Raw genomic sequence first — 546,570 nt, forward strand, 5'->3', positions numbered from 1 at the left:
CTGACTCGAATACCTGCGGTCGTGGTGTCTCTGCACGGCGCGCGCCGCTGGTCTCTGCAGCTTCGCGTCCACGGCTTTGTCGAATTTTCAGGCGGTCGACGGAAAGAGCGCAAAAGAGGAAAGGTATTTGTTTATATGCGTGAATCTATCTATCTATTGCATATATATATATATATATATATATATATATATATATATATATGCACACATGCGTGTCGAGCTATTTGCATGCGTACAAACGTCTTTTCGTGCAACTGCGGATAGAGAACCGTACGTAGGATGTGGACTTCAAGGCATTGACTGGGTCCTTCGGGAGGCTCCAGAGAGCTGTGCGTCGATCGTGTAGTCTTTATACAGGCTTGTCGCGGCGGACTGGGCAGCAAGGGATTCAGGAACTGGAGAGGGCTTCGCAGAGGCAGCCGCCAAACTCCGGTGTGTCTCCTTTAGAAAGGCGACTCTCCTGACGCGCTGGCAGGTAACTGCCGGCACTCCTCTGGGGTGTATGTACAGCTGAGAACAACCTGGGGAGAAGCGAGAGAGAAGGAAGCAGGTTGGGGAGAAAACCTTTCTTTGCTTTGTTTCGTGGATAGAGACAGTGTGTGGAACTGTGTCGTTTTCGGCAGAGCGGTTGTCTCCTTGTGCCTCTCGCTGTTTCCTTTGTTCGGAGTTTTTTTGCTTCTGTTGTGGGCTTGTCGATCAGTGGGTGTTGTCTCTGGGAAAGCCTCGTTTCGTTGTACGCCGGCCTGCGTTCGGGCAGCAGACACAACGCCTTTTTTTCGGCGTTTTCTTCTTCTCAGAGTGATCTCGTGCAACAGGTTGCAGCGCAGTGCTTGTTTTCGCTTCCTTGTCTCTGCCGCCGCAGACGAAACTTTGTTTCTCTCCGACCTTCTGCCTTTTGCTGGAAGCCCGATGACACAGCACACCCTTGTGACTGCGGCGGCCGCGCGCCGCCCCCCGTGTCTCGATACCGCATCCGCTCTTCGCGCCTTGATTCCTCTCTCCTTCGAAAACCGGAGAAAAAAGTTAAGCCTGCTTCTTCAGGCAGGTCCATAGAAACAGGAAGCCGCGGGCGACTCGCGCGGTCTCAACCGTACACAACGAAGCAGAGAGACTTTGAGTGGAGAGACAGCAGAGATGACAAGTAGCAGTGGATCGTTCGACGGGAGAAGGCACGTCCTTCAGAAACGTTCTGCGAGGATAAACCCGTTTTCTTCGAGATTCACGGAAGGACAAAAGGCGCATCTGCGCCCCCGCGCCAGTCCACGTATACTCGTTTCGCTTGTACCTCTTTCTCGATCTTCAAAGCTCGCTTCGTCCTGCATTTTTTGGAATGGCAGCTAATATAGGCGTAGATACATATATATATATATATATATGTAGACATGTCGGTCTCTCCAGCTTTCTTTCTTTACATACTTCTTTCTAGGTAAGGTCTTTCTTGCCCCCTCTCCTCGTGTTCTTAGTATCGTCACGAAGATAGACCAGCATTCATTCTCTTTCATTCATAGACCCCTGCTACAAATAATATATCTTTATATATATATATATATATGCATTTGTTTTGAATAACATCTGAGACAGAGGGCGGGCCGCTAACTGAGAAGGCCATGGGCGTTTTGAGGAGCCCGCGAAAAAACAGGTTGCCGCTTCACCACATTTTTTTTCTCTCGCACTCTCAGCGCATGCAGACGCCACGCGTGCTGACGAACTCCTCGCTCTGCGGACGCACCCGAAGCAAGGTTAACGAACGAATTCCATGCTACGTATCTTCTATACACACATGAATAAAAACATGCATATATACGTGAAGAAATAAGTGAATAAGTACAATAATAAATATATGAATAAATAAGTGAATAAATATATGAGTAAATATATGAATAAATATATGAATAAGTACATTAATAAATATATGAATAAGGATACGAAAAAAAGCATGAGAATACCTGCGTGAATGCATGTGCGTCTGGACGCGTCTGCATGGAGGAATGAACAGAAGCGTTGTTCTGCAGTTTCCTGTGGAAGCATGTCCACTGAATTCTGCAGATGATTCTTCTCTACGCAAACACGCTGCAGCACCTGGAAGTGAGACGGCGCACAGCGGGCGGCGACGCGAAGATGAGAAAAAGAGAACGAACGCTGGGGATAAAAAGAGAATTCAACAGCTTTTGGAATGGAACGCGGACGCCGAAAATTGGAGGGGAACGGAGAAGGAGGGAAGCAGAGAGGGGAATGGAATGTGAAGAGAGAAAAAAAGAGATGAAAAGAGCGAAGGCCCAGAGCAGGATCGTGGCCACGCTGAGGCGCATGTGGAAAAGGAGGCACCTTCAAAACAATAAAAAGAAGTATTTTTCCAAGGGAAATGAAGGTGAAAAAGCGAAGACAGAGAAGACAGCACGCCTGTTCAGTCCAGGTACGTACATGGAAAACAAAGAATTCTAAATCCCACATATATTCGTCCCTACGAAAATACCTATTATAACATTTACACGGATATCTATTTACCCAGAAATATATATATATATATATATATATATACATATACTTGCATGTATACAATCATATCTTTACCACTCGTCGTCCTTGATAGTCACCATTCCAGGTTTCATTTTTTCGACTTCTGTTTGCGTTGAACCCTCTATTTCTTTTTCACTGTCAAGTTCGCGACGTTCTCGCGTCTCTCCATCTTCTTGCCTCCTTTTCTTGGAAACAGTTTCTTCTTCCCGACCTGGCCCCGGCTGTCCATACACATGAGACGCCGCTGAAGGCGGGAGAGACGGAGAATCTGAGCTTTGCCTTTGTGTCGAACGCGGGCCACAGGCCAGTGTCTCTCTCTCTTCTTCAGACGCTTCTTCTGCTTCTCGAATTCTCTTTCCTCGCGTTCTTCTCCTCTCTCGACATTCCTCTTCTCTCTCTGGATCTCCCGCGTCTTCTCGCTCTTCCTCTTCTGTGTCTTCTTCTTCTCTTTCTTCTTCTCGGTGGTGGCCTCGGCGCCCGGCAATCTTTGCGGCGTTTCGCAGTTCTGTTTTTTTCGTTTTTCGTCTTTTGCGTCGCTCGCGCGCGTGTCGGTTCTTCTCCTGAGCCTCGAGAATTCTCCGGTGTCTCTGCAGTTGGAACTCCTCAGCCTCGACTTTCTTTCTCCAGTCCGCCTCCATTTCTTCCAGACGCTTCAGCTCCGCGTTTCGCGACATGCGGTATCGGTCGAAGAAGTCACTGCCTGCGAAGAACGAAAAGCTCGAGAGAGACGCTGAGAGGATGTGCGAGGAAGGCAGACGCGCGCAGCGAGCGCGAAGGCGCTGGAGGGGATCGGACACAAAGAAAAACCAGCACAAAACGACGGAGAAAAAACAGCGGGAAGGAAACGAGAGAAAACGAGAGAAAAGAAAAAACGACGCAAGGAAGGAAATCTCGGCCCGGTCCCACAACCATCTGCTTGCAGTCTCCTGACTTCGGTATCTTTACATTCACTTGAACACACATGTGCAAAAGAATACAAATACATACACATATAAATATATATAAATATATGAATATATATATATATATATATATATATATATATATATACATACAAAATAAGCGCATATAGACATATACACGTACATGAGCCCATTCGAAAATACGCACAGATACATAAATACATATCATACATACGCACACAGGCGAACATTGACACCTATGCCTTCGACCGTATCGGTGCCCAAAGACAGTTTGGCATCAAGGCTTTAAGTGACCAGAGTGAGCTCAATAGAGAAAAGGACCTGAGAAGGATTGCTCGATGTGTACAAGCGACGAACGACATCAGTGTTATGAATCGCCTGGTCCGGAATCACGAGCCTCATCCTAAGCGATAAATATATGCTTAAGCGTGAGCGTTGACGTCCTCAAACTGAGACTGAAGGAACGCATGTAAGAAGGGAAGGAAGCTGGAGTCGCTGCGAGACACGAGCACGCAGCTCGTGTCTCGCCGTAACTGGAGCACCACTGGTAAGAAAAGAGCCTAGCTCCACCCGTCGGCGCACCGATATAACGCTTAATCCTAATGAACAGATGAACGTTCGTTTGCTGAGGTACAAGAAAAACAATAGAACCATGTACATACACGGTTCCACATATACACATATAAATATATATATATATATATATGTATATGTATATATGTATGTGTGTATCGACATTTCTAGACAAATATACAGATATTGATTGTGCGCTTTTCTCTTTTGTCGAGAGCGCAGATTTCTTCCTTCAGCGACTTTCTTCAACCATGTCGTTTCCTTCCCTTTCGCTTTCTACCATGCATCTTAGCTATAGCTCGTGTCTTCGCTTTGCCAGTTGTGTCTCTCTGCAGTTTCCGCTGTCTGTTCTCTTGGCTCTCTTTTCGGACGCACCGGCGCCTGCAGCGCTGCCCCAGGCGTTGACGACTTTTTCGATTTTCACGGGCGGTGGGGCCTTTTTTTCGCCTTCGTCGTCGAGGGACGCTGCGGAAGGCGAGATCGAGAGCGTGAGTCCGTCGGCGAGAACAAGGACTTCCGGCCGAGTGGCGTCTCTCTTCTCTCCCACAAGCGCCTCGTCCAGGCCTGCGAGCGTCGCGCGCGACTTCGCGACTGCCTGCGTCGACAGCGGCGAAGCCGAAAGCGCCATCGAGACGGAGCGAGACGGAAAAAAGGCTCAAGGGAGGAGGAGAAGAAGAACGGAGTGGAAGGGAGACAGACGGGGAGGAAGAGGGGGAGGAAGACGGGGAGGAAGACGGGAGAGAGAAGAGAAGAAAAGAAGGAAGTGGAGAGAGTAGCGGAAGGGAGAAGGAGAGAAGAGAGGAGAGAAGAGAGGCGTTTTTATAGGTGTTTAGGAAGGAAGAAAGAGGGGAAATGTGGAAGGGAGGACGAGTAAACGGGAGAAACGGGAGAGAACAGAGGGACACGCGGAGAGCCGAGAGAACAGGTACGAGGGCAGACCGACAGGAAAACAAAGTGAAGGAAGGGAGTGTTCACGGAGAATATGCAGGCCGCGCATGAAAGAAGGGAGAGAATCCGAGAGAGAGAGAGCCTCGCGGCGCAAACGCAGTTCCGGAGAAAGCAGCAGAGCAAGAAGACGACTTCGCCTCCCCAACACAGCGAAATGAGGTGTATGTACACCTCGTTCGCGTGTCTGGACAGTCGAGACTCCTCGGGATGAGGTGTATGTACACCAGAGTTGTCTGCAACAGGCGCTTCTATCTTTGTCGTCTCGGCAGGCGCGCCGTGAGAAGCCGGAGAAGAGGGAGGTGGAGACACAGCCAGTCTCTTCTCCTGAGTAACTCGAAATGCCGTGAAGGCAAGTTTTTTTGCAGACAATTTACACTTCAGACAGAGTCACGTCGCATCCGCTGTCGGCTATTTTGTCGCTCGTGACGCATGCTCGCCTCTCGCACGCGTCCAGTTCTTTTCTTCGCATGCATTTTCCTTTTTTCTCCCCGCTCTCTGGCTTGTTCTGCTGTTCACCTGTCGCGTTCTTCTCCTTCTCTCTCGCTCCTCTTTCTCTCGATTCTTCTGCCCGTTTTTTCGCCTTCTCTTCTCCCCGTTCTCGCTGCGAGTTCCCCCCACAACGAGGGAAGTAGGTCTGCCTCTCCTGGAGGCGGCTGCAGTTCGTTCGGTCGCACAAGGGCGGAGGCATCCGGACAGAAAAGCGAGGCCAGAAATTCAGCCGATCGAAGTTCTTCAAGTTCTTGAGAAGCTGTGCCTTCTCGTCGCAGCGTGTTGTTCTCCTCTCTCCACTCTTAGAGTGAAAACTTCTTCTCTTCACGGCCTCCTCCTTCGCCTTCTCCTCCCTTCTCCCATCGGCCTCCCTTCCCCTTTTCTCTTTTTCTTTACGCAGAAACGCGAGAGTGGAGTCTCTTCTTCACTCTCCTCAGCGGTGTCTCTGCCTGGTTTGTGCGTGTACCGCGGCCTCGACGGCGCGTCGCCAGGGCGCGATTTTCTCTACTCCTCTCTTTCTCTTTCTCCCTCTCTCCGACTTCTTCTCTCCCGCTTTGCCTCCACCTCAGCGACGCTTGCCTTTCGCTACCGTGCGTTTTCTTCCACACTTCGCAATGGCAGACGACGAAATCGACCATATGTTTGCGGGGGAACCTGGTGGCTTGGGAGACGACTTTGGCGAGGACTTCGGAGACGACGAATTAATCGATGACTTCGACGTGGAACGCGCAGCTGCGGCCGCAAGCCACGAACCGGAATCGGACATTCTCGACCCAAGTGACCCTAGAGCAGCCGTAAGAAAACAAACTCCTCACCTTGGTCATTCCGAAAATACATTTTACTACGTACTCACCTTAATCTATCAATATCTATCAATCTCTCTATGAGTATCTCTATCAATCTATATTTATATATATATATATATTTATATATATATTTATATATGTGTAGATCCGTATATACGCTTTTATTCAAGATATGGACATATGGTGAACGCGTTTTTTTTCGCTGTGTTTGAGGACCGATTCCGCCATGTTTCCACCCTGTTCGCCGTTGCGGAGGCCTTTGCCGCCTTCCTGAGTCGGATGTTCATCTCGTTTGTTTCTCGCGTTTTCGTCTATTCTCAGCGACCCCACGCGCGACCGAGTGAGGGTCCGAGGATCACGAGTCCGTACATCACGAAGTTCGAGAAGGCTCGCGTCATAGGGACGCGCGCTCTCCAAATCAGCATGAACGCGCCAATCACGATTCCGCTGGACGGCGAGACAGATCCGCTTATTATCGCAGAGAAAGAGCTGTATCAGAAGACCATTCCCTTCACCATTCGCAGGTACCTCCCCGACGGCAGCTACGAAGACTGGAAAATCCAGGAACTGATCGTCGACTAAAAGACGCAGAGCGTCTGTGCGCCTCTCTCTTTCTTCTTGCCGACAGACAAAGGAAGAGAGAGCGAACGAAGGAGAAAGGAGAGAGAGAAACGAGAAGAAACAACCGAGGAAGAGGGGGACTGGGAGTCTCTCGAAGGTCTTTCCGTGTTGCTTTATGGCTCTGGACGGACCGTTGAGGCGGAGTACGGGGGTCATTTTTTTCTAAAAAACAATTCAGTTGCCTTCGCGTTTGATGCTTGTCGGTTCTTCTACTTTTCTTCCTCTTTTGTTCTCTACGCGTTCTTTTTTCTTGGAGAGGAGTTTCAGAAAAAGACAGGCGTCTGCAGACGCGGCGACGTTTCGAAAGGTGTGTGCTTCGACGCTCTTTTCTTGGATGGTGAACGCGTCTTCTCGCTTTCTTGCATGTCTCTCCCGCTGGGTGCTTGCGTTCCACTGCTGCGCTTCTCCGGCAAAGTCGTCTCTGCCTTCACACAGGTTCTCTTCCTTTTGCTTGTTGCTGTTCTCTTCTCTCGCGTTCCTCTCCTGTTTTTTTTTCTCTAGCTCTTTCGCCTCTTGCTTGTTTCCTTCCTTGATGGCGTCTCCTCGTCCTTTACCTCTTGTGCTGTCTTGCCTTCCCCCGTCGAGTGTCTGCCGGGTGTATGTACACCCGGAGAGAGAGCGTTCTGCGAGGAACTTTGCGTTCGGCCTCTGCCGTGACGAGGTGGACTGCATGCGTGGAGAAGTTCCTTTCTGTTGCGTCACAGAACGCGAGGCAAAGCCGCGCAAGCCATCAGACACGAACGCGGCCGAAGAGAAGGCCGCAGAGACATATAGTCAACGAAGATGAAAGACTCGAGTTATGGACAGCACGAGACGCTATGTCATGGATCGTGAAAAGACAGAAGAAAACCGTAAAAACAAAGGCGAGCATCACCGCAAACTTTTAAATCAAAGAATAGAACCCAATGGCCTCCAAGAGCCCACATAGGGACATTCGCCTCCCTCCCACTTATACACATATACATGCATTTATGCATATATACACATATATATGCATAGTAGATGTACAACTATAATACATATATATATATATATGCATATATATATGCATATATATGTATGTATTACGCATCGAAGACGACCTCAAGGCAGATGAACGGTTCGAGGTCTGAAACAGACGAAGGCGGTATTAACAGAAGAAAAGTTGCTCTCAGATTGTTTCCTTTGTTCTGGCTGAGGCCATGTCGACGGAGCAGAACACCGGGGAAGAGAAGAAAGGCTTTCTTGCTTCGGCGTAGAAGTCCCAGAACAGCAACAGATGCCTTTTCAGAGAGCAGGAACTTTCGACAAAAAGAAGCCTCATGCGTCCATCCTTCTGCGAAGAAACGTGGATAAAAACGCGAGGAATCGCACCACGACCGAGCTGCGATCCGCGTCTGCTTCAAGACACAAAGATCGTTTCACCCTGTACAACCCCCAGAAAAAACAAGCCTCTCCAACTCTCTGCATCTGTGGCTCCGGGCTCCCGTTCTCTTCTGGTTCTCCACCTTTCCGCTTGGTCTCCCCCTGTGTCTTCTTTTTCTCCTGTTCTTCTCCTGTTTTTTCCTTCTTCTTCTTCTTCCTCTTCCCCTTTTCGACCTCCTCGTCTCGTCTGGGGGCCTTGTTCCGGACTTGGCCTCACTCTCAACCTCCCTGGGTCCGCTGACTCGCCGCTTCTTCTTCTACTCAGAGCACTCCTTCAGCTTGAGCTGCTCGTAGATGAGTAGCCTCCACATATTTCTGACGAAGCCTTCGGCCTCTTCGTCGAGGAACTTGGCCAGTTCGCCGAGGAGCTCCTCGGCCGGCGGACGGTCCGAAACGCGCTTCACGATGTAGTCGATCACCTCCAGAACGAGACTTTCTTCTGCCCCCATGAATTCGCAGACCTTCTTCCTCACCCAGGGTCGGAGCTTCAGGTCCAAAATGTTCTTCTGAAAAAAAAAACGTCAAACCATTCTCTCGGCGGTTCGCGTCTCTCCGCCAATCACGAGACGTTCCGTAAACCAACGCTCCACACCGTCCCATAGTCCCCCCACATACACACACACATACACGTTAGAAAAAATGCATGTAAATCTATTCATGGCTCTCTACAAATGCCCAGCAGCTACACATACCCACAGCCAGACGCATGTATGTTCCGAGAGATACTCTGAAAGAAGACACACACACTCAAACAGCAGACGGAGACGCGCGAGCGTGGACAAGCGAAAAGAAAAACTTACTGAAATGAGGAGACTCCAGTCGATGTCGTAGACAAACAATTTCTCCTTCTCAGTCGGAACGCTGCAACAACGCAGGTGAACAGAAATTATTTATTTACTCGTTTATATATATATATATATATATCTACGGCTCTGGCTGTGCGCATGCATCGATCCACCCTTCGAGGAGTATGGTTTTATTTGTAGAGAAAGCATTTGAATATTTTGAATGACCAAGTTTATTTGACTGTTCAGGTCACCCTGTCCGATGGCCGATGGACGTCACCGCATGGGTCGTTTTCTCTGCGTTTTCGGCATTCCTGGAACTGCGCTTTCGTCTGTTTTTTGCGGCGTCTCTTTGCCTACGACGCGAGGAGTTTCTTGGACTGTTCAATGACTTTGAGAGTTTCCTGCGCCTTCTGCATTTTGTTCGTCACATCACGGTGCTCATCCAGCTTCGTCAGAGGCTTGTGGCGACGCCTGTCGTCGAAGCCTTCTTCGTCATCTCCGAAGAAGGCGCGTAGCTCCTGCGAGGGCGTCTGCGCCGCGCTCGTCTTCAACTGGAAAGTCAAAAATGAAAGAAAATCCCCATGCGTTTTGAGGCGTGGACATGGAAAGAGACGGAAATGCGCGAGAGGTGATGCATGGACAGGAACACACAGCGATACATGCATGTACATAAAATTTGTATGTGCATGCATTCACATACATCTAGAGAAAAAGAAAGAGGAAGAGAAAGAAGAGTCTGGACCCCATATTCACCTGAAGCCACCGATTCGTTCCGGAGAAGATTCGCTCGAGTGGACTTGGAGTTGCTTCTTCGAGCTTGCGAAAACACCGCGCTTCTTCCACAGAAGAGTACACATGACCGTGTGCGTTGTTCCGCGATATTGCTGAAAGGAACTGCATGCATTTGCTGCTGCGCCTGCTCACCTCCGTTTTCACTCGACGCGCGTCTCTGTCGCTGCGGCTTGTCTCTTCCTTCCGAGTCTCCCGTGACTTCTCGTGTCTCGCAGCAGCAGTCTCCTCGTCCAGAAAAGAAGGCGTCTGCTCCTTCTGCTTTCGAGCGTCGCGGTGCCGGAGAGAAGGAGAAGACGGAGCAGCGCAGCGTTGGGATCTTTCTCGCGCGTCTCTCCCCTGTTCGACGCTGGCGGCCGGTGCGTCGCCTTCACCTTCTTGCCGGGCGCTTGCTCGGCTGCGATCCTGAGAAAAGGCGGTACATGCAGCGACAACGCATCGTGCCGAAGAGGAGACGATGGACATGCACAGGACGAGCACTGGAAACAGTGAAGAGAGGGGAAGGAAGAGATGGGAAGGAAGAGAGGAGAAGGAAGAGAGGGGAAGGAAGAGAGGAGAAGGAAGAGAGGAGAAGGAAGAGAGGGGAAGGAAGAGAGGAGAAGGAAGAGAGGAGAAGGAAGAGAGGGGAAGGAAGAGAGGAGAAGGAAGAGAGGGGAAGGAAGAGAGGGGAAGCAATTGAGACGAATACGCCAGGGAGACTGAGGAAAAGGAAGTCGCATGCGCTTTGAAATGCATGGCATGACTGGAGAAAAAACACAACAAAGAGCACCGCGTCGGCGAAACGGAGGAAAAAACAGCCTTCTGTCTTCCCCATGGGTTCTCTCATCTCTGCGTCTCGTCTTTCTGTTTGAACGCTGGCGCGCCGAAACGTCCCTGTCCTTCTCGCCGTTCATCGACCAATCTCTCGTCTCCTTTTCACGGTTTCCATCGCTCGAGTCTCCTTCGTTTTAGTCCTCGTCTTCGCTCACCTCTCGGCGTCGCTTCGCTTCCTCTCGCAGTTCCTTTTCTTCTTCGTCTCGGTCCGCAGCGTCGTCTTCTGCCTCGCGTCTTCTTCTGCGTTTGCGCTCCTGACGTCGGCGAGGCTCTTGCAGGCCTTCCCACCACACTGCAGAAGAAAGCGACATTTTGCGTCCTTCTGTGGATCTCACGCAGGCAACGCTTGACCGATACGCAGCCAAGTCGCACTCTCACCTCTGCAACTCCCCTGCTCTATGTAGCTCATGACAGGCACACGCCCATGTGATCGTTCAACTACGTAAACGTAGCGCTCGCTGCCCTCTCCAGCCTCTTCTAGCTTTGTCTCTCTGTCTGTCTGTCGCGACCTCTGTCGATCTCCATCTCCACTGGCTTCCGCTCTATATCTACGTAACTCTCTTTCAGTTTGTTTCTCGTCTTTCGATCTGTCTACCGACTGGCGCATCACACAACCTCTACAGGTCTACCTATACAGAGACATATGCAGACACAGATATACGCTTTTCGCAGTAGAGAAGTACATTCGTGAGAATATGTCTACGCACAAAGCTCCCCACTTTCGAGCGTAGCTACCTACTCAAAAAAAGATGCATGCTTGCCTACGGCTGTACCTCTACATTATAGGCGTCGAGGCATGTGAATGGACATGGAATCAGAGCACACAGCTGCGCAAACGGGTACATTTCAGTACCGAGCGAGAGCCAACCTGCGTGTGTGTGTGTCTCGAAATCTACATTGGAAGATATGCATGCATGGAAAGGAAACTGCATGTCGAACCGACTCGATTATGAACCTTCGTGAAAAACAGAGCCTTTGCTCCTTCATGTCTCGAACCCTCTGTGACGCAAAACAATAAACTGTCAACGGAAGAAGCCGTCACAGCGCCTCGAAATACTTTTGATTTATCCACGAAATGTGATAGAGTTTTGAAACTTTATTGTGAAACAAGGTGGAGGAGAAGAGTCGCACCGCCGCGCAGGTCTTGGTTAATCAAGTGCTGTCGATCGTCGTCGCGAATCTCCTGCTCCAAGGCAACTTCTCTGCGAAGACACAGAAAACGAATATCTCCAGTTTTTCACACACGCCAACTAAGCGAAACGTCTTTACTTACGAGACACAGTGCCGGCGACGCATCCACCGAACTTGTGATCTCTCTACACGCATATATATATATATACATATATATATATATATATTTATAGACATATTATATAGATGCTTAGTTTTTAAAAGAATACGCATGAGTAGTGCAAGTCCGGAAACGCACCTAGTAACCTAACATAAGGCCGGAGAAATACATACATATGTATATATAGCTACAAAACCATCTGCACATGAATATATCTGTCTGTCTTTAGAAGTCGGCGTACATATGTCCACCGCTCTGTCGAAGTGTGCACATATATATATATATATATATATATGTATATACGTATATGTATATATATATGTATATATATATATATATATGTAGAACGAGCCTTGAAAGACGACTAGAATGCAGGAAAATTTACTTTTCTTTGTTCTGCTTGAAATCCTCCTCGCGAGTGATCCACTCCAATTCGCGGCGCCGAAATTCTCTGAGAACAGAGAGAGGACACTCAAGAAGAAACCCAGCAGATGCAAAAGGCGAGCGGGAGGGCGAGGTAAGAAGCGAGCCAACGGAGGGGAAGGTGAAAGAGAAGGCGAAGCAGAAAGGGGAGAGGCAGAAAGAGAAACCGAAAGGAATGAAGAACGAGATGCAGACAGGGAACAAAACACAGACACATACATGCACAGAAAGAGACGTAGACAGTGATATACCTCGAGAGACAGAGATACACAAATCGAGAAAAACGGTAAGAAAAACAGGCGTAATTGATGTCTATGACACACTTCTCGAATTCGGAGTCGCGGCGCTCCAGGTGGTGAAGCCTCTCCAGTTCGCGGCGGCAAGGGCGGTAGTCTTCCGTGATGTATCTGGGAGAAGCAGTGAAACACAGAGAGGTTCAATCAATTTTCACAAGGCACACACAGACTCTACGCAAACGCGCGCATAGATGACATCACAAAGAACTATGGTCGTGTATGTGTGCAGATATATATATATATATATATATACGTATGTGTATATATATATATATATATATATGTATATACGTAAACATATATATGATATGCCTGCGCACCCGCCATGGTTCCTCAACGCATTAAACGTGAGCACAAGTAGATCTGCACCCGCGCAGATAAGCATATTCTGAGTTTCGGAGGTAGTCACTGCAGTTGTGAAAATGCCTGTGGAAGACCGTTTAACGAAGAGCGCGACAACGACAGAATATCGATGAACCCCCGTCAACCACGCATACGCAGTTTCTTACCACACTTCCCACACGCATATACATATACATACATATATATACATATATATACATATATATACATATATATATATATATGTCTATGTTTTACTATGGAGGTATGTTCGAACAGATTCGTCGAATGAATTTTCCAGAGGAAGTGCGAACCTTCGTCGGTCTACGCCGTCGGGTCCGACGCGATAGACAGAGCAAGAGGAAGCAGCTTCGGCGAGTTCCGGATTCATTGCTTTCAACGCAGACAGACCAGCAAACGTCCCCAAGCCTCCCGCGGCAGCGACGACGCTCGCGGCAGACGGAGTTTCGTCCTGCGAGGGAAGACCCGGTGGCGCACTGGCGGGCAACGGCGCCGCCTCTCCCAAAGAAGAAGAAGAGGAAGAAGAAGAGGAAGAAGACGAAGAGGAAGAAGAGGAAGAAGAGGAGGAGGAAGAAGAGGAAGAAGAAGACGAGAGGTCCTTCGCGGACGAAGAGCGATGAGAAGAAGTACGAGACTCCGAGCCTGCGTCGCTGAAGATATAACAAGGCGAATGTGGGCGGACGAAAGTAAACGGGCAGAGAAAAACGAAGCGGAACAAGGAGACAGAAATCCATTTTTGAAAGCAAAAACACCCAGACATGTGCTATCTCTCTCGCTGTCTCTGTATATAAACGAATATATATATATATATATATATATATTAATATATATATTAATATATGAGTACATATATAAATTATAAATATAGGTGTGGACGTCCAGGCCGAGGCGAAGTATCAACCTTATCGAGAGGTCGAAAGGCACGCGCTGTTGAGTGAGGGAGAGAGTTGAAGATCCCAGTGAATCTCTGGAGACGTCACTGAATCTGAAGATACAGCGCATTGCTCGATCTCTCAAGTCGGCCTCTTCCCCGTAAAAGTTTGTGTTTCAGAGAGAGACAGAGAGAACAGTTTCCTGAGGAACGAGGAAAGTGTACCTGCCAGAAAGACCTTTCTCCTTTCCTTCCTTTTCTTCTCTCCCGCCATGGCGAGAGCTGCGTCTCTTGCTCTCCTCCTTCCGCGGGGGCTTCGCCTCCTCTTCTGCGTCGTCCGGCTGGAACGCATGCACCGAGGCCAAGGAAGAACGAACAAGAGCCATTGCAACAGATAGATAATTGAGCGAAGCAGAGAGGACTGGCGAGAACACCAAACAAAATGTAGCAAGAAGAAGAAAAACCTGCCGAAGAAACGCAGCGACCCTGTCCACGCCGCATGAGCTCAAGGAGGAACACAGGGACTGCGAAGTGAAGAAGGAACGAAAGACGACAGGTTCAAGCGCGGCTGAAACGCGGAGAGTGGGGATGTCAGAGAGAAGAAAGGAAACGAAGAAGAACGTCGAGAAGGGCAACTTGACGGAAACGGGCAGAAACGGAGAGAGCAACATGAGTAAGACAAGGAAGTCCGGCGAAGCACGGACGAGAAAGAAAAAGATAAAGAAGGAAAGAAAAAGAGGAAAAGAGGGGAGAAAACGGCAGACGACGAGAGGTAGCACGCACCGGAATTTGGGACTCTTTGCGTTTGACGACCTCCAGAACGGCACTGCGGAGACGCGCTGTCTCCTCCTCGATTTCCTTCTCCACGTCTTCTCGCTTCTTATCGCGAAACTGCAGAGACAGCCGAAAGAACCCACAGCGTAGACAAGCCTTCAGCGAGACTTCAAAGTCGAGACGGCAGATCCATCTACGATTACGAAACGCAGAACAGAGAAAACAAGAACGTGGAGATGGAGAGCACCACCGAAGCTGGAAATGGAAACAAGTGAAACAGCGAAAAACGAGTCCAAGACAGTGTTGAAACGCGGACCTGTGTGGACGCCGAACAGCGCTCAGGCAGGACGCGCAGAAAGAGACAAGAAGCCACAGGAGACGCGAGAAAGAAAAAGGTTTTCAAGCAACGCGACTGGAGACCTCTCACAGGACATGCAGGAGAAGCCAGTGAATTGGAAACAATGCGTATTTTCAAATCGGCAACACTCAGGAGAGGCAAACTCGACATTTCCTTAGATGCGCCTTCTCTTCTGCCTCACCGTGTGCAAGGTGGAGAGAACTCTGTCCTCCTTAACGCGGTTCACTTCTGCCCTCACTTTCTCGTTGCAGTTAACCTATAACAACGAAAAACGAAAGACCGAAAAGTAGGAATAAAGCGAAAAAAAAAACGAAAAACCACGAAAACCAAGGACTCAGCGAAACGGCGCCAACGAAGAAAGCGTCGCAAGAGAGCAAAAAGGGAAGAGCCGAGGAGAGAGGAGGTGAAGGACACAGAGGGAGAAACAAGCAGAAATGGAGAGCGAAAAAAAGATCGACATCGAGAAGAAGAACGCGAAAGAAGCAAGAGAAACACGCCGCTACCTTGAGAGCTTTTCCGCCGATAACGAGATCTGGAAGAACTTCGAGGGCGTTGAGAGCCCCCACGGCGTCCTGGAAATCGCAGAAGCCAAACGCGGCGAGCTGGCCGGTTGTCGGATCCGCCTGGCGATTCCATCTGATGACGCGGCCGCACTCCTGAGCGGAAAACGGAGGAACCAATTCTTTCTTGGAAAACGCAGCCAGCAACGAGAAGGAAGGAAACCGCAGGCGCAGCGAGAGAGAAAGAGAGCGAGAGAGGGGGGGGACGGAGAAGGGGAAGCGCGAGTTTCAGGGGAGGAAGAAAAGGAGAAAGAGAAAGAACGAAGACGCAAAGGTTACGGCAAATGTTACGGCGAAGGTTACGGCGAAGCCACGAGGCGAAGGCGAGCCGGAAGAAGAGTGGATGAAAGAACGAGAGAAGAGACGAGGAGAAAGGGAGTCCAAAGAGACAGCAGAGTAGGCAAGGGAAGATGACAGGATGGAAGTCCGCCCCAGCGAGAACGAAGACAACAGAGTGAAGGAGACAGAAAAGGCAGAAAAGGCAGTGGAGACTTGGAGTCTCCCATAATTTTCTCCCCTTCTCCAATGTGAGAGAGCCGGTTGACCGCGCCTGTCCTGTTTCGCGTCTTCACTCTTGCCCTTCTCGTTCTCTGGGTCCTCGTTTGCCTACGGCGAGAAGGAGACGCAGGAAGTCGTTGTCGACATGGCGGTTGATGTTTCCTACGTAGACTGTGACAGGCTTGCTGCTTTCGTCGGCCTTCTCGTTCGCGGCCATCGAGCCTCTCTCCTGCGACGTCGCCGCGAGCGCGTGAGAGCCTGGCGGATGGAAGAAGGAAGACGACGCGAGCCTTCCAGGGCATGGCAACAGACCAGGACGGCCTGGACGGAACGCCGCGGGTGCAGCGCCTGAAAGGACAGGCAAACAAAGAAAGAAGGAGCTCCAGATGGAAAGCAGAAGACGGCCGGAGAGCAGAGCGCTCTGGAGCCGAGAGGCAGACGCCAGAGGGAACAGGAGAGACAGAGGCGAGAAAAGCAAAGGCGAGAAACGCAGGTGCCTTCGAATGTACCGGGTGGTGGAAGATGGGGGACGCCGAAGAGATGCACCAGCGGCGGAGCTCCAGGCTGCAAACAATTGAAAGGAGAAAAAAAAGAAAAACAGAATTCAGGAACGTCAGGCGCAACACGGAGACACACAATACCGAGAAGAAGAAAACGAACAGAAGACAGAGAGGAGACAGAAAGAGACGCGAAAACGAGCAAAGTGATGACGAAACAGATGTAGAACTGATACACAAAAGCGAGTGGAGGTCGGACAAATGAGAGTAACCACACATGCAATTATATCTATATCTACATATATATATGCCTATATATATATGGATATATATAAGCCAAGCATGGGTGATGTAGAGACAGCTAGGTAGGCGCAAAGACGCAGAGAGTGCCTGGTGTCGGAGAGCAGACATTGCAGCGAGAGAGGAGAGAAGAAACGGATGCGATGGACAAAAGAGAAGAGACGAAAGAAGACAAAGGGAGAAAACGAGAAGAGGAGAGCGAGGAGGACGAGAGGGAGGAGAAGGAGAGACGCAAGAAGAATCCTCTCTCTGAGACGACCGCGGCGCGCGTAGAGCCTCTGAAAAGATGAGATTCACAAGGCAGAAGAGACGGAACTCAGGGCAGCGTTCTGCATTGGCGTTACAGAATGCATTGTTGCCAATTCTTTCTTACCATTGCAGGCCGGGGGAAACTCCCGACGCCTGGCGCAACGAGTCCGGCCATCCCCGCGGAAGGCGGCACAGCGCCTCCGGGTACGAAGGGCAGAGCTCCGGGATGCATGGTGGAAGCAGAAAAGAGAAAATATGCAGGAAAAAAAACAGCGGTGTATAAGTTGGAGACAAAGAAACGCGAGAGACAACCACAGAACCTGCACAAATATATATATATATATATATGTAAAACGGGAGAGTGGCGTCGAGAGGGATGACGTGGAGCAGAGGAGGAAGAGGGAGGAGAACTGGGGAATGGAGCAGAGAAGCCAGAACGAGAGAAGACGAGACAGGCGCGCAGAGAGCAGCGTAGCTTCGCCGTCCTCCCCTCTCCGAAGACTTCAGAGAGGACGAGAAGGAAGATAGGAGCGAGGAAGAGGAAAAGATGCGACAGATGACAAGGGAGAAGATGAAGAAGTGGAAGGCGCCGAGGAGGGGGGAAGGGGAGTATCCACGCGAGCAAGGCGAGAGCGCCGCCGGCGACCGAAGGCAGGAGCGTCAGGCTTTTCTTTTCCGGGGGATTTTCAGATTGCGAGACGCGGAGAAGAGGGGAGTCGACGCGACCGAGCGTTTCTGTTTCCAGTTGATTCCAAGTGGAAAGAGAGCTCTGAAGAACGCGGGAACAGAGGTTGTAAAGACGAAAAACTTCTCCTGTCTGTCTCTCTTCGGCGCCACCACCGCCGCCGCTGTTCTCGGCCTCTGTTTGTATCGTGTCTGTCTGTTTTCCTCTCGCCTTTTGAGCAGAATCTTTCAGGGTGCCGCCTCGAGAAAAAGGCCTTTCTTTCGACGCGTTTGGCTTTGCCCCGCTGCGCTTCTCAACCTCGGCCGTGTCTCACGCGGAGGTGAAAACTTGGAAAAAGGCGAACAGCTGCGCCAGGCCTCGACGGCGCGGAGGGAGGAAGTGCGAGAGCGGAGACAAGAAGAAAAGGGTTCTCGAGAAAGCGAAGGAAAACCGTTCGGGAGTCCAGGCCAGCTGCGCATCCACCGGAAACGCGTGAGCGGAAATCTCAGGCGCTGGAGCGCGAGGAAGGCAGCGTCTGCATGTCGCTTTCACAGCGAACCTGAGGCGAGGAAAGCGGCAGGGAAAAAAGACTTTGCGTCTCCTAAAAAGGCTAAAAGTCGACGGGGACTCTTCGCGCGAAAAGCAGCGAGTTGGAAATGGGCTCTGCATGCGCTTGGATCGCACACACAACAGCTCGCGAGTTGCAGGCGAGTGAGAAGGCGGTGGGCGACGACGCCCCGAGCGAAAACGCCGTCGAAGGAAAAAGAAAGCAGAGATCCCCGAAAAGAAGCGAAGAACGAGGCTGGCGCTCCGCGGAGTTCGTCGGCAAAGCACCGTGGAAACGAAGAACTGTGACGCGAGGAAGTAGAGAGGGACACCGACGCAACGAGGCAGCAAGGCATCAAGGCAACAGCGTTTTCGCGTTTTCGCCTGGGAACAGCAGAGACACAGCGAAAGCGACGGAAGGCTTCTGTTCCTCTGCGTCCGTCGGTGCTTCGCAGAGTCGCCTGACGTCTGTGTCTGTATCTGTGTGTCTGCAAGGCCAACGCATTTGTACGGCCGACGACTCTGCTCTGCGTGAGTCGGATCTATTTGGTTGCCTGCCCGCTGCGTCGGCGAGGTGACTGGGGAAGTGAAGCCATCGCAGCGAGAGAGAAGACGCAACACACCTGCGTCGCGCAAACAGGCGACAGACGCTTCGGCTGACCTCAGCTCGCGAGGAGATCTCTGCAGAAAAATCTGACTCTGCTTGTCTCTCTGGACAGTCTTCGTCCACCTCGCGCCGCGCGCGCAGACCACAGACAGTTGGAAGCCAAGGGCAGCTGAGTTTTCCTTCTCTCCGTCGACGCAGCTCGGTCTGATATCCTTTGACGGGGCGTCTACATGAAGGAACTCCGTCTCTTCTCTCCCGTCCTCGAGCTGCTCGACTCTCTCCACTCTCTCCACTCTCCCCACAACTGTTCAGAAACAAGATGCCCCCTCACTCCAGGCCTCCTCTCTTTCACCACCCTTCAAATACAAATGCACACATATTATACCGATACATATCGATCGATATCGATATCAATATATAAAAACATGTATACAACTTCTATCCATATGCAAACATATGCGCATATACATGTATTTATATACACATACATACATATATATATATATATATATATATTCATACATATAGACATACACCTATATTGCCTGTTGTTGAAGGCGAAGGCTGTGTGACTGCATGTTTGAGTCGACAGGGAGTGTCGCGTTCTTTCAGCCTGAAGCTGCGCATGCGCTTTGCGGTCCGTTTGTTCGCCTTTTTGCGTCGGGATATCGGCGCCCTTCGTCTCTCTGGGGAGGGATAACCTCCGCTGATTGGAGCAGAGTGGACAGAGGGAAGCTTAGAAACCAGTTCTGTGCGAGCTTTCCGAAGAAACGCGTTTTCAATGAGGCATTCGCGACCAAGGAGGACATCTCTATGAAACACAGTCGGTCTTGTCTCTGCGCCTTTGCCGAGTGACCGGAGTAGCCTTCGACGGAGTTCCGGTCACCGAAAAACTTGCCCACCCCCCTCCTGTTCCTCCGAATAAACAGACGAACCATCGTGCGAAATACCTGTAGTGAATAAATGCATTTTTAAATGGACAGTTACAGCTGCGAGTACTTGGACACAAAATCCACGAATCTTGGCACATCTAAACTGATTATATATATATATATATAAATTTACGCATATATATTTGTGAATTTATACATATATATATATATATATATATATATATATGTACAGTGAAGAGGTTGCAGATACCAGAAGAGGATACCAGTGCCTTCGTGTTTGCGTCTGTTCAGTGCCACTGGCTGCATTTCTCAACGAGAACTCCGGTTCGTTTGCTGGTGGAGAGTGCATCCTGTGAGGTTGACGAGCGCGCGTAAACTCTGGCAGGTGGAAAGGCGGCTGAGAGGCGACAGAAGCGCCGCCTGAGGTTGGGCGTCAACGCGTCCTTTTTGTGTGGTAGCCGAGACTGACTCACACGAACGCGAGGCGATGGGAGTTTGCATATCCTCGTTCTCACAACAACCGCAAAAGGTTTACACACAACCTCACCAGCTTCTGCCAGAAACGTATCCACAAGAAAGTGAAAAACATCTCGACCCCCTCTTTGACAACGCAAAGACAATTAAGTTTAAAATCCCTTCAAGAGACACCCACAGAAGCTTACCAACGCATTCACACACATTGACACTTCCACACAGCGATTTATACACACAAAAATAAACTCCGGGACATACACGCATGTATATACATCATATATATACACATATATATATATATATATATAGATAGATATATCTGTATGCATACATATGTATATATATATATATACGTATATCTATGTACATGGCTCCCTGAGAGTGAGTGGACATGTCTTTTTCGGGTAGAGATGGGCGGCGGTGGCCGTTGTGTAGCAGAAGCGAGAAGTTTGAAGAGATGACGTTGATCTCTGTTCGAAAGGTCTACTCTCTTGGGGGTTCTCTGAAACGCTCTGTGCCTTTGACTTGGCGGTTCGAGAGCGCGCACCGACGATTCGAGAGCTGCGCGGCGCGAGTGCCGAACTGAATCGCCCGCTTCCGCGCGAAGGCCGCGAAGAACATTTCCTCAAGAAGCGCGCAGATTCGCACCAGCCATTTGCTCGACCGCCATGCAGGAGTCGCTCGGAGCTGCGCATGGACTGAGGCCGCCAGCTCCCGAGGCGCTTCAGAAGCGGGAGAAGGAGAAGAAAACGCAGAAGCGGGAGAAGGAGAAGAAGAGGCAGAAAGGGAACAAGAAGAAGAAGAAGAAGAAAAAGAAGCACAGTGAGGAGACGAGGAAGAACAAGAAGGAGACATGGGGAGCGTCGCGGGAGCTGGGGAGGCGCGGGGAGAAGGGCAGGACTGGGATGAAGAACGCGGCGACGCGACAGAAAAAGACTGGGTTGGAAGCGGTGTGCCGCTCTCGCTGTTGTCGCGGTGTCTCCCCAGAGGGGCGTTGCTTTCGTTCGTCTGTGGCGAATCCGCAAGACGAGAAGGAGGAGAAGGCGGGGAGAGGATGCAGGAGAAAGGCAGGGCAGAGTCGACGAACTCGAGAAAGAACGCGTCAAGGAACGGCAGTCGAGGAACACGCGAGAAATGCGAGAAGATGCGGCTATCTCGGCCGAGGTTCCGGCGCCAGAGGCGACGAAGGTCTCTGCGGAGGACAGCGACGAAACGAAGGAGACAGGTGCATGCAAACGTCGGCGAAAAACGAGCAGAGTGGAGGGAAAGATGCACCGCGGAAGGAGGCACAACGCGACATAGACGGGCGACAGGCGTGGAGACAGAACGGCTGGAAACCTGCCTCGCGCCTTTCCAAGAAAGACATCCCTCCCAGAACTCTTCGTGTGTCTCCGCCGGCCCTCGACTTCGGTCTTTTTCGCGTGGACCTAGGCGAAGCCAGCGCGTATTGTGGAACGACGAACTCGCGAATGCGGATTCGCCTTCAGCGAAAAAAACGCATCCCTCCCGTCGCCTTGACACCTCCGGGAAAGCCGGCGCGAAACCCAAGCGCATGCAGTCAAAGAAAAATGCACGAACTTACAGAAGCATCTCGGCTCGAACGGCCTCGGCGCCGCGTCGCAGGCGGGCAGTGCGGTGGCGTCCGTAGCCGCCGAACAGTTCGTCCGCGCCGCTGCCGAGGAGGAAGACGCGACTCCGGACTTCGTACGTCTTTCTTGGAGGTTCTGTCCAATACACGAGAAGGCAGTGGCGCATCCGGTCGCACTCGAGTGGAGCGAAGACAGTACATGCAACAGGCGAAACCAGCCAATGCGGACAAAGTGAATCTGCAAGCACCTATGCATCCATAATATGCATATCTCTTTATAGATCTTTAGATATCTTTGTATATAGTTTTGAATATATTTATAAATATAAATATATAACGAGAGAGAGAGAACGAGGTACACAGTAGTTCAAGAAAGCTGGTGTAAAGACAGGACTGGAACAGGCGGGCACTGAGTAGCTGGATAGAGATGAAATCTGTCTGTGTGAAGAAGAAACTGGGAGTTGTTTCCTGAAAACGGAAGGCATCCCCACTCCGAAGGTGAAACGTTCCCAGATGAATTTCGACAAACAGCATGTGCAGAGAATGGCGACGCGGTGACGCTCGCATCGCTAGAAGCAGGGCATCAAGAGGATTCCGACATCGAAATGAACGAGTCGAGAGGCAGACCTGAGTGTCTGCACCGAACGCCTCGCGGCCTCTCCTGCGTCGACGTTCATGCAGGAGCCTTTGCATGTCGCCATGTGCAGAAGAAATGCGCGCAAAAGAAGCAAAGCGACGAACGGTCGTAGGATCTTCCCTCGACCGACCCACACACACCAAGCTGGATGTTTAACGAAGCGCACTGTGGCTCTGCAGAAACGAGACTCAGATGCAGCGAGTGCAGAACCTGAAAACGCATCTCCCGTACACATTCGGAAGACGGCTCCAGAGCGCTTACCTGTCGACGCGAGACTCCCCCCGCCGCCGTCGCCACAGGCAGCGTACCACGGCAGAGGGGCATCCATCGGAGACAGAGAGTCTCTGCGTTTTTTCTCGTCTGCAGAGAAGGTGGAACGACCCGTTCCGCCGCGCGTCTGCGGCTCTCGAGACTCCGCGTCGTCGCTGCGACCAACGGCCGTTGCCTTCTCGCTCTTCCCTCCAGTCGCAGCGGCGAGGATCGTGCAGCGGTCGCCAGCTGCCGCAGGTGTCTCCTTGTCTCCATCTGTCTCGTTTTCTTGCTTCTTCCTCGGCCTCGCCCGGTGGACTGCACACAGTTGGTGAAGGACGAGGTCTGCAGGCAATGAAAACCAGCCTCTGCCTCCCAGATGCAGGCTTCGTGGCTTGCGCGCATTCGGGTCCTCCAGGTCGCTCGCGTCCCCACAGCTAGGCCAGCGTTCGCCCCCGTCTTCGCAAGCGTTTGGGCCATCTTTCCGAGGCCTTTGTTCTTTCTCGCTTGCAGTTGTCGCCGGAACAGCAACGCCTTCGCCTAGTTTCCGTGCATCTGCGAGCGCTGCCTCGCCTTCGACTTGCGCGAGCTGCAGAAGCTTCAAGCAACAGAGTCGACAAGCGCCGTGGACGCATCCCGCCTTCGCCTTCATCCTACAAAATTGACAAGCCAGAAAGGCAGGGGCCGCCGGAGAAGAACGCGAATCAGAAGCAGGAGAAGGAGGAGAAGAAAGCGAACGTCCAGGAGAAGCAGAGGGAGATGAGGAAGAAGAGGACAGAGAAGAAGACGCGAGAGAACAGGTTGCCGCTGACGTAGGAAAGCCGCGAGCAGTCCCGATCTGGTGCGAGACTGACGCAGTTGCCATCTTCGGCGCGGGGCTACTTCGCAGGTGTAAAGGTTCCCAGACGTTGGACTCCAGAAGGCTCTTCCACTCCGGTTCTTTGTAAAAGGAGGACGAAACCAGGTAGCCTTTTCCTCTGTAAACATCCACCGGAAAGTCAAAAGGCAAAGTCCTGATGCTTGCGGTCAAGCTTTCAGCAGTCCGTATGAACACCGCAGCCGCTCAAACGCATTCTCCGAGAAAAGCGACGGCGCCGACACTCCGCTGTTCTTGTAGGATGTCGCGTCTCTCTTTGCCATCGCTCCTCGATCGTATATATATATATATATATATATTATACGGCCTTATACATTAGATACATATGCATTATTGACGCATACATATATGTATGCTTATTTTAGTTTCGCTGTCTATCCGCATGCATACGTGTGTCTGCATGAAGCAAAAACGGAAGCTCTACAGCACAAAGAATACATAGATACGCATATATAGATATCTGGACATCCGTCAGATGGTGCATGACGCAGCAGCGTAGCTTCTCCTTTCGTTCATCTCAGTCGCATGTTAGACGTATGGATCTGTAGGCTAGAATATCAGAACTGTATGGAATTTCATGCGGTGCAGAGTCTTCAGGAGGTTCCGTTTCTACGCGCCTGGAGGCTCTTTGGAGTACTGGAAAAACTTGGGAGAAGCTGCTCGTGATCTGAAGCCGCCTGTCCAGTTTTTACGCGAGCTCTGCGTCTTTCCAGTGGATTATCTCAGAGGCGGAATGATCCCGTCTCTCTGCTCAGAGGCACACCTGGCAGCGAAGTAGAGAGCCGAGGCGATGTTGACGTCCATGTGTGTCTCGTGAGGCGCGACGAGACGGAGGATTTCCTCCTCCGCATTTACTGCTTCTTCCTCAGTGACGTCGACGCAGACAAAGCGGAGATCGAGGTCGCAGCACCCTCGGTTCAAGGCTGCACTTCGCTGTTCCGTCTTCTCCAGGTTCGTCCATCTCTGAAGAAGATCTGCGTAGCTCGCGAGACCTGTCAGTCGATCTGGGGCAGCTGCGGTGAACGCGACATTCACGAGCTCCACCACGAACTTTCGTCTGCTACCAGCCGGCGCTCGCTTGTCCTCTCGTTCGCCTCTCTCTCTGCCTTCTCCGCCTCCGCCCTCCAGAGGTGGAGGCGCCAGTCGACCCTCCGAGAGGAGCCGAAGGACGAGCGCGGCCAGCAACGACGAGTCAACGCCCCCTGAGAACAGAATCGCAAGACTGTCCTCTTCGCTCTCACCTGTCGTTTCCTGTCCTCTCTTCTCGCCTTCCTCCTCTTTTCTCTCTTCTCGCGCCTCGGCCTTCTTTCCCTCGGGCATGGTCTCCACCCTCCTCGCGTCTGCTGGCGCCCGGCTTCCCCGAGGGCTACACGATCGCCAGACAGCTTCTTCCAGTTCGCGGAGGAGCGCCTGCGCAACGCCGAGAGCCTCGCTGGACAACGCGGCCTCTGTAGCGGCCTCCTCTGCGTCTCCCGTCGGACTTTTGCGGCTCTGGAGGCCTCGCGAAGAAACCTTTCTGCTGCGACACTCGGCGCAGCCTGGCACCTGACACCACAGGTGCGGCGAGGCGAGAGGCGGCGAACGCATCCAGGGCAGGAAGGAGAGCGTCGGAGAGAAAACGGACTGCGCCAAACGCGAAAGAAAGGCTTCGTCAGATTCCCCCACCTCCGCAGCCTCCTCAGCCTCCACAGCCTCCTCAGCCTCCGCAGCCTCGCCCGCAGGCGAATCCCGTCCAGACGGAGAACCCAGAGATTCCAAACAAGACGAAGCAGCAGTCGGTGGCGCAGACGAAGAAACAGGCGAAGAAGCAGGCGAGGCAGATGAAGAATTCACTGTGGAGGAAGGCGAGAAAACAGAGGACGACGGAGAAGAGGCGGAAGAACAAGGATAACTGTGTTTGAGACCTGCGCGAGACTCGCACATGTCTGGCGGTCGTCTGTCCTCGTTGGGGGCTGGGCGCCGCCAGTCGTCGTCCCGCGTCTCTGTGTGACGAGGGTGTCTGAATTCGTCGAGGAGAGACAAGATGCGGTCGAGAGACAGTGCGCGAACTCCATCAACGGGAACCTCCTCTCGTCGCTTGAAGACGCGCGAGTGGGCCGAAGACGCACAGCCTGCAAGGCCCCGAACCGCGGAGCTTTCGGAAATGGCGCCTGTTGCAGAGTCGCAAGAAGACCTGCCCTCTATCCCCTGAGAAAGGCGCAGCACAGGAGAAGACGAAGAAGAAGAAGAAGAGGAAGAAGAAGAGCAAGAAGAGCAAGAAGAAGAGGAAGAATGGACGGTACGGGTCTTCAATGGAGTGGTAATGGAACATCCAGGAGGGAGCACAAATGTGAAGGCCTCTGAACGATGCTCCCTGTGTTGTTTCTGTCTCTCAGAGATCCCTTCGATTTGCGCGACATTTTCTTCAGATTCATCCTCTTCCCAGGGAGGACAGACGGCGCAGGTCGAACTCGAAAGCGAGAGAAGAAGAGCAGGAAACGCGTCGCCTTGTCGCGGAACAAGAGAAACGCGTCTTCTCTCTCCGCCTTCGCCTCCACGCCGGAAGAATCGTTCGTCCCAATGAGACGCAGAAGAAGCGGCAGACCGAGGAGCGAAAGGCGAAGACGTCGAGGAGGAAGACGAGGAAGGCGGAGGAGCGGAGACGGCGAGAGCTGAGTCGTCTATCTCTCGCGAAGGCATCGACAAAGAGCCGCCAGAGGGCGCGACGTCGAGAGACGAAGACGGCAGTGAGGAGCAGCAAAGAAGCGAGCGTGTACCGACTTTGTCTCGGCAGAAGAAAAGCTTCCGGAGATGGCCCGAAAAGAAAACCATCGCAAACCGCGCCTGGAAGTCTCCTCTTTGCAATCTCCACAGCGTTCCGTGTTTTTCCTCGGTGCGATCTCCTCTTTGTCGTTCTCTTTTTTCGATTGCTTTCTCGCCGCCTCCTTTCCTGTCCTCACCTTCGTGATCTTCTTCACCGTTTGCGTTTGTCTCAGACGGCTGCCTGCGACAAGAGGTGAGACTCTCGAGGAGAGTCAAGACTTCTTCGTCGCTTCTGCATTTTGTGTGGAGCTCGACCAGAAGGTTGGAGCAAAGTTCGTCGATATCCGGAACTCCGTCACAGTCTCCTCCTTCTCGATTCGCTTCTGTCTCTTCTGTCTCCTCTGTCTCTTCTAGCTTTTCTGTCCCTTCTAGTTTTTCTGGGTTTTCTACTGCTCGATTCCCTTTGCCTTGATGGCTGCTGAGCAAGCGTCGCTGGTTCTTTGTGCGTCTCCAGGCAAATGCCGGAGATCCGAAGACGTCGCCATCCCATACGAGGAGGCTGGGGAGACATGCGACTGTGCGTTTCTCGAAGTTCTCTGTTGTGTCCGTTTGGTCTCCGTCTCCCGAGCTTTGGCGTCTGCCATCTCCTTGAGAATCCTGCGAGATCCGGTCCGCTTCCTCCGTGCCGCCGACGCGCCTGCCACTGAGACTCCCCTTCGTCTCAGGCGCGCGGCCTGCGTCGTCTTCCAAGGGCGTCCTCGGCACTGTCGGATTGTCGACAACGTCCTCTCTTCTCGAGAGAAAAGAGTCGAAGAGATGGACGGCAAGGCGAGTAGACGGTGCGCGTTTTACAGTGCATGAGGAGAAACTCAGGTCAGGTTCGACGACGCCTTTCCCTGCGTCCTCAACTTGTCGCTTCTCCCCCTGAGGACGTTCCTCTCCAGAGCGTTCTTCTCCGTCTTCTCTCGCTTCGTCGCCTTCACCTGTCGCTTCTACACCGTATCCTCTTCGTCCTGTTTCTGGACTTCTGCACTGCGTCTCGCTCGGCCGCCCCCAAGACGGCGGCGCCGCTGCCGTGAGAGCCTCTGCTTCAGAAGAAGAACGAAGAGAAAGGGAAGGAGGAGAAGAAGGAAACGACGGCGATGCTGCTTGGCCGCAGATCCAAATGGACTCAGACTCAAAGAAGAGGGAGACGGACGCAGACGAACCGGCAGATGAACAATCGGCAGACAACCACTGTCGTCCGTTGACCGAGGGAGAAGAAGGAGAGAGAGGAGAAGATGAGGAAGAAGAACGAGAGGAGGCCGAAAGAGAAGAAGAACTCCACTGAGACCTTGAGCCGTGGGCTCGAAGAGAGACGACGAAGGAGGCCGACATGGTGCCAGCGTCGGACTCTTGGAAAACGGAGAGCGTTTCAGATGGTTGTCGAAGGCGGTTTGCGCAGACTGTGATTCAGTCTCAGGGAAAGAACTGACAGGGTGTCTTTCACCACAGGTTTTCACAAGGACGCGTATGCACCCGTCGAAACAATCGCATCAATGAGCATGTATTTTTATCGATGCAATGGACATGCATACATGCCAACGCGTATAAAAAATAAGCAGTGGCACCAGAGAGAAAGGTTCTGAATGCAGTCAAGTCGCATGTTTCTCGAAAGGACTGGTGACTTTGCATGAACGAAACGTCACTCTTCCGGCCCATATGTCGGCGCGCCAGAGCGAAGGCGCCCAGAAGGAACGGAGAAAGATCGGCTCTTCCTCTCGCGCGCTGGACTCGCGCGACTTCTTCCTCGGCAGAGGCCGGAGGGGGGTGTGACTTCGGAGAGAGCTTCGGAGACTCCCTGGGGACCTTCCGGCGCGCAAAAAGACTCGCCTGTTCCTCGAAAGCTCCGTGCAGCAGAAAGACGCAGAAGGTCTGTACTGTAGAGCGGCAGGCGAGCGACAGAACGTCTCGGCATATCGACGACAACGAGGACGCACACACACACCTGGTCCTTTTCTACGGGAGAAACCTTCGAGCTCCAGCGATTTAGGCGACCATATGGGGCAAGGACTCGCTTGACGAAAAAGAGAAGGTGGCGAGAAGCGGCTTTCGATTTTTTTCGCGCCAGCGTGATTGGTGGATCCTCGTTCAGTTTTCTTTCGCGGTCGGTTAGGTTCGCGGAGTTCTTTGGGAAACAAAAGCAAAACAAAGAAGGAAACGCAGATTCACTTCAGCCGAAGACTCGGAGGGAAAACAGGAAGCGAGAAAACGAGAAGGAATCTCCCCTTGCTTTCCGAGTGCATCTGCAGATGCACCGCAAAGCGCTCTCTGGAAAGAAAAACGAGTCTCGAGGGTCGGTCTCGAGGCGCCGGCAAGAAGCAGTCTCCTGGAAAACCATGGAGAAAAAACATTTTTGAGATGTGAGAGAAAACGAAACAGGTCGTTTCTCGAAACGCGATAAAAGGCCGAAACCAAATGCGGAGTATTCGCCTTCGCGCGCTGCTGTGCGCTGAAAGCTCGCCTTGCTCTGCCGCCTCCAAGAGGCCCTCTCCGCGTTGTGCCTCGCCCTGGGCTTCTCTTTCTCTCTCTCTGTCTCTGTCTACACCTGCCTTCTGCGTTTCTTCTCTTCCTCTCTCTCTCGCTTTCTTTTCTCCGCTCCTCTCAGTCTTGAATCGACAAGCGTCTCTCCGTTCTCTCTGAGTCAATGTGTGCCTTTCTTCTCGTTCTGTGTGTCTCTGTCTCCTCTCTGCGTTGCTCTCTGTGTCTCTGTGTCTGTCTGTCTCTGTGTCTCTGTCTCTCTCCCGTGGCTCTCTCTCCTCAGAAGGATGCCAAGAACTCTGGAGCTTCTCGTGCGCCTCCTTGCCCTTCGTCTGTCCAAAAACGCCCGTTCATCTTCCAGATGCCTCTTTCCTCTCCACTGTCGTCGCTCAAAATACGGAAAAATATTAAACGCGCAAACTGCAGTCTCAACAATCATCTCCGCCTAGCTGCAGCCTTCGAGGAGAGAGACAGGGTCTCCCCCGTTCCCCCCCTCCCGCCCGGGCCGATTCTCGCTGCAGATAGGTGAAGAGAAAAAGCCTTTCCCTTCGTCGGTCTTCTTCTCGTCACCTCATCTCTCTCTTCTCGCTCTCTTTAGCCTCCATCCCAGCTTGCTCTCTCTCTGGTGTTCTTTCTCTTCTCTTTTCTTCTCTTTTCTTCCCTTTTCTTTTCTCTTATTTTCTCTTCTTCTCTTTTCTTCCCTTTTCTTCTCCTTTCTTCTCTGTTCTTCTCTCTGCTCTCTCTCGTCGCTCTCGTTGTCGCCGCTCTTCTTTGACCTCTCCTCCTCTATTTAGAGACCGTGAGTTGTCGCGCCGTCCTTCGGGTTCTTCTCCCCCGCGCGCGCGCTCCCTGCCGCTCTCGGACCTTGCGGTCGACTGCGCTTTCGTCTCGGAACGAGGAAAAGACGCACCGAAAGCTTTCTGAATTCGCCTGCGCCGCCGGCAACTCACCTCGATGCAGACAAGGCGAACGGTTCCAGCTCTGCGGAGACACCGCATGGCTGCTCGCGCGCATTCCGCGCGTGGAGAGACGCGGGATCTGGTGAATTCGCGCAAAAACGGTTGTGTCGCGTCGTCACGCGAGGAGAGACACGACGGCGGACGCGAGCGCCGAGCGCGAGTTTTTTTTTCTGTCAATGAAAGGCTGCAGCGAGGGGCAGAAAGCGTTCCAGTCTCCAGCCAAAACCTTCAAGTCGCTCCGTCAACTCACAAGCGGAAGCGCCTTGTTCTCCTCCCTTTCCCCCCGAGAAGAAAAGCGAATTGGTGTGTATACACTGACGGCAGAGCGCGCGACACTGGCGCCGCCCGGCCGCCGCCGGTCGAGGAAGTTGCTCTCGAAAAAAGACAAGGAGGTTCGGTCTGTCGAAAGTCAACCGTCCTAGGCGTTCGTCGCGCTTGAGGGAAGGCGAGAAAAATTACCTGGAAAAGAATTGGGGACAACCCAGGGAAAAGGGAAACGCGGTAAAAAAAATGAACTGTGCCTTTTGAGAGCTTGGTGTGTCCGGCACGTCCTCCTTTTTTTCCGACTGTTTTTCCTCCGCAAATCATCTCCCGCTTCTCCTTCTTCGCTTCCACAAAACCTTCTCCCTGCTCTTTTGTCAAAAACTGGAGACTCCGACCTGGTCTTCTCGCGCTTCCGGCGGCGTCACTTGCTCTCCCGGGGGCGCCAGAGAACTTCAAAGGGAAGCGCCCCCGCAGACAGCGAGTGGAGAAAAATCTTTTTACCTTTCGCGTTTCGCCTCCTTTTTCCTCAGCAGCGAAGACGCGGATGCCGAGGCCGAGGGGGGATCCGCGAGAGCAGTCGAATTGAGCTCTGAGGAGGCCGCGAAAAGGTTTTCGCGTCGGTTTTCGAGCCTTTGATCCTTGTGTGTCGCTTGGTCCCTCATTCAAAAAACAACGGCCTCTTTTTTTCGCCTTCCTTCCTTCGTCTCCCTTGCTCGCGTCCCCGTCTACTCTCTCCTTTCTCTGCCTTCCCCTCTGCCTCCTCTCAAAAGGAAGCGTCCTTCTCTGAGTGCTGCGACGCAGGCGAACTTCCAGGATGGCAAAGGAGAAGATACGGTTCTTTGCTTCTCCTATATGTCGCCGCCGGGAAGCAAGTTCCCCTTTCTCTTTTCACCAAAGCAGTAGCTTCAAGCCAGTTGAAAGTCACTTTTTCTGCTGTCCTCTCTGAGGAAGGGCAGCGTCCATGTAGCTTCGTAGCGCTGTCTGTACGGCTGTGTCCTCCTCAAATCGAGTTCCATCGCCTGCGGACTCTTGTCTCTTTCGCTCGCGTTCCCGAGCGCGCCCCAGCGTCCGTCGCCTCTTTCTTTGTCTTTCGTTTGTGCGCCTCTCTCTGGGGCCAAGGCCTCGCGCCGGTTTCTCGTAGCCTGTCGACCGCGAGACATTGCATCTCTTGTCAAAGTTTTTTGAGTTCTGTGAGTCGGGCTGTTCATCTGCGTCATCGCGTCCTCTGCTTTTTTTTTCTCGCTCTCTTGTTTACTTCTCGCCCCCCTGAGAGGAGATTCGCACATCGACCGCCGACTCCTCTCTCCGGTGTCTGCGGAAACTCGCCAACATCACGCTCCCCCTCCCCCGGCATCTTCTTTTCTCTCTGGGCAGTTGGGTGCTCCAGAGCTCCTTTTGAGGCGCCTTTTTTTCCTTGATGCTCTGCTGTGGACAAGAATCCTTAATGGTGCCTGCTTCGTAGACCCGGGGCATCTTGTCGTCCCCCTGTAAAGACAGTCTCATCCAGATATAGACATGTTTATATGAGGTGCATATATGGTGTACATGCATGTATGTCGCCGACGCGTTCCTAAACAGTGTCAAAATTGACGTACGAAAACGAGCGTCTGACTGTTCTTCTGATTGTTCTTTTGACTGGTGTTTTCACGGGTGGCGTTCCATCTGCTCTTCTTGACTTCTTCTGCCCGCGTTTCTCTTTCCTTTGGACTGGGCCTTCTGTCTTCGATTGTCGGCGTCTCCGATCCGCGCTGTCTCTGCACTCTCCACGATGGGTCCTGGCTCGGGGCAAGTGTCTCTGTCGCCGGTCCTCGCGCCGCGGGTGCGTCTCCGGTCGACGCAGGGCGACGCCTGTGAGTGCGAGGCCGTGTCTCTCGGCGCGTTGTCTCCTTCTTCGCACCGGCAGCTGCTCTCCGCGTTCGCCGTCGTCTTTCCGGCAGAGTGTACGCCCCGCAACAGCGCAGCCGCGAATGCAGCGACGAAGCGCGGGACCTCGCCTCTCGCCAGGCTTTCTTGCTCGAGTCCTGGCTTCCTCAGTGTCTCTACGCCCTCGGCTCTTCGGCCCGCTCCCCTCTGCCGGCCTGCTCGACTCGCGTCTCCACGCCTCACACCTCCGCGGTCACCTGTCTCCGCGCCGGAAGCTGCGCCGGAAGCCGCGGCGCGCGCGGCGGCCGTCGCGGCGGCGCTCGGGGGGCCCCCGCGTGTCTCTGGTACGGAGACGCCTCGCGGTCACAAGAGCAGTTCATGTCTCTCGCCTCTTCTCGCCTCTCCCGGAGCTCCCAAGACGAGACGGCGGAGACTCGTCCTTGCGGAGACGCAGACGCGCGCGAGCTTCTCTCCGGTCCGCGACGACGCCTCGGGGGCCAGCACTCCCCTGCACTCGCCGTCGCCTCCGCCCGCAGCCGGTTCGTCCACTGGCCTTCACCCAGACTTCTTTCTCCACCTCCACCAGTGGCGCTCTCTCCCCGGGCCAGTCTCGCCGGTTCCGAAGAGGCCGGCCGAGGAGAGGAGGACGGTGGCGGCGACGAACAGCGGGAGCGCCAGAGACCCTGAAGGCGTTTGGAGGCGTTGGGGACGCATGGAGGCAGGACGCCTGCAGAGCGAAACAGACGCGATACCTGGCGAAGACCGCCTTGGTGCCGCGAGCCGGGGACGGAGGGGGAAAGCGGCCGTGGAACCTCGCGAGCAGTCGTGTCTAGGCCGCAGACGAATCCGAGACGATGCCGTCGAGGCGGCGGAGAACCCAGTGGAGATGCCGGAGATACCGAGGAAACAGTTGAGGACAGCACGAGGACGAGAAGACGCACACCCGCTGAAGGCGACAGCGGCGCAGATGCCAAGCTTGGAGGCTGAAAGGCTCGAAACCGAGCAAGGCGACAAGGGAACGAAAGTCACGTTGCTGCTCTCGGTACCGCTTTGGTATTCCCTTGCAAACGCCGTCTGCAGCTACGGATTCTTCTGCATGTGCCCGAATCGAGTAAGTAGGGAACGCATCGGCGTTTTCGCGGACCGCCGGGGTGTGTAGGACTGGATATTCGTTTGCTCTGACTGCAGGCGCGGATTCTTCGCAGTTTCCTTTCCTTCGCGTGTCTTGCGCCAGCACTTTGGGGCGTCTACTTGCTTTTCGCAAGTTCCTGTTTCTTCCTCGGGTCTCTGGGTCTCTCATGCTCTCCCTGCTTCTCTCTCGTTGTTTTTGCACCTCTTTGCAGTGGACGCCTGAGACGCCGCCGCTCTGCGCCGCCAGTTCGCCGTCCGCCTCTCCGGCGACGGCTCCTTCGTCCCTCGAACTGACAGCTGCCCGAGTCGAGACGGACTCGACGGACCGCTCGCGAACAGCCTTCGACTCCTCTGCTGTCTCCGACGGGCGCCGGAGCGCGCGCGCCTCGGAAGCGACTCCAGCTGGCGGGCCGCGGAGTGGAGCCCAACGCGGTCGGAGGGGACAGGAGACAGTTCCCGCGTCGGCGAGTCCAGGAGGCGCCGCGACGGCTCCGGAGGAGGTGCGCCTCGCGGGCAGCTTTTCGCGGCCTCTCCGCTTCGGCCCACTCATGGAGAAGAGCTGTGAGGTGTCTCTGCGCATGCAAGAGGCGGGAAAGCTTCGCCTGGAGATCGCGGCGGGAGCGTTGCTGCAGCCGGAGGACGAGGCGGAGATTCTGCACCAGGTGAGGCGCATGTGTCGCCTGCAAGTCGAGGACTGGGCTCACGTCCAGGCCTTTTGGAAGATGCATGAGAGAGCGGCTTCTCGCGGCTTTGGGTTGCTCTTTCGAAGCCCCACACTCTGGGAGGACATCGTGAAAACGGTGACGATTTGCAACGTTCGATGGAGACAGAGTTGCGTGATGAACGACCTGTTTTGCCGGCGAATCAGCTCGATTCCAGGAAGCTTCCCCTCGCCCCTGGACTTCCTTCGCTTTAAGGCTGAAGATCTCTCCCGCGTCGCTGGCGTCGGCTACAGAGCCGATCGGCTTCTGCGGCTGGCGCACAGAGTCGTCGACGGCAGTCTCGACCTCGCCGCGCTCGACCAAGGCCCGCCAGCCCCTGTCTCCGGAGACGCCTGTCTCCGACCGTCTCCTTCCGCGGTGACTTCCACTTCCTCGTCGACGACTTCTTCGTTTACGCCCTCTGCTCCGGATGGGGATCCCCGTCACGTATCCCCGCCGTCTCAGGGCGCCGCCGCGGTCGGCGGTCGACGACGGAGGCCAGGTTCCACACGAGAGGAGCCGCCGGAGACAGTTGCCAAGGAGACACTTGCGCCGGCTGCCGCTTGTGAGGATCCGGAGGAGCGTCGGCGCCTGCGCAAGGAGTGGACTTTGAAAGCGCTCTTGGGGATTCACGGCGTCGGGTCCTTCGCTGCAGAGAACATTCTCCAGCTGCTGGGTTTTACGGAAGTCGACGCTTTTGACTCGGAAACTGTGCGCCACATGGGCGAAGTTCACGGTGTGAAGAGCGCGAAAGTGAAGGATGTTTTGGATCATGCTCGAGCGCGCTTCGCCGCCTACAGGCCCTACCAGTTCCTAGCGTACTGGCACGAGCTGTGGGAGTGTTACGAGGCGAAAACGGGAGGTCGCTCTGACGTCTGGACGGCGCAAACCTCGGCCTTTCTCTTGCAAGATGAGAGACACTTGAAGCCGCCGGCTGTCACAGCAGACGCCGCGCTTCCAGCGTACTTCTTTGCGCCAGAAAACACCCCAGAAAACCTGCTAAAACAAATCCGAAACGGAGGTCTCCCCTTTATGGCGGAACCTCCGTCGAAGCGGCTGTCGCCAGCTGTTTTGTCGGGAGTTCAGACCCCCGTGGCGCAGCAGCAGACGAGACGCCCGCGCCGCGGAGGAAAGGCCGAGGAGTCGAGGGAAGCAGGAAAAGACTCTGAAGTCGAGCGGAGCTCTCCGAGCCGCGCCACTCGAGCAAGACGAAGCCGGGAGGGAACGAAACAGACAGAGGGCGTGAGAAAGCGGCGTGGAGTCAAGGCCGAGAACGGGATGGAAACGAGATCGAAAAGTTTGAGGGGCAGAGCGAAGCGACTTTCTCAAACCTGCCCGTAGAGTTGCCTCTCGTCGTTTTTGAGTCTGGAGGGGAAGGGAGCTCATGACGAAAACAATGATATGAAAGACTGTCTGTAAACACCAATGAAGGGAGAGAAGGTAGAGAGAAGAGACGGGGAACAGTCGTCCATGTGGACGTAGCTGGAAGTGCCTGGGCAGGCGTATGTACACACCATGTGCATCTGAGGAGCGAGGTGGCGGGGATGCGTCAAACAGAGAAGAGGGAGAAAAGGAACAATGTCGAAACATCCACCACACTCAGAGAATACAGAAACAAGACGCGATTCAAGCGACGTTGGTAGAAGCATTCTACATATATGTATAGGTATGTATATAAAAGGGCTTTGTATGTGTCTATCCGATGTATATATATATATATATGTATAGATATGTATATGTATATGTATGTCTCTAAATGATACATATGCGCATGTAGTATATATGTGTATGTGTGTTCCTGGGGTTCACTTGGAGTATGGCACTGGCGACATCGGGGTGTTAACGTCTTCGGAGGCGCGAGGCGAGTCTTGAACCTTTTGGACAATCGCGTCGGCCGTTGATGGGGAGTCCCAAAGACCCTGTGGCCAGCGAAGGAACTGAGTAACATAGGTTGGGAGGTGAACGGCAGCTTAACTTGCTGTTTCAACAGTCCTGGGTCTTCTCCACAGAGGGGCTTGTGTAGGTAAGCGGCGCTGCGCTGGCGTCAGAGAGAGTGTGAGAAGCCGGCTTCGTGAGAGGAAGGATCGACGTTTCTTTTTGACATGATCGGGCGTCGCGAGGAATAGGTGAGCATGCAGCAGATCTAACCAGGGAAGCACTGGAGTTTCTGTTTTCTCCTGTATGCACCTTCGAAGGAAGTCCTGGGAGCCGAGCCATCGCTCTCGGTGTGGGGAGAAGGAACGGCTTGGGGAAGACGCGATGTACATCGGTGCAGAGAAAGGGAGCGACCCAGGTGGCGTCGGACCTCTCGCGGTCTCGAACACAGATTCTCTCCAGCGACAGTTTCGTCTTTTCTGTGGGCTGCGAACATCGAACAGGGAAGAGCTGCACTTTTTCGCGATTTTTGTCAACTCGTCCTGTCTTGTGGCGTGTAAAATCACCCGAAATCGGGAGACTGTCAGTGGGCGTTCTTTTGAAAGGCGGGAGACAACGGCAGCGTCCCCCGTGTGCTTCCACGCTGCTCTTGTGGCTGCCAAGGCGCGTTGGCGCAAATTGTGTCTTCTTTCAGTGACGTTCTCGGACTACTCTGTCGCCTTTCAAGATTTCCACCGTAAACAGGGAAACCGTTTTGTCAGGAGCCCAACGGTCGAGATCTCCATCTTAGCACTCTCGCGTCCAAGGTCAACTTGTCTTCAGCTTGTAGTGATACGTTCAATAGCTTACGGTGCCCCTCTCGGTTCTCCTGGAGGTGACCTCGGATACTGAAGGGGGCTTCCGTTACGGGCAAAAGCGGCCGTCGTTCTTTAGGGTAGCTGTGCACCACCTTCTCTGAACCGCGGCTGTCATGAAGAACTTGTAGAGAACTTGTTGTGTTTGTCCTACAACTGGAGTGATATCGGAGTCCGTGTCTGTATACGAGTTGATGTGTGTAGTTCTGGATCGCGGCTCGTCTGCCCAGAGACAACCGCTTCTCGTGGAACTCGGTGCCAGCCTTTTAATTCTGTGGTGGTCGACTGGGGAATCCCCGAGTTCCTGCGTCGGTCTGTCGGTCATCAGCTTTGGGGGCGGTTTTTCGACACACAACATTTATGAAGGCCGCTTCGCATGCAGGAGGCTAAAGACGCCTGTTTAAAGAAGCCTCGAGAATTTTTCAAAGGCCTCCAGAACTCAAACGGCACGCGGAAAGGTTCCACACCGAAAGATGTCTTGTTTCTATGTCGGTGTGTACGTTTTCGTTCATCTCGCTTCAGTCACTTGAGCTTTCTGCAGGTGTCTTCGACGACCGAATCGACGTGACGCGCGAGGACCTAGGCAGTCCCGCGCATGGAAATTCATGGGCATAGCTCGTGGAAAAGACTAGCCTAGCTCCTTGTGAGCAGCGGCGGAAACCGAGGCGATACACGCGTCATGAGAAATGACCTTTTTCTGGGTTTTGCCATATTTAACGAGGTGTATCTTTGCGTTTCGAGTCACTCCCAGCACCGTGATAGGTATGTGTTGTCTTCACTTTTTCGTGACCTGGCGAATCGCACTCACTGAATGTGTGTACGGCAGAATCCGAGGTGGAATTCGGTCTCCCACCACAACGCTGAAGCTATGGATATATATATATATATATATATATATATATTCTGGTATTCCGAGAGAAATCGAGACTCAGAGATACAGGTGAACTTGGCGTTTTCTGTTGGCGCTAGAAAGGCGTTGAAAAGCAGAGGAGTGTCGGACGTTGCGTAACCTTCAAGCACGGCACTCGTGCATTCTTCCAAGCAAGAAAAAGGGCATGGACCCCTCCCGAGACGAAATGTTTGCCTGACCGCACAAACCACGTAAAGAAGCCGGAAGTCGAGATACACTTCCCGAAACGCATGGTCTCAGAGAAAGGTTACAAGAGTTCTCACGGGAGGCAGAAATCCAGCTCGTAAAAATGTGGAGATCCTCCAAAGAGAGAGAGAGGCGTCAACATCCGCTCTCTGCCTTCTTCGCGACAGAATTCCAACACAGGAGTATTTCCACGGTTCAGCGGCGTATTTTGTGACTCGGTTAATTGCCGCTCGTTTGCGTTGACAGACGACATCCCGAGCAAAGAGAGAGAGAGACAGAGCCACGACTCCTCTTCGAAACCGGTGTTCCGAAGCCGTACCCTGTCGAGACAACGCACTCTAAGAAGCAGAAGAGAAGTTGTCTGGCCTTCGTCAGCGAGTGGATGTAGAGGCGCGAGACAGAACGCCAGCGTCCTCGAAAGAGAGGCAGGGCGCAAGGTGCCTCAGCAGTCGATGTCTGGCTTCCCCTGAGCGTGCACCAAGCGTTCGCGTTTCACCGGATGTATTTGCTCAGAAACTTTTTGTGAAATTCGCTTCGGACGGGGTCGTTCACGAATCTGCAGAAGAGAATCGGAAACATGCGACAGAGAACCTGCATGTGAATGGGTTCCTTCTTCGGACTTCAGCGAGACCAACCTTCCCTGCGCATTTTCCTCCCGTCCTCCCCATCAACATGCGCCTCTCGAAGCTGGCCCGACACCCGATTTCCTCTGCCCAGCCTCGCCTCTCGCCTCTCGCCTCTCGCCTCTCCTCTCGCCTCTCAACTGCCCTCCCGCACCATGAGTTCAGGAACGCCGAAGCGCTCGATGTTTGTCGCTGCGCGAGTCACTCCCTTACTGGCGTTTCGCCTTCGGCTGGTTCTTCGCCTGGTTACGAAAAACAACTTCGTCATCCCAGCGCCTCTTCACCGCCCCGTCAGCCATCAGCAAAGGATTCGCACGCAACATGCGTTCCTGCTGCTCGGCTTGTCTCTTCTTCTCCTCTTCGGCTTGCTGAAACGCGAACGTGGACAGCACAAAGATGCAGCCCAAAATCGACTCTAAACGCAATCTCGCGGAACCGCAACCGGGAAGGCGGCACTACACCCGCGACGCCGACGTCGCGAAACGTCCTCGCTTTCGAGTTCCTTCGCTCTCTCCCTCTCGGTGCCCTCAACGTTCCAAAAGTCACTCGCCTCTACAGAGTGCAATGCAAAGCCAAGCCCACCCTGCGACGAACCGGAGACATACATACACTCAAATATAAATACAAATAAATATATATATATATATATATTTCTAAAAGGTGGACATACATATGTGTCTATATTTTTGTCGAACCCTGTGGGTGTACCTTGGCTTGTTCCTCCTGCATTCGTTCTTTTTTTATTTTTTCGAGTTCTCTGAGCAACGCTTCTTCCTCGTCGCTGTCGTCGTCTTCGTCGGACGAAGCTTCTGAAGGAGGGCCGGGTGCGTCGACGTCGTCTGCGTCTTCTGGAAATGGATTCTCGTAGTCCGCTGTTGGCAGAGAACACAGCAGGCAGCGCAAGTCACCAAGCAGATGTACTTAGAACTTCGTGAAGCCTCTCAACTGTTGCGCAGCGTCCTCTATTCGCCTTCGAACCAAGTTCGCAGGCGTTGAAAGAGGGGACTCGTCTTCCTGCAGGAGAGGCGAATTTCTTTGTTAGAGCGAGCACTACGCATGCAAAAGACAGGCCGCTCCCGATCTCGACTCTGCAGAAAGAGACGCGCCCTGTGCAGTTTCTGCTGTCCAGCCTCTCGTTTGGACTTCCAGCAGAAGGCATGGAACTTCGACCAACTCGAGGGGGCGCTACGCATGACAGGTGCAGTGACGGAGCATCCTTTCAACTACTCAAAAGGCGCCAGGCAGGTGCGTCCGAGACCGACTGGACTTCAGATAATCCTACCTCTGCTTCACAGAAAAATGCAATTTCCAGTTGTTTCTCTTTCGCACTGACTGTCACGTTCGTTCCGATGCAGTTCGCTTTTAAGGCTTGTGTTCTGCCTATGGCAGGCGCGTCAAACTTGCGTTTTTTGACTTCCTCGATCATTTCTGAAACTCTGTTTTTTCGCTGAAGCAGTGTGGGTGGCTCGATGTGTGTAGCCATCGACAACCAAGAGAGCTCGTCTCTGTGGAAGACCTCTTTCCTAGGCTCAGCGGAAGCAGTAAGTGACGCCTGCCCTCTCGTGAAGCCTCTGTCAGCTGTAACTACACCCGCGAGTCTCGACTCTGTTCTTCAGTTTCTCCGCCGAGCCATCTGGGAGCACCTTACGCGGGAGCGCAGTCAGAGTCCTGAGGGAGAAACGCAGAGTGGACGCCGCAGAGGCAGGTGAGAAAGCGGCAGCGTTCGGAGAGAAAGCCATGCAGAACTTCGAGACAGGCGAGGCAAAAAAAAGGAACTCAAGAGCCGCAGAGACGCGTCCGAGCGACATGTGACGCTCTGCCTCAAACACCCACTCCATCTGCGTCCGGTACTTCTACCTCGTTCTGAGATTTGTCTTTCTCTTATTGTCCTCGTTTCTTCTCTCTCCTTCTCCCTCACGAACATGCCAGCGCTCTCTCCTCCACCTGTCCGTTTTAGCTCTCTGATTGCTTGGACGATTTTTTGGAAAACGCTCCCCTCTCCTCCCAACTCTGACGTAAAGACCGACGCGCGAAACCCACCGTCCGCGTTAGGTCAGTCTCTCGTTTCCTGTGTGTTGCTTAGCGAAGTCGAGACCGATGAAAATCACCTGTCTCCTTTCTTCGGCGTTTTGCCCTTTGCTCGCGAGGTTTGTCTCTGTTTCCCTAGATACCTTTAGTTCTCGCTTCCCGCCAATTTCTTCTTTGGCTCCCGCGTGTCTCCTTCTCTCTTTCTCGACAGCTTTCTTCTCTCTCCTCTCTCGCGTTTCTTCACCTCTGGGGACAGCCTGCCTCGTCTTTGTCTTCTCTAAACCGTTTCCTTTCTTTCCTTTTCTGACGCCTCTTTCTCCCCTCGAGTTGCCTCTGAACGCTTACGCTTCTGCTTTCTTTCTGTCGGCGAGGGCCTTCTTCTCCTTAGCTTCGAGCTGAACGCGAAATTCGCTGCGGTCAGACGTCTGCGGACCTTGTGCAGCCTTCCGAGTTTTCAAAGTCAAATTCCCCGGCTGATCTTTCGCCGAAACCTGCAACGAAATCGAAGAAAACTGCTACACACATTTCACGAACGCTTGCCAATGAAGCACGTACAATCCATACAGGCATATATATATATATATATATATATATCCATGTACAAATATATATATATATATATATATCTTTATGTAAATCGCTTTATTCATCTGTGTGCATCAACAGTTGCCCATATATGTAGCTGTATGCCTTCATTCGAGTGTACATACATATATATACAGATATATATATATATATATATATATATATATACATAGATAGATGGCTAGATACATAAATATAAATTGATATATTTCTGCGCATATATATATATATATATATAGTTTTTGAAGAGGACCTTTATTTGTCGTGACCTCATTTGACACGTTCATTGTCGAGGCAGTTCAGCAACAAGTATGCGTTGCTGTGTGTTTGTGAAAAAGCGGACTTCTGCCAGTGTTAGCGGTTGAGGGAGAGCCAAGTTTCGACAGAAACTGCGTCAATCGAGAAGTCGCATGTACTGGAAAAGGAGCAGAGGTCAAGCAAGAAGACCAGCTGCGTCAACTTCGTGAAGAAGATTGGAGTTACCTTTTGTGTGGCGACAAGACGGTTGCCTCCCTGATGTTCCCCTCCGAGGGCCTGGTGCCAAGTCGGCCTGTGCGCGGTTGTCATTTTTGGCGACGCGAGAAAAAATCCACCAACGGCAGACTCAGAAAGACGAGACTCAGACGCAGGCGCAGCAGAGAGACGAAGCAAGGAGGAGGCGCGAGAATGACGCGACTTGGACGGAGAGAAAGAGAAGAGCGGCGGGAAGCGGGGCAGGTCGACCCACCCTGGGAGAAGGCGAAAACAGGTCTGTTAGCGAATCTGGAGAGACATGGATGCCAGAGGTAGCGCATCCCGTCCAGAGGAGTGGAGGAACCGAGAAGAATCGGAGGAAAGGGCGGAAAAGCGGTGAAGAACAAACATTCGGAGTGTTGAGGAAAAGAAAGGAAACGATCGAACCGGGACAGTCGACGCGAAGGAAAAAAAAGCAGACTGCATGCGAACGTACGGCCGGAAGACCGCGAAAAAACAAAGTCCGACGGCGACGAGCGTTTTTCAGTCGAAAAGAAGCGGGCCCAGTGGGAGTGATACGCAAAAAGAAAGAGGCAAAGAAAACAGGGAGGCTCGGTAACTTTTCCTGCCTTCGAAAAGGGAACTGGAACACGCGAGAGAGAGTCGGCGGACGGTTTTCCAGAGAACAAACGAATGAGAATCGCAGATCGCACGCGGGAGACGCGTCGAGAAAAGAAGCCTCTTCATCGATTTAGAAAGAATAAAGAGAAACGGACGTCACGGAGAGAAAACGGCAGCTTTCTCCGTGCATGCAGCCTTTTTCCCGAGTTGCCGCGTCTTCAACTTCAGTCGGCACGGAACGGACGGCCCGGAAAAAAGAGAAATGAGACCCTGAGAGAGTCAAGTTTTCTCAGCAATCGATGTGATTCTTGACGTTGCGTTTCTCTTCGGCAGACGAGTGTCGAGCGGTGAAGAGATTGAGAATAACAAGAGCAACCGAACTTTTCTCCTCAGAGCCAAAAAACCTGATCTCGCGCCGGATGTTCGAATCCCACAGTTTCGCTGTTTGTGTTGTACGTCAAAGTACGCTGTTTAAATCTTGCAGTGGCTCCGCGAGACATGAGCAATGATCCACATGGCAATGTGTCTTGGCCGAATCCCATAACGGCGGCAACCGAGATCACAGCCGTCTCAGAGAACACTGTGGCCAGACAAGCGGTAGACGCGGCCTCTGCACATTCCCACAAAGGCAGATGCACCAAGGAACTGGACAGAAGTAAGGATACGACACCGGAGAGCGAATCCTTGAAAGGGCGAGTCAGCTGCCTCAGAATTCAGAGCGTTCCAGCAAAAGACTCCGCGAAGAAGCAAACTGTAACAAAAAGGGGACTCCATTGCGGCAGCTTATAGAACATGTGCTGCATTCGCGTGACCTCGAAAAGTGGAGAAAATATCAGAATGCGCGATGAAGTGCGCGGGAAAGTGAGGAGAAAAAGTAAGTAGCACACTACCGACTCCACTGGCGGTGATACACAAAGCGCGACCGAAGGAGTGTGTGCGGACGAACATGGGAAGGAGATACTGACAAAGTGTACGGCAAGACTGTTGTACAGCTTGTGAATAGACGTTGAGTTTCCAAATATCCACAGGGTCCAGTCTCTGTGGTTCATCGCTGATCCTCCTGAGCGATAAACAAACGACTGTGAACGCACGAACGCGTACAGTAACTTCTTGGAGTCATTTGATTAAGTGTACGTTCCACCAAAGTCCCATGCTGACAGTAAAAATTGCCAGTAACGGCAAGTGACAGCAGCCGCTCGTGCTCTTCAGTCCTTTGTCAACCCTCGTAGAACTTTTCTGGAGTTTTCTGTCGATCACAGTCACTGCCTTCCTGAAAATCCGCTGTGTCGCGTCTGTGAATTCCTGTCCGACCTAGAGAGGCGGACACTGCTCGTGCTGACACGGCGCGTTTCTCTGTCGCGCCAAGAAAAACAGGACAACCCATACGCAGGATCACTTCTCTCGTTTCTGCCAGGGCCTCAATGAGAATGGTTCCTCCTTGAAGAGACATGAATCGCGGAAGTATCTTCTTCAACTCTCAGCACATCATTCTACGCGAGTGGAAGCACCAGTTCTCTTAATGACGTTTTCCCGATCATGACGAAACCGCATCTGCAGTAAGCGACTGTCGCTTACCAACAAACGACCATTTTGGAGTGGACTTTGTAAACGCGAGTCCTTTCCCCGGAAAGCTCCTAAACATCACACTGCTAAAGCGACGCCAAACACCACAGCAGCAACTGCAAATTGCGGATTAGGTCACAACAACATCAACAACAGCTACGTTTTTGACGACCAGAGTGTGCTCTATAACGACAATTCCTTGACAATGTGCTCGAAAGGCTCCACTTCATGCAAACACGAAGACATCCAGAGCGCAAAAACCTTTTTCTACGCAGCTCCGCAGCGTTTAAGCGCCAATTACTCTCGGCGAAATACATCAGACAAAGAAGCAGTATTCGAACTCGATACCTTCGCTTCTCTTGATGTGCTATTCCTGTCAGTGCGGCCCATCGGGAGGGAAAAGAGGGAACCATCCTGAGTCAACAGAACTAAAATTTGAAGCCCTACACATCTGCCGGCGGATACTCGCTGTGCATGTTTATGTGTTTACCCTATCGTTTGCGTACTTGAGGAGTCCTCGTCTGCTAGATTAAATTCCGATTATAAAGGAGTTATTGTCGGGCAGCGGGGTCCGCACGGTGGTCTCATGTGCTTTCATGGTGATGCATCTAGTTTTTAGTTTAACTCGGTGACACACGTTCCGATAAACTCCGCATACGTTTCGATGTAGATAGCGGCTGTATTATGATCTCGCCAAGGTAGTAAAGTCTTTGACAGGCAACTCTCCTGGTGCGTGCAAGCGAAGCCGACTCCTGAAACGTTTTAGATCTTTTTCCTCCCGCAGGTTCGGAATTCAAGACGGATACCCGAACAGAGATTGGTGATTTCCATCTGTGCATTTCTTCGATGCTGTGATATCTAGAAGCCAACACTGCCCTAATTTGAGTCTTCTACGCTGAAACGCTGATTTCGGTCTGAACACCTGCTTTGCACCTGTCGATGGAAAAGTCCATGAGATGCAACTCTGTGTTTAAAAGTGGAGTGGATCCTCAATGTAGAAAACGCGCGACATGCGGTTTTTTCAATCCCCAACACATCGAGTGGGACCAGCCTTCTCTCTCCCAGAATACCCTCTCTGCTGGAGGTGGGTTTTTTTCGGCAGAAGCGCTCAAGACTCGCTTAAAAACGCGGAAAACCCAATTTTAACGCATACCCTACACTCCTGTGCCGCCAACGCTGCCTCCACAAAAAAAGCAGAGACATGCTCGTGCAGAAATAGCCGGCTTCGTCGTGGCTTGTGCAGATGGTTTCGTATTTATCTAAAGGGAGAAATAGAGACCCCGCACTCACACAATCATGGCAGAGCCGAGAAAACAAGGAGCTGACGAGGTATTCCCGTGACAGAAAACCTTTTCGAGTGATTACGTCTTCGTTCCGACACCTCCAGTTATTTGCTTAAATATAGGAATCTGGTAGATCCACACCACCCAAGGACGAACTGTGTCCGACGGGTGCTTTCGCGTGTTGAAAAGAAGAATCTTTTCGTTCGATTTACCAAACCCACATAACGCATCACGAATTTGTCAGTCGAAGAAGCACTTGACAATGTACGTGATTAGCTTTGGAAGTGTGCGGCGTCGAACGCAGTTTCGTTCGAGACCGGGGGTGGGCGACGATTATGTTACCGACGAAAAGACTCCATGAAATATCAACGACGATAGCCCTCGGAAGAAAAAAAAGGAGCGTCTCTCTCCAGAATAAATAAAGATGTGGATTTTTCCCTCTGCGTCGATTCGATGCAAGACAAGACAGGGACGGAGGAGTCTGTTCAGGCAGAGGCGAGAGACCTTCTCCCTTTTCTCCTCTTGAAAGCACCCGTTTTTCGAGGTTTCGGAACAAAAAGGACAACCATTTTTTTCGAGGAACTGTGCAAGTCTCCCGGAAGTCAACGTACTCGGCTTTCTCCCCCCTCTAGACTGTTCCGCCTGTCTCTGCATGCACCCCCCAAAATGAAGTACAAGACGCACAGTCGGACGCTGCGTCCATCGCGAGTTTCCTTCTTCATTCTTGCGTGCAGGTCGCTTTTCTTTTGAAGAAGTGCTTTTCAGAGCCTCGAATGAAATCCATATCTGTCAATGTTTTACTTCTGGTTGGCATTCCCTCAAAGCGGGGGAGGCGGAGCAGCAACGCGCTGCATCTAGTGAACTTGCCGCGGCTCTCAAGAGCTGCTCAGACGAGTTTCGTGGCTTCCTTTCTCCTTGGTCCTCTGTAACGAGTTTCGCTCTCCAGGTTTACCCGGTAGATGGCCAAGAAAAACTTCTTTTGCCAGCCGGTTGTCTCGTCTCTCCCTTTGTCTGACTTAGAGTTGACGGTCCAGCTGCCTCAATACCGGGCGGTGACAAGTACCACCATTTCGTCGGTTCCAGCTCGCGTTTCCCTTGGCTTTCTTCGCACACCTCGTTGTTTTCCACTTTTACTGCGTACTTCCTTTGTTTTCGTTTCTTTCGGCGGAACGAGAAGGAGGTGCTCCGTCGCGCCAGTCCCTCCAGCTTGGCATGTCAGTGTGATGGGGGCGCGTGTGTGATCCTGGGGCTCTCGCGGCTCAGACGATTTTCTCTCCTTCCGTTTTTTGTCTTCTTTACCGTGGAAACATTCGTCTTCTTCGGCGCCTTTCGACTAGGGATTCTTGCCACCCTGTGGCGGACTTCAGCTGCCCTCTGGTCGCTGTACAGGGAGAAAATAGCCTTTCGCACTCCAGTGTGTGTACTCTACTTTTTTCAGGGATAGCAAGCGCCCCTTCATGCAGAAAAAATGTCACTTCCTGTTTTTTTGAAAGATCTGTACAAAGTTTCGCACTTGTCTCGTCGAGGAGTTCCTCTTTTTCTTCATCTCGCGGCCGAATAGACCGGGGGGCCGGACCGGAGTGCCTCTCCGCAGACTTTCTTTTTGCCAAGTTCTCTCAACGAAGTGAAGCGCGAAGAACCTCTTGTCTTTTATTCATGTCAACATACACCGAGGGAGAAGAAGCTCTTGTCTTTTCTTCTTGTCACTGTCCTCTGTTGCAGCATCACCTGGGGCTGCTACAGAGTCGCTGGCCGTTGTTTATTGAAGAAGCGTCTGCTTGCTCTCTTGCCTTCAGTGCTTCCGCAAGTTCCGTCCGGCTCCTTCAGGATGTCCCCGTTCTCCAGGTCGTCTGAGCAGATACAGCAGATCTAGGAGAGACAAACAGAACTTGCATATCCGTACATGCTGCATGTTTGCCATGCCTTTCTCGCCTCGGATTCGTGAATGCAATTCGCGTCTCGATGGGGCAGCACTGGAGTGTGGGGACTTGGCTTTTTTGTGTTTCGTCCAGCACTGAGCTCACGTCGTTTTTGCCACCAACAAACAGCTCGCAAACCGTCAGCTGACTCGAGATTCTTCTTCTGCATGCGCGCTCATGCATCGACATGCTGCGAGGCGCGTTCTCTGCGTAAACTGCCGGACGCAGGTCCGCCGTACAAGCGAACAGGGTGTGCCATTCAGTGAATCTCTAGTTCACTGTACTCGTCTTTTCGTCTCTTCTCTCGTCTTTTGCGTTGGCGCTTCTGTGGGCCCACGCTTTCCCCTTCACAACGCTGGCTGCCATGGACGTTCGAGGGGACAATGCCAGCAGAGGTGACGAAGCAGGAAAAGGCCTGTAAAGAAGCAACGCTTTTCGAGTCGCTGCGACGCGGAAGTGATTCGTTTGTCAAGTGTCATTGCGCGGCTTCCTTGAGGCCGAGAGACAGGCTGTTCTTCTCTCGTTTTTGGAGTTTCCTCTTCGTCGACGCTGCACTCCGCTCACTTGGTTCCCGAAGCCTTCGACAGAGCTAGTCAAGCCGCGTTTCCTCCCTCAGCTGGCCGGCGCTTCTTCCTCTCCCCCCTCTCTTCTCCTCCTCTCGACAGGTCCTTCACTTCTTTTTTGCCTTGATGGATAAATCGTCTCGTTCGCCCAACGCCCTCGTCTCCTCTCCCTTTCGATCCTCGCCTTCGCTGGCGCCGCCGCGGCGCTTCTGGACGTCGGGCCGCGAGGTGTCTCCGTCTCTGTCTCTCGAGGGGTCTTCGAAAGAAGACCCCCCAACGCTGAAACTCGACACAACAGCTGCTGACTCGACGGCCGATGCAGCGGAACGAGCGCGGTTCGGAGGGCCTTTCATGGCCGTTCAAGGCGAGGAAGGAATGGACTGGTTGCCGGAATTTCACGATGAAGAAAATGCAGAAAATCGTACCGCGACAGGCGCCGCAGACTCACTCGCCTCAAGCCTCTCGCACCCGAACGTCTCGACAGGCGCAGTTCAGACGCTCGCATTCAAGGCAGGGCAAGCCTTCTTCTTGAATCCTTCTCGCGTTGGCGTTTCCCAGTGCTCTTCTTCCTGTGTTCCACTCCGCGCCGATGCGGCTCGGGAGCCGCGAGGACTGCCGCCTGTCTCTCCGTCTCGCGCCGGAAGGCGAGACTCTCTGGAGGCTCGCGAGGAGACAGCTGCATGCGCTGTGGCAATGGAAGAAGCACCCGCGCCAGGGCAACCACCCGAAGAAGGGGACGATGGCGGCTCTCAGCAGCGCCTGGAGATCGCTCTGAGTCTCTTTGGGCTCCCTGCCGCATGCAGGCATGAAAGTGTCTCGCCGCGAGAGACAGAGAAGGAAGTGCAGAGCGAGCGGGGGCGAGAACGGACGCAGAAAGGCGCAGGCGAGAAGGAGACCGGCGTAGACGGAGTGACTGGAGAGCCGGTCTTAGCGCTCACTAAGGGTGAACCTGAAGCGGCAGAAGAAGCGAGAGAAGAGGACGAGGGAAAGGGAGAAGACGGATGGAACGAGGAAGGCGCGAGGCGAGAGAAAGAGGCGGCTCGAGTCATGTCCACTCCGCAGACGTATGCCGAAGCCACGGACACAACAGCTGCATGCAGAGACGAAAGGGAGCTCGCCTCGGGGGTCGAGGAGAAGACACAGGATCCGCCGGCTTCGAAGAAATCACTGAAAGGGAATGAAGCGCACCATTTCGCTCGACTTTTCAAACAGCATGCAGTGTATCGCCGCGTGGTGTCGTCACTCGATGCAGAAGGAAACCAAGAGAAAGAAAAGGAGCAGTTACAAGCGCTTCTCGAGAAGGGAGACTTTGCGGAAGCGGCGGTGCTTTTGACGTCGCCACTCGCTACGTCGGGGCTCTTTTCGACTCTCGACAAAGAATTGTTTTCACCTTTGAGTTTGCAGGAAACGGAGGAAGACACGGCGACGGAGGCGGGTGGATCTTCGCGAATCGACAGAGATCGCGCCAACTGCACTTCCGTCTCTTCGACGTCTTCGCGCCCTCTCGCGGGGGATGTCCCATCTGCGGAGGACGGAGAGAACGCATGTCGCCATTCCTCGGGAGAGACCCATTTTCCAGGAGCAGGCGAGGAAGAAACAGGCGAAGGCGACGAATCGATTCGCCTCGCTCGACAGGCTGAAGCTCTTGCTTGCGAGTGGAGGGAACTCGTGAGAGGTGACCCAGGCGATGCGAGACGGCAGCAACGCATTCTGCGACTCTCGCTGAAGGCGGCAGAAGCCTTGGGGAGCCTCGCACAGTCTCTCCGACGCCCGCAGGAGACAGTTGTCTCCTCCGCAGCTGTCAGCAGCGAGACAGAAAGTGGGGACCTTCCTGAGGCGAATGAGGGAGCCGCAGAGGACGCGGAAGGAAAGGAGACAGGCCGTCAACGGCGAAGACTTGCGAGCCTAGCGACGCTGCAGACCGCTCTCGTGAGGGCCATGCTTGTAGGCGACGCCGCCCTGCATGCCTTGACAGAAGTCTCCCTGCGACGAGAAGCCGACGAACTGGTCGGCGGCGGAGATTGCGGAGGCGGTCTTCTGTCTGTGTCTCCTCGGACTTCGAAGCGTCGGGAAAAGGCCGAGGCGAAGCGTGAGAGGAGCTGCGCGCGGATGGAGATACGGCGAGGCAGCGAGAGAAGCAACGCCAAGGACGAACTTGACGCATCGGAAGAGGAACCAGCTCGAGAGAGAAAAGATCGGTCACCTCTGCGAGAATGCCTCGAGACCTTGCCCGCCTCATTCGCCTCAAGTATTTTCCTTCTACACGCCGTCACCCTTCTGCGGGTCCTCCCTCCACTGCCCCTAGAGAACGTCCACGCTTCGTCTTTTGCCTCTTCTTCTTCAAGCTCTTCTTCTTCTCGGTTTGGGGGCACCCACGAGGCTTTGACAGACGAACTTTTTCTTGCGGAAGCCGGCGACAGAAAGGCGCCTTTGAGGGACCCGGGGGACGCATGCAGTGCACCCTTGACAGGCGAGAATTCGACCGCCTGGCTGTCGCAGCTCGCGCGCGGCCTGAAGCTTCAGTGCAAGGAAACGATCGCCGTTCTGTTTCTTCTCTCAGGTAAAAGGTGACTCTTTCGCCTTCGCTCTGCACCTCGTCGAGACCGGTCTTCTTTCTCTGAGGGAAAGTGCATCGTGCGTTTCACTCAGTCCTCTCTGTTTGCTTGTGTCTCACCTGAGAGTCATCGTTCAGATGCCTGTCCAGCTCTGAAGCGAGAAAGAGAAGGATCACTCTCTTCTGAACGCCTCCGATTCCTCGACGGTCGCGTTTCTGGAAAGAAACGAAACATTCGCTTTTCAACGTCTCTCGAGTCCTGCGTTTCCATTTCACTATGCAGGCTCCTCAAAGGACTTGAGTGGGCATGTGCCTCTGCAGCGTCTCCAGCGCCTTCTGCCTGCTGCCGCGAGCTCCAAGCTTTTCAGCCTGTTTACCTGCATTTGTCGTCTCCTTCGAAGAATTCTGCTCGCTGCATCGACAGTCGTCACCGCTGGTGCGCCCGGCACTGCGACTGCAGACAAAGTCCCTAGAGGTGTCTGTACACCTCAGTCATCGTCCTCGCGTCCCCTCTCGGCTTCGGACTCTCCCGTCGCGACTTCGGGCAGCTGGCCTGTCTCTGCTGCTGGTTCATCTATTCCTCCGTCTGCGGTGGCTTCTGCAGCTGCTTCTGAGCTCCCGTCTGCACTTCGTTCAGCGTTTCTGCGACCCTCTGTGTTCAGTCAAGAGGACCTGCACCTGGTCGTCGCGGGCGTCTCTGCTCTTGTCTCTCAACAGAGCAGCGGGGGTCGCTCCGGGAAGGCCTCCGAGGCGCTCCAGGCAGCAACCGATCTTCTTGCGACAGTGAGCTACCGCCAGGAAGCCGAGGTGGAGAACTCGCGAAACGAAGAGGACGAAAGAGCCGCGGAGAGCGGGGAGGAGCCTGAGAAAGGAACGACACACTAGGGAAGAAGAAACAAGAGCGGTGACGCGTGGAACCCGCAGACGAGAGCGGGTCAACTGGAAAAGAACGAAGCCCAAAGATTGGGGAAGGGAAGCAAAGATCAAGAAGCAAAACGACAAGAAAGACTGGATTAGAAAACGAACAGAGACAACGCGGAAACGTCGTGGAGTGGGGCAGAGACGGTGGGGTTCCCAGACAGGAGACGAAGGGACTCTACGGCGCGGAGACGGAGATCGAAATATGGAGAAGAGAAAGTACTACACTGCGACTCTCGCGAAAAAGAGAAAACCTAAAACGCAAAAAAGACATCGATGAAACCACGTGGTTGAAGAGTCGCCAATATATATATATATATATGTGTGTATATTTCTGCGTGAAGCTCACGCATATGTATACCTATACGTGTATATATATATATATATATATATATATATATACATAAATATATATATATATATATATATATATGTATATATGCACATGCAAATTACATAAAATATATATAAATATACAAAGTGGGTCTAAGTTGTTTGTATCGAAAAACCGCATTATCAGAAACACAGAGATGTTCGGGAGAGCACATCGACTTTGGGGACCGGGCGGCTGTGCGTCGACAGAGGCTGAGGACGAAAGTTCTTAACTTTTCACCGCAGCGTCGGCGATGTTGCGGCTTTTTGTGTGTTCAGTTTTTCCTCGAGATCCCTTCGTTGCGACCTTCGATTTTCATAGCTCTCCTCTCCTCTGTGCCTGTCGGCGCTCGCTCGGCTTCCGCTCGAACGCGTCCAGGACCTGGGGCCTCCCATCACTCGAGTTCTCTCCCTTCTCATCCAGACCATGCACCACAGTTGCTGGCTGTTTCTCTTCCTTCGGCGCCGCCACCCTCTCTGCGTTCGTCACCTTCGGCACCGTTCACGGCCTCTGACCGATTTCGATCTGCGGCCCAGCATTTGCTTCCTGCCGCCGTGCTCGTCGCGCGTCTCCTTCAGTGTCTCTTCCTGCCTCGATTGAGGCGCCAGCGATCGGGTCTCGCCTTGGCGCGCGTTTGCGAGGCGGGGAAGAAGTTCGGAGAAACATGGGAGCGCAGAGCTGCCGACTTCGAGACGCGTCGCTGCGGAGAGGAGGGAAAAAGCGAGCAGCCGAGTTGTGCGTCTCGGCGCCTCTCGCGACTGCTGTGGAGAGGCGAGCGCGTTGCGCTTCTCCTCACGCGCTTCCTCCTCGCGCGGGCATGTCCGAACGGCATGAGAGTCCTCGACAGTCTGCGAGGCAGAGACGCGTGGAACTGCGGGAGCAGCGGCTTCGCGCTGCTTCTTACGGGGACAGAGAGATCGAGGACAGGTTACGAACGGCGAGTGGGGGAGCCGGAAACCAAGAACGCAGAGAGCGAAGAAGACGAAGCGGATGACGAGATCTTGAACGACTTCCAGGAAGGATTCAAAGAAACGCTCGGCTTCGCCGGGGCACCGCCAGACGGCCCACACAGTGAAGGCTCTGCACCGCGTGCCATGCTCCGGAGACTCGTCGAAGAATGGGGACTTGTAGGTCTTCCACGACAGCTTTGTGACGGTTCACGGTTTAGGGTGTTGGGACTTCCGCTTTCAAGCGTAGTGCTGGATTGGTCTGCTCTTAAGATGTCGATGCGTCTTTTTGAGGATTTGGCGCTGCGTCTCTCGTTCTCTTCTGGGCTACGTCTTGAGAGCTTCAGGTTGACGGTTGCCTTCTCTCTCGAGACAGTTTCGCTTTCCTTGGTTTTCGCTGTCGGCACATCGGCCTTTGGCTTGGGCGCCAATTTATTTTGGGGCGTTGCGTCACTTCTCTGAACTTGCTGCTTTCCTCCAAGGTGACACCAGTCGAATCGATGCTGCACGCCAGACACAAATACGTCTCCATTCCCGCACTCCATCTCTCCCTGTATCTGTTCAGTTTTCGAGTCTATGCCGAAATCCAAACTCTCCCAGTATCTGTCTATTGCTACGCAGCAGTCTCTATCGATCTGTCTGTCTATATGAACTCTCTGTATCTGCATCCGTATTTACTGAGTTTCTGAGTTTTTTGTTTCTGGCGATGTGTCTCCTGTATCGAGGTTTGACGTATTTGATTCTCAGTTGGATTTCGTTGTGTTTTCAGATGAGTTTTTATCCGTCACTCCCTGGTGCAGTTCTGCTTTTTCGGACGTTGGTCGCATCTCTGCTCCACATCCTTCTCAGCATCCTCCCCGTCAGTGCCTCGATCGCAGGTCGTCTGAAGCAGCGGGGCGAAGAGCCGCTGAAGCTTCTGGCTCGCGTGCTTCTGACTCAGAAGTCTTTCGCGCCTCCTCTCGCAGGTCTCCCTTCTCGTCTCGGGACCGCTCCGTCTCTCTCTCTTCCTGTTTCTGCGCATGCGTCCTCGACCTCGACATCTGTGTCGACTCTCTTCGCCTTCGCCGAGACTGCACTCTCTCTTTTGTCCGCGGCGGCGCCCTTCCTCTTCCGCGGTCAGGCCCCGTCTGCTTCTCTCTCCGTCGTCGTTCGGCCTCTCCTCGGGTGCCCGGGCGAGTCGGAACTCCTTGAACAAGCAGCAGAGACGGAACGTGTTTGTGTGGGGAAGCGCGCCTGCGAGACAGAGAGGGCTCCAGCGTCCAGCCATTTCGCAACGCCTCTGGACGGTGCGCCTTCTTCGAGCAACGGGCCAAGATGCTGTGTCTGTCAAGGTCCAGTTCTCCCCGAAACCTCAGGAGAGAGCATGGACGACGGGCGACCAGGCTCGACGCGCGCAGGTGATGCAGACGTGAGCGCAACTTCGTCCACTTCAGTGGCGGAGTGTGAGGACTGTGGGGCGCTGGCGCATGCAGCCTGCGCCGGCGTAGGCGCCGAGTGCGGCGGCTCTTCGTCGAGCTCGTCAGAGCCTCTCTCGCGTTCGAACGTCAACACTGGGACCACTGCAGACGCGTCTGTCGTCCTCGTCCACTTCCCGTGGATGTGCGAGGGCTGTGCGCTGCGACGGATTGTCGCTCACGGTCTAAAGGTCTCTGCCGATCGCTGCGACGCTTCTCTCTCTCTCGCCTTCGCGGACGTTCTGCCGGTCTCCGCTTGGGACCAAGAACCGCGTACGGGAGGAGTCGACGAAACTCGAAGCACGCAGAGAGAAGGCACCGCCGACGCGGAAGGCAGTCACGCTGTGGGGTCGCGAGGTGACATGTTAGCGGTGACAGGAGTGAAGCGAGCTCACTGGCTGCATGGGAGGCGCAGCGAAGACTTTCTGCCCTTCTTGTCGCAAACAGTCGTGGGTGCGTGTCTCCTGCTGGCTCACCTGAACGGTCCTGGAGGCCGCGCCGCTTCCGCGCGCGTCTTGGGAGCCCAAGAGGGTGTCTCTGCGGGTGAGGCGCAGCGCAAGGGTCCGCGCGGAGACAGGCGCCTCCTCGGCTACGACCGCGCGTCTGCGTCACTCAAGGCGCTCGAGGCCTTGGGGCGGCAGGAAGAGACGCACGACACTCGCCAGCTGGGCGACGTCGAGCAGGTGGCGGTGCGCGTGTCTGCGTTGGCCCTCCTGGACGCGGCGCAAAAACACCCTGTCTCCTTTACGGGCGCGGGTTTGGAGCCCAAGGCTCCAAGAGCAGGAGACAGCACCCCGGCGACGCGCGGGAGACAGACGCGGCGCGGCGCGTCTCAAAAACGGCGACAGAAAGGCAAGGCTGAGAAAGAGAGACTCCGTTCGAACGCGGAGGCTCTTGGTGGCATGGCAGACGCAGAAGAAGGACGACAACGAACTTCTTTGACTGGGGGAGGGCCTGCTCCTCCCCGCAATCTCCCAAACGCACTATGGGAGGCCATCTGCGCCATAGAGTGGAAAACAGCGGACGAGATGAGACGCGGCTTCGGTCTGTCAAAGGGTGTGCGCCTCCCGAGGCCTCGGGGCCAAGAGGCCCGCGGCGCCGACTCGGAGACCGTCGAGAGGCGCGTGGAGGGCGCCACAGGCCTCGGGGGCCTTGGGAGCGACCCCCCGCCGGAGACACTGAGCCGGAGCGGACTGCGCCTCGCCTGTGAGGTTCCGCCTACAAACGGAGCGGACGCCGAGCACGAGGAGGACGAGTCAGCCTGTTTCGACGACGGACAGGCGGCGCGCGTGTGGGACAAGGAGGTCGTGAGCTTGTTTTTCAAGGACCTTCGAGTTCTCTTCATGATCGCAGTGCAGTCCTCCCTGCCGCGGAGATACAGCATTGGCATCAAGTGCGTCTTTCTGTACTTTGCGGGGGGAGTAAAAACGATGCACTCGACTGTCGGGCGCTTGGGGGCTCTCAGTTAAGAAGGAAACCCACGGATACTCTAGGCACGAGATGGGGGATAAGCGAGTCTCCATACCGCGTAGAGCAGTGCGTTCGTAGGCTTGATTCCAGGCGCCGAAGAATGCGCGACTAAAACGAAAAGAGAAGAAGGAAAACAGACAGCTGCGAAACGCAGAACATGGCAGTGCACAAACAGGTGAAAAGAGGAAAACCTGAAAACAGCGAGAATGGGGAAAACGCAGAAAATGAAAAACTACGAGAGTAAGGTAAATTTCTGTAGGATTGCTATCGCCTCCAAGTGTTCTGTCCCTCGTCCTTCCTTCTTTTTTCGTGTCTCTGCGCTTCGTCCTTCTGTTCAAGTCTTCTAAAATGCTGCACTTTTCCTGTTTCTCGACTGCCTCTCGTTTCTTGTGTGTTTCATGCCTTGGGTTTCGTACCTACGTCTCTTATCGAGAAGCCTCTTCAGGCCTTGATATCCTCATCTTCCTCACCTTGCCCTGTTCCTCGTTTCTCCCTCGTCTCGGTTCGTCCGGCATCTTGTTCTGCTTCTCGGCGAATCCTCTCTTTATTTGAATCAGCCGTTCCTTCTCGCACAAGGTCTTCTACCGACCCACGGCGCTCAAAGTCCTTCCGGAGCTTTGAATCCTTAACCGTGTCTCTTCTGCGCTAGAAAGCACAAGCATGGATCCGAAGCCGCTTCCCTTTCATTTCTTCTTCAGATCATTCGTTCCTCACCACATCTTGTTGCTTCCTTGTCTTTCTCTGTTCAGACGCGGGGCTCTGACGGCGCTGTCGAGCTGTCTGCAGGAGCAGCCTGAAGCGCTGCAGGCCTCGGACCTTCAGCAGGCCCTCTGGGAGTCTCTGAGAGATCCTGCGCCAGCCGTGCGAGACCGGGCTCTCGTCGTCATCGAAAAGATTCTTTTTTCTTCCTTTTCGCGTCGCGTCTTCCCGCCGCCTTCGTGGGCGGACTCGGCTGCCGCAGGGACAGCTTCAAAGTCACCAGATCAGAAGCGAGTGGACGGAGACACAGGGCGATCGAGCGTGGAGCTCTTTGCCGCATTTCTGGCCTCGTCGCTCGTTCACGACCCCTCTGCGGCAGTTCGCCTCCAGGCTGTCCGCATGCTCCGAAACTACTACTTAAATGCGCCGCATCTGCATGCAGGCCTTTTGTACGAACCTCGGGGAGCTCGGGCTTCATCCGCGTCTTGTTCATTTCCTTCCGCGTCGCTCTCTCCTCAGCGCTTACAGATGACTCGCGACGCGTTTCTCTCCTTGGCGCGCCGGCTGCATGCACCCGGACTGGAGAGTCGACACCTTCGCGCATCGATCGCCGACTTGTTTGCAGAGTTTTTCTTTCTCCTCCCCTTCTCAGCCGCTCTCCAGGAGTCTTGCTCACTTCTTTCCCCGTCGACCGAAAAACTCCAGTCCTGTTCTGCCTCCTCTGCTTCCTCTTCTCTGTCTTCTTCCTCAGCGTCACCGTCGTCAGATTCGTCTTTTCTTGCGTCTCCCCCTTTCGCCGCTCGCGCATCTGGCGAGCCTCCGGCGGCTCTCATCTGGCTGCTCTCTCATGTGGCGGCGTCGGTTCGGGGTCGTCACTGGCCCTGCGACGAGCAGAAAGGCGACGCCTCGCAGAGCCTCTCTCTCCAGGTTGGCGACGCATGCATGCAGCACAACGACACTCTCTTCTCCGGCAGCCAAGTCCCCTTCGTGCAGCGGCTTCTCGCCCTCGTGGTCGACCGTCTCAGCCACGGCGCGACCGTTGCCCTCGCCTTGGGCTCCAGCGACGCCGCGACCCCGCCGCGCTTGAAGGGACAGAGACACGCTGGAGACGCGTCCCCTGTCCCAGCCTCGCCCCTCGCTTCGCTCTGTCCGTCTTCACATCGGGGAGTCCGGAGCGCCTCGCTGTCTCGGCCTCGCCTCAGCTCGAGTGGGCAGAAGGTGCGACGCGGCCGTGGAGTCCAGAGAGACAACGAGCAGGTCGAGTCGCTGTTTCGCGGCCCTTCGTCTGCCTCGTCTCGCTTCGCCTCGCAGGCGAGTCACTGGACGAAGCGAATCGTTCACCTTTGGCTCGAGGGAATTCTCCGTCTCTTCCTGCGTTGCCCGCTGCGCTGTCCCCCGGAACAGGAGCCGGTGTCGAGCTCGGGCCCTCCACACGCAGCTGCGGCTCTCCGCCTCTTGGAATTGGCTGGAGACTTTCTTGGAACCGAGGATCCCTTCGGCGCTTGCGAGCTTCTCGTCAGGTCCGGTCTGCCTCTGCTGCTTCCGCTCTTCAAAGCCGCACCGCCGCTGCCGCCCCACACCACGGCCATCCTAGGAAAGAGCCTCGGCTTCGTCGCGACGCTTTGCCAAGTCGTCGGAGCCCGCGAGCGAGCAGAGAGACAGCAGTGCCGGGGATTTGTAGACGCGGGAGAGGGAGAGGAGGTGGACGTGGACGAGAAGAAGAGGGAGGAAGGAGAGGGGACGAAGAAGCCCAGCGGCCGAGAGGGATGGGAGACAAGAGCGTTCGCTGCCGGCCTGGAAGGCTGCTCGCTTCTCTTCAACTGTCTCAGACGCGAACTCGATGCCGGGCCTCTGGAGGAGATCCACAGACTGGTCGAAGTCGAGCCCCTCGTCGTGAAGGATGGCGTCCGGTGTCTGTACACCGCAGCGACGTGTGTGACGGGCGACCTGGAGAACCACGTGGGGAGGCTCCTTGCATGCAGTTTGGCGCCGCTGTACGACGCGCGCGCGAAGCTCGAGGCCCTCGCTGAGCAGAGCGTCAGCGGGGGGCTTTCTACAGGCCTGAACATGGGGGACGCTCTGGGGGCGAGGCGAGCGAAAACGGAGGAGACCTGCGACGATGGAAAAGAAAGGGAGGAAGAAGGGGATGCAGGAAAGGACGAAGGAGGCTGGGAGAGGGAGACGCGAGCGGGGACGAAACGCGAGAACGACGAGAAGACAAGAGGCGAGGAAAGCGTCACTGGAGATGCAGAGACGATGCCAAACGTTTCGACACACTTGCCTTCATCTTCGCTCTCTGTCGAGAGGGAAAGAGGCGACCAGAATCAAATTCTCGCCGAAGGACTCCACAACGTCCAGTACGCCTCCTGGGTGGCTGCGCGCCTCTTCTGCGAGCTTGACTTCGACCGCGACTTCTTCAACGACCTTCCCGAGTTCTCCGACGAAGAAGACAAGACCGAAGAAGAACAGGAGGCTGACGAGACAGGAAAGCTGGAAAGAAGCTTCGAGAACGTGGGGAAGAGGCAGAAAGATTTTCGAGGAGTCTGCCGCCCAGAACAAGAAGACCAAGAGACCTCAAAGAAGCCGACTCCAGTTCGCGACCTCCCACAGGCCGAAGTAGAAAATACGCCCCGACCTTCACATCAGGACCCCTCATGTCGTAGATCGCTGCAAACGTCTCACAACTGTCTTCGGCCGCCTTCTGGTCAAATCCGTCTGCGTCTTCTGCGTCGCCTCATTCGCACTCTGACGCCTCACCTTCCGCGCCGCTCCTCGCCTGTGTGCCGTGTCTCCGGTGACCCTCTCTCGAGTGTTTGCATTTTCACCGCCGCCTCCCCGTCTGCTGGAATGTCTCCTCGCCTGCATGCGAGATCGCTGCCGCCGCCGAGAGGGTGGAGAGAGGCGGAAGCTGCGGACGACGAAGAGGGAGAAGAACGCGACGGAGAGAACGGAGTTCCTGGAGGTCTTCGCGAGAAGTCCTGCGGACATCAGACAGGCTGGCAGAGCTTCTGGGACCTGCCGTCGGAGTTCTTCCGACTTCTCGTCGACCTTCTGTTTCTCTTCGAAGTCCTCAGACTTCCCAGCTCCGTCGTCTGGCGCTCGTTCGCCCACTTCCTCGGCCGCCACCCGGCGTTCGTCTGCCACCGCAGTGTACATACACTCCTGGCGGCTGTGCTGGCGCGCGGCGCGTCTGGCCTCCGGATGAGTTTTCGCAGGAAACGCGGTCTCCGTCCGTTGCCTCTGAAGGCGCCACCCTGTCCATGTTCGGCAGCGGTCCCTTCACGTCACTCTGCATGCAACGCCGGCCACCGCGGAGGTTCAGAGTCGGCAGCGGCTCTTGCACAGGAAGCCTTTGAAGAAGAATTTGGCAGCCTCTGGAGCGTTTCTGGAGGACACACAGACCCCCTGCCTCGAGTCAAGGAAGAAGGCCGAGACGCAGACGATAAAGAAGGTGGAGAGCGAAGAGACGGAGGACCTGACAGAGTCAAACAGGACGAAGAGGGAGGCTGGGAAGCCGATTCGGAACTGGTGGAGACTCGAGATTCTCCGGAGCTTCAAGCGGCACTCCAGGGTTTGGGATCCTTGCTTTTGGCATTTGAGGCGCATGCAGTTTCGACGAAAAAGCATGCGGAATCTCGAGCGTCGCGACAGGCGGTGGCCAACACCTCCACATCTTCCTCTTCGCAGTTGGTGACCCCCACAAGGCCTCGAGTACCCAGGGCTTCCGCCTTCGCCGCTTCTTCTCGTCCCTCGTCGGTGCGAACGGCGCATGCAACCAGCCGGCCGCACCCCTCGGGTGTACGTACAGCCGAGGCGACTCCGCCACGTCCGCAGAGAGGGGCGACGCGCGTGGATGTCTCCGAGCTGTCTCGGCCTCGTTCGTCTTCGCTCCGAGAGACAGACGCCAGGTCGGTCTTTGCTGCGTCTACCGAACTGGACAGGAAAGAAAACCAGAGTCTGTCTCGACGTGGAGAGGCCCAAGAGATTGACGCGTCTGTGGTGAGAGGCGCTCTGTCTCCGGTGACGGGGACGACGTCTGATGAAGCCCGAGCAGGGGCGATATCTGCATGCGAGGCTGCCCAGTCCCTGACCATCCACCTGCCGGCTCTCCTGGAGATTCTCCTCCCTTCTCAAATGCTTCTCGACGCTAGGCCACTGTCCGGCGAGGCGAATTGCGTGCACTGGCAAACGCCACCGTTTGCGGTGTCTCCGCAGATAGTCGACCCAAGCGGGCTCAGCGAACGGAGTGCGAGGCTCTGTCTCCAAGTACTGCGAGTTTTTCAAAGGTACCGTCCCAGAGAGAGTAGAAGATCGAAATGGATGAGTCATGAAGAGACGCAAACGACAGACGAACCGAGGCATAGACGGAGCAGAAATCGGAGGCGACCACGGAGCGGCAGGAAACGAAGCGGGAGGCGAACCCAGGGGAAGGCAAAAAAGGACTGGAAAAGGAAAACAAAAGAATGAAGAGGAAGGAGCACAGGATGAAACACACACAAAAAAAGAGAAGGAAAGAGAAGAAGAGGAAAAGAAGAAGCAAGCGAAGCAAAGCGCCGGCACACAGACCAAAAAACAAAGCAAAAATGGCGCGGCTGCCCCCAAGCTCTCCACGCCCCTGGGTTCGTTTTCCTCCGTCCTCACGTATGCTTCACTCCCCTTCTGTTTCTCCTGCATGACCTGCCCTCTTGTGTTTCTCCCCACGCGTTTGTCTCCTTTCCTTCTCTCTCCCAAGAATCTTCTTCTCCTTTCCTTTCTGTGTTCTCCCCACGGTCTGCTCCGTTTCCATTCTTCTGTCTCCTTTCCAGACAAGGCTTGGTGCACTCAGGCGACCTCTTCGCCCACGCCTTTGCTTGTCTCTGTGCTGCGTCGGGAGCTGTGAGGCAAGCAGCGGGAGACCTGCTTCTACATGCGTTGTCTTCGGCTCTTCCGGTTTCTTCACATCGCTCCTCTCTCTCTTCTTCTCGCCGGGAAGGCTCTGGAAGGGCCGCGCAAAGCTCAGGGTCACTTCTCGCCTCGGGGCTTCATGAGGCGCTCTTCCTCGCTGTCAAATTCACCCTTACCTACCAGACGGCCTGCGCAGAGGAGACGAAGACGGCAGACCGACAGGAAGAAGGAGGCAAGGAGGGACAGCAGGAACCGGAAAGAGGAGACGAACAAGGAGTGAGAGAGTCGAGAACGAAGTCCGAAGAGCCAGACGCTCGATTAACTTCTGTCGCGCCTGAGCCATTCTCGCTGCTGCCCTCGTGGACGACGCCTGCACCGTTCGCCGGACTGTGTCGCCACCTGAGTCGAGATTCGCGAGTGAGTCAGGGACTTGACAAACCGGAAAAAACGCTGATCCCTTTAGAGTTCTTCTGGAAAGCACGACAGTGTCTCCGCCCTACACTTGCGAGTGTCTTTTGCATGCAGTGGACAGAGTGGTGGAGAGTGAAGCGCCAGCTGGAAGCATCGCTGCGCGGTCTGGTGTTGGAGGCTGGAACGCGGCCAGTGAGGCCAGAGAGACAAATCGCTTTGGTGGAATGGGCGGAGTTGACAGGCGAAATGCGTTTCTCTGCTACCTGTCTGTCTCTCGTCGCTGCGTCTCGTGGTCGGGGGCGAACGTTGTTCTCAGAAGTCCGCGATACCAGCGAGTCTCGCGGTGGAGCTGTCTCGAGGAGTCTGTGGTTCCCTCGTGTGCTCTGCGTGTCTGATTGGTTTTGCGTCTTTTCCTTGTCACACAGTCAGATTCGCGTTGCCTTCTCTCTGGACTGACGAGAGGCCTCGGGCGGTGTCCATCGACATGCATCTGTTAAGGCAGACACAGATTTCCTTGGCCGGTCTATTGCATACATACGTTGCTACAGACATGCGTATATGCGTAGACCTGCACGTAGACGTTTTCCTATATAGACATGTACAGACATATATACATATCAACGGGAATACGTATATATATATATATATATATATATATTTATTTATATACGTATATCTGTATAGATACGCATGCCAGACCAGTTTGTTGGTTTCCGTGTTCCCTTCAGAGGATAGTGTTTCGTTGCTTTTTTTTCCAGGCTGTGAAAGAGGAACTATTGTGGTCCGTGGCAGGGCAGCTGGATCGTCTGGCGGAGCCGACTCGTCTCGCTCTTCTCTTGACGCTTCTTCCTTCCAGTACTTTCTCAATCGCTTCTTCTTCCTCTTCTTCATTGTTTTCCTCTGGTGGGCCTGCACCTCTCTTTCCACGTTCATCGACACTCGACGAGAGAAGCGAGCATGAGGGAAGCGCGGAACGTTGTTTCTTGGCCTGCTTGCACCTCGCCTCGCCTTCTGCTCTGTCGACGACGCTCTCCAGATGGCTCGTCCATCCTGCCCTGCACTGGCTCGCCTCTCTCCTTCCCCGCGCTCAGGAGCACCGCGACGCCGGACTGTTGCCTGCTTGTGCGTCGGGTGTCTCCGCAAGTCCCGACACGGTGTCCAGCGCGTCGACGCTCCCGGCGGCGCCTCCGCCTCTCGCGTTCCCCCTCAATCTCCTCTGTCTGCCCGTCCTCGTTCTGCTGTACATACAGCAGACCGTTTCGCTGCTTTTGTCCATGCCGCTGGCGAGCGAAGGCGACGCGCTGCTTCTCGTGTGTCGCCTGGCGGACCTCGTGAATACGCGCATACAGCGCATCCAGGAAGTTTTTTCAGAAGAGCCGTTTTTCTCTTCTTCTCGCCGAAGAGAGTCGAACGACGAAGAGGCGAACGCGTCTGTGGGAGAAGGTCAGAGAGACGGAGACGAACTCCGGGGCGCCGGCGGACAGGCGACGACGCCAGCGGCAAAGCGCGGCTTCTCGCCGTCCACGCCTTCCCAGTGTCCCCAAGACATCTTTGAAGAAGGCGAGGAAGAAGAGGAGAGTTTTGAGGCAAGCGTCGTTCTGCTTTGTCAAGTTCTCTGCGTTGCATTCGCCGTCCTCTGTCGGCGAGCGTTGATGAGAGTCACGCACCTCGACGAAGCAAAGTGTCGCCTGTTCCGCGCCGCGCAGGCTCGCAACGGGCCGAGAGGGAGAACCGCTGGGGCGCCGGAGTCGCTGCGACGTCGCCCCAGCCACGACGGCGCCTCGGCCTCAGAGCGAACGGAGACAGAAGACGAAGAGGAAACGGAGGAGGAGATCAAAGAACGACGAATGAAACCTCGCAAAAACGCCAAGAGAGGGAGAGCGAAGAAACCGGCACGCGGCGGCCGACCGTTCGACCAGGCGATGAAGAGAAGGAAGACTGAGAAGCGACGGTGGAGTCAGGCGACGTCCGAAGACGACTCGTCTCTCTCTGACTCAGACTCATGTACACGCGACCCCCCGCGGAGAAGAAGCCGCAAGAGGGTGCCTCGACAAGGAGGCGCTTCGAAGGACTCAGACGCTGCGTCGTCCGCCGACTTCTCGGACTCCTCTGAAGAGCCAGCGACCGTCGCGGACAGGGCAGACGCGGTTCGCGGGAGGCGCGCGCTTTCGCCAGCTGCTCGAGTGGACAGAAGAGCCGCAAGACAGACGGACAGAGGCGTCAGTGCCGACAAACAACGACTGGCGGCTCTGCGACGACTCGGCGAGGCTGCGTTGCCGCCAGAAACGCAAGGAGTCGCAGGCTTCTCCTCGCGGGAGAGCGAGGCGCTCGTTGCTCGCGTTGGCCGCGCCTGGCGCATGCGGCTGGAGCGACTGGGGGGCCTGCCTGCCGGAGAAACGGACGCGCATGCAGCGGCGAGGAGACACCAGCGTGGCGAGTCTCTCGCAGAGTTGCTTCAGGAATTTGTCAGAGAAGTCGACGGTCGACGCGACGCGCGGCTGGACGACGAGCGGACCGCGAAGACGACGCAGAAAAAAGACGGTCGAAAACACAGAAAGAGAAAGAGAGACGCCTCCGAAGAAGACGCAGAAGAGGAAGAGGAAGAAGATGAGAGTGAGGAGGAAGAAGAAAATGAGCAGGAAGAAGATGAGAGTGAGGAGGAAGAAGAAGAAAATGAAGAGGAAGAAGAATGGAATCAGGGTCGTGGTCGAGTGTATGTGAAAAGCAGCAGCACACCGCATGCAGTGCCTGAGGGAAGGACCATCGAAGGAAGGATAAACGTTTGTTCTCGTGTGAGTCGACAACGGAAAACGTCCTTGCCTGCGTCTCGCCGAGACGCGGGAGAAGTGGATCTTCCAGGGGCGAACGGGCGGACTTCCGTGAAAAGTTCAAAGAAGCCGGGGAAAGTGGAAGGAAGGCATTACGCGAAAAAAGGAAAACACAGAAATCGGGTGCCTTCGTCAGCGTCGCTGGCCGAGGAGCAAGCCGTAGGCCGGCGTCCAAGGAGCGGCGAAACTGAGCCTTCACGGACAGGGACCGAAAAGAGAAAAACAGTGAAGGAGATGAAAATCAAACAACATGCCAGTGGGAGCGGAACGAAAGGAGAGGCCAAACGCACCGAAAAACGAGGGAAGAAAACACACACGGCAAAGGCCAAGGTAAAATCAAGATGACAAGCGAGGCCAGGAACGTAAAAGTATCACAGATACAAGTGAACAAGAGAACAGAAAAAGGTCAGCCGCTGGGAACATTTGCAAGAAAAAATCACACACACGAAATTCCAAATGTTTAGATGTACATAAGCATGTATATAAATATTTATATATGCATATACATACATAAATAAACATATATATATGCATATATTTATATATTTATTTGTATATTTTTTCAGAGTGCGCGAGAGTTACAGGTGTGCATGTGAGACCTTTTTGAGCGACACAGACAGAGGGGAACCAGGGAACGAAGCGGAAAGAACGAAGCGCTGGGGGATGGGTATGAAAGGCAAAGGGAGGAGCTTTGGGGAGGCGTGGAAAATGCAGCACGTCTCACGAAAGCCATCCTTTCTGGTCCACTGGTTTTTCAAGACCTCGTTTGCAACTTTTAAATCAAAGTTCCGTCTTTTGACCGATCGCTTGTCTTCGCGACCCGGCTTCTCTGCAGTGAATGCCCGACTTCTCTCGCCTGAGATCTGCGACGCACGTGGTTTGCGACTTCTGATGTTTTTGCTCGGTTCAAACGCTCACCCAGTGTCGAACGGTGCGTTGCAAAGAAACATACACTCATATGACTCCTCATACAAATACATACATTTGCATTTACACACAAACGCACAGAAATATTTAGATATATATATGTATATATATGTATATCTGGGCATTTGTAGATGTACATTTTTCTGCGTTGTCCGTGCGTTTGAATATGCATTTGTAGCAGAGAGGTATTTTTTTGCGTGATTGTTCTCTGGTGGCAAGTGGGGAGTGTGACTGGCGTTCGGTGTGCGTGTCTTGAAGAGACTTTCTAATGTGGAAAACGCGGGGAACATTTGCTGCGACGAATCGTTGCCGGGCCGTCTGAGGGTGCAGGGGGATCCCTCCGCGACACTGCATGCAACGCATTTCCCTCGCCTCTTCGAGAACTTCCTCCTCCTCAGTTGCCGGTGTTTCTATGTCGCAATTCACTCGACATTCACACACTCTTTCGCTCTGGCTCGCGGAGTGGAACGCGACTGCTGGAACCCAGAGAACCGGGCAACCGAGTAGCCAGTCCAGGAAGCATTTTGAACCTCTGTGCCTAGCTCCTCGAAAAACCGAGGTGGAAGACGCTCTTCATGCGCCTCCGTGGGGAGTCAGCTGATTCGCTTTTTACAACGGCCTGCCCACACGCGTTTTCGATCCCCGACTGTTTGCTCCGTTTGCGGAGTCACAGCCTGGCCGTTGTGCCTCTCTCCTGAGGAGAGTTGGCCGCCAGATCTGAAGAAACATGGGAGACCTGATTTTGACAGTCGAGTTTTTCTGGAGCCGACGGCTTCACTAGCAGAAGAGACCGCAGACCTTTTTTCAAACGACGCCGAATCTCTTTTGTCCGAGACACTGTCTCTGAAGGCCCTCAGGCTGCTTTAGTCTCTTTGCGCACACACATTTCCGTCCCCAACTCACCGACGCACTCGTCGAGAATTCCCTCTATTGCGAGACAGAAAGAGCGCGTTTCAGTCCAGCACGCGAAGTCCAAGTTGTCGACCGCATACACTCCAGACGCGTCTCTCTCTAAAACTACACCAGTCTTCTGCGGTACCTCATCCGTCACATTCGCCGTTGCTAAATTACCCTGAGAGCTTTCTCTCTTCTTCACCCTCGCACAAAACTCTCCCGCAGAAGGCGCCGGGACCTCACGAAAGTGACTCCATCCTTGTCGCTTTCAAAAAAGAGGTGCTCTCCTTGTTCTCCCGCTCCAGCAGGCACTCGCCCTGCTCTCGATCTTTCAGAAACGGATGCGCTCTCCTTCGTCCTCCCACAGAGAGCGAGACCATCCTCGTTCGCTCCGGGAAGCTTCCGCGAAACGCGCACTGAACTCGCTGACAATTTCGATCACGCTTCGCCGACTTCTCGCAGAAAGTCGTTGAAGAGCTGAAAAGAGATGGGAGGACGGAAACAGCGATTCCAGAGAAACCTCAAGAGACAACGGAGGCAAAAAGACCGACAGAGTCGACGGCCCTCGAGACAGACACACTTGAATTCTCATCGCCACAAAGTTCGTTTCAAAGACAAAGCTTGCCCATCCAGTCTTCACAGACAAACATCTACGCTGCACTAAGTCCCGGTGTGGGCAAGCTCTTGAAAGCAACTGAAAGGGAGAGAGAACGAGTATCCCTGCACTATAAACCAATACATATTCACATATAATATATAATATATATAACGGTGCAGGTGTATTTATAGAGAAAGGCGGAGATTTACTTCTGTCACTGCAATTGCATGAAAGAGGCATCCGTGTTTATATATATATATATATATATATATATACATTTTTATACCAGTGTGAAAACCGTCGCATGCACGTAGGTATGGAGAAGGAAACGAGCTGTTTTTGCTTACATCGTCGAGATTTCTGGAGGGATCGGGAGCGCTTCCGGCGCGATCTTGTGCGTTTCCTCGGGGGTCCGTTCCGAAAGCAGAGACCGGTTTCTTCGTCAAGAAGCTCGCGACGCCTCCAGGCTTCCCCCCGTGAGAGGCGGTCCCTGTCTCCTTCGACCGATTCTGGTGCGCGTTCCCCAGGCCTGTCGAAAAGGCAGAGACTTGTTGAAGCGCCAAGCGAGGCGCCACCGGCGACGGCTTGTTCTTCGTTCTGAAAACGAAAACACGGCACCGAAGAGGACTACACTAAAAGACGACGAGGCTCAGAAAAGAGACACAGGTCACGAAAAAGGCAGCGACAGACAATCAACAGAAAACACCACAGAGACCTTCTTCGTCGGATGGCCCAAACATCGAACAGCACCTCGAGTTATCCTCCGGCTCTCGGTGTGTGTCTCCAAGACGCGAACCTCGCCGAAAAGTCTCGGAGCTCTTTGTCGCTTCCACATTTCTTCTTCCTCGTTGTTCTTTCACACGACGACCCCAACGCCTAACAGGCACCTCTAATGGTTCTCTGCCGCTTGGCCGTTGTCGCCTCGTTGCCTCCCGTTTCGTTCCTGTTTGAACCTGGTCCCAAACCTTACAGCCATCTCCTGCTTTCTCAACGTTCTGGCTCTTCTGGACACTGCCTTCCACTTGTTTCTTTGCTACCTGAGCTGCGTCGGAACGAAGGCCATCGCTGCCGCTGGCAAGGCGGATTTCGTCTCGGGAGGCGTGTACGGCGCAGCTCGCGCCTCTCGGACGGCTTGGGGACCGTTGACTTTCCAGATCGCTGGCGGGGCAGAGTACGGCGAAGAAGAGCTCGGCGTTCCTGTCTGCTCTGCGTTCGGACCAGACGACCCAGAAGGCGAAGCCGAAGGAAGAGCAGAAGAAGGAAACGGGGGAAGAGAAGAAGGAAGAGACGAAGGAGAGGAAAGCGAAGAAGGAAAAGTCGGGGGCACAGGCGAAGCGTTCGGAGCCTGTTGAGGACCAGAGGCGTCGGACTGGAGATGCCGAGGCATGAACGGAATGGGCGGGGGAGGGAACATGAACGGCGGCGGTGGCTGTAAACAAAGAGCAGCTTTCAGTCGGTAGACGCGAGGATGCAACGAAGAGAAGCACAGGAGAGAGAAGGGCGACGCCCACGGACGCCTTCGACGGGGCGTTTCCTGGAGAATGCGTTTTACGTAAGTGTTTTCAGAACCTCACCAGGGCGAGTAAGGACCTTTCAGCTTAGAATAAAAATCGTTCTTTTCTCAGAAGACTCCAGAACTCCAGAGCGCGAGAGGAGAAGACACTGGACTCGCTAGCGGCCGTCCGAAGACCAGGCGAATGGGCCGTCGAAAAACGTCGGAAAAACAAACAGCAGTCCTCGTTTTTTCCTCTCGCACCGTAGGACAGACCGTCGTGAAGCACTTATATGTGGAGTAGAAAAACGGGTACCAGCCACACAGCCGTTCAGACCCCAGTTCGTGCATGCATGCATATACTCTATATTCCTTCTTTGTACGCTGCCTGCAAGAGTTCAGCGTCTCCTGTAAACCTCGTGGAGGACGACGTCTGGATCGTCGTGTCGGCTTTCTTTCGAATGCACGCAAGACTCTCCGAATTTGATCAGCACAACGCATTTCTTCCGGAGCCGAACAACGGTGACTCGCGTCCCTGCGACTCTCGCGGAAGTTCAGTTGCAGCTGTGGACCCCGCATCGTCGGAGTGTTTCAAACGAGATCCTTGAAACAGGACTCTTCAATCCTCTTTTGAGATTTACACAACGCCTCTTGAGAGAACGCTGCAGCATCCCGCGGGAACAGAAGTCGTCCTCACGAATCTCTAAAGGCTACTTACGACCATTTTTTTGGTAGTTGTGTCGCATCTGTGAGAGAGGAGAAAGGCTGGTTCTGCTCAGGAGCCTGGGAATTGATCTATTGGCGGTGACGTTTTTACAATTCTTTTTGCGTTTTCTGGGCGTTTCTCACCGGGGGCCGGAAAGGAAAGGCAGAGGGCATATGCCCTGAAGGAGACGAGTTGCTTCCTGGAGAGACACCTGCTGTCTCTGCGAACGATGTGGGGAGGACGAAAGCAGAGGCAGCCGAAGGACTCTGCACTCCAAAGGGGGAACTCTGCGTTGGACCAGGTGCGGGAGCTCTGCAAGAGAGAGCGAAGGAAAAAGCAACAATCTGGCGAGGGGAAGAAGAGAAAGGTTACGTACGAGAGAGGCAGGAAAGCACAAACAAGAAGCAGACAAGCAAGCGCCAAGACCCACATGGAATGGAAGACGGATGAAAAGCAAACGAGGAGGGTCGAGGCTCACAGCGCATGCACCGGAGACAGAAACGACACACAGGGCTTGAAAGGACTTGGTCTCGGAAAAGAGCCGTGAAAAGACGAGAAAGAGAGGAAAAGAGAAAGCCGAAAAGGGAGGAAAAAAGAGAGACAGAGAGAGTAGGAATGCGGATGAAAGAGAAAGGAAGTGAACAGAACCAAACGAAGGCAAAGGAAATCCTCACGGTGGCAGGCTAGGCGGCTCTGGAGAGAACCCCGGTGGAAGGTCGTCAGGCAGGGGAATCGAAGCGAGGATATCATCTTCATTTGAATCTTCTTCTTCTGCGTCTTTCTCCCGCGATTCTCCTCGCTCTCTGGCATGTTCCCCGTCTGACACGTCACTCCAAGTTTCGCTGTTTTCTTCACTCGAGCTGGAGAGTCCCTCCTTCTTGCGGCGCTCGCTTTCCAAGCTTTCGAAGTCTGAGAAGAAACGTAGAAGAGCGCGGAACGTCAGAGACAGAAAGATGCTTTTCACTGGCAACCCAAGAACAGCTCCGTAGAAACCGTCTTCGCTTGCGACGCCTCTCTGTGTGCTCTCCTGTTTGCCCTCCTCGCGATTTCGCGCAAGATCAAGGGCAAGGTGGAACAACGAGACCAGATGGATGGCCGAGTCACAGCCGCAACTGATCGACAGACGAGACACCCAAGGGAAGATAGAAAGATGGAGACAAAGGAGAGCGAGAGCAGATAGACCCAGGAAAAACAGACATCCCACACAGAGATCCACACCACGAGCGCCGAACGATGGAGACGAACACCAAATCGGGGGACAGCAGAGAGTCCCTCATCCTGTAGAACGCGACCTTGACACGAGACAAAGCGACAGAGCCGACAGCTAAAGTTGTGGCTCTCGAAATCACGACTCCACAAAGTTTCATGTCGGCCGCGTTCCCGCTGTCGTGGACAGCCCGTGAACGTCTGCTCTCATTCGCGAACCAGTCTCGGCTTTTTCTCGCATCGCCTGTTTCGAGCGGCACAGAGAGCAACAAAAAGCTGTTGTCCCCCATGCTGAGCTTCGTGAGATTCCACGTCGAGCGCTTCCTCGCGGCGAAAGCGCTCCACGAGAGTGGATGCTACCCGAACCGGAAGGAACGCTGTCGCCACAGAGTTGCCTCAAGTGCGTCACACATATTGTGTTTGTCCACCTCGTTAGAGAGAAACTCTCGGTAGGAATGCTTTCCGCTGTCTCTCAAGACGCGTCTGGCAGTGCCGCTGTTCATTCGCTGTGCACTCCACACCAGCGGAAACGCAGAGATCATCGAATCAACCAGCTGTAAGACTAGTGTTCGAACAAGTCCTTCTGTCTCGCTTACACTCTCGCCGCATGTCGAAGGCACCCTGGCGAACGGTGGGGGGATACCCTCGTAGACTGCCGTCGGGATCTGTGAAGCGAGAAAAAAGAGAGTTGCACAGCCACGGCTCCTTGTAAGAAGTCACTCCAAGCGAATGCAGAGGCACTGACTGGAACTTGGTCCTGAGAGGCGAAGACACGGCAGTTTCGCCTGCTGACGAAACGTCCAGGGAGAGAAAACTCAAACGCGGGGACGAACACAGCTGGGGCGCAGGGCCTGACATAAAACCGTTCTCCTCACACTTCACAAGCGGGCAAACCTGAGAGAAGGAACTTGCCAGCACTGGAGAAAGTTACAGAGACGAGAACGCCTCTCCGTTGGAAGAACTCAGGAGAGGAGGCGAAAGCCGACGACGGAGCGAGGGACGAACGCATGCGGTGCTTGCGTCTCTGCAAGGCGTCTCTCGCGAAGGTTCTCACAAAACGCCTCACTCCGCAGTTGTCTACTCTCGAGACGAGAGCGATGCAAACGCCTTGCATGCAACGCGACTCGAAAAATGCATACATGTTGTCGGCGACCCCTGAGCAACTGCGCGGTGGCAACCACCAGCTCACTTTGAATCGTATATACAAGTACAAAGGTGTACTAATGGATGCCTAAAAAATATCTGGAGACAAGTACCTGTGTCCAGGGGAGACGTACACGACTATCTATGCGTATACGTATCTGTAAACGCATGCGCAAGCGTCCTGTAAATGATGACTCAGATAGCTACTCCAGCGCATAGGTGTAAAACACAATGTGCGAATACACGTATACTATAAAGCATGTATATATATATATATATATATATATATATACGCGTCAGAAGACATGTGCGTGTCCAAGCAAATGCGCCTATCAGTTTGGTTTACGTCTGAAGATGCCGGCATTGCAGAGGGCAGGATTATAGTATCTGCGTTGCTCTTGATCGAGTTTGAGTATGAACTCGTCATCGAAGCGTTCTTGGGGACGAACGGCTCGTCGTCTGGGATCTCGAGGGACGTCGCTGCTTGTGAGAGATCTCTGTTCGCCAGGAGACAGCGGGTGTTCGTCTCCCTCCTTCTCTGCGGCTGCCTCTTCGCCGAAAGGCTCCTCCATCTGAAGCTCGGCCTTTCTTGCGCGTCTCTCCGCCTCGACGGACTGAACCGCGATGTCCCACAGCTGCTGAAGTTTCTGCTTGCGCCTCCGCTGACCATCACGGAGGACGTTGGTTTTTTCTGAGGAGACGAAGAGAAGAGGAAGGCAAGGCTTTTCACAGCAAGACAGGCGACTCACAGAGCTTCGCACAAGCAACGTTCCGTCTACAAGCTGTCCTGGGTTCTGGACTTCGCTTTGTTCGAGGTGAAACTTGGAAGGGAGCAGTGGGAACGGTGAGAGGCCTATCTCTCCACCCGCAAGGGATGAAGCAGAGGAAAAGGGCAGATGAACTCGACGCACAAGAATCACGCTGGAATACGGAGTTGCTGAAAAGCAGGTGTCTCTGACGCAGTGTACACGGGTGTCATGAGTTCCAGACTTCATTCTGAAAACCTCTTTGCGACGAAGTCTCCACAGGGGAACAACGGTGGAAAACCTGCATGCGCGTACGTATCGGCTGTGCTTCAAAGCCGCGTTGAAGGAACTGTTCAAAGAACGGGGGCAGCGTGAAGAGGACGCTTCCAAAAATGTCCAAGAGACAGAACGGAAAAGGAAACCTAAGAGCGGGACATGAAAAGAAGCCACACACAAAAGACGAGGAGACGAAACAGAAAAAACCTGGAGAAAACAGCAGAAACCGACCGCTGCACGAAAAAAAAGGAAATAGACTGCGTCTAGGAATTCATGGAGGAGGAGAGTGTGTTGGGAATCCAAGTGGATTTTCCAGAAGAAAACTGACCGATTTCGCAGAGTTTGTCGAGTTCTTCCTTGATCACGCGAGGGTTCCTCTTCAAGATCGACAGCTCGCGGTTGTGTCGTCTGTCCATTTTATTTTTTTTCTTCTCCTTGTCGCGCTGGGTCTTGCGGTAGGTGTCCGACGGATTCACCGCCTTCAACTCCCCAGACTTAACCTTGATTTTCTTCATTGTGGAGCAAAAGATTGCCTAGGACTGGGAGGAAAGACCGACAGAAAAAAAACTGCCAATAGAGCAGCGGGGGAGGACGAGGTCTGTGTCGCTGGCGAACTCCGGCTTTCACAGGGCAGACAAAAGATGCAAGCTCAGAAACGCGAGAAACGGGAGAGAACCGCAGGCCGCTGGCCGCCGCAGCTCTACGCCGACGATAGAAGAGGAGGCGTTCAGTAATGATGTGGTGGCTTTCCGGCTGTTACGTCTCTGCGTTTTCTTTAGAGTTGGTGCAAACGGAGGAAAAAGGTCGAGGGTTGAGATGCAGATCCGTTGTTGCGGAGCATGCAGCCGCCAAAACCAAAAACGAACGATCCAGACGAAAACAGACCGGGCACAGCGACCCTCCCGGAACGCAGCAAGGGAAACTTCCGCAGAGACGGAAAGCCGAAGCAGAAAATCCAAAATGCCAAAGTCTTCCGTGTATAAAGGACACCAACGTGGCGCCTGAAGAGCCCGAGCGGAAAAGGCGCGGGAATCCTTTCTGCCGGAGCCCAAGTCTGCCAATGCGTGCCAGGGAAGTCGCTATTTCAGAAAAAGAGGAGATGGAAGCCGACGATGCAAGACGCAAGAGCAAGAAAAGAATTCCCGCAGTAAAGGCGCGAATATGGCGTGTGTCGCCGAAGAAAGACCGAGGAATATAGAGGCGGTAAAACGAGCAACGAGGGCAGTCGAAACTTACATTTGTCCGACATCTCTCGTAATGTAGCTGAAAAGCCCGATCACACCCAACGAATAAACGCGCAGAAACAAGAAAGCAAATGTTGGATTCCCTGCTGCGATGGAAGTCGACAGCTGGAGACGCATGCATTTCGCCGGCTGACCGGATTTCGCTGCACGCACGTGGCAACACATTTTTAAATCGAAGCCATGGTGACAGTTTTATTTTACGGATTTCCTAGGAAAGAGAAAACCGTCGGAGATGTCGCCAGAGTCTTCTGTCTACACACTGGCACCAGCCCACCCGTGTCTCAGACTAGGCTCCCCTACAAACGTTCCGTGCAAAGATCGAACCGAATGTGTCGGATTCATCCAGCGGGAAACCCCTGTTGACTGGCACCTGCCCGGTTTGACAGCCGCGGGGCTCAGGTATCTATGCGAATCCAAAAAGTTTAAGTTTTGCATGTCCTTTTTGTAGGAGTAGTGTGCTCATCCAGAACTGAAGTTCTTGGGAGACTCGGAGAAGCTTCAGGATCGCGTGCAGTCGAACTAAAAAGTGAGAATAGCATAGAGAATAAAATGTGAAGTGCACGGGAGCGGCGTTCCACTACGTTGTTATGTTGCTTCCGCAGACACTCTCCTGCTGTAAATGACCAGCTCATGGCTTTACTTTGAACACCATTATGCTTGATGCACTTAACTGGACGGTCACGAAAACAACCCCAGAACTTGGGTCAGGTAAACAAAGACACTGAAGATATAAGCAAGTAGCCAAAGTCGTAGATTATGTTCTGCAGCAAACGCTTATGGATTTTCCTATCTCAGATATGACTGCTGCCAGTGCGATAGTACTGACTCTTCGCTCTGTAAAAAGTGTCTCTGTACCAAAACTGTCACAGGACGGAACGCGCCACGCTCCTCCGTCATCTGGCTGCAGCTGCACTTACTATGAAACCGCGGCTTGTTTTCATCCATTCGAACTCTCTTTCCCTTGAATAGTGTATCGTGAATCAAGTTTTTCGTTGACTCCTGACGCTATTTTCATCGCCTGACCATCCACCTCCTGCGAAACTGAAGAAAGTCGCTCGTGGTAAACTCGTGTGCCAGGTTCAGACGCAAGACCAGAAAATAAGGAAATATGAGCGGGTTCTGCAACTTCCCAACGGTGCATGCATGGATGAACACGATCGCCTCCACATCACGCGTATGCATCCAATAGTGAAAGTCGTGACGCCAATGAGTGCGCTCCTCCAGTTTCTCAGTGTCGCACATCAACAAACACAGCCAGCGATAGGGCATGTCATACGTCTTGAGTCGCTCCCCAGAAAACGTTTAACGTATGTCCGTGAGGTGTCTTGCAGATGTTGAAATGTCTGCGTGACGATAGTCTTGTGCATCCCTATGGACTACCTGCCCCAGCACACTCAAACGCTAACGCTGACCCGCTTATTTCCTCTGCTTGTTCCACGCCTTTTATTTGTTAAGAGCCATAACCAACCGAAGTCACGTGACACTCAAGATCTAGAGCGGTTCTGTAGCATAAACCTTGCTTGATACTGTCTTTTTCACTCCAATTTAGTCAGCGCCTTCGGTGTTGCGAAAGCCTTCTCTACCGAAAGCCGTGACGCTTTGTCTCGCCTCAGTGTGCTTACCGATGCGCCGCCTCCCCATCTGCAGCACCCGGTAAACTACACACGCCCTCAAGCGGAAAGCAATGCAGTCGGTTTGGGTCTAGAACAAGCTCCCGAAAAGCGTTGTTAAGTGATACACACGAGTTAGTGCAGCTAGGTCTTCACGCCAAGACGACAATTTCGGCTAGTACTCCTGAGTGTACAAAAACGAAATAATCCTCTTATCCTCCCCGGTAGGCCGCAGATAATTCCTGTTGCATAAAATGTTGGCTTCCTCCATGAGCTGAAGCTGTCCCAGTAACACTACTTTCGCACTGCATGGCTCAGCCTTGAGGCAAACTCTTGCACCACGAAAGGCGGAGCAGAATCCAGGTATTATATCAGGCGAACGACAGGCGTGCACCAAATACACCATTGGCATCTGACCACCACATATCGTGCAGAAACAAAAATCCGCCCGCAAAGCAAAAGTACAACATCTGGCCGTGATGCAATGCCACTCTGCCGTTACACTCACACAGATCCGAAAATCCAAAAAGGACTCCTCCGCCCGGCTGAGTACGGGTCAGGGAAGCCGGGTTCATTAAGCGTCCCCCTTACCGACTGACGACAAGACCGCGGTGACGTAGCAGTTTGACACAGGAAATGGCGAGCAGAAAGGGTCATATTCTGAGCAGTTCCCCGGTTTTAGCAAGCGGGCACCTTTTGCGACCACATGCATGAGGTACAGCGCCTCCAGTGAACCGGTTTCACCTTCCCACACTCATAAAAGGACACCAACGAGATTGTCACACTGGGAAAAAGCGACTTCGTTCTTTTGTTCATAAATCTCAGAAAGAAACGCCATCTGTCCACGTTCGCTGGCTGCGTCACCGCAGTACGTCGTAGTGGGGCATCCAGGGTAAGCCAACAAGATCAGACTTTCTATTGTTCTTCATAGTAGTAGGGCTCCGTCCGCTCGTCTGTTTGAAACAGTCCGCAGCAAAATGCAAAGACTGGATTGCGAGCAGAGGTCAACACCTCAGACAGCAGTAGCTGCTCGAATAAGGATGTCAGTTTGTTCAGCCGGTGACGCTATACTGGTGACAGTGTACGGCATTTTCACATTGACTGCTTTTAAACCGCAAGAGGGTATACGTTTAGGGCAACGCCTGCCACAAAACAGAATCGAAGTAAGCTAATGCAACCGCTCCTTTATCTTTCTAAGCAAGTACAACGAAACACCCAACAACGGCTATATCAATCCTCATTCGAAAGTGTTAACTTACTACTCATCCCGTGCCGAATAATGGCATAGACCATAAACGCCATCCACCCGTAGCCAACGCCACGCAAGACCTTGCTTGTTGTTGTTTCTTCGTCACCATAGTACCACCTGGACAAAAATACAGCAAGCATCGACAATATCCACGGTGGCGCGACGCTTTACGTGTGGGGTTCATCGACCATTCTTCAACTCTTCATAGTCATATACAGCATGAACAGAGTATTCGAAAAACGAACAGAGCATCCCTGCTTCTGACCGTCAACAAGAGCAAACTCTGCTTTCTATACCTCATAGCTGTGTTTTTCTCCGTATTCCCGTCACTGCCATGAGGCATGGTATGCGTGGCAAAGGGGTGCACTACTGGCAAATACAGTATGGGGCTGTCCCCCAACGTGGTAAGCATCTCATTCTGCTATCCTTCGATACACTTGCAGTGCGTGCGGCAGCTAGGAAATGAAGACGCCGAAGTCGCCGTTTCCCCGCAAAGCAGTAAGACTTAGGCTCTGCAGGTAAAACGGCAGTATATTCCCGTACACATTTGAGTGGTGTAACACTTGTCAGCGGTATGCTACAAGAACAGGGAGTAATTCGGATGTAGTCTCTCGATAGTGTCCCACTCTGAAGCTTGTCTCTTCCGGGAAACAACCGCCGGCTTCTTCCGCATGACGTTCTCCTCTTCGATCACTTCTGTGGGTTGTTTGTAGTATGGACAACGCCGTGTCACGCATGGTGCCGCCTGCACTTGCGAGTGGCCACGATAGCCAAAATCCGAATTGGCTACAGGTGCCTGAGGAATAACGGCTTGTCCGGGGGGGTCGCCCTGCTCGGGGGGTTCGCCCTGTTTGGGCGCTTCGTGTCCTGACGAAGACTCTCCTGAAAGATCCGCTTCGCTTTGTGTGTCCCCGCCAGTCGGAGACTTGAGTGAAAGTGCCCCGTTATGCGTCGTGCGCTGGTCCCCGTCCCTCATGGACGTACCGCCGTCCTGACCTCCCAAATCAGCGCCAAAACCCTGATTTTCAAAATCGAAACCGACCTCTTGACTTCCAGAGTCAACGCCGGAATCCTGACGTTCAAAAGCAACGCCGTCACGGTCCGCCGGTCCGCCAGGTTGGTCGACCATGGGAAAGTTCGTGTCAGCACCTTCACCAACGATAAACAAGTCAGCAGTCCATCTATCCTGCGCCCACGTGGCAAGGCACCAAAACAGAAAGAACACTGATGCATTCCAGCAAGCACGAACGAGCCTAGCCCGGCCGCCTCTTCTTCGTCTCGTCTGCGGCGTACGAGCCACGGTGGCTGGCGGCTCGCTGATTGCAATGAACTGGATCAATACAGCGAAACTGTCAGCAACTGATTGCATCTTTTTTTACGCACAGCGTGGGTTATAACATAGCTCCCCGTGCCTCAAGAAATCACGCATGCCTCAGAAACACCATGGGTGAACAGCACGGTCGTGCACATTCCCCAGACGTCATCTACCTGATCGCCACAAGAACTGACGAGCACGCAACTCTCGCCTGTACGGTCTTTGATGGATACAGTGACCGTTTTGTTTGTGTACAAGTAACGCTGGGACTGCTTTTGTCGGGCCCAGTGACCCAGTCCAATGAGCGTCACTAACACAAACCGTGAGACGGTGACAGAGCACTCGCCACTTGTTTAGAGACGCCTGGCGAGAAAGTGTAAGTCTCCTCCATAGCAAATTCCGTCGGAAACGAAGCACAATAGCAATTATCCTCCTTCTGAGAAAGGTCACGCTGCATGTAAATTTTTCTGAAAAAGAGACGTGACGTTTACTGCTGTCTTATATGGTGCCCCGTCTCTTACCCGCCACAACAGGGCTGCTGCTGACCTGGAACATCGAGGAGGCTTTCACTGCAAGCATGCACTCAATAATACGATATACTGGAAGCAGGGAACAACCACGAAAGTCATAGATGTAGCCGACGAGCACCAGTGTGCTTTTGAGCCATCTGAGACGGCCGCTGGCTTGTGTGATTACCGATTGCTCGCAGCCATATAGCTCCCTAATGCCAGCCTCGTAAGAGAGTACTGTTGTAGGCGGCGTACGTGAACACGCTGAAGGTAAGCTGTGAAACGCGACAGATGCTACGTCAAGTTTCCTCGGGGGCCCACAGGCTTCGTCGCGGGTCGTGTCAATTTGTGAGCACGGCATATTTACTTCCAGTAATCCACCGGGAAGTCTACCTCCGACAGGCGCACTCCCCGCCAGACCCACGGGGAAAACAGACACCCCACTGAACCCATACGAGCAGAGCTGCTTTGGGGAACTCTTCGAGCTTCAGCCGGCACCACGCTTTTTTGAGTTTCACGGTCAAATGCATGCTTTCCTTAAACTATCTCTCTGTCTTCGACCCGCTGGCAGGCAACCGCCGTTTCCCCAGGTATTCGCCACATGCCCGGTCTATTTTGTACGAGTTAGACGTTGTTTGTGGGTCAGCTCCCGTAAACAACAAACCGAAGACGGATAGTGGGCGAACCGGTTTTTCGAGGCTGAGGCATTTCCACCGACCGATGCCAGCTAAGTGGTTACATCTGTGTCTGGTGTTTGCGTACTTTCTTTCGGTATGTGGGGGTCAAAATTGTTCATTTATCGCTGCATGGCCTTGGAGAAGCTCGGAAAATACACTGTGCGGAACCCCACGGATGTCTCCTTTTTCGGATCAAGTCGTGCCTGGCCTTTTCTGAAATTTTCTGCACGTGCTGTGTCTCTCTCGCTGTTACTTGCGAGGCCACACGACCTTTTGGTCTCCTCTACAGTGTCTGACTCGCAAAGAATACTCTCTGGTTGGCATTCAAAACGGAAACTTATTCCTGCTAGGTGCCGCGCAGAACAGTTGTCCCTTCTGCGGGCTATCGCCGACACTAGCGCCGAAGCCACGGCATGTATCGCGCGCATGGACTCCGGCGGTCGCTGGCTGGAACCCTTCCATACTGAAGCCTTCAAAACTCTGTACACTTTTTTTTGTAACAAATGTTTCTTCGCTGTTCTTCCCAGTGCTCTGGCGAAGTGGGCCAGCACAAGCCACACAGTTTCAAGCCCCATTCAACGGTGACGGAAGCCGACCGGAACTTCCTGCAGGTTGACCGACGCGGCCACTGGGGGTGTGCCCCCTTCCAGCAGCGCTTCCCGTTCCTTCCCTGTTTTCCTCTAGTCCTTCTCTTGCATCTTCTCCGCTCGAGGAATGCTTTTTGTTTCGGCATGCACTCGCGCGCCTCTCCATGGGAGAGTCGAGACGAGTAAGGAAATCCACTCCAGATCCCTTCTGCAGCTGGTGCAGGAGCTTCGCGACGCCTTCGAGTGCCAGCTTGGTGTACTCCTCGGTTCGCCGGGCCTGAGCACGAACGCAGGTTGGCGATCGACGCGCGGCCGTGAGGGCAAGCACGCGGAACGAACAACGGGAGAGCGTGTACGGGAAGACAACTAACGACGACTTCAAAAAACAAAGAGAAACGGCAAAACACAGGATGACGAACGACTTTGCGGACGCGCGTGGACGGCCGCGAACCCAAACACAGGGTAATAAGGAACAGATGAAAGTCCATCGCAGCCTCCACCGTGTCCTCGTCACTTACTGCATTCAACTGGTTGATGAGTTCGTCCTTGTTCATGCTGATGTTGAAATGCTCCATCAGTTCTTCATCCGTTCGAGCAAGCGCCCGCCCTAGAGGGAGCAGAAACGACACGAGAAAAGGAGACGCATAAGGGGAAGAACAGAAAAAACGAGACGGGGCAACGGCGCCTTTCTCACAAGGACGAGAGACAAGCTGGATGCGGTCGAAACAGTTCAGGTGGCCACCAGCGTGCTTCCCCAAATGGCAGACAACCAACGCACCGCCTAAGACATAGAGGAGACAGAACGGAAGCTTTTTATACATTTGATACCTCCACATGTCAATTTACACACAGAGACAAGCATGCTCTGAGATAGGAAGGAGCATATCCTTGGAAGCAGCCCCCGAACACGACCGACAGAAACGGCGATATCTGCACAAAGGTCTGCCGTTCATGCATGACCGTGCGAAACCTATGCAGAACACAGGATTAACTACGCGAGTACGGACAGAGAAAAAACCTGCAGGAATGACAGTCACGAAGTCGAAAAGGGCCTCTGGACAAACCTGCTGGAGACCTTTCACAGAGCATCTGCTCTTGCAGCGTTCTCTCCAAGTCGTTCTCGCAGGTGACAGAGTACTTGTCTTCCGATGCCAAGTGCTGCACGCACACATTCACGAAAGATCAGGAGGTAAAAAGGCTCGTCGTCGGCGTTTTTTTTCTAACGAGAACTGAAAGCGGGTTCTCTATCCATCGTCTCCCCTCGACTCACGCAACTGGAAACCTGGGTGTGTTTATAGGTGCGAAGTCGACCTCTGGGATGTTTTCGTTGCTTTGCTCAAGTGAATCTCACGCCAGCGAGACCGCACTCTGGTTCTCCAACCTTTCCCCGCCTCCTCCGAGAGAGACTCGGGCGTGACTTTAGAAGCGTCAGAAAACGACTGAAGACAGCCGCTTCCCCTTTCGTGTTTATCCCCCGCTGCTTGGTTGGCACCACCTCTCCTCGATGGGTCCTCTCGTTTCTCCGCGCCAGACAAAAAAAAACGCAGGCGCGCGCCTCTCTGCGTACCATGCTCTTGTCTTTTATGTCCTTGATGAAGTGCATGTAGAGCTTCGTCGTGAGTGGCGCAGACAAGAGCATCTTCACTACCCAGAACTGGATCCGAACCTGAAGAACGAAAACGACGCACACATCCGTTCTCTGCATCGGCCGCACCGGCAGGCGCCCGCGACCAGGACTTTTCACATCGAGAACGGAACGGTGCTGTCTTCACTCTACTCTTCCAGCACAGACGATGCATCGCACGTGGGCACCGCGACGCGAGGGAGAGCGGCTCGTCAGACACCGTTCAAGGCCGAGAGGTATGTTCAGGGGAAGCCTCGAAAGAACGCGTGAGGCAAAAACGACAAAGAGGACCCTTTCCCCTGACACATTCACTCACTTCTTCATAAATCATGCTGTCGGGGGTGCCAGCGCCGTTTTCTTGGCGGGCGTAGATGTCAGCGATCCCCAGGCGCTGTTTGCGCATTGCCAGCGAGTCCTTGACATGTTGTGTGACTTCGCCCATCATCGATCCTGCAAAAATCGGACAGGCCCAGGCAAAAATCCCCAGATGCTCACACTTGAAAAAGTGAAAAACATTCTCGTCTCTCTGGACGCACAACTCCTACACGAGGGACAGATATCACCGCGAATCTGACGAGAAAACCCCGCGCGAACGAGACTTGCCTCCAAGGAAATCCGCTTCGAACCGTTTGCAGCCGTCGAAGAAGTCCTCGATCATTTCGAAGTGAATTGCATGCGTTTGCTCGAAAATCAAGTCGCGCATGGCTTGTGCACAGTCCCGCGCCTTTTTCCTGAGAAGCAACCACAGCGCTTTCCAGATTCGTTCTCGCAAACGCGCGCGACCCGGCTGTCTAGCCAGACAGAGGCTCAGCTCATCACGGCGACGCCGCGCTCCGGCGAATTCACACAAGGCGCAAACTGAAAGTCTAAGACGAAGCCGTAGAACAACAGACCGTGCAATAAACCGTTCGTAACACCGGTTCATACCGTACCTGAAAGGTATTTTCTAGCACATGATGCGGTGTTCAAAGCTATTCCATACCAGAACTCATTTTTCAGGGAGACGGGAAGCAAAGCGTTGCTGGTGTAAACTGTTTGTCTAGCCATATCGGCACCCTCGAAATCACACCACACAAAAACGTGGAGGCGATCGATCGAATATAGCGCAGCTTCTCTTGATACACTCCCGTGAAACGCATGCAAAACTCGCGCCTTCCGGAATTCAAATAGGAAGCAGAACTTCCGTACTATTAACAGGGAAAAATGGCTTTCTCAGTGAGCATAGATGCTCGCAGAGGCCGAACTGGGAAGTCCGTTCACTGTTCACATGGAAGTGCAGAGTTCGGCGGATCCAGAGGTGCACGCAGACGCACATTCTCACAGACGCGAAACAACAGTCCTAGATATTCACACACCCGCAAAACTCCAAACTAAAGAACTACCACTATGCACGCTTACTTAGGTCGCGTTTGTACAGTGACGCATTAGCAAAAACAAACGTACGTGACTCGTGAACGGTCCAGCTGTATATGTAAATACAAATGTCCATAAATACTTGAACCCACATTCATATTTATGTAGATCAATATACACATGTGTGCATTTATATTTAGATGTAAAGTGTGACATTCACGAATTCTTCCACAGAAGGACCTTGGCTCTTTCACGCAGTCGCTCTCCTCTAGTGGAACGCAGATCAAGTAAAGCCGCCTTGACCCGGTTCAGCCAGGAGTCCACCGCGTAGTCTCTCCTCCTCACAGAAAGGTTTCTTTGCTCCCGCAGCAAAACTCCTGTCTGTGATGGAAGTCGCCATCTTTCTTACTCTCTCTCTCTCCCTTTCGGCACGAGCTTCCCCTCCACCCCCTCCCCCGCCCTGCCCGCCTGGGTGACGCCCTGCTTCTCTGTCTCCTGCTGTGCGTTCTTTTCTGGCTTCATACCTCGTGTACTCCTCCAAACTTTGCTCGAGCTCCTCCATGAAGCGGTGATTCGTCGCGAGAAAGAGAAGGCCGCTGCGCAGATCTCCGCACTTTATTTGTCGATTGACCTCGGCGCTCGCGGCCCGCAAAATTCGCCTCAAAGCAGACGCCGCCGCGCAGGCAGCCAGCCGAGCCAGCTGAAGCATACCAGCCCCGACATTCGCCTGCAGAAGGTCTGCGACCAGCGGTTCCCAGTCTGCCTTGTCGATCACATGACGCACGCTGCGCATCATCTGGGGAAACAAGGAGAAGTGAAAAGAGAGAGGAACGTCGAGGGAGAAGAAGGAAGCCAGAAGCACAGAGCGCCGGAGAGGGAGAGGGAGAGAGAAAGAGAGAGAGGATGACGACGAAGATAAAAAGGAGCAGGGGACGCAAAGAGAGAGACAAGGAGACGACGGACAGACTCGCCTGAGAAGAAGAGCGAGGAGGTCGAGCGAAGAGAGCGAGAAGACAACAATGAGACAATTACAAACTAACTGAGCGTGGCAAGGAAGCGAGCTGGAAAACAAGAAAAAAAAAATCTTTCTCCGACGAAAAGAGATCCAGCCCTCGGTCGAGACACAACGAAGATAAAAAAGGCGCGCTACTTTAAAGCCAGCCGCTAGACATCGACATTTCGGACCCCCCTGACTGTTTCTCATGTTAGGATGATGGGGATGCTCCACAGAGTTTCTGCATCCAATGTGACCCGACGAAGCATAAAGGGAAAGAACAGAAAGTACACGAAAAAGTAAAAGACCTTTCAGGACCAGTAAATCCTAAACCGTGACCATATGTATTCAACGACTAGAGAACGTTTCCTTCGCTTCTTACTCTTTGAAAACCATGCAAAAAATGAAGGAGAGAGAAGCACGTTTGATGCAAATGCACCGGAGAAAAGGTCGTCTGGAGATAGAGGCAGAACTAAAGAGAACAGAGGAAAGATCGACGCACTCAAGAGAGAGGAAAGAACTGAAAGATCCAGAGACAGATTCGCGTTTAACAAAGCACACATGGAAGAGACAGAAGGAAACACGGAACAGACAAGAAACGGGAACTTTCTTTGTCTTCTCAGCGAGCGAACCTGAAGAAGGACATGGTCACTAAATCGGCGATCAGGTTCGATGTTGCAGATATGGAACTTCAGCCAGCGGCCAAGGTGCGTTAAGGCAAGCTGGTTTAACAGTCGCGTATCTGCGAAGTCTCCCGAGATCCTCTGGAGAGCGCTGAGATGCGTTCGTCGGTGGGCTGGGCACAGAGACGCCGCGACAGAACAGAGGGAAGTGAAGGGTGCAAAGCGCCGGGAAGAAGCAAAAGCGAGGAAAACGAGAAGCACAGCACAGGTGGAACTCCCCATAGAGGCCGAGCGACACACTGACTCATGACGGGGAAGACGAAAACCAACGCGAAGCAGAATGCCAAAAGCCTCTTCAAGCACCTCGAAAGAATCAATTTCAAACGGACACGACCACAACGACACCCTCGAGCTTCGCCCTTCTACATGTCCTCTTCTGTTTACCCTTCTCAAGTTCTGCTTCACCTTTTTTCCTTCACTTTTCTACTCGTTATCTTCAGTTCCTCTTCGCCTTCAGCAGCTTCTGCTCTGCCCTCTCCTCTTCTTCACCCCTCGTGCGTGCCTTCCTCTGTAGTTCTTCTTCCTTCACCATTTGCGCTTCCGGGGTCTCCCTCGTCTTGTCTTCTTGAGCCTACCGTGAGAGTGTCGCTCTCCGTCTCCAGTCGCAGCATCCGCAAACAGTTCGTCGAGAGTGGCAACTTGCTCTGAAGCCTGCGCATTTGCAGCGGATCGCAGGTCGGGTCCTGCTAGCGCCTTGACGACAGCCTCGCTCTTCTCGCTGAACCTCTGTCTCCCCTCGCCGCCCTGCAAGCCGTCGAAGGCGCCGCCTCCCGAAGCGCCTGCATGCGTCGGACTCGACTTTCCTTCTGCAAACGCCACAGACGCTGGCCGCAGCGACAGACTCAGGAGCTCCACCGGCTGCAGACCCACCCAGCCGTCTGGCCGATAGAAGCGCCTCCAGCAGCGGAAGCCAGCCGGCGGCGGAGTCGACGGGTGAATGATCTGGAAACACAGACACGAAGGGAGACCGAGTCGGTACGCCACAGCGGGAGAACCAGCCGGAAGAAGACGATCCGCGAGAACGAGATGGGGCAAGAGAGACAAGGCGACGAAAGAGAAGACCGAGGAAGAGAGCGCGCGAGAGACACGGCGACAAAAGAGAAGACCGAGGAAGAGAGCGCGCGAGAGACAAGGCGACAAAAGAGAAGACCGAGGAAGAGAGCGCGCGAGAGACACGGCGACGAAAGAGAAGACCGAGGAACGACACAGGGAAGAGACAGAGACAAGCGACGCGAGCAAGGAGAGAGCAGAGAGGAGGGAAAAGAGAGAGGAAGAGACGGAGCACGGAGTAAGGGAGATGAGAGATTCGAAGGATGAGCGATGAGACAGAATCGAGTTCGAGGGAGAAAAGACAAAGAGAGCCAGGAGGGATCCGGAAAGCCGAGAGAAAAAAACAGAACCTCCGCGCGAAGGGATTCGACACCATTGCCTGAAGCAATGTGAAACGAAACGCGGAATTCTAAGAAAATGAAAGAACCGTCGGTCTCGCAGGCTTCGATCTTCTGCACAGAAGAGTGGCTTCGCCTCACGCGTTTTTCTCTTCCCTAGCATGCGTTTGAACTGTTTGTCAGGACTCCCTCCGCGGCAAGGAGAGACGTCGGTCACACACCGCTGCGCGAGCGAAACGCGAGTGCCTTCCTTACCGTCTGCAGAGGCAACAGAACCGCCAGGCGCTGCTTGTCCACGGTCTTGAACTGAGACTGTTCACCCTAAGAAAAGTGCAGAAGACAAGGACGCAGCGAACAGCGAGTGACGGGGCAGAGAGGAGGTCAGGCGAAGTAGAGAGAGCGAACGGCGACCAAGGGAGAGCTCAGAAGAAGGACGAAGAATCCGAAGCAAGCCGACGACAGAGCAGCGACAAGGCGACGCGAACTCACCGCTCAAAGAGCGTGACTGTGCCGACGCCTTTTTTCTCACCTGAGCTTGGCCGCTTCTGAAGTAGAATGTGACGGTCGCTTCCTTCGAAGAGAGAGCAGAAGCGTCGCTTGCTGCAGCGCCCTGACTCTCAGCAGAGTCTTCTGTCGCTCTCGGAGGTCCAACGCTCTGAACGAGGCCGAACATGTTGGTGTCGTCCTTCGACAAAGTGTAACGAACAATGTGCCCAGGCTGCATGACAACGCGCCCGTCAGGTCCCGTGACTGGGGCCAAGCTCTCCTGAAAGGAGACAAGCGCCAGGAGTCGAAAAAACGCGCGAACGTTTTGCGTTTCACTCTCGGGGCGAGCACCTGCCTCTCGTCTCTCGACGGAGAAGAGTGAAACACCCCCGCCCATAGAGACGCGTTCCCGGACTCGACCGTTTGTGAAAAGAACTCGCGGAGGCCTTCCCCAGAACATGACCTTGGGTGGCGAGGAGAAGACCAAGAGACGAGGCGATCAACAAGACGACAGAGCTACACCAGACCTTGATCGCTCGAAGCGGAGACAGACAGACGCGACGAGATCCACAGACACACAGACACACTGCCAAGGCAGCGCTGATCCTTTCGCGTTCACGAACGAGCAACAACAGAGGCTGGAAAAATCCACATGAAACGCAACCTGCGTTGTACGGAGAACTCCACGCAGGCACCCATGTGGGTCGACAGCCTCAGGCAGCCTCAAGAGGCTTCCGAACACACTTTGCTTCTCGCTGGAAACGAAATCTCGACTGAGAGACGCCCTTGCCGCTCTTTTTTCTTCGGTCCCTTTCTTCGAGTCCCGAGCCCTCTGCCCTCTCTCGGTGTCTTTCACTGGAGTCGCTGGAGTTCAAAACGGGAAGTGTCTCCAGTCTCCGAGGTTCACTCGCAGTTGCTACGACGCTCGCAGCAGCGGCTCTTACCTCGAGGTCCTGACGACGGAAGACTTCCTCTGCCTCTTTCTGAGGGAAACACAGAAGAAACCTCAGACGCCTTCAAGGGATCACCATGGGGGGAATTCACAGCACAGCAGCTCTGTGGCGCTGCGCATGTTGACCTCGCTTCCTACATCTAAAAACTCGACTGGGAGGAAGCTCCACGCGACGTCGGTGCACCTTCAGTCAGTCCCTCATGACGTTTTACACAGGGCCAGACCAGGTCGTGTCTGCAGCCTCTTTGCGAAGAACCTCGACCCTCTGAGAGGAGAGTTTGAGCAGTGCTGCGTGGAAAAACCTGGAGAGTTTAGAAGGTTTTTCACAGCGGAGACAACTGCTCTCATCAGTGAACGGCAGCCGCGGTTCCCTGCTTCCTTCCTCGCTTCCTACACTGGAGCTTGCGTGATGTACATGCACCACTCAAGCGACACCGCAGGAGCCCTCGCTCGGAGACCTCTCCGGCTGGAAATCCCTCTCATTTCAACTTCTTTCTTCGTCTCTTCTGAACGACCTCAGACGACCGGAAACTCTCTGGTTTTTTTGTCGAGTGTACAAGGACAACAGATCGAACACGGGGAAATCCGAAGCTCTGAAGCGTCTGCAGGGTCCTCGGATTACAAGCCGCCATGTGAACTCCAGAGAAAGTAAACAGCTTACACGCGAGACGCCCCTCCGACAAAAACGGGTGTTGAGAGACTGCATCGTCTGCTATTCATCAGTGAAAAATGCAGAGATTCGACGCGAGAAACTCGGCTTGTGCATGCAGACCCTTCGTTCCCTGGACCTCGCTGGGACAGGAAACCTGCGCGGCTCCCTGCGCAGCCCTGGCCTTCGCGCCTAGCCATTCCCCTCGATGACGACCTGGACCTACAATGATTTTTGTCAAGAAGCCGCGGTCGTAATGTTCCGGAAACAAGTCGCACGCCAGCTCGTGACCATCCTCGAGGTTGTCTCTCAAGTTGCCGCCGAAAGTCTTCAAAAACTCGTCGCCGTTGTGCGGCAAACGAATGATGGTGTAGTTTCCTGTCACCAGCTCGGTGACTACTTGCATCAGCTCTCGCAAATACAGCTTGATACACTCCCTGCAAAGCGCCAGCGCAGAGACAGAGATCCGGCGAAACTGGACGCGTCGTCCGAATTCCAGTGCACAGGCAACCAAGAAAACGCCGGCTGAAAAGAAGCACGAAACGCCCTTTGACTGTGCGTCGGATGCCGGCGCGTCTGCATACAGCAATCTACGCGCGGGGTTAGTAGTTGACCACAAAGTCTGAGGTCTCAAAAAAACGTCGCTGGTAAGAAGGCTCGCGACCGAACTGTAGACGCGCGCCTCGCGAAGGCCGCTGCGAAGTGAAAGTCCTTTCTTGCAAGCTCGCAAGTTAGGCGAGATAAAAACAGTCCAGAAAGCATCGCTGCGAGGAGGCATCCGATACGTAGCACCCCAACTCGGGCACTGGAGAGAAGAGCCTGTCCTACACAGAACGGTTTGAGCGTTACGCGCCATTCGTCGCAGTTGCCTCCAGTCGGCAAGGCACAAACATGCGAGTTTTAGGTTTTCCCTCAACTCTAATTGGAAGAAGAGGCTTGATAGAAGAAGGATTAGGCAAACGCGAACTGGACGAACACGGAGAAAAACCTTACCGACAGGACTGAGGACTCTGCAAGGCGAGCTGATCCTCGAGGTCGGAAATCCGTTTTTGCGTCTCCAAGCGTTTCCGTACAAGGCGACGCTCCAGAATCCCCATTTGCTCACTCAAGAGGCTCTGCATCGTCAAGGCAGAAGAAACGTTGCGAGAATCCAAAGAGAAAAATCAAACAAAAAAAACGAGGATTCTCTCAGGGGGAGAAAAGTGATCGGGTTTCACCTTTGTACCGGCTGAATACACGACAGATGTTTCACATCGAGTTTTACACTGCTTTCGCCACAGCTTTCTCCGTTCTCTTAGGAGTGCTGCATTTGATGATCGTGTGTGTTCACATCGGCGAAAACGTCGAATAAAGCTTCCTTTCTTCTAGACAGTTCCCCCTGCACGCAGTACTACTCAGGGGCTGTAGAGAGCGAGACACACAAAGTGACGAATGCTTGAATCCCTGCGATTCGTTTGAATCTCTCCATCCTCGCATCCCCTTCGTCCTCGACCTAAGTCACATCTCCCTTCTCGCTTTCTCCCTTCCTTCCCTAAGGCGTTCTTCGCTGCGTTTCAGACCTTCCGCGCTCAAGCGAAAACCAGTGAAGAACGCAGCAGCAGAGTCGCCTCTGTTTCTCGATTTCTCTTCTAATAGAAGGGCAGAGAGTCGTCAAAATAGATAGAGCTGCGGCTGCCGGCCTGACTGGTGAAAAGAATGGAAGTGTTTACAACTGTATGCAAAAATGAAAACCTGACTGAATTCAATTCCAGGATTTTGCGTTCATACTCTGTATTGGATTTCTGTACATACCCACCCTAGATGCTTCCGGCTCCCCTTGCTCTCCGTGTGAACGCGTCCACGAGCATTAGCAAGGAGAGAACAAAAGTAGAGATCGCGACATTTGGGCAGTTTGTCGACAAACACTCACGAGTCGAGGCCCACCTGGAACTTGTGGTTTAACTCTTTTTTGAAGCGAGAAGGACTGAAGAACTCCGTGAGCTTCCTCGACAGCTGAGGGTTCGGACCAGGCTCGAAGGCCGTTTCCAGCAGCTGCCGGACTGTTCGGCCTCCCTCGTCCATTTGTCGATTCATCGCGGCCCGTTTCGCGGCGAAGTCCAGAGCGTCTTTCTCCTCAATTGACAAGGAAAACAACTCGAGGAGAAACAACGGCAGCGGCGCGCCAGACGAGTCCTACACGCAGGCGACAGTGCAGGCTCAGGGGCACTCCCGTGACGAGTTGTTTACCGGGTCTGTTCTTTTTTCCGAAAACAGTTAAATAGCGGACGCTTGTTGCTTCTCATCAAGCGCGCATCTTAATCACATTGAGCAGACGGTTCTGAATGCTTCAAAATGTGGTTGTTGAAGAAATATGCGAGATGGAGACCAGAGGCGCCGACGACACGAAGAGTGCATGCAGCACGCTGTCCCAGACGACGAAGAAGACTCCCCATCTTGAGGGAGGATGCAAGCAACCCACAACGCGCAACATCGAAGAGAAGCGCCTGGGGAAGTATAAACCTAGCGACGAGAAGGCAGGACGGCTGGAACTTCGGATTGAGGTCGCAAGAGTCAAGACAGAAGAACAGTTGTATACCATGCGTACAAGTAGTCACTTTCCCAGTGCTTACAGCGCTCTCAGTAGAATGGCATCCAGCGAATAGCTAAATATACCGCGACACTCGCTTGAATAGTCTCTGTCAAAGCGTCAGTCCTCAAAACGGAGTCCTTACGAGAAAGAAAAGACTTCGTGGTGTGATGCAGATCGTCGCAGAAACGAAAAGCCAGCAAACTCCAGTGAGTTCCTCAGAGAGTTCAAAGTGTTACGGTTCATTCTCAGGGATAGGAGCAGTCCACGCCTACGACCTGCACTCGCTTCAAGATCTAGGAGACGCACGACGAACCAGCGAGCGTACCGCCGCGAACGTTTCACACATGCGTGAATAACGGCCAGGCCCAAAATGCGACAGAAAAAACGCGGCAAACCAATGAATACGCGGAACTACAAGAACAGAAGCGCGGGGAGATGGCGTACCTTGACAGCTCGCTTCAAGACACGCTCGAGGAGCTGCGACTGAGTGCGGATGTCATTTTTCTCGTTCACCAAAAACTCCTTCGCGCGGGTCCCGACGACCACAGTCTGGCGAGGCGTCAGCCCAAGACCTTGTAAAGAAGCAAAAGAAGAAATCCACACAGCGAGTCGGCGGAGCGATAGAAATCAGAGCTCGCCGAACGCGGAAGGTGACAAGAAAGAGAACAGAAGACGCACGACAAACGACAGCAGAAACGCGGCAGAGGAAACAGGCGGAATGGAAGAGCGAACGAAATGGTGCAGAGAAGTGAGCGGAGTGAACTTGCACGGCCTGGCTTAGGAGAGGAGAAAAAGGCAAGGGCCAGAGATGTTGAGGGAAAACAAGGTCTCGTCGCAAAAGACGACACAGCCCCTTCAGGGGTCGAGGTCGAACCCAAGAGAGGCCTCGATCGAGGAGGCGACGGCTTTGTGTCCAGGGCAATTGACACTCGTCGCCTTGGTGAAGCACGCAGAGCGACTTCTCGGCGTTAAAACGTAGACTTGTTTGCGTCGAATTTCCAGTCTCTTCCGATTCTCCTCACCTTTAGGAGGTGCAGAGAGAATGAACTCTCGAAGGCTCCACGGCCAGTTCGCAGGGTCGTCTGAAGCTTTCTTGACGAGGATGTACAAGTCGTTTGGATTGTTTTGGACGTAGGTTCTGACGACAGAGCGCGTCTGCGTCGCTCCAGCTTTGCTGTCGTCTTTGACTCCTGGAAGGTCGACAAAAACTGCATGCACGCCGTTCGGCACCGCGAGTTCGACCTCGAGCTCCTGCGACGAAATGCGCTCGCCCTGAGAAGACATGATTTCCTTCATGCGCGCCTGCAGCTCCTTCACCTCGATCTCTTCCCCTCCCAACCAACACTGGACGCTGTCGGCAGACTCCGAAGGCCGCAAAAGAATCACGACTGGCTGCCGAGTTCCGGTGTCCGTGCTGCTGTAGCCAATCGGCCCTCCCATGATATAATCTGAACACAGGACCACACACATGCCGAGAACGAGCCTTTGTCTCCACCCCTCCTCCTCTGCTCTTTCCGTGGCGGCATCGCCTCTCTCTACTTTTTACTTCTTCCCTTATTGCTTGCGCCTCCTTGCTTCTCTCACGCATTTCTTTGTCTCCTTCCCCGTCTCTCTCCTGTCCCCACTCTTCGCTGTCTGCAGTCCCTTTCGCCCCCGCGTCACATCCCACCCCCGGTTCTTCTTTCTCCGTAGACTGACCGAGAAGGGTCGTCTTGCCCATGCTCTGCTGCCCGAAGACGACAAGCCTGGGGATCTCTGCCTCCAGACCCGCGAGCTTGAGAAGCTGGAAGCAGAGAAGGTAGGCGCTATTCGCGTCGAGTGTCGCCTGCTCTCCTTCTCGGCCTCGCAGCTGCTCCACAATGCCGCGGGCCTTGTCGAGAAACGGCTTCGGTACATCCTGCAACGTCTCCAGGAGTCGAGGTTGATGCTCCGCCTCGGGGCCTTCGTCGTCGGCTTCGTTCCATCCTGCTTCCCGCTCTCGAGAGGAGGAAGGCAGCGTGGAGGAAAACGACGAGTGCTGGGACGCTCGTGAAGGCGAAGGCCCAAGCCCCATCGCGTCGGAGGACGCGTGAGCCGGACGCGGCAGCGCGTTCGACATAGCCTTCGTTTCTCACGAGGGTCTTTGCAGAGACAACTGGATGCAGGCAACGAAGGACGGGGAAACAAGGGAGCAGGGAAAGGCTGGAAGATCTGAAAGGAGCGGCGAGCGAACGAGTCGTGCACGGAAACGAAGCCTGAAACGGCGAGGACTCAGACACGACCGAAAAAGGAGGAGAGGCAGTTGAAGGAATACGGAAACCGTGGAACGAAGGTGGATACCAGGAGGGCGCGAACTGGCCAGAGAGAAGTGAAAGCAAAGAGATGCTCAGAAAGAACAAACGCGACCGAAGCAGAGTCAAACAACGGAGAAGAAGGGGACGGGAAGAGCGGAGGCGCGTGGCAGGGGAAGGGAGACGAGCTCCTCGAAAGCCGTGCGAAGAAAAGGACAAGCGACAAACGATGGGTTAAAACGCGTTCCTTGGAAGAATAGATGCAGACAGGAAGAAGACGGAGAGAACGCGCGCGTACCAGATGAACAGGTGGACAGGAAACTCGGGCAAACCGTGAAAAACTGCCGAGATGGGGCAACCACAAAGAGACTCCAATTCGGTACTCGGGAAGAGTGACACCCTGTCGGACGAAACGCGAGAAAAGCAAGGGAGCGGCAAGAAAGCCGAGAAGTCCACTGGGGCACACCACCTTTCCCCAATGGAGAATGCGACTCACTGTAAAACGGCACAGTCGGATAAAAAACGCATTCGCCCTCCAGGGTGAGATCAAAAAATTGCGCGGCGTTGCCACCGCGAAAAGACAATCAACAACTGCCACGCACAAAATACCGAGAAAACGAATGTACCGCGAAACACGACGAAACTCGAGGTCGTCGGCAGAGCCGGGGGAACAAGCGGAGAGGGAGGTCGGAAAGCTGCGGAGGAAAGCAGCGAGAAAACGACGCTCCGTGTACACGGCAAGCAAACGCCTAAGCAAAAAGATTCACATAAACATGGCAGCTGCGGCCACCTTCAGCCTTTTGGGCGGGAGGCGAGCAAGCGAGACAGGCAACGCAGTGAGCAAGCAATAAAATGCAGATAGGGGAAGAACAAGCAGGACTGGACGGAAGGCAAGGCAACGAGAAAAGCAAGCGAAGAGACGGGAGGACGTAGAGCAGGAATCACGGCGGGAACGAGGTTCAGTGGCTCGGCTGCGACCTGGAGTCTTCTGTTCGTCGTTTCCTGGTATCCTATTGTGTGGATTATTTGAGGAAATCTCGGCGGAAAGACTACAAAGAAGAAAGAATGCCTTTAAATCCCGGGGGGGAAAGGGTCATCGTATCCGGGGTCTGTCGACCACGTCGATGCAAGCAGCCGAGAGATTCCGGTTGGGGACGGTGGAGTGGACGCAAACTGCACGAGACAAATTTTAGTGGTCCCGGTATGAAGGACTTCTGGCTTGCTCGCGAGCTCCAACCAATCATTGATATATTTGATGTACCGCACAGCGACTAACGGTGTAAAACTGTGTAGCAGAACGGGGAAGAGAGACACGCGCCGCTGTTGCTCTAGATTCGAAGGAAGGAAGGTCCCCCCGTCTTTCAAAAGGATCGAGAGGCCTGCGAATGAGGAGGGACGGCAGAGCTTAATGTAGTGCCTGGAAACCGGTATCGAGGTCAAGGGAGCTAGGACAGTCTTGAATTGTGCCAACACGGAAACGGACACACCCATATCAGACACGGTGTAGCAGCACGCACCAAGCGGTGGCCTGTAGCGCGGTTTAGTCAACAAAGGAAACAGAGACTTCAAACGATTGCGCTTGAAACAATGTGAGCAAAACGCCTTCGCCCGTTCCGGACGGCACTGTCACACCGTGGAGCTCTCCGCCGCCGAGGCGGAGGCAAACCGCTGACTTGGTAGCTTTACAAGTCTGGCGCGAATGCCTTTCTCGCCACGACGTCTGCTTGTTCCGCGATATACCCGTCAGGGAAACCGTCATTGTACCCGGAAGGGAAAAATCCAGATGTCTCAAAAGTGACGCGCGCCAGCCGCGAAGGAGCGACAACTGCGTGGGTGCCACTGCTGCTTGAGGTGTACATCCACTGTCCGGTGTCAAGCACAGCTGCACGTGGCCATCCTGTCCACTACATCAAAATCTTGACTCTCTCAAAGTTTGACGAAAAAGCTTGCTCACACGGAAGAGCTGATTGCTCGTGTGCAAGCGCGGCCTCACGCCTGTGCTTGCGATTTCCGCTTAGTAGCGCGGTGAGAAAGTTTCAAGCGCTGTGAAGATGGACAGAAAGGGGGGCGCGGGAGAGTGTCTTCATTGCATGCACAGCGCGAGGCAACCCAACCAAAAACGAGTTGCACCCTTATTTTGCGCAGGCACGGGTCATCCCAGTTACCCGGCACGGTCCCTGCGCCCTACGACAGGGAGCCGAGGCAGGCTACACCGGCGGGAAGCCCAGTCGGATCTCCGGGAGAGAGTGGAACGGAGGTCCCACCACGGAATAAAAGGCGGGCGACTGCACAGCTCGGCCGAGTTGTCGACCCAGACTGCTGCAGTTTTCTCAAATAAGCCGGCTGCGGCGTCTGTCGTTTTTTTCGCCCTGCGTTGGGGTCGCCAACGACCAGGTCGCACGATGAAACCGTGTTTACCGTCTGCCAATTTACATGCTGGCGCCAATCGACAGGAGGGGAGAACGTTTCTGTGAGAAGGCAGAGGAGAAGGAAGAGTGCCAGTTGTGGGTCCTCAGCCAAATCTTGAGAAATCACTACTTCTGTTTACGCCAGAATGAGGTCGCTGAAGTCGAGTTTTTTATCCTGTGGCCCCGGGTACTGGACCAAGATCACTTGCCCGGCAGTCTTCTCGATTTAGGTGTGGCGACGGATCACAACTCCTGTGTGTCCTTTATTCGTTTCCAAACCTCTGTGCGAAAACTACCTTCACGTGTCTCTTCGACGACGTCCCCACATCTGGGAAAGAACTATCGTTTACTATACTCTTGTATTCGTGCTTCAAGCTTCCACAGTCCGGGGGCCCGCCTCTTTGTACTGCATCGTTACTGTCTCCGTCGGGGCTTGCTCTACACAGTGGCCAAGCCAAGTGTTTGGAGTCCAACTACTTTGCCGTGCCGGCTGGCGTGTTTGCTTTCCGAAGAAGCACAGTCTAGAAGGCCATTTACTGCGTCTCTTTCGCTGTCTAGGTCTCAGTTTTTCCCTCTTTTCCCGTTCAGAGGAGAGGCAGGAATCGACACGGCTCCCGTCGTCCTCTGCTGCCGTTTTGTCCTTTTCTCGTTTGGGCACCTGCAGGGTCAGGGAACGACAGAGTGGTGGAATGCGTGGCGGATTGTGTCGCTCAGATATCGCAGTTTGTCCATGCAAAAGAGTTGTTCACTTCAAAGACTCGACCTCGCGCCCCAATGATGTTTAAAGAGTGCGTATTTTCCTGTCGCGCCCTGTTGTGATGTCGACATTTCGCTTCAGTGCGAGAGCCAAGCGCAAGTCCCAACGCTAGTGGGAGACCATTTCCTCTGCAATCCGCACCGCCGTTTCCGCTTTTTTTGTGCACAGACGAAGGCTCTAGCCGCTCTTCTCTGTAGCGCGCCTGCCTTCTGCTGCACAACACGTGGACCGTTCTCACCGTTCGGATTGAAGATACTCTTCGGTTGCTCGTGACGTCTGCGAGTGACCAGCACACACAAAACCGGGTACTACTCGAGAATCTCGAAATTCGCTTCAGCAACTTCTTTTTCCACTGTTGTGTCTTACCCAATTCGTGCTTTTTTGGAGACTTGTCTCCCGATGAAAGCCAGGATCCGGAGACAGCAGATCTTTGGAGCCTCACCCAACCTTGGGTGATCGACAAAGACCCCGTGGGTTATTTAGCTAGCTTGAGACGACGCGCCGTTGGTCCCAGCCGGGTGGCCGACGGCTTTTTTTCTGATGGATTTTGTTGGTGTCTATGAACGTATGTTCCGAAGATGCATGCCCCTGCTATCCTGCATCGCTCACTGCTTCCTCCTGGCAGACCCTCCCGTGGCTCTGCTTCTTTGTCAAAAACGCCTCTGTAGAACGCGCCTTCCGCTTGCTCTGTTCCAGGCCTTTCTTGTTTAAGCTTAACTCTGGCGTACTCTTCTGGCAAAGACTAACTGGAATTGCGACTCCTCTCCGCTTTGCGTTGTGCGCGAGCTTCCCATCACTCTGAACGTGAGGCTGTCCAATCGCCACACACACCCCCCCCCCCGATCTAGTGAGTAGTAAACCTTAAAGGAATGCGAAGGCTTTCCCGTCCGTTCTGTCTCTTGCCCTTCACTGAATTTTCCTTGACCCGGAGTTCACGCCCGCAGAAGGAAGGGTGTTCTAGAGTTTAAGGAAAACCTATACAAACTCTGAGGATACCCGCGGCGAGGCGAGCGGCGACAGTCACCTCGAGGCTTATGTCGGTTCCAGGTGCAAAGGACGCCGCCGAAGCCCCGAGCAGCGAAGAGAATACGCACCTGGTGCTTGCCCCGTGGCCGTTGGCAAAGGAACGAAATCGCAGGCTGGATCGACGCAGCGAAGGCCATACGCGGATGTCCTCGCTGGGCTCGGCGTTGTATAGTTCGTTGCAACCCCAGAGAAAAGGCCATCCCGCTGCGCGCCGTTCCTGCGTCTCCACCTTGCGCCTCTCCGCTCTCGTCCCCTTGGGGTCGTCATGAAGCAGCCATGGCGGGGTCGAAAGGCGACGAAACTCCCGCGGGCAGCGCGGCAGCGCCGAGTCGAGGCAAGCGAATGGAAGCCGTGGAGATTCGCCGGAAGTCGCCCTCTCGGAGTCGTGTGAGGACACCGCCGTCTATGCGTTGCTCCACAGCGCGACAGTCTTCTTGCGGCGGCGGCCAACTGTCGTGGATCGTCATTGTTATCTTCGTTGTCGAAGCCTTCTGCTTCTTCTCTCTCGGCACTATCTTCTGCTACTACTTCTGGGGCGACCGTTCCAGCGGCCACCATTCCAGGGACGCTCTCGCCTCCACCGGCGCGGTCGGCCCAAACCTTTCTTCTGTGGCAGGGACAGATGCCCCGGGAGACACCACCTCTGTAGCGTCTCCGCCTGCAGCCCGGCTTGGCAGCGGCGGAAAGCCGTGGGGTAGGAAAATCCCTGGGGGCCTTCCCAACCTTCTGGGCGAGGGAGAAGACCTGCCTTTCGATCGCAGGCATCTCCAATCTTTCTTTGCTCGCAGTGAAAAGACCCGTGCGACGGAGACGCCGTTGCCTTGGGGTGACGACGGGGAGCATGCCTTCGAGTCGCCCTCTCTCACCGAGCATCTTGCGTCCTCGTTCGGGGAGCTCCCGGCCGCTGTGGTAGCCCCTGGAATCTCAGAGCGGCGTCTCGAGGAGGATGACTCCTCCATGGGGAGCGAGCCCTCCGAGGACGACGGGAGCGCGGCAGACGACACCGTCACATACATCCCGCCGCATCGGACAGGAAATGACATCGACGGCCAGGCGGAAGACACCACCCTGTCGCCCCAGCACACGACGGCCTGGGACGCGTCGTCGTCTTGGAGTCGGGACACCCAGAAGAGCATGTTCACCGAAGAGTACGAACTGTCGAATGAAATGTGGGGACACTCGGAGACCAGCAGCGACAACGGCGAAGAAGAAGAAGACGAACAGTACCTCTTCGACGACGCCCAGAGCCGAAAACCGAAAGGCTTGCTCCCCGAGACTGAGTCCCAAAAGCACCCCGCCGCAGCTGGCCGCCCCGAGCCTGTAGAGCGAAACGACGTAGGCCCTAGCTCCGGGTCCGTCGAGTCGGGAGCCCAGGCGAAAGGCTCTGGAACCAAGAGCTCTCAACCTGCGCGAGGCAACCGACCTAAACGCCGACTCCACCGAAAGCGTGAGAGCAGTCCTGACGTTTCCGAAGAAGAGGTTGCGGGGTCCGAAAGCGACAAAGTTGTCCGCGTGGAGTCCGCGGTGCTGCCCTCTTCCCCCGTGGCGCCAGACAAGGAAGTCGATACCGATGGGGGAGTTGCGGCGAAGAATCTTCCGAGAAAAGACAGCGATCCGAAGAAAAAGAGAGAAGAAGGATCACACGCTGGCTTTGACGAGCGTGTAGTCGGCCATGGGGTCATGCGTCGGATGAGAGTGACGCGAGAAAGTCTCGCCAGAATCGCCAAGAAGAAGCTGCGTAAGTCGTCGGGGGGGAGACGGAGCGAGAGGACTCCGATGTCGACTTGGGGGAACACCGTCTTTGCATGCTGGATCGCTGCATCCGTCGATTCAACGGCAGATGCCGACAAACAATGGACGCCTTTTTTCCGGCGAAACGCCGTCTCACTTCGACAGAGGAATAACGGAAAGGCGAAGCAAAATGTGTGCACATGTTGGAAGAAAACAGACGAGTTTGTGGAGACTTTTCTGCACCGAGAGTATGTGAGAGCAGGTGTGTGTGAATCCACATAGAGAGTTCCGAAGTCGCTTTCCCAAGACCGCACGCGATATGGAGCGACAGGAACTCTTCTTATTCCGTGCATTTGTGTCCAGGCGATTTCTATCCGTTTCAAGGGTAGTGGCGCGCCCGATTGCTTTTCATGTTCAAGGGTGTCTGTGGTGCTCGGTGAAGAAATGGTAGCTTCGGGGTGACCTCCGTGGACGGCCTTCCAACTCGAAGGCAACAGAAGAATTTTTCGACCACGTGGCTGTCTATGTGGCGGTCGCTCTGCACGAGAGAAGTCCACCAAGTGGCTCGCGTTTTCGAGATGCATGCGTTGCGCTTGTTGCTGTCTTCTGACAGGGCAATTCCACTGCGACATGCACCGGCAACAAGTTTGCGACTACCTCAAGTCTGACGATCAGCAGTACCGCGTCTGGTTCACCCTGTCAGTTCTGTACGGCCTCGAGTGGCCCTTCTACTCGTACGCGGATGGCGGTGGCAGTCATTTTCTTCAAGAGCTCCTCGATCACACGCGCGACTTCGGGCCTCCCGCGGGGGCCAGTTCCCTTGTTCGTAGGCGCTACGAACACTTCCGAGAGTGTGGAATGCCTCAGGCCTTCGAGAGTGGGGTAAGCCGGATGTTTGTGCATCTTACTTCACTCGACCGAGGAAACAAGGCAGGTCGCATGTTCTGCAGTGAGGACTGAATGCAACGTCGTGATGGCAGTTGGTCGCTGTAAAACAATTTCGACAGGAGAGCGTGCAGCCCGTACACCTTCCTGTTTCGTCCTTTGTATCGGCTGTCTGGGGCGAACCCGTTGAGGTGATGTCGGCGCTGTCCTAAAAGCGTACCTTCCACGTGGTTCTCAGTGTGTGTGGTGAGTGTGACTGGTGTTTGCTTCGAGGCTCGATCGAGCTGGATCTCTTTTTTCCCTCGAGTACAGCGTCTTGATTTACCTTCTGTGCCAGTACTTGCGAATGCGCTCCAGCTCAAAACGCTGATGGATACTCTGCCGTCGGGGGCCGAGTTTCCCAGTGTTCTCAAGAAGGCGGCGAAGGACGTTCGCTTGCGCAAGGTTCTCTTCGGCATGGGAGATGTCCACGTTCCTTTCGACGGGGTGACCACTCTTGCTCACGTCTTTGATATGGTGGAAGATGCTATGGGCCTCGCCTGGGGGAAGGCTGTTTTCCTTGGACAAGATCCTACTGCCCCGACTCACTGTAAACGTAAGAAAGGTCGCTAACGACTGCCAAGAAAAGCACGAAGAGAGGGCTTGTACGTGGAGGGAAATAATCGCGCTATTTGGTGCATGTCGATGGGTCTTGGTTTCGTACGGAGATCTCGTGTTCCGTGGGTAAACGGCCTGGTAGTGTCGCTTGTGTGTTTTAAACGTAGCAACAAGGTTAGAGGGCGGGCGCGAAAGCACCCTTCCTTCGTCTTGTTGGGGGTGTCTGCTGTTTCTTCCATCAATGCGTGGAAAACACTGTTTATGGTTTTATTTGTTTCCTCTGTATGCAGCTTTCTCTCTCGATGAACTGTATTATAAGTACATGTTCGCTTTCAGTGAAAGTCGGCGGTATTTCTCCATGGTTATCCTGCTCAGCCGAGCAATGCGACAACATGTCACTCAGAAGTAAGTGACGAGAACATGTTTCCCAGAGGGGGGGGAAGGAGACTAAGGCCGCGATCACTGTCACGTTGGTGACACGAGCATGTGTATCCTTTTACGCGTTGTTCTTCGCATATCTGCACTGGCTGGCGCTGACGACACAGCAAATGTCAGTTCTACGAGCCAGGTCTGACGCGAACACTACAATTTATAGTCGAAATGCGTGCTCCCGATGCTCGTAAGTCAGTTCGCGACTGCAGCTCTCGATCCTCATGTTTACGCAGAAGGCGGTTCGTGTCACAGCCAAAGGCCACTATACTTGTTTTGATCTCGATTTTGTTTCCGCACTAGTCCTAGTCATGGAGTGGAGCTTCCGTCCCCTACAGTCCGAGATTGGGAGACCACGTTTGGCAAACAGAGGTGGCATTCATGAGAAAAGGGAAGGGCCTGCGGTACGTAGTGGTATTTCTGAGTTGTAACACGTACCAGGTAAGAAGCAAGCACGGGGCGCTCTCTATACCTGTCCGGTCGTCTTGTGTTTGCTCGCTGTCAGACCCCACAACGGTATCATACTTCTTCTCGTTGAGCAGCCTCACGTCTCCAGCAGCACTTCGACACCCTCGCCAGTTGCGCAAATGTCCGCGAAATCTTCCCACTTCCCGCGGCGCCTCTCTGCAATGCTCTCGAGCAATGGGCATGGGCTGCGTTCAAGAGGGGGTTGGGGAGGACGCCGAATTCCCCAGATAGGGACAGGTGACTTCGATCCAGACGCTCTCCAGCGTTTGCATGATTTCCAGATGCTGCAGGAGGAAGTCAGACAAAGTATTCTCATGAAACTGGAAAGCGCGATCATCCGATTCTACCCCACAAGCAAAACGATGCGAAGAGACATCGTCAAGCTTCCGGATGTCCGTGTCTCAGGTTTCTTCTTCCGCTCTGCAGATGGCTGGACACATGAGAAAGGTCTTGTGGGGCTGGAAATCGACTTCACGCTGATGGAGAGGTTCAAGGAGCAAACACCTCCGAATGGCGTTTTGATTCAGGTCACCTTGTTGGACTTGTGGGCAACACAACCTATCGAGGAGTGGCCAGACGTCATGGATCCTTCGAAGAAACTTGTTTCCTCGTACACTGCGACGCAGCTGCTCAAATCGGAACTACAGTGGGACCAGTCGCTGGCAAGTTTTGAGTGGGGTAGGACGAAATTCATTTACTCGACCGTCTCTGAGGTGTTTGAATATGAGAAAATCGACACGGTGAATCGCGTCAGCTTCGACCCAGACATTCAAGTCATGCTGCTGCAAAGCTACAGTGATTTTGTCGCAAACGGCAAGGAAGACGGCATGATGGCGATGATCATCGAGGTCCTCCAGCGCAAGCCGCTCGGCCACTCTGGGGTTCCCCGAGAGTTCCGAGCAGACCGCATAGTCCTGCAAGGCACAGCGACTCCCCTCGAGCAGCGTGGAGGTGGGAAAGGGCAGCTGTATAGAAAGATGCAGTTCGGCGCGGGAATTGACTACGGTGAAGTTCTGCAGATCGAGAAGGCGATTCGACAGCACACGGTCATGTTGCACATCAAAATCCTTGGCTTGGGACACGCAGCCGCGGAAGACTGGCGCGGTCTGAAGGCGCACGAAATCCTCAATCGTCTCGCCCAACGGCTCCGAGGAACCTTCGAAATCCACTACGTTAATCCGGGGAAAATGCCAGAAAGTGTAAGCAGCAACCAGAGACGCAACGGGGTTGGAACGGGAAGACGAGCAGCTTGCAGGGAAGTTCTGGATACGCCGAAGGAACCGGGAATCGAGACTCGAAATCCGATGCAAGATTCTGAAATAACGTGCAGCCGGTTAAATGGGGAAGAAGGCACCGTAAATTAATATCATCGGTTTGTGTGTATTGTACACTCACGGTAACATTTACATCTTTGTTGCGGCGGCTACAAAGCATGTCGCGGACGCGCGGCAAGTTGGGATGTGCCACCAGCTACCAGATGTTTGGACTGTGGAGGTCGTCCGTCTGTCGAACTGCACATTCGAGTTGTAGACCAGTCAGTGTGCTTGAATGACACAGTCCAGGACTGGTTGGCGACGGGATTCACATGATATTGGCCCACAAATTCCAACTTGTCTCGAGGATGTACATCATCAAGCGATCTGTCTGTGTTCTTGTCCAATACTGTTTCAGCCTCAGGTAGCTACGCGGTCGGTGAAGTGCACCAACGTGATTCCAGACTGGATCCTCGCTATGGCTGTCTTTGCGACGGCGTCCTTCTTTATCATCTTCATCATTCTGATGATGTACCACCGTAAGCTGGATGTGCCCTGGTGGCTCTCGTGTTGGTGTAGCCGGTTCTCGCCGTGGGAGAAGGACACTGCAGACAAGCAAAGCACCTGTCCAAGTGATATGGAGAGCAGCCGAGGCGAAGGCGATGTGGACCATGTGCGTAGTCCTGGTGTAAGTGACGATGAAGACGAGGCAGAGGATCCAGGAACGAAGCGGTCGATGGCATGCATAATAGAAGAGGATTACGAATGGGGAGAGTATGGGCATGCAGGCGATCTTACACGCGCAAGTGTGCATGGCTCTCGGGATCGTAGCTCTTTCGAGCATGTGGTTGACCCTTCCTTACGGTCACCCTACGCTGGCCCTTCCAGGCCTGGAAGCGGCTGCGGCAGTAACTTCGGAATCGCTGCGGGGTTCCACCAGAGTTCATCTTCAAGTGTGGGACTCGCCAGAAATCCTTCCAGAGGCTATGATGATGTCAACATGGGGCACCCAGTCGCGCCACGAGGTGTGTTGAATTCGATGCCAGTTGTCCGCACGCCTACTCTGACAAGAGCCGTATCACGGCGATTGGGCGCAGAATCAGGTTTCAGCACTCCAAATGGATCCAATATATAAGAAATGATCTACTGCAACGCGTGAACAGTAGATGCTGAACAGACCAGACCTGTGAGGCGATGTGTACGCTGAAGAGCGCGCACGATGGGCAGGCACAGATAAGCAAGACCACAGTGAAGGAAAACCCCTTTGACTAGTGTCCAACTATCCTGTTCGTGTCTCCTGTGTGTTTGAATTGTATTGACCGGCCACCGTATTGCTCCAGGTGCAAACAGTGTTGGTGCGCCACGGATGCCAACACGACGACTTCGTGGCTTGTTTTATTTTCTTGTGAAGGAAGGATCAAGGATCAAACGTTTTGCTTGTGTAATGAGACCCTGTCTGAAAGAACTTCGACAGATAGAGTGTTTCAGGGTGCGGCGGTAAATGCATTCGCGAAGGGAACGTTTGATCAGGGAAATGACGGTTTAGTTCATTTTTTAATCGGTAGACGCCCACCACCAGGCGAACAATTTCAACGACACGGTAAACGTCGCAAGTTTTTGTGTGTTGTTCAATGTAGCCACTCTTGCATTTCCAGTGTGCGCCGCCTCTTGAGCGTAAATTCCGCACAGTGTCCCTGGGGATTGAGTGTTTCCGCGTGTGTGCAGTACCGGTATTCGAAGTTTGGTTCCTTTAATAGTTTGCCTCTCGAGTCAACTGGTGTTCCCGCGTCTGAGAAGTCCCGTTATCGAATAGTCTGTTGCTTGAGTGCTTCGCTTTTCGAAATAACTGAAGATCGTTACAGCTTCATGAGAGGAACCAACGCCTTCAGGCATCGAAGTTTTTTTGTCCTATCATGAGGTAAAAGTGGCAGAAACGTGCGAGTCTCGAAGACAGTAAAGCTACTCCTAGTATTGCAACTGCAGGAATGCGTATACGCTGCTTTCACGTTGTCGGGTTCTCTTTGACCAAACGATTATTGCCTAGCAGCTTGACGGAATCGCCATCGGCAGTTCTATCTCCTGGTTAGCAGGGCTGGCCTCGCGACGGATTTATCTTTGGCCCGGTGTTGCGATTTACATTGCCAGTGACTGGGTAGGTCCCAATATTCTAAGCGCTCCACATTGCGTCGTACAGACAAAACGACAGCTTTGCAGTTGAAACACGCTCAAAAGCAGAAACTCTTCTTGTTCACCGTAGTGGGAAAGCGTATTTAAACGATCTCGCTGGGAGAGCGAGGTCGGTAGTGCCACTATTTGGAAGCCGAGCTTGGCTATCACAGGCCTTGCAAGGAACTGCAATGCAAAAGAACCTGTGATATTCTGTCAGCGTCCACACCGTAGCACAAGGTAGCGCACGCTGAGCATGAGCAGTTACAGTTTTAAAAAAATCAGGACATATATTAGTTATGCTACATTTCAGTAAAATGATTCTGTTTAATAACTATAGATTTCTGTGAGCACTATTGCTTTTTCGTTTAAAATGTTTTCTTCAAAATCTTTTTCGCGGATGCCTGCGTTCCCCATAAGCAGTAGCTGCGACTGTTACTCACGCTTAGCGAAAACTAATCAAGCAATACTCAAAACGGTTCAAATGCCTCTTGAATTTGCGGTGGGATTAAGATACATTTCAGGCGAAGCAGAGCAGTTGGGTAGCTCGTCGGCGGCAGTGAAGACAGAAGTTGTAGAACCGAACGCCATGGTTATACATGGCCCACTTCCAGCCGAAGGTAATAATGCTATCTGGTTCTTCTTCCCTTGTGAGCAGTCCACTTGGTCTCGTCAGCCTTGGAAGTTTAAGGCGTGTCAGACTTCTGCACCCAATCGCGAACTCTGTGTACCTTCCGCTTGGAAAATGGAGTTGCATACGAGCGAAGCGAGGAACTTGCTGATAAATGACCACCACCAGGTCTTTAGGGACGAGCGGTTTCGTGGGGCCGCGAGGGGATCGAGTGTGTTTTGAGGAGTTGACTGCCAAGCCCTGTTAAGCAACTCTGCGTAGGCGGGAGGCTTTGCAATCGATCTTGACGTCCCAACCAAGAATACATGATCAACTCCTGTCCGTCAGTGTAGCGCTGTCAATCCTCATTTGGTCTAAGGTGTCAGAACTTGACATGCGCTCTCGATTGTCAGAGTGATCAGCAACATCATAGGTTGCACGCATTCAAACAACAGACGTTGCATGTGACGATTTGATGCTTCATATCCCATGGGTCTATGAAAAGAGGACTACGATCCATCGTAGCGTGTTAGTTGCACTGTTCATCTAGTAACTAACCGCTTCTTGCAAGTGTTCAGCGCATTCGCAGAACTAGTGTACCCTCGTGTTACGTATGTAGTCGCCGCAAGAAGTCAAAATACATTCTCCAATTTTCTTCGCGCATACGTTCAAAACCAACGGTGCAACAAAATTGTACATTTGAGTAGCCTCTGGGTTCTTAACTCATCCGCTCGCGCTCTGCACCAATAAATATTTTCACACTACAGTTCCCCGTCCTCTAGGTGCTTTATGTGGTATCCTGTTCGAACGTCGTGAACTCTTGCAGGAGAGTCTCGGCGAGATCCCATCGTGTGGTGATACGTTTTTACCCGCTACTACCTCCACCGGCAGCTCAACTGTTCGAGCAGGAGACGAGCGGGCGCTGCCGAAACTTGATTCGTTCTCTTTGTGCAAGCCATGGCAGATTCAGCTGACGTTCCATGCAGTTACACAGACACTGACGCGGATGCCTCAATATCCAGACCAAAGGTTGATTTCAACCCTGTTCCGACGTATATACGAGACTCTTTGCTGGCAGCGAAAAGGCAACTAGTGGATGATCCCCCCAGGACCGGCGACGAGCATCAATGGTCGACCGCTTTTTCCACTCCCGTCGCTTCCGTCAACGTTTCAGCCCCTTATTCTCGATGCTTTGAAGATTCGGTCCTCCTTTCGAACTCGGGCATTCGCCCAGAAGACGTAAATGCCGCTGCGGAAGCTCCGTGGAACTGTGACCACTGTTTCGTCAAACACGCAGTGCAAGTGATTGGCAAAGACAACACTGACTTCATTCGTTACCGCCCCGTCCATGCAAACGCAGTCCAGGAGAACGCAGAGACGTCGGCGTTATCATGGAGCCCAACGTCAGCTGCATACATACCCACTTGCGTCGGTCCACATGATCAACCAGTTGATTCTGACAGTTCTTTCCAAGATGAAGTCACAAGGTTTGCGAGAAAATATGCAGAGCATCTGACGCTCCATCGACCGGATTCACGTTCGCCATCCCCCAAGGGTGTCCCGCTTTCTATGGTTGGTATCTTGTACACACAGCATCTCCTCTCCCGCCAACTAAATGTCCTCTTTATTGCTCAGCAAGCTGCTGCCGACTACACCAGTAATCTGTATCAGACAGCATCACGAGTAGTTCTCCTCAAGCGGACACCGCACCCCCAAGCGTCCATACCGGACGACAATGGAATCATTTATGCCAGTCTGGCCGAAACTATCAGGGAATCTTCCCACGAACAAGAGAAACGTTTTGCACGGTCAAAGGCAGGCATAACTGCCTTGGTCGCTAGTGAGTTAGATCTACTGCCGCCTCACACCAGTGTAGAACAGGAAGGCCCGGATCTGCAGAATCCGGAGAACGGACACAGACACGTGCATGTTGGGCAGCCTGTTGGAGGCTTAATTGAAGACAAAAAGCTGAGAACTCGGGACTACCAGGAAGGTCTCAAAACAAAAGAGGAGACGCCAGCTTCCTGCGCCTTTGGAGAATGGGTGCATGAGAGGAAGCGTCTGAACGCCGAGTATGGTTGCTTTCGGAATTGTTGTATTTCTTGAGTTTTGACTGGTTCGTGGGCTCATTCTTCACAAAGATACTAATTTCACTCTGCACAGTTATCCCTCAAGTGACCAAGTAGATTAGCGACGGTCTTTCATCAAGCCTCGTCAGTGAACCAGTGACAAAATGGCAGTTTTGCTCCATGGATCGTCAGGGCCAGATTCACCTGGCACCGTGCATCTCAACGCAGACTTTTGCTGGAGTCTAATATACACACGAGGTCAAAAGACCCTGTACACAACCCTGAATCTTCCATTGTCTCGTTAATCACGTTTGGCTCGGTAGCTCCGGGAAGTCTAGATATCCATTCACAAGGCTTGTAACAGCCTACATGAGGTTCGGCAACAGATGCCAAGTCACAGCACATTGAAGACTTTGTTGGAGCAAGGATCTACACATAGAGTTTTGTTGGAATACTTCCACCTGGGGTTAGTGATGACAGAACACGGTGTGGTGTAGCGGGGAATGTGCGGGATTCGTCCAACACAACGCGTGGACGCGTTTTTCTTGCAGACTACACTAGATTTTCCGGTAACCTGCCTCGTATATGTCCCTTGCAGAGCCATCGATTCTCTTCAACAAGGGCAAAAAGCATTGGGAAGCCTTCGTATACCTCGTTGGCAAGTAGGCCAATACTACAACGATGTACCACCGGCCACTGCTCCCAACTTTTACTGATTTCCCCATCGTCTGTTCTGTCGGTCTAATTTGTACATAGGATTCCATCTAAAACTGTGACAAGCTGCAGTGGTCTTCTTGATAGGAATACCGCAGTAGATGCATCGTTTTCCTTCATCTGTTAGTCGCGGATGCTATGGTGGCGGGCAACGCGAATGCAGCCGTTGCTCAGCTGCGAGTATAGCGATCCACCCATCTCAGTCCACAGGCGTGCTACACAAGAAATCAGATACTCTTAGGAACGAACGTTCAGCACGTGCCGTCGATGGGATTCTTAATGGGATCAGTTCTCGGCTGAGATTCCGAGCAGTGACTGCGGTTGCGAACAAATTTACCAGTAGTGCCCACACTCACCATCATTCCAACTTCTTGGCTTGAACGGTGAAACGTTTTTTGTGACGGGCAGCTCTCAGCGATACAGAGACAAATCCGACAGAACGTATCCGACCACAGGAAGGTGAGTCATTTGGACCGCAAGAAAGAACAGCAGCTGACGTCGTGTTGTTTGATTTCGCTGACAAACAGCGTTCGTCCTACGCTGCGCAGAAATATATGTCAAGGACAAAGTGCCACTGTGAGCTACAGCTCATCTAGCATCTTGCGCGTTTTCCCGTTTGTCGGAATCACGGCTCACAGGCCCCAGGGGGGCTACCGCAATCCTCGGAAACCTGCCTCTGTCTACGTATTGATATATTGTGTGAACGTGTGTTCATATGCGAACAGTAGTGTAAATTTGTAAACAAGTACTTAGGTATATACTTTTGTTCAGAGAGTTGCGTATGCGTTCGTATACAAACTATACGCATGTAAATACCATATGTGGCCAATTCTCTACTTATGCGACAAGCTCTACCGGGATTTGTCTTTGCATTGAGCTGGCACGCACCGAACGATGGCACTCTTGAACTAGCCATACGCATACCGTTGTGAGTGGAGAAACTTCTACAGTTCTTCACCGGCATGGATGACGGTTACTTTGCAGTGGAAAACAACTCTGTGGGAATACGTCGACCAGATTCGGAGTACCGTATACTTCCTTCGTAAGTCTACGTAATTTCGTTACCGGCTCAAATTTATGCGGGAATCCAAAGGCGGCCCACCAGTAGGCCGGTTTTGTGAGTTGCAGTTTTTGCATCCGGCGTCCTGTGCCTCCATGCAGCTGCGTAAGAAAATTCTCTTACAGTAAACCCACTTGTTCATCCGTGCAAGAGGAGACGCGATGGTATATGAACCCACAGCATGATACTGGGGACGGACAAGAGTGTCTTAACATAATTTTTGTGTGCCGACGGATATCTACAGAGGGTGTACGCCTCGAAGGTAGCACTGCCTCAGCGAAGTGTATCTCGAAGTCAGTTTCGCTAACATCGGAAAGACCGGTCGCCTCATTTTCGAACGGTTGGGAGGAAAGCCATTTTATTTCTAAATTTGACATGTCCGCAATCCGTTCTGTACGAACGCGTCACGTTCAGGCGTCCAAAAGTTTTCCAACCCTGTCCAGTTTCGGTGCGCCGCTGAGGAAGTCGGCCGGGCACTCATGTCCTTCAAAGCGTACGCACGGCACGAGTACGACAACTTGTCCCGCGAGAAGGTGAGAAAGGGGAGCATTTTAAAACTTTTCAAAAGTCAGAAGAAAACTTGCCGTCCAACGTAGTCCCCACCAGCGGACATTATTCTGGAATTCGTTACATGGTCCTGTTCATAGCATTATACGTCACGAACCAGTAACTCACCATTCGTGAGTGTTGAAATCTCTGAGCAGCTTAGTGGGCTTGACAATAAATGAAACTTTGCCAGCATGTTACCTCACTCAGGGTCGATCAGTGGTGTCTGTAATGTTGCGAGCTGTGTATTCTTCACTTACGTATGTGCACGCTAACTCATAGGCGTATCATTTCCCACTAGCTGATCAATGTATTCGGAGGCCATGGCCAGTGTCTGTTCTTCTGGACATAGATGAAGTTGCAGTTGTTTTCACGCACAAGAGGTCACACTGCACACCCCGGTAAAGAGTTATAATGGCCGTCTACCATCTGGAAAACAAAAGTATTGCCTCTGCCAGCTGACAAACTATAATGCGCAGGCCAGTCTGGAAACCGAGCTAGAAGTTGACGAACGCAAAGTGGATTCCTGCATTGAAAAATGGATGTACGGCACGTCGAGGAGAGAAAATGATGAAAGAAGAGCTTCGGCAACTGAGACAGGTCGTGAGGTATCTGGTCTACCAGCAAGTGAGCAGCCTCTGTAGCACGATTGTCATTGTATGCCATGCGACAATTCACAGTTTGTGATAACGTTATTCTCCGTCTGCAAGACAGTACCTTCGTGATGTCACAGGTGGGCACGTGATGCAAGGGACGGGGATTTCGAAGCGAACCCGCTTGAGACTGCGCAGTGGCTGAATGCCAGGGAAGATCCACGGGAGCTCTCTTGTGTACTGTCAGTATAGGTCTCGTTTTGCTGAGTAGTTGTTGCCCACCTGCCGCCGCAGTTGAGAGTCTCACGCTTTCGCCAGGATAAGCGCTGATGTTCACACAACTAGACTGTAGCACGTCGTGTTACTCTTAGCAGTCAAGTGCACTTCATCGCTAGCTGCGTCAACGGACTCTCTTAGACAGTGGGACGGAACGAACCCCTTCAGCGTTGACCACGTTCACTATACAGGTGCCACTTTGGACCCGTATGGCCATTTCCAGGCGAAGGTTAATTGCCGCATTCTGCGGATGTACAGCTGCTGGTGACTGACGTCACTGCCAAGTGGCAAATACACGAATAGAAACTCGAATTCGAACGATCGTTTGGAACAAAAATGTTGTTTTTGACTTTGTCACAAGAACATATAGAGACTCGTTTTTGGGATACTCCGTTGGATCATCGAAGGACAAATGCTACCCCGTTGCTGACTGGAATGCTGGTCTTCGAAAAGGCGGACCTTGTAGCTACCTCTGTGAAGTCCTGTGTTTGTTGTCCATGCTTCTGCAACTGCAGATCCAAAGACGGAGCAACAATACCGAGAGTCTGTGACTGCGCTACAGACTATGCTAGGAGCACTTGAAATCGATCTGTTGAAAGGTGGGGATCCTTTGGTGAGTCGAACTTTTGTTGCTTGTATCCAAAGATTTACTCGCAAACCTACGGGTTTGTCCTCACTTCAGAAAGTGGTTGTGGCGCGGAAGTTGAAGCCTTGCAAGACCTTGTAGCTCAAACTTCTCTGGCTCTGAGTATCCGTTGCCCGTTGGCATTTTGTGAGGTCGTGTCGACTCCTCTTTCATGCAGTGCTGCATAACCATGCGGCGACTTCTGGTATTATCCAGCACACTGTCTGGTAATCTTAATCGGTGAGAGAGCCTGTGCTGCCTCTACAGTTCCACCATTCGCTTCTGCCTCGTCCCCTGTTTCGCAATAGCCTCTCGAAACATAAGTGGTGGTGCTGTTTCGATGGTTAAGACTTGCTGATCTGGTTTTGTTAACTGGCGTTTTTTTCAGGGCGGTTGGGAGGCAACGGATCATCAGGCGTTTGAGAGGATAATTCATCACATTGGGGGGCAGACTGGAACATCGGTGAGGTTTTGAACTGCTTTACGTTTTATGTTAGTAACAGAGGGGATTTCGTTTGTTCACACTGACGTCCCACCTAAGAAGGCACTGGGTGTCCTCGGCCTTCGATCCAATCCTGGAGAGGTCCTCTATTGAAAACAATCTAGCGGACCCGTTTGGTCTACCACTGACTGATACTGTCCTATCAATAGAAACAAAAAGAAGAATTTCTTTTTGCGCGAGTAAACTGTCAATCTGCAGCCACGAGACCCTAGACAGACCAGGAGTTTCTGGGTCGCTGTCGCAACTTCATGTTTGATTGAACATCTTCGTCATGCCTTTAGCGAGAAGCGGCATCATTCTGAGTTCCTAGATTGATCTGTGATGAAGCGAAGGTGTCACTGTCTTGCGTAGAGTGCAAAGCATTGGTCGTTTTCTTCTGAAACTGACAGACTTGTCGCATTCGCCAAAGCCTGTTTTACCTACATAACTACAATCTCGATGCCGGTTCCCTGCAAAAACAGTTTTCAAGGAGACATTTCCGATGGCATGGGCTAAACACATTATACATAAATTTGTCTGCTGCATCATTCGGAGCAGGGCCTTGTCATTCAGTTGAAACGAGCACTGCCCCATATTTCGAAGGACAGTATCGAAGCCCATCTAGTGTGGCACAATGAGCATACAGAGCTCACTACTCGAAAGCAAGAACTAGTGAAAAAGTATAGAGACCTGAAGTCGGCGTACGCTGCAGAGAAATCAGAGCAACGGGAGGCAGAGAAGGCCGAAATGCAACGCATCAGGAATGAAGATGAATGTCGGAAGGTGGGTACACAAAATGCAGTTAATAACGACCAAGATCACATGTTCGTACCATCGTCACATAAACCTTTGTCCCTCAGAAAATAGCAGCATTTCACACCACTTCGACGAACGCTCCTGCACTCTATACATACCACTTTAGAACGACTAGACAAATTACTGCGCCACACAAAAATCGACGTACCATCTGTTACCCAGCAAAGACGTATTACCGCTTTCTGCATAAAAGACGAAGATCAAACCGTGCATACACATTGATGTAGCTCTTTAATGCCAGTGACGCTGCCGGAGTGATTGTTCGGACGGCTTTCCTGTGCAGGCAGAACTTTCAGCACTCGCTGAAGAGAAAACGAGGATGATAACCGAATGGCGACAACGGCGAGGCATGTGGTGTGACACGTGGTGCTTCCCTTCCATCGTCCATCTGGGACAATGGCCTTGTGCAAAGAGTTTCGAGTGCATCGCCACTATTCCGTGACAGACCACACCCTGTTACATGGATTGAAAAACACGTTCGACGTCATATGTGTTTTCCGGTGAAACCTCATTGCTTGATTCGACGTGAAGGTCGCGCGGCATGCGTAGTCTTTTAACTTATTACTGTCGCGATTCAAAATTGTTCCGCGGCACAGCTGTGATTCGAGACGTCGCATCGGGTTCGTGGGCAGCTTGTTTCACCTGTGCTGTTAAGTTGCGTTAGACACACTGTTCTATCCTTCCTTTAAATCCATCATGACAGAAGAAGAGATGACGAAACAACGCGAGATGGATCAGGATCGCCAGGAGGGTATTCAGCGGAAAGAAAAGCAACGGTACGGCTCCTGCTGTACACCCTACGCATCGACAACCTGTCCGTCAACAGTTATGCATCAAGACTGTCATACTCCTGCCGAGTTAAGACATGTGGGCTGCAAGCAGCGCATGCCTACACCCATACTAAAAGAGAAATAGCAAAGGCATGGTAAAGTGGCACTCATGAAAAGCACGCAGCTGCTGTTTATAGACTTCGTGTTCATCGCTAAGTTGTGTGTTTTCGATAGTTGGTGGCCCTGCAAACCCAGTTGTTTCATGTTTGATATGATGTGTGGCGCTGCGTAGCCCGAAGTTTCGGCGACAACAGCTTCTGCAAGAGCAGCACAAAAGAAAGGAGCGTGAACTTCTGTCTGCCAAGTTGGAAGTATGTGATTCACGCTACCACATATGCATGAGTTGGTTGAGCGGCCGGCCGCGTGCGACGAGAGAAGCTTTCTGCTACGTACCACAGTCCTCACGACAGAAGCCTCACTAGAATAAGACTCTGGGAATCCATATTAAATAGTGGGTTTGGCCGAGTGAGCAATCTGAGCGAAAGTGTTTGGATAGGACGTGTTTGGCGACACCAGCTACCAAACAGCGACGGTGCAGTCAGAAAGTGTGGACACGACCCATACCTGAAAATGTCATTTCGTATTTCTTGCAGGAAAAGCGCTCGGAATACAGGAGGCCTTCAATCACAAAGGAACAGTTGGAACGCATTGCAGCGAGAAACAGCGGGTGAGACGGAACCGCGTAACATGTTTTTCTGGTAATAAAACACCAAACAGTCCTGCCTTTCCTTGTCAATTTCTGGTAGGCAGAAGAGCTGTTCGACTCTAATTGGTCCACCCTCGATCTAGAGAGGGTGGTTCCATGGATAACAGTTTGTCGTGCAGCTGCCGCTTGTGCCAAAACAAACAATCAAAATGTGTTTCACTAAGCCCTCCTTCGACGACAGTTCGGCAGCGACCAAGAGCGGGGTTACGATCAACTGCGAATAGCATCTTCAGATGCAATGATGTCGTCAGGATAACATGATATTCGCTTGCCCTTTAACGACTGGCTTTGTCTCATGCGTCGATGCTTACAGTCGAGCCGCTGTTCGTCATTCTTTTTGGCAATGTCCATTTCTCTTCTGCTTTGATGGTCCGTTTGAAGGATGATAGCAAAGAGAAAAGATCAGATGGAGACACTCAGGATGCAAGCAATGAACACTGGCAATGTAGGACCTCGAGTTATTAGGTCAGCAGGACCTGTAGAAATACACAGCAAAGTTTTCGAGGAGACAGGTACGGGGGGACGGGAATTCTAAATAGGTCGCTTTCAGACCCCTAGCTGAACTCGTAAGAGCGCATTTGATCAGCGAAAGAACATTTTGATCTCCACAACATATCCGCTGGTGTACTGTTGACATGCGAGGCACAATGAATCCGGTCAGACTCCCGGAGTACAGTGGCACTACTGAGTAACTCTACCTACTTCGTATGGTTATATGGCCTTCCACTTTGCTATAGGACCCTTTTTTTCTGGTGGAATTTTGCAGTTTGCAATAGTACCGCAGACATATTACAAGCCAGCTGTTTGCACCTGCTGTAAGCATGATGCAGTGGGTGAATCCACGAGTGCTGCAGTATCCATGAACGCTAAGCGCCACTCGCTGGATTGTTTTCTAAAATTGAGCACAGTTGATGTTACTAGTACTACTCAACGTTGGCAACCGCGCTGTTGGGATTCGACCACTCAACAAGAACACTCGCCGACGTAATACAACGACAAATTCTCCGATTCAAATCAGGCACTAAACAGGAAACCCGCCTTCACGTCACAGAAAGTGTACGACCTGCGCAAAGAGAAAAGAACTGATAGAAACAGCGCGTCAATCGAAACAAGAGGAGGGCTGCCTTCTTTTTTGAGCAATCATGCCTGCCATCCCGGGAAGTTCAGCCTGAAGAAAGCAAAGTTGTTAAGTTTCCAACATGAGGCGGATCGGGAAGACCCGCTTGATGCTGCTTGACTTTGAGCAGTTGCGACGCAGAGAAGAAGGAAGAGTATTCAGGAAGACATCGAGCGAAGGGCACAGAGGCAAGGATCAGGCCACGACGCCATGTAAGCCTCTAAAAACGGTATGCAGCCTATGACTAGATGTGACACACCCAAGCAGTCAGCTAGTCACTTCCCTGACAGTTGCAATACAACAGTGAAACTGCACCACGCAGTTGGAGTGCCGCCATATTGGCAAAACTGTATACACCTCCAGAATACGGCTGAGTACATGACTAGAGAGAGTGTGTCGTCTATCAGTACGCAAGGATTTACTACCAGTACATAGTTGTATTCATCGGCACCATTTAGGGATGTCGACTGTTGCGCGGGGCATAGAGAGAGCTGGGCTGTGCGCCTGGCACTCGGATTCTGTGTAATTAAATCCTCGAATTACGCTGCATTGTTGACACCTGGCTTCAGAGTCTATACTACCAGTGTTAAAAAAAACGGCAGTGGACAAGCAAGTGATTTTGAAATTACTGTTTCAGTTCCTGGGCTCAAATGCGTGTTGCCGACTGCGTGACACTGATAAAAGCAGAATACCACTGAGCTTCGGAGAGACATTTCACTCAAGAAGAATGACGGCAACTCCTGCGTGGAGGAGGTATTTTTAGTAACAAGAAATCCATCCTCGTTTACATTTTCCAGGAGACGTACCTCTCTCGGCTGAGTGACGAGCATTAGTCATCGCCGTGATGGTTGAAACCGATACCCCCCGAAGCATGCAGAATGCATACTCGAAGCCACAGAGGGAGGGATGTCCGTTGCAAAAGATCACACAAGCCAAACGCGTCACGAAAATAAAGTTATGGCGGACCTGCAAATCTCAAAAATTTTGGAATAGTGGAAAAGTGTGATGATGATTGAACGTTGCAAGTCGTCTTCACAAACAAGCTGAAAGACGCAACCATCCTCCTTCATGAAAATGTTGTAACAAAGCGGGAAGATACGACTATCGTTTGTCCGTAGGAGTTCTACCGAAACAAGACAGACTTTGTATGGTTACGGAACCCCGTAGACGTGTTGCGAGTCGTTTCAGACAGACTACTAAGCTGCTACAGAAGTAGACTGTGTGTGCACAAAAAAATGCACTAATCAGAGTCAGTGGCTTCCCCTCGAATTCCATTCAAAAACCCCACTAAATTTCTTAAGATCATATCATGAAACAGCAATCATGCTTGTCCCAGTGTCCTGAAAAAGCCATTTTACAGAACGAATTCCCGGGCTCCTGCAAGAAGTGAGGAGGCACCGATGCGAAATGTTCTCTTCGTGACAAAATCAGCACCGAGTGCATCCGAGACCAGATTCAAATACTGTGCACAAACGTCGAGAGACTTCACTCCTCCCGCTATTTTGATGCCAACAATCCTGCTATCTTTATGCACCTCCTGGTACTCCTTTATGGCACGACACATATCTCTGACGGCGGGCAGGGTCGCATTTACGGTGACCTTTCCTGTTGATGTCTTGAGCATATCTGCTCCACTTTCCAACGCAGCCTTGCTCGCGCGGACGACCAGATCAGGCACATCACTGGAGAGCATTCCCGTCTCAAGAATCACTTTCAGCACTGCTGAGCCTGAGACCTAGAGGTAGAGCAGGAAAAAACATCAACACAAAAGGGCACCATCTTGCGAATGAAGCGTAGACAGTTTTACACGGTATTTGCGTGACTTCCTTGTGTAAATGGGATGCTGCCGTAGGCGATGTCCCCGGAGAGTTTTGATCTGCAGATGCAGTCTGGGGACACCGTGGAGCAGAGATTCCTATGAACTTGCCGCCGTGTATCGAATTAGAGCCCACCCACGACGTCGGAATATCTCACGGTTTCGCCACCACTATGGGGACTTAAGTCCACACTAGGTCAAGCAAGGCTGCGCTGCATATCCAGAAACTCGACCCACAACGGAAACAATCCCTCCAGATCAGGGGGAAGAAAGCACTTGGAATCTTCAGAGGTAAGGGCCCGTGGGGAACACGTCAGTAGACGCAGCATTTACTCGGGTACCACAGTTTACCACAGGCACACATTTGAGTTGAACTCTACTGACAGTAGACCAGCGTTGCGCATCCGGTGTGATGCTAGAGCAAAGTCCGCTTTCGCTGGGATTCGCTGTACATGTACCTTCCGGACTGCAGAAACGAGAGTTCGAAGTGCCGCCTCGCCAGCGTTAGCGTCGCGGTTTAGCAGCTCCCAGTCCACTACAAGATCCAATTCGTCGGCCCCGTCACTGAGAGCACGGAGAGCCTCAGAGGTCACCACTTCGACACTACCTTTGCCAGAGGGGAAATTCAGGACCGTAGCAACCGTGAGCTCTGCAGCCTCTGGCAGACGACTGGGAAGCACCTTTTTGATAAACTTGACTGCCGAAGGCCATACACACACAGCCGCGGCGCGAGGGATTTTCAGAGCATCCTCACAAAGTTTAGTAACCGACTGTTCGGTTGACCCTTCAGAAAGGTCTGTCGCATCAATGAGGGAAATGACACGCCGGGCAACGTAAGCCCGACAAGCCTGTTGTTCTGCATCCATCCTCTACACCAAGTTAAAGCAGGACTCCCGTGTTCTGTGCACAAACATTAAAGCGCGGCGCAAAACGCCGCATTTACAGCGTACGGATACCTTTGAGGAACAATGATGTAAGTATGAGTGTATCATCGACTAGTTGGGTCGTTGCCCAGTGAATCGCAGGCACTGCCGTTGTTGAAGGGTTGTCCGTTAAAACGATTCACACAGACTCCGAAAAGCAATTAGCTTTCCGGCAAACGAAAATGCAGCAACACGTCAGTCGCCCTTCCCCCCCCCCGTCGTACCCAGGAGCAGTTAGCTCGCCAGCGTACTGTCATGCTGAATTTGCAAACATGATCGTCAACTCGAGCTGCCACAGAATCGCCGCTCGACCATCCAGGTGTGGCATTCGTGTAGGAAAAGATGCCTCTGAACAGATAAGGTGGCAGATGACGCATCTTGGCGTCCTTCAACAGATTATCGCCGACAAGAGTAGACATATGCTTTCTGCGGGTCGCACGGTGACCCTGGGAATCGGGCCAGCTATTCCGGGGTCGCTGAGAAAAATTGCACGCGATGGAGAGGCAAGACTAAATTTCAAGCCTCTGTCTCGGGTCTGAAGGGTGCGCTTTCCGTTTGGAGCGTGAAACCCCACAAAGGTCTTCCCTGCATGTTGTAGAGGACTCAACTTTCACCATTTCTGCCTCTCTGTGCTTTCGTGGACGAGAACTGTACTAAACAAGACCTTGGAGGGCGGCAACATGACCCCGGGTTGTACGTGAATAGGAGCCTCGGCTTATCACCAAAGAACGAGGCGGCAACGCCTTCTAGGGACGGAACGGCGGAATGGTGAGAACCGCACAGACAACAGTCCGTATTAGCTGGTCCTGTCTGAAATAGACTCAGAGACTTTCCACTGATGTCTGACTTTACGGTAATTTTGCGCTTGGTGGATGATGGTCTGGGGAGCTTTTCTTGCGTCCAAAACTGTAGATTCCATTTTTTCCTGTCTGTTCGCGAGTTCGCTTCTCGCTGCTACTGCTGGTCGACGAGGGTAGACGACCGTCCGCTTTCCCGTGTATCTCGTAAAGGAACACTCATCCCGTTTTTTCTCCCAGGTTTGCACACGCCTCTTGCATTTTCCTGGGCTTGAATTTTGGGGCACCCATTGTTTTTTGCCTGCATGTTTGAAGCTCCTCTTCGACCAAACTCGATTACTTCTGACGGCGGTCGGCCGATTTGCCGCTGCCGCCACAGAAACTGCCGTCAAGTTTTTCAAGCCCAAGAGGGCGGACGATTCCCCCGGGTTCCACAGGAGCTGCTTCAAATCTGGAAAAGCGAGTCCAGCTGCAGAAAACGGTTTGTACCGATTTGTGCAGCTAGCGTTACAGGCTCTTCCCCACGACTACCACTTCTTCCCCATCACCGGAGAACAGTCACCGACGAAGGTCGCTGTGAAGCAAATTCGGCGGTCATTTCCTGTGGCGACATTCTGCAGTGCTGTGAATGTGTGTTGGGAACTAAATTGTTTCGATTTCGTCGAATACGCTCCCTCCATGACTCGAGGCGCCGCTCGTGCAAACTTCTCCCTGTGCATTGCCTGGCTTGGGTCCACGACGGAGTTAAACCCCTCGCTGGTGTGATGTGTCGTCGTTTGCCTACCTTGGCATTTTAAACGTGAACCTACCAAGGCGACGTCCTGCTGTGGCAGCTCGTGGAATTCCTGGAAGCCGCCCCAGCTTCGCTGTCCCGGGCTCCGCGACGGCACCAAGTGGAACTGGTGAAAAGCACCTTGTGCTGGACAGCTGGAACAGCGTGACAACGCGAGATTTGAGGGCCGTGCTGAAGTGGTTTCTGCTCTGTGCGAAGAGGACAGCTTTTCCGAGAGGAAAGGAGCCGAAATGGCGACGGGCTGTTCGCTGTTGATCCGAAACCTCTGTTTCGAGACCTCGCCGGACAGAGTGCGTCAGATTTTCGAGAAGTTCGGTCGCGTCCGGGATGTCTACCTTCCTCTTGATCACTTCACCAAGCGCCCAAGGTGAGATTTCATCTCAGGAGAACTGGGGGAAATGTCCCTTTGGAGTGTAACCGTTTCCAGCAATGTGGCCGAAGGACGACGTTCGATAAGATGATACAGATTCACTTCGACTACGCCCTTCGCTCTTGTACACGTAGAGAATGGAAAAGTATATCCCCAAACATCCGCGAACGTACAGGCACATAGGGTGTGTTTCTTGGAGTTGGTTGACAAAGACGTCATTGACATACGTGGGGGGAGGGGGCGGGCGGTAGAACTGAATGGTGTTCTGCGTGTAGAAGGGGATAGAAATGTTACAAGGTTCTCGCTTCGAAGGCGATCGTCTGCGCTGACTTTGTGCAGAGGACTTTCAGCTTCCCCAGATGCCAGTGAATAAGCGAAACCTTTCTCGAATGCTTGTTCCGCTTTTTGATTGCGTCACCAGTCACGCTGAAAACCTCTCACGAGGCGCTTGTCAGGTGGCGTGACTGTCTCCGCATGTCTCTGTACTCTGTGCGCGCGTCCAGGGGATTTGGCTTCGTTGAGTTCTACGAAGAGTCTACAGCGCAAGAGGCAATGCGGGAGATGGACAGAACGATGATCGACGGAAACGAAGTCCACGTCATCATCGCTCAAGACCGACGGAAGTCGGTATGTTCAGAACGCAGGACTATCGGCCTAGAATGTGAAAAACGTGCATACTTCTAGCTGCTAGTCCTGCAGGTACTATGAGCCCTACTTGAAGAAGGAGAAAGGAGAATATACAAGGGAATGAATATATTGGTTTTTGTACAACGTGAATACAGGTATTGCTTTTTCACGCATACGCTGGATAACACAAACTTTCAGGCAAACAACTTGATAATCTGCTCCAACCCGCCGTGGCAAACTCAGGCATTGACTGTCGAAAGAGCGAGGCTTCTATTCGCTCTCCAAAGTATTACAGTGTCTTTCCTTGTCTCGGTAGTTGAATCGCATAAAGCGCTCCTTTGTAGATGATCGTACCTCGTGTTTGTGTGTAACTTGACATCTGTACAGCCGGAGACGATGCGCCGTCATCTGGAGCAGACAAGACGCGGAGGCGCGTAAGTGAAATAATGAGAGAGAATGCGTACGTGGGTGGGTGTTTTGCAAAAAAATCTAGAGCAAAAGTTGTCTGATTCGGAACAACTTTGTATCGCATTTCCTTAATCCTTTCGTTCCTGAGTGCAACAGAAGAGACGGGTGGCTGTAGTGAGGACGACGTCTGTTTCGACAGAGGCTTGTGGTCTTTATCAAGGGAAGGATATTTTTAGGAAAATAAGCGATTTCCAGGTGTTTCGACTTGAGTCGAAATCTCTTCGCATTCCGCATGCACTGCTTTGATCCAGGCGACGCACAGTAGAAGGGGGACAGCAGAGTAAAGGTGGAGGAAAGGTAGACACATGGGGGTTTCCTGAAGGCGCTGGTAGTCGCGGAGGAACTCGTGGAGTCCAATGCGACATTGTGATGATGGCATTCTGCTGCGCTTCGTTTCGAGAATAACGATCGACATTTCTGTGAAGTGGGCGTTGTTTATAGGTTCGTTCGAGAGAACAGGGGGTGCGACTGTGGAAGTCGTGTATTCGAGTGCACAGTCTTTTGGCGGCGCGTGTTTTTTGATGTCCGCTTAGACCCGACAGAGATTTTCGCCGAAGGGATGACTTTCGCGGCGGCCGGGGCTACGCGCGAGGAGACATTCGAGAGGTCGACATTCGCTATGCAGAGGCGAATGGGATGCGTCCAGGCGACTGGGGACCTGGGGGAGGCATGCGAGGGTATCCTCCCGTGAGTCGTCGAAGCCGGTCGCCGCGTGCACGAGGAAGGAGGAGCCACTCTCGAGAATACGAGTACGGCTAGCACAAGACTGCGTTTGCTTGAAGAATGTCTGAGATCCGAATGCGTTCGCCGAAGGTGCCGAGACTGCGATGCGTACCTCGCCTTTGTTCTGTCGCCTAGAGATTGAAGAGCAAGACAGCAGCCGAAGACAGAGACGTGTACCGGACAGTGTCAGCTTGCCGTATCAGCCGAAGAGAGAAAGAAGAGAGAAGACTGAGCTGGAAGTGACCAGTAGCCAGAGAACGGGATCTTGAGTGAAGAAGCTTTCGTCGCGGAGAGAGAAGGCAGGGCGACAGAGATGCACACCAGGTGTCAGAATGTAGACGGTGAATGCACGCGTGTTCAGCATTGCCTGGTCGTTGACAAAGGAAGGTGGAAGACTTCGCGTTTTTCAGAGAGCACTCCGCAAGACCAGGCCGTTTCCAAACGCGGGGCGAAGGTCGCCGAGAATGACTGGGGGAAGTGCATAACCGGGCAAAGGACATAGAGCTTAGGACGAAAGATGGAGAAAGTCACAAACAGCTCGAGTCACTACTGGAAGGCGTCCAGCGTAAAACAACACACAAGAGACAAAACCGAAGGCACGAGTCGGGCAGGAAGCAGCAAAAAGGACTGAGCAAATGGGGAGGCACAAGGTGCACTGAAAGGTTCAGGGTTCGCAGACGCGTCGCCTGAGAGAAGGGCCTGGAGACATCGAAGAGGGAACAGATACTGAAATGCCGGTCGAAGTATCTTCGGTCTTTTCTCGCTGTCTTAGACGTAAGGAATACGCCAGTTTTTGTTGCGCTCCACGCACTCTGTTGGCCATCCACAGCGAGCGAGCTATCGCATCTCGCGACGTCTGGCCTGTGGTTAACTTCCGCATTTCGTAGGGTTCGGATGCATGCAATGCAATTTAGGGTTCTGCGTCTTCGCTAGAGGTGTTGAAAACAATATTGATTTCCTCTGTGTAATCGGCTGCTTGCTGCTACGAGAATGGCCGTCTTCTGGACGCTAGTCGCGATTTGTTTCAGGCGCGCATGCGAAATGTTTCTTTTGCGTATCCTGTGCTCTTTGTGCTGCAGCAGTTCTCGGTATCGGCGCGACGGCTACGATAGGCCACGATATGACAGAGGCCCTCACGACGGCTACTCCAGGTCATACCGGGGGCGCTCCCGCTCTCGATAAATCGTCAATTACACTCCTACTTCCTCTTTTCTTTGAGTGTTCCCTCGCCGTGTGTACGATGTGTTTTCTTCGCTTTTTAACGTGGCATGTTCCGTGCTGGACTCGTAACTTCGGATGGAGGAGCTACTGTGTTTTGCCGCCTCTTTTCATCCGGTTGACGTCTTGAGGCGGGCGTACACAGTAAAGTGACTGGCGACTCGCTACCAGAAAAGGTTCTTCTCTACTTCCTCCACGTCCATTTTGTGTCGAAAGTGTAGGTTTGCCTGGTGGAGGCAGGCATGTGTCAAGTAGATGTATGTTATGTTCTCTGAACGACTGAGTCGTTGTATTATACACTGGAGTCTCCTGTCTCTCTCGGGCGTTCTTATCGGAATCAACTTGAGACAGAGCGCCCAGACCCTGCGTGTACATACAACAATGAAACGTATTATCTGAACACGTGTTCCTTCTGGAGCGTCATTTGGAAAGAGAAGCAAAATTGTGAGAGAAATCCTTCTTCGGAGCTTCTGGGAAAGCAGATCGGTGTGACATGCTTAAATGTCAGAGACCAAGCACTAAATTTGCAGGTTTGGCAAAGCACTGTATACACAGGATATGAGCAGTTTGCCTGGTATGAAGAGTGAAGAAAGTGCAGCAGCTGCAGCGGACATCACGAGGTTGCTTACAGCAGCTGTGGAACATCTGCCTTGCAGCATGTGGCCGTCGCATCATGGTCAGTCCCGGTGTTCTTTGAGATACACAAAGGGTCTCGCACGGGGAAACAAGTCAACGCGTGAGTAGTAGTATGTTTCTACAGCGTTAATGCCTGTTCCCCAACAGATCGGTTAGCATACAATTGTAATGCAGGGATGGGCTGGCGATACGATATGTGGCAACAGCATACAGTGGCCTCACGACGACAGCCAATCGTAGCCCGGTTAAAGTACCCCAATTCCAAGTTGATTCGTTTGGTCCACATCCCACAATTAATGCGGTTGAATATGCACTATTTTCAGACAGTTTCTCAATGCGATGTCGCCTGCTAGCGACGTCGGTGAGAAGCGGAAGTGTTGAGGTTTTCAGGGCTGGGTAAAACGAGTACAGGAAAGCTGGAGGTCGAGGCCACAGTGGGACCAAGACCAGCTTTGGGCTATCGTATGTGTCTTCTCATTCAATTGCTAGTTTTCCCGCTGGAATTTGAAAAACACACGCATTCAGCATGACAGTTGTCCCTCAGTTCCACACTCACTTCGAAACACACATCGATCTTACGTAGCAGTCCTCAGTATTCCGCAGCAACATAACAATACCAGATATGTTATCTGACCATGGGTGGTGCCAGCATTATAGAAACGGCAAGACTGTGCGGTGTAACGTGGCTATGTGAAGTAATAGAGAGACGCCACACACATCATTACGCCACGCGGTCTTTCATCGGCCCTACTGCAGACCATGTAGGGAATTAAGAAAATGAGATCTAACAGACGCCTTTAACTCGGAAACTCTGTTGCTCCGGTGTCCAAGAGCAGCTATCTTATGAGGTCGGGGACATTTCTTTGCAAATCTGGTCTGCCACGATGCCAGATGCCAGTAAACGCGTATGGTCAACAGCCATATCCCCTCGTCCCAATTCTTGGAGGCTGCCGCGTACGAAATTTAAGACACTGCTAAGAGTCAAGCGATGCAGAGTACGCATCTATATCGGTGTAAGACCTACAATGGGTTTCACGCTTTGAAAAACCTCATTTCTTCACTTATTTTGAGTAGCGTTCGTCTCTGTAGACGATCCCGAGGATTCTTTTTCCCAGCGTGTTGCACCACAGGGGACCTGCATGCAACCATCCCGTCCATTCCTTGCATGCAGACTTGGCCACCGCACTCTGAATGATCCTCGGACGTTGCACTTTCAGATAGATAACGGCGTACCCAGATCATTTGGTCGCTGAAACTGAAACATGAGTGACCAGAAAACATTTGCTGGTGCTTTGTGTTGGATCTACTTGAAATGTAGCGGACCGCAGGTGCCAGCAAACTACCGGCCAGACACAGCTTACAACGGTGTTTCACCAGTTTACAGGCCATAAGGCGACAACCTGTTACCTATACGGGGTTCATGCCTTGAATCAGTTGATCTGTCACCATTCAGAAGGGCTGATTTTGTTTCGTTTATGGTCTTCAGTCCTCGTACGTGCAGCTCAGCGCTAGAAAGCGAGGCTGTTGTGGCGGCATGCGTATTCCGAGGCCTACGGTTCGTGAGTGAACATCTTACAGGTGCGTGAAAGATAGGATCAAATTCCATATTTATGCTCAATGTTCTGCTCCACTGTAGCCACTCTTCAAGGCCTTTCCCGGCCAAGTGGGCATTTCTGGGTGGAGACACGTAAGGCGTTGTGTCGTCGTCTTCTTGCGCGGAAGGGAACAGACAGACTGCTTTGCTGCCAGCATGAACCCCAGTTCTCCTCAGAGGCAGGAGCCCATGGAAGCCTCTCCATTCCTTCGGACCTAAGAGCTAGAATTAGCTGCGGTGACGACTCTCTTTGCGAGTCACCATGCCTTCTCGAGCTGTATTCGGGATTCGGGCATCAAGGCGTGGCGGCGGCTGAGCTGCCCCCGGTGTCCCCCACTTCAGTTGGCGTTGAGAAGAAAAGGAAAATAAGCTGTGGTGGCCGTTCCCACTCTTCCGATCGGCACATGGCTTGCCTTTCTTTACGTGAAGGCCCTTCTCCGGGCACTGGATCCGTCAGACGCATGCAGTCGAGCGGAACCGTAAGATCTACTGGACACCCGGCGATTTGTGGTGGTGCAGCTGTCTCAATCCCAGACGGACATGGTGACTGTTTGATGCACCATCAATTTCTGAGAGATTCCAGGCGGTCTGAGAGGAAACGTTTCCTAGTGTTCGAAGGCCGTAATCGCTGCAACGAAACTGCACTCGCTTCTAGGGTGACCATGAATGCATCAGCACTGTCTTCTTCTGGGCAGCTGAACACAGGTGACCCATTTCCACACCTTTCGTGGAGGATCTTTTCTGTCCGGACTGTCGCCTTTTCTGGCGTCCGTCGTTTCTCATGGCGCGCTGTATCTTGTGCCAGGAGCACGACGTCGAACGACCGGTCAGTTACGGAATTTGATGTGCACAACTCCGACTCTCCATGTAACCGAGGATGGTCCACGCGTTTGGAACAATGTTCTCCTAGCGTTTTTGGCCACCTCGTCTCCCCGTCGGATTTGGATGTTTCCAAGCTGCTATCCTGTAGAGCCCTTGGCTCTGCAACTTCCCACCTCGTGCGGTCGCCGTCTGCGAGCTCCGCAGACCTTGACCGCTTCCATCACCTTTACCACGGTCACACTGACGCCTCTGCGTTTTTCCTTTCTCCGTTTTTTTCCGACTTTAAGACGCAGTCGTCGATGTTGCGCAGTTATCTGAGTCCAATCCCGTTTGACGGTGAAGTGTTAAGCAACGTGGGGGTGCGGTGGGCGAATGGTAAGAATTGTGCGACTGAGGCTATTCCAGAGGCAGATAAGATGCCACGTTTGCCCCCGGGAGGGATGATTCCACCGCTGCCGCCTGGTGGAACCGAGCCACTTTTGCCGCCTGGAGGGACTTTGCCACTTGTGCCACCCGGAGGTCCTCCGCTTCCGCTTTTACTGCGATGGCGGCCGAAGAAAAGTTACAAAAAGAGGACGATGGGGTTGCCGTCGACGAAAGCGCGCAGACGGTGGGCGCAAATGCGGCGGTGAAGAGCATGTCGGTTTGTTGCCTGTGTGGAAACGGCTTCGCGAGGCTAGAGTGCGGGCTCTTCATCCGGTCTGTCGCGATGCCTATCGCAGGGAGTGCCAGGAACGGAGTCGCTCTGTATCTCAAAGTCTGCTGTCGCATCTGTCACATGATGCTTGTTCGCAGTTTCATCTGACGTCTTGGGCATTTGACACGGACGTCGGGACAACAAATAGACGTTGGAAACCCAAATTTTTTTAGCCGATCAAGTGGTTGTGGCATCACTTCACAGTGGAGATATTTCTAGAAAGGAGGGCAGCTAGTTTTTGCTCAATTGATGGGGGGGCCTAGTCACAGTTGTGGAAGAATGGCGACCGCATGTAGCGCGGAATACCCGCCACACTTCGAGCAGGCTGCAAGACTGTTACGGATCAAATAATCATTCTGACATTTTGTCAAAGCCGACCACGCGGAAAATCTCATTGTTGTTTGGCTGGAACAAGAGTCAACAGGACGCAAGTGTCCCCTACTCAGTAGGAGTGTCTTTGACATTAAGTTACTGGATAGAGGATGCATTTTCATCCAGAAACTCGTCTGCCTATGACCACCGCACACACTAGGTGCCATCTTGTTTTAAGGTGTCTGTTTAACTGTAGCAGCCAGATAGCGTCTTCGTGGGCATGTTGCTGTAGCGTTTGCGCGACGGCGACATTATAACGTCCTTATGTAGTTAAACAGGACGCCCACGGTCGAAACAGGCACTTTTCAATACAAACGCTTCCTTCGCTCGCACTCGGTGCAACCGTAGGTCTGCCGCGACTGCCTTTCTTTGTCGGTGGTCGAGTCAGACCAGTTTTGATTACTCTCTGCGCAAGTCAACGTCAGCGATACGGCTATCGTGAATTTTGCTGATGATGTGCATCAAGGAGGCGGGTCGGGTAGAAGTCGATTGTTATTGGATGAAACTGGATTACTTCTTTGAATGGCAATCCTCCTAAGAGATTTGTGAGACTGCAGCAGCCGACACACCTTTCACTAAGGTGCCGCAAGTATGGCAACCTGAAACGGATTGAACAACGGTTTTTATGTTCTCCCTCTTTACTCCATGAGACTGGCGAACATGGTGGAGGGGGTGGGCCCACAAGAACCAGAAAGGAGAAAAACATGGGAAGAGTAATCAGGTTTCTCTGCACTCCTGTTGGCTGCACCCGGCGGGCTGGAAGTAAAGGAGGATGGCCAGTGTGTTTTTTGGTCACAGTACTACCGGCATGAGCACATCTGAGGTGCTTTGCAGCGGAGCACAGCTTTGGAGTGTGAGAGTCAACTATAGCACAACAGACGCGTTGTTTTCGCCATTGTCAGAGAAAGAAGGCAACGAATGCCCAGCATTTGAGCTGGTTTGTGGATTTCAAGGTCGTCAGTTTGTTCGGAGTAGATGTTTTAGAGCGGGACACTTTTGTCACAGTTGTTGCCTTGTCTGTGGAAGACACAACACCTTTTTGAATTATAGTGTTGTCTTCCGTTCCCTCTTTGCCGAATATATATTGCTGGGTTCCCTATTCTTCACACCCGATGGCTTATGCTTGAAGTGCGATCAATATCCCGGCATGACTGATTCACATGACAAACTTGGTAGCATATCGCCTTGGCGCCACGCTGCTTCCTTCTTGTTACGTGTTTCGTTTCGTCTGCTACTCTCTGGCTCATTACCTTGCGTGACCCGAAAGTAGGGGAGACACTGAAATTTACCCTCTTACGTATTACAAGCAGATAATTGTATACTGTACAGCGCCGGGTGGGGCGTCCACAGCTACAGAAAGCTCCAGCTGATTTTCCACCGTGGCCGTTCGATCCCCCAAAGCATCATTCCATAAAGGCGTTTCAGCTTCTCGCACCCTCCGTGCCTGTCCGGTGTTCGCAGTTTCCCACGGGCGGAACATCGTTTCATCCTGCTCGGTGAACGAATGTCATGAGCTGGTCGGTGGTTCCCTTATCGTACGGCCCACCGCTTTATTTCTCACCAGTGTGACTTCCAGCTCAGCCGCCTGCCATGACTGAAGTGCCCCCTGCAGTTGAAGCGACCGGTGCACCACGGAGTTTCAATCTGAGATGTTTCTTCCGGTTGCTCACACGTAGAGAACTCAGACGTACGGAGTCAAAACACACGAAGATGTCCAAGCTAGTTCGTCTCGGTTCCGGGCCTGGTGAGCCTGCGAGCATTGAGCGTAGCAGTCAGTCAGCTTCTCGGTTCAATTTCAAAGGGACGCGGGAACGTCGTTTATCTGGCATGTGTAGCCAGCTGTTCAGGACAGCAAATTCAGCGATATCCGGAGGGGAGCGTGCTCCGGCAGGTGAATCAAATAACATTGTTTCTTGGACTCTGCGAGATCCCGATGAGGAAACTGTCCACAGTTTTCATAATCCTGATGGAAAAATCAATGACCCAAGAAGCCTTGGAAGTCGTGTTCCCTGTCTTGCTTCAATGCGGCCGAAAGCACAGTTTTGCAGCCTAAGAGGCGAAGATGCGGCCAGTCATCTTTTCTGCATACGTCTGCCCGTCCGCCCTCGACGGAGCAGTGCACCGACGGATGGTGACCGGCACACTTTTAGGAGTTTCGAAGGTGTAAGTTATGGCCGTTCAAATCTAAACGGCATGTGGCCATCTCGCTTCAGAACTTGTGAGCACGAGCATCCAATAAGAAGTAGTAGCTACGCAGGTGATTTGACTGCCGACGAATCCAAAGGGGATCTGCGGCTTCCCATTCCCGTCCGACGAACTATTCAAGACGGTCCACGCGGACCCAATCTCTCCCTGCAAGGGCAAACGTGTATAGATGTGAGTTCGTGGGCAGGATTAACGCCGTCCCACGCCGAGGAGGCAAATCAAGACATCTTATAGGTAAATGTTTGGTCAATTACTGAATCAGACGATTTCCAGAAGTGCGCCCCACTGACAGAGGGTTTACACCCTCAAATTTCCTCTTTACGATGTCGTTGTCATCTGAACTACGAAGAAGAGAACTGGGCGGTTGTTAATCGGACGAGTACCGCCAGCGCAAAGTACAAGATACAGATGACATGCACAAGCGAAGGGACCTTATGAAATATACTTTGTACAACCAAGTGAAAACCCCAAGGTGACACCAGACATGTCCTTACAACCAGAATTCTCTAGACATTGACCAATTGGATTTCCGGATACGATTGCCGTCGGATTTACCATACGAAATGGGGTCTATGAACAACTACCGATGCACTAGAAAACCAAGGGCATAGTCGAGGCAGTTGGGTACAGACAGTGGTATTTCTGGTTGACGCAAGCATAAGCGTCTTGCCAACAGATCAGTGAGGATGCTTCTGGCAGGTATGCATAAGTGCATCCTGATGTGGCATTCCCCGTCAAAGAATCGCGTGGACGCTGACGTCAATATCTGTTAATGCGTGTAATGCATGAATTACGCAGCAGCTAATCCAGTGATATCGTGGAAATATAGGGAAGATGTCGCGTGTTACAGATTTCATCCGCCCCCGCGGATTGTTTTTCAGGCCTCCATAGCGAGAGTTACATCTTAATACGTTGGTACGACATTACACGGACATCATGTGGCGATCAGCGGTACGGTCGTCCTGTGCTGCATTTTCATTTATCTCCTGCATATCTTCGTCAACCCTCAGCATATCGGTCCCTTGAATGAGTGCAGAATCAACATTGTTAGCCACAAGAGGAGAATCAAAGTTCTTGGCATCTATTGTCCCTCATCGGTGGTCACCATTGTGCACAGTTGTCTGTACATGTGTTGGGGCTTCAAATTTTCTTCAACGTTTTCAGGTAACGACACAAGGCTCCTGCATGAGCGGCAGCCTTCGAGTGTGGTGGCTGCTGCACCGTACCGATCGTACCAGGCAATAAACAACTTGTGTTCGAATCACATGGTATTGGTGGTTAAGTGTTGGTTGCTCATATGGAGATCTGTGGAAAGGAACTCTGCAGAAACTGCGACTGACGGGGTGCCCGTTTGTCCCTGCACATGGCCGTGCAACTAACTGTCAATTTAAGACGATTCGCCTTCGTATGTTCCGGTGATGTACTTCAACTGACCGCACATGTGCCCCTATAGTGTACTGAAGTCTTGAAGGTGCTCCCCATTCTCGACGTGGTGGTCCCTATCCGGTTATTGTCATACTCTCAAATCTACCGCTGCACGGGTACGAGTAATCCGCAATCTGGCTGCCAGCGACATGACCATTAGCTTTGGTAAATGTTCGTCAAATGCCACCTTATTGTTGCAGCAACAAGGGCAACAGGGACACTCTGTGATTCGCGCATATCCTTTTTATGTGTTGTCGTCATGCTTGTGTATTCGTGAATATGCGATTGGACACTGATTCGGCCGCAAACACTGCGGTCGAGCTTCATTCACGACAGTGGGGAGCGGGGGTAAAAACGTTGTGCCAGCACGGCATGTTTCTTCAATGATATGCGTGTGAGAACCGAAATCGATGTTAAAATGCTTAAGCGCTCCGCTGCACTCACTGAAGCGGCTCTGCAAGTAAAAAACGTCATTGGCATGATAAGACTGGAGGCAACGAAAGGGGTCGCTGTGTGGAAAAAGAGCTTTCATCTTGCTCCTCGGCTCGTCAGCCTCAATGATAGGCCCTGTACCGCGCTGACGTACAGGAGCCCCTGCAGTTATTACCGTCCTTTTTTTCACGGTTTTTGTACCTTTCCCCCTGATGGAGCTTGCTCATACGTTCAAAACAGTTTTCTTGATATACTGTCGGCGTTTCAGATATGTAAGCAGCTGACAACCAGAGACCATCCCTCTGACAATTGGTGCGATCGTGGAGACGCTTTCTTTTCGCAATAACCACTGTGATAGCGAAAATACTCGTAACGTACCACGAAAGGAGTGGGCGGTTTGTCGCAGAAGGGGGTACATCTGGCGAAGATTATAATTTTGAAAACTAGGGCACTGGCAAGGAATTCGGACACACGCTTATGCTATGGCTGCAGAGAAGCGCAACCACATTCAGAAGCCACCAGGAAAATGAAGAATACCTTCCTTTCCTATCGCGCTTTGCAGCGCCTTACGAAAACAACAGGCCGCTCCATAATCGTAGGAGTCCTCTGACGACATCAGCAGACGCAACAACTGGCAGAATGCCAGATAAAAAGTGTACCGCCGTAAGGCGTTCCAGATTTGCTGCATAAGGATCAACATTGAATAGGATTGACCAACATGAATGCAGACGGTTGTCGGGACCCCGTCCACAAAGTTGTTGAGTTCGAGTTACTACCAAGTCTAAAGGATGCATCAAACGTTTGACAGAAACGCCAGTAGATGACATAGCATAAGCCACTGATGGGTCAAAAATGCCCCAACGTCGAAGCCTCACCCAGGTAAAACCGCCTTTGATTGAGGCGGCTTGCAGTGCAGCCTCCTGGCTCGTTTTTCGGTTCATCCGAGAAAGTGCTAAAGGAGCTTGAGAGATTTGACAAGCTGCGCGCAACAAACCACCACCTCACAATTACGTCAGTAGCATTTCTTCAAGGAAACGAGGTGTTTATTCCAGAGCACAGACATTGGCTTTCCCCATTCGCGGCTGGCAGACTTATCTCACTCTCGACACCAGACGAGTCTTATTTCGATGTGCCCAGCAACTGCTTGGCACATCGATGATCCACTCAAAGCATGCGCCATATGACACAGAGCTCGTCTGCTCACCTGAGACAGTTCCGTCCTTAGAATTGACGTCGTCCTGGCCTGAGCTGCACTCCTCGCTGACGCCTCTTCGTCTTCCGAAATATCAGAGTCAAGCATGATATCAGCCGCCTGCGCCGCCTTTTTCAACCATGAAGTCGCCCGTCGTTCCTTAGCTTTCTGCACGTGAAACCAAACCGATTTACAGTGTATGCACCGCGTAAAGCACCTGTAAAAACGTGTACTGAGGAACTCCAGGAAAACTCCCGGTGCGGTTTCACTCGTGTCAAGGAAAGAGCATTGTGTATTCAAATATGCACGATGTACGATCGCAGAAGACGCTTTGTCCAACAGAGAGCAACCGGTCCAGTTTACAGTAGCAGCTCATCGAACTGGGCGTCTCTCGCGCGAGATAATGGAACTTCAAGCACGAGCTAATACAATCGTCTGCCGAGAGGACGCAATAGAAAAGAGCTCCAAGGGACAAGCGCAGAGAACGGTGGCGACCCCACAACTAGGGTGATACATTTGTTGACAGCTCCCACAAAAGTCTAACCAGATCGGTACTTTTCAAAGACATCTTCAAACGATGGTCTCTTTCGTTCTTACGTGATGTCCCGCAGATTCAATCTGAGTTGCGATTGCAAGAATTCTCTTCACTTTCGTCAGCTGACTGTACACTCGAGAGCTTTTGTGCATGCACGCAGGCGGGTCCAATTCTCCGACATTTATCTGCACCGGCTTCAGCACCTGCAGCCACTCGGTGACTTGGGTCGGGCTCAAAACGCAAACTGTTTCACCTGAAGACGCACAAAACGTGAAGATGTTAAGCATATGAACTGCGCTGAGGCTAAACCGATGCACAGATATGACAGTGACTGGAACCGAAAACATCCGCTGTTGCAGCCCCATTGCACAACTAGGCAGTGAACGTAAAAACCGGAACCTACTACACAGGTACACGGCTTTTGTTCTGCCTGTTGAACGGTCGAGTGAACACAGAAACATTATCGTTTCACAGGCTGCCCTCTTGCCCTCCCTGCCCCCGCCCCCTCATCCTGCACGCGCTCTCTTAGTGGCCTTTCTCTCACGGACATGGCCCGACTTAAAAACGCTTCAGCAAATAGGGAAATAACAATTCTGGCGTCTGTTACTAAACACATCCGACCAAGGTAGCGACAAGACTTCCCCTTCCGCGGCTCACCCGACTGCTGAGCCCGGGCTGTCCGTCCACTTCTGTGAACGAAGATAGAGGGCGACCGAGGAGCTTGAAAGTGGATAACCTCCTTCACTTGCTTCAGATCCAGACCTCTACATGCGACGTCCGTGCAGACGATCACAGCGCGGTTCGCGCTCTGGAACCTGTCGATGGGAAACAGGCCAAAGGGCAGCTCTCGGTCGCAAGAAAAGACCAGGCTGTAGGATTCGAGCTGTCACAGAAAAACGACTCTCCAATGCCAAGGGAATCCAGAGTCACCATGCAATTGTCCGCAGTCATCGTTCTCTCCGAAATTCCAGGTCGTCAAAAAAGTCTCTCTAAAATGAGCTGGCGGGGCATACAGGACTGAATACCCATGGGATAGGTCTCCCTTCGCTGAGCTTCTCAACGAGATCATCAACGGAAGCTGTTGGTTAAAGACCATGAACAACAGGTGAAGAGGTTATGTGAGCGTACAACAGGAAAAGATGAAAAGCCTACCTTTCCACGCGCTTCAGCCGTTGTTTCTGTTGAAGATTTGAGTGTAGGCCAACGACTTCAGCCAAAGGGGCACCCTTGGAGCCACCTCGCTGGCATGCTTGGTGTTTGTCGCGACCCAGGACAAGGCTGAGCGTTCAGAACAGAGAAACGAGACACGGTCCCTTCCGCGATCGTCGCAATACATCCAACAGTCGTTTGGCTTTGACTTCGTGCAGAATTGTATCGACACGCTACGCGTCAGGCTGTCATAAACGAAAAAAGCGAACAACAGTTCTGCTGCACCCCAATCTTTAACGCGTCTCGTGCGCTCACGCACGCCACCCCATTTGGTCAAAGTGAAGCATTCACGAGCTCGTTGTCTACAACAACTTTTGTGGAGGCCTCAGACTCCGGAGAAAAAGACACCGCCGTAGCCCCCGCAGAGAGGCGCTGAGTGGCAATGACCCGAAAAACAAGTCTGCTGCTTGGCCCGAATTCTTCCTCGCAATCTTACGGTAAGACACCCCAGACGGAAATGCCGGCTTTGAGTACACACACAGACACGTATGGCGCATGGCGCATCCAAAAAGCAAAACCGGCGGTGCAGCTGAATTAGCGGGATCTCTACCGCAGTGGAGAGAACCGACCGTACACTTTAGACAGCTGAAAAAGACGATCGCTTTCCGCCATCTAATGCATAGTGTCCTCTTTCTAATCGTGAGACAGAGGTTGACAGAGAGAGACGGGCCTTGAAGCGTCTGCATGCAGGTGCCTCCCCAGCTGACACCACGGCCGCGCAAATTCTTCGCTGTTCTCCCGTGGAACCAGAGCACGCCTTCTGTAGCAGTCGTCGCCAGAGTTGATTTTTACCTGAGAATCGGATCTAAACGGTAGACGTAGGAGATGGCGTTGACAAAGATCATGACTTTCAGAGGCTCGTTTGCGGGAGCAGACACAAAGAGCTTGAGCAGAAAGAGAACCAGATACAGCTCCTGAAACAGGACAGAAACAAGAGGTGCACACGCTTGCCATGCGGCTTCGAGAGTCATGCAGACAAACGTAGAGAAAAGTTAAAAAAACATGGCACTGCTTGGTGCCGTTGTGCTACCCTCATGGGAGAGAGACAAGACCTACTGGTAGTCCAGGGCCTCCCTTGTGCTTCCTTTCTGCCGCTATGGAAGACAGAGTGGCATACAAGTGAATGTGTGACAGAAGTCGGAGCGTCGCGAACACTGCACGGAAACGAAGTAATGCTTTGAGACGCTGTTTTTCTACGCATATTTCTGGTTGTTAGAATTCCTTCCCCACACTGTGCCTCAGCGCTGCTGGATAGCGTTGCTGGCGGCCTTGCTCTGTTGCCCACCACCGGCTTGTCGAAAATGACAACTCAAGATAACATCGGGTTGCCACAAGAAGAACCACAGACACGGCTTCCTACGTGCGTGTACCTGCCCACCAAAAACCAAATTTCAATGTTCATTCAATTGGAGCTAGCCACATTCGTAGATGCACCACTCCCCTTCCCACACAAGTGCTTAGACTTCCTGGAAGATCCACTCCCCTGCGCGCATCGGCTCATCCCACTTTGTACGCTACATGCTCGTGCCTGCTTAGCAGCCTAGCGATCCATCCCCTCATTCAACAAATGCTACATACTCTCTCTCTCTCTCTCTCTCTCTCTATATATATATACATATATATATATATCGTTCCATCTATGCGGCGAAGCACCTGCCTTCACACATTTTACATTATTGATGTGTATCCTACAAAATACCTCCTTGCGAATACATACGTACTGGTGTTCATTAAAACCCATCTACAGAAAGGTAGACGTATTTGGGGTCACCAAGTATTCAGATGTATTCATCTACATGCCTGTGCACCCCTACGTGTACACGCGCATAAAAAATAAAGGAGTTTATAATCAAGGAAACACATCGACGTGGACATGTGTGTTGGATGGCATGTCACAGTGTCTACGCGGAAACTGATGGACATCACAGAGAAACGAAAAAAGGCAAATAGAGGCACAGATCACAGAAAACGATAGCTGCGGCGGCTCAGTTACCTTTGTGAGAGTTCTGAAATTCCTAGGTCGCTCACGTGCAGCGGCTTCGCGATATTCGCATCGCCTTTGAAACAAAACGCAGAAAGTTATGGTGTACTGACACACTGTCAATCACGCGCTTACCTCTTCGCCTGCGGCCGTCTTCAGCGCCGTGATGGAGAGACCGTCAGGCAACTTGAGAGGTCCCGCTGCGTGGTTGTGCTCTCCAGGTGGGTGGCCCGCTTTACCGAATTTCCAATCTGGATCGTCTGCGTGACTTAAGCTCTGCTTGAGTTTCGTCGTATCCCCGTCCTTTATACTGAGATCAAAAACCGCCAGGCGTTTCTTTCGCAAGTGCACCCGGTCCATAAGGGCTTGCAGAACGCTTTGTCGGTCTTTAGCTTCCCGTCTGTGTTTTTTCTTTTGGCGACTCGAGGGGTCCATAGCAAGAGTCGCTGAGAAGATAAAGGTTTGAATCTTGCGGCACTCACCGAGCGCGAACGCGTTTTCGTCGTTTTCGCGAGAGTTGCCTCGCCGCCTTTTCGTGTCGGCGTTCTTCGCCTTCTTCGGAGAAGGCTGCGCCTTGTAAATGGCGTCGAGGAGACCCTCCATCTCCTGGAAGCACCCTTCCTGCGTTAGCCTGTCCGCCTCATCGAGCACAAGGAAACGGAGTGTATGCAAGGAAGCCATGAACTCCTGACCGCGCTCGATACGGCCGCGGCGGTTGCCTTCTCCGTTCTGTGTGCCTCTGTCAGGGTGCCCCGCCCCGTTCGACTCCTCGCCTAAGACCGGCTCGTGGTCCACGATGCCATTATCTCCACCAAGGGCCAGCGAGCGAGACACACTGGTTTGGGCGTCCTGAATCACGGCGAAGAGACGTCCGGGTGTCCCGATGACGATTTGAGGCCTCACTTGACCTAGAAGTCGAAGCTGCTTCTGCAGGGCAAGGCCGCCGACGAGACAGACAGCCGCCAGCGGTGTATAGACACAGAGCGCCTCCAGGTGGCGCTGGACCTGAAGTGCAAGTTCTCGGCTTGGAACGACAATAAGACACTCTGGCCCATCGACTTTGCCGCCTACACTCTTTGGGCCTCCTGTTATGTTGCCAGCTCCCTTCCCCGCTTCCGAGCTAGCCTCTCCGCTGTCACTTGCTTCCTCCGGTTCTTGCTCGTCATCACTCGAGCTCGGCCACGCGTCGCCAGCTGCCTCGCCGCCACCTTCCACACGCATCTTCCGCTTCTTCTTTAGTGTCTTAGTTTTGTTTTTGTGCTCGATCTCTTTCTCGTTTCGCCGAAGCGCTTGCGCCAGCAAGTTGCAGACAATGGGCACCCCGTACGCAAGTGTCTTCCCGCTTCCCGTCTCCGCGGCGCCGACGATGTCCTTTCGATCTCGAAGAGCCGCGAGAAGCACAGAACGTTGAATGGGAGTTGGAGCGAAGAATCGACAGTCCTGCAGAGCGCGTAGCACGGCGGGGTGCAGGAGGTCTTCCGAGGACGAGTCGAGAGCAGACAGCCATGCAGGAAGAGCGGTTCGAAGCTCCGTGACAAACTGCCACTGCTCCGTCGCGTCATCCAGTGTACAGCGAGGCGGCATCCGGGAAGGGGGTGAGGCCGACGCAGCGTCGCCGCATGCGGTCGGGGAAGCATTTGACTGATACAGTGCTCTCGCCGGTGCTGAGGAGCGGTCAGAAGCTGTGGAATTCTTTCGAGTGTCTGAAGAAGAAGAACGAACACTCTTGCGGCTCTTGCTCTTGTGAGACGAAGCCGGATCCGCCGCTTCCTCGGAAGCCTTTACAGGCTCCCTCCCGTGTCCGGGGGTCTTGAAAGCGGACTTGACTGTAAAGTCACTGGACAAGGAATCTTGAGAGCTGTCCTTAACCTTCTTTTTTCCTGTTTTCCGCTGCTTCCCCTTCCCAGATACCACTCTGGCCACAGCCGACTCTGGGCTCTCTGCAACGCTGTCTAGGCTAAGGACTGAGGGGTCGAAAATAAGCGCTTCACCGCCATCCAGCTCTTCCAGTTCGGCCATCCCCTCCATCTGACACTCACGCAACGTCGCCGCATCCAACATCACTTGCTTCCAACGATCCCCACCTTTTCTTCTCTTCGTTTGCGAGTGGACCTCGGCAGCCGATGGAGGGGCGGTGACACCGCGGGCCTCCCCGTCAGTCTCTCCTCTTTGGCGCTTCTTCGCCATTTCCTCTGAAGAATGTTCGAGCAGTTCGAAAGCAAACAATAAACAAAACTACACAAACGACTAAGGTGTTGAGTATTTTGCCGCTGGTCTCGCTTTCGAGCGCTGAGACCGAGGAGAATGGAGGAGCCTCATAAAAGAACAAACGACGCGAGCGTCACCCTTTCCTGACCGCACGGGAAGCCGAAACACAAGTCAAACGGGCTAGGTTCTTCGCATGGGGACAAGATGCCAAAAGGAAGTGTTACTACAGATTACTCCAGCGGCACAACGGGCAATGAAATGCGCTCCGCAGTCGGCAGCTCGATGTCGATACAGATGCACTCAGCATTTTCAAGAAATGCGACTCATGTGGTGGCTGCAACACTCCCCGGATCTCCCCGGAAAAAGGAGAAATTGCAAGCTACTCAGCAAGAAAGAAAAGGACTGGGCCCCTCAAGCGTTTTGCAAACCAGGGGAGATGCATGGGCATGCAAACTGCATGCAGTTTTGACTCTGCATCGAAGTCTCTGCAGTGTGCGGGACCTAGGCGGGCATTAAGGATCTCAGAGGTCAGCATGAAACGACTGACGAAATGCAACTATACGAACCAGATCAGGTACATGCTATTTCGCTACACATGTAGCTTGAGAGATAGTGGAATTTGCAGCTACCACGAATGTCTGTTGAAATGATACTCATTCAACCAGATGAATGGCGACGTCGAGAGTCCACGGAGGCAACCCACTCATGAAAGAGTCAGTACCCACAGACCGAGCTGTGGCAGTACATGTGTAAGTCGTTTTCCTGGCTGGGGAGGCTTAAACGATATGAAACTTAGAACCAGTGAAGCGTCGTCACAGTTTCGGTTTCAGAGAATAGGAATGCAATGCATCAGCCGGACATGGGGCATGACATTTTCAGGACACAGGTGGGTCCCTAGAGGGAATGCAGTGCTGGCGACAGATAGTGAAGAGCTCACCTATGAGCATAATTCCGCTGCTTATATAACTATCTGCCCTGCGCGAACGCTGGGGTCTCTCACAAAACAGGAGCTGACTGAAATCGTTTCTATGCTTCCTCATGCCTTCAGCTTTTTTTCTCGATATCCGTCACATCGCGGACAAGAGATCCCCGTTAACCGTGGCGGTCGATGTGTTCTGTGTCAGCATCGTACTGTCAGTGTTTCTGCCGCGTTGCCCATGTAAGTGACACTATCTGTTTCGCAGTGACACTACATGTCACAAGTACATTGATATGAAATACTGTAGCTTCTGAATAGTTGGCTTCAGGAAAGCGTCTCTGCTCGTTGCACAAGAGGTGAACTGTCCGAGACTCTTGAAATTTCCTTGATTGTGGGGATCCTGGGACAATGCCACGGCTGTTTGACCCAGATAGGTAGCCGACACTGAGGAAATGGTACTATAGGACGACAGAGCAAGTCTCGGACCTTCATGTCATGCATCTGCGTGCCAGCCATCATGAAGTCTACTACCCAGTTCGGTACGGGATCTACGTATTTTTCAAAACCCGAAACTATAACGGTGGAGAGACTACAGCGGCAACACTCAATAGCCGCGCTGTGAAACATTTTTCTTGTCCAACATTTTCAAACGGGAAAATGTGTCAATAAGACACGTTTAATACCTCTAGTAAGCATCGGGTCTGTCGGACAGTCAGTTAGGTGTATCAAGTCTGAAAATCTAAAATCAAGGCTTCACGCTGAACGGACTCGAGAATTCATACACTAGTAGACTCACAAGATGGTCAGACCGGGTTCCGTTTCCATTCACAATCTATTGTTTAGATCGTAGGCGACAAGGCGTCGCAGGAAACAGATTGATCCCCGCCACATCCTATACCTTCTGCCGTCAGGCAAGCGATCTGCTGCTATAACGTGTCGCCAGCCAAAGAAGCGAAACAAAAAAAAAAAACCGAAAAAAATTGAAAAGGAACACGTTTCCCTACCTTCTTCTGTCCGCAACTGTCCCCTGACGTTCATGGCTACGACACTGTCCCCGTCGGAGCCAGTAGCAGATGATATGGTGAACGAAAAAGAAACCCCTTGACACCAGGGAACAGTTGGATTACTGTCAGTCGCCACCGCTCGCGCGTTATAGGCAAACCAGATTCCAATGAAGTGGAGTTGGGCGCTCACGGGAACAAAGCACGAACAACGCGGAGCGTCTTTCCGTAAGGCGCGCTGCTGAATTTTCATGCCTTCACCTTTTCGATGCCATCAAACCATTACCTGAGATTTCCTGTGTTTTTTCACATGACTCCCTTCTTCACGCCGCGTACGTCGTATTCGCCTCTATCACAGATGTTAGACAAGTTGTTGAACTGCCAGCGACCTTCGGCCACCAGCACGGGCCCGCCGGTTTTGTGAATTCTGGTGTAGGTGTCCTTGTCATCGTGCAAGCGTACGTGTTCCGTGTTCGTTCCAACGAAAATAGGGCCCCCTTCAGCTGCAAAAGAGATACAAAGAAAGCACGTTGGCCCAGACTCTAGAGAGACGCGGTTAACTCCCGGATCAGGCGTTGTCCAGTTTGAATCATCCTAGAAAGTTAACCGAGTAAGGCGCTGGACTTGCGGCACTTGCGGCAGTCCTTGGACCGTGATGTGGTGTGCCTGAGACAAATTGTTTCGACTAGCGACCGAAATACTTTCACTTAACCCACGAAAGAAACTTGCCTACGCATGTGTGGCTTAACTTACACGCGGCGATTTTGGTGACGATTTGGTCGGCCGAGGCTCTTTTCTTTTCGGCCACGAGTTTCAGCGCATCCTCGAACTGAGGGTAGTCAATTTTCCTGGCAGTCTTTCCCTTCACCTTCACAAAGATGAGGTCCGCATCGACGCTGGTCAAACTCTTCCCGTCAAGAACACCTGTGTCTTCAGAATTTTGACGAAGGTGCGGCCGTCCATCGCGCCGCTACCCCTTTGTGTAAGCGATGAAAGCAACCGACGGACGCCGTTGCCATTTTAACCAGCTCGCATGGCAAGGAACAATTGCACACTGATGCATTCAGGGGAAAGTTGTATTTGCTCTAAACAGAGAGTCGCTTCGCTTCTTTGTCGGAAACATCACACCCTTTGCAGGACTCGGCCACTTGACCTATCTGCTGAAGGGGTGAGACCCGAAGTCCGCAAATACGACACGCCGTCGATGAATTGTGTTAACGGATGGTTTGTTAGCCGTCTTCTTTTTCGTGTGGGTGAAGCCTCTTGTGCTCTTTGTTCGATCAAGGATCTCCGCCGCTTTCCATCTCTTTGAGACAGCAAAAGCGAAGTATTTGCCCTCTCTGAATGCGCCAACGCGAAACCCGTACGGTTCACGGTGACAACATGGTCCAATAGAGGGCAACATTCGGCTACCGAGAACCCATTACCTGGGGCCGTTTGCTCCCGTCTTCTGGTGGGCGAAACCGCCTAGTCCTACGAGGGCCGATGGGTCATGATGTGGCACGGCCTCCGAGCCGTCTGCAACGATTCTGTGACCGCCGTGCTCTGAGACGGGACGTTCAACGTTCAATTGCTGGGATTCGGCGTATATCCGAATACGATACAAGTAGCATCGCGCTCGATGCATGCGCGTTGACCTAGACGCAAATAGGAAATTTGACGCTCTGTCTCGTGTGGTATTTCCAGAGTTTGGCCCTGCAGCGCATCTTTCCACACCTTCCTCTCGTTCGCAGTGTATAGCTTTTCGTTTGTGTCAGATCCTCGATTTCGGGTGCCAGTGTTTGCGGGGCTCACGTGCTCGGGGTTCCGGGCTGCTAGTCATCGATTTGTCAGAGCCGATCCTGGACGGCCTTTCGCAGAGATCAGCACACGCATTGACGAATACGAAATGAATGCATGCCCCGTCTCTGGGACTGAGGTGGACATTTTTTCCCTTGACACGGAGGTGCGATAAGAAGGTGTGACCTCCCACTTCAGTACGTGGACGCTGAACCCATTCAGGACCATCGTGATTGCATGATCTACCAGGGACAAAAACAGCCCATGTTTTGCAACGCCTTCTTCAGAGCGCTGGCCTGTCTTCCCAAGATCTGCCGGTTTAATTCACTGCTAACACACCTGTGGCATTTTGTGACTGCTCCCGTGGCATGCGTCTGGCACCAGAATCCTTTTCTGTTTGCGGCAACTTCGTTCGGCAAGCTGCGTTAGTTGTCGGGGCAACCTCTGTCAGCGTATTTTAGAGACTCGACCTCTCTTATGAACTGCATGCTCCTGTGAGAACGATGCGCTAGCCCTTTTCGGACAAGACCGAATCCTGAGACGCAGGCATAGGCCGGAGACGATGGCGCAGGTGGTGTTTGGGAGTAACATGGAAACGGAGGATGTCGCAGAATTTGAGGAACCAGCTCTAGAGAATCCAGCAGATCCTTCTACATCTGAAGAGGAAGAAGATGTCTTGACAACGGGAGCAGCAACATGGTGTCTTTCTCAGCTGTCCAGTGCGAATGCGACGGCGCAGGATCCAATCATTCGTTCTTTCTCGGTGCTTCTCGAGTCACATCGCGTAAGCGCATTTGGCCTGTATCACATTTCTCAGACTAACGGCCTGCGAAAATGGAAACTGTATGCTGTGGGATTGGGTGCTTTCTGTCCATGTGGCACATCTTTTTGCCGGGGACCACTCTTCCAAGCGGGATCTTCGCGTGATTAGGGGATCGGCATGATTTCGTGCAAACTGGTGTGTTCGTCTGACGCAGATTCTCTGAGCGTAAGGATGTGCTCTGTTTGTGCCGCGATACATCTCTTTTCTTGATATTGTGTAGCTTCAGTCGGTCGGGCCGCTATCGTTTACTGAGCTCTGCTGAGTGTATTGGGGGGCAAGGAAAGCTCGAAGAGATTCAAGAACAGCGGGTAGAGCACCCTCCTGTGAGCTTTTACATCACGGCATTCGAGATCGTGTCACTCGCGAACAACGGCTGAATGAGATCTTAGGCCTTCGTATTTTACTTGCTGGGTACCTCAAGTTTTTATTTCCCATAGATGACCCGTGCTTCAGAACTACTAGCCCGCTTTCGAGACGTGTCGCATGGATCCGTTATGCATCAAAGGCAGACAGTCCCTGTTTCTTCGAGGTCGTCCCTTTTTTGTTAATGCGCTGTTTTGCCACCCTTTTGTCTGCACAGACAAGTGACCAAGCCGCTGCTTCGTCCAGCTCATCGTGCGCCGATAGTCACCACGAGTCAGTAGTGGCAGTAGCAGAACCTGGAGGCTCGGAGGAACAAAGATCCACATTGCCCATGAACGAAGGGAAATGTGTGACACATGAGACAGACATGTGGACAGCAGAACTCTGTGACGAGAATAGCTTAAGTAAGGCATTGCACAATATTGACGGTGAAGAGGCCACAAAAAATTTGTCGAAGACCGCATCGATGACGAGGGGTTTAAGCAGACGAAATTGTGTGTCACAGGCAAAATGGGGAAGGAGGTTTTTTCCCCTATTTTGAGATGAGAGAAGCTTGGTAAACGGCGGGATGCTCTGACTTCGTTTCTTGACGCCCGCTGCTGATAGAGGAGACACGGTAGCATATCCGTCGGTTGTCAGTTAGATAGGCAAGCGTTGTTGTTCGCGAGAACACCAGAATGTCATTTTCCGCTGTGAAGTCCTTTTGCGAAGATAAGAAGCGGGCTTGTACTGCAGGTAGATGGTGTGAGGATACTAGGCACCTGGGGAACATGCGAGGGCCCTATTTCTGAACTTTTCTTGTCTGTGTGGACGTGGGTTTCGAGGCCATAGTGACTCCTTTATCCGTGGCGTCCAGCACGGCTGCTGCTTCTGCGGACTCTCCGCTTCTGTTGGCGGTGTGCGTATGGAGAGTGGGTGCGCCAGGCGCATGCCCGAAGCTTGTACTTTTCTGGTGATAATTGACCTAGTTTCTGCTTCTGCAGGCCATGTGCAGCGGAAAAGAGAAGACGAAGAAGACGTGCCGGCGTTTGCTGGGATTGAAGAAATCTTGGAACAGACAGCGAATCGGAAAGGCAACGGGAGAAGAGAAAAGGTGAGTCGGGTACCGGAGCGCAGCTTCGTTGTATCTCGTGCGTTGTCTGTCAATCGGCTTTGTGCCCGCCAAGCATCACAACTTAGTGTGGTATATTGGTCAGGAGACACAATCACTAGAGGCGTTGAGCCAGCACGGGGTACGAGTTCAGATTTGGCGGCAAGCTCGCCCAGAGCGTGTGCGAACGCGATGTCTTGTTTCTTTCTCTCTTTATAGTGGACAAGTTTTCTCAGGATACGTCTGCTGATGTGCAAAGCCACGAGTTCTGTTAGTCTGAGCGGGAACTGGAGTATTCTAGAGAGTCGTTACTTTCTGTGGCTACTGTACTCCAGAACTTGGCTGCTGACGTAGCTAGCACACGAATGAAAAGGAGGCAGGCATGGTAAGGTAGCGACTTCTTTACCGTGTTCACCGGCGCACATGATATATATATATATATATATATATATATATATGATACAAAGCACGTAGACACTGTGAAGCCCCTGAAACTAGAAAAAGTGGGTGTTTGGAAGTGCGCCGCTGTGCACTACCATATTTCTAGACTTGTCTGAGATGTGTAATGGTGTGCCGGCTTAGGCTTTGGGGCGACAGTCCAACAGAGCTCGTGCAGAAACGAAGGCAGCCGCCGGTAAGTGCTTTAAAGCCGCAGATCAGCTGTCTAGTGTTGACACTCGGGTTCTACTGATGATTTAAAACCCGGTTAGCTTCGCTCTACACTTCGTTGAAGGGTGCGATCGTTTGTGTGTTACACCACACACTCACGAAAAGTGTGACTTGATTTCGTCGGTGATCATGAGCAGCCACGTGAGCATAGTACAAGTTTGCTCGGTCACGGATTCATGCTACAAACCCCGCATCTGCTCACGTTGCTTTGTTGCAGCATGTCGTGAATGGCGAGAGACTAATACCTGGAAGTTGACCGGGTGGAAACAGCCGTACTCTAATGTTCAGATTCACAAATTCTGTGTATATGCCTCTCCAAATCAAGACCATTTTTTCAAGCTAGTCACGTGATGTTCAGTGTACGAGTAAGGTTGCCGGGCAGACAAGCTGTGGCGGCGTTCCCGATCGGATAAAGCAGTAACTGAGGACAGAGACCTGTCACGCTCCTCTCCGCACGTGTTTCCAGTGTCTCAATGCCCCTCGTTTGACACTGTTTGCAAACTGTTGGGGTGTCCTTCGAAATATCACCTGGAATGCGGATTTGCCTTTGCGTCTCGCAGGTCATTCGGAGAAGAGACTCCATCTGCAATCAACCGTTCTAAGGGCAGATCCTGACGAGAAAGGTGTAGAAGAATATTCAGCGAGTGAAAGCGTACATCCAAACCTCTCACGGGATAGCGGCTCTCTGTGCATGCCATGTGCGCAGCAGACGCCTTCTCGTTTCTGTCCGACGTGTGGCCAACCTAGTGGCTTAGAAAAGCCGTCATCTGATGGTTCTGGGGAGTGGCAGTCCTCTAGAGCGGGTCTCCCCGACTGTACGGATGCATCTTACCGTCCGGATTGGTCAAACGCTGATCTCCCGGTCACCCGAGAAACTCGACACGGAGTGGGCGTATGCTTCTCAGACCGGGTTTTGAACCTGAGAAGAACGGGGAGATTAGACAGAGACGGCGTTGCAGAGGCGAAGACATGCTCTGGGATTATCAGTCTCCTACGGCCGCCACCTGTCCCGGTGTCAGAAGTATTTGATAGGCTTAATCCTACGGCAGCACGCCTTTGGCGTGAATATCGAGAAGCTCGAGACACTGCAGAATATTCTGAGGCATCAGGTGGACCGATAAGAGAGGGAAACGCGAATAGCAGTTGTTTTCCACAGCTCCGCGGAGCGATTCGACAGCAAGCTCACATGCGTGCTCAAATGGCCTGTCTGGTTGACGAGACGTCTGATACTGATGAAGACAGGGTTCCTGCGGCTGCTGCTGAAGTTTTCCAAATTCTTGCAACAGACAAGCAGGACGCGCTTCTTGAACTGTTGTTGTCCTGGTACTATGCTGGGTTTTATGGTGGGCGTACCAGTTTGGAAATAGGGTGACAAGGCAGCTTAGCCCGCCTGGAGGCACGCGAATGCGTGTACATGTTCACGCGACGCCCTGTCTAGTGTGAATTTGGCGAATCTTGGTGACCCTCCAAGCTTGCACCTCACGTTTGCTGCGTACCGCTGTGTCATCTGCTGCGTTAATCTATATCGACTGTTTTGACGTTCGTGGATAGGAAGTCGGAGATGCTGTGAAGCGCGCCATTATACTGATTTGTTGTGCTCACCCATCAAATCCCACAGGTAAAGTTGTGCGTTACCGGTCACGTGAAATCAAGGCGTTGGTAAAGGACTAAAGAGGAATGGTTGCCGGAAGGATCCAGGCTCCGTATTTATGAGCCGCACTTTCTGCACGGTCCACTGCGCACACTCCGGGTTGAGGAACCAGAACCGTCCATGGACGACATACTGGGGCGGCAGCGGTGGCACCCCACCAGGCCGGTGAATCAGTTAGGAGCGGCGTACTATTGAACACGCTGCGGAACAGGGTAGTCAGTCAATAAACTAACACAGAGAGAAGGTTTAATCTTGCATTTCATAATTCCTTTGCTTGGTTGATGAGTGCGCAGGTCGCACCTGAGCGATCCGAGTTAAACGCTGTAAGCTTCGATTGGTAACGCGACATTGAATGACCGAGCAGTTGCTGATAGTACGACAGCACCATTACAAGCTTTGCATCAATGTTACGACAACTGTGTGAGTTGGATTTCAACGAGACTATTTGTCTTCAGCTTGTGGCTTCTCACGAATGAGGGGTAAAACTGAGTTGCCGGCTCAACGCAACGCAAATAATCTAGGGGATGGGTGATAGTTGCCTTTTCGACTCAGCAAATAGTTCAAGACCGTGTTATCTGTATTTTTTAGGACGTGTCTGACGGTTAAGTTTGTGGAACTAACCAGTTCAATTTTTTACAAATTGACTGTTGTCCAATTGAAGCGCCAGACTCCAGAACACCTCTCCGACGTTTCGCTGCCGTATGCCCATGCCCAGAATACTTCCCGTAGACATCCTTCGTCAGAGTAATTGTCCTCAGCGATGTGCTTAGAAGAACGCATGGTCTGTAGAGCTTCATTCTAGCTTCAGCATCCAACTCGAACGATTTCTCTGGTTGTCTGCGTTTGACATCTACTACATCACTTTACGAAAAACGAACCTCACAACAAACAGGGAGACCACCGTGTCATGGACATCGTAGGTGATTCGTGTACACGTTGGTAATCTCAGACGATACCCGGTAGAAATATGAGCCGCCGACTTGTGCGTGTTGGGTAGAACGGTTGTTTCAACACTAGCTGAAAAGGAGTTTAAGAGATCCGCAACAGTCCATGCCTCTGAGGTTTACGCACAAACATTCAGCGACTCAACACGTACCCATCCGCCCCTCCTATACGCTTGGTCATTCTCCCGGAACGGAGACATTCTCGCTGTTGCCTTTCGTTGGATATAGAAGAGCACTGCACAACATCACAATCAACGCAGCTTGGACTTGTAGCTATAAAAACGATTCTACACCAAAAGCTGCCAACGAACACTACTGCATCGCACTTCCCATCAGGGCCAAAAGGAATGTAGCATGCTGTATGGGTATGAGCAAAAAATGTCATTTGGGCAGACAAAATCGAACGAAGGTATGCGTCGTAATCATAATCTGTTGTTGCGGCAACATCGTTATTTTCGCTGACGTACCGTTTCTGTCTCGGTTCACACTAATGGCTCCTCGACATGGTGAAACCTGCCCTGAAGGCCACACAAGGCTTGACCGCAAATGAGTGGCATTATTCAAGCATTGATGCAGAGAAAGTCGCTAGCCTTAATGAACGTTTCCCGCTTCGTCTTTTCCCTCGTGAACGGGGTGTGATTCTTCTGTTGTTTCGAAACTCCCGTCAACCAGCGAAGCGCTGTGAAAGATATACTGCACGTTGATGCTGGCTGTCGCTTATACGAATGAGGTGCACAGGCCGCTTCACACTTGATGGATTCAAGCAGAAGCGTGTTTCTCTATCACCTTTACAGAATTTGATGGCCATCCATTCAGCAGTTTCCTTGTTCACTTCAACTGGTGCTTGCCTACTTGATGCACATGTGTGATACCAGCCATTCGTCAATTAACATTTTACTCTCTCTCTCTTGTTTCAGGTCTATGTTCTTGATCTCTAACATGTTTCACTCGTATATTTATGTACCAACTTCATGTATGAACCTCTCGTGGTTACACAGTGGCTGTCGGCTTTGCGAGTGTTCCTCACTTGTCACGCCAACCCCCCGACAAGACACATACGCAACTTTGCAACCCCCTGCAGCCTTCGAGCTCACAAGCTGGAAGAGTTCTGCCTCAACCGCGATTGGCGTCAAGGGCAAGCATGACTGCTATTCATGAAGTTCAGCGTAGCAACAGAATACGAGAATAGCAACACATGCGTTCGATGTTTGATCGTAGTGGCGGCAGCCTGCGGAACTATGTAGGTGGTCAGTGTCCACAGTTGACGTCGTTTCTCTCTCTCTATTCTTCTTCTGCGAGTTCTAAAAGAGCCGCGGCACCAGGTGATGCCGTCGTGCTCTTGACGCTGCTGGAAGTCGGAGCCGTCCGCTTTTTTCCTCGGAAAAAACTTGATGGTGTCCGCCTCCACGGCCCGTGACGCCTGCTGTTGGTAATTTCGGCCCTCTTAAAACTAGAAAAATGGCATACGTGTCGGGTGACTTCCCTGCAGCGGAACCAGCGCTTGCCCACTCCGCCGACACCGTCCGTGAGTCGATGGGTCTTCCCTCCCAAATGACTCAACAAGAGAAATATGATGCGGCGGTTCTTGAAACTGCAATAAAATCTTCTTGGGGCAGAGACTACGGTCTTCTTCTGCAGTTTGCGAAAGATCACGCAGCTCAACGTTCCGGCCTCAACGTAGAACGCCTTGACAAGCATTTGGTTAGAAGGGCACGAGTTTTTCGAGCTGTTGATCAGGAGTTCGTTCAGCTCACTGGACTTGCGGTAGGAAGCGAAGATGCAGCGACTGAGCTTCCGGAGTCTCGTCCGTTTGGACAAACTGGAGGGGGTCTATGGAGCGACTTGACGAAGGAATCGCTAAAATGGTGCTCGGCAAAACTACGGTGGGTGTGCGATGAACAAGAACCAACAACATCTCTCGCCTTGGAAGAGCTTGTAGCCCTCAAATGTGCACTCTTCGCGGAAGCCCAAGGATCGGCCCTGCGGCAAGCCCAGGTACAGAACAACATGCCAAAATATCGAGTGGACGTTCTGGTAGTCTTCAGCATTAAAATGCATTCGCACGCTAGGATGGAACGGATGACCGAATGGGATAAATCAATTGTGACAGGAGCCTGTCTTGCCGTTTGCGGATGTATCAAACAAGGGGCAGATATTGCGATCAAGCCGCGTTTCCTTCTTCTATGGAATTAGTCTTAGAAAAAATTATGGACAGGCACATTTCATGTACGTGTGAGAATAGGATAAACAGCAGTGGCGGCGGCAATTAAATGTCCTAGAGCTCGTTAACGTTCCTTTTAGGGCACATACTGCTTTCTCACATGGTCGCTGTATGTAGCATCTACTCTGGCATGTGCGGAGTTTAAACAGACAGGCCGAAAAAGAGAAGCAACAAGTTTGTTCGGGTGCCACATGCTGTGTTTCAATTTTAGGCGAAAGACAGCGGCTGACAATGACCGGCAGGGGACCGTTGTGTGCAACGACATTCTTTTTAGGCACATCATGAAAAGAAGTCCGCACACTTCTTCAAGTGTTATGCTGCGATTGTGTAGAACTGCTGGTATTTTCTGCAAGCGTCTGGATTACCGCCGGCACTCAGGGCGCATTTGACAGATGGGCGCGCGTGCGACATGCTTTTTCCACATATCTGTCAGTTCTCGATAAATTTCGATTCTGAAATGTGTGTCGATTCTGCAGAGGAGCCACCAAGGGTCCGCTCTGAAAACTTTCTCCTCGACAAGCGTTCCGCATTCTTCGTCGTCCGGCCCGACCCTGCGATCCCAGCTGGTGACAACGTGTTTGGCTCCTGACCTGTTTTTCGATGTTAACATTGAGACGCTTCTTCGAGCCATATTTAGAGAAGAGGAGGGGGACATCTCAGTTATGCGCTATCTCTGTAGCTTAATTCCCAACAGCAAGTTCACGGTGACAGCTACCTCTGACACGTTGTCAGAGCCGACAGTTTCAAGTGAGTCAATACTCACTCCTGCCACACCGTCACGTCTACGGCAGCTCTCCCTCTGCAGACAAAACATTTCTTCTGACCTGAGAAAGCCTTCCACAGCAGCGGGGGCACGTGATCCATCGCGTTCCACAAATGTCACACCATCAGTGTTTGAGGAAGCATGGAATGGGAAAGCAATGTCGAAACACATGGAGGCGGATCGGCCAAGAGAGAATATAAGCTCAGGACCTTTAGCTGACACTGAAGGGGCTTGGGATAATCGGTCGCCTGCAGAACGCACAGGAGAGATTCCGCTGAGCAGCTACTACCCTGTAGAGCAGGGCGACCGTAGGAAGGGTGTCTACGATACGGGGACAACTGATACGCCTGCCCAGGACAAACCCGCCTTTGAACGAACACCAGGAACTACTGGCGTTTTACGCAAAGATTCTTGGGGAGATGATACAGAATGGCGTGGGACTCCACCCGCAACTCTTTCACTGCTCTTCCAGATGGCCGAACAGCACATCATACAGAGGCTTACCCGGCGCTATCCTGAATTGCTTGAAGATATCCAAACGAGTACCAGGGGGGGTCACTTGAATACGAGGCTTTCCATACATAAATCAAGACAGGAAAAATCTTTCTCTCGCTCCACGTCACCCCTAAATGCTCAACCTGACACGATGGAGACTGCGTCAGAGGCGAGCGAGAAAAATAGATCGTCAGGTCGACTAGGGATGCCAACTGCGACGAGCACTGTCAACGCGCAAGCTGTGGTAGAGTTCAGGTCTAGTACCGTTGCGTCTAGTCAGAGTATCTGTCAACAAGGGCTCAAGCGAAAAGATACCATTTCTGATCGTCGAAATCTGCCTTCAGTCGCGCGACAGAGCTCCACGTATCTCAGGACACACAGCCTATTCCCCGGGGGTGAAACATTTACCCCTTCCGTACAAGGCTCTACATCCCGGACGACAGGGTATCACCACGGAAAGCGAAGGAAATTTCACTTCAGCAAAAGCGAAGATTATCTGAATTTCGCAAGTCCGAAAGTAATCGCAGTACGTGCCCCCAAACTGGAAGGGCCTCGCACAGAACGAAGAACGGGTGTATCTCCGTTCGTCACGACCCCCTTGGGGTGCACACCAGGAACGAGCCAGGCAGAGTCGCCGCTTTGTCAGCTGATCGACGACCGTACAGGCGCCGCAGTTTGTCGGGTGCTTCAGTGCGTCGTGATGCGCGATCTTATAGTGAGTTGTTCTTGTCCAGGAGAAGATGAGGCTTGCTTGCAGTCAGTTGCCACATCCCTCGACATTCTCGTCGAAATCGTGATTTCCATTAGCTCGTTGATGTGTCACCTCCGAGCACGAAGCTCGTCCCGACGTTTGTCGTCTGAACACCCGAGTCGAGAGACGGAAGATACCTCAGAACGAGACAAGAGGGTACGAGACACAACAACCCATCAGTCTTCGTCTTTTGGCGACGACAGAGAGTTTTGCTTTGAGAAAGATAGGAAGAGAACGGCTTTGCCACGTCTGAACATCACTGACCCATTCCTATCAGATGTATTTGAAAGGACTCTCATTGACCTCGTGGCCCTGCCGTTTTGCTACGGCTTTTGCGTTCTCTCGCTCAGCCCGTGGCATAGAAAACTTCAGCAGACAGCCGCTACAGGTTTTTATCAGCTGGTTCGGAGCCTCGACAGGCTTCTGTGTTTGAACAGGGAAGCGCTCGACATTGCGTGCCGCCTTTTCCTCACACAAACATCCGAGGAGAAAAGCACCACGGGAGAGAAAGAAGGACCGGCATACCACAGAGAAGGACACAAGAAAACGAAAGGCGGTGTACGCGTGCAGGACAAGGGGAGAGGTATGCTATTTCTCGCGACACGAAGAACCGGGGAGAGGGGTGATCGCGCACGTACATATTGTGCAGATACTGGTTTCGCCCTCTACGTGAGTATTATAGCATGACATGGACGATCACGAACACGGAAAGGCAGGAACAAATTTAGCAAAGAACATGTCGAGGTTGGTCCATGAGCGGGCATCACTGGCCGTAACACACAAACAGCAAATTTTAAACTGTAGATATTTACTTTCTTGGCATCTCCATCGGTGAAGGCACAACTGTCCTTTTGTAACGATGATCGCTGACATTCATAAACATTTGCCAAACATCTTATGGATTTTCAGACGCAGGCACTTAGGAGTACGTAATAAACGTTTTCATACACAGCTACACACCTTCCTCTACAAAACATACACACAAGCATGCAACGATGACACATGCATACACCCACAACCGTACAACCGTACATATCTACAGCATGTATTTCTATCTGATTTTAATCTGCCCGGAGAAATATCATACTGTGGGATATATGCCGCCAAAAATGTTAACACACGGACAAAGAGGCGTGGGTGCTACCATACATACGCATATGTTTGAATATTTGCCGCATGCTCCGTGTTACGGCAAATTTCCTTCCATTCGTTTTTGTGTTCACCTTTGTTAGTTCAAACGCTTTGTGGAGTGCTGATGCCTCAGCGGGTTCTATGCATGTCGCCTACTCTTTACTGGCATGTCCCTCGTTCTCAGTCCGTCTCCACACCGTATTATCGTAAATCCTTCTTCTCTTGTCTTGTGTTCGTTTTCCCCCTCAGGCTTCTTGCCATATCTGTCGTCTCCGCCTTACGCGCAAGTCGTTGAGTCTGCTCATCCCTATCCTCGTGGTGTTTATGCCACCTTTCCCTCCTTGCTGACCCTCTCTGCCGATTCTTCACCTCGTTCCGCGTCGATATCAACAAGAACGAGAGGCGCTGAAAAACGACACGGTGACGACAGAGAACGGACAGTGTCGTGCCGCACTGTTGAGTTCCCAGGAGCCTCCCATATTTTTCTTCTCTTTGACGAACGGTGCAGTACGCATCGTAACAAGGATATTTTCTACGTAAGGCACAGCGTGTTCGCACGAATTTTTCCATTCGCACAAGACTCACGCAGTCAGCGTCTAGATCAGTAGAAATCGTACTAGGAGCTTGACTCCGTGAGTAGTCACTTCTGAGCTTTGTAGCTACCAACATGCGATCTAGGACTACCAAAACATAGCACGCTTTGAAATCGTTTTTTCCGCTGTTGCTGGTTTCGAGGACAGTTTTGAATTTCATTATTACCACTGAGGAGGAACGTGTCATTTGCAAAAAACCCATAGAGGCTTGGTCTATGCTGCAAGGTGTTCGGAAAATGCTCTACGCTCGATGCGCCACGATGGAAACCCGTATCCCTGTTCCACTTTCACAAACTATGTGGCTCTGTGGGAGATACATGCACTTCATTCAGACTGTGGAGAGATGCCGACTGTAGTTTCGGCATGGCAAAGAGGAAGTACATGTCTCCCGACTCACTGGACACCTGGTCATGAAAGGGAGTTCTGTCTAGCAAGAGAACTGACCCTGGAGTCGTAGTGGCATTTGCTGCTCTTGTTTGACCTGAGTGAATTCAAAGTGAAGCAAAATCTGAACTCGACTGTCTCGTATTCCTGGACACTCTCCCGTTGCCTTACATGAGCACGGTGTATCCCGCTGCATGGGCGAACAACTTTATCTTTCATTGAATGCAGAACGTTTCTAAACATACTATTACGTTCACAAGGGTTTAGTTTTTCAAATCGCTCTTTTGTTTCACAAGCCGCTCTGATGTTTCTGGCAGGTTGTCCGAGGACGCTGGACAGACTCAACGTCTGTGATTCCTCCCGCTCTCCTTGTGCTTCCACCGACCAGTGGAGACGGTTTCCCTCATTGGCCAGCGCAGCCTGTTGTCGTTGATACGCCCGTGATTTCCTTCCTTTTCGATACTTCCATGCCTTCTACGTCGAGTCCGGATCTCTGGGGCTACCGAGTTGTTTGTCTCCCTCAATACTGGACATTGCCTTCCAGCCTGTTTCACCGGACCGAAACGTTCCGCGAGCATGTTGGATCTGAGAAAGAGAGCGACAAAGCTGTCAAATGCATCGAACCACTGCAACAAGATCAACCCAGTCACAGACTTCCACATGCTCGAAAGACCCCTTCTTCCGATTTGTTGCCATCCACCTCACGTTGCACCTCTGCGAATGCACCCGCTTCCTTGACGCCCTTCCCAGAGGGTGAAGCCGGGGACTCGACCAGTTTCCTTATTGGACCTGGGCATGCGCCCTCAACAGGGAACGTATCCAGTGAAGATGTGAGCTCGAGGAGCACGCAGAGCGGGGACAGACACGCACTCACAGCAACTGCCTCCTCTGCTGGGTCGTCCTTGCTTCGAGGTTCTCCCTCGGAAACTTCTTTTCTTCACCCTGCAAACGTTCACAGGCACACCTGGAATCTGCAGCGTGCATCCAGAAGCTCTTCTCCGTCCTCGAACTCGCTAGCGTTCGAACACGATGTGATGTTAACGGAAATCCGACTCTCGGAGGGAGAGACACTAGCTCGCACCTCTGCTTCATACGACGAAACCTCGTCGACCCCACTGAATGCGGGTGTTTCTGACCGCCCGTCCACAGAGTCGGCTTCCTCTGTTCTTCCAGCTTCCTCCCAACCGAATGACGAGACCACAAAACCTTTTACCGAGGGGGGAAACACAGAGTTTTGCTCCCCGTCATCTTCGCCGTCTACGGAACAACTCTCCAACGACACACAGCGGCTTGGCCAGCCTCCGCTTCCTCCAATGCTGGAACTTCTTGTGGCTGCGAGCGCGACGCTTGCGGCCGCCCTCGGGTCGCTTCTCCGCGGCCCCCCTGTCTCCATCGATGAGCGCAAACACATGGAAATCCTTCAGTCGTGCGTCTTTGCTGGCGGCTTTTTGAGAGAAGACATTCCCAGAGTGAAGCGGCTGACACCTGAAGCTGACGCGCACGGCGGAGAATTCACTCGCCCTCTCATAGCATCTCTCGTTGCCGAGAAATGGAGACTGCGACCCAAGCAGGGGCACCAGCGTCTCACAGATAAAGCACACTCGAAATCGGAAATGAATCGACAACACGGCAGACCCTCAAATCGACAGGAAGAGGGCAGCGAAATTGGGAAGCGACTCTGGGGAAACGACGAAAAACTCTGGAACCTGGATGCATGCAGAGACCCTATTGAACATCACAGACGGCAGGGAACCGCGACAGACCAAAAGGGAAAGAGAGGCGTTGAAGAAGAGAAGGAAGAACGGTCCACGGACAAAGGGAGAGAAGGAGAGCAAAACGTGGAAGATGAACGAACGCATATGAGAGGAATAGAACAAGTGACAGGATGCGAGAGTCCGTCGCAACTCTGGGCCCCCATGCTTCCGTCTGATGATGGGCGGGACGCCGAGGCGTGCTACACATCTTCTTTAGGTAGTCAGTGCTCTTCTCGCTCGAAGACAAGTCCTTTCTGGGAAGAAGAAAGGTCCCCAACATCTCCTCAAACATGTGACGGATACATGCTGTTTCTGTCTCCTCGAAGCTCTTCTTGCCGTGGCCTTGCGCCTCTAGCGCATGTAGGGTCGTCGTCCACCCACAGTCCGGCGACACGGACTGCTGAGACTTCTTCAGCCGGATTTCAAGGCTGGGACAAAACGCGCCGGGGCGCCTTGGCGCTCGAGGGCGGTACGGCCGCTGCAACAGGAGAGGACACCACAGCAAGCAGAATGCCTTTTCAGATTCATGGGGAAACGCGGGATGCCGACGACAGGAGAGAAGAAAGGAGAGATGAGGAAGGAAAACGAAAGGGGAACGAAAGCAAAAGCATTTCGTCGCCGAGACTAAGAAAGACAAGGGAGGAGGAAACGCAACCACTCGAAACAAAGGAAGGAGCCCTTTCGGGGGAGATCAAAATAGTGCGGAGACGGCGGCCCTATGAAGCGGAGGGGGGCGAGAAACAAGCGACATGTTTCTCTAAAGACCTGCGAATACCCACTGACAGAGAGGAGGAAGACGAAATTGCCAAAAACAAACCGCCTGAAGTCGGGGTTCGATCCGACGAACAAGCAAGTAAACGACAGTGTACCTCACCCTTCGCACCGCTCCCTTCATCCTCCCATTCGCCCTCTGGTTGCTCTTCATCATGTTCGTCCACGGTTTCATCTTCCGCTTCTTCCTCCTCTTCTTCCTCCTCGTCTTCCTCCTCTTCTTCCTCCTCTTCTTCATCTGCACCTTCCACGTCGTCTTCGTCGTCTTCACGTTCTTCCTCCTCACCTTCCTCTCCTTTCTCCTCTTTGTCTTCCTCCTCTTTTTCCTCGTGTTCTTCCTCTTCTTCCTCGTGTTCTTCCTCTTCTTCGTCGTCTTTCTCTTCTGCCTTTTCTTCTCCCTCGTTTTCTTGCACCTCTTCGTCCTCCTCTTCCTCCTCTTCCTTCTGTCCCCTATCTGCTTGTACGACACACGAGGCTGGCGTTCCTGCCTCCTCGGTGACCCAAGCGCCTGTTGTGTCCGCAGAGTCTCTCGCGGACTCTCCTGCGCTGTCTTCGCCTGCTCTCTGCAGTGTCTGTCTGAGTCCTCTTCCACCTGAAGAAGAGACCCGAGGCAGCTCGGCCCCACCCCACACAAGTGTCTCCGAGACTTTGGGGGCCCTTCGGGCCCAAGGGCCCGATGCGGTGCTGGCTCTGGTGTGGAGGGGCAAGGGCGTGGGCGCGCGGCTCGTCGAGCTGTTGGACTCTGCTTCCAGGCTTGTCTCTGTCCGTCGTTTCTCTGCTCAGGTAAACAGAGGACGAGAAGGAACGGCAACGCTTCAAGGGAGAACTCGAGCCTCACGAACATGCCGCGTCAGAGGCACTCCGGCGCTTCTTTCGTCAGCTGCGATGGAGAAACTGGGCGGCGTCTACATTTCTCAGGCTGTTCGGGCGTACGCCTGCTGCCTCATCAAGCACCTCTTCATGGAAGGCACCGTGCTCATGGTGTTGGAGAGCCTCGTGGAGAGATTTCCAATTCTTTTCTTCGACGAAATAGACGCAAAAACGACGCACGAAAGAAAAGGCCGTCGACTGGAGAGGGCGAACGGCAGCGCGAGTGGAGGAATCTGCCTGGTTGGCGCGACGAAAGACAACATGCAAGAGAGAACGGTCGAACAGGTGCAAGAGGAGAGAGGACAGAAGGACGAGGGAAGAGAGAAAGACGAGGGAAGAGAGAGAGACGCGAGAAGAGAGAGACTAGAGAGAGAGAAGCAAGCTAAAGAAGATGCATGCACGTGGCTTCTTGACTGGAGGGAGGCCGAACCGCTTCTGTATCTGTGGTGCGCGACACGGCTCCTGAGGCACTGGGTGGTGTCTGAGCGACAAAAGAATGTCTTTCAACTGGATTTGCGGCGGCGAGAGCGGGAGGAGGCACGAGAGAAGGAAGCGAACTCGACAGGAGAGAAATCCAAGCAGGCGTCGCCCTCCGACGAGACCTCAGCATTGCCTAGGAACGGTCAGGAAGGCGAAGCGATGACTCTCGAGAGGCAGGAAGAAGGTTTTGACTTGGAAGAGCTTCAGGCCCTCAGCACCTACGAGTACTGGGGAGCAGTCCTTCTTTCCAGAGCCTCAATTCTTCTCCAACTCGTTCCTTTCTCCAAATGTGACAGAACGCCAAGTTCAACACCCTTGCCTTCATGTGTCTCTGTACCCGAGAGAGTCTCCTCGCCCGAGCTCAGCGAAGCACGTAGGCGGTGTTCGCGTTCCATCTCGCCCCCCAGGCCACACATGCTCTCCACGAACGCTTGTCTCAACGCAGTTGGAGTTGCGAACTCAGGAGCCTTCTGCCCAACTTATTCTGCTTCTTCTCTTCGTCCTGCACATGCCTGGCCGCCTACATTTCCTTCACCTCCCTGGTCAGACAGCTTGTCGCCCTCGCCCCTATGGAGTCGGTATGAGACTCAGGTCTTGTCCAGCTCCCTGGCGCTCCTTGTGGCTTCCGACTTCGCCGCGCTTCGGGCGTCTGTGGCGGCGAAAGAGAGAGAGGCGAAAAGGCGGAGAGAGACAAAGAAGGCACGACGAGGCGCGAAGGAGAAACAATTCGAGCCGAAGAAGACAAACGGATGGAAGACTCAGTTCAGACTCTGGAAACGCCTCCAAAGATGGCAGGTCCTGCTCCGCCTCACGAGACTAGAATTCGATGAAGACGACGAAGAATGGAGAGAGGATCGAGTCGTCCACAGTATCCTTCATGGCATCTCGGCCGTCTTCTTCTTGAGACCTGGACCGCCTTCGCCTTGCTCGAATCGAAGAAGAGAATCCGAGATACCGAATCCATTTTCGCATCAACCGGAAGAACTGCAGTGTGAAGAAACGCTAGGCACGCTGTCCATGGTAAAATCCCAGACGAGATCAGAGGCCTCGCTTTTGATGTCATCCTGTAGAGATCCGAGGGAAGCTCGAAGAATCCAGGACGCCCCAGGAACTTCAGCCTCACAAATGCCAAGTGATTTGGAAGCCCATCGATCACCAACCACTCGTCCTGTCTCCGATTCTGTTGGTGTCTCCGTGGCTGCATGTGGAGCTTTGGCAGCTACGGCAGCGGCGCGCGCGTCTGGGCCTTGGGGTGTGCTGGCGTCAAAGGCGGCTCAAGCGGGAGGAGCTCGTGAAATCAGTGGACTGTTTCAGGCTCTGCAAGTTCGGCGGAGACGCGCGGAAGGCCGTGTCCAGACCTTTGACCTCATTCACTCGATACTCAAGAAAATCCACTTTCCCTTGACAAAAGCGTTCGCCCTCAGAGTTCTGCGATCCATGGGAGGAGAAGTACCGACCCCTGGGCCCCTCCCAGTGTCCGTCGTGGTGCCGGCAGCGCATGCGCCCGCTAGTCAAGCCACGGAGAAGTCCATCGCAGCGACAGCTGCTTCCTCATCTCACAAGCGGCGCCTCGAAGAACGCGGAGAATCCACGAAAGACAGACGAGTAAACGTCTTCTGGCAGAGACGCTACGAAGCCCCGGTTGCTGCGCCACGGTTTCTCTTCTTCCGGTCCTACGCCTTTGGAGACATCCGAGAGGAGGCGTTGGGTTCCCTCGACTCCGCCCTTGAGAAAGAGGAAGAGCTTTGGCCTTTCTTCGCAGAAGGGAAAAGAAACAGAGACGGAAACGATGCATTTCTCCGCTCGGTGCCCGCCGCAGTTTTGTGCCATCGACAGCGGAGCCTGACAGACCTGCACTACGAGGAAGACCTCAGAGGCTGTGGCATTCAACTCGAGAAACAAGTGAAACGTTCCTTCTATCGCACGGTTGCTCTCGTCGTTGCATACGCCACAGGGACAGCCGATCCCGTTCCAGGTCGCCTTCTTCGTGTGTCGCCTTCCTTCTCGCCGCTCGAGTCTTTTGGGGCCCCAAATCTCTCCAGAGGCAGCTCGGGCGGTCGGCCTCAGGAGGCGGAGGAGACAAGGGGAGACGCGCAGACGGGGGACCGAAGAAGCACACTGGGTGACGAAACCGCAGATAGTGTGACTGTTTTCTCCTTCGGCTCCAGTGGAACCGGAGAGAGAAGACAGGGAGGATTGAGGAGCAGAAGACGATCTCAGGCCAAGGATAGAGAAGAATTTCGAGGAGTGATCTCAGAGAAGAACCAACAGACGCTGACAGAAAGCGTACACGCAGCAGGTGCAGAACCACAAACAGAGTCGGCTGTCTGTCAGACCTGTTCACTGCCAGAAAGAGCAGATGTCGTCAGGCACGAACCTGAGTCCATACGCTGGGGTCACTCTCCTCACCAGCCTTGGCCTTTCAAATGCTCGGATGCGGATGCTTCTTCTGGACGTGGAGATACCATTCGCTCTCCTGTTTCTTCCTCGTACTCCCCTCCAACAGGTGAACGTATCCCTCTATCTCATCCTTTCTGGGGACACCCTGACGTCGCGCCTGCTGCCGGAGACGGAGGGTTCTCTTGTGTGCGGTTCTTCCTCAGCTCAGCTTGTTCTTCGTTTGAGAAGGCGAGGACGGGGCTTCGTATCGAGCCAAGAAAGAGTAGCCGATTTCCTGAGGAAGCGCATGCAGTCTGGAGGAGCCCGTACAGCCCCAAGTACGTTCAAGAGATCGCACGCTCCGTCCTCGGCCTCCTGGCGTGGCGAGAAGAAGACCAAGACGCTCTCCTCGCCTTGGGTCTGGTCGACAGCGCAATGCATGCGCTGCTGCCTCATCGGGCTTCGCTACGACCTTCCCTCGCATCTCAGGAGGGCGACATGGAATTCGATGAACACCCCGAAATGTCGGTCGATTGTGCTGCCGGCACGCTGAGGGAGAGACAACTCTTCGGCGCTCCTCTCGAGGAAGAGAGAGACACATCCTGTGGGGGGGCCAAGTCCCTTGCGGCAGAGAGGAGAACAACAGGGCAGGTGGAGAACGATCGCAGAGCTGAACCGGGCGCGTACACGAAGCTTCTACTTGTGGCGACCCTTTGTCTTCGAGCTTCTGTGGGAGGAGGAAACGAGCGCATGCGCCTTGTTTGTCTGCGCTACTGTGCAGATCTCCTGCTCATCTCGCTTAGGGAGCTGCGGAAGGTGACAGATAAAGAGCCGAAAGCCGAAACAAGTTTTCTTCCCTCGAGTACTCAGTGCGGACAAAAGGAATCTACGCCAGCGATTGGAGAAACTAACGAGTGTCCTTCTCTCCAGAGGGATTGTGCTTCTATACTTCCTCACACAGAGCGTTCGACGAACTCGAGAGGGAGAGGAGACGAACAAGAAGACAGCGAGACCACGGCCTCAGGCTGCCCCGTGCACTGTGCGAAGAGCTCCGGTAAAACGAGAGGAAGCAAACAGTCTGAACTGTGCTCGCTGAATACGTTTCAGTGTGCCTCTGAATGGGAGGCGCAGGCGCAACTGCTCCTCACCCTTCTCCACATGCTGATTTCTCGACTCTTCCTTTCTCTCCCCGCCTCAGGCAAAAGGCAGCTCCTCGCCTCTCTCCATACCCGCACCCTCCGACACTGTAGGGCAGGAGGCGCATGCAGTCAAAGCGAAAGAGTGTCTCAGGCTGCTAATTCGACGCTTTCTCTGATCGGTGGAGAGACGATAGGATCCAACACCGTGAGACTGACAAACGCAGGGAGACGATGGAGCCCCTCAGAGTCTCCCGCTGCGTCTGCGTCGGATGCCGATGTATCGCGTGCGTCTCTGTCTCGCCAGGTGTCCCCGTATTCTCTCTCTGTCCCCACAAACTTGGGTGAAGAAGGAACTGTCTCCCACGATCTCCTCGAGGCCCAACGCTTCGTCCTCCACTACCCTGCTGTCTCCTCCGCACTTCAGCTGTGTCTCAGCGTAGGCTCGTTTCGCCTTCAACGCCAGGCGTTGAATGTTCTGAAAATTTTGCTGCCTTGCATGCAACCGGACCACGCGAGTCGCTGCTTCGCCTCTGCCTTTGCGCCGCCGAGTCCGTTCGGGGCCTTTGTCCATGGGCCGCTGAAGAGATCCTGGCGCCCAGGAATTGGACCCCCACGGGCGTGGAGCCCAAGCGCGCCGACCGACATGCAGGGGCCCCTTGAGGAGACACTTCAGCACCGGTGGCGAACGGAGAGAGACACCGAGAGGAGAGGAGGAACCGGCGAAAGGGTGTCCGAAAACGACAAGGAAAACGAAGGAGAAGACGGAGCAGAAGAAGAAGATAAATCAGACAGAGAAGAAGACGCAGAAGAGGAGAGAGCCATGGAAGACAAAGTTCTGGAGCCTTGGCACCTCAGGTCTCTCTCACGAAGCCACCTCAGACAAGTATCTAATTTGCGCCCTTCAGCTGTGGCGGAACAGGCTGCGACCTCGCCGTTTGCCAATGCAGGGATTCATCATCCACGACAGCATCTTATCTCATCCTCAGGCTTCTCAAAAGACCGATCGCCAGACAGTGGAAAGGAGGCGTTTCACCGCTGGCGCTTGACAAGCGGTACCAGCACCCGAAGCCATTGGGGCAGCGAGGTGAGTCTCAGTGCGTTAACGTGGACATGCAACAGTGTCTCTCCAGGAGAGTGTGGAGTCTGTGGAGAGAACGCCAGCGAGCACACTGCCCTTGAATTCGTCGCCCTGCTCCTCAGCTTTGTGGGGAACTGTCTCTCCGTCTGTCCTCTCCCCGCCGTCGCCGCAGCGGCCTGGCAAGTCACCCTGCCAGCGATGCCTGTCTCTTGCCCGGAGACGTCAGGCAAAAGGGAATTCTCGGAGGAGAGAGAACGAAAAGGAGAAGGAAAGGAGTTGAAACAAGAGGCAGAAGCCCGACGAGCAACGAGCCGCACACTAAGAGATTTTTCAAATAAACGCGCAACAGAGCCTCTAGATCCTGTAGGAGATGCACTCGCAGAATTCGGGGTGTTACAGGAGCCGGCAGAATCAGGAGGTACCCAGAAAAAGCTGCGAAAACCGCCACCGGAACAGAGCTGTCCGTCGTCGCTGTGGGTGGCGCCTCTTGTTCTTCCTGTTGGAGAGAGCCGTGGTGGCTTAGCTCAGCTGGAAGAGCACCTCCGAGTCACTCTGGTACAGCAGCGTGAGCTCGCAGCTCAGGCCTGGGCGGTGTGTGGCAAGGCCGTGTCTCACTCTGGCGGCTCTTCTTCTTCGCCGCTCTTCTCCGCCACTGAGTCGCCGCCTGTCACGCCGTCCACCTCCCTATCTGACTCTCCGGAAACCTTCCCCTCTTCCACTTCTCAGGGGCCTGGTTCGTCGAACCTTGCGACAGAGAGACAAGCAGCTGACTGTTCATCTTCCAGACAAGAGGGGAGAGAAGAAAAGTCTGTCACCTCAGGATCGAACGCGAGCGCAGGAACGAGGGACGAGAGGCCGCGGACAGAGGAGGAAGAAGGCGATGGAAGCGCGCCTTTGTCTGTCAACGGAGCCTTCCGAGAAGCACCCTCGGCAGCAACTCTGGCCAGCGCTGCTATGCTTGTGATTTCCATTCTGCGTGCTCTCCTCTTGAGCCCGCTATGGGAACAAGCCGTCCGGGTGCGCTTCCGCGAGTCGCTTAGGCTCGCCTGTCGCCTTGCAGGCAAAACAGGCGGACTGCTGAACGAGTTTGAAAGAAAAACTTGCAACGGCGAGGCAGCCGAAGGTCGTCGGGAGACGACGCCACACACAGGCGACGATCGAGCAGTGGACTCACGGGAACGCGAGAGTGCAAACGACAGGAAAGAACTGGATCGGGGGAGTGCCACAGGTCTGGAAACGCAAGGCGTGGAGTCAGGTGTTGAAGTCGACGCCATGGAAAGAGAGGGAAGAACGCAAGCAGAGAGCGCCCTGTCGGATGTTCCGTCTGACGAATCTTTGAGACCCTTCGACTTTCCCCAGACGATGCTTGACGAGCGAGGCGACTCGGCGATTCGTGCAGAGACAACGCAGAGACTTTCAAGTCGCCAAGGGGCTCCCGAAAGCTGTCAGGAAACCGCAAATATGTCTCAACACCAAAATCACACCGAGGCGAGCAAAGCACAGAAACACACAACGCAAATCCGAAGATCGTTTACTTTCCACGAGACTGCATTCTGTCGCCGCGGGGAGGACCCAGTTGATCTCCCTAGTCGCTGGGTGGCGTCTGTTTCCGAAGCCTTAGGGGCGTTGGCGGTCCTGGCCGGCGAGAGCGGAGAGTTCCTTCGTGTTGGCGGTCTCCTTTCCCGATCTCGAGAAGGATTGGAGGGCGGTGGATTCGAAGCAGGCTGCTCGTCGGCCTTCGACTCTGCTGCCGCCTCAAGTCTGACGAGACTGTCTCCGTTCTCCTGCTCAGGAGTTGTGGTTCGCTACGCCCCACATGAAGGGGACACCCTGGCATTTCTTCGAGAGGCTGGGGGACAGGACCGGCTTTCGCCAACCGCCCCGAGTTTCTCTCGCGGCCCCTGTGGATGGGGCAGGCTCTCGAGAACGCCCTCTGAAGTCGCACGCGTTTCGCGCCCTCCACAGTTTGTCCATCTGCAGTGTCTCGACACCGCGACCTGGCACCTCGCGGGAGGCTCGGCTCCTCAGTTCGCCGAACGACTTCTCGCCGAAGAGGCCGACGAAAGACGTCACTTCACGCGTCGAAGAACCGTTGCTGGGGAGGAGTGGACAGGCGGTTCGCGCGGTGACTCTCAGCCGTCTCTGGAGATGCCCGAGGACTTTGGGCTTTTCGACTCTGTTCGCGAAGTGCACGAAGAGGGACCTGACCGAATTGGAGCTTTGCGAAAGCCAGCTGCGTCGGGAGAGAAACGCTTCACAAGAGGCCTCCAGGGAGGTGGCCAAGGCCCGGGATGGCCTGCAGGAGACCCGGAAGGCTGGCCACGGCGTCGGGGCACTTGGTCTCCAGAAAAAGAGCCTTTTCTCGAAGAGGAAGTCCGCCCATCGATGCAAGCAATTCTCCTCGAGTTGGCGGAGGCCGCCGAGGCTGCGATGCGGCTATCCAGGACGGAAGGTCAAACTCACTCGAGTGCTTCAACCTTTTCTCTCCTGCCTCCAGCCCCTTTCTCCTCAGCTGTCTCCTCCATCCGGCGGCTGTCTCCTGTCCCCCCCGGCTTCGCCCTGGTCTGTCCTCAGGGTCTCCTGAGTCCGGAGGGAGCTGCGGCGCTCCTGCAGCGACAGCTGCGGACCCTCGTCGTGTCAGCGCTTTGCGAGTTGCTGAAAAGCCCCCTAGTCGTTTCCCTTCTCTTTCGAAAGCGGCTGCTTGTCTCGCTGCTCGAGTCTCTCAGCATGCACGGAGTCTTCCCCACAGGCGCCTCTCCCTCGAGAGACGCGCGCGCGGGTGCGTCCGCGAAGCCTTCGCAAACGCTGCGCGACCTGCAGCGCCGCGTGCTGCGTCTCCGGAGAGTCGCTCGAGACATGTTGCAGGGGACAGTCGGAGTGGAGACGCGTCTGCTGGTAAAGGCGACACAGGCTCTCGAGTTGGGCGGCAGTCCCTTCCGTCTCCTTCCGGTGCTTCTTCCGACCGCCTGGAGCTCCAAGTGCCCCCACGGGGAAGAGGCCACTCGCGGTGAGAAAGACGACACAGTCGTCACGCTCTCGCTCCGCGCCCCGTTTCGCTTTGCAGGTTCGGACTGGCGCACCCTGTTCAAGAGCCTTCCGGAAATGGAGACCAAAGGGAGGCAGAGAGCCGACGGAGGACCTTCGGCGTCGGGAAGAGACAGGTGCGAAGGATGTCTGAGAGTCCAGGAGACGCTGGCGTGGATGAAACGTTCAGATCCGAGCGGGACACAAGGGGCGGGGCTCGATCCCTGGGAGGTGAATACTTCGTCGAAGGAGGCAGGAGACAATCTGGGAAAAGAAAAGGAACAGAGTGTCCGACGGGCAGTTGAAAGGACCACAACAAACCAGGATGTGTGCCAAAAAGGAGTCTCGGCACCGCCATCCGAGCATTTACCTTCCACGCGTGGCGTTCGAGAGGGAAGCAATGTCGCGGCTCTCAACGAAAATGTCGTTTCGACGGGAGAGGTTCAGAGCCCCGTGAGGCAAGAGAGCGACGACGACCTGGGGCACACGTGGAGTCAAGATGCTGTGAGGTTTCTTCTGCCTTCGCCGGATGTGAATTCGGATGACGAAACAGACTCAGCTCGCGAGAGAAGTACACCAACACGAAGACGGAAACCAGACGACTCGGGAGGCGGCGTGGTGTGGCGCAGCCTTTCGCCCTCGTTCGCGGGGTGTATGTACTCTTCGGAAATCTCCATCGTCCAAGCAAACCGCGTGATCCCCAGTTCCTTGCCGGCGTACTATTTCGAGGTTTCTGTCGAGGCGTTCGCCGCCCTCCATCCTGCGCCCCACCGTCTTGTTTGCGTCGCGCCTTCGCCTGAAAATCCCACAGGTGTTCAAGGAGACGCTACGTCCTCGGAAGACGCTCCGAGCCCCTGGTTGCCTGTGCGGCTATCTCTGCCAGGCTGTCTTCCCTCTGGATCGCTTCTGAGTCAGAATGAAGATGCTGCTGACACCGCTGATGCCGGGACAGAAGACGGAAATGGATACGCCCATGCCTGCAACGACTTACTTCACTCAGGATGCTGCTCGGGACTTGCTATCGGTCTCTTTCGAGAAGGCGTCGAACTCATAGGAAAACCTGGGTGCCATGGGAGTTTCGCCTACTGCAGCTGTGGGGTGCTTTTTCATTCAGCGACCGCTGTGCAGGAGCCGGTGGGCTTCTCTGCCCCCTTCGGCGGGGGTGACACAGTTGGCATGAGATGGGATCTCAAAAGATCCTCTATTTCCCTCTTCAAAAATGGAAGAAGCCTACGTGTGTTTCCTCTTCCTCTTCGTCAATGTCCAGCCCACATCGATCCCTCTAACGCGCTTGCTTCCGCTTCGTTCTCGTCGTCTTCTTCGACTTCCTTCTCTCCGTCTGCTGCCGCTTCTCGACCGCGGTGGGAACTGCGCATGGACAGGAAATCGATTCCTCTTGGCGACAGTCGTGTCTCCGGTCCTTCGCGTTCTTCACCTCTCTCGTTTCCCTCCACACGCTCGTCTGGTGGCACGTCGCCCTCCTCCGATGAGGCCTTCTTTTTCGGTTCTTCAACTTCGACCCCGTTCTTCGCAGGCAGCAGCCCAGCACAGATTTCAGCGGCCTCTGCCGCCAGTTGCGTTTTCAGGGATGACACAGGAAAGGAGGAGTCCGTCGATCCGATGAGCAAAGCGTCGTGCATACTGGAGGGCAGTACCGTCGCGTTTCGTGGAGTTCGCGGGAGATTCAGAACTGTTCTGTGGGGCTTTGGATGCTCAGCCTGCATTGTCAAGGCAAACTTTGGAGCTGCACCCTTTCTGTTTCCGTTTGAACGGAGCTTAGATGCCGAGGATATCCGACAGCTTCCAGCTGGGTCTCTCGCAATTGCGAGGCCCTGCCACGACTCAAGTGTTCGGTGCCCAGGTCCGCGGGATACAGCTGAAGAAGATCGCGGCAGAGACTCGCGCGGGCATTCTGAAGCATGGAGGAAACAGAGCTGTCTCCGCAGATCCCGCGGACTTACAAAGGGAGAAGATGTGGTTGTAAAAGGAGGCAAAGAACGCTCAGGGCACCATGGCAGACAGGATAAAAGCGAAGATTATGGAACCAGACCGAGTCGCGGAAAAACGCCGACAGTGCCGACGAACGCCCTGACCACAGGCGCACCATCGCATGAACCATCCGAGACTTGTTCGGCTTCTTTCTCAGCCTCAGTTCCGTCTACGCCTTCGTCGTCGTCGTCGTTCGCTGGTTCCGCCTCCGCGCCTTTCTATTCGTTCTCGTCTTCAGCTCCACGTGTGCTTCGAGAGGAGGAATTGCAGAGGCGAAGCGTTGCTGAGAGCTTGCATGAGATCATGGGAGGCGGGGTGTTCCCCCTCTCGTTGTGCGTACAGGCGCTTGAGCGGACAAGCGACGACCTTCAACTGGCAGCCGAGTGGCTGCTGGAGCACGGTCTGGAGGAACTGGAGCATTTGCAAGAGCAGTTCCTCAGAGAAGCAGAGGCGGAAGAGCTGCAAAAGCAGGTGGACGTGGACGCTGGAGAGGACCGAGGGGGCGATGCCGCAGGCAGCACGGGCAACCAAGAGGAAGACAAACGTCTACCAGCATCTGCTGGGGTCTCTGGGAGGCGGCCGAAGGTGTGGAAGGACCTGTCGGGGGAATCCGGTGAGGCTCAGATACCCGGCGAAGCAGAAGAAGGACCCCAGATTGACGAGGAACGAATCAGATGCAGAAGAGGAGATGACAAGGGTGAGAGAGAGAAAGCGAGTATTGAAGAGGTGCGACAACAGGGAGGAGAGGGGGACTCAAGCGGTATCGGCATTCAGCACGAGGGAGACGACAGGAGGGGATCCGGCAGGCGAGCGAGAGCGAGAGCAAGACAAGAAGAAACAGAGAACGAGGGATTCTCTGAATGCGGCGAAGTCCAAGCGGGTGAAGATGAGAAGTGTCATGCATTGGACCTTGTTCGCAAAAGCGAGAAACAACGCTTCTCTGCAAATCCGGAGCTTGCTCGACGCCTCGAGCAGCTGGCTGTACACTTCGCAAATCAGCCTTATGAATATATCAGATACCTTGCATGCCTGTGTTCCTCCTCTTCCCCATTTATCCGCCCGACGCTCCAGGAAGTCAGCTACGGCCTCTTCCCCCCTGTTTCCGAGAGGAGGCCTTCCTCCGCTTCTCGTGGTGCTTGTCTCCCCCAAGCGCCCTTCGCATCTTCGTCTTGGTCTCCTGCAGCCGTCCACCCTTTGTTTTCTTTGTCTGAAACTCCCGAAGACGAAGCCTCCCGGGCGTTACTCGCTAACGCCTTTTGGTTTGACGACATGCTCGCGCGCGCCTTTTACAAAGGCAGATGGAGTCTCCTCGTCGGCTCCCCATCGGGGCCAGGCCAGGCGCCTTCAGGTCTACACACACCTGGTGCAGTTCTCCCTCCTGGACCTCACCTGGGACTGTGGTGTGTGGGACGCGATGCCTCTGGGGCCGCCGATGCCTCTGCTGGTGCGGCCGCTCGTGGCGGCTCTCGCGTTTTGAGTCTCGCCGCCTCTGCATCTGCGTCAGGGCGACGGGACGCAAGAGGCGCTCTGTCCTTCAGTCCGCCGACCACTCCACCGTCGGGACCAGCGAACAGACAGTCGCGGACCGGCGGATGCGTCCTGCCAGTCTCAGCGGAGGATATCCACCTCGGCATGCTCCTGCAAATTCATCCGGACGCTGCCAGCGTCGCCAGCGACTTCGCGTTGCTAGTCAGAAGGCTCCAAGAGGGAGACCAGGGTGAGCTGCATGCGCGAGAAGGCGACGATGTGGAGAAGTCTGTCGGAGGCTCAGCGACGCACAGACGGCGCCGCCCAAGTGCAGCCGGCGGCTGCGAGGCAGCGCAGGTGGAATGCCTTTTGGGTGTCAAGCGTCACGGATCCGAAGAAGAAGCGAAGTGGGGATCGAACCTTCCGCCTGTTCTCAGCGCCCTCACTCCAGAGGCGATTCTCCCCTTCGCTGGCAGATGCGGAACCGTCTGGGAAATCGAGTGGATGGAGGTTGAAGGGGAAGCGGCCGGGGAGATGGACGGACACTCCGGGACGGAAGGCATGACGAAGCAGCGTGAGGGGAACCCGTTCACCGGCAGTACAGGCAGGGACCAGGCGTTCATAGATTCGAAATGTGAATCGAACGAGGTTCGACGCTCGCAGATTCCCATTCACCCCGCGCCTGCGTTGCTCCCGGAAAGCAATGTCGAGTCCGCATCGGAGCCCGCCACCGTCTGCCCTGCAGGCGCAACCGACGCAGCTCAAAGGACTGTCTGTGAGGCATCACCAATGCGTTGCTCTCTGTCACGGTGTTGCGCGAGTTCCTGTTCTCCTTCTGTCTGTCGAGATGCCGCCCCAGAACGAGGATTCTCCGTCGCCTGGCCGACTCGTTTTGCCGCTCCGCGGGCGCTGCTGCCCCTTGAGCAAGATGTCGAAATCGCGTTGAAACGCAGACGGCGACAAGGACAAGAGACACCTGTCGAAGGGCACTCGAGGTCAAGGCGGACGCCGGAGGCTCGCCTGGACCCGCATCAAGACGAAATTGCGTCCGCAGGGGTCCTCACAGTGGTCTTGGAGATCTGGGACGAAGAGAATCTTTGGCAGGCTCGTCGCCGACTCGTGCGAGTGCCTCTGTCGAGATGTTGTCGCCCGTGCTCCTCCTCACAAGAGCCGTGGGGCGAAGAACCAATTGAAGAGCTTCTCGGCGTCACCCCTCAGGAGTTGATCGCATGCAACGGGACGGCTGCATGGACTTCGGATCTTCTAGCGAAGGTGCTGGCGCTCTTGAGGGAAGCCGAGGAAGCCGTGGCGACGCTCCAAATGCGCCACACGGTTCTGCGGCTGCTGCAGAGTGCCGAGGTGCAGCAACTCTCCTGCAAAAACCTTCCGTCTCTCGATCGCTTCTTCTCGCTGGTAAAACTCTCGTTCTGCGAGCTCGGACTCCCCCTATCGCCTGCGCCAGGAGCTGTCTCCACCGCATCGCTCCTCGGAGCCGCGCTTCGGGCGTGGAGACAGGCAGTCTCTCCTTTCGCCCTTCCGGTCTCCTCGCCTTTCTTCTTCGAGGAGGGGGCAGTGGCTGCTTCTAGGGAGACGAGAGCAGGTCGCGAAGAAAGCGAAGGCGGGAAGGGAGCTGTGCTCCTTGAGACCTCGCGCTCGGGGACAGCATGCCCAGTACAGAGGACCTGGCCAATGACTTCACCTTCGTCAACCGTCTCCCCAACCCCGGGCCCACCCCAGAACACTGAAAGGTCTTCGCGTTCCCCTCTGTCAAGGTTCCTCGAGTTTTTCTCCAGCTCTGACTTCACTGCTTCTCTCGGATTTGTGTCTCAGTTCACTCGCAGTCCGAACTGCCCCAACGGCTCTTCGCCACCCTCTACCTCCCCTCCCCTTCCTTTGTTACGGACGTCCCTGAAGCCGCTTCTGAATGCGTCGCTGTCTCCGACTCTGCAGCACCTCCCCGAGTCGCATACCAGACTCTTGTTGAGCTTGCTGCAACTTCTGTCGCGTTTCCTGCTGCATCCGAACCCCTCGTCGGAGTCGTTGTTGCTTCGAAACATTGCGCAAGAGGCGCAGGAACACCTTACAGCTTCCCTCGCTTTCCGTCTGCCCACGACGATTGTGGACTCCCCGCACCCGCTAGGAAGCGCCGGGCTCTTCACCGCGCAGATGTCTGCGTCTCTGGGGAAGCTCGAACTGGTGCATGCCGTCTCGCTCGGACCTTCTGCGTGCAAGAAGCTGATTGCCATCTTCGACCCGAGGTCCGACATTGGCGACAGCGAGAACAGCAAGGTTATGTCTACGCTTGCGATTTATCGGGACGAAAGCTTAGATCAAGAAATCTTCTCTTCTCGGTCAGACGACGCAGGCACAAGGCACCCGGGGGGCGGCAAGCCTCTCGCCGGACGAATTCTGGTTCTGGATGCCCCTAAAGTCTGGGTCAAGTTCACTGCTTCCTCTTCCTCTTTCTCTTCTTCCTCAGCATCTGCATTTGTGGCGGAGAAGTGGGGGTATCGCATTCTCTTCCTTCCACTAGTGCACTCGTTGTCAGATGAGAACGCGATCCAGAGACAGAGTCCTCAGCTCGCTTCAGAGCTGTCTCTTTTGACGGCTCTTGCAGCCTCGCCAGCAGAACAGACAACCCTCCTTCCTCCTCTTTTAGAGACACTCCTGTACCACTGTTTCTCCCCCACGACTTTGCGAAGCGCGGCTTCGTTGTTCGGGGAGCTTCTAGAAGCGCTTCACCCTTTCCCGATCTTGCCCTCCTCCTTCTCTCCCCTGGCGCCGCAGTTCCCCGTGCACCCAATCGACCGGGAGGCCTCGCGTCTCCAACGACGACTTTTCGCCTCTCGCTCCCAACTCTCTCAGAGAGGCAACGCCGGAGAAGCAAGGCCCAGCAGGGCGGAGAAGCAGACGCGGACTGGAGGCTGGAGATCGGCAGCAGACGAGGTTGATGCCGAGCTCGAAGAAACGTCTGGGGACCGAGGAAACCCAGAGGAAACAGGCGTTGTGCGTTTGCAGCCAAGAACGACGCAGCTGTTGGCGACCTTAGGTGGACGCGACGAGACCTCTGGCGACGTTCGTCAACGCGCGAATCTTCCCTCTTTCCTTCCGACAGAGCGACGCGAATCCCTTGCTCTTTCGCACCCCACGACGTCGGCTTCGCCGCAGCTGTCTGGACTGCCTCTGCCTTCTTCTTTGCGGCCGCCGCTCCTGTCTCCTCTGTGCGTCTCTCTTCTTCTCGCTCTCCGACTTGAAGCCTGCAGTCTGTTCACCCGCCATTTCTGCCCCATGGAGTGGTCGACAGCTGGAGGCTTGACGGGCAGCAGCAAACTCATTTCTGGAATGACGCTTTTGGCAGCTGCAGGCCGAGGAGGAGCAGCCGATGCATCCACAGGGAGAGGCGCCGCCTCTCAGGCTTCTTCGTCCCTTTCGCTTTCCCCTGCTTCCTCGCTTTCGTCGTCCACCGCGTCAGCGTTTCCCCCGGGGCATGGAGAACTTTCGAACGCCAGCACGGCGTCTCCCCGTTCGTCGCCTTCGGCGGCTGCTTCGCCGCCTACCGCGGCCTCCTCCGGTACCCCTCTGTGGCGCCCAGAGTGCCAGCGCGAGGCCATGCGTACCATCGTCGACCTCCTGTGCGTCGCCCACGATTTTGTCTTCGTCCACGCGCTGGTGGCGAGGCAGGCGCGGCGCTCGCAGGTCCGAGAAAAACAGGAAAACGAGGCACAAAGGGAACAGGGACGGACACACGGGGCAGCAGAGGCTCATGAGGGTGTAGAAGGAATCGGTGGCAGAACGGAGGAGCAGGCAGGTCCAGGTGGAGTCGTGGACCACCCGGAAGAAAGGCTGGCACAAGTGGATACAAACAGAGGGAGTTCAGGAGAAAGAAACAGAAAAGGTAACGACGAGCTCGATGACGGCACAGTGACTGGGTCGCGAGTTGAGGAAGTGGTGTCGACCTCAGGAGAAGCAGACGACGAGACGGACGGATCCTTTCCACCAGTTTGTACCTTTGACTATTTCGACTCATTTGCTTCTGGCGCTCAAAAGCACGTGAAGGATAACCTCAACGGGCAAGAGTTTAAACTCACATCCGAGACAGGTTTCTCCGATACGTCGCGAGACCCGCCTTCGGTGCTGCCTCCTTTCCTTGACAAGGTTCACCAAGGACCTTCACAGCGATTGCTGTCGACGCTTCGAGGGCTTCTCTCTCCTTCTCTCTTCGCGTTAGTCGCCTCGTTCTCCGTTCCTCTTCTACCGGCGCGACCTGTCTCTGCCGTATGTCGTCGCGGTTTTTGTGTGTCTTCCGGCCCCCTTTGGCTTTTGCCTTTTTGTCTAGGAGATCCGGCAGACTCTCGAGACTGTCAGACAGGTTCTCCCGCCTCTGCGAGTGCCACGAAGCAGGCCGTCTCTCCGCGTTGTTCTCCCTCGTCTGCGAGGGGTCGCGCATCTCCATCTGAGCTCTTAGTGGCTTTTCAGAGATCCCTTACGTTTGACGGGAACGCTGCTTTCCCTCCAGCTCTCGGCTTGCCTCCATGGACGCAGGAACGTGAACGGTTCCGCCAGTCAGAGGCGGTCGCTTGTCAGGATGCCTCGCTGTCTGCGCTTTCCTCTTCCCCATCGACTTCTTCTCCCTGCGCCACGGCTTGCCTAAGGGTACCTGCTGCTGGTCAGGCTTCCCAACCAGAAGAAGGACCGCTTTCAGAGAATCTCTCGTCAGCGTCGCTGCCCGCTCCGGCTCCTCGTTCGTCATCAAGCGACCTCTGTTCTCCGCCACATCCCGACATCCCATTCCCCCGTACGCCAACTTCTCTGGCGGTTTCCCTTCCCTTTCTCGTCAACCTCTGTCGGGTGGAGATGCAGGTCGACCGAGCCTGTCTAGGTCCTGTCGACATCACCTTTGTGATTCAAGGCGTCGTCTCGCTGATGGGCGACGTCTGCCTCCAACTGCCCGGCAGCCGCGCGCTGTGGCTACCTTTGTTGCGACGCGGCTACAGGGCGCAAGCTCGGAAGTTCACACGGAGCTTCAGCGAAAGAGACGAAGGCGGCGGGGAGACAGAGACAGCGGAGACACGCCACGAGAGGCAGGCACAGGACCCGCACTCTGCCCGGAGACAACAGGAAGGACCGACAGATGGAAAGAGAGTGGTGAGCGATTGGAAATTGCTGTCCCGAGAGTTAACAAAAGCGGAGGAGTCGACGGGCAGGTTGTCGGCGATTCTAGGAAGCAGATTTAGTCTCGCCTACCGCGTGATTCGCTCGTGTACTGGGGAAGAACTGGGAGCCGAATTCGTCGAGTTCTCGCCAGGAGCGAAAGTCTTTGTCTCCGCGTTTCCACCCTTCTGGCTGTCAAGAGTCTTCACGGTTTGGGATGTCATGAGGCTCTTTTCCCTCTCCAGGCTAGCGGCCTTGGACGGGGAAAGGCAGCACTCGAAGAAACGAGAAGGGCAAGAAAACACGGAGGGGCGGACGTTCATGAAGCAGCGAAAGACGCCGGCGAACAAGAAGGGGAAGGCGCGTCGGGAAGGCCAGAGGAAGGAGGAAAAGACGCACGTGGAGGAGACGAGAGACAGCAGACGCGAGCAGAAGGAAGAGCGAGCGCAGAACGCGGAGGAAGAAAATGAGTCGAAGGAGGAGCAGGAGAACGACTCGAGGGAAGAAAAGAAGTGCATGGAGAAGACGAGAGAGACGCTGGGACACAGATTGAGCGAAAGCCTGCAAGGAAGTCGCGAGGTCAGGTGCGATGCACACTCAGACAACCCCAAAACTTCAGCAAAGACAGAGGACGGAGGCGAACCTTTGAAGACCCTCGATTTTTCGTCGGACAGAGAGACGCCGAGAGGGACGACGCCAGGGGAAGACAAAAGCGCATCATCAGCAAAGAGCGGGAGCCTAGCCACGACCGCTGGTGGGAAAGGCCCTGAATCAAAGCGTGAAGCGGACGCAGCCACTGGGCGCAACACACGTCGGCTGGAGTCCGAACGAGAAGCCAAAGATGGACGTTTGAGGGAAGAACCAACGAGAGAGTCCCAGGCAGAGCAGGAGGAGCCTCGGGAGGGAAAGAGGAGCGAAGAGACTGCGGAGCCCACTGCAGGCCGATCACATGTGCGTGAGACGTTTCCGAGACGAATCGAGGCGAGCCAAATGGAGGCGAGACGACTGGAGGATGCGACGGAGACTTTCGACTTTGGCCAAGACTCGCCGGGCTTGGCAGCAGACATTATGGAAGACATGTTCCAATTTCTCTCGGTTGTGCCTCTCCACTCCTCGCGCTTGAGCGGTTCATCTGTGACGCATTGCCAGGGCGACGCACTCCGCAGTCGCGGTCCAGCCGCAGAGCGCATGAGACTTTCTTATTCGACGCAAGACGAAAAGCACGCCACACACAGACAAGGACCGTCAGCGGATTCGGCTCCGTCTCTCGGGGGCTCGTCTCGCATGTCCGTTGCGTCTGCCGCGAAGTCCGCAGATTCCGCGTCTGCCGGTTTAGACCGGAGCCTCAAGGGCGTTCGAGAGCTGCTCCTCAGAAGCGTCGTGGAGGCAGCCATTCGCACTCACTACTGGCCTGTGTTCCCAGGTCGAGTGGAGCTCTGTGCGTCTTCTATGACGGTTGTCAACCACGCCGGAGATCTCCCCTGCGGAGGCTCCAGAAGAATAAAAACGAGATGCGCCGCAACACAAGGCAGCGACGACGGGGTCTCCTTCGGTGAGCACGGAGCGGCGGCTGGCCAGAGGCTGGCACCATCGCTGGTGTCGAGTCCTGACGTCCAAGGTGGAGACTCGACCGAAAGACCAAGCGAGCAGGCAAGTCGTGGCAGGGTGCACGCGCATCCCAGGCAACCTCAGATTAAGAAAAAACGAAAAATGCAGAGGACAGAAACACGAGAAAAACGACGTTAACACGGAGACGAATGGCACGAGTGGATGGACGAAAATATGGAGGAGAGGACGGAAGAGAAATCGGCGGGAAGACAGGAGAGAACACGAAGCGGAGACAGTAGAGAAAAAGATAGGAAGTCAGGGAAGAAGGCGGTGACGGCACTCAAGACAAAGCAGGAGAAGAAAGAGAAGCCGACAGTGGCAGAAGAAAGCCAAGGGCGGGAGGGACAGGCCACGGGGCGATAGTATGACATTAAGAAAGAAATTTCAACCGAAAGAGAAGAGAAACGCGTAATGAAAAAAGTCAAAGTGTAGCCCACAAAAGTCACAAACCGTGCTGCCGAACGCGATACCTGGCCGCGCTCCAGCACCCGCGAACATGGCCAGGAACAGGGAAACAGAGGCAAGGCGTCTCTAGAAGAGACCAACAGCCCAAGCTCTCTTGAGGCTGTGCACCGCTGCTTCCCGCCATCACCCGCTTGTTTCATTCCTTGAGGCTCTTTTCGACTCCGCCTGCCCTGTGCGTTCAGGCAAGCTCACGTGCCCAGCCTTCCAACCGTTTCTCCTTCTGCGCCTCCTCTTGTCTGTCCTTTTCTGCGCCGCTTTCGTTTTCTTCTTCCTCTGCGGAAGTCTCCTTTTCTGCGACATCCGCTGCCTCTCCGTCTTCTTCGCCATCATCGCCGTCCTCGCCGTCATCTTCCTCTTCCACTTCGTCGTGTTCTGTCTCGTCTTCTTCCCTTTGTTCTTCTACGTCTTATTCTGATTCTGCCATCCCTCCACCTGTACCGTCTGCTTCATCTTCGTGGATTTCTCCTCCACCTCCTGCGTCTTTGACTTTGCCTTCTTCCGAGTCTACGTCTTTCCTTTTTTCATTTTCTCGGCGTCTGCGCGCTGCCCCTGCTTTCGACTCATCTGTCTTCGCTTCTTCAACATCCTCCCCACCTGCCTCGCCTCCACCTTCCAGTGTATCCGGACAAGATCTGCCAGGCCGCCGTGGGGGAAGGCGGCGAAGCTGGGGCTTGCCGGCGCTGCAGTGTACGAACACCCCCGGCCCTGAGCCTGGCGCAGGTGGGCCGGCCTCCTCGCGCTCCCGCCTTGTCTCCAGCGATGTCGGCAGAAGCTCGATTTCTGAGGAAAGGCGAACGTCCCCCCAGGTTTCTCGGCCGCTCATGGCAGAGGCGGATGCGTCGAGGAGACTGTGGGGAGAGTTCCCAGAAGCGTCGCGTCACACACACGGCCTGCCCTCTTTCGGAACTATTCAGTCCTCTCACTGGGCAGACAGGCAGGCAGAAAGAAGGACAGAGAGAGATGCACAGAGAGACGCAGAAAGAGGGGAAGAGACAAGCGGACAGACTGGAGGCGCAGCAGAAGGGGAGGCCGAAGGGGAGAGGGGAGGCGAGGTAGAACGAGATACATCAGGAGAGACAGAGAGACACGGAGGCAGAGTGGCAGAGGTAGACAGAGCGTCAGTAGGACGCAATACTGAGAGCGATCAACAGGGGAGATGTACGACAGAAGTGGATGTTGAGGGAGCGAGAGAAAGGGGCACAGAGGCACGTGAGGTTCCCCTTCCCCGCGTAGCGTCGAACGGAACGTTGCGTAGGATGGCGTTTGAAGGAAACCAAGATCACGCTCTGAGCGCAAGCGAGAGGAGTGTCGCTGGAACGTATCCCTCTGTCAACTCCGGACCTGCTTCCTTTTTGCCTTTCGATTCCTCTGCGCATGAACGCCCCGCGCCTTCTACGACGGGTGCTGTTTGTCCCCCTGCATCCGTTCTTCCGCGTTCGCCACAGCCACTCACCATCCCTCCACTGGTCTCTGCGTCGCTTGATGTGCGCGCACCTTGTTCCTTCTCCTTCTGGCTGTTCGACGACGGAGAGGAAGCGGAGTCGGAAGAGGTTGAAACAGAAAAGCCAAGGTGCCCTCGCGGTTGCGACTGGCCAGGAGAGGGAGACTGGGAGAGAGACGTCACATGTGAGAAAGGCTGGAACTCTGGATTCGACTCCACACCCAGCCCAGAGCCGCCAGTGGCTTCTCATCTCGATCCTGTGTCCATAGAACGCCTTCCGTCAAGCGAAGTCCTTTCAGCTGTCTCTTCGCCTTTCCCCGCCTCCGTTCGCCCATTGCCTGGAGGGCAACGAGCAGCCGAAGGGGCTCTTGCAGCCAGCGGAGATGACGGGACCTCTTCGAGCGGCTCGCTCACTCAACTCTCCCCTTGTCAACCCGAGCGACTTGCCGACCCTCACTCCGTTTCTTCGCATCCCCCGCGCGCCTCCCGTGTACCTACAGCGGAGGACAATGCATGCAGCCAGGGCTTGGCACGCAGGCCTCGAGGGCCAGATCCGGCAACCGCACAGTCGGACAGAGACTCGGCGCTTGCATGCGGAGACGAAAGGGAGACACGAGAAGAAGGCCACAGCACCAGACGGAGACGAGAAGAAGCAGAGGTACTCTCTCCACTGTCGCCGGCGCCGTCATGGGAGATAAGTGTCTCCAGAGACAGTCCATCGTGGTCAAGAGGCAATCCTTCGAGACTTGCTGGGTCTCAGACGTCTTCGTCCTCTGTCGCGTTCTCGGCTCCTCCTTCCTCTTCTCTTTCTATAGCTTCTCGTCCCCCCTCCTCTTCATCTGCTGTCTCCTCCTCCTCGGCGTCGTCGTCTCTTCCCCATTCTTTCTCTCTGCCTCCCGCCTCCTTCCACGCTCTAATTCCACAACCGCATTGCCGTCATCGACCCACACTCGCCTCACCATCTCCAGACTTGGCAGACAGTTGCGGCTCCTCCTCGAGTTTCTCCTCTCTATCGACCGCCTCAGCCTCGCATCCACCTCCCTCTCGCACAGGCGTATCACAGCCTTCTTCAAATTGCCCCGGCCAGCCCTCGCCTCTTCCGCCGTCTGCTGGGCAACCAGTGTCGCCTCAGTCGGCGTTGCTGCCTGCTCCTCGGTCCAAGATTAACGCTGGACAACCAGGCAAGCCTCGAGCTTCTCAGCCTCGCACGGTCCACCCGGTGGCGCGGCACTGGCGCCTCGTGTGTCTGCGGGGGTATCCGTTCTCCACTTCGGAGAGTTTCCGCGTGCTTCTCTCTCCGTCGAACCTCGTGGTGGTCGAGCTCCAGCTGCCTCACCAAACGACGACTTTTACGGACTACGAAACCCTGCGAGTCTCCTTGTCGTCCAAGCAGCCGGTGACACCGAGACTCTGGACGCACATCGCCGTCTCTATCGGCCTGCCGCCGACTTCGGTCAAACTCTTCGTCGACGGAAAGGAAGCCGCCAAACGCGCTGTCACCGGACGGTGTTCGCTCTGCTACGGCCCGCTGCCCTTCTGGCTTCCACCGCTCTCCTGTGTAGGTCCATCCGACGAGCTCGCGGCCGAAGAGGAGAGCGAAGACGAAACTTCAGATCAATACGACAGCGGCGCCGAGAGGCAAACTCGAGCAGGAAGGGAGCGCCAGGGAGGAAGAGAGGGGGAAGGCGAGCGAGAGGAAGGAAGAGAGGGGGAAGACGACGAGGGAGAGGGCAGAGACGAGGCCGAGGGACCGCGTGCGATCAACACTGGGAGACGACAAGAGTCAGGAAGGAACATGTCTCTTGGTAATCGAAGACGAAGAGGACTGCAGCGTCGGTGGCACATGCAGCAGAGGCCACTGGTTCCTGAAGAGAGCTTCGACAACGACGTTACCGAGGAGACAGACGCACTCGGCGAAAGAGGACTCAAGAGCCGAGGGATAGGCATGAGGGGATGTCTTGCAGACTTTAGGGTCTACTTCCGAGAGCTGAGTCAGGATGAGGTGAAGGAACTTGTAAAGTCGTGCGATACGCAGTTCGAGAGAGAGTACCTGGAGTTTTGCGAAGGCCAAAGATGGAGAGCCTCGGCAGGAAGTTCCAGCAACCAGATATCGGGCGACGATGGACGAGAGAGAGAGTTGAGAAGGCTGACACATGCGGTCCAGAACGAAGCGGTTTCTCGAACTTCTCCTTCCGATATCTCGCTTCATGGAGTCTCGCGATGCGCGCGGAGTCTTGATTATACTGAAGGAGATAGGCAGGCACACTTCAGCTCTCTTTTGTCTACTCCTTCAGAGAGCGTTCACTTGAATCGTCGGGTCTCTGCTGTCGATGCGCCTGCCGAGCCAGTCCGTGCGACCACGACCCTCGCACCGCCGCATCGGCCTTATTCTTCTACCTCTCATAGCGCACCTTTGGCCGCATGCGCCAGTTCCTCTTTTTCCCCGTCGCCCCTTCATTCTTTGTCTTCCCAGCCTTCGTCTCCTCCACTTCATCCTCCGTCTCCTCCTCCCGTTTCTCCCCAGCCCTCATCTCTTCTTCTGTCTTCCTCGCCTCCTGATTCTTCTTCTCTTTGCCCTTCTTTGTTCTCTGCTGATCCATTCCTTGCTGCGTCTCTTGCTTCTTCTTCTTCGTCTTCGTTTTCCTCTCAGCCGTCTTCGTTTTTTGCTCCTCTTCTTTCATCTTCGTCCTTCTCTTCTCATCCGTCGTCTGCTGCATCTGTTGCTTCTTCTTTCCCTGCGTCCACCTCTTTGACCGGCTCGGCAGGGGGACATGCGTGTCTTTCTGCTGGGAGCCTGGGGCCGCACCATTCGCCAGAAGCAGACAGGCGAGCAGAAGGCGAGGACGCGTTGGGGAGAGCGAGCAGTGGAGTCAGTGATCGAGGCGACGAAGACCTGGCCCCAGGCTCACGTCACCCTCATCAGGTCCTCTCCTTTCCCTCCCGCCGTCGTGACAGAGACATTTTCTGGGGAGCTAACGAAGCTGACCTCGAGGCAGGCGTCATGAGCCTCGTGACCCGGCGGGTGTGGGTCACTCCAGGAGGCTCGGATGGAAACACAAGAGAGACGAATCCTTCCGAAGAGGCGACAGGTTCCTCTGACTCATCTCGCCGGTCTTGGAGAGGAGAAAGGAACTGGGATCTCTGGGAGAGTCTGCGCCGGGCTGTCGGAGTCGATCCGCTGCTTGTCGTGTGGCAACGGCAGGACAGAGAGCGCAAGGCGACACTAGGGAAACCTGGATCCGGCATGTACAGCACCACAGGACGCGACACCAGGAAAGAAGAGGAAGGTGGAGAACAAGGTGAAGACCGCTTGCGTGAATCAGGAGATGAACACGAACTTGAAGGACTCGATGCTGCAGACAATGAAACGAAAGGGGAAGAAGCAGGCGTGACAACAGGAGCGACGAAAAATAAGAGCGTTCCACTGCAAAGCGCTCAACACCCGAATCCAGATAACTCAGGTACGGTGCTGCCGGGGGTCCACTATCCTGAGTCCCAGGCAACGCGAGTGGTCTCCGTCGTCCTCCTGTGTCTTCCAAGTTTTTTCTCGCGTCGACGCATCCTGACAGTCTTCTCATCCTCCATTCATGTCCGCGTCCTCTTCACACAACGTGGTTGCCTCTCCCCTTTTGCTTCTTCTCAGATGTCTTTCGCTCTTTCTTTTCGCGCTTCTTCAAAGGTGTCTGTCTCTTTTGCGTTATTTGTTCAGAGTGCGCTGGGGCGTCTGTCGATCCCGCCACGGAGGCAGATTGGTGTCTGACGATTCCGAGTGCTCGATGGGTCCTCAACGAGCGCATTTGGGCCTACATCGTTCTCTGTGTGAACGGCCAACTAAGCGAGGCGGAGAGTCTGTTGTCGCTTTCTTATCCGTCGCCTCCAGCTGCTTCGTTCTCTCCCGAGAGGCCTCTGGCGCCCTTGCGAACCGCTGACTCGGCGTCTGCGAACTCATCCTCCTCTGGGGAACGTCACGCGGACTTGGGAGACTTCGATCGCATTCAGACATTTCGGCAGACGTTCTCTCTTGCGTTCGTGGAACAGCAGGCTGGTCTGCTCTACGAGCTGCTCTCGGCCGGGTCGAGGGAACGGAGACGGAGCGAAGCGGGGGAAGGCGACGAGATTTGTCGTGAAGCTTCGGTAGCCGGTTCCTTCGACGCAATCTACCTCGAGCCAGCTCTGCAGCTGTCCAGAGCCTGGATGCAGTTGCTGCTTTCCACTCTCCACTGCGTTGCCGCCTTCGCCCCTTGGCCCTCGCAGTTCGGAGTTCTGCTCTCGAACTTCCGGTAAGACGTGAGCCGCGGAGAGGGCACATGGAATCAAGGAGGAACGCAGACATAGAAGCGAAAGAAGCTGCGAAAAAAAGGAGGAAGCCGCAAAATCGGTGAAGGGAAGAGCGAGAAGTAGAAGAAGTAGTAGCAAAAGAAGAAGAAGACGAAGAAGAAGGAGGAGAACAAGACAAAGAAGAAGAGGTACCACAGTTGAAGCAGAAGAAGGCAAAATCAGTCAGAGTGAAGAAGGGGGAGAACAGGAGAACTCGTAGCATAATCGACAGACAAATTCCTGTGTCCACCGCACGATTTCAGGAAACGGTCTGCGTTCCCAGCCTCCGACAGATCAAAAGCACGAATTCGACGAGCGCCAGACACATCTATGTTCCTTTGGTGGCGCCTTTGTCTGCCGCATGTTTTCTCTTTCCTGTACTCCCCTCCCCCTTTGAGGTTCCGTTGCCTTTCATGTTTTTTCTCTCCTCAGCTATCTCCTTCCTCACACCTTGAAGCAGTGGATTTTCCATCTCTCGCTCTCCATGACGGAAGACGCAGCAGCCGACGGCCGCATCCGTGTTGTGATCAACCGCGCGAAAGCGCTGAAGGCTGCTGAGGGCAGGACTGCCTCTCCACACCAACGCTCGTCTTTCTCTTACGCTTCCTCCTCTTCCTCGTTCCCAACCTCTTCTTCTGTCTCGGGGGAAAGACAAGAAGACGACTGCACTCGCAGTGCTGATGACCCTCCGGAGGGAGGATCCCCCGCGACTCACGCCGCATGGCTGCGCGACTTCCACACCGTCTTCGGTCAGCTGTACAGACAGCTCAGTGACGTATCGCCGAAGCGTCTGAGGTCGCATGGGCGGGCGTGGTATGTGTTGTACGATGGAGAAGGCGGGATCGATGCGGGAGGCATTTACAGAGATTCTCTTGCCCACATTGCTCAGGAACTCCAGTCGCCGTTCAGTCCCTTGTTCATGCCGTGCTCCAACAGCCGTGGCTTCGGTGACAACCAAGTAAGCGTCTTCCTGTCTTTCAGGCTCGAGCGACGTGACGCTCTGTCGCCTCCCGGTCTTTGGTAACTGCGTGGTTGTGTGGAGTGCTCGTTTGGCGTTTCCATCTGGTGATCCAGCATCCGGTCTCTCTCTGTTGCGTGTCTTTCCTCGGACGTCTCTGTCGTCTCGCTTTAGGGGACTATCACTTCTTGATGCCGTTTATGCGTCTCTGCGGTATGTTCCAGCTTTTTGTCGTTCGTGTTTCTCTTTCTCTGTCCACCTTCTTGGCTCTGCATCAGTCTCCCTCAGTTTCATATCTCTGCGCCTGCTCCACTCTCGGACTTGCTCTTCCTTCCTGCTGCTCTTCGGCAGTTTCGTGGTGCTTGCCGGACTTCGCGTCGGCTGGCCCTGACTGCATCCGTCCGCAGAGCTCTCTGCCTTCCCACGCGGCGCTGCGAACGGTTTTTGCTGCTCTGCTGTCGACCGTCTCTCCGGATTTTCAGGACCGATGGGTGCCATCGCCGCGGTGCGTCTCCCCCTCGCACCTGTCCATGTTTCGCTTTCTTGGACGCCTCATGGGGGTGGCCGTTCGCGGGCGCCTCTGCCTCGACCTCAACCTTTCGGGGGCGCTCTGGAAGCCTGTCGTCGGACTGAGCGTCGGAGCTCAAGACCTGGAGGCCGTCGACGCTCTCTGCGTGCAAATGCTTCAAACGGTACGCCTCTGTGAATCCCATGTCCCCTCACGTCGGCTTTCCAAGCGAGTTTGCAAAGATGCCTGTTCACAGACACGGGGGTATCGCCGCCAGAGACACTCTAGATTGAAAGGTGGAAGCGGGGAAACTGTGTGCTGCCCTGGATATCCCCGAAGCGCTTCGAAGCAGCAGGGAACCTCGGAAGGATGCCGACGCAAACGCTGTCGCATTTGTCTCCTCCCCACCACACACCCGGTGCTGAGAGCGGGCACTCCGTCGAGAGTCTGTGTTCGAGAGGCCCCCGAGAATCCTCTCCACCCGGCCGCCTGTGGGAAGTGCAGAATCCCCCGTCTTGCAGACACCGTATCACTGTCGCACTTTGGACTGTGTTCGGCCACGCGACCTTCATCCCTCAGGCCTTTTCTTTTCACTGCTGTCTCGTCTCATTTCACTTTCAGGTTTGTCAGCTTCACAGCTCGCAGGGGGCGCCTGAGCGCTTCACCGAAGAATTTCCCTTGTTTTGGCACACAACCCTTTCAGATGGCCGCGTAGAGGAGCTGCGAGTCGGAGGCAAAGATCTCCCTGTGCGATGGGAGGAACGCGCAGACTATGCACGACGAACGGTCGCTTGTCGCCTCGAAGAAAGCAGAGAACAGGTCCGCCACCCACGCTCAAAGTGGATCGGCCGCTTCTTAGCTCAATCGGTTTTGTGTTTTGACGTCTGTGAAGCGCACCCGCGTATGCCATGCGAGTGCGTCTGTGACAGAGTCGCTGTGTCACGCGTGGATAGCCGCAAAGAACGTAGAGAGGAAAACAGTCAAGGCCTAGGCAACAAGCTGGAAGCGGGGCGGCGCGTCGCCGAGTCGGTGTCTTTTAAGCATGGAAAATACTAGCCGAGTCTTCGCGGCTTGTGGAAGAGTTCGCTCCGAAGGCAAGACACAGGAGGCGAAAAACCTGGAATCGCGGGGGCGGCGAAAGCTGTGTGGGAGGCGACGCCGAGAGCGACGCGCAAAGACCTTTCCAGGGAGCGAACTCGAGGGAAAAAGAGATGCACATGAGAAGGCGGTGCAAAACCACGACGGGGGTGATATAAAGAGACGAAAAGCCGGGGGAAAAGGGTGAACGAAAGCAGAGAACACAGACGTAAGAGAGAGATGCAGAAGGAGAGAGAAAAAGGACTAAAGAGGAAGGAAGGCGAACGAAAGAGGACGCAGTGGGATGAAGCGAAACACAAGGAGCAAACAGGAGGTGAACACAAGCTTGGCAGTGAAAAAGATGAGGAACGAACGAGAGGGAGAAGAGGTGGACAACCAAAGGTGAGACTCGCAGGTGGAACGTGAAGGATAGCGAAGGAGAGAAGCGTAGAGAGTGTCATACAGGGACCGGCACATGAACGCAAGAGAGTACAGAGGGACGCCAAGGCGATCATTTCGTTTTCTGAGGTTCTTCTCTCCTCTCGCAGGTGGCGGAGATCCGAAAAGGGATTGGAGACGTCATTCCCCTCCAGTTCGTGAATTTGCTTTGCCCCTCCGAGATGGAGCGCATGGTCTGTGGTTCTGCTGAGATCGACCTCGATCTGCTCAAGGCGCATACGCGCTACACCGGCTTCCTGGTACGACGAGACGTCTTCTGAGGCTGTTAGGTGACTTTGTCGGTGCATCCGACGAGCGGGGGTGTCGGCTGAGTTCTGAAGTCCCTTGACGCCGTAGTGAAGAGTTGGGTTTGAGCGCAGTCAGTTTCTTACAATCGTTTCAGGTGTGTCTGGTGAGCCCACGGACTCTGGTTTCCCCTGTGGACTTACGGCAGCAGCCAAGCAATTAAAAGGCCTCTTTTTTCGAGGAGCCTCCGAGCCTCCGGCCAATGCCCTTCGCACGCCGTTCCTTCATCGAAAAAGCTCCCAAACTGGTGTCGACTTATTTTCTATCTTCTGACGAGGAAGCGGGACTTCTCCGCCGACGTTTTCTGAACCTAAATGGCGGGGAAGGTCGAATCTGTGTGCCGAAAGGAGGCGACGTTTCTGTCAACGCGAGCAAGAGCGTTCTCAAGAACTGTGCCACTCCTTTGTGCCAAGAGACAAGATGCTAGACAGTCCTGGTTCCTGAAGAAAGGACGCCTTCTGAGAACCAAGCAGTCGTTTTCATACTGATTTTCACCTTCCCTACAGAAACGCGTTTACGAAACAGAAGAAGAAGTCACCCTCTTGAAGGCGCGTGTCTCTAGAGGAGTGCTTCTCGAAAAGCGATTTCTCGCTCTTCTCTGTCGTTAGATAATACGTAGACCCGGTCAGCCCGTGGAGCAGAAGACAACGCAGAAGAAGGGGAACGAGTGAACGTGAAGCAATGAGAGCAGGTTGGACTGTGAATCGAAGAAACCACATCACGGAACGAGGAACCGTTCTCTGTTATTCTTTACATGAAGTGTTCCCAGAAAAGTACAAGGGAGTGAGAAAGGGAAAGGCAAAAAAAGGCAAATGTGCCGTGCCCGCATACCCTTTTTCTCCTATACTTCACGTCCATTTCTTCTCAAGTGCAGCCGCTTTCATTGTCTGTCGAAGCAGGTCCTCGGCGACTCAATGGCAGGTCGCAGTGGTCTCTACCTCCTTTTGGCCTAATATCTGTCTGTTTTTCTCCCTTTTTTCTCTTGCGTTTTACCGGTGCTCGGTCGTGAGCTCGCCTCGCAGATGTCGACGCTGGAGACCGTCCTTCATGTGAAACAGACGCCTCATGTCTGCTGTCGAAGCTGGGCCTCCTCCGTTTGTGTCTCTGTGGCGTGCTGCAGCCTACCGACCCAGTCATCATCTGGTTTTGGGAAGTTCTCTTTTCATTTTCGACCCGCGAACGTCAGAAGTTTCTGCGATTTGTCTGGGGGCGATCTCGCCTGCCGCCGGCGAGGGCTGCCTGGGAGCAAGACATGGAAGTTGCGAGAAAACACACGACAGGACGGACAGCTGCAGCGCCGACAGAAGGCGTCGATTTCCCACCGCAGGCGATTTCCCCGCCGGCGTCTTCTGATGCTTCGTCCCTCACTTCTCCCCAAGTTGAATCGCAGAGTGTCGCGCTTCACACCGCCTCCCCAGACACGCTTCACGTCCAAGAGGGAGAGCTGCGGCGAGCAGAAGGCTTGTCGGCGAACGCTTCGTCTTCCTCGGGGATGGACGATTCACGATCTGTGCGCTTCAGGGAAGAAGGCGAATCTCGACTCGCAGGGAGTGGTGAACGGCGAACGCCTGTGCCATTCGCTGCTCGACCAGAAGACCTCCAGCTGCCTGCGTCGCACACCTGCTTCTTCCAGGTACGCGGAAAAAGCGGCGAGGGTGTCCAACGTCTGTCGTTGCCACCTTGTCAGTCAGAAATGCCAAGAGGTTCTTGTCTTCGGCACCCTTGTTGCTCACTTTCGCGTCTTTCTTTTGCGCGTCGTGAGGCGTGGGAGAGCTGCCGATACTAGACTGGCCGAATGCTTGATGTTTCAACGATTCTCGCCAGTTTGTTTGTCGACACACGCCGTCTGAAATTCTCGAGAGTTCCGCCCAAGTACATTGCTCCTTCCCGCATTCTCCTTGTCACGTTCTCCAGATTGAACTCCCTTGCTACTCCAGAAAAGAAATTCTCCGCGAAAAGTTGCTCTATGCCATCACAGAAGGGATCGCCATCGACGCCGACAACATGGCGGACAGCGCTGCGTGGCAGTGAAAGCCACGACGGGAGAATCGATGGCAACCAAGAGAGAAGAAGGCGGAGAAAGGATCGAAGCGCGTAACTGAGATCCCTCAAAAGAAAGCAAAGAAAATGCAAAGACGTGGACACTGGTGAAGCTTCTCAAAACACATTCTGGAAAGGAAGAGGGGGAAACGAAAGAGACAAGCGAAACAGGAAAACAGAAACATATTGTCACTGTTAATCCTGAAAACAGCATAGCGCCAGTCGCGTAGAGAAGTGGAACGGGACGAGCAACCGCAGACCCGAACATGAAAAGACTCGAGGGAAAGAACCGTTTTGGAGAGGCCAGACATCGAGAAATCCAGAAAGGGAAATCTAGACAATCTCTCGCGCTGGCTTGTGTAGATCTCGTCCAACAAGCAAGCCAAAGTTCTCTGTCGCTGATCTTGACCAACACACTCTGTCACCACTACCCTCTCATATATCTATATATATCTATATATAGCTATATATATATATATATATATAGATATAGATATCTTTATATATATATATATATATATATATATATCTGACTTTCACTGTATCTGTGGTCACTGTGTGTATAGATGTAGACGCTTGTATACATAAATCTGTGTCTTGTAGGTAAGGTTGCGTGTTTAGATGGGTGATGGTGTGTGTATCGAGTTTTGTGGCGACGAAGGATCTGTCAAGGCCAAAGAAGCAAATAAGAAAAGAGAAGTCAGACTCTCGTTCCCGACCTATCCCCGTGGGCAGCGAAAGCTGGAATCAAGCGCTAACAAGAGATATCTCATCGTCACACATGGATGGAAACCTTATTCCTTCTGTCCGTGTCCTGAACTCTCTCGACGGTGGAGAAAACAGTGCACTCCTAAAAAGTCAGCAAACGTGTGCCATGTCGCTCTTCCATTTTCACTTCCGTCGCAGGGCTCGTTTCGGGACGCTTGTTTCAAAGAAAGGTGGTCGAGTCTTAATTTTGCAATACACCATCCTTGTGTACAAAGATGTTCTGACCTTCCTGGGCTGGCGATTGCTTATTTCTGTTTTTGTACTCTCCTTGTCTTCAACTGTTTCTGCGTTGCTCTCGTTCAAAGGCATTTTCGCGTCGTTTTTTGCTGGAGTCGAAGACGCCGCTTCACTGAGGCAGGATACATTCCAAGCCTTCTCTTGTGACTGAAAGGAACGCGTCGCGAACGCGACGATTGCCATTCAAGCACAAACCCGTCTTGTTATGTGGTTTGTGCTTCTTGTTTGTGGCTTGCCCCCATGTCCGTCTCCACGCTGAACTGATCGTGGAAGTCAAAGGAGCTCTCTCTTGTTCTTTGAAACCGGACTCTCCCACTTAGTCGACACCATCGGGAAGAACAGACAACCTGTTCGGTTTTCGTGGATGGGAAGATGCATCGAATGAACCTGTAGAGTCTTGAAGAGAAAACGGAACTTTATCGGAGTGTCGACTCCTTCCGAGCTTGACAGAACAAGCTACAGGTCGGCAGACGAAGCATGGCAAACACTAAGGCACACTGCTCATTTGCTTTAAACGGCAATAGAGGGATTTGAAATACCACACAATTCGATTTCGTTTTACCGCTTGTATCTGCACTTCAGAATCGAAGAAACCACTTTCCCTGCTGCCTCTTCTCTAGACAAGAGACGGTCGCTCCTCTGGGATTTGGGAAGCGCTTGTTCGTTTGCTTTCGGTGACAGTGAAGGTCTTGTTCAAGTGTGGAGCTCTCGTCGAGCGAGAGCGCTGAATATGGACAGAAAGCGACCACTGGTGCTTGTCGGTGTCTCTCGATGGCATGCGTCCTTCCTATTTATAAACTAAAGATCTAGGTTGTCTGCATCTCATAACTGGAGTCATACTCAGTATCCTCGGTACTCTAGTGTCTCTGTTGATTCGATTTGAGACCACAGTGCTTCGACGCAATGTAGATGTACGAGTGTCAATTGTTCCGAGACGATCCGACGTAATGCATCTTTGCACTGGCACCGAACGACGGTACTTAAACGTCCATTTCCTCAACACACTGTCCGCACGAAGAGCATCAAAATCACAGTTCCATCACATAGTGGATATACGACATTACATGTACACAGTCTCGCTGTACAACTCCCCCCTTGCCCACAGCGGCAACTACAATAGACCCGCGGAACATGAAAGTCAATCCAGAAATCTGTCGGCACTATCCCCTGGTATTATCTAGACACGTACGCCTTCATCACTACACTCTCACACCTGACCAACAAAACATATATATATATATATATAAAGAGAGAGAGGGATTGAGTGTATTTGTGTCTATCCGAGTGTTTTTTATTTGTGTCCATTTTGCATAATATATATATATATATTATCTGTGTGTAAGAACAAACCAGGTGACGGTCGACAGAAATCGCAGTCGCGCGAAAGTCACTGCGTTCGTTGTGTGAACAGATTTGAACGGCAACCTGACGAAAAGCAGATGCCGTCGGTGGAAAGTCTCGGCGGCTTGAGCCTCTTGTGAAACTAACATGGAGCGTCTGACAAGCGTTGAGAGTCAGAAAAGGGAGCCAACGTGAAAAGAAGTAAAAGCGAGAAGATATTCGATTGCCCGACTGGCCGATGACACTCCAGCAGGGAGGCAACCAGCTCGTACCACCTCAAAGAAAGTCGGGAAATGCCTCAAACACACACTCGCGCGCAGACTCCCGAGACGTCCTAAAGCGGACAGAAGCGAAAAGCATGTCTGTGCCAAGACACTGCTTTTAGGTGAAGCAGGACAGTCCGCCGAAAAGGACTCTCTGGGCTGCAGGCGAAGGCGAAGAAAAAAGACGCCACGCCTGTTTCCTAGTCTAGTAAACCGGAGAGGAAAACTGAAGATGGACACACTGAACGCAGAATGTCAAAGCCAGAAGCGTCTTTCTAGGTTCCGAATCAGACTCGTGTCTGAGAACGACTACCTCTTCTCTTGGGTCACTGTCGCTGTTGCCGCTTTGAGAAGACCCTCAGTCTCGTTGGCTACTTGGTTTAAAAGGAGGGGCAGACATGCCTTTTTATCGCGAATCGGCCCTTCGAGAAAGCAGAGAGGCGCCTTGTCAAAGTCGCTCAAGTTCGGGTGGACGTACACCCAAAGTGGACGCAGTCTCAGCGAGTCCTTCCGGCGAGGAGAGGACGAATCAGCGTCTCTCGTTTTCTTCCTTGTCTTTTGATGTTCACTTGTGCTTGCTTTCAAGTGCATGTTTCGTTCTTCTCTTTCTCCAAAGACTTCCGTTTCGTTCTGGTAATTGGCGCTTGCCGACTGTCGCTCCTCGCGTCCACCCGACCCGCGTGCATGCAAGTCTGGCTCGACAGAGGAAGGAGATAAACAGGAGGCAGAGAGAGCTTTTACCGATCCGTGAGACGGAGGAGAAGACGCTGGGGGCTGTTTGCGGAGATGAGGAAGAAGGCTGGAAGTAAGAAGGAAAAGCAGATGCATTTGTGCCGCCTCGGTCTCGTCGCTTGTTGACACGAATCCAGGGGACGTAGGCCTGTTCCTCGAATCCCCAGGAGACGAAGACGAACACGACAGAGAGGTCCAGAAAGACGCCAGGACCTCTGTAGCTGCTGAGAAAACTCTGTGACCTATAAGCAGACAGCGACCCACAAATTCATAAAAGGGCTCTTGATTCTTTTGCCATGAATCCATGACTTCCTCACACTCGGGTGCACGCTTTTTCCATTCGCTGCATGCGCCGGCGTGAGAGACAATACCACACACAAGCCACCACTGGCGTGACGCTGGCCCTTGGACGGGAGAGGTAGAAACCGCATCAAACAGCTGAACCTACGGTCCGCCCACTTTCAGGAGAGAATGCACTCGACTGGCAAAGGCGAATTGTCAATTGAAACTGTTGCGTTTGAGAAAGCAGCACACCAAACACGGCTACGAAGCGTATCTGCTGCCTCCCCGACAAATCCGTGACCCCAAGCCTGAAGACCGTGTGAGGCACCTGCGACTCCGTGCAGCGACTAAAATAAACGAGAAACAGAGAGCGAAGATGGCGTCGCACTCACCCTCAAAGAGAACAGGAAACGCAATGAGGGGATGTTGTCTGAGGAGCGCGCAGAACACCCGGAAAGTCGACCAAGCAGCCGCGAAGAGCGAGGCACCAGGAACCCTGTGCCTCCCTCCGTGAACCGAGAGAGAAGAAGACGAAGACGAAGAAGACGAAGAAGAGGAAGAAGAGGAAGAAATGCCGAGAGCCCCTGTCGCTGCCGCAAGGGCAGAGCACCGAAGAGAGTCGAGGAGGAAGTCGTGTCGGAATCCCAAATGCAAACTAAGTGCTTCAAGCAGCTGAAGAAAAATGACAATCAAAGGGGACAGATGAATGCGAAAAATACAACCCCGCACAACCGGTAACGCTGGCGTTTTCCAAACGCACCAAAAACGACGGCATACACGCATAAAGAGGAGACAATCCCTGTTTCACCAAGGCTGTGTTCGTCTCCTCTTCGTAGGGAGTCCGGTAGTGCACCACAGATATCCTTCTCCTACACGGAATGGTCTCTAACCGCTCAGACCGTGTAGACGGACGAGTGAAATTTTGGTCGACGAAACGTTTCGACTGTTGTCATTTTCTCGTGTGTAATATCACAGATTAAACCAAGTTCTCTCCATCCAACATCTCGACTGAGCTCCCCTTTTCTTCTGTTGTCTTACCACTGCATGCTGGTGAACGCTGAGAGTTCTTCCGTGCCTGACGGCGACCGTGACGAGACGTGGGAGAACTTCGTCTTTAATTTCGTCGAAGAAAAAGCCGTCTGTGTCACTTCTTCTTTTCCTCTCTCCTCTTTCGCTCCTTGGACTAAGCCCGTCCTTGTCCATGTTCTCTCTCTTCGTCTCAGTCTCATTTCGATCCACCTTCCTCTTCGCTTCTTCCTGTTTCTTCTGTCCTTCGCCACTTGAGACGGTTAGTGCCTTCCCGTCGAGACCTTCGGACGCTCTCCGTCTGTCTCCATTCTCCTCCTCTCCACGTTCAGCTCGCGGGGTTCCTGCTCCTTCCCGTCCAGTGCCTGGGTGACCCGGCCCTGCTTTGCCCTTCGTCGAATATAAGCCGAAACCTTCTGCCCGCTCAAACAGCCTCTTTTGCACTGCCAAAGCAAAAACGATCTCGACCGCGGCAGAGGCTCCCATGCCCCCGTCAAGGTCGTCTAGAGACAAAAGGTCGTCAATTCGTAATCTGCGTAGGAGAGCATACCATCGCAAGTCAACATCCAAGTGCTTAGACAAGCGTGTGTCTATGTGCATGTGGATCAGTAGATCTATACACTTACGTACGGCTGCACATGTGCCGTATACATTCAAATATATATATGCATCTCATATTTCCGTATACAAATGCATTTGTCTACGTATGCATGCAAATATATATACACAGACATATATGCAAGTACTTGTGTGCATGCAGACGCATTGTCGGCAGAGGACATGGCTACACTGTTGTGTCGGTAGGAACTCGCTCATCAGTGTATAAGCCGCTGGGAGGTCAGTGGTGTCATAGAAGAAGGCCGCGCACAAAACATGTCAGAGAATCAGGGGATTGTATAGAGGCGAAGCCGACCGACGAGCGACAGTTCTGCGTCGCTTCCAACGTGGAAACGAAAACGAGGACGCCGCGAAAAAACAGGCGTGACGAAGATCCGACAAACGGAGTGAAGAGAGCGAAACGAAGCACGTAGATGCTGAGAAGGCGAAGACCGAAATGTAGAGAGGTGAGAAAAGTAAAAGGAGCCTTTGTAGAGGAGAAAACTCGAAGGTTAAGTAAAGGTGAGCGACAAGTCACGCGACTGAAGGCGCTAAGCACGAGACGAAAACCGAAAACAAGCGATGGTGAGAAGCACAAGAAATTGATGCACTTTTGCGATTGTTTTTTCTCAGTCAGAATGTGTCTCACAAGGCAAAGAGCTGTTCAAACAAACGCTGCGAGAGACGAATCTGAGCTGGGGAATACATGGAAAAGGCGTGGAAGTCCAGGAGCGTCAACGCACGAAGAAGGCTGCAAACAAATAAGAGTCGCAAATGCGAGTGACGGATTTCAGACACAATCACATGCAAACGCTCTTGAGGGTCAACACCATCTGAATAACGCTGCCGTAATGCGAATAGCCAGCAAACCTGTCTCCACCTAAAGACTTTTGCGCCAACTCTCGGCATTGGATACAACCTGTTTTTTGCGTACACAGCGTGTGTGCTCTTCCAGATTCTTGTCCGAAGACAGACTCGGCACACGGACATCCTGAACCTCTCCACGGATCCACATATACCGTCTAGGTAACGACGCGAAGATGGACGTAGAAAGCGGGATGAGAGAAATGCGTTTTTGTTCCCCAGTGAAACCCACAAATCTACAAAACCTGTCACCCGACCGTCAAACCCTGCAGGCAATTTAACAGTGGACCTCAATCCTCCAACGAAGGAAAATCGACCACGAATACAGGCGACAGGCACATCGTCTCAAACAATGACACAGCCTGTAGTGGACTGGGAGTCTGACATGTAGGCGAGGCTCGAGCGAACCAGCGAACGGTGCGGAATCTCGTCTCCGAGCTGATGACAACTCAGGACAAGTGTACGAATCACGCTCGCCTCTCAGAAGTCGGCTTTTCTCTCGCTGTTGACAGGCGTGAGTACGGAGATCCATTTACTACCGCTAAATCGTACGCCATATGAACGAGAGTTAACACACTCACCGTGTCACAAAGAGCGGGTGGAGAGAGGCGCGGGAGCCTTTCAAGTTTTCATTTTGACGGCGCACAGCAGCGGCTTCCGATGCCTTCTGAGACGTGGAATTCGATGACTCGCGATGCTTGCATGCGGCCTCAAAACGCCCTTTTTCTCGACTGAACTCTGCGAGCAGCGCCTCCACCAAGTGCTGAAGGAGACGCGCCATGAGCCGCAGAGATTGCGGCGAGACAGCGGGGCCGCATGCGGAGTGCACGTCCGCATTGGAAGCCCCAGGATCTCTCGCTTTTTGAGACGCTCGTTGCTCAGTTCCTCTTTCGTGTAACGGGAGCTCTAACGCCTTCTCAATCCTTTCCGGATCCCAGGTGGTTGTCCTCTTTATGTCCGAAACAGCGTCTTGCTGGTCTCGCCTTCCAAGTCCGCCACGGTCTCCTCGGTGTCCATTCTCTTCGCTGGTCCCTCCTCGGCTCGGCTGCTCCTCTCCATCCGCAGAAAACTCTGTGTCCGCCTCTCTCGCTTCGCTCTGTCTGGGATTTGCTTCCTGGCCTGCAGGCACCGGGCACCGCCGGTTTTGGCTTCCCGTGCATGCGCATGCAGCCGAGAGTCCCGCGGCCTTTTTTTGCTGCATGCGGTGGGCGTGTCGCCGCTGCAGCTGGTCTCTCAGCAGGGCTTCGGCGGGGCACAACCTTTTCTCATCGTCGCCTAACAGAGTCGAGACAGAGTCTGCGAGACGCAGAAGAGCTACCATGGCAGCGGCGAGGGGATCAGAGAGAGAGAATGAGGGAGAGGCGAGAAGAGGATTGACCTGCCTCCGAGAAGCTCGCCTCGCCGGCGCACAGGCGGCTGCATGCACGGTCGCGCCTGGCTGTCGCTCTCCTGAATCCCTGTCGGATGCGTGACCTGGGGAGACGCCGAGTCCAGGGCTGTCTCGGGGACTTCTCGCCTGCTCAGTTCCATGGGTGTTTGCTTGGTCTGCTCGATTCGAATCTCCGGCTCCAGCCGCGATGCGTCCGTGACGCTCGAGGCGCTGCTGTCTCGCTTGAGCTGCCAACAGTCGCTGATACAAGGCGTCCATAAATCCCAGTGCCGCCTGCGGAGACAGCAGCTGAGGCCGCAAGAGAGCAACGGAGAGAGACGAGAGCAACGCTTGAAAAGTCATCGGGAAACGAACGCTTCACGGCAGAGGTAGACGAGCGAATTGAGAGACGCTACGACGAAAACGATCACTTCACAAAACAGGAGACAGGCAAAACGAGATGAAACGATCGGGGGAAGCTTTCACTAAACGCGGCCAGAAAGCACGAGTTAACACTGATGAAAAACAAACTCTCAAGAAGACAGCGCACAACGAAAACGGCAGAGCCCTTCCACGACGCGCGAGATCCTCAGTCGAGCGACGACATTCGCGGCGCAAGACTGGCCAACGGAGAGCGAGCCAGTGAAGCCACCTTAGTGTGAAACGGCGATGGAAACAAGATGCGCAACACCCGATGGGCGTCGTAGCTCAGTGTGGAGAGCAGCGTGCAGAGACCCAACGTCGCGCCTTCTCTCCCTCTTCGTCGGCTTGTCGTCTTCTTGCGTTTTTTGCCTGACGCAAGACAAGTTTCCGACCTTCTCTCCTCGCCCTCGCTTACCCCCAGACGCGCGTAGACATGCAGAGTCGCCGTGAGGTCTGAAACTCTCAAACTCTCTCGAACTGCCAAGAGACGCTGAAGCAGCGTTTCGAGAGCCACTGCGGCGGCAGGCCCCAACGCGCCGCCGCCCCAGTCTCGCCCTAGGGATGGGCCGGTAGGCAGCCGCGACCGCGAGAGACACTCCCAAGACGGAACGGAGACATTTGGAGACAGCGCCGAAGACGCCCAGGGCGCCGAAGGCGGCAGACAGGCCGGTGTGGGCGGGAGGAGCAGAGCCGAGAGTGCATTGAGAATCACGAGCTGGTCTGCCCTAGAGAGGGAGAGACGAAGCGAAAACGAAGAGACAGAATCGTGTAGTGAGTCTCACGAATTCAAACAGAACTGCGCTGATATGAGCCTGTGTCCAAACGCCCAGAGACACGAGAGTACACAAGGCGACACTAGGCTTAGGTGCGTGGTTCCTGAAATCCAGGTATCCCTCACATACAAACAGGATATCTTCCGTCTAACTGAACTGCCAGATTTACCCGTTTCACGGATTCACAACTCCATCTGCGTTCCATAATTCCTTTGACGAAGCGGCCATGCCTCGACGAACAGCCCACGCCCACCATATGGGCCTCTCCGAGACACAGATGCATGCAAGCATACATGCATACATGCATTCATACATATGAATAGAGGGGTGAGTCGATAGACATACTGATGCAGAGAAACAGATAAAAAGATACATCTGGTAGATATACATAGGAGCAGATATCGAGATAGACATAGAAACGCAGCGACAGACGTGAGAATTCGATACGGGGAGAGAGGTTGACGCATAAGAGATAGACAGATAAATGGAGATATCGAGAGCGATCGAAAGTTATATGAGCCCTATCGCCGACTGCTTGTCGTATGATGTATCCGTGGCAACCGTACAATGTCCAGTAGATGAGTTTTTCGGTGCATGCGTTCAACAGCAGCACGAGTTGCGTAGGCGAGGGGGGCAGGAGTCCTGCGTTGCGCCCAGCAGCCAAGGCCCTGACGGTCTGCAGGAGTGCGGCAGGCGACAGGGCAGCCGTCGTCTCGTCCGTGAGGCGTCGAGTTGCTCGGCGCCACAACAACGCTGCAGAAAACACGCAAATTCCAATTTTGTGTAAAGCAAGAGCGACAGAAGGGTAAACAACCACGACGAGAACGAAGGGCAGAACGATGGACAAGTAGAAGGAGAAAGCGAGAGGAAGAACGGCAGAAAGGAAGCAAGGACTGGAGAAAAGCAAACCACAGCAGAAGCAAAAACAGGTGCCGGGGCTCGGGATCAAGAAAGCAAAAGAAAGAGAGCCAATGCTGGGCTGTGTTTCAAGAGAGATTCGGAGTGCTCTCAGTTGAGAAGCACCGCGTCTCCTGTCTTCTGCAGACGAAACGAGCAAGTGTATTGAAAGACGGAATACTGCGTCAAGCCAAGAGACATCTTTTGATTGTATCCTCCGCTCGGCTCATTATCATCTCGTCTCGGACGCCTTTCTCTTGGTTTCCAGAGTGTTGCTGAGGTGCATACGGTCCCCTTCGCCTCTTGCTGTGTTCTGGAAAAGCCTGCAGATACGGCTGAGGGTCGACGCGGACTGGCGAAGCTCGAGGAGGGAAGCCTCTGCCGTTCAAATCTCGCCTGGGGGTCTCCAGGAATGTCCACCATCTCCATTTTGCCTCAATTGCACACTGTAGACATACTCGCCTCCCCATTCGCATGGTGTACATGCACCGAAGGGCCTTCTTCCCGGGTGTACATACACCATATCTTCCACCCAGGTACATTCTAGAAAATGCGCGATCGCGTTAGGCCTTGAACGAACGATTTGCGAAGCAAATCAAAATCGAGATAGGTACACAAGAGTACACATCATCTCGGCCGCTGCTCAGGTGTCCATACACCGTACGGTGCCCACTGCCACGTGTGCATGCAGCCGTTCGTGGCCTCTTCCTCAGGCCGCCTTCTCCTCACCTCTCTGCGCAGAAGAAGAGCCATCGTCGGCAGCCGGGCCTGGAGGGTGGGCGACCAGCGCCTGGAGGCGGAGGATTTGATCAGTTGCTGCGAATTCCCTCTGCGGTCTGGCGAGTCGAAGCTGCTCCAGAGGCGAGAGTCCAGAAGTCTCCGACGAAGAAGAGGCAGGCGAAGCGGTAGACGCTGATGATGACGTTGAGGAAGAAGCAGGAGAGAAAACAGACGACGGAGAAGAAGGTGGAGAGGCGTGAGTGAGTGTCCGCTTTCGCTGTCGTCCCACTACAGGCTGTGCGACAGGCGATCCTTGAGGAGATCGCAGGAATGCTCCTTCTTCTTCCTTGAAAGTGCCATTGTCTGTTGCATCCCTTCCTGCTCTCCTGTCTGCCTCCGGTCTTGACTCATCGAGCTGAGCTTCGAACAATAATGAATCATGCCTTCCTGTATGCGTTCTCTTCCTCGTCCCTGCATCGCTCTCGTATCGTGCTTCCCTGAGATCTTCAGACGCAGAGAAGAAAGAAGAGGCAAGCTCCACACCTTCGTCGACCGCCCCTCCACGTTCACCGGGAGTCGCACCAGCTTGCATGCGGCTGTCCTCTTCCTGTGCGCCGCATCCCTCCCCTTCTGGGGTCTCCCCTTCGAAAGAGTCAAGAATTTTCGCTGTCTTGAACTGCCAAGCCTCGCCTGCTTCCCAGAGGGACAACGCAGAAACCATGTCATTCGGCGACACCCACTCTCCGCAGGGAGACTCGTCTCCCAACCCCAGCGCGAGTGGAAGCCTCGGCGAAGAGAGAAGCGTCGGCATCTGGCGCGTTGCAGACGTCTCCTCTCTCGCCTCTTCCTCCCCTCTGGAGGGCAAAACCAGACTTTCCACTCCAGTGTGGCTGCGACTGCTACGCTGATCCTCCTTTCTCCTCGCGCTTGCGCCGCTTCTCACTTCTCCCCTTGTCTCTCGCCCCGCTCTGGACGCCAGCGCGAAGAGCTCCGCCACCGGGAGAGACGCGAGTCTCTGCAGTACCTCCGTCGGCTCTCGTTGCAGCTCGTCATCCTTGCACGCTGCGCTGCATGTGCTAGGCAACTCGCCCTGCGTCGCAGCGGTTGCGGGAGAGGAGGTCCTCTCTGACTCGCCGGGGCCTACGCTGTCTGAGCTGCAGGCGGGAGCAGAGAAACGCCTATGGACAGCGTAGAGAACAGCGAGACGAGGCACCCGGCGAGGCGGCGAGGCGAGGAGTGGAGAGGAAGCCAAGAGAGAACGAGGCGAAGCGACAGCCGATTGAGGAGACGAAGAAAGGAGAAAAGGCTGAAAAGAAGAAGAACAAGAAGAAGAAGAAGAAGGCGCTTGGGAACGTGGAGAGGAGAAAGAAGACAGAAACCTCGACCGAGAGGAGGAGGGGAAGAAAGAGAAAAACGACGGCGAGGTAGAAAGAAGACCCGACGGGGGGAACGTTGGCCGCGAGAAAATCGGAGAAGTTACAGATACTACAATGGTTGACAGCGATGTCTCGCGAGACTGCAGCTCGTAAGGGTGGAGAAAACTGGAAGACAACGTGCAAGCCTCACGCAGGGAAGCAGCAGGAGCCCCGGCCCTCATGGTCTGTTGAGTGTACGTACACCAGAACGACTCCAGCGGCCAGTTGGGGGCCTCCCTTCTGTCTCTTTTCAGCTTGCATTGATTCACTTTTCTCCCTCTCTCTTTCTCTCCCTCTGTGCCTCAGCTTAGACCTCCTGTGTTCTCCGCTGCCTTCGCTGTCTCTCTCATCCGAGTCCAGGGGCGTTCTTCTTACGTGTGGACTTCATCTACTCTCAACCTTCCTTTACTTTTTTCGCGCGAGATGTTTTTTTCGCGTCGGCTTCCCTCTGACAGACTCTCGCTCTCTCTCTCCGACCCTGTCAGACATTGAGGCCCTCTCCTCGGCGTCTCCGGACGCGAGGCTTTTACTTCCTATCGGAGGCGAGCCGACACACAAGTCAAAGGAAGCTGTGAAAAAAGTCGGGGGCATCAAGGAAAGGAAACGCCCCGAGTTGTTTGACACTTTCGCGGGCTATTTCTGCGCGATGCGCGTGCATGCACCTTGCTTTGCATGCATGCAAAGAAGCACCGGCTGACCGAGGACACAGAAACCTGTAGACACTTTGCCCGCGGAGTGCTCCGACATTCTTCTTCGCAGTTCCATTCAAAGTGGCACCTCTTGTCCTCTTTTATTTTTCTTCCGGACAGTGCTGCAAGGGAGTTTTTTTCCCTCGAGAGTGACAACTCCTTTCTCCTGTCGCGCGTGCCGGGAGTTGAACTGGCCATTGGCTCCTTCGGCGCTCCAAGAAGCAGAACCGTCTTCATCTGTGATTTCGCGAGTTCGTTGAGTCGTTTCTTTCGTTGATTCATCGTTTTCTTCCACGCTGTCTTCGCCGTCTTCTCTGTCTCGCGTTGACGGCTCTCCCCGCTGCTCCGTAGGTCTGTCGCTGCCTCAGCTGTTGTCCGGAAGTGAGAGCTTCGTTTTTCCGCGTCTTTTGGTTTTGTCTCACTTCGCCTTCTCTCCGGTTTTCTTGACGTCTCGTTATCCTTTTGTCTCCACATTTTTCCCCTCTTGCTATCTGTTTCTTGCTTCCGCCTGCTTCGTCTCCTCTCACCTCTGATACTCACGGCGCCCTCCCTTTCTACTTTCTTGCTCCCGGGCGTTCCTCTCTTGCCTCTGTTCGTACCTCTCTGTCTGTCCACTCCGTCCCTCCCGTTTGCTCTGATTTTCTGTCGTCCGTCTGTCTTCAGTCTCTCCCGGTCTGCTGTCTCGTGGAAGATTCCCTTCTCCCTTTTCGAGGTTTTCTTTCCTCCCCTCAGGGGCTTCTTCTCCCCGCTTCGGCTCAGCATGTTTTCGCTCGCAAGCGCCCCGGCCTCGCGGAAGGCGGTGAGTTCGCCGTCGCTCCAGGCTTCGCTGCCTTCGGCCGCTTCGGAAGGTGCAGGTGTTTACCGCGGAGACGAAACCGTGACCCTCGTCACTTCGATGGGAGACGTGGAAGTCGAGCTTTACTGGAAACATGCGCCCAAGACCTGCAGGAACTTCTTCGAGCTCGCCAAGTCCGGCTACTACGACAATACAGTCTTCCATCGAGTCGCGAAGGACTTCTGCATCCAAGGAGGAGACCCGACGGGGACCGGTCGAGGCGGAGAGTCGATTTTCGGAGGGAAATTCGAGGACGAAATCCACCCAGGTGAGTCGAACAAGGGATCGACGGCTGCGAAGGAGCAGCGGTCCCGAGGGGAAAGAGTCTGTAGGCGCACTGACACAGAGGCTTTGGGGGAGAAACGGAGGTCGGAGAAAGCAATCCTGACTTTTGCCTTGGAGACTTTGATAACGACACGCCATTTGCGGGAGGGTGGCTTCAATCTCGCTCTCGAATCCACAGTCATTCGTAATGATGACTCACTCACGAGAGACCAGTTTCACTCGTGGTGCGTTCGGGTGTATGTACAACTCACAAAGGGGTTCGGGGATCGCCGGGGAGACTTTTCTCCCGGCTGGTGGTTGTCGGCGGAAGACGCAGCTTTTCGTTTTCGCGTTTCGGTCGCGTCGTGTCTTTCCTATTTCCACTATCGACCTGCGCGTTCTGCGGACAGCGCTCCGTCTTGCCAGTGTACGCACTGCTCGTTGGTGGCGTCTCGCGGCTAAGAGGGGAGGATATGTGCGTACGTTGCTGCGTATATGCTGGCCCTTTCGACTATTTGCGCTCCACTCCACGGTAGCTTGTGCCATTGTCACCGGACTCAATCGAACATTTTTTACCGGAATGCCTGCGTGTGTTGCTGCAGATCTCCGCCACACAGGAGCAGGGGTCGTTTCGATGGCCAACTGTGGTCCTGACACAAACGGATCACAGTTTTTCATTTGTCTCGCGCCGGCCCCGTTCCTCGATGGAAAGCACTCGATTTTCGGTCGCGTGAAAAAGGGAATGGAAACCGTCAAGAAAATCTCTACTGTCCAAACCACGGCTACGGATCGACCAATCTACGACATCAAGATTATTCGTGCTGTGACAGCGACCTCGCTTGACTAATGGTCAGCACGGGATAGTTCGGAAAAGGACGGCAACGCTAGTTGTATTCGTTTCTAGCTCGTGAATCTTGTCATTTCTTCTCCCGTACAGACACTGTGGCTTTTTTCGTCTCCAGAAAGTTGCCCTGACAGGCACCCCGCCTTCTTCCTCTCCAGCCCACTTCTCTTTGTGTTGAAACATACTTAAAGTTCAGTATTTATGTTGAGAAGATCTGCTTCCAGGACGGCAGACGCAGACTTCACATCCTGCCGGCTGTACCGGGGGTTGTCTCTGCATGCGAATGAATCGCGACATCGCTAAAAGGACAGTTCTCTCCACGGGCGTGTAGTTCTCTCTTGTGCTTCACAATTCTTTCTCTATCTACTTCGTCGAACGAGAATTCGAAAACAGCAGTCATGCCAGGAGCCTTCAAATAAACCACTGGCAAGCAGTTACAGCTCAGGCAGTTCTCTTGCGCTCTTTCCGCTTAGCTCACAGCGTTCTTCGATCGTGTTCGCTCTTGAAGAACGACGTGCGAACTCGGCTAATATATTGGAACCTTTTCAATTCACCGGCGTCTTCTGAAAAAGAATCTATCGATGAGGTGGCGGGCATCACGCGAATGCCAGCTTCTGGGCTTCTGCAGAGAAGCTAGACTGGAAAACGAATATAAATTCGTTGAAAGATTGGCAGGAGGCACACAGTGTGCGTGGCGCTTTCGCTTTGCTACAGGCTGCTCTCACACACCTATCAAACCCCGATGGATACGGTGCAGTACTTGCAGAATTTAAACGCAGTGACTCACGGTCGTTCGTATGGTATGGTGTAGTAATTCAGTTGAGTGCGTCGTCGTTGGATCTTGAAATGTAACACAGTGAGCTGTGTTAGGCAGTCCAGTGGTGTGGTGGTGTACAGCGATCATAAAAAGATTGGTCGTCTGTGGCATACAACTGGAGTCCCATTCAGGATCCTAGATACTAAAATGTCTCTGTCTATTCGACGTGAGGTATACAGTCTTCAGTTTAACGAGCTCTCTCTCAATAATAGTTTTCATTTAGAGTGGTTTGGTGGACCTGTCACACCCAAGTATGTTCATACCCGCCCATCGGTTCGGAGTACCACTCCATACCATCCCTGATTGGCCTCTGCGAGCCTAAACTGCGGTTGTAGCAGTCATTCGGTCACGGTGACGATCTCTGTCATCCATATGTTAACAAAGTTTTCAGGGAGGTAAGTACTACGAGTTTGACATCTTGTGTACATCTTGAAGGACGTCGTTTACCGGAAATTGCGTTCTAATGTAGTATTGGAGCATTGTCGACATTTACTGTAGTAATGCATCCAACTGAACACCACAGTCACTTGCTTCGTGACAGGAAGCCGTTGTGGTTCGAACGTTCCACGAATACAGCAAACATGACGACATCTGGATAAACATTCCCTTTTTTGTCGGGATGTGGCGACACGTAGTCCCAGCACTCCAGAAAACAGACGATCGCAGAAAGCAGCAACGCACTCCTGCTTTGCGAGAAAGAGACCAGGAGAGTTCCATGCAGATCGAGTCCCATCACCTGCATTTTGCCGCTAAGAGCAAGTAAGGGAAATGTCAACTCTCGTGGTTGAAGTGGAAAAGAACACAAACACTTTCTTCCAGCTGCAAGCTACTTGTTGGCGCTGCTCAGTATGCTTGCTCTATGCGGAACGACAGTTTGTTTTGTCTCGCATCTAATGGAGTTTAATCGAATGGAGTCTCTTCTCATGTTTTTATGTAACCTACGGAAGCAGCGTTGTACCAAGTGATCGGCAGCTTTCCTGCCAGCGTCGCAAGGCTCAAGAACTAGCAGACTGTTCATCAACAACAGCGTTACACATGCCACACAGTTCATGCGGAATCAAGTCACCCGTCGAGGCATACCGGTCATACAGAGACTGAAGCTAGACTACCTGTTAGTACATATTATAAACCGGAACTTCTACTCCAGTTACGAGATACAGACAACCACGGTCTAGCGGCGTATTCTCATTTTTCGACGGTGGGAAACTGGGGTTAAGGACTCTTTGCCGAAAAACCTTAAACGGGGACAAGACGGCTCTGAACAAATTGTGGAACCTAACGGGTGCCATGTCAGTGCAAGCCTCCAACATGTAACCGGTGTTTCCATGCAAAACCAAGAGCCGCGTCGAACGACGGACACAGCCACGTGGCTCTAAACACGTGGTCGAAAGACTCCTTCTGTGATACACAAACCAAAGTGCGTAACAATTGGCAGCCACGTCAAATAGCTTGCGATCCGAAAGGAGGGGAAAACGGCAATGTCGCTCATTCGTATGCTGACCTCAGCTTTTTTTTAAACTTCTTCAGGAGAATTTTTCTACACACACACACACGTGGTTTCTATGTGAGCCACGTTCTTCCTGTGGAAACGAGATAAGCACTATTTGTAATGCTCCGTTCAGTTATTTTCTTAAATGGCCATGAGGTGAATAAGCAAGACAGGTAGACAAGGTTATACAAGCACACAAACACTTCCCTGAATACAGATAGAAATCGCTGGATTATGAATATAAAGACGGTATCTCCCCCACCCCGGCACGACCGACTAACAAACCACAGAGCGTTGATGTCTTGTCAACTTTACGCGTCGCTGCCGAGACGAGTCAGGAGTGTCGCCTAAAGCATCTTTTTCCTGTGACACGAGGTTTCAGATGATTTGCAGCTTTGTCTTATTGTTTCTCCCATTTGTTCTTGAGAGCAATGTGAGCCGTCTGCCTTGTGGAACCAGGACCTCGGTCGAACCATACGTTCTATCACAATCTTTTGTTGGGCGCTGTCAAAGCAACACTAAGCTTAAAGACTATTCGGAGTTTGTTTCTCAAACAGCAAGCAAAGCTGCTGAATACGTTTTCTCCGCGCCGTCATCGGCACGTGTCTCACGCTTCTCCAGATAAGACTTCCACTTTCCTGATTTGCTTTTCATGCATCTGCTTCCTCACTTCGGCTCTTCTGCCTTTCGTTTTTTAATCTTACGGGGTTTCTGGGCGGTCGCTCCCGTTGCTCGCTAGGTTGCGTCTCTCCGTGACTGTGTTTTTTTCCCTTGTTTATCCCCGATTCATGGTGGCTTGCCCCGAGTTCCTGTTTCCTTTCTTTGAAATCCGTTTCATTCTCATCTTGTGTTCCGTCGTATTACCACCAGCTTCCGCCTCCTTTCTTGATCGGCAGCAGCCCACAGGCTGAGCGGCGGATTTCCACACGTCCTCGTATCTGACTTAGCTAGCGTCGTTTGCCGTCATTGTAACTGTCATGATCCTAACTCCCGTTTGTGGCGGAACATAGAGCGAGAAACATCTTTCCTATCAAGCGAAACGTGCCTTCGATTGTGTGTCACTCCCGAATTGCTTCTTCGCCTCTTCATATTGTTTACATCTTCGTTTCCGTTTATTCATCTAATTCGGCAGCATGTCGCTGCAAGGTATGAACGTCGTAGAGAGCGGGACGCTCGCTCCGGAGGAAGCCAAAAAGATGCAAAATGACTCGGAGGACAAAATAGATGGCCCAGACGTTAGCACTCAGAATGGGGAAAGCAAACCGGGTTCTGTTCGACTTATGGCGCAGCTGGCACGCGCCGCATCTCGGCTGCTCCAGACGAGCACCCTGGAGGAAAGAAACGCAGCTCTGCAAGCTTACAAGGACGGCCTTGTTCATTTCCGAGAAGAAATTGAAGCCGCAAATCAGCGAGAGCTAGAAGTAAGACGAGGGATGCCGGAAAGAAGCGAAAGGGGGCAAATGAAAAACGTGCTAAAAAAATATATTTCATTTAGCTTCAGACGCGGGCTCGACGGTTACAACCAAGCACTGGAAGGACCGGACGAAGTCACAGTTAGAGGAGAGACCGCCGAGAGGGAGAGAAAAAGACACTCAAGGCTAAGCGTTAAGTCGTCAAATGGTCGGAAGCTGGGTAATGAAGCTGTTTGTCAAGGAGAAGTGTTTGACGAACGGAAGAAAGTTTTGTATCGGTTGCACTACAGACGAACAGATCTCCTTGTACTCACATGCCCACACGCGTGTATGCATGCCTAGTAGCATGTAATTATATATATATATATATATGTATATATATATATATATACGTACATATGGAATCATATTAATGCTTTTGGCTGAATGTGGTTGTGGATGTGCGGCTGTGATCAAGAATACGACGCGTCGTGTGGGACCAAAGTGCAGCTGCTCATGTATTTGACTCGAGCACAGAGCAACGAACAATCGACGGCATGTGTGTCACTGTGTTCGCCTCTTGCCTCAGGCAGCGAAAGTGGCGGTCGCCGCGGGGGAGCTTTCATCGCCTGTGTTCCAACGACTGAATTGTCGCGGTCAGAAATTTGAGACGCTGCTGAGCGGGCTCGACTCGTTGATTGCCAAAGACGACCCTCTGGGGGTTTGTGACTTAGCAACGGAGTTGGGGAGTCACTTGGAGTTGTTTCGTTTGTCGTGCCCGATTGGCGTTATCGCCGTCATTTACGAGGCGCGTCCGGAGGCGGCCGTGCAAGTTGCCGGTCTTGCGCTCAAGACCGGAAACGCGCTGCTACTGAAGGGAGGGAAGGAGGCAAGGGAGACGAATCGGGCAGTATTCAAAGCTTTGCGTTGGGGGCTAGAGAAAGCTGCAAGTGCAGCGATATCGAGGGAAGTGCTGCAGCTGATCGAGGATCGCCAGGAAGTGACGGAGTTGCTGCAGCTGGACGACGAGGTCGATCTCGTTGTGCCGCGAGGCTCCAACAGTCTGGTCAAGTACATCAAGGAAAACACGCGCATCCCGGTCCTCGGGCACGCAGACGGAATCTGCCACATCTACGTGGATGCCGCGGCCGATCTCGGAAAAGCAGCGAAAATCGTCGCGGACTCGAAACTGCAGTATGTAGCCGCATGCAACACAGTCGAATCGCTGTTGGTTCACCGAGAAATTCTACCCACCTTTCTCCCGGCAATCATTTCTCAGTTAGCGCTCCGCGGAGTCACGTTCAAAGTCGATTCCGCGGCACTTGAAGTTCTCAAAACACAGGCTGTCCATACACTCGAGGCACACGCTCAGTTTGTGGCGGTTGCGAGTGAGCACGATTTCCACACCGAGTGGCTGGCTCCTGTTCTAGCGGTGAAAACGGTAGATTCACTCCAAGAGGCCATTGCTCACATCAACAGCCACGGCTCACACCACACAGACTGCATCATCACAGAAAACAAAGCGCACGCGGAGCAATTCATGAAGGGCGTCGATTCTGCCGGCTGCTACTGCAACTGTTCTACACGATTCGCCGACGGCTACCGCTACGGCTTTGGCGCAGAGGTCGGCGTTTCCACCAACAAAATCCACGCGCGAGGGCCGGTCGGCTTGCAGGGCCTCGTAACTTACAAATACTGTCTCTACGGAGATGGACACACTGTAGGCGACTTCGAGGAAGGGAGAGCGCGGTACACCCACCGACCGCTGGCGACAGACAAACCGAGGAGCGAGAGACAACTAGCAAACTAGGAAGAAGACGCAAGACAGAGCTCTGTTCGGAGAAAAGAGAACTATTTGTTGGGTCTCCGTTGCAGGTGCTTTTCTGTCAAGGGAACTGGAAATGAGGGGAAGCGAACACGTATATCATCGAATGTGACGGCCTGCCACGATATGTAACGTTCCAGGCCCAATTAAGCTGATTCCGTACGGGTAGATCGAATCCATTGTGTTTACAGACAGTAGAGACGAAACAGGATATTTTAACACGATTTTGGGCTTTAGATGTGTGCCCTTTCCCTTTGTCGTTCCATGTTATACCGTTTTCTGCCGTGTTGTCCACCGGCCTTCTGAACAACTGATTCACTTTTGTCTCGGTCCTGTCTGTGGTTGTTGTCGACCGAAATATTCCGGACTGAAGAGAAAGATGCTTCATTTATGAACTTGGTTTAGCAACAAAAATCACGTCGTTCGTGTTCGTGCTGTCGGCTGGCGCGGATGAGTGCCGAGGAAAAAGGCCCCCAGTGTATTAACAGGGAACTATCGATATGCCAATTGGTTATCCCTCGCCTGCTGCTTCTGCTTCTCCGTCAGTCTGCTGCCTCTATGTCACCTCGCATCTCCTCGGGAGTTTCCATTTCTCTCTCGCTTTGGTTATCGGTCTGATCCTCAGTGCACTGCGAACTATCTAGAGAAATGCAACTCGAGAAGCGTGGCTAGAATCTGGAAAAACAAGGACATCGTTATTTTCAGTCTGCCTACAAACTCTTCCTTATTGTCTTGTCTGGATATCGTGGTATTTTCCGGTAGTGACGGTGACACTGCTTGTCCCCGTTTTCCGTTCACGTTTTTGCAGTTTGCTGCCGTCCGTCCGCTTCTTGCCGTGACCTACTCGATTTTCTTCAACCCCACTGCTCCCACTTTTTCGTTCCCTTCCAACAAAGACCTTTCCTGTGTTGTACTTCTGCATTCCTTGCTTTCTCTGCCCCTCCCTCCCTGTCCGTCTCTCTCTACTCGTTCTTCTGTTTCCACCTCTCTTTTTAACAACTCCAAGTCGTGAAACGAGTAATGCCGATGAAAGGGTGAAGCAAGAAAGCTCCCGTGACCAGCAGGCTGTCTATAATACGAAACGAGGAGTTTGCAATCCCCCTTCAGCTCATAAGGCAGCAGCATTCTCTATCATTGCCCCCAATTTTGTCAACCTGAGAAAGTCGCGGAACACGCCTACAAGAGTACAGAAGGGCGTCAGAGATTGCCGTACATCGGCAAGTCCCGACAGTACTCGAGTGTTCCGTGAACCTCGCAGGAACAGGCAGGATCGTAAACAAGCGGTGGAACATGTAGATTACTTCGTTGTGTCGCGAAACCTACTGACCTTAATAGACTGAGTGTATTCTGAATTATTTAAGAAATGCGTGGAATGTGTTGCCGATGGAGCAAAGGCTCTTCAGGCAGCGTTGGCGACACCACGATAACTTTTCCCGTTGGACTGGACGCTGACAGAAATTAACAAGTGGCATTTGTTTTCGTGGATTGTCATGGTCGTGAAGATCAGCGAGCGTGAGAAAGCTACAGTCTTCTGATGTTTTATCAAGGCATCAATGTTAGTGTTCTGTACCAGAGCACCTGACAGGATCGACACAGAGGATCCATAAATCAGAGTGCAACGACCCATAGGGAAGGGTTGGAGCGCACATCAAACAGACTGCTGAAACTTGCTGAAGGACATCACGATCTCTTAGCGACCTGTTCAAAAGAAAAAAATGTATGAGCGTATTCTGGTACGGCGCCTAAAATAAATTAGAGTATGTTCTATACGTACATGTCGTTCGTATCTACAACTTTTAAACGCCAACGTACGTTCGGATATTTGCAGCCCAAGGTGTCCGTCCTTCATTCTAGCATCCATTTCTCACTTCTCTTTGTATCTCTAGGCTAGAGCAATGACAAGTTCTACGTGGCAGCAAAAACCGGTGTGTGTGTACCATCTGCTTTGTGCTTTGTTGCCAGAGAGAAAAGTGTTCGCGCAAGAAAGCCCGAAAAAGGAGGGACACGGCATTCTTCTTCTTGTGACGGTCATTTTTTCTATCGCCACATTTTACACGTACTAGTCGAATTTCTGTTTCTCTATCACTCGTCTTAACAGCTAAAGGAAGTTATCACATATGAGGCGAAACTATCACTTTGCATGCTTGAACGAGAGATCAGCGCCGTCAGAGGCACTACTTTAGCTGGGATACGAGCGGATGGAGATAGCCGAGGACTGAAAACGTCGACATCTTCTCGGTTTTCACTCAGTGGTAACAGTAAGGTGTGAAAACTCAAGAAGACGCTGGCGTAACGGGAAACAACGAACAGCATATTCTAAAGAATGCTTCTCACGGCCACATCGTTTTAAAGTGCATTTAGCATAGTGTGTGTATCCGTATCTTTGGAAAGCCATCACTTGCTAACAAGCAGTATGCATATCATAATTTTCACTTCGTAGTCTATTTGCGAATGTTGGTGCAGGCCGAGGACCCATGACTGTTACTTATACGCGTGATTGTTTGACACGATCCCTGCCGGTATGTCTCCACTTTTCTGGATGAGCGAAACTGAATGAATTCTCCAAACAAGAGACAAGAACTTTCTTCAATGAACGCGTCTCGCCCTAAACACGTTGCTGAAATTTCCAAAGTTTCGATCCCTTCTTTTTTTCGTTTTTTCGTCGTTGCCTCCCGCACATGCAGCCTGCGAAGGCGTCACTTTCCCGCATGGGAGAGTTGCATGCAGAACCGAAAAATAGCTGAAAGCTGGCACTCGTCTCAGGGTTTTCTTTGACGACCATTTCCTGATAGGATCGTTGCCGTCTCTCTCCCATTTTCTCAAGACTAAATGTCTCGTTTTTTCCGCTGCTCGTTTCCTTGGCTCTTCAGAAACGCGAGTGTCCTTCCCGCTGCTCACCAATTTTCGTTTTTGCATGCGCGAGCATCGACGAAGAACTTCTTCGATGAGAGAGGGGTTGAGGGTTTCTGTCTGCTGTTTTTCTTTCTTCGTGCCGTCCTTTTCGCCTTTTGCGAAAAATCGAAGCTTTGACTTCTTTTCAATGTGCGTCACAGTCTCGTTCGAACCTCGGGGCAAAGGAGAACAAAGAATCCCTGGCCTTTGCAGGTTTCCGAGACTCTGAAGAAACTCTTTGAAGCTTTCTCCACGAAAAAGTGGACACCTGGGTCTCTCGATTGCTTCTGGTCTCTGTCTGTTCGCGGATTTTTCGTCGATTTTTTCTGTGGTTCCTCGCCCTCTGTCGACTCCTCGATCTCGGTCTCTTGTTTTTTCAGCTCTCGCGGCAGCAACCGCAATTTTTCGTCTGACAATTCCTTCTCGTCTTTTTCCTCGCTTCCCCGTCTTCTTCTCTCTTCCTCCGTCTCCTTCCTCGTTTCTGCGCAGCAGGCAGGTTGCGTAGATCCACTCCCTTCTCTTTCCTGAAACCTGTTTTTCCTCCGGCCCCACGAAGGCTCTCTCCGCTCTGCGTCTTCTCGAGGGTCGCCACTTGACCTTTCGTTTCTCCTCCTCCTTTCTTCGTCTCCCTCTGCTCTCGACACCATGCGACTCCTGACTCACAATTTGATTGCCTGGTGAGCTTTTGCCTCCTCGCGGGGATTTCTCACGAAAGCGAGAACGCGCGAAACCGGCGCTTCGGTTCTGCCTCGCCCCTGCGGAAGGCCCCAGAGAAACGCCCTGACGTGACAGCGGACCGGTCGCAGCTGAGTGTTGCTTTGTCTCTGTTGGCGCGTCGGCAGCATTTCCTTCCGGTACTCGAAGCCTCTGCGTAGTTGCGCGTGTTGCGGCAAAGCACCGCGCAAGGCCGGTCGGCGTTCCACTCTCTGAATCGTGGACAGTGTAAAACTAGAAAAAGTCAATGCCTTGGTTGCTCATCAACCTCCTCTGCAACCTTGTGTTGTGGATGTGTGTATGCTTGTCCCTCTTGCCTTCCTCCTCGCTTCCGTTTCCGTTTCCTGGTTTGAACGAAACTCACTATTCTGTCCTTCTGTATCTTGTGTCTGCCTCTCATCTCTCCTTTCTCCGTCAAATCGCCTTGCGTTCCGAGGTTTCCTTTCTTTTCGCCTCTGCTAGCTCTCTTGCCGCGCCGGTCTGTCTTGTCTGGCCTCCCTGCGAGCGCCTGGTGTGGATCTTTTGTTTCCGAGATTTGTGTGTGGCTGCATGCGCTGCCCAGCAACCGGCGCCAGTGCACCGGTGGGTTTCCCTTGAAGATCGTGGTGGACGAGAAGAGCGAGGACGCGACGACGGTCGAACCTTCGGAGTTTCAGCCGGAGCTGGTGAAGCAGCTGCTCGGAAAGCTGGACTGGGAAGCGCTGGTGAAGACTGCAGACCAGGTGAGTCGACGAAGAGGCAGATAGGCGAAGAAGAGGCGAGTAGAGAGACGGAGAGAGAAGTAAGGAAGGGGAGATAAGAGCGAAGACGCAGGACTCGGGGGGTGGGAGAGGAGGAGGATCTAGCCGAGGCGGACGGATGAACGAATGTACAGAGGAAGGCGGAAACGCGAGAAACAGGAGATAACGGAGACTGACGGAAGGAAACGAGCGCAGGAAAGCAGCGGAAAGCGTCTGAGGTGACAACGGCAACATCCGCACACACAGGGAGAAGAAGGCGACATCAAAGAAGACAGGCAAAGGCAAAGGCAAACAACAGGGCGAACCGACCGGCAAGCACCGCCTGAGACAAAGTGCAGTCTTTGCAGAGAAATTCGGCTTGTCAAGAGAAACTGGTATTTCTTAGGCAAATTGTGGATTCACACCCAGAACTCACGTCTCAGGTTTTCTTTCTCGTATTTCTCGCTGCCCGTCACGCAGAAGGGGACTTCAAATCGAGTTCACTAGAAAGGCATGTGGAACACAAGTGTGCCTGTCATTCGACTTTGATCGCCCAGCCACAGTGGCTCTCAAAGGCTGGACGTTCTTCAAGTATGGTCTGCAAGATCCGTTTTTTTCACCACTGCTTCCTTTTCGCAGTTCGGCCTTCAGCTGCCGCCAACCTTCACAGAGTCGGACAAGTCCGATGAACATTTTCTTCGCGCTGTCCACGAGGCCGTTGTCGAGGTAAACGTTTTTCATGCGTCGTGCTTTGTTCTTCGATCCAGGCCGAGTCCTGCAGTTTGTCGGCTCTCCCCGCAGACAGAAGCGTAAACGCCTGCGTTTGGCGATGCGTCCACTTGCGTCAGGTCGACTGTTTCTGTACAGAAATGGAAACGGAGAACCTTACTCTCTTCGCTTCTGCCCGCTGTGCCTCGGTGCAGTGGCGCCTTGCTACGCTTCCCTGTTAACGTTTCCGCGCCGCTGCATGCATTTCGCGCTTCGAGCGAAAGCCGGCCAACGCACTTGCAGACACCGTCTGGACTGGCTTGACGTTTGTGTTTGCGTCGACCTCTGTTGGACTTCGTTTCTCCCGTTTTGTCTGTGACGCGGTCTTCCCGAAGTCGAGGGATGCGTCGACGGTTTTGTGCTTCTTTGTGTGCAGTTCCACGTTCTGGAGGGGAAGCTCGTCTGTCCGGTCTGCGCCAGAGAGTACCCGGTTTCCAACGGCATTCCGAACATGCTACTGCAAGACGACGAAGTGTAGACGCGCCGAACGCAGCCGGACACAAGCGTCGGAAGAACGTCAGACGCGCCGGTGAACGCAGGCTGGAAAGCGAGTGTGGGAGGGAAAACGACGGGGAAAAACGCTGGAGAATGTCGGAGGAAGCCAGTAGGAAACCGTCCACGCAGGGCCTCTGGAGAAGTCCAACGGTAGAAGAAATATCTAGAAAGGGAGAGTCAGAAGGCCAAGCACAGCGGGAGGCGTGGAACGACTCGAAGGAGCCAGGGTGTGAGGGAAGCGCGCTGTGTGCAGTGTCGAGTTCGAGAAAAATGGTGAAGGCGACAGGCCTTCCTTCTTCTAGGGCAAGGTGATGCGAACGCGCTCCTGGAAATACTGAGAAGACTTCCGAGAAGCAGATGACAACACTGTCCGATCCTCGCTGCAGCTGGAAGCTTCCTCTTGAAGCCAGAGCTGAGGGTGTTGACAGCCTTTTCATCTCTGGGAGGAGTGACATACAACCTCATCTTATAACGTGGAACAGGGCGTCGAGCTCGAGTAGGTTTCAGATCGATCGCGTCCTCTCGGATACGGTCGCTGGGGATGCTCCACCATCGTCGGGCAACACAGAATGAGAGAGAGAGGGGAGGAGGAGGAGAACACAGGAAGGACCGCGGTGAGATGACGGTGGCCGCCCACACAAGAAAAGGAGACAACGTGAGGTGAAGCCGACCGGGGGAGAACGAAGCGGAGGAAGAAGAAGGACCCTGTATGGAAAAGAAGAAGACAGACGGCATAGGGAAGATGATGGAAGACGAACAGAAAGTGGAGACGAAGAAGAAAAACGACGAACGCCCAAGACGGCAAGGACCGAGGCACATGCGACAGATGCATCTTTCCGGAGTCGAATTCCGCAGGTCATGTTTTCTTTTTGTACGTCTGTTTCGCATCGTATTTTTACCGACCTTCCAATCTCTCTGTGTCTTTATATCTGGCTGTGCTCTTTGTCAATTTACTCTTCCGGGTGCTTCGCCTCTTCTACACAAACACCATTGCCGCGAAAAGTCGCTTCCCTCTTGGAACGCGAAGCGCGCAGGTGAAGAGAAAGGAACGCGTTTCGTGTGCAGGAAACGCCGTTTTCTATCAAGTGAACTTGAACAGAAAACATCCGTGAACTGCTGCCGGTGTCTCGACACTCGACAGCAGGTGCTTGGCTCGCTGCTCAGCTCCCAGTCTCTGTACAAGGAGCCCCAGCTCCGTTTTTCTTCCACGCGCCTGAGACAATGCGAGGGCTCGTGGTTCTCCACGCGAAATGCCAAGACTCCCCTGTTGTGACAGACTTCTTCGAACGGCTTGGCGGGGGAGCAGAACGAAAACGAAACGCGCATCAAAGGCTCTCGAAAGACTGTCTCCTTTCCGCAATTTACGGACTCGCCGCAAAGTAGACAGACACGCCGTTTTCACGGGACCGCCCTTGGAAACAGGAAGTTCTGATGCAAGTTTTCTCTGAAAAAAGGCGACGGCTGAGAGGCTCGTTCATGCATGCGTTCGTGAGAGAAGGAAAAACAGAGAAGCCGCAGACCCCCGTCACCCACTGCCTCTTTGAATGCACAGAAACACATTACCGGACTAGGTGGTGGAGGATCGTCTACTGCCCCTGAGCTGCGTCAGACAAGTGAAGGCTCGGAATTCAAATTTTTCTCAAAAATAATCGAGACTCGATGTTTTTAGGCAATTCCCCTGTCACAGAAATCACGTTCCCGGCGCAAGGAAGACGCTACACCCTCAAGTCCAGAAAAGGCGGCGCTGGTCTCTCGCCTAATACATCACCCTCAAATGCCGCGTTTCCAATCTATCTATATACATATATATAAACATTCACTCTGTGGAGATGGGTATGTAGTTCTACCTGATATACCTATATGTAGCTCTCTTTGTATATATATACATATATATATATATATATAGGTATACATGTATGCATGTATGCAAGCGTTTGAGTAGGTATGTATGTGCGTGTGTGTGGTGGAGGGTTCTTCGTAAGACATGTCTTTTTACCTGTGAAGTGAGGAGGACATCTGTAGCAGTCATCGTATCGACCTGTCTTTATGGAAATATCTCAGGACGTACAAGACAGAGTTGCCCGCTTGGTTCCCGTGGAACTCGTTCCTATCTTCGTTTTTCGAGGGCGCAGATTGTTCAGACAGACCTCCACTTTTCTTTCCTGAATGTTTTTTCCGTCTCTCTCGTTTGTTTCCGGCATTCAAGACAACAAGAGCCGTGAGCCGTGTGTTCCGCCGTTGGTCAGGAGCACGAAAAGTCGCGCGCATGCGCTGAAGCAACTCACCACGTTTTCGATGGAAATGTGTGTGTTTCGAGGTTTGCCTCACCTATCCACTTTTCTGCCTTCTTGCAGGAGAAAAAGTGAACTCTTCGATCCTTTTCTCGCTGTTCTGTGTCTGGCGAAAATCTCTTCTCGTCGAGGGGAAGCATCCTCGGTCGTCTCTCCGTCGTGTCCGCGTCCTCGCCGAGAACAGAACTTTGTTTCTCGCGTTTTTTCCTTTTTCTCGATTTCTCATCTTTGCCGAAGGAGCACCACTTTTCCTCTCTCTCGTTTCCTGGTCCGCTTCGTCGGCCTGTCGGTCCCAGTTTCTCTCGAGTTTTCTCGAGCGGCAGTGCGCGGTCGTCGCAGTTTCTCGGCGAGGCTGCTCGTGTCTTTTTTCCAACTCGTTTTAGTAGATTCCTTTTCGAATTGCTAAGCTGCTCGTCTTCGTTCCGGTTGTCATTTGGACGCTCGTGTCTTCCCCGCAGAAAACAGATTTCTCTTGTCGCTCTGCTCTTTCACCTGCGTCTTCCCTGCGCGGCTGGCGAGTCCTCCCGCCTTTCTCTTCTTCTTCAGCAGTCCTGCTTCCGTTTCTCGGTTCCTTCCTCGCCTTCTTCCCCTGCATTTCTCTTCGTCTCCTGCTTCTCTTTTTGCGTCGTCTTCTGCTGCGTCTTTCTCCGCCTTCTTTCCTCTGTTCCCTCCTGCTCGTGGTTTCGTCTGCTTGTCGCCGCTGCAGTCTTTTGCAACGCCGGAGTCTCCTGCGTCTTTTTTGTTTGCCATTTCTGTTTTTTTTTCTTCAAGCGCCGCAATGTTCAGTCGCCACGTAGCGAATCTGCTGGGCATGGGCGAGATGGACGGCGGTCCCGGCAGCGGCTTTTCGCAGTGCTACAGCTGCTTCCCCGTTTCCTTCATCGGGAAAGACGAGATGGAAAAGGGCAACAAAAGTACGCTCTCTCTCGGCTGCTGTCTCTCCGTCTGACAAGCAGAAAAGTGTGTCTACTCTCTCTCTTGTTTGTGTCTGCTCTCCGTCTCTCTTCAGTACCCTTTTCTCCCTTTTAACATCCACTTACAAATACATACATGCATATATATATATATATATATAAATACAAAATACATGTATATATATATATATATTTGTATTGCCTTATCAGAGATGTTGTTCAGGTGTGTGTGCAGGCAGAGTATTTGCGGACGTTGCTTGAGACGCGGGCTTCCCCGTTTTACTGACTTGTTGAAGTTTTGCTTTTCGAGGACGATTCGCACTTTGCTTGTGTCTTAGATGACGGAGACCAAAAGGAAACAGAGGTGGAAGCGTAAGCAGCGCAGCTGCGTTGCCGTTGCTTATGCTTGGAAACTGTGTGTGTCTTTCTCTCCAGTTTTGCTGCCGCAGTCTGCGCTGCATGCGCTCGCGCGCCTCCACATCTCTTGGCCGATGCTCTTCGAGGTCGTGAACGAAGCGAAAGTCAGTTCAAGAAAACTCGCTTTTCTCGCTATGGTCGTCTTTCCGAGTCGTCTTCCTGCTCTCCTGCGCTGCCGTCTCGCCTGTCGCCTTCTTGTCTCTTCTCTGCCTTCCTTCTCTGCGGTCCTTTTTACCGTGTCTCTCTGCACCGTTCTTCCCGAGCCAAATTATGTTCGGACTTCCTCACAGTGTCCCTCCATACGAACTCGCCACAGAAAACAAAACAATAACGCATGCAGAAACGTTACATACATATACATACATATATATATATATATATGTATATACATAAGTATAATAGAAATCGCTTTATATATACATGCACAAATACAACTGGGTGCCGGGATTATAAACATAATGATATATATATATATATATATGTATAAGACATATATGCATATATGTATATATGTGGATCTGTAGTTCTGGGCACTGGTTTGGCGAGTCGCTTCTTGGTTTTTTTCCGCGAGGTGGAAGAAGACGTATTTCGAATGGATCCCAATTTTTTTTCTTGAATCTCGTTTGTGTTGGCGAACTCTGGTTTCCCCGCGAAGAACTGGTCACCGAGTTCAGGTGCTGGAGGGAACTTTACGCGCTAGTAAACGTTCATGCAACCTGCATGTCTCTATCGCAAGTTCAGTCTCATGTCTCGCTCTGCTAGTCGGACTGCATGACTTCTACTGCTCTGAGGTCACACGAACTGCCGGAAGGAAACTGTGCTCCAGAGATGAAAGTATCGAACGTCCTCGCTTACATGCATATATATATATATATATATATATATATATATATATATGTTTAAATGTTTGCGGATACATGCATATCCTGGGTGTACCACTATTTCATTCCGTGTAGTACGTCCATATGTTTAGATGTGAAGAAGAGAGAGATGGCATGTATGGTTGATGCTCCAAGCTGTCGGTCAGAGGTCAGCTTCTTTTTGTGTAGCGTATCGGGGTGCTCAAGAGGCTTTTTCTTCGGCGTTCGTTCTCTCTCCGTTCGTTTTTCGCGTCGTTCTCTTCAGCGCATATGCACACTTCTGTTGGTGTTGAGTTCCACGAGTGAGGGCCTGTGGCGATTGCGTCGCCTTCTTTTCTCGGATTTTCTCGTTCGTCTCTCTCGAGGAGACGTTTGCACATGCGGGTGTTTTTTCGTCGTTCTTTGGCTCACTTTCTCCTTTGTTTTTTCCAGGATCGTCGCACGCACACCGGCGTCCTCGAGTTCGTTGCGGAGGAAGGAACTTGCCACTTTCCTTACTGGGCAAGTGCTCAAGGGTGAAGCGGGAATCCGTTCAGTGAATCTAAAAACTCGGCGAATCTGTTGCCTTCTGGTTTCCTGTCCTCAGTGACCGTTGCCTCTCTTCAAGCCGCGCGTCTGCGGGTGGCGTCGAAGCGCGGCGTTTTCTCTGGGAGACAAAACAAGTCACAGAGCAGTGGGAGACCTTGTGACCCTTCGAGGGATTGCTGAGAAGAAAACCGTTTCTCCCGCGTCTAAGGTTGACACCCCACACAGTTTTCGTCGATCTGAAGAAGGCGCAACAGTCCTTCACCTGCTCATGCGTGGATGTTGAGAGGCCTCGAGGGTGCATGTTGTGGGCGTCCGTACCTGTCCGAAAGCCGCTTCGTGTACGACCGCGAATGCACAACAGGTCCACCTTCTCTCCAGAACCTGTCGGATTTGCGGAGACGCTTGTCCCCGTTCTCTGCTTTGCAGATGATGCAAAATTTGGGACTGGAAGAAGGAGACATCGTCCGAGTCCGGAACATCAGCTTGCCGAAAGGCACCTTCGTCGAGCTTCAACCGGTCACCACTGAGTTCCTTCAAGTTTCCAATCCAAGAGCTGTGTATGTCCTCTCGCACGCAGTTGCACTTGCAGCGTCCTACAGTCGTCTATGTTCCTTCACAGACAGACAAGTCCCCACTTACCTCTGCAACCATCTTCATGCCCCTCTTCAGATGCTTCGACTTCTCCATCTGTCCGTTCGCATCTCTCTGTAGCGTCCCTTCTGTTCGCATACACGTTTGCATCGATCTATCCCCATACATCTATGCTTGCAGGGTGTCTGGATGGATATACTCATAAAGGTAAACAGTTACGCATGGCGATCTGAACGGGATCTGGGTTGCTCTGTATGCAGGTCCCTGTCTTGATTAAACACTCTGGTTTGACTGCGTATATAACTATATCTCTTCATTTATTTACAAGGTTCACGGATGCTGGTGCAGATGTTTACTGAGTGCCCAGAGTTCCCGATGAGAGCGTCCCAGAGAGAAGTTGAGTGACGCTTGGCACACGAGGAAATCGGATTTCTCCGCAAGCGAGTCTCGCTGCGTTTCCAGGCTGGAGGTGGCGCTCAGAGGCTACGCCGCGCTGACCGTGGGGGACCTGATTTACTTGCCCTTTCTAGACAAGGGATTCCAGCTTCTCGTCACGGTAGGGAGCGGCGACAGCGAAGAAGAGTCTGCGCAAACGAAGGAGACGCGCGAGGAAGAAGACAAGCAGACAGTTCCGAGGGAGAAGAAGACAAGGTCTGGAAGAGAATATGTGAAAGAAAGACAGTCCAGACACACAAAGAACATCCATCTGGCGACAGCGATTGAAGACTCTGAAGCTGAAGGCTTTGTTTGCCAAACTTTGAGGAGGCTTGAACATCCAGGACGAGGTGGCGGACATAGCTGTTTATTTGATCTTTTCTCCTGGTTTCCTCAGGATCTCCGGCCGGCACCTGCAGTGTCGATAATCGAAACAGACATGGAGGTTGAATTCAAGGCTCCAGAGGGCTACGTTGAGCCGACCGTTCGAGCCAAGCAGAGCACGTCTGGTGCGAGAACAAGAAAAAAATCCTCTTCATCTGTCACCAACCTGACTTCCCGTTGTTTCTCGCACAACCCTGTTCTCTTCCTCACAAGTTGTGGATATCTGCTCCCCTAGGAAATGTTGTTTTCCATCCAGAGCTGCCGCCTGTCTCAGAGAATTCCTCGTTTTCTCTCGATCCTCCAGTTGGGAGTCTTCTCGGCAAAAGCGTTGTTTCTTTCCTTCGTTTGCGGCTTCCGTCGATCCCCCAGCGTCTCTCAGTCAGTCCCCCCTGTAAAGCCTAGAACTCTAGATGTCTGTTGCCTTGCTTTACCGATCATCTTTCTCTCTCTCCCAGTTTTTTTCTTCGCGCGCGTCCACTCGCGAGCAGAGAACGGCCTCTGGTGGATTCGCTGCATTTGCTCATCTCGCGCTTTCTCTGTTCTCGACTTCCTTTCTTCGTCTCTCCCTCGGTTCTGCAGCCAGTTTCGCTTTGCTCTTTATCCGCGTCTTCTTTGATTTGCTCCTTTGTGTTGGCTGCTCTCGCGTTTCCTTCACTTGCGTGAGCTTGCGAATGTTCTTCTCTAAAGGACCTCGTCTTTATTTTCTTCGTTGCCGTTCTTGGCTCCTTCAGAAGCAGACGCCGCGATGAACAGCGAAGAAGAGTCCTCGGAGATTGACTCTGCAGAGTCGGACAGCAGTCAACGAGTATTGGTAAGACTTTCTTTCTTTTCTTCCCTCCCTTTGTTTTTGTTGCTTCCTCTCGGCTCTCCTCTCTCTCAGTCGCTCGCTCTCTCTCCCTTTGCTTTCCAGCCAGACGTTGTGACCTCGCAGGTATTGCACTCGCGCGCAAGGCGCGCCTCGCCTCTTGTTCGTTTTGAGGCGACTGAGTGACCATCTCCCGCGTGCGATGTGCTATTTGTTTTGATTCTTTTAAAATCTTTTTCTTCAATTTCCGGGCAATGGTTTTTCGCTGCAGTTTGCCGGGAAAGGCACACGGCTGGACGGGAAGGCGATCAGAGCGTCTCCCGAGAGCGCACCAGCGAAGAAGGAAGAGGAAACTCGGGAGCCGTGGAAGAACCGGATCAAAAACGGCGTCCGCGTAAGTTTGGAAGACGTTGGTTTTTGTTTTAGTTCGCCTTCGCGACGCTTTTTGTCGCTCGCTGGCGAGACACAAAGAACGTCGGAAGCTTTCTCCCGAGAAACCTACACTGTGCGCATCTGAAAGAACGATTCGAGCGTTTGTCTGACACAGAGGCCGCCGTCTGCGATGCGAAGGCGATCTGAAGCGCATCTGGCCCTCACACTGTGGGGAGGCATTCGTTTTACCGAAAACACTGTTCTTATGTTTCTCAAGAGAACGAATTAAGAGAAGCTTCTCGGTTTAGTTGTCGTCCGCTTCTGCTCTTTCTCCTTCGTCTGCTCTCGTGTCTGTCCGCTGTCGAGATCTCTCTGCGCATGCAAGGAGGCACTCCTGTTTCCTCTTTTGTCGACTGAGGAGTGTAGGCGATTCGCTTTCTCCAGCATCATGCGTTAGTTGCTGCTTAGAGGGTACTCTCCACGTTCGTCTTCACTACGTCTGCAGGTCGCCTGCGAGCTTTTTTTTGCTGGATTTTGTGCTTGGTCGCCTCGAGTTCTCATCTCTTGACCGCTTGCGCGTTCTCCTCTCTTGTCGCAGACGAAATGTGCAGAGTACGACGAACTGGTTCGAGAAGGAAGAATTCCTGGATTTATCGGAAAAGTCTCCTCAGGGACAGCAGGGCGCCTCCCGGGTGTCTCCGGAGACGCCGGTGAAGGAAGCGCCAACTCCCGGGGATTCGCGGCGTTCTTTGGAAAAGGCAATACCTGCGAGTAACTGAGACGTCCAGGAAAAGCTCCGAGAGAGAAGAGAGGGAGGAACGAGACTGAAGAGAGAAGGGAGCCGAGAACAGAGCAGAAAGGGAGAGGACGCAGAGAGATCCGGAGAAAGCGGCGAGGCCGGAAGTCTCTGAGATTTGTTTTTCTCCGTCGAGGATTTTGCAGGAAAGCGAGAGAAAAGAACAAAGGGGCAAGAGAAAGGTTCTGTCGTATACGAACGCGCCGCTCCAACCACTCCACGGAAGAGGAGGCTCACCCTCCCCCGGTGGAGAACAGAACGGCGCTGAATGCACGGTGAAGAAAGTTCGAAGAAGCGGCTCGACGTCCCCTCAGGTCTTTCGGCGGCTTCGCCGTTCGACCTCGCAAGGGCTCGCAGAGATAAGCGCCTTGCGTGTGTGATAAACCTGGACTCTTGTGAAGGAACAGTGTGAAAGAAACGAGGCTCAGAAACAAACCTATGGACGCTCAATCCTAGAAATAACTGAACAAATATACAGACATGTATGTATTGGTATATCTGTGTGTGTCATGTTCGACTGTGTGCGGTGTAGATGGAGTCGCATCGTTTCTGTCAGTGGAGTTGAGAGGAAAAGTGAGCCGGTGCGTCTTGTGTGAGGAAGACCTCTTTTTTTGGAAGGGATATGGTGAGCGAAGTCGCTTTCTGCTCGAGCAGAGAGAAGCATCGAGGTGCCTTCGATTGGGAGGTTCCACGTGTAAAGCAGGCGCGGGGCGAGGAAGGGCGCCTTCGACTCCCTTTTGCAGACTCAAGTTTCCAGACGCAGCGCAGGCACGCGCTTGGTTTCACAAAGATCTCAGATTTTCGGCGGAGACAGCAGCGGTTAACTGGCAAACGTGTGGACCACCGTTTCGCTCGAAAAAGGGAGGCCCGTGCCTTTGACGGAAGACAAAAAAAGACAGACTGAATTCACTCTCCCCGCTCGCGGGGCCTCTCTCTCCTTCGCGGTCTTTTCAGGTCGGGAGAGACGCGGGGAAAGAGCGAGACGCAAACGCAACACCGAGCAGCGAGGAATCTCTAGACGGCGGCGTTTCCCGTGGCACTCTGGGCGGAACCGAGAGCGAGAACGGAGAAAAACGAGACAAGGAAAGATGGAGAGGACACCGAAGGCTGAGAAGCGCTATGCACGGCGCACATGCTCTCTCATTGTTCGGTGATTGCTGGCTATGCTTGTTACCATCTCAAGCTTTGAAGTTGGTAGAGTAGACGCACATAGGCTAAAGCCATATGCCACTGGTGTTGTCAATGCCAAGAAATCAACCGGCAAAGATATTCCACCTGCACACACACGCACGCACAAACACAAGACTCAACGTTCAAAAACAAAATGCACACAAACGGATATACTCATATATATATATATATATATATATATATATACAGTAGTGGGGAGTAAACACAGAAGCCCCGAAAGAGGACAGAGAGGAATTCAGATACTCAGTGGGTACGCTAGGATCGGTTTAGGGGAAAAAACGAGGCTCGAGAGCAAGAGAGAGAAATGCACTTCATATTTGAAGGCGCCAGACACACAGCAATATCTACGTGTATATACAAGGTTCTATATAGTATATCCAGTGTATGTGATTCACCACGAGCACAGAGGAAGCAGATAGCGTTAAGCGCGTTTGTGTACCCAGCAGGGAGATTGTCACTAACGCAGGCATCTCTGTCAGTGGGTTTTGCCCTTTCCCTCTCCTCCCGTGTCGCTCCGTCGAGCTTGAGCGGTCACTCTTTTTCCAGGAAAAACAGACATAGCAATGCACAGACGCGGCTCTCTCTTCGGAGTCTACAGCAGCAGACAGGCGTGCAGCGCGGGCCGAGCAAAAAGGGAAGTCTCTCCCGGAAAGAAGCACCGAACAACCGGAACGCCAGAGCCTCTGCAGCCTCTGTGGCGCGAGAAATGACTCTTCTCTTTTGTACAAAACATTCCCTCCCTTTCGACTACGCAAATGGCACATTCCCACGTTCTTCACAGAACGCCCAAAACGGAAAAAAACATACGTACACAAACATGCGGATATACACATAAACATATTTATAGATGTATATATATGTATATATGTATATATATGTATAAGTATATGCATGTATATGGATGTTCTTCATATGGGAACAGGCCACTCGAGGAGCGTGAAGAGACGGTATCTGGTTTGTCTCTTGGCGTCCCTTAGCCGTGCACACACTCGTTCATAAAGCGAAGACAAGAGGAGAAAAAAGGGGACGGGGGACGCACCTTGGGCAAGCTCGAGAGCCTGGTGTCTCCCCCATGCTCACTGCATGCATGTTCCCAGTTCACGGTTGAGAAGTGAATATTAAAGACGCGAGTCGTCGTTCCCCAAGTTACCAAACTCAAAGCAGGTGCATCCAATGCTGTATTTGTTACTAAAAACACACAAAAAACCACAACAAGCGAACGCGAAACCTGAAGGCGCCCTCCCACACACGATCACGCGCCTCGAAGAAAAAACGGGACTTCCATGCAGTGTCAACCAAATGGAAATGCGCCCAGCATGACGCCTTCGATCGGGTGAAGGAGACACAGAAATCAAGAAATGCAGGGAAAACGCCGAGATGTGTGGAATGAGAGAGATGTCCACACCGCGAAAAGAACGGAAACGCGGAGACACAGTGCCCGGTTGCCTTTCAGGTCCGGATGATGCCAGCAAAGGACATGAAGTCCCAGGGCCTCTCTGCGCTGAGATATTTCGGAAGTCAATCCTATGGGAAGTTCGCAAACGTTCCCAAAACCGTGGCGGTGTCTCCACAGGTCGTCCTCAGGGACGCATGCACCAGATGAACCCCCAGGAAAACGAAGCAACGAAGACGAAATGTGCTCGGCATAGACACCTCGCAGAAGCCCGAGAAGCATGCCATTCCGTTTTGTGAAAGAATGCGGACAGAAATGAAGTGAAAAACGAAGAGCGCTTCGAGTCAACGGCTCTCCCTCGCTGCTCGACCCGCAGCAACATCGCCACCATCCGGAAGGGAGGATACTCTGAAGGAGATCGAACCGCCTTCTCTTCCTCACCGTGGAGACACTGTGGTACCGGGAAAAAAGTGAGGAGCAAGTAAAAAACAGGAGACGCAACGTCAAATGCACTTGCGCAGAGAGCGCCTCTCCAAGACATCGGAGAGAAGCGAGAACAAGCGAAGAGCGAAAAAAAACCGCTTCCACTTACAGATCGTTTCCTCGCAGAAGCCGCCGACGAGGGCCAGAGGAAGGGCCGCATGCGAACTTGACACTTACGAGGCAAGAGAGGAAGAGACGAGGGGGAACGCCCCAGAAAGATGAAGCGGCGAGACGAACGCACGCAGAAATCCGTTAGGGGACAGAACGAGGAGGCGAAGCGAAATGGAGTACAGAGAAGAGCACCATAGTCGAGAGGAAGACGTCCAGAGGTCGGGTCGAGCATGCAAACAAACACAAACAAAGCGGAAGACATTATTCAAATATCGACACGACATACATGCATACATGCAAATATATATACATATATACATATATATACATATATATACATATATATATATGTATATATAATCTCGTGCTAATATGTGTATACGCGCGAACGTAAAGGAACGTGAAAACGATAAGGGTGTTGGTTCACTCGCGTCCAGAAACAGGCACCCAGAGCACTGACGTAACGCGGCACGCCGCAGTTTTCCCTCCCGTCTCGCCTGAGAGATAAACAGGACTAAGCACCAGGAGGTCCACCAGCAAAACAACTCCACCCTCTCCGCACCGGTCGACAGAGACGTCGCGCTGTGTCTTTTCTTGCGCGCTTCTCCCTCCGATGTCCCTCCCCTTGCTCAGGCACAAAAGACCGCCCTGCGTCTGACCAGTCTTCACACACGATCCCTCCGACGCATGCGCCGAGGAAAGTCGAGAAAACATGGACCGCGCCAAATCCGTCGAGCGGAAGTCGCAGAGTGCTAAGCGAGCGCGACACGCAACCGATAACGCGACAGAAACGCGAAACTGGCACCAGCTCACACGGATGACAAAGCATCTCATTCCCCCGGATACACTCGAAACGGACGGCGGTGTGACGCTCACGGAGAGCCAATCCGAACGAAGCAGTCAAGAAAGAGGAAGCGAAAAGACACACTTCGTGTGACGAAACGATCGGCCCTTCCTTGTCTCGGACAATAAACGTTCGCCCATGGAAAAAACGCTTCTTCGACGTTTTTCCTGTCGGTTGCCTCTAGACTCCCCCACAACGCGAACGCGTCTACGAGTGCAAACATGCCTTTCCAGATCGGCTTTCCGTCCCCAAATTCTTCGTTGCGTCAACAAATGGTTTTTCGTCAGCGCCCCGTCGGAGAGAGCAGGCAGTCACAGAATTTGGGGTCTTAGAAACGGACTTTTGGGGAAGACAGGAAGAGGAAAGAGGACGCGTTCCATTATAGCGACAGACGGTTGCCCACGTACTGTTGCATTAATTTTATCATGCATTGATATTCGTCCCTTAGAGCGAGAAGCCACTCGGATGTCGCAGACCGTTCTGTGAACAACATTCAACACGAGCAAAGCACAGGCTCCGTGTCTCAACACTGAAGAGGCTTCGAGTGAAGAGAAGGGTAACGACAGAGAGTTCTCGAGCCTGCGCCAGATCGTGAAGAAACAGTAACTGCCAACAAATGCGAGAAACAACCCTTCCCCAAAATCAGTCCCCGAGACGCGATAGACGTGGACATCAGGAAACGAAGACACAAAGCAAACACGAACCCTCCGCTCCTCGCTCACAACGACCACAAGACGCAGGATACAGAGAAGACGCCTTGTTCGCACCGTCCTTCTGACATCTCTGGAACTTGCTTCCTCGCGCGCCAGCTCAATATCCAGACTCTCGCGAGAGAAGAGACCCGAAACGAGTCCTTTACCAATGAAACACCCCTCTCTTGAATAGTCGATAAAAGAAGGCGTCTCGCCCACCTCCATCCGGTCCTAGGTTTCTGACCCAAAGGGTCTTCGCTTCGCCTCCAGGAAAAACCGAAAATTGGGTCGACCTTTCCTTCTCGTTCCTCCTCTCCATTCCCTTGTCCTTTAACACACCACGCAGTCACGTCTCCCTCACAGCCATCCTTTCACTGATTCGAGGCCCCAGAGCAAACACAGAGGAGTTTGACTGCTTCCAGACACAGACTGCAGTCCGACAGGAGTTCACAAACCGCAACCGAAAACAGGGGAGAAAGACGCCTCCATCATAGTCTGAGAAATGACAACGAAGACGTTCCCTTCCAGAAGGACAGAACGCTCCAGCCAGCGCTCAGAGACAGCGCAGGAGACACAGTCGCCACGCAGCGCTCCGCAGGCGAGAGTACACCGTAACCGCATGCAGACAAGAAACAGTCGAATCGACTCTCTCCCGAGACGAGGGTCTTTGAAACGTCACAAGCAAGAGGCGACAGTGGCTCATCCCCAACAGCACTGCATCCGCTGTCCTCCTACTTGTTTATATATATATATATATACATGTATATATACACATTTCCATACACATAAAGGCGTATGTAGGTCGACAGAGATGCATGCACGTATGCGCTTCCTCGCACGAACAGGATGCAAGTGAATACCTGTAAAAGACTCCAGTTCGTGTTCTATCCCATGGCGATTGGAATAGCATTTTGGTCACGGACAGATGAGACACCACGGCGGTGACTGCCAACCCCAACGCGGGGCCTGTTTCGCGCATGCAACAACACACGCCTATCACAGGCAATGAACGCGCTGCCGCTTCCCCTCGTGTGTCCCGCGTCAATCAGTACACATATACACAGATATATGTATACATATATAAATACATACATATAAATATATATATATATATATATATAGAATGTATATATATATATATATAGATTTATATGCGCGCGTGGAAGGACCGGCCTGGGGTGTCACCAGGCCATGCAAAGAACTCTTGACGCCGTCCTGGGGGGGTGGCGCAGAGTCGTACGCATGCAGAGACGGAGGGCGGATTGACAGAGATTAGACGGGGGAAGCGCGAGGCCAGAAAAGCGGACGGGGGAAGCAAGAGATGATGCGTCGTCTTGCGCGCTTCTCTTTCCAGAACCGATCCATGCAGGGACCTATTCGGTGCTTCGTGAAGCGTCCTTGACAAGAAAAGTAAACTTCATGCGTTTGTGTGTTCTGTCACGAGCGCGACTGGAACTGACATGCGGCGCCAGGGTCTCTCTCTTTCTTCCACGGCACCAAAGGGCAACAAACACCGAGAGGTGGAAAAACGATCTCACGCGTCCACGACTTGAGCGCATGCAAGTGGAAGTCAAACCAGTCTTAAATCACCCTTTTGGCACATACACAAACACCCAGATCCACACAAGTCTCTGTACACATGCATGGACACACACGCATGCATGTACGTTTACATATGGAGAGAGGCGTACGGATATTTAGTTTGACGGAAGAGCGCTACTTGACAGGGCTGATCACGCTTGTCGATGGCACCAGACTACGGGAGGGGTGTGGGTCGAGTTTGAACACAAAAATGCTTGGAATCTGAGGCACGACGATTTATTGACATGTGCATGGCGACGGATGCGACGTATCTGAGGCAGAAGAGCGGAGGCTCCCGCGTCTGTCTTTTGTCAGGATCCCCCTTGCTCGAGTCTTGTCTCTGCGTCTTTGAGACAGGGGGAAGGACCGGATGTCTATCGACAGTCTCCTCTCCGCAAAAGGACTGGAAATCGCCTGGGGAAATCCCGCATAGCGAGATCCGTCACCCCACAGTGCTGCATGCAGACAGCTACATGCACTGCTCAGTTGCTTACACGCCTTCCATTTCGCTTGAAAACCTCCCAAACACAGAGGCACATGACATCTATACATAACTCTCATATTCTCACGGACACATACATGCATATACATATATATATATATACTGAAGAGAGGACTTCCAGCTAACGAAAGAGTTTTCCTTACCGAGAGAAGACAATTCGCTGACGGGGGATAGGAGGGCAGAGCCGCTCATGCTGGTGGAGAAAAGTTGCTTGACATTCGACGACCCGTCCGCAGCTTGGTCCTCCAGTCTCAGAGTCACGGGGTTTCTGTCGAAACAGAAAACGGAAGCAGAACAGTTCGCGCGCAACAGTTCTTTCGATACCGGATGTCAAGCGAGAAATAGACGCCTTGGGCGCCACACGGTCCAGCGCATGCTGCGTCTTGTAGAAACATACAAGCGAGAAACGAGGGACTACACCGGAACGACACAGTCAAGCAAGAAATGCATGATGCGGTACGTTTCCCCGTCGTCGATGAAGAGCGCCTGAGTTGTGTAGATGCACAGACTAGTGTTCACTAATATATCTGCAACGCACGGAGTTCTGCATACACAGACTGTGCGACATCTGTGAAAGCAAGAGACACAACACCGAACTCTGCAGGAGTGGACGCATGGACGTTCACGGTCTTCAGCAGGGACAGGTTCTTCGCTTTCATGTGGACAGTCGGAAGGCGATACACACTTACGTTCTTGTCAAAAGGTAAGGCATCATCGCAGTCACAGTGCGAGGAGCCTGGTAGTACTGGCGGTAAGCGACATTCGACCCAAAGTGTCGAGTCGCCACCCTGCAGAAAAAAACAAGGCCCCGAATCGCTACACAAATACACCCATGTAAATATGTTTACATGCACAGGTATACAGATGGAAACAAACAGTTCTAAAGACATCCACCTTTATATAGAGGCACGCACAGAGATATCCAGGCCTAGTACATATATAAATTGGAACAGATAGAGTAATTGGTAGGCGAAGACGCAATTTGCCGCACGCAGACGGAGTCCAAGAACAGACCATGCACCTACCACTGCAGCATAGTGTGTGAGACACAAGAAAACACTGAATCGAGGTGGGATGCGTACATCACAGACTCTCCGATGGAGAGTTGAGCACGCCAGCTCCGCCATAATTTCCGTCACTGCCGGACGCACAAAAAACCACGCCCAACATCGCACGAAGCCTATCCTCTTCATGTGTCTATTCTACAGGCCTTCAGGGTGGCAGGACTGCCGGGGGAGTCCACTCGTGAAAAAAAAAATCAAGAAGGCGAAAGCTCGGAGTATGACGGGGGTTCGAGGTTGCTTCGGAACCGCACTGTATCAGGATGCAGAATCCACACGAAATCCACGGACGGAGAGACCAACAGTAGAGCTCAAAAAAACATGGATGTACACACAAGCAGCTCAATTGACTCCTTTATGCGTGTGGGTGGCTCTGCGAACAAAAGGGATGTGTAGAACAAAAATGAGGGAAACGGCTTCAACGCAGCGCGGCCTCACAAAAGGGGCTCCGAAGGGCAACTGCGCATCCGGAATTCCAGGCACAAAATGTAGGCGGACGCGGGTGCATTCACTTGCAAAGCGAGTGGCAAACGTTCTGGGAACTGATACTGAAAGGTTCCTCGTCAGATCCGTTCTTCGCGCTGTTGCTGCTTCGCTCTGCCCCGTCACTCGCGATTACCTGTAAGCAGTCCGGAAGGTCCCGAACCGCATTTTGTAGCGGACACAACCGGAAAGTGGAAGGAATTACAACTCAGTCCGAGGTGAGATTTTCCGAAATAACGGCGGGACAAGCTCCCCTTTTATCTGTTCACGAGTGAACAGAGAATGGAGAAACGGCGCGCCGTTTGTCAGCGCCGGAGTGGGGTATGGCTGCGGGTTTTCGGGGCTGGAACTCTGTGTGGGTGTGTGGAGGGTCGACTGTGGCTCTGTCGCTGTATACGAGAAGTCAGCGCACACTCGAGACGCAATAAAAGGGCAGTGCATGCTCCAGTCGAGTGTGCACGATGTGTGGGCATGCCTCTGATTTTTTCTTGTTCAAATCCGAGCAGAAGAGCCGTGGTTTTCCGTTAGACATCTAGTGTACGTACAGCTGGTTCGCGGCGCGATTCAAAAATATCGCACCAGAGTCAGTCGAGGCATTCATTCTTTTGCAGCGGTGCTAAGGTGTTCATGTGCCGTCGGACTTGCTCTCCACTCCACTGCCGGAGCTTTTCCGAGGACAAGCCGGGACTCAGCACAGTCGACATATTTTCTGCGGCGCAAAATCGCTGCGAAAAAAGGGTGCCGCGTCTCGCGCGTCCTCGCGATTCAGGCCCTTGAGCCACGCTTCCGTTGCTTCTTCACCAGCGAAGTCTCAACGTGTGCGGGTTTAAGAACTCACGCAGATGGTCGATTCATTATTTTAGGCAAGGCGATTTTTCAGGACTGCAAGTACGTACGGTGATTCATCGAACTTTCTGCTGTATCTATAGACTCGTGAGGGACTTAAAAAGCCGCCGGTGAGAGCAGAGCTGGACAAATGACCAGACAGAGGCGGCGGCACACGAGGGAGTTAGCAAGCGACTGGGCCTGCGTCCGCTTGCGTTTTCACAACCGAACAACTGTGGGGGGCGACAGGGGGTTCGGTTCTGTCTCCTGCGCTGGGGTCGTCGTGGGTCTGCCTGCGGACTTTGTCCGGTAATTCGGTATTTTCTGAAGAACGCGATTCTCTCTCATCGTTTGGACCCACAGGATCGTGCAGTCCAACGTTTCTCGGCATCGAATCATTTGTACGAAGCACGGTCCATTGGCGCCGCTTTTTTTGTGACGGGTCACTCAATGCCTCGTCGGTGCTGGCAACTTTTCGTCTGCTGTTCTGTCCGTGAATTTCCGGTGTCTGTCGCCTCGCGGCTGCTCCTTCCTCTCCTCTTCGTCCTGGCGTCCGCGCGCAACTCCGCGCTTCTTTATTCCTCGGCTCTGACGCTTCGCTCGTCTGCCGCACCTCTCGCCTTCTCGTCTGCAGGGTGTCGATTTCGCGGTCCTCTCCACAGGCCCTGGTTTCCCGTCAGACTTACTCCGCCCGACCAAGCTTATCTTTCTCGAAACTCTGCCTCGGGTACCTCGCCTCGTTCGATCCGACAGTTTCCTGTTCCCTCGGGTCTCGCCCTCCCAACCTCCGTTCCACTGTGCGCACGCACTCTGCCGCCTCTCTCTCGCCACTTCGCCTCCGTTGGTACCATGGCGCAGCCGCAAGGTGAAAGCAAGTCCTTCACTCCAGGACATCTCGAGGACCAGGTTCCAACAAGCTGCAAGCAGGCGATTCCTGTCTTTGGCTGTGGATCGACGCGCGTTCGGCTCGCGGCGCTCCTCGACGGTGGCGAGGCGTCCGTGGAAAAGTTCGTGAACCGAGAAACACCCGTAACCGTTTGCGGCTGGAGTCGCTCGGTCCGCAAACAAGGCGGTGGCAGTCTTTGCTTCGTCGTTCTCAGCGATGGAAGCACTTCCTCCAACCTCCAAGTCGTCGTCGAGGCAGGTATTGGTGGCGAGTTTCCTCAACTGCTCAAGTGCGGCGCCGGATGCTCCTTCAGATTCACCGGAGACATCGTCAAGAGTCCTGCCAAGGGCCAGGCTGTTGAACTCGCAGTCAGGGATCCCAGCAAAGGTGAGAGCAATAGAGGGTCGGAGGAGTCGGACAAGCATGCAAGACGTAAGAAGAGGGGATGAGGATACGGGGGCAGAGTTTTTTTTGGATGAGAGAGGTTTCAGGAACGAGCAGTCTGGACTGCAGTGCGAGAGGTGAGGCTCTGCTTCGTTGGTTACAGAGTGTAGAAACACGGACGCAACCTCGTAGTCGATTTCGCCGCGTGGATGCGTCAAAGTGTGCTGGTGAGGTGACTTGTAACACAGTGCCACACAAGCATGCATGCGTTTTGGATGGATCTTGTTTCCGCGTTGCTGCATGCGTTTCAGTTTGTGACTCTAAAAGTAGGTCTAGCCGTACGCGTGCAGACATCCCCACCGTGTGAGTCACTCATTCACGCTCAAAGGAATGTGAGTCTAAACTCAAGGACGTTTGTGTGTTTTTCCTTGATTTCAGTTTTCGTCTGCTCGCATTTGTGTGTTTCGTTCGTTTGGCGATCACGGTGCTGCTTTGATTTCCACTGAAGAGGTGAATACTAGATTATCTTCGTTGCCACGGTATGTAGTGAGGTAGCGTTGAACGTCTTTCGGATTCTCTAGAGGCAACCATGTTCGTTCGCTTTGTCGGCGTCGCTTGTGTTTGGTGCTGAAGGGTGTCTGCCTCTGTGTTGCTCTGTGTCTGATTCCAGGTCACCGTTTCGAGATCTTGGGCATGACAGACGCAGCAAAGTATCCGTTGGCGAAGAAGGAGCACACACGCGAGTATCTGCGTGAGATTGCTCACTTGCGTCCGCGTTCTTATCTTATCGGAGCCGTCATGCGCGTGCGTTCGAACCTCGCGATGGCCACCCACCGCTTCTTCCAAGACCGTGGCTTCCTGTACATCCATACGCCCATCGTCACGGCGTCGGACTGCGAAGGTGCAGGAGAGATGTTTCAAGTTTCCACCCTGCTGCCCCCGCCTCCGCCAGAAACGAGGGAGAACGAAAAGAAGACCGACGGCGCCGCACCGAAAGACGCGGCTGCTGCAGCCGCCGAACCTCTGATTCCCCTGACGAAGGACAAGAAGGGCGTTGACTATTCCCGGGACTTCTTCGGCCGCCCTGCCTTCCTCACGGTGTCTGGCCAGCTCGCGGTCGAGCCATACTGCTGCTCCCTCTCCGACGTGTACACTTTCGGTCCCACCTTCCGCGCAGAAAACTCTCACACTTCCAGACATCTGGCCGAGTTCTGGATGGTCGAGCCGGAAATCGCCTTCGCCACTCTTGAAGACAACATGGTCGTCGCCGAGGCCTACGTCAAGTTCTGTGTTCAGTGGGTTCTTGACAACTGCCGGGCGGGTGAGCACAGACCCAGACGATGGGGCGAGAGGCACACAGCAACTGGATGCAAAATGTAAACCGTTTCGGGGAGGTCGAAGCGGCAAAGACGACCGCTCGGCACCTCGGGGCACTCTTGGTGCGGCAGACATGCAGGCAGAGAGGCACAGCTGCGGCAAAGCAGTCAAGGAGGGGCAACGTCGAATGGGATGGAAGCAAAAAACTCGTGGGCAGCGACAAGCACGGTTACATGCACGAGTATCAACGGATGTCACTCACGCGACTCGTGGTGATAACACCGGTTCCAGCGAGGTTGGGCTCCCCCGCTTCCATGCCATAAACCGTAAACCCCCCCCCCCCCGGTGTGGCAGGCGTAGTTTTCTCTGCAACGCCCAAGCCTTTCGGAGGCAGACGCGTGAACACTGAACAATTGTATGAGTTCGGTTTTTTTAGATTATGGCCCGCCTGCTTCGTTTGTTAGTGTGGGCATGCCGACCCTCCTAGGACCACCTGTGGGTTGCGGGGGTTGGGTGCGTTGTTGGTTGCTCCTCGCCGAGAGCACAAACAGTATCGGTGGGTGTTTCACACGTTTCTCTGTCGCTTTCCATGTGCTCCCTCATCTTTCTGCAGACATTGAGTGGTTCCAGAAGAACCAGGAGGAAGGCCTGATCGCCCGCTTGGAGAACATTCTGGCTGAGCCCTTTGCACGGGTGTCCTACACGGAGGCGATCGAGGTGTTGAAGGCGGAAGAGCCGAAGGCGCAGTTCAAGGAGAAGGTCGAGTGGGGCATGGACATGGGAAGCGAGCACGAGCGGTACTTGACGGAGAACGTGTACAAGAAGCCCTGCATCGTGTACAACTATCCGAAGGACATCAAGGCGTTCTACATGAAGCTGAACGAGGACGGGAAGACGGTCCGTGCGATGGACGTGTTGGTGCCGAAGATCGGCGAACTGGTCGGCGGATCTCAGAGGGAAGACGACCGAGACCGCCTCGCGGCGATGATCGCGGCGAAAGACCTAGACCCGAAGCCGTACTGGTGGTACATGGAACTCCGCGAATACGGTACCATCCCGCACGCGGGGTTCGGTCTTGGCTTCGAGCGTCTCGTCATGCTGGTCACCGGCATCGAAAACATCCGTGACACGATTCCGTACCCCAGATACCCCGGCCACGCTGAGTTTTAAGTTTAAAGCCAGAATCGCTCAGTACGCAGAAAGCGAATTCGCTCGCGTCTTTCGCATCCGACGAAAACACTATCGGCATGCATGTACATTGGAATTATGTTGCCCAGCTCTTTATTTTTGGGTGCGTATCACAGTGGGCGTTTTTTTAGACACGGTGGCGACGCGGACGTTGCGGGTTGAGCCACGGATGAGAAACGAGAAAGCGACGTTTCGAGTTCCTATGTTCCCGTGAGCGCGAAACGGGGGGAAGGTGCCGAGCCGTCACGCTGCGGTATGGACACCGAGGACCCGAGCGCCAGGCAGGACGATCAGTCGTTTGCGACAACCAGGGAACGCGGAACGTGCAGCACCCAATTGTGCGTTTCGGTGCTAGTTTTTTGTGTTTTGTGTCTGTGCACGCAAGCGGTGATGTTACTACCAGACTCCCTTGGCGCGGAGGGACGTTTCAGCTCAAAGTGGTCGCTTGGGTCTTGCCCACTCGGAAACTATGCAGTTCCTTTTTTTCATACTTGTACATTGATGCATAACACGCGCTACACAGAACTGACAACTTTTCGTTCTACTGTGTCTGTAGGTCTGCGCACAGGTAGGGGGAACCGTGAAAACAGGAGTTCGAGAGAGAGGGCTTGCCCGCATGAGTGACGCGATAAACAGGCGCCGGTGTTTGTACTTTGTCGCACGGTCAAACTGCAGACGTGCGGGTGTCAGTCCCACGTAAAGGAAATGATAAAGTCGTTCGGTATCACTGATCTGGTCTCTGCTAGGACCGCACATCTCTGGTTCGGGTTCGCTGAAAAGCGCGGCTTGCTGTGGAGTGCGGTTTCAGCGTGTACCGCGTGACACAGAGAGGCTGGCAGTTTGCAGGCTTTGTACGGGAGGACCGTCTAACGTTTTTGCAGCAGTGTCTGTACTTCGGTGGTCTCGAACGTCGTGTTCCCACGAACGAGCTTGGTCTCCCGTTTGCTAGTAGTGTGATTAGGGAACTCGTGCGGCCTGGTTCTTAGCAAGAAGGATGCTAACGAGATACAGGGGACTCGACACGCATTTCTCGAGATATACAAGAACGATGGGAAAACATCCCGGCCTTGGATCGGTTGGTGCAGAGTATCAAACCAAATGCGATTCAACTTAGTTAAATAATACACATTCTGTTTCAGCGCCTGAGTGTTCAGTGTCACGGGCAAACGAGAATTCTCTATTCACAATCGCGAAAGCACAGCGTCTCGCTCAGAAACGCTGACACTGCGAAAGGCGCTAAACGCAAAGAGCCACATTCCCTCCCAAAGGAAGATGAGAATCCTGATGGGAAATGCGTCCAACTCACTCGAACACAGAAATCAGTGTTGTGGCAGCGTGCGCGGAAGGGGAATTCTCGTTCGCAGCCTGGTGAAAATGGTGGCCCTGAAACCAGTCTAAAAAGTGATTTCGGCCGACAAAAGCTTGTGAATAACCCCTTCTCAACAAGGATTACTCCTGTGTTGGGATGGGTCGGATGATGCTCGCGTCTGTGAGCACAGGATCCCAGTTCCATTGTGCTTTTCGTGGCCATCAAGCTAGGAGCAGTAGGTATACGGGAATCCAGCGAATGGCTCGACAACCATTGTCCCTCGTACTACCAGCGAGAGGAAACGCGAAAGGAAATCGGATAGTTTGAAGTGTCCTGGCCAAACGCGCAAAGCCGTGGCGTGTCCGTGCACGTTTAACAAGTCTTTTCAATTGGTTTTACGAAGCACACGATAACTGGGTGTTCCCGTCTGCCCTGGGGGGTCCGCCTACTGAAGGAAAAGCGCCACGATTCTAGATCTGTAGGTGCAGAATCGCCCGCTTGGTGTTTGTGTCCGAACAAAGGTTCCCCGCAGAACTCTGCGTTCTTCCCGTGCCACTGACCGGGAGTGTTCCCTAGGTCTGCTGGGCACCCCCGCTTTCCATCGACAACCCGAGATTTTTCAAAATCAATTTTTCTACCGCCAAGTACTGCGCTTCGCTGCGAATGTCGCAGTGCAGAGCTTTGCCTGCAACTGTCTGAAGCGAGGGATAAACAAGTTGTCCCGCTGACTCTCTGTTCCCTGCGTTTTCTGCGCCCCCCGGGCACCTTGACCACTCGTCAGGCCCAGCAGAGTAAGCCCCGCTGTTTTTTTGCGGAGGCAGAACGCAAAGGAAATCCACCACACGTGCTGTGGAAGCCTCGGAGAGACGCAGCAGACCATGGCGTCCCTCTGGCACGTCTGCGTTTCCTTTCTTCAAACCAGGAACGACTCGGTTGCCACAGAGCGATGTCTCCAACATCCAAATGACGGCTACTGAAGACACAGCCGGAGAAACAGAACATAACGCGAAATAGGGAGTCTAGCTTCAGAGGCTCTCTGGCTGCTAGTTAACGCCCTGAGAAGGTACGGAGACGGGAACTTTTTACCCGCTCTTGAAACACAAGAGTTCCCGCAGCTGTCATGCAGGGAGAAGTCACTTTTTGTGGACACACGAAAAACAAGGAAGGCCACAGAAGAGGAATAGGTTGCGGCTCGCTGCCGCAGTTGGTCGAGACACAGCGAAACGTATGGGGAACGCCAGCGTGCGGCAGCCTTGCCAAGTACCTCGTCTCTGGGTTGTTCCATTTCTGAATCTTCAGGCATTTCCGGTGTGGCATCTCTTGCATGAACCCTCATGTTTCTGGTTCAACCTTTCGAGGCTCAAATGCTACCGTTTCACCATTTGCACAGAACTTGTTTGAGGGATTCGTCTGTGTTCGCGTCCCTTCGTTCTGCCGCTCTGTCTCTCCGTTCCAGCCGAAATACCCCTGCCAAAGGCCTTCTCACTTCACACATATTCTCTGTGACGCCTTCTGTCTGTCGCCTCACCACCTTAGAGTCCTAAACCAACGACGCAACTACGCACGCTACCTCCCTCGAAATCGCGTCTCCCTCTGGGTCTCCCCCGTCTCCCACAGCAACTTCCCACAACCTAAGACCCTTCTCGTCTTCCCCTCTTGTTCCATTCTCTGTTCCCCTTTTCTTCGCTGCTTCTCTCTTTCTCTCTCGTTCGACTCACTGGCGTCTCTCCGCGTTGCGGTGTGCCTCGCCATGAGTCGTGCATGCGCTTGTGTGAGGCGAAACAAACCTTCGAAGAACCGCACTGTGACTCCGGTACCGCCTCCGTGCGGACCGGCAGGCTTCCCAAACGGACCCAGCGCATGCAGAGCACCTTCCGCCGAACGCGATTCGCCGCTCGACGAGCCCACGGCTCTCAAACGCAGGTAGTAACGTGAGAGAACTTGCCCCGCTTGCCTCGACAGTCCAGGAAAGAACGTGTTTCCAACAAACGCGAGGTACAGCCGCAGCAGCGACGTCGTCCAGGACAGCAGCGCACCGAGTGCAGAAGGTCGACGCCGGCCTTGAGCGGCGCGGGAACACTCCAACGAAGACGAGGAGCCAATTTCAGTCTTACTTGCATGCGTCGCGACGTCCAGCGGCGGCGGGAGCGGGCCTGCGGCTGACGATTTTTGACCGCGACCTACAGCCTGGAAAAGGCGACGGAAAGAGAGGACATCGAGCGAACGTCGAGAGCAACTGTGCGGCGCATGGTCCTGCCATAATCTGCAGCATCTGGTGAGCAGGCGTTGGAGAAGGCATGTCTCACTCAAGTCGAGTGAGACATGCCTTCTCCAACGCGTAGCGGCCTGTAATGAGGCTGAGCCATGACGCGAATTAGAGGGTATCTCTGAAAACGATTTCTGCAAGGATGTCCATTCGTTCAGGCCCATCGAATGGAGGAGACAGTCTCGGATACTTCTTGTCGAGTCACAAAGAGAGACACTTCACAGGTGGACTTGCAATGGATAGAATGCGTTGCCCGAAAACAACCCCGCAGCACATGCACATCTTCGCGTGAAGCGCGACCAGACTGAAAACTCGACTGTGAGAACGAAAGGAAAACTCTGAAACTGCACTCGTTCAGCAGAGAAAGAGAAGAAGACCTATCGATGGACAGGTAGGAGAAGCACCACGAAGTAACGCCACCCGCACTCTGCGGAAGCTGTCCGTTCCCATCTACTGTCTCGTTTGTTTTCTCTTCTTGAAAACGCAGAGCCTACTCGACCAACGATGAAGTCGGTGACAGCATCGATCGCCCGCGGGGCGTCTCCGAGAACGACAACTGCGTCGAATCTTGAAAAGAGGGGGGGAGGCATGTTGGCATCGAGACAGGGGAGGTCGGCGTAGCATTCGCTCGAGCCACTCGGACTATTTGCATCGAAAAGCCTGGAAAGCGAAGAGAAAGTCTTCCCCCCAACGGCACCCGTCTCCGTGCTGGTCGCTGCGATGATCGAACACCGAGCTGTCAGACGCGTGACCAGACCCGCCTGCAGAAAGAGGAAACCAGAGAAGAAACAAGTGAAAAGAGGAAAGAAGAAGAAAACGAAGAAAGGGAGAGAGGGAGAAAAGAAGACTGATAGAGGAGAAGGAAAGCGCGCCACTGAAGAGGAAACGACAACGAAGGTCATGAAGAAGGTGGAGGGGTGTTCGTATCGTCGACACAAGATTGACAGAGATCTGGAATTTTTCAATTTGAGTCGTTCGTCCTCTTTCCTTGTCTCTTCTTCACATTCTTCACATTTCGCACGCGATGCCAGGCATCCCCCAGACTGGCCATGAAGACGTCATTTCAACGGACTTTTATCGCAGCCCGTGGTTAACTTTGAACGGAGCACACGGCGTCAGGAAAGAAGGATTTACGGAAGAATCGGTGCGGTATGGGATGGAATAAAATGCCTCCAAGCCCCTTCCCTGATATCATATCTGCACGACTTCAGCAGAATGTACAGGCATTCTTTTTTGCAGAATCAGACACCGATACAACTCGCAGATTCTACAGGCGCTGTCCTCTCCGTCTATGCGCCTTCTGTCCGACGTCTACTTCTGTTCTTCCTTCCTCTGCTTCGTTTCTGCGCTGCTCCATTCCCTGGCCCGCCTCCTTCCTGTTCTCCTCTCTTCCTTCGTTTCCTCTTCTTTCGTTCCTGCGGTTTGTCTCCGCCTCATCTTGCTCCTTTCCTGCGTCTGCCCCGAATCTTCTTTCTTCCTGGGTCCTTTCTTTCTCCTCATTCCTCTCCTTCCCCACTTCCACCGCCCTCCTCCCTCCCTCTCCTCTCTCTCTTCCGCGTGCCTCCCTTCGTCCCCGTTTCGTTCTCCTTCTCCTCCGCTACTGTGCTCCCTCTTCTCGCTTAGGCTCGCTGTCTTCTCCCCTTATATCCCCCTCTTCCTCTTCCTTCTTCTTCCTCTTCCTCTTCCTTCTTCTTCCTCTTCCTTCTTCCTCTTGCTGCTTCACGGTGGTCGTGATTCAGCTCTCCAGTCTTTGTCGCGTTCGCTACCTTGGCGACCGAAATCGACTGCTGCTCCATGGCTTCATGGATCGCGGCTTGGGCGTCCTTCTTCATCAAATACAAGTCGTCTAAACAGCAGACGCCTTCATCGGCCAGAACGAGGATTCCAGGGTCCAAGTGCCAGGCGCCGTTGCCGCTATCTCGAACAGCGGCGCATGTCAGCCCTGCGGCTGTGCATCCCATCCCTGAAACGCACGAGAACATCGACACTCTGTTCAGTTGCTCGCAAACCTTCAGACCGCGCGAAACCATGAACCTTCACGGAAGAGAGGAGAGAGACACGGGAGACGGCTGAACGCCGCCTCGCTTCTCGAGGCGACGCGCATCTGCGCGCAGACCCCCTCCCTGTCTCTCCGTCCGCGGAGACGGAGAACTGAGCACTTTCCCTCTACACGCCGTCTCTGACGACGCTCCACGACTGCGACAGTGGTTGTCCCTGTGCCGGAGTTTCTTCGCTCTTGCGACGCAGGTCCGCAGCGCCCTGCGTCACTCGAGGATGGCCAACACTCCGCATGCACAAAGTACCTTTTTCTTTCAACAAAGCCTCGTGTGAACGCCAACTCGCGGAGCCCCCTGCTGACATGCCAGGCCGCCAAAGAGGCTCCCGGGATCGCTGGACAGACGCTGCACCTCGGAGACTCCCGGGGAGTTACATGCGTTCTGTGAGTTCGCCTCGCGAAGCGTGGACTCCCCAAAGAAAGTCCCTACAAACTTACGAATCTCTTTTTACACAGTGCACAGGCAGGCCAGCGCCAGGTCTCACGTGACGCGTACTCGAGGCTCGGCCGTTGTCCCTAACTCTTTTTCCTGGACTTCTTTTCCACGCCAAAGGCCTACGAGCATTCATGTTGCCGAGTTTCTGGAATGCGCCATTCCCCATCGCAGACCTGATGAGGTCTGCCTCGGCGTCCCCCAGAAAAAAAGTCAAACATTACGGGAGTCACCTTCGCCTGTAGATCCTCTTCTGTTCTAGCGAGAATTCGCGTTCGCGTTTCGACTCTCCCCGACCCACAGCGAACGCCGTCTGTGCGGAACTGAAAACGGGTTTTCGTTCTTCCTGGCAGAATCCTCCCTCCGCCCAGAGGGTCTCAAGTTGAGTCCTTCCTGAGTTGCCTCTTAAACGTGTCATGGACTCGAAATCAACTGGCGCACGACCGGCGCCAAACCTCACCAGTTGCTCCAAAGGCCTTCTGCGCGAGTCGCCGTCCTGCAAGGAGCAAAGTCGATTTGCCCGTTCCTGTCGCGCCCAAGAGAAGCAAGTGGCATTTGTGTCGAGTGCTGCATCCTTCTCCACTTTCGCGGTCTTCTCGCTTTCTCTTGGCATCGCGATGCCTCACGCCCTCGACGTCGCCGTCCTCTCTGTCGTCTCTGCCCGGCCTTCGGCAATCCTGACACCGGGCGCCCTCGTCTTCCTCGCACGCGACGCGTTCGTCTGGCTGTCGGTGCAAACGCGAGTCGCGTTCTCCGCGACGGCCTCCTTCCCCCTCTCCTTGCTCCCCGGTGGCCTTCTCTCTCTTCGCCTTACTCCCAGACGTCTCTGCCCTCACGTCGTCCCCATCCGCGGCGTCTCCACCCCAGAGAAGGTAGGCCGCGCGGTTCGTCGGGGGCGCCCAGATGTCGGCTTCTCTCTGGGCGTCGCCTGCAGCTGGACGGACGAACTTCCTCCATCGGGATCCGCTTTCTTCTTCTTGCTGGTCGCCTTCCTCTTGAGAAGCGAACGAATTCGCGGCCAGAGCTCGGGTGTCCCCGAAGCCTCCTGGCGGCACTGTGCGCGCTTCACAGCCGCCTACAGACAGCCGAGAGAGACGCAATCGAAAGGGCAGATTTGGTGAAACATGACAAAGGAAACCAGCGTTAAGGCATTCCACGTCCGGCGATGCTTCGGCCATAATCTACAGGTATCACCCTGTCACTCGCACCAACGTTAAGTTTCACACAGGATACACTCTTCGAACAAGAATTGGATTCAGGTTCTGTCTTAGCGGAAAGGGAGAAACGCGACTGTTCATCTGCGCCTGTGGGCCGCAGGGTGTCGCCTGGGAGGAATCAGCTCTGAGCGTCATTTACAAGCTCACGTGAGGAAATCAGGAGCGGAAGGGAACGAGACACAGAGATCAAAACTCGAGGCACTTTGCGTCTCGGGAGGAGGTGCAGGGACAAGAATCGCCTGGAGCGACCAAGAGGCAGAAGAAGCGAGATGCAACCTGGCTCTCGATGTCACAGTCTCGTCATATCTTCTTCCTCACAGTCTTCTGTCGTGTTTGGAATTCCCTCAATCTTTCTTCGAGCTTTTTCCCTGTCGCGCACTCTGTCGATTCCTCGGCGAACGGTTTTCGTCTTTCTCTGGATATGTGTAGTTCTCCATCTCTTTGCTTCTGCGTTTCGCTCCTCTTTTCCTATGTATTTACCTCCCTGTGTCTCTCTTTCTCTGTGTCCTGAGCTAAACGTTCTTGCGTCTAGGTCTCTCGAGCGCTGTCTCGACCTCGCTCGACGGATATTCACAGGTGCATGCACATCTTGGTCTATCTGCTTCTCTGGAGGCTGCGTCTCTCCTTTCCTCCGTTGTTCGTTTCCGTCTCTCTCGCTGCCTCTTTGCTCTTTTCATTTCACTTTGTTCTCTTTGTTCTCCCCACTGCGTTTCCTTCTTCGTATTCCCTCTCTCCTTGATCTTCGTCTGCCTTTGTTCTCCTCACTGATCAACGTCAGCAGGAGGGCAAGTTTTGCCGAGCCCATGCCGTAAAGCGACGGACAGGCTGCGTCGAGAAGACGGCCTCGCGCCGTCCACTCATCCCAGCCGCCGCTTCCACCTCTCAATCCTTCTTCTCCCTTTTCTCCTCTCTCGCGCGCTCTCCCTCGCTCTCCGGCGCCGCCGGTCGCTTCGCCCTGCGCTGCGTCTGTGTCGCGCCCCGTCGACTCCCAAAAGGCCTGGAAAACCTCCTCGAGGCTCGGCAGTTTCTGCCGCAACTTCCGCGGGGACTGGGACTCCCTCTCTGTTTGACTCCCCGCAGAGCCAAGAGAAGAAGACGAGGAAGCAGGTGGGGGATGCGCGTCCTGAAGCGAAGGAGGTCTGAAAGTCTTTCGAGCGTCGGTCGAAAGAAGACGTTTGCGCTGGTGAGCTGCAAAGACTTGGACGAGGTACGGATCCCGAAAAAGCCACTCAACACTGCGGCGCGACGCAGCCAGAGGGTCCGGGCGAATGTGAAAGATGTTGTTTGCCTCGAGAACCATTTCGACCTCTGCTCTGAGCATTCCAAACTCAAACAGCACAGCCCCTCTCATTGACACACACACACACTCCAGCACGCACCTCTACACATACGTCTCATATATATATATATATATACATATATACATATATGCATATATACATATATGCATATATATATATATATATATAAATGTATACAAATATACGTTTATATGTATATATATATATATATATATATATATATGTGGCTAGTTTCATTGGGGTGGCGTTTCGGCGTCGAGTGTCTGGGCGGATATCTGCATGCAAATCTTATCTGTGGCTAGCGCGTCGTCTCTGTGGGGTTTCCGCTCGGGTACAATTGTCTTTCGGACCTCATGTCGCGGACGACGCGTTGCCAGCGTCTGCCTACGATGCCGACGACGGTGACGATGTCGCCCATCGAGACAGTGCCTGAAGGCAAACGTTGAATTCGGGGAAGACAGCTGCCTGTGTTTCTCTGGAGCGACGCACTCCTACGTCGAGGCCCCGTCTGAAGACCGTGGCGCCGCGTTCGAATGAAGGGATTTTTCACACTGCATGCGCTTCGGACGCTTCGGTCGCTCCTTCGGTGGCGATGCAGGCAGTGGGCACCGGCGTAGCCCCGGTTGGACTGGAGTTCCGTCGATCTGAAGCCAACTGAAGGCAGGACGGTGCGGCCTATCGAGTGCGATCCTCAAGTCTTGTTTTTAGCGCAGTCTTCCGCTGCACTTGCAGCCGCGGCAGCGACGTAACAGACTGCATCCGAGATCGAGGACTCCCCAACAAAGCAGGCGACAACGCAGAGCTCGACGAGCAGAAGCATGCACGCTGCCGCAGTTCGGCCCGAGAAGAAAGACGACCGACAGCAGGAAGAGAGGCCAGAGGGAAGTAGGTCACGAGGAGGGTCTCGCAGAAAGAAAGGACGGAGAACAAGAACGAGTTGAGAAAGAGAGGAACGAATAAGTCAGCAAGAGAGAACGACACAGCGCAGCAAAAGAAAACGAGGGTGCCAGAACCGAACACGACGCGAAACGACATCACACAGAATTCGAAAGACAAAGGAGAGCCTCTGACCTGCAAGGTGTCTCAGGAGAACCACAGGTAGCAGCGCGCGGTGTGCCGGATCTCGAGAGAGATACTTTCTTGCTCCCGCCAGCGAGCAGCGAAGTCTGAAGGGAGAGCGGAGAGCGGAGAGCCAAAGCGAGAAGGCAATTACTCTTCGAACAGACTCTATTGTTGCGGCCTGCCAGCGAACGATGGGCATCTGGAACTTCAGTCCAATTCAGAAACGCGGCCTGCAGCCCCTCTCCGCACAGCTACCGAGAACGCGAGAAGAATCGAGAAGAAGCGAGAACGAGATTCCAAGTGGACCCTCGAGGGCGTCCTCGAAGCCACACAAAGGCCGCCACAGAAAACAATGCAGCCGAGACCCACCCCGCGGGTCCCTCAGGTCGGACGTCGACCGTGACTAGGCAGCTACACCGAGAGAGAAGGCGGTGCATGGAGCTCGAATTTTGAAGCAAGAAGAGAAGAGCCAGAGGCACCTCGAAGGCGCCAACGCATGCACAGCACCAGAAACTATTCCGCAAGAGAGAAACACTTTCGACAACTGATGTTCCACTTTTTGGCTGTTCCTCAGTCTCCTTGAGTCCGTTCGCGTTTCTCAGTTTTTCATCTTCCGTCCTTTTCTTCCTTCTCGGAAACGCCCCCCACCCCCGGGGAAGGCAACGACAGCCGCGCATCATCCAAAGACACTCGAGCCGGGCGGGGAGAGCGCGGCTCTCCGTTCTCCGTAGAGCCTTCTGTCTATTTGTTTGGTACCGCGTCTAATGATTCAGCCTCATCTTCATGCTAGGGAGTCACGCCTGTTTTAGTCGAGCGGCCAGCCTGCCAAGCTGAACGTCGGAGACAGGCGATTCAGGACGATCCAGAGCGGCTCTTGTCTCTCTTCACAGAGCGTCGTCCAGTTGTTTTTCGTTTTTTTTCGCGGGTTTCGCCTCATCTGAACCCTCTTCACTGGGCGATCTGTGCCTCTGGCTCTCCACGGACTGCTTCGTTTCCTCTACCCCTGCGTTCTTGTCCTGTCGCTCCACTCGTGCTTCCCTGAGGCGTTTCGTACGCACTTGATTTCTTGGTAGTCCATGAGGCAGGTCGCCTCGCCCAGCGAGTCGAACGTCTCGCCTTCACACGGACCTCGCCGGCGTCCCCAAAAGCCCCCGCGTCCGCGATGAGGGACTTTCTCCTGCGAAGCCGTGCGAGCGCGAAGCTGCTCGCGAATCGCTGCGCCTGATGAACAGAGAGAATAAGACACACGAGACGCGAGAAGGAATGAAGAGGAACGAAGCCGACGCAGAAGACGACAGGACGCCCGAACGAACGAGACCGGCAGGAAGAGATTCCTGACGCAGAAGGAGACAGAGGACGAGAGTGTCGGGGAGCAATGTTCTCTCTCTCGAGTGAGTCGAGACGAACGCAGACCTCACTCCTTACTTCCTGCGGGGCATTTGAGAGGAATGTCGAGTTGATAGCCTTGCTCGGCGCAAGCAAAAACGCGAAAGCACTCGCCACACTGTCGGCAGGACATCGTCCGTTCTTCTTCGACGGCCTGTAGGTCGCCTGACAAGCCAAGGCAGACAGCGAGAATTGACTTCATTCGCGAAAAGAGAAGAAGACCGCTCACAGCAGGAAGGTTGCAGAAGCACTGAACTTGACATGTGAATAGAGAAATGAATAGTCGTCGCGGTTTGTGTTAGAGATAGACGTTCCGAACTCTCTCGAAGAACGCTGGGAAGCGTAATCCCGTTGTAACAGAGAAACGGCGCGTTGAGTTCAACACTGACGCCCGACCGACTATTGCTTCTAACTAGCAAGAAGCGCCCAGGGCGAGATCCTTCAGACGAGCGAACACAAGCCGCGGAAGGCGGCAAAGAAACAACGGCATACAGACCAGACGGCGGAAGATCTGCAGAGAGTCGCGTCCAGAGATGCAGGTGGGTATATGCGTGTCTTCACACAAAAAGCGACGCAAAGTAGAAGTGGAGCATCCAGACGAATGACGCTCTCCAGAGATCCACAGACTGAGTGGCGGACGACAAGACGAGAGACGCCGAGAGGAATGGGCGAAAAACGACTGAGTTGAAAAACAGTCGCGAGAGAGAAGCACGCGGAGTACATGGGGAAATAGAGGAGAAGCGTGAAATTGGGGGTTCGAGTGTTTTCGCAAGATCCTTGCAGACATCTCGTGGAGAGAACAAGACTTGTTTGTTGTCGCCAGCCTTCGCTGAATTGGCGCACAAACAAAAAGGGAGGAATCCTGGTCGCCTCCAGCATTCGGAAGACGAAGCCGGCCGCCTCTTTCTCCTTTTCAGATAATTCGAAACAGACACAGAGAGTCATCAACGGTACCTGCGCGAGCGACGCGACCCGTGATGACCACAAGCTTTCCTTCGTCGCTAGTTCGAATTTGGCTGAAGAGAGAAAGAGCAAGAAAGAGAAAAGAGTTGAATCGACACCCACACCCGCCTCGCGCCTTCCCGCTTTCCGGTATCTAGGCACTGCGAGCGATGCCTCCTCCGTCGTTCTCTCTCTCACGTCCTCGTCTCTTGTTCGTGATTCGCTGGCTTCCGCTGCCCACCAGTCGCCAACAACACTGCTTTCTCTTGTCATCCCCTTCTTTCTTGCCCATCTCCGTTCTCGGACTCTCAACTTTCCTTCGCCTCTTCGCCAGTGCACGGTCACAGAATTCGCCGTCGTTCCTTCCCTTTCCACTGATCTTCTCTCTTCCGCTGATTTTCTTCTCTCTTCCGCTGATCTTCTTCTCTCTTCGTCTTAGTCGCAGTGTCATGCTGAAAGTATCTCTTGGCAGCGCGTTACGTGCTTTGGTTTCCTTCTGTTTCTCGTCTGTGTTCTTCTCTCTTCCGACCCTCTTGCCTTTCCCTGTCTCTGTTCGTCCTCTTCTTCGTTCCTCTTCTCTTCTCCTTTTTCTTCCGTCACCCCTATGAATGGCCTCATCATCTGCCCTGGCTGCTTCTCCTCAATTCTCCTTTCTTTTTTTCTCTTGTCCTTGTCATTTCTCTCTTCCGCTTGCCATTTCTCTTCTTTCTCCTTCCTATTTCTCCTTCCTTCTTCTTTCTATATCTCTCGCTTCTTCTCGTCGCTTTCGTCCTTGTTCGAGAGCCTTGGCTCTCGCTTCCCTTGCCTCCCGGTGTACGCACAGCGGAGTCCTTCTCTCCATGTATTTGTCCTTGGGGATGTGGGTGAGTCTGATCTTCAGGGGAGGCGCGGATCGGAGCAGCAGTTGTTCTTCTTGTCGCTTTTCCTCCGCCTCTTTGCTCTGCATGTCGTGCTCCCCGCAGCTCTGCATATGTCGAAGCAGGCTCGCTGCGACGTCTCTGACGACGTCAGTCTCCAAGAACGCAAGCGTCTCTCGCGGCTTGTTCACCACCGCCGCACCTAGCAGGGGAGCCTGGTGCAGAAGCGACAAGAGATCCACCTCAAACGAAACGGTGGAGACCATTTCGTGGAGGGCGCGACGCTGCGGATCCAGCGCCACAGCTCTCCAGAAGGCGGCAGCGGAGCTGGACAAGCCGCCCGGAGTCTGAGCGGAGAGGAGAGACGCGAAAAGAGCGCTTTTGGCAGAAACGTTCGTCGCCGCAGAGACGTACAATCCCAGAGTGAACAGATGCGACGGCGTAGTCGCGAGGAAGCGAAGAAACTCGGCGCGGATCTGGGAGGGCGCGGCCTCACGCAGCGAGTCCAGTGCAGCTCTCGTCCACGGCTGTGGGGAAGCGGCAGACGCCTCAAGGACCGCTGCTGAAAAAGCTGCGAAACTCGACCGATCGCCGGCGACCGGGCGCGACAGCGGACAAGGAAACTCTGGCAACGCTGGAGGCGATGACGCCGCGGAGGGCAGGAACGACGCGAGAACCACAGGCAGGCAAAAGTCAGAGCAATTCGTATTCTGCGAGGACGCTTGACTCACCGCAGGAGAACAAACATAAGAAGAAGAAGAAGAAGAAGAAGAAGAAGAAGAAGAAGAAGAAGAAGAAGAAGAAGAAGAAGAAGAAGAAGAAGAAGAAGAAGAAGAAGAAGAAGAAGAAGAAGAAGAAGAAGAAGAAGAAGAAGAAGAAGAAGAAGAAGAAGAAGAAGAAGAAGAAGAAGAAGAAGAAGAAGAAGAAGAAGAAGAAGAAGAAGAAGAAGAAGAAGAGACAACAGCGAGTGGTTTGCCTGGAGAAGGGTGGGAGGCCTGTCCCTCCGGAGACCCGCCAGGAGGGCAGGCTGGCCTCCGGCCCTCTCGCAGAACAGACCAGTTTCGCCTGCTCATCGCTTTTGAACTTCACGGAGGTTTAGACGGAAACGTTGATGAAGAAGAAACTGGCAGAAGGAAAGGACGAAACGTCAACAAGAATGAGGCGCGGAGTAGAGAGACCTCTGACGCGTGGTATCGCGGCTGACAGCGAAAAAGATGGCCTTTGCGCATATGTGGAAAACCGCAAAAGCTGAAAAGGCTTCAGAAGAGGAAAGGACGGGGAAAGAGAGAGACAAAGGCGCAGAAGAAGTCGGAGGAGACACAGCAAATCCGGCACCCGCTGCGGTGTGTGACTCCACGATGAAAACAGAAAAGAATGGGGAAGAAGAGCGTCACTCAATGGCGACAATGAGTAACAGACACACGAAAAACAGTCTTTCTTCTTCAGCCGAAGCATCCTTCCATTTGGCGAACAAAAGAGCTGCAATTTCCTACATTGTACCGGAGAAAAAACGAGACAGGACGACGCAGACCCCTGCAGCGACAGCGTTCCGAGGTGTCTCGACAGTAGAGACCAGCTCCTCGGCTCCATGAACGTCGCTGAAGGAGAGAAATAACGAAGGAAGGAAAAACTTTAAATCTACAGCGGCCGTCTTTCTTCACCAAGGACCGTGATAGCGTGCATGTCTTGTCAATAATGGACGCGTGCATCTTTTCTCGTTCATCGAAACCAAGGAGACTCACCGACATTTTATGTTAGCTGAAAGCGTGAGAATAGGTTCTCAACTTTATTTTACTGTCCTCCTTGTTTCCTCTCCAAATATGCTGGTGAATGAAAGAGAACGAGAGAAGGACAATCGCCTTGACACTTTGAGAACCGCGAGAAAGGACAGAGAGACTCGAGCGGTTTGACCGCCATGGTGGGTGCTCGGGTCCGTTGGCTGGACAGTTGGAAAGTTTTTTCTTGCCTCTGTTTCTGTCGAGAAGTGTAAATTTCTCTGTTCTGTTCACCACATGTCTTTCGTCGGCTTCGTTGGGGACTCTCTGCTTGCAGTATAGACTCCATAAAGGAAGGCGAAGGGACAGCACACTCGGGTGTGACACGGGCGCTCGAACGCCGGAAGTCCCCGAAACTTTTTCTTCTTTCGGATGGCAGTTTCCTCTGTCTTGTAAGTCGTGGAAAGTGCGCCACGAAGGGCATGAGAGACCTCCCGATTTCCCGGTGTTTTTATTCAGAGTGGTGAAATGTCTGGATCTTCCAAAGGACTCTCTCCAGTTCTGGTTCGCTGAATCCGACGTGCCTTCGGTTGATTTCATGGCAAAAGAACGGATGATGATTTTCGACATTTGTTTCATACAACATTTCTCTGCTCCATTCATGCATACAGGTGTACATTCGCGCTTACGGAATCTACTTGGAGGAAATTGTATTCCCCTTCTCTTGGTCCACGGTAGTACGGATCTGCGCGTTGCTGCATCCTCAAAAAGTCCCGCTGACCGGGTTCTCCTTTATTGCAGCTTCTGAAATCACCTTCTCGATGCCGCGAAACGTCTCCTCGATTGAACTGCCTCTCCTCACTTCAGTTAATCCAGCAATGCTTTCAGCTGGTTTTCTACATGCACGGGATTTCGCACTTCTCTCTCCTGTCTAAGACAGTCTTGAACCCGTGGAACTTCTCTGCAGAGAGTCGGCACTCCTATATATATAGATATATATATACATTATATGTTTATCCGTATATATATATATATATACATGTATATATATGTATTGACTTTAGAGCTGTCAAGGGCGTCCAGTAAGTTTTGCGTGTGTCAGGGGATAATACCAGGCCATAGTTCAATGTATCGGGCTCGCTCCTCACACTTTGAATCATAGATCCCTGTTTCATGCATGCAAAACCGGAAGCTTTTTTTAATTCTGGATCGCCTCTTCGCATACACCCACGGGTGGCGAGCGTCGACAAAGAAACGATATCTGACATGAGAAATTCTTGCTTGGACTTTCTCGGATCCCAGTGCCTACTCTGTAGGGGCAGTGCAAATGCAGACATCTGGAGTCAAGAAGTTTGGCTCTCCGAACTCAAGGAACGCAGACACACGACCTATGAACCATGCAACTCAGATCTGCCACGATCTTCGGCATGATCATCTACACATATGCAGATAATTCAGAGAGAGATGACTGTCTGCGCAGGTTTTATCGAGAGATATCTCCATCTACAAATATCCATCTACATATATATATACATATGTATATATATATATATATATATATCGGGTGTTTTGTGTAGAAGAGCCCAAGGGCTTCAGCGCCAGAGAGGGCCTTTCCTTCGAAGGTTAGACGAGACCTTTGTCCCTTGCATCCCTCTACTAAAAAGGACGGATCTCGAGGGCAGGTGCCTTTGTGGCCATTTCATGTTTGCCTTAATGTGTGTGTGTCGCTTTCGACTTGAAATCTCTCTCTCTCTCTGTTGGTGTGAAGACGGACGTTCTTGTTTCTCGACCTCTACAAGTATGTGTCTCCGACAGGTTTCGAAGTAAAGTTGAAGGCATGCGTGAGTTCTGAGTCTCTGAACTTTGCGTCGAGGCGGTCCGGTCCTCCACGTTGGAGACGAACTGCTGCGCGCTCGACGTTCCCTCTCCTGTTTCCAAGAATAGAAGTCGAGACCGACGCACCGACTCCGCAGGAACCTCACCGCCCCGGAAGCCCAGAGAGGACTCACTCACGCCTCTCTGCCTCTCACTCTGGACAGTTGGGCATCGCTCCCCTTTCCCCCTTTGACAATCTCAGTAGTTACGCAACCAGAGCCGACGCAGTGGCAGACTGGTACTTCCACGTCGCAGGCAGCTGCTTTGTGCGCTTGTAGTAGCGAGCAAGACGGTGAATTCGAGACTCAACAAGAATCAGACGGAACTTGGCGTCCTTGTCCTTCCTGTTTCTCTCCAAGTGCTTTCGCACGCTCACGGCTTTCTTGATCAAGTAGTACAAGTCCTCAGGCAGCTCGGGGGCAAGACCTGAAAAAAAAAGAACAGTCGGGAGAACACTGGTGGCGCCGGGTCTGGAGGACCTCGAAAACGCACTTGGCGCTCTTCAGAACCTAGAGAAACAGATGAGAGGAGGACTTGAACAGCCGCTTCCACGCGCTCTAAATGTGCATGCGGGAGTCGAGGAAAGAGGTCAGACAGGCACTTGGACGGCTGGCAGTAGATCGGATTTGAGAAACAATACCGAGTTCGCCACGAAGGGAAGGACAGCGACGCCGTTCCTTTTTAACCAGACGAAGAAACGCGGAGAGCATACACTTGGGAGAGGAGAGCAACGTCGCTTCAACAAGCTCTCGATTGCATAGATTGCACGCATACAAAAACTCCACTTTGCTGGACAAAGAGAGAGACAAGCAACGTGATTCTTGCAATGTTGGAGAGGGCGACGGCAGAGAGCTGAACGCCAGAAAATCAGCATCTGCGCTAAATCTCTTCAAGGGAGACAGTGTTGCAGTGAGAGAAGCAGCAGACACACTGACGAAGGCCAGCCTCCTCAAGAACGAGTCGACTGATCTAGGTGCCTCTTCGAAGGGAACCTCTCACTGCGGAGAAACGCGAAAAACGTTCTTTCTCAAAGAACAGAGAACCGGGAAGGCAGAGAACGCCCTCGCGACGACGCGGCGTCATTCCCTCTCCAAACAGACGCAAACTTCACACTTGCTCCTGCCAAAGGCGCTACCCTCACACCGTATCGAGGCATACATATATACAACGTGCATGCATTTGCGTTCGTTTTTCACTCCCAGACCTTCTTGAGCCTGGAAGGAGCTGCGCCCCGATTTCCGCCCCTCCAGTGTTCTCGTGAAGATTGAAACAGTGTTTCCCTTAACGCGTAAACCTACCTTGGAGCTTGAGGATACGGAGGATCTTGTTGCCAGTGACGGATTTAACCTGCGGCACTCCGAAGGAGTCTCTCAGTGTGACGCCGATCTGTAAGTCGCCAGAGAAGCACAAGCAGCCAAAAGCAAGAAGAACGTGAGAATCGAAAAACAGACGACCTTCCACATGCATTCATACTTCTCGAAGGATGTGATTTGGCCTCCGAAAAAATTGCCTTGGTCGTTCGCGACTTCATCGTGTGCAATGACTCTCCCCCGGTTTCGCCGCATTGGATCGTCCGGTTTGCCGCCGACGCGGAACGGCCGCGCCACGGTCACAAAAAACATGTCGTCCTCACTTTCGGTAAAATGCACAAGAAACCATGTTGATTTCACAGGAGAAGCGAACCGTTCAGTGAACAACAGTAGGTCCGCTCGCGAATTTCCGAGAGACTGTCTTCGGACCGCTCGGATCCCAGCCACCCACGCACAGGACCGTGTCAGTCAGGTCTACACAAACAACACAACGCGTTGTTCCCCCCTGTCCACAGTTCGCGAAACGAGGCATTTTTGCGGATAGGTTTTGCGGGGAGGAACGCAAATTTTCCCCCGGCTTCCTCCCGCTCGTTCCCGTTCTTTGGTTCCTCGAGCAAGTCACACGACAGCGGGGAAACCGACAAACGTCCATCCCGTTTGGTTGCTTCAGCCCATCCCCGCGCAAGAAATCCCGACTGGGCGCTTTGGTCAACAGAGAGGTCCGGCTGTGAGGCAAGCGAGCATTTCTGCAGCATTTTTTGAGACAGGAGAGCGGCAGGAAAACTCAGCAGAGGGAGGGAGAGGATTCTCGTCCCCATCTCCGCTGAACAGGCCGAGGGCGAAAAGACTGCGAAAAATAACTGCGGAGAGTCGAGGGGCTGAGATTCGCGAGCGTTTTCCCCCGATGAACTGGAGAACGCGTATTTTTCCTGTGCACTTCCCCGTTGTTCCCCAGACCGCAGCCGCGGCAACTCCGTCGTTTTTCTCCCTTCTTCCCGCCGAAAGTACCTGGGAGGGGGTCTGGCCCTTCTTTGCGAGCTTGGCAATGTGCTCTTCGACGTCCGACGGCTTGATTTTCAGCCATGTCGGGGGCTTTCTGCGCCAGGGGAGAGCGCTGGCAGACATGCCCTTTCCAGGACCGTACATGCGCCCCATGGTGACGGAGAAAAATCGAAATTGGGAACCGCAAGGTGGAAGCGGAGAACGCCCTCGATCTGTCGCGGCACTCCGGACACACAGCGGAGCACGAACGCGAGGAGAAAAACCGGTGACGAAGCCACCTGAGGAAGACGCAGAGAAAGGAAGAGAATTGAGGGGAGAACCCGTCGAGGAAATGCGAGGCTTCCCAGAAGACCCGTCGGCCGCGTAGCGCCGCGTTGCTCTCTCGCGGCACCCCACGCTCGCGACAAAAGCCCCCACCGCAGCTCAGGCTCAACGCTGCATGCCAAAAAAGTTTGCGGCTCCACCCCACCCGTTTTGGGATTTTGCGTGATGCTCAAATTGCATGCGCCCCCGTGGCTCGCAGTTTGGAAGAAGAGAAAGTCTCGTCTTGCCTCCGCGCGAGTCTCCGCGCAGAAAACGCCTTTCTTTTTCGAAAATGCATGCACACAGATAAGGCGATGATCGAGTTCATGCATTATCACGTTCTTGCAGATGCTGCACATGCGAGAACTCGGTGGGTTGGATCTCTCTCTCGGATGCAAGAGACGCACTCGTCGATTTCTCGACTTTTTCCTTCAAAAGCGTTTTGCTATCGCCTCGCACGTCGGGAGGTACGCGCGACGGTAGTTTCTCTGCAGTGTGCCCCAGGAAAAGGCAGAGGATAGAAACCTAGGAATCCTTTTCGATAGTGTGGAATAACAGGGGGGAGTAGTCTAGCTTCCGTTGTTATGTCTCACGGGTATGGCATGCTTGGTGACTTGTATGAGTTTTATGAATGGGAGCACAGTTGTTCCCAAGGTGCGTTTAGGTATACTTCAGAAGCATCTGGTGCATATGTGCTAGCGTTCAACATCTAGTTAGAGAAGGAGCAGCAGCTTGGGACTTTTCTCCGTAAAAACGACATACAAATGCAAAACAAATCTGCAGAGGGGAATTCCTCGCGGGGCACGCACTTCGATTTTTTAGACTTTTCATTTTGAGAAAACAATGGAAATTTCAAAGCGGACTTCCCCAAGTCACATCTCACTTTCCAGCACACATGGAAATCTGCAAACAAAGTCCTGTTTTTTCAGCGGGAGCTTTCCTCAACAAAGACAGAACTCAGGACGGTGAGGGCTGAGACGAAGGCTCGTGAAGCAAAAGAGTTTCAACTACTGAAGTAGAGTTTAAGGAAGCCACCGAGAACCGTTTATTCGGCTGTTGAGCGGCAGATGATGAAAGCATAAATCAGACGATGAGGAAGTGAAATTCCTCTATTCGCAAGAACCCGCAGAGTTGTTGCGCTGAAATTCTTCAAGAAATTTTACTTGGGTCCTTTCCATTTCCTTCGCCGTTTACTCGGCTGCTTCTGTTGTGACGCTCAGTCGTTTTCCTCGTCCCCGTATTACCGCGGCTGCCGGCTTTTCGCGGTTGTCTCATGCACTGACAATCTCTGCGAAGCCTATTTTTCTGCAGCCTCTCTCATGAGGACGGTGCATGCGCAGATGAACCTACAGGACTCGACTTGAAAGTAGACCTCTCTATATATGCATATATATATACATATACATATATATACATATGCATATATATACATATATAGATATGTATATATATATATATATACATCTGTGTGGAAATCGGGGAGACAAAGATGCACTTATCGTGCGTTTTGTGTGTCTATGACTCTGGTGAGGAGCTGCGGGATGGATGAACTGTGTGGCGGTTGTGCCTCACGAAGAAATGGCGGAAAAAGAGAATCGAAAAAGAAGCATGGAGAAGAGGGAGGGAGAGGAAGCAAAAGCTTTTGCACCAAGAGAAAGCAGGTGAGATCTCCTGTCGGAAACAAGAAACGAACTCGACGCACGGCAGGAGCACATTTTAACGGAGGAGAGACTGGACACCCAGAAACGTTTGTGGAGATGCGATTCTCCTTTCGCAAAGAGAAGAGACGATTCTCCACGTAGGTCTTGTCAGCTGTTCCGTTTCGAGGCTCGACTATGCAGGCAGGCAGGCACGCGCATGCAGTTAGGTGCGCTCGTTTAATACGCAGTCGACATGACAATGCGAGTCTCGTTTCTTCGAGAAAAAAATCTAGAGACTTCTGAAAGAAACTCGCGATTGGAGCGCGGCGGCTTTACTCGTTTCTGTGTTTCCCAACAAATGTTCACATCTCTCGCTTTATAACTACTCACATGCGTATGATGTGAATGCATATCTGGAATGATGGATATATACGTATACATGTATTTGCAATGATGTATAAAAAAGTATACGTGTATGTAAAATATGTCTACGGATGAGCGTCTGTAATATGTACACTTTTGTATGGAGTATTTACACGAGTTTGTGTGAAGACTTCTATGTACTTCTACATATCTATATCTACATATCTATCTATCTATCTATCTATCTATATATATATATATATATATACATTGCATGCGCAAGAGAATTTGAGAAGAGGAAGAGAAGGAAATGAAGCGAGACGAGATGAGAAGCACAGCGAAAGAACAATCCTCAGAACGAAGGATCAGAGAAGAGTGGCGAGCAGTGTTTTCTTTTGCTCGACGGGCAGCGTCTGTTCGTTCAGATCTCCGGACGCTGAAGAAAGAAGCGCAAAGCGGCAGCGCAGATGCGCGATTCGCGTCCCCGAAGAGATTGGAACATCCCGAGAGTCATGAACAAATCGCGAAAAATGCGAGAATCGCGCGAGAGAGCGACGGTCTGCCGTAACACGCGGTGTCGCAGCTGGATGGAAATAAAAAAGCGCGGGGAACCAAGGTTGCCGCTTTCTTGCACAACGAACCTTTTCAAAAAGGACAAGCGACGAGGAGAAAACGCGTAGCTCTCTCGGAGCCCCAGGATTTTTCTCTGATCAGGAGGATCGAGAGGTGCAGAAACAAGAGCAACAGGCAAGTCCTTCACGTAAGCTTGACTCCACCTTTAGTGTTGCTCTCCTCCATCAACGCATCTTGAGCATTCATCACTCTCAGCACAGCCTTCTTGCTGGTCTCCTGTAACTCCCCGCCGCAAATAATCTCGTCCAAAAGGTAGTATGCCTGACACAGCCGCACAGCAGGCACACCTACGCAGATAAAGTCTCCACAGACCGTAGGCCAAAGCGTACATCTGTCTGCAGGTACAGAGAGTCATCGATGCAGTATCCGGAGAAGGAGATATCTGTACGTAAAGAAAACGCCTACATATGTATAGATGTGTGTGGATCTATGTAGACATGGAAACTGGCAGATACGAACTTGTGACCAGATAGAGAAATGCATGCATCGACGGAACGCCATGTGAGAGGGCGCGACGTCCAGAAGACGCAGAAAACGCGTCGGAGAGAGTCTGCAGAGAGGGTGAGGCCTCGAGAAGAGAAAACAGAAGAACCTGGCAGACGTCGACCTCATGAACTTGAAACTCTGGGTGCCCCGACAAGATCAGAAGTTCCCCATTTCCTCCTTGCCCCTGTTGGCCAAACAGTCGTTCCTGATGCAAGCCGCTCCACACTGACAGCCGCATGCAAGCATGCAAGCTCACTTCCAGGAGTGGTGTACACTCCTACGCAGATGACGAATGACTGTGTGAAAAAAGCGTTCCGAGGAACCAGCGGAGAAGCGACGACCACTGGCGCTCAACGCGACGCGGACGCAAGTGCAATGTTCCGAAAGGAGACTGTTGTGTGCGAGGCGGAAACGCAAGAGTTCGCGGCGCGGGGGGCGAAGGAGAAGAAACGAGAAGAGAGACGAGCCTTTGGGGGAGAACAAGCCTCACCTTGTGAAAGTTGAAGATGAGGTCGAGCTCGCAAACGTTGCCGAAATAGCGATCCAAGATCTCGACAAAGTGGTGGATCACTTCCAGAGTCAGTAACGCGTTCTCGTTGCTGTCCACGCATGCAATGAAGAACAAGCTAGCGTACCTGAACAAAGCAAACAGGAAACCGTAGGGTCCTGACTCCATCCTCTGACCTCACAAAAAACATAAACATAGAAATACATATATATATATATATAGAGAGAGAGAGAGAGAGAGAGAGAGAGAGTTTCAGAGACACCTACACATGTGTACATCGATGCTTACACCTAGAAATCTTGAAGTACATATACATACATACACACATATATATACATATATACATACACGTTTATACATATACACGCACTTTATATATACATATATATATATATATATATATACATGAATATACAAATGTTGTCTGAAGGTCTCTGTGAAGAGAGAAAAGCAGATGGGCATCTGTGTATCCTTGTGAGTTAGAAAAGGGGAGAAACGTAGATCTTCATTGAAGTCGGTGGCTGTGGATTCGTTGGGAGTCCTTTATACCGTTTGAAGACGAGCTTGGTGTCGTCTCTCCACTCGACGACGTTGCATTGCTTCGCACTTCGCTGCAGAACTCTGGAGGCCGCTTCTCGCAGCAGTTCGCTTCTTTCTTTCATGGGGAGTCCGGCCGCGAAGGCGCCTTCCGATCCCGAGGAGGGACCCTGCGAGGAACAGGACGGCGGGAGGTACCAGCGCGAAAGCCGGACCTTGCCCTGTCTCGACACCAAGAGGAGAAAGTGAATCATTTTCCTGGAGAACGCGCAGACGCATGCGAAGGGAAGAAGGCGCGAAACTGCGCCTCCAGCGACGGGGACAGCCTGTGTGTGATGAGGCGAACAAGAAGTCTCCGTTGGAAACCGGAGACCAAGAAGATGGGGGAAGCCGAGGCAAAGATGAAAAACTTGGCAGCCGTCAGCGCAGTCGCTTCTCTTGCCGAGCGAGCGGCAGACACAGGAGAGGCAGATGAAGACCAGCGGGATGGGGAGGCAGTACACAGATCATGTGAGAACAGTTGTCGAGAGGAAAACTCTCCTCCGGGGACAGCGCGCGCGAGGCCGGAGGACAGGGAACCGTTGGTTCCTCTCTCAAAGAGTGGAGAGACACACAGTGACGAAGCGAAAAGACGAAGTCAGGCTTGGAGACTCCTCGCGCGTCGAGGAGACGCGGCGCATCCCGAGAACGCGAAGCAGAGAAAGAAGTCGCAGAAGGAAGAAGTCCGAGACCTGTCTGTGCACCCGATTTGGTGGAAAGGCCTCCCAACCTCGAACGGAAGCGCGCGAAAGCCCCAGACGCCGACGCGGCGTTGAACGTTCTCTGAAGAAGATTTTCGCTGAGGAAAACTCGCAGTTTTTCAACCGAACGACGTCACCTGCCTACGCGACTCACACACACCGCATGGCCGGCCGACCAGACAGCCAGCTGCACAGCCAGCTCCGGCTCGAGAACGAGACTGTGCGACACCTGGGCTTTTCCAGCCGCATGCGAAAAGAGGTTTTGGACGCAGGATTCGTTTTGCGAAGCAGCAAAATTCGCTACTTTCCTGAATGCGGAAGAAGACAAAGACGCCCGGAACCGCACAGTCCCGGCGGTGTGACAAAGGGAGAGAGGGAAGCCAGGCAAGACGCCGAACCGGCATCTGCGGCAAGAAGCGAAGCGAGCTAGAATGGAAGCCTGAAAGGTTCGTTTTTTCGACAAACACAAGCGCTTTCTCTGCGGGTCTGCACCGAAGGCGACAACGGAGCTGAGGGTCTCTCTAGCGGTGCTGCTGCGCTTACAGACCGCGGCAGGAAAAACGACGAACGACGCCGTCAGTCTCACGACGATTAACAGCGAGCCAGCTCAGAGGCACAGAACGATCATCTTTGCAGTGTGTGAACCTAACTTTGTTCTGTGTTCAGAGCTGGAGAGTCTTTCGTTGAGACAGCTGGGCGCGTGACCGGAGCAGGCCGTTGGACTCGCCGACCTTCTTCGCGTTCGAGAGAAACCTCTCGCTTGTTTTCCGGAAAAAAGCCGAGAAGACACCGCGAGGAGAGCCGGATTCGGACCTCGACGAACAGGGAATTACCCTGAGCAGATGAGAAAAAACAGACGAAGCCCTGCAAAGAAGCCGCGGCGGAAGAAGACAGGCGGCGCACGAGGGAGGAGGGGGGGCTGTTGACAACACAGACCAACGCATGCAGAACGGCGTTTTTACGCGAGAAAACGCAGATTTCCTTGTCAAGTCTGGCGCGGATTCGCCTTCTTCACAGTCTCTGCTTCTCCGGACGTCTCCTTCACCTTTATCTCTGCCCAGGCGTCGTTTCATTTTCCTTAGATCCGCAAGCGTCGATCTCTCAGAACGTTCCTCCCTCGCCTGTCTCGCCCCGTTCTTCTGTCTCGCCTCCGGCGTTTGCCTTCGGAGCGCCTTCTCGCTTCCTTTCTTTGCGAGGCGGGGACGCCCGTGTCTGTTTTTCATTTTCATTTTTTTCTTTCGAGTCTCGTTTACAGCGAACTTCCGAGGGAAAAGAGTCAAAATGGCGGCGTCGACCATACCGATTTCTCAGTGGCCTTCGCTCCTGTACGCGCCCCCAAGTTCTCCTGCAAATCCTGCAGTCGAGGCTCTTCCGGAAATGCAGTTCGACGATCTTCACTATCCAAGGCAAATGCTTCTCTGCAGAGGTGCCGGGTACTCTCTGGAACAGTGCAATCGCATGGCACAGGTGAGGCACCTGATTCCTTTTTCTTTGTTGATCTTGCTGTTTGCCTCTCACTCGCGCCTTGGCTCTGTTTGCCTCTCTCTTCTCACCTTCCTCTCCTTCGTGGCTCTCTGCGTTCCTTTCTCTCCTCTCTCAGGCTCTTCTGCGCTTCGCTTTGTTTTCAAGTCTCGTCTTTCTTTCTTGCTCTGCTCTCCCCTCGAAACAAGACTGCACAGATACCGCCACAACCCCCTCAGGAGACAACATTCCTCTACATCTTTCTGTAGCTGCGGTGTCCGTACACCCGAGTAGCTAGCTATTGGTTCTGACTGTGGTGGCGGTGTACCGGGTCTGAGGGTTCCAGCGGGCGTCGCAAAGCAGGACCGATGCTGGCTCCACTTTGTTTTTCATTGTGGTTTTACATTGGCGTGTCACTCCCTTCACACCGTTCTCGTTCAGTCTTTTCTGAAGGTATTTCTGTCTCCAAAAAGGAGGTGTATTTGCTGGCTGTCTTGCTTTGTCTCTCCGTTTTTCAGCCTGACGCCCGTGTGACTCCAGAGAACCCAGCAGAGAAGCTGCTGAAGGAAGAAGCGGTTGCAGCCATTGCCTGTTTGTCTCAGAGAGAAGGGGGAAAAGATGAACAATGCAGGTACTACATTGAACGCATGTACAAGCTCGCGAACAAGGAGAAACAGCCGGAGCCAGGCACGCTCAGCAAGGCCTCTACGCTTGCATGCAAGCTCCTCGGCATTCACAGACCGGAGGCTTGAGAAGGAAAGTCAAACTGCCTCCGTCCTCAGAACCGCGCATCTGGGCACCCCACAACTGCGTGGATGTGTGTATTGGTTTCGTTGCGTACGTATAGGAGTACATGTTTGTGCATACTGTTGTCGGCTGCTTGCTTTCCTGGAGCTCATGCTGCGTTTCGAGAGAGGAAGGGAAGGCGCTGCAGACGAGACAGAGACGCGAGGCCATTCGGAGCTTCACATGTATGCTGGCGTATACAAGAATACGCAAAAGGAGACAAGCGCATGCACAGCGCAGGTTTCTGTCAAAGAGGAGGAGGAGGTGTGCCTTGGGTGCGCTCTGGGGTAGAAAGACATCGTTGAGGTGTACGTACACGCCGGTGAAGAGAGGCTCTAAATGCACGCATGCTGCTGTGTCCAACTTCCTGCTTAACTCGAGAGTCGACGGAAGAATCGGATTTTTGAGGTCGGGCATTTCACGGAAGCGAACAGTCAAGGAAGGAAATCGCGTCGAAAACAGTCGAGAGACCCAAGCTGACGAATCCGACGCAGCTGGTCCAGAGTGTGGACATCGATTTCGCAGACGAGTCGGGGGCGAGGAAGGGGAGCGAAGTCGAATTCAAAGCGACGAGGTTGTTCCTCTTGTTTGCTTCTCTGGACGCGTCTCGAGTTCACGGTGCCAGTTTCAGTACTTCCACTCTACACGCAGACGCTGTCAGAGGTCGAGATAGAGACGACACCGCATGCACACAAATACTTATATGTAGACATGTATTTAAAACTTATAGAAACATCCATATGTATAGTGGATGCATTTGCCCACGAGGAAACGAAAGAGTTGTCGACACGCTACCTGCTGGACTAGGCACTGAAGATTTGACTTCTCAAAGCACTTCGATACAACTCGACTTCTGGGCATGGGGGGATGAACGAAACGTGGACGAATCGTGAATACACATCTCGAAGTTCGAGCATTTCTAGAAAGGAAAGATAAAAAGTAAGTCCTGCGGCAGAAGGGGGGGCGCTACGGACCTTACAAAGTCCTGCAGTTCATTGGCATGCGTGCACGCCTGAAATCCAGTGGTTGAGAGAGTTTTCAGCGCAAACTGATCGTATTTGTGAAAATAATGTAGGGAGCAGCGGACCCATTAGGTACGAAGATAATGGACCATAGCGAGTAGTCTACCGTAGAAGAACTACTGGCAACAAATTGCTTTTGGCAGAAGCATCGAGCCCATGAGTTAGGAAGGTATTAAACGACGATGGACAGAAAGCGAGACTTTCCCTGTCTTCTGTCTTCGACTGGACCTCTTAGCACAATAGCAGATTTTTCTTCATTTCTTGCTTGAAATTCGTGAGTCCTCTCTCACTCTGGAACCGTTTATTTGTTTCAGCTTCTGCGTGTCAGCGAATTCTGTTGATCGTAAATTCAACTCCAACTGTAAAAGCGCATGCCGACGTTTACCGAACTGTAATCTACCTCTTAACGCAGTTCTCTGGTACAGCGAGCTGACTCTGAAAAATATTTCCGCTCTGCAGCCACGAGTACTCTCTGAAATTCGGCTTTGCTTGAGAAGCGTCTCCTCTCCTTTTTCTTTTTTTCAAGGTCGTTTCGTCCCCGAAAGACACAGGACTTTCCGCATTCTTCAGCAGTCACAACTCCACCGGGAAGCTCAGATCTCATTGGTGTTATCCACTCAGATGAATGCAGACCCACCACTGGAAGGTATGTGCAATAAGAGAAATGTTGAGGAAAGAACAAGAAAGCAACTCGTGATTCTGTTCCTGACTGTCGCATCACCGAAGAAACGCCACATGCAGTTCCAGTCCCCATCGCCTCTCAGGAGTTTTTGTTCTTCTCAGCTCCCTTCTTCCACTGCAAGAGAAACCCATTCACCTCCGGGGCATGGAATTCCCTTGACATGCTCCCACACATCTCGTCGCAACGAAAAAACGAATTCAACGTTTTACGACACTGTATTTCCGACAGCGAAGTCGACACAGATGCCGGTCGCCGATACAACGTAAAAATCCACCCTTTACATATATATATATATATGTGCATATACGTAAATATGAACGTATATATCCCTATGTATACATGCATGTACACACGCATGTGAATGTATAGATACACAAACTTAGGTATATGTACAAATATATATATATATATATATATATATATATATATATATATTATTGCACATAGGTGCATGTGAGTATGCGTTCCACGAGTTGTTCTTATCGACGACTGTTGCTTATCGTCTCTTCTTTTTGGTGGCGGTGTACACGCATCCTCCCACTAGGCAGAGAGCGATGAGTCCGCCGACGATTCCGAGGGAAATCGCGACGACATTGGGTTCGGAAGATTCCTGCGGAGCGACGATGCCGGGAGCGAGGGCCGCAGGCGCTGCGAGAGCCGTGGCTGCGGGACTCATTTGCGGGAGCGCGGCGCCTGGAGCTGCGAGGCCGGGAGCTGCGGCCCCGGGCAGAGGACTCGCGGCTGCACCGGGCATCACGCCTGGGGACGTCGGAGTCGCCGGACTGAAAGGACCCATCTGATACTGATTGAGTCCTCCGAGAAGCGTACTAATTCCTGCACCCGCCAGCATGGTGCCGATGCCCTGTGTCGCTTCGTGCACCTGCACCATCGACGCATGCGCCTGGACTGGCGCTTCGTCCGACGCAGGTGGAGTCCCGGTGACGGTCTTCGGAGGACCTCCTGGCATTTGTGCAGAGCGGGAAGCACCCGGCTGTTCGTTGCCCAGCCGGACTGCGCTCGAAGACACACCCGCGGCGTCTGCTCCTACCACCGCAGCAGGAACCATCAACGCGTGTGAAGTCTGCTTCAGACGGACGCGCACCCCGCGTCGCCCTGGCTGGGGATCAGGCGGCGCGGCAGTGCTGTCGGCGGGGAGGGGAAACCACGACTTTCGGCTTTCGCCGTTTTTCGCAGCGAGGCCGAGGAAGGAAGCACCCTCTGCGGCCGGCAGAGACAAAGACTCGAGCGTCCTTCGCGCTTCTCGATCCTTGGCATCCGCCTTCAAAGTGCCGGAGCTTCGCTGAGGGAACAGTGCACGGAATGCCCCGCCCATTGGACCTTCGTCAGACTCAAACAGCGACAGGGACAGCGGTTCTTTCTCCACAGAAAAGGACTGAGGAGAGCTGACGGAAGAGTCGAGACTCTCCGCAGCTTCTGCGCGGAGTGGTGTCGCTGCAGAAGCAAAAATTCCAGAGGTTCGACGGGGAAAACCTGGAGAAAACGCCGCCGGCGACAGAGGCAGGTCCGCCAACGAGGCACATGAGAGAAACAAACAGACGAGAAACTTGCGGCAAGTGAGGTTGGAGAGAAAACGAAAAAAGTCGGGTGTGCGTGCGCCCTGAGGAGTCAATCTGTTAGAGGGAAAAACGAACTTCCTCTGAAAAAGAAAACCCACAACGTCACCTTGAGATCTCGACGGGCAAGCCCGCCGTCGTCGGCGTTTCTCCATGGTTCCTCGTCTTTACGAAAAGAGAGAAGCACACTGTGATTCTGGGAAGGCAACAGCGAGCTCTGCTCTCTTGTCGAGTCGAGAAAAGCCAAGACCCCAAAGGGCCCAAGGAAGTTCGACAGCGAGACTCAAATTGAGGGCAAACCTCACGCGTGGAAAAATTCGGTTGGGGCGAGCGGCTGCGGAACTTTCAAGGAACTCATGCTAAGAAACGAGAAGACCAGAGAGAACGAACTCGCAAGTCTTTAGCAGAGCGAGACCGTCGAGTTTCGTGGAAATTTCAAACCTCCATTTCCGCCAGGTCGCTTTGCCGACGTAGGTCGAGAAACCGTTAGCAAGTCGCACGCGACCCAGACAAGATTTTTGCGGCAAATCTTTGCCATGAGCTCGGAGCGCCACGGCTTTTTTGAATACGTTGTGAAGAAAAAGGCTGTCTCCTTGACAAAGTCAAACAAGAGCTCGACAGTGCGCTTTCTCTGTTCACGGAGACCTCGCATGACAATAACAGGGCCTCCAGCCGTGGCTAGTTCGGGGTCCGCTCCTGCCGGGGAGTGCCTGGGAACACAACGTTTCTGCTTTTCCTGCGACAGAAGTCACTCGATGTTTCTTCTCGCAGGTGCAACGATCGCTCTCTTCCGTTTGCGTTCCTCTGGGTGAAATCCCGAGAAACTCTGACACAAAAATCTCGGACAGACACGCGCCGCAAGACACTGATGCCTCTGCGTCCAGCTAACTGAGGAAAGGCAAGACCGCGAAGGAGAGTCGAAAAAAGGAGAGTGGGGTAGTCGCGGGTGCGACAAGGGAAAAGCACCGCATTTTGGAACAGAACTTTGACAGGACGAGGAACGAGTGGAAAATAGAGTGTGTTTTTTCGGGTGACCCTTGAAAAATCGGACCGAAACCGCCGGTTTTTTCGCCAGAAACAGCTACAGAGGCGGAGTGCGGACACTATACCGTCCGTTGTTGTCAATGAACGTTCTTTGCTTCTCGACGTTTCCCCTCAGGTGCCTCTGCATAACATATACACACTCTCTCCAGAGTTCTTTGACTCTGTTCGTTCCGAAGAATAGCGGGTTTCTTCCTCGTGAGGTCTAGGACGTTCCTCGCTGTCTTTTACAACGACACACAGGAGGCTGTAGGGTCGAGAGAATTGCAGAACAACCGCATTTTCTGGTTTCTTCTCCTTTGCAGAAAACCTAAATAACGCAGGGGCTGTTTAGGCTGCAGGTCCTCTGCGAGATTCACAGAAAACGGAAACGCGTTGTCGCCGCATACGCAGAGAAACGCCCACTAAGGTCAGCATACATTTACGCATGTTTTGAGCCATTACTGGAAGTCTACACTTCTCTGCGACGATGTACGGATATTGATGGCCGGCAGTTTTTCGCGGTCTTCTGCAGTCCGCTGGGGTGGTGGTGGATTAAGAACAGGGCTGCTGCATCTGGTAACTGGAGTCTCATTCAGTATCCTAGCGACTGAGACAGACGCGGTGTACTCGATCGAAGGCACACACAGAGACGAATGCACAGAGCGACGACTCCACACAGATTTCTTGAAACAACAATCCCACATTTACGTACATATAAAGAGATGTGTACATTGTATGTATGTGCACCATGTAGTATGTAAATATACATAGATCCGATTACGTTGGCATGTGCAGTGAAAGGCATGCGTACGGAGATGAACGTAATCTATAGTTTTGCAGACCCAGTTTTTTCCACAGAAACGTCGGACAGGAGGTACAGCAGAGAAACCTGCGATCTGAAAAAGATCTCCAAGTCTTCACAGACATATTTTCAGCCAAGCATGAGAGTGGCACTGCTGAGATCGAGAATTCTTAAACTTTCGAGGACGTTCGTCTCCTTTGGGGGAGTCGCTTTCCGATGTGCAAGCCATATGTAGATGTAGGTAATGGCATCTGTGTATGTGCCTCACATGCACAAATACAGGTGAACAGATTTCAGTAGACCCACTGGTAAAGAAATTTATATATATATATATATATATATTTGTAATTGTGTTTATGTATAAATATCTTCCTGTGCTTACGGATAACTGTGCATGAAAAGAGGTGTCTGAGAAGAGGTGTGTAAACGGTGGTCGTTCAATCCTGGCAAGAGCTCGGCGCACAATGCTTTTTAAGTTGGAAAAGAAACGAGAACTTCAACTGGATCCGCCTTCTTAGGGAAGGGCAAGCGCGAGTGTTGTGCCTGAGGTCTTCTTCACTTTGCTTGTCAAGTTGTTTATGATCTCAGTTCGTGCGAAGGCGAGAGGCCGTTCAAATAGATTGGCCTAAGGAACTCACGGTACGCGCCAGGAGTCAGGGGGGTCGGAAGAAATTCAAAAGTTGTACCGCTGTGTGACGTTCATACAAAAATGTCCGGGAACTGAAGAGAAAAAAAACTCGAAACAGACGGAAATCTCTACTTCTCGAAGTGTCGAAGTTGACTGAGAAGGGGACGCGGACATACAGAAAAAAACTACTATGCTCATATATATATATATATATATATATATGCTTCGCCCGTAGATAGACATGCAGGTATATGTATGCGTGCTTTTCACGTGCATGCCTACACACGCATATATATATATATATATGTATGCAAATACACACAGATAAAGTAGTATATTCACAGATGTAAGTAAATATGTAAAGTATATGTGCATGTATGATACAAAAAAAGTACATATATACATACGTATACATATATATATATATATATATATATATATATATACATTCGGAAAGCACCGTTAGTATATACTGCGGCAGAGGAGAAAGGCTTTCATTTGAATTTCACAAATCTTGAGAAGAAGTACAAAGGACCCAGTCTGTCAAGGGAAAACGACGTTCGGTGTCCGGCGAAAGCACTCGTGTCAGGGAGGAGAGAATGCAGCATTAAGCAAAGAGCGAAACTTTCTCCCTGGTTTGCATGTTGCCAAGTCACGCATACACACGAACAACTGAGCTCCAAACCGTCTCGCAGCTGCATCTCAATCCCCGACGAACTCCTCCTCACAAAAGCATCCATCCAACACAAGGGAAACATGCTAGAAATGTTCCAGTGGGTTATGAGGAGAAAAGCCTTAGTTCTCATCAGCATCTGTGTCCTCAAATATAAAGAGACCAGCATCGTCAAGAGATCCTTCTTCTCCCGTCTCTGGATTTCCAGCAGGAGCTTGGAGACTCGACTCTATCAAAAGAAAAGGTTTTCCTTCGCCTCTGTCTTGCCCGAATTGCTCCTCAGGCAAGCCTCCCAAGGGAGACCGCAGGGCTGAACGGGTCTTCAGCTCAGAGACAGAAGAAGAGGAAGATGAGGAAGCAGAAAACGAAGAGGAAGAAGTCGAAGCAGACAAGGAAGACGAAGGAGACAGGGAGTAAGAAAGACAAGAGGAATAAGTCGAAGGAGACAAGGAAGAAGGAAAACAAGCAGAAGAATAATCGGAGGAAGAACAAGAAGACAGTCCAACTGTTGCGCGCTGACGTGGAAGAGGTTCACGGTGATCCCTGGCATCACTTTGTTTCTTACATCTCGGACTTTCTCTCCGCGGACTTGCATTCTCTTTTCTCAGATCGTTTTCGTGAGGCTCTCCCACCAACCCCCCAAAGAGAGATTCCGAAAGCAAGAGTTGATTTGTCTCTGCGGCATCCTGGCAGTTTCCTCTTTCAGTACCCCCCAGGTCCTTCTCTGGCCCAAACACTCTGCTCTCACATTGGTTCCCCGCAGTTGGACAGTCACTCTGAAGCGTCGAGCGCTCCCTGAAGCTGTCAACGCTTTCTGCAGATGTCTGAGTCCCTCCACCGTCGCTGTGCCTCCTGCGCTTCGCCGTATGTACACCCCGACTGCTACAGACCCCACTCTCTTGCGGTTGTCCTCTGTCGCTTCGGCCTTGACTTGGGGTGCACCCGTCTGCAGCGAGTGCGTCACAGGTCGTCGCGTTTTGACGTTTCTCGACTTCAGTCCACCCGCGAATTTCGCATCCTGTCTCCGTGGATCCGTGATTCATCGGCTTCTCACAACTCCCCCCGGCGTCGCTCCCCGATAAGGTTTCTCTCTCGGAGTCGCGTTTGCTGTGCGGCTCTGGCGCGATTTCCTCGGCCTGAGTCCCGCTCGGAGACATGCAGCTCGTAGCTGAAGCAACGGCGCGAGAAGCGTCGCCTTCGCCGGACGGCGGACTCTGGAGAGAAGGCGATGAGGTCGTTTCTGGGGAGAGGAAACGCGTCGTTCCTTCTTCATGCGTGCCAACTGAAAGAGCAGTTTCCATCTGCCGTCGAGGAGAAGGCGACGCTGCATGCGCGTGGGCTTCCGTGAGCGACCGAGGCGCGGACGAGGAATTCGCGGAAGCGTCTGAAGCAGAGGCACTTGGCAAGGAGAGAGAGCGCTTTGCCGACAGCCAGTCTTTCTCCGAGGAGAGTTCGCCTGATCGAGGAGAAAGAGAAAGGACAGGCAGACTGCACGAAGACTGACACAGTCGAGGAGCCGACGAACAGGCCGTTCCTCTCCAGAAGCGACAGGGGCGAGAACAATGAGGAAACGTTCCATCTCCCGCCGCTCGCATTTCCGAAAACGAACTCGTTGAACATGCATCATGAAACGCACCGCCTGTTTGGTCCCCACTGCTTCCGCGTCTGTCGCTCTCGCCACGGAATTCCTGCGAGGCAGCCGCTGCATGCAGCGCCTCTCCACTATGACCCAAAGAGGAAGAAGAAGCAGAGGAGGAAGAAGCAGAGGAGGAAGAAGCAGAGGAAGAAGAAGAGGAAACAGACGTCGAAGAAGAACGGGAAGAAGAACACGGAGACGAAGAGGTCGAAGATGACACAAAAGATGAAAAAGAAGAAGAGTTGTGAGCAGAGTTTCGACACAGATTGCGGCTCGAAGAGGACAGAGTGTCTTGAAGACTTTTGCTAGATCCCATTGATATTTCTTCCGTCTGCGGCAAACCCAGTTGGCCTTCTTCTACGAAGCCGCGTCGAGAGCAGCAGCGCTGTGTGCATGCGCTGCAGTCGTCCTCTTTGCCCTTGCTTCGACCTCCGCTGCATTCGCTTTCCAGCCACTGGTATTCTGCCCATTCGTCTGTCTCAAACGCCCCACAGGTTCCCTCCTCCAGTGCCGACCTCAGCTTCTTTCGAGGTCGACTGGGCGCCGACGCCGGAGAGCGACGGAGCAGAGAGAGAGGAGAGCTCTGACCGTCACGGTCGAGACAGAGACGCTGCTGGAGAGCGCCGCTGAAGCTCGACTCTTTTGAGAAGTCTGTGTTGTGTCTGCCGCCCTCTGTCGCACCGTCCTCTCTCCGACCGAAACACTGGAACTGGAGTGGTTCTCCTCTCTCGCAGCCGCAGAGCGCCGCAGCCGATACATGCGCAGAAGCCGGCGCGCGACACCGAGAGGCAGCGGGATGAAGCAGACACGAAGGCAATCGAGAGGAATAACGACTTGGGGAGGAACAAGAACAGCACGAACAAGGGGAAGAAGCAGAAGAGGTCGAAGATGAGGACGAAGCAGAAGAGGTCGAACATGAGGACGAAGCAGAAGAGGTCGAAGATGAGGAAGAAGCAGAAGAGGAGAAAGAGAGAGAACGAGAAGGCGTGAGTTGGAGGCGATTCGCGAGTTGCAACTTGCGAGAGGAGAGTTGTGGTTCTGTGTAGGAGCAACGCCATGGACGCGCGATCTCTTTTCCGACAAACTCCGGCGCACATTCACAGCCTCTTTGTACGGTTCCGACAGCGTTCGCTTTTCGCGCAGCGGGCGATCCAGGAGGAAACATCGAGGAAGAGGTTTCAACAAGTCTCGTCCCATACGCAGGTGGGCCTCCTCTTGGATGAAACTCACCATGCAAAAAGCATCGCCTGTGAGGGTGACATATCAAGCCATGTTTTGCATCCCCTCCCTCTCGGCCTGCGCCTTCTCTCTCTCTTTCTCTCTCTGCTTCTCCCTCTCCTTGTCTCAGTTCATCTCTATGTCTCTCTGCGGGGTCCTTTTCGTCGAACTCCCTGCATGCGTTTCTGGTGCGTTCTGTCGAGTTTGCTTCCTCCACGAAATCCAGAGGCGCCTCGCCCTGTCCGCTTCCGGTGTTCTTGGGTGTACAGACAGCTCGCGTTTCGTCCCCAGGGTCCCGGGCACTGTGCGAGTTCCGCCGTCTTGGCTTTTCATTCCCTCGCGAGTCTCTCGCAGGCTCCTGCGCACCTGCGCCTAGAGGTTTCAAGAGAATCGACCCTTCTGGATGAATGGCGACGATGTCTTCGTCACTGCACGGGCTTCCGTCGCGGCTTCTGCGGCCGCGAGGAGAGGCTGCATGCTCTGGAGAGGCAGAGAGAGAAACGGAGGAAAAGGAAAGACCTGAAGAGGCGCTCGACCACCAGCGCTCGAGCAGCTGAAGCATCTTGCCTGCCACAGCTCCACCCGCGAGCGAATTCGCGAACTGACGACCTGCACAGAGAGTCGCAGGGGAAACTTTCGAGCAGCGTCGGTCTCGAAGGAAAGCCAGCGTTGCAGGCATGTACTCAAATACCTGATAGACAACAGTTCTACAGATAGGTAGATGCGTGTACTTCACACAATGACTTTGTTACAAATACATCGCCATATATACCTGCATCTTCACTATATATATATATATATATGTATATATGCAGATAGTTTTATGGGCATATATACACAATGTTGTATCCATATATTTACATAAATTTATATGTATTTACAGATATGTACATGTGTAAATATGTGTATAGATTGGTGTATAGATGGAAGGGGAAATGTGTCTGTTTCGAGACAAATAGAAAAGTACGGATCTCTATGTAAGGGGAGAGCGGACAAAAGCAATGCATAGTGAGACAGGCATGTCGCGGTGGAGAAGAAACTCGGCGAAAAGATTCCCCATGTGTATCGTTTTTTATTTCACAGGATAACGCACTTGCTTTCACAAGGCGACGACAGTTGATACGGCTAGCACAGAAGAGAATCGCCGCAAAATTTTGACAGGACAGCCGGGAGATGATCTCGTCGATGCAGCGTTCGTAGACGCACTGAAAAGCCAGACAAAGAATGACATCTCGATTCGTTCTCCGTCTTTGAAGACGCAGATCGGTGCCTGGGTGTTTGCAGATAAACTGACAACTTCACTGTGCGTATACGAACACAGGTAGCGACGACGTGGAAATCCGGATTTCTGGCGAGTAAACGATGCGCGTCCGTTCGCAAAGAGAGACAGAAACCGTGCAGCGCTGCCGCAACCGTTGGCCTCTCACGGTCTCGCTCTCTACTGTCTTCGTTCCTCTCCTTCCTCTCCATTTCAGTCGCTGTCTGTCCTTTGCTATTTTAACCGAACTCTTCACTTATGCACGCATCACTCTCATTGCATCTTTCACCATAGATATGCTTGTACCTATATATATATATATATATATATATATATATGGGTGTCTATCTTTCTGTATTGATATACCTATACACATGTATAGATTTAAATAATATTTGTATATATATATACATATGTATATATACGTTCATATATATATGTTTGCCTGTACTTTTAGGTAGGGGTAGGTGGCCGTGCAAGTGAATGCTGAGCATGGTCAGTCATAGCAGAGATGACGAAAACTTCTCCTTTGTTCGTCTCGTACCTGAACGTCGTAGAGGTCTGCGGCGACAAGAAGCTCGAGCAGAGAGTTGATGGTTTCCACCTCCTTCTGTTGAGTCGATTTCTCTTCTTTCTGCTCTTCAGTCTCGGCAGACAGCAGAGGGCACCTGGAAACGAAAACGCGTCCAGGGATCAAACTCAGGAAACGTCTTGACCAGCGACGAACGAGACTTATATATCCTCGGAAAACTAAACATACATATGCATACATGGAACTGCATGCGTATATATATATATATATATACATATATATATCTGTGTCTACGTGTAGACTTCACAGAATAAAATCGCTGGATTGCCCTTGCACACACACACACACACACACAAGTTTTGAAAGTCTCCTTCCTGTTAGTCTCACATCTCGCTCACATAGAAATACATATATATATATATACGTATACTTGTATATTTATACGTCTACAAACGCATGCATTCTTATAGGCACATATATTTTTATATAGAGAGAGCGCTTTATGCTTGAGTGGACCTCTCTGTGTGTGCAACGTACGTATCGGTATGCATATAGAGAAGGAGGTTCTTCAGAGCAGAGACGGTAAGACCAGCAGTCTCCGACAGATTGAGTTTTGATAAGTTTCGAGTCTCAGAGCTTTCTGTCCGCGCGCGTTTTTGCCCAGACAGGCGAGGGAGGAAGGGGGAAAGCGCCGCAGAGTCCTTGAGGCCTTCTTGAAAGAGTCCCTTGAGCATGGCTCTGAAAACCTTGAAAGAAGCGCCCGAGGAGCGGCAGAGCGTTGAAGCATAAGAACGCAGAAAGGCGACGGAAGACCGAAGCAGAACAGGGACAGGAGAGGAGACAAGAGAAGGGAGAGGGAAAAGATAAAAAGAAAGCTAAAAAGACAGAGAAGACAAGCGTTTCGCCACAGTGAAGCTGTAGGCCAGACACCCGGGGAGGCGCTGCGACGCGCTTGAGGAGAGATAAGAGACAGCACGAGGCAACAGGAGACAGGAAACGCAAAGGAGACAGGGGAATCCAAAAGGAACGAAAAGTGATGAAGGGTGGGATGGCGAAGAGCGAACGGAAAGGAAGAGAGAAAACCACATGCAAGCCAAAGCACCCGCGGGCGAGAATCGGTAATGAGAGAGAAATGCCGAGAGGAGAAGACAGAGAAGAACGGACAGAAGAGAAACACAGGGAGGGAATGGCGAAGAGAGCGAGCGAGAGAGAGAAGCATACACATGGAAGGAAACGATAAGGAGAGGCGTAACCTCCTGCAAGAGTTTCTTCCCTCGCTTTTTGAGAGACGCCTTTCAGTGCTTGTCTGTTTTTCTTCGAGTGTCTCACCTTGGATCTCGAGACGAGGATCAGCTTGTTCGCCGGGAAGGTCTCTCCGCGGAACTCGATTTCCATGTCTTTCTCATGTTCGATGAAGGCGGCGACTTCCTCTGAGAGGGTGGTCGCCGTGCGTCTCTGCAGGGCATGCGTTTTCCCCTTTTTCTCGAAGCCTTCGCTCTTGCAGGAGAGGTGCCGGAGAGCGACGAGAGGCCGAGGTCGAGCAGCGGAGGACGTGGACGACTGCGGACCCACCAGCGCCTCCAGAATCGGGCAGTCCAGCAATGCACGGATCTTGAGACTACCGTCAGACCAGGTCAAGGCGCGAGCCTTCCGACGCGTGCTCACTGAGGAAAAGTCGAGCTCCACATGCAAACTCTGACGCGAATGCAAACTCTGACGCGAATGCAAACTCTGACGCGAATGGTGTCTCGTAGGCGCGAGAAGCAGCAAGAGTTTCTCCTGTTCACAGAGCCTCGAAACATCAATCCATCCAAGTTTACATGCAGACGCCTGTGCGTTCAAGTAGATGCGCATGCAGTTACGCATGCATACACCTACCTACACACATCCGCGATACATACATGCAAATACCCTTGAACGCACACACCCACCTGTCTACGCACAGCAGTAGAATATGCACATACACGTAGGCAATCTTGAACATGCTTGCGTAGGCGCGCATATCTCCCTCCAGCTGAGCGCATCTGGACACAAGTTTGTTTCGCTTGCGTTTTCTGCGCGTAGGTCTGGACGACGCGCATACCATCGCAGAGGTGTGTGGGGCCGTATCCAACGCCAGGTTCGTTTTTCGAGTATACGTCGCTGTCTTCGTATTGAACGATGAAATCTCTCTTCGTCTGCGTCTGCGAGGCAGGAAAGCCGCTTGGACTTTGCTTGAAAATTTGGAGTTTGTAGTGGACGAGGACATCTTCCGTCAGGTTGCTGTCGACCATCAGATAGAGCTCGAGTGACCCTGCATTCTTGGAGTCGCCGTAGGGATACAACCGAAGAAACCAAAACCCCACCTCAGCGTCTCCGAATAAAGGACTGTCGATGTACTGGTCGTCGTCTTGCGCACGGAGAACTGGAAGCAAAGCAGTGCGACAGAAACTGATGTATGCACCTATATGAGCAGTTGTACACATCCAGGGAAGTGCCTCCCTCTATACTGGTAGAGAGGTCTCTACATTCCAAAATAGTCAAAATCGAATTCAGAAACCACCGTCCATCCGCGAACATATATATATATATATATATATATATATGGATACATGCATATATGTATATATATGTAAATGTATCGTGCGTGCGTGTGTGTGTATGTGTGTGTAGACGCATGTATTTACGTAGGGAGGTTAATGTGTCTACGTAGGTCTACCAAGGTTTCGTGTGCTCTTCATGGCCATTAAGATTAGTGGTCTCTAGCGTATATCTGAAGAACCGGCATTTTGATTCCAGCGGTACAAGCATCATGACACACGTAGTAGCCGCATGCGGCGGCAACTGCATGCATCACTATATATAGAGAGAAAAGCATATACAACTAGTTATGTACATTTTGGGTCTGGATAGAAATGCTTGCACCGGTGACGAGCAGAGACTATTGAGTGGAGAAATGAAGTCGGTCTCTAGACGCACATCTGTTTTTCGCGAGCGCCCAAATTTCGGGGAAGTGCGTGACGCGCCAGTTGGCACAAACGCGCCGTTTGTCGACGTGGCTAGCCAAGTTGAACTGTCTGTACACCGGAGTGAAGGGAAGGAGTTTCGAATCCTTTTTCGCCGGTTTCTGCGTTGCGTTTCTCGTCGTGGATTGTCCAGAGCACGCAGAAAGATCAGAGAGCGCTGCCACCGAAGAAGCAGTCGAAGGCCGCCTCCCCTCCCCCATTGAAGAGACGCGGCCTGTCCGCCCCGTCGAACCAGTGTTTGTCGACCCAGAAGCCGATGTAGATGCTGCAGCGGAGGAAGTAGAAGACACAGAGGAAGAAGAAGAGGAAGAGGAAGACAGTGCAGGGGTGGTTGCCTCGGAGGAAGGATGTCGACTGCTGCGATGGTGGCCGCGTCGTGAAGAGCCACGAGACTCGCCCTGTTGCGCCCTGAAGGAAGAGTGGGATGAAGATGAATGCGAAGGAGACGCGTGTGAGGAGTGAGAAGCAGAGTGTGTTGAATGAGAAGAGTGTGGAGAAGAGCGAGTTTGGTGACTTCGACCTCGCCTCGAAGAGGACGATGTTCGGTTGCTGTGTCGATGACTCTGATGGCTGGAGGCATGGCCAGAAACGAGTGGGAGGCGGCGCGCCATGTTGGGTGCGGTGAGAGACTTCGGAACTTCTGTAGAAGAAGAAACCTCTCTGGAGACGAAGAAGCGAGAGAGGTCGATTGGCTGTGCTCGCCAAGGGGAAACACGTTTTTCGCGGGGACACCGGGCGTTCTCTTGAAGCCAACGAAACACGAGGAAAAGAGAAGCGGACGCGTTTTCCAGTCAGAAGTGCCCTCTCCTGCCTCCACAGGTCACCCAGGCTCAGGGTGTAACCGGGTCCTCGACTCCCTACAAGAAAGAGGTTTGCAAAGTGCAGAGCACAGAACCGGTCCCAGTCTGGCAGAGTTGTTCGGCAGAAAAACCAATTTCTAAAATAACGGAAGAACAGCTCCGTAGTGCAAGCGACGTTGGCGGCGCACTTTACAAATTGTGCAGCTGAGTAACGAGGATACAGAAGACGGCTTGTCTTAGTTGGGGGCCCCTCCTATTCAAAAAGATACATCGAAAACTCGGGTGCAAGAGAAAACGCAGTGTGTACAGAAACAGTCGATGAAATGCCCCCGACGAAAACTGCACTGGGCAGCAATGTGTACCGAAAGACCATAAGCGACACGACTCACGTAGAAATACTTGCTGTTCCAACTTTGTGTGGTCAAAAGCAACGGTCGTTTCCCACGGCTACAGATGCTGGAACGGCACTCGACAAAGTGATCATCTGAGTGAGAATGCCCCTCATTCTTGTTGGAAGTTCTTTTCATGTGAAAGTAACCTTGTTGGGGATGAGAAAGTCGGCAGTGATTCACCGAAGGCCTCGACTGTAACCGAGCGCCGGTCGCAAAGACAGCGGGTTTCTTGTACGAATTTGGTAATCTTTGAGGTTGTATAGTCGGCAAACAACACAATTGGCTCTGTGTTCTGTAGAACGGTTCTTGCTGGTCATATTGACTGTGTGTAACGTTACCTAGGACGAGCAGAAGACACCAACGACGCTGGTGTCCAAACCGCAGTTGGAGTTACTAAAAGGTGGCGTTGCTGAAAGGAAAAAAACGCACTGCGGTGCAGGAAATATCGCGTTCACCGACCAAGTTCAGAGCTGTGTCGAGTCTTCCGTTCCTCGCAACTCTGGATTAGTGAAGAGCAACGGGGTGGATACAGTTCTTGTCCACAGTCCTTTCGTGGAAACCAAAATTTTCCGTCTTGTTTTTTGCTTCTTTTGGAAATGTGCCGCTTCATGTAGCGTCCCTGTGCAGAGCAATTTCGAAACGTTATAAATGAAGAGAATCCATGCGTGAAAACCCAAGATGTGCCCCTCCTGACAAGGAGGTGCTGTGAGCCACTGTGTCGAGGAAAGCGACTCCTGAGGGGGAACGGTAGCGGCTGTTCAATACGGTGAGGCCGTTTTAGTGTGTATCGGTTGCCAGTCAAGAAAAAAGGGAATCCCATCCATTCTAATTGACTTTCTCTGTTCTGCTCTTGCACGGATGTGTCTTTCTTTGCCGGTTTCTGTTCGCGAGCCTCAATTCGGCCAGGCAGGGGAAAAGAATGAGTCGCTCCGGCTGCGATTTGTGAATTGGCACGGTTTACTCTCGAACTAGAAGAAATCGAGAAGATGACACGGGAACGCGGTCATCTGTATGTAAAAAGGGCTGGATGACGATGAGAACGGACGCATCAGAACCAGCTGCACTGATAATGAACATTTATGCAAAGGGTAGTGCGGAGCAGTTTCGTTTCGTTAGGGAGCGACTTCGTTGGCGAGGAAGAGGGACTTTCTTCCAAAACGACGCACAATGGAAGAAGATGACAACGAAGAAACAAATCGAAGAACAGACTGCGGAGCGGCAGCCATTTCATGCGTGTTTTCATCGAGATTCGATAAAACGTAAGGGCACGTTATGACTCTCGAAATTCACTGCTTCGAGAATGGAAAAGGAACCGAAGTTCCGAACGCCAAAAAGCCTCAAAAACTTCAGTAGCAAAAAACGCAGATGCGCTCGCTTTCTGCATCCAAACAATTCCAAACGCGCACATACGGAATACGTTGTCTTCTGAACAAAGGAGCAACTTACACGCACTTGTCGAAATGGCAGATCACTACCCCTGCTCGAGATTGGCGGAGGACAACGAGGCACAGATTTACATTCCGCATATTTTCTGTTTGAGTGTAGCGGAAACCAAGCAAGTCAAACTTGAAGAGTCGTTTCCATCAAAAGCACGCACAAGGTTCTCCCTCTTTTTTCCGTGCGAACAGCCCGCTTTACGCACACCCGTGAATCTGGGTGCAGATCCAGTTTGTGGTTAGACTTTTTTTTTCGACCGCGAAGCAACATGTTTTGCCCCTTCTTCGACAGGAAACGAAGAGGATAAACAAGGCAAGGACCTTGCAAAGCAAAAAAAAGGCGAGCATGTTTTTTGCTGAAGTAGATAGAATCTAGACAACACACAGAGATTCCTGGATTCACTGCGACGGAGTCGTCTCCGGACCACCTTATCGCGGTTAAAATGGCAGAATGGCAGCGTTCTTTGGGATGCTTCGCTATCTGCAGTAAACAACAGTAGAACGGATGACTAGACTTGACGCACCAAAGCGGTTGTCGAATGCATAGAGGCGGGGAAAGGCACCACTGTCGAGCTCTCGAACCAGACGACTTCCGAAATTTTCCCCAAACGTTTAGGCACGCTGCTCAGAGTTTTTGTGCTGTGGTAGTTCGGTCAACTGTCGAGCACGCATTCACGGAGTAGGCGTTTGCCTTTCTAATAAAAGACTTCTTGCACATTATGTGCCACGTTTCTGCCACGGAGAAACACAAGGCGCCACGCTTCGTTTGACAAGAAGGCAAAAATAGGGAATTGGGCGGACAACGAAAGGGCAGAACTCGCTGTTATTCACGCAGTGACTTCCCACATCAGCTGACACACGCACAAATTCACAGGCATATCGTCCAACTGAGACTCTGGTGACCTGCAGGATTTTTGCAGACACATCTTGGTTGAAGCAAAGGCGTAGGGGCACACGCAGAGTCTGTTTACCGTATCCACGTTCGACTGTGTTTGCAGAGATTTTGTAGATGAGATGATAGTTGTAGAAATGGAACCACGGATGGAACGGGTTCGTTGCCACTGATAACACAAACTATCTTCCTTGCCTCAGAAGCTACGACGTGTATGGCTTGTCTGTGTGACGTGACGGTATCTGGATCGCTTATAACGGCGCCAGCAAGAATCGGAAGTACAGTCTTGTCTTGGAGTTCGAAAGATGGGAGACCTTCGACTGACAGTTCCTATAAAAAGCACGTGCTAAACGCACAATTGATTACAGTCGGAGGACGAGCTTCAACGACGATTACCGGCGCAGAAAGTGTCTGTGAGATTGGCGAGAAACATGGGCGCGGGGAAAGACTGTCAGAGTGGGGAGAACGACTGTGGGCAAGCATTTGAAGCGTAAAGCGGCAGTGGATCCTCAAAGAACGCTGGACAAGGACCGACCGACGTCAACACTTTTTGGAGAGCACTTGCAACTAAAAATCGGTGTCCGACGCAAGAAGAGAGAGTTTTGAGGGGAAACACGGTCTAGACACACTGAATGACAGTAAGTAGGAATAGAAAACAGAAACGGAAAGGGTGTCTCTTCAAATTTCAGCGTCCAGTGAGGAAAAAAGACTACCGGGAAATAGCTCACCCCGTTCTAACCCTTCGCAGAGAAAGCGCGCCATACGCTTTTCGGCACGAGCCTAACAGAACGAGGGAGGAACGGGTTCGCCTACCTCAGCTTCAAACGAGTTCAAGAAACGAAATACCACCTATAAAAAACAACTGAATGTCCTCACCTGTCCCCGCAACGATGAGCGGCTGCTTTGTTAGGTTCCCTCCCCCGCACAGTCTCCCGTTCGTCGGTCCCTCACAAATTCGAATCACATAAAAATGTATGTAATGAGTTTATAGACACTTGATATGTATATATATATATATATATATATACATGCATCATGCTTGTGCATCCATGTTTATATATATATATATATATAAATAAGTAGATGCATGCGAACTGTAGAATGGTATGTGTGTGTCGTGATTGACCGCAGCACGTTTGAAGAATTTCGTCTCCGCCAAACGTTTCTGAAACGCGACTGCTCCGTTAGACGAACAAAAACGACAAACGCGAAACAGTGTGCGTGAGAACCGTCGACTCTCCGTGACTGGAGTTTGCTGGTTCACGGTGTGATACGCCGCAACAGTGGTTTTTTCTTCTCTTTCCATATCCCCAAAAGTGGGTAATGTTATGCCGAGACGGCAGAGAAAAAACCGGAAAATCAGCGCGACTTTTCAGCATAGGGATCGTTTGCGTGATCTACTAGTACGCCGCTGTATCTAGCACACCAAAGGCATGCCTCTAAAACCCTTCCGGTGAAACAAAAACGAAGAGGCGAGAAGGAAAGAAGCTTCTCGGTTGCGAGGAGATACCGAAAACGGCTTGAACAAGTAAAAAACATTATATGTCGCCACCTCGAGAGACGACGGAGCTCTTGGGGAAAACATCGTCTGTACGGTGACCCCAAGGTTCCACGCCCATCTGAACGGTTTCCAATACCTGTATGCTCAAAAAGATTCGTAAGACATCTCTACTGGAGACGTCTCTCTGCAAAACACGAGAAAAACGAAACTCGTGTAAGTCGCTTTGCAACGCTGCACGAACAAGAAATGGTCTCCCCGTCTGTGCCGAGTGTCTACGCACATCTAACTCGGCCCTACCAACAGAGAGGTGGGTTCAGCACCCCATCTGTCTGTTTCCACGGAAATGCGGATCCTCAACAACTGAATCGACGACGAAAATGTTTCCTCGGATGATGAACCTCTTCAGACGTGAAGTGCCCTGAATCATTTGCAGAATATCCCGTTTTATGTCTCTTTCTGATTCCGACAACCCCGGCCGTTCACTGAAATCGATGCTGCTGCTGTGACGCAGCCGCCGCACAGCCCAAATGATCCAGACACATCCTTGCATGCGTTTACGTATACTTTTCCTGCGTCAGAATTTGCCGAGAAGATGGACAGGCAAGTCTTTGGGTGAGCAAGGCTTGGGGTTCTGCTGAAACCACCGATGGTTGAGGGCCTCGGCTGCAGTGATTCTCTTTGAGGGGTCGAGCTGCAGCAGCTTGTCGAGCAAGTCCAGACTGTCGGCGCAGCAGAAAGGCAGAACGCTCTTCAGCGACTTCGGCTTTGTGTGTGTAAAGGGGAAGAAAGAGGGGAGTGAAGAAGCCAACGGCCACAAAGAAGGCTCCTCGTCGAGAAGAGCAGCAGCCGTCGTCGGGGTACCTCGCAGGGAAAAAATGCGACTCAACTGATCGATCTCGTTCGCTCCTGGGAACAGCGGAGACCCTGAGAAACGAACAACAACGCACCGATGCTCGCATGCATGCAAGCAGGAGCCTGCGCTAGAAAGAAACTGTCACACAGATTTGAATCCCTCCGGTGGGAAGGTGCCTGCGAACGGCTACTGTCGTTGACCTGCGCGAATAGATACTTGTCGCGCACACACTCTGAGATATGTCTGCGTCTCTCAACAGGCACTTTCCTCTCCCCGTATGCGTCGGTCAGAACACAGTCGTCGCGCGTGAGACGGTCGACAACTTCCCCTGTGTCTCTCGATAAAAGGGCGCAACAAACGTTGGATGACTTCATGTCCTCTGGAGATCTCGACCCGTCTCCTCAGATCAGTGCCACCCCCACATCGACTCTTCAACACACACACCAGGCGCGACGGAACTGGGTCATGTCTGAACGAGTCGCTCGCTTGGATCATCTCGAAGGTCCGCACCTGAGACAAGTCTAGAACGCCTTCGAAGCCCGCTCACACTTCCCGTAAATGGACATTTGACACGCTTTTCAGATTTCTTTCGCGAGCCTCACGAACAGGTCGCGTTCGATCCCCGTTCGAACTGAGCAGTTTGAACGACCAGAAGGCACTCCTCTACGTGACCTCGCACCGCTCGCGCTGTTTCAGAGACCCCCCCCTCTCCCGAATCCGCTGCGCCTTCTTCACCTCCCGCGCCTTCTTCACCTCCCGCACCTTCTTCGATGTGATCACCCAGCGATCGACTCCGCTGCCGCCTGGTTCGCCCTGCCCGACCCGCTCGGAGTCTTTGAAGTCCATGGTGTGTCTCCGGTGTTGCGCGTGTATCTCCAGGAGCTTCTCTGTCTCACCTGTCAAGAGTTCTGCCATGATGCAGCCCACGCTCCACATGTCGACAGCTTGTCCATATCTGTCTGCCCCAAAGAGAAGTTCAGGCGGCCTGTACCAAAGCGTGACTACTTTCGAGGTCATGAGTTCCTTCCTGCTGATGGCGACCGGCGCCGTTTTGCTGGCCGACTCGACTGAACTTTCTTTGCCTGGCTGCGAGGTCTCGCCTTTGCTCTGCTCCTGCTTCGACAGAGTTCCCGAGACGACGGGGCAGCCGAAGCACCGGGAGAGACCAAAGTCGGCGACCTTGCAGATGCCCTGGTCGTTGATGAAGACGTTCGCGGGGGCCAGGTCTCTGTGAACGATGTATCGCTTGTGCAGCGCATGCAGTCCGCGCAAAATCTGAAGCATGATGCACTTGACATGTTGGATCGCGAGGCGGGTCTTGCTGTCGACCAGCTTCTTCAGGTCGCCGTGCATGAGTTCCATCACGAGGCAAATGAAGTCCTGCTCGACAAACACATCGACGACCCCCATCACGTTCTCCTCCTCGATTTCTCGCATCACTTTCAGCTCTCGAACCGTGGTAAAGTGCAGTCCGACGCTCCCCACATTCTGCCGCAGCAGCTGAGCTCGCGTCTTCTCTCCAGACCCCACACTCCCGCTGTCTCCGGAGGCGAAGAGACTCCCCGCACTCGCCTTCACCTTCTTGATTGCGACAATCTGATGAGTTCGCAAATCTTCTGCCTTCTCCACACGCCCGTAAGTCCCCTCTCCCAAGAACGCGTCGCACTGCCGATAGCGCTGCTTCCCCTCGCGTTTGATGGGGACAAGCCTCGGAGAGCTCGACCCATTCGCAGCCGCTTCCTCAGAGGCAGAGGGGAGCAGAACGCCTTGTCTCGTCGCCTCTGGAGAATCCCCTACCTCTGGTTTGACTTGCGGTGCCGCCATCGCTTCTGAGGAGGAACCTTTCTGTCGAAACCGAGATATCGCAGACAACGGTCTCTACTACCATCGGGAGACTGAGGTGTTTGTGAGAAACGCAGAAGACGCACAATCACATACGAATGACATGCGCCGAATCCATGCATATATATATATATATGTATATGTGTGTATATGGGGATTTTCATGCAGTTGCTCGCTTTCGTAAACAGTTTATCCGGAGGCTTCCGTAAGGAAATGTGTTGTGCTGAGGCATCGATGAAGCTTTGGACCTTGGCAACAGACGAAACTTCCCGCGACAGAAAAAGACTTCCAGTTGTCAGCGCAAAACTTGATGGCACTAGAACAGGGGAGACTTCGTGTCCAGGATAATGACTTCCGAACCCCGAATTTAGACCGGGAAAGATAAGTTGAAATAGAAACAAAGAAAGTCAAAACGTGGGGAAACGAGCGAGACCCGTAGACGTGGGTGAGGTAGAAAGGCAAAAGAGGCGGGGGAAAGAGAAAAGATAAAGTAGAGGAAAAAACAGGAGGAAAGAAAGAGAGTCGGATGACGGCGAACCGACAGACTTTTCCCGATATTTCCAGGAACAATGGGCAGCAACAGGTGAAAACCTTCCCCCTTCGTGTTGAGTCATCCCCCCTTTTCTGTGCGATTGAGGGGAGAATGCTGAAGGAAACGAAGGGGGAGTGAAGCTGGAAAAAGGACGTCACAAAACCAACCCGAAACTCGGGAAAACAAACAGAGAAAACGGTAAAGGGAAGAATAAAGTGCGAACCTGGACGTGCAGACATCCAGGTAAGACTGCCGACGATTGTGGTGACATCACGGAAGGAGAAGAGACGAAATTTGCTTTTCTCCTCGGCCTGGAAAACACAGAGAAACAACTGTTCTTTCTCTCGCGTTTCATGGGTAGAAACTCGAAGGGCATCCTTCAATACACTGCGGGTAGAAAAAAACCACGAGATGCCTTTGCATGTGCGAAAACGAGGGCGGCAGGGTCGCGGCGCGGACCCCGGCTCCAGGGCACCGGAGAGTGTCTGAACTCTTTTGTTCGGCTGTTGATCCCTTGATAGCGAGAAATCTTCGCCTTCTTCGATTGATTCAGCACCATTTTGATCTCGGAGAAAGATCTTTTCCTATCGCGAAACCTCGCGTCCGCTTGTCTTTCAGATCGCATGAGAGTCACCTCAAGCGAAGCTTCAGGGTGTGTCTCCGTGCTGGGTTTCACAGCCTGCGACCACTAGACTACGGGAATTGACACTCTCTCGCTCGTTGTTCGTTTCTGTCGTTGGTGAGTCTTGTTCTGCAGGCAAAGCTTCAACAAGAAGCAATTTGCTATACGCCTCCACGTCAGTAGAACGGGAGGTTCTTCAGACTCTTCGACGACGCGGGCAGTGCGCTATACTAGATTTGAGGTCACTTTCTCTAAACGGAGTTCCAGTGGGCCCCAGCCTTGCGGCCTACTGTTTCCCAGATCTTATTTCGTCTAAGAAGCGAAAAGACGATCTAAGAACCGTCTCTTTCACGTGCGTCGAGGGGGAGTCTTGTGTGCTCTGAACACTCACTCTGCAGGCCTCGCAGTCTTCCAGATTTCTTCGATCTAGGAGCGTTTGTTGTCTCTGAACTCCGAGAGGAAAGCTGTTCTACAGAAGTCTCCCCTCTGTGGACGTTGACATATGTGCCAGAAACAGAATGTCGAGAAATCCGAATGCAGATACGCCCTGTTCCGGCGAGAAAACTCCGCTATGCGTCCCCTATGCGGTTCTTCCTCTTCTCACGAGGCAGTAAAGAAGACGAACTGGTGCGCGCGTAGTTCCACTTGGACTTTTCGACTTTTCCCCTGCTTTTCTGAGCGTTTCGTGATATGAACCGAGTTTTCACAAACAGTCAAATAGATTAACCCCACTTCAGTGGAGATTCTAGGGATATCTGTAGGCAGCTCTTCCACGTAGTACCCAGCTCGGCGGAGTCTCTCAGGTTGCCAATGTGGCAGGCGGCCACGATGGCACGGCAGACACGCACGGTGGAGTGATTGGGGTTCTTTCAGTTTTCTTTTCCTGTTCTCTGCACCTTTTCTTGTGTTCTTTTTTAAGTCGCCTCCAACAGCAGCCGAGAAAAGCTCTCTAATAAATTCAACCGAAGGATGGAGTTCCACAGAGCAGGCGCTCTCTTAGCGAACGTAGGAGCGAGCAGCTGCGTCTCTCAGCTACTTTCTGTTATGTTTCACCCAGACTTTACCTTTTGTCTCCGAGAATAAAGCTGCTGAGCCCTTGGCGTTTGTTTGCACAAACTTTCCCTTTTTTTCCGCCCTCTCAGAGACACCCTCTCGACCTGCGATTTCCCTCAACGTCTCTCCGAAGAGCCCTGCAAGTCCTGCGAGGATTTCCAGTATCTCTGTGGTGTAAAGGGAAGTGCCGCGACGGTGTTGAGTCAAAGAATGTGTCTGCTTTCCACTATTTCTCTCACGTTTCCCGAAAACGACGGGCATCCAGAAATCGAGAGTTGCGAGCGGCACCCCTGAAACCCTAATCGGTCGCGTACCCTCGGACTCGCAGCACTTTTTATCCCGCGTTTCTGGACAGCTCGGCCTCTCCTGGCCTCGGCATCGCGGACTGCGGTGTGTGTCGGAGATTTCCCGAACTCTAGCTCGCGATTTTTCTTTTTCTTCGTCGGGGGTTATCGGGACGGACTCGTGGAGAAATTGCGGGGGAAAATTCGGCAGAAATGTCCTTCTCGTCTCTCCCGGGACCACAGGCGACTCTGCCGTCCCCGGGAATCGAAGAGGCAAATGAAATCTGACACGCCGGCTTCTCTCTCTGACTTCCTCTTGGTAAGAACAGAAATTCTGTGACGAAAACGAGGGATCCGAACGGGAGAAACTTGCAGTTCGCGTTCTCGCGTGCCGTCGTACCGGTTCCGTCACCCCTGCAGTCTCAATCGACAGCATACCGTCCTCAATTTTTCCCTCTCGTCTCTCTCGACCTTTTACCTCGCTGAAGAGTGGCTTGTTTCCTTACGTGACTGGAGTGGAAAACGCCGAGAAAGATTTGCGTTCAAGGAGGTGTTTCTCGTAGATTCCGTTGGATCTGCCAGTAGCAGGCGATGGGAACCTTTGGCGTTCACTGGGTGCAGAGGGTTTCTTCGTTTCCTGACGCTGAAGAAATGCCATGGCACTTCTTTGTTACCTGCTTTCTTGCGTGTCTGGATCTTCCTGAGGAACCTCCCGTGGTTCTCACACTCAGAAATGACGAAAAAGTGCAAGGTCACGGGTTTGCGCGCGCGATTGTCACTCTTAGTATCCGAGTGCTGGGCGATCCCGTCCACGCTTTCACCAAGGGGAACTTCAACTTAAGAATCAGAACCGGTGGTTCGGAACTCGTTTCCTCCCAAAGCGAAAGCGACCTCCTGTTTCCTAGCAGCTCCATTCTTGCACACTCGTCGCCGCCTTCAGGAGCTCTATGTCACGCATCTCTCTCTGCCTCTCTGTGGATCTACATACTCTTGGGTATATTCGCATATGTATTTGCATATGCATTTAGTTATACGAATATATTTATATATACACATATATATGTGCAGAGAAGTGGCTTCGTATCGCAGGACTGTGTTCGTGGAAATGGTGTTGATCGGAGCGTTTTGCGGGTGGAACGACAGTGCGTTAAGAAAGTCCTTTCGCTCCTTGTAAGTTGCCGATTTTCCTGAGAAAAGCGGCGGCGCGGCTGAACTCGTTCTGAAGGACTTTCTCTGCAGATTTCTCGCTTTCTCTTGCTTACTTCGAACACTCGCCTGTCTCTGCCGCGCCCTCTCACTCGCCCTGCTGTCTCACTTCTAACCTGCTGCTCGTTTGTGTGACCAGGATTCTTCCTTGTCTCTTTCAGAGAATCGTGTTTCATTGCGGTCTTGTTCCTCCTGTCTGTTTCTGCAGGTTGCCGCGGCCGTCAGTCTCGTCAACATGGACTGCGTTTCGAGAGAGCAGGAACTCCGCTTTTTATAGAGAGACCTGCACTCTTCGGGGGTACTCGTTTTTTCTCTGCGTCTCCGTCTTCTCTGTGTGCCAGTTCGACACGACGTCCACGAACTTGCTCTTGTTTTCTAGCTGCGTTTGTGTCTGACTGGAAAGGGCGGGGTCGCTTCCCACGGTGAGAGAGAGACACCGGCACCAGACATCAACGTGTAAGAAAAACAGACAATTTCAGCCGCGGCCGTTGCCCCTGCAGGGCTGCGAGAAGGATTCAGATGGAAGCAGAACTTACGTGGAACGTAGACCATCCAACATGTGATTCGAGATCGAAAGGAGACTGAACACGCAGTGTCTCTTCTTTTGTTTCAGCTTTTCAAAGGGGTTACTGTTTTCAGCACAGTCTTTTCCGCCTTTTTCTGTACGTGAACGTGTACATGGAGATCCAGAAACCTGGAGACTTGTATTGCCGATCTAGGAGTGGCTTCTTTCTAAGGTCCACCGTTTCATCTCTTCCCCTCTACCTGTCCAAGTCGACGTGTGTGTCGCGTTTGTTGCCAGCGTGGAACTCTCTCGCGTAAATGGATCCGCGTTTATCTTTCTTTCCTCTAGAGTTCATTCAATGGATCTCTACGTGCCTGCAGAGGCTCAAAGCGCTTCCGATTGTTCTTTTCTGTTGAGAAGCACACAGTGAAAAGAATCAAGTGTCGACTGTCTGGGATCGTTTCTAAAACATTGCTCGTCTTCCGCTTGCTTCACCGTGTGTTTTTCTCGAGCTCCTCAGCATCCCTCGCGGTGTCCTCGACAGTTTCGCTTTCCTGTAGGTTCCAGAGATTTCACTCCACCAGAAGGTCAACCACGCGAAATACCCCCCTCCGCTTGTTCTGCAAGACCTTCGTCCCTGTCCTCTCTCTTCTTCGGAGACGCGTCAGCTCTCCGAAGAGCGCGTCCTTGCGCCACACTCTGTCTGTGTTATCCAAATTCCACGAAAACAGCCGCTCCCCATCCCCTGTTATTCGCCTTCTGATTTGTCTCGACCGCCTCTGGAAAGATGGCGGGTCCCCGATCTCCTCTCCGCTTTGTTCTTCTTCTCTCTCTACTTGCACTGAAAGTCTTCGTCGACTCTCCTTCAGTGCTTCCCGCGCTCGCGGGCGAGTCTGCGGCTGACTTGTCCACTTCCATTGACGACGATGACTTCGACAGTTCCTCGGGTGTCGCGGTCCCCAGCTTGACCACCGAGCAGGAAGTGCACCGGACCCAAGAGGCTCTCGATCCGGAGGTGGTTGACCTCGGAAAGCCCAGTCCGTACGCAGAGGAGGAGAGCGGGATTCTGGCGGCGTCTGCGTCGCGACTGAACTTCAGTCCGATGATGGCGCTGAAGAGTTTCTTCCACATGGGAGGCGAGACAGGCGCCCCAGGCCACAGATCCCGCATCGACGTTGTCAAAAACGCGGCTATGGACCACGTCCACCGTCTCCTGCAGATGCTGCGCGAGTCGAGTGAGGATGAAGAAGAACGGCTCCTCTTTGCTGACAGAAGAGAAAAGAAAGTCATCACTGTTAATGAGTGGTACACCACGACGGTCGCCGCCACGATGCTCGGCAGGCGGCCCACAGACGAAGACGTAAGGCAGGACGAAGAGGGGATGGATTCAGGAATCGTCAAAACTAACAACGCCTTGGGTCTCGTGGTAGTGCGAGCTGTGTTGGGCGTCATCCGTGAGGAGCAGAAAAGTCCGTTTCCGCCTCCGTGGAAGAGTGTGTCTGTGTGCCTGAGAGGACGAAACAGAACGCTTCCTTCGCGGACTCCCCGCTCATTCTGCAACGGAGGGCGATGCGTCCAAGAACGGAAACGCGCTCTCTGCATCCTGCCCACTTGGTCTCGTTCCTCTCCGCGTCTCGGTGTGTTTTCTCCGCTCTCTGGTCTGCGCATTTGTTCCCTTCAGTGGCCGCCATCTTCCGGTCTGTTCTCTCGGGTGTGTTGTCTCTGCGTCGACTTCCAGGGGGGCCGGGAGACCCGTTTTTACAGTGTCGCGCGTGTCTCCGTTTCCCTGTCGGGTGCCGAGCATGGGTTTGCTTGCCGTTCCGGTTTCCTGTTTTTTCCAGGCTATCCTCGTCAGTGCACCTGCGACGAGTCGCCCAAACGTTCGCATAAAAGCTGTATTCGACGGCCATGCAGGGGAGGCCACCTCCCAGTACTGCGCCAAGCACGCCGCCAAACACTTGGGTGAGGCATCTCGACTCCTCAAAACAGCGGACGGAGAAACGTTCTGTGGAGACGCACCTCGCGTTTGACTGATGCAGAAAGTCGAGCGACAGATACGGCCACACACACATCAGCAATAATACGCATATCCATATCTGTATGTGTATACAGACTTATGCATGTTACGGTGTAAGGCATGTGTGAACATGATGGACGGATACCTGAACTGTTGTGAATGACAAGCGTTCAACTGCGTTACTCTTTATATGTGTATATGCTTGTGCACACGTACATCCATGCATATATATATATGTATATATATGTATATATATGTGTATATATGTATGTATATGAAGAGGTTTCTGTTTATGTGAGTATGGAAACGTATGTCAGTGAGACGGTGTACAGAGTAGTTAGCCATGCTTCGAGAGAAGCAGAAGACGGGCCTTCTTCGTGTGTGAACAGAGGTAGTGTGTCAAAGGCAAGAGACTGGAAGAGGCCACATTCGCCCCCGATTTGTGTGGAGCAAGGTTTCTGTAGAATCAGGTCGTTTAGCGTAAGAAGGCAAATCGTCAGATTCTCCTTTCGACTGGCAGACAAGGGTCGTGAGTGGACAACAGTGCTGGCTTGTTCTTCGGATTCAAGTCAACGCCGCCTCTGTTTTTTCAGAAGCCGAAATGAGTATTCTGTTTTCTCTCTCTTCCTTCTCGCAGGGAAGCTCTCCGAGTTCACCTTCGCGGAAGTGAAGAAAGCGTGTCTCTCTCTGGACGCTGAGATCATCCGAAAGCTGGGACCGAAGCACGTTGCAGGGTCCACAGGTATGTCTCCAAATATCTCCACTGCTTGCAACACTGCATGCGAGTTTCCCCTCCGTCTTTTCAGTGGGAGCGTCTACATAAGCAGAAAGCCTTGGGCTTCTTGGTGGTCTCGTCACCCCCTCTGCAATGTGTGAATTCTAAGATGTTCAAGTCGGCACTCACCACACTTCTGCAATACGTGGATGGAAATCCAAGCATGCATATATATATATATATATAGACATATGTATACATATATATTTTTATATGTATATATGTATATGCAGGAGTATACCCAAGTTGAACAATGCGTGTATATTCATATATCTGTATGTATGTGTGCAGTAACTGTATATGGAAGTGCGTTCCTGCGAGTGAGTTTTCGCACATGTCTTTCCTTCTGTTTGCCTGCATTTGTCGTGTGTGAGGGTATGGTGTCCCTCAGCTGTCCGTGTGGGAAGTACAGTCTCCGCGATTTTGTTTGTGTTTTTCACTTTTTTTTCCACAGGCATCATCGTCGCGATCGAGCGTCTCAGCGCACCTGTGGTCGAGAACGTTGTGGGGCGGGAGATCGTTCCTCGTGCTCACGAAGAAACGTTCGTGCCTCTGGAGAAGCTGATTCAAGAGGAAGAGGAGGCAGAACATCCGGAGCTTGTCGGCCGCTACCCCCGCGTCCCCGACGTGCAGCAAAAGACGATTCCTGCAGGCTCTTTCCTCGTCACCGCCATCAACATAGGTCCGTCCTCCGAAACGTCGAGGAAGCCGAGTCTGGGGGGAGCCGCTTGGCGGAGGGAGAGAAATCCATTTTTTATGCCTTCTGTGAGGCGGGAGAGAAGTTGCGTTTGTGTCCTGGTGGCGCTGAGCAGGACGCATTAATACGGAAGAATCAGAGACCGGCGTAGAGGTTGGAAGTGGCTCTTCATTGGGAGTTTGTTCTCTGCATGGTCAGTCGGGGCCAGAGTCCACTACACTGGATCGATAATTTCTTTCAGTTCGCCGCATTCTCCCCCCCGTTGATGCCGACCTACTATGCCCGAGGCGTGCTTCGTTCTCTCCTTGTGCGTGTCTGTGCATGCTCTCTATCGCGCGATTCAAGCATTTAGACATACATAAAAATTTATGTGCATTTATATATATATATATATATATATATATATATATATATATATACATACATATTTATGTATGTTTCTGTGAAAGTGTATGTTGCTTGTATATATACGGAGAACTGTCTGCAACTTGAGCACATGTAGGGATACGTGAGTGATATTTGTGTACACGGGCGTCGACCTTGATTGGTGGTAAGGTGTGTTTTTGAGTTGTGCAGAAAGCTCGTTTTCGAACTTCACTTTTGCACCTGCCTTGGGAGGACCGGTGCGATCTGTCGCTTTGCTCTCGTGCCTTGTTTCCTCGTTCGCTGGGACTTCCGATGTGGTTTTGAATAATGCCATTTTTGCAGGCGATTCGAGAGCGACGCTGATCCACAGTGACGGAGGACTGACGCGACTGTCGAAAGATCACAAGCCGAACCATCCGACTGAGGCCTCTCGCATCGAGAAGGCCGGGGGGTCTGTCGAAACGTTCGACGTCCCTCGCGTGGACGGTGTTCTGGCGCTTTCACGAGCCTTCGGAGACTCTGTAAGCGACTGCTTTCCAGCGTTCTGCAAACGTCATACGCCTCTCCACATCGCGAAGTTTCAGGAGCTCCGCAGTATGTAGCCGAGTTCTGCTGCCCGCTCGGAACTCAAATTGGATTCTTTCTTTTGCGTGGCGTTTCCGGCGTCCCCCCAAAAAACTACACAGACACCTGTTCAACATCGCTCTCCTTGTGTGTACGTACAGCTTTTTATCCGCGTCCATTTATGAAGGCATGCACGCATGCACAGAATGATAAATGTGAGGAGGAGCGGTTGACGGCAGGGAGCACGCATGCAAGTGCGTACATGTATATAGATGAAGTTGTCGCATTTTTGCCGTTCGCTGTCTGCATCTCCAGGACTTCAAAATGAATCCCAACCTTCCTCCAGAAGAGCAGAAGGTCATTGCCGTTCCAGACGTCAGGCAGTTCTACGCGCTGTCGAGCGATCTTCTCTTGCTGGCGTGCGATGGTGAGAGTTACTCGCTCATGCGTTTCTTCTTCGCGTCTGGCCTTCGCTCTTTGTTCTGCCTCGCGCCTTTGCATGCATGTGCGTCTAAACATGTGCCACACTCCTATGTGAAGATGCATGCCCATATGCGTTCTTCCGTCGACGCACAGCCTCTAGTATACACGATGAATGCATACCGATCTGTACCTCTACTTGTAGACAAACGACTGTAGATGTCTCTTGCTTTTCTTGTCGTCGATACCTTGAATACGGCCCCAGGCACTGGTCATATTTCCCTGCTTTTATATACACATAAATAGATATATCTATATACATATTTATGTTTTTGTACATGTACGTACAGTTGTATTTTTGGTGCGTAGCTAGAGGAAATGGGTCTTGTCTGGTAGACAAATTTGTGCAAAAACGCGTTCGAAAGATGCTGTGTTTTTCTTTCAGGTGTGTATGAACCAAGCGGCATGGACTGGGCGTATGTTCGAGACCTCACTGTTGCTGAGATGCAGAGGTCAAAGGGGGATTTGGAGGAGGTGGCGGCTCGCGTGATGGATTACGCCTATGACATGAATTCTCAGGATAACATCAGCGTCATGCTCGTTGCTTTCCATAACCAAGAAGTTGAACACCCTACTGCTGTCTACAAGGTCGTCTCTGGCCAAGGTAGGAACACAGACACAAGACACCGGCTCTCCTCCCTGCCCCTCAGAGGTGCATGCGCACTCATGCGCGTGCAAGTGGAGAAACCCCTCAAAGGATTGGGGATATGAGGCGTGACGCAGATTATGTCTAGCAATGCTTGGAAAAACTTTGTGTCTTCTCTGTTTCCTGTTCCACGACTTCTACCTGTCACTAGACATGTTCTTGTGAAACAGCCCCAACGTGTCTTTCGAACGATCTCTGATTCGGTGGATTCCGCAGGCGACTCCAGTTCTCTGTTTGTAGTCGAGCGCAACTGTCAATCTGTATCTCTCTCTTTGAACAAGTTTGCGTTTTTGTATAAATAAAGATGTAAATATGGATGTGTAAGTGTAGTATCCCTCTCCCGCGAGAACTAGGTCGGGGAAGGTTATGTGTCTCAGTTTACGGTCGTGTACGTTTCCGTCGATGTTGTGTTCTCATTCATGGTTGATGTATTTCCACAATTATAGCTTGATATGAAACGTGACTCTTGCGATCACACAAGGACACTGGTGATTCAGTCTGTTTTCCCTTTGCCTCCACCTCAGGTGTAGTTCTGTCGGAGACACGACGGCCGAGCGACGCGGAGGACGACAGCGTCGAGGGCGACACAGTTTCCCTGTTTTAGATGGGACTTGACTTTTGTTGACTGTGAACGACAGTGAAGATCCAGTCTCATCCAAAGGCTCAAGATAAACGAGATGTCGCATGTCGTTCCAAGCCTCTTTTGAAGAGAAGAGGCTGTCTCGGATTCTTGTGCTGGTGCGCGGACGCTGTGCCTCGCCTGCGGGGTCGGTTCGCTGCGGCGCCCGAGTGTTTGCTCAATTGCACTTTTCGTGAGGTTCAGACGGCGAGACGCGATGGGCCGACTCGGCGTTTGGCCCACAAAGCCTTGACAGAGAGAGCGAGGGAACACGGGAAGCGGTCTCAGATTTACCGCAACGTCTAGAGAAAGCTCCTGCGAGAAGAGGTAGACAATGCGTCGGAGAAAGGTAGAGACGGCATGGTTCTACGGTAGAGAAACGTGGTGAGCACTGGGTGAGACGCGACACTTTGGAGAGCGAAGAGTCGCGGGGTGCGCTTGCGACTTGCGACCTTCCCTTCTTCCGTTGTCTTTGTGCTTTCTGAAGAGGCTGTGCATGTCTGTAGATTTTGCGCGCATGCGTGGGGAGAGTACTGGAGACACCCTTTTCTCGGACCCAGATTCGAAAACCGCTGGCGGGCTGTCTTGCTCACAGAAGCATTTGTGAAGAAGTTACGCCATCTCGAAGGGGTTTTGTATGGTTGCAGCAGAGGAAGCCGAGAGTGTGTGAACGAAGAAAAGTGGAGCAACGCAGATGCCCGTCTCTTTTTCTCTGCACGAGCAACATGGCGCTACATTTCGTAGAAAAGCCGCCGCTTTACGCATGCCGGACGGGGACGGCGGTGAAAGGCGAGCGTTTTTGGGAACTAGCCATGGTTGCTCCCAGATCCCGGGTTTGGCGGCTCCAGGTGGTGGAGCGGAGGAGGGAGGAAACAAGGAATGGGCGAAGTAGTGTGTGTGCTGAACTGGAAGAAGGGGAATGTGCCGGAGAGGCGTTTGCCGCGACGGACTTTAACTCACTGCTCGGCGGGTACATCGGGATGGAGGCGGGAGTTCGAACCATACCCGAAGAGGCTGCGAGATAACTCGAAAATGAACGGAAAAACACGGGTGGAATGCGCAGCAGAGCCAAGAGGGAAAGAGAGGGATCATCCCCTTCGGTTTCTCCAGAGAGCGGGAGTGATAACGCTCCGCTGTGAAGTCCACACGGGATCGAAATCTGTGATTTGAGCCTCAATGTAAAAGGAACATGGGCACTTGAGCTGGCGAGTAAATCGCGTTTGAGTGGCCACACCGAAACTTTGCTGATCCAAATGGAACAGCCACACTTGTCCGAAATCGATTGTAGCCGCGCCGTGAATCGCCAGATCGTCACAGAAACAAAGCCTTACATTCCCTCCATTCGTGGGTACCGGCATTCTTTTGGCAACCGTTGAAAAAAGGAGAGGCATTTCAGATATCGGAGCGTTTCACAAGTCAGGGATTACTACCTTTTGTGTCGTAGCCACGCGGACTCGTATACCGCCTAAGGGGGGACGTTTGGTGTCTAGCGAATCCAGTCCAGACGTTAGAGTATCTCTGTAGATCAGGGGTTCTGTTTTGAAATTATTCTAATTTCGTTAGACCGGCCTCTTTATCGTGCCGGACATGCCACGGTCACCGTAACGTGTCACGCAGGGACGAGTTTGACCTCGCGATTTCCATATCTACGGAACCACCAAATCTATAGGGCCAATTAAATCTCTCTCGCATTACCTCCTTATACATATAAATATATATATATATACTTACATGAAGTGTTTTGGTTGCTTTTCTTCCTGTAGCCACTCAGGAACTACCCACGTGCTTGTTGCCACAAATAGACCTAGTCTGTGCGTACGTCTACGGAGATGAGCATCTCTCTGTTCAGCTGCGGGAATGCACATTCCCAGCACGTTGGCATGTAAGTCTATTGCGCTGTATCGGTAGCCCTGTAAATCGTCACGGTATGGAAAACAAAGTGTCAAACGGATATGTGTCGAAGTTGTTCAAAGCACGGAGTGGTGCTTCATTTCCAGCTTGCGCTGTGGTGTCGAAGCTTTGGTTGATTCAACCCAAAACGCCGCGGCCGTCTGCAGCCGCTTCTTGTGTTGAGGTCTGTCTTTTTGAGTTCTTCCTACTTCGTTCGAAAAACAGAAAAGATGTCGGATTCCATTCTTGTCTGCGTGCCAAGGGTCTGCGTGTGTCTAGAACAGGAAAGCACGTCTTCTTTGAGACACTGGGAGGCCACACCATCTTCCCGGCCTGTCACGGCGACTTCACCGAAAAGACCCAAGCGAACGATGAAACGCGCCACGGAAGAAAACAGGGAAGCTGGAATACCCACGAATCTCCCTCATATCTGGTAAGACGACTTTGCGTGAGACAATCCAGGGTCGCCTAAACACCACGAAGAGAACCAATTCTTTTACGCTGCGCGCAAATGAAAAGGGTTTCTCACAGATGGCGCAAATCACGCAAGTCGAAAGACCTTTTTTTCGTTGACATTCGTCACTATGGCGCCAGACTGAGAGTGACGAAGCTTCCCGAGCAAACGTAGCTGTGCCGACTGAAGAAGCAAAAGACGGTGGAAAACTTTCGTTGTCTCACTGGTCCTTCATGAACTTGCCTGCCTTCGCTCTCTCAGACACCACGAAATCCGCAATTTCCTGTAAGGTCCGTGACAACCACACACACTCATAATGCAAAGATACACCCATTTACATATATATGTATATACACACGTAGATATACATGGATATATATATATATATTTATACACGCATGTACTGCTTCATACAAGCCTAAGCATGCGTCGACATAATTGCTTTAACCCTTGCGCATCTCTCTGGACAAGCACTCGAAAATATTCTTATATATGCACGGCCAGAGTTACGGAAGAACTTTACGCGCAAAGAGCTCCTAGACGTAGTCATATATATATATATATATATATATAGATATAGATATATTCATGCACGCAACTGCACAACAGGAAGAGTCATGTTCAGTTTACCTGAAGTGTTTGGAAATTATCTGCAACTTCGTCTGGAACAGTGACGTCGAAGATCTCCTCCACCTTTAGGAGAACGCAAAAGAGTCACACATGGTTCGCGCATACACACGCAGAAATATGATTCTGTCTCTCCCCTCGAGACTACAAGGAAGAAAGGCGGTCAACAACAGAGGGCTTGAAGCCGCATGTGCGGCACTACCTGAAAAGCGTCTTGACATGGTCTGCAGAAAAACCGCTATCCAGGGAGACACTTCAACTCGAGCATGCGAGCTTCACGATTCACTGGCAGCAAATGAGTGCAGACAAATCTTGCCATTTTCGGTTCATTCCTACTTTGACAAGACCGTCACATGCATATAGAGGGTGACTCTTGTGCACGCTTCGAGGAAGCACGCCGGTGGCTTACATCAAGAACGAATTCAACTGTATCCAGACAGTCCCAGAGACGGTCTTCCCGAGTTCGCAACTCTTCCAGTTTGCTCGAGGGCGTCACTTTCTCTCCTTTCTGCAGAAACTTCTGACACATGCCGACAATGTAGTTCGTCACCTGAAGGAAAAACGCCAGCGAGCACATACATGCGTTTCTACACACAACTGTCTACACTTCTGCATCCACACAGATTCACTTGCCTGCACACCCATGCATACAGACGCTTGCATATATATATATATATACATGTACATATATATACAGCTACTTGGAAATTTAGAATGGAATGCACGCATCGGTAGGCACAGGTGTTTCATAGCTTCTAATCTGCAGGGTTTCCCAGTTAATCCATAACAGAGGGAGACATATCTCGGCTCCAAAGCATGCAAGCATTTCGTCCATAAACATATATGTACATAAATACATGTATCACGTATACGTAGGGGGTACACTTGCATTTGTACGTTGATTAACAGTTTTTCCCAGACAGCAGATTGCCCTTCCTCGACCACGACGAGCTCACCGCATTGATGTCAGTGTCAACAACTGGACTTTCTTGTTTGGTCGTTTCGTTAGCTGCCGAGGAAGGCAGTTCCTTTCCACTATCTCCCTGTGGGGGAGTTGCGGCGGTTGTTGAGAGAAGGCGACAGAGTGGGAAGCGGAGACCAATCGTAGCCTCCACGCATTCAGACGCACGCAAACCTGAAAGCACTCGGTCAGCAGCGAGCACCTTTCTCTCTGAAGCCAACCCGCGGGCAGAAAAAAAGAATTTTCCCGTTTTCTCGACCTGAGATGTCGACTGTGAGTGGCGTGGCGACCACACCCCCTGGGCGGTTCCCTTTGCTGGGATGGAGGATAAGCGCGCTGTAGACAGCATGCATCTGCCTTTCTCGATCAACGGCAAAAATGCAGACTGAGACGGAACCCTGCGAATGAGCTGCTCCATCTTCACAGTGCAGGCTGAAGAGAGGGTGAACAACATAAAAGAAGGGTGGACGGAACGAAAAACGGAAGCACGGAACCCGGAACGACGCAGCGAACCGGGTCCCGGGATGGCAGGGACGAAGCGGAAAACGGCTTCCTAGCCGCAGAGCAGAGAACGCAAGACAGAGAAGCAGGAAGGATTCACTGTGGAGAAGGAGGAAAAGGACGCAGGCAACAACTCAAGAACAGATGTGGCCGACAGCAATAGGCATCTTGGGAACGAAAAAGAGTTCTTCCTGCGATTAATCGTCGTCGCAGTCTCCCTCAGCGAATCGCTGAGTCGGTATGCGAAGAGAGAAAAAATTTCTTTGAAGAAAAGAAAAAAAACCAGATGCGACCCAGGGTCGAGCGCTGCAAAAAAGTTGACTCCGGCGACTCAGCGGCTAAAGAAAGTTCGCGTCGATCCCGGGGGCCCCTGTTGCCTCTTCCGGTTGTTCGCAGTTGACAAGGTTGAATGGGACGTTGCTGGCAAGAAAGGGAATCTTTGCAGAACTCAAACGGGTACACGAGCGTGGTATTTCGAGATCCACGTGCGGTGGGAGGCGGTCTAGTCGCAGCAGACAATTGCAGCACTGTGCCCTTTTGAGAAGAGTCTTGTCTTTGTGCTGACCCAGCCGAGTATCAGTTGTACGGCTGCCCATTTATTGTGTATAACACGTTTTGACGGGTGACATTCAGCGAGCAGCGAAGTCCATAAAGACTGGTAAGCAACCTTTTTCCATATTCCGTGACTCTAGTTCTTTCTCTTGTTCTGGAAGTCGTTCTTCGTCCTACGAGCATCGTGCGCGACACTCTCTTTGCTGCCTCGAAATTGCGTACACAGCGGTCCCCCGAGGAGGGTATGGTGAGGGGGAGACATACGGCGAGGCACGTGCAATGCGCGTTTTGGGATGTGCAAGTGCATTGTAAACTCTCTCGAGAGCGAGAAAAGCTTGCTTGGCCAGGCAAACACTGTATGCTAGAGCCACAGTCACTGCAGATATCGCTTCTGACGGATAAACGCGGGCTATAAAAATCTCTTCCCTCGCGCTTTCCCCCGGTAGAGACTGAACTAACCATCGAGAGATTGGGCAGGCGGCCGGTTTCTACAAGGAGGGTGTGCGCGTACGGCTCCGTTTTCTCATCCATTTTGCGTCGACTTGCATACCCGCAATATGAGAACAGCTTTTCAAAAGCCCTGGGAAAGCGAAACAAGGCAGATGCATCCATCAGTGCACGAAAAAGAACTCCTTTGCAGCTCACACTTCAACCTGGATTTTCCTGCAGGGAGCATTCGGTCGTGGTGTTACGTCCAATCGGCCTGTGGCATGTGGCTGCTTGCGGAAGTGTGTCGCCCTCTCCGTCTGTCGAGATTTGCTCGCATTTTTCCTACAAATCTCTTTCGGTGACTCGTGAAGGTTCTCGTCGAAGTCACGAGTAGCCCTTTTTGGCAGAAAGGGCGCCGCTTTTTCCGGTGAAGCTTCTCTCTTTTCGCAAGCTTCCTGTCTAACTCCCTCAAGAAAGTATCTGCGTACCAACGCTACAACTCAATTCACGCGTTTCCGGCCAACACACGCCAGGCACGCTTTGTTGTGTCGTGAGTGCGTGCGTGTTCGACACGAACAATTCTTACGGGTGCAAGTTTCGGTTTTGGTGTCGGTGGTTCCTTTCTCTTGGGTTCTGTTTCGTTCTGCTGGCATTCTGCTCGTACCGCCAAGAGAACGGCTGGCCACGGTATCGTTCCCCGGTTTTACGCCGTTCATCTTCCGTGCGAGTACCGGAGAAGCGTTTTCCCGCCAGGCCTTTTTCCTACTACCGCTCCGGAAGAACCGCTTGATACGATGGATAGGTAGCTGTTTGAAACTGAAGAGACTACGCTTTCCGCCTTTGGGAAAAAACAGGGGAAATGGGGGATACGCAGTCGGTGCCCGCTTCACGAAGAGGGGGGCAGGGGACCGAGACGGCAGAAGAGCATGGAAACGCAGACAGTTCGTTTCTCTCTCTGAATTATTTTTCTCGGCGGACGCCTGTGGAAATTTACGCGGTGCCTCTCCACCCAGGACTGGACAACGATGGGTCGGAATCACGTGGCCTTCAAAACGGCGATCCACCGCGCCAGAGCCAAGTCGCAAGACGCATTGACGGAACGACTCAACAAATCATGATATTTCCAGTCAATGCAGAGGACGAGGAAGAGGACGTACGGAAACTCACAGGCGAGGCTCCTGAGCAGGAATTCATGTGCTCCGTATGCCTCGAGCTCCTGTGGAAACCCGTCGTCCTTGAATGCGGTACGCCTGCCAACTGCCTTTGCGGCACCGGCGGGGGTGGGCATGTCGTGCGGAAAAAAGGCTGAAACAGATGCTTCTATTCTCGCTTTGACTCACCAATTCACGCGTGATTCGTCACTATGGCGTCATGCGACACGCAAGAACTCAAGCTTGTGCCCCATGGAGTTGAGATGCGTATACACCTGTAGATCAACCGATCGCTCATCCCCCTTCGTAGTCATTTCCTCCAGTCATAATTCAAGTTTTCCTCTGTACACACGGATCTGTGGACGTATAATTGTAGATAGAGATTTGCATATCTGTCGTATCAGGGAGGGTGAAGACCTGTGCAACTTGGAGCCAGACACGGAACAACTCGGTGAGCATCCTGGCGGATAGGTGCGACAGGTCGCTGTCGTCTGCTTACTGCAGCCGCGGCTCCCTTCGGAAAAACATCTCTAAACACAGTTGAATCGATTTCTACCACGTCTATAGGAGAACGCCATTGCACATGAAACCCCGTGTCGTGTAACCGCGCAACTCTCTGGTTCTGGTTTCATGCAGATAGTGTCAAAACATGTGGTGCTAGTGTACAGGTTGACTCCAAATGTGTGTCTGTTTCTGAAAAGGGCACCACGTATTTGCGTACCGAAAGGCATTCAGTCGGCACCTCTTCACACCCAACATATGCGTGCAACAGGGAGACGCAGGTGCGGCATCTGGTGTTTTCACTGCGTGGCTGCCTCTCTTTTTGTTGCATCTCTCAGGACATGTTTTCTGCTTCTGGTGTGGATACCAGTGCATGAATGTGTACGACGTTTCGCGTTGTCCACTATGCAAGAACGCGTTCGACAAATTTCCGCGGGTCTGTCGACCTCTGAATCTTTTCCTTCTTCAACATTTCCCTCGGACCACCGCACTGCGTGACCGGGAGATGGCGGAATTTGAATTCAACCGGCGACGTCAAAGCCCGTGTCATCTTCGCATCTTTGATTTGTCGTCGGGAGCCTCCACCGACGTCGTGAATCGTTGCTCACCGAATCTCCTCGAGGCCCTTCGCGCAAAAGCGCCTGACATTGCTGAAATGATGTTGTATTGGAGCAACGTGGCACGAAATTCCAACTCCTGGGGCAGGGGTGAGGGAACGGATGCAGACTGTGACAAGGCCGAAGCCGACAACGAGGCTAAAGATGACACAGACAACTTTTCTGTCGACGCTGAAATGGACGACTTAGATGAGGGCGACACGACTGTCCGCCCGGTAGATATAGCAGCCATTGTCACTGGACACGTTAGAAACCGCGGTGATGAACCCATCCAAGCAATGGAATCTGAAACTGAGGAGATGGCAGAGGAAGAACTCAGCTCTTCTCGCAGTTCAGGCATTCCAGCTCCACCGCTCGAACCAGAGAGCGATGGCATGGCGGCGGATCAGGCCCTTCCGGACGGCAGCCCCGAAGAGCAGCCGACCCTTGCACGGGACTCTGATTCTGAAGACGGTGGAGATACCTTAAGCCACGTAAGACAAGCCGGCGTATGACGCATATGCATCATTTATATATTCTGTATGTGTAGTGAAAGAGAGATACGCAGGCAGTGTCAGTGGATACGTTTACTGCTCAAGTGTTGTACGTGTAAAAGAAAGTGTAACAGAGCGTTTGCTCGTCCCTGAAAGTAACCCAGTTCTTGAAGGTCCACCCAAACGGTTCTGCATCGCTTTGTGCTGCTGTTGGTGGATGCCAACCCAGAGACAGTCACCCAAGTATGCACGTTGTTGTCCTTCCTTTGGGATATTGCCTTCTTCAGCATCCCCTTTTCAATGAGAACCTGCTGAACATGGAGGACTTCGTCCATTACGGAGTTAGCTGTGATGGTTGTGGAAAAATGCCGATCGTCGGGAGGCGACACACGTGTGTCGATTGTGGGAAAGCGGCGTGTGACTTCGATCTCTGCGGAGCATGCCAAGATGCGGGCTACAATAAACCTGGTCGCTTCAATCAAAACCACTCGTAAGAAGTCAGTTTCTATCGTCAAGCATATCCCTTTGGAGGCTCCGCGTGTTTTTAGTATTTTGCGTAAACGTGGTCGCGAGTTTGTTGACCCGGTCAAAGTACACATGGTTTTCTGGGAAGTGACAGCTATTCGTAGGTGCAGTCATTCACTTAGATTAACTGATAGGAAAAGGACTAAGATCAGTGGCTGAGTTATTTGTGGTTGAGCGAGGCCCATCAGTCTCCTTTGTTCTGTACACCCGACACATACGTTGCTTCTTTGTTTTATAACGTGTCTGCAGGGCTGATCACGAAGTGCGGCTCGTGGAGCATTCAGCAGCCGAATGGTGGATACAGAGCTTGAACCGCATGCGAAAGATTCACCCCGAACTCAGTGTGTAAGCGACGAGATCGATGGGAACATGGCTTTGTTTAACTCATCCCTATGCGGAGTCGGGGGTGCGAAGCCAGTGGATAATTCTTCTGTGTGTGCTTGCGTTGCTTTCTCAGTCACCAGATACTTCAGTGGATCCTGATGCACTACCAGGATATCCGGATCGCGGACAACCAACATCACGAAGAAGCGGGAGTTACCAACGCTACTGCGGTGACAGAAAACGAATCAACCACAGCATGACGAACGTGCCATTCCGATATGCATGACGTTCATGTACAGATATGCCCAGTGTTTGCAGAGTGTGTGAGTGAATTCATCAGTGCGAGTAAGTTTCGGTCGTTTTTCGCTGTTCATTAAATCATCATCATTCGAAGTAGACCGCGTTTCTAATGTGACTATCGAAGGGCGGCAGGTTGTCGGCCTGTGGAATGAAATAGCGTAATGAAGTTCTGCTCCGAAAGCTGTTTCGCACACAGGACTGGACAATACATGTAGAGGGTCACTCGGCTGCTGGATTAGCAAGTTGCATGCTCCGGCGTACGATCACTTTTCCTCGTGCTTTTTTGACTATTGCAGGTGTTTAACTTCGCTGGTTTTTAACATTTAATATATCTATCTGTGGTGCGGCGGCGAAAACGATGATGAGACGATCAATACGAATTTTGATGGGGGAGCATATAACCCTAGTGGCTGGTACGTATGGCAGTCCACAATAGTAACTACTGCCTCTTTCATTTGGAAACGAGGGAAACAAAGACAGGCGAATGGCCTGAATGTTTTGGCAGGTGGACACACCCCTCTCGAGCACTTGACAAACACTAGTATAAGGTGTCCTGTATTAGCAGTGACATGCTCAGCACGTCTGGCGGCCACCGTTGACCTCAAACCGATGTGCAACAGGCAGTGCCCGGATTGTGGTACAGACGAGTACCCCTGACTGCTGAACTGCCTCAGGTTTGTTAGTGCATAGATGAACACAAAGGTACTTAACCAGTAGTGAATACTTCAGTCAAAGCGTAGGCCGGAGGAGCACACAGAGTAGGACTATGGCAACGAACGAGTTTCCGACTACGGCGTCGCAGCGTACAGCATGCTTTGTCGGCGAGTATTTTACAGATACGCACACTCTACCTTCGGTACATGCACAAGCTCAGCGTGGCGCTCTAGTCAGCGTCTCGTGTGCCTAACACTCGCTGCCCAAGTTTATTCGTTGAAACGGAAGCGTTCGTCGAAGGAATGCTAATCTTACCTTTTGAATCCCACGGAGCTTATCATGGGTTTCCTCCTTAAATGCTCTGATCATATCCTGTACGGAGATCCCGGCAGCCTCATCGGTACCAGCCTCTTTTTCGGCCAGCACAGCACGAAATGCTGGGTGTTTGAACTCCAGATTGAATTCGGGGACACGGTCTGGCAGAACCTGCATTCTCTTCAGAATGTTCCTCTTCTCCTGCATACCCTGGTATCTCAACAGAGACTCAATCTCGTGTCTTCGTGTGATGCTCACTGTCTCAACGTTGATGGCAAGCTTATCAAAACTGGCCTTCTGGCACTCGATGAGCCGCAGAAACTTCTGTTGAATCTCGGATTCGGCATTTTTGAATCTGACGGCAATGGATAGAGTTGCCGTTACCCTGCGTAGGACCACTTCAGTGCGCAGCCTTACTCGGAGTGTACTAGATTTAAAAGTTTATGTTTCCCATTTTCTATAGACTCGGTTGCCCTCACCTAAACCAAAGCATCAGGAAGTTGCAAACGGCGGAGGAATCTCCTATCGACCTCACCAACATACGGACAACGCTCTCCCGATCGTCCTCAGGCTGAGCAGGATTAAGATTGCCATAGCTACTGAAGGACTCTTTTGCTTGAATGACATGCTATCGGCAATGTTAGCACGTCATCTTGATTAGTCATACTCACGCGGAGATGTTTCGTGCAGCTGTTTAGAGTGGGGGCAGTGGCCTTGGGTGTACGTTCTCTGAATTCGGATATATGTCTTGTAGCCGTTCAGACTGCGAGTGTCTTCTAACTTTCTTTCTCGGCATGATATCCACAAAAGGTGAAGGAAACGACCGACAGCCATGCAGCCCCTGCGGCAACTGGTGAGCTCCAGGTGATTCCGCGAACATCGCAACAGGTGCCTTCGTGTCGGCGGGAGGGAATATTACTTTTGCACCACCTCGTCGTTCTTGTCCGCAAGAGGTCTAATTTGAACATCGGTACACTATGGACAGAGTCAACGAAAGCTCTCATTTACATACGTGCGCGCGATCGCGTCGTGTCGTTGTCACCGGTGAAACGGCACTCAGAAGCGTGTCTGCAGATGCGCCAGCAACACCGCCAACAATTCAGTCCGTTCTGTAGTAGGGCACAAGCGATTGCAGGCGTACGCTGAGATATGGATGAGTTGACCGCAGTAAGCTTCGAATGAGATTCTGGGTGATTCAAACGTCTTGCGTCCTCGGCGGTGCAGCATGCTTCTCCTTTGTACTCAGCCCTACATTGTCAGAAATGGGTGACAAACGAAACGAGGTCACTTTTCGTCACTGTACCCGAGACCGATGCTGGCAGCCGACGCCTGGATGTGACTACTGCCGACCCCAACACCATCTTTGCTTCCGCATGATGTTTCGTGTGGAGACAGCAGAGTCTGAGCTTCTTGTGTCTGTCGGGATGGCGTGTGTTGGGCAGTAGCTTTCTGGGTGGCTTGGCTTGCTGGGCCGCAGTATGTTTTGCTGTAAACAGTGACGCAATTTGAGTTGTCACCTTGAAGTGCGGCCTGACCATTTTCTGCGTCAGTCCCAGGATCAACGTGAACATCCGAACTGCCCGGTGCATCGTGACGGTCCGAATGAGAGAATGACCACGTCACAATTTCGCCTGCAGCCTCCAAGTCTTTCGTTGACGCGAACTCTACGCGACGACGACGAGACTTCGCTTGATGCGTATCCTGTTCTGTGTCAATCGGCTGAGAAATCGGGCCTGCTCGGTAGCGAATGGTCAATTGCATCGACCGCTGCCCCAGAACAAAGTGCTGTACTTTGTATGGAAGTGATACTACCCGCCATGCTGCTTGTAGGTACGTCATGAGCGGAGACCTTGTTTGCCGATAGGCCCGCGGAAAATACTAGTTCTTCTAAATCCTGTTGGAGAGAGCAGTTGTCCCATCTGCTGGTGCCCTCTTTTCGGTCTCCGTAGCTCACTTTTGTCGAAGCAAAGTCACACGTTTTTCGCAGTTTCCGCGGCTGGGAATTCGATTGGCTGCTCGGTTCACTGCCATCACCGGCATCAGCAGATATGTAGTCCTCATTCGGGCTCGCCAGCGCGTCAAGCAAATCCTGCTCGGGGCCCTCCATGCACTGAAGGAACAACTATGAAGTCCACACAACGTCACGGCGTTTGACCATGCTACACCTGACCTCAGAGTTCACGACTCTTCCTAGAGCCTCCGAGAACTGAGCAAGTCTCGATTGGTCAAGAAACTCCATATCTAGTGTGACAGTTTCCACTGCGTCGACACTGAAGTCTTTGCCTGGTGGTACGCTGCTTGCAAAGGCCGCTATATGTTGAGATTGAACTCGGTGTTCTCACAGTCCTCAGGCGCCAGCATGAGTTGCAGGCTTGCACGCGAGTCCTCGTATGACACTGTCTTCAAGCAATACAGAGGAACCTCGAAATGCTCTTGCTGGGCGCACAGATGGATGTCTGGCGAGCGACGGCAGTCGGTTAGCTTACTGAATCCTTGTCGCTTTTCACAACGATAGAGAACTGGCCAACCGTAACCAGACCAGAAAAAGCCTTATCCTGATCATACGGTCCTTAAAAAACGTTTGAACCTGTCAGGAACTTCAGGCAGCTCACCTCCACCTCAATGCGAGCGGCGATATCTACGGGCGGTTCCCGCTCTACAGCCATTCGTGCCAAAAACGTGCTGATAAACGCGGATTTCTCCATTCCATCGACAGTAGGCATTTCCTCTCTGTGCTGACGGGGGCCTAGCACTGCTGTAACAAACTTCAGCGCTCTCCTGGTTGACGATATTTTGACAAGCGCGAGTCTCGCTGCATTCTTGATGCCATGGAACAGCACACTGGCTGTTGAGACGAGCTATATTCAGGCACTGCGGGAAGCAATAGAGCATCTTGCGTCTTACAGTACACGAGTCCTATTTCATCACATGCTGCACGTTCGGCCGCATTTGCGATCTCCGTGAGCAGTTCATCAAACTGAATTTGAACGGAATCGCTGAGTTACAGTCACCAAAATTGGGAGTTGTCTGTTCTGACCTCTCGCATCTGGAGAGCTGTCGGTTTGAAACGCTCAAAAAGCATGTCTGCAGCCTGCGCTGCCGCAGTAGCTGATTTCGTGGTCAAATACCCACGAGCCAGGCGTGTGCGAAGCGGATGCTGCTCTGCAAGCCGGTAACGGTGTTGTTACCGCAATTCCCGCTGTGCTGGCGGCTTACTGTTTGTCCATTCCTTCTGCGCAAGCATGTAGGCAGTGAGCGAGGCGTGGAGGCAGAACAGAATTAATTCTAAAGCGTTCTGAATGCTTCCGGGAACACTTCTTGACCATGTTTCATAGTCATACGTTTGATCCTGCTTCCAAGGGCGGGCAAAATAGCGACGAGGCTGTGCGAAAGTATACGAATCTGAGTTTAAGAAGCATGCAAATGGTGTTTATCGAGAGAAGAGAGCAGAGTCTTTACAAGTAAATCCATGCAGATCTGCGTCGCCCTGGCCTGGTGCACCGCAGCATCGTCCAGCCATCTCTGCGCCACAGCTTCAACCACATCCTGAATGCGAAGCGTCGGTTGACGATTCTTTACGGACAAAGTTATGTCAGACTACCGTATAAAGGAGAATGATACTGGGGAAGGAAAAACATTCGGTGAGCTGCTTGTCCTCTAGCCCTTCAAGCATAACCAACAGTGCCGCTACAGTTTTGTCGGTACGCGGCTCCGTCGTGCCTTCACGGGCGATTGCCAGTAGTTCCTCTACAACTTGGAGATCGATCATTTGGCACTGTTGCGGTTCAGCAGACAGCAGAAGTCTGATTTCTTTCAGAGCCAGCAGCAGGTCCGTTGAGCCACTTTCTCTGGCCCTCTTTAGGCCTGACCAGCAAAGCTGTGCCCACTCTCGCTTTGAGTCAACCGCCATTATTCTGGTCGAACCGTCACAAGCAATAGACCTAGACTTGAATTTGAGCTGACTACTCGCAGAAAAGCAATACTCTTTGTTACTCGCGGGAAACATCCTTTATCAGAATCACAGCCAATTTTGGCACGGCTCGGTCCATTTTCTGGCACAGATGCCCCCCGTCTCAGGCTGTAAACTAGTTGGGTGTACGGACACTCGTGACGTGGGGTCTGCATATCAAAAAGAGCTGTCAGTTGCAGTGCATGCAAAGGCTATGCGAGTTTCTCATTGCCGCAATTATGAACGTGCATAATTTGTCTCACACCATCCTGCCAGCGCCAAATAACCTGTCTGTTGTAATGTAATACACTGTGCGACGTAACTCAACGAAGTGGCATCACGATCTACGAATATCATGTCGACAACGCGTCAGGTAATTAAGTAGCAGAGGAACACGAGTCATCTACCCTTTTCATGCCAATGTTTCTTCCTTTCTGACACGTGACCGGGTGTTTGGTTTTGAGACAGTATACCAGCAGACATTTGTCAACTGTCGTGTTCAATATACGCCTGTAGTCGATTGTATCCATCCTGTCCGCCTCGCTGTTCGCGTGATGGGCTACCACTCGGTGATGGTGGTGAAGTGTCCCCTTTTAAGTGTCAGGATGCTCGTTGATTTCAAGACGAATCCGGGACTTTCTGAAGAGCGTTCGTCAAGCCCATTAGCAACCAGGATGGTTACTAGACAGCATCACGAACACTGTGTAAGCCGCCTGCCGCATCGGGATGAACGACAGGCACGACACGAACAAATGAAACGACAGAATATCGCAGTGGCGTCGCTCAACCTAGCGGCAACTACCACATATATACCTGATGGGAACAAATGTTAGTGCTCAATCACTGGGTTTTGCGAATAGAAGAAGCATATGATTGGCTTTTTATGGCAGTCAAAACCTGGGGTGTATATTTGTTGCACTAGTCTCAGTCGCAAGCGGGTGCTTGTGCGCGTAGGCACGTGATAACTTCCCATGTTTAAAGGAAGCCACACGATCTCGAGCCGTCGTAAATCGAAAGTCGCGAACCGAAAGACGCATGCACCCTTCAAATACACCCTAATTCTTCTTGCCTTTCCATCCTCTTTTGTTGCGAGCGTTCTTTTTCATTGCTACATACTCTTCGCGTTGCCTTATTCCTCGCCAGTACGCTTGAAGAAGCGTAGCCGCTGCAGCCAGCCTCTGTAGCTGCCTATCGATGATTGATTGGCGAACCTTCTCTATTTCGTATTCCTGACGTATCCGGTCATTCTCTTCATTGACAACTTGCAACTGCTTCTGCAGATTAACCACTAACTCTTCCTTCGTTGCGTTCGCTTCCGCGACTTCTCTCGCTTCTGCAGCACATTCACCCCGCACAATTAGAGAAGTGTATCGGCCTCTGTTTTGTAGGCAATTCTTCAAATAGCCCCTCAGAAAGAACTAGAATGTGAAGGTGCTTACTGGCGTTTTTCTCCATCATTTCACGATCGTAGGTTTCGATGATTCGCTCCAGATCTTTCTCTGCAATCTTCGTCTTGCTCTTCAATGTGTCTGTTTCCTGTTTCCCTCGAGAGAACACCATGGAATTATGCTTTTGTTGCTGGTTCATCCGTGCTACAAGTTCCGATGCCCGTACATCAAAATTTCGTGTATGTTCCGCTTCCCGCTTTCTATACTGCTCATGCAACTGTGCCAGACGTTGTTCTGTGAAATCATGGACATCCTGTAAGTCTGCCTTCAGCTTGACAACCGTTTCGCACGATCTGTTTGAGGCTTTCTCTCTCTCCGTTCGAAGAAGTGTTAGTTGCTTTTCGAGTTCGGTCCGCCGCGAGGAGGCGGCCTTCTCCTGCTGGATATAACGTTCCAACAGCTCCTTCCTGGCTCGCTCTTCTTCAACTGTCATCTTCATCCGCTTTACCATGACATCCTAAACATGACAAGGAAGCACCATAGCAAAAGCAATCACCGTATCACACTCCAATCTCAAGCAAAAAGGGCTGGGGATGTGGTTGGAGGGGCTGACAGTCTTATCAACAGTCAGGGGTGATTATCCTTCACCTGCATATCTGCCAGAGCGTGAATCAGCTTCATTGAGTTTATAGGGCGTGTCTCCTGGAACGTTCTTAACTCCTGAACAATGTTTGGAATCATTCGCATTCTTCGGCATAGATCCCGAGTGTTCTTCTCAAGCTGCTCAGTAATCTCTTGCATGTCATCCGTATCTAGTGTAACCAGGGAATCCTCATTGGCATTGTTAATACTCCCTTGATACAACTCTTCGAGGCGAATTTGGTTGGATAACTTTCTGGCCAATTCCGGTCCGAGTAAGTTTGTCGCCTTGTCGCCTTCGTCACCTTGAATACCTTCAAGAACCTGTACAAGCACGTCTTCATTTCAGTAAAATTTTGTGTGCGAAACCGTCTCTTGGGCGTTTTTTTCTTTGATGGTACTCGACAGGCACATAATGCATACCTGTCGGGTGGCGACTGAGAGATACGTTAGCTTCTCTGTCACCTCCTCCATAATGGCTACAACACGCTGGGCGTCAACAGTCATTGACTTGCTAGAGGCCATTTTGCTTAAGAGTCTTGCTTAGTCTCCTCTGTAAAAGGAACCCATACTCCTGGGCATTTCTTCTTATGCCGCTTGAATGCTTAGATAGACTGCAAGCATCTGTCCGGGTGCTTGAACACAACTTCGAGATGTAGCAGTTGTGAAGGACCGACGCCCAGCTTTCCTATGACCCAGAGGCGAGGCTGACGAAAAAGGGATATCCGTTTCAGAGACGTCTGGGTCGTATGCTTGATGCCAAAACGAGGCTCTAGACACTGGGATAATTCAGAGGTCCATAAGCCATGGCTTTCAAACAACAAACTGCAGACAAAATTGTGTAGCCGTGACCGCAGCAAATTGGGCATGGCTCGGTGGGACTCTCTTTCCTAAAATGCCACGGAAGACGGCTAGAGAGTACACGCCTTGAACTACCTCTTTTTCACTCTGGACTTTGTGAATGTACAAAGGGTTGTCAGGACAGAAGTCTCGGTTTTCCCTTCCTTGTTACAATGATACCCTAGAGGGGTAAAACGCCTACCGCAAAGATGCGTATTCAGCAGGGAGGAACAAACTCCGGTGTATTCACAATTACAGGCCCATTCGTGTGCATTGAGGACGCTATCGTTGTTGTTTTAAGCACAGCCACAACCAGCTGGCTTGGTTATTGACGCAAAGTCATATTTACAGATGAATATGATCCAGAAATGAAGCACTGCTGCCCGATTGTTGCAGCCTCTGTCTTGGTTGTGATACACATCGTGTTTGCGGCTGCTTGCAGAGACGCTCTTTGTGCACCATCTCGCGTTATAGCCGTCTACCCCGTGAGCCTGACTTGATAGCAACATACAGTTATCTTTTTTTGAAAGAAAGGATATTCTACGAGTCAACAAAGTCAGACAGAACGAAGCTCGTCGCGGAGCCCCATGAGGCGTTTTCGCAAGGTTCAGGCGCCACACGCTGCTAGCAGCGCCAGCGTGCGATCAACCACTCGAGGTCACCTTTGCGAAGCCCGTCTGTTTCTGGGCTGCCGTTTCATCGGGAAAAGTGTGATCTCGTGTATGTCACCATGCTGGCCCCTGGTTTTCTGAAGGTTACAGTCTCCTTTCTTTCGAGAACGAACAAGACAGCTTTTGACGAATGCCTGCGCCTGGATGCAAAGGCAACAGAGGGGATCCTTGAGTTGTTGCCGGTCTTGCTGGTCCCTTCTCAGGGGGCATGTGCATCCGACATCTTCCTTGTTTCCTGGCCCCTTGACATGTTGCGCATCCCCTTTGTTGTCTCCCATTAACAAGCGCGTGCTTTTACGCTCAGTGGCCTAGTCATATGCAGCTGCTAGTATCGCGAAAGTCCCTATTGCAGCACCGCTTACCTAAATTTGCAGAAAGTGTGCGCAGTCCCTGGAAATCGTTCTTTGTCTTTGTACGTTGGTCGCCTGCGGGTTCCTCTCTCGACGTAGGAGGGAACAGTGCATGCTCTGTCCGTTGCCGCCCCAGAGGTTTTCAATTGCCGTGCCATAAAGTGTGCCACACACGAAAAAAGCACACGGCTTGCGCCATAGCACATCCGGTATCAGAGGCGTTCCTACTAACGCATGAGACAACGCCGAAGGCCTGCTGACGATTCTCACCTAAAATCGGTGTTAGTTTACAATAATGTCGTCGCAAGCTTCGGCTAGAACCGGGCTGAGCCCGGCAGAGGAGGCATTTCTGTCTTACGACTGGGCAAAGAGCGCGAAATGGCAAGCGTACCTCGACAGCTTATATCCCACTCCACCGCTGAACAAGATGATGAAGTGGAAGAAGAAATTCTTCAAGACACACGAGGTGGGTTCTACTTGAATTGCTCCTGTCGGGCTTGCTTCACGGTTTTCCATTTCGCATCCTGTGGTTCTACACAACAACGGCGCGCATGCACACGAACACACGCGTGGTCTGAGTGTAGAATGAGTTCTGTGTGTCACATATCCTTTCCGCAGTGAATTCTCTACTGTAAAAACATCATGAATAGGTCTACTGTGCCAAGCTGTGCATGAATGAACCATGGTCGTTTATCGGGTTGGAGGACTCGCAGACATGAATTCCATAGGAAAGATGCAGGATGTGTTAACGGTGGCTTACTGATAAGAAACAGGGAGATGGCCGTGTAGAGACAGTCGCTTGGGCCACAAACGATCTCTTACATCGATATGCAGGCACTTAAATGTGATCCTCTGAACGAAATTCAACGTGTGTGGTACAGTGACGGATCGCATTATTTCTCTCCTGCTACACTTACCCCTCGCGTATGAACATTGACTGCCTACGACAGCGAGCCGACTTGTTATCCAAACTGAAAGTTAGCGAGCTTGATAAAAAAGGAGGGGCAAAATCCATTTTCTGGACTTGCTCATCTTCAAGGGGCCACAAAGACCGGAAATTGCACGAAGTATCCGTGTCGATGTGGATCTCGTGAATTGATTCTCGACTTCCACTCCCTCGTATGATGCGCTGTTCTAACTGCAGGACCCAACATTCGTTCCGGATTCCCCCGCTCTGGCAGCTGCCCTGAATGAGGAGGATCCATCGAACGCTCAGCAGTCGCACACTCAACCTCCATCGTCGGGAACAAGCGGAAATGTGCCAACATATTCGTATTCTCAGCCTTCTCAGAGATTCTCCCCACCGGCACGAAGGTCCTTCCTCCGATCCAAACTTCTTCCGCCACTCTGTGCTGTGGGTCTCGTCGTCGGTGTCATCCTTTCTTTACTTTCAGTCTTTACACCTCGTCAGGACTCCGAGCCGTCGACGGTAAGTCCTCTCCGCTGCCACACTCGTGCTGCTACACGTGACGAAAGGGAGAAGCTAGATACTGGATTTAGGCATTCTAGGTGTCTAGCACTCTCGGATCTTCTTTCTCTCAAACGCTGCAGGACACATGTCCGTTTTTTGACTTTTGTCCCTGCGACCGCAGGTGCATGCTGGCATGTAACACTGTTTCGCGGCTAGTCGAGGAAAGTTGCCCGAAAGAGGTTGAAGAGGATACGTTCTTTTTTCATTAGTGCGAGTGTAACCGAAACGCCCCTTACTCTTCGGATAGGACAAAAACACTGGTGCGTGGACCGTACTTTCGCTCTTCCCTTTTCTTGCGGTGTCTCTTTCAACGCACAGCGCCCCGGACTGACGGGTTCCAGTGTGCTCTTCGTATCGTTTCTTCTGCACGTGTACATCGTCTTGGGAGGCCCGCCAGTTCGCTTCTCAAATTTCACGGAGTCAATCAGTACAAACCTCCCGCCGTACGTCCAGCAAGCTCTGCACTTGGATGCTGCTCACGCAATCTTCTACTTGCTGTTCACGGCGTCAATGCCTCCCTCGCTTCCGGTCACCCTCTCTCCAGCCATTTCAGCCCTTCTCGTCTTCTCCACTTTGATGGGAGAAGGAGACGGCATTCCAGTCGTTGTCAAAACGTAAGCGTGGAGTACCGGCTCCGAGAGTATCCCCTATTCATGGGACTGATGTTACGCTTGGTTTTGCGGTCTGTATCGGCGTTTAAGCAGGAAAAAATGGACTGGATGCATCCGGATGTGCACGGGCAGGATTCTGGAAAATCCCTCCGTTCTGGCCGCCAACACGGCAGAAAAATAGAAGTAAAAGAACGAGAAACGAGGCTAGGTCAACAGATTGGTGATAGTCAATTTGGCGTTGTTCGACGAGGTTCTTCCCATAAATTCTTGAATCTATGGTATCTGTTGCGTTCACTACTCTGCAGGTTCCCTTTCACGTGAAAATTTGTGTATTTCCAGACTGCGGTGTTGTTACGTCCTGCAGCAACTCCCTCGTGCTCAAGGCCATTACGAAGGTGCAGATGAATGTAAGTCTTTTCTGACATTACCTAAATGTGATTGGGTCATCTACTAGTTTCTTTTCTATAGAGAGGACTGGCGGCGGTTGATCCTGAGAAAAACTCGAGGCGTTGCATGGGTGCCACGATAGTTTCGCTTGAACACACACGACGGGTACCCTGATTTTTTGTGGCCTCTTGTTTTTGCAGAGAATGCTCCTCATGCAACAGCGTGCCGACGTCGAAGTCTTCTTTGGCGTCTTCTTCATTGTGTCACGGATTTTGACTCTCAATTTTTCGGTCTCCCACAGCATTATTCCCATTTTCCTTTACTTCCACCTCTTCCGAATTCGGTACGCAAGAAGACACCGATTTGACATCTGAACGTTTGCGTACATTCATTTTCACCACTCGAGAGGAGATGCCGATGGCAAAATCGCATATTGCTCTGTCAACATATTTCAGCCTTGGCGTCACAGTTTGTCTTTGCTGTAGAGAGACATGCCCACGCACACTTTTCTGGTCAACAGGAAATTACACAAATTAAACGACCTGGTTCTGTGAGACCTATAGTCGCTTCGTCGCTCATCGATCACAAACACATTCACCGGTCTGTTCTCTGTCGGCCCTTCACGATTGGCTGTTGGCAGCGGTGTGGTCGTTGATGCTGATGCGCTACGTGTGCTGTCATCGTGATTTTCTCTTCTGATAACTTTGCGTATAATAGCGGCGCTCGGCGCCATAGTAGAGCACATGCACAGTGACTCAGTTCAGCCACAGGCATTCAGGGCAAAATGTAGTGCCTGAGCAAAGAAATAACGTTTTGCTCGTGTTTTTGTTCTGTGGCATTGCCAGCTACTCTACATGCGGTTTCACGCACACTACGTTCCGGCGAATTGATGGTAATGCATGACACCAGGAATGAAAAAGTCGAATGGCTGTAGACAATGTTACCTTCAGTTGGACGAAGCATATTATCCCTCGTTCTCTTCGACGGTTTCCACCCTGACACGTGATGCATGTTGTATTTCAACCACTGCATTGAGAGCCGCATACGGCACTAGCCACAGGCAACGACTTTCGTATAGCATTGAACATTTGACGAAACGACACCAACAAAACGCGCTGGAACTTCCACTGACGCATGCTTTGAAACCTCATCATTTAATGTCGGAGAACACGACTTTTAGCGATTCGTTATTGCTAACAAACCAAACTGGTGTTTGTACGTTTATGATTTTGTCCATTTCCAGCGCGAAAACAGTCATCATCAGCATACTAGACAGGGACAACCTGCTAGTCCTCCGCGCATAGACTGGCTCGATGGTTGACAGCTTGGGTTGTGTCCCGATGTGATGTACAGCGATCGCGACGCAGAGAACAATATCGATATGCATTCAGCGGAAGGTGGCGTGTGGGACTCCCCGAACGGGACGTTTTTTCTTGTCGTGAATAATGCTACACCTGCAGCTTGCGTTTCTTGTCTTCGTGTGCAGCCTTCATTTCTGGACTCGTGTACAAGCCGATGTGCCCGCCATTTGTTGCCTCTTTATACCGTCGGGTACGTGCTGAAGTAGTGTGCGCTATGCACTAGACCTAGCGCCTCTATTTTCATTTTCTTCAGCTTTACCGCCGTTCGCAGAAATGCCGTGCCACTGGGGATCATGGCCAGCGAGCCTACATTTGGGTGCTGCCCCTGGAGAACGTTTCTGTTTCGGAATTTGACGGGGAATGATGGGCTTCTCCTAGTCTTTGGGAGTTGTCTCAAAGACTAAGCCAGCTTTCGTTTTAGGGTGTTGGACAAGACAGCGACAGTGATAGTGTATGTCGGATTGATTCAGAAAAAATCTATGACTAGACCCCATCCCTATCAGACTTCCGTGTTTGCTGTCTTCCTTCCAGGTTCAGACACTGTGCAAGGCCCTGGTAAATCCTCAGACTACGTCGCCAACTGCAGCCGCGCAACAGCGCTGCGTCATTCAGTGAAGTTGAAAGGCTTGTGACCTTCATCTTTTGCGACAGTGCCGACATTTAGAATGTTTGTGACCCGTTTCCGGTCGGAAGCCGATCACATGCAGGATCGGGAACAGTGCTACGGGCCCGCGGAACTCGGTCTTGTGCATGCGTGAACTCTTGTGTGTACGCCTACGTGATCGCAGTATCGGCTTAGAAAACAAGCGCCAGGTTAATCGTGTCGGGGGATTCCGTTGTGAGAACACATTCCCTGGCACGTAACAAGTCAGACGTGGTGTTTGGATAGTCCTTTTCCACAGCTGGACAGTGCGTGGAGGCACTGACAACAGTTTTTTCGACACCATTAGTTGGTATCACCTCGTTGATTCAACTTGATCAAAACGGTGACCCTCAGTCTCGGTGATATCGGCATCGTATTCACATTCAGAGAGGAAAGAGTTCCGTCACTCTTCCCCCCTTAGCACATCTGGAGAACAAAAGCATCCGTGCGTCGCGAGACTAAAATCGAGTGAGAGAACGTGGTTACCCTAGAGAAAGCCGCTGCCTATTACTTGAAGAAGACGCACCTTGTCCAAAAGACCTAGATTGTCTTCTGTCAGAAGTGAAATAATCTCGGCCGGGCGTGGCAAGGGCCGCAAAGTGGTCTACGCTTCTAGATGCTGTCGGCGCATGCGGCATTGGCACCGACTCACGAGCGGGTAACTCACACACAGGACTTGGCTGAAGTGGACAGCAGATAGAGGCTAAAGGATGATAGAGTGCCTGGGGCGAAGGCTGGCACACCCTTGCAAACGTGACTTTCGTGCCAGTGCGGGTGCTAGGAAAAGGTCCTGACGACCGCAGAAGCGAACGATGCTCCTCGGTGGTCGTCCGGTGGGAGTCTCGCCGCGGCGGTCTCGCTGGGCTATCTAGAAGAGTCCCTGGCAAAATTCTGCTTGGAGCCGCGGTAAAGGGTGCCTCTAGCAGGGGGTTCTGATCTCCTTCCGCAGGACACGGGTTGCCTTCTTGCGAATGATAGGAAAAGGGCTGGAGGTGGCCTTCCTGCCGGTCATTTCTTCCTGGATTCAATTCTAACTTAAAACTCGGTGATATGTGCGTATGCCGTCCAGTGCGTTGGGTAATTGTAGGTGGCACGGAGACGGCTGTCCGAGCGCCTGTTGGCGCGTAATTCGTAGACTGTATGCAGCACCATGGACCAGGAGAACATTCGTCGCCAGATGTTTCACGTGTAGGGTGTACCAAAGGATCCTTCATAGAAACGGCACCTTTCGCACTCGACTCATCTCTCGGCAGCGGAGCACAGGGAGACTCACACGTACGAGGGTTCAAATAATGGGGATATTCTTTATAAGGCTGGTGGGACATCCTCCAAAGAGGTGCTGAACACGGCGAAGAGAGACACCGACAGGCAAACGTGTTGTGAGAAGCAGTCTGATGCGTGTTTCTGCAACGCGAACTCGGTGTTTCGCTCTTGGCTTTTGCAGAGGTGGAACGACAGAGGGCGCCATCAGCCTCTTCCGACACAAAGCGTCCCGTCAGAAATTTGAGGCTGCTGAACTGTGTGTCCCCACTGTCACCATTAGATGGTATTTGAGCTGTTAGAACAGATTTCTGCGCACTTAGACTTTTCGGTCGGCTACGCGGATCTTCCACGAGACACGCTGACAGAAGTTCATCCCTGAGTTGTTCTCTGGTCGCGACCCGCGAACCTGGATGCGAAATTTTGTCCCCTGACTCGAAGGGCTTCGCGTCTCTGGGATACGACGCAGACCCTACTAGCGGCATGACTGATGCCCGAGAGGAGCAATCACCGTTGTCCTCCACAGCCTCAGCGGATCCGTGTTGCAGGCCACTCTGCGCGCGCAGCAGAAGTGTCGGAGCAGGCTTAACAGTTACCGGCCACGGTGGTAACCGGAACTTCTGACGTATATAGAGGTCGTTGTAGATCTGAGTTAGCTTCTGCCGACTTTTCTCCTCCAGAATGTTTATTCTGCACTCAAGTCTTTCCGCAAGCTTAGAAGATGAATCAATACAGTCAAGGAGTTGTATATAGGTTCTGCGAGCGCTGTCGCGCCTACATTCCTTCAGATTGTCTGGAGGAGAGTGACTCGAGGCAGACGCCTCTGTAGAACATCGGTTTGCGTACTCCCGGGCCTGCTGGAGTCCCGTCCAGAGGCGCTGTGTTTCGACTCTCAGTGTTCGCAAGCCTTTGAAGACGCCTTCTAGCTGACCAGGCACGGGTGCGTTTTGGTCTTCTGCAGGTTCATCCTCAACACCCGACCGAGTGGGTTTTTGACGAGACCCAGTCTTTTTTCGAGGTCGACTTCTTGAAACCCTTTGGACACTTGTGCTACTGGGTGAGGATATGCTGAGTGAATCGCAGAGAGGCTTCGAATCTACTGCAGGAATAGGGGGGACTGTTGAGGACGTGGCTGGGTATTTCACGCTTGGCGAATCATCGGCAACTCTGTTGTAGAAAAACCGGCGGGGCAACCGGCTTCCAGTGAAGCCCTGCAGATCTTCACTTTTACTCCTTGCACTGCGTTGCTGCTGCGACAGTCCCGCCGTCGATATTCGTCTGTCCACAGCTTCTAATGTTGACTTGAGGCACTGAATACTTTTGTAGCTTTCCCTATCGATCTTGTCCAAAATGCCTCTCAGTCGGTCTGTTTTATTCTGTTGGTCCAAATCCCAGTCAGCCAGTTCCTCATCCATGGCTACAGAATAATCATCTCGAGTCACCATTGCTCCATCGATGTTACATGACCTCAGGTGTTTTTCGTTACGCAGGTCTATCATCTCGCACTCGTAAAGGGTATGGCCATCCACAAAGCGGCCGATTAACCAGGATCAAGCTTGTCAATCTGGGTTTCACCCGACTTCACAAAGAAACTCAATAGCAGCCCCCGCTTGTTTTCGCGTGTACGCGGCATCGCTTTATGCGTTAAATATTCGCAGCAACGTATAAGGTATGTTTCTTCAAACATCAGTATTCGAGCGAAACTCTTTTTTCAGAACGGTAGTTCCCTACGTACTTCCAATGTTTCATAGTCAGCACGCACTTTGATTCTCGTGCAGAAGCAGACATTTGCATGGGAATTATATTCGTCGCACTGATACCAGTCGGCATGGGCAGCGGGGTCAGATTCATGTAACAGAACAGAGACAGGTGAACACCATACTGTTTCTTCAGTACCACGTAAATGCACCACCCTCCAGTGCACACGGTCCCCCTTGCGCTCGACTGACGAATAATCCTTTTTTCCGTAGGGATCAAATTCCAGAACCGGTCCTGGTAGCCGTTCCTATCATGTGTCAGCGACCCCCCTCACGGCCTCCCCAGCAGCGGTGTCCAATCAACAGGATTGTATCCAGTAGACTGTTTATAGTATTGCACAGATTCATGTTCCCCTTGCCACTTCTCGTTACGCATGTTAAAAGACGGTAGCCTTTTCATGGGGCTGAAAGTTCCCACATGCACTTCGTTAGCGGGCTTCGCACACACCAGGATAAAGGGAAGAATCAAGCAGCTACCTGTGATTCTGTAACTAGACGCTGTCACCCGGCGGCCGTTCTCTGCTAACACCGAATAGCCTCTCCTTAACAGCACTTGCCACGTCAGACTACGAAGCCAATTTCCGAATAGGTCTACGCATTTAGTTGCCATTCTCAAATGCTAATGCATTAAACTAAAGACCTCTCACCGAAAAAACGTCTCTTAACAGATCCGATGTACGCTTTCAACCACTTGCAAGGTGTGCTTGAAGAGTTCCTACCTACCGTCTCTTACACAGATCCAATGTACGCCATCAACCCCTGGCAAGGTGAGCGCAGGGAAAGGGGACGGCACATTGCACCTGTTTCTTGCAAAAACACCGAATCGTTCTCAGACACGATGCTGTTACCTTTTATCGTTAAATAGAACTAGGAAAACCCACGGCCAGCCGAAATGGTAGATGACAGTGCTCTCACCATGTATGCGAACGGATCGATGTTCTCGTATGAGACGTAGCTGGAATGTGTTCCTCACTCATCCTAGCGCTCCGCATGCACGACTTCCTGCTTCTGCGTGCGGCGCTGTGTTGCGAGCTTCCGCTAGAACAACAGACTCTTTATTCGAAAGTTAATAGATCTACACAAGTTACATGGTATAGATTGGGAACAATCTGTCTCTACACGTTTTTAGCCACACTTACGTATTACACCTGATGAACTATCCTTCCTAACAATCTAATTCGACAAAAGAGTGAGCTGCTTTGGTGCTGTTGACACAATCCGACAAGTAGAAATCTAAACCTTTTCGAAAACAGAAACGGTACTTCAACTACCGTACGCCTAAAAGTTGCTCTCTTAATGCAAAATTCTACAAATCTCGTCCGTTTCTCCGAGCTCATACAGTAGCAGAGATGAGAGTCTACAGAAAAACAGCAGGGTCCTGATCGCCAAATTGTGCAATGCTTCCCCTCCTCCACGGTGCGCGATTCGAGCTCGCAAATACAATACTAAGTTCGTTGCAACTGTTGACTGTTGTAGAGTGGCGACGGCAGCCTCGACTACGGCTTCCATTGGCAACTCGTCAGCGTGCAAAATTATTCTTGCCTCCTCTCTTCTTTCCTAGTTTCTTGACCATCTACATCTGCTGCCAGCTAGCAAAACGCAAAACGCGACGCACGGAATTGAACTGAGCAACAACCACCGGGAACTACATTATACTCGGTTGAGAAAATGGAGCTGCACGCCAGCCCTCAACCCAATGTAATTCACGCCCTGCTGGGTTGCGGCCACTGCTCCCCATTCTATCGGCCGTGCACACGTTCACTTTTGCCGTCACTGAGAAAGGACTGGAGAACTGCTCCCATAAGACCATGTCACGCGTCTTTCACTAATTAACCTGCGATTCGTCACCGGGTACCAACCATCAACTTTCCACAGCTGACACACGCAGTCGATTGAAACCAAATGAAGATATCCGAGCAACCAAATGAAGATATCCGAGCAATTTCCCCCCAAACATATGCGACAGCAGGTGAAGTAACATGGGGTACGATCACAACAAAGCTACCTCCAATTACTCTCTCTCTCCTGTTAAGAACCCTATGTCATCCTTAAGCTGTTGTTTGTCCTTTTCAAGCTGCTGCACATCGTCGATCACGTTCATCTCGTCTTGAACAACAGACGCCACCGCGCTCACTGCATCTTCCAGTTGCAGGGTTTGCTCCGAATTAAGCCCTTCTGCTTGAGCCACGTCTTCGATCGCTTCCTCTACTGTTTCGCCTTTGTTCAACGCACGAAAGAAAATCTCCTCGTCCCTCTGCATGCTTTTCATAGTATCAATCACCTCCTCCATGTTAACATTGCCGACTTCGCTGTACGATCCATCTGAAGTTTTAATGCTGAACGCAACGAAAGCATAACAAACACGCGTCGAAGAACGTGCTTCACTCCACTCCAGACGACGCATAGAATATAACGCAAAGCTTTCCGCGTCGCAATCACTTGACCGGCTGTCTTACACGTAGTCAACTTACGCGATCTTGAGCAAGTCCGGGTTGCCTGTGGGTCTCTCCACACGATACGTGTTCCCCATCATCTCCAGCTCTACAGATTCTCCGATTCCTAATCCCTGCCCTGTCCCTCCACTCAGCAAACCAAGGAGAGACGCCCGATCTGAGACGGCGCTCGACTGGTTGTCGCCGCCTTCGGCAGCGTAAGCGCCGGCAGACAGGCACACGAACACCGATGCAGCAGCTCCGACAATAGCGCTCACACGCACCATCTTGCTTGATTTCTTCAAAGAACAACAGCAAGTGAAAAATGAATAGCCTTTGATTTGGCCAGCCACCAAACAACACAAGCAAACCGAGTTGCGTCTATACAGACGTGTCGAAACAAGCTGACACTCACTGTACAACTTAACTGATAAAAGGTGGGAGAAGACAGCACCCAAAAACGCAAGCTCGCTCGGCAGTTTCAACCGATAAAATTGCAAAGTAATGTTATGGCTTTACCGATTGCCCAATGCGAAGTGGGGTGGTCACAACCGTCGAGTCGAGACGCAGCGGTGGACCGGGAATTGGTCCGCAATGAGACGAGGGCAAACAACCTGTGCCCGCTTACGGCGTCTCAAACCATGTTTTCGTTCAGCGTGATCGTATGGTCAACAAACAGCATATTCCTCCCGCCGCGACCCCAGCGATTGGTATTCGTGACGAGTACCACGCTATGAGAGGGGTGCCTCGCGCAGCTGAGACGCCAGGTGACCGGTGGTCGCCCACGACTCCGCGCGCTTCAGTGGGGAACGACGCTCATCAGCAATCCCGCTTGTCGCATACGCCGTGAATCCGCGTGTCGCATACGATCACCAGTACTAGCAGCCTCGAGGTTTTCGGTGGAGTTGCAGTTGCGTATGCCAGTGCGTCACAGCGCTGAACTACTGGCAGGTAGACACATCTGGCAAGCTACTGCTGTGTCTGAAGCGTGCCGATGTGTGCGCGTACGCTTACAGAGAGCCTGCAAGACACTGGTTGGAAGACAAAATTTTTCTTCTCAAGAGTTGAGCTTTAGTTTGGTCACTCGCCGTTGGTTGTTCTGTGTGCTAGACGTACTCTAACGCAAACCAGTCGAGGAACACACGAACGAGAGAGACGGCAATATCTCCCGTCGCGCTATCACACCGGGTAAGGTCACGAGCTTCCGACTGGCACTGTGTATATCTTAATGGGGGGGTGACGCACGATTGGATCACCCAAATTCCGAGCGGTTTGAGGAAGGGAAACGAGCGCGGTTAACAGCTCGTCGTTGGAGGACCTGTAGTGGTCGGGACTAAAGACGTATTAATGCAGTCGGACGCCACTGACCATCCATGGGGTTTAGAGGCATGCTGATTTGCGGAGGAGGGGGGGAGGGTAAGCATCTTACCCGAAGATGATGGCACTCGGTCACTGAGAGACGATAGAGTGAACTGCGGGGAAGGAGGTCGACTAGTGCGACCAGGGAAAGCACCTGGTAGGAAGAGCGTCGGGGGTGGCGGTAACAGGGGAGGCAACAGAAAGGCACAGCAGCGCTACTTGGTGGGTGACGGCTATCACAGCGAAGGCGGCGCAGTGTTACACTACCGTAGTGCGTGTGGCACTCGTATTCACTGAAGTGATCGCTATTTTGTTTGCGTTACTGTGCACAGCAACATGGATTGCGGACAGTGCAGAAGGCAACTGCACGCAGCAGGTGTTCTAGGCTTGTTTGTCACCCTTGCCACAGCAACCGTAGGATTGAGCCAAAGGTGAGTCAAGCGTCGTAGAGTTTTGCTACGTGTAGGCACGGGAAGTTGCAGTCACCCTTCTTGTTGGTAAGTGTTTTGCAAGGCGTTGTGTTGGCACAACTGGCGTGCAGGGTGCCAGAGCTACCAGAAGTGGAGTCCTTTGATGAAGTAGGCACGGGAGCTCGACGGTCCGGGTCCATTGCGACCCTTCTTCCACAAGACGCTGTTTTATATGAGAACTCAGAGGACGTTGCCGTTCCGAGTGATTCAGCATCGACCCCGTCATACTTTCATGTGGAATCTCCAAGTGCTAGTGTGGAAGCCGCGACTGGCGCTGTGGGAGAGGTGGTGCCGGACTGTGAAGAACAACAGGAACAGGGTGACACGACGTTATCCGATCACGATTTCCATTCAGGTGGAACTGAACAGGAGGGTTTGCCGGAAACAGAGGTGGCGCATCAGCATGAGACAGAAGAACAGTACGGGACTGAAGGGATGCCCCCCCCTGTTCTGCCACCTGCACCGGTAGTCCATCCGCGTTTTATTGCAGTACCAGGGCCGTCGGTGCCTGTTCCATTTTTCAGTTTGCCAGACATCCACCCGGATCAGGTTGTGTATATTCTAAGGGTTCAGGGATCTGGGGACTTCGACATCAGTTTCGAAGTTGGCCGAGCTGTGAAGCAGTTGGAAGCCATCAAGAAAGCATACAGAGAAGCCACCGGGAAGCTAGAAGCAGACGAGCTTGAGTCAGAAAGGGGACCTGCTGTTTCACCTCGACGAAGGCTGGTTGACCTGATCAAAGATAACCAGCGACGACTCAGGGCGGCGCTTCAGAAGATAAAGATACAGAAAAAGTTGGAGGAGATTGATGACTTACTTCAGCTGACACGCGCACTGAAGGCCATGGATGCCCGTCTGAGAGCCTGCCAGGATATGGCACCGATTGAGGAGGCGCTGTGTCACAAGACGAAGGCGTTTGGAGAAATGGTGTCCCAGAAAGCCAAGGAAATTCGGGAGAAAGCGGCGTCCTTGTCTTCATTGTTAGGTGTCGATGCTGTCGAAAAACAATTGCGGCGCGTCGAACCGGAACATGAAGATAACACCAGAGTTGAAGCCAGGGTAGAGGAATTGCAGAAGGCGCTGGAGAAGGCCGCGTCTGAGGCAAAGCAGCTCGTGGGGACCGCAGCAGGCGAAATAGAGGAAGGAGTAAAAGCGGATACTCAGGCGGTGCAAGATAGCTCGAAAGACGTGTTGACGAAGAGTCAGCTTGCGCTCGTGGAAGCCTTTAAAGCGATCCAGAGGGCTCTTCTTGAGGCGAAGACAAAGGAACTAGTAGAGCCTACGTCTAAAGAAGCGGAGGAAGCTCGTCAGATCTTAGCGGAACAGGCAGCTTGATTTCCCAAGGATGCAGTTAAAGATGGGGATGCATGATAGGTAGCGCGCCCATTATCCCAATCCTTTAGCCGTCTACCGTGACGTGGATCATTATAGGGGAAACAAGCATTAGCAGAATGATCGTGTATCGCGGAACACACGCATATCCGCACCAGTTTTTCTAACGTATGGTGAATGGGTTCAAGTCTGGGTTCAAGGCGCAGTGTCTATGCAACAGCGCCGGTTTCTGCCCTTCGTTTTTGCACATGTGCACAGGTATGTACAGTGTTTATGTATATGGGGCAGTGTGCGCTTCGTCAATGATGTACAGAACGTGTGTAATGCTCGTCTTGGCAGGGCCAGCAAGCCCGCATAGCATTCGTGGATCACGTGAAGCCCGACACGGCGCCGCCCGATTACAGCCGCAAATGCTGTAAACCGGAAACAATGACCCTGCAAGTCAGCCTTCATAGACAACAGACTTGGCGACGTCATAACTACAGCAGGGTAACGGGTACTGGAAGACTCGGTACGAAGCGGTTTCCATGACAGAGCGACCGTACCAACGCCAACTCCCCTCCCCTCGTAGTCTTGTCGAGCGTGGCTGATTCGGTGTGGGCGAGTGCGACCAGACAAAGCACCCCAGACGAATAACTCGGCGAAGCGACGGTGACAGGCTCTCCCGTTCAATAATGCCGAGCAGCGTGCTACCACAAACTAAGCAGGTATTTTTTGGCTTCAGACGACCCTTCCTAGTGAACAGCGCTCTTGCATTGTTGTTTTATTGTAGAGATGCTGCACGTGGAGCGACTGAGCGGGTACACGTTCATCATGTGTTCAGGCGTGGCAGAGGGAAGGCGAAGAAGGTATATGTTCGAGCATTGATCACCAGTACAACAAACAGAATGCAAATGTGAACAATTACTGGACACAGCGACCGAAATTGTTCAGTGACGCTAGAATGTGGATCAGCAAACGTGGACAAGTGCTCGGAAGGGGTCCCGTGCCTCTGAGCAGGGGTAGTTCCACTTATGACAATCCGCCTCACGGGGAATGTATTCACAAGAAGGCGGTTCGCATCCCGGAAGTGCAGTTTACTGCCGGAATACAAAACATTTATTTAACAGCTAACGAATGTTTTGATGACGGTTACGAATATGCTTACAGCTGATGCAGACGGTTTTTCATCAAGGCAAGGAACACCACGCATGCTGGCTTTTATGAAGAAAACGTCACAAATGTATAGATGCTGACATGTTCACTTGGCCACCCGTTTCTCGCCAACCGACAAGGGCGTTGTCACGTGGATTGCCTGAATGGGTCACCTAAAACGTAAGTGGAAGCAGCGCATTTTGCGCTACCTGCGACACGGCTTGAACGTGAGAGTAAAATCTACCGTCCTCAGAACAAGGAACGAGTGACCTCGGCACTTCTTGTGTGCCCTTCATTTGCGCTGTACTCTCCCATGACGCCCCAGTTTATACGAACACAATAGAAGTAGCGTCGCCTTTTCATTTTCTCCGCCTCACTTTTTCCTCAGTGAGACTTCCCAATCGCGGATACAGACGCTCTGTCCTTGTGATTTCAGACACACTTAACAGCTCCTGACTAACAAAACTCCAAGCTCCCTTTGATTACGGCAGCGACAAAAAATGGTGTCGTATTCCGTGATCCCCATCTACTCACGGACTGAAACGCAAACTTGCAGACCGCTTCACACGATATCACGGCAGCGGGGTGCCTTTGCTGAGTGTGTCGATGCTTTTGTCCTTTCCAGAGAGAGCATCGGGAAGATTTCCAGCATGTGGTTGCACGCAGCTAGACAGAAGCTTGGATTGAGGTGGATACTCTTTAAGTGCACACATTCTCTTTCCTTCAGTCCCTCGTCTCTCCGTTGGCTTTTCAGTGAAGAGTGTCCGTGCACAAAATCAACGGTGCCATGGCGAGGGCAGGCACGAGGATCTTTCTTCTCTCTGGAGGGTCGCTGCAAATCGCTCAATGTCTTCTTTGGAAAGGGTACACCCCTGTCCCCGCGTTCGAACAATATCACCAAGCCACGTCTGAAAAACGGCAACAGAGAAAAGCCGACAAACCCGCATAGATTCGTCAAAGGGAAGGCCGATTGTGGGTGGGAAAGACAGGTTTTGAGGCAAGAGAACCATCGACAGAGAAACTGAATGTGATTTGCAGACAACACGCCAAGTGGAACTTCAAGCGCGCCTACGCTGTCAACACTTCCGTCCACAACACGAACTATAGGTGACAACTACAGGAGACGGACCTCCAGACGAGAGCAAAAACACACCACCACACGGGTCATGACGCGGGGCTTGACATGGCTACTTGTTTGCCTGCACACAGCTGTGTAAAGCTACTCATGTTGTTCTATGTCTGTCTAAATCTCTCTACCTGTACCTACAGCTATCTACGTCTATATCTATTTGTATCCAATCTACCTATACCTGTACTTATCGGTATATCTACGTACCTACACCTAGCTTTATTTATTTCTATCGAGATATACATCCCCATACCAACATGCCTCGATACACGTGGCTACCTGTTTGAATCTATATATAAAATCAATTACGTAGTTGTGTAACTCCCTGTGGAGTAGATCCCCGCTCGCTCAGACTGCTTGTCAACAGGTTCCTCGCTGAACGTCTAAAAAGACGCGGAAAGTCGCGTAAGTGTATATACAGTAGGGACGGGGGAAGAATGCATGCTCTGTGCAGCACCTAACCATACGACATACCAAAAATTGATCTGCGAAATGACGGTAGCTTGCGGCTACATTCATCTGCTGAGAAAAAACACACGAACGAAACACACACCGAGATTGGGCATCTTCATTTCATCGCCACAGACTATGCTCAACCCGGTGCCACGCGAATTGTGTTACCCCTTCAACTCGATGTGGGATGCTAGCAAAAGCACAAGAAATGCCGAATTAGATCGAAATGCAAGTAAGCGTCCCGGTCGGGTGTACCGTACACGAGAAGAGAGGTCTCTCTTGCTTCTTCGCAACAGAGAGAAAACTTTCGTTGCGCTTTTCACTTCCATTTTCACCGACTCCGACCCCGCAGAGAAAACACACAAAGTGACCTTCGTTGGCCCTTTTGTGCTCGTGGCCTATCGAGTCGAAAACACCTAAAACATGAACACACTTCCTACTTTGTCTGCAAATCGCACATCAGAGATACAATCACACGCAAATCTCTATGTATCGATACATCCAAAGAACCACATGTTTGCTCACATTAGCATATATGTATGTATGTATATATATATATATATATATATATACCCGGTGTTCTGCGGGGTGCCTCGCTGACAGTTCCAGGACAACCTGAATTCTCGATTAGCCGCAAGTCGCGTGTGTCAATTCAGGAAGATCGCGGGCGCGGTTTGACGACTGACTGCGATTGATCCTCCACGCTATGAATCGTAGGCATGATCGAGCAAAAGCTGGATCTTGAACGATTGTCAAGTGCATTTTTTTGACTGCTTTTCTTCCAGCTCTCTCAAAGCATAAAGCTACCTCCCCAGCCGCTTGCACGTGAAGCAGCAGAAGACAGAGAAAACGTATTAGCGTAGACTCTTTGATTCCAGACCCGTGAGTAAAGACTAGCACCAGAAGCGTACCGTGAGGAGCGGGAGGGAGGCGAACTGCGCGTGGAGCGCATGCAGTGCACTCGGCATTTCCGCTGTTCCCTGCAAAGACAAGCAACATGGCACGAAGTCAGGTTAAAACTTTAGAAAACACAGGCTGCAGACAGACGGCAAAAAAATCCGAAATGGATGAGATGACCAAGCGCCTGCGCATCCAGGACTTCAGAGGGTGCGAAAAACGGCATGTTCCACCAACGCTATTCCTGCCCTTCCACACTGAACCCCGGATCCCTTAGGTTCACACTCATCGATCGGTGTAGCTTGTCCAAACCTCGTCTTCGTTTTCTATATACAGTAATAGAGATCTGTGAAACACGACATGGAGACGTACGGCCAACCTTCACAGAAATATAAATGTATCTACATACGACTATGTACAGGAAGCAGTGCAGTGGTGACTATGTGCACACACGCATCACTGAGGACTACGTGACACGATACCAGAGCAGATAGAGCATGTAATGTACACTCAGCTGCCCTGAAGGCACGGACACTAAAACATGTCGGTGATACGCCTGTTCCTTGATTTGACCAGCGGTAAATTCCACACGCTGTCTTTCAAAATATGACTCCTGTGTAAAAGCACTCGACGACACTTGCGGCAACGCGCTTTGAACCGTTTCTCACGAAAGACAAACAGCTCTGCCGGACCTGCTCTTGATCTAGGTGTGCCTGCTCCTGCAGAATTTCGGCGATCGAAACAGACGCGTCACTTTCTGAGTCGTAGTCCTCTGAAGAGAAACACACGCACAGGGTCGGTGTCAAAAGGAGGACTCGCCGTTGCGTATACAGACCTTGTGTCAAGCAGCTCTCGACAGAGACGCGTCCGCGATGGAGAAGTGAAGCGGGTGCGCTGCCCCCTGCGCTCCATAGCGTTTTCGAGTGTGCTCCTGATCTTCGGCGACAAAGCGACATTCATCTTCGAAGCCAGTGTCCCTCTAAAACATGTAAAAGTGATAGAACCCACGGTGTATTTATTTTCGTGCTGGGACCGCGTGCAACTCGCGGCTCTTTATTCCCCAAGATACCAAATCTCACTTTTTTCTGAATCAGTGTCTATCGTCGCCATGCATGTTGCATTTCGTTTGACCACAGCCTAGACAGGCCACAACTCAACGGCTCTGTAGAGAGAGGCAGTGATGTTCATGTGTAGTTACATATGCAACTGCTCTCAGCCCCCAGTTGTCTCAGCAAATCCTGCTGCACGTTGCCTTTGTATCGCACATCTGTGGTCTTGAAGCTGACGCTTTTTGTGAACCTAGCGTTTTCAGTGGCGCCCCCATTCTCCGGGTTCTGTGGATGAACGTCGCTCGGTAACAAAAACAAGAAGAGGGGCAGCACCCTTCTCCCTGTCGCCACTGGTCTGGGCTGGTTGCCGCCATAAGCGTTTCCTGTCTGTAAAATCGAGTGGCGCTCTTGTTCCATTCTAGAAATCCAGACGGAGGAACCAGGAAAACTGTGAGTGAAACTACGCTATTCACAAATCTAGCGCTATATATATATATATATATATCTGTACATAAATACACATAAATGTGTATTTATAGAATTATATGCTGACTATGCATGTAGCGAGCACCCGGATGCTTTTGTATATCATACATATATATATATATATATATATGTGAACGTGTACGTTGTGTATATCTTCCCGTGTGTACACCCAACTATTCACACAGAGAGGTGTGACGTGTCGCCACCCATATATATATATATATATATATATATATATATACATATATGTTGCGAATTTGTATAATGCGAAGGACACAGGAACGGCGAAGTGAGAAATCAACAGATGCATTTCAGTTCTTTGAGTATCTTTATTTCTCACCCGGTGGCATTTCGCCTGGTCGTTTGAAAATGAGGACCGGGGCGCGTGCTTCAGAGCAAGTAGCCGCCCGCCTGTTTCCTTGATGCTCTGTCTCCCGCCTCCGAGGCGCGCCTACCGCCTCCAACGTCCGTCCATACGATTCAGCCTCCTCCGCGATTCGTTCCGTTCCGTTCGATTCCTGACAGGATGCCTCAGGAGATCCCAAGTGAAGCAGACGGTTCGGTCCAATGAAAATGACTTGCGCAGATTCTCCAGGAAAGTTTTCGAAACTACTGTAGCGCAACAGCATGACGCGCCTGCCGCTTTCTTGTCCAACGCGTCTCTGTCCTGGAAGCATCTCCACTTTCGCTGGCCACCAGACGATTTTTTCTCCACCACGCGTTTCCTCGTCTTCGCTCGCGCGTCCGGCTCTCGCGCCTCCCCCTGAAGAAAGGGAAGATGCTGTCGCTTGCCGTGTGTGTGCTTGTTCTGTGCGTCTCAGGCCCAGGTCAGAAGCAAGCGAGAAAGCGCGTCGTTCCCCTTCATCCGCCTCGCGCAGAGTTGTGCTTGATAGGTTGTCTCCACACTGCGTTCCCCTGCATGCACTCGCGGTGTCAGCCGCCCCCTTCCTCGATTCGTGCTTTATTAGCTCGACGCCTCCTTCCTCGTCTCCACTCGCGATGCTCCAACAGACCTCGATGCGGTCGCCAACCCTCACGTTCCCCACCTTCTCAACGCTGTGCAAATCGCGGATGTCGAGAGGAGAGAGAGAGGAGCTTCCTCGCGTTTGCAAGCCTCCATCAAGAGCGGAAGGTCGCTGACGAAGCGGGGACGAAGAGACCCGTTTTGGAAGTGAACTCGCTGCGTCTCGCTCTTCCGCGGAACCGCCTGAAACGCCCTCCGAAACGGCGTCTGCGTCCCGAGGTGTACGTCCACCTGTGAGGCCAGACGACGTGCTCAGCAGAACCGACAGACGGGAAGAGACAGAAGTCGGAGGAGAGGAAGAAGAGAAGAGAAGTCCTGAATCAGACGAAACACATACTGCCTGTGGCGCTCCTTTCACCTCTTCGGCTGTAAATGCATTTGGAGGAATTCTGGGCGCTTGAGAATCGGAGGAAGATGCACAGGTAGCACCCAGCGACTTTACGTCACATACCCCTCGCACCGCTGTCACTTCTCCATCGCCCTCCTCCTTCCCCTCTTCCGTTCCTGAGATTCCTTTCCTCCCATCTTTCAATCCTGCGGTCTCCTTTGCAGCTTGCTCCGACATTTCTTTTGAGCTGTCGCCTCCACATGTCACGTGCGATGGTGCTCTGTGGTCGCTTCGCGTATTTCGTTCTCTCTTTTCGTTGGAGTTCACAGCTCTTTCGCCGTCGTTCTGCGAGAGTACAGGCTGGGGAGAGGCAGGATCACGAGGCAGAAAAGCGTCCGCGGCACCTGAGGCAGGGTCAAGAGACGCTGCGCACTTCGAGACTAATCTGGTGGCGAACGAAGAGGAACCGGAAGCGCGAAAGGCTTCCAGACTCGCAGAGGGAACCGCGGCGGCAGGAACACTCCTGCCCGGAACTGTCGACGGAGAGGAAGACGAGGAAGAGGAGGAAGAAAAGAAGGAAGATGACTCGGAGGAAGAAGAAGACAACCAGCAAGAAGTGGAGGAGACGACCGAAGCGAAAGCAGAAGAGGACGAAGAGGGGAGAGGAAGAGACGGAGAAGGGGAGTCAGCAACACTCGATCCAGACAAAGAATTGGACTTTGACGGGGAAGCCTCAGTAGAAGCAACAGACAAAGAAATGTGAGTAAAGGATTCAAGTGACGTCACAGAACCGATTCCCTCCGATGCATGCGACCCGCTCTCCAGTCTCCCCTGCATCTCTGCATCCAGCTCTGTCTCTCGTTCTGTCTCAATCTCTGCCTCAATCTCTGCCTCTCTTTGGATCTCTGTCTCTGTCTCCATCCCTCGTTCTGTCTGAGTCTCTTGCTCACATTGGCTCTCAGTCCCTGTCGCCCTTTGAATCTCTGCCTCTCTTTGACTCTCTGTCTCTGTCTCTGTCTCTCGTGCTGTCTGCGTCAGCGCGTCCACTTCTGCATAGGCTGTCCTCTGAGCTACGAGGCCCTCAGGGAGTTCCCAGTTGGGCGGCGAGAGAGTTCGCACGCGTTTGCCTCTGGCAGCACTGGTGGGGAGACACGGAGGCAACGCAAGTGTCTCCCCATACACCGCGCGACGGAGACAGGGCGTGGGTGAGGCCGCCGGAGGTGGTGAAGGGACTGCAGGGACGAAGAGAGGCGAGTCTTCTTCAGGCGACCTTGACGGATTTGAATGCTTTCTTTCTGCGTCAGGTAAAAGACAGGCACTCGCACTGATTTGCCTCTTGCTTGGAGTCAGAAGCTCCGCGAATCTCAGCGCTGGATTAAAAGAAGAACGAGCTGTGAGAAGAGAAAAAGCACTCGAACCGTCCAGCTCGCTCTGCTCGTTCTTTCCTGTTTGCCCCTCCTCCTTATCCGCCTTCCCTTCCTTCTGATGCTTCTCAGTCGTTTGATTCGTCGTTTCCTCCTTTGCTGCGAGAGTCGCTGACACCCCAAAACCGGAAAGACGCTGTCTCTTCTCGCCCTCGAGCCTCGAGTCGGAAGGGAGTTCTTCCGTGCAAAAAGGACGACGGCGTTCAGAGTGGAGACGAATCCTGTCTTGCTGCGCGACTGAGTGTGATCCTGGCAAAGTCTCTTCTGAACGTGTCTCCCCCGGGGCTCGATTGTGTTGTTTTCTTCCATCGGAGGGAAGCCGGTCAGTCTCGCCTTCTCTCTGCATGCACTGGAGAGCTTCGCGGGGCATCACACGCGTCAGCGGCGTGTACCATTTGTCTCTCGTTTCTTCTCTCAATTCACCCCCTTGTGTTTCTCTATCACCTCCTGTGTCTGCCTCTCTCTCCTCTCCCTGCGTGGTCTCTCCCCCTGCATCTTGCGTGTTCCCCAACTCCCGTGCACCAGACAGGAAACGAGGACAAATCTCAGCAGAACCGACAGCAGGGTTGAGCTCTCGCGCGGCGCCGAGTGGGGATCCTGGAGGCGCCGCCGCTGTCCTCAGGATGTCCGCGCAGCTCGTTTGGCATCTGCCATCACAGACAGCATGAGAACAGTTCCCTTCTTCGTAGCCTTCGACTTCTCGTCCGTCACACCCTTTTAATGAAAAACAGCCTCTTAATGAAAAATCTTTACACGCGACAGTTTCTTCAGAACTAGCAAGCTGAACGCTTCCAGCAGCCCCCTGAGTAGGTGACAGCGCCGCGGAGAACGCGAGGTGTCTAGACATCCGTCCTGCTGAGCTGTCCCCCGTTTCCCAACAGCTGACAGGAGAAACCGCCTTTCCACTTGGTGGTTTTCTTCCTCCTCTGCGCACCGATGCGTTCAAGCCAGCATCGCCACTGCAAGAACACTCTGTCTCAGACACACCAGCACAGTGCACGATTCCCTCGTTTTCTTGTCCAGCAGTCGTTCGTCTCTGCTTCGTCGTCTCCGCCTCCTCTTCGCGTCCTGCGCACTCCTCTGTTGCGCCAAACACCACGGAAATGTGTGGGGTTTCAAGATCTGCAGTGCCACCCGTTGTCGCACGCATGCATCGGCTTTCTTCCACGTTTCCGCCTTCTCCGTTTCGCTGAGTTGCAGAGGGAATGGCCTCCACTTCGCAGCCTCCTTTCCAACCTGCCAACCAGCTTGGAGATGCGCTTCCACGCAATCCCGGAACCTCCTGCGCGGGGTGGAGGTACAGTTCGGAGGTCTCGCTGCTCCTTAAATCGCTTGGCAGCCGACCCAGTGTTCGGTCCTTTTCTTCCAGGAGTAGTTCTCGCCGTCCTTCGGTGCTTTTGGTGTTCGCCCCGATTCCATCTTCTTTGCGGGTGTCTTCCTCAGAAACTGACGGACGGGGATACGCAAGAGACACAGTTTCGTCGTCATCCAGAATCGTCCCGACAGACACCCGTTGCCCGCAGACAGGGAAGCCGTCGGTCGCGCATCCAGCTTCCGTCTGCAGAATAGACGCCGAGAAAAAAACGCTCGACACGGCGTCCTCTCCGTCCCCATCCCCCCTTCGCGTTCTCTCCTGACGTCTCTCCAGAGTCCTCTCCAGGTCCGTCAACATCCTCTGTTTTGCACACTGCTCCTTCCCCGCCTCTGGGTGCGTCTGAAGCACCAGCGCTCCGTGCGGCTCGCGGCGCGGCACGCTGCTGCCGAAGACCTCCGCGTTTTTCTTCTCTGCCTCCTTGCAAACACCGCTCGCCACAGTTATCGATTCAGTTCCTCGTCTCTCGAGATGGTGGCGGACGCTTCCGCCTCTCTGAAGGAACCTGGTTTCTTCCCTGACCAACCACGCCTCGCGGACCTTGGGGTCCTCTGCTGTGGGGCATCCGCCTGCGGCCTTCGCGTGACTCGCCTTCTCGTCAGAGCTGCCGTCGCCGAAGAGCGCTTTCCCTTTTTTCTCGCGAACCTCTCTGTCCTGTGGAGAAGCCTTCGGCATGTGAGCGGGACTGTCGTCGTTTGGTTGTGTTTGTGCCTCGTCTCCATGCATCTTTTCTGATCTCTGCAGAAGTCCACGTTCGTCACGACAGCTGTAACTCACCCCCCTGCTGAACTGCTGGAGACAGGTAGAAGAAGTCGGCGGAGAAGGAAGTTTCACAGAGACGAACGTCTCCTCCGCGAGAAGGTCAGCTGCTGCAAACCTGTTGACAGCGAGACGGTCAGTCCGAGCAGCGACGCCCGCTGCACATTCCTGATCTGTGCTTCTTGCGTGGAAAGACTCGCAGCGACACCCGGAGACGACGGAGTGTCCGGGGTCTTCTGACCAGGGTGCATCTGAAGAAAATCGAGGCTGCGCATGCATGCCCACGCTCCCGTCGAGTTTTATCTGGATTCCGTCTTCGCCTTCGCCCGCGCAGAAGGAAGATGGTAGAGGAAACGCGACAGCGACGGATGGGGTGCTCGAGGTGGAGAGGGAGCTGGAGAGACGACGCTCACGGGAAGAAGGCCCGCCGGTGACATCACGGCCTGGAGAGAGTGTCTTGTCACCGGAGAAATCCGCATTGTTAAGTGACAAAGAACAACCGCCATCCACCCTCGGTTCACCCTGTCCGGGTGGAGTTGGCAAGTCCGACATGACCAGCGTTCAAGTGGATAGAGGCACAGCGAGATAGATGAAGAGAGAGAGGCAAAGACAGAAGGAGAAAGAGACACTGAGAGAAAGAGAAAGAGAGAGGATACTGTAAGATGGTGAGGAAGGAGAAAAAGCTAGGCAAACGGGAGAGGCAAGAAGGACATGCAGTTCTGCTCGCGGTGGAAAGCCTCAGAGAAACAGAAAAGACCCACCAGAGTATCGCCAGGAAGCCGCAGTTTCTCGAGAGATAGGAACTGAAACCTTGTACGAGGGACAAGGAAGCAGCTTGAATCAATTAGAGACTGTTAGAGGTGAAGCGAAGGTGAGGAAGAAGGTCTTTCTCTGAGAAAACGGAGCGCGAGTGTACCATTTTTTGCCAGAGGTTGCGTCACCAGTAAGCCTATTTGCACAGAAAGGAAAATCGACTCATGTGAAGCAGAGAAGGGGGAATACTGTTTATCTCAGAGCACCGAAGGGATAAGATAGACGTGGAAAGAGAAACGTAATGATTTTGACAGTGGCGTTGACGACGAGGCTTCTCCGCGTGGTTCGTTAGTCAGTTGTCCGTACACCGGCGCCAGTTTCTGTTTCGAACAGGCGCAGCAGTCCGTGGACTAGACGGGAAACGCGTAGGGTTTTCGAATTCGACTAACAGGAACAACTGAGAGCTCCGTGTTGAGGCGAACAACAAGAAGAGACATGCAAAAAAACGTCAAAAATATGCGCCAGAGCCTCCATTGAGTGACACGCAAGATTTGCGGGCGCCGTGACACCCCTCAAATTGACCAAAGCAGCGACGCACACGGGTTTACGGTGTACGCCTTCCGAAATTAAAACTCCGAAATCGATCCCGTTTATCTCCAAAGACTGCAGGAGCAATACACACAAGGAGCGACAAAAAAGCCGCGTTTCCCTCGGAAGCTAGCGAGTCGGCCGCGCAGGTCACCCAGGCTTCTTGTTGTCTCTCATGTTTTCTGAGCGAGGAAAAATAGAGACTTCCTTTCTGCCGACTCGGAGGAATCTCGAAGATTCAGAGAGACACTCAGAAGAGGAAGCAACGCAAATATCTCTTTTCTGGAGTATGGAACAAGAAGGTAGTCTCTATTTAGCGCGTCCATCCTCCGCCTTTGTCTCGTAGATCGCACACTGGCGAGACAAGCGCAAAGGTGACTCCACCCTCGGTCAAGCGTTTCCGACTTTCCTCAGCGTCAACGAAAGTGGAGGCTCTCCCGGCTGTGACGGACGCCGATTTCCAGGGAAAGAGGAAAATCCCAAGAGAGTGAGAGAACGAAAGTTCGACTTGCGCCTGAATCCGCGCCGTTGTGGGCAGCCGAGAAAGTTCAGTTCTCCCGTTTCCTTTGTCTCTTGTTTGAGAGACACGCAGAGAGGGAAAGGACTTGGAAAAACAGGAATTCGAGAGGAATCAAGCCACGTGGATTCTTAATCCTTCCTTCCAGGGACGGCCCACTCTGTGAAGGTGTTACATCTGTTGATTGTGTCCGTCTTCGTTTTCGATTTCTTTATGGTAACTGTTACACAGATGCGTCTGGTGGAGACCGACGCCGGGTCGATTCGTGATATGTGCTTTAGGATTTTTGTGCAGAAGGCAAACATGTGTATCTTTGTTGCTGCTCAGAGAGATAGAAGTGCCTCTAGAAAAGGTCCCGGGAAGGCTGTGTGCGGCTGTCTCCTCTGTCAAGACTCTTTGGTCCGTCCATCGCCTTGTGTGTCGGGGACAGAAAGGAGTCAACGCCCTTTTAAACGTTGAAATGCCCGGAGTTTTCCCCTCTTCGTTGCAAATCAAATGCCGTCTTCGTCGTCCTTCCCATTGGTGTCTCTCTCTCTGCGGGAAGCCGCGAGCATCCCTTCGCCGCCCAGTTCTGTGTCCATCGCAGCCGTTAAGATAACCGCCCTCTCGTAGGCATGTCTTTCCCTCCGTCGTCCCCGGAGACTCCTTCGGGTGCATTGTCGATTCGTCAGAATCGTGAACTTTGGCGAAAAAACTGAAAAATTTAGACTAAGACTCTATCTTTTCGTCCGTGGTGCCTTCGCGGATCCTCTGTCTCCGTCGCTCCCACTGCCTCCGACAATCCCCGTGTGTCTCAAGTCTTTCTCTCTTTCTATCGTCCCTCGTCTCTGTTCTTGTTTCACTATTCTTGTCTGCCTCTTCGTCCTTCTTTCTTCGGGGGTGTTTCTCTTTTCGTGTTTCCATCTCGCGTTTGTCTGTAACTACCGCCGTTCTCTCAGACGGGAGTCGTTCTCTTCTTGCTCCGGTCGCACAACGCACATTTTTTTGGCGAACACAATGCCGACAAGTGCGCAGGTAGGGAAGCCGCTGAAAGCACGGACTTCACTGCTTCGTCTGCGTCTCCGCGTACTTTTCCTTGCCTTTCTGTCGCGGCTGCTGTGTCTCTCACTCACCTGCTTGTGGGCGCATCTGCATCCCACCTACAACAGCCAGTCTTCTCTGCTGCACCCCACAGCTCCAAAGAGACAGGACTACATTTCGCCATCCCTCTTGGCTCGCCGTCTGTCTGCGCCGCACAGCGCGGCTCTCAGACACTTCCACCCTTTCCATCTCACAGTTGAGTCTGCGCCTCTGTCTCTCTCACAAGAACAACGTAACGACCGGAAGCAGAGAGCAGGCTTGGAGGAGGGAAGAACTCGGCAAGACGCTCCACCTGCAGAGCAAGCCAGAGTGCTCGTCCTTACATCTGTCACAGACGAAGGGATCGCGCAATTGTTTCCTCGACGCGGCGTCGGGTCGGGTGTACGTACACCTCAAACTCAGGCGCGGTTGCCGAGCCCGGAAGACGCCCCTGGTTTTCTGGCGGCTGACGTCGCACCTGTGAGTGCTCTGCCTCCTTGGGGACGCGACTCGCGTCTCTCGTCCTCGCTTTACAGAGGAGAAACGCAATGGGAGGCAACGAAGAAACAGTCTCTGAATTCTGGCGGCCGCCGCGTGTCATCTGGGGGTTCACCGGCATCGCGTGTCTCTTCCTCCGGTTCGAGCCCAGGGTTTCAGTCCGATCAGAGAGTCTTTGGGAATTCTCCAATCAACGAAGTGAAACTTGATGGCGTTCTTTGGCGCCTTGTCGTGCCCTTCCTTAGCTGGGACGGCGAATACTTTCTGACGTTTGCGCTGCAGAAGACGGCGTACTACTTTGAGCTGACGCATGCCTTCTTCCCAGGTCTCTCTGTGGTGTACATACACTTAGGTGGCTTCCTCCGACGCCTGCTGTCGCGCGCTGCCGAGGTCGCTGATAGTGCTGTGCCTCGTTCTTCCTCCCGCTTCTCTGCCAGCCAGTCAGAAGAGAGCGAGGAGTCCCGGTCAAGCAAGGGATTTCAGTCGTCTCCTCCTCTCCAGGACTCCTTTCCGTTTCCTGCGCGCATCGACGACGCCGTTGTCTTTGGCTTCGCCGCCGTGCTTGTCAGCAACTTGGCCTTCGCTCTCGCTGCGCTAGGTGTCTTCGAAGTGGCGCGCATGCACCTTGCTGCAGAGGCTCGCGTGAGGGGGGAAGCCGACGAACAAAGCAGAGACTCTCGGGATTCAGCGTGTCCACTCTTTCCTGGGGAAAACTGCTCGCCTGCTGCGGCTGTCTATACAGCTCATACTGACAGCGACACGGAAGGACGGAAGTCTGTCCATTCGTCTTCAGATGGGACACAGCGTCACTCGTACTTGCAGGCTTCATGGAAACGCGAAGGCGAAGACGTCTATGTTATTGAAGAAGAGAGAAATCGACAAATGCCCAGTGTGGAAAGGGTCCGAGACGAAAATGAAGAGTCTTGCAGAATCGCGTTCCTTGCTGCCGGTTGGTTCTCCTTCTCCGCCGCCAACATCCACATGAGTGCAGCGTACACCGAAAGTCTCTTTGCGGCGTTGACCATGTGGGGTTTGTATATGCTTCTCTTCGCTGAGCACCCACCGGCTGGGTCCCCGCAGTCTTTCGACTGTCTCGACACTCCAGAAGAGGCACCCCAGGATGGGAAGGACATGCCAAAGGCCGTAAGGAGCAAGAGGGAATTTAATGCAGAGAGTCGCTTGAACTGCACATCTGTCAAGCAGTCAAGACACGAGGCGTCTTCTCGCAGCAAGGAAGTCGAGAAGGCTTCTCCGCGTCCCTGTCAGTCGACGTGTGCAACGTCTGCCGTTCGTGCAATGGGAAAACGCATTCGCAAGCGTTTTTTGACACTTTTGCTTCCCTTTCTCCTCCGTTTGGGGGCAACGTTTCTTTTCTTCTTGGCGTCTTTTCTCCGATCCAACGGGTCGCTTGCTCTCGCCCCGCTGTTCTTCCATACTCTCCGGACATGCCCTCTCGTTGGGTCGTTGAGACCAAGAGGCAGGCAGCCACGTCCGCCGAACGCCTCGTCGGCCATGGTAGGCAACTCGCCACACGACAGGAAAACGCACGGATCGCGAGAAGGCGACAAATCCGAAGCGGCAGCACTTTCCCGGCGTTTGGGAAACAGCGACGAAAGCGTGGAAGGACGTGGTAGAAAGGACGAAGCAACGGACGGCTCAGTTACACACACCGCAGTGCAGACACAGACTTGGCTTTGCCATGTCAGAGGACGAAGAAGTTACGGGAGACTCCTTGTCGCCACAGGATATCACTGGATTTTTGCGCTCTTCCAGGCTGTCGCCGTCGTCTTACCTATTTTCCTAGCTATGGCTTACCCCTGGTACCTCTACTGCGCATGCCCTAAAACGTCTCAAGTCGTGACGTCGACCTGCCACGTTGCATCCGCTTTTCTCGGCCAGACTGTCCCTACACCGTATAGCCAGGACGCGGAGGCGGACTCACTGGATGTGCTCCCGTCTTTCGTACCAGGTGCTGAACCATCTGCTGGTTTCGTTTCTTCTTCACTGAAGGAGTCAGACGCAATGCCTGCTCCCCGCCAGGACTCTGGATACTCTACCGTGTCGCAGAGCTTCGGTCCGGCTCCCCTTCGTCGGCACACCTTGACTTTCTCGCAGTTTGCCTACCGTGTCCTTGCTGTGGGATTGCCTCAATCAGCCGCTTCCGTTTTCTCTCGTTTGCGTCGGTTCCTTTTTGGCTCTCGTGCCTATTGGGCTTCGGAAGCTGAGCAGGTTGCAACCGAAGCAGCTCTCGACAGTGCAGTTTCACTGGGCGTACATGCAGTCGGGAGAAACCCCGTGACGGGTCCAGCTGTAGAGACACCCGAGCGCGGGTGCGTTTCTGGCCCTTCTGAATTCGGGCTTCAGTCAGGTCCAGGAAGTCTGCGGGTCTTTCTCGGCAATAAGGAACGCGTTATCTCGAACGCTGCTTCGCCGATGCCGCCGTGGTGTTCAGCGCGCGTTCCAAACATATACCCATGGATCCAACGCGAATACTGGGACGTCTACTTTCTAGGCTTCTTCCGCTTCAAGAACTTGTACCTCATTATTCTGGCTCTGCCTTTCTACTTCCTTGCCATGTCGTGCATTCTCTTTTTTCTCCGGCGAACGTGGGGCCCGGGGCGCTGCGCCGAAACGCTGAGTGATGACGCAGTCAATCAAGGAAGGGAAGCGACTGGGGAACTGCTAGAGGGAGAGAAACCGCGACACTCACTACGTGGCATGCAGGGTTCGAAGAATTTCAACTTGCGATGGTCCAAGAATGTTACTTCTCTATGGAGACAAGGTGGACGATTCTGCCTCAGCGTCGTACTGGATCCTGCCTTCGGCGAAATCTGCCAACTCGCGTTCCTCATGATGTTCATGTTTCTGTGCGGCAACACAAACGTAAGTTTTTTATCGATGTTCTGCGTAGCCTTCCACGTTTGCTACTTCTTTGAATCTGTCCTTTTCCACATGCGCCTCGGATGCTTGAACGAAGGATCTTTTCTCTGTAAATCATCACGCCGCCACTCTTGTCCACCCACGGATACCCACAGACAAACGCGTCGATTTGGTGAGCGCCTAGCCTCGTTTCAGACCATGACGTTTAAGCAGTTTCCGTTTTACGAGGCCGAGTCTGCTGGCTGCAACCGTTCGTATGCGCGCATTTCTAAAAATGCGTCTTACGCGTTGCTTGACCCAGACGCTTCCCTTGTTCTGAGATCTATCATCGAAGGCGATATTCTTTCCACCACCGTTTGGAACTTCATTCCTGAAATCAACGTATCACTGGTGCTTCTAACGTTATGTGTTATGCTTCTTTTTTGGTGCAGGTATTTGTTCGTCTCAGCACCGCATCACCAATTCTTTTTCTGAATATGGCGCGTCTACATGATGCATACAGCTGGAGAAAGAAGCATTTTCTCGCGAAAAGTGTGTCTTCGAGCTGCGTGTCGCCGTCATGCTGTCTTTCTGGGCGTGCTTCTTCGATGACAACCGTCAGCCGTGATCAACATCAGAGAGGCTTTCGCATGCACACGAAGAATGCAAGCGAGCACTCGAGTGCCGCGGACCGAAAGCCAGATGGTGCTGTCTCACGGGCTGATGCTACAGGCTCGGGCTCCTGCGACGAGGATATTGTGAGATCAGGCAACAACGCGAATTGTGCAAAGGTCCCCCCGCCTGTTGGCTGGAGATGGTGGGGCTTCTGTAGCTCTATAATTCTCCTTTGTCACTTCTTAGGTCCCCTGTTTTTTGGCTGTTACGTTACATGGACTTAGGTAGCTTCGTGAGGACGCGCGGCGATACAGCATTTTTACTGCCGAAGGTTCCTGTGGTCTTGTCTAAAATTACAATTGGCTTCGAAAGAGTGAGTCTGGTAGTACGACCTGAGGAGGCTGCCGTTTTTGATCTGTTTAAAATCAAACTACAAGGTGCTGTACGAAGAGCAGCGTCGGGATTATTTCCCCGAACAAGCTGCATACCCCCATGCCATGTACAGAGATGCGTCAGAGAATCGCATATTCTAGTGTAGCAGCACGATGGAGCTCAACAACTGCAGGGGACGGAATTAGTTGGCTATCTGTTGCCCTGTACTCACAAGCATTTGCAACCTACTCTGTACCGCACTCCACAGTGTTACAGTGATTCAGAACTGGCCACCTCCACGTTTGAAGTCGATGAAACTACATGCAGACGCATACCTACGCAAGCTCGGGAAGATGACCAACAAGGATACTGACGATAAGAAATGACTACATAAGAGATGCAGTGCATGTTTTGCTATGAGGCGTCAGCTGGTTCGAGGTTGCTGGCTAACCCTTCAGCGGTCGGGAGCGAGACGGCTTCAGTCACAAGGGGTTTCTGCTGTGGACTCATAGTTCAGATAATTACGGTGGCAGTTGCATGAGTTAATCGAAGGCAAGCTGGCTCGGACGGCAATGACTAACGCATCATGCCTTCTGGGTGAGGCGAACATCTGAAACAGTGACCGAACATCACGCAAGCACCCCCCTTAGTACCTGGTGGTGGGAATTGCACACAAAATACCGGCAGAATGTGCAGCAACAAGAGCTTGTCCCGGTCCTAATGAAGTTTGCTTTTGTGTGTGAATGTCAGCGTTTGTTAGCATATTTTCCACCAATGGGTTTTGAGAGCATACGCGCCACGGAAGACGTCTATGTGTGAGCTAGTTTGCGAACAATAGTGTTGCAAGCCTCACAAGAACGCATTGAGCAACCCTGCCACAAACGAAACGACTCCGTACGTCCTTGGAGGAGCGAAAACCACGGGATCTCTGCTGAAGGTTGCCGTTATTGAGGTTTCAACCCCATGTTTCCTCTCAGGATGGAGCATGCAGTTTGCTTATTTGAGGAGCCAGTGACTGATAACCTGACTGAAACCAGGCCCCCGACACTTGTCACTGGAGTTTTCGCGTGTTCTTCCAACAAACGACTGCCCATATTCGCAAGTAGAGGAACAACGTTCAGGCCCACAACGGGAAGAATTTGCCACATCCCAAACGGCACCTGTATCGACACGAAACTTCTCAACGCAGGACTATTCCTTTGTTTCCGTTTTTCTGGAGGGCGAAGCCCGCTATGCCTGTCCTTTTAGAATCTTGCACGTAATCCCATGTTTTTTGAGGGAACTGGTTCTAGATAGTTCTTAGCAGCAGAGAATTTTGGTCACCGAAGAAACAATTTACCATCTAAGAGGGTCCCGAGGCTGCATCAACATCGGGCTTCCGTAGAGAGGCTGGCAACGTGATACAACTGTTCTAAATTGGTTGTCTCTACAGAACTATAACCCGCAATGAAAGAAGGAATAACCACTTTAGTGTTTTCTGTATTCTCTTCAAATCTCTGTTCGTCTGATCCGACAACCGTTGGCCCCGCCTCTGCCTTGCGAGGGGCCCTCAGTGTCCTGCATGCAACCCGCAGCCTCAATGCTGATTGGTAATTTTTGAGCGACACTCACGCGGATCGATGAAATGCTGAACATCGATTTCTCATCTCTAGCATTCAACGACGCATTCACTCACCCTGCACGCAATGGCATACGGCCGCTGCGCCGCATACCCTGTTCAAGTATACGCACTGTTGCTTTTCGGGAAATTCCGAAAGTGGGACGGCCTGGGTGTGCAACGGCGTAACCTAAAAGTCGATTTTTGGCAGTGAAAGGACTTAAGAATGCATTAAGTCGCTTGCACCAAGATGATCATCGCCAAGCTCATATATAATTCTGCTAGCGCGCAACAGACGCTAGTCCTACGTCCATCATCTCATTTCTTCTTGTGCTTAGTAAATGCTGCTGTTCTCTTACACAACTGAAACAACTGACACACCCGCACCGTTTCAGATGAAGTCAGCACTTCCGGACGCTGTCCATAGAGTAATCAAAGAGCTTGAGTGCCGGCAGTCCTGATCGTCACGAAGAACGTTCGGTTTTCTGTCAGGGACCGCATGTATAATCTTCTTCAGGTGTGTTCTTATGCATGCAACCTTCCCGACTGTACATTATGCAGGGTCATTCTCTTGTGATACACAAGAAAGATCCTGAACCACAAATTGTACAAAGTTCTTCGTTCTCGTGATGCACTGCTCGGGGGTTGGGGGCATGCCGACTGGCAATACGCTTTCGGCTTGTTCGGATAGCACGCTGAGCAGGCCGTCCGTCGTACCGTGTGTCCCATGCTCTCTTGGCCCACGTCGCAGGAGCGGCAGCACGACCGACCGACTGGCTGCCACTAGATGCCATCTGGTGTCGCCCATCCAGGTTATTCGCGGCCGAGACAGGCGACGGACCTCCGTACCTGCAGGTCGATTTAACGGTGGCCAGTCCGATGGTAACTACACTTCTGAGGATGGCTACTCACGGAGAGCGAGCAGCCAAGGAGCGGGCATCAAGAAGCCGAGTAATGCCGGGGCTGCTGATGAACGCTGTGTAACAAGTGGTTTTTCCGCTGATAATGTTGGAGGATCTGAGAGAAACATTTCAGACAAGCGTGTTGTTGTCCGAATTCGGGGAGTCGGTCCCAGGAGCAGCAGAAACCTGGCACTTTGTGTGCATCCCGAGGACAACACTCGAGTTATTTGTCACAGAGGAACTTGCCTGCAGGAGTTCCGGTTCAGTCGGGTATTTGCTGATCCGGAATCGAATGATGACATTTACCATGAGATAGGAGGCCCACAAATAGTCGAGGCAATTGGCTTGGGCGTCAAAGAAACTGTCCTCGCATACGGGCAAACCGGAAGTGGGAAAACACACAGGTATCAAGGCACCTGATGTTTCGTACATACTTCCCAACCAGTATCCGACGCGGGTCGTACACACACATTTCCTCTGCACGCTGCGTGTTCAAAAAGCCAGCACACACTATTCTGGCCGTTCCGCCAGTGAATCACTTACAAAAGCCGAAAGCCAACGCCATAGGAGGCATTCCATCCCAGGATATCTGCGCAACGCACATTTTCCATCTAAGTCGGTTGCCGGGGGTCGGGGATTAAAAAAATTGCACAGCCTCGTAGATATACGCATAAGCGACCTTAATTGTCATTCAGCCGGTTAGCTGCTTGTAAGGTCTAAGCTGTCGTTGCACTGTAATATCTGATACAAGGTAAAGACTTTGTGTTGAGAAGGGAAGCTCTGCTGTCAGTTCCGGTACGTCAGGAAGACACGAACCTCGAAGGCCCTGATACATCGACCGTTCGGAAGACAACCTTTATCACTCGGTCATGAACGGCAGGATGTGCTTATTGTGTGCTTGACTGCAGCTTGTTTGGGACTAAAAGAGAGAAGGGTTTGGTCCAACATTTCATTCATTCGCTGTTCGAGCACCGTAACGCGGCGCGGTTGCAACAAACAATTGCCGTGTGCGCAGTTGAAATTTTTGGGGAGGCACTCTACGATCTTTTACCCGAGTGTGAAACTGATAGGAGAACCGGTGCTCCCTTGATAGTTCGCCACGAAGAATGCTTCATCAAGACATCCAAGTTTACGTACAAGGTCTGCACAGTCGATGACGAGCAAACGGCACTCGATCTGTTGGAGGATGCCCGACAACAAAGGAGGGTTGGCGATTCTCATCTCAACTCGAGGTCAGCTTATATATACGAGTTCACCGGCTACTCCTTGGCCTCATGGGTGGTCGTGGTCGAATTGTTGATATTTGGAAGCACAAAGAAGAGCCTTCGTTGTCCCAAAGAAAGCAGGATCCCCCCGAGCATGAGTATGACACTCTAGCGACAGCGATGTGATGCCAATGCATCCTTTATCTGACGTGGTACATAGTGACGGATCTTGGGGTGGGGAATCGCTACGTCGGGTTCGTCACTTTCGGAAAGAAACTGGGAAGTTCTGGCTTGTCCTCTCGTCTCTTTGAACGCAGATCTAGTCGATCGCACGCAGTGGTTCAGTTCTTCGTGCACACCCGCGTTTCTGAAGGACGAGCCTCAGAACTTCTGAAGCGCCCGGTGATCCCGGAACGTCCTGTCGGCGAATGTGCATTCTACGGCGTGCTGACTCTCGTCGACCTCGCCGGATGCGAACGTGAGGCGCCGTCCTACCTGCCCCGACGTCTTTATACTGGAAATGGATATAAGGACGAATCGAAAGCTGGATGCTGCAGCCGATCCCTGAATGCTTCGATTTCGACGCTTAACCGACTCATACGGAAAATGCAGGTCAGAAGGTCCACATTAGTATATAGGTATGTACATCTGAATGCTCTAAATGATTATTTGGTTCCGCCTTCCGCGGTCTGTAGTTATATTTCTGTACACAAAAGAGTATGAGGGCCCATCTTGCAGCTCCCAGTGACACCATGCTGTGGAGGTGACGACGTTCGCGCCTCTGTGTGGTTCTCATTCGCGCAGACAAGCACATTAGACGAATCTGATCGGCGGCAGTCAGCCCTGAACAGGGTTTTGTTCGACTATCTACAGCCAGAGTGTGGTGTTTGCATGATTTTTTGCCTCAATCCAGAAGCATCAGAACTCCAGGTGAGAATCATTCCCTTCTGTAAACAGACAAGAACGCGCCAGCTTGACTGATGGCGCGCTGATGACCGGAACAGGGGGGGGCGCCGAGCCATATTTAGCTCTCTGCTGTTCCGCGTCATCCCTCCTCCCTCGCAACTGAAGTCACACCGACTGAGAACAGAGGAATGCAAGCAAAGTGTATGTTCAAAGGCGATACTATGGTTCTCCCTCTCTCTGACGGAGTGACACTACGGCTGGCTTTTGCCTTTTTGTAGGTGTCACTCTCCACCCTCTCCATTGCATCAGAATCGCGTCTCATCCCCTGTTGGCGGAGGCAGTATTTTCTTCCATTGGGTCCCCTGCGGGAGTACTACAACGAATCGGTTATTTGTCAGTCCGTTAACCCAATCAGTGACTTGATCAAAGCGCGCCACCCAACGGTCAGCCAGGACACCGGATCTTTCTTATCGAGTAGCAGCAGTCATTGTTCGAATGCAGTTGATAGTGCCGTGCGAGGCAGGCCTTCTTCTGTTGGGATACGGCCTTCTCAGCAGAGTAAACATAAAGTAGAGGTGGAAGGGCGCAGACCGGGTGTCACGTCTGACGATCTTTTCCCGGTCTCGTCCAGCGATCCTCCAGATGCATCCCCTTTAAAACCTCGCCAAAGAAGGGCATCAGATATTCCGGTCTGCTCGTCGCCACCCTCGTCGCCCTTAGGGACAGAGGAGTCCACCCAATCGAGCGGGAGTGGCTCGAACGCCTGGGTCGTGAAGATGCGAAGTCAATCGTCGTCATCATTTCAGCTTCCTTGCTGTCCCCGTCGGAAGAACATGGGAACGCAGACGAATTCATCTGGAGCCTCCCACCCGATTTCAGATATTGGTGCTGGAGGCCAGAAAGTGGTTTCGGCTGTACCCAGCGAGGCTCTAGGTGCTCCGCCTTGCTCAGGCGTGTTGCACGTTTCAGTTTTGAACGCCGCATCACTCGAAGAGATACTTCGAAATGCCAGAGCTTTTACTCCCGATGTACTTCAGAGAGCGCTGGCACAACAAGGACGACGATGTGAGCTCCGAGCACATTCGGATGGCACCAAGGGAGATGGGATTTCCACCGACACAGGGAGAGTTATTCGCCACCTTAGCGAGGCGCAAGCTATCCCTGTCCAACTCGGATCTAACGCCGGTACAAATATGTACCTCTTGGTTCCAGCCTCATCAAACGCGATGTCGGCAACTCAGAGGGGAGGAGCGAAGCAGTCGGGCTGTGAAGGCAGGTTTAGTCGAGGATCAACAGACGGAGGTAACAATATGAGTGGGAGGCGGCCTTCGTATTCTAGAGAGGTACCTCTTCCTCCGGTCAGTGCACAAAACGTCGTGGAAGCGAACGAATCTTTCTCATCCTGTTCTCCGAGGAGACAAACGCGCCGGAAATCCTCTCCCACCACTAGTTCTGATGCTCGTTCGGTGGAACTCCAGGATCGTTCAGAGAATGGTACGCCGAGGAACAAAGGCAGAGCTGAATGTGACGTCGCGTCTGAGTTCGTACTCAATGATGGCGCCTTAGTGAGCGAAAAACACATTTTTCGTTTGCAAGAAACCCCACGCGAGGGAGCAAAGCAACATGAAACTGATGATGTACAACAGCGGGAACAACTGAACGGAACAATGCGTCTCCCATGCGCATCCGCCATGTGTTCTTGGTCGTCTCATATGTGCCCGCCTCCACCCATCTGCGCTTTGAAAAAACCTGTCTCTACTTCCAGAGCACAGGACAGCGACAGTGGTGAGTTGCGATAAACTGCTGGAACGTTTTATGCCTCAGCATGAGATGCGAAGACTCAAACAGATGGAGACTCAGATGAATCAACACTTGTCTCATACGTACCCGTCGCGCACTCCTACAACCAATAATACGAGAAAGAACCGAGTATATACGTGTGCAGCTACTGAATATGCCCAACGAGTTCAAGCACACTGTTCTAAATACCACATGTGAATCTCCTCTCTCTACGGGTAGATCTATCGGTACACAGTGGTGTCTGTATGTAGGAATGCAGCTACGTCACCAACGGCAGTCTGGAGTCGCGGCTTCAAACGTATCATTGTCTATTCGACCAGTTGACCTCCTGGGTTCCTGTTGTGGGCAATGCGAGTCAACTAAAAATGCTATCAACAGTGCTGTCCTCCTTGCAGATGTATCAAGAGAGGCAGTGACATGATTTGTGGATCAAAAATCAAGGTGTTCTCGTCTTCCGGTTTCACCTGTTCCTACAGACCCCGGCAATGACGTTTCATCGTGTGTCGTCGAAAGCGACATTTCTTCAGTTGATTCATGCTCCCTTGCGCCGAAGGCCCGACATTCCTCCCAGTCGTCCTCCTCTATCAACTCTTCAAATGTTCTCCCCGTCACCGAAGCTACACCCGAGAGCTCACTGACACCCCGCCTCTCACGCCCAGTCACTGAAACCAACATCGAGCAGTGTACTTCCTCTCCACTACTCCCATCTCTATGCTCGGGCAGTAACAACATATCTCTGCGTTCTGCTTCAGACGAAGGAATGTCACTCAAGCTCTCTTTATTTGCTGGCGTATCAGAAGGAGTAAATGCAGAAACGCAGCCCGTACAGGGTCCGGCGGCAGTCACCGGAACAGCAGTGAAATCGGCACACAGGGACAACCGCTCACCGTGTTTTTCGTTCGTAAAGAATAAACCAATCGTTAATTCAGATGAAGGAGTGCCCTGCGGTGGACCGGCAGAGCAGCGCACGAGTTTTTGTGAAAGGCAGTTGGTTGGCTCAGAATGGGAGCAAAGGGATCAAACATCACAACCGCTTGGTATTCACAAGGCAAAAGTCATTGGTCGCCTCCAGCAGTCACCCTGCTCAATGGGATATGTAATGCCGCAACGAACGCGAGATTTACCTTTCCCTACCTTCACGGCTCCGGCTGGGTGCAGTGGACAGCGTCCTCACGCAACCGTTTCTGACCATGTGGCCGAGACCGCTGAGAAACATCCTGTAGGTCCTTTGTCTGCAGCTCCAAGACCCCCTTTTCAGTGTTGCTGTGTAAGGCAACACAAGGAGCTGTGGCGTGACATCGAGCTGCGGAAGGAGCAACAGCGACGGGAGGAGAGGCGCATTCAGGCGCAGATCGACCTGATTGAGAATCAGCTGCTCTCACTCGCGCACCAACCGGGTCCTTCATGGACAGTTTTCCCCTCCCGGTTGCACCGGCCAGAGAGCAGACTTGAATCTCTGAACGAATCCAGTGCTGCAAATACTTGCACTGTAGACACCCTCCTCCTAGCCCACCGCTTGTTGCTGAATTCTTATCGATGCACCACAGCAGCAACAAGTCCTGTTTGTCCCGCCTGCGAAGGCCCCGGTGGCTGTCCGGAGCTACCGAAAAGAAGATCTTTTTCTTCTCTCTCGAAAAACGGTGCTGCGACCGAGCAACAGCGAACGCTTCTGTCACGAAGAATGGACCACGGCGCCGGTGTGGAACATGCATGCGAAGAGACAGCAGCGGACAGCACGTACCAGCCTATCAGCTCTGCCGGCATCCGAGGAAGTCACCGTCAACAAGCAACTTCTTGTGTACAGCATGCCCTCACAGTTTCGGATGATGCTCAAGATCAGAGATCAAAGCCGCACCATGTTGCACACCGCGGCTTATCGGAGTTTCACGCCACGAACGACGGAGCCTCTATAGGTGGAGTCACGGGAGGGCACCAACACAGACAGGTTTCTGATGAGTTCTTGCCTGGCACCAGTGAAGGAGATTTGCTTTTCTCTTCGAATCCCGGAAGCACTTTCCGTTCGCCTTGCGAGGCGGAGACCTCAGATAATGTGGAAAACTACTTAGGAGAGATCGGCAGGAACCTGTAGACACTTCGCTCCTTGCAGATGGACACTAGGGTGCAACTGGACATCTCTGTCAGAGAGGTGTGATGAGGTCCGAAGACAAGGGAGAAACTGAAAAAGACAGAACAAAATCACATAAAGGAATGTTCATAAAACAGAAGTGCGCGTCAGAGCTTCGTAAAAGTGTATTCAAGGACAGAACCGAGGATGGTGTAGTTGGACAGTTGGGTGTTCTTCCACGCCCCAGAAAAGGACGCACCTGGTAAAGTATCTCATCTGCCCTGGGAGCACAATTTTCCACCATCAGGTGCAAGGAGATGAGTAGTAGGCAAAAAGTTGTTGTTCTGGAATGGGACCTTAAGTGCCTTGAATCGCCCGGATTGCGCTTCCGAAAAGTTGAAGCTAAGCTGCCAGAATTCCTGCCTCTCCTATCGAAAGCTCAACGATATCTCCTCCACCCGCATCACCTGGACCCTCCATCAAAAGAGGGGAGGGCATGCGAATCCTGAATGAAGTGAAGCATAGGGATGTCCAATTATGCCCACACGTAGAAACTAGTTGAAACCGCAATATCTTGTCTTGCCTACCGACGTTGGAACAGAGACACGAGAAAGCTACCGAAATGAATGGCTGATTGCCGTGTCTGACGCCCGGGAGCGTAACCCCGAATAGCACGAATGAATGGCCAGAGATGCTTTTTCAAGTCACGCAATTGTTGTCGTTGTTGTCTGTTTACTCATAGACGAATGACGTCGTAACAGGGACGGACCAGTTCGAACGCACCCTGCATTTTGGTGTCAGCGTTCTGACTGTGATCTGTATGTGGTTGGACGGTGTAGCGCGTTTGAGAGGATATTGTTACGTGGCCACGACTATTCTGATGCCCGCTTCCAATTTGGAACGAAAGGATCATCCGCTATATGTTTTCGGGATTGCATGTGACGAAGTACTTGCCCACCGTTTTCCTTCGCTTACTGCTGTATCCCAGATGTGGTTTAGCCCTGTGATTGATGAGTTGTCATTAGGCAAGGTATCGCATATACGTTTTACAAAAAACTCCAGCGCAGTCACTTGTCTGGAAACCGTAATATGGGCCAGCTGGTTCCTGTACGCATCAGGTTGTTTGTTCAATTGTGCTTCCTGATATCAACATGTTGGTCGTGGAACGAGGGGAACATATTGTGTATTCCCCAGAGACACTCGGTCGCGCTTCAGCCGAGTCTACTAACAACGAAGGTTCTAGCGAGACAGGGTCCTTAGTTCGAAGAAAAAAACAGTGACACGCGTTGTCAATGGAAGACACGGACGAAGCTACCTACGACATAACTGGAGCCAACACAAAGAAAGCTACCTTTGTCGCATGTGAAAAGTAATTCAGCGCCGCAAGCGACCGCTCGTGCGAAATGAGTTCAATGCTTTCCTCTGGAAACCAGAGCCCTTGGATCGTACTATGTGAGCAGATAGGCAATTGAGAGCACGCGGATCAGTGAACACTTCCTCGCTTCGATCTCGACCCAAGGAAAAATATCTCAAGGACACGCTTGTGTCGTGGCTCCGCAGCCCTTTGGCCCGTTAATGTGACTCATGGTCGAGATGCTCGCTTGGACAAATAGGGGTATCGGTGGCCTTCAAAAGCCTTCCAAGAGCCGACACTCGTGTTCCCCTGATATGCGGCGCCTTCCGCGTGGAATTGACCGCTTCGTTTGCTGGAAAAAACAGGTTATCTGCTGGAGGTTTCTTTGAAAATGGTCAAATACGGCCAAATCAACAAAATGTGCTGGTCACGGCGACTCCATACCAAGCAAAAACCATTGATTTCCCGGTTACAAACATCAACGCAACACATACGCCGTCACGACATCCCGTCAGGGTTGAACCAGGAACACAGCATGCGGGAAACATGCTCTCTTGAAGCAAAAGGCAAAACTTCAGCGCGGTTGCCATGCGATATTTTACGGCGCATGAGAAGCGTGGACAGGGACGGTTCATTGTTCGTTTCCCTGCCTGCTCCGCTCCCTCTCTGTATTGTACTTTCCCTAATTTTCTTGGACTGTAATTTCATATCTGCAATGTATAGTTACGTGTGCTGCTCTACACAACTGAAACGGCGGAAGTCCTGTACACTGGCCTTCTGTAATTCCCGATTGTCAAACGTCTACACGTTTACTCCACCTTTTTTCCAAAACACGCACTTCACTGCTTTCTACGCTTTCCCCAAATAAGATCTGCATCTGCTCCAACCTGCTTGAAAATCGCAGCGACTGAATGTCGCTCAAGAGCAAGGGGCAGACCGGTAGCTGCAACCAGCATGTGCTTTCCATCGAACTGGTCGCATGGAGTGCAGCGGAAGCAGAGGAGTGGGATAGCACCGACGACAGCGCAAAGAAGAAGCAACACTGCCAGCGCATCGCTTTGAAGCCGGAGAAGGGTGAAGAGGATGTCTTGAAGCAAAGGCGCTAGCAGGCCTACGGAAGCGAGAAGTACCACTTGGATACTCAGCAGCTGTTGAAAATGCCGGGGACCGTAGGTATCTGAAGAACAAGCAGCCAGGTCAAACCTATGCGCGGCAACTGTGCAGCCAATCCTAGAAAGGAGTCGCAACGCAGACGTACGAAAAAATGCCCTCCGCTTGCGAAAGGCATCGGCAACATCACTCTCGTCTGAGACTCTAGGCATAGAAAATATGTACACACACAAGAACTTAAGTCGTCCACTCCAACTCGGCGAGCATTTTCCAAAAAGAATATCCACACCTGAATCATAACACGACGGCACAATATCAGAACACGCATGCGGCTATGTCAGCTGATCATTCTTCTCACGAACAAAGGTAACCTCCGAAAACCCACGTCTTTCGCCGTTCCAAGAGAGTGATGCGAGACATCCGTTTCGCGGCATCGACAGTTTGCAATGAGTCGAGTGTTTCTTCCCGGGTGATGCGAAGCTCATGTGTTTTTCTTCCCGCGTTTACCATGCCCGCTCTAAAAAGCATTTCTTATCCACTTCTTCCCCCCAGTTCTACTGGCCGCAGAAACACACAGTCCAATGTGCCGTATCTTGTTTTACCCAATTTTAGAGCTCTTCGCAACGTACTTGACAAAATAAGGAACATGCTGGTTGGTGCCAGAGCTTGGAGAATACAGTTGAAGACCATGGCGATTGAGCAGGGTACAACGGATCCGGATTTAAGAAGAAGGCCGATAACTGCGAGAAGTCCACTGGATATCAAGCCCAATCCTCTTTGTGAGATACGGGGTACAACTAAGAGTTCCTCACGACACCATGCACCCAGTCGTTTGAAAGGCCCCACAGCTTCCGGCTGGAGCCCTCCGGGTTCCCCTTTTCCGGGTATCCGGAGTTTTCCAAGCCCAGCAGCGGAGGCATTTCCTTCGATATCCGTGTCGAAAGCTTCCTCTAGACGACGCTTCTCCTCGAGCCTTTTCCGGTGTCTCTGCTCGCCTTTCAAGTGAAGCCAGTAGACACCAGGGAGGACTAGACAGCTGAAACACGCACCCCAACTGGCAACTTGCTCGACAAACACGGCTGTATGCGCACCGACCTCTGAGTCTGTTTGTAAGGCCCGTCGATAGTACAGCCGAAGAGTTTCTGTTCCTATGGACGAAGCCAGCCACCACAGCGACAGGCCGTAGAGATGAAGCGAGCACAGCTGTTGTCGAAAAGAGAGGCGCCACAGCTGGGGTGGAAACATGTCACGGCATTCAATGACGGAAATGTGGCACGAAGTGCCTGAAAGCGTCCGCTTCGGGGCTTGCGGATCTTTCTTTGTCTCGGTGTCGCCTGCACCCCCTCGCTGCGATGCTGTTTCTTTAATCAACGAACGTCTCTCCTCGTCTTCCGACGCTTCAATCGCAGATTCCACGTCGGCGGTTGCGAATGGAGCGGCAGGCAGAAGAATCACGAGAAGGAGGACGATTGGGTAAACAGTCCCCACGTACACGGAGAGTGCAATACGAGGGTTCCACTTGAAGATCTCGACCGCGCAGCGGAGAAGCTGCAGGGGGACGGTTCCCGTGAAGTCTCCGGCGCACACGAGTGAATAGACCAGCGCCGCACTCTCCGGGTAAAGGGACACCACGGGAAGCAACGCATTTGTCATGGCGCATGTCAGTCCAAGGAGTATGAGCGGAACCATCAGCGCAGCCGTTGTTTCGGCGAAGGCCGAAAGAACCAGACCGGTGCCTGCGGAGACGACGCAGAGGACGCCCAGGACCTTGGGAGAGCAGCAGCGAGTGACAACATTGGCGAGGAACAGACCGACGACCAGTCCTATTCCTGAGCTGAGACCGAAACTATTATAGAGAACGATGTTGACGTCCTTGGGATGGAGCCCCTCTTTCCATAGAAACTGCGGAGACGCGGACATCAGCGCCTGCAGAGGTTCAACACAGCGATATAAAGAAGATGTGAAAGTCAGAATGACGAGACAGAGAAGGAGGACCAGGTTTCTCGGAGCCTTCTGGGAACCTGGCCAACACGAATCCGAGTCGCGTGCATATATGCTCGGTGCCCCGACGCCCTTGTTCCCAATTCTCGGTGTTGCACATGGAGAAGGGACATCAGAGTCGGGGTCAAAGGCAGACCGGTGGAGAGCCCACGTGCAGTGAAACTCGGAGGGGGAAGACAGAAGAAGATCTTCATCTTTGTCTGAGACGGAGGACGCGAGAGAGGCAATGTAGGCGGCGGAAAGTGTGGAAGACTCGCGCGAATATTGTCCAGGGTTCATTTTGCCGACAGGAAATCAACATGAGAGGCAAATGAGCAAGTAAAAGACTCATGCGAAGGCATGAAATGCATTCAAAAGCTTCCACAGCGACAAGGTCGACTAAGAAAGCAACGAATTTCACGGGGCTCGTTGAACGGCGGACTCGAGGCAGCTCACGAGGCTCGAATCAGGTGACCGACGCATCGATGAAAATCGCGTCGCACCCTGGAGAGAGCTAGCTTGAATAAAAACTATCTAATCGCGTGCTACTGTGTCTCGGAAAAATCTCTGGAAAACGGCAACACCAGACTTGAAGTTTCGCGCCATGATTCAGCCCCTCGCTCTCAGGCGCTAGGCATAGGGGTCGGCGACTGACTTGCCGTACTTCAAGTTATGTTTGAACGACCCCCAAGCCGGAAAAAACGAACATGGGTGTTTGGAAAATTGAAACGATAGACGAGAAATGCAGCCGGGTTGCGACACGAAACGCATACTGGTTTTGACTGTTGGGTTCCGTGGCTCGTGCCTTGCGGGACATATTGAACGGGTGTCCTGCCTAGCTCGCCATGTAGAGGTCTCTCTCTCTGAGGACGGGACAGAAAGGAACTAATTCGTTGAGAAAGTGTAGAAAAGAAGTCAAACTGAAGTCAAAACGCAAGAAAATAACCGGGCACGGCAAAGTGGGCTCAAGTTTCAAAGGCCCGGTTGCGCGGCCGACGAAAGTCAAGGCAGCAACTCTGGCTAACGACACGACGGTTGTACTACAGGAAACTTTTGACCGAACCGTGACAAGAAGTTGCATTTCCACGGCATCGTCTACAAATTACGAAGTTGAAAGTGTGTCTAGTCAGCATGAAGGAAAGCACTCCGAGACTCTTTCTACTCGTGGTGGACGACGCAGCCGTCTGCGTGCAGCTTCGAAGAACGTGCTGTGTCCTGTTAAGGGCGAGTCGATGTCACCATGCGCATGTTGTCTCCGTCGTTCCAAATCTGCACGTTCTTCGCAGCTTGGTGGGTTCCTTAAGCATGTATTTCAGCGCCGCCTTTTCTTTCTTTGGCCTCAGGCGCGCGTAACGTTTCTCCTAAAAATATTTCTTCTTCGGGAAGCACAACACCTCGTTCTGGATGCATGTTTTTTTTTGCAGCGAGGCTGCAACAGCCAGTCCAGCCCGTGGTGACGAGACTAGCCAACAAGTTGGTGCGGCATCGCTTGCCTTCTCACACTTGCTAGGAAAGCAAAGCAAATTCCCGTGTGTTAAGACATATCTCTGAGTTTGCATGTGTGAGGAGGCAGCCGGGAGCGTTCTACTTTCTGAGGCGCTTGAGGAGCCGATCAAAGAAACAAGGAGGCAAACAAGGGCAAACACCTCAAGTAAAAGCACAGCGTTCCCGCGGAAGCCTGTGCCTTCCACAACAAATCGCTTTCTCGGTCGCGGAAACGTCAGAGTGGTATATGCGATGACGACAGCGGAAAATGCTGCAAAATGGAGAAGCGACTTCGTTAACGACGCTCTGTAGGACAGTGTCAGGAGGTGCCTTTTGACATCTTTGTGTTTTCCTCCTCATTCTCGTGGGCACGAAAGTGGGAACTTGGTGTGCATTTCAGGGGCCGAGTCTCTGAAAGAACGTAGAGCAAAGATGTCGCTTCGCAGGTTTCCTCTCTACACCGGTGCTACGTTCCTTTTGCGCCTCTGTTTGACAACGCAAGATCCATCCGTCATATAGGCCAGAGATACTATGTATCCGCTGCACTACAATGGCCTTCGCTTTTCTTTCCCTTTTGCATCTCCAGCCCCAAAGCAGAAAGCCACGTGCTTTTTTGCCAGCCCTCTGGGTGTTCGCTGTTGTGGGTGCTGGCTGGTGGCGTGGTCTCGTGGGGACTCTGTCGAACCTCGAAAATAAACCAATGGCGTGATGATAGGAGTTTGCGGAATTTCGCTTTGTATCCGGTGTCACACCCGCAGTCTTCCTCTGCGTTTTCCACCAAGTGAATGGTGCCGCAGCGTTCATCCTCGACTGACCGAAACCCCACCCGTTGCTTCACACCCTTCTCCAGCACTCCGTGAGTTTTCGCGTAAACCGACCACTCCTGGCACCCTCCTTGATCCCCTGAGTTCCTTTGTGCACTCCCGTCCGCCCCCAGTGCACGCACATCCGTCCTCAGCGCGTCGTTTTCCGCTTTTTCCGGGTTTGTGGCCGCCTGGATTTTCCGGGTGGCAAAGTATGTGTCTGCTCGATTTGAGTTCTACAGTCTGGGATCGCAGACCAGTTGTACAGAGACACGGTCTCTCCACCGTCCCCTTTGTTTCTTCGTGACTTCCCTCCTCCTTGCTCTCCTATGCGCCGGTGACCCCCTTTTTGCCCTTTTCTTGGGCACGGTCATCTGACTTTCTGTCGCGTTCCCAAAAACACACGATGTTTTCCTCTGCATGGAGCGTTGTGTCCACGTGCTGTATCCGGAGACACTGGTCTCACCGGTGGCGTTTGGACGGAAAAGCGGAGCTCGGCGCCGAGTACGCAGAGACAGACGACGGCACACCTACGTCCCCAGTCGAGGAGCTACTTCACTTCCTTCCTTCGTTTTCCCCCGCAACTCTGAGTCCGCCTTCGATCCCTCTTCCCGTCGCACTCGTCGTGTCTCGACGGCTCTTCCCTTTAGCGCGGTCGCAGCCGTCTCCCCTCTCCGGCTCGGACCCCATCTTCCAGCTTCTTTGCGACCCGTCGGCCCCCCCGCTCCTCACGGCTCTCCGTTTCCTTTTTGTGGCAGCCGCAGCCGGGGGTAGGGTGAGACCCGCCTACTACGATCGATCGGGGAGAGAGCATCTCTACCTTCTTCCGTTTTTTGAGGGCGAGGGAGAAGAGCCAGTCTACCTCTGCGTCTGCAACACCTCTGAAAGTTGCGCCGCGAGCCGCCTTGCTTCCTCAGCTTCGCTTGTATCGGTCAGCGCCACCGGTTCCGCCAACGAGGAGCGCAGTGCGAGCCACGGGCGGATTTTGAAGCACCGTCGCAGTCAAAGTTGTTTTTTCGTGGCCTCGGAGAGCCCCGCAACTGGGGAGCACGGGGTGTCCGGCAGTGGCGAACGATCCAAAGCACATAAAATCATTCCGACATCTTCCGCCCACAGCCTCGATGAGAATGTCGCGGAGGTGCCCTTGGGGAATGCCGAGGGCGAGGGTGAGGCGACCGAGAGAGGTGGGGACTCTGGCAACTTCAGGGGAAGTCGAAGCCGTGTCACCGAAGACCCTTGTTGTGCGATAGAAAGCGAGAGAACTCTGGAAAAGCCGTTTTCTCCTCAGGCGTCAACGATCCCAGGTTTGTCACTTTCTCACTCCGGAACCGACCAGTTCTTCGGTCCGCCGTGTCCGACCTGCGGTGGCCTCAGACTTCGGAAAGAGGCGTGGGAACAGCTCCTCTCAGCTGCTGTCTATACGGTGGGAGTCCCCCTTCAGCTAGCGACAAGCGTTTTTGAGCACACTCGAGAGGCGCGAAGAACCCAGAGTCAGCAATCGATGTCTTGGTCCCGTTCCAGCTCGTCATCTCTCCGGAGATCCGTGAAGAAACGTCAGCGCCATGTCGCCCTTCGTCTCCTCGAGGTTTTGAGTGCCGCCGCCAGGGCTGCAGGCAGGGAAGTCGAGGCGGCGGCCGCTCGAGCTGCGGCGTCCTCTCCGGCGAGTTTTTGTGTGATTGGCGCGTTTTCCGACAAGTGGTTCTCGAAATCTTTCCAGGTGAAAGAAGTCCTCATTCTTCCTCCCGCAGCCGCCCTCAGCATCGCCGAAACCCGTCGCTGCGCGGGGCTCTTTGGTATCACGGGAGACGCCTTTGGACTCCGAAGTGAAGCCGCGACGACGATCCATTCGGCAGCTGATGCTCTCGCCGCCGACCTCGCCCTCGCCTCAGCCAGCGGACCTGTGCATGCAGAGGGACTGCTTCATGGCGAAGGACTTGCAGGCGTCCCGGGGAGCTGCGGGCCTCACCCAGACTTGCCCGCGCTTCACAGAAACCTCGCAGCGATGTCCCGAGCCCTGGACGAGCTTCAGAGAAGGCTGCCGTGTCAGTTCGTGAACCAGGAACAGGCGTTTGTCTGCAGAGCGCGCGGTGTCTGTCTCGGAGGCATCGTGGCTGGAGTGGGACCTGAGGCGCAACAAGCGAGCGACGTGGTCGCCCTGAAAATCCTCCAGGTAAGGGGAACAAGTTGGAGCGTAGTGGGACGAAGGGAAACAGCAGGGGGGAAAACGTGGACGGAGGTCTGCTGGAGTGCACTCACGGAGTGGAAAGATAACGACATATAGGCGGGAAAGGAGCCCAAGCGATCGAAGAGTGGGCAAATAATGGGTGAGGGAGAAGGCCAGCTCGCAGACGGACAGAAAAACCGACGGACAAAAAGGAGAGACAGTCCAGGAGGAAAGCGAGAAGGAAAGGTGTCAACAGGGCAATGCAGAATGGTGAGGAGTACAAAGAATGACCGGAGGGAAACTACGCAGAAGAACGGGCTTCGCCGCAGTATCGAGTGGCGAGTGTGTGCGGGGATGCCTTATTCTGTCTGAAAGGATCCGCAAAGACTCGTTTATTTCAAGCTCTTTGCCAAACGCGTTCGAAACCTGTGGAGTCACGTCTGAAGAAGAAACGCGTCCACGTTGCCTTCCCCCTGCTGCACCTAGGGTGACAACACAGATGTCGATGTCTCTGCTCAGGTTTCGACTGAAAGGCGTCTGTCGCATCTTCGGGGGGAATGGCGCTTCCAGTAGCAAGCGCATGCATGTGTGTCTCGTGTTTGTGCACCCTCTCAGGATCTTCTGGTTCGGCTCCACGTCGCCCCGCCTCAAACCGACACTGTCCAGAGCAAGCCTTCTATCCTAAGACGGCTGACCGCTGATCGGCTTCAACAGATTCTCTTGGACAGCATGCGAGGTATGAGAAGACAGAGAAGCAACCGAGGGGAACGAGGGACCAACCCCCGCGTGGGTGACAGGCGTCGTGTAGCGACTTCACCTCTGTAACAGTGACTGTGTTCGTTTCATATTTCCGGTCGTTCCAGTCTTTTTGCCACTCTTGTTTTTGTTTTGGGCATGCGCATGTTTTTGGCCGTGAACTGGGCCACTGAAAACGGTGTCGCTGCCAACAAGCTCGCCGTGCTTCGGACACCGTTCCCTCTTCAAACGAAAAGCTGAGAGGGACGCGTTCTTGATCCAAGCACAGCAGATATACACAGTTCCGGTGGGGTGTGAGCTCGACTTGTCCCTGCGTGTCGTATCTCTGTGTTTCTCAGGTGTGGCGGCGAGCCTAGAACGTCCGCCGGCCTTCGCACCCCCGCAGCGAACCTCGTCGTCCTCTCTCGCCCCCAGTCTCCTCCCTCTTGTCTCTCTGTCGTTCTCGAAACCGCTGTCATGGGAGACTCTGTCTGCGCCGACAGGTGACGCGTCCGGTTCTGCGCGAACCTTTGCAGAAGAGCAGACGGGGGGAAAAGATGGGAGCCCACCACGGCCGCCTTTCAACAACTCCACGAGTGGGTGCGCGGCCAGCATCTGCGTGGTCCATGAAGCATCCAAGCGGCTTCTAGTTTGCCAAGTCGGAGATGTGACGGCGGTCCTGGCACGACCCGCATGTAAGAAAACGCATGCGCAGACGCGGCCGAGTAAGATGGGGGAGGGGACGAGGTCGGCTACGCAGAGGGCCTCGTCGACTGAAGGCGGAAGGAGGGGAAGAGGCAGAAACGCTCATCGAGAGAGAGGAAAAGAAATACATGACAGGTCGGCTCACAACGACGGCTCAAGGATAAAAGACGATTTGTCAGGAAGCAGTCCGCGCGGGCGGGCGGTCGAAAAAACGGATCGGATGTCTGCAGTTTCGTTCTCGAAAAGAGAATCCAAATGCCGAAGCAAGTCTGTGGCCTCGCAGACAGGATCACCTGATTTCTTCGGTCTCCTGGGGTATTGCTCTGAGATGGACAGAGATGTTCTGAATGCAGGCTTCTCGTTTGAAGCCGTTGTCCTAACACGAGAACACACTCTGAGGGAAGAGGAGGAACGCAAACGCATCATCAACGCAGGTAGGTTAGACCTTGGGCTATCCAGTGAAAGAACAAGGTCGACACAGGCATGGCCTGACGTGTACACTTTTGTTGTTTCAGGAAACAAAATTCCCTCTGGAACCACAGCCGATGCCGAACCCAAATGCTTGCACATGTGTAGGGTACACCTATGTCTTTCTCGCTCGGTCGACGTTTCTGAGTTCCGTGTTTCTCTAATGCCCTCTGTGGCTTTTTTGTGTCGGGACGGATTTGTTGTTTCTTCTATCGGATGGCTCTGGGTGTCTCATTTACACTGGAATTCTAAACTCCGCTGATGTTTGCATGCTTTTGCAGCCCAAGAGATGGATCTACCGTGTGTCGTTGTCGGCGTTTTACCATTCACTGGATGTGGCCTAAGTCTTCACTTTACTGTTCTTTCACTGAACGTTCTCCAGAACTTGTTTTCTACGCGAGATTCTTCCTGGCGTCGGTCTGCGTGTATCATTCAAAGCTGTTCACGACAAAGGGCAGTGAAGACATCGCCGCGTTCCTGTTGTTGTTTGCGCCTCTCTGTTTGTCTCGTTCGCCGCAGCGCGTCCCCCTTCACTACCCGTTTACTTTGTGCCTATTTTGCTGGCGTGTGTATCGTGTGTATCTCATTCCATCTTGTTGAGGCTCTTCTGGGTGCCTCAGTTGTACGGTTTCGGGCTGTCAACTCTTGATCATTCCCTGTCCTGTGTGCCCTTGAGTTTTCTTCTGCTGCTTAGGTATCGTCCCGCTAGGCCACATCAGCGAGGGCGCGTATCCGTTTTCTTCTGGGGTAGACGGAGCTGGCTGTAGGCATGTTCCAGCTCTCGATTCTTCTCACTTGCTGGGTTCCAGTGTGGAAGGGTCGGAGGAAAAAGAAACAGGTGCAGGAGAGGAAAGAGGCTCCTTCTCTGCGTTGGGGAAGCGTGAGTGGCGGTCGAGACTCAGGGAGGGGAGGGCAAACGAAGCTGGGAATCGAGCATCAGAAGCCAAAGATGCGCAGCTTCATCACCAACTGCCTCATCAGTGCCTACTTTCTGAAGGCCCGGCATGCCTTTTCCTGTGTCCCGATACCGACTGTCCCCCGCTTCGCTGTACGCGTCTGCTCGGAATGGTGGCTGCTCAGCCGTTCGGCGTCTGCAGCACACCCGATGTCACTTCTGTCAACATAAGTAAGGCTAAAACCAAGAGATGGCGAGGCAAAGCGGCGCCTCGCAGCGGGCCACAGAGACAGGAGTGAAGTCCTCCAGAGACTGCCAATATTTAGCCCTCTCTAATTATTATTTTTAGCAGGCGCATGACCTTTTATCGTTGCTCTTTGCGTCTGTTGGTGGGAGGGTTTGGACTTGGTGTGCGAACAATGCCTCGTCCACGTGATCTTTCGTTTGTTGACAGAGAAAAACGAGGCAAAGCGCTTGCGAATTAGCGTTCGTCTACAGCTCGTGCCAACTCGGATAAAGCCCGGAGAGAGCTTTGGTTTCTGGGAAGACACGGACCCCGAGGTCCAAAAAGCTGGCTGCACCCGCGTCTCTCTCGGTGTCTCTGCGAGCTTCCCCTTTTTTCACCATGTAATCCATCTCTCTGCGCACCCACCTTTGCGTTGTCTCCGCTGTGTCTAGGCAATGTTTCGTCGTTCGGCTTCGTGGTGGTTGCCTCGGCAGTAATCTGGGATCTCTTGGAGCCTCAGGAAGCAGTCGACCTGGTGGCGTACGAACTGCGGAGGCAACACATTGAGGCGCTTCGAATCGCGCACGCGAGGCGGCGGCGCATCGCCCGGCAGCATCAGGCTTTCCTTCGCTTGGCTCGTCGAAATCTGCACTTTCTGCAGGATTCGGCTTTGCGTTCGCTTGACGACAGGAACCAGGAGACAGCATGTTGGGCGGGAAGTTTCTTCGCGATGCCGCGAGATGTCCTCCGTCGTTTGTTCAGTTTTACGATAGATCCGTCGGCGCGGGCTCTGCTCCGGTCGCGTAGCGGCGAATTCCTGCGTATGGGCCTCTCTTCTCGACTTTGCTCGGGACAAGGAGGTGGACGCGAAGAGTCGTCGCTTGCAGCACTTCCCCAAGAAACGGACGACGGACGGCGGCCGCGGCGCGGCAGAAGTGTGAGTGCGGGAACTGTGCGTGAAGCTCAACAGTGGCAGGGGCAACCCTTGGTTTCGGACGGCCGTTTAAGATCTGCTGGGGTACCATCAGGTCAGAATCGATTCCCTTCAAGGGACGCAGAGCGCGTTGGAAGTCCTCGCCGAAAGGAAACAAACGAAGGGAGAGGATATCCAGCAGCGCGAGTCCGGGCACAGTCTCCCCAGCTGTCTTCCTCACGCTTTGCTCTTTCCCGGACTTTCACGTCAGGAAGCGTGGGGGCTCCAAGACGGTCTGTGAGTCAGGAAGATTCTTTGCTACGAGAAGTTCGCCAGCGGGTCGACTCGGCCGCTGAAGCCGCAATGTGTGACGTCGGCACAGCGCGGGCGATCGCAGGTCTTTTTAGTGAGACAGGGGAGGGAGACGAGTCCGAAGGAGCAGAGCCGTTTCCCGTCGGTCTCGATTTCCAGGCTGCTGCTACTCTCGTCGTCCAGCAGTTCATGGAAGCGTGGCAGCTGCGTCGGGAAGGCATCAGCATGCCAGACGCCACCGTTCTCGTGATTCCTTTTCGAGGCCCTTCGAGGGGACCACCCGACCCTCCAGCGGGCGAGAGAGACTCCGACCAGAACCGCAGAGACGCGCGGAGAACCAGAGAAAAAACACCGGAAACTCGGTCCCGGGGAAGCGAAGAGGAAATGGTCACGCGATATCTCAGCGCAACGCGGAAGCGGGAGACTTAGGGAATTCATTATTTCAGGGACATGTGAACGTGCGTGCAAGAGTGATGTCGTGGGTGTAGCTGCGTGAGTCACTGCGTCCGAGCGTATCTTTTATACTGTGCCTCGCCATGCCGCCGTGAATTCAAGACCTTCCGTAAGTGTCTCTCCTTGTTAAACAACGGAACCGAGGAATGCGGCGAGAGGTAGCCGAGACCCTTGCCGTCGGTCGCCAGGAAAGTCAAGGAGAAAACTGTAGCGTGCGACTCAGCATTCAGCTGCACCGGTTGAGATACATTGTCGGTAAACTTTATCGGGTCAAACAAACCGGCAGCGGCAGAGTCCCGTGACCAGGAGGTACAGAAATGAAAGGGCACGCGCGCGATGACACAAGACGCAGTCGATGGCAAGCGAAACGTACAAGACTGACGGGCGGCCTGCGTCAAAGCTTACGTCAAGACACGAGGAATGGGTTGGCTCAACTGCGGCAAAATGTTTTGCTGAAGGCAAGCCTTTCTGGTAGCTCTCCCACCACTCTCTTTTGGATTCCAATTCGCGCCGCGGTTACGTTGCTGACACTTTCCTGTGCTGCCGGCGGATGGATTGCTTTGATATCTTAGAGGAACCATCTGAGGTTTGTTTGGTTCATTAGAATCTTTTGACCTGCCGGATATTCTGTCATTCCGTTGGCAGTGAACTGTGGAAATATCTTTGACGAAGTCGCGAGAATGCTGATTCTACTGCGATCGGCGTAGGGATCCCTAAGGATGTGTAATGCTGTCAGTGTGTTAACTGTTACTAGTGTGACTCACGTCCCAGGTGCACGGGCCGCTGATCCTCGCAAGCGAGACTGTTGTGGTTGAGCGTCTTCTGGAGTCACTGGAGACGGGTTGGTCAGTCCCATGCCTGAAAGGAGTCAGGTTGTAAAGTGATGACTCGCAACATTCTGGAACTCCTAGAGGCGGGTGCTTCTCTTCTTGCAGTGGTTGGTCAGTACCGCTAGAAGAGAAATCTCTCACAGTCTGTAGCTGAACTGCCGATTGTTAGGTTGTTCTTCACAGGGCACGTAACGTGCGTTCAACAAAGAGGCGTTGCCCGTACAGAGCGCATCAGCGATAATTCGAGCGTTACCGTGATGCAGAGAGTGGCTTTTACTTGTGTGTAGAAGACAAGCACGATGCGGACGAAGCTGCTGAATTCGGCGGGAGGCTTGCCTCTCTAATGCGAGAATTACACATCTCCTGTGCTTTTCGGAAAAGACAACACAAATCTGAAGTCTAGCAGCGAGCGGATCGGGTAAATGGCTCACTTCACAGAATTGTGCATTCAGATGGTCTCATCCCTTTTCCACAAGAGTTCGCTATACGCATTCGGGCGAAGCCTCAAAGTGTTTCTCGTAGGACGCCGTCGTAGAGAGACCGTCTTCTCCAAGAAGAACCCTGTGTCCTTTCGATGTGGATTTACCCAATGCCGGAGGAAATGCGGCTCTGGAAGAGCTGCACGAGTTCCAAATCACAAATGGCGGTCCTGCACACGTCGCTTCTGGAAATCAGTTTCCTCGTATTCTCGCACCTTCCGGGGGTGATGGGTCCAAGCACTGACACTCAGTCGACCGAGGCCATCGATCCCTGTTAGAGATGACGGGCATCTGTGCTGCAAAGGAAATCCGTTTCTCCAGGAAAAACACCATTAAGGCTGCTTAGTCTAGGGGTATGATTCTCGCTTCGGGTGCGAGAGGTCCCGGGTTCGAATCCCGGAGCAGCCCACGGTCTTCTCTTCTGCAGAACGAGAGAATGTACCCATGCCGCTGTTTTGTCTTATTTTGTTTATGGATCACGGTCAGCAGCTGATACTAGCTTATCTGGACCCTGGAACCTCCACATTCAGGTAAGAGTGTGGCATGTTCTATCCGAGCTTCAGGCTCAAGTCGCAAAATGCGCGTGATGTACTATCTCCTCGAATCAACTAGACATCACCGTTTCCTTATAAAATGTCTGGTTTATTAGCACAACCTTTAACTATTTCCCCTGTTGCAGTGTTTGTTCATACGTCGCAGCGTATCCCCTCTTGTTCACTTCGCGACAAAAAAGGAGAGGGCTTGTTCGAAAACGTGAATTCGGAGCTGCGGTGGTAACTCGTATTCGCCACCGCCCCTGCCTGGTGCACACCATCAAAATCGCCGATTCAAATTATCTGTGCTGCTCGTTGAGCACTTTCTGGACTTAGATATATTTTTCGGATGCCTGTGTATTATACTCCCTTATTAACCCTTTTCCTCTCTCTGTGTTGAAAAAAAGCCCAGTGATTATCTCAAGCTTCTGCTGCGCTGGCAGGTTCCAAGCCCAAGGATCTGCAGCTGTTGTTTCCAAATTCAGTTCTGTCTCTCTGAAAGGAAGACGATACATCGGAGGGAATCGATCTTTTTGTGACGTGACCAAGCGCTAGTGCCGACGGCAACCGCCTACAGCAACAGAGCATCACTGTTATATTCGCTCTAGAACACACCACGGTGCGCACCCTGAAATTCTTCGACAAGAGGGCCAGGGAGAAAGAAACAATCAAAAGTCGTGGCTATAAAATGTGTCTTCGGTCTTTTTTATTCTGTGCATCGCATAAAGCAATTTCTGTCTTCTCTCTAACTTGTCGAGTTTATCGATATCGAGCACATAAGCCCACATTGGTTAGGGGGGAATCGTGATGTGCCTCAATTTGCATCTCGCTCCACTCGCGGTCCGTAAACGCTATCCTCCACCATTAGTGCACGAAACGCCCTGACACTACATTTCTTGTATAGACCACAATCTCGCTATTATATAAACAGTCTCGCCCTCAGAAGGTCGCGTGTGGTGGCTAAAATAAATAGATTTGCCACAAGAAGGCCACGTTTTGTATGCACGACCCGCGTAAGATACGTGAATCCTTTCTCCCTAAGCCCGGAAGGATGTGCTAGCAACTTACAGCTACGGCATCTCAAAAGTACAGACAGTGTCGAGTAGGACAATGAGCCAAAACAACTTCCCTATCGGAAGTGACAGTCTATCTTTAGATTAAGTGCTCTATCTATTTTAAATAATTTTAAACAGCCCGATTGGTGTTTTTATGAATTACCTGAATCTGCCTGGCGCGTAGCAAAACCCCGATCCTAGGTTTGAATCAGAAGAGCTGAATGCCCGCTATCGGGGCATAGTGATGGAAGATGACGGAAAGCTCTCTTCAGTTATTTCTCAGACACGTGGCGGACCGCCCTCTCTTTTCTTGCATCCCGAATACAAGAGCACTGGGGCACAGGCTACATGACCTTAGTCACATGACACACCGCGTCCGGTGAATGAGGTACAGCTCTTTCACTCTTTCACGTGTTAAGAGTCAGAGGCGACACTCCTCCTTCTGCTAGCTCCTGAGTTGCTGCGTTATAGGAGAGCAGCAGTGCTCCTTTCTTTGTTGAACAAGTGGCGATATTCCGCGAGCGTATCGAAACGCTACCAGGGGGAGGGCGAAGGTATAAAAAACACACAAGTTCCGACAGACAGTTGCCACGCCCGGCCGCAAGCTTGAATTGAGGTCAACTAGTTTTCGTGGAAAAGAATCCTAACTAGCGGCATGTTCCTCTGTGTATGGACGAGGAGCTTGGCAGAAACATGCAGGCAGTTACCTTGACCACCTTGACCAATTCCGACTGCAAAAACGGGGTGACCCTGCGTTTTCCCCAGCACGGCCCTCGCGCCATCTGGGTGGCTGTATCCCCCTCTGGTAACTGGTATCTGCGCACGGATCTGTGGCGTTCTGGCTCGCTGGCATTTGCCGTCTCGCCGAGTAGTCCGTCGCTGCTGGCAACCAGGGTGAGCTGTGCTTCGGCATTTTGGGGAGTACTGGGAGAGCAACAGAGAAAACCGGCATTTTTCCTAGTGACCTGGACTGAATCCAGGAACAAATAAGTGAACCGCTACTGCCGCTTGGAAGCCGGTAGGGCATGCGCGGGTTGCAGCGTCTAGCTCTACGCGAGTCTTGGTCAGGTTTGCGTACCTTGCTCTTGGTGTCTAGATAATCCCGAAGAGATGTAAATGAGATACTTTGAGTAGATGTCAGATACAAACCCCCTTGTTTTCTAGCCGCGAGGCAATAGTCCCCCCGTCCCGTCGCAGTCTACGAAGGAGCGTGTCACCGCGTCCGTGTCCCTACAACCACAGTGGCGTGCGCTTGCAGACCGCTCGAGCCGCATCATTGTTTTTCGTGCTCCCGTTGTCGCATTTTTTAACCACTCGTGTATCTGTCACTTCTTCTCTAGCGGAGGGGGACGGCTTGCCCTCGCTCCGCGTTTGTTGTCGACTAGCCGCGTGCTCCACACCTCCTTTCGCAGTGCCGCCCTGATTACGATCTGCAGGTGTTCTTACTTCCGTGTCCTGTTGGAGCTTCGTGCGGACCCGCCGTGTCTGCCCCTGTTACGTGCTGCCTCGTGTCTCTACGGTCGGCTCGTGCACTGTGCCCTCGACCGGTCAAGATGCCACACAGTCTGACGGTGCTCACTGCCGCGATGACTGGCGGGGTAGTGGGAGGCCCTGCGACTGCGGGAGGTGGGGGGTGTTGTGGCTTGTGCCCGTGGTGTCCTTGTTGCCCCGCTGCACCAGTCGCCGCAACGGGAGCGCATGCTGGCATGACTTTAGGTGGAGGAGCAGTTCCTGGCGCCGCAGCAGCTCCTGTCGCCATGGCACCTGGTGCCGCAATGGCCCCTGGTGCCGCAATGGCACCTGGTGCCGCAATGGCTCCTGGTGCAGCCGTTCCAGGTGGATGGGGGGCTGGCACGGCCGCTGGGGGCTACGGAGCTTCCATGGCTCCGGGTGCCGCTGGAGGTGTTGGCTATGGGACAGGAGGCTATTACGGGGCTGCTTCGGGGTCACCCGCGTTAACAGCGCTGATGGCGTGGTTCAGTCGGGCCAACGACGAGGCTGGGAGGCTCATCCAAGAATCCAGGGGAAACCTTCCGCAGGGACATGGAGGAAAGGAAGACTTCGAGAAAGAGCTCAGTGAAGCCAGCACTTCTGCTTCGTTAGGGAAGTACAATGCCAGAAGACGGAGGGACTCGAACGCGTGTGCGGTGAGAAGGGTGAGGCGGTCTCCGGCTAGCACACCCAGTGCGATTGAGCACTGCACTGGCTCCCTGGACTTCATTTAGCTAGACATGAGGGGAAGACATCATGGGATGTCCCATCAACGGGACACTTTCTCCATGTAGTCCTTCCGTGTTTACGGAGTTACCGTGAGGAAGCGTTTTCTACAAACAAAAAGTGGCGGCTGACACAATGTACAGATTTCGCCTGGCAAACATTTTGCCCGGTGAAACGACCACTCATTTTCTTGCCCGTCGAAGTGCGAAAGAGTACAGTATACGTGGGGAGATCAAATTCTTTCACCTTGAGGCCTTTGCGTGCAAACGTACGTGGTGCTTGTCTGCAGGTTTACGGTTTTGTCAAAACAGGAGCATGTCGCAAGGCCAGATTCTATTAAAATCGTGCAATGGAGCCAGTGGATCGTACTGTCCCTACTTGGTGTTGCCAAACAACACACTGGATGTTTCTGATAACAGCGCAAGCTCCTGTAATGGATCTGCACCCCGTTTCTGTAGCATCAGTGTTAGATCGTTGTCAAAATTCTAGACATGGTGTCGCCATTTGCCCGATATGTATAGAGACCCCGTTCTTGTGTTGTGTCAGGGTTGTCTGTGACCAAAACGAAAGTGACAAGACAAGGAATCGGGTACATGTGAATAAAAACAGTTGTTCACCGACTGTTGTTGTGTGTGTGTCACTTGCTATTACTGCTCTACTTGCCGGAGTCTAAACGTTGCTTGTCAGTTTTTTCTTGACACATACACCACGCCCGACTGCGCTGCGTTGGTCTCTTTGTGTATAGCAATCTGGTCGGTGTATATGCGTAGCCAACATGTGCATTTTAGCTCTAAGGCAATGGAAGGCTTGACTGATCATCAAAGACGTCGCCTGGAATAAGGGGATTGTCTTGGTGGTCTCTGATCCGATCAGTAGTGGAACAGACCAAGCGGGTGCCTGTATTGTTAATTTATACGGGTGCACAGATACAGCAAGTCCTGGTATCGATTCTGCGCGTTGTGAAAAGGGACCGAACGGGCGCCAGGTATTTGAAACGTGTGGACTTACACGGTTACTGAGTGTATCCTCTTGCATTAGCTGTCGAAAGGTTGATGCTCACCCAGTAGCTGACCCGATTACTAGCATCTCACCCTGTTGATTTACCCCAGTGGTCTGACAAACAAAGGAGAAACCCGGACTCATGGAAACACTGCGACACCAGAATTCCTCAGTGTGAAACTAGTCGACTTAGGGTTCGGCCATTCATATAGAAGAAAAGGGGAATACCATTCGTGGCACCTCCCGCCCTACCTCTGAACGCGGGAGCATGTGCAGTAAGCGGCCATCTGTGCTGATTCACCGAGGTTGAAATTGGGTTTGCTGACTTTGTGGTGGGAGCTTGTCTTAAGCCCAAAAGATAGTGTTGGTAACGCAAAATATATTTTCTGCCGCTGACACCACCTTACGACGAAAGTCGTACACTTAGGTCTAAAGATATCCGAGCATCCACTACCGCAGTCTCGTTGGTTTTTGCAGTCTGTGCTCGTTTCTGAAGTGACGCAACATACGACGGGCTTTATTTTCGGAATTGCCGTCGGTCGGTAGGGGCCTCTATTTGAGTGCCAAGTCTCACAAGACTAACTTAAACGGGAACTTAATTCACAGATGCTAGTGACGTATGTCTGAAATTCGTTTTGCGAGCAGTTCCGTCGATCCCCGAACTGAAAAAAGACAGAGGCGTTTTTACCCATGAAAAAGCTGCTGGTTGCGTGTGCAGTCGCGACTACCTCGGAACATTCACCGCGGTAAAAATTCATATTTTGATCGGCGTTCACTCATCTCAACGCGTCACGGTGATCTGCTACGAATCACTGACAGGCAACGGTCGAAGCACGTGCAGCAGAAATTCGGACACGCGACGCCTACTTCATCCGCTCTTTAATACGGTGTCGTTGCTTCCATGTTTCACACATGAAGACCAGGGTTGTTGAAAGATGGAAATGTGGCGCGATGCACGACGTAGCAGTAAAACAAATTGTCTTCCCCTTTCAAGTGTTGCTGCGTATATCAGAAACGGTAGCCCAGTGTATCTAGAGCTTTTGCGTAAGTGCCGAGAATCAGTTGGTTCCATCCGCACGACGAGAGGAATTTCGACATGGACATGTGCTGCTCGTATACCACAGAATGCGGCACAAAGCTCCAGTTCGCCCCTGCAACGGACCGGAAGTAAAACCCCGCTCTGTCTCGTGTGAGCCTCAAAGAGTCAAAACAGGAGTAGGCAGCTACCGAGCCGGCCAGAACACCCAGAAAAGCGAAACGCGCCGACATCCTTGAAATCAGGAACGAGTGAGAGAAACCAGGTTTAGCGTCTCCCAACTCAGCAACAAATCCGCTGAAGCTGAAGAACACGTGGGCAAGGTGGCACTACCCTCCCACTGCGTAGAAATTTGTGTACTCTTTTCAATCGCTGAGAGCAGACGAATGGCGACACAGGGTCACGAGTGATCAACGAATGACGACACAACTCGCGGGAATCTCGAGATGCAGCGCACCACCTGGGAACAGAGCGTAGGCAGAAAACAAGGTTAAATGGGCTCTGTCTCTGGCAACGTGGGGAACGCTTGAGCAAAAAACACAAAGACCTATCCGTCGCGTGGCGTGCGCGGGCGCACTGGAGGGAGAAAGCGAAGGTAGACCAAAAATGACCCCGGGTTTCACTTCAGGCATGCGTTGCGGTGAGAAACAGGCCTGGAGGGTTGAAGCTTCCAGGACAGAATACAGACGTTCTTACCCTTTACAACAACAGGGTTTGAGCGAGAAGACAACATGCGGATGCAAGTTCGAAAGTGATGACTGCGTGAGGTGCGATTCAAAACGTTTTCTGGGTCCTTAGATTCCCTGTGGTCCGTCTGAACCTCGAGGATCACTGGAACAGAAGCTCGGGATGTTCGGACAAAGAAAACTGCGCTCAAAACGATTCCAGAGAGAAGCCGAGATGCAACGGCATCAACTCCAAGATGTAAGCGACAAAATCGGGGCAGAACACACCATCCGCCAAACTCTAGGAACACTTGTGAACCCACCAGTATCGTAGCCAGCGGACAGAAAGGTGACCACACATACTTCGACATCGTCTTCCACTCTTTCCTTTGCGTTTTTCCTCGAAAACCAGGTAGGCTTGCCACCGACACCTACTCTCTCGCAGTTTGCCTGTTTCTTGGCAAAAATATGCATGCATGCACAGTCGCGAAAGGAGTCTCTCTAGCCGCCTGGACTGCGCGAATCCCGTCCCTCACTCGTATGAGTGTCAGCAACAAACGGAAGAGCTGCAGATTTTGCCACAGGTCTTTCTGTTTCTCTTTTCCCATGTACATACTCAAATGGCAATCCAAAGGAAGCAAGTTCATGTGATGACAAGGCATCCGTGGAGAAACGGCGGCCCAACCAGAAACCTCGCTACCCCGGGCGACGCCTTACCATTGAACGGAAGTATATCGAGACCGTCACACTTTTGAGAGCCATTCTTTTTATCGCGTCACACTCGACTCGATGCTGTTGGTTGTGGTTGGTCTCTAAAACGTAATAGTGCCGAGTTGATTGATATATCCCAAAGAAAACGATGAAAAGGAAAGCCTGAAGGAGGCTCGTATTGCAGGAGCACCGCCCCCCAGTTGTGTCTTGCGTGTTGTCTCTCCTCCAACTTGAACTGGACGGGACGAAATGAGGAAATTTCCACCCATTTTCTCTCATTTGATGAGAACGCTACGGTCGTAAACCGACAGATGAAGATCTCCAGGCATTCAAATGTCGATTTTGACTCATTTGGGTCGAAAAAAAAATAGTTAAAACGATTGCGTGCTGACCACGTGCGGGGCTGTCAAGTGTTTCTCCGGGCGCTTAACAGACGTTCAGCGAGTCGCACACCAGAACATACGGGATTGTTTTCAGTTTCTTTTCCATTTTTCTCTTATTTTTTAGCGACCTGACTGTTCTTGCTGGATTTCGCTGGTATTCCCCTTTCATTTCCGCGTTTCCTCGGGCGCCACTGGACGCTGTGTCGGTGTGGCGCGGGCGTTTTGAGTTTATGGCACAATTCCTTCATCCAAGTGAATTATCTTTGGCCCCCTGCCTGATTTCCCTTTTGTCCTTTTCTTTCGCACCTCTTCAGAGCCTCGTCTCGATGGTTCCCTTTTCCTTCCGCGTTTTCCCCGTTTTTGTCACCGTCGGTGTTACTCTCGCGCGGGTTTCCTGCCGTCTCTTCACTTCGTCGTTGCTCGTTTTTCCACCCACTCCTTTCTCGTCTGGCTTTTCGCTGAACGTTGAGGGCAAATGAGTGGGCGTTGATCACTTTCTTGCTTTGCAAACATGGGAGGAACGGGCATTCTGGCTATTGCCTCGTGCACGCTTCTAGGAGTCGCCATCGTGGGGGCTGCGTTCGTGGCCATGCGAGCAGCGTATCGAGATTGGAAGAAAGAAACTTCTGAAAGAGAACGGGTGTCCGAGTGAAAGTCGAAGCAGTTCCACTCTTTGTCTTTCGCTGCTTCTCTCGACTTCTTCTCTCGATTCCAGCCACCCGAGCCGTTCAAACCGTCTCACGATGAGGGAAAAGGACCCCCGATACAGGACGGAGAGCACCAAGGGAATGAGACTGGACGCGAACATTGGAACAAGGCGTTCACTGGATTTTCCGTGAATTCTTTTCAAGACGGGGGATGCCGAAATGGCACTCCCGACAAGCCTCTCGGCGTCTGTGCAGTGGACTGCACGCACACCACAAAGGCGCAAACGCGTGCGACGAAGTTGTTTCTGTTGCGTCTTTTTGCTTCTTTTCAACAACGCCTTTGGCACTGGTTTTTGCGTCACCAGAGTGGCGAATCCGCAAACATGCTTTATCGGTTCCATCCCTGAAGTCACTTCTTCACACGGTGATCACGTCCACGGAGTCTCTTCTCCACTCGTTTCTGAGTCCTTTGTTCCTTTCCTCTGCATCCCGTCTTCGTCAGCTCGTCGGTCTCTGGACCCGCGCTGCGAAGGTTGTCTTCCAACTCCTTTGTTTCTTCCTGCCTTCGCTGTCCCCTCTCCGCCTGGCGCTGCTCGACTGGATGCGGCCAGGCAAGCGCTCATCAACCTCAACACAGAGGCGAGAGGGGTGTGTTTGCTCTCGTCGCCTGTCCAGCGGTCTGCGGAAGTCAGACACCATACTGCTTTTGCCTCACCATCGACTCCTACTCTCCACGGCTGTCGGGCAAGTTCGCGGATGTCTTCGTGGGCGCATGCAGGCAAAACATGTCTCTCGGATCCGTCAAACAGGGGAAGCTTCTCCAGAAGAAAAACCTCTTCGTGTCTCGGCTCTGTAGGGTCGCAGGGATCGCCGTCCTCCCCGGCGGATTGGGACAAGACACTGTTCACAACTCACGTCAGACCAACGGCTACGACTCGTGGAACTCGACTGGGAACTCGTTCTCACGCGATCTCCACTAGCGCCGTCGCATCCTCAAATGCGGCGTTCGCGTCCTCTCCTGTGCCTCGTAGGTATCTGAGAAAGGTGCCGTCTGCATGCAAACACAACCGAAACCTGTGCTGACCGGAGACGGCCGGCGGCCTCCCCCACAGTGGTATGAGGTGTTGCCTGGGCTCTCGGTTTCCTCCCTTCTTTGGGGCGACTGCTTGAATGATCAAAGGACAGGAATGAAAGAGAAGAATGCAGAAACGTTACGCACATCGCGACGGGTGAACCGTGACATGCATCTGTGAACAAAACATTAGGCATGAAGGCGCAAATGTAAAACCGAGTCTTTGTGCCACACACAAACCGTCTTCCTACGTGAACCTGCCCCTGCTTAAATCGCTTCATGACGAGCTTTCTTCGTGTCGATCTCAAGGCCTATCGATCTATCGATCCTTGTCTGTGTCTCTACGTCATCTACGTCTTCTACCACAACACAAAGCATCTCTCTCTATCTTATCTATACCTGTCAATCTCTCTGTATGCATATCGACATATGCGTGTCGATATTTATGTGCATCTGCAGAAAAGGAGGAGAGAGCGTGCACTATGTTTAGACGTTCCTGGAGACACACGGTTTCCTCGTCCTTTGATGGTTTTCTCTTTTCCTTGCAGACGAAAAAGAAGACGAGAACCCGCTTCGCGAGACCCCCCAAGAGAGCGCATGTGGAGAGTTCAACGTGAACGGAGAGGGGAGAGGAGAAGCTGTCGGACGAGAGGGTCGCCGGCGATCGCTACTTGAAATGCGGTGTGATGGTAAGAGACCTCTGCATGCAGAGGTGCGACTTCGTTGAGCCAGTAGCCATTATTGGTTGACACTCATGCCAGACTGGAAGACGGACGCACACAAGAGTGCAGCATGTGAAATCGTCTCCAGTTCTCAGAAGTCTACAATGCCCTAGGTGGGTTGTGTCACATACTTACGTTAACACATGCATGCAGAGGTTCACACACATAAATATCTATACATAAATATATATATATATATATGTATATATATATATATATAGATCTATTCGTAGATACGTATGTAGGGGAACGCGCGTCTATCTCGAAACGCAAACTGACGTAGGTTGGTACCTATGTGTGTATGAAGGCCAAGGCGACACAACTTATGCATGCGAGGAACGAGCCTTCTTTCTGTGATTCGTTGTCGCCTTATAACTTCTTGCGTTCTCGAAGGCGCGCCCTACGTGGGCCTAGTCACGCAGATTCTGCCTCCGCCTCTGAGTGCCGGCCGCCAGCTCTGGCCTCTCGCTGTGGTGGATATCGGCTGCATGCGCAGCGGCACTTTGGAACTTCGACCGCACTGGGACATTCGCGTCGGCGACTTGGTGGGTGCATGCAAGACTCGATAGACCCTGAGGAAAGCCGATAGAAGCATGTTGAATCGTAGGGACGTGTCTGCTGGATTTGCCGTTTGACTGCGTTATTCGAAACGGTAAATTGAACTTAACCAAACTGACGGGAAAACGGCTTACACCACGGTACAAATTAGCCGTTGCGACGAGACGAGAAGACACTGAATCCCGCCGGTAGCAACGTCCACAGACTCAAGGAGATTTAGTCCGAGTGTTTTGGTTGCTGGTCGGCTATCCATCTACGCAGATCGGGAGATACGTTCGATTTTCTTTGCCTCTCATGAATGCGCGTTTCAGGTTCCTGTGAAGGTTGCGAGCGTCGACCTCGTCTGCCACCGCCTGGTCCTGCAGCTCGACAGTTCTGCGAAAGAACGTTTTTTTCAGAAATTCCGTGGGCCGAACACTTGGCTCAAGGGTACGGTCCGCGCGGTCTCCGCGTCTGTGTCTACGTGCAGTCGGATGTTTTGGAGAGTTTATTCTGTCCTTGAGAAAGTGACTCTGGGAACGAGCACGGATGGAAACCGTTGGCTGTTTTGTTCGCCTTCAGTAGCAAATACTGATCTTGGCTGATGCGTCCCCGCCTCTCGCGGCTCTGGCGGTTTGCGCTGGGGGTGAGCAGCCGCGGTTTCGTCAGTGTGCGCGTTTTCCTTTCTCCCAAATGTACACTGGATGCCACTACCACTGAGACCCTTTGGACGGTTACGAAAGGTAGAGTGAGACATGGATGCGAGAAACGCAGAATCCGCATTGGACTAACCAAACAGTGCACCACATGTTGAATTCGTAGGGATGGAGGAGCAACCCTAGCAGGCCTCGACCAACGCGCAGAGACTCAGGTGACAGGCGACTGCATGGGGACTCGGCAAAGAAGCTATGGAACAGACTCGCTTGCACAGCTTGAGCCAGAACATGAATCCTCACACGACATTGAACTCCTTTAAAGAATGCTGAGACGTTTCGACCTTGTCTCGGTCTGTGTGTGTGGTTCTGTGTGCATTTTGATCATGTCGTGATCAGCAGAGTCAAGTGCTCCATTTCGTTCCTTTTGCGAAGTCTTGTCTGTGCAGGCACAGTTGCTCAGATCTTACCTTTCGGGGCGGTTGTCAATCTCGCACCAGGCATTGACGGGTTGCTTCATATCTCTCGATTCCCACCTCGCTTTGTGAGTTTCCTCAACTCGTTTCTCCGCCTTGGAAGCCGCGGCTTGGCTCGCTCTCTCAACGCATGGTCTTTTTGCGCGATTGCCTGATGCTCAGTTCTCTCGCAACCACGTTGTCGTCTTCTGTGCCCGCCTGTGTGTCACCTGGCAGAGGCTTCTTTTCTTCGGTTTCAACGTTCGCCTCCATCCTTTCTTCGCCGCTCTCCTAGCCCTGCCGCTACTCGTCTTCCCTAGTCGATGGCGTTTGTTGTTCCCCGCATTCGAGACTCTCTCTCTCTGGCCTGAAAGACACCACTGTCGCGTCCGTTTTCTCGCGCGTGTGTCATGGAAGTATTCGCACTTGGGGGTTCTCCATCGTCCGCTCAGAATGTGACAGCGACACCAGGTCTGGGATATGAACGCCAAGAGTCTTGTTGTCCGGCAGATCCTGCACACACCTCCTGCGTTTATACAGACAATCGCTGCGGGTGGTCGGCGCGTTTTAGGAGTTTCGCTTCGCCTGCAGGAGACACCGTTTTCGCCTGTTCTGACAGCCCAACACTTTGTGGTCGCTTTGTTCCTCAGGAGAACTCACCGGGTCGACAAGTGAAGCCTCGAGGGTCGCGGCCATCGGTGAGGGAGCGCGTGCGCATTGGGGACGAAATTCAGGTGTGCCTTGTGATGTTCGATCGTGATAGACTGGTCCTCACGGCTCAACCTCACTCTTCGCTTGCTTCACCCTCTTCTCGCGCCAGCTTCGCCCCTCCCGATCTTTCTGCGTCCCCTAATTCGACTGCTGCATCCGATCCAAATGTCGCTGCTTCTTCCTCTACGTCTTCCGCGACTTCCCTCTCGGCTTCTTCTCCTACATCTTTCTATGCTTCCGCGGGGCCTGGTTCACTTTCAAAGTGACCGTCGATGGCGAACGCGAAGGAGACTCGGAGGGTCCACTGACATCTGGGAAGCAGCTGCGACAGGTCGCCGCGCCGCCAGGCAGCGCCGATTTTTCGTATTCACAGCGCGCAGCGATACTTCGTGAAGGCATAGATCGTGTTGGGAGCAGGGTGTGTACGTACAGCGGTTTTTCCAGATGAAATACACATACGCGGATGCACCGATGAAAATCGTGGGGACACAGAAGAGTGTGTTTGACCACAGTGAGGCGGATTGCTGGTTATGTGTAGTTCCACGTTCACGACGATGCTTCACAGTGCAGGTTCCGGATGAACGCACATGTTGCAAATTTGACGGAAACGTCAGAGCCTTTTTTATTTCTTCTGACACCTTTGCAGTACACTGACTGGGGGCTCACGTCCAGGTAAATCGTTGATGCACGCACAATGGGTGTAGAAGTCCTCTGTAGCACTTCGAAGCTTCTCGAACTGGAGGAACAAAGAGAGGCGAGCTGCTGTTTTGAGGAGCCTCTACGGCTATGCGACTCCCGAGTCGTGGCTGGGAGTGGGTGCGCGGCTCGCGCTTGTTTCACATCTTCTTCAAACGAGAACAAAGATATCGGAGAAATGAGGTGGATTTACGGCTTTGGCATTTCGCTAATGAAGCCGGGACGGTCACGTGCGTCGGCAGCCTGCGCTACAGAGTGTGGGGGTTCGCGGTTCTGCACATTTAACTCTTTTGCTCGGATTCGAAGAACGCAGTGGGCGAAGATAGAGTCAAGAAAGGTGACAAGCTTTAGTAGATTTACAGGAACGACTAAGAGCCAACACGACCTCCGTTTCTTGTCCAGACGACGCCGCAACAGAGGGTTCTGTAAAGTCGTTTTACGCAAGGTCCTGTACTCTTTGTGGTCTGCTATTTCGATCGTGCGTCCTCCGCTTCCGTACACAGGGTACCCCTGTAGTTCTCTTCAGTGAAGTAGAAAAGCAAAAAGAAAGTAACAGAAGCAAAAGAGAGAGGAACGTCGGGGGAGGGGGCCGGCCCGACGCTAGAGAGACCGGAAGCGAAACGCCACCACGAAGCAACGCTTCAGGTAGTAGACGGTGCTCTGACTCCATAGGGAGACCGGGGACGGCGAACATAAAATCCTGAGGCGCGCGAAATCGGATGTTACTGATGATGCGTTTGCGTTAAACAGCAAAAAACGGAAACTACGGACTGCACCATCCCGTCAACCTCTTCTCCACGAAGGCGAAGACATCCAAATAGAAAGACATTCACACATGCACCCATAGGTTTCTGCTGTTTGTCTGTCTCTTTCTCTACGTGTGAAGAAGTACAGAGAAGCACTCGTGCCGCGACCTATTGTGGGTGCATGCATCCCTTTCTCCTGTGGACTCGTGTACAGTGAAAAAGAACACAAGGGCCAAATGGCGGACATGCAGACCGTTGCAAATGCCCGTTAATGCTCGCCTGCATCTTCTCAGGCTCATCTCCAACATATGAATATCTCTAGAGAAGGAAGGATCAGAGATAAAATTGTAGGGACCGAGTACCCTTCACTCCCGCCGCCAGGCTTTTCCTACACACCCAGTTGTTGATCCCGTCGTTTCGCTCTTCTGCAGAAGCGACGAAAAAGAAACAAACTTTTGGGGTTGCAAGCAGCCCGCTGTGAGTGAGACGATCGGATGCTTCTCTTTTTCCAGTTCTTTCCAAAAGGCCGCGACGCCTTTTTCTCTGCGTGTGCCCGCGCTTTCCTCTCTTCACTCTCGTGATGTCTCGCACTCGATCGGGTGCCTTTTGCCTGCCGTCGGTCCCCCGTTCTCGTCCTTTCGAAATGCGTTCGGACTCTGAGGTTCGCGCCTTCGTGTCGTCCTCCTGCTTGTCTCCACGGCTCATCGGCGCATGCAGCTCCGAAGACAACGCCCCTACGAGAGATTTGTGAGACTTCGAAGAAACTCGTCTCTCTCCGAGTCCGTTCTCAGCTGGCGCCACTGCAACGCGGAAAACAAAGAAAGGGATCGATAGGCGAAGAAAACGAAAAAGGTCAAAAGGACGTAATTGCTCTAAAGTGTAATTAGACTGAAGCGCCAGGGAGGACATGCACCATTTCTTATGCCTCTTTTAACAACGCCCTTCTCCACGGAAATGGAACCTGAAAGGCGGTTTATAGCGAGCAGGTGGCTTCTGAGATTCTCCCATCTCTTTGTCATCTCGGATTCCTATCTGAGCGTCGAGCCTCGAGGACCGGAACGAATGCGAGGCGTCGGCAACTCTTCACTGGAGACGTTACAGTGGGAGATGCAACGGGTATTCGTTGGGTCGATGGAATGCCCTTGAGAGAGAGAACACCGCCAGATCCCTTTCTTTTGCATTTGTGGCAAAAAGGTTCCCGGAAACAATTTAATATTTCCGACCTTCGCAAGGCAGCTGTACGCACCCTTCGCATAAGCTGCTGCGTGCGAATCCCTCAAACATTTGGCAGAAAACCTCGTATTCCAACGTTGCTGGCGCTCTTCTTTTGCGGAGTTCAGACATCTCTCCTCCGTATGGACATATACTATCTGACACACATCTACACACAGTTTTGCTGCACAGCTCCACAGATAACTATATAAATATATATACAGAGCTATATACATCTTTATCACCTATACCTTTCAATATACATATATATATATATATATATTTGGACAGCAACGAAGACATGTAAGAATTGAAGTGACTGTTTTGCATTTCGCGCCTCACCTGTGTGACGAAGAGAGGAAGGACGACCCATCCGGCTTTCTTCAGATGTGCAATGCGTCTCCGACTTTCTCCGAAAGGAACGAGAGGAGTGACATTTCCAGAGACGCCTTCTAGCCAGCTTGCGTTTCGCGTTTCGTCTGCTTCTCTCGAACGCTGATTCGGGGAGAACGGGTCTTCTTCCTTTCGCGTGACCAGCCGGCCGCCGTCGCCGCTGTCGAGCAGAGACTCGTCAGGCGCGCCTTCCTCGACCGTCCAGGACGCCATCGTCTCTTCCTCCGGCACACACAGCAGCGCAACGCCGGTCGGCCCTCGCGACGCAGCGTCTGCGAACGAAAGTGCATGCGAAACAAAAGACTGCGTCAAGCGGCAGGAGTCCCGTTTGGGAGGCGCAAGGCGCGAAGCAGCTTGCAGAGTCAAGCTCGAGAGAAGAGGCACAGGACGACGCCCATTGTGGGGGCGTCGGGGAGGCACGCTTCGGTTGAAAGACGAAAGCGATGAAGCAGACAGCAGAGAACGAGCGACCAGAGACGAGAGCGGAAAGAGGATTCGCTACAGCTCAAGAGGGAGACGAGACTGGCAATGAGGAATTCGGCGACGAAAACAGAAGGCAGTGTCGGCCTTGGTTGTGTTTTTTGAGGGAAACTGTGACTCGAGCAAACGCTCGCGACTCTTTGTCGTCTCCCTTCGTGATCGCACCGAGGCTATCTCAGAGAAACAACTCACCCCGAGAAGTCGAAACAGAGGCAAAGTGACAAAAGCAAATTCCGGTGATCACAGGCTTCATTGCATCTAAGCCACGACGCCGCAGAGCTGCGCTCAGCTGCCGACTCTCTTCAGTTAAACGGAAGCTCGCCGAACGGGATCTCTCGCGTTCCAGCCTAAAGGCAAGAGAGACGCCCTGAGGATTCTCCAGTTGCAACCCCAAACGCTCTTCAGTCGATTCAAACCACCCGGCCAAACACAAGCAGATGCATGTCATTCTCCGACCAGAGAGTTGTCGACTCATACCTACTACACCATCACCAACACACTCACCTACATCTCTCTCGTTTACTATTCCCTCTGCGTCCTTTTCTTTCTCTGTTTCCATCTACTTCAATCACCTTCGACGGTCATCTCCATTTATACAAATACACATCTACCACCTACGTATACATATCTGTCTCTCCGTCGATTCATGTCAGTAGATCGCCTTTCCCCCAGCCTTTCCTCCACCGCCTTCGTCCTCTGAGTAGCCACTGCTACGCCGTTTCTTTCCTCATTTCCTTCTTTGGCTGTCTCTCCCTTCAGTGCGTCTCTGCCGCCTGTCTGTCCGCGGACTGTTGCTCTCCATCCACGTCTCCGAGTTGAATCCCAAGACAGAGTCGCGTCAGTGAGGCCCCGAGAGTCACGGCAGCACCCTGTCGTGCGCGTCCTCAAGATTTAGGCGTTCACTCACCACTTCAGTCTGGGCAAGTCTTTGAGGAGGAAGTGGATCAGTCGGCTGTCTCCCGGATCGCTCTCTTGCAGATGCAGGAGCGATGGGCCTCTGAGAAGGAGACAGAGGTAGATTTCGTACAAACTGACCAGCTCCTCGTCGCGAACGGGAACTTCTTCTTTCTGCTGCCGCGCGCGCTCTACACCTGAAACGCAGAGAGAAACGAGACTCGACGGAAATTAGACAGACAGACAGCACGACCCCGCGAACGCACAGAAAGAACTGTGCAGCAAACGGCGAGAAAACGGAAACAACCAAACGCCACCACTGCCCTCAGCGCCCCACAACCACGCACAACACCATTTGTCTCTTGTTGCCTCTACCTCAACCTTTTCAAGACTGTCCTCTCCACATTTCTGCCAAACAAACGAAAAGGGAAAAAGACACACCTATCAGTCGAAGACACGGAGCGCATCACCTTGAAACGATATGCCACATTCAACTGCTCATACACACTTTAATACACATATGCATGTACATATATGCAAATGTATATACATATATATATATATATAACCACATACATATAGCTATTTATTCATATAAACATATATATATATATATATATATATACTTGTAGACATAAGTAGGTAGATAGCGACAGATATGCGGATGTGATGGCTCCACCGAACAACTAGATGCCATGCGTGGAACAGAAACTTCCATCGACCAAATACGTTGCTAAATGTTCGATCGGCAAACTCTGGGCACATGCACAGACGTCTGTCAGGGCTCGACAAATACCCATGAAATGCGGTGATGCTTCCGTAGAAAGAAAACGTACAAGTGCGTGTGCCAATGTTCGACAAGAAAGCCGTGGACGTACAGGCTGCACGCCTTCGTTTTATGTTCACTTTTCTAATTTTTCATTTTTGAAATTAAATTTCAGCCTGCTTACGGTCTGCTACGAGGCCAACGCAGAATCGAAAGTGGTCCACGAGGCTGCCGAAAAAAAACAGAGACAGAAAGAAAAAAAGTAGCGCGACGAGATCGATAAATAAATAAAAGGAAAACAACACCCACGAGTGCAAAGCCAATGCCGCGATGACACAATCCTCGAGAACTCAGAGCATAGAGTTATATATATATATATATATATATATATATATGTACACAAATTGCTCTCAAAATATATAGCTGTGCCCATATATATATATATATATATACATATTCACATACATACAGACGTATTCATACACAGCTATGAATATATATATATATATATATATAGATAGATAGATAGATAGATATATAGTTGTGGCTTTAGATGCATGGCGATGCATTTGAATGTGTATTCACTACAGTACTTGACATTGCCTAATGCTCTGGAACAGGACGCGCAGACGGTCTGCCGGGAAGTCGAAAATCTTTGTCTCGACCGCCGCGCGTCTTTCCTTATTTTGAGGTGACCACGGCTCATCGCCTCGTCTCTGCGACCCCATTTGCTTTTCTCGAGTTCGTTCAGCGTCTGTCGCGCCTACCGCTGGGTCACCGGCGTCGTGGGGGCGAGGCCGAGGAGAATGCGAATCTGCACACGAAGCGCCTCCGAGGGAATGATTTCCAGGCGGACGGAGTCGGGTGCTTCTGCGCAGGCGTCTCCTCGCCAAGCTGAGGCATCCCCGCGCGCAGTTTCTCGGTGTGACGCTGCATGCAGCGACCCTGCAGGACGCAGGCAGGAGGCCTGGAGAGAAGCCTGCAGCACCCCGAGACGCGCCAAGGCTGCGTTCTGAAACGCGGCGTGTGGAAAGTCCAGGGTGGCGGCGAAAAGGGCAATTTCTGCGAGGAGGCAGTCGAGGAGACACGGCGACGGAGAAGACTCGCGAAGAACGCGGTCGGCGAACCTGCAAGCGGAGCGGAAAAAGCCGAGCGCGCGAGAGAAAGGAGAATCGATGACGAACGGCCAGGCCCACACTTGGGGGACCAAACCCAAAGGGATGAAAGAGCCAGGGGGAAAACCGAAGAGAGGGGAAGAGAAAGAATATAGACAGAGATATTGAGAACGGCAGCTTGGTAGTGAGAGAGATATGAACGTGGAAATCAAGCTGTGCATTTTGATGTTCTAGTACCGGTACGGAGTTTGCGTTTCTGTTAAACTCGAGTTCTGCATCGTTTCAAGAAACTGTGTCCCCCGCGTTCAGGGACAGGACCCTACCAGGAGAGAAGTCGCTGGAGGACAGGTCCGAGCCGTGTGCGCGCCGCCACAAAGGCTTCCATCAAGTCGAGCAGGCGCTGCGGAAAAACCGGTGCAGCGACAAAGAAAACCAGCAAGCTAAACGCGTCACCGAGACTAACCACCACAGGAAACACTACGCCTTCACAACGGCTAGAAAACAAAAAACACACAGAACCTTATACACACACACAAGCGATGTGCATGCTCTTGCTTCCACCAGATGCCGCATACATATAAATATCTATATATATATATATATAAATATATATAGATATATGTATAAGTAATATAAATATATATATATATATATATATATAAATATATATAGATATATGTATAAGTAATATATATATATATATATATATATAAATAAGTAGCTGCATGCTATAGATTGCATGTAAAGAAGCGAGCGTACATGTGGGGTGAGAAGAGACAGATCGGCCACCAGAAGGACATTGAGAAGGCGTTGAAGATGGCGCGAGTCGGAGTCCATTTCGAGCAGTCTCAGCATGCGCAGGAGGGTGGGGAGGTGTCTGCACGCACAAATGGAAACGGAATTTGTAGGAACCAGTGAAGGCATGATTTTGGAAAGCTATCGTGTTCTTCTGGGACATCCGAGGCCTTCGCATCTGTCCGTCGGCATGCATTTTTGACCTTGCTTTGACGCCTTTCGTGCAGATAAAACGCCAAGCGCTCTATTTGGCGCAGAGACGGTAGCCCGGTTGAGAGGAGCAGCCGTGAGCGGCACCCCACCTCAGACGAACAAGGCACACATCGACGTTTATTAGATCTACTGAGAAGCGAGATTTAGGGAAGACGTTCAGCGGAAACACAGCGCAGCTGGCAAACAGAAAACGGCTGAAAACCAAGAATGCCTATCGAAGGACAATGAACTGAATTCTGAAATACGGGACTGCGATCGGATCCATCTCAGGAGCGCATGGAGAAAAAGGGGGATGAGTTCGCCACCGACTGGCTGGTCCCGAAAAAAAGAATGAGTTCTTGGGTACAGTGGAAGATCGTCCACGGTTTCTCTTCCCCCGGTTCTTCCTTCTAACGAATTCGCCACAAATTCCTCCACCAGCTGCGTCCTTGCACATGCCACCAAGTGTGTTGTTAGGCTTCGAGTGGGTCGAAAGAATCTGTGCTGGCTCTGCGCTTCCTGGTCGCCGTCTCAGCCTCGCGCCGCCTTTTCCGGACCCTTCTTCTCCCACAGATTCTCTTCCCGTCCTCGTTGCGTTCTCCCTTCTCGTCTCCTTTCCATTCCGTTTCTTTCGCCGACTGCGCCTTCGCTCGCTTCTGCTCTCGCTTCTTCGCTCGCTTCTGCGCTCGCTTTGCCTCGCCTTCCCCTGCCTCTCTCCGTTGCTGCGGCGTCTCGCGTTTGTCCCCTGCGTCTTGTCTGTTTTCCAGTTCTTCCATCTCACCCGAGCGCCAGGTCGGCGGTAATGCCGTCAGCGCATGCTGCCGCCTCTGGAGCCTGACCGCCGCCGCCACCTCGCGTCCCGGCCTTCAGAGTCCACTCCAGGCTTTCGCCAGGCTCTCTCCGGTCTCCGCTTTCGCTGTGTTCACTGGACTGGGAGGTCTTGGCCCGCGCGAGGACGACCATTTGATTGGCTTGCGCATGCAGCACCGCATGGCCAGTGGCGACTCGGAGGAGCGCGAGAGGCGTGTACGGCACTGCCTGTCTCGCGGCGCGACACAGGCGCCTGATGAGAGCGACGTTCCCGGAGAAGCGCTGACTCGCGGCCTCGGCGAGTCCGAGAGAGGCGGCAGACGAGGACGCGAAGCCTTCGGTTTCGCGCAGGCGTTGCGCGTGAGCCGCCCCCGTCGGACGCGGTGAGGTCGCAGGCTGCGCGTCGACGAAGCGAACGACGGAGGGGAGAGACGAAACTGTGGGGAAGTACGCGGCGTAGCAGGCGGTGGGAGCCTCCGTCGTGCACAGCGGCGCGAGCAGCATCGCCAGATCGATGGGGGAGAGGAAGGGAGACAGCAGCTCAGGAATCAAGGTCCGGAGAGAGGACGCAAGCGGCGACAGAAACGTAGTACTGCTCGGGGACGACGCAGACGGAGGCGTCGCGGAGGCTGCGCGCGGCAACAACGTCGAGGAAGTAGTGAGAGAACTCGGCCGCGAGAAAAGGTAGACGAAGAGCATGGGCAGAAGCGACAGAGGAAGCTTCGAGGCAGACGCCGGAGGTGCCGTCATCGGAGACTCCGCCTCGACAGCAAACGCGACGTCAGCCGCGCCAACGGCGGCAGTCAGACCTGACACGCGACTGTCAATGTGCTACAAACACACAGAGAAGAATGCGAAGCAGAGAAGAATGCGAAGCAGAGAAGAATGCGAAGCAGAGAAGAATGCGAAGAAGAGAAGAATGCGAAGAAGAGAAGAATGCGAAGCAGAGAAGTGAAGCAGAAGAACGAACGGACCTAGACGCAGAGAGGGCGCAAGAAACGAACGCGCAGGGACGCCGTGCGGTGGCCAGGAGGCCGTGCGGTGGCCAGGAGAAAGGAGGAGAGAAAAACAGGCCCCGAGGTGAAGCACAGAACGAAGGCGCGGAGTGAACGAAAAACGCGGAGCAAGTGGAAAGGGCATCGGGGAGAGCAGGGACGAAGAAAACGCGAGAAAGCAAGAAGAGCAACAAAACAGAAAGAGAGAAAGACGAAAGAAGAGGAAAGGAGACAAAGAATGAAGGAGAGAAACTCCGAAAAGATCAACGGAAGAGGGCAACCTGGGGGCGAAAGACTCTTCAGAGAAAGCCTGCACGAAACGAGTCCAAGCCAACAGCAAGCAGGAACCGGAAAACGTCTGGAGTTTCCCTACGCAGAAGCAACGGTTTCGGAGAAACGAGGAACGTTTTTTTACCTTCCTCAAGTCAAAGAGAGCTGCAACGCCGAGCGTCGGCTGGCGTTCGAGGGCAACCACCAAAGCCATCAATGCAGCTAAGTCTGTGGAGAGAAACAGACACACAGGCTTGAGCACATGCCGCACTGCATCCACGCAGGAAGGTTTTTCACCTGTGTGAAACCAGGAGACGCAAAGCTGCAGAAACGACACAAAATGACATCCCAACGAGGTTAAACGCGCAAGCAAAGGAGAGGCAGAGGTGTAGCGAGGCACTTGCTATTCAAGCAATTGAGAGGAAGGTGAGAGCGCAGCCATACGACGCGCCTCTGCAGAACTCGCGACAACGGAATCTAGCATAAATGCACACATGCATATACACGCACATACACATATACACAAAGAATGAACAAATACAGATCTACACAGAGTCAGGTGTACCAACATATATATATATATATATATATATCCATATGCAAACGCACACAGTTACACATACATGCATACATACGCATCTCCGTCAATCCCTACGAGCAACCACAGAAGCACAGATGCATGCATATTGACATATACACACACACATATATATATATATATATGTATAATATAAGGGGCTCCAAAGGATGGTCGTCGAGGAAAGAACAGTGCGTAGATCGACGCTTTCGGGTGCTTTCGCTGCCTGCAGCTGCTGCCCTGGCGCTCACCTGCGGACTCCAATGGCACACGGCGGATCTGCGCATCAAGAATGCGCTGCAGAGGATTTCCGAGTACGAGCTCCTGCCCAGCAGAAAAGTTCTCGCATGCACGTCGATTGGCAACCACACAGGAGACGTCCGGCCGGCTTCTCCGGCAGCCAAGAGCACCACGGGGACATGACGCGGCAAACAAGCAAGCGCTTGAAAAAGGGAGAAGCGCAAACTGGCAACGAAAAGGCAGAGGCGGAGCAATCGCGCACAGCTGTATAGGGCAAGGAAGGAGCACGACGGTGGATGCAGGGGAGGAGGAAGAAGACGAGCGGACGCAGGATTCGACGTGGAAAGGAACTCTCGAGAAACAGCAGAAAGGCGAACAAGCGCAGAAGCAGGACAGGCGAAAGAAGAGAAAGAATGCATAACACAACCGACCTCGGAAGCAACAAGCAGCCGGCAAATGTCCTCGGGTCGCAGGCTCCAGTTTTCCTCTTCTACGCGACGAACAGCTTCCGTGAGAGCCAGGCGCTGGAGAGGCCGATTGACATAGCCATCTGCCGAGACAAAACAATTAATTCCGAAGAAAATCGCAAAAGCATCTCCACTAGGATACACACACACATGTGTGCACAGAGACACTGATTCACTCTAAAATATGTATGTATGCGATATCTCCATGAAAAACAAGACCTGTGGGTGTGTGCACGCGTCCTTGCGCGTCTGAATGACGACCTGCAAAATGTACTAAATCGCGACCGTACATATCTTCCAACCACAGGATCCAAGGTCGATACAGAAGAGACGAAAACACCAATATTCGACTATGCTGTGTTTTGTGAAGGCGGCTCCGTATCATGCATTTGCGGTACCTACGTATACATCATATACATCAATGCATATATATACATATATGTATTCCGATCTTCTCCATGCAGGTGCCTCCACGTATACAGCATTCCATATACCTAAATATATAAAAATATAAGTACACAGGTATTCGAGTATCATCAGTAGAGCTGTCTGCGCCTATGCAAAGGTTCCCGCGTAAATGCAAACTTATATGTCCATATGACTTTCAAAGCGCTCTGAAACATGTGTGAGCGCATTGCCTCCGCAGCTGCTGCTCGGCCTGGAGTCTGCACGCAGATGCTCACAGGTTCGAAGGCCGACGAGAAAATCAACTACTTCGTGGAGAGACAGGGTGGCCAGGTGTCGTTTGAAAATGGCGAAGTTCTCCTCGCATACATCGGGGAACGCGTTCCGGACTCCGGACTGGGGTGCGGCTCCTGCGTTGTCGAAAGGGACGCGAGAAGATGGAAGCAGTCTGTCTCCGAAATCGGGTGAGCCGAAGGAGAGCCGAAGGAGGCGGTGCACGAGAGCGACCAGGGACGAAGGCGGCGCCAGCGTTCGCGAAAAAGGCGCACACAGCGCCTCGTTCCGCAGCTGGTGGAGAGACACCAGCGGTTCCAGCTGAAAACGCATGCAACGCATGCAAAGGCCGGGGAAAACCCACACTGTGAGGTCGGAAATCTCAGACTCAACGTCGTCACAAAACCCAACGTCCTGTCGGCGCGTGCACTCGCTTCCGATGTGTAGCTTGGTGGACCTCGACAGGCCTATTTGAGCGTTATTACATGCAGCAGCCTTAAACATCTGCAGGCATGTCCAGGCGCCTTACTCGGTACGCGGACCTAGAGCCAAATTCACACTCAGACCAATACACTCAGAGACGTATAGTCTCGAATGTGCACATTTACACATACGACTTTATACATATATATACATACATATACATATACATATATATACATATATATATATATATATATGTATATATATGGAGGGAGATAAGGACGAAACGAACGTAGATGTGAGCATGCGAGCATGCGCGTAGGCAAAAGAGTGAATGCATGCCCTTTCTGCCTGGGGGAAAGCAGCCTGCATACCATCTTGAGGAACCGAATCCACGTCTGGAGAGACCAGGCTTCCCTGCGTGCGATGAGAGCATCCAGGAGCTCCCTCCACGCATCTCCGTTCTGATCAAAGAAGGCGGCACCTGGAGAATAAAATGGAAATGGAGAAGAAAGAAGACACAACATCGGGGAATGCCCGAGCGATGTAACAGCTTTCGGCGCATGTGTGCAGGTCTTTGGAATCCCCAAGAGAGTACATGGTTGCATGCCATCTCTCACGGAACCGCGGCTCGGTGGTTCTCGCCAGCTTCTCAAGCTCGTACTTCAAGTGGTGTTGCGGAGAGCTGCAGGTGCCCTTGTCTCTCTGCTTTCTGTATCTTGTCGCTTTATTTCTATTCCTCGCTTTCGATATTTTTTTTTGTCCTTGGGTTTTGTCCGCTTTCATCGTCTGTTTGTTGACGTTACCCCCTCGCATCTGCTGCGTCTCGCTTTCGAGTCTCGTGAGAGTCCTTCTCTCCTCTCTGAGTTCTTCGCGCTGCCGTCTCCGCTTTTCGCTTTCCTCCTTTTTTCAGATCCTCCTTCTTCACGATCTGTATTATCCTTCTCCCCCTTCTTCTCTACTTCTTCCTTCCTCTCTTCTGTGCTCGGATCTCTCGCGGTCCTTACAGGCTTCCTGCCTGCGACACTCCACCGCGAGGCGGCGGAAGCTGAGCGTCTTCAGGCGGTGCGCGCCACTGGCAGCGACCGCGGCGATGAAGACTTCATGAGCAAAGACTTCGCATGCCTTTCCAGAAAGGAACCACACCACACGAACACAAAGAATGAGACACAAGGGAGCGCGAAGCGACACCGTCGACGCTCTAAAACGTTCAGAGACGCTTTTCTCCACTCTCAGAGATATTCAAATAAGTGAAAAAAGATGGTTCACCCCCGCTGTGATACGTCTACACACACATATACAAATATACAAATATATATATATATATATATCTGAGTCCATGAATACGCATGTATATCGATCTATATATTTCACCTACCTATTAACTATTTACACACACACATCTTGATGTTATATATCTATATCTATCTATATATATATATATATATATATATATGCATGTCAATATATCACATGCAGATACGCATAGTTGGCTGGGAATAAGTTGATGAAAGCAAAGCATGTTTTTGCAGAGAAGATATCTCGGAATTCGATAACCGGAGGAGAACGCTTGATCCCAGACACTGCCCCTTCGTTGTCTCTCTCGACTGCGATTCGCACGCCTAAAGACGAAAAACAGATGTACATGTGCAACGCCACACAGCCGTCAACCTGAGGACAAATGCATACATGTATATATATATATATATATATATATTGATATATACATATATATATTGATATATACATATATATATATATATATTCATGTAAGTACGCTTTTGAGCTTTTCCTTTTGAGCAAGGCGAGAGGGTTGTGTGCAGATGCGTCTCTTACAAAGGCGAGTTCGTCGACGGAGAACAGAGGCAGAAAGCGGCGAGCATGCGGCCACAGGAGCGCCAGACACGCGGCGCTGCTGCAGACGATCTCGCGCTGCTCCTGAGGCGATACGCGCTGCCGCAATGCGACGCAAGACAAACAAGTTCGCAGCCACACACGTTGGCATGTTTTGTTCACTCTAGAAGCGAGGCTGAGTTGTCGCGCTCTTGTGCAACCCGCGAAGATTTGCAGAACTGTATCTTTCTTCCCCTGCGTCCATCTGCAGCTGCGTGGATGCATGCAAATATATACACCTATACATACATATATATATATATATATATATATACATATATACATATACATATACATACATATATGTATATATATGTATAGATATGTATATATATGTATATATATGTATATGTATAAATGCATATGTAGACAGAGATCTTGTTATCTTTGTAACAGCGTCTGCACATGCACGTCGACTGGCGGAAGAATTACATATACACATATCAATATATATATATATATATATATATAGCCGTATGGAGGTGGAGGACGTTTCATGTTTGTGTGTATAAAAAAGAGCTGCAATAAAGGAGGTTCTACTGCACTCGGAAACGATCAGAGACGCGGGAACAGTGGCGCCCAAGACACACTTCGGAAGCGGCAATGTCTTCCAAGAAAAACTCGCATTTTCCATATTTCCTGGCTCACCTGGAGATGCTGAATGCCAGCGAGCAGGTGGAAGACATCGGGAACTTGGAGCAGGCCAAAGCGGGAGGAAAGCGACGCAAACGCCTTCTGCATGGCGAGGCCGCTCAGCACCTGGCGACCGAAAATCAAAAAATGAGAAAATACAAAAATAGAAAAACGGAGCAGAAGAGAAGTGCCACAGCGACGCTATTGAAGTGGAACAGGCTGTGCGTAGACAAGGAGAGTTTTGAGGTTTTTAGGAAAGTTGACAGTTCAAATCGAATTTCGAGTCGCCATGAATTACGTGATTGAACCTTCTCCGGCTGGAACTTCAGCACAGAATAGTGACACTATTGAAAATGATTTTTGAACAAAATATGCAGGGATGAACGCGTTTAGATCCTCACTTGTGTTCTTCATCAGCATCTTCTTGGTTCGTCGGCCACTGATCAGCGTCGTTGTGTCGACTACATTCTTTCACCGTCTCCCCTCTCTACTTGGTTTTCTTTCTTCTTTTCTCGACTCGCGTTTGTCTTTTTGAACTGTTCGGTCTTCCTACCAGATGTCGAGAATCGAAGGACTCCCGGAAGAAGCGACAGGCCGCACTGACGGAGAGCTTCGACCAGTTAATTTTCCTGAGCAACACCGGAAAATCACTCTCGAAAATGAAGCGAAACACAGACTCCCGACCTCTGTCAGTGTCTCCTGCTCTACAGTGTGGCGCCCGTCTTCTTCTGGAATTCTTCTTCATTTTTATTCTTGCGTTTGGATCTTCCCCTTCTGCTCTTTCGTTCGCTTTTTTTCCTCCCGCGTCTGCGCCGTTGTGGCCTCCGTCTCCTCTCTCTTCTTCGTATATTCTGTCGGCTGCTCCCGCTCTTCCTCTCTCCCATTTCGCTGCATCTTCTCCTTCTCGGTCCTTCATCTATGTGCCTTCTTCGTCTCGTTCTTCTTCTCCGTCTTCCCTTCTCCCCTTCCCGTTCGCTTCTGCTCTGGCTCTCTCCTGTTCTCGTCTCCGACCAGTTCCTCGCACTGTCCTCACCAGAGCAGCTTCTCGATCACGTCGAGCTGGTTGAGCAATACGACGGCGCCGACCTGGTCGACAACCTCCCACTGTGCGACGCCTGCAGGCGAAGAAATTTCTTCTCGCGGCTTCCCGAATTTCCACCCTCGACTTATCGGCGCGTGCCTCGGAACCGCAGAGACCGAGCCGGCGTTCTGCGAGGAAGCTGAAGACGCTTGAAAAGAAGGAGACAACGCAGCAGACGCCGAAGCAGAAGACGCATGAAGCGGGGCAGCAGGAGATGAATGTGACGAAGAAGAAGGAGAAGAAGAGGAAACATGGAGAGGCGAAGGAGATGGAAGAAGAGGCAGACGGACGTTTGCTGCATGCAAAGCAGCGGCGAGGCGAATGGGGAGCTGGGGAACGAAGCGGAGAGTTTGAGGAGTGAGAGAGAGGACGGTATGCTGCAGCCAGAGAGCCAGCTCTGGGCGAACGGCCGGCGAGGTTGCAGGTGCAGAAGGCACCCGAGGAAACGCCTGGGGCTGGTGCCGCATCGAGCGTTGCGAGGGTGAAGTAACAGACGAAAGAGAAGAAAGCGAAGAAGAAAGCGAAGAAGGAAGCGAAGAAGGAAGCGAAGACGGAAGAGAAGATGAAGGCGCAGAAAGGGAAGAAGGAGCAGACGGCGAAGGGGAAAGGAGAAGGAGAGACGCTTCCGTGAAGTGGAGCACGAGAAGCGAAGTCAGGTCCCGATCTGCTCCAGGACGCTGAGGGTGATAGGCTGCAAGGAGGAGAGGCAGAGCCTCGCGAAGATCAATTTTCAGATTCCCACCGATATCCACTTGTCTTAGCGTCTCTTGGCCGTTTTGGCCCACCGCCGGGGATTCTTTGGCCGGGCGCACGCCGTCTGCGCTCGCCTCGGCAGAAGCTGCGGAGACGCCTTGCGGCTTATATTCGGAGCTGGGCAGCTGCGCCAAACCGACATGGGGCACCAGTGAGAGCAGGAGCAGGAGATCCAGAGACGCAGGCGCGGCGGCCCTGAGCAAGCCGTCGACGTGCGTTTCGTTTATCTTGAACTGTGCGAGGTAGCTCGAGTAAAGGTCCTCAGAGGGAAGCCGAGGGACTGCCTGCGGACTCTGGTTGGAGACGGCAGAAGCGAGAGGAGACGCCACGGAAGACGAGACGGAAGAAGAGACAGAAGGAGCTGAATGGACGGGGAAGACAAGGCGACAAGATCTGAGGGAAGGAGACACGAGGACGTGAGGCCAAATGTCGGGCAGCGCATGCAGAGAAAGAAGCAAATTTGTCAAGAATCTCGGATCTGTCGAGGTCTCGAGAAGCGGCAGTACTGTCCGGAGTTGGGCCTCCTGGGAAGCGCCGAACGCGAAGAACGAGGGTCGCGCCTCGCAGACAGAGACAGAAGAGACAGTCTCCAGGTCCGAGACAGAGGGTGAAGAAGAGGCGACAGAAGATGGAGGCGGCGGACAGGAAGAAGCCGAGGGAGGTGAAGCTGAGGAGGGAGAAGAGAAAGGAGACGCTTCTGGGGATGGCTCTGAAGGAGGCGCGCGACGCGAAGAGGGATGGCCGCTCTCACTGAGGAACTTTTCCGGAAAAAGAGGTGACGAAGCTGCATGCGCTGTCGAGAAGGAACATGCAGAAATCCGGGAGCAAGAGACCCCAGAAGGGCAGGCGCTTTCTTCTCTTCCTAGCGAGAGCGATGGAGGGTGCGTGTCTGCAGAGCAAAAGGCGCCTGAGCAGATGAAGGACGGATGCACTCGAGGAGACGCAAGAGCCTTCCGGAGAAAGCGCCGGAGAAAAGCAGACATCTGCCTTCCTCGCTCCCAGTCGGAGTGAGAAGGAGGCCTCTGCGGCAGAGTGTCTCCTTTCTTCAGAGACAGAGCCCTCTGCCGGGGGACGCCTGCAGAGACACGCGAAACGGCCCGCGAAAAAACGCACCCTGTCTGTGGAGAGACAAAGTCGGCAGCGCGGCGCGAACCACAAAGAAGATGAGACACAGCCGCGCCGGAGGACGGACGCGTAAGAGAACAAGGTAGGCGCGCAGAAGAAGTCGAAGAAGAGACAGACAAGAACAGAGAAGACGAGGAAGAGTCGGACATCTGAAGATCAGATCTGGAAGACACAGGAGAAGACGAGGCAGAAGAGGGAGAGGAAGAGGAAGAAGGAGACGAGACGGAGGATCGCGAGGAGACCCTCAGGCCTCGCATCCCCTGACGGCGCCAGAGGGGCGAGAAGGCCATCTTGGATGCGTGGACGCATGCAGGTTCTTCGTTTGTTCGAGAAGAAAAGCCTTCGCCGCGAGCCAACAAGGACCCGAAGGAGGCTGCAAGACGAAAGCCTCTCTCTTTCAAGCTGGCAAAGAAAGATGAACAAAACGCTAGAGTCGCAAGTGGACATGCATAGTTATGAAGGAAACATGCATCCACGCATGCATGCCAAGTGTATAGGCAGAATCAAACGTATGTGTGCATTTACCGGCTGTCCACGGACGGACGTGATTGCGCAGAGATACTTGCGTGCATGCGTCTACACCGCGCCGCAGAGATCTGCGTTTGAATCAGTCCTTGCGCGCATCTCTGCGCAGGAGGAGAGGAGAAAGAAGGAAAGAGGAAGCAGACAACAGAGACATCCAGAGACAATTTGGAGAGTTTTCTGCACCAGACACCTCGACAGCCGCGCGGAGAAGCAGTCTCGAGGACAGGCCTAGGAGAGAGAAGCGCAGTTCGGAGACGTACGAGTGGAGAGGAGCTGTCTGTGGTGAGGGGGTCCGGCGGCTTCGAGCAAGAGGAACATGAGAAGCAAGAAGGAAAACGAGAAACAGAAGAAGAGAGACAAGATGGCGGGAAAACTCCCACAACGAACGCCAGAGGTCAAGGCGCGGAGACAGCGCAACTCCACTCTCCAGTCCGACGCGACGGAGGGGGCGCGGATCGATGAAGACACAGACCCACAGGCGGCAGACACGGAAGAAAGCATAGCAAACACAGGGTGGAAAAACAGAGAGACGGCCAGGAGCGCGAAGCGATGAGGTTGGACGGGGACGACGCAGCAAGTTGTTCAGAAAGATCTCGTTTTCGTACCGAGTAACGCATGTTCGGCCGTGCATGCAGTTCGCGTGCTCGCGAGGTAAAAATCACAGGGTCAACTTTTCTCCGGGGCTGCAGGAAGGCGAGTTTGTACACAACAGAAGTCCTGGAGGCCGTCCTCTTTCCACTCGCTTGGCTCCTGTCCGGTATATGCCTTTGCTTTCCGAGCCGTTCTCGACAAGAAGCGAATCCCCGCCGCAATAAAAAGTGACAGCGTCAGGTGGACGTACACCCGCCACAGGGGGTGAGAGAGGTCTGTCGCCGAGCACAAAAACTTTCGACAAGACAGTCAGGGATTGGCTTTCTCGAGGAAATGGGCGACGAAGCGCTCTTCTCTGGAGACAACGCAGACTAGAGGAGTAGGATGGCTTCTCCGTTCTCCTGAAAGCCATCCTCGTCCTTCGCAGATTTTACGGATTCACTCAGGTCGCTCTCGATGTCGATCCATCATGCACAGTAGTACCACAAGGAGCACCCGACAGCTCCACGGAAGACTTCAGTCTGTGTTTCTAACTCTTGCCTTTTTTGTGGAGTTTGCTCTCCCGCTGTTTCTGCATGTTTTCTCTCAGGACTCCTGTCGCTCTTCGCTGCTCCTCCCTTCCGGGTCTGTGCTGGTCTGTCGCCACTTTGCTTGTTTCTTTGTCCAGTCTCTTGATCTCTGCTCTCTCCCATATGTTCCTTTCCTCTTGGAATCTGCAGCTTCTCCGTTCACACAAAACTTCCCTGGAAGGAGAGGCTTGACCGCGCTCCCATGCGAAGAGAGGCTTGGAGTCACTGAGATGTTTGTTCGCTGACTCGCCACGAGTTCCGGATCTTCCTTCTCTCTCTGATGTCTCTGTTTTCTGCTCTCTGTGTGCTGCTCCCCGAGTAGAGAGACAGACGAAAAAGTCACAGCAGCAACAAGAGAAGCTAGCAGCTCCTGTCGCACGAGACTAACTCTTCACTTTCCGATTCCTCGCACACCCTCCATGGAGCAAGAAAAGCACCGAAACCATTTTTAGTCGCCGCCTTCAATTCCTCGCGGGAGGGATGTGAAGTGGATGCTGCAGTGCTTTCCCTCGTGCTTCCTGTGGAAGCTGAAATGCAGCATTTCGCATGGAGGAGAAGAAATAAAAGAGGCAATGGGAACCGCACACGCTGGACCGTTCGCCCGTCCGAAGTCCGCATGTAAAACAACAGAGAAAGAGAAAAAGTCAACTCTTGTCGAGACTGAATTCACCAGAATGCATTTCCAAGAGTGTCGATTCTCGGCTGGCCGTATCGCCTGCCCACACAGCGTGCAAATGCAGCATCCACCAAACCCAGCGGCTCGTTTTCAGTCCGAAAGTAGCACACAGCCTTCGCTGCTTTTCTCGACTTCACTCCTTCTCTCTCGATAACGCAAGTCTGCGAGAAAATATAATATACACCTGTGCAATTAGAGAGCATGCTGGCACTTGAGTGGTGTTGGTTGCTTTTTATACTTTTGAGATTTTTGCATTTTTTTCTTGCTAAGTTTCCTGTTCGGCGGAGCTCGCAGCTGCACCGGCGCATCGAGGGAGGCACACGTCGGCGGTATTTTTCTGGATCTAAAGTCTGTTCTCATCTTCGTGCTGTTCGAATGAAAGGGGGGTCTCACACAGTCAAACTAGGATTTTCCACAACTCCATTCGCATAATGCCTCTTTGCGGCTCGAGGTCACTCGTCTCTCTCCGCGCCAGAGTTGCCGCTTCCTGTTTTCCGTGAAGTCTCTTCCTCGGTCTGCTCTCGCGAAAACCAGTCTCTCCCTCGGCGTCTTCGGTGCCGCCGCCGCTTTCTCCTTCTTCCATCCCACAGGCTTTGCCGCCAGCTTAAACAGCCTCTCGTCCATGCAGAAAGGAGAGGCCGACAGAGAGAGAGAGAGACAGTAGGCATGGGCAATGCAGAGAACGAGAAGGGGAGACAACAGGAAGTGAGGAGAGTGAAATAAAGAAGACTGATGGCTGCGGAGAAATGGGAGCGACCAGAGAGACGAATCGCTGCCTGTGAACGCCGCAGACAGTTGCGTGCATGTGTGCAGCCCACAAAGGCGCGGAAACCCACAGAGAAGCGACATTTCATCTCGACAAGTTGCCATGAAGAGAGCTGAAAGCGGCACAGGAGACGAACGACCAAAATCGAACAGAAAGAGGAAGGAGAAAAACCTGGCAACTCAATCGTGCGCGAGTCTGCCATCCCGCCTGGGTGTCTGTTCAAAAGGCGAGACGCGCGAAACTTGCAAAGACACAAATCAATCCCCCCATGCAAGAACGCGCGCAGTCTGGATGAGGAGAAACAGCTCCGCTCTATTCTTGGACTCCCGATGCCCTCTGACTTTGTGTCTCTCAACGACCAGTTGTCGATGGGCGGATATCTTGGAAACAGAGAAAACAAAAACGACGAAGGCGAATGGCAACTAGTAGCGATACTTCGTCGAGTAATCCTTCGGAGAAATTACCAGTCCTCGGCCTGACAGGACCCGGCACACACAAACAGGGATGACAACCACAGAGAGTGCTCAGACGAGAAAGGAGACACTCGCTCCCCGTCTTTCGCGTAGGAAAAACAATAACTTACTCACATGCGCATAAAGATATGCAGATGAAAAGCCAGCACCTAAAGGACCCGATGCATAAGGTACAGACACAGCGGTGGACAGATGCAGCGACGCGCGTTCCCAAACAGAATTCTGACGCTGCGCAAATACGTAAGAGGACGCGTGAAAACGCCATGCGCACAAACAAGTCCATGCATACAGCTACACACATACACATACACATACATATATATATATATATATTTTATTTAATTACTTCTATTCACGAAGATAAAGGCAAACGCCTAAGTATACTAGTAGTGAAGCGAACGCCCTTGTTTCCGCGTTTGTGCATTTCCGTTTTTTTCGCTCTTTTGCTGCTGGGTCGGATGTTGATTGTCGCCGCTTTGCCTCGTTCACTTTGTCCTTCTTTTTCGAGGATCTCGCTTCCAAGAGCGTTCTGCGCTCCTTCCCTCTCCAAGATGTCTCGCGCCTTGTCGACTTCTTCTCGTCCGTTTTTCCACCGTTCGCTCTCCTTCAGAATCCTTCGTGCCCCCTTCTGCCAAGTTGTTTCTCGCGATCCTCGTCGGCGGCGAGGACGCAGTTCCCCCGCTGCGTTTCGCGTCGGTCCACACTCACCTTTTCGGGCGCCTCTGTAGATACACTCGATGATGTCGATCAGCTCCTGCTTGTTGTTCAGCGCCCAGTTGATTTTGTTGTTGTTACCTGTCCCGAGGTCAATCATCATGTGTTTGTTTCTGCAACAGGAGAGGCAGACAGCAGAGCGAACGAGTAAACGAAAGGACGCGCGACGACTGAGCCCGCCACCGAGAAGAAAGAGAGACTTGGCTAAGGCGGAGACGGGGAGAGTCCGAGATGGAGGAGAACGACTGAACGGAGCAAACGAAGAGACAAAAGGAGCGAAACGGAGGCTAACTCATGAAAAGGATGGATGGTGGTCGCCGGAAAGAGGCAAGAAAAGGATGACCTGTGGTGCGTCGAAGTTCCTTGTCGACTGCACTCTATTGCAAACTGAATGTGAATTCCTGGATGTTTCAAGCTTCACTTTCTTGTCAAGTTCGCGTCGGCTTCTCCCGAGTCACTTAAGCCTGTTCACCCCGACGAAGTCGCCGTGTCTGCATTGAAGTTGCCTTGCTCGCAATCGACAGCTGCGGCTTTTCGAGACACCCCTTCCACTCTCGCTTCCAGTCTGCAACGCATGCAGAAGACGTTTGCTTGAATCAATGCATGCACATCCCGACATGCATTCTCACCTGTAGAAGAACATGACGGTGACGGGGTCGTAGAGCTCATACATCGTCGTAAAATCGGGGACCTCTGTGGTGTCTACCTGCAGAACCACAGACGCACCGAGTCCGGAGACGCACCACCAGAGTGCAGATGTTCGAGCACTGCGAAGACGGCAGCACACAGAAAGCAGTCGGAGGGGGACATCCGCGAGAACGAACGCGGTCGGCGGGTCTCCATGCGGCCAGTTCGCCTCGGATCGAAGTTCGCGGCAAAGACGCAAGGGAGACAAAAGGGAGAGGGAGAGGGGAGAAATGGAAGACAGAGAAAGAGAGCCAAGTGAAATTAGGGGAGGGAAGGAACGCCCGAATGAGGAGAGTAGAATGGAGGACAGTGTGGGGAAGGCAAAGACATGCGAAGAAGGACGAAACGAGGCTTGTTTGTGACGGTGCGACACCCTGCTCAGAGTTTCCTCTCAAGCAAAAAAAGCTGAGAAGCAGAAGGGCGTCGAAATAAAAAAGAAACTTACAAGATAAATGACACAAAAATTCTTCACGTCTTCAGCAACCTTGTAGAGCTGTTCGTCCATCTTCATACACTCGGGGTCGTAGTCATGCCCGAAGCGGATGCACTGAAAAAAAATACACGTCACGAAAGGAGCACTCGCATATGTTCCGAGAGTAGGGCATCCTCATCTGAAAATGACATTTTCGCGAAAAAGGAATCGTCTCTGCTACGCGATACACTTCGAGATTCAAAGAGCGTTGACAAAGTGGATGCACATGTGTGAAAATCGAAGTCGAGACGCTCTGCAGACCTGGTGAGAAGAGCACCAGCAAAGAAGCGCGGGAGTCAAAAAACCAACTCGATGACATCCAAATTCCACGAGCCCCGGAGAGCGGTCCTTGCGCACACCAGTCACGTGGAAGAAGAGTGCGAATACAGGAAAACAGAAAAGCATGCCCCAACCGAAAAATCCAAAAATTAGATAAAACGTCCCCACAGATCTTGACCCAATCATATATATGTAGACCAGAGAAAACCACATCTCCATACACTCACAGATAATGATACATACATACATACATACATACATATATATATATATATATATATATATACTTCGGAGAAATAAGCATGCGGAGAAGTACGCATGAATAGACAGCCATAACGATTATATATATATATATATATGATGGATATATATATATATATTATAGAGAGAGAGAGAACTTGCTGGATGCATAAAAGGTGGCGAAGGCAGAGTGAGAGGGAGACCGTGCAAGCGTTGAAGTTCGCCAGACAGAAGAATGCACTGGATCACACAACTGAGCAAATGTGGAATGGAGCATCTCCTCCAGCGAATGTGGAGCAGCGTGGCGGGAGTGAACATCGATTCTAAAGTATGCATTCATACGCATATATCTATATATATATATATATGTACATATATATGTATATATATATGTATATATATATATATGTATATATATATGTATATATATATATATATATGTATATATATGTATATATATTGGCATGGAACACGAGATGCAGGAAGGTGGTCAAGATGTGAGGTCAACTTCTAGAAAGAGTCTGAAAAGCTGTAGCAGCATGTGAAGCAAAGGCAGAAAGTGCCATCATTTGGAGAGCGTGTGATGCCGAGAGCGAGGAGAGGACGCGCTGAGAAAGACGGGAAGAATGTGAAAATCGGCACTCACCACCAATCGCTCCTCCTCCGTCAAGATGGCCTGGTCCTGCGAGAATTCAGAATACATGCAGAGGAAGGAGACAAAAGACATGGAACCGGACCGAGAGCTGTTTCAGCGCCGTCGCCGTTCACGGCCCAGGACGCCTCCTCCACTGCATACACTTTCACACAGTCGATTGGTGGAACGACGGACGTCAAGCAATGCATGCAGACACAAGGAAGAAATGCGGGCTGGCACATGCATGTGGAGACCCAGACCCCGAGACTTGTGTACATGTGCAGCTGTTTTAGGATCCGTGCCTTGGCTGTCTCGTTTCGCTCGTGAGTTGGTGATCGCCAGACTTCTCCGGTAAAATGTTCGCTTTGTTTCGAGACGGAGAATCCTCAACAGAGAAGCAGAGAGCACGCAGCGGCAACGCAGGCTACGAAGCGTGGAGACTGGCGGCTTCTCGAGTCTTCGTGGAGTGTTGCATCTGCGCTGGAAGAGAAGAAAGGACATTGCATTTCCCCGCGTCTGGTTATCTGCAAGCCTCACCACCTGCCAGCCAGAGTGAAGATGCTGGAGCATGTACGACATTTTGCCTTAGGGGTCTCAGAGGTCGCTGTCTCTAGAAGGCGAGTCGCCGTCAAGCGTGTCTCGGAGGAAGCCAGCTCGTCTCCTTCGAGCGTTCCCGTCGACGGACAACTGTACGATTTGTGGGTCCTGGAACGCAGAGAACCTTCGTTTCTCGCGTAGGTGACGGCTGGAAACATGGAGAAGCCAGAGTGGCAAGCGCCTGCACAGATGTTTAACACAGAGTGCGAAGGAAGAAAAAGAATGCGTGCAAACGCCAGACTGCAGGGAAACGAAAGAGGGCGCAGGGACGGAGGTCGAGCACCTTTGTTTTCCAGAATCGGGTGGATTCTCCACTTCTCAGGAGCGTGATGAAGGCCAAGAGAGACGGCGAACGAAGAGTTGTAAGGAAACACGACAGAAGGTGGAAGGGAAAGCAACCATGGCGTGCAGACACAGAGGTGTCGTTCCTCCGTGCTGAAATGAGGAAATTCTGTTCTGCGAGGAAACACCAACGGACACGGACAGTGGCAGAGGGAAACCACGGAGAAGGGCGACCCCGCAGGCGAAGAAAAAACGGAGAATGGCGAAACGCGTGGACCTAGAGGGCAGAGAATTGGCAGAATATTTTGAGTTCTTTCCCCTCGAAGAAGACACGATAGAAAAGGTTTCTCTGCAAGTCCTCTCTGTCCCGTGGGCGCCTACACAAACAGGGACGTGGTGAATACCAAAAGTCTTCGGCTGGGAAAGTGCCGTCTCCTCACAGAGAAGATGCTAAGTCACGGCAAAGGTATTTTGAAGAGCGGGACGCCACAAAACGACCGAGAAGAGGCACTCCATCAAAACGGTCCTTCGCATGCAACTTCCCGGGAAGTTTTGCTGCATGCCGCAAAACCCGTCGCGTTTCGTGCTGTTGGGTCGGTTCGGAGAGGATTCACGAAAGCGTAAAACGCCTTTTCGTCGATATCAATCAGAAGAAAAACGCTCAGCCTTCTCGAATATCAGAGGCAACAGCATCTGAGAGAAAATAGCGAGAGTACGGGCTCGTTTTAGAGCAACGGTGTCGCGCCGGCTCTGCAGACAGCTGTCCCCTCTAGGCCGGTCTGCCGACAAAGTCGTCGTTTGGGGGTTCGCTGGTCGACGATTCTCCTTTTTTCTCGGGCACACAGACGCACACATTCGCCGTAAAGATGTTGTGAGAGAAAGGGGTGACGGAATTCCATGACTTCTCCACCGGTCAGACTTCGAAAATTCACCTGTGTTCGCTGCTCTCGAGTTGTGCAATTTTGAGGTGTACAGACACCTTAGCGTCAGACGCGAGGCGTGTGCCAGGCAGCGCGTTTCCTTAGAAACCGTCTTTCTCGCTAAATCTTGTCTGTCTGCCTTTGCGACGACATATTCGCAGCTTTTGGCGCACAAACATGCAGAAGTATTCTTGATCTTCGTCGTCCTTTCTTTGTCGCCTTCTCGTGAACGTTGGCTCATCGCGCTGCTGTCGACCCGCTTTGCTCATTCCCGTAGCAGCGAACGAATGCCGCGTTCAGCTTTTCGCGCCCAACAACGCGCGAAGTCAGCCGGCGAAACGGCTTCAAACTGGGTCAATTCCCTCTTACCAATTGCTGCTTCCCTTTCATTTCCTGCTTTTTTTTCGCCGGCTGGACGTGAATTTTGTGTGCCTGGGCCGCCTTTTTTTGACTCCGCCTCCTCAGACCGGTACTCGGAGACCACTATGTTGGCACTTCGGCGCGGCGCAGCCACTCTGCTGGCTCCTCGTTCGCGTTTTTTTTCTTCCGTCAATTCCTTCTCCTCTTTCTCTGCGTCCTCTCTCTTCTCATGGAGACAGAGGTTTTCTTTGGGGGCTACTGGCATCCTGCAGCGACAAACGGCGACCGCCGACATCCGGAACCGCTTCTGCGGAGATTTCCAAGTTCGAACGATCGTCAACGTAAGTCTTGAACGAGTTGATTCAGGTGCATGCATGCATAGGAAAAGCAATGCGTTGGACCGATGAACTTTTGAGAAGCAAGTCTAAATATGTGTCTCTTCAGAGCCTTCCGCGTTGTTGCGAGTCTTCGTCGAGCGCTCGAGTTGTAACACACCCCTCAAACACCAGAAGCATCATTCACTGTGATACACACACGAGGAAGGAGACATTTATACGAATACAAGGTATGCATATGTATACGCATTTTCCGGTGGTGCGCACATATGTAGTATCTCTGCATTATTTTGGAAGCACATAGTTGGACACTCTGGCGACGAAGAGGATGCAGATTCTTTGTTCTGGTCTCGGTCTGTTTTCAGCGCGTGAAGAAGGCGGAAGATTTCCAGAAAGTGACCGACTCTGAAGAAGACTGTTCAGTGAAGGTGGTCCAGTTCTCTGCCTCCTGGTGTGGGCCTTGCCGCCAAGTGACTCCAACCGTAAGACTCCCAGACACATGTCCATAACTCAACTCTCACGTGTATAGATGTTTCCACGCGTTTCTAATTCTGCAGTTCATAGATATTTTCATGTGTGCGTGCGTGTTTGGGTGTGTGGAGATAACGAATGGGACTGGAACGTCTATGGAAAACCCTATGGAAAACTGCACTTCCACCGCTCCTCATTGGAGTTACAGGATCACAGATGAATGCAAGTATACACGAACAAAGCTACATCTTGGCCGTCTTGTGAATGCTGACATCTGCGTGGATGTATTTCGCCGGTTCTGCGATCTGCACCTTTCGTCGATGTTTGTCGGCACCAGTCGCCGGTTGCAAAGCTCTGTACATGAACTCGGCGCGTGAGAAGAGGTAAGGCCGAGTCTAGACACGCAAGTGGTCATGCCTGTACGTCTATTCAAGCATGTGTAAAGTCCTGCTTGGCACTCGATTTCCCGATCTCTCACGGGTACCACACTACGTGCATGCATTCGTACAGACAGACAGGCGTACATTCGTTCATACAAACCTCCACAGAAGAACGAATCTCTCTAGATGTTCGAATGCCGTGTGTGCTTTCTAATGAATCGCTGGATGCGTTGCGGAGGGTCTTTGCAGATCGAGGGATGGAGTGAGAAGATGCCGGCCAGCGAGGTCCAGTTCTTCCATGTGGATATCGACGAGTGCCCAGGTGAGGAACGTTACCATGGTGGACGGCTTCCGAGGTAGCATCAGCAATCAGAGAAATGTAGACTCGTACGCGGTTTGAACGGGGCATTTCCAAATCCATTCCCGGTGATCTAGAGAGCTAAACGTAGTGCTTCTGACAGACAGGAATCCACGAAGAACACTTGGAGGAGAGGAACAGGTCAGGCCAGAGGGGTGACGGACCCCTACGGAGGAACGGGGAGACAGGCACATGGACGAGTGTGGCGCGATGCCGCCGTGTTCGCAAGGCTTTTGAGAGTTGCAATAGAGCCAGAAGACACCGAGGCCGAAGCAGAAAAAGATTCCGCAGACACCAGGAGCCGCGAGATGCAGCGATGTACGTCTGCAGAAGTCAGTCTGGAGAGAAAGAAGAGTAGAGGAAGAAACTTGGAAGTATTTCGCTGCGTCAATCGTTGACGCATCCAGTGACAGGTGCGGGAACAAAATTGGAGAAGGGAAGGAACACGAGAGAGGGATTGCGTGAGAAGAACTGCAATTCAAGGACCAAAGCGGGTGTACACTTTTCTTTGGCGCGTGTACTGTTTCTCTTCTTTTCTTGTCGCACTCCCCTCCGTCATCTCGTGCTCGGATTATTTCTCTGCCTCTGGAGACTTATGTCGTCTCTTCGTCCCACTGTTCCTCTCTTCCTCTCTTCTGTCTACGTTCGATACTCCTGTGTGTAGAGATGTTGTGTTCCGGCGCTGCCTTCTCACCGGCTTTGTTTTTTTTCGGCCTTGCGGTTTGCATGCGGTGCAGAACTCGCGGAAGAGTACGACATTTCCAGCGTCCCGACTTTTCTCTTTTTTAAAAACGGAAAAAAAGTCAACACAGTCGTGGGTAAGTTCTGTCGTAGTCGACTCTCCTCCCCTGTGTGAGGAGCGGCGCCGACGGCTATGCTGGTGTGGACGGGAGAAACAGCCGTGTGACAAGGAAAAAAGAAGGCAACAGGGTTCTCTCGACTCAAGAGAACTTTCCGCGACGGTTCGCGTTAGAAGCTGCTTCAAAAAAAACACTGGGGGCTCCTTACCATTCACTGAGGCGTTGGTTAGGTACAAGAGCTCCTTACCATTCACTGAGGCGTTGGGTGGCGACAAGCCGAACAAGGTTGAGTGATGCCTATTTGTACGTAGAAAGGGGATGCCCCGTTTGAGATTTGGATGCTGATAAAGGAGGCGCTTCGTTGATGAGCAGACTGGAGGGATCGAAGAAAGCGAGTGGCATGCGTTTGGCAACACGGGTGTGTCAGGATGAAACAGGAGTGCAAGTCAATTAAAGAGTGACGGGGCTTTCACTCGGCGCTGGTGCTGTTCACTTCAAGGGGAATTCTTGCTTGGTCAGCATTCCTCTATTTCTACGGCGCATGCTAAGGGGGTGTGAAGTCTGCGTTTTCATGTGGGCTTTCTGTTCTAAAACCGCCGTTATTTCACGGAGAATGTGGTATTTCCTTGAACACCCTGATCGGCAGGCGTTCGCAGTTCCGTTGACTGGACTTGCCTGCACTCGGCGGATTCTTCCCTGTGTCTGCAGGCGGCAACACGGCAAAGATCGAAGAAGCGATCAAAACGAGCGCCAACTGATCGCTTATCTCTATTGTTTTGGAAAATCGACGGTTTTTTTCCGAACACAGGACAGTCACACAGAGAACGGACATGAGCCACAGCAGCTGTGTGCAGGTAGTTGTGACGTCTGGAATCACGATGCTTTGCAGTTCCGTGCTCCAAACTAACATCGGTGAAGTATTCGATGGATTGTCTCAAAGGGACTCGACTTCACCTGGCAGAACCAGTGACTCGTGGATTTCTTAGACACACAAACGATCCACCTGAGAGTTAGACTCACGCTGGGAACAATGTTGGCAGCAAAACGGAGGGTGCTCAGCGTTCGTGTACAAGGGCGGGCGGTTCGCGTTCAAACGCATGTCAGTGTCGAGTTTTGTGTCGGGAGACGTCTGCACAAATGCCCCTGACAACGACGCAGCGCGGGATCGTTCGTTTGTGGTGGCCTTTTCAGCCTGACAACTTTTACTTGTGAGGCTTTGTGTCTCACGCTCGAAGCGAAACGGGGGTATCTGACAGCAGCTCGCAGCCAGCGGCAGCACGGCGGTGTTCCGCACTCCGACACAACAGACGCTGAAGAAAGTTACCAGAGTTGTCAAACTAAGCTGAAGAAGAGATCGCACAGCCTTTCTGATGACTCAGAAACGACGACACACACAGGACTGGTATAGACAGCTAGAAGGCCCAGAATTCAATAGCCTACCGGCTTCATGAGCGGAAGCTCCACCAATTGGTGCCACCCCGGTATCTATATTGCTGCAGGGCTGCTAGAAAGACCATTCAGATATGAGCAGACGGTAGACAAAACTCCTGCAATACCACCCCTAAAAGGCGAGAGAAGACGGATTCCCCAGAGACGTTATAGTGCTCAGAAACGCGGAGAGGTCGCCGTTTGCGACTGACGACACAGAGACGTCCGACACTATTTTAGATGGGTTTTGATCAGAGTATGCTCTTGTGGTTGTCGACAGGATTTTGGGGTGTTTCGTGTGTCTTCGCTTCGTATTTTAGAGAGCGTGGTGGACTCCGTTGATATTCATCAAAAACAAGAAAGGAGCTTCCTGAAAAGGTACCACCACCAAGTCTTTCACCTTTTTCAATGAAAGGAGATGGACCCGATTAATCCTCGTGTAGCGGACGCCCTCTGTGCGCTTCTCTGTAGCCATGTGTTCACTCTGTGGTCTAACAAATCATGACGCGGAGCCGGCTGTAAATGCTTCTGAGCAAGTCTGTCTTATTGGACCAGCGTCAGCCAAAAATGCGAATCTTAGGCTTTCCATGAAATCGACGTCGCGAAAGAGTACAGGCGGCACTCACTGGTTTGCCTTCTGCACATGAAGCGCATTGCGTGGGGCATCTCCACTTGGGTCGAATTGACCTGTCAAAAGAAGAAACGAATGACAGTCCACCAGCTTTGAGGGAAGACCGTGTTCCTCTCTGTGTTCTGAAAGAGAAACACAGATTGCCGCTTACAATCGAGGTTCATTCATCCCTGGTTGTTTGCCTATGCATGTCGATGTGTAAAAAACGCTGCGCTTCTGCTAGGAGTGGTGGAGACAGAAAGCGGAATGTTGCGCTTGGTATACTTCCGATTTCGTTTCCGACAGAAAGTCCTTTAGGTCTTGGCCATTCCTTGGCTTGTTTCGCCGTCACGTGCGTCTCTCGCGTTTCAGAGGAACGGACGGAATATAAGCAGCAGTATCCCGGCGTTTTCTTCGGAGAAACACAAGTCAACTAGCACCGAATCGGATGGGAGCAAATAACTTTCAACAGAAAAGCCGTTCTTTTCGCTTCTGAAGAAGAGAAAGTCAATGCACGAAGTGGGATTTGAACCCACGCGGACTACTGTCCACCAGAACTTGAGTCTGGCGCCTTAGACCACTCGGCCATCCGTGCGATGACTTACCTCGTTTCACCTTGACAAAAAACTCCCGCGAATTCTTTTCTGGAGCACCTGCCTTATCGATGCGCTGTCTTCTAGAGCACCCAAGAGTCTTTGATTTTCCCTCTCTAGACAAAAAATTTGAAACGGACACAATAGAAAGGCCCCTCTCTGTCAAGCGGTTTTGCGAGTCAAGAGGCAGCTGTCTGTCGACGCCGCGACGACGCACAGCACATGCAGCACTCGCCAGAATCCGCTTTCTGCTTTTTCTGCGAACGCTTCACGCTGGAGTTTACCTCGTCAGTGCTCAATCCGCAGAAGAAGCTTCTGCTTTCCGGGTGTCTCAAGATTGGTCGTCCTTCTTGGAGGGAAAAACCGCTTCTTCGGGAGTTCCCGCTGGTCGGCCTTGCCTGCTTTTCCCGACTACACCCGCCACGAAGGGAAAGGCGAAAAGCTGGACGGACTGTTACCAAGTACGGGGATCGGCATTGAAACAGAAGCAACTTCTTTGAGTCACTTCTTCTAGCAGTCCGTTGCGCGTGACGAAACGGCTCCAAACGGCACATTTTCTCCCAGATCGTCAACGCACACAGAAGCCGCAGAAGGTCACACACAGGCGGGCCGAGCTCAGCGCTTCGATTGTTCATTTTACAGCCGAACTGCTGGAGAAGGCGGATCGAGGAGCTTCTACTTCTTCGTTCGTTTGATTCGACCGGCGTTTCCACTCGTCCGCGACAATCTGGAGAGTGGGGAGGTCCCTTTGCACACGCAGACGAAGGTGTCTTTGGAACAGGAATTGCTCTCCCTATCCCGTGAACCGTAGTAAAGTGAAATGTTTACAGAAATGACAGGTAAAAGAACGTATGCGCAAAGGAGCGTCGGGTGGAGAGAAAGAGAGAGGAGCGGACCAGGTGGGGGGATGCACAAAAAGAAGAGGAGTTTTCGACGCCCTCTCCCGCGGAAGGTCTTTCCGGTTTTCCGCTGAAGAAGCCACAAATCTCCAGGTCTGCTTCGTCCAGCCAGTGTCGACAGTCTTCACGAGCTTGGAAACATCTTTCAGGTGTCTTATGTCTATCGCTTCAACTCTGTAGTTCCTGTCACCACGGAGAAAAGCGCCCTATTCTCTCTGTCCACTGTTTCCGCTGTCTCCTCCGTTGATTCATGTCCTTCGTACTGGTTGCTCCTTCTCCTCGTTTCTGCAATTTGAGATCCCTTGCTTCGACTTGGTCGTCGCCTCTCTGTCATTCGTTTGCTCCTCTTTTCAATGAGGGAACCACCAGAGTCTGCCCTGCAGCCTGTCTCCTCCTGGGGAGTTGTCTTTTCTCCCGGATTGAACGACCCGGGTGGGGCCAGGAGAGAAAACGAACGCATCGCATGCCGGCTGACAGAGACAGTTGAGCGAACTTCACAGCTTCGGGTGTTGTCTCTGCATTCGGAGTGCGTGCGTCGATTAGCCGCGATCGAGAAACGAAAAAAGAAGACTTTTTCTCGCTGCCTTTTCTTCGTTTTCTTTTTCGGTGTCCTCTACCTCTTCTCTCCTCGAAGTTCCACGCGGCAACGCCGACAGGCCAAGTGCAATCATGCCGCGGACTTCTCTGCTCGCTTTTTCTCTCCCGGTTTCTCTTCTCGTTTTGCTCTCTCGCTTCCTCCCCTTGTCAAGCCATCATACTGTTCGTCCTCTTCGCCTCTGCCTGTTTCTTCGTTCCAGTCTCCGTCTCCGCCGACCGACTTCGCTCTTCAGTGCGTGACCTGCAACGCTCACGAAGACGAAGACGAGGAATGGGTCGCTCGACTCTTGCGAGTGCGTGAGCCTGCCGTTCAGGAACAAACAGAGGCGCTCTTTGAAGAAGGGGGAACCTTCTGTCTGTCTCGCTGCTCCCCCCTGCTGCCTCGCTTCCTCGACCGTACTGGCGACCTCTCTTTTGCGTCTTCTCTGCTCTCTGGCTGCGCCTGGCCTCCGCGCGATCTTCCCCTGAACTCTTTGTTCTTCTCGACAGAGACCAGACGGGGATCTTTTGCCGAACCGCCGTCATTCGCCAGGCACCTTTCGAGCCTTCTGAGCCTTCCAACTGTCTTGTCCGCGTCCGCGCTCACTCTCCCATCTGCGTCCTCTTTGTCCTCTTTGTCCCCGTCTGTCTCTTCTCGGAGAAAGATTTGCTGGCCTCCTCAAAGTCCGCCTCTGTCCAGAGAATCCACTCCGATCTTTAGGGTGCCTCATGCGCTCCACGCGCATTCGACCTCCACCTGTGAAGGTGCGTCGTGCTCCCCCAGGTTTTTTTTCCTCCGTCCTTCTGTTCGGACTCCATCGCGATCATCTTTTTCTCTGGCTTTCTCACCCTCTGAGTTGTCTTCGTTTTCCTCTTGGCAGGGGGGTCCACATCGCACATGGTTGGCGTCTCCTTCCTCTTCTTCTTGGCCTTCTTCTCCTTCTTTCCAGTCTGCTTCTTCTCTCTTGTATGGAGTGCCTTCTTTTCATCAGAGGAGGCGGAGCTTTGACTGCGGCGCAGCAGGCAGCCGTGTGCTGTGTTCGCTCTTTTGTCTGGGGTCTCTGCGGAGCCGAAACAGGTCAAATCTCTTTTGCTCTGTTCTCTTCCCCTCTCGCTTCCAGAAGCCATCGCACTCACTTCTTGTCCCCCTGAACTCCGTCAAGACGCGAGAGCCTGCTTTGCATCGCGGCAGTCATCGCGGCAGTCAGTCGCGCTTCTCTCTGAGTTCTGTTTTCACTTTCCTCTCTCCTCTCTCCTCTTCGTCACTCCGCTGCCCTCGCGCGCTGGTCTCTGCGGCCTACGCTGCCTCGACGAGTTTTTCGCGGTCCTCTGAAGACGCATGCACGGATCAGGTTAAAAGGAGGAGCGCTGAGGAGAGGTCGTCTCTCCCCAGCCAGAGGGTGTCGTTCTTTGCTTCTTCGTCTCGCTCGTCGTTGCTCAGGCAATCTGCCCTGCATGCGCTGGGTGCGACCTCTGCAACGGAAAAAGCGCGCGACCTTCCCAGAGGAGACAAACGGAACGGAACGTTCCCCAGCAGAGAAAAGAAACTCGTCGGTCAAAACCTCACTCGTAGAGGCGAGACGACAAGTCGAGGCGCAAGCTACGATGAGAAACGAGAGATAACGCAGAGAGAAGAGGCAGACGAGAGAAACGACAGAGAGGAGCCTGAGGGGGGAGACAGAGAGGAGACAGAGGAGATGGAAAAAGGAGACAGTGAGAAGAAGAAAGGGCCTTTACCTCCTCCCCTGCGGCTGTCGGCGAGAGAAATTGGAAGAAGGTTTCGAAGAGCAGCTCTCCAAGAACAACACAGGCCTAACATCGCTCAAGGTTGCTTCCCCGTCGAAGCAGTCTTCCAACATCAGGATTTGCTTAATGGTCCGCACAACTTAAGACATTGACTTGCACTCAACTGCCTCCTGCTCGAACGCTCTACACGCATCCTTCTCATATCTTGAGTGCTCCCTATTTCTCTATCGATACATAGATATATACATATATATATATATATAGATAGATAGATAGACAGATAGATAGATACGCAAATGTATGCGGTTGTATTCTGAGATGTCGATACATGAGTGTCTGGTGATTCATTACATGTATGCATGTAGTCAGAGGCATCCAGAGCACGCACCACGGTTCCTATACTGATATATATATATATATATATATGTATAAATATTCATGTATGCATATGCATGTATATCGTATACATCTATTTATGAATGTGAATACATGCATTCGTTGTGGCTATCGATAGCGGTAGATGCCCGTCGACGAGGCGGTTTGTGATATGTTTCTGAAAGCTTGTCAGAAGCGATAAGAATAGCTCAAGAGGCTCTCTCAACGCCTCTTCAAGACAGAACTTCTGAAGTATGTTCTGCTTCTGTGTGTTCCGTCCGAGTGTGGGTTGTCGACTCTCTCGCTCCGTCTGCTGGCTTCGCATCGGCTGCCTGGGCTGCGTGCATGTACAAGTTCCTTTCGCGTTTGAATCGAAAGGTCGGTCTTTTCTCAGTCTTCTCGTCAGCCAGAGCGAGGCTTGCCTCACGCGCCCACGAGTCGCTCCGAGGAATCGTGTATCTGTGCGTTTCTGTTCGTCCGTAGGTCTGCCGTTCAGGCGTCTTGGCGGCGCGCCGCCGCCCCGGCCGCGGGGAGCGTCTCCGCCTGTGGCTGGCGGCGCTGGAACGCCTGTGGACTCCGGGCAGAGCGAGGAAGATACTTTGGACTCGGCAGCGAAGCTGCCCAAGGACCTGGGAGGAAAGGCGAAGCGACCTCAGGACGACAGGGGAATGCTCGTCAGCGGCTTGTGTATCGGCACCAGCATGGTCGGCTCGACGGCGATGATCGATGATGGAGATGCGCGAGAACTGCTTCACTGTGCTTATGGAGAATACGGCATCAACTTTTTCGTGAGGAGCCTTGGAGAAAGGGACTCCCATCCACGCGTTGGTCCTTGGCGAGCAGTTGAACCATAAACGGTTCAATTGCTCGCCGTTTAGCTCTGCAGAGAAGTCGTTTTTTTCTCCAGTTTATCTCTTCCGAAACTGCATGCCACAGAACTGTTCCTTCCGCCAGCTGGCCTGCTGGAGCAGGTCTTGAAGCGTTGCGGTTTTCAGGGGACCGGACGTCTTTTGTGCATGCATGTGAAAGCGGCAGAGGTGCTCAGCAAAGACGACGAACTCGAGAGAAATGGACGGATGATGAACAGACTCTCAGTCGCTGCTGCGGTTGCCCTCTGTCCATTCCGGCAATGCGTTTCCGTTCAGCAACTGTGGAGTGTGTGAGGGGGAAGCGTTGTCTCCGTCGCCTGCGTTTCTGCACCAGTGAACGCCGAGAGCAGTCTGTCCACGACCCTCGGTTCGGCTGCGTCTCTCCTTCACTAGACGTCCATGCAGGCATGTGCGAGTTTCCATGCATGTGTGATCGTCGCTAGGTATTCATGCGGAGCGAGGACTCCTCAGGTAGACAGTTAGAGACGCCTGTACGGACGCGTCGCTGTGGCGGAATGTTGTCTCCACGTTCCTGGGCCTGGAGCGCGCGCCGAAGAGGGTTGCGCATTTTTTTTCGACGGTTTTCTCACGATCTGTTTTGTCTCCGTTGTCTCCAGGACGTCGGGGAACTGGACCCCATTCCGTTCGCGCCTGCGACACACGGCCGCGGACATGTGGAGGTCCTGCGGCCGTTTCTGCGAGCTCACCGGGCTCGCGCAGCGAGCCAAACTGCCTGCACGGCTGCAGAGAGGAGCGGATCGCCTGCGTCTTCGCTCGAGGCCGAGATGCGGCAGATCCGGATTTCTGCGCGCATTCTCGGCGGCGGCCTTTCAGGTTTTCGCCAGGAACGCGAAGCGCTGAAGAGAGAGATGCAGGACGCAGACATGCGCGGAGACACCACGGGCGTGAGGTGGGCCTGGGGCGAACATGACCCAGACACGATCGAAGGGGAAAGCGACAGTCGCCAGGCTGAAGAAATCTGGAGCAGAGATCGCGGCTGGTGGACTCGGAAAGACCGCGCAGAGCGACGCATGCAGAGGTAAAACGCGAGGGGGACGGTGGCTGCTAAAGCACAGTTCAACAGCTTTCCATCGACTCAAGGATCTTCGATCGTCTCAGATATCTATTTATGTATATTTAGACATATATATACATACATATGTATATATATACATACATATGTATATATAGACATATATATGTATATATACATATATATATATATATATATGTGTGTGTATGCGTAGAAGTGTGCATAGGCTCGGACGTATAAATATATTTGTATGTCCATGTATGTGCGTATATGAAGATGTCTAGAAATGATGTGAACTGCAATTCTTTGTGCATGCAGATGATCCTTTCCACCAACGCGGCAGTACATGTACTCACACTTCCCTTCAGATCGCTGTGCCTACTCAATATATAAATGAAGACGTATACCCACGAGTGCAGAAGTATGTATATATATATATATATATATATGTATGTATAGAAAGATAGATATATGTATCTCTATGCATATATTTATGTAGATGGTTGTAGAGGTGAGAGCTGTCAGTGTGCACCTGTCTGTGGATGTCTGCTTGGGCGGCCGTGCTGTGTCTTGGCGCTGCTGTTTTGCATGAGAATCCAAGAGTTGCGTTCGTCTGTCTTTGAGAAGTTGTTGTTCGGTCTGGCGCCCCGCGTCGACTCTCGGGACTGTCTCTGTGTACACACATGCGTGCTCACATGAGCTTGCGGTTTGAGACTTGATTTCTCGGCTCTTTCTGCGCTTCCGTTCCCTTCTCTTCTCACACCCGACGGTCTGTCTCTGCGGCTTGTCGCGCGTCAGCGACCATGTGGAGCAGGCTGTCGACGACCTTCTTCTGCGCCTCGGCATCGACTGCGTCGACCTCCTTCAGTTCGACGTCCCCCACCGCTACGTCCCCCGTCACGAGCTCGGCGAAGACACTTACTGCTGGGGGGTAAGTGGGGAAGGCCAAGAGAGAAAAAGAAATGGTCAGGAGGGAGAACAAGTCGTTGAGAGAAACGAGCACGAGCGTAGAAAGAACAGGGACCTGACAACCGCGGAGCAAGGACAGAGAGAGACAGAAGCCGGAAGGAGACCGGAGAGACAGAAGCAGTGGGTCTGCGAAGTGACGGCGACGCTTCCTCTCCTCTGTTTCTGACCTTGGAGGTTTCGTCGTTTTTTGATGTTCGCTTTCTTCTCTCGGTGCCTGCTTCACATCGCAGCTCGAACGCGAAGACGAGATGGCCATCGAAGAGCAGCTGGTGATCCTGCAGCGTCTGGTCGACAAAGGAAAGGTGACTGCCCACTCGTTGACTGTCGCGCTGGCACAAGTCTCGCGTTTCTTGAGAACACAGAACTCAACGGTGAAGACTCCACTGTGGAGGCCGTCCGGGGAGAAAGGGAGAACGCATGAACGAGGCGCTGGCTTGAAACTGGGAGAAGCAGTGTGCAGAAAACGAAAACGTTCTTGTGTAGAGGAAGCCTATGACTCGGCAGGCCTCTCACCGCCACCGCCACAGTCTCTCGCTGTCTCGTCTGGATTTTCTCTCTTTCCCTTTGGAGGATTCCACGTCTCCTCTTTGTCTTCCTGTGCGGACCGTCTCTCCTCCTGCGCGTTCTCCGTAGGTTCGGTACATCGGCTTGAGCAACGAGACTCCTTGGGGTGTCTTCAAATGGTGTACCGCAGCTGACCAAGTGAGCTCGGTGTCTTCGTCGTGAACGAAACTGTGGTGCATGCGCGAGCGTCGGCGCGTCCTTCGCGTTCTTTCCATTTCTGTCCGTGCTTGCGACTTCGCCTGGAGTTTTTTGCACCGTGTAACGCGCCCGTCCACGACCTCGACTTGAGGGGCGGTCTCTTTCGTTGGTCTTTTCGACTGCCTTGCGCCGTAAACTGTCAACCTCCGTTCTGCGTTGTGGTCTCGTGCACATCTCCGTTTACCTGGAGTGTGCGTCTTCGTGAGGCTGCGGCACTGAAAACTCTTGCAGAGATACCCGGCGCTGTCTTCATCGACACTGTCGGACGCATGTGGAGCGCGCGTCTTTCATTTGTCATGCTCTTTCCGCCAGTCGAGGGTAGAAAAAAAATACCTTTTTTTATGTCCTGGAGGTCTCTCGGCGACATGCCCTTCGCCACACCATCCACACGGCTTGTGAGTGCGAATGGAAAGCCGGCGATATCTGGTTCTTCGCAGATGGGTCTGAGTCGCGTCGCCAGTGTTCAAACGCTCTACAACATCATGCATCGAAACGAATTCGAGTCTTCGGGTGAGCAAAGCGTCCTGTCGCCGGCGATCTTTTTCTCCGGCACTCTGCGTCGTTGACAGTGTGTTTGCATCTGTAGGTTTTTTCTGAGGACATGGAGAGGCCGACGCTTCCGCGGGTGGTGAAAGCGCAGTCGAGTCTCTCAGCTCTGGCCAAAAGTGGAGAGGCTGCACGCAGAGGGTGCATTGTCAGTTGGTCTTGTCAAGTCCTTCCTTCCTTCTCTGCTGCGTCACTGTGCAGGCTTCCCGGAGATGTTGTGGAACCTCAATGTGCCTCTGTTGGCCTACGGAGTTCTCGCTGGAGGTGTATTAACGGGCAAATACCTCGATCCGGAACGGTACGTTTGCCCTTTGCTCTCCGCGGTCCTCGTTGGCGTTCCTTCCCTCGAACGGTGCTGTTTCTTGGAATGGTGTCTCTCTTTCTCGCTCTTTGTGTTGCACTGTTCTCTGTCTGTTTCTCGCTGTCTGTTTCTCGCTGTCTGTTTCTCGCTGGCTCTCTCGTTGTCTCTCTGTCTCTGTCGCGTCCTCTTGCTTTGCCCGCTTGATTCCTGCGCCTCTCTTTCTCTCTTCTCTTTGCCTTCCGTTTCCCTTCGTTTCTCTCGCGTTCCTCTCCCTGTGTTCTTTTCCGTTCCTGGCTTTCCTTTGCGCCGCTCCACTTTGCCCGGCTGTGCACAACGTCCCCAGCCGCCGGCCTCTCGCGCGCGCTCTGCAGCTTCAATCCGCGGGGTCCGGACGAGCGACTCGGCCAGGACGAATGGGACAACGCCGTCGCGACCTACCGCACACAGTTGCCGGAAGACTCAGGCTATCTCTCGTATGGCCCAGCGAACGGCAGGTGCAACAAGTGGAAGGAAAGCTACTCCACCCACCGCTCTGTCTGGGCGCAGTGGCTGATGGGGGAACTCGTGAAGGCCGCGCGACAGTTCGGCCTCACGGCCTCTCAGCTTGCCCTCAGCTGGGTCTACTCGCGACCGTTCGTAAGCGACACACAGATACGTCTTGGATGAGAGCTCGTCAACAACTGAACACCGTCCAAGCGAAGTTCAGGTCCGCTGTGAACTCTGTGGGGACCAGGAGCCGCCGCGCGGCGCCGCGACGAGGACGGCAAACGATACATTGCTCCCAGTCAACGAGTGCAGCACAGAAGGCATTCGTGGAAAGGCGAGAGGGAAAGGAGCGCAAGGAAAGCAGAGGAAGGAGAAGACATGGGGAGGAAGGAGAAGACATGGGGAGGAAGGAGAAGACATGGGGAGGAAGGATGGGGGAGAGAATGGCAGCAGTTGCGGATCAAGACAAGGAAGAGACGGAATGCGGTAGTGTGACCTGTAAGACCTGTAAACCGTAACCGGTTCCTCGCCAGCTCTTTTTTTTGTGTTTGCGGCTCTGTCTCTTCAGCTGGGCAGTGCGATCATTGGACCTCGAACGATTGGCCAACTGCGGTAAGCGAAATACAGCTCTTCGTTTCGTTTCTGTCTCGCCGGTGAGTTCATCTCTGTGCGTATCTGAGCTCCTGCCTGTTCTCACTGCGTTCCTCTGTGGCGCATACCTTCGTCCGTTCTCCCCGCTTTTCGTTTGCAAGCCTGCGCCTCAACTGTCGCCCAGGCATTGCGCGGTCGTCTGAGAGCTAAACACAGACCAGCAAGAGACAAACGCAACAAGAAATAAATCCTGTCCACGCAGACGCACACGATGATGAGAAAACGCGGTCGCAACGACCAGAGGCATTAGGACTGCGTGCATGCGCGGGAGGACAGAACAGATGACGCAAAGCGCTGCAGATCCTGTCGCCTGCGAGAGGTTCACTTCTCGAGTGATATCTGTTCTGAATGGATCTGGACGTCGGGCATCCTCTGTGCTTCTCGGCGCGTTGGCTGCATCTGTGTGTTGCCTTGGGTGTATGGCTCCCTCTGCCTGTTTGTGACGCCTTTTCAGAGAGAGCATCCGCGCGCTGAACTATCCTGTTCCACCGGTTCTGGAAGCAGTTCTTCACGACCTGTTCCTTCGTTATCGAGCGCCGACCATGGGCGGCCCTCAAGTCGGAACTCAGCTCGACGACCTCGATCACGGCCAACTGATTTCGCAGTCCGAATTCATGAGATGGGGACGACAGCCTATCTGGAGCGGCGGAACGTACTGGCCGAACTGGGTACGCAGCAACTGCATGCAGCGCTCAGGATCCTAGGCTCAGCGACGTCTCGATTCGATGTTTGGCGGTGCATCAAGGCTGGATCCTGGCAAAGGCCTCAGAGGCCATGTCGACGTAAACTGGGGCGTACAGAGAATCGAACGTTCGCCTTTTGCAAGTTGAGAAAAAGTTCGGCCGAGAGACGCGAAGCCGCGGCCGTGACGGGCGAAAGTTGTCGCTGTGCATGCGTGCTCGAGGCGACAGCTGGAGAGCGAGTTCGAGTTTCTCCTGAACGGAGGCCAGCGCCGGTTTTTCCGTATTTGAGGCGCATGTCGTTGAGCATCTGCTTGGTGTTTGGTCGGGAGGCGTGGAAACCTGCCATGCGCTCAGATGCTTGATGGCTTACAAAACCGCGTTCCTCTCTCGTTCTCTCTGCCCTCGCAGCCGCAGCCGCTCGTCTCCGAGAAGGTCGACTATTTACGCAAACGCGAAGAGCTGGTGAGTCTTTCGATTCGCTCTCTCTCCCCCTTTTCTCCAGTTCGAGTGGACGCCGTTCCGTCACTCTGCAACTGTCGCTTTTTCGCGTTTTCTTTGTTCACGCAAGGCCTTCCTGTTTCAAAGCGTCGCCTGTCTCGAGAGCTCCGCTCCCCTCCTGCGGGGGCGGGGATGGGGGCGTTCAGACGATGCAGTCGTTTCCTAACCGATGTCTTCCTGGCCGAATCGTGCCTCTCGTTCAGCTCGAACTCCGCGCGGCAGCGGCAGACACAGACGACCCCTCAGACGACGGCGCCTTCAATGTGCGAATGTGGAGGGAAATGTTGGACGACCGCAGACCAGGTGAGCGACGAATGCACATCCACTCTTTGGCCGCGAGAACGCAGTTCGTTTGCCGCGCAGAGACTCGTCGAGCATGCGCAGTGCCGCGAGACAGCGAGACCTACGCATGCAAGCAGTTGCGGTGTCGAGTCTGCTGCACCGCAAGTTGCTTAACTCGCCAGGGTGGCTGAGCCTGTCTCATCGCCTCCTCTGCGACGCATGCGGCAGTGCGAAAGGCCTCGCCAGCGTCGGTGTTACCTACAAGCGTAAAGATGCAGACAGGTCCACTTCTCCCTCCCCGTCGGTGTTTTTCTTTCTACTCTTCCGCATATATATATATATATATATATGTATTATATACATATATATATAAATATATTATATACATATTATATATATATATATGTATGCATGTGTCTATATGTGTATGTGTGCGTAGTATACGTTAGAAGCGAGATAGAGATGGATAGATACATAGATGGATCGAGCGATAGGTGTAGATAGGTACGGATACGTTAAGGTAGAGAAGGGCAAGTATATCGATGGTCAGATTGAGAGCGATCCAGAGACAGACACACTGCGATAGGGAGAGAGGTAGGCTGATGGAGAGTGACGCGTAGATCGGCATGAGGAAGGACAGCCGACGGAATTCAGCAGGGATGGAAGGGGATTTTGTGCGTCGTTTGCACTTTCAGGAGAGTATTTTGCGGTGAAGGAGCAGAAACTGTTTGGGTGGGACGAGAAAAAGTTTGCGGACATGGACTGGAAAAACTTGACGAGACACGAACGCGAAAGTCAAGATCACTTCGACTTCCACTTTGTCTGGCGCGGAGACAAGGCAAGGACCGATGCGTGCAGTTCACAACCCCACACAAGCCAAAAGAACTTTTCCTCCAAATGTCTCTACATGTCTCCATTTATCTATTTGTCCTTCGCAACTCACACTATATATGCATGGGTACAGAGAGACAGAGGCACGAGAAAGGAAAGAAACACTCGTATACAAAAAATCAGGCGTTCATCGAAAGGTCCATGTATATGGGGATGCATACGTATACTTATACATATATATATATATATATATACATATTTATATATGTAATTGCATATCTGTAGCGAACGCCTTGTGAATAGTAAATGGTTGACAGAGACGGCGAGAGGGAGAGACAGAGAGATGTGATGTGCATCCGTTGTGTCTGTCTCTGACTGCGGTTACTGGGGAGCTTATTTTCCAGTTTTCAGACTTTTGTGTTGCCATTGAAGGTTTCGTCGCTTTCCCGGCGGATGGCCAGGGTGTCGTTTGTGCTGACGCTCTGTTGGCGCCTCATCATTGTCGCGTTTTCTCTCCTCCGCTTCTTTGTTGAGTTGCCGTTTCTGGGACTGTGTCTCTCCCTTTCGCTCGATCTTTTGCTTTATCTCGCACATGGCACTGTTTCTGGACGCCTGTGTCTCTCGCTTCTCTCGTTTGCGACATGCGTTCTGTTCTTCTCTTTTCCCTCGATCAGATTTACCGAGAAAACACGACGGAGGGGATGCGGAACTTTTACCGCAACAAGAAGGCCATTTGCGACGTTATGCACAAGTACAGACTCTTTAGTTCCGCTCGCGCGTTCGCGCCTGCAGCCGCGCTTTCTCCCCCGTTCCAGCCTTCCACGGTTCCTGTCTGGATGCTTGCAGAATCCGAGGAAGACAGCTTTCGCTGTTGTGGAGTTTGGTCGTTTCTCCTTCTTCTTTACTGATGTGATTCGTACTCGATAGCCTCTCCAGTGAGACGATGTAGAACTGCGGACTTCCGACAAGTCTCCTAGGTTCTCTGGAGCAAAGTAATGAGTCGCTGCATGCGCTGCCTGCCTCCGGTTCCTCCACGAACACACCCGCTTCTGCCCCTGCACATCAGGCTGGTGATCAGTGTAATTGCTCGCGTACTCACAAACAAAGAAATGTGTGAGTTTACACCTACATATCCAATATATATGTCGATATAAGTATATATACCTGTAGAAGCATACACACATATATATATAGGCATATTTGTATGTATATATGTATGTGCCTGTGGAGGCAATTTCTGGTGGACAAGCAACGATTTGTTAGGTGTACGGTCTGAAGTGTCTGTGTGGTTTGCTTTCTTGTCTCTTGTTTTCAGAAACATCATGCAGTTTCAGGATATTTATCAGAACATGGAACGCGTGAGTTGGGCGCTTCCCCTCCTTCCTGTCGATTTAGTCTGAGGCGGAATTTTTTTCTCTGGTTCTTCCCCATTTTTTTCCTCCTGCTCAAGTTTGTGCATGCACACTTGCCTACCCCTGCACATCAATGCGCTGCATCGATATACATTTCTGTGTTCTTTCCTTCGCTAGTCGATTCTCGAGAAGAGATATTGACATCCAGAACAACCGCGAAGGAACGAGACGCACTTTTCTGCATATGCATATATATATATATATATATATATATATATATATGTACATATATATACATATATATACATACACATATATAGACATACATACACATATATATACATATATATACATATATATACATATATATACATATATATGGATAGATATGCATATACCTACAGTCAGATAGAAAGATGCAGGCAAGGCCTAGGTAGGGAGAGACGTGTGAAGTCGCCATAAAAGCCATCGTGCCTGTTCTTATCTGCAGATTCATTTTTCGTATCAGCGTCGCAGGAAAGGCTCTCGATCCTGTCTGGCACAGGTTGATTGCAGTGTGGACGTATCAGTGGCTGGCACAGTGTTCATGCGATTTTTCGGTCGACGAAGGGTGTAATTGAGTAACTCAGACGCTGAGCATCTGTCGCCAACGCCTGAGACCTTTTTGAAAAGGGGACAACACACAGGCAAAGTTGATCTCGGGAGAGCTCAGGTAGACGTCGGAAGCGAAACACCGAGAAAGTTCCGTCGTTCAAGTCAGTGCATGCATCTGTCTAGATGGGCATGCATGCATTGACGTTTGTCTGTATCTAGTTGTAGCTTTAAGCATAGATGCAGAGATATCGTAGACTCGCGTAGATACATACAGATAAGCATTGAGAGCTACAAGTAGCTCGAGAGGGATAGACAGATCGATGAATTCATTGATTGATAAATAGTAGATAGTTAGCTATAGGTAGAGAGGTAGACATAGGTAGATAGATAAACATAGATAGATCGATATCGATAGATAAATAGGTTTTATGAAAGGCCTGTCCTTGTCTGAGTGAGTGTCGCATTCGCGAGCGACTTGACGAGGCGACCTTGCAGATGATTTTGTGTGATTTCCTCAGACCCCCGGACTCTGGTGCAGCATGTGGAATGAATGGGACTACGACCTGATCGACAAGCGGCTACGAGAGCGCCATGGCATCGACATCCTCGACAAAAAGGCGAGACTAAATCTAAAACTGCGACGCCCGAAACAAAGGAAGAAACACATATAAATATGTGCATATATATATATATATATTTATATATAGGTATATTCTTCCGGATGTTCGACATATCTATTGACTTTCAAAGTCCACCCATACACCGTATACATGTATATATATATATATATGTGTATATATGTATATATATATATATATATATATGTAAGTCGATATCTACCTCAGGAGATACGTAGAGGACCAGCAGGTGTGGACGCATGCGTTGTGGAGAGTTGATGGTTTTTGCGTTGTTTTTCAGGTGTGGAAGGTCGTGGCGGATGTTCCCGACAAGCAGAGAAGAAGGCGACTGGAATTCACAGAACCGTTTTGGTACTGGGAAGACGAAGGACAACCAGACATGCCTTGGGAGCATGCAACCGGGGAGGATGTGACCGACGGAGGCACGCAGCCGTAGGCTCTGCACTCTTCCTTCCACGCAACTTGGCTTATGCTCTACCGCCCTCACTCTCATTTGTATACGTGTATATACATATACATTTACATGTATATATATATATATATATATATATATATATACATATACATACATATACATATATATACATACATATACATATATATACATACATATACATTTACATATATATACATACATATATATTTACAAATATATGCATATATATATATATATGTATATGTATTTGTTTATTTATTTGAATTTGTGCATGCATGCACTGAACATAATTGAAACCCTGGCGTTTTTCTCTGACCTGGAGAAGGCACTGCACTTTTGCTTGAGGCTCTCGAGCGTTTGCTGGTCTGTCGGGCCGCGGCCTCAAAAAGTGCATCCAGTGCCTTTTATGAGAATCCGAAGCTGCGTAGCCGCGGCGTTTCTCGAGTAAGAGTGCAGTAGCGGCCGCTTTGACTCTGCGCGGCGCAGTTCGGCTTCGTACGTGTATGTCTATCTGGCAGAGTAAATTGTGATCCGACGGGGGAACAAAGAGAGCGTGTGTTGTACGTCGACAGTGAAGACCGGTAAAGCCTCTGAAAAGCTAGAGAAAAAAAAACCTCCGAATCCGGTGACGCGGCGGGTACCGGAAAAGCGGAGAACATTTCTGGAACGCGAAAAACGCAGACCGGAGAGAGCGCCCCGCCGCGCCTCACGCACTGGTCCTCGAACAACAGTCGTTTGGCTGGCTAGTTGGATTCTAGAGAGATTTGGCCATCTGACACTTGCGTTCTCTCGCCTTTTGAGTTAAGGCTGCAACGGCCGCATTTCATTCTCGCGCCGGACAGGAACTGCGTGACGCATCCGGCGTTCGTTCGATTGGGAGGGAATGCGAAAAATGTGCAGGAGAAACGGGCGTGAGATCAACGAAAAAACGCGCGTTTCATCGTTCAAATCGCGGCCATTGTGCGCGTTCCGACGTCCCTACGATCGCCTTTTTCAGACATCGAGGAAGGAACAGACCGGCCATTGGCAGAATCGCGCAGGCGATGTTCGGAGCTGAAACGGCTCTAAGTCGGGCTCCACGCACGCAGGTTGATTTCTCTTCCAGTGCAAATACCAAATGAAGACGCCACTTTATACACATATACATATATATGCATATATATATATATATATGTGCATATATGTAGGGTGTCCTTTTGGGCTGCAGCACGCTGTGTGCCTTGGTGAACAGGAACGAAAGTTTTTTAGTTTCTGCTTGTAAGAGGCTAGTGTCAGACTAGGAGATCTCTCGACGAACAGCTGCGTCTCCACATGTGGAAATCGTGGCGCGACGGGGGCCTCTGTCGATTCGCGGGGGTGTGCAGTAGAAGTGAGAGAGGTTGAAGTTGAAATCAAAGATCTGAGCGTGTAGCCAAAAAAAGTCTGTGTCGCTACCTTCTTTTCCCGAGAGCGAAGAAGAGTCCAGAGAGACTGGGACCTGCCTTTCACATTCGTTTTCACACAATGCAGTGCTTGAGAAGGAATCCGGATCTTCTGGCACTCCGAAGACGACGCACGAACCTCCTGTAATAACTGCCGGACCAGGCGCTCGAGGGGAGTGTGGGTTTGCTTCTCTAGACAACGGAGAAGAGCCAAGTTCTTGTGTTTGAAGGCACATAATGAAACAAGTATCCGGAAAAAAGAAATACCCTTCAGACGCTGGATCCTGGATCCCACGACGCTCGCAAGTACTTAACGCGTGCAAGCTTCAGGAATCCGGTTCTCTTGAAAACCAAGCCTTCCCCGTTTCACATCTTCCAGTGGTTCCTGTCCCGCAAGCTTGCGGCTCCCGCCAGATCTGCTCGTTTATGCCAAAGGTCCAAAGGCATCTCCTACGGTCATGACATCCCGTTGTTTCCACCCTTTGTGGTTTTCTCACAATGGCTGTCCCCGATCGGTTGATCCTTCCAATCCCCGCAAAAAAAAGACTCACAGCAGCCAACAGCAAGAAGTTTCCTGGCGACTCCTTGTAACTATCCACGACGCCGCGGTGTTTTCCCATAGATCAGTGAATGTTCATTCTCACATGTGGAATTTCATGTGGATGCGTTTTCCTCCGGACCAAAAATCGAGCACGGAGAAACAGACCTCCTAGATTCGGAAACCCGCCACGGTGTTTTGTGTTCCGTTTTTTTTTTCTGCGCGAAACCACGCTGGTTTGCCGCGTCGGTCTTTCCAGAAAAACTGCCAACGGAGCTGTTCCGCCCCCTGGCCGCTTGTATATTTCGCTACTGCGCTGGGTGCGGGCATCTAACGAAATGTAACTGTGAACGCCTCCGCTGCAAGCACAGCCGTGGCGGCCGGCAGAAAACGGACGCCTTTCGTAAGATAATCGCCCACCGGTTTTATCGACAGATTCCCAGACACCTGTAGTAGAGGCATCAAAAAAAAGGCAGGACGCGCTACAACGGTGCCTGTCGTGAACGACACAGCGTTTCTTATCCGCAACAGATCTCACGCTTGCCGCCATTGTCACGATCTGCTGCTCCAGCGCCGCATCGACAGCTTCTCAAATGCAAGAAGGCGGCGGCCAGATGCCTTCTGTGATGGCATCGAGGGATGGGTGATCCACGGGGACCACTGCATGCAACTTTCGGGCAAAATGAAACAGTGCCTGAAGGAAAGAAACAGTGAAAATGAAAAACGAAAGGGGTCCATATCGCTTTCAAAGCGCTCTCTCCAAATCCCTGGCACTCCACTCCTTCAGATCTGGACCTTTGCTGCGTAACCATACACCCGTCTGCACATGGATACCTATTCTGCCATGGATTCCGAACAATATCGGTCCATCTCACCACCTTTACATGCATTGCGCAGATATAGTTGAACATTTACATGTATATAGGCATGCGCACACATATACAAATACATATGCATATACACATACATACATACATATATACATATATATATATATATATATATATATATATATAGATAGATAGATAGATAGATACGAGTAGGCACGATTAGGGAGAGTTATCCGTTTGCATGCGCGTCTGGAATGTATATGGGAGGAACGTCGAGTTGATTCCGGTTCTCTTCGAAGTACGACGGTCGCATTGGCGGCTGGTTTTGGACTGCGCCTTCAGACGCTTGTCTTACATCTAACGTCGGATCCTGTCGAAGAGTGACAGAGTGCCCGATCACAATGAGACCTTTTCGCGCTCGCGAAAAAGCAACATTCAATCGTCTCCAGTCCGCCAAGAAGCCAACAGCGCCCTGCAGACGCGACGCGACAATTCGGTAGGAAGGCGACGCCTGAATGGCGTTATGCAAATGGTGAAGTCAGCCTCAGGTTTCACCACAACAAAGACACCCTGGTCTCGTACGTCGTTCCTCCCTTCACACAATTTACGCGGCCCGTCAACTCGTTGGCAACGTCTGCCTGCTGCCTCTCTTCCCGCAATTCGATATCTCCTCAACGGTTCGAAATGACTCATCGCTTGCACTCACAACGTAGCGACTTGTGCAGACATGCATGCGGAGCGACGCAAACAACTTGCATACAGTGAGGGGAAAAGCGGTTTGATTCCTCTCGCTACCTTGTCTCCAAAGATCGCAACTTTGTTCACCTCAAAACATGTTTCTTGTTCGAGTTGTTCAGTTGCCCGGGTCGGGTGCCCGCTCACGCTGGCAGCATCGTGTGAGTTGGAGACTTTGGTTTCGCTCTCAAGTGCATGCATGCTCAAGTCTCGTCGACTACCATGACTGACAGTCGAGAGACTGGCCAAACGTAGAGGCCTCAGCAAGACAGACGGACAGCAACAGTGACATCTGCGTCGTTTCATGAAGACGTCCAGCTGGAAAGAAAGGCGGGGGTCCGACGCTCTAATTCATGTGTATAGTCACCTAGACAAATGATAGGTCTTCACGGACATCGAGGACAGCTGCGTCGAACGGTGGACACAGAGTGCTGTTCAGGAAATGATCCACCCATATTTGGAGACACACAGAGATACGGACGAATGCAGATGCAGGCACTGGCATTCGTCTACGTTCAACGCGGCAGCATTCGCACCCGACAGGAAGGCGGGATCTTCTCGCGATTCGCTGCGCATGCTTCTGACCAGTCAGGAGACCTACCGCAGGATTGCTCCTGACACAAGTGAAGATGATGTAGTCCTTCTCGCCGCCTTGAAAGGAGTCCACAGTGGAAAGAAGAACTTTGTCGCTGGGCGCCGTCCTGGGATGCATGCGGCCGTCGAACGCCTTCTGAGGACATGCGCCGCGAAGGATGCGAAACGACTCGTCAAGAAAGGAAAGACCGCAAGCGACCCCAACAGGCGGCAGCCTCCTTCCGCGAAGATCCAACTGCACACGGGGAAGTCCCTGCGCGTCAGTCCAGTGCAACAGGCGACGACTGCCTTCTGCCTCTCTCTGTGTCTCCTCCGTTTGTGTGTCTTCGCTGCGCATTTCGGTTCCTCTCCTTCCCTCCCGTTCTTCTCTTCGTCGTGAACGCAAACGCCAGGTGACCTGTCGAAGCTCCCTCGCTCTGCCTCTCCATCTGTCTCGCGGCCTGTTTCTGTCCGAATATAAGCCGAAAAAGGTCTCCCGTGGAAACCCGGAAGAAACGCTGGCCAGGGCAGGCTCTGGTCAAGCAGCATGCTGGACGGAACAGCCTCAACAGCCTCATCCTGTGGTCACCACTGGCCGGTCTTCACTCTTCAACTGCTGCGTGTACACAGGTCTTTTTATTCTCCGTGTGCTTCCCATTTCGCGTCTTCTTGTGTCGGTCTTCATTCTCTTTTTTTGAGAGCTTCCTCCTTCTTCGCTTCTCCTCCCTTCCTGGCTTCTTCCTCCTGCTCTTCTCCATCCTCTGCTTCCGCGTTCTCTTCCTCTCCCTTCCCTGCTTGTCGTCTCTGCGCCGTGCGCGTCTTCTTTCTCTTTTTACGGCTCTCCGTAGGAGGTTTTTCTTCGTAGTTCTCTCCGGCTGCCTTCCTCTTCCCCGATTCGCGTTCCTCTCTCGCAAACGGCCTTCTTACCTCTTGGCGACTGACGCGTCGGTAGGCCTGGAAATTGAGTTGCATGCAGAGGCAAACGCACACAAAAAAGTCCACGCAGCGGGAAGGCCCTCCCCCTTTCCAGCGGCATGCCGACCGCGAAAAAAACCTGCGTCTCTCGAACGCGTTGTCTGTTCTTTGAAACAAATCTGGGTGTTGCCTAGTTGCTGAGCACGTAGAAGGAACTTGACCAGTGTCACTGGAGTAATATAAGAACGACAGAGGGACATCCCGAGTGGAGAAGCTCCATGGACGAAAGGAACGCTTTCCTCTTCTGTTCCAAGCCCCATTAAGAGGCACCCTTGCCTTCTTCGCAACGTTCACTCTTAAGTGCGAAAGCTGGAGCCACCGAAATGCCACAGAAGAAGCATGGCTTTGGTTTTTCTGCCGACGCGGCCGGACAAAAAAAGCGAGCGCGTTACACAACGAGGAACCCAACAAGAAGAAACAGGAACAAGCGGGAGTGACGGGGAGTCTGCGAGACGCCTGCAGTGGTGGATGCGAGGCGCCTTTCAAGCTCGTCGGCGAAGCGGATTCTGAGGCGACATCCCCGTTTTACTGTGTCGAGTCGAAAGAGGAGTTCCTTTCCATTTCCAGCTGCGCCCAAGTTTTATCAAGCTTCTTTGGGAAGCCCCCCGGTCGCGCGGCACGACTCACACAGCGATTGCACCTCAGCGAGCCACAAGGCAGTTTTTTGCTTGAGCGAGGCGTTTTCTTCTCGCGTCTTCTGGAGTTGCGTCGTCACCAAGGATCGACGGGGGAAGACGAGATCTTTGTGGCTTCCCCGTTGATATGCACGCTGTCGCTGCAGATGCCTTCAGTCTCACAGGACGTCTCTCCAGGCACATCGCCTTGTCTGGGGTGTTCAGTCTCGAGACGCGCGGAGAGGGTCCTCTCACACTGGATACTCACGAAGACAGTCTCTCACCTTCCGTCCGAGGATGCGCTCAAGAAGGGCAAGTTGACAGAGGTAAGGACTGATCACTCCAATGGCCTCTGGCGCTACACCGTCGCGCAGGAGCAGCGAAGTGCAGCGAACTGTGAGGAGTGCCTCCCTGGAAGACAAAGCACACAGAGGGTTGTTTCCAAAGACACAACGCGAATGAGAAGGATCCCAGATGCGCCTGAGTGTCTTTGTCCTATTAATGCACGGTGTTCAGTTGGTTCTCTTTCTCCAAGAAGGATCCTCTCAACTGTGCTCTGCTAACGCTCTAGAACTTGGGGAACGGTTTCCGTCCGCAACAGACGCGCAGGCTCAAGCGAAAGTAGATGTCGAGAAAAACTAAAAGAACGACTGTTGGTCTCTTAGAGACTCAAACTCGCACGGACAGAGGGATCGAATCCACCGACACACCGGCAGGCTGTTGCTCGATGACAGGAGGGGAGACTTTCGCAGAAAGAGCGGGATGCATGCAGAGGACAGCAGAGCGGCAAAACAACGCAATCGACGCCTAGAACGAAGCGTGACGCGCGTAAAAAAGGTGGAGCACCGGGAAGAAGAACGAGACGGTCCCGAGACGCTGACGGCGCTTGAGAGGCGGCATCAAGCCTCTGAGAAGACGGCGAGGTCTGAACGAACGCCCGCTGCGGCACCAGTCTGCTGCAGGTTTCGCGAACAGTCTTTCAGGCGAAAGCAAGGTTTAGAAACAGCCGATGGTGGATCAATCTAAAGCCGTGTGTCTTCTCCACTTGGCTGGTCCACTCACGCAGCGTTGTAGTAGGACAGCCAGACACTGCCTTCGGTGTGCAGGGAAGCAGACCTGCCTGCTGTCTCCTGGCCCTCTTTGAGGAGGCCTTGTCGCCGCTGCATGCGCGAGCATGTCGCTTGGTCTTCCCGGAGAAGATCCACCACGTCGCCATCGTCTCGGTCGATGATCTCCCTCAAATCCCACTGCCTCTCCGACCAGCTCAACGCACCAGCAGCGCCTGACGCGGCCCTCAAAGAGGACGAGAGAGAAGAAGAGACAGAAGAAGAGGGAGAAGAAGAGACAGAAGGAGAGAGAGAAGGAGAGGGAGAGAGACGAGCAGGACCGGTATCAATCACCAGGAGGGGGACCGCGCTGTCGACGCCGGCGTAGTCGTGGCTGGCGGAAGGTGCAAACGCCAAAGAAGGAGAAAGAGAAGAAGAGACCGACGAAGGAGAAAGAGAAGAAGAGACCGACGAAGGAGAAAGAGAAGAAGGCGAATCATTGGACGGAGAAGGAGGCGGAAGGAGAGAGCGAGAAGTTCGATTTCTCTTTGGCCAAGGAATAGAGGGAGAGAGGTCAGCTGGACGCGAGAAGACGGATTGGTGGGTCTTCAAAAGGCCTTGGTAAAAGAGAGAAGAAATCATTTCGCACATGCTCCCAGGCATGCGGAACTGTGTGTCGAGAAGAAAAAACTGTGGTAGCGCGCCTGCACAACAACAGGGAAGTCCGAGAACAAGCCGAACCGGTTCACGACTTGAAGAACATCCTGTATATGCGCATCTACCTATGTGCATACGTACATGCATGCATTGATAAATATGTACATTGTCGCCGCGTTCGGACGCTACATCCATATTATCCGTTTGCCTTCTCAGTTGCAACATCCTCTGTTGTCCAAACAAAGGCAACACCCCAGTCTTTTTCGAAAAGCCTCAGACGGATCTTTGTATTCGCTCGGTTCAGCAACTGTCTCGAGAAGTCACAGCGAAGACGGAAACAGAAAGGATCATGCGGCGTCAGTCACTGAATCTAAGCATGGCTGTCGAGTGCGACGACGGACGCGAAGGCAGCGAGAAGACTAAAAATTCATATGAAAGGCACGGACGAACAGAACCTGTCTGGACAATTGACAGCTGTGCATAGGCGTATACTTCAGTGGAAAAAGAGAACAAGACTCGGAACCACGCATACAGAATCAGATGCAAATATCGACAGAGAGAACAGCTAGGCCGACATGCAAATCCAGGCGGACCTACGCCCTTCACGGTGGCGTCTTGGAACGCCGACCGACTCCGTGTGTATCACACGAGATCGACGAGACAGGGAAAACAGTGAAAGCCTCTCTCTCTGCTGGGATGAAGTACGAATCGACCTTCAGCTCTAAAGCCAAATTCTTTTTAAACTTTTCTGAGATGTCGCTTCTTCGCAATATACGCTTCCCTCTTGCCATGACAACACACCACGATGTTAGCTCGATTGACCCAAGTTTTCCGACCTAAGATGAATTCACACAGTTAAACAAACAGAGCTGAACTGCACACCGCGACCTTTATCGGTGCTGTCTAAGTCTCTAGCCCCCTTAGGATTTCGGCATCCGGAAAACAGAGACCTGCGCGCGCGTAGCGACATCGAGGCCGAAGCGAAAAGAGATTTGCACTGGACCACAAGCGACTCAACGAGGCGACGAGAGCCAAGGAGACATGGTAAATTCAGAAACGCGGACTTTGCGTTAGGAAGCTGTCGAAGGCGGAGCGAACCGCGATGGGACCTGCTTGCATGCTCTGCCCAGAAATCTGCGCCGGATCGCCCACGAGAACGAGCTTTGTGCACTTGGTTTGCGCGAGAACAATCAAACTCCGGAATTCTGAAAAAAAAGACAATGCGCCTTCTTGCCCGCTATGTGCCGCCACTGCGACGAACAAGTCCTTCCCAGGCACACAAGATATATATATATATATATATATATATATATATATATATATATATATATATGCATGTGCATGTGGATGTGCATGCATGTATTGGTATGCATACGTGCATGTCCACAGTACGGCTTTTGTACGCTTTTGATAAATACATAAACAAATAGATATATATGTATATATGTTTATGTGTAGATGTATTTATATAAATATATATATATATATATATTTATTTATGCACTGATTTTCATGGTGTTATATTTCTGTGCACACAACGGACCACGCATGCAGTCCCTGGCGCGTAGACTGTTCCGCTCACGAACCATGATGAGCGCAGGCGCATGCAGTATGAGGGTTGCACTGATTTTTTGGAGAGGCATGCATGCACGAGGAAGACCTAAGGGGAAGATGACAGCGACGAAACGCATGCTCGGTAAATTCCCGTGCATCCGGATTTGGGAACAGCCTTTCAAGCTATCACGAAACGTCGGGTTGTCTGGGTCTCGTCACTGGACTCTGTACCGGTGATCTGAGAGGCCTCATCGATCAGGATGCGGCGCGGCGCGATTCTGCGGAGATTCTTGCCCTGCACGCCAGAGTGTGGAGAAGCGAAAAAGACGCGGGTGCATGCAGCTCTCAAATTAAATCCGACGAGTCCACAAATTCCCCTTGTGGGGGTCTCAGCATTCGCTGCGGTGCACAAGCCATATCGAGATACACGCCCTCACGCGCCATCTCACAGGTCTCCAGACACCGAGGAGACACTTGCGTACATAACTACATGCATATTTGAGCATGCCAACATGCATATGCATGCATGCATCTGCACACAGGTTCTGTAGCATCCAGAGTACTATTTTCCGAGTATTCCCTTCTTCACTTGACAACCTAAAACTTTAGCGAGGACAGAAACTCTGAGAGAAAAACCCCTGTACCTCGAGGAAAGGATCCGTGAAAACAAGCACTGAGTTCGAAAAACTCAAGACGGCCACAAAGGACGCCAGGAACCTGAAGGGGAGAGGCCGGAACAGCAGGGCGCGAGTGCGGTCTCGTTGACTGTACCTGATAGACGGTGTCAATGAAGACTGGAACGCGCTGGCGATAGGCGAGCGTCTGCGTCTGGAGAGGCACACGGAGAAGAGAGTGAAGAGCCGCATGCCGTTGAAAAAAAACAGCTTTTATGCGGCACCAGTCGATGCACACAGCGTACGACGACGCGGCTGCATGCACTGCATGCATGTGCAGCTATCCTGGAGAGGCGAGAGGATCCGAGAAATGCAGAGCAGTCCAAACGAGGGCACAGTGGCGTCGCCGTAGCTCCACGATTCCAGAGGCAACGCGAAACTGCATGTGGTGATGCATGTAGTCACACAGAAAGTGCAAACGCATGCGCATGCAGAGACAACGGCGGCAAGAAAGCTCACCTCCGATCCACCGAGCTCAGAACTGCGGCGCGGCGAGTAGGGGGAAAACGAGCCTCCCGACGCGGGCATGAAGTCGCCTTTTCGCTCGAGGACTCCGAGAGCGTGCGACCTGACGCCTGTTGAAGAAAAGTCGAAACTGTGAATCGCTCGCTCTCCTCAGGTGCCGGAAAAACGGATTCCATCGACATGGAAACATGTGCATGTATCACTGGTAGTATCCAAAACTCCATGTCTCCAGAAACGCACACAAACGCCTATCCATATACTTATATATATATATATATATATATATGCATTGGTATATATATATATGCATTGATATATATATATATATGTATATGTATTGATTGGTGTCTGTGTATATGTGTAGAAACACACGTAGAAATATATACGCATGCGGGTGGTGCATCACTTCTGAATTTCTGTTTAAATGTCCTTCAATGTGAACCACAACGGTTCTGTGACCGTCAAAACGAGCTGGGGTGTCTCGCACCTAGATTGTTCAACTTTGTTCGAAGCGCATCGACGGCTGCATGCGTCCCTGCCCCCGCGAAAATCGGCGACGCTGTCTCGCCGTCCAGTCCAGCGGCCCAGAGACTCAAAATGCATGCAGCGACGAGAGTTTTCCCCGTGCCTGGCGGTCCTGGAGAAAAACAAAGTTTCCGTCGAGACACACGCAAAATATGGCAGATCGCCGTGGAGTGTGAGAACGCAGCAGAGCGTCGGCAAAGAGAGATGCAGGCAGGTGCACAGAGGTAAGGCGGTAGACGTATTTAGATAGACGAGGGGAGACAGAAGCAGGAAGAGAAACGCAGATAGAGCTCCACGCACGCATCTGCAGTTCATTCTGTTCTCTCTGGTCTGTGGGTTCTTTGCTCACCCTGAACAAGGACGACAGGCGCTGGAGACCGCAAGACAGAACAGACGACGTTTCTCTGACTGGCGGTGAGAAAGGGGAAGAGAGACGATAAGACCTCCTCCAAAGGAAGAGGCGTAGCTCCCTTTTCTGGTGAAGACAGAGACAAGGAGCACCCGTCTGTCTTCTTTTCGGGGAAAGTCGCTCCGTCGACGACAGGGGAGTCCATGTTCGAGCTGGGTGTTGCATGCCTCACCTCTCTGTCACCAGCGAGGCTTGCAGCAGAGAGAAGCGAAGGAGAAGCAGAAGGTGGACGAAACGGAGACAGAGGCGAAGGTGAAAAGGCCAAGAGAGAAGCTGCGAGGTGATGATCCTTCTGATAGGCTTCAACGGCGCCTGACGGAGACTGCATGCGGCGCGAGAGCGCTGGAGAGTCGCCTGCGAGTGCCGGAGGGCAAAGAGAAGCAGATGCTGGCGGCGTGCATGCAAGAAGTAAGGCATAGTTGATTTCCCGACCTGACTTCTCCTTCGTTCCTGTGAGTTTTCCAAAAGCCGCCTGTCGCTTCTTGCGACTCTTGCCCTCTGCGCTGTCCCGGCGAAGCGGGTGCTTCTTCGTTTTTCCTCCGTCTCGCTTCTTTCCAGCTTCGTCTGCCTGCAGCTGTCCCTCCTCGACATCTGCACATGTCTGTCTTTGTGAACGCTCTCTGGTCTCCCCTCCGGCTTGAATGTCTCTCTCATCCCTTGCGCGCTCCGGCCGCCAGCCTCCATCTGAGCCTCCGCCGCGGGTCTCCACGAGGCTCGCCTCTGTGTCTCCTTGCCCTTCTTCAGCGTCTCTCTGAGAGGCCTCATTGGAGGTCTCGCGAAGGTGTACACTCTCCCGATCGTCTCCCTGGACGGTCTCCTCTGTCCTCTCTGCAGGCGTCCGCTCTGCGTCCAACAGCCTGCGACGTCCTTCTTCTCTTTCCTCCTCCAGCATCTCAGGCAAACGCAGCAGTACCCGCATCGTCTGCTCTGTGAGTGAGGGAATAACCGCGCAGAGAGGCACGACCCAGCATCGTGCGTCTGTGCTGGCAGACAGGAGACACCAGTCCCGGTCCTCGAATCCCTGCTGTCCTCCTGCGGATGTCTCCCCATTCACCTGCGATGAGGTGGAAGGAGCGTCACAGGAAGAAGTTGACCAAGAAAGAGGAGAGGAAGAAGGACAAAGCATCGACGAGGAGAGGCACCTGTCGGGGGGGAGATCTGAGGCAGATGTGGAGTTGAGGTCGACGGTGTTGTCTCTTTCGTCTCTGTTGGCCGAATCCAACGTGATGTCTTCGCTTCGCCTCTCGCCTCGGGTGTCGCCGCCGAGGCGGCATCCAGGCAGACTCGTCGGAGGCGTTGTCTGAAGCATCTCTGCGGTGTGACCTCGTCTCGACGCGGCGACTCGCGAACCAAGCTGCCGTTTGAAGCTCGCGACCTTCCCGAGACCAGCTGACGGGTCGAAGATCTCAACGTTCAAGTCCGGCGAAGGCAAAAGCGGTGTGAGGCACACACTCGAAGACTCTGAAAAGGAAACGGTCTTCACTCGCCGCCCCAGAAAAGTGCATGCATGCAGAGGCGGCAACTTCCCCGGTCGCTCTGCGTCGTCTGCGTTCCTCGGTTTGCTCATGTCCTGAAAAAAGCGGGAAGACAAAGGACTCAAACGGGGAGTCCGTCGAACTGCTCGCCCACTCAAAAAGGCAACAAGACGCAGTGCCGACAGAAAGACTCACACACACAAACGTCCTCCGTCAGGACGCGGAAGAGACACGACAGAGAGACGAGACAGCGAGTGCGAGGACGGAGAATCTTTGGGAAATTCCACGAGTTTTCTCATGTCGCCAAAAATGCGCATCCAAACACTGCGCGGTTGTTACCACAGAGAAAGGAGCGGAAAGTAGCGAGGAAGCGGCCAGAGAGAACGCGCCGAAAGGCGACAGGAGAGAGACCGTCGGGACGCGCGCATGTGGCGAGCTGCAAGAACTCCATGCCGCCTCGGATATCCCAGACCATCTCTCCCTCGCCCAACGAAAGTCGACTGTCCCCTGCACTCGCCTTTCTCCAACGAACGAAGCGATGCCACAGTTGTTCGCCGTCTGTGCTCTCCGCGTTTCTTCCTGCTCGTCTCTCTCCGTCGCTGGGCCATGCACTCATGCCAGGACTTCTGAAGCCTTCCCACCCAATACGCTCCGCAGTGGTCTTCGCCGTTCTCTCTGAACCTTCTGGAGTGTCTCTCCTCGGAGTTCTTTCCTCTTTCCAGCCGGAGCCGCGCCCCGCGTCGACGCCTGAAGAAGCGAAAACGAGACAAAAGCCGCAGACGACAGCCCCACAGTCAGAGAGACCGAGAGTCGTCGCGCGTCTCCGGAGAGATGTCATCTTGACGCACTCTGAGAACTGCAAGCCTGTGCACCCAGAGATCCATCTGAGTGTCTGCTACGCTCTGGTGAGACGCTCCGCTGCATGCGGCTGTCTCTCCTGCGTACCTGTCTCCGGACTGCTTTCTCTTCTGCCTTCCAGCCAAAATCGCAGAGTCTCGTCATCGCCGACACTGTCTCCTGCGGTTCCAGTCAACGCGGCAACTGGCGGCGCGTCTCCCCTCGGGCAAGACAGACGAGGCGTTCCCTCTCTCTCGCCGTCAATCTGCTTCTGTCTCGCGTCGCTCACGGCGAGTTCTGGCAAGAAGGACTTGCGCACCGCGGACGGTTGCCGGCAAGCTTCGGAGGGGCTGCTGCTCCTCCTGTCACTCGCTTCTGCCGCCTGATAGGGAAACGCAGAGACGTTGCAGAAACCGTTGAGAGGAGTGAAGAACTCTGCACAGGCCGAGAACGAGAAACGGTCTCCGACGTTCGCGACCCCAACAGAGTCTCCCATCCTGACTGGCGCCTGTCGATTGCAGATCTCGATGTTGCCATGTCCGCGAAGATACACTTTGAATTCGCGGGGTGAGATGCACGGGATGGAGACGACATCCACACCCAAGGCCGGTTCCCTCGTCTGTCAGTTGAACTGTCAACGTGCTCAACCGTATCTATAAACTTTTGTGAAAATACAGGCAACTCCGTATATGAGAAACGGTGTGGAGTCTACATGTACGTGAGTATAGAAGCATCCACCGCCATGCAAAACAACATGTCGATATGCGCGTCTCGACGAAGGGATGTAAATCAACGCGTCTACAGATGCTCCATGTTGCAGTCGAGAAGCAACGCTGCTCGCCGCAGACGCCTGGAAAGCCTCGCATGCGAGAAACGAGAACTTCACCTCGTCGATCAGAAACAGAAGGAAGTACGACTCGCGGGAGCCTCTCCACGGCGCCGCGTGGTGAAGCGTTCCAACTCGCTGCTGAGAATTGTAGTCGGAGAGAACGGCTTCTGCGCCGTCCAGCCAGCGCGCATGCAGCAAACTCTGCACACAAAAACAGCGCGAACGCGTCTTGCATGGAACACCGTGTTTAGGACAAACCTTCGGACAGCGCCGGGCAGCCGCAGGTTCGCCAGGGTATCGCAGTTCGACAAGATAGACCAGATGAAGTCGGAAAGCAAGTGAACTCGATGAACCACCGGAGCTTCGTCCTGTGCAAAGAGACCTCCACGAAGTGAACTGCCGAGACTTCCGCCCTCTCCTGAATCCTCGGACGAGCCGCGAAAATGTATTCAGTCTGGCGACGAGCATGGAGCGCCAACGGACAGAAAAGAAAGGAGTAAGAGAGCCATTTTTGTTCTTCTCTCGTCTCTCGTCCTCTTCTGTTTGCTCCATTCCCGCGCTCTCTCTGTCTTCCCTTCCCCTCGTGTTTCGCTGCTCATGTCGCTTCTCATCCGAGCGTCTCTCGGGTCGTTTGCGCGCGCGGTCAAAGTACGCGTGAGAGCAGTGGCCGACAAACGGCGCCTGGAACCTGGCAGAAGGGGAATTCCTCAGTGGCGCAGGCGATTTAACGAAACAACTGACTTCGATCCCTTCCGCAGTCGAAACTGTCAACCTCTCTCACCGCTCCGAGGCGAGCAGTTAAATCGTGAGCCTCCGCCAAGAGCCCCCGCTTGACAAAGGCAAAGAGAATTTCGTCTCGCGAGCGGCTGTCGCCTTCTCCAGCCGCCTCTGCTCCACTCTTCCCAGAGGATGCGCCTGCGCTCACGAAAACGCAAAAACAACGAAAGAGGAAGTGGACGCAGAGCTCTCTGTTCTCTGACGACTCTCGCTTATCCTGAAGACACACATTCGAGGCGTTTCGCAAAGCCAACGTAAGTTGCTGCTTGAAAATCGCGTCGACACCCGGCGCCTTAACGGCAACTCGACTTTCTTCCTGCACAAGCGCTGTAGCGTTTACAGGTCTTTTGCGAAAGTGGGCGCCATCCCTTTCACATGAAGTTGAACAGCTGCGCCCAATGCCACCGGCATGTTCTCTCTGTCCAAAAGACCTCGGACTCCCCCTTGTCCAGCGCGAAGCGAACAAGAGAAGAAGAGGCAACGTCTTCCCCTGAGCCGGCGTTCCCCTGAGCCGGCGTTCGTTTCTGAGAAAACGAGTTCCGAACCCCCAGGAGCGACTCGCACAGAAAGTCGTTGTCACACGGCCGTCCAGCGAAGGCGTCACTCAGAACACAGAGGCGACAGCTCGACCATGGACACTGAGCAGGCGTCCAGTTTTGAGACGCGATCACTCACGATGGCTGTCTATACTCTGCCCGCCCACTGCCCGTTGCGTTTCTTGAACAGACGCGCTTCCGACTGTTTTTCTTTGTTGAATCGGCGCGCGGTGCTCGCCTGGCTGCAGGTTTTAGCTATGGAACGCGACTGCGTCTTCTCCCGGTCGAAAAGGAACTGGGTGGCGTCTCGACCGCCGTGCTACGGCAAACGAACGCAAGAGAACTTGTCTCCACGGTCTCTTTCCTTCGTCGTCACTGATGCTTTGAGTGAAGGAGACGAAAGACTTTTTTTCAAAGTATAATATTTTATCCGTATTTAATTTTTTCTTTTTTAGGGTATTTCTTTAATAATACAAAAGCCTTTTTTGTAAAAAAGATATTTTTTCAAATAAAAAATGTAATTCTCGATTAATACGCTTTGACGGGAACGCCTCACAACCCCAGGGAGTCGGCGTTCTACCGGACGCAACTCCCGAAAGAAACAGAACGATCGAGAACGATCGACGGCCACTAGCCTTGTGCCGCAGACTCTGTCCGGGAACGAAAGAGTCATGGAGCTTCAGTGCAGCTCCGTACCTTGCAGATGCTGTCGACCTGCGATAGCGAACGCGTTGGCCAGATGCGTCAGCGCCTCGTGAGACGCATGCAGGTGCTCGCTAGCTGCAAGAGTCAGGTTACGGAACATCGACGCCGACACCCGGTACCGTCTAGGACCTCCTTGCGCTTCAGAAATGGAACGAGAGACAGACGATGAGCGAGAGGAAGAAGAGGACGAGCAAGAAGAGGACGAGCAAGAAGAGGACGAGCAAGAAGACGAGGTCGAGGATGACACGGATTCACGACGGCGTCTTTCGATCCTTTGTGCACTTGGCGTCAGTACGGTTAAGGGAGGGAAGGCCTTGATGGCCTCGCTTCGAGCCTCAGCGTCAGGGAGAGCGAGAATCTCTCGCCACAGAGCCTCGGCTTTTCGTTGACGAAGATCTGAGGTGCCTGTCACTTCCTGCGTTTTCGCGTTTCCATCCGCCAAGTCTCCTTTCTCAGATGAGCCTTTCGTGCTCCCTGCGTTGCTTCGCGTCCGCTTCTTCCGACGAACGTCCTTTTCTCCTTCCAGTCTCAACTCTTGTGCATGAAGTTCTCCTGTTTTGGCCGCGCTTTCTCTGCATGGTTCTTTCTTCCTAACAGATTGTCCCTCTGTCTTCTCAATCCTCCTCTCCAGGACTGCATCGCTTCTCTCTCCTTCTTGCGCCCCCAAAGCCTTCACCCCCCTCGGTCTTCCTTTCTTCTCTTTCGCTCTTTTCTCCAGCCGCCCTGAGGCCTCCGCCTCTTGCCCTGTGTCTCTCTCTGTCTCTCGCACTATGTCTCTCCCAGGAGCCTCACGGAAAGAGGCGCCGGCTTCTTGCTCTTCATTTGTTTCGGCGTTTCGCGACGAAGACCAGGACTCTTTTCCACTCTTCGCGGCCGTCTCTCTGTCCGCTGCTCGGTGCCGCGCGCAGCGCCTGAAACTCGCGTCCTGCGGCACCTGCGCCTCGCTCGAAAGGGGACCAGTGGCGCCTGTCTCTCCGGCGGCCGCGGCCTCCTCCAGGAAAGCTCGCGCTGCCTGCGGCGCGAGCAACAGGGATGAGGCAGCGCGAGACGACACAGACGCGTCAGGCGAGACAGACGTCCAAGTCGACCGCGGCAGAGACGTCATGTGTGGCGGAATAGAAGCGGCAGAGGAAGGAAAGCGAGGAGAAAAAGACGAAGAGAAAGGCGAGGCGCAGAAACGCCGCCGAGACACTTGCGTAAACACAGAAATACAACGCGAGAGACCAGGCGCAAGGCCCCACAAAACAGACCAACGCGAAGCAGAAAAAGAAGAAGGAGAAGAAGAAGAAACACAAGACTCGCGAGACGAAGAAGAACAAGGAGAAGCACAAGACGAAGAACTCGAATCCCGACACTGAGGAGAAGGACGACGTAGCTGGCTGGGCGAAGCGGTCGAGTCCTTATGGCGAGTGGAGGAGCTCCGCAAGGGGAACACAACGCCAGAGAGGGGATGGAGAGAAGCGGCAAATGCCAGATGTGGACTTCGAAGTGCAGCTTGACAAAGAGGGCGCTGGGGCGCCGAAGAACTGGCGCTTCGTCGCTGCCAGCCGAACAGGAGAATCGTTTTCCTCCGTGCGAAAGCAGGGAACGCAGCACAAGGCCGCGTCTCCCCTGCTCTCCTCATCTTGGAGAGCTCCCGTATTTTCCTCCAGTCGCGTCTCGCGAGCGGGTGCGTTCAACGAGTTCATCCTACCGCAGAGAAGGAACTGGCGCCGTCCTCGAGTCGCGGAGAGAACAGAGACCCTCCGCCAGAGACGCTCGCGCGCAGAAGCGGAGACAGAAGACGAGAGACTCAGGAGACGCCGAGGAGGAAGAGAAGGAGGAGCAAGGGAAGGGAAGAAGAGACAAAACAGTTTCCTCCGTCTCGTCTGTCCTCGCTCGCAACAAAGACGTTGCGCTCACAGCTTAAGTAGACATTTTCCTGCACAGCTACTTCTTGAGCTGGCTCTCGCCTGCGCCTTCTGTCGAACTGAAGAGCGCGACGATGGGTGACGATGGAGAAAGAAAACAGCGCTCCCTCGAGATGAATGTAACTCTACGGCTCCAGCGGTCGCGGCGCGGCGCTCCACAGACACCGCGAGACCTCACTGCTTTATCCTCGTTTCGAGCTCGAGCCGCAATTGACAGCTGGACTCCTCAAGTCGAATGGCGACGCGACAGGCCCCAGGATAACGTCTCCAGCTCCAGTTGAAGCGGGAGATGAGAAAGTGACAGACCAAGAGAACCTGTTCGCAGGAGCAGAGAGAGTGTGAGGGAGAAGCGCAGAGAGCACCAGGTAGCATGAAAAGATGTTCTCGTTCGAGAGAAAATCCGATTTGCCTCTTCGGCGCGCTCGTCCGCCTGGAAAAGGAAAGCGCTCTTCGCCCTGCCTCCTCGTTCGTCTCTTCCTCGCGTCGGAGCCTCCACCGTACTCTCTGTGAATCTGTTGTCTTGCGGAGAGAAGAAGGCGAGAGAGGACTAAAAGGAAAGAGTCAGAGAGCCTGTGTTGACCTTGACGAGAGAAGGCGCTCCAGTCGAATGCATTCTCTGTTCTCTCTGCTCTCTTGCTCCGCGCTTCCTTCTCGCTGTGTTTCTTCCTCTATCGTACTCTGTCCCCGCTTTCTTTGCGCAGTCTCGCAACATCGCGGAACTTCGTCAGTGGTCTGGAGCTTTCATCTGAGGCCGCAGCGCAGAAGAAAGAACGTTGGAGAGAAGCGACGGTGCCAACGATGAGGGAGGAGAGAACAGAGAAAGGAGAAGGGAGCACGGAAGGAGGAAGCAAGGGAAGAAGAGAGAAAAAAGAAAGAACTGCTACAAGAAGGCGAGACGCCTAGATCGTCCAGAGAAACGAGACAGCCGCAGAGGGTCGAGTGTGCGTTGTGCCGAGAGGGTCAAGACAGAGACACGAAGGGGGAAGGAGAGGAAGAAAGAGGGGGAAAGGAAGAGAAAAGAAGAGAGAGAAGAAAGAAGAGGCAAAGAAACGGGCAGAAGAAAGAGGAAGAGAAGACGGTGTTTGAGAAGAAAAAAGCTAGAAAAGAGAAGACGTCCAAGACGAAGAAGACACGAGCGTCGACTGTGCATGCGTTGCCGCGCGCCTCAGGTGGCGCGGAGGTCTTGTCGTTCAGGTGAAAAACTGATTCTTCTCCTCGTTTTTTTCCGCTCCACGGATTGTCTTCTCTTCCCTGTTATTCCTCTCAACTCTTTGCTGGTGGAAAGGAACAAAGGAGGGCAAGAAAGCGCGTCTGCGCTGCGTGTGCATCTAACTGGACTTCCTCCCGCCTCGGACGGTGAAAGAGAAGAAGAGAGCGGAGCAGGCGGCGGACAAAATAGAGGAAACTAGGGGAGAAATTAGAGAATGAATTGCCGAATAAACAGGGAAGAAAGCGAGAAGAAACACATGGACGAAACCAGCACAGAGGAGGGAAAAAGTTCCAGGGATCGGTACGTTAAGATCCCCTCAGCTTGCTCTCGCGGTCTTCCTGGGGCTTGTGCAACGCGAGAAAAAGGTCAGTTTCTCTCGATTTTACGTGGAAACGCTGGACGAGAACGGAGATGCTGGCCACTGCTCTTGGTCCTACGAAGAACAGGAGAAGCACACTAAACAAGAGAGACAGAGAGAGTGTGACAAAAAGAAGGACATCAAACGCCAGAGGCAAACATTCGTGTAGAGGCGGAAGGAGGTGCATTGGAAGAGATACACCGATGAAGAGCGAGACATAGAGACTGAGAGAACCACAAGGAGATACAGTGAAGGAGAGATACAAACCATGAGAGAAATAAAAGCGAGACGAAATACCTCGAGCAGGACCCAGCCGCTCACATCGCAGATAAATCTCGTGGTAGAACAAGTCTCAGAAAAGGGGAACCGCATGCCCATAAAACTGGATATGTCCATGTGGAGTTGTGCAGATGCGATTGTCGAGGGACAGATGGACTGGTATGTCTGTGTAGAGATGTATGTTTCACTCCCAGGTCTGGTCATCTCTCTTGGTGAATGTCGTTAGTGTCTAGCGCCTTCTCCGGGGAACTCTTCTGTCCTCCTCTGAGCATGCGCATCTCTTCCGGCGATGCCCGTGAGTCCAACTGTCTCTCTCTCAAGCTACGCGTCACACCGTTTTCGGATTCTACAAGGTACCTCTCTCTGTAAACATACAAGATGTCTCTCTCTCCTTTCTTGGGCATCTCGCCGTCCTCTCAGCCAAGCAGTTCTCCGTCGCTCCCTTGCTCCCAGAGTTTCACAACTTCTCGCGACCTTCCAGCTGTTGTCAAACCTGAATCTCCGCCACGCTCACTGATTCCTCCCCACTCCTGCGAACCGGAAACTTCTCAGTCTCCATTTCCTCTACCGAAACTTGCAGCTTTATCTCTCTGGAGCTTCCATCATCTCTACATTTTACATAAAAATACGGTTGGATGTCTCTCCTTCAAACCCCGTGCAAGCATACATATATGGTGTGAATGTGTATATATATACATATATGTATATGTATATGATTGAATGTCTTTTCTCTAAACGCCTTGCGGGCATGCAAATATAACGAATGCATATGCATATATATATATACATATATATATATATATATACATCTATATACATATATATATATATATATATATGTGTGCATGTTTCTCTGTCCGACGCCTTCGCCGCTTCTTTTGCTTGGAGTCTGCCTGGTCTCCGTACCTGCTGTGTTGCGGTGCCTCCACTTTGTTCAGTGCTTCTTTTGTTATCTCTGTGTGTCACTGCTCCTTTCTCTGTCCTGCTTTCTCCTGCAACGCATCTACAACTTTTCTCAGGCGTCGGCGTCCGTTTCAGGTTATCGAGAACGCGACTGTGCAGGCTGGCACATTCGGGAGAAGGTTGTACTTTCAGTGTCTCGCTTGCATGTCGCGCGTGGAGAGAACGAAGAGCGAGAACGGAAAGGAAACCGCGACGAGACAGGAGAGAAAGCGTTCCAGCAGTGGCAGAGCGAAAGCGAAACGGAGGGAGCTTTGAGAGTTTCTGCCGAGAAACGGCGAGGAAAAAGAACAAGAGAGAGAGGCAAAAACAGAGAGGACTCCACAGGGAGGGAGGGCGGAGAAGGACGGCGCTACGCAGACAGAATCGGTGACAAGAGCAGAGTGTCTCCCTTTGTCTCCTCAACTTGTACGCAAGCGACGCTGCCGCAGCACGGTAGGCGACAGACGTTCAAACGTTGTCTGTGCGAGACGGCGCTCCGTAGACAAGAACTGGGGTACAGAACCTTACCACGTACATCTGCGTAGGCGAGCGGTCATGGTTGTTCTCTCTTCTCGAGAGAGCGGCAAACGCAGGCTGTTCCTTGAAAAACAGTAGGCGAAAAGTCAACGCCGCGCAGGTGCCGCGAGCGCTAGAGAGGAGCCGCGAGTCCGAGGAAGAACAGAGAAAACGAGAACGGTGAGGCCGTCGAGAGTGCAGGAGCCAGAGAGGCTCTCTCCGACGACAGGCGACGCACACAGGCGAAAGGAGACCCCCCGCCCTTGGAAAAAGCTACAGCCTGTCTCGAGGTGCAGAGAGACTTCGCGACTCTTTGTTTCTTTGAAAAGAGAAGAGCTCCAAACCGGCGGTCAGAGGAAGAGTTTCCAGAAAATCAAGATCGCGAAAAAGAGGCACATCATCACGAGAGGTGCATACTGCTGCAGCATTGCCCGGAAACTCAGCGCCTTCGCGAGGCCCTTGAACTGCAACGGAAAAGAAGGAAATGCACAGAACGCGAGTTGCAAACGAGGGCAGGAAACGGACTTGGAACTCCACAACAACGCGCGAAAGCTGGAGTACGTACAGCCACGAGCAAGCAAAAATTTCCCCAAAGACATGCAAAAGTGCATGCAACGTTTTCTCGACTGCCCTCCCCAGCCCAGCTCCGCAGAGGACGACGCGGCGGCAAATCGAAGGAGGCGCGACAGAGCGTCGAGATGGACGGCCAGACCCCAGGAGAACGCTCGAGACGGTGAATCGCTACAGGAAGATGTAGGAAAAGAGGAGCAGCTCTACAAAGCGAGAGCCGACACCCAGGAGTGAAGACAGAGCTGCGTCGCAGGGAACCGGGCAAAGAGAAGACTCCAGTTGTCGAGCCAACTCGTGAAGGAAAAAACCACAGAGACAGACACCGAGTCGAGAATCGTGGCGCCGAACACACGGCCGAACGCAGCTAAAACGGTGGCTCCCCTCCTCGACTGGCGAGGGAAGACATAGATCCTAGAGAGCAGAAGAAAGAAAGAGCGATACAGAGATATTTCGCGACAAGAGAGAGTCTCGGGCGCCTGAGACGTTCCACTCTGGAGCTTGCTGTCTCTAATGGGAGAGGCGAAACGCAGAGGCAACGGACAGCGAAGCGTGAAGCACCGACCCTCTTCTCCCCGGACGTTTCCCCTTCCTCCGTTTGCCCCGATTCTCTTTTCTCTGCACGATTGAGCGCTCTCCCGCGCAAGAAAAAATGTCTCACCTTCGCTGAAGCATCCTTCAGGTCTCCAGCCTTCTTCCCCACATCTGCGAAAAGGGAGACAGAAGCAGAGAAGTGAACGCGAGAGTAAAAAGAGCGAACAGGAAAAACGACAGAGAGGACGCTCCGCAGGACTTTTTAGCAAAGGAGACATCGAGGAAAGCGTTACCTTCAAGATTCTCGCCGCGCTGAAGAATGTCTTCGATGTTCCGCCTCATGATGCCTGTCACTTCCGTCAGAGACTCGTTCAGCTTGTTCAGTGCGCGGCTGGAGTCAGGGTCGCGGTAGTCCTGTTTCTTTCTCTGGATGACTCGGTCTGACAGAACGAACAGAGAGAACGAAGAGCCGCGATCGACAGGAGGCAAACACAGGCCAGGCAGAGAGACAGGGAAGAAAGGGGATGCGCGCGTTCAGACGCATTCGTCTCGGCTCCAAGGAAGGCCTTTCTGGCTCCCCTCTCTCCGCAGACAAAGACGCGCGGGTGCATTCAAGAAGAGCACAGGCGACTACCAAGTGAAGATCCGGATGCGTGCACAGCTTGTTAACAACTGTTGGTTTTGAGGGGAGAAGAGACCTTAGAGGAGGCGAAAGGAAGTCGCCAGGATAGGACGGAAATCGAGGAGAGACAGGCGAAGAAAGCGAGAAGAAGGACGACGCAACGCCTGAGGAAGCTGTTGGGTCTGTCGCCCTCTGCCTCCGCAAGACAGATCAGATCTACGTACAGTGTCTCTTCTCTGCTGATTGCCGAAAAGAAAAACGAACTTTTCCTGCTTTCTCTTCTACTCCAAACGGGATGATGCCACGGTCCTGAGGCCGCATGCCACCCCGCGGAAAGGAAAACGAACTTTTCTTTGAACCAAGAGAGCAAAAGCATCGCGGAGAGAATCTCGTCGCCTCCATCTCCTCTTCTTCCTCCTCGCCTGTCAGGATTTTTTCCTGTGCACACCGCGGCGCGCGGCCGCTGACTTTCCAGCGAAGCATCTCCTTTTTGTATGCATGAACTTCCTTCTCGCCGTTTTTCCCTTATCTAAAGCGTGAACGATCTTCTCTTCATCTTCTGCGCTACGACGCGCAACGCGTCTTCGCGCCTTGGCATTGGACTCCTTGTCTTGTTGGGCGGATCCACGAGCCACCGTGCGTTTCACCGCCTGCACCTCCCTTCCGCCGTTCGTCCAGCTTCTTCGTCCTGGGAAGAGGCACCCACTTCGCATTTGCGTTTTGCTCACCGAATTTGACGAAGTAGTACGGCTTCTCGATCGTCTCGATGATAGAGCGATAGTCGACTGCATGCGTCCCGAACGACGTCTGCAGCTCTTCTTGAAACGCGCGCTGAATGTCTTCCAGAAACGAAAAAGCGAGTTTCTTCGGATAGGAGCCGCCGCAAACCGTCATGAACGCAACTCCATCCGCAATCAGGTAGCTGGGGAAGCAAGACCCGCACAGCGCATACGCCAGTCTCCCGCCTCTCTGTGCGCTGCCGCAACTCTCACCCCTGTGAGTCTTTCGAACATCCAGACGGCTCGCCACCCATGCCCCTGTCCAAAAATCCACCGACCCACAGGCATCTACGCCTACCCCACAAAGGCAGACGCATATACGGTACAAACACCGAGACACAGACATATACATATACATACATATACATATATATATATATAAGCGTTTACAGAGAGAACGATGTTGATGGACGGATTCAGCGAGACGCAGAAGTGGACAAGCGAGTTTCGCGCAGAGAATCGTGTATGCATGTATGTATATAGATAAATAGATATAGATAGATATAGATAGATATAGATATAGATAGACATAGATAGATAGACATAGATAGGTATCGATAGATATAGATAGATAGGTATCGATAGATAGATACGCATATATGTTGGAATCGTGTGGGTATGGGTCTTTCGACTTTCTTACTGGTATTTGTAAGAGCCGGCATCGATGGAGCATCGAAGTGGGCCGTGACCAATGCGTTTCAGAACTTGTTTGGCCTGTTGCTTGAGCGCATGCAGTTGGGGATTCGCCGTGGCGTCGTCCCAGGACTCCGCGAGGAGCAGGCCGTCAGACGCCCGGCTCACGAAAGTGATGTCGCACATATGGAGAGAGGCGAAGGAGAGCCAGCGCAGCGCCGCTGTTCAGGCTGTCGAGAGGGTGGCGACAGAGCGACTGGGGGAAAGTTCCCGAGCCTCAGGAGCCGAACCTGTCTACAGGGAGACTGAACGTCACGGCTGTCCAAGAAAGAAAAAGTGGAACATCGAGACGTGTAGAGGCGTCTGCTGCTCCCCAGCATCCGAGTCGACGGGACAACTTGCGAGACAGACGCTGTCGCTGCTCGCTTCTCAACGGGCATACGAAAAATGAGAGAGCCGCGAAGCAGCTGAAGAACGGGCGTCTCGGTAGCCTGAGCGAAAAGTTTCGGTAAAAAGGAAGAAAAACAAAGGCACAGGTGAGGCCTGCCGCTCGGGTCGTTCGTTTTAACTGAAAAAAAGGGAAACAACAGGACAGAAGAGATTCCCCGTGCACCTCGACCGTCGCTTCGCTGTTCTCGACCAACAGGTTGTCACGCACACAAGGTACACACACTGAAGAGTCTCGGGAGAACGGGTGGGGAAAAAACCGCCGCGGTGTGCCTCGAGAGCAAGTAACTCGCTTTTCCCTGAGGCAGGAAAAACGCTCCCTGGAAAAGACACAGAAAAAGATCAGACCTCCTGAGGAGCGCTGCTGGCGAGACAACGAACGAAAGTGGTACGCTGAGTTGCGTGCACGAAACGTCGAGTTTTCAGTCGGCGAAGAAGCGAAAAGCACGTGAAGCGTCATGCAGAAAAGACTGCGTTCGTTTCAGAATTCGAGTCACAGTCGACGGCGTGTTTTTCTCAACAACCTGTAGTGTGGAAGAAGCGAAAACGGACGGAAGTGGAATGCGAAATCGACGCCATGCATGCGGTAGCGGTAAAGGCAAGCCGACGATCCTGAGAAACTGATCCATGGAAAAAACGGACTCGGGCTTCTCCACGTACAGAGAAAACACTTTTTCCCTATGCCTTTACCATGTTCGTCTAGCTGTTATAGACTTAAACTCTAACTCTTCATTGTCCGTGACACTCTGAAGCCCTCTACACCTGTGGTCACTTCAAGTTCCAATCGACAGAGTTGACGGTTGCAGCGTCTGACTCATCCAGAGTTTTATGTTAGACTGCCTTGTGCAGCTTCCCGTAATTTACTTCCCAGGTAGCCGCCACAGTTGTGGTGGGACAAAGAAGCGTGCACTGAAAATGTGGTTGTTATCTCTTGAGTCCACACGACGCTAACTTACATGCCGGGACCTACAGGTCGAGAAGTGCTTGAATTCGTGGGCAAGCATGAATATTTGCTTCTTTCCACGGGCATTTTGATATGATCACCTCAAAGGCTTTACTACGTCATGTGCCGATTCTTCTTTCTAGACCTCAGTGCGATTTCTGCAGCTCCCTTTCCAGTTCAACTCCTGAGGTACGTGAGTGTGAAGATCGCTTAGTTCTGAGGTAGCACGTATCGCGGTTGCGAGGATGTTAGTCCGGCAAGTCTGTTCTGCCACAAGGAGAGCCGTTTTAGTCGCATCACCTGTTCGTTTTCTTCGAGGGTTTACTGACTTTCTGACCTCTTGACACCCAAGACGCGAGGCTGGACTCTCGGTTGCCCTCACACGGACACGCTGTGCAGTTTGTTCATGGTTCTACGTGAAAATGGTGAATGCAAACTTGTCTTCATAAAGACTCCCCAAAAGAAATCACGTTTCTGCCGCCAGTTATTGTTCCGGCGCCCTTCCTTGCTTGGAGATTCCCAGGTGATACATGTCGACACGAGTCGCATAGCCGTTATGCGAGAAAGTGGCTCCCCATCGAAGCAGTTTGCCAACTCCGTTTCACAAAGTGTATTTAGGCCTAGCGACAGCAATCATATTTCACAAAAATCATTTTTGAGAGCCTCATGCAAAAAATGAACTCAAGCACCGCGATAAGGCAAACTCTAACACAAACACCTGCTGTTGCTCAACTCTATTCCACGGTCTGTTTTAGCCGACAAAGGGCATGCGCATGCTCTCAGAGACGAAGCTACTTTGACTAATATGCCACGAGAGATTCGTTCACTTACCGAGCAACCCAGTTTGTGTTAAATTCAACTATGCTCCACTACCAAGGTGGCGAAGGCTGGCAGTCGACGGACGCACGTCGCATGCGTTTAGGCCTGCGGCCAGCGACCGGGATGTGTCTGTTGCCAGCAAAAAAACTGTGGTTAATCCAGCTCACGTATTACATCTGATTTCGCAGCGTGGTTTCCAACTGAAACTTGTTCAGAGAGAGGAATGCGCCGACGTGGAGATTAAGTGTCTGTATGTAGAAAGTATCTGAGAAGCAATCGTGGTAGGCCGTCAACGGTGTTCCGTTCAGGCAATTGGACCTGTCATCTCTGGTCATTTGATTTCGTTAGCACGATTACCACCAGGAAACTTCGCGTTGATAAGAAAAGGCGTCTATTTTCTAAGGGTTAGGGATCCGGGATCGGTCACACATCTACGGAAGAAGGCCGCGTAGGGGTGCGGTCAAAAGCATTAATCACGAGTAGAGAACACCATGCGTACGGTGCTGAAAAGCAGTGCTGCCTTACGACCAAGTTCCTACCATGGCACAGAGGTGAAAGGTCTGCTGCATCCGGTGGGGCATCGTTCCTTCCACACAGGCGAGGGATTGGCTATGCTTCTGAAAACGTCCTGAATGAGGCGGGCATTCCGTCTCACGATATCCGCGCTGTCCAGCAGCCATTCACTGCACGGGGCAACTTTCCACTGTCAGGGACAAAAACAGAGGCACGCGCTAAGATAAAACGCCTGAAGCATAGTCAAGACAACGGAACTCCTAATGGTTTTGATCTGCGCTATACGCAGATATGTACACTCGGGAAGCACCGCGATATATCACGCTGAATGAATGTGAAGACACCAGTTTGGCGTCTTTTAATGAAACTCCCACATGCTGATGTTTCTTGAAAAGTCCCACGCACTTCAGATTGGGGATCGCAACGACGAAAAAAAAAGAATTGGATATCTGAAGTGGCGCGCGTGAACCCAGAGGAGCCCCAATTGTTCAGCGCGTCCTGCAACCTATACTCTGGTGCCTGGTCTCAGAGAAACCGGAAGGGAAACAGCTCCCAAAGCCAATAATTGCAAGCGAAAGACCCCAGTAGCGGCTACATTACGTTTGTCGCGGCTCAAAGCGCGTGCAGCGCAGTCGCTGGCGAGCTTCGAATCAAGAAACGGACCCCCATCGGCATTCACGCATCATTGGCGGAGTGCAATATACAAATCAACAAATACCCCGTTCGCAAGCGCCTCACAGCACGTATCCGGGCTACACCGGGTCGCTGGCTGGAATTCGAAAGAGGAAGATTTACGGAGAGAGCTTCCCACCGCTCGCGATCACTGTCACCCTTAATGTTGGCTCATCTGGACCCCCTCCGCAGAGCTCTTGAAACGCGTCACAGATATGTTGAGCGAACGAAACGATAATGCAAGGTTACGCGTACGTCTCCAAAGGACCTTCAAATTATTACAGTTGCCGAAACAAGTCTGTCAGGCTCCATCCCGAGACTCAGCACCTCCATTTCTCGGCGGCAGGTAGTAACGGAGCTCGCAAGAGTCGTAGCCACTGATCGAGTTCGCGAATCGTGTCTTCTTGGGGCCGATTCGGGTCCGCACACGACGCTGGCTCGACCGACACCCGGCGGCTGGGACTGAAATCGCCCACAGAACTGCTTGTACTACAAACGCGTTCACAGTCGCCCACTGCAGGCAGGATTGTCGTGTCAAATGGAGGCGCCTCAACTCCGCCGTTGGAGCACGAGCTCGGCGCCAAGGACGAGGTCACAGTGACAGACGGTTCCACAGTAGGAGCCACAGTGGACGGCCCCGATCCCGACTGCGGCCGACCTATGTTCCACTGGAACCTGGACGGGTGCGGTGCCTGCGTCATGACTCCAGGCGACATGCTTGGTGGGGGCGTCCCCCACCCAACACACAGACAGCCCCAGAAGCCCCCACCGGACCCTGCCGGTTGGCTTGGACCTGCCGTCTCACTCGGATGTGACCGAAGCTCTTGAAGAGCCGTGACAGCTTGGCACAGTGCCTCAATGACGCGGACGGCTTCGCCGGGGTCCCGGGTCTCCTCACGCGTTGGGGGTACGGGTACATCGTCCGAAACAGCGACGTTGTCGCCTGTTCGATGACTCGTGACGCGTGTATCCCCCGTCGCTTGGGTTGAATCCGCTGCGCCAGATCGCTGGCCCACCCGGAAAGAGGCTCCCGTGCTCCCGTCTGCCGCAGTCGCGTTTCCAGTCGCAGTGCCCACGACGGCGTTGTTGGGTCGCTCAAAGTTTGAACTGGGGCTCCCGCGCCTCTCTGGCCTACCACCCGAGCTAGGAGGCTTCGCCGGCCGTCGACCGAGGTCCGGCACCACCGGTGCGACGTTGTTTCGTTCGCTTCCCTTCTCCTGGCTAGTCGCGGTGTGTCCACTGACACGAGCTGCACGGCTTTGCGTTTGCTTGCTGCTTTGACTTTGTTTGCTGCCTGCCGCATCTCGCACTCTGCTCCTCGCTGCCGCTTGTCCCCCACCCGACGCGGACCTGACGAAGCGGCCGTCGGGGCCCCTCGGTCTTTTGCTCGGTCCACTTTCACCCGTTCTCCCGTTGCGATCTGCCGAGGTCAAAGAAGTTGAGGTGGGTCGGCGAGAACGGGAGTCCCGAGTTCGGGGGGACGGCGGCCGTGCGTCGGACTGCTCTCGCGAATTCAAAGCCACCGCGGCGGCTGCGTCCGCGCGAGTAACTGCGCGAGGTTCGCCAGGCCGAGCATCGTCGCCGGCTTTCTTCCTGTTATCCCGCTGCCCAGTCGACCGATTTCCACTGTCCCGCACGTTGTCGCATGCAGTTCTGCTGGCACCATCCGTCCGCGGAGCTGCGTCGAGAAGTTCTCCATCGTTGGGCGTGCGAGTCGCCGTGTTGTTTGTCTGATCCCGGGGGCCGGGCGCCTGTCGGGGGTTCGCGCGATTCATTGTGGCTTCTTCGGCGTTTTCTCGGCTGCTTTCCAAGGAAACCGGGGGTCGCTCTTCACTCGTCGGACGCGTTGAGGCGGCAGAGCGGCGCTGGAGAGAGGCGAAATTCGAGGGTGCCGCTCGCAGCGGAGCAGCTCCACTTCTTGTTGTGTCTAATGCTCGGGTGGCAGAGAAAGAACGCGCCGCTGCGTTGATCAACTCGTCGACCCGTCCTGGAGTTTCTTCCAAACCGTGCCGGTGAAGCGAGGGGGTGGGAGCGACCGTCCCAGAGAGAGAGCGTTCTGAAATGTGTTCGATTGCTTGGAGAATCTGCGCAGAGAGTCTCTCGTTGCACGCGGGTCTGAGGCACTGCACCCGCACAGATTGTTCGTTTGCACTGACCTCGATCGCCACTTCGGACTTAACGGAAGCGGACAAACCCTGTCGCGGCATGCCGGCACCATCTCGCGGTCCTGTGAGTTTGGAAGGCAGAAGAACGGGGCACTCTGGCGCTGGCGGCCCAGACGGCATCGCGGTGAGAAATTCTGGCACTTATTTCCTGTTCTGCACCGTGCGTGCGCTGCAAACAGTCACGCAAGTACACTTGAGGCACTGCTGTCCACGGGACTTCGACAGTCACGCATTTGTCCAAGTGTGTGCCAAAAGAATCCCAGGTTCAAGGGCAACCGGTGACTCGCTCGCGTGCAAGAGGTGCTCGTTGGAGTGGACGACGACAAAGTACGGCGGTCTGTGCTGCGCCCTTCCCTCACCGGAAAAGAATGAAGATAGCTGAAACAGAAACCGGTCTCTAGGTGTCAAGTGCAGTGGAATTTCTTCTGTGCTGCAACCTCCGCGCGGTGACGTCGGCGATATACAGGGCTTGACTCAGCTTAGTCACGAACCTGGGTCCCCCGACGGGTCCCGTCACAGGCCTCCATGTACCAAGGATACAGACCCTCCGAAAGTGCGGTAGAGAACTAGCGAAACATGCCAACGAAGTCAAGCGGCCATTGACTTGCAAAAAGTCTGGTGCCCTCCCCCCACACACTAAGTCTCTGCACCTGCACCACCCCGTCCACGCGGTTGCCAAACGTCGAGCGGACAGTGGTTTTTCTTGCGGTGGTGAATTCGAACAGCGACGCAGGAAAGCTGCGAGGAAAACTTTTAGAGCCACTGAGAAAACCAAATTTCTCCTCAAAAATCCGCAGTAGAGATCGCACGCGCTCCAGAAAAACTTTTGGCGTCCCAGTCCTCACCGAGCGTCCGCGAATTCCTGCCACTGGGCCCCCCCGTCCGCATTCTACGCTGTAAACGCCGCGTCCGCAGATGAAACGTGTGTGTATTGCGTACCCAGAGGTAAACACATCGCCAGCCAGCTTATCGCGGAAACCGGATACTCGAAGAACGTGGAGAAGGAAAAAACGTCGAAGCCGGATCCGCCTTTGAAATTTACCATCGCTAGCGTCCTCAGACGAGGTTAACGCATTCTGTGCCTTGCTGGCGGCTGGTGCGCCGGCCGCTCGTTGAGGTCCGGGAGTTCAGGAGGCATCAGGAGTGTCAGCAGGGATGGAACGTAGCTTCTCTTCGGCTAGTGTACGGTATTATGGTATTCAGGCTATGTATTTCCTCGACGGGACAAGCTGACACGGAGCGACTGCACGTGTGCCGGAAAGACCAGAATGGCAGTCAGTTCATTCAGTTCTGCCTCGAAGTTCCCGATGGAGTGTTTGCTAGAGTGCTGTAACCTGGAGACCTTCCACATAAGGTTCAGGTACAATTGTGGTGACTATCTACGTGTTGCGAAAATTGCCGAGCCGCGGTGCTCCTGATTTAATGTCAGAAAGTCAGAACCGACCCACGACGAGCAGCACCAGAGGGGCCGTGTTCAGACTGAGGCATCAGTATATGTTGAATCATTATACGGTCCAGTCTCGTGCCTGACACAGTCTCGCCTAACGTTTTTGTGGCGCATGACTGTACACAGTCCTTTTCCCGGGTAGACCCAACAGAATCAGACACACATGGCCGTTAACGTTCTCAACGAACCTTCTGACAGTCTGGGAAAGATACAACCGTACCGGTTGCACCAAAATATATAGAACTTAAGCCAGTGGCATTCTCCTATTCAGAGAGCACCAGACGCCGAATCACCCGCTGTGGCTGCAACAAGAGGGAATTTTGAATGCAGTCACGCGCGCATCCACATAAAAAACGTTACACACACACACACTTCGACCACTGCTGTAATACCTTGAGCAACGGTCAAGACCACGCAGTCAACACATCGTTCATCACCAGAAGGCAAACATGCGAAGAAACGCAGCGGATATCTCAGAAATCGTCTGCAGTGATGAAGATCCTTTTGAAGAGGCGGTCCTAAATTGTTTCCAGTCACTACACGTTCGGCTGCGCGATGTCGCGAGTGTAACTCCTCTCTGCACCCCCTTGTTTCTAGCTGGTGGTTTTCGAGCGTGCATGTTCCTGACAAGTGGTTCCGAATTCCGGACTACATTCTAAGAAGTCCATCTTCAACAACCTTTGGAGCGGATGACACGTTCCTGTCGCTCCACTCACACGTCATTCGCTTCCCATGTCTGCTGCTCGAATTCAAGGGAGAACGCGCAGCCACGACGCACTCAGCATTCCAGCCGCATGCGTTGACGCCGGCGGCGCCGTGGTGGGGTTCGGTCAGAAGAGTGGCTGGACCCAGAGAAAAGTACGATCCCTCTGCTGAAGCCACCGGCTCTGTTGTTCGCGTAGGTGCACATGCGGCAGAAGCCGGCACAGCTGTGGACACTGGCGCAGGCACCGGGGTGCCTGGACCAGATGCGACCCACGAGAGTGGGACCGTCGCTCCTTGCAGCGTGGATCCTGGAATCGCTGCAGCTGACACGGACGATGCTGGCACCGCTGAGGGGACAAATGAGACTCGCATCGGTGCTCGCACAGACGATGGCAGGACAGTTACAGATCCGCGAGCAGGCGCCGGCACTCGTTCCGCCGGCAAGACCACAGAGCTGGGGTTTCCCCAGACGCCCGCGCTACCGTCCTCTGGCGGATAGGGGGAAGTGACACCGACGAATCCAGGTTGCTGCAGCGCAGGAATGGAAAATCCCGGGGGCGGCTGCCCCCACCCCATACAGAAGAAACCCCAGGACCCGACAGGTTTAGTGGCCGCGTTCCCAGCCGCCGCCTCAGGTGTCTCGAGTCCTCGAAGAGCCGCTGCAATTCCCTTCAGAGCACCTGCGATCTCATCCACTTGACCTCTGGGTTTTCCAGGCTCTCCTGGTTGGCTCGACGGCCTGCTCGTTGTGGAGGGTTCGCCTCGTCCTTCTGTCGCGAGGCGTCGGTCAGTGATTTGAACTGGGTGAAGCGCCTGCTGAATAGAATTAACAGGTGTCGCCGCTGACACCTCCTGCACTGAAGGACGCGGAATCGAATTTGCGTCGCTTGCGCCTCCGTAGAGGCACGACGCCTCTGTCTCAGCGCCTCCAAAAGGCTCTCCCGACTTCGAGGCGAGGACTGCCTCCGCGCCAGAGGTCTCCAGACAAGTCTGCATGCGTTTCTCCGACCTCTGCCGCTTCCGCCGCTCACGTCGTGACTCTGGCTGTGTGCGCGTAGCAGAGTTGCTCCCCGGAGTGTGCGGGTTTCTCCCACCAACACCTCGCGAAGAGGCTTGAGCTGGCCGGACACGAGCTCTGCGAGATTCACCAACATGTTCCCACCCCGGTTCTCGAGAAGCGGGAGCAAAAAAGCGAGAAATCGCTGCATCTGCTGCGGCCGCGGCCGAGCGGCGAGGCCGGTGAGGCACCATTTCCGAAGGCGTGTCAACGGTGGAGGGAACAGACGCAATGGCTTGCGCCTCTCCGCCGCTGGGTTCGGTGGCCGCCCCCTTCATGTGTCCTGCGGCTTTGTCTCCCAAAAAAGCGTTGTTTTTCGAGGGCCAACTGATAGATAGGACAGGTTCCAGGCGAAGGGGAACTTCCGCCGTGGCTTGTGGCCTCACTGAGGAGCTTCTGGCGTTCCGCAAAGCACGGTCAAAATACCCTGCAATTCAAAGTGATATACAGGTAATCAATGAAGAGAAGGCGGTCTTCGACGGCACACCCGACAGAACAGATCTAAACAGGACTACCTCCAAAGGCGAGTTTCAGCCACGGCTCGCGCGGCATTGCCGAGACCGTAGACTGAGAAGCTTGCTGTGAATTCGTGGGGCTGCGGGATTTGTGAATTCACGGTAGCGGCCGGAAGAAGCGAAGGGGGGGGGGGATACGAGCCGGCCTTCCCGACGTAGGTCCAAAACTGTGTACGAAGTTCGTCTAGTTGAAACAGAGAGTCGCTGCCTTTCTCGCTACAATCTTTGACCTGCAGATCTCCTAAAACGGTTGCTACACTACATCTAGAAGCGCACTAGGCAACTGCGTTGACACCTCCGGGCAGACTCATCGCCGTCTCCTCGCTGTTCGCGAGTCGCGCCAGGCGCACTCCGTCGTCCAAATCTCAAATATCACAGGAGAGTATGTCGGAACGCAGTTAGTGCGGATCGGCTAGGAAGCCGCTTTCCCTGTGGATGGAAGGCTTTGACAAGAGAATAGTTTCTGATCCACTTCCGGGAAATTTGGAATGATGGACCCTAGACGCTCAGCAGCTTCTGTGTAGTAGTCAGCAACTGGAAGTCGGGCAAAAGGAGAACGACGGACTAATTCGCGTTTCCATTTGCGGACACCAGCGGCAGCAATTGTTTGTCTCGATGCACTTGGGTGCTGGCCGGTCGTCGAGAAAAACGTTCCAGAACGCTCCAAAAGAACATATTTCTTCGGAAGAAAAGCGAGAGATGTGCAGGGATTTTCCGTCCGGCGGGCAGTCTCGTCCCCAGTTGCCTGGTCACCTCTCGTCGCTTCAGTGGGTGCACACTTCAAATGTCGGAGACGCCTCGAGCACCTTATCTGAGCGATGAAAAAAAAAGAATCTGAAAATCAAGTTGAGCATTATGCGTAGTGTGCACTTGGTCAACTCTCAGCGCGTTCGCGTGCGAGCACAGCTTTTACGCGGTAATGCATTGTTTCCTGCCCCCGACCCCGTTTGCGACACAAGCACGAGGACGACCATTTCAGAGCGGTTCGGTTTATGATCGCCGGACTCTCACTCATTAGCGTTTTCTCCTTGAAGCGAAGGGAAAGGAGCAGGAAACGTTCAGTTTTTTTCCAGAGTGATTTATCTTTTGCACAGTCGTGGGAGACGAACTGGGCGCTCGGTTGTACGGCCGAAGCGGTGTGCGTCTCCCTGGAGCCGTTGGCCTTCACCTCTGGCACAGTATGTGAATTTCGGCCACAAGGTTCGTTGACTGAGTCCCTCAAGAGGGTAATCGCGCGCAGGCTAGAGTATATCTACACAGATATTTGTGGTTTAGGGTGGACCCGGTTTTGTCACGTACTTTCCCTTAGATACCGTAACCCGAGGAATAGCTGTCGACTGTGGGGTGCCGAGTGTCACAGGAATCCTCGTCGTCCTTTGTGTTCCACGGCCTCTCAAGAAAAGATTCGGTTTCGTTTTTCGCGAATTCGGCTGCAAAACAGTGCACGGCAGGAGAAGTCTAGCTTCCTTAGCTTGGACAAGGACGAGAGTAGTGGATCCCTCGGCCGCACCGATGCCGTAGTGTTTCAGCTCACACATCACAAACTGACCGAAAGCTGCTGACCGACCTTCTCGACGTTAAACTTCCATCAGGGATGTATAAGCTTGAGCGGTGAAATGTGTGCGGAGTTCGAGAGCCGGATTCTGGCGCTGCCGCTTCTCCCCACCGTCGGGCACTTTCTCAACCGGCAAAGCCGTCGCGAACTAAACCTAGATCGCCAAGGCAAGCATTTTCTTCAGATGCTCGGTTCAGGGTTCAGGGGACGTTCACCAGGTGTATTCTTAGAACGACGCACGTTATCGGAGGCGCACATAGAGGTTATCCTGTGAGGATATACACTGTGGCAAACCTCATGAGCATACTCGTAGACATCTGTGTAACGGTAAAGAGAGCATTTTACCTAGCGTTTTGCACGCTGTTCGCCCGCACGACAGTACTTGCTGCGGCAGCTGGCGTGACTAATATTGAGTCAGTCGGAAGCCCAGCTGTACAGCTGGTTTGTGCAGGCGCTCCATATGCGAAAGTCCTGAACTCACCGCCCGCTCCTTTAGCTACGCTCAAACGACCTCTGAACTCGAGTTACAGAGGTCTCAGTGCGATCGGCGGCTTGTGTTCCTACATTCAGGTCTATATGTCTCTTCTGGTTCGATGAAAAATTCGGGGTTGTGATCATGTGGTTGACACTGTGACCGTCTGTGAGACACTGCCGTACTAGGCGGGCAGGTATATCTGTCCGTCGCTACCAAAATTGGCACTGGGAAGTTCTTTTATCCTCTTCATTTACCGAGGAAACGGCACAGCTGCTCGAGGTGGCGCAGTGGTGGCGTGCGGACACCCTTAGTCGAATGTAGGTTACCCCAACGTCTGCGGAGCACTCGGAACGCTGTGAGTGCTGATAGACGAGCCCCTGCGATGGCAACGGTGCGTTTGTCCATCTGCTAAGAAACGTACAACGATGTAGACGAAAGGCCAGATGGATAAGAGGCACGATCTTCACGGGGCAACTGCTCACACATGTGCCTCTCAGATTGGACGGTATCCAACGGGACCAACACACACAGGTGTGGTGTGTCGTTAATCATAGCGGCATGCCACTTAAAGTTTCGGGACTTTCCATCGTCTGCTTACCCCTGTTATTCTCTGAAATGTTCGGCATTCTTCTTCACACTCTACATCCGTTCAAGAACTCCCGTGGTTGTATGGCTTTTTCCGCTACCGAGAAACAAGCTTGTAGCGTCAGTAAGCGACCTACGCGTCAGGGACGCAGCGACCTAAAGAGCGACACGGGCATCGTGGCCTGCCCTCAACAGGGAGAACTCGCCGAGATACTTCTTGCGTTCGCTTGTTTTATACGTCCACATTCTCATATGCGACTGACCACCTGCTCAGGACCGACCGTGTCAGAGCATACACGTTGGGCAGACCAGCAAAGCCGTTTCGATGAAGTCGGTGTCTTGTGTAGTCAAAGGTTTTGCTGGGTTCGTCTTCTCTCATACACAAACAGGTATGGCTATGTACTGCCGGCGCGGGGTTACGTGCGAAAGATCTGATCAACAGTCTCGTGTGTCAAAATGGTAAGACTTACCTGTGAGTAGCCTGACAAGCCGCTGTCGATGAGCAGTGCCTAGAAAACGTCCGTCTGTGTGTGTTTTCCAAGAATTTTCCTGTTTTTTTGTCGTCCGTCACTCCTCTGTGGTCTCATGCTGTCCGTGGAGGGGGGGGGTGCTCAAATCCAAAGTCGGGAACGAGTACTTGCCCGGTGCCTGAGTTGGGCTTTGTTTCTCTCGATCTTCCTCATGTGGCAGCAAAGTAAATCCTTTTTTCGCGCTGGAGATCTTTGATGGGGGAAAGTTGAGTCGGTTCGTCCTGTCTTCGTCAAGGAGCAGGTGACAACTGTGCCAGAGGAAAAGCTTGTCTAGTCATTCCATTATGCTTACCTCCGGAATGAGGGAATTTACTAGAGAGGAGCATCGCGTAGAAGGTTTCAGCAAACGGGTGTGTGGTGTGGAGCGTCTGATGAGGCAGGTACACTGTAAAGTGCCTCTTCGACTCATCATTCACTACTTTCTCTGCGTAGAATTTGACAGTCGAGCACTGTGTAGAGAAAACAAGAAAACGCAGGTGTCGTAGATATGATTCAGAGAAATCAGATGAAAGAAGGATTTCTCAGTGCTTTGTAGGAGCCGGCATTTTACCTTAAGACGAGAGAATATCAGGTGTTTTTGTATAATTGTTGAAATGCGCTTCTTCGAGGAACGGAAGTTGTTACCGGATATAGTGGACAATGGGTTAATGCGAGTGTAGTGCCGCCTATTTCACGCGAGAGGTTGCCGTTGGCGATGCGCAAGAGCACGACTAGACAATTAAACCCAAAGTTTTATGCGGGACGTATATACTTTTCGTCGTGTCCCGGAAACTGTATGTATATGTTTCGAGTTGTATTACTCAGTGTCATTTTGCTTGATGTTCATTCTTCAGGCGTGATGGAACTGGGTACGTCAACGATATGGCGGTTCACGTTTTCGGATGAGCTCCTCAGCGTGTGTGCACATGTATGTGTAAAGCCACGTACATGCATAGGTAAGACGATCACCATAATTGTCAGCAAAAGACAATGCAACAAACCAATTCCTCTTCACTCGTAAGCACGCCAAGGGTTTCTCTGGAGGTGCCGCCGGAGTTGCTTGTGACTTCAAAAGCGCCTGAAAAGAAGGTACTTGCTTCTCGATTCTTGTTGTCATTATATCGGCTGTGTCGTCTTCACGTTACAGGGATTCACATCCATTCTAATTTGTGTGGCTTGCATGGGTTCACTCTCACGTTTCACGACGCGGTAGAGCAGTGTGTCTTTTTCTCTGCCCCTTGTTCTCGCGCGGTCGGTGGTGAATGCGGAGCACAGGGACAGTTGAATTGTGGCGCTGGTCTCTTGATGCTGCGCCGAGCTACACACCACGCACAATTGATGCGTGACAAAACCGGCGTGGAGTTTGTTTTTCGTTATGCCACCGTGGACGGCCTCAATGTACACTGACGGACGCGAACACCTTTCTGAAATTCCTTATGGCACATGCGTTTTTAAATCTACTACAGGATTATACGGCGAACCCGAAAAAGTTGAAAACCTTGTCTTTGTGTCAGTGTGCTTGGGTGGGCGCTGGGTGTGCGTGTGTGTGGAGAGAGGCAAATGAAAAGACATTTGTCTGCACATGCACATACACTGTGTTTATGTGCGTCCAATTCCGCAAGAGACATTACTTCGAAGCTTCGGAGCACATGGCTCTGTTGTTGTCTGCTCGTGTCTGGATTTCGGCGGTGGTACGGCTCGTTTTGCCTTTTTCGAGATGGACAGACGGCACACAGACCGCTGTACGTGCTTCGCTACACAATTCATACGGTTCCGTGAGTCGCCCTCCGCAGACGAAAGATGGGGAAGAAACGAGATTCAGAAACGCAGAGCTCTTCTTTCATCAGTGGAAAGATGTGCACATCGACCCACCCATGCGTGCCAGCAGAAAATCCATTGCATTCTGGGTGGTTTGCGTAAAGAGAGGTTTTGACAAAAACAGAGGGAAAGAAAGAGGCATTCCACACTTTGTGCTCTCCTTCAGAGAGACACAGACACACTGGATGGGACTGAACCTCCGGCTATACTACTTCTTTTCACGACGCCAGAAACCGAGAAAAGCGGAAGCACACGGACGAAAAGCTACATCCCCTCTTCTTCTGTCTGCAGGAAGAACACTCCGGCGCGGTAGCACCTGACCCCCGTGTGGCAACTGCATGCGCGCCACTAGACGCGTGCATCTGGCCAAAAAGATTAGGTTGCACCTACGTTTTGGTATCAGCAAAGCTTTGCCTACATTACTATTTCTGCAGACACACTCCCCAATGCACAACACACTCATACATGCAAACGCATACGCACGCTGATATAAAAGGAGTACGGCTCTGTGCAAGCGACCACAAGAGCACCCGTCCCCCATACAGAGGTATGCAGGCGTCCGTATCAGGCACACGAATCCAGCGGGTGACCTTTCCCAGTGTCAGTCTGTCGGCACATAAGGCCCTGAGAGCATTTCGTCAGGCGGCGGTGCGAAGCTTAGTTTGTTGGGTCTGCGATTTGGCGCGACGACTGCAGGGTGTCCGGGGGATCGAGACCTGAAAAAAAAAATAACGCTTCTTGCCCGCGTTTGTTCTGGTGTGTCGACATGTCTTCCCCAACCTCTTTGACCTCTCCTTCTCTCCCTCACACTCTCCAGTTTCACCACCGGCGACATGTGAACTCCACAAACAGGTCGCGACAAAGCTGGAACAGAACAGGAGACACGCCAGCTTGGTACAGCCAGCCAAGTGTTTTGTGACTGCTGGAGAGCACCAGCCCACTGGACTGTTGACAACCGTAAAAAGCGTTGGATTTCAATTTCCCGAGACACTAAGATTATTCCAAGGCGCGTAAATGTCCAGAACGAAACGCAAGTTGAGTTTCACACCTGTATGTCTACCTAGAGACCGATGTGCCATGCACCTTCTAAGAGAGTGGACACCACGGACACAGACGGCAAAGAAAAGGCGTTGCCTAGCTACCTCTCTCTTTTCCATCACGCAAGTCTGTCTGCGGGATTCGAAACGAGAAAAAACAGAAAACGCGGCAAATCCGAGCTGACCTAGACCGGGACCTCCGGCCCTTCTTGTCTCGTCTTCTTCGCCGTCTTTCTTCAGCCTCGCGGCGCCGCCGTGCCATCTCCTGCTCGTCCGGCAGGCCAGTCTGCCAGAAGCTGTTGGCGATCATCTGCTGCACGTTGCCTACGGCGGAAGTTACGCTTCTGATCGAGAGACGCACGACAGAGTTTCAGCAACACAGCAACAGCAGGCGACCCATGCAAACTGCAGGGAGACACGGAGAAGCCAGCGACAGCCAGAGCGCACAACGATGCCGAACGCCACTCACAAACGCCCGGATGCATCACCATGGACAGGCACCCGAGGCAAAATGCAGGCTTCAGCACCCTCGCGTCGTGTTCATGCGGAAACAGAGAACTACCAGGCTCCGGCAGACGGAAAAAAGTCACCGGCGAGGTGCCCAATGAGAAGCAAAGGAAGAGCGACTGGACTGGAGACAAAAGAAACAAAACAAAGAAACAAAACACTCCGACGCACAATGATCGGTATATGAACGCCACTTACCGGAGATGCACTCCACCTCTGAACAATCCGACTATCACGAAGAAACGCATGGAAAGAAAAACACACTGCATGCATGTTTACTCCGCGAAAGAGGCGTCTGACCAATTTGGCTGCCGTTCGCTTAACGCCCATATATATATATATATATATATATATATACGCATGTACTTTTTACGGTTGAGGGCTTCGCGCGTCCACACACACACACACATTGCAGACGCTTTCTTTCCAGCACCAAACGCAGACGTCTTTTGAGACGCATGCACATACACATACGTCTTGGCATGTTCATATAGAGACATATACCGTATATATATATATATATATATATATACTTTTTTTTGTGTGGTCTGCATATACATGAGTGTGAGTATAAAGACATATCACCGATTCGTAGGTCTCTCGTAGATCAGAACCGTTTCAGAGTAGCGCAGTTCGCATCCCTGTCGTGAAACAACGCGTCTTCCCTGGAATCTACATTCCGACCTGAGTGGATTCGTTCACCTGTCTCTACAGGCGTAAGCGGATCAGTGTGCACCCAGTTTGGACTTGCATCAGAATAAATCTACTTGTGTGTCTCGCCAGTTTGCTTAGAATGCCTTGATGCCAACCCAGTTCCTCCTCACACGATTCCCCTGTGCGGTGCGAAAGAACAAAAAACTCGCTCTCCCGAACGAATGCGATCTCATGTTTCCTAGAACCTGCCGGTTTCGTGAATACTCGAAGCGCACGTTCTGAACTCGGTGCCGGCCAAGATGGACAGTGTGTTCTCAAGAATCAGAATCTCGGGATTCTCTCTGCCTCCGACTGGCCTGGAAAAAGGCGAGCCTTTCGGTGAAGCGGGCGAACAGCGGCTGAGGTCCGCGCCCCGCTAGAAAACAAGGACCGGAGACGCAGAATTTCTGCTGCTTTGCTGTTTTTTTCCGGCTCCCCCGCCTTCCCCAACAGATGAAGAGACCACTGTTAAGTTGCGCGGTCTCAGCGACAAAAGTACAGTGTGCACACGCGCGAAAACTCTCCCGAAAACGACAGAGACGAAGGCCGTACCCGGGCAACCGTCGCGGATCAGGGAGTGGCGCCTGCATGCAAAAAACGACCAGAGGCGCGCAAAAAAAGTGGATCGGCCACAGAGGCAGCGAGACGTACCGGCGACGGAACGAAAAAAGAACAGTTCTTTTAGCGGCCTCGTTCTAGGAAGATCTACAGCGAATAAACTGATAATTTACGTTGCTCCTTTCCTCCTGTTTCACATGCTTGACTCCATTGCCCGATTCTAAAAGTCTCAGATGACAACTCCCGCGTTCCGCCAAACAAAACTGTTCCACTACCTGCATGCAGTTCTCGGTTGCCGTCACACTTCCGGGGGCTGCAATCCCTGCGAGGAAACAAGACACAGCGAGGGAAAGATATGCAAACAAAGACGAGAAAAAAATTCAGAAGCACTGCCATATACGCAAAGGTATGCACGCGCATGCGAGAATTCCCCGGCACACGGGGGCCTCCATAAGACAAAGTGTACCGCGTCCACGGGTGTAGACATCTCCCATTAGACGCACACGCCGATACGCATCACTCCTCCTGCGCAACGTGTATATAGGCCTGCAACCATATAATATATATATATATATATAGATATATCGATATATATAGATATTTATAGATATATTGATATATATAGATATTTATAGATATATCGATATATATAGATATTTATAGATTTATCGATATATATAGATATTTATAGATATATCGATATATATAGATATTTATAGATATATTGATATATATAGATATTTATAGATATATCGATATATATAGATATTTATAGATTTATCGATATATATAGATATTTATACATATATCGATATATATAGATATTTATAGATTTATCGATATATATAGATGCACGCCAACACCTCCGCATACGCGCACGCCTCCACGAAATGCGTATGCGTCGCCATGTGGTCGAGGAGCAACGACTCCAATATACAACTCTGCACACATGTACAGTTATATATATATATATATACTTATATATATATATATATACTTATATATATATATATATTATAGTACGCATGTATAAATACGCGTGCACAGGTGAAGCTCTAAGGTATCTTACTTGGTTGAAGCGTTTGGGAGGTGTCATTTTGCTGCTCTCCCGCTTGCGCCTGTTTCTGGCGAAGAAAGCTGTCTGGGTCTGCATGTTGTTTCAGCGCCTCTTCAACGCATGCCAATCTCCACTTGATCAGAGCAACCGCCTTGTCCAGGGAGTCTTCCGTGCATGCGAAGATCGCGAAATTCAACGGTTCGTCCGCAGACGAGCCGCCATTGGATGCTTGTGCAGGAGAGGCGCCTGAAGAGCCCAGCGAAAGAAAAATGGCCGTGGGATGCGCGAAACGACGTCGAAACGAGAGGGGCAGAAGCGACAGAAACAGAGAAGACAGGAGAGGGGAAAGAGGAGCATGAGAGAGAGACGAAGCGACTGACAGGAAGAGCAAAGGAAGGCAAGGCAACACCAAGTCGATGCATCCACGAGCCCCCTCGCCGTCCCCCTGTCTCGAAGATGCAGTTCTTCACCGTCATTGGTTGTCCAGTTTTCACCTGTCTTTTCTCACCCTGAGAGAGGCGTCCCTGCACATCCACGAACGCGTGACTGATGTCGAAAACCTGTCGAAGAAACTCAGCCTGCGCGAGACGAAGGGGAGAAGACGCGCACACCAAACCAGCAAACGTCGGAAAGGGAAGACTCCAGGAACGACCGCCCCGATCCGACATCTCTCTGAGAAGTCGCTTTTTTCTCACGGCGCTTCGACGAGAGAGAGTCAACAGCAGTCCACAGAGACTGTGCCGAGACCGTCACCGAGGTCGACGAACTTGAGAGTCCGTGAGACAGAGCAACATGCGACCAGCGCGACGACGAAACACCTGGACTCCTCACGACGAGAGGGATTGCATCTCGCCGTTTCTGGACAATTCGCGAAAATGCGTCGATCTCCACCGCAGACTCGACCTCGTATCCCGGGACCCTCTGCAGCGACCACAGGGCTGTGGCGCTCTGAAACCTCAGCAACGGCGAGAACAGAAGCGCGTTTCGAATAAGAGGCACTTACATCAGGACCTTGCATGGCTGCAACAGCGTCGAAGTTGGCAGGCACCGCGACGTGAGGCGGAAACATCAGCTGCTGTTTCGCGCACAGCAAATCCCCTGCAAGCAAAAGGAATATCAGTGGGGCTTGGTCGGACACTGTGTCGCAGGCTGCTCGGAAGTCCCCCGGTGCATGCGTCTGGAAGATCGCAACGGTTTGGTCTCGACAACACCGCGGGCATCCACTGCCCTTCCTAGACGTTGAGGAACAACATGAGGAAGCGGATGCAATGCTTCTGAAGCGTATCGAAGCGGCAAGCAGAGCACTGTGTGTGTATGTCTCTTTGTCTCTGTGTCCTCAACCGAAAAGACGACGCTGAATTCAGAGAGTGAACAAGCGCGCAGTTGACCATGCAAGCGTTGTTGTTGCATGCACCACACTCTCGCCGGCCACAGACCGAAGAACGCATGCATCGGCTCTGTTGAGGGAAGCCTCCTGAACTCCAAAAGCAACTGCATGCAAGGGAGGCTGTCCTCTTGAGCCGGCGCGCGACCTGTCTCTGTAAGCTTGCCATCTCAATCCGAGAATCGAGGGCGATGCGCGACCGAGCATTGAGCCGTGAAGATCGTGATACGCGTCCCCAAACTTCAGCCGTCCACTGACTCCAGGGGTGCGATCTTCCACGCAGTTTCTTCACCAACCGCAATCACACAGAAGAGATCTCCCGACGACAGGCACCTGCGTCTCCTGAAAACGACGCATGCACCTTCTGCAGACACAGGCATCTTCTTCAGACGCATGCACCTTTCACACGTACTTGCGCAGATGGCTCCCCGGAGCACTGTGGCTTTTTTGTCGGCAGTGATGCGCAAGTGGAGGCCTTTCTTTCCTTCGCCTCCAGGCTTGCCGCGCGCGAGGACGGCGGCGCCGGTCCGCTCTCGAATTTTCTGCTGAGTTTCTTTCTTCAGCAAACGCTGCCAAGACTCAGGCCGCACAGCTGTGGCCGCCGCCGTCGCAGGGTCTGAGGCACTCTCGGTCGAAGAGGCGGCCGGCAGGTTTGTGGAGATCGCCAGGTCCATCGAAAAGAGTCCGTTCGGCAGTTGCTGCTGTGAAGCAACAAGAACAAAGCGAAGAAGACGGAGGTAACGGCAACAGAACGAGGAAAAGACTTCACGCAAGGCAGAGAAAAAGCCGCGGCGAAAAACGGCAAACACGCAAGAGTCCCAGAGTCGCTCGAAGGCCCCCGCGACAGGTCGGAAAGAGGGCACACCGGACTCTCGGTTTTCTCTAAATCTTCTGAAACGGTGTCTTGTTCGACCTCCCATCTGCACGAAACGAAAAACCTCCACCTCTCTCTCTCTCACTATATATATATATATATATATATGTATATATGTATATATGTATATATTTATATAAATATAGATATACGTATTTACAGACGCAGATACCGAAATAATACACGCAGATGTGGTAATCGGCAGACAGGTACAAACATGTACTGACGCCTTCTTATCCATCTATACATAAATATACACATACACATATATACATATATATATGTATATATACATATATGTATATATATATATACATATATATACATATATATGTATATATATATATATATATGTCGCAAGAGTGCATGCAGATGTGACAGTGTGATTAGGAATCAACCTGTGTCTTTTCGGCTCTCCGAGGAGCCGAGTTGGAGGGTCAAACGGGGAACGAACGCTTTCTGAAGAGGAAGGGATGTGAAGGCGCGTGCGTTGCTGTCGGTGAAAGGCGGAGTTCGAGAGACTGGACAGCGACGGCACTCACCACCTCTGGAAAAGAAGAGTCGTCTTCGTTCAAAACTTCTTTCTCTACTTTCGGCTTTGGCAGCATCAGACTCGCTACACGCATCGCCTCGTAGGCGGCCGTGCGAGCTGCAGCTGCTCGCATTTCGTTTGCCGCTTGCTGAGAAAAACGCAGAAAAAAACGACCTGGCATGGGCAGTGCGTCGCCATCCTTCTCGAGAAGATCCTGAGGGGTCGGGCGCCACTGAAACACCCGAAACGCTGCCTTCGCAGTCTCGGCGGAACTCCGAGACGACAAAAACCCATCGAGAGGGACAGATGGCCTCGAAAACCGCCTCGCGCGCGTTCACGGGGATTCTTGGTCCGTGCAGAAACGGACCGGCAGAAAGACACAAATGCCGTCACAGATCCTTCAGGACCGACATCGATAAGCGACTGTTCACCGAGCACTTCCACTCGGGAATCGAGAAATGAGGACTGGCATCAAGGGAGGTCAAGAAGCGGATCTACGGAGCTTCTCGGCGGACCCATACCACAGACCTCTCAATTTTCAAATATGCGTCGGCAACAGGTTTGTCCTGGGCGACATGTTCCCTGGCCGTTTCTTTGCCTTCTGAATATACCAAACCATTTCTCGAGACCGTTGTTCGACGCGACGCTGCCTTGGACAATTCCGGGAGACCGACTCTACTTGCACTACTTTATTCTGTTTAGACTTCATCGATGTTTAGCTTCAGTATTTGAGTTCTCTGTTTGCCTTTCGGTGAAGAATCACAGTTTTTCTCTCTTCACTGCATGCGGCCCTTTCTCTCTCTCTTTCTCCTCTCCCCTACTTCCTTCGTCTGTTTCGCCTCTTCTCCTCTGTCCAGATCCCTTCCTTCCCCGACTCCCCTCCATCTCCTCTTTCGCCTCTCCTTCGCTTCGTTTGCGCGGCTCGTGCGGCTCCAGTTCTGCGGCACAGACATGTTTCTCTCCTAAAACTCTCTGCGAGTCTGCTGTGAAGAACCGAGACTGGACGGCTGCCCTGTCTCGACCCGTCACCTAAATTCAACTCTGCCAGCGCGCGAGAACGAAACGCCGCATAGCCTTTATATATATATATATATATATATGTAAACATATATATAGTACAATATGATATATATTTCTATATGCATAGTACAGTAAACATGTAACATCTAATATATAAGTCTACATATATATATATATATATAGTGTAATAAAAGTAGAACATATATATATATATATATATATATATATATGAATCATGAGTGGGATTTCTGGTTTTTCGCGTGTCTCCCGTTTTCTGAACTTTGATTCTTTTGGAATGGCTTCGAGGAGCGTCTCCGAGTAGAAACGGTTTCTTGTCTCTTCTGAAACCGTTTGGGTGTTTCAGCGGTGGCCATCGCGGAGTTGAAAAGCGAGCGTGTGTATGCAAGCTGTCGACCGATCATGTCGACCTTCTCCTTCCTGTCGCGTCCACAGCAACGAAACCGAGTAGAAAAAACGAAAAAAAAAACAGTTCCTTTCTACACACACTCTGCGGCGTCTGCTGCTTACGGGGGAGACGTAGGCAGACGTCAAGTAGGTCGAGGCCTGAGAGACCGGCGGCGAAGACAAGAAGCAGGATCTCGTCGAGTAGGGGATTTGCGTCCCCACTGTGTTTCCGGATTTCCGAGTGCAAGGTTCGTCCTTCGAAGGAGAAGGCAAACAGGAAGGCGTCGCAGCGTACGGAGAAGCCGGCGGCTGAGGAAAAGGCGAGAAGATTGAGGAATCGCTCTGCATGCCGGCCTGGCCCACAGGAGGCGCCGGCGTCCTTACGCCGTGGGCAGTTCGCACCTGGAAAGCATTCGAGGGTGACGCCGAGAGGAGCGACGAGGGAAGGAAAGGAGATACTTTCGGCTGAGAAGCCGCAGCCTGCAGGGCCTCCAGGCGTCTCTGAGCCGCCCGCTTCAACTCTGAAATGTCCAAAGCAGATCCGGAAGAGGTCGCAGAAGCGTCTTCTGCAGAAGACGCTCCTCCTGTCGCTGCGGTCGGGAGAGGTAGCGACATCTTTCAAAGGCGGACGAGAGAGAAGAAACTACACGTCCAGAGCGTCTCCCTTGTTCGCTCGGTCTCCGACCTCAGGCTTCGCGGCTCTTTCCGACGTCCTGTGTAGAGCTTGCCCTCTCTCCTCCGCTTTGGAGTTCCAGGACTCTGGCGCAGAACGCAGGTCGTCCAAACCTGCCCCCCGGTCCGCCGTTTCCCTCGCCAAGCAGCGACAGTCGAGGACGAAGCGGGCAGAGAGAGGAGACAGCAAAGAAGGAGAAATCCGGGGGAAGAGAAAAGAGAGAAGGCAGGCTCAAACAAAGAGCAACAGACGAAAGCAGAGACAGGACCGGACGGCGAGAGAGAGAAAGCCGAGGACAAGGACAAGAAGGAGGAGGAGAAGGACAAGGAGAAGGAGGAGGACAAGAAGAAGGAGGACAAGGACAAGGAGAAGGAGGAGGACAAGGAGAAGGAGGAGGAGAAGGAGACGCGGAGAGAACAAGGGAGTGCCAAGGAAGGAAAGAGAAGAAAAGTCTTTGCGACTTGTTTGAGGAACATGAAAGTTCGCAGAGTCGGGGGAAACTGCAAGAAGGCGGTGGAGAAAGGAGAGCGAGGAATCGGGAGACGCCGAGACCAAGCTTGGAACTGAGACACCAGCCAGCGTTGGTTGCGGAGTTGCTTGAAAAGAAAGCAGAAAGGAGAGAACAGTGGAACGATCGCGCGAACGACTCACTGAACGCCAAGCGAAGTGCAAGCGCCGTGAAATGAAAACGTCAACAAGGAAGAAACTTGGAAAAACTGCATGTGTCTCTTCACAGCGCGCGTTCGTCGATGCATGCGCGCGGAAGACGATCCTCCGCGAGCAGGTCGAAGACGCATGAACCTCGGCAAAAGGGGAGGGTCGAAGAAAATCCAACATCTGCCAATTGAACAATGACAAGAAGGAACTGCAGATGACAAGCCTGTCGAAACTTCGACGAAAGGACGAGTTCTGAGTACCCGGAAACGCGGTACCACCCGTCGCACATAACTCGGTCTCTGACCCCGCTGCCGAACGAAGACTTCTTCACTACATATATATATATATATATATATATTCATATTTATATATACATTTCTATATGTATAGATGTATATGTATAAATGTATGTATCTGTAGTTGCCTCTAAAAAGATAACTGTAGGTGTATATGCTTGGTTGTCTCGGTTTCTGTATAGGGGGAGTGTAGAGTTGACCGCCTTTCACATAACGCGCAACGCAGTTTTTCGTGCAACGCAGCTGTTCGCGTCTCTGTCTGCATTCTTAGGAACAGTGACTCCGATTTTCTGCAATCCTTTCGACTCTGTCTCGTGGAGACTTCTTTTGGGTCTCACAGGCGGAGTTTCGTTTTTCTTCTCCACTTCTTGACCGGTCTCAGCCGCACCAACGAGGGCCGTTCCTGTCTCTGCTTAGAGGCGCAGCCGCGCAGCGAGCAGCAAACGAGGAACGTCGTGTCGTCCTTTTGTTTTCTCTTGAAAAATAACCTGTCTGAAGTGGACTGGTAGCTCACCATCTCTCCCTTACAAAGGAAACGCGCGCAAGAAGAAGGGAGAGCAAAAGAGCGAGCTGCAGAGAAGAGAGTAGAGAGAAGAGAGACAGAGAAGAGAGACAGAGAAGAGAGAGCGGAGAAAGAATTAGAATAAGCGAACGCATGCAGAGAAAAGCAAAGACGCTCTAGGAGGAGGCCACCAGGGAGAGAAGGGGAGAAACGAATCCCCTCTCCTTCGGTTCTGTGTATCTCCACGTCCTTGTATCCGAAGAAAAGTCACACCGACTTGGCGAATTTGCCTCGTATTCTTCTTCTTCTTCTCGAACCCCCCGGCTCGCACTATCCGTTCCTTCCATCTCAATCGACAGGCTCGGCCTCCTCACTCTCCTTTTTCTCACGGAAGCGTCCCTACATGCCAAAGCGCCCCCCTCCAGTTTTCTCGCTGCTCCTTCTTCCCCCTTCTCCTCATCTTCCTCTTCTCTCTTTCTTCTTCGCCTGCTTCTTCTTCTTGTCCAGCGTCGTCTGCCGCTTCTTGTCGCTCGCCTTCTTGTTCCGTTTCTTCTCGTCTCCCCTGTTGCTGTCTGGTTCTGTCTTGCGAGTGGAGCGCGTCAACAAGAGAGGACGCCTGCATGCGTGGAATGGCGCAGAGAGGAGAAAGAGACTCTCTCGTTCCCTCAGGGTCGCGGCCGGCCGAGCGTGTGTTGATTCTAGGCGGAACGGCGTTCATCGGACGGACAGTCACCCGTGAGTTTTCGACGAGACTTCGGTGCAAACGCGCGCGCGCGCTCTCAAAGTGATCCACGAATGAAGTAGAGACCGAAAGAAGAAGAGGGAGAAGAAGGAGGAGAGACTTCTTTCAGAGGAGGGGGAGCGCAGAGGTCGGAGATCCACACGGGGCAAAGCGAGCAGATGCGTTTGCGGGAGAGGAGATAACCTCTCCGCAGAGAGCGCTGAAGAACGTTGAGACATCAGACGCGGCCGAAACGCGTTTTTTCCGAACAATGTTTTCGTGGAAAACCGAGAGATTTCGACAGAGGAAGAGTGGACTGTGAGACGGAAGCAAAGTGCAGAAAGCGAGGTTGAAACGATCCGACGCAAGGAGAGCAACCGGCGCAAAGCATCTTCTCCCTCGGTCTTGTCTTGTCTCCTTTCTTTTCTGTCCTGTCGTTTCCTTGCTGTGTTTGGACTGATTTCCCCCTTCTCTCCGCCTCCTCTGCGCTCGATGTCTGTCTCTGCCGAGAGAGCTGAACGTCTTTCTTCTTCGCCTTTCTCTGCACCTCTCTGTCCTTCTGCGTTCTGAACCTTTCAGGTAAACTCCACGAGGATGGATATCTGCTCGTCTTTATCAATCGAGGGCGGTCCTACTGGAATGGAGAAAGTACGTTTCTCTTGGTACTTGTTCTCCCCTCTCAGAGAGCCTTGCGCACACCCTCTAGCCGCTTTCTGTGCGTCTGCACTCTCGTTGGACGCTTCTCTTCGTTCCTGGAGAGAAACCTCTTTCAACTCTCTCGCTCGAGTTTGCTCTTCTCCCAGATATCGCGGACGCCGAGTATCACCGCGCAGACCGCAGAGCTCCGGAGGCCTTTGCGGAGTGCATCGCTTCTCTGACCGACAGAGAGGAAGTAAGCTACCTTCTTCGACAGAGTGTCTGGGGATGGAGTTTGCGCCGGTCTTAGCGCTCTCATGTTTCCCTCCAACGCATTTGCTGCCTGCAACCGCGTTCTCCAGTCTCCACGCTTGCCGACTCTCCAGCGCAGAGTTCACGAATCGCTTCCGCGAATTCTGGGATTTCTCCTCGTCCACTGTCTCCCGTGGAGCCGCTCGTTTTATCACCGTCCAGAAAGCGGACCAGGTGCGTTTTCTGCGCTCTGCTGCATGTTTCAGGATACATTTATATACACATATATATGTATATATGTATATATATGAAGAGCACCACGAGACATATATATGTATGGTTTTCTTCGTTCGAGGCTCGATCGTCTTGGCATTTCTAGGATTTATTTTTCTTCGTCTCTTGTTTTCGTTCGAGTCGGCACTCTGATGAATTTTCTTCTGCCTCTCGCGCTCTCTTTTTTTACAGGCGAGACGTGGAAAATCGTGGCTGGCGGTCGTCGACTTCTCCGCCTATAAGCCGAGAGACATCTTGGTGAGGCGACACCAGTCCCCGGAGGTCTTCGGCGCTCTCGACGCGCGAAATAAGTTTTCTCTTCTGTTGGTGTTCACTTGCACACAGGCTTTCAAACGCCTGTACATACGCCGCTACTTCAGCGCTTCCATCGATTTCTTATCTACGCACATTTGCATATAGGTTTATATACATATATATATATATGTATATGTAGGGAAAGTATATATATTCATAGGGAGAGAGAGATACAGGCATCTAGGTATGTGTGCGTATATGCATATCAGAACGTACATTTACATGCATATACATACATGCATATACATACATGGATATACATACATGGATATACATACATGGATATACATACATGCATATACATACATGGATATACATACATGGATATACATACATGCATATACATACATGGATATACATACATGGATATACATACATGGATATACATACATGGATATACATACATGGATATACATACATGGATATACATACATGGATATACATACATGGATATACATACATGGATATACATACATGGATATACATACATGGATATACATATCCTTGCGTTTCTGTCTGCATGTGCACTTGGATGCATTTTTCTGAGTTGCCGAGAGAGAAGGCAAAGTATGGGGAGGCAGGAGAGTAGGGGAGGGAAACGGGAGGGCGAACCGAGCAAAAAAAAAGATTCACAATCGGTCTCAACAGCGAAGGCGAGAAACAGAAGTGGCGGCCTTTTTCTTCGTTTTCGTTTCAGTGTTCCTACCATTGCTTGTTGCGTTTGTTTTCGCCTCGGTCTTTTGCTCGTTTTCGAGTCTTTTCGCGCTCTTGCGTATTTCGTTCCTTGTTCTTCTCTGCAAAGACAGCTGAGAAAGGTTCCTTTCTTTGCGCGTAGGCGTCCTTGAATGGTCTCCGCGGGCGCTATGGAACGTACATTTACATTTCAACTGACAGCGTGTACGAGGTTTCCGACTCGAGCCTGTAAGTGTCTCGCTTTTTTTTTCAAGCTGATTTGTGGGTACATTTCTGTCGGTTTACGTTGTGAGGCGCCTTGTCTCGCTTCTGCCTCTTGATTTTTCACATTTTCGCCTTTTCTCTATGCAAGGTGGAGTGTTCTCTGCCTCTTCGTTCCTTTTCTTCCAGATTCGGCTTCCCTTTCTTCTCCCAAATTTCCTTCTCTCCTTCTGCATCTTGTTTTCTCCTCTGTCTCACGTGTTGTATTTCTCTCCCGCGCTGCTTGTAGATGGCAGGGACTCCCGAGCGTCTCTGAGGACTTCGCCGTCCGTCCGAAGGAGAGGCAGCGCGTCGCACTTCTCAAAAAGAAAGACACTTACGGACATGTGAGGAGAACCGAAAAAGCGAGGAACAAAGAGTGAAGAAGAGCCTTCTTCCCAGCTCCTCCTTCCGCCCAGAAAACATTCTCTTTCTCGCAAGCCATGTTCCGCTATCAGTGTGCAGTTTCGCAGACGTTTCTCAGACTACGAAACAGGATTGTTTCTGCGAACGGCGCTTTCCGCGCGGAAGCCGAGCACATTATCTGAAGCTTCGAGGGTCTCTGAACTCTCAAGAACAAAAGCCGCTCTGTAGAAAAGCAAAACGAGAAAGGTTTCCTGGCGAGCAGGAAACTCCGCAAAAGATGAGGGAACTCGAAATCTGTCTCTCTTTTCTCCAGCCAAATCGGCTAAAGTGCACAGGGACTGCTCGTTCTCTGCTTTACACGAGGGGGAGCCTTCCAGGAAAACATCGCGTCCTAAATGGAGAGAGCGTCGTCAGCTTTGCCCCCGGCGACTCTTGCAGTCTTCGTTTTGTGTCTGCGAGGCTTGTGTTCGGCGTCGCAGAACAAACTTGCGGTGGAGGAAATTCTTCGCGAACAGGCGAACGCGACAGGACGGCCGGTCGCCTGTCTTCGGCTTGCTGATGTCATTGGTTAGTGGAAGAAAATCACCGCGTAGCGACGCCGAGGCACAACGAAACACTGAGTGGCGAACGCAGGGATCATGGGAGACAAAACGAGGCCTGGAAGATTTCCGAACCGGTCGTGGTTCGTGTACTCTCCATCAAGTACTGTCTTGACGGATCTCAATTCGGAGGCTACTGATAAGTTGATTGGAGAACTCGCTGTTTGTGGTTTCTCAGCAGAATCCCTACATCGATCGACTTCTTCAGAGATCTAGATTTCTCTGTCGGCATCTGTCTGTCTGTCTACACCTATCTATCTATATCTACCGGTCTATCTGTCTATATCTACCTGTCTATCTGTCTATATCTACCTGTCTTTTATGTATCTGTCTGTCTCTCTATATCCATAGGTCGATCTCTCTAGATCTCTCTAATTCGATCTACCTCTATTGGTATCTCTCTCTCCAAATCTATCTGTTTCGGCGGACGAAGTAGAGTTGACGGTTGGGGTGCGCAGGCCTCGGTCCAGTTCCTCGTCTGCGCCTGAAGGTGCGGCCTTCTCCTCGCTTCTCTCTCTGCTGACATGTCCAAAACCGTAACTTTGTAACCTCGGTGGTTTGCGACAAACCCGTAGCACAACACAAGGAATGTTTACACAGTTCAGCCCTGTCTTATTTAACTCAGTTTTTTAGGCACGTGTGGCCTGTCTCTCTTTTCGCTTTTTTCGCTCTTTTTGCTTTTTTCGCTCTTTTTGCTCTTTTCGCTTTTTTCGCTCTTTTCGCTTTTTTCGCTCTTTTCGCTCTTTTCGCTTTTGCCGTAGTGACGGCGAGGCAGCTGCGCCCCTGTTCTCTGTGTTCTTCTAGCTGCGTTTCTTTCAAGGCGCTTCCTGTTGCCTCGGCGTTGCCGCCTCCGCCTCCTTGCTCTCTTCTTCGCAGGACCTTTCGACGACACAGATCGCTTCTGGACCTACTTCTGGTGAGGCCTGCGTTTGTGTGAAGTTGCGAGCAAAGGCGAAGAGGCGTCTCCGTAAAAGCGTTTCTCCTTTCGCGCCCTGAGGCGCCAGCCGAGCCGCAGTTGAAGACCGAAGAGGAAGGCGACCAGCTGCTCTGAGGACTGAACTTCATCCACGCAGTTCGGGGCCATGGAGATTTGCCGATTTGTTGTCGCATGAAAGCAGCTCGACCGGATGAAAACACAGACGCGCATACGCATGTGGACACAGTTGAGAATCACACTAGATAGCGAGATAGATACAGGCAGAGATGGACATAGATAGGTATAGGTAGCCAGATATAGATAGATAGACAGATAGAGAGACAGAAATAGATATAGGCATCGACGGATATAGAAGCAGACAGATTGATATAGATAGATAGATAGATGAATAGATAGATAGATAGATGGATAGATAGATAGATATAGATAAAGCCATCGACGGATACAGATATCGATAGATCGATAATAAGATAGCGCGACAGAGACAGCTGTGTGAATTCAGCGGCATCGACACTGTTCTGAGACATGTCTCCGAGCAGTTCCCTGCAGGAAAGCGGACAGTGAAACAGTGGGTGCGGTGTAACTTTGTTTCGTCTCAGGTGGACGCAAGTTGCAAGGCAGCATCCCGTCCTTGTGGTAGGTGCATGGGTCTGAGTCATTGAACTGGTTCTTTTGTTTCAGGGGGGCAACTGTTGTTTACGGAGAAGAGTCAGAACTCTCGGGATGACGCCAGCGGAAAGTCTTCAAATGCTCTTTACTCTTTGACGCTCGAAAGCGTCGAGAGTGTCTGGGAGTCGTGAGGAAGACGTCCAGAGATACAGAAATGAAGATCTGCAGCTCCGTCTTTTGAAATCGATTCAGAACTGTCTGCAGTTTCCGTTTAATGGTGGAATCAAGGTCTACACAACCTGGTGTGACCTGCTCCTCTGACTGGTTTCGCTTGAGTCGCTCTTCGCTTGCTCGTTCTCGTTTACGTTTTCTCGTTCAGTCTCAGCTTCTTTTCCCCTAGGAGCGTCTTGCTAGCGGTTTTCTGTTCTGCCTTTTACTACCTGTGTATTTGCGCGGCGTCTCATGCTGCTGCTGATGCGACGGGATCGATTGGCTGGAACGGTTCTGTGCTCGCTTTTGTCAGGATCCGACAGGCCCAACGCAGCGCATGAATCTGACTTTCGTCGAAGATGTCGCCGCGGCTGTCTCCCGTCTTCTCCTATGCGCGCGTATCGCGGAGCCTCAATGTTCTGCCCAAAGCAGGACGGCAGACCTGCATGAGCATCTGTCTTCCTCTGCCTCGGTCTCTGCCTCTCGAGACAAGACGGAGGCCGCAGCGACAGGCAATCTCGAAGCACAGGAGAGCCTCTTCCGTGCATTCAACTTGGTATGGTGTTCTGCGAATCCTCGCGTTTCGGGGGACAGCCCTCTGCGATCGGCGCTGTCGATCTCACATCGAATCAACGGACGCCAGAGCCTCTCCCCCCCCCCCCCACACGCGAGCGTCAAGTCAGGACCTAGCGCCGAGCAGCGAGTGCGAGGCCGCGGATCTGAATGCAGAAACGAAAAAGAGCCAGGCAGCACCGTTTTCTCTTTGCATGCCCATGTATATATACATACATATATATACATACATATACACATACATATACACATACATATACATATACATACATATACATATATATATATATATATATGTGTGTACGTGTACATTTGTGCATACGCTCATTTGTCGCCATTAGCGGCAATCGCTTCGACCAGAGAATCCCTCTCTAAGAACTTTTCTCGTGGTTCCGGACGCGGCCCTCCCTGTGTCTTCTTGCTCGCACCTGTCTGCTGAGGTATGCAAAGGTTCGATCTTTTCAAGTTCATATCTATATATATATATATATATATGTATATATATATATATGCATATATATATAGATTTATATGTATATATTTATAATATACATGGATATATGTCTAGGAAGGTTGGTTCCTGCCGCAGTCTCTTTGTTTTTCATCCACGTATGGTGTGTGTGTTTTGCTACGCCGCTCTTTTCATTCGGATTTAGGCTTGCGAGGAAACAGTGACGCTCGTCGAGATGCTGGTACGTCTTCTCCGTTCTGCAGAAGGCGTGGAAGTTAAGGTGACGTTTTTCCAGGAAGTCGCGTCTGTGCTTCATCGTGCATTGGATGTTACTTTATCCACCGAGAGCTTCCAGAGTTCGCTGCCAAGTTCCCTTGCCTCTTAGTTTGTGTTTTCTCTGTCGCTGCCTCTTTTCCTCACTGTGACGGAGCTGCTCAGAGCACATGAGACTCCTCCTTTCAATATGCCTGCTTCTTCCCCTTGGTCTCTCGTTCGCCTTTCTGCTTCCTGTGTGTCTCCCGTCTCGCTCTGTCGTTTCGTCTCGCCACTCCTGCCTTCGTCTCTCTTCGCTTCTTACCTTTCGGCTGCTTTGTTCTTTCTGTTTCCTTCTCCCTCAGGAACTGCTGCACCAGCGCTGTGTGTCTTATCGCCGCGAAGGCCTCCTTCCTTCTCCATCAGTCTCCACCGAGACGGATCGCGCTCAAGGAACGCCGAGAGGACGCGAAGAGGAACTGCGGTGGCGCATCGAGGAAGACTGTCTCAGATGTCCCTCATTCCTTCCTTCTGTCTGTCGAGAGACGCCGCTGACGATGAAGAAAATTCGTGCAGAGCTGGGGCTCTCGCTCACGCCTTTGGTGAGGCAAACGTTCGCTTCCAAGCTGCACAACTTCTCAATAACGCAGTCTTTAGGTCTGCCTTCGAGTCTCTCCCGAGGGCTGCTCGAGGTTTAGAAGTGACATGCAGAAGAGAGTTTGAACTTTTAGGCTTGAACAGGTTCGCGGATCTAGGGAAGAGTCCTCATTCCTCAAGAATCAGACGTTTAGTTTGGAAGCTTTCATGTTCAAGAACTCTGTTGCACCTCCTGAGCTCCACCTTGCATGTGTATCTAGTATTGATTTCGTCCTTATCTCTACGAGTTCAGTGATGAACGCTTTCGGTCAGAGAGGTGCATGCACAGGGCATGCACGGCTCATAGGGATTTGACGAGCAAGCAGTCTCTCCAGATCTTTCCAAGGTCTGTTCCTGTCTCGCCATGCATCGCTACCTCATCAGACACCTGGCCATTCCTTGGTGTCGCATTGTTCTGCGTTGTCGAGACAAATAAAAGCCAGAGGTTGACAGTCTGTGGTTAGACGATCGAACTTTTCGGGTGTGCAGTCACTCGTCTGTAAGTCGGCTTGTGTCTCTCTCCCGTTTTATTTCTTCCGCCCTGCAAAATGTCTCCCTTCTTCAGGTGGAAGCAGTCGACACCACGTGCAGGTGGATGGCGGCCGCGACTCGCGCTTTTCCCAGTGAGATTGCTCTTTCGGACTCTGTGTGCTCTCTGCTTTTCTCTCTTTCCGTGAAAAGTCACTTACCACTGCTCGACTGAAAACCATGTACTGCAGGAGGACGCGTTGACCAGAAACGTGCCAAAACGCGTTATTTCGAGTCGGCTCTCGAAACATTCAACTTTCAAGGTGCAAAACGATTCCCTTTTACCGCAAAGAATGTTCGTTTTTGCACCTGGTTCACACAGGAGCCTACCGCGGTCACAGGGAAAAATGCACGTTTCCTCGAGGTCACATTCTCTCTCGCCTCCTTCGTGATTTCGTTGGATCACTGGCGACAGAAACATAACAAGGATAACAAGGGCGTCTACATAGGTCATCCCAGCTTGTCGACCGTCTTTCGTTTCCGCGTTGCATCTTTCTCGCTGGACGCGCTGTCGGTCCTGTTCTCTCTTTCCTCGTAGTCTCTTCTTCCTTTTTTTGAGCTCCTTCTCGAGTCCTGCAACTGTTCTGTCTATCTTCCTGCACAGAAGAAGCTGCTGATGCCGCCAGAAAATTGCCTACTGACGCCCGGCAAACCGTGAGAGCTCTCCACCAGGATCTTCGACCTTTTCTCCCTTCGTCTGCCTCGTCGTCTTCCTCTTCTTCTTCCTCGTCTTCGTCTTCGTCATCTTCTTCGAGTAGTTCGGAGGAATCCAGCGACGAGGAGTGAGACACACATTCACAGAAAGCACATTTTTTCTGTCAGGCGCTTCTGTCTTGTCTCCCCCGTCTGCGGCTCTCTTCTTTTGTCTCTTCCTTTCCGTCGTTTTCGTTTGTATTTCTCTTTCTTCCCGACTCAGCCTTCTCTAGACGGCGTTTCTCAGGCTGTCTCTCTGTTCTTCTCTTTTTGTTGCCAAGACTCCTTTCTTTTTCGGCCATGTCTTTCGTTTTCTGGGATTCGCTGTGCACTCGGAGCCATCTTGACACAGTAGAACTTTGATTTGATGCCGGCATTCAAGTTTTAAAAGTGAGGAGTTCACCTCGTTGTTCCCGCCTATGGAGCCATCTTGGTCAGTCTTTCTTAATTCAAGACGACTCAGCTGGGACTTGGAAAAGACGCTACGCGCATTCGTCAGGAGCTGCGATGTGTCTTCGAACCTTTAAAGAGCAGTCGCCTCTGATGAACGAGACCCGACTGGATGCAAACTCTAGACACTGTTGTCTGTCGCCTGACGCGCGAGTTGAAACGTCGAATGATCTCTGCCCCAGACATCTCTGAAAACGAAGTGCCAGCACCAGTTGGTTTCTTCTGCTTGTGTACGCCAAGGGAAGAACAGGCGTCTTGGAGAGAGTAACGAGAGAGCGGTGATGAGACAAGAGAAACATAGATGCAGAGTTGCGAGAGGGAGAGGGGCAAAGACTTGTGAGAGCGAGCGTTATGCAGCTACCATCAGAGAGAGCAGAGAGGCTAGGAACTCCTGCGACCGGTGAAAGGGACAGAAGGCACAGTCCTAACTAGAGACGTAACGAGTGCGTTAAGGATGTAGAGGGAAGGCACTGCACAGTTTGTGTCGCAGGTTGTCTAGGTTGGCCAGGATTTCCCTATTTTTTCACTGTCACATTACAGGCGCTGTTGGCCTGTTCCTGCGTCGGATTATACACTCGACCTCTATTCCAGTGGTAGTAGCGGTCTCGACTGCTGATGAAAAGCAGACGCTCTCTTCGTTCCACTCCCGAGTAACGCGGAAAGGCCTGTCTTCCCGTCGCGTGTGAGGCCACTGTCGGACGCAAGTGCAGGCGAAGGCTGCAGGCCGCGACCGCTTCCGAAGTGCAGAAACGCGCGGTCGGGTGGAGAGCTACCGAAGAACGGAGAAAAAAGAGGGGCTGTGACAGAACCTGTTTCGCTTCCGGCAAGGGATGCGATGAAAAAACAGTGTCCTCTCGAGAGGCACAAAGCAAGAGACTTCCCTTTTGCTGTATAGAATACAGTCCGCTGTAGCCAAGCGCATTTCAGTCGCGCTTCTTCTTCGCTCTACGCAAGGGACATTCGAGACAGCTGAAACACTTTGAGGCTCTTTCCGCTTTCTCGAATCCGTTCTCAGGGCCTTCTGGACCTCCCCAGTTACTTCCCCACACCCTACCACCCAGCCAAAAGCTAAACTGGATTTCGTCTCCGGAGTCCACAGCTAAGTCTTTTCGAACTTCAGTCTCCGAAGTCCCCACTCATGCTAATGCTGGTATCTGTAAACCTCCATCACACGAGTATACATGCATGCAGAGGTGAGGAGGTACCCAGTTGTGCATATACAAAAATAAATATTTATACATGGATGTTTGTATAGTGTACATATGTTTTCCCGCAGCCGAATGTGCGCGCGCAAACACACACACACACAGAGGTACATGTGACTCCGTAAGTGTACGTAAATAATAGTTGCAAATGAGCGTCCCCGTTTGTTCTCTACTCGAGAGTCGCCTTCTTTCTTCAGTTTCGAGTCTGGAGTCTTTGCTTCAAGATTCTTAAGCCTCAGGAGTCAAGGGGGACATCTGTGTTCGAATCGAGAGGTGCCGCAGGGATGTGCATGGCCGGGAGGGGGCTAGCGCCAGCCATCACCCACTCGCGATACGCGGAAACTTCTGCATGCCATTCCTTGACAGCGATCTTGGCGTACACTTGAAGGTGACGCGGGAGCTCCACGAGGCCTTCTGCCCAGAGCCGCAAGTCGATATCCTCGAGATTCCCTCCCGCTGACGACAAATCGACTCCTGAGCAGTTCACATTTGGGCTTGCCGCGCGACCAGAGGCTCCTGCGGGCGCTCCTCTGTCTCCAGTTCTGTCTACGCTGCTCTTTCGAGGTTGAGTCGGCTTCCCTGGGCTGCCGGCAGGCTCGGAGGGCAAGGCTGCGGCCTCATCGGAGTCTCCAGTTGCCGGCGCATTGGGCTCCAAGTCGTCAGGTCCGCCAGATGGCGCCGCCAGGGAAGCGGTGTCGCCTTCAGAGCCGGCTGCTGGGCCAGTCGGCTCGGCGGTGTCGGCGGGTGCCGGCGCGTCAGGCGTCCAGCCGGGTGTGGGATTGTAGCGGAACTTTCGGCGTCCTGCAGTGGGTTGGAGCGAGGGGAGCGTCGGATTTTGGCCCTGGCGCTGAAGTTCGAGAACATGTGCGATCAGTTTGGTGGCGAAACCGGGCAGGACCAGAGGGGCGTTGAGGCGCTTCAAGAAGCTCGCTAAAACCATGTACCCTTGGAAGACGATTCGTTCTTCGGGACTGAGGCGAATCGACGCAACCAGCTCCGCCTGCAGCTTCAAGACGTTCGGATCACCCTCCTGGGGGCCTGCAGGCCCAGGGGGGTCGTCCGCTCTCTCGCTGGGCTTCGCCGCCGCGACGGACTCGCGGGACTTCTCGTCCTCCCGTTTGGGTGGCGCGGACAGGGTCTGAAGCAGGGCGTTGACGGCTGCGGCGTTCGCGGCCGTCGCAGTGTTTGTTCGAGTGACGATCTTCCGAGCGCCCTCGCAGAGCCGGTAGAGCAAAAACCACATGTAGGACTTGCGGACGAGCCAAGACCAGTTGAGAAAGAGGTGGAGGAAGTAGTTGTGCAGCATGAGGTCGACGACGATCGAGCGCAGGTGCTCACGGTGGAACAGCGGGAGGTTTTTGTAGACGAACCACACAGCCTTCGCCGCGTTCACGCAGATGTCGCACGCGACGACGATGTCCAAGCCCTTTTTCAGAAAGTTGAAGTCGAAGCTCGTGGGGAGTTCCTGCCCGCGGATCTTGAGAACTTCCATCCAGTAGTCGACGTAGTTCAGCGCCGCAAAGACCGCCGGCGAGTTGTACACGGACGTCTTGAGGAAAAGCACCTTGCTGAAGACCGACAGCAGCTTCTCGTTCGCCAACATCGCCCCGCTGCTGTTCAGCAGCGAGTCGGGGTACTTGGTCACTGGCCTCAGCTTCATCTCCAGCAGCAAAGCCTTGAGGAGAATTGCGTACCCAGGCAGCTGCTGCCATGTGAGCGCCTCAGGCGTCGGCGAAGACTGAAACACATGGCGGCACCACTGCTCGAGAAAGCAGAAGAAGAGCGCGCCCCGCTGCGCAAACTGGCCCTTCCACTCCAGCGGCAAGTCCCCGACCGTCTTGTCTCGGAGCCGAGACAGTGCATCTGCCAGCGCCGTTTCCCCAAAGTACGACTTGACGTACGCGTGGAAGGCGCTCCAGTCCAGGGAGATCCGCAACTCGCAGTGCCTGTTCCACTTCTCCATCTTCTTCAAACTCTGGGCGTCGAGCAAGTACTCGGTTCCTCGCCACTCCTCGATGTCCATCTCCCGTTCCTCAGCCGTCAGGAGACAGTCCAGGAGTTCCTCCCGGAAGCCCGGCAGGCGAAAGTACGCAATCGACAGGAAAACGGAGATGTACTTCTTCTGGCCTTCAAAGATCGCGTCCGTGCAGAAGTTGTTCAACGCGTAAAACAGCATCCGGTGCAGCAGCAGGAAGTACTGTCGGCAAATCTTCATGTGTTTGTGGTGCACCACCACCAAGTCCTTCTTCTCTGCAGGCAGGGATCGCGCGAGAGCCGCAAGCGTCCGCAGCCGATCCGAAGCCGTCACCCCACGCTCGAGAGCTCGAACTCCGCTTCCAGACTTCCCGGTCAGTTCCGGCTTCTCGCCTTCGCCTGCCCCCGCCGCGAACACCAACGTTGACTGCGTCTCCGAAGACTCCGGCTCCAAGTCCTCGCGGCGCTCCTCGCCCGCTGGCTCGCTGGACGGGTCGCCTGTCCCCGCTTGGGGCTTCAGACCGAGCTCCGCGAGCGCGGCTCGCAGTGAGGCCCCCGCGCTCGACAGCAGGACGGTCGAGACGCGCTGCTGGTGCTCCTCCGACCGCGGACTCTGTCCCGTCGTCGGCGAGCCGCTTCTCCGCGGCGCAGCTTCGAGCAGAGGCGTTTCCTCGCTCTCCGCCTCCGCTGTCGCGCCCTGCTTCTTCTCGCTGCGCTCCATGCCCTCGGCTCCTGCCTTCGGCGACCCCGCCGTGGTCAGAAAGTGCCGAAAGAGGTCACCGTCCTCGTCTTCTTCTTCGTCTTCTTCTTCCTCGTCGAGGTCTGCGTACTTGACAGAATTCGGCACACAGTACTCCTCAGCTGCGTGCAACTCGCTAAGTGTGCTGAAGACCGGCTCCTCGCCAGGCCGCTTCTCCTCACCCTCCAAGTCCGTCTCGCCCTCGCGGTCGCTTCGGTCCTCTCCCGTCCGTTCCTCGGCCTTCTCCTCTTTTCCTCCTCCCTGGCGCACAGGCTCCGTTCTCTCTTCTTCCTTGGAGGGTACCGCGGGGTCGCGGCTCGGCTCGGCCTCTGCGCGGGGTCGAGTCGAGTCCTCGCGGGAGTCCAGCAGGTGATCGCTTTTGCCCGCGAGCGCCAAGTCGCTGCGGATCGAGCCGCGGGTCTCGCCTCTTCTCTTCCGAAGCCTCACGGCCTTGATGAGTCCGAAGTTCCGGCCCTCGTCGTGCTTCCCCGAGCCGAGGCCGAGCGCCTTGCCGTCCGCGCCAACCGCGTCGTCGTCCTCCCCACAAGAGGAGACGGAGCCGAAGGAGGCCCGGGTGAAGAGCTTCGAAGACCTGCGTACGAATCGATACAGAATGTACACTTCCGCGAGGTCGAGGCGGTTTCCAGGGAGCAGCGACGAGCAGATCCCCTGCGGCGGCAGCACTGTCCCGATGTCCAGTTCGCCTCGCCGCAAGATATGGTGGAGAATCGAACAGTACAGACCGCGGTGCTGCCATAGCACGTAGTCCATGTACTCGAGAACGTGGTTTGCGAGACTTAAAAGGACGCGCTGCGCGGTCAGCAGGGCTTGCACAGAGCGGTAGATGAACGAGCGCCGAGTCTCCGCCTCCGACGAACTCAGGAGAAGCAGCAGCTGCTCGCAGACCGACTGGAACTCCGTGGATACTTGCTCCTGCACAGGCCAAAGGAGAGAGAGCGCGTGTGGGGTGAGAGAACAAGGGGGAGATGCGTCAACTCAGGAAGAGAACGGACCGGAGGACGAAGACCGAAAAACGAAGGAAAAGAAACCGAAGGAAAAGAAACCGAAGGAAAAGAAACCGAAGGAGAAGAAACCGAAGGAGAAGGGCGCGAAGACGCGAGGACAGAAGAAAGGCCTGACGTCACCTAGAGCACACAGAGAAAAAGAAGGAAAAGAGACGGCACCGCCGCAGCGGTGATAAAAGAGACTCCTGGCATGTGCGAGGTAGCGTCAGAAGTAGAAAACGAAACATCACCAGGAATTAAGCAGACTACCACCGAATACAACGGCGTTCAAGTGCATAGACCTTCGAAGCAACGGCCAGACTTTGGCGACTCCGCACCGGGGCCTGGTCTCTGAAGAGCGAGGCCTCTGAAGTTTTGTAGATCTCACTCGCTTTGCGTCTGAAAGGAAGACCATTTGAGGAGTGGGCGTGCTGCCCGGTTGAGCGAGGTCCGGAGCCTGGGGCTTCTGACGGTGGGCACCTACGACGGCGAGGAGTCCGCCGACGCCCATGTTGAGGAGGATTTCTTGAGGGCTGTGTTGGGCCTTCGAAAACAGAAGGTCGAGGAGCGTTTTGTGGAGTTCGGCGATCTTTTGGATCTCGGGTGGGACGCTCTTGGCGCGCTGGTAGTGGAACTTGGTCCGTTGTTCCGCGCCGAGGATCGGGGGCGAGATGCGCATGAAGCCGCGCTCAGTGTGGACCCCGGCGTACATCTGTCGCATCATTGGGTTGTTCTGGAACACGATGATGCCTTCAATGTCTCCAATGCATCGGCCGTCCAGCCAGAGCTTCTCGCGGAAGAACGAGTCGAAGAAATGCTTCTCCAGCTGGTCCACGACGTCTGCGTCGTAGATCTTGAAGAAGGGCAGCCAAGACTCACCCATGAACTTGGGTTCGTCGTGCGGGAAACACCGCGAGTAGAGGGCGATGTGCAGGTGGTTGTGGCGCAGCTGGTCAATCGTCGTCACCAGCTGGATCGTTGGGAAGTCGTCGTAGAGCACCTCCTTGACGAGCCGGCCCTTCCGCGCCAGCGCCGCGAGCTTCTGATACGTCCCTAGTTGATCCACGCGGTCCATGCAGTGGGAACGCGACGCGCAAGAAACCAGCGAAGGCTGCGTCGCCTGAGACACCGACGACGCTGCACTCACGCTCTCGATCTCCGAAGAAGGCCGCCGAGATACCCCGGCCTCGTCGCCCAACTCCTCCCCCGCGGCGGCCTCGCCCTCACTCGCGCGCTTCACCGCGCCCACAGGGACCCCTGCACTCGATGCAGAACTCGGCTGGCGTCCAAAGCTCGGCGTCGAAATCACCGCCGACGTGCACCGCCCAGTCAACAGCGAGTGGTCGACTGTGTTCCAGTACGGTCGGTCGACTTTGTCTGTCCACGTGCTAAAGTACTCGGCCGGATTCTTCACACCTGTCGGGCGGAAACAGAGCTGCCAGTGCGCCATCAGCGGGCCAGGTTCCTCGTCATGCGGCGCGGTCGAGTCCTCTCGCCGCAAACAGTCCTCGTCTTCCTCCGCGAGGCCGCCATCCCGCAGCCAGCCGAGGGTCTTGACAGGGTCCCCGAACTGGGCGTCTGGCTTCTCTGAGGCTCGTGGGGTCTGCGCAGCCCGCAGTCTCAGGACTTCCTGCTGCTGCCAGAGCTCCTTGTTCATCAGTGGGCTCTTGCCTTCAGCCACACCTGCCCGCGCCAGGCCTTCGCTTTCGTCAGGCTCCTGCTGCGAGTCTCGGGACCGCGTGAGGCCCTCGGCGTCGTGCGTGGAGCTCAGCGGATCTGCGACGCGCGGAGGCCCAAAGGGCGCGACCCGCGGCTCCTCGCCCTCCGCGTCTTCTTCGTCGGAGACAGCCTCCTCGATGATGGCCTGCCCGGCCGTCGGTTCGTGGAGGTTCACCAAAATTTCGATCGGATTGATGATCAGGGGACAGATCTGCGCCATCCTCACGTCGATCATCACCCGCCCACAGTCGGTCTTGCCCTTCTCCGGATGCGAAAGCAACAAGTCGTGGTGCACAGGCCCCGTCGCGACGGTCAGCAAGTCCACGGAGGCGCTCCCGAGCAGGACGCGCCGAGACTGCGCCTGCGGGGAAGACATCCCGTGGGTCGGGAAGCCTTCCTCTTCGTACACACTCAGCTCGAGGCTCTGTTCATGCAGCCGCGAAAGCTGCGGAATGCTCCAGGTGAAATGGTACTTGGAAGCCCACTTTGGATTCGCAACGCACGCAACCGCCTCCGTGGTTTCGTAGAAAGCCAAGTCCGCCCAGTTCACGCTGCAGAAGAGCCGCGAGCCGAGATGCTGGGAAGACCTGGACGAGAGTGAGACGTTCCGACATTTGATCCCGAAGATTTCCACGTAAAAGGTGAACGTTTTAGACAACTCCTCCACCTCCTTCATCTCCAGAAAGTGAGGCGGCTGCTGGAAACTCTCCGTGCGCGCCACCACGACGTCGCTCGCATTCGCAGGCTTCTCGCCGCCTGGGCTCGCTGGCCCGATCCCCTCTGCGGTGGGTCCAGTTGATCCCGAGGGGCCCAAGGCCTTGAGCAAGTGCAGTCCGGGAGAGACCTCGCGGGCGGCAAGCAGCGACAGTCGTGTGGTTGGGCCGCTCGCCTCCGGAGAACCGCCGAACTGGCCCGCAGGCCTCGACGTGAGAGTCTTGAGGAAGCGGCTGACCGACGACCTTCGCGGTGCAGGCGCAGGCCCCGAGGCCGGCGAGGCCTTGCCGGTCTCCAGAGACTCTGTCGAGCCAGCATTGAAGGCTGTCCTCTGGCCAGAGGAGGAGACGCTGGGTCTCTCCGCCTCGCTCACGACCGAGTCCGGCGCGACCCAGACGGTATCCCCCCTCCCAGAAGAGGAGCGGGCGTGGACTGACAGTTCCTTGCTGCATTGCTTGCCCATTGGACAGCAGAGAGAAAGGAAGAAGGACAGAGAGAAAAGAAGAAGAAGAAGGGCAGAGAAAGGAGAGCAGGGGCGCGGAGAGAAGCAGGGAGAAGGCAGAGAAGTCGGTAAGACTGGTCTCCGACGCGAAGCCAGAATCCTAGTCCGTCTCGACAGACACAGGGTCGCCGGGCGACGCAGCGGACCCACCAGCGCGCGTCATCTGACTCCAAAAGAAATTGCGAGGAAGAATCGGAAGACAGGGTGGTCGAAGTGTCAATCTTAAAGACGAAAACCAAGGCAGACAAGACGAAGCTGGACACAAACGAGATAAAGGCCAAAGACGCAATGGTCGAAAGACAGCGAAACTGGAGAACGACGAAGAGCGACGACAGACAAGAGGGGCGAGAAGTCGAAACCGGACAAAAGAGACAAATGCCCCGGAGACCTAGACAAGGAGAAGGACAAAAGGGAGACCGACAGACGACACCAAGGGAGAAGGAGTTTAGTCTCCACAGAATGAGACAAATGAGAAGCTGTTTAAAGAAGCATTTTCACCTGCTGTGCATGCGACGTACCGTACAGACACCTGGCACCGGAGGCAGTTTGCGGAATCTCGGAGCACTGCGATTTGCGAAGGAATCCAGAGAGGACCTTCCATTCATGCCAACGCAAACGGGGATTTATCGACAAGATGAAACTGGGTGTGCAGCTAGACAAAAGCGAACGCGTATGCTCACAGCTGTTGACACCTACCGGCATCCGCGAATCTACTAAGCTCTGAGTGTGTACGTCCAGACACCGGAGAAGGAGACAGCGACGAAGGCAAGATGAAGACGGTAAACGAACGCAAGAAGACAGAAAAAAAGGCGTCAGGTCAGAAAAATGCGAGGCTGTGGCGAGTCGGGGAGAGATTAAAACAACGGAGGCGAAGATCTGTCCTCGAAGGGCGTACAGCGGTGTTGCATGTCACTGCGGAGGCGGTCTTTTAAAAAGTCACAGATACGCGCGGCGACGGGCAGGCGGGCAAGGCTTACGAAAACGGGATGCAGCAGCTAACATACGAAGAAGAGGATCTGGACAATACATCGAATAGAGAAAGTGGAGACGCGGGCGAAGCCAGAGGGGAACTGTCGAAGCCGCCGAGAAAGGCGGCAAGCTCACAGGGAGAACCGCTCTATCTTCGTCCTTCCTACACCTGGATGGGGACGAGTGTGTAAGTTGCCAAATTCATAGAGGAAGCAACTGCTGTCGCGACTCAACAGAAGCGAGGAAAGAGAGTGAAGATGGGCCAGAAAAGACGGCACAGCGTAGGTGGGTGTAATGCGAATTGCTTCGGTTAGTCGCATTCAGGCAGGGGGTGGACAGACGAGAGAAACGATCGAACGGCGCAGAGCCGGAGCGAAACAAAAAACATCCCAAATTCTTTCTGAGGAATCATGCGAAGTATCTAGGAAAGCAGACCGAACACAGCAAGGCCAGACGACGCGCCGGAATTTGAAAACGGTTCGCTTTTGTAACTTCGGAACTTCCAAGGTTTTTCAGAAGCGGCCAGGACTGTGTAAGGCGCGCGAAAATGGGACTCGCGGCGAGAGCGGAGAGACAAGACAACCACAACTTGCAAAAAGGCGAAACTGATGATCACTTTGTCACGAGTTTCATGACATTTTTAGAAGTTAAAAGCGAAAACAACGCTGTGAGTCCGCGCAGGGAGGGCCCAGCGACACGCAAAGCCAGAACGTGTAAAAATCTCGAGAATGGAATCGCAGTTCGCTCCCCATTCTTTCCGGCGTTCTCCAACGCTCAGCTTGGTCATAATCTGTTTGTTACCGAAACCTCGCAAAAACGCTGTCCAGACACTCTGCAAACCGTCGTGTTTTCACTGATTCTTTGCCCAGACTCGCGAGCGATTTGCGCAACCTCTGCAGCAGGGATCGTCGCCCTGGCTCCATGAAAAGTCCTGCTAGAACGGATCGCGGAACGCGTTGGGTTCGGCAGAAACAGAGTCTTCCGCGTGAGCGAAAACGTTGAGCCTCATCATGGGCATAAAAACGTGAGGAAAACGACCCAAAACGGCTCGTGCTATTTAGGAATACGAAGAAAACTGAGAAGGCAGGACCGAGATACCTTCGGGCAGACAAACGACGAGGAGCACGAGGAACGAGTAGTGGGTGAAAACGTAAGCACGGGAGGGCCCGCTGTCATTGTGTCCGCCCTTCTTAGTTGTACAATGTTGATTCTGTTCCACTCGCACTCGTTTCTCACTTTACATGAAACAGCTGAGTCGTCCCGTTGTTTTCAAGGAAAGGTCGGAATGGCTGCTCCGGTGAGTAGCCCCACCCGGCTGAAACTGTCGAATGCCGAACGAGGAACTACAGAGGAGCTGAACAGTCATGCGTCACACTTGTGTCTTAAACACTGTGCCTTCGACTTTCTGGCAGGGAGAAACGGCAAGGTGTGGGAACTCAGGGAAGACCTAGCTCCCACTGTCCTGCTCGGGCGCTCCCCGGCGAAGAAGCGATGCGGCAGGAGTCGCGTTTCAGAAGAAAAGAAATTGAAAAGAGCCGAGACCAGGGAAAGGAAATGTGCAAGAGAATGGGCAGTCTGTCGCGAGGCACGCAAGACTGGAAAAAAAGGTCGATGCAAGAGCCCATGTCTGTAAACTTCCCCCGATGTTACGCTTTGACAAAAGCGATGAGAAACCAAGAGGATAAACGGCTTGCTGATTGGGCCACCTGAACTGTTCCGTTCTTTCGCCTCACCCGCACGAGATAACGCAGCATATGTTCTGTGCAGTCGAAAACGACATCGACCACCAGAATAGACTGGTGCTGGGATGTCAAGTTTAGTTTATAATCGACGTACTATAGCGGTGGCCTTCTCCGGATATGTTCAATCAAGAGGACACACGAGTTTCTGGGGTTCTACGATACCATATTCGGTGTGGTACCCTTTTGATTGTCATGGTAACGAGTGCAGCTTCTGATTTAGGTCTTGACTAGCGTGGTGTGTGTACAGGCTGCATACACCGGTTGATTTTTGTAAACAAGGGACTCTTTATCGTAAACTGGGTAGAAAGACACACGGCAACGCTGGGTCAATTCCTGAGGCATTAACTCGGTCTGTCGCTTAAGACGGAAGCCTCTCTCTGCCACGGAGGAGCGGGTGAGGCCCTACTGCCCTACTGGAGGTCAGGACAGAATGCAGTCTGTATAGTTTCTACGTCTTTTCCAGCGCCTTCGAGTCCGCGGCAGTCTCCATTCTCCGCTTTCCCCTTTGCTCCACTTTATGTTCAAAAATAGACAGCTCTGAGACGTTAGTCCTCCATCACTATACGCACCGGAATTATGCACATGCACGCACGCTTATATATATATATATATATAGTCCTCCATCACTATACGCACCGGAATTATGCACATGCACGCACGCTTATATATATATATATATATATGCAAATACGATAATCGGCATCCAGGTGTGAACACTCTTGTCCATATCCATAAGCATGTCACGTGTCATGGTTTGCATTCTTCTGTGAAGAGAGCTACGAGATTAGAAGCCATTTCTACACCACTTTGCCGTGAGTGCCTGCACGTTTCTTGAGAACGCCGCATTCCCCGTCTTTCGGACACACTTTGCCTCGCTGTTTTGAGCTCCTGCCGCGAACGCAGAGACCATCAACTTTTCCTTTGGCAGTAGAGCGATAGAGCGAGCACTGACATTTGTTTTTTCACCTGGATACCCACGACAACACTGCTGCCACGTGTCAGTCAAAGTTGCCTCTTCGGTCTGTTCTCACCCAGTCTTCCGTCCTGCAAATATACAGGGGGTCAGCGTTGCCCTGTTCCTCCCTCGAAGAAAAACAGGTCGAGTACACGTGCAGACAAACCGAGTCGCTGAAAGGCTGCAGCGTTTCAGTAAGCAAATCAAATGCACGCATGTCGCGAGCATTTCAGCCGCCTTGTCGCTCTTGTTACGCTAGATTCACAGCTACACCCGGGTGTAAAAACATAGAGGAGCTCGCATCGAAAGAGAGGGGAGGGAAGCGAGAGCAAATCGTCAGCAAACGGAGAAAGCTGGGTGTCATTCCGGGTAACTGACAGGTCTACCTGCCTCAAGAATCCATCTCTACGAAGAGGCGTACAGCAACTAAAAGAAAGACCACAGCTTCGAGAGTTCCTTTCCGCTGCGTTGCTTTGCCTCTCGATCAGATGTCGCAAAAAGAACCGGAAAGGCCTTAGTTAAGACGACAGCGAAATTCAGACCTCAGCTGCAGCGTGCGCGGTACGATTGATGCAAACGCGCCGTCTACACACTGGCAAGCGACGTTCGTTACTGACCCTCTGCCACTCACAGGTGGTCCACATTTCAGACGTGTGACAAAAATGGAAAATCGGACAGTGAGGATATTTGCTCCATATTCAGAGGCAAAAGGAAGAGGCCTGACAGCGTCCTCCCCTTCCAGCCGAGAATCGGGCTACCGCAGATCCGACGAGCTTGCGGATTCACATCGGTGTAACTCAAATAAACCGAGACACTCTAGCTCCCAGAATCCTGAATACGACTCCAGCTACGAAACCCACTCAACCACGTTCTCGGTAAGTTTGCTGTACGCCACCATTTCCTTTGTCCTGTGGTAAAGCTCCACTCTTCGCGTCTTCACGCTTTTCTTCAGGTGTCTAGCGATCCATTTCGTGTGCGTTGCCTCCCACCCTCCTCATCGGTTTTGCGAACCGGTGAAAGAAAGGTCCCGAATCTAACAGGTGTCATCCCGGCCTTGTTGCCATCTGTGAATGTGTACACAACTATGTTTAGGTACATGAATTTATATGTGAATGTGGGTGTAGGCGCAAGGGAGGCAAATCTGGAATGCGTGTGTGATGTGTATCTGTGTTTGCGTCCAGCCGCGTCCGGATGACTGTCGCGACCTTGGAGGTCCTTCTTCCCCAGTTCTCTTGTTAGCGCAGTTTCACGCCCACTGAGTGCATGCGTACGTTTCTTCCGGTCACTCCTTGGCTCCTAGTCACCTCGTTTCGGCGCGGCAACTTTTTTCCGCTGGGCATCCGAGATTCGTTTTTGTTCTCCGCACAGAAACAACCGGAATTCCGAAACGAGTGGACTGGAGAGGGACGGACGCAGAGACCGTGCAACGCGCCCAGAGAAGGCAAGAAGGCAGAGACGGCCGACACCAACACCGCGACTAGCCGCAAACCAACAAACGAACACAGAGAGACTCTCCTGCATCTCGACGAGCCGACGACGCACACGCAGACCCCGCCTCACTCACTTGATCCAGAGAAACATGCTCTGTGCGCCGTTTCCCCTCTCGATTGCCGTCGCAGGTTCAGAGACACCGGCGACGCCTCGCCAGTTGCCCTGCGCGAGCCACAGCACCCGCTTGCAGAGGAAGTCCAGGAAAACAAAGTTCTTCTCTGCGCATTCTGACAGAGAGAGACACTGATTTTTTCAGCCTCAGCAGGCCTCGTTCTTCGTCCTTCCCCTGACGGGAAGCCGAGAGATCCACACGTCCAGCAGCCTCACTCAGAGAGATGAGACAACCCAGAGAATCAGACAGCGAAGAACCACAAGAACTCCGGGACGCACCACACTTTCGCGGCGCGAAGAAGAGAAAGAACACAGGGGAAAACGCATTGGCGCACAGGAAGTGACAGAAGAAAACGCGAGAGGAAGACAGAGGAGAAGCGGCTGTGCGCGCCACAGCCTAGAAAATCGAGTTGCCTGCAAAAACACAACAAAACCGCTTCTCAACGAGCTTGAAAAAATGTAAGCGAACAACTAAAGTGATCTCCCACCCCAGACATCGCACACATATTCAGCTCGAGAGATGCGACCTGTGCACCATCAGCGGATACCTGCCGGGAAACGACTTTCTCTCCTCTGAGCAAAACAGATCCATACAGCCGCTACAGAACGCGCCTTCGCGATGAACACGAAGCCTGACTTTCCCACCCAGTTCAGTTCCCTCGAAAACATGTCGGCGTGCATGGCAAAAAGACGTCCACGAAAAAAGAGTTGCGGTGGAAGGAACCTTTAAATGTCGTTGTGAAGAGGTCAACAGCTTCTCAAGAGCTCGAGGAAGACGAAGACCTGAAAAAACGTGTACGAAGCAAGGTTTTCCTCACACGCTCAACAGTGAAAACCACATACCTTGTTCGCGTTCCTTCGCCAGCATCTCGTAGTACTGGTAGATGATGGTGACGGCGAGGAGAATACCCGTTCCACTTCCGATCGCCCCCAAGAAGTCCGCAATGATGGTCAGAGCTCCAATGCACATGCCACCGAAGGCAGCCGCAGTGGGGATGTAGCGATTGAGAACCTGAGGAAAAGGAGGCGAGGAGTGGGTCGCACCGGTTTTCATCCTGCGAAACTGGGTTACGCGTTTCCTCTCTCTCTCCCCGCGTTCGACCTCTGTTCCCCCGAGGCGACTCAAGCGAGGCGCAGGCACTCCACATATTCACCCGGTCGACTCATGCAGAGGAAAGAGACGACAACCTCGTTTACACCACAGCTCCACTCGAAAGTCGTCGTCTCACCTGGACGAGGGAGGAGTCGCGGTACCCCTTCATGACCATCTGCTGGTCGCGGAGTTGCTTGGCGACATCGCGAGCGCTGCTGCCACTAACTTCGATCCACGTTTTGCTGAAGAGAGCACAGCTGACGAGGACGAAGGTGATGTAGATGAACGCATGCAGGGGGTCCTCCAGGATGTCCCCGAAGGATCCGGGCGGCGAAATGTAGTACGCAATGCCTCCAACAGGCACAGAGTGTCCGCCGACGTCGACTTCTTGCCACTGACCGAGGAGATTGACCAAGACGTTCGTCTTGAACCGCCGGTAGAGCAGCTGAGAGAGGAAGTAGAGGTTGGAGACGAGCGCAGTCTGCAGAATGATTGGAATGTTCGAGGTGTAGAACAGCTTGATAGGGTAGCTGCCCTGCTGGCCGCGCACGCGCTGGTACTTCACCGCGAGGTCCACTCGGAATCCTTGGAAGTAGATGACGATGAGGAAGACCAGAATCGTCGCCAGCAGCGAAGTGATGTTCGGTGCGTTCGACCGGTAAAACGCCTCCTTCAGAGCCACGATGTTGTTCGACTTGGTGAACAAACAGTGAAACAACGCGACCAGCGCACCCTCGAACTCCGTTCCCTTCCCAGTCTTGATCGTCGTCGGACTGAAGGCCTTAGAGAACGCAGGACAAAAAGCAAACGAGACGCGATCACAGACAGGACAGACACACTCGACCTCCGACTCGTCGATCAATGCAGAGAGCTCCAAAAACGGACCGAAAAACGCCGCAGCTGGCTACCTCAATTACACGCCACACATGTACAGATATACATATATATATACATACATATATACATATATATATATATGCATACGTATGTATGTAAATGGTCATTCACATGCATGGGAGAAGCGGGATAAAGACCTCCTGAGCTCTTTCCTGCACTTATCCATGAATCCTGTTTTTTTCAGATCTCTTCAGTTGCATGCACATGCAGAGAAGGCGTTTGGAGAAAGTGGGTCGGCCTGCCTGACTTCAGCGCATGTGAGCGTACCTTCCACACGATTGTTTCGCAGATGTTGGTGGCGATGAACAGAGAAATTCCACTGCCGAGACCGTATCCCTTCTGCAGGAGCTCGTCGAGGATGATGACGACGACGCCGGAGAAGAACAACTGGAGGATAATAAGCACGGCGTTGGCTGAAAAAAAATGCCACAGTTGAACGCAGACACACACACACACACACACTCATCGCCTCAAGCTCTCGACGCCTATCCAGATACACATCTACACAAAATCCGTATTTACACATATGTAGAACCATCCATTGAGAACCTGAAGCCGAACCCCCCGTTCACCACGGCCGATTGCGATTGCTATAGAGATACACAAACTGGAGACAAAGAGACTTGGAGCACTTGACATGGTGGCCGCGCAAGCCTTGAGAGAACTTTGTTTCCAGCAGACAAAAACCTCAAGAGGAATCGCCTCTTCGGACGCCAGGGCGCGCCATCGTCCTGGGAGACACCACCTCTGAGAAAGTCCTGCGAGTTGGCCTAACGTCCGCACGCGCATACGACGAGTCGGACAAGCGAATTCTCTCTGAAAAACAACGAGACTCACTCGCGCCCAGGTCGTGGATGTCGCCGTACATGCCGCTGATCACGTACGCGACGGCCTCTCCGACTGTGATGATCAAGCCGAGCACTGGAGACGCACAGACAGAAGAAGCGCGCACAGAGGACAGAAGGCCCCGTGGAGCGAAACGCAAGGCACATCTGCATGCGAAAAAGGCGTCCTGAGACATGCGGATCGGTGGCCACAAGACCCCCACTCTTGAGCGAAGACACCCCAAAACTTTGCGGTTGGCATGTTTTCTGCAGCTGTCACGGCTCAGTCACGAAAGGAATCTCGAAAGAGTCGGGCAAGCATACACACAAGCGTAGAAATAGATATTTATACAGGCAGAAATGTTTGCCAGTAGAAGGTGCCTCACGCTTTTGAGCTCCTTGGAAGAGAGCGCGATCTTCCTTGAGAGACTGGTCGACCTGGATGATGCGGCTGCCAGCCAAGAGCTGCATGACCATTCCACTAGTCACGATCGGAGAAATACCTAACGGAAAAAGACAAGATCGATCCGATGGAAACATCGTGGTGTTATTTTTATGCATGCTTCCTCACACCTGTAGAGACTAGACTCGCCCCAAAATGGAGTTATCCGTGGACGCAACGCGACAGATTTGAGGACGCACCGATAAAAACACAGAGACCCGTTTCCCTCCGGCGTATGCCCACTCGGAACCACCACTGCTGGTCACAGTTCCTCTCTCGAGTTTCTTTAAACGCGCTTCTGGGAGTCGACCTGGACCCACACCAACAGAGTGAAGAGCTGTTCCGACACACGGGCGCCTGAAAGCATCTTTGCGGTGGCCATTCCACCTTTTAGATCCGCCTACGCGGTCAGGAACTGTCAAGCGGAGGTCGGTAAGACCCACTCGAGTGACCAGGCTATTATTCTACATGGATCAAGTCGCCAGACACAACCAAGATGTTTATGACGTTGCGGTACAGCAGGACGTCTTCAGTGGAGTGCGTACAGAGTGAAACGCCTGCGCCTTTGCTACCTTGCGACAAAGACATTTCGCGGAAAAATCTGTTTGTCTGGCCGCCCTCGAGCTAGTGTTTAGAACTCAGTTTCCAGAGAGAGGTCGTGTTTTCTTCGAACCGAGGAGCGAATTTCCCTGACGTCTCTGCTCTCGCCTTACCGAGCTCCATGAGAGTTCCTCGGTTGGATGCGAGGATGACTCGCATCCAGTAGAACGGATCTGCGCTCTTGTTTGTGCGAATGCCATAGAGAGGAATTTGACAGCAGATGAGGAAGACAGCCAGGGAGACCAAGGTCCAGAGCACCTTCTCCTTGAAGGGGATCTTGCGGTCGGGTGCCTGCACCTCCGGCAGGATGCACATGACCGGCTTGATCAGGTTGAGAAAGCGAACTGAAAAGACGCCACACAAATCGATGGACAGACACCGTGTTCACTATCGCCGTCGCCTTCCTCCGGTTCGTCTGTGCGGAATGGGTACGTCGGCGTCTCGATGAAGAGCGGCGCCAGATCTCCTCTACCGCTGTTTCCAGCGAGGACATGTCTGTTCCCGTCCTTCTTTTTCTCGAGTTAGTTTCTACCTGCTGTACGCGAAAACTGCTCTGTCGAGGACGTCTTTGGCAAAAGACATGTTCACAACGGGCGAGGCTCTACCGACAGACCACAACGACACGGGAGGACTCGCAGGAAGAGGGCGCGCGAAAAGGCAGGTCACACAACACAAAAGAAAACAGAAACAAGGATGTCGGAGCGACAGGTGAAGGTTTCTCTAGAACGGTCGCCACATATCGGCGCTTCTCGACTGAAAAGTCTCGGCGCAGCTGCTCAGCCGGTGGCAGTAGTATAGCCTGTCCTAAGTCAGACGTGCAACACACACGATTCTCGGGTGTTTGGGAATTGATCCGCTCGAAACGCGCAGAAAAAGCCACGGAAAACCCCAGTGTCTGAGGCTCCGACGCGGAGTTTGAAACGCCCACACACACACGGACAAAAGTTGGCCATGTCTTAACAGCTGAAAAAAACTCACAAGTGTTCCCCACGCACAAAGACGACCGCAAGGAGGGAGTTCGTTTCTCGTCTTTGTCTGAACAAGTTCTGTGGAGAACCCACTTACATCCTTTCGCCATTTTGATATACACGCTGGGAAATTGGTGCCGACGTGTCGGAGGCTGAGGGAGGGCGCTGGTTGCGAGGAAGAAAACTGGCTGACCCTCACGACGTTTCTTCGAGAATTTTCTCGGAGAAAAACGAAAGCAAAGGAGCAAAGCAAAAGGTGTTGGTCGAGGCTGGGCGGCGTCGAGAAACAGGCGCAAAAAAACGGGTGCCGCCGCCTCGGAAGGGCGAGGTGCTCAGAGAACCTGTCTTCGGCGAGGAGAAAAAGAGAGGAAACGTCGAGCTTCCCCACCTTTTTCCGCGCACAAAGACCCTTAGAAAACTGGTGCTGAAAGCGTGACGAAGACAAAGGTTGGTTTTTCCTCGTTTTCTCTGCCGCGGTAGGCTGGCGTTGGGCGCTCCTCCTGGGAAGAGACAAGGGAGGGGAACCGCGCGTGAGACAGAGTGGAGGCAGGAACTCGAAAAGGCGCAAAGACGAGCACGGAAAACGGCAAGAGAAAACACGGAAGAAGACCGTAACGTCAAACCTCGCGGACAAGGCCTCTTCAAAAATACGCGAGTATCGCCTTTGCCGCTGTGCCGTTCTTCCTGCACACGCGAGCGGACAAAAACGATTTTTTCGTTTCTTCGCGATTCCTCTCCCGAGACTTCACACAAATCTCCTGCTTTCTCTCTCGCGACAAGACGCGAAAATAAGGTGGGGTTGCCTCAACACCTCCGCGTGACGACAGCCACACTCAGGTGGCTACGCCGCCACCAGGGAAGGAGCGACCTGGAAAGAGTCGGAAGAAACGGGACGCACAATGCCCAGGAAAAAGCAGTCGAACTCCCCTGTTGAAGACTGCAACACTCAAAATACCAGCAAGAAACGAACCCACGCCAAAAACACTCCCCTTCCACACTGTGTGTACCCGACCTGCTCACACATCTATCTAACAAGCTCACCTTGCTGGGGTGGACGGTGCTTCTTTCTTCAGCTCAGCACAATGCTTTGACAGGGATTGAAGAAAGCAGACAACGCAAAACCCGGGGGATAAATTTCTGCTCTCGCATCGGCGTTCTCCGTTACCGGAGCACAGAAACTCGGGAAACCGCGTCGCGTGACAGCGTTTTACTGCAGTTTGCCTTCATAGAGGGGAGAGAAAACACGACCAGGGGAAACCACGGCAGAGAAAGCCATTGGGACGGAGCACAGAAAAAGTCCTTTCCCGTTCGCCGTAACACACTCTTTTGACCATTCGAAAACAGTCGGGAAAAGAAGGGAACTATGGAAACAAAGGAGGTAGGAGATATTCTCTGTTCTTGTGGGGACTGACGGTAAGATGCCTCTAGGCGGAAGTGGCAGAACGCCAGAGAAGAAAGGTTTACTGCGAAGTTAGCATCGAAAGGCAAGTTGATACGTTGCCCCTCTCCTTTTGTAGAATTCTTGCAACGGAGAAGGCAGCACTCGAACGTTTGCCGCTTCTGGAAGCAAAATTACGCACGATGTCCCTTGCATAAAGACGAGACAGAGAACCAGCAATCTTCAGAATAACCAGCCACTTTCTCGGCTTGCAAGCGTCTACACACAAGCTTGTACAAACAAGTCCGCATCCAATTTTCTGCACAAGTTTGCTGATCTCGATCTTTCCCTGCTGTGTCTGATACAGTGCGTTGGCACATCCAAGAACGGGCGAGGCTGAGGTCTCGAGCGACTCCACAGACGATCTTGAATGACATTTGTTTCCTCTCAACTCTTCCTCGCACGATACGCGGAACTTGCCAGAGAGAAGACACTTCAGTGGAGCGAATGAAGCGTGCAAGAGTTTTCAGGAACTGCTGCACTTGTCTTCCACGAGTTCTTCCTGTTCACGGTTTTCTGGAACGAGGCCTTTCCACCCCAAAGTCCTAGAAGACGATCTCTACCAGCTTATCGACCAGCCTGTTTGACTTGTGTTCTCTAAGCTGCAAGTTTTTGATCTGTCTGATTATTTCGTGTTTTCGTTTCTCTCCAGGTCAGCTTCACTCATTACACACGTCAATTTTACGTTACCTCTCACCTACTCGGTCAAGGAATCTACGACGCCCTCAGCTAGACTGTTGCTCCTTCAACTCTTTCGTTTCCTCCTCAACTAATCTGTTGCTCCTCCTCCTAATCTGCTTTTCTGCATTTCCATAGGGCCTTCCATCTGTGTGCGAGTCTCTGTGCTGATGCCTGCTCTCTGCTTCTCGAATTTTCCATAAAGAGCCACGGCGCACAGGAGCGAAACGCCCTCAGAGGTAACGATTTTTTGTGTACGTACACTGTATCTTGCCCTTGATAGGTTGTATTGGACGAGTTTTGCGTGTTTCCTGCTCACATGTAAATGGCTTCTTCCGCACCCCCCTCCCCCGCAGGTATATAGATACCACGCCTAGTGTTGGTCCTTACTCATCTTGCGTTTTACCAACGTGATTGAACAAGATCATCGAGTAAGAGCTTTCCATATCTCGTTGCTTTCCTGTGCGTGTGCCTATTCGTCACGTCACGCGAAGAAGGGCAGTTCGAACGATTTTCTCTCCTTGTTTTTCACGCTTTTGCTTGAAAAGAGAGTGGGCGGCACGTCCCCGTCGTTCTCCACATCTGAAAGCCTTTTTACGACTCAGCAAAGAAGGTTTGGCGTAGATGCCGGGCTGAAAGTCGGTCTTCATCTAGTGGACGTGCGTTATGCCAACGCAAACACTTTAGGTCATCGAATGAGAGATTCCCGTGGTCAACAGCGTTAAAATCTACGCGAGTTATCTTCACTTGCACAGTTGACAGAAAGGAGAGAGAAGCCACAGAACCCAAAAAACGGTTCTCTCTTTCCTGCGGCGCTGTCGGGGCGGTTCTGACTCCGTACACGGGACTACCCAAAACACTTTTGATCTCTAGAAAAAGAATTTAGTCGAAGCCCGTGGCCTCTGTTTCCGACCTTGGCTACCCGAGAACACACCCCTCACCTGATGTAGTCCGCTGTTTTCTGTTTTCTCTCGGAAGTTCGCTTCTGCCCGACACACTGAAACCACCCCCTGTTTCCTCTCCGCGCGTGTGCACTCACACCGAAGTAGCGACTCCCAGAAGGTCTCCCTTTTCTTTCTTTTCTTTTTCTTTCTTCCCCCTCTGTTGCATCGCACTCGCATGCGCAGGCACCTTTCCAGCGCGCCGCGGCTCAGACAACCAAGTTCTTGATGATTGCTGGTAAACCACTGTACACTACTCGACATTCACTGGAGTACCGTTGTCTGAGGAGCGCATGCGCGTTGCACTGCCCGAAGTCTTGAAAATCTTGTCTACCGGATGCAGGTTCAGTCAAAAAGAGAATCTTCTCGCTAAGACACCCGATAAAAACCTCCCACGCCCCGGAATACCCAGGAAACGAATAGTTCACCGAACAGCCCCCTTTTACCAACGCGTAGACCCCCGGGTCAGTCCCGACATGTGTACACGAGAGAAGAGCGACGAAGACGACTGTATTCAACATCCTACAGCATCACGGTTACTCCAGAGCTCTTGCGTTCAACGCGTAACATAGCGACTGCCGGTGTCTCTCGTACGCATCGCGAGAGAACACCGCTTTTCAGAGGCTTTTATGGTCAGTGCCTTTGATCTGCGCGTATTCACCTCTGGGACAGGATTCGTAAACAAGGGATTAAAAGAAAAGATCCGGTTCCATTCTGCTCCGCACCGAATTCAGGCAACCCTCTGATCACCCACCTGCTCGTGTACACTACTCACTGTGTCTGCCGCCACCGCTTAGACCTGTTGAGCGAGTGAACAGCTGCAACGTGGTGCTGTCTGTGTGTTTCAGTTTTCCTTTCTCTTTCACATGTCCCCAGATCCCTGGCCTCCGTCACTGCTGACTGGACTCGCCTCTCCTGCTGCCTGCGTTTCGTCTGCCGTGCTGGCTTCCATGCTGGTCTCCGCTGGTGTCTCCTGCGATCCCTTTTCTTCACCCACACCTTGGTCACTCGCGGCCTGTTTCTCGCGCTCTCTCTGTAGCTCTTCATTTTCGACTCTCCTGCGTTCAAACTCTTGTCTTTCTCTCTCGCTGTCTGAACCTTGGTAGAGAAACCAGCCGACGGCCCCCACAGCGAGGGCACCCAAAGTGGCGCCGACAGCGACGGGAAGCCATGAAGTCGGGGCGTCCTCAGATTGACTCTCGCGAGAGCCTTGTCGCTTAGAGGGAGACACCATCGGAGCGAAAGACGGGGTTAGGAAAGGGGGAGGAAACCGGGAGTGGTCCGTGCATCGAACAAAGTCACGGCAGAAAAACCAAGGGATCTGCGAGAGTCGAAGTTGTGCACGGGGTCAATTTGTCGGCTATTTCTCTGACTCAGAAACCAATCCGCGGCCACAAAATAGGACACTCCTCGGGTGAGACTGAACGCAGAGAGACCGGGTTCAGGGCGCTGACTTAACCACGCGGGCTCAGAACAAGCGAAGAAAGGACAAAAAGAAAGGGAATCCGACAACTACGAAAGCCAGTGCGTCCGGATTGAAAACGCAGCAACTCCGTCGCTTCGTTTACGCCAGCGGGTAAGGGGAAAAGGAAACACGGTAAGGACCTTTTTCTCGGCGTCTACGACTCGCAAGAAGCCAAGAACGCAAAGCTGACCGGCTTGAGCGCACCGCGCATTTCAAAGAACCGGAAAGAGAAGTTCACGGGTAAACTTTTTCCGCGTGTTGACCGCTAGAAGCAGAAACGAACCACGTGTCGTGAACAAAAAGCAAAGAAAAGACGGACGGAGAAAAACGCCGTATCTGGACGGGGAGTGTTGTAGCGGGAGCGCGCCACCAGTTACCGCGCTCGGTGAGCTGCAACTTTGAGAGAAAGTGCCGATAAGAAATGGTCGCCTTTTCTTGGCATTGAGAGGGCCTCGGCTTTTGCAGCACTTTCCTAATCTTTTCATTCCCTCAAACACACACTTTCCTCTCCAACGGATTACAGACTGCCGCGTTTCGTCTGTGGTTTTCTTGCGCCGGGAATCAAGCTGCGGCCGGCTGCCTCTCCCAGATGAGAAGCCGATGCAATGTGTATGCACCTCGTGACTTCGCATCGAAACCTACACATCGCCGATTTCTTCGTAATGCGCTGAAGGCTTTTCATACCTCTGCCTCACCCTTTCCCCGTCTTCTCTGCCGCGGCTTTCACTCCTTCTGTATCCCGAAACAGCTCAGACTCCCTGTGCCCTCTGAAACGGTTGCTGTCGATGCTGGCAGACAGCTGACTTGCGTTGCTCTTATCTTGAGTCCCGTTTGCGTCGCTCCTTTTGTAAGTCGAGAAGCCTCCCTGGCGACTGCATTCCTCATGTAATGCCTCTGTCCTTCCTTGTTCCCTCTCCTCCCTTCTCTCCCCTTCGAGTTGCGGTCTCGCGACTCCCCGCGATCCCTCTCTCTTCGAGTACCTGTGAGAGCGTTGTTTACCTCGAAAGTCGGCGTCCGCACGTCGTTTCCTTCCTCGTCTTCTCTTCTTTGCTTCCCGTCCTCGACCTTTTCTGTCTCTCTTCCTTCTTTCTGCGTCCTTCTCCTTTACCCCTCTAGCCCTCCGTCTCTCTCACCCTCTCTCCCCCCTCTCTCTTCCGACCTCTCACTTTCCACGTCCGTAACAGGTCCCTGAGGCGTCTCGTGCCTGTTTCCAGTCGGTGTCTTTCCTTCCCATCTGCCCGAATATAGGCCGCCCTTCTGTCGGGGTCGAACTCTTCAGCAGTCGCCGGGCTTGCCGTTCCGCTCGCGGCTTCTCCTTTCTTCTGCTGTGACCAACGCAGTCTGTCTCCTCTGAGCTCAGCATCTTCTGAAGAGAAGACCGCTCATCCCCTTCCCGCCTTCCATCTCCCTGGAGTGCGGTTCTGACTCTGCTTTTCTCCTTCCTCTGCATCCTGGACCTGCGGCCGTCAGACACAATGGCGAGTCTCCCTGCCCCGCTGTCGCCAAATTCTGGGTCTTCTCCGCCCTCGCCTTCAACTGCGTCGTTGCCTTTCGGCATTCAACTCCCCCTGTTCGACTCGGCTGTGTCGCGGCCTGTGTCTGGCGGCGATGCACATCGACACACATCGACTGCGCGCATCTTCCCAGTTCTCTCGAGTCTCGCGGGCGCCGCGCGGAATGCAGCGCTCTCTCCTGCGCACAGTGAGCAGAGAGCAGCAGTCTCCCTCGGCGCCCAGGAGGCTGATGGAGACAAATGGAAACAAACGCTCTTCGAGGGAAACGGCGGGAGCCCTGCGGAACCTAGAAAAGGCTTCCTGCCCGACGCCCACTTGCTCCTTGCTCCGACAGCCAGTACCTCTTTCGTCCCTCCTCTCGTGAGCTTCCAAGAGAAAGAAGCTCCACAGACGCGCGCCGCCGAGGACTTGGCACATCTTCAGGCGCAAGCCAGCATCGCCGCAAACCTCGAAAACTGGCAAGGTAGCGACGCACTCCACGCAGAACAAGACAAAAGCCTGACCCTCACGCTGGACGTCGACAGCTGTGTCACGTCACAGGAAGACGGAAAAAAAAGAAGATTGTCACGGAGCACGCAGATACGTTTTTTTTGCGAAGTGGAAATCCACGGAACGTTTCCTGAAAAGGGCAGTCAAAAAAACAAAAGGATCTGCGGATACATGAAGTCAAATGGGTTTTAAAAACGGTTCTCAGCTATAATAATCGTTCCCACCATTCTATTAAAAATAAAGTGATGCAGTCTCTGGAAAACACAGTAGCCGCGATACAAAAAACAAGGACAACGCGAATGTTCACGGCCTCTCTCACCAAGAAGCCGTCACGCGACGCAAGTCGGCATGCACATGTAAAAATATACATTTCGGTGTTTACTGTGCCTTGCCTCTATTTTCAACATATATTTATGTATATTTATATATACTTATATATATATATTTATATATACTTATATATATATTTATATATACTCATATATTTATATATATATATATATATATGAATATAGATGTTTCAACACGAAAGTGAGTCTATCTCATATCCACAGATAAGCCATGTATATATATATATATATATATAACTATATATATATGTATGCTGTGACTTCTATTTAACATGAAAACGCCCGCTGTTTGTAAGAGCGCATGTGCGTCTGTAGGCCCCTGTTGGGGTATTTGCCTGCTCGATGTTCTCTGCTGCCCCCCCATTCTCTGTTCATCGACTGTCTATACACCCGACAGTCTGGGAGCGGCTGTCTTTCTGTTTGCAGATGTGATCCGAGTTATGAAGAAATTGGCTCAGGTGCATCCGAACCTGGACTCGACGCAGCGCTCTCTGGTGGTGAGCAGCTCTTCCCCTTTCGGTTTCTTGTACTTTTCTCTCTTCCCTCTTCTTTTCTCTCCACCGCACCTCTGTCTTGTCTTCTAGTCGGAGAGAGCGTTGTCGGGCGCTCTCTTATCTCTGCGGTGTCTCTGTTTCCTCGAAAAAAAGCCTTTGTCGGGGCCCTGATCTTCCGGCTTCTCTCCTCTGTTCTACAAGCTGCCGCCTTCTGTTCTGAAAAGCCATCTCACTGCTTCTCTCTGCTCTACACGGCTCTTTTCCCGGTTCCTCTCTCTCTTTAGGTACACACAGCGATACAAAACCATGCACAACGACGGATCCAGATGCACTGCTTCTGTAGATCTATGTCGCGACACTCTGTCCTTCCTTCTCTATCTGTATCGGTATAGCTTCACTTATGCTCTATGCATGCACATGCGCAGAGCCAAACGTGAATATGCAGAGATGGATGGAACGCGGCAGAGTGTCGCTTTCTCCCTCGACCATCTGCTTTTTTCTAGAGAAATCCCCTCCATCGCACACACCGCAGTGCTGTGTCTCTTCTCCTTCTGCATGCATCTGCATGACGGATGACGCAAATGCCCTCTCCACTTGCGTATACAGCTTACGTGGATACCTCTCTCCTTCTGCCTCTCTCTCTCTATCCATCTCTCTCTATCCGTGAATAGATGCATAGTCTTGTCCGGCTCTCTCTAGATATTTGTGAGTGTGTGCGTCTGTTGCTTTTCGTCTCTTAGGTTGACGCATACACGAACCTGGCGAATGAGGCCTGTGCCGCGCGCAAGACGCTGGATGGGTGCTCTTCAGCTCTGGCGGCCTTGAGCGCCGAGCCTGCATGCAGTCCCGAAGAGCAGGGCGCCGAGAAAAGTGCCGTTGCTGAGAGCGAAGAACAAAGCCTTTCTCGGGATGGCGAGGAGAAGCAGACACGCGAGGAGGCAGCGCTCTCGACGTTGAAGACGCTGGGGCTTGGGCTCGTCTCCGCCACTCAACTGCACGAATTCACAGCGTTCTTCGAGTTCTGCGTTAATCTCTACAAACAAAGAGTCACCGACGATCTCTTTGCCCTCAATGAAGACGTGGATCGCTTTGTCCTCGGCGTCTTGCTGCCTCAGGCAGAGAACCATGTGAGCAGAGAAGCGCGAAACTGGCATTCTGTATCTGTGGGGAAGCGTCTCTTTAAAGTGACGGCAATGGGCAGACGCGAGAGGCGCGTGAAACGCATCTGGAGAGCTCCTGTGCCCAATTGTCTCCGCTCTCGTGTTGCCTCCACTGTTGTTTTCCTTCTTTCATTTTTCCATTTCCATTTCTCTCCTTTTTCGCAGGAAGCCACTGCAGCCTATCAGCAACTTCGAGGCGACGTCAGCCGACACACGGCGGCGGTAAGGGCAGGTTGGGTTTTTCTCCTTTTTTGTATTTTTTCGTTTTTTCCTTCTTCGTCTTTATGCCGTTTTGGGAGACTTTCCTCTTTACACTTCCGCGGTCCTCCAGGGGAAGCGCGAAAAAGCAATTCACACTGATTAACTCACAAGAGTGCAGTACCCGACACGGCATCTTCGAGTTTTCTGAGGAGAAAGACTGCGGCCTCGTCTCGATTGGTTGTGTTGACAGAAGAGTGAAACCTAAACGTAGAGCTGTAGTTCACACTGTCTGCATAGAGTCGTCAGCTGCAGGTTTCTTCTTCTGAGAGACGGTTTTCCTCCCTCGGCTCTCTGAAATTAAGCCATGCCGACTGCGTAGAACGCAGTCCTTCTGCACATGCAACTTCTTCCATCACTCCACGTTTTCAGCTTCTCCAGAGAGCTCCCTTTCGATTCCGAGTTTGGGATTTTCTCTGAGGTCTGTGGTGCAGCTGACGAAGAATGCAGAGATCCGTCGACGAATGGAAGAGCGAGCACTTCGAGCCTACGAATCTGCTCTTCAGTCCACAGAGCAAGACGACGAACTGAAGGTGACGCCCTTGCATCTCGGGATTGTGTTGAACTACGGAGGTAAGAAAGTTCGAGAAAACGTCGTGAAATTTGCTTCTCAGGCTCCTGAACTGGTCGATCAGGACTCGGGGACGCAGAGAGAGGAAGACGTAGGAGAGGGGAAGGGAAGGAGAACAGAGGACGGAAGTCAGAACGAAGGAGAGAGGCGAGGAAGACGCGCTGTTCATTCTGGAAAAGACTGAGGAGAGGAAATTGGACAGAGACGGGAGAGATGTCTGTCGGCATAGAGATTGCATGCGTGGCTGCGGCATTTCGAAAGAGGGCGGCACTGCCTCGAGCTGCAGAACTGCGTTTGTCTTGACGGGAGGTGTGTCGAGCAGGAAAGCGAACAAACGAGGAAAGAAAAAGAGGAACGTGCAGGAAGAAATGTTGTGGCTCTTACTGTGGGTTTGTTCTTCTTCTCTCAGTTCTGCTGAAGAGCATAAACCAAGGCCAGCAAACCAACCGAGCCATCGAACTGATCGCTGCGGCGTTCAGATACTCCGTCGAAAATATGTACCACGTTCGGTAGGCTTGTCTCCTGCAAGCGTTGTGCTTGCGTCTATGTCTTGGGACTCGGAACCCCCCCGCTATACATGTCTCTTCAGCAGAGTTCAAGAGGGCAAAGCGGCTTGACGCCTGTCTTTCGACTTCACGGCGTCGTCTCGTCTCTCTTCTTCGTTTTATTCCGTGTACTTCGATCCTCATAGGTCAATCCACGCGGCGGCTGCATGTCGACCACAACTCCGTCGACAACCAGTTGCTTGAGCCGCAGTTTGCTCTCGTGGAGGGCGCCGGATGCTCAACGTCTTTCTTTGCGTTTCTCCTTTCCTGAAGAGACACACGGAAATCACCAGCGGTCTGCTTTCCCGCTGCGTCAGCTGTTGGAGACGTCGGGACAGCGTTTGGCTCCGACCTTCTCTCGCTCTTTCGTGCACGCAGTTGTCTCTCCGACCCTATTCCGTTGCTTCTGCAGAAACGAAGAAGAATACCAACGCGTCTTGGTCATCCTCAGTCTCTTGCGCGACAACATCGAAAAGTGGTGTGCCGGTATGCAGCCGTCGTCCTACATTGCGTAAATCGAGCGTGTTCAATGAGATGTGAAGCTGCGTGTAATTCTTCTACGCCGATTCACCCATACAGTTACCTTGCATATCCACATACATCCATATATACATATACATATATATATATATACATATACATATATATATACATATACATATATACATAATATACATATATATATATATATATACGTCTGTACGTGTTTCTGCGTATGTGTTTGTAGATCAAGACACAAACTGTTTGTTTACCCTCTTCACTATTATATTTCCAAGTGTAACGAGCTCTCTCTTTGAGTGTGTCTGTATATGCAGAGACATAGACAAAGACACCCCATCAATAAATATTATAAATGTACTCTTAGGTGTCTCTTTGAATGTGCATACGTATGAAGAGCTAGGATAGGTCCACATGTCGGCGGGGTGGATTCCATTGTGGAGGAAGAGTCCGTTTTCTTCCTCACAGCTTCGATATTTGGCCTCTTCTGTCTCCGTGAGGAAAACGGACTTCCCAACAGACCATGGCTACTCTCCGGAGAAGAGAGGAGGTTCGATGTGGCGAGAAGGAAATCCTTTCATTTCTTTTCATCTGGGTCGTCGTTCGCGCCCTTCTCAGAAGAACGAGTTTCCTTTTGAGGCTTCCGGAACAGTGTTCCCGTCTGTTGTGGTGTCTTGATTTTTTGCTAGCGTGCTTTCGCCCCCATGTCTTTCTCGACATATCTTGTTTCGCTTCTCTTCCTCACACTGGAATCCTTCTTCAGTTTACTCTGGACTGTTCAGAGATCTCTAATGTATTGAACCATAGAAAAAGACTAGACTGGATGTGACTCTTAGGGATCCTCTTTCAAGTTGAACTGGGAACGCCCTCGGCAAGAAGGCGAACTTCAAGCTGTCTGATTTCCAGTGTACCCGTTCTACGAAACAAAGATCGGTGTCAGAATCCTTACATTTTTTGCGAAAATCACAGTACACTGTGTAGCTATGGTCTTTATGCTTAGAATGCCAACTCTGTCCGCAGGATACGGTATGTGGACCGCTGTATTTTGCGAATTCGAAAGTGCTTTGGTCCTTTATAGCTCTCTATTTGTGTCGCATTGGCGTAGTACTTTCTAGAACGTTGTGCGGTGTAAAAGTGATTCCATCGACAACTGTGGTTCGTTAGTATTGGTGTCAACATGCCAGTGAAATATCAGTAGGGAGCAGAACTTTTGAATAGCATAACAACACACCCATTGCGTTTCTTCAGCTGTTCAATTTGCCACCCTTTTGTTTTTCTCAGAGACAGGCCGGACGGACGTTCAAGCTCTGCTTGGAATGGACTACCGCTCTCTTTCCTCTGGACAATCTCTCGACGCAGGGAGCACCGCTTCTTTCGCCTAATTTGATGTTGAAACACGGTTGTCTCAGGGAAAGGTTTTTGATCGTATTTTGACGCGAAGAAACAGCCACGAAAATGCCAGTGTTTTCGACCAGCGAACAAGCTGACAGAGACAAGACGCGGTGAGAGGGTGCATGCGCCCAGTTGACAGGGGTTTCTTCCGTCAGGAAGGCTCTCGCAGGGGGGAAATTCAGAAACACAAAGCAGAGATCCCCGTTTCTGCGCTTCGAGGCGATAAAGGAACGCGCCATCGGGCAAAGAGCAGAGAAGCGGAAAAGAAGAAACCCAGAAAAATCGGGAAGGACAAGTCCAGACTTGTGCGCAGAAGCAAAAAGATCAACAGCGACATCCGCTGCATTCCTCGGTCACAATATTAGGTGATAAACAACATGCGGATGTACATATCGATGTACACAGTTTTATGTCTAAAAATATACATTATATATATATATATATAACTGTAGGTATATTTGCGTAAGTATGTCTAGACTGCTAACAACAACAGCATGCACAGTCTTGATACGGATGCACCAGTGGGACGGCTTGGAGTCTGGATTTCTTCGTAGTGCACACCATACAGATTGTCCTTTTCGTGGAGACCGACGAAGACTGTTTTGAGGCCGAGATTTGGAAGAAGCTTCGCCTGGGGTTCTTCATGTCTGGCGTTCCAGACTCCCCGCTTTCTTGTCTGTCACACGTTTCTGCGAGTATTCGAACTCTGAAGATCTGAAGGGGAATTCCTCAACACCCTCTTCACAATTGGAAATGGAAAATCAGTGGGTGGTACAAACGGAATGGCAGTCCACAAGGGCTCGGCGGTAAGTTCACTGTCTCGTGCGCGAGGGAAATCGGTTTCTGTGAGTGTGTGAGGGTTTGCGTGTCGATTTTTGCTCAAAATTTGTTAAACAAGAAAGGCTTATTTTCTCTTTTCTTTCGGCTCTCGTCCTCTCTAAATCTTGGATTTTCCCCCGCCACGAAATGCCCGCGTTCTGCTGTCTTGCCAGCTCTGAAACGGATCAGCAAAAGAACGGTAAAGGGTTTCGCCTCCGAGGCCGCAGTCCACTCCGAAAGACACACAGATAAGTCGTAGAGAAAGTCGTTTCCTTTGTTTGGCATGGAACTCCTTTCGATTTCCATGACCGGAGTTACAAGACATCTACGTAACAAGAAGGCCTGCAGGATTTCTGCTTGTCTGCCAAGAAAATCCACCGGAGAAGTTTCAAACCGGCTCCGCCGGCAGAAATTTTTACGTTGTCGGGAAAAGGTGGTCACCACCGTCAGTTTCACCACTCTAAACACCCCAGTGACATCTATTTCTTCTACCCACACGACTCCACACAGAGCACCGGAATTCCGTCAACTTCCACCCCCCAAAACGCAATGTATATACAGGTATCTATCGATCTGTTGGCAGTCTCCGGCTACTCAGAGCTCGGTCTATGCTTGTCTCTGCGTCTGGGTCACCCACTACTCAGTCTGAAAACGAAAGCCTCTACAAGCGTGTTTGCTATGTACGTATACTACGTATATCGCAAGATTGATGTGCCTGGCTGTCCGTCTTCGTTTCCGACATGGCATCGCATTTTGAGGATCTTTTGCCCTTAAGGAACTCTTTGGATCTGTATAAATTCCAACGGTCTCGAGTTTCTTGATTCCCCACAGGTGTCTACACAGTTTTTACAAGCACACCCTTTTTGCGTAGAATAGCATAAAGCGCCGCAAACATTGGCTCCCGTTGAAAAGGAAACCCTTCGGGACACACAACCTTTTCCGTGCATTCCAAACGCAGATGACGCAGTTTTAGGACATGAGGGCACACCTGTTTCTTCTGTTCAAGGCGTGGGCCGCTCGAGGCAAATAAACGCATGCAACGGAAATAATCTTTGTTGCCTCCTGTCCTGCAACTGGGATCCCATGCTTTGCAAACACAACCGTGACTGTATACTGCGCGTGCACAACCGAAACGACGCGAAACTGAACTACAGAGAAACACAAATACACACACGGAGATCTACACTGCTAGGAGAGCATTCCGCCTTTGCCTCTAACACTCCCTTGCCCAGGTATATCCACCTCCATGCATGCTTATGCGCACATTTACATGTATATACAGAGAAACTCAGAGATGCACACGCAGATGAATGTAGCTCTAAATGGAGAGATGAACCTCAGTCGTTCCGTTTCCGGCGACACACTTGCGTAAAACTACGTCGTCTCTTTCGCGGCCGACTCTGGACGTTGACCCTCGTGAAAAAGCGGCAAATATCGGCAGCACAAGGCCTCCACACCTGCCGTTAGAAACTCGGAGCGATCGACAACGATGCATATAGCCACATGCGGTTCCTACACGGTTCTCCGGTGCGCAGAACAGACGCACTCGTCATTGCTCTCGCTCTATCTGACAAAAAAAAGCCTGAAGGCAGGAAGAATCCCTCTGAGGAGCGCGCCTCAGGCGTGTCAGTGACACAGGGAAGAAGCAGGCCCCTTCACAGAGTTTCTGGTACGTGGGTACCTAAAAATACAGCTTCTCTACTCTACACAACTACGCCTGTACACAAGAAATAGAGATGTGCGACACCGATTTGAAAACACAAAACCTACGCCGATGCACGGCCTACATGCACTCGCGCGCGCGCAGCCGCAACAGTCTTGAGCGCGGCTGCAGCTCGCGCCTTCCTCTCGCTCTACATTCTGTCGTTCTCTCTCGTCACCCACATGCACCAGCGTCCTTCCCTCTGTTCTGTTCCTTCTCCGGTGACGACCAGTTGGCGCTTGAAGACGCCTGCGGCCTCCGTTCGAGAGCCAGTCTGGTTCGGAATCTGAAGAGCCTTTCGCAGCAGTTCTTTTTTCGCGAGAACGAGCGCAGACATCCACCCCACTTTGAGAGGTTTTTTCTTCCAGATGTGTTTATCTGGAAAACCTGACGGGCTTCACACCCGCTGCCTACGCTTCCTGTCGCCGCTGCCCCTGAACTCGAAGTTGCAGCAATCTCGCATCTTCAAACGTCGTCACAAAAGACCGTGCATATCCCCAATGAAACCATTTCATTTTCGAGGGAGCTGCCGCTCCAGTGTTCAAGAGACAAGTGCCTTTTTGCTCGGCCATTCACTCCGAAGCTGTCGCTTTTCTCGCTCGTGTGTTGCCACTTTGTCGCTGAATCACCGACGACCCTCCCTCGCCCTATTCTCGCTCGCTTTCTTGCTCCTTCTTCTCTTCTCTCGCGCAGTTTCTTTGCTTTTCGCGAGGAGCGACACAGAAAAACACACCCTCGAGTTACTGGTCGTCGGCCTCTACATCCCTGCGCGAGGAACCTGGAGACTGAAGCCTGGCCTTGCTCACGGCCCCCTCGTCTACGTCGCTGGCCGTCTCCCCCCAAGTCGAGCCCCAGTAGGTTTTTCGGAGCCACTGGCGAATTTTTTCCAAGTCGAAGTCTCCAGAGAAGTCCACATTTTCGCACAAGTGCACCGCGTCCGTCGCGCCGCGAGCCGCCACGAAGTCGAAACCCAGTTCGAAAGGCGCAGCATCTTCACGCAGACAGGACGCAACTTGAGCAGGAGGCCACCGCGGATCTGTATGCAGAAAGTACGCACTTCCCAGTCCACGCTTGGCCATTTCACCGATCCCCAGAGGCTCGCCAGTTGCGGAGAAGCCGGGAGTCGCGTTGCTGGGCTGCGCCCTCGACACACTCGAGACGTCCAGGGTCTCATCGACCAGTACCTCGACGATCGCCTCCGCTGCTGTTCTCACTGTTACGGCGTTGTGGAGTCGCCACAGCCACAGCGCAAAGTTCCTCAGATTCTCTTCTTCCTCAGCAACATCCAGAGGGTCTCTCACGCGGAAAAACTCCCCTGACAGCCACAGACTCGCTGGCAAATGCGACAGCAGCATCTCGCGCTCTGCGTCTGAAAGGGAGCCGCCTGCCGCCAGGCGCGCAGCGACAACAGAAGCAACCGCGGAGGGGGAGGAGTTCGACTTTTCTCCCAGCTTCTCGACGAAGGAAGAAAGACCACCCTGAAACTCCATTCGCTTCTGCGCCAGCGCCGCCAGGCTCTCCTGCTTCACAGCGGTCGGCGGCGTAACTTGCTCGCGGCCGTAAAATCCTTGCTCGAAACACTGGAGAAAATGCGTGCGACATGCGACGCACATGAAGAAGGAGAAAAGCCAATCCCGGAGCGACGCCATCGCAACATTCGCGGGGAGAATCGACCGTCGCTCCTCCACGAGCAACTCCTCCTCCAGAGCCTGAAAAAAGATTCGGAAAAACACACAGCTCCACGCTGGTTCAGAAGAAAGTAGAGTCAACGGCTTACCTAACTCAACACAGAGACAACTGACGGAGAACAGACACGCGCATGCGTCCAGCATGCAAAACACAACAGAGAGAGACGCACAAAATACGTACTTCACGGTCTCGCTTGAAAAAGGCATTACACTGCATTGGGGAAGCGCAGCGGAACGTAGACCTATGCTCTGGCTCAAGATCGAAACTCGAGTTCTGAGACTCGCGGTTGTTTCCTGGACCCACGACCTCCGCGACAGGGCGTTCCCCAGGACTCTCTGACTTTTGCTTACGCTGAGAGCTTGCTTGTTTTTCACAGGACCGAATGTCTCCTCTAGAGCCTCGATCATGAACGAGACGTCGGTCTCGCGTCTAGACTCCCCGCGCAAGTTGGGTGTGTCTCTGTCTTGTCTGTGAAGATGTTCGTGCTCTTCCTGGCGCAGCAGTTCCTTGTACTTTTGAGTCGCAAACACGGTCAAACTGTCGTAGGGGCCTAGAAACTTCAAGTCGATTCTCCCGCTCCTTGCTTGCTCCGCTCGCGTCTGCTCCTCTTCGCTAGCTTGAGACAGCAAGTACATCTCTGTCTGCCGTTCGCGGTCTGCGTGCTCCGTCTCGCTCTTGTCGGTTTGTCTCTGAGTCTCATGGGCCTGGGGGAGCGGAGCACCTCGTTCGCGGGCGAGACGAACTTTCCGCTGAAACTGCGTCTGCAAGCCTTCAGCGATGACGTGGAACAAGGTCCACACGCCGCACAGAACGGTGGAGCAGTGCCGCATCGCAGGCTGCTGCGCTCCCGGGAACGCGTCTGCGCCCGATACGTCCGCGACCTTGAAGTCGGTCAGCCGTTTCTCCCAGTTGTCTTTACGCAGGAGAGACACAAAGGGGAGTTCTCCCTCGACTTCGGACTGCGGCTCTGAGGGCGGCTTCGAAGTCACAGTCCAAGCCGTCGACGCTGTCTCAGCTGCAGCGTTTTCGTCTGCCCCCGCCTCGCCCATCCGGCTGGCTTTCTCCAATGCAGCGTGGAACTCCTCGCGAGACAACAAGCTTTGAGGCAGCGGCTGAAGACCAGAACCGAGGGTCCGGAGGTGCAGCAGCAGTCGGAAGATAGCGCCCTTGATGGCCTTCCCCGGCAACGCGTACAGCGCGAGTTCGAGGAAACGGGCAAGCGCGAGTTCCTTCTCCAGCGACAGATGCAGACTCGAGTCGGACGCCACGATCCACCTCCTCAGCACATGCAAAAAGACGGCGAGGGCGTCGTGCAGACGGTTTCCAGGCGTCTCGCCACTCACCCTTTCAGCATCTGGCGACCACCGTTCGCCCCCGCGACACAGAGCTGGAACAGGAGACCCAACAGGAGCGGGGGGAAACTCTGTCGTTGGACACACCGCCTCCAGCAGCTTCAAGTTGCTCTCCAAAATCTCCTGACGAGAACGTCTGAAGCACGCAGAACGCACAGCGCAGACTCGCCGGGTACACCTACGACGTCGAGGAGTGGACGGCCCCGCTGTCTCTGTCGACGAAAAACATTAGCTGTGCCCACATTCGCCCAGGTACACAGGGATGTCCAAACAATGTATGTATTGAGTACTGCAACGCGCTGAACTGCAAACATAGCTTCGTAGCCTACAGATACATATACACGTACACATACATACATGTATATCTATATGTGGAATCATCACACTGTATGGACACCACCACCAGAGCGATACGTGTCTGTAGAACCACAGGGTCGGGAAACGAAGCGAACAAGTGGATACGCAGAATCACTGCGTGGACCTTTTACCTTTTTTCTGAGAATTGTTCGTCGTTTTCCTCGAGCTTGTCGAGTCCAGTGGTTTCAATGTACGTGCGAAGAAGCGTATCGATGCCGTCTTCGGACATTTCATGGTGGCTGACTTGAAGGGTCCACGCCGCGAGGGAGCCGTAGTCAGGGCCGAGTTCCTTGGCGGTTCCTGGACTTTCGTTCTTTAGTTCCGCGCCGTCCTCATCCGCCGCGCTCCTAACTCGGTGCAGAGGCACCAGGAGGCGGACGTCGGGGATGAAGGAGACACGAAACTCCCGCAGAATGTCCCAGATGGAGTCCTCCTGGTCAGTGACTTGTGCGGCGCCCGCGTCGACGGCTGCGAAGAAGGCGCCGTTCTTCTCGGTCTTGACGCGCTGGCCGAGCCGGTCTGCCAGGCGGCGGTAGGTAACCTTGAAGCGGATGCAGTGCGGACAGTGCCGCGAGAAAAACAGGACGATGACGACGTCCCCCGCCGTCAGATGTTGCGCGACGAATTCGCGGAAACCTGACGCGGACGTCGCCATATGGACGGGGCTTGTGCCGAACGGGTGCTCAGAAATGACCGCAGGGACAGCCCGGTGCGCCGCGGGGGATAGATTCGCAGGCGCTCCATCGACGCGGGAGAGAAGAGACCACAGCGAAGCGGAGAAAAGCAGGGAGACGACGACGCTCGCGCGACCCGCCATTTTGTGACGCCTCAAAAAGTGAGAAGAAAAGAGACCTATCATACATTGCGATCCACCGGGGAAACCCACGACCAGCCGCACCGAGCTGCCTCGCGAGCGAAGCCCAGTTTTTTGCCTGTGCACAGATCTGGCTGCGTGAGAAAAAGCAAGGATTCTCCGCCACAAGGACTACAGAAACTGGACAACGCAGAATGTAGGCCGCTTCCACGGAGCATAAACAGAACGCACCTCACGTGGAGCACAGAACGCACACACCCGTAGCTCGCGCGCCTTTGCAGTCTTGTCCCAGTCCAGCGCCGAAAAGGCAGGAAAAGGAAGAATTGGGCAGGAAAGGTCGGGAGAAACGTGTCAAAAAAAGAGCAACTTCATTCTGTGCGATAACCGCGCAGAAGGTTGCACACCTGCGAGGCCGGGGTTTTGTGCACCCTCGCAGGCACAAAGGAAAACCGAGGCCGATATCGTGCGAAAAAAAACACAGAAAAGGGAAAGGATACAATGGACAGTTCGCGGGGGCTTGTCTTTTGGCTGCGCGCTGGGACGCTCACGAAAAAGAGGGAAGAACGGGAGCCGAGTGACTTTGGCGCGCGGTGCTTTGCATGGATGTTTCTCCTTTTACTCAGGCAGAAAACGCACGACGAAGGCTTGCGCGAACCCGATTCTTTCGGTTCGTGTGGCAGAGGAGCGTAAAAAGGGAAACAGGATCGAAGAAGAACCGGACACGGACGGACGCCGCGCGAGAAAGGAGGAAACACCAGTGTACCCGTTTAGCCGAAACAACCATTTCTCTGTACGGCAAAAGCTTCATAAAAGACCGAATGCGGAAGATTCAAGAGCGGTACCCACCACCCTGAGAAAAGAAGTAGCCTGTGTCGCATTCCCACGTAAAGAAATCGCGCGCGACGGCGCACTCCGCGGGGCATCTGAAGCGGACGTGGACGCAAATAGTTCCTTGCCTCTGTCGTGTCTTCTTCGGGGTGCCTGCAGAGTTTCCTGGCGGAGTGCTTTTCCTGAAAACATTCCAAAAAACAGACGCTTCTGGCCTTTCCACCGCTCAAATCTGGGCAGGGGACGCAGTCCAACATCCGATCCACAGTCAACGAAGTAGAGTGCAGCAAAGAAAAGATCTTGCCCAGTGCTAAACGGCAGCCAGTTCTGCCGGAAAAAACTCCCGTCCGGCAGGCCGTGAGCAAACCAAGCACCGCCTTTCGCGTGTGCCGACGGGGAATCTCAAGAAGAGAAATGCCGGAGGGCCTCAACTGACTCACCAGACAACCAAGTAGGGTTTGCGCGTTTCGTCGAGAAAGTGAAAGCGGGGACGTCCATGGAACTTCAAGACAGCAAGAAGAGTGCAATGCCGGACAAGTGAATGCCGAGGTGTAGCAGTACGGGATCTTGCACGCAGTGCTGAACTGAGACAAAGTCGTGCGATATTTAAAAGAACCTCTCTCAGACGAAAAAGCCAACCAGGGCCGCCGTTCGCCACACCACTTCAGAGAGTCAACACGCTACGGACGGTCGCGAAATCGTTCATGTTCACTCCGGTAAAAACCACCTTGGAACCCACTACAGATGGCAAAACATCCTCCCACTTTTAGCCTCATATACACACGTACAAATGTGTATCTGTATATATCTATATGTAAATGGTATTATTCTATGATGTCGAGAGATAGGAGCACTTGAGCGTCGTGAGGTTGCGACATCGTTCCCCCGTGATCAAGAGTGATAAGGGTCTTACAAAAGCCATCGGCAATCGGACAGATGGACCGAGCTGTCGAATGTGCACCGTTTGTGCAGTGATACACTTCACTACACATGCGTTGTCTGCCTCGAGTTCCTCATCGAGAAAGAAACGACACTACAAACAACGCAAATACGGGTCTATACGGTCATTGAACAGCGGGGAATCTGAGGACCTTTGCAGTTAATATATATATATATATATTCGTACATATATAGGTGTAGGTATACATAAATATGCATAGGTATTTAAATGAATATCTGTATATTTTTGTAAGCTATATATACATATATATCTAGGTATATATATATATATATATATATAATAGTAAATATGTGTACATATGTCTACCAAAAACTTCTCAGAGACACAGTTTGTCCACATGTACTGATATTTATAAGTAACTTAACTTCCTGCATGTCTGTGGCGGTATTTAGTTTACTTATGTGTACGTGAAAAACGACGAGAGATGCAGCACACACGCTAACCCCCCCTATGCAGATTCTTGAGCCTGTTGTACACGAGGTGCACAGACGCATGAGGCTCGCTTCCCGAAGAAAAACATATTCTTCGTGGAACAAACGTTACTCGAATTATCGAAAACGCCGGACGTTTTCGCTTGACTTTGTGGCTATGTGCCGATATGTTTGTCACGACGTTCACTGGATCGGAATCTCTCTGCCGTACATACGAGGCGTCGCCCGACTCCATTACATCGATGCAAGCGCTTCTTAGGAGAATCGACTTCACACCTGCGCACAAATCTATGTTTCTACATAAATTTCGACGCGTAGATTTCCGCCTCAAATACAGTTCAGCCTGCAGCCGCGACCCCGCTACTCGTCTGTGTCTTCCCGTGTGCAGCACGATGGCAAACCTCTTTTCCAGATTGCGTTGACGATGCACAGACTTCCTGCCTTGAGAAAGCAGACAAAAAAAGTCCTTCTGACAGAGAAAATGTGCCGGTGGGTTTGACAGACCCTCTGAACCACAGGTGTGCGTTTTCATTGACCGGGTGCATGCAGTGATAAACATACACATTGGAGAGGCGTTGTCACAGCTCGAAACGCGTCTTCTGAAGCGCCGTTTACTCATTTTAACTGTTTGAGACTTCGTACCGTTTTCGTTCTGCGTTCTCGAGTCTGAAAACGAAGAACTGTCTTTCTTTCGTATCGCCAGAGAGCGGCGATCTCGATGTCGAGCGAAAGTCGCGTTGCCCGCTGGCGCTTGACCCGGCACAAAAGAGGGACTTCGGCTTTTCGTCAGTCGAGAAAGGGACTTCTTTGTTTCTCGATTTAAACTGAGAAGCGAAACTCACAGTCAGTGCCGACTCTACAGCGAACACACGGTCATTTCTCGGCAGTCGGTCCGGCGCTCGCCGTCTCCTCACTTCCCCGTGTATCGCTTATTTCTTCTTTGAGCCTTTCCTCTCTGTGTTGATTACCTCCTTCTCTCTGTATGTTGGTTCTCTCTCTTCCTTCCATTCTCGCTCTTCCGTTCTCTGCGTCAACCGCCTGTTTCCCTTCTCTCTTCTCTCTGCTCCTTCCGCTGTCCGGAACAGGCCTGTGTGTCGCAGCGGGTCTGAGGCGTCTCTCCGAGTCTTCTCGACGCATTCGTCTCAAGTTTTCTCGCTCTCCGCTTCCTGTTCAGATGACAGAACAACCGTCTCTGCCGCCTGAGCTGGCCGCTTGGGCTCTGAAGAAGCTGAGAGCTCTGCTTCAGTTCGAAGATGCAGACGCCTACTTGGTGGAGGAGCTCGTCTCTTTCATTTCTGGAGACAGCGGCCGCGGCAGAGAAGGAAGGTTCCGCGACCTAGACGACCCTGAAAAAGAGCGACAGAGACGCGAGGAAGAGGATCTGAGTCAATTCGTTGAAAGCCTCGTGGCTCCGATGCGTCCAGACTTCTCTCCAGAAGTCGCAAGACAAGTCGCTGAATTCGCTTCCGAGTTCGCCTGCCGGCTTCGAGACTCTCGGAGACAGGCCGTGGGAGAGACACCTGGCTCGAGGGACGAGAAGAAAAAGTTTGTTCAGATACAGGAATCTGAGGGAGACGTTCGTAGAAATGATGGAAGTAAAAGTCACATAGACAGTGAAATCGAACACACACACAAGAGAGAGACACAACACAGTACCGCGCTGCCGCCAGGCCTGGGTGCGTATGATTCTTGTTCCTCTCCATTGTTCTCGTCTGTCTCCTCTTCTTCTCCATCCTCGTCTCCCTCCTCTTCGTCCGCTTCTTCCTCGTCCTCGTGTTCCTCCTCTTGTTCTTCCTCTTTTACTTCTTGCTCATCTCTCTCTTGTTCTTCTTCCTCTGCTTCGTCGTCTAAATGGGGGGAGGGCGTCACCCGACAGGAGGAGGCAGTGAATGAGAAGGAAGAGAAGGAGAAGGAAGAGAAGGAGAAGGAAGAGAAGGAGAAGGAAGAGAAGGAGAAGGAAGAGAAGGAGAAGGAAGAGAAGGAGAAGAAAGAGGACGCAGAGCTGCAGAAGGAAGATGAGAGAGAGGCGGTCCTTTTGAAGAAGAGAGAGACGAAGAGAGTGAAGAAGAAGGCTGGAGTGCTCCAGCTGAACGCATTTGGCCTGGCTGCGTCGCATCTGTCGCTAGGAGAGAGCAAGCGACCGAAATACATGTGTGTTCAGAGGGCGAACGAGAAGAGTTCTGTTCGCTGTGTCTGCCTCTGTATGGGCACTGAGCACGGTGTCCACGGCAGCTGTATGTACTGCGGGAAGGTCGCATGCAAGATGGAAGGCGGCGGAGAATGTCTTTTCTGCGGGAACAAGATCAAGACTCACTCGAGCGTCTCTCCACCCGACCGAGTTCCTGAAAACAGCCGAAGCAGTAACGTTCCACCAACAGAAGATGAGGGGGGCAGAGGAAGGAGAGGAGCACACAGGCAGCGCTTGCAGCGGAAACTCGAGTTCAGCTGCTCTGGAAATAGACGCTCAGAGAGGGAAGACACCGAACGATATGAAGCTGAGAGCGACGGATGGCTCGAAGAAGAGCGACTCACAGACGCAACCCCAGAGGACAGAGAGACTGTCAAACAGGAACGCATTCACGCTCTCAGACGAGGTAAGCAAACGAAAAATCGAGATTGTCTTTCGGAAACCACCATTGCCCACGCAGGCGTCTTCGTAACTGTAATTAACAGACACACACACCTACATATGCATGCATATATATATATATATATATATGGATGTGTATATGTGTTGTCAGTAGATCCTCATGCGTTGAGAACAAGTTCTGTTGGGGTGAAGTTGTTTTCCTTTTCTGTTCTTATGACTCTGTCTCGCTCGACCGCCGATTCGCTCCACCTTCTCGGCTCTTGCTGGATTCTCCGCATGCGGTGTGCATGCAGCGGTGGCCCTCAAAGACCGGCTCGTGCACTTTGATCGGACGAGCGCAGTCCGCAGCGTCGTCTTCGATGACGCGGCGGACTGGTTCGACGAGGCGCGAAATATTTGGATCGAAGCAAACAGACGAGCTGAGGCAGCTGAACGCTGGGAGGAGCAGGCCCGCCAAGCAGATGATGACAGAAGTAAGGAAACTCCCAACACTCTCGGATCCTCTACACGCCATCCGAACAACGAATTCGGCTTCAGTATCATCCTATATCTATATATATATATATATATATATAGATATATATGTATAGGCATATACATATGTATATATATATCTTTGTCTATACATAAATTTATATATATGTATATGTATACTATTTCGGGCAGTCCTTGTCTTCACTGGTGTGACTTCGCTCTGTTGACGCAACTCTGAGAGACTGCCACCCCCAGGAGGAAGAGAAGTTGCGTGGAGAATGAACGCAAGAAAGGCGGAGCAGGCCGGACAGAGGACAAATGCGGGGAACGATTCTTGGGAGGATTTCGGTGGAGACAGGTGCGAGAGAAGGACGAGATGGGCGGTCGAGGCGGCTAGCCTTGTTCTGTCCAGTCGTTCTTCAGGTTCAACCTGAAATGGATGAAAAGGTATCTGTTCAGCGAAGCAAATCACTTGTGATTCAAAATGTTGAAAGGCGTCCCTATTCGGCTACCTAATTTCAAAGTGTGCAAGTAGCCAGCTGTAAATGCGTTATTCGTAGTCGCAGGGCAATTTCACCTCGAATCACGGGCGAACATGTGCTCGAAGGAGAACTCTTTTTATACAGCTTCATTCCGGTAAATTTCATTCCAGTGAACGGCGTGCGTTGACAATCGTCTCAGAGTTTGTTGTTGTTCTTTTCCCTACCAAGTGAAAAAACCTTTTTTTCACTGTTAGTGGAACTGATTGCCTTTGCACTGTCGCTCGCTCTCGCGTTCATCCTCGTTTCTTCCAGGGCGCGTTCGAATCACTTTGGATCTCGTCAACAAGACGGTCGTCGACGAGACGCTGATGCGGTCTGAAGAACGAATGAAGGAGCAAGAAGAGAACCTCCAGCGCTTCCAGCTGGCTTGCGCGGCGACTACAGAAGAAGGGCAGGACGCTGAGGACGCTGAGGGTGGCAGCTCGCAGTGGGGTGGCCAGAAGACGAAGATTTACTTCGACGAAGAAAAGAAGCGGGGGGCCGAAGAAAAGGAGCTTAAGAAGCCGAACGCGTTTCCGCCTCTGTCGAAGGAAGACACCCGAAGGCAGCTCGAGAGACTGGAAGAGATCCAGAGACAGGTCGAAGCGCAGGCAGCCCGACGGTGGAGAGATGAGAGAGAAGCGGAGGAAGAGCTCGCTGAATGGGAAGCAGAAGCCGGGGAGATCTTTGCAGACCGAGACGACGAAAAGGAAAATGTGCAGCACTCCTCGGGACTCTCATCCGTTCAGAACCCGTCCCTTTCGGCCACGTCCCGGCGCCTGCTGGAAGTGCTGCAGGCCTCGCGACTCGAGGGCGGTGGCGAGCCCGCCGACGTCGCTAGTTGGGCTCCAAAGCCGCGGTCGCGCGGCGGCCGGGCAGCCACCGCCAGCGAGGGTGCGAAGCCACCGGGCTTCTTCGTCTCGCGGTCTGCGCCGTTCCAGCAGGAAGAAGACTTCTTTGCAACTCGAAGCCAAGAACCTCAGGGAAAGTGGCAACAAAATCTCCAGAGTCGTCTCCGAGCGCAAGCGGAAGCGGAAGAGCGTCGGCGACTGGAGGCGCAGGAAAAAGCGAGAAGACAGACACAGGGAGAGGTCTTTTTGCCTGGGGCGCCGGCGCGTTCGCCAGAGGGCGCCACGAGTTCAACTGGAGCCGCAGACGACGCCTCCTGCGCTTCGGCTCTCCCCCGCAACGATTCCTCCCGAGTGCATACGCTCGAGGCAGGAAAGAAGAAACGGCTGTTTCGAGTTGAAGAAGCGGGGCTCTTGGGAGAGGAAGACCAACCAGAGGAAAGCGAGTTCAGCCACCTGGGGGCGGTCCAGCCTCCAGCTCTTGGTGGAGGCCCGGGAGACGCTTCTTTGCAGGAGTCCAGTGCTTTCTCGGAGAAGCCGTTTGGGCTGAATGAAGGAGATCCAGAGGCCTGGGACTGGGAGAGCGACGTCGGCGGTTCCGAATTCAGGGAAGGCGAGACCGGGGAGGCCAGAGAAGATCTTGAAGATGCACAGGATGCAGGGCTTTGCCTGACAGTGCGGCAACCCTTTGCCTCTCTGATCGTGCTCGGCTTCAAGGCGAAGGAAGGACGGAACTGGCCATGCGCGCATCGCGGACGGTGAGAACTCAGCGACGAAAAGCAAGCAGTTGGGGGAATCAGGCGGGCAGCCGACACAAACACCCTGAGAAAAACCCACTTCACCCTACGCGACAGACCACGCGGTATACGGATCCACACCGCCAGAATGGCGTCGTTCACACACTCACAGGCATTTATTGGTGCATGCACAGGTAAAAAAATCCGTGGGTGATGTCCTTCGTCCCCCTCTCTCTAAACATATATATATATATATATTTATATATGTATATATATAAAGGTGTATGTGTGCATGCCTGTGTACGTCTGTGGTGCACAGAGATGCGTCAATGGCTGCATGTGGCCAGGTGCAGAGGCGTTTGTCTTTTCTTCGTAGGATGTGGATCCACGCGGCCGCGACACCACCGAGCCCCGCGACAATTGAAGCAGCGCGGCGCTTCTATGAGCAGCTTCTTCACTTGTCCGCGTCTGCCTCTTGTCTTTGGAAAGACACAGAAGAGCGCCACTGCGAGGCCAGATGTGACGCGCAGGGGAGCTGCGAAGCGAAGGAAACTGCACTGCCGCCTTTCCCTCGCGAATTTCCGACGTCTGCTGTTCTGGGCTGCGTCACCGTCGTGGACTGCGTTGAGAAAACGGAACAAGCGAGTTGGGTGAGGAAGGGGACAAAAAAACGGAGAAGAAGACGAGGAGAAGAGAAGGAAGACTCTCCGCAGAAGAGAGGACGAGTCCCCGAGAGAGAGAGGGAAGCAAACCCTGGGAAGAGCGCGGAACAGCGCGCCGCAGTTCGTCGTGGTGATCTCTGCCCAGACCCAGATCAGACACCACCGAGACACAGCAGTCGATTCAAACATGAAGTACAAATGCGTATATACATGTATTTCTGTTGATATGTAGGTGCATACGTAGATATGTGAACACTGATCTCAGGTGTCGCGACGCTTGAAAGAGTTCTTCTTTCTTCCTTCTTGGTTCTGTCCTTTTCACGACATGTCTGGGATCGCGTCCCGTTTGCCTTGTTGCTGACCATTCTTCAGGGTCTAGACGAGACAGAAGGATGCAAGTTTGAGTTCACTTTCCGACGACCGCGCAGACTCATCGTTCCTGTCAAGGTGAGACATCCGAGACCGGACTGTGAGATCCTAAGTGCACAGAGAGCTGGGTAGATTCGAGGAACATGACAAGCACTTGTAGATTTATCTAGACCAAAAGACGTCACGACTGTAGATCGGTTCGAGCCGCTGACCTTCGGGTCGCGAGCCCGACGAGCTACCCCGTGGAGTGGTTTCGCTTCCTTAGAAAATTGGAATTTCATCAACAAGAAATGGACTTCTTTGCGGACACCTGTGTTTTTGACCGACAGACAGTCGCTTGGAAATTTGAGTTGCGACCGCGACAGTCCGCATCAGTGTCTTTTAAATGGCGCAAGGAGAGAGGCGTTCAGTGTGCATTCGAAAACCAACAGTTGCAGAGAAAGTGAAGCAAGGACGTGGTGAGAAGTTGCGAGTGAGAACGTGCCAAAGAGCCGGGTATGAAGAAACGAGGGAGAAACAAAACATACAGAAGAAAGAGAGGCTAACGAAAAAGACCACGGAGAGGAAGACGTGAAGCCGAGACCAAAGGATCTGTGTTTACCTGTTTCGTTGTCTGTTTCCTTCCTCGCCTCGATTCGCTTCCGCTTTCTGATCCTGAAACTCAGGTGGTGGGTCGACAGCCGCGGATCTGGAATCTCGCTCGAGGAAAGCTGCCGCACATGCAGGCTGCTTTGCTCAAAGCTCGGTGGCCGAGGGTCCTCGGACACAAATTCAAGGAGCCGAGAGACAACTGTGGAGAGGACAACTCATGAGGAACGCCGAGACGGCACGGGAAAGAAGGGGGAAAGCCGCAGCGATGAGAGTGCAAGGGAAGACCTGCACGTTCTTTTCCAGCGCATTTGGCGGTGATGAAAGGATGAAAGGAGAATTTTTGTTTTAGAACCGGACGTTTGTCAGCATTTATGTCACCGCGAAGCCAGTGAAATATCAATGGCAGTCGAACTCCGACGGGAGTAAGGAAGAGGTGAAGAAAGGAAGTGGAGAGGCCCGACCGACAGCCAACGAAAAGCAGACACACGGAGCAGAGACTCACACAAGAAGGCAGGAAGGAATTTTTGGTGCAAGTTGTCGAAAACGTTCCAGAGAAGAGAGCACGGAGAAACAAGGGTGTCTCCGTTCTCGGGGGGTCTGCTTTTTTTGCCGTTGATTCTTATTCAAAGTGACTTTATCTCCTATGACAGGTATCTTTTCGGCCCTAACTGCGTGCGGCTAACCCTCTGTCTGCGTTTCTGTGAGTCGCTCCATCACCTTCCTGCAAAGGCGCATCTCGCGCGTCAGAGAGTCGTAAGTTCTGTTTGTTTTCGGACCGTATATAATACCGCCCGCGTTGCCGCATTCTCCCCTGTCTTCTGGGCTTACCCGTTGCTGTCGTGAAGGCCCCCTCGTTTACCGCTTGCTCGACGCGCAGATGTACCTTTCTTCGACTCCCTCTGCTCTGATTCGTGTCTCTTTTCTCCGGCTATTTCTCTTTCTCCTTTTCGGCCTCAATCTCCGATAGACAGCTGAACGTCACTCCACCTGGGGTTCTTGGCGTCCTTCATCACATCGCTACACACAGATTCAAAAGTGGTTGATAAATTCATATTTAAATATACATGCGTGGATGCTGGACCACTCCACACTTCGTAGCCTAAACGTGTATACGCATATGCTTTTAAGGATCGAAATGGAGAGATCTGTACTTCGTACATTGCCAGACACCGCCCTGAGCTGCGTAGAGTAAATCTGCACATATATGGTGCAAATGATCATGTTTCGTCGGCCAGCCTTACGCAAGAATTAGGGGATACAAATCCTCTTGGTTCCAGAAGCTTACACAATTGTAAGCCAAGCACAACTCCATTGAGTGGTGTACAGTTTCTCATACAGGCGTTGACAATCGCGTCTCTCGAACCCGCTATCAGTCGTTTAAACTCTTTCACCCGATCTTGTGAATGGACAATAGCTGGCGCTCATTTTTCTCCTCTTTCCCATACACAAATTTGACGCGTCGTAGTCTTCTTGTTCTCGCGTGAATGATGCCACGCACGATACGAGTGTTACACTAGAACTAATGCTCACTTGGTATTTTCCTTGAACTCTCTGTACTGGTATATTTTCCGCTAGGCACACGCGTCTTTTGGCATCTACATGACAAGAGCCACTTCTAAGTGAACCATGCTTTTGAATAAAGGTACTTTCGGGTCTAGTTGACATTTTCCCGCAGGGTGTATTGCAGAGATTTCCTGCTGTGCATGACTGAAATGGATGGCGAGTCGACGCTACATGGCCGCATAGCGAATCTCGTTTTGAAAAAGGTTTCAGTGTCGGATTTTCCTCTGTTGCTTGTATGTGGACATCAATTTGCTCCTGAGGAGTAACGAACCGTAAAAATATCCGGAAGACGGACAGACAACTCAAAAAAGGAACAGAACCCCAGAGCAACACTCTAGAAGATACAGCCGCGATCTGCCGTTTGTCCCTTAGGTATCCCTTATGGTCGTGAACCACCAACTAGAAAAATGGCTGAAAGGACTTTATTGAAAAAGATGGAAGAATGGTCTTTAGTGTTTTGCTCTTCTGCGCATTTGACACAGTTCGACAGCAGGGAGTTGCCAGCGGTTCCGGGTCTGTATTGTTTCGCACGCTCCCAGTTGCACAAAAAAGTGTAGGGAGGCGACTAAGGAAAGGCATTCTTCTGTAGACTCAACGCCTTTTTCATACGCTTAAGATGCTTTATGCAAGTAGGTAAATCTCAACAGAACACGGCTTGTGCCTTCCTGTCTGTTTATTTTTGAAGTTCGTAGTTGGCTGTATTAGAACGGGACAAAAAACAGATCGATACGTAAAGACGACATATCCCGCCATTCCGCTTCATGCATTGTATCTCAATTTGTCTCGTTTGCACTGACGAAGATCCGAGATCAGTCTTTTATCGTCAACGTCGTCATTCAGAAAACAGGTGAGATCTCTGTTTTCTTCTGTACCTTCCAGATTGCGCCCAGTCTGCTGTCTCGCGTGCAGTGCGGTGCCGCCGGATCTTGCCCATCGATTCTACTCTGTCTCTTCCGGCCACAGTTTCCTCTTTTTTCTCCCATGTCTTCTGTGGTTTGCAATTCAACTTGCTGAATAATATAACAGGTGCGTCTTCTTCCGCTAAGCATTGCTCACCAAAACCGATATTTCCAAACGCTGTCTCCGGTGGTGGACCTTGTGGATAGAAAGCACGCTGAGAGCGATTTGACTTTTTTGCTATTCAACTTCCTCATTTTCTTCGCATTTTGCTCTGTCTGCATCGCCTGTTATCAAAAAACATCAATATGTGCGTGGATGCTACGTGTGCGATGCCGCCAGCGCTATCGATCTACCAGCGCCGCAAACACTTTTGTGGCTTCTGTCGCCTTTTCATTCTTTTTTGAGGTGAAAAAGACGGTGCGTGTCTGAAGGTCATTCTCTTTTGTTCCACAGTGTCATTTGCGTACAAGGAACTGGCTCGTTTTCGATTTCAGTGTCCTGCTGCTCGTTTTGACTCTAGAAAACGCTAGAGAAAGCTTTTCCCGTTCTTCTCATGCACCTCGTTTCTTTGTGGTAAGTTTCGCTTTTGCTTCCTCTCTCCTCTCTGCTGTTGACTTAAAAGTTCCGATTGGCAATCGCATGAGAACGTTGGTTCACCTGTTTCTAGCTACTGTTTTTCCTGTCTTTTGTACACAGTCTGAACGGCTCTACCGCTACCGAGCGAGTGTATCTTTCGAACATTTTACCTCTTTTTCCTCGCTTTCCTGTTGACTTTGCTTTTCGATTCGCGTGTTGACTCTCTGATGCATTTCCTTCAGTTTGTTGTTTGGAGGGAGGCTAGAAGTGCCCTGTTTGGGGGGACAAAGGAGACAGTCAGATCTCGGTAGGTTTCACGCGAAGTACGTAAACGACTCTGAGGGTAGACTTGTGTGGACCCTTTCGCGGTGCACATGGAAATGCCGACATGGCTCTGAGATACCATCCTGCGCGCGACCTTGTATTTGACTCTCACTTGCTGTCTGTCTTCTTCACTGCAACGTGTTTTCTGCCGTTTTCCCACATGTTTCCCTTCCGATTCTGTCCAGAGAATCCTCTGGCGTCAAAGGTTTCGCTTGTTCCTTTAAAGATTCTGGAGGGGAAAAAGGTGGAAAAGAGAGGCTGAAGACTTCGAGAGAGGCGGAACGTTTTGAAGCTTGAGCCCACCCCGAGTAAACACCTTAGTTTGACATTTTCTTTCGTGGTCTTTTTTCTCAGATTTTTTCTGCCCTTCCCTCAACTGTTTGATTCTTTGGTATCTTATCCACCGTTTGCGGTTTTGCCTTCTCTCCGTGTCTGTGTCGATGGAGAACACAGGAGGGAAGTCAGCCTCCGGAGGGACAGTATACAGTTGTGCTGACCGCTCTGACACATGTCGAGATCGATATATTCGTCTCTCGATGTCGCCGTCTCTTCGTCTGCTGCCTGTTTTCTGTCTGCATCTTTAGTCTCTTTAGGTGTGCCTCTCCCCTCATCTTCTCTCTCTGTTCCGTTTTCCAGTCTATCCTGCCTCAGCGTTTTCTTCGCAGTCCAACATTTCTTCTCATTTCTCTTCGTTTTGTCCGTCTATTTCTTTCACGGTTTCGCGCGCGCCAGCGATGAAGTCGAGTGTCAATAGAGAGCGAAAGACAGAACCGAGACTGCGTGCGGCGGCGTTAGCAGTTGACAATTCGAGCTACTCTCGCGATGCAAAGAAAAACCAGCAAGGCTGCGCGGGTCCGAATCGAGAGAAGGCGGAGAGAAACTTGGGTCGACAGCCGATGGAGCCGCGACTCCCTTCCTCTTCCTCTCAGATGGCCTCACTGTCTTCGTTGTGGCCTGTCCTCCATGGTCCCTGTGCTTCTTTGTTTTCGCAGTTCTGTGAAGAGAAATCCCGGTTTCCTGCCAAGACACCGTCAGCCTTCTCTTCCTCTTCTGTCCGTCGGCGATGTTTGCTCGTTGCCGCTTTCCTTGTAACCATTTCGGCGTCTTCTATCGTCGTTCTTCCTCTCTGTCGAGCGCTTTTGTTCAGCCTCAGTGCTTCGTTCCTGGACTGGTATCTGCAAACGCCATCTTGGGAAGCTTTTTTCGGAAAGTGGATGCTCGAAGGGGGGGGCTACTGCGTTGTCTTTCTTGGCACCTGTGTGGCTCTGACGCAGTTGGGCTTCGCTCCGTTTCTCCTGTCCGGGAAACACGGACTTTCCCGGGCGTTTTTTGCTTGTGTCTGTCCCTGCTTTTCTGCGCGAAACCCATTCGGCGGACAGTTCCGACGTCCGAAGCCAACAGTTCAGTCTTTCTGGAGACCACGAAGGTCTCCGAAATGGATCCCCAGAAGGAGAAGGCCTGCGTTTTTCTGGTACGGCCTTTTTCTTCTTACTCTGGCTTTCCCTCCCCGTGGTACAGCGACCGTTGTCGTTCGTGAATCCACGCGAACACAGATGCTCCCGCCGGCTGAGAAAGCGGCAGAGAGATGGCTGCGAGAAGGAGACAAGTGCTCTGGGAGAACGGCGACGACAGTTCCGCATGAGTTGACGGACGAAATCAACAAAATAGTCTTCTTCTGTCCCCTTTCTGGCGAACGCGCCGCGCGCGCCGAAACAGGGCTGAAGTGTCGCTCTGCTTTTTCGTTTCCTTTTCGCTTCTCCCGCGCCTCCGCCTCACTCCTGCGGACCACACATGCGAGATTGAAAACGCGAACCTGGCGAAGGCAACGAAAGGCACACCAGAGCTCGCCGACCTCTGTGAATCATGTTGAGGCTTCTTGGCTACCCACACTGTTTTCCCGTTCCTTCTGCTTGCCTTCATTCTCTTCTTCCTCATCTCTGTCTTCCTCTTCTCTCGCAAGTTCTCTCTCTTTGGAATCATTGTTGATGCCCGCCGCTGCTAGCCAGAAATGTCGGGAAGCAGTTTTACAACGCAAACAAGACCCTGTTTTGCCTGTTTCGTCTCGTCCTTTTTCTTCGTTGCCGCCTTCTGTTCCCTCTTCTCGACCCTCGCGTCCGTCTGACACACGGCTCTCGATCTTCTCTTTTTTCGCCGACCTTTCTTCCTCACTCTGTTCGTTGTCTCTGCGCCCGGCGTTTTCTCTTCTCTCGCCTTCCTGGGATCTCCGAGGCCTTCCCGTCCTGCTTTATGGCAGCGCTGCGCCGCTCCTTGAAACGCCCCGGAAAGAACGAAGAAGAGAGAAAGAGGAAGGGAGAGGATGGAGAGACAGGAGAGGACAAGTGGGGAAGGAAAGTGCCGAGGGAGCAGGAACCGAAAGTCCTGAGCCATGGCCCATCGGAGAACAAACAAGTCCAGTCCCTTTTGGGGGCCTTGGCCTTCGCTCTGCGGCGCCGTTCACACTGGAGGCTTCACTGGACGGTTTCTCCCCCCTTTCATCTCCTTCCTCGGAGCGGAAGAAATGCCATTCGAGTTGTCTCTCTTGTTCTCGGCCTGCAGCGCAGAATGCCTGTCGCTCTTGTCCGAATCAGATAGCGTCTCCTTCCGAAGTGTTCACCTTCTCATCTTCTGCTTCTGCCTCGTCTCTGTCCTCTCCCGCGCTGTGGTCTACCCCCGGTGCGTCGGTGTCTTCAGGTTTGCCCTACATCTCCGGGTCGAGCGAGTTCCTCTCTCCCTCGTCTTCTGCTCTCTCTTCTTCGCAGCTTCACTCTCTGCCCTACATCCTTGCTCCCCTCTACCCCGACGGCAGCGGTTTCTGTGTTCCAGTCGCTCCTGGTGACGTATCGCGGTCTGCTGCGGACATTTGCTTGAACCTGAACAGCGAGCAAAGCGACGCTGTTTCTTCCTGCACCCACTTCTCCCCTTCTCTTCCTCACCCCGAAAAACCGTCTTCGGCCTTCTCCTCCTCTTGTTCCCTCTCTTCTCCCTCCGCCTTGTCCTCTTCTGCTTCGGCGTCGACCATGCCTTGCTCCTTCGCTGCTGAGAACCGGCTTGTGGGAGGTCGCGTGGACACTGAGCAGCGACGGGGAGAGGGAGAAAAGGACCGAGAAAAAGTGAAAGATCGTGTAGTGGGCCACTGCCACCCTTCTTGCTTGACATGCCGAGCTGACTGTTGCTACCAAAAAGCCGACAACTGCCTGTCTTGCGATTTAAAGTTTTCCTCGCTCCGACGTCTGTACTCGGACGGAACTGGACGCTGTCTCTCGATCCGCAAGAGAGATGAAGCTCCACCAATAGTCGGTTCCAGTTCTTCGGGGCGGCGAGAGGAAGCGAGTGAGCTCAGCGATGAATATGGGGCAGTTGGAGACTGGTTTCAAGCGCTCGCTGGATTTGTCGATCTCCAGACCTGCTGGGAATTCATCACTGGACAGACGTCTGTGTCCAATGCGACTGCGTCCTCACCTCCCAGTTCTTCACCAGCTTTCACCTCCACATCCTCTTCAACGCCTCCTCCCTCTTCTTCGTCATCTGTCTTCTCCTCTGGATCCCCTTCTACGTCGGCCTCCTCGACGTCGTCAACCTCTGCTTCACCTTCTTCTGCTTCTTTCCGCCCTCTTCTTTCTTCCTTTGCTGAATCTCCGTTTGCGCTACCTCCGCCTTCCGCGTCTTCTGTTTGTCGCGCACTGCCGTCCTCAGCTTCCGCTTTGCCTCTGCTTCACTTTCTCCACCTCTTTTTCCTCCACGCCGACAACAACTTAGAGGAGTCTGCCCTCCTGGACATGGAGGAAATCTTGAGTCCGTACGTAGGCCGCCGGGCTCTGAATGCGATTTTGGCTGCACAGAACTCAGGCGTCTCTGGAGGTGGCACTCCTGGAGGCGCAGCTAGCCAGACGCCTCCCCCACTCGCGCCTCACCTAGCGCTAGGCCAGATGTATATCGTGGCTCTCCTAGATCGACCCAAAAGCGGAAGCCCCAGCAAAGCGACAGAAGCCAGCATAGGCCGCGTCCACATTTGCGGGAACCTTGAGTACACGCAAAAGGGGAAGATTCGCGTCCGAGGAAACAAGACGATTTCTGTCCAGGAAGGCTGGCAAGGAACCGTGGAACTTAGCTCAGAAACTGCTTATGAACTCTTGAGAGTTAAAAATGAGGACGGAGGATTCGAATGGATGCTGCTGAGAGATCTCGGAGAGGTATGGAGTAACGAACTTCATCTTGGGATGGTCTTCCTCTTGGAGTAGAGGCGAGAGGTTCAAACTCTTCCTCGTGTCTAACTCTTTACGAAGAGGTCTATTTGTTGCACACACATATATAAATACATGTGGTGACGCACAGAGAGTGCGGATCGACTTCTATTCATGCGCCCATATGCATCGCTTCGTCTATGGAAACATACCTGAAGGTGCATGTCGGTTCACACAGCTTCTCTCCTTTTCACACATATATAGATACTTCCTCCTGTATAGTCATTTGCATCCGGCAGGATGCCGTTTTCCCTCTTCAGTCTAAACACATGTTTTTTTGCTGAAGCTGTTTCAAAACGAGAAGAACTATGCAAAAAGGAAGAAGATATCATTGTCAGGTAAGTTCCGACCCGCGGGATCTATTCCAGAATTCATTGGTTGCGTGTGCCATACATGTAATACGTGAACAAAGGACTACACAGTGGTGTACGCTTTGTCAGTCTTTGGTTGTGTCTCGTCTTTTCGCGCAAGGTGGACATGAATTCACCCTCTGTTCTCGCGGCCTTCATTGAAAGGAACCTGAACCTTTTCCCCACGAGACATGCGGCCCTGACTCTTTGGAATCACGGAAGCGCCTGGGTGGGTTTCGGAGACGACGAGAGCAACGCCGACCACTCACCGATGAGCTTGAAGGAGATAGTGCAAGGCTTGCAAAAGTACGAAAGAAAAGAAGGCACTTGTGGGGATGCGAGTTTTACCATTTGTCAAGCAACCTCCTGACATTTCGAGATGAGCTGAGAGTGTCGGTGCAGTTTACCTCTTCCGAGATTTGTCCATCGACCAAACTGCTTGTGTGATACCAGGCCTCTCTCTGTGTACGGCCAGTTCACCTTTCGGTCTGCCTTCGTCTGCTTTCATGAAGAAAGAGGTTTGTTCGCTTACGTCGTAGTCTCCCCATCTCTCACTTCCCACACAATTGTGCATCCGTGTCTCCATAGAAAGAGAGAGATATATAGAATGGCCTTGTTTCTGTCGCTCTGGAGCGCTTTCCATATGGATTCTGACACTCGGTTCTATCGGTTTACCTGGCGATCTGCTTCTCTGTTTACCTGTCAACTCTCCATTCGCCCTTCTAATTGCACATATCTGTCTGCCTATTATCTTCCACGCTCATGTATCTGTACACATGCATTCCGCTTTTCAGTCTTCTGTATCACCATTGTGTGTAGCTTCACCAAACGATGTTGTCTCCACTTGTCCTCTACGACGCATACCCACCACTGGTGGTTCCGTAGCTCGGTCCTCACTGTCAGACTCGAAGGGACGCAAGCGACACCAGTTTTCGTTTCGCAGGCGACCGCCGAAGACCACTGTTTCACCGTTTGCCGAGAGACAGGTTCGCGTCTGCATAACGTAGCGGTATTTCTTGGCTGAATCTCTTTTCATTTCTGTCTGCTAGGGGTCTGCGAGGAAGCGTTCGGGGCAAGAACGACCCCGCATTCAAATTCAGCGTCTTAGGATTTGATGCTTGTCTGATGGCGAGTTACGACGTCCTCGAAGCCGTTGCTCCCTTCGCCCACTTTGTTATTGCGAGTGAAGACAACGAACCAGGCCATGGATGGAATTATCAGTAAGAAGTTGACATTGAGGAAGTTCGGTCTCGTTCGTGTCCTCATCTGCTTCGCTGCCTCCTGTCCTCTTTCCTCGTCCCCTCCCGTGTTTCTGCGGTGCCTCCCAAGCTCCATTCTCCTCTTTCCCCCACCTGCCCCGTTCGCTTCACCTCCTTTCTTCGAGCAACTCGGCGCCTGCTCGCACCCTTCTCTTCCGAGCTCGACACACAGTTGTCTCCTTTACACGCGTGTGAACTGAACAGGCAGGACCTGGCCACAGAGACGGGACCCAGCTCCTGTTACTTTTCACTTCTTCCTCACCGTCGCAGCGCTTCCCGTCCCCGCTTTCTGCATCTCTGTCTCGTTTCTATTGCGCTGTTCTCTCCGTTCCTCCAACTGGTCTCACCCGTCGATCTCTCGCACATGTTTGTGCCAGAGTGAGTCGTTCTCGCCTTGACCTTTCAGCCTGACCGACCCTACGACTCTTTTCCTCGACGACGGCGCACATGCGGCTGGGTCTCGCTCTCGCCAGCCTCCGTCCCGAAGAGCGTTCTTTTCTTCAGATTTCTCTACCCCGGCGTCTCTGTCAGCATCTGTCTCCTCTCTTGCATCTCCCGCGCCCTTTCGTCTCTCCACAGCCTACGAATACGCCTCTCGATTCGTCGCCAGTTACGCGCTCCATCCGCGAACCTCTGTCGCCTTGACGCTCTCGCTGATAGAAGTAAAAACGTTTCTGACATTCAAACACAAGTTCGAAGAAGTCATGGATGTGAGTCGAAAACCGAAACACGAAACCCCGCAGAAGGAAGTGGGAGAGAAAAGAAAACACAGAAGTGAGGGAAACCTGGCACCCGTCTTCTTTTAAAGCGGCCTGCGGTCTCAGACGTTCTTAATGCCCCGACGGACGTCTCGAACTAAGAAAGAGAACCCAACGGAGAGAAGAAAGACAAAAGAGAGCAGACAGCAGCAGCGGAACCTGCAGAAAATGGGTGTTCCTTTTGCTGTTGTCATGTCAGGTTTTCGCTCGTTTTCGGACGCGTTGGGGACACTGCATCTCTTCAGGCTTGTGGCTGCCTCTCTTTCGCTGTGCGTCGCACTCTTACTTTTCCACTTTCTCTTCCTTCTCCCGCCTTTACCGCTGCAGCTCGTCGCTCTGTTGGTTGCTTGTCTTTCAGCATTTGTTTGCGTGCGGAGGGAGTTCCATCTCTGCCGTCGTTCGGCGTGCCCTCGCGGCCTCCTTCACAATCCGAGGTTGTGAAATGGTCAGCTTGTGCTCCTGCTTCGACCTTCTCGACTTCCTCGACCACCTGCTGCGCCTTCTCTCTGCCCAGAGACAGCAGATCTACTCTTCCTCGCCTTCTCTTTCTGCCCCGACAAGCTCAGCGTCTCCGCCTAGGAAAAGAGCTGCGCCTGCGCCGCTGCTGTCTGTCTCCGAGAAGGTTGCGAGTCTTCGACGGATGCTGAAGGCCATGGTGGTCATGGAGGTCGGAGGGCGGGAGGACGGCAGATATGCAGGTCTGAGCATGTACTTCCCCGATCCCAATATGCAGGTGAGAGTTCCACGAGAAACGAAATCCTCCGTGTGAGTCCTCGTTAAATGTTAAAATCGACGAAACAGGGGTACTCTTGATTCTTGTACCTCTGAGACGGAGTATGGCTCCAAGTGTGAGATCCCGACCAACGGCTACTTCGATGTTTTCGAAGCCGCGCTCTCCCTGAACTCCCGAAGGCAGCGAGAAGCGGTAGAGAGCACTTCCCTTCCTTCAGAAAGGCCTCTGCGTAGACAGGGAAGGAGCCGCGTTTCGCGAAGAGCAGCACAGCCTTTTCTTGTTGGCGTCGCCTTCCTCTTGGTCTCCCTCCAGCGCGTTCCTTCTCTGAACTTTCGTTGGCTGCAGCTACACTGCAAAAACACCCGCGGCGCGGCGTTGTGGGCAGAACAGTATCACCGGTCGGTCCAGTCTCGCTACGCCTCCTTCGTCAAGTCGGTCCAGAACAACCAGAGAGGAGGCGCGTGCTACTTTTCTTCTCCTGTTGGGTCTGCGCCACCCCCGCAGGCGACGGAAGCCTCTCCACAACCAGCAGAGGAAGCTGAAGAGGAACCGTTCGAGGTGTTGGAGGCGCGACTCCTCGGAGGGAGGAGACAGCGCGGCAACCCTCTAGTCGGTCTGGCAGCCATCGCACCCTCAAGTCTCATGTTCGCTCTCACGTTCAGGGGTGAGACTGAAGTCGCTGGGCGTCCAGAAGCCAAGGTTCAGTTCCATGTCCACTTGCTGAAGCTGCTGCGTTCTCTCCCCCCCCCCGAAATGTCCTCCCCTCTCTGGGATACTCGCGTCTCTGGGGTGCTCCTGTCTTCACAAGCCTTTTTCCTCCAGTGCGACACTGGGTACCTTGGTACACCCACACCCCACCGAACTGCTTCGATCGCGGTTCACCCTCCGTTTATAGACGAAGCTGTTGAGATGGAGTCGCCTATTTAACGAGGCGGATATCGATCCACTCACAACTTTACCTCAAGTTCTAGACACACCTCACCTTCAGGTTCTTCCCTTCCTTTTCTGAATGCACGCAACAGAGACCTGGGTCCATGCACTCCTAAAAGACAGCAAGTTTCAGCCACGGCCCACATCACCAAGGTCACACAGTACATTGATGAACAAAATATCTAATTATATATATACATATGCACATATATGCATGTTTATATATATGTATATATACAAGAACATGAGCATGCTAGCGCTCCCTTGCACGCAGCATGCCTGCCAGGTCGCGTTTGTGGTGTGTTTTTCAGGATTCGTTTCTTCGGTGCATGGCAAGGAGGCGTCGGCGTCTGACGCATCTCATCCCCAGCGCAAGAGAAACGAGCAAAGCACAGAGTTGCAGAGCCACGAAGTGCATTTGGCATTCCTTCCTCCGTCATCGTCCCTGGTGCCTGCGTCCTCCTCGCGTCCTGCGTCTCTTCGTCCGCCTCCTGCTTCCCCGAGAGGAGTGAACTCAGCGACAGAGTGGGCGAGGGCGAGAGAGAAGGGAGATCTTCACATTGTCGTAGAAGTTTTCAGCACCCTGCAGGCCTCCATGACAGACATCAACGACATAGACTGGGGAGGGTCTTTAGGCGAAGAACGAGACGAGGACGAGCCGCAGGAAGAAAGACAAGACGACAGGAATCCAGAAAAAAGGAAACACAGGACGTCTGAAGATGAGGAGATGCTAGGGACAGGCAAACAAGTCAGGCCAGCAGAAAACTCAAGAAGTCCATCTGTTCGATACGGGGAGACAGGAGCGACCAGGAAGGACGGCAAAGTAGAGGAGAAGAAGCCAAGGGGTGAAGAAAAGGAAGAGAGAAACGAGAGAAAAGACACGAAGCGGCGCGCCCCGGAAGCCTCAGAACCGGCTTCCATTTCGTCTTCTGTGTCTCCAGAAAAGGAAGGCGACAGAAAAGAAGCACATGCAGATGGAAATAAAGCTAAGGCGCAGCGACGGAAGGCAGAAAACCTTTCAGTCGTTGAAAGCTGGTGGGACGAGCGCGTGTGGCTTCTTCGACAAAAGCGAGCAGTTCTGCCTTCTTTCAAGGATCCTCGGAGGCTACCGCTGGCGCTGGACCGACAGACAGAAAGCGAAGAAGATGACGCAGATGAAGAATCCGACGGAGAAGACTGGATCCAAGATGAAGGAAAGGATGACTACTTGGAGTCTCTCCTAGTCGCCATGCAAGATGTCCCTGAAAGTCCTTCTCGACGAAACACTGAAGAGCGTCGAATCTTCACATTTCCTTTTATTTTCTACGAAGACGCCGCGGGACTTGAATGCGCTCGGGGAAGTGTCGCGTCCTCGGCATTCGCGCATGGAAACTCGACCTCTCTTTCTGCTCCGTCTCTCGCCCCGTCTCGTTCGGAGTCTCCTGGAAGCCCCCTGCCTTCGGCCTCTTCTTCTCACGAACCTCGGACTTCTGATCGAACCAGTGTGCTCACGGCGCGCCGACTGGCGGACGCGGAAGAGTGGCAAGAGGCTAACAAGGAGACAGAGCAAAGAAGTCGGAAAGAAGGCGGTTTTTCTGAGGTCCTAGTCAATACGTCCAGGGAACGGCTTTCCTCTACAGGGCGACCAGGGGAGAGCGGAGAAGACAGGGGAGGGTGGGAAGTCGTGAAAAAACGGGCAAAAGGGCCTTTTTTCTCTCGGCCTTTCGTGGTCTCGTCAGAGACGCTGGTTTCCTTCCCCGATGCTGCAGCCGGGAGTGCGGGTCGCCGCCACCTGCAATCGAAACGCCGCGAAGCTCTTGGCTCTTCTTCCTCGGCTTCTTCCAGTTCTTCTTATGTGTTCCCCGGAGCGTCAAGCGGCGTGACAGGCCAGAGAGAAGACGGAAGGGCGTGTGGAGAACGCGCGTACCTCCTAGGCGAAATGGAGGGAGACAGGGTGGCCAACTTGTCTCTCTACGTGGTGGTTAACAACATGCCTACCGAGCGTCCACAGACCAGCGGCGGGATCCTCCTGCCGATTCGAAAAAGGTTCACGTTCGAGCGTTTCCATCCGCCGGACCGTTCCGCTTCGGCATCCTTGACCTCAGAGAAAAGCCAAGCCCCGCGCTGGGGAGAGGCGACAGACGAGGAAGCAGAGCGGCGTGAGACCTTGCTACAGGAACAGCTGGCTGCGGCCCTGCGGGAGGAGCGAGAGGGGCAAGCCTTCGCTGCTTCAGGAGACCGCGAGAAGCACAGAGAACAGAGTGAGGCGGGACGAAGGACGGAGGGGAAAGAGCGAAAAGACGGAGGAACAGAAGATGAAGAAACGAGCTCAGGAGCGTCGCCACGTGAGGCGGAGAGAACCGATTGGTGGCTTGGGAATGCACAGAGTGGAAAAAAGGAAGGCGGAGGGGAACAGGAGCAGGGCCAAGAGGGGGGAGAAGATCCGGGACCCAGGAGCAGCGAACGCGAAGAGAAGCGGGAGGAAAGAGGGGATGAAGGAGAAACGCAGGCACCTCAATGGACGAGAATCACGATGGAAGAACTCGCTGGGGACGTCTTGTTTCTTTGGGGAGAAAAAGAAGATGTCGGTGAACTGGAGATCGTTTCGGTCTCCCGGGGAACCTACGCGCGACTGCAGAAGGAGAAGAAAACGCATGGCAAGGAGGGCGACTCCACACCTGCGAGAAAGCAGAAAGAAGGAGAGACCGACCGCAGGGACATGTCTGAAGGTAACGGCGGGGGCCTCGCGGAGATCGACACACGCCACATCTTAGGTTTTGTGATGCAGAGCATCACGGAAAAACGAGGAGGCTTTCTTCTGTCTCTGCCCGCGCCCCCAGAAGAGACGACGTCTTCGCCTTTCTCCTTCTTCTCATCCTTCTTCTCGTTCGACAGCGGAGAACAGAAAACGAAAGGAGACGTTTGCGAGCTGACTTGGATAGGCGACGGGATATGCGACCCGCCCTGCGATCGGCCAGAATTCGCGGCTGATGGCGGTGACTGTCCGCACCGCAGTCGACTAGGCCGCCTGTGGCTAGACCAGCAGCAGGTGGGTGAAGTGAAAGACAGAAAGTTCGAACGAGAATCAAATGGCAAACCACGCTGTATAGCCTTGGGGTTCGTGTCTATGTGTTCTCTGTCTTCTCTCGTCGGTGAAACATGTGTGCTGCTCTCTTCTTTACCTTCAGATCTCTCGCCCACTTTTCGCTGTTGTCTTCGAAGGGTCTTTTCCTGGGTCGATATTTAGCTTCACACTTGTGCTATCTCCTGCCTTTTTCCTCTCCACTGCAATCGGGTCGTTTCGCGTGAACTCGTCCTCTGTGTTCAGGTCGTCCTCGTCACCGTTTGTGCTCGAGTTCTTTCTCTCTTTGCTTTTGTAGCCCACAGGCCCTTGCATAAACAACCAGTGTGGCCTGAACGCGATATGCGAAGAAAATCCCACTTCTTCGGACTTTTCGCTTTCTGCTGACAATCTCCCGCCTCGCACCCGTCTCGTTTACTTCGAAAAAGGGATCCAGAGGCAACCTGCTTCTTCTTCCTCCTCCTCTACTCCTTCCGCCTCTTCTCCTGCTTCTTCCAATTCGTTTGTTCCTGCTTCTGCATTTGTCTCTGCCCCGTCATTCGCCTCCTCGACTCTGTCTGACTTCCTTTACTCACCGGAAGCAGACGACAGCCAGACATCGATGGGGAAGGTTGGTTCCGACAGAAAACCAACGACGCAGGAAAGTGCCATAGAAAATCAGGTGAGCGAAGCTGTGGTGCGGAGCGAGCAGCAGAGAAGCGAGACAAGAGCAGGCAGAACATATTTTCGAGTTCGTCTTCAGGCTTTCCTACGTCCGACGTGTCTCTCACAGCTTCACCTTTTCTCTGATTCGTTTTTAAGGCCCATTTCTGCTCCTTTTCTTTCCCTTGTCTACCATTTGTTTTCTGTCTTGTTCGCCTCCTTCGCCTGTCCTTTTCGTCTCTCATGTCCCCGTGCATGCTCGTCCTTTCCTGCGTTTTCCCGCTTATATCTTCTCCCCGTCGTTCTTCTCTGAGGCCTCTTCAGGCTTCACAGAGCGCGCCAGCGACGTCCACAGTATGGTTCACTCCCAAGGGCTCGTATCGGTGCCGATGCAAAGTTGGCTACGAGGGCGACGGACTGAACTGCAGAGACATCGACGAATGCGCAGCGGAAGAAACTTCTCCATGTCACCCTGCCGCTCTTTGCATCAACACAAAAGGGAGTTTTCGATGTGTCTGCAAGGCCCACTACGTCGGCGACGGCGTCACCTTCTGTGTGCCTCAATCAGACCTCGTTCCAGGCGATACGAGCAACTCAGTCGCGCAGTGTGTCGACAAAGAAGGCAGGCCCTCATGCCTCGCGACCCTGCACTGCTTGCCAGACGGCTCCTGTGGGTGCAGCGAAGGCTACGTCCGAACGACGTAAGTGTCGAAGCTCTCTGTTTCTTATCGCGTGTCATTTGGTCTCCCAGAGCTTGATGCGAAAGTGAAGCGTTAGATGTGGACTGTAAAACGAGACCCTTGAAGGGGGCGGGGAATCGGGGACAGGCGCATGCCGTCGACTCTGAGCAGTTGCTTCGAGGGCCTTCTCCATGTGCCGCAGTTGAGAAACGAAGCGCTTCCTTTCGGTGGTTTGCGGCGAGGTCTGATTCGTCGCGCTTCTCAGCCTTCCCTGCCTCGCTGTCCTCTCTGTTAAGACTCTGACTGTTCCAGTGGGTTTCGCCGTGAAGCGTTTCTTGCGGCTTTGTGGCAAAGTCTCTTGGACAGCGGCGCGGGGTTTGTGCGGGGTGTGTTGTCCCGTTCCTCCAGAGCAGACACCTGCGAAGACATCGACGAATGTGAAGAGGGTCTGGCTTCCTGCGCCCCTGCCTCGCTCGCGCTGTGTATCAACACGGAAGGAGGTTATTTCTGTAGCTGCCGAGAAGGCTACGAAGGCGACGGACGCCAGTGTGTCAAAGGACCGTCTGTCCTACACGCCAGGTTTGTCGTTTCTGTCGACTTTCGCCCAACGATGGAGAGAGAAGGAGGCATCGATGGATTCACGCGCCTGTTCAGAGACTCCGTCGCTGAGGTAAGCATCGCATGGAAGGAACTCGGACAACTGTGCACCTTTTCGCGTCCATGCATGCTCATAAGACACTTTCGAATTCCCGCACGACGAGTTGGACACAAATACATAGATGCGCATGCAGCTATTCATGTTATAGGCATACATGTCAAGACATGTCAATAGGCCTGAGCCAGTACGCATTTCTGTCAACTAGATTCGTATGTGCAGCGGTACCTCACGGTGAGACGGAGGCGCAGCCACAGTATAGGAGCTGTATCTCATATATGGTGACTACTCACTCGAAAGGGATACAACTATGTATTTACATATATCTGTGTCTCTACATTTGTGTCTGCTTGTATGTCTCTGAATTTCCCGGTCCTTCAGATGGGTCGTTTGTACCGCTGTGCCTTGTTTTCTGTCACACATCTTTCCCGATCGTCAGGCAGTCCCAACGCTCAGCCGCGAGCGAATTGAGGTCCTCAGGGTCTCTGAAGGAAGTATTAGCATTCTGCTTCGCATCCACCCCCCTTCGTCTTCTCCTTTTTCGTCTCGGAAAAAACGTCCCTTTGCTTCCCGCGACGCAACAGAAGGCGGGGTACACCAGACGGGTGACAAGGAGAATGCCTTGGCGGCAGAAGGAAGAGACGCGAGATTTGTGAAGGAAGATGAAACGCCTTTGACTTCCGCGGAAATTCTTCTGGCGCTGCAATATCAACTCGAGGACCCAACGTCTCCTCTGCGGACGGGACCCTTTGGGGAGTATGCCGCAGTCAGCTCTCTCGGTAAGAAGACGCTTCAAGCGGAAAAGAGAGGGGCGAAGGGGGTAACCGCAGGCCCAACTGAACACAGACTGGAGAAGAGTCAGCGTAGATTGTATGGTGCCTGTCTACACGGGAGTTCTGTACGAGTTTGTGGCGTCCTTCACCCCCAACACATAAAGAAAGGAACCCTTAGACACGAACACGGTACCCGCGAGAGCGGCTGGTTTGTTCGTAGCCTTCCCGTTTCTCGGACTCTTGCTTCACATGTTCACTTTCATGTTTGCAGAAGAATACCACTTTCTCACGAAATCTCAGGCGTATGGCACACACGATGTGCTGGACCTTCTAACCAGCTGGTTGCCTGCTTGGATCACGGACCACGTTCCTAGGTCCATCATCGTTGGAGTGGAGATATGTTTCTTCGTTGTGGCCTTTCTCATTCTCCTGAACTGCCTCATCAAAATATGCAGACGGAGAAAGAAAAGGTGAGACGTGTCCATTTTTTTCAAGCTTTTTCTTCGCTGCCTGGGCATTGCTTAAAGTGCAGAAATGGACACGCCCCTCTAGGTGCGCTTTGCATCCCTCAGGAGTGATGCAGGCCGGACTAAAACGGAGTGACTCGCTACTGCTGTTCGCCTATACCGCTTTCAACTGAACGTGTACACACAGGCAAGGATCTGCTGTTCCGCTTCTTGTCTGTGCCCTGCACCCTCTCGAACACCACGAAAGTATATAAATATATACTGGCATTATATACGTACGGGATAAATATATACTTGCATGGTGAAGTGTTTGCTTGCACTTATTTGTTCCTTTAGTGTTGACAAGAAAACGTTAATGTTGTTCTCCTCATGTTGTCGACTTCTAATCTTCAGAAATGAAATACGGTCACAAAGTGCGAGGACCGTCCGTCGTCGGCCGGCCTTCTGTTGCTGCTGTATGGGCGCCTCTTCTTCTGAAGACGAAAGAGAAATTCCTCTTCCGCCTAGAAGGGCACCAGTTTCTTCTTTTCAGCAACATCGTTCCACCCCCCACCAAACACCTCTCTATTCTCTTCCACCGTCTTCATCATCTTCTGTCCTTAGTTCCTCTAGTCGGCCGCTAGGAGAGACACGGACCGACCGAGAGCGGAAAGAAAGAATTGGGCGCATTTTTCCAGGAGATAGCGAGGAAGGAATGAGAGATAAAGAAACACTCGAGAAAATGAAGAGCGTTGAAGCCTACCATAGACAAATCATAGCAGAAGAACAACGGCGAAGATACGCATCACGGGTGGCACTCGGTTGAAAAGCAAAAAAACAAACCATGACGATCCCTACGCAATTTCTCAATCACATCACCTCGTGGCAAAATCATCGATGCGTACAGCCACCTTAAATAAGCTTTTTCAGGGGATCAATAATGATTGTCTGCATGAAATTTCTGCGTTCGTTTTCAGTGAAAGATGCAGGAATTTCTATGTTGATTTACACTGAACGACGCGAGCGACGCTCTGGCAACTGAACCACGGACGTTCACGTTTCACGCGTGGCTTTCTTTCATCTGTGTTTTAACCCAGTTATAACTCTCGGATGTAAATTTCATTGTCACGTTTACGGCCGCACGTACACAACCATTCGTACTTATGCATCTCTACGCATAATGTATATCAGCACATGCGCATATATTCCACTAATGCATCACTTTAACGACATTTAGGGGCTCCACGGGAACGGGATAACGACACTGTTCCTGATGCGTCTCCATGACCTACGCAAAAAGTTTGACTGCGAACGCTGATAGACATGGACACAACGATTCACAATTTCCTTATTGCAGAAACCTTGGTAGCTGTCAGACGGTCTTCCCTCATAGAATAAACTATGCATCTGCATAAAGTTAAGTGTGCGTGCGTGCATGTGCAGATGTGTGTGTAGTGAAGAGGTAACAAGAACAAATGCGTAATATTTACGCATAGAGTCTGACTAGATGCAACGTATATGCCCGTGTGTCTGCTGACTTTCCGTGGTTCTCAGCACAACCGTGCAAACCTGTGTTTACAATTTCGAATGGACGCAAAACAATGTAATCCGGTTTCTGGACAAGAAATATAAAAGCAGCTCGAGACACCACGGCTCTGTGTTTGCGCACAGAAACTGGCATGTGCTCATATGGACACATTCCCCTCTATAAACGTTTTCTCCAAGTTCGAAAAAACAAAAAAAATTATGCGCGGATCGAATCAAAGGAATTCTGCAAAGAGGTATGAATTTATGAATGCGTGCACATGTCTATACGCGAATTTTTTTTCGGGAGCTCTGGAAAGGAATCTGTGTCACTCATACTCTGTAAAACAACACTCATTCATCTTTCCCCCCACTCACACAGAAGAAAACCATCTTTGCTCCAAAAAATGGTGATCGAGTGGCAATTTGAGTGGCTTTCAAATCCACGATTTCGTTTCAGTGACTATTCGGCGCATGCTTTCTCAGAAAATCCATTCTTCGCGGTTATGACACCTAGGCCCATCCTTTAACAGACGCAAATGAATGCACCTCAATGAGTCCACCAATCGAGAGCGGCATTTGAAAGGTGTCCATAAAAACGAAACGTGCTGCGTGTGTTGCAGTTGTGCAGATGGAACCCGATTTAAGAAAGCAGCTGTCACTGAAACGTTGAAAATCGGTTTCAAACTCACGGCGTAAAACAGCTTGGCCAGAGCTGAGGTGAAACGCAGGCGAAATCACGTATATGTGTGCGGACAACTCGTGAAGCAGTCTCGAACGCGATTCCCTTTCCGGGCTTCTTCTCTTGATCTAGGCGCTTGCACACCATGGGTTCGCATACACAGGACAAAACAGTAAATTACAACTCGATTCTGTACCGGCCATACATCATTTTCCCCTTCTTGAAATATACCCGGGAAAAAAACACATTTCATTTGCTGTGCGGGCAATGCTTGCATAGAAAGCAGAACGACACGAAAGGACCCGCATGCGGACTGCACCTGGTTCTGCGGCTAAGCATGCCTTCACAGATATCAGTTGATACAGAGGAAAATTGAGCAGAATCCAAGAGAGGCTGTTAGGGGATGTGATACTGAACAGAGATAAGTTGAATCTCCTGCAGCCAAAAATATTCTATATGGAGAGACTCGAGGTGGCGAAATTTGCTTGCTAGTCGCATTTCCCTCTCTCTTTACATCTTTCACAACGAAATTTCGATATACCGCGGAAACGTACTTCATAAATGATAGGGCAGACAAGACACAATGCGAACGAAAACAACAAGCGTGAGCACCGGCCACCCCTAATTCCCTGCTCCGCTGACATGAAACAACTCAAACAAGGCGTGCGTTGCGGTGTTCGCTTATTCTCACTGCACACCACTACCTTGTGTCAATTCTTTCAAAGCAGGTATGCCGATTTGTGGATCGGCAGCCTTGAAAACGCAGGGAGCATCATGCGTATGTCGCACAAAACCAAAAGCATCTTTCTGGTCCCGGTGCTGTTTGAGAAAAAAGGCAGAAGACGGAACAATGTGAACCGTGCCAATTTTGTCCCCTAGTGCACCGCATAGAAAGTACCATACTAGCAGCGGCGTCATGTGGTCACTGGTGTACCATACACAAAGCTAAAACGCAACTGCGAAATAACGTTGCAGCACTGTCGCTCTGTTTTAAGTTGTAGGAATGCGCATGAGTGCGTGAACTATCGGTGCTCTCTTCAATGAAAAAACTGATTCGCTGTATACTTGCAGTGCTTCCAGTCCTCAGAGATCCCCATTGGTAAGCACACCCTCCGAGATGGACTCCTCTCGCTTCTCCACCGTACGAATTGCACAGGTTGTAGATGTGGTACCGACTCGGCTCTCTTCCCAGCCACCCTGGCAAGGCTCTGTTTGGACTTCAATTTTCGTCGTCGCCACTCGTAGAACGCGACCGTCCTCTTGTTTGCTTCCTGTGGACACCTTGAGCGTGAGCAGCACAGCTCGCTCTGGAAAAAAACACACGCAACAGATACCGCGATTGACGGTAGGATCGATATGACAGCCGAAGCGACCCGCAGGCACAACAGAGAATACCCCCGAAACCCGAGACTTGAAGTGCGGGTTCGCAGGCGAAAAACAGGACACGTGCAACGCGAAGAACATACACACCAGAATGGGAAGGACTCCACGGTTCACGGGAATACTTTGCATGCTTGTGAGACACGCTGGCGAGACTTAGGTCGTCGTCTGGTGTCCAGATCCTGTGGAAGGGTTCCTTCGAAAGATGTATTGTAGAAAGGCAGTACGGAAGAAACCAGCAACTGTGTGT

General features: G+C 52.6%; 76 protein-coding genes and 2 non-coding genes across 78 annotated transcripts in view; 37 read left to right on the forward strand and 41 right to left on the reverse strand.

Annotated features, from left to right (window-relative positions):
- Positions 1 to 2,567: 2,567 nt before the first annotated feature.
- Positions 2,568 to 4,907, reverse strand: TGME49_270790 (hypothetical protein; the record flags this gene model as incomplete). The annotated part of the gene is made up of 2 exons (XM_002365704.1): positions 4,389 to 4,907; positions 2,568 to 3,217 (listed from the first exon to the last, which is right to left on the reverse strand). The coding sequence occupies exons 1-2, from the start codon at positions 4,639 to 4,641 to the stop codon at positions 2,568 to 2,570; spliced, it is 903 nt and encodes a 300-aa protein (XP_002365745.1). The 5' UTR covers positions 4,642 to 4,907.
- Positions 4,908 to 5,430: 523 nt separating this feature from the next.
- On the forward strand, positions 5,431 to 6,908 carry POLR2F (DNA-directed RNA polymerase II RPB6). Its single transcript, XM_002365703.1, has 2 exons — positions 5,431 to 6,244; positions 6,578 to 6,908. Exons 1-2 carry the CDS (start codon positions 6,065 to 6,067, stop codon positions 6,836 to 6,838), a joined length of 441 nt encoding a protein of 146 aa, XP_002365744.1. The 5' UTR covers positions 5,431 to 6,064; the 3' UTR covers positions 6,839 to 6,908.
- Positions 6,909 to 8,018: 1,110 nt separating this feature from the next.
- Positions 8,019 to 17,383, reverse strand: TGME49_270770 (PWI domain-containing protein; the record flags this gene model as incomplete). Its single annotated transcript, XM_002365702.1, has 16 exons — positions 8,019 to 8,787; positions 9,082 to 9,142; positions 9,427 to 9,620; positions 9,994 to 10,263; positions 10,827 to 10,963; positions 11,803 to 11,873; positions 12,348 to 12,413; positions 12,709 to 12,792; positions 13,338 to 13,694; positions 14,141 to 14,256; positions 14,699 to 14,806; positions 15,229 to 15,303; positions 15,551 to 15,703; positions 16,218 to 16,453; positions 16,615 to 16,669; positions 17,276 to 17,383. 16 exons carry the CDS (start codon positions 17,381 to 17,383, stop codon positions 8,539 to 8,541), a joined length of 2,340 nt encoding a protein of 779 aa, XP_002365743.1. The 3' UTR covers positions 8,019 to 8,538.
- Positions 17,384 to 20,818: 3,435 nt separating this feature from the next.
- Positions 20,819 to 27,805, reverse strand: TGME49_270760 (asparagine synthase; the record flags this gene model as incomplete). Its single annotated transcript, XM_018781585.1, has 4 exons — positions 20,819 to 21,527; positions 21,918 to 22,059; positions 22,822 to 23,786; positions 24,450 to 27,805. 4 exons carry the CDS (start codon positions 27,803 to 27,805, stop codon positions 20,819 to 20,821), a joined length of 5,172 nt encoding a protein of 1,723 aa, XP_018636621.1.
- Positions 27,806 to 31,939: 4,134 nt separating this feature from the next.
- TGME49_270750 (hypothetical protein) lies at positions 31,940 to 35,207 on the forward strand (the record flags this gene model as incomplete). Its single annotated transcript, XM_002365700.1, has 2 exons — positions 31,940 to 33,145; positions 33,378 to 35,207. 2 exons carry the CDS (start codon positions 31,940 to 31,942, stop codon positions 35,205 to 35,207), a joined length of 3,036 nt encoding a protein of 1,011 aa, XP_002365741.1.
- A 2,976-nt stretch (positions 35,208 to 38,183) lies between these two features.
- On the reverse strand, positions 38,184 to 42,141 carry TGME49_270740 (Cwf15/Cwc15 cell cycle control protein; the record flags this gene model as incomplete). The annotated part of the gene is made up of 6 exons (XM_002365699.1): positions 41,411 to 42,141; positions 40,688 to 40,833; positions 39,963 to 39,982; positions 39,023 to 39,186; positions 38,528 to 38,682; positions 38,184 to 38,247 (listed from the first exon to the last, which is right to left on the reverse strand). The coding sequence occupies exons 1-6, from the start codon at positions 41,492 to 41,494 to the stop codon at positions 38,184 to 38,186; spliced, it is 633 nt and encodes a 210-aa protein (XP_002365740.1). The 5' UTR covers positions 41,495 to 42,141.
- A 5,314-nt stretch (positions 42,142 to 47,455) lies between these two features.
- TGME49_270720 (hypothetical protein) lies at positions 47,456 to 64,212 on the forward strand (the record flags this gene model as incomplete). The annotated part of the gene is made up of 7 exons (XM_018781584.1): positions 47,456 to 49,889; positions 50,167 to 50,666; positions 51,453 to 52,301; positions 52,891 to 54,968; positions 55,795 to 60,030; positions 60,550 to 61,045; positions 61,798 to 64,212. 7 exons carry the CDS (start codon positions 47,456 to 47,458, stop codon positions 64,210 to 64,212), a joined length of 13,008 nt encoding a protein of 4,335 aa, XP_018636620.1.
- A 1,914-nt stretch (positions 64,213 to 66,126) lies between these two features.
- Positions 66,127 to 72,709, reverse strand: TGME49_270710 (WW domain binding protein 11; the record flags this gene model as incomplete). The annotated part of the gene is made up of 8 exons (XM_002365696.1): positions 72,184 to 72,709; positions 71,180 to 71,524; positions 70,287 to 70,355; positions 69,159 to 69,393; positions 68,628 to 68,796; positions 67,324 to 67,715; positions 66,634 to 66,883; positions 66,127 to 66,165 (listed from the first exon to the last, which is right to left on the reverse strand). The coding sequence occupies exons 1-8, from the start codon at positions 72,368 to 72,370 to the stop codon at positions 66,127 to 66,129; spliced, it is 1,686 nt and encodes a 561-aa protein (XP_002365737.1). The 5' UTR covers positions 72,371 to 72,709.
- Positions 72,710 to 74,814: 2,105 nt separating this feature from the next.
- Positions 74,815 to 78,339, reverse strand: TGME49_270700 (hypothetical protein). Its single transcript, XM_002365695.1, has 3 exons — positions 76,585 to 78,339; positions 75,969 to 76,075; positions 74,815 to 75,662 (listed from the first exon to the last, which is right to left on the reverse strand). Exons 1-3 carry the CDS (start codon positions 77,325 to 77,327, stop codon positions 75,625 to 75,627), a joined length of 888 nt encoding a protein of 295 aa, XP_002365736.1. The 5' UTR covers positions 77,328 to 78,339; the 3' UTR covers positions 74,815 to 75,624.
- Positions 78,340 to 78,941: 602 nt separating this feature from the next.
- Positions 78,942 to 91,842, reverse strand: TGME49_270690 (arginyl-tRNA synthetase; the record flags this gene model as incomplete). Its single annotated transcript, XM_002365694.1, has 18 exons — positions 78,942 to 79,323; positions 79,565 to 79,653; positions 80,111 to 80,204; positions 80,614 to 80,712; positions 80,987 to 81,120; positions 81,274 to 81,401; positions 82,548 to 82,819; positions 83,650 to 83,813; positions 84,276 to 84,642; positions 85,344 to 85,409; positions 85,618 to 85,854; positions 86,519 to 86,557; positions 87,402 to 87,612; positions 88,169 to 88,290; positions 89,099 to 89,347; positions 90,189 to 90,316; positions 90,767 to 91,192; positions 91,443 to 91,842. 18 exons carry the CDS (start codon positions 91,840 to 91,842, stop codon positions 79,024 to 79,026), a joined length of 3,525 nt encoding a protein of 1,174 aa, XP_002365735.1. The 3' UTR covers positions 78,942 to 79,023.
- A 2,605-nt stretch (positions 91,843 to 94,447) lies between these two features.
- On the forward strand, positions 94,448 to 95,200 carry TGME49_270680 (hypothetical protein; the record flags this gene model as incomplete). Its single annotated transcript, XM_002365693.1, has 1 exon — positions 94,448 to 95,200. The coding sequence occupies one exon, from the start codon at positions 94,448 to 94,450 to the stop codon at positions 95,198 to 95,200; it is 753 nt and encodes a 250-aa protein (XP_002365734.1).
- Positions 95,201 to 96,481: 1,281 nt separating this feature from the next.
- Positions 96,482 to 102,836, forward strand: TGME49_270670 (hypothetical protein; the record flags this gene model as incomplete). Its single annotated transcript, XM_002365692.1, has 6 exons — positions 96,482 to 97,943; positions 98,550 to 98,818; positions 99,179 to 99,416; positions 99,709 to 99,823; positions 100,353 to 101,514; positions 101,987 to 102,836. 6 exons carry the CDS (start codon positions 96,482 to 96,484, stop codon positions 102,701 to 102,703), a joined length of 3,963 nt encoding a protein of 1,320 aa, XP_002365733.1. The 3' UTR covers positions 102,704 to 102,836.
- A 2,465-nt stretch (positions 102,837 to 105,301) lies between these two features.
- TGME49_270660 (hypothetical protein) lies at positions 105,302 to 106,450 on the forward strand (the record flags this gene model as incomplete). The annotated part of the gene is made up of 1 exon (XM_002365691.1): positions 105,302 to 106,450. One exon carries the CDS (start codon positions 105,302 to 105,304, stop codon positions 106,448 to 106,450), a length of 1,149 nt encoding a protein of 382 aa, XP_002365732.1.
- A 5,916-nt stretch (positions 106,451 to 112,366) lies between these two features.
- TGME49_270655 (hypothetical protein) lies at positions 112,367 to 113,411 on the reverse strand (the record flags this gene model as incomplete). Its single annotated transcript, XM_018781583.1, has 3 exons — positions 112,367 to 112,611; positions 112,919 to 112,972; positions 113,372 to 113,411. 3 exons carry the CDS (start codon positions 113,409 to 113,411, stop codon positions 112,367 to 112,369), a joined length of 339 nt encoding a protein of 112 aa, XP_018636619.1.
- A 2,065-nt stretch (positions 113,412 to 115,476) lies between these two features.
- Positions 115,477 to 117,329, reverse strand: TGME49_270650 (deoxyribose-phosphate aldolase). Its single transcript, XM_002365690.1, has 2 exons — positions 116,452 to 117,329; positions 115,477 to 115,912 (listed from the first exon to the last, which is right to left on the reverse strand). Exons 1-2 carry the CDS (start codon positions 116,857 to 116,859, stop codon positions 115,532 to 115,534), a joined length of 789 nt encoding a protein of 262 aa, XP_002365731.1. The 5' UTR covers positions 116,860 to 117,329; the 3' UTR covers positions 115,477 to 115,531.
- Positions 117,330 to 117,759: 430 nt separating this feature from the next.
- On the forward strand, positions 117,760 to 122,216 carry TGME49_270640 (RNA recognition motif-containing protein). The gene is made up of 5 exons (XM_002365689.1): positions 117,760 to 118,873; positions 119,380 to 119,503; positions 119,891 to 119,937; positions 120,505 to 120,720; positions 121,774 to 122,216. Exons 1-5 carry the CDS (start codon positions 118,737 to 118,739, stop codon positions 121,874 to 121,876), a joined length of 627 nt encoding a protein of 208 aa, XP_002365730.1. The 5' UTR covers positions 117,760 to 118,736; the 3' UTR covers positions 121,877 to 122,216.
- Positions 122,217 to 122,362: 146 nt separating this feature from the next.
- TGME49_270630 (hypothetical protein) lies at positions 122,363 to 126,743 on the forward strand. Its single transcript, XM_002365688.2, has one exon. The coding sequence runs from the start codon at positions 124,166 to 124,168 to the stop codon at positions 125,594 to 125,596; it is 1,431 nt and encodes a 476-aa protein (XP_002365729.2). The 5' UTR covers positions 122,363 to 124,165; the 3' UTR covers positions 125,597 to 126,743.
- Positions 126,744 to 131,047: 4,304 nt separating this feature from the next.
- On the reverse strand, positions 131,048 to 137,614 carry TGME49_270620 (DEAD/DEAH box helicase domain-containing protein; the record flags this gene model as incomplete). The annotated part of the gene is made up of 7 exons (XM_018781582.1): positions 135,148 to 137,614; positions 133,824 to 133,945; positions 132,975 to 133,100; positions 132,480 to 132,637; positions 131,885 to 132,075; positions 131,300 to 131,455; positions 131,048 to 131,074 (listed from the first exon to the last, which is right to left on the reverse strand). The coding sequence occupies exons 1-7, from the start codon at positions 137,197 to 137,199 to the stop codon at positions 131,048 to 131,050; spliced, it is 2,832 nt and encodes a 943-aa protein (XP_018636618.1). The 5' UTR covers positions 137,200 to 137,614.
- A 3,204-nt stretch (positions 137,615 to 140,818) lies between these two features.
- TGME49_270610 (hypothetical protein) lies at positions 140,819 to 145,236 on the forward strand (the record flags this gene model as incomplete). Its single annotated transcript, XM_002365686.2, has 5 exons — positions 140,819 to 141,703; positions 142,323 to 142,509; positions 143,089 to 143,198; positions 143,778 to 143,829; positions 144,425 to 145,236. Exons 1-5 carry the CDS (start codon positions 141,482 to 141,484, stop codon positions 145,234 to 145,236), a joined length of 1,383 nt encoding a protein of 460 aa, XP_002365727.1. The 5' UTR covers positions 140,819 to 141,481.
- A 2,681-nt stretch (positions 145,237 to 147,917) lies between these two features.
- On the forward strand, positions 147,918 to 174,645 carry TGME49_270595 (UBA/TS-N domain-containing protein; the record flags this gene model as incomplete). The annotated part of the gene is made up of 3 exons (XM_018781581.1): positions 147,918 to 148,454; positions 149,157 to 150,653; positions 153,115 to 174,645. 3 exons carry the CDS (start codon positions 147,918 to 147,920, stop codon positions 174,643 to 174,645), a joined length of 23,565 nt encoding a protein of 7,854 aa, XP_018636617.1.
- A 1,583-nt stretch (positions 174,646 to 176,228) lies between these two features.
- TGME49_270580 (HECT-domain (ubiquitin-transferase) domain-containing protein) lies at positions 176,229 to 186,292 on the forward strand (the record flags this gene model as incomplete). The annotated part of the gene is made up of 8 exons (XM_018781580.1): positions 176,229 to 179,874; positions 180,123 to 180,693; positions 181,163 to 181,688; positions 182,171 to 182,380; positions 182,818 to 183,015; positions 183,822 to 183,971; positions 185,138 to 185,650; positions 185,932 to 186,292. 8 exons carry the CDS (start codon positions 176,229 to 176,231, stop codon positions 186,046 to 186,048), a joined length of 5,931 nt encoding a protein of 1,976 aa, XP_018636616.1. The 3' UTR covers positions 186,049 to 186,292.
- Positions 186,293 to 188,975: 2,683 nt separating this feature from the next.
- On the reverse strand, positions 188,976 to 197,946 carry TGME49_270570 (hypothetical protein; the record flags this gene model as incomplete). Its single annotated transcript, XM_018781579.1, has 8 exons — positions 188,976 to 189,640; positions 190,073 to 190,352; positions 190,719 to 191,238; positions 191,953 to 192,054; positions 192,749 to 193,845; positions 194,375 to 194,684; positions 195,299 to 195,485; positions 196,359 to 197,946. 8 exons carry the CDS (start codon positions 197,944 to 197,946, stop codon positions 188,976 to 188,978), a joined length of 4,749 nt encoding a protein of 1,582 aa, XP_018636615.1.
- A 1,267-nt stretch (positions 197,947 to 199,213) lies between these two features.
- TGME49_270560 (peptidyl-prolyl cis-trans isomerase family 1) lies at positions 199,214 to 200,399 on the forward strand (the record flags this gene model as incomplete). The annotated part of the gene is made up of 2 exons (XM_002365681.1): positions 199,214 to 199,556; positions 200,155 to 200,399. 2 exons carry the CDS (start codon positions 199,214 to 199,216, stop codon positions 200,397 to 200,399), a joined length of 588 nt encoding a protein of 195 aa, XP_002365722.1.
- Positions 200,400 to 203,835: 3,436 nt separating this feature from the next.
- TGME49_270550 (gamma-glutamyl phosphate reductase, putative) lies at positions 203,836 to 205,903 on the forward strand (the record flags this gene model as incomplete). Its single annotated transcript, XM_002365680.2, has 2 exons — positions 203,836 to 204,123; positions 204,683 to 205,903. 2 exons carry the CDS (start codon positions 203,836 to 203,838, stop codon positions 205,901 to 205,903), a joined length of 1,509 nt encoding a protein of 502 aa, XP_002365721.1.
- Positions 205,904 to 209,455: 3,552 nt separating this feature from the next.
- Positions 209,456 to 211,489, forward strand: TGME49_270540 (Trm112p family domain-containing protein; the record flags this gene model as incomplete). The annotated part of the gene is made up of 4 exons (XM_002365679.1): positions 209,456 to 209,487; positions 210,087 to 210,246; positions 210,883 to 210,969; positions 211,388 to 211,489. 4 exons carry the CDS (start codon positions 209,456 to 209,458, stop codon positions 211,487 to 211,489), a joined length of 381 nt encoding a protein of 126 aa, XP_002365720.1.
- Positions 211,490 to 214,575: 3,086 nt separating this feature from the next.
- On the forward strand, positions 214,576 to 220,601 carry UFD1CY (ubiquitin fusion degradation protein UFD1CY; the record flags this gene model as incomplete). Its single annotated transcript, XM_002365678.1, has 9 exons — positions 214,576 to 214,711; positions 215,147 to 215,232; positions 216,421 to 216,489; positions 216,943 to 217,073; positions 217,570 to 217,663; positions 217,940 to 218,051; positions 218,658 to 218,737; positions 219,003 to 219,125; positions 219,702 to 220,601. The coding sequence occupies 9 exons, from the start codon at positions 214,576 to 214,578 to the stop codon at positions 219,876 to 219,878; spliced, it is 1,008 nt and encodes a 335-aa protein (XP_002365719.1). The 3' UTR covers positions 219,879 to 220,601.
- Positions 220,602 to 220,682: 81 nt separating this feature from the next.
- Positions 220,683 to 228,563, reverse strand: TGME49_270520 (hypothetical protein). Its single transcript, XM_018781578.1, has 6 exons — positions 228,377 to 228,563; positions 227,386 to 227,484; positions 226,840 to 226,964; positions 223,076 to 223,138; positions 222,130 to 222,278; positions 220,683 to 221,174 (listed from the first exon to the last, which is right to left on the reverse strand). Exons 1-6 carry the CDS (start codon positions 228,406 to 228,408, stop codon positions 221,139 to 221,141), a joined length of 504 nt encoding a protein of 167 aa, XP_018636614.1. The 5' UTR covers positions 228,409 to 228,563; the 3' UTR covers positions 220,683 to 221,138.
- Positions 228,564 to 229,096: 533 nt separating this feature from the next.
- TGME49_270510 (asparaginyl-tRNA synthetase (NOB+tRNA synthase)) lies at positions 229,097 to 233,566 on the forward strand. The gene is made up of 3 exons (XM_002365676.1): positions 229,097 to 230,338; positions 231,006 to 231,656; positions 232,266 to 233,566. The coding sequence occupies exons 1-3, from the start codon at positions 229,516 to 229,518 to the stop codon at positions 232,820 to 232,822; spliced, it is 2,031 nt and encodes a 676-aa protein (XP_002365717.1). The 5' UTR covers positions 229,097 to 229,515; the 3' UTR covers positions 232,823 to 233,566.
- A 1,155-nt stretch (positions 233,567 to 234,721) lies between these two features.
- On the reverse strand, positions 234,722 to 246,742 carry TGME49_270450 (MCM2/3/5 family protein; the record flags this gene model as incomplete). The annotated part of the gene is made up of 12 exons (XM_018781577.1): positions 234,722 to 235,122; positions 235,868 to 236,336; positions 236,910 to 237,176; positions 238,182 to 238,378; positions 239,365 to 239,979; positions 240,887 to 241,434; positions 241,773 to 241,851; positions 242,494 to 242,588; positions 243,543 to 243,705; positions 243,910 to 244,035; positions 244,825 to 244,886; positions 245,634 to 246,742. 12 exons carry the CDS (start codon positions 246,740 to 246,742, stop codon positions 234,722 to 234,724), a joined length of 4,131 nt encoding a protein of 1,376 aa, XP_018636613.1.
- Positions 246,743 to 249,186: 2,444 nt separating this feature from the next.
- Positions 249,187 to 251,913, reverse strand: RPS13 (ribosomal protein RPS13). Its single transcript, XM_002365673.2, has 3 exons — positions 251,578 to 251,913; positions 250,558 to 250,645; positions 249,187 to 249,685 (listed from the first exon to the last, which is right to left on the reverse strand). The coding sequence occupies exons 1-3, from the start codon at positions 251,722 to 251,724 to the stop codon at positions 249,465 to 249,467; spliced, it is 456 nt and encodes a 151-aa protein (XP_002365714.1). The 5' UTR covers positions 251,725 to 251,913; the 3' UTR covers positions 249,187 to 249,464.
- Positions 251,914 to 254,307: 2,394 nt separating this feature from the next.
- Positions 254,308 to 256,577, reverse strand: TGME49_270370 (clathrin assembly protein AP19, putative). Its single transcript, XM_002365672.1, has 3 exons — positions 256,054 to 256,577; positions 255,487 to 255,631; positions 254,308 to 254,771 (listed from the first exon to the last, which is right to left on the reverse strand). The coding sequence occupies exons 1-3, from the start codon at positions 256,293 to 256,295 to the stop codon at positions 254,634 to 254,636; spliced, it is 525 nt and encodes a 174-aa protein (XP_002365713.1). The 5' UTR covers positions 256,296 to 256,577; the 3' UTR covers positions 254,308 to 254,633.
- Positions 256,578 to 257,723: 1,146 nt separating this feature from the next.
- TGME49_270360 (hypothetical protein) lies at positions 257,724 to 259,429 on the forward strand (the record flags this gene model as incomplete). Its single annotated transcript, XM_002365671.2, has 2 exons — positions 257,724 to 258,248; positions 258,761 to 259,429. 2 exons carry the CDS (start codon positions 257,724 to 257,726, stop codon positions 258,992 to 258,994), a joined length of 759 nt encoding a protein of 252 aa, XP_002365712.2. The 3' UTR covers positions 258,995 to 259,429.
- A 1,799-nt stretch (positions 259,430 to 261,228) lies between these two features.
- Positions 261,229 to 262,869, reverse strand: TGME49_270350 (hypothetical protein; the record flags this gene model as incomplete). The annotated part of the gene is made up of 1 exon (XM_002365670.2): positions 261,229 to 262,869. The coding sequence occupies exon 1, from the start codon at positions 262,459 to 262,461 to the stop codon at positions 261,229 to 261,231; it is 1,233 nt and encodes a 410-aa protein (XP_002365711.2). The 5' UTR covers positions 262,462 to 262,869.
- Positions 262,870 to 265,554: 2,685 nt separating this feature from the next.
- Positions 265,555 to 271,942, reverse strand: TGME49_270340 (BTB/POZ domain-containing protein; the record flags this gene model as incomplete). Its single annotated transcript, XM_018781576.1, has 7 exons — positions 265,555 to 267,651; positions 267,750 to 268,315; positions 268,653 to 268,895; positions 269,380 to 269,491; positions 270,089 to 270,212; positions 270,614 to 270,822; positions 271,406 to 271,942. 7 exons carry the CDS (start codon positions 271,940 to 271,942, stop codon positions 265,555 to 265,557), a joined length of 3,888 nt encoding a protein of 1,295 aa, XP_018636612.1.
- A 6,171-nt stretch (positions 271,943 to 278,113) lies between these two features.
- On the reverse strand, positions 278,114 to 280,779 carry TGME49_270330 (cell-cycle-associated protein kinase, putative; the record flags this gene model as incomplete). Its single annotated transcript, XM_002365668.2, has 2 exons — positions 278,114 to 279,026; positions 279,852 to 280,779. The coding sequence occupies 2 exons, from the start codon at positions 280,777 to 280,779 to the stop codon at positions 278,677 to 278,679; spliced, it is 1,278 nt and encodes a 425-aa protein (XP_002365709.1). The 3' UTR covers positions 278,114 to 278,676.
- Positions 280,780 to 284,913: 4,134 nt separating this feature from the next.
- TGME49_270320 (protein phosphatase 2C domain-containing protein) lies at positions 284,914 to 291,190 on the forward strand. Its single transcript, XM_002365667.2, has 9 exons — positions 284,914 to 284,950; positions 285,560 to 286,359; positions 286,841 to 286,961; positions 287,654 to 287,758; positions 288,246 to 288,473; positions 289,197 to 289,375; positions 289,734 to 289,845; positions 290,284 to 290,502; positions 291,069 to 291,190. The coding sequence occupies exons 2-9, from the start codon at positions 285,787 to 285,789 to the stop codon at positions 291,146 to 291,148; spliced, it is 1,617 nt and encodes a 538-aa protein (XP_002365708.1). The 5' UTR covers positions 284,914 to 284,950; positions 285,560 to 285,786; the 3' UTR covers positions 291,149 to 291,190.
- A 2,003-nt stretch (positions 291,191 to 293,193) lies between these two features.
- Positions 293,194 to 296,304, reverse strand: TGME49_270310 (hypothetical protein). The gene is made up of 4 exons (XM_002365666.1): positions 295,091 to 296,304; positions 294,544 to 294,684; positions 294,138 to 294,200; positions 293,194 to 293,790 (listed from the first exon to the last, which is right to left on the reverse strand). The coding sequence occupies exons 1-4, from the start codon at positions 295,547 to 295,549 to the stop codon at positions 293,728 to 293,730; spliced, it is 726 nt and encodes a 241-aa protein (XP_002365707.1). The 5' UTR covers positions 295,550 to 296,304; the 3' UTR covers positions 293,194 to 293,727.
- A 224-nt stretch (positions 296,305 to 296,528) lies between these two features.
- TGME49_270300 (hypothetical protein) lies at positions 296,529 to 300,869 on the forward strand. Its single transcript, XM_002365665.1, has 5 exons — positions 296,529 to 297,821; positions 298,568 to 299,319; positions 299,607 to 299,809; positions 300,094 to 300,189; positions 300,302 to 300,869. The coding sequence occupies exons 1-5, from the start codon at positions 297,437 to 297,439 to the stop codon at positions 300,426 to 300,428; spliced, it is 1,563 nt and encodes a 520-aa protein (XP_002365706.1). The 5' UTR covers positions 296,529 to 297,436; the 3' UTR covers positions 300,429 to 300,869.
- Positions 300,870 to 301,027: 158 nt separating this feature from the next.
- TGME49_270280 (hypothetical protein) lies at positions 301,028 to 304,167 on the reverse strand. Its single transcript, XM_018781575.1, has 17 exons — positions 304,050 to 304,167; positions 303,924 to 303,992; positions 303,780 to 303,873; positions 303,608 to 303,720; positions 303,392 to 303,547; positions 303,229 to 303,331; positions 302,955 to 303,170; positions 302,741 to 302,903; positions 302,579 to 302,685; positions 302,450 to 302,505; positions 302,219 to 302,392; positions 302,109 to 302,166; positions 301,973 to 302,052; positions 301,855 to 301,916; positions 301,696 to 301,792; positions 301,438 to 301,638; positions 301,028 to 301,381 (listed from the first exon to the last, which is right to left on the reverse strand). Exons 1-17 carry the CDS (start codon positions 304,158 to 304,160, stop codon positions 301,352 to 301,354), a joined length of 1,890 nt encoding a protein of 629 aa, XP_018636611.1. The 5' UTR covers positions 304,161 to 304,167; the 3' UTR covers positions 301,028 to 301,351.
- On the forward strand, positions 301,462 to 301,809 carry TGME49_270290 (hypothetical protein; the record flags this gene model as incomplete). Its single annotated transcript, XM_002365664.1, has 1 exon — positions 301,462 to 301,809. The coding sequence occupies one exon, from the start codon at positions 301,462 to 301,464 to the stop codon at positions 301,807 to 301,809; it is 348 nt and encodes a 115-aa protein (XP_002365705.1).
- An 862-nt stretch (positions 304,168 to 305,029) lies between the features above and the next one.
- On the reverse strand, positions 305,030 to 305,443 carry TGME49_270277 (hypothetical protein; the record flags this gene model as incomplete). Its single annotated transcript, XM_018781574.1, has 1 exon — positions 305,030 to 305,443. The coding sequence occupies one exon, from the start codon at positions 305,441 to 305,443 to the stop codon at positions 305,030 to 305,032; it is 414 nt and encodes a 137-aa protein (XP_018636610.1).
- Positions 305,444 to 306,441: 998 nt separating this feature from the next.
- TGME49_270273 (hypothetical protein) lies at positions 306,442 to 307,920 on the reverse strand (the record flags this gene model as incomplete). The annotated part of the gene is made up of 3 exons (XM_018781573.1): positions 306,442 to 306,719; positions 306,826 to 307,291; positions 307,837 to 307,920. 3 exons carry the CDS (start codon positions 307,918 to 307,920, stop codon positions 306,442 to 306,444), a joined length of 828 nt encoding a protein of 275 aa, XP_018636609.1.
- A 1,092-nt stretch (positions 307,921 to 309,012) lies between these two features.
- TGME49_270270 (hypothetical protein) lies at positions 309,013 to 313,939 on the forward strand. The gene is made up of 8 exons (XM_002365662.1): positions 309,013 to 309,740; positions 310,419 to 310,703; positions 311,064 to 311,359; positions 311,721 to 311,763; positions 311,944 to 312,086; positions 312,589 to 312,635; positions 313,230 to 313,294; positions 313,636 to 313,939. Exons 1-8 carry the CDS (start codon positions 309,570 to 309,572, stop codon positions 313,717 to 313,719), a joined length of 1,134 nt encoding a protein of 377 aa, XP_002365703.1. The 5' UTR covers positions 309,013 to 309,569; the 3' UTR covers positions 313,720 to 313,939.
- An 843-nt stretch (positions 313,940 to 314,782) lies between these two features.
- On the reverse strand, positions 314,783 to 317,799 carry TGME49_270260 (hypothetical protein; the record flags this gene model as incomplete). The annotated part of the gene is made up of 2 exons (XM_018781572.1): positions 315,327 to 317,799; positions 314,783 to 314,883 (listed from the first exon to the last, which is right to left on the reverse strand). Exons 1-2 carry the CDS (start codon positions 316,504 to 316,506, stop codon positions 314,783 to 314,785), a joined length of 1,281 nt encoding a protein of 426 aa, XP_018636608.1. The 5' UTR covers positions 316,507 to 317,799.
- Positions 317,800 to 317,837: 38 nt separating this feature from the next.
- Positions 317,838 to 319,931, reverse strand: GRA1 (dense granule protein GRA1). The gene is made up of 2 exons (XM_002365660.2): positions 319,236 to 319,931; positions 317,838 to 319,100 (listed from the first exon to the last, which is right to left on the reverse strand). The coding sequence occupies exons 1-2, from the start codon at positions 319,481 to 319,483 to the stop codon at positions 318,776 to 318,778; spliced, it is 573 nt and encodes a 190-aa protein (XP_002365701.1). The 5' UTR covers positions 319,484 to 319,931; the 3' UTR covers positions 317,838 to 318,775.
- A 169-nt stretch (positions 319,932 to 320,100) lies between these two features.
- MAG1 lies at positions 320,101 to 322,972 on the forward strand. Its single transcript, XM_002365659.1, has 3 exons — positions 320,101 to 320,384; positions 320,888 to 320,986; positions 321,097 to 322,972. The coding sequence occupies exons 2-3, from the start codon at positions 320,892 to 320,894 to the stop codon at positions 322,358 to 322,360; spliced, it is 1,359 nt and encodes a 452-aa protein (XP_002365700.1). The 5' UTR covers positions 320,101 to 320,384; positions 320,888 to 320,891; the 3' UTR covers positions 322,361 to 322,972.
- A 633-nt stretch (positions 322,973 to 323,605) lies between these two features.
- Positions 323,606 to 332,964, reverse strand: TGME49_270230 (hypothetical protein; the record flags this gene model as incomplete). The annotated part of the gene is made up of 5 exons (XM_002365658.1): positions 323,606 to 324,399; positions 325,095 to 325,142; positions 325,985 to 326,053; positions 326,663 to 326,742; positions 327,846 to 332,964. The coding sequence occupies 5 exons, from the start codon at positions 332,962 to 332,964 to the stop codon at positions 324,268 to 324,270; spliced, it is 5,448 nt and encodes a 1,815-aa protein (XP_002365699.1). The 3' UTR covers positions 323,606 to 324,267.
- A 2,302-nt stretch (positions 332,965 to 335,266) lies between these two features.
- Positions 335,267 to 339,585, forward strand: TGME49_270220 (hypothetical protein; the record flags this gene model as incomplete). The annotated part of the gene is made up of 2 exons (XM_018781571.1): positions 335,267 to 338,710; positions 339,139 to 339,585. The coding sequence occupies 2 exons, from the start codon at positions 335,267 to 335,269 to the stop codon at positions 339,583 to 339,585; spliced, it is 3,891 nt and encodes a 1,296-aa protein (XP_018636607.1).
- A 2,338-nt stretch (positions 339,586 to 341,923) lies between these two features.
- On the forward strand, positions 341,924 to 348,172 carry TGME49_270210 (kinesin motor domain-containing protein; the record flags this gene model as incomplete). The annotated part of the gene is made up of 6 exons (XM_002365656.1): positions 341,924 to 342,560; positions 343,188 to 343,404; positions 343,695 to 343,989; positions 344,182 to 344,307; positions 344,562 to 345,585; positions 346,560 to 348,172. 6 exons carry the CDS (start codon positions 341,924 to 341,926, stop codon positions 348,170 to 348,172), a joined length of 3,912 nt encoding a protein of 1,303 aa, XP_002365697.1.
- Positions 348,173 to 349,856: 1,684 nt separating this feature from the next.
- Positions 349,857 to 352,989, reverse strand: TGME49_270200 (hypothetical protein). Its single transcript, XM_002365655.1, has 2 exons — positions 351,242 to 352,989; positions 349,857 to 350,679 (listed from the first exon to the last, which is right to left on the reverse strand). The coding sequence occupies exons 1-2, from the start codon at positions 352,890 to 352,892 to the stop codon at positions 350,342 to 350,344; spliced, it is 1,989 nt and encodes a 662-aa protein (XP_002365696.1). The 5' UTR covers positions 352,893 to 352,989; the 3' UTR covers positions 349,857 to 350,341.
- A 2,297-nt stretch (positions 352,990 to 355,286) lies between these two features.
- TGME49_270190 (protein phosphatase 2C domain-containing protein) lies at positions 355,287 to 362,187 on the forward strand (the record flags this gene model as incomplete). The annotated part of the gene is made up of 5 exons (XM_018781570.1): positions 355,287 to 357,050; positions 357,660 to 357,780; positions 358,139 to 358,918; positions 359,647 to 360,078; positions 360,526 to 362,187. The coding sequence occupies 5 exons, from the start codon at positions 355,287 to 355,289 to the stop codon at positions 361,725 to 361,727; spliced, it is 4,299 nt and encodes a 1,432-aa protein (XP_018636606.1). The 3' UTR covers positions 361,728 to 362,187.
- Positions 362,188 to 363,396: 1,209 nt separating this feature from the next.
- TGME49_270180 lies at positions 363,397 to 363,468 on the forward strand. The gene has a single exon. It is a non-coding gene; the product is annotated as a tRNA-Pro (tRNA).
- Positions 363,469 to 365,582: 2,114 nt separating this feature from the next.
- Positions 365,583 to 366,873, forward strand: TGME49_270170 (hypothetical protein; the record flags this gene model as incomplete). Its single annotated transcript, XM_002365653.2, has 1 exon — positions 365,583 to 366,873. The coding sequence occupies exon 1, from the start codon at positions 366,202 to 366,204 to the stop codon at positions 366,871 to 366,873; it is 672 nt and encodes a 223-aa protein (XP_002365694.1). The 5' UTR covers positions 365,583 to 366,201.
- A 4,652-nt stretch (positions 366,874 to 371,525) lies between these two features.
- TGME49_270160 (hypothetical protein) lies at positions 371,526 to 376,145 on the forward strand (the record flags this gene model as incomplete). Its single annotated transcript, XM_018781569.1, has 5 exons — positions 371,526 to 372,333; positions 372,927 to 373,067; positions 373,494 to 373,645; positions 373,970 to 374,087; positions 375,396 to 376,145. The coding sequence occupies 5 exons, from the start codon at positions 371,526 to 371,528 to the stop codon at positions 375,503 to 375,505; spliced, it is 1,329 nt and encodes a 442-aa protein (XP_018636605.1). The 3' UTR covers positions 375,506 to 376,145.
- A 1,443-nt stretch (positions 376,146 to 377,588) lies between these two features.
- TGME49_270150 (hypothetical protein) lies at positions 377,589 to 392,980 on the reverse strand (the record flags this gene model as incomplete). Its single annotated transcript, XM_002365651.1, has 19 exons — positions 377,589 to 377,698; positions 378,453 to 378,775; positions 379,176 to 379,330; positions 379,891 to 380,074; positions 380,828 to 380,871; positions 381,411 to 381,770; positions 382,082 to 382,158; positions 382,518 to 382,635; positions 383,527 to 384,386; positions 384,966 to 385,048; positions 385,649 to 385,721; positions 386,069 to 386,187; positions 386,788 to 387,103; positions 387,580 to 387,689; positions 388,213 to 388,330; positions 389,042 to 389,158; positions 389,747 to 389,857; positions 390,285 to 390,360; positions 390,765 to 392,980. The coding sequence occupies 19 exons, from the start codon at positions 392,978 to 392,980 to the stop codon at positions 377,633 to 377,635; spliced, it is 5,526 nt and encodes a 1,841-aa protein (XP_002365692.1). The 3' UTR covers positions 377,589 to 377,632.
- A 2,904-nt stretch (positions 392,981 to 395,884) lies between these two features.
- Positions 395,885 to 399,895, reverse strand: DIM1 (splicing factor DIM1, putative; the record flags this gene model as incomplete). The annotated part of the gene is made up of 6 exons (XM_002365650.1): positions 395,885 to 396,292; positions 396,999 to 397,117; positions 397,634 to 397,710; positions 398,137 to 398,238; positions 399,329 to 399,364; positions 399,854 to 399,895. 6 exons carry the CDS (start codon positions 399,893 to 399,895, stop codon positions 396,240 to 396,242), a joined length of 429 nt encoding a protein of 142 aa, XP_002365691.1. The 3' UTR covers positions 395,885 to 396,239.
- Positions 399,896 to 400,049: 154 nt separating this feature from the next.
- Positions 400,050 to 401,356, reverse strand: TGME49_270130 (hypothetical protein; the record flags this gene model as incomplete). Its single annotated transcript, XM_002365649.1, has 1 exon — positions 400,050 to 401,356. One exon carries the CDS (start codon positions 401,354 to 401,356, stop codon positions 400,838 to 400,840), a length of 519 nt encoding a protein of 172 aa, XP_002365690.1. The 3' UTR covers positions 400,050 to 400,837.
- A 46-nt stretch (positions 401,357 to 401,402) lies between these two features.
- Positions 401,403 to 405,183, forward strand: TLP1 (thioredoxin-like protein TLP1; the record flags this gene model as incomplete). Its single annotated transcript, XM_002365648.2, has 5 exons — positions 401,403 to 401,816; positions 402,176 to 402,292; positions 402,911 to 402,983; positions 403,757 to 403,837; positions 404,528 to 405,183. The coding sequence occupies 5 exons, from the start codon at positions 401,403 to 401,405 to the stop codon at positions 404,575 to 404,577; spliced, it is 735 nt and encodes a 244-aa protein (XP_002365689.2). The 3' UTR covers positions 404,578 to 405,183.
- Positions 405,184 to 406,368: 1,185 nt separating this feature from the next.
- Positions 406,369 to 406,452, reverse strand: TGME49_270110. The gene has a single exon. It is a non-coding gene; the product is annotated as a tRNA-Leu (tRNA).
- Positions 406,453 to 407,702: 1,250 nt separating this feature from the next.
- TGME49_270100 (oxidoreductase, aldo/keto reductase family protein) lies at positions 407,703 to 420,977 on the forward strand (the record flags this gene model as incomplete). Its single annotated transcript, XM_018781568.1, has 18 exons — positions 407,703 to 409,800; positions 410,530 to 410,834; positions 411,533 to 411,954; positions 412,747 to 412,879; positions 413,148 to 413,219; positions 413,551 to 413,619; positions 414,117 to 414,189; positions 414,427 to 414,523; positions 414,898 to 415,162; positions 415,581 to 415,624; positions 416,118 to 416,331; positions 416,755 to 416,808; positions 417,048 to 417,147; positions 417,822 to 417,964; positions 418,632 to 418,708; positions 419,273 to 419,315; positions 420,422 to 420,520; positions 420,822 to 420,977. The coding sequence occupies 18 exons, from the start codon at positions 407,703 to 407,705 to the stop codon at positions 420,975 to 420,977; spliced, it is 4,464 nt and encodes a 1,487-aa protein (XP_018636604.1).
- Positions 420,978 to 423,384: 2,407 nt separating this feature from the next.
- TGME49_270090 (hypothetical protein) lies at positions 423,385 to 438,776 on the reverse strand (the record flags this gene model as incomplete). Its single annotated transcript, XM_018781567.1, has 17 exons — positions 423,385 to 423,630; positions 424,122 to 424,238; positions 425,103 to 425,231; positions 426,002 to 426,028; positions 426,948 to 427,074; positions 427,726 to 428,413; positions 429,431 to 429,571; positions 430,152 to 430,215; positions 430,692 to 430,748; positions 431,054 to 431,169; positions 431,547 to 431,696; positions 431,934 to 433,563; positions 433,986 to 434,215; positions 434,414 to 434,687; positions 435,192 to 435,335; positions 435,916 to 436,049; positions 437,144 to 438,776. 17 exons carry the CDS (start codon positions 438,774 to 438,776, stop codon positions 423,526 to 423,528), a joined length of 5,766 nt encoding a protein of 1,921 aa, XP_018636603.1. The 3' UTR covers positions 423,385 to 423,525.
- A 1,878-nt stretch (positions 438,777 to 440,654) lies between these two features.
- TGME49_270080 (hypothetical protein) lies at positions 440,655 to 442,408 on the reverse strand (the record flags this gene model as incomplete). Its single annotated transcript, XM_018781566.1, has 3 exons — positions 440,655 to 440,705; positions 441,816 to 441,963; positions 442,380 to 442,408. The coding sequence occupies 3 exons, from the start codon at positions 442,406 to 442,408 to the stop codon at positions 440,655 to 440,657; spliced, it is 228 nt and encodes a 75-aa protein (XP_018636602.1).
- A 309-nt stretch (positions 442,409 to 442,717) lies between these two features.
- TGME49_270070 (synaptobrevin family protein) lies at positions 442,718 to 445,688 on the reverse strand (the record flags this gene model as incomplete). The annotated part of the gene is made up of 5 exons (XM_002365644.2): positions 442,718 to 442,831; positions 443,596 to 443,639; positions 443,762 to 443,908; positions 444,819 to 445,012; positions 445,510 to 445,688. 5 exons carry the CDS (start codon positions 445,686 to 445,688, stop codon positions 442,718 to 442,720), a joined length of 678 nt encoding a protein of 225 aa, XP_002365685.1.
- A 3,191-nt stretch (positions 445,689 to 448,879) lies between these two features.
- On the reverse strand, positions 448,880 to 451,181 carry TGME49_270060 (hypothetical protein; the record flags this gene model as incomplete). The annotated part of the gene is made up of 1 exon (XM_002365643.1): positions 448,880 to 451,181. One exon carries the CDS (start codon positions 451,179 to 451,181, stop codon positions 449,217 to 449,219), a length of 1,965 nt encoding a protein of 654 aa, XP_002365684.1. The 3' UTR covers positions 448,880 to 449,216.
- A 1,975-nt stretch (positions 451,182 to 453,156) lies between these two features.
- On the reverse strand, positions 453,157 to 454,548 carry TGME49_270050 (hypothetical protein; the record flags this gene model as incomplete). Its single annotated transcript, XM_002365642.1, has 1 exon — positions 453,157 to 454,548. The coding sequence occupies one exon, from the start codon at positions 454,546 to 454,548 to the stop codon at positions 453,157 to 453,159; it is 1,392 nt and encodes a 463-aa protein (XP_002365683.1).
- A 1,229-nt stretch (positions 454,549 to 455,777) lies between these two features.
- TGME49_270040 (hypothetical protein) lies at positions 455,778 to 456,347 on the forward strand (the record flags this gene model as incomplete). Its single annotated transcript, XM_002365641.1, has 1 exon — positions 455,778 to 456,347. One exon carries the CDS (start codon positions 455,778 to 455,780, stop codon positions 456,345 to 456,347), a length of 570 nt encoding a protein of 189 aa, XP_002365682.1.
- A 1,026-nt stretch (positions 456,348 to 457,373) lies between these two features.
- TGME49_270030 (hypothetical protein) lies at positions 457,374 to 458,109 on the forward strand (the record flags this gene model as incomplete). The annotated part of the gene is made up of 1 exon (XM_002365640.1): positions 457,374 to 458,109. One exon carries the CDS (start codon positions 457,374 to 457,376, stop codon positions 457,833 to 457,835), a length of 462 nt encoding a protein of 153 aa, XP_002365681.1. The 3' UTR covers positions 457,836 to 458,109.
- Positions 458,110 to 459,345: 1,236 nt separating this feature from the next.
- Positions 459,346 to 460,047, forward strand: TGME49_270020 (hypothetical protein; the record flags this gene model as incomplete). The annotated part of the gene is made up of 1 exon (XM_002365639.1): positions 459,346 to 460,047. One exon carries the CDS (start codon positions 459,346 to 459,348, stop codon positions 460,045 to 460,047), a length of 702 nt encoding a protein of 233 aa, XP_002365680.1.
- A 281-nt stretch (positions 460,048 to 460,328) lies between these two features.
- On the reverse strand, positions 460,329 to 468,409 carry TGME49_270010 (hypothetical protein; the record flags this gene model as incomplete). The annotated part of the gene is made up of 10 exons (XM_018781565.1): positions 460,329 to 460,443; positions 460,950 to 461,108; positions 462,517 to 462,548; positions 462,798 to 462,844; positions 463,592 to 463,825; positions 464,088 to 464,157; positions 464,583 to 464,677; positions 465,376 to 465,664; positions 466,380 to 466,517; positions 467,918 to 468,409. The coding sequence occupies 10 exons, from the start codon at positions 468,407 to 468,409 to the stop codon at positions 460,329 to 460,331; spliced, it is 1,671 nt and encodes a 556-aa protein (XP_018636601.1).
- Positions 468,410 to 470,542: 2,133 nt separating this feature from the next.
- On the forward strand, positions 470,543 to 478,999 carry TGME49_270000 (NAD dependent epimerase/dehydratase family protein; the record flags this gene model as incomplete). The annotated part of the gene is made up of 14 exons (XM_002365637.2): positions 470,543 to 470,657; positions 471,223 to 471,291; positions 471,447 to 471,535; positions 471,997 to 472,062; positions 472,955 to 473,040; positions 473,303 to 473,399; positions 473,898 to 473,985; positions 474,894 to 474,933; positions 475,554 to 475,590; positions 476,087 to 476,329; positions 477,003 to 477,038; positions 477,415 to 477,651; positions 478,251 to 478,308; positions 478,818 to 478,999. The coding sequence occupies 14 exons, from the start codon at positions 470,543 to 470,545 to the stop codon at positions 478,997 to 478,999; spliced, it is 1,443 nt and encodes a 480-aa protein (XP_002365678.2).
- Positions 479,000 to 480,796: 1,797 nt separating this feature from the next.
- TGME49_269990 (hypothetical protein) lies at positions 480,797 to 487,174 on the reverse strand (the record flags this gene model as incomplete). The annotated part of the gene is made up of 2 exons (XM_002365636.1): positions 480,797 to 484,207; positions 484,667 to 487,174. 2 exons carry the CDS (start codon positions 487,172 to 487,174, stop codon positions 480,797 to 480,799), a joined length of 5,919 nt encoding a protein of 1,972 aa, XP_002365677.1.
- Positions 487,175 to 492,158: 4,984 nt separating this feature from the next.
- On the reverse strand, positions 492,159 to 498,013 carry TGME49_269980 (preprotein translocase Sec61, putative). The gene is made up of 8 exons (XM_002365635.1): positions 497,403 to 498,013; positions 496,451 to 496,681; positions 495,682 to 495,798; positions 495,309 to 495,392; positions 494,739 to 494,884; positions 493,711 to 494,355; positions 493,325 to 493,493; positions 492,159 to 492,895 (listed from the first exon to the last, which is right to left on the reverse strand). The coding sequence occupies exons 1-8, from the start codon at positions 497,413 to 497,415 to the stop codon at positions 492,879 to 492,881; spliced, it is 1,422 nt and encodes a 473-aa protein (XP_002365676.1). The 5' UTR covers positions 497,416 to 498,013; the 3' UTR covers positions 492,159 to 492,878.
- A 2,869-nt stretch (positions 498,014 to 500,882) lies between these two features.
- Positions 500,883 to 502,165, reverse strand: TGME49_269970 (hypothetical protein). Its single transcript, XM_002365634.1, has one exon. The coding sequence runs from the start codon at positions 501,594 to 501,596 to the stop codon at positions 501,225 to 501,227; it is 372 nt and encodes a 123-aa protein (XP_002365675.1). The 5' UTR covers positions 501,597 to 502,165; the 3' UTR covers positions 500,883 to 501,224.
- A 1,137-nt stretch (positions 502,166 to 503,302) lies between these two features.
- On the forward strand, positions 503,303 to 509,088 carry TGME49_269960 (14-3-3 superfamily protein; the record flags this gene model as incomplete). The annotated part of the gene is made up of 8 exons (XM_018781564.1): positions 503,303 to 503,804; positions 504,607 to 504,677; positions 505,415 to 505,801; positions 506,000 to 506,056; positions 506,527 to 506,665; positions 507,073 to 507,172; positions 507,621 to 507,694; positions 508,988 to 509,088. 8 exons carry the CDS (start codon positions 503,303 to 503,305, stop codon positions 509,086 to 509,088), a joined length of 1,431 nt encoding a protein of 476 aa, XP_018636600.1.
- Positions 509,089 to 510,685: 1,597 nt separating this feature from the next.
- On the reverse strand, positions 510,686 to 516,587 carry TGME49_269950 (hypothetical protein). Its single transcript, XM_002365632.1, has 3 exons — positions 515,149 to 516,587; positions 513,659 to 514,796; positions 510,686 to 513,328 (listed from the first exon to the last, which is right to left on the reverse strand). The coding sequence occupies exons 1-3, from the start codon at positions 515,874 to 515,876 to the stop codon at positions 512,360 to 512,362; spliced, it is 2,835 nt and encodes a 944-aa protein (XP_002365673.1). The 5' UTR covers positions 515,877 to 516,587; the 3' UTR covers positions 510,686 to 512,359.
- A 2,446-nt stretch (positions 516,588 to 519,033) lies between these two features.
- On the forward strand, positions 519,034 to 525,064 carry TGME49_269940 (zinc finger motif, C2HC5-type protein; the record flags this gene model as incomplete). Its single annotated transcript, XM_002365631.2, has 6 exons — positions 519,034 to 520,645; positions 520,935 to 521,114; positions 521,910 to 523,242; positions 523,598 to 523,871; positions 524,256 to 524,330; positions 524,918 to 525,064. The coding sequence occupies 6 exons, from the start codon at positions 519,034 to 519,036 to the stop codon at positions 525,062 to 525,064; spliced, it is 3,621 nt and encodes a 1,206-aa protein (XP_002365672.2).
- Positions 525,065 to 529,102: 4,038 nt separating this feature from the next.
- TGME49_269930 (calcium binding egf domain-containing protein) lies at positions 529,103 to 543,560 on the forward strand (the record flags this gene model as incomplete). Its single annotated transcript, XM_018781563.1, has 13 exons — positions 529,103 to 532,396; positions 532,919 to 533,103; positions 533,847 to 534,017; positions 534,463 to 534,766; positions 535,173 to 535,547; positions 535,893 to 536,211; positions 536,789 to 539,505; positions 539,837 to 540,199; positions 540,505 to 540,881; positions 541,269 to 541,530; positions 541,955 to 542,294; positions 542,560 to 542,758; positions 543,149 to 543,560. The coding sequence occupies 13 exons, from the start codon at positions 529,103 to 529,105 to the stop codon at positions 543,558 to 543,560; spliced, it is 9,318 nt and encodes a 3,105-aa protein (XP_018636599.1).
- Positions 543,561 to 544,311: 751 nt separating this feature from the next.
- Positions 544,312 to 546,570, reverse strand: part of TGME49_269920 (phosphatidylserine decarboxylase) — a gene marked incomplete at its 5' end in the record, with an annotated part of 10,139 nt that continues 7,880 nt past the window's right edge. Inside the window, one exon of the mRNA XM_018781562.1 lies at positions 544,312 to 546,247. Coding sequence (XP_018636598.1) covers positions 546,024 to 546,247 — 224 coding nt within the window. The 3' untranslated portion in view covers positions 544,312 to 546,023. The remainder of the gene's footprint in view (positions 546,248 to 546,570) is intronic.

This window comes from Toxoplasma gondii, chromosome VIII, assembly GCF_000006565.2.
Source record: "Toxoplasma gondii ME49 chromosome VIII, whole genome shotgun sequence".
Classification (NCBI taxonomy): domain Eukaryota; phylum Apicomplexa; class Conoidasida; order Eucoccidiorida; family Sarcocystidae; genus Toxoplasma; species Toxoplasma gondii.

Bases quoted from the DNA above. Each gene is read 5' to 3' on its own strand.
- POLR2F (XM_002365703.1), top strand. From the start codon at position 6,065: ATGGCAGACGACGAAATCGACCATATGTTTGCGGGGGAACCTGGTGGC. The intron at 6,245-6,577 runs GTAAGAAAACAA...GTCTATTCTCAG, and splicing joins CAAGTGACCCTAGAGCAGCC to CGACCCCACGCGCGACCGAG.
- TGME49_270700 (XM_002365695.1), bottom strand. From the start codon at position 77,327: ATGCAATCAGTTGCTGACAGTTTCGCTGTATTGATCCAGTTCATTGCA. The intron at 76,076-76,584 runs GTGGGACACTAT...ATTTTTGTCCAG, and splicing joins CGGAAGAGACAAGCTTCAGA to GTGGTACTATGGTGACGAAG. The intron at 75,663-75,968 runs GTAAGTTAACAC...TGTTTCAAACAG, and splicing joins TATTCGGCACGGGATGAGTA to ACGAGCGGACGGAGCCCTAC.
- TGME49_270650 (XM_002365690.1), bottom strand. From the start codon at position 116,859: ATGGATGCAGAACAACAGGCTTGTCGGGCTTACGTTGCCCGGCGTGTC. The intron at 115,913-116,451 runs GTACATGTACAG...CTCTACCTCTAG, and splicing joins TCGTTTCTGCAGTCCGGAAG to GTCTCAGGCTCAGCAGTGCT.
- TGME49_270640 (XM_002365689.1), top strand. From the start codon at position 118,737: ATGGCGACGGGCTGTTCGCTGTTGATCCGAAACCTCTGTTTCGAGACC. The intron at 118,874-119,379 runs GTGAGATTTCAT...GCGCGCGTCCAG, and splicing joins CACTTCACCAAGCGCCCAAG to GGGATTTGGCTTCGTTGAGT. The intron at 119,938-120,504 runs GTAAGTGAAATA...ATGTCCGCTTAG, and splicing joins CAGACAAGACGCGGAGGCGC to ACCCGACAGAGATTTTCGCC.
- TGME49_270630 (XM_002365688.2), top strand. From the start codon at position 124,166: ATGTTCTGCTCCACTGTAGCCACTCTTCAAGGCCTTTCCCGGCCAAGT.
- TGME49_270520 (XM_018781578.1), bottom strand. From the start codon at position 228,408: ATGCGGTTCGGGACCTTCCGGACTGCTTACAG. The intron at 223,139-226,839 runs GTAAGGAAAACT...TTGCCTCGTAAG, and splicing joins CAGCGAATTGTCTTCTCTCG to TGTCAAGTTCGCATGCGGCC. The intron at 221,175-222,129 runs GTGCGTCCCCCG...GTGTGTGTGCAG, and splicing joins GGCTCTCGAGCTTGCCCAAG to GTGGAATATCTTTGCCGGTT.
- TGME49_270510 (XM_002365676.1), top strand. From the start codon at position 229,516: ATGCCTCGTCGGTGCTGGCAACTTTTCGTCTGCTGTTCTGTCCGTGAA. The intron at 230,339-231,005 runs GTGAGAGCAATA...GTCTGATTCCAG, and splicing joins AGTCAGGGATCCCAGCAAAG to GTCACCGTTTCGAGATCTTG. The intron at 231,657-232,265 runs GTGAGCACAGAC...ATCTTTCTGCAG, and splicing joins TCTTGACAACTGCCGGGCGG to ACATTGAGTGGTTCCAGAAG.
- RPS13 (XM_002365673.2), bottom strand. From the start codon at position 251,724: ATGGGGCGCATGTACGGTCCTGGAAAGGGCATGTCTGCCAGCGCTCTC. The intron at 250,646-251,577 runs GTACTTTCGGCG...GGCGACTTACAG, and splicing joins AGGGCCAGACCCCCTCCCAG to ATCGGCGTCACACTGAGAGA. The intron at 249,686-250,557 runs GTAGGTTTACGC...TTTTTTTTTCAG, and splicing joins CCGTATCCTCAAGCTCCAAG to GTCTTGCCCCCGAGCTGCCT.
- TGME49_270370 (XM_002365672.1), bottom strand. From the start codon at position 256,295: ATGATTCACTTTCTCCTCTTGGTGTCGAGACAGGGCAAGGTCCGGCTT. The intron at 255,632-256,053 runs GTATAAAGGACT...TGCTTTGTTCAG, and splicing joins ACCAAGCTCGTCTTCAAACG to GTACGCTAGCTTGTTCTTCA. The intron at 254,772-255,486 runs GTGAGGCTTGTT...CGGCTGTGTCAG, and splicing joins TCATCTTCAACTTTCACAAG to GCATACTACCTTTTGGACGA.
- TGME49_270320 (XM_002365667.2), top strand. From the start codon at position 285,787: ATGGCGGGTCCCCGATCTCCTCTCCGCTTTGTTCTTCTTCTCTCTCTA. The intron at 287,759-288,245 runs GTATGTCTCCAA...TTTTTTCCACAG, and splicing joins GCACGTTGCAGGGTCCACAG to GCATCATCGTCGCGATCGAG. The intron at 289,376-289,733 runs GTAAGCGACTGC...CTGCATCTCCAG, and splicing joins CACGAGCCTTCGGAGACTCT to GACTTCAAAATGAATCCCAA.
- TGME49_270310 (XM_002365666.1), bottom strand. From the start codon at position 295,549: ATGTTGTTCACCCTCTCTTCAGCCTGCACTGTGAAGATGGAGCAGCTC. The intron at 294,201-294,543 runs GTAAGCCACCGG...GTTCTCCTAAAG, and splicing joins CAGTTGAATTCGTTCTTGAT to GTGGAGGAGATCTTCGACGT. The intron at 293,791-294,137 runs GTAAACTGAACA...CGGACCTTACAG, and splicing joins ATAATTTCCAAACACTTCAG to GAAATTGCGGATTTCGTGGT.
- TGME49_270300 (XM_002365665.1), top strand. From the start codon at position 297,437: ATGGGGGATACGCAGTCGGTGCCCGCTTCACGAAGAGGGGGGCAGGGG. The intron at 299,320-299,606 runs GTAAGACAAGCC...TGCCTTCTTCAG, and splicing joins GTGGAGATACCTTAAGCCAC to CATCCCCTTTTCAATGAGAA. The intron at 299,810-300,093 runs GTAAGAAGTCAG...ACGTGTCTGCAG, and splicing joins CGCTTCAATCAAAACCACTC to GGCTGATCACGAAGTGCGGC.
- TGME49_270280 (XM_018781575.1), bottom strand. From the start codon at position 304,160: ATGCCTACTGTCGATGGAATGGAGAAATCCGCGTTTATCAGCACGTTT. The intron at 303,874-303,923 runs GTAAGCTAACCG...CTGTGCGCCCAG, and splicing joins TGAAAAGCGACAAGGATTCA to CAAGAGCATTTCGAGGTTCC. The intron at 302,393-302,449 runs GTATGTAAATGA...TGTTCAAATTAG, and splicing joins CACGACGCGATCGCGCGCAC to ACCTCTTGCGGACAAGAACG.
- TGME49_270270 (XM_002365662.1), top strand. From the start codon at position 309,570: ATGTCGTCGCAAGCTTCGGCTAGAACCGGGCTGAGCCCGGCAGAGGAG. The intron at 311,360-311,720 runs GTAAGCGTGGAG...TACGTCCTGCAG, and splicing joins ATTCCAGTCGTTGTCAAAAC to CAACTCCCTCGTGCTCAAGG. The intron at 311,764-311,943 runs GTAAGTCTTTTC...TTGTTTTTGCAG, and splicing joins TTACGAAGGTGCAGATGAAT to AGAATGCTCCTCATGCAACA.
- GRA1 (XM_002365660.2), bottom strand. From the start codon at position 319,483: ATGGTGCGTGTGAGCGCTATTGTCGGAGCTGCTGCATCGGTGTTCGTG. The intron at 319,101-319,235 runs GTAAGTTGACTA...CGTTGCGTTCAG, and splicing joins CCGGACTTGCTCAAGATCGC to CATTAAAACTTCAGATGGAT.
- MAG1 (XM_002365659.1), top strand. From the start codon at position 320,892: ATGGATTGCGGACAGTGCAGAAGGCAACTGCACGCAGCAGGTGTTCTA. The intron at 320,987-321,096 runs GTGAGTCAAGCG...ACTGGCGTGCAG, and splicing joins ACCGTAGGATTGAGCCAAAG to GGTGCCAGAGCTACCAGAAG.
- TGME49_270200 (XM_002365655.1), bottom strand. From the start codon at position 352,892: ATGAACCCTGGACAATATTCGCGCGAGTCTTCCACACTTTCCGCCGCC. The intron at 350,680-351,241 runs GTACGTTGCGAA...CTTGTTCTTCAG, and splicing joins CATGTTCCTTATTTTGTCAA to ATACCTACGGTCCCCGGCAT.
- TGME49_269980 (XM_002365635.1), bottom strand. The intron at 495,393-495,681 runs GTGAGGCACCTT...GTGCGTCTCCAG, and splicing joins CTTCCAAGGAGCTCAAAAGC to TGCTCGGCTTGATCATCACA. The intron at 494,356-494,738 runs GTACGCTCACAT...GCGTTCTCTAAG, and splicing joins GCGAAACAATCGTGTGGAAG to GCCTTCAGTCCGACGACGAT.
- TGME49_269970 (XM_002365634.1), bottom strand. From the start codon at position 501,596: ATGGTGTCTCCCTCTAAGCGACAAGGCTCTCGCGAGAGTCAATCTGAG.
- TGME49_269950 (XM_002365632.1), bottom strand. From the start codon at position 515,876: ATGATAGGTCTCTTTTCTTCTCACTTTTTGAGGCGTCACAAAATGGCG. The intron at 514,797-515,148 runs GTAAAAGGTCCA...TGCGTGCTTCAG, and splicing joins GAACAATTCTCAGAAAAAAG to ACGTTCTCGTCAGGAGATTT. The intron at 513,329-513,658 runs GTAAGCAAAAGT...ATCTTTTTTCAG, and splicing joins AAAACAAGCAAGCTCTCAGC to GCTCTGGAGGAGGAGTTGCT.